Genomic DNA, 495,021 nt, shown 5'->3' on the forward strand with positions numbered 1-495,021 from the left:
AAAAACACACATTTTCGATCTTCGATATGACATCTTCGTAACGTGCGTATGTGTACGTACCGCGATATCATGTCGTTAATCGAAATCAGCATTGGTTGGGGCCTCTTTTATCTCCTCGTCATCTTGACTTCAAGTTATCAGTTCTCAATATGAGTCGAGTTTGTACGGGTTGTCCATAATCCGCGTTCGTATCGGCGATACCGGCTACGTGTAGTAATCGGTAGCGACGATCAATATTGGAATTTGTGTGACGTAAAAGGAGGGTGTATGATTGTCAATTAAAATGGGATGAAATATCAATGCAGGCTATCAGTATCGGTCTTAATTTGGTGTCAATTGTCAATATTATTCGTTATCAGTATCGGCATCGGTTATCGAGATCAGTATCGGTGTGCACGATGCCGGCTCGTGTGACTTGGATTGTATTTGAAATAACGCAGTTGCCGTCAGTTATTAATTTCAGGATTGTCGGTGAAAGCCTGATATCGTATCGCCATATTAGATGTATCGGCTGTCAGGATTGGTCGCTGCGGTGTTTTATCGCGTCGTGTAAACCTTTTTTCGGGATTATCAGGATATCCCCTTAACTTGGTATCGATTATCGTTGTCGATAGTTGTAATAGCTGCCGGGTTTTTTTTAGTTGACAAAGGTTATCGATTATCGTATTGTTATCGGCGATACGGCAAAACTAGGGACTTGGTAGCGATGCCTTCTTCCTCGTCGGCACATCCGTAATCGCGGACGTGGTATCGGTAGCATCGAGCCAGCGTTGTCAGTCGGGCGCGAGGTTCACGTGATGAGGCCCGGCGGGTTTTCCACGGCGTCCCGCCAGAACCAAACCCCCGCCGGACGGGTCCCCTCTTGGGGGGGGGGGGGGGGGGGGCGGTCTCCATTGTTCGCCGGCGAAATTCTCGCGTCGAGCCTTTTGTGCGCCGCTCACTTGTCATGATATCATGCGGAGGGGGGGGGGGGGGACTTTCCCTCAGTTTTTCCCAGAGAAGAAAAGATTTGCCCCCCCCCCCCTTTTGCTTCTTTTTTTTTTTTTTTTGTGCAACTTCTCCTTTTCGACTGGTCGCGTATGGATGACTCTCCCCTTTTTCCCCGTCAACGCGCTCATCGGCAAAACGATTTCTCTATTTTGGACATTTTAATCCGGCCCCGTTAATCTTTTCGAAAGGCCTCAAAAAAGCCTCGGCGGGGCTTTTACAATTACGCCCGCACCGTCGCGGCGTCATAAAACGCCTGCGGGAAAATTAATTTCTCTTTCGTCGTTCGTGAAGGTCAAGCGCGGGAGGCGACAGGAGACTCGTTGGTAGCTATCGTGTTTTCATTTTAAAAGCTTTTATTTGGGAAGACGTAGAAGAGCGCCCCTCGCTGGACAATACAAGTATTACGCATCCGAGCACATCCATTTATAAAAAAAAATAATAATATAATGATAAATTGAAGTTACATTTTTACAAAACTTGTTGGTAGCTAACGAGTTTTAATTTTAAAAGTTTTTATTTGGGAAGCTGTAGAAGAGCGCCCCTCGCTGGACCACACATGTATTACGCATCTGAGCACATCCATTTATAAAAAAAAAAAAGATAAATTAAAGTGACATTATTAGAAAAAGAACAGTGATGAAAATAGCACAAGCAAAATATTTCCTGTGTGTTTGTGTGTACAAAAAAAATTTCACAGCTTCTTTTAAAATTGAAAATAAAAAGTACGGTACAAATAACTTCTTTTTTGTTTTGAAAATGTAATAAAAATGTAGTTGAACTACAGTCTAAATATATAACAATGATTTGACTACAAATTAATAAATCTTCAGTTTAAAAAAAATCAAAATTATGTGGTCATGTTTTCAAATGAAATTTAGCTACAAACAAATAAAAACTGCAGATAACTTTTTTTTACTTTAAATAAAATGACAACAGTTTAAATTTCATAACTCCACAAAGTAAAGAGGAAGACCTAAAAAAAAAATGTAACTTTTTTTTAAGTAATCACATTTTACAATTAAAATAAAATACAAAATTAAATGAATGACTTTTTGGAGTGAAATAGAATACATGTACTGTATTTAAAAATTAAATAAATCAAAAAACTTTTAAAAAACACATTTATGAAATAATAAAATAAAATAGAAATAAAAAAATACAAAATCTAATTTAAAATGAGTCCAAGTTTAAAGTTGAAAGAAAATAAATACAATATTAATATTTTTAATTCAATTCACGTTCAGTTGAATTCAGCGAGAAGTAGAAAAAGAAAACACCCAAGTAATGCCCCCCCTCAAAAAAAAAAAATACTAATTATTCATCCATTTTGGTAAAATGCAAAAAAATGGTCACGGCAAATAAATCATTCCACTGCGTCATTTCTGTCTCGTTTCCGCGCACTGTACTATTTTCTCATCTTTTCCGTTATCATCATGACATACTGCAAATCAAGCAACACGCAGTTTTAGCATTTTTATGTTGGACGGCGACGGCGACGACGATCCAGCCTGGGAGTGTAGCCTCTGCTCGCCCTTTGTCATTTTTTACGAGCGGCCGCTCCACGACTGTAAAACTCGCTATCAGCTCTGAGGGGCCGAGGGTGGGGCTGTGGGGGGGGGTCTTACGGGGTGTTCTCCCCTTGGCCGGCGCTAAGCAGTAAATAAATATGAGGCTATTGTATTCTTCTTGCGGGCCCATGCCGAGCAAACGTCCCACATACAATGGGAGGCCGGACCCCCCCCCCCCCCCCCAGCTCCCGCGTCACTCCCGATCCGCCCCATCCCGCCGGCTCCTCGGCCGGCCTGGGAAAGTGAAGACGTCGCACGAAAAGAGGAAGCGATGAAACGACGATCGGACTTTTTTTTTTTTTTGGGCGCCGCTCCGCTCCGGTCCGGAGCGGCTCGTGTCGCCCCGCGACTCGCCCGACGGTCATCGTCTGGAAAAAGTAGACGGCTCGTATAATCGGGTTGCAGCGTCCGCAGGAAGTCCCCAGACCTGTTTTTCGGGTTTAGTCGAACCACGTTCCGCAAATAGCAGATTACACGTTAGCTAACGTTCAGAGAAAAGTCTGATAGCTTCATGCTAACAGCCAAAGCAAAACGTCATAGGCAGGCTAGCGAAACTAGCATTCATCTTACGATCGCTGTAACTCATTAAACTTAACTGCGAGCGAAACGTCCATCCATCCATTTTCTTTGCTGCTTATCCTCACAAGGGTTGCAGGGAGTGTTGGGTGCTATCCCAGCTGTCAACGGGCAGGAGGAGGGGCTCACCCTGAACTGGTCGCCAGCCGATCGCAGGGCACACGGAGACAAACAACCGCACTCGCTATCGCACCTAGGGGCAATTTAGAGCTGTTTTGGGGATGTGGGAGGAAAGGGCAGTGCTCACCCGGAGAAAACCCACGCAGGCTCGAGGAAAACATACAAACTCCACACAGGCGGGTCCGGGATCGAACCCCGGTCCTCAGAACTGTGAGGTCAACACTGACCCGCCGTTCCACCGCTCAATATTTTTCAATTATAATATTTTGTAGTCTCAGAATGTGCAGTAACGCCACACACGAGCATACATTCTTTATCCTCTGCGAAGAACGACTAACAACACCGCAGCTCACCGAGCAGCTGCGACCGTCTCAAATTTGCCGTTTTTCATCCGACCATTTTCAACTTTATGTTTTGCGAGGCGTTCGGGGTCCAGTTTAAGTGCGCGCAAAGGAGTGCTTCTTAAGATGTCAGATTAGGGGAGGACAAAAAAAAAACCCAACAACACGTTAAGCGAACATAACGTGCACACGAGTGCGCGGCGTGATTGGCAGCTTATTGTTGGCCGCGCGGGGGTGTTGAGGAAGGTCGGCCCGTAGCCTCGCTTCCCTGACTTTGCTCGCCTTTTAACTTCTTTTTTTTTTTTTTTTTTTTTTTTTTATGATTATTATTTGCGTAGTGTTTGGAAAAGGCCACATTCTGCTACTTGTGTTATTCTTCCTGTGCTACTCGCAGCTGGAAGGACAGGAAAAGAGATCTGGAAAAGTACTTGTGTGTGTGTCGTCGTCGGTGATTACAGGACAGCGGGCGGCGGCGGTGGCGGCTCGAGGCCCTGCGTTACATTCGCCTGCTCCCTTGGGGGGGGGGGGGGCAAAGCCATGCGGGGGCCCCTTCCTCACGTTTTCTTATGTCATGCGGGGGAATTGTGTCGGCGACATGCAACAACAACAAAAAAAAAAAAAAACGCAGGCGGAGGCCAAGGCTGACGCGGCCGAAACGTTGATTAATGACGCCGGGAAAAGCGACCCGGCGGACACCTCATTAGGGACAACATCTTGTAGGAACCAGAATGGGGGGGGGGGGGCTATAATGCAGTCATTAAATTATCTTTAGTTGCGGATCAGTTTTTAGGAAGCATTTTTCAGCACGCATACAATCTGCCAACTACTGAGGGACCCCCAACCCACCCCGGCAGCTCTGGGGGGGGGTCCCGCCCGGGGGTCCATGAGCAGAGGCGTTAAAACCGCCACGCTGGCAGGTGCTCGCTCAGGTATGACAGCACCAAACACAGTAGCGCTTGTATGGAAATCATGTCAAATGTGTTTTTTTTTTTTTTTTATTGGGGGGGGTGTCGAGGGGGTGGGGGTGTCTGTTCTGTTCCTTCCGCATTTCAAAGGCTCAGGTGGGCCGAGTTTTGTTTGTGCGTCGGTGGTCTCGTCTGCCGCCAGGACAACTTGTGCTCGCCTCTGGTCCAAGACAAACATGACATGTTTTGGGAGGGGGGGGGCAGTAGCCCACACACATACACGCACACTAAGGAACAAGGTGGGGGGGCGCATTTCCGCTCACATGACCTCGTGTCCCGCGACACGAACATGAACATGAAAATCCCGCATCTGCTTGACGGCATTTGACATGATTTCGAAATGTCGTGAAATTTTTGCACGCCGCCCTTGCTTTCCACGTGATATGAAATTTGAATTCATGCCGTTTATTTTCTCGGTTTCCAGGAGGCCCGTCTTTTTCCGACCCCCCGCAACCCCTCCCCACCCCCCTCGTCGAATCCCGTCCCGGCTTCCCGGACCGGGCCCGAGACGTCGGCGCCGGATGAAGAGCCGGGACGAGCGAGCATTATCTCCGGGCCGCAGGCCGCCGCGCCGGCCTCACCTCCGACCCGCCCGCAGGAAGCGACCCCCCGCGACCTTCGCGGCGAGCTAATTATGGCGGAGCTCAAGAATGTTCCGGGGGGGGGGGGGCTATTTTTAGCGCCGGCGTAAACCGGGTTCGGGTTGTCAATACGGTGACGTGCAGAGGTGGCACATTTTTTCGCCCGAGCCGGGGGGGAATGTTTTTGCGGGAATTACTCGCCCCCCCCCCCTCCCTCGGTGATGGAAAACGTTTTGTGAAGAAACATCGGAGGTGAGCGCAAAGCGGCAAATATCTGCTGACTTGAGCCTCCGGGCGGCGTGTTTATTGTGACTCGCTGATGTCATCCTCTTGTTTTTCCTCCAGGAAGTTCCTGCAAGGCGAAGCTTTAATTGTTGCCCCGAAACGCGGCGGCAAAAACAAGCCGCGGCGCAACTTTGGCCTTCGGGTTCAACTCCCAAATGTCTTCGAGCGCACATCGGGTGGGGCGCAATTTCTTTTATTTTGATGACGATTTGTGATGAAAAATTATATTTTTTCCTCGTTAATGCCAACTTTATTATTCTCAATGCTATGTTTCTTTTACATGATTGACTTTTTTAGCCATCCATCCATTTTCTTTGCCGCTTACCCTCACAAGGGTCACGGATGCGGCCGTCGACGGGCAGGCGGCGGGGTGTACGCCCTGAACCGGTCGCAGGGCACGTAGAGACAAAAACGGCCGCACTCACAATCACACCTTGGGGCAATTTAGTCGGAGAAAAGCACGGTGAGAACGGGGCTGGAATCGAACCCGGGTCCTCAGAGCTGCGAGGCCAATTTTACAATTGTATTCTCGTAACACTGTGACGATTTCCACGTTTCGCTTTGTTGTACATATTTTTTTGTTGTTGTTGTTTTCGTTGTGACTTTAACGTGACGTGAAGTTGCTCGTCCTACGATGGTCAATTTTAATTTTTTTTTCCCCAAATATGGTGAAGTGTCGCGACTTCAAATGATAACATTTGCATATTAACTGCGTGGGTTTTCTCCGGGTGGGCACTCCGCTTTCCTCCCACATCCCAAAAACACGCAACGTTAATTGGACACTCGAAATTGCCCGTAGGTGTGATTGTGATCGTGCGGCTTTTTTGTCTCCACGTGCCCTGCGATTGGCCGGCGACCAGTTCACGGTGTAACCCCGCCTCCTGCCCGTTGACAGCTGGGATAGGCTCTGGCGCTCCCCGCGACCCTCATGAGCATAAGCGGCAAAGAAAATGAATGGATGGATGTTCCAATTTTAGTCTCGTAACGCTGCGACTATTTCCCGCGTTTCATTTTGTTGTACATTTTTTTTTTTCCATTTTACGACTTTGACGTGACATTTTTGGAGTCAATGAAATTGCTCGTCATACGATCGTCACTTTTAATTTTTTTTCTAAATATGAACGAGGTATCACTACTTTTCGCACTTTAACTCTTGCACTTGAAATTATTAGTTGCCCCGCATTCAGTAATTTGATCCATGGTAGGTTTCGTACCTGCAACCTTTTGACCTTAATACCTGAATTTTGCACGTCGTTATCGTTTCTAATGCTAACATTTCTTTAGAATCTTTTCAATTTTTAATTTTTTTTTTTTGGGGGGGGACTCTCCAACTTTGTAGCATTTTTATCTCAAATACTTATTTATCAGTAAATCAAATATCAAATCATAATTTCCTTTTTTAAATGCTCATATTTGGCCTGACCTGATCAATCCCGATTTTATTTTGAATTCCATCTTGCTGTTCCAATGCATCCATTTTGTCATTTAAATGCCATTTTTGACACTGTTTTCATTTCAAATCCAAACATTTTGACTTTGAATGACACTTTTTATTTCCCCCCCCTTCCATATTTTTAGCTCTTTTGTGAAATCATATGAAACGGGAAGTTGTGAAGTTGATTTCCGCAGGCGCCCTCTGGTTTCCCCCTCAGCGTCGAGTTTAAACAAGTTGACAGTTGAATTAAATTTTATTTATTGTAATCACTTGCAAAAAAAAATAATAATAACAGACATATAAATAAATACACATCTTTTTTTATGTTTATGATTTTTCTTTTTTTGTTTTTTTTTGTTTTTTTTTTCAGGACAGCGAGCGTTGTTCTCTGCGGTAGCAGCCCGGATCCGCCGCCGCCTCGGCTCCGCGGGGTCCGGGCGGGCCCAGGTACTGTTCGAACTCGCTGCGGTCCAGATCGTACAGCGTGTCCAGCTGGACCCGCTCCAGGTAGAACTCCAGCGAGGGTCCCGGGAAGAACCTGGACTCGGCCCGCTCCGCGTAGCGCAGGTGAGGCTCGGTCGGGTCCGGAACCCAGAACGCGTCCGGCGCGGGGGTCTCCTGACAAAACGGGGTCGCCGGATAGTTGGCCGGGAAGCTGGTGTGGAATTGGTTCTGCTGGTTCTGGAGCAGGCAGGTCAGGTTGTAGGTCAGGTTGAAGCCGGCGGCGGCGGCGGCGGGGCAGGAGGGCGGCGGGGGGTCCGCCGCCGCGGCGGCCATCTTGGCGCTCTTCTTCAGCTGCTTCCTGCGGCGAGGGCGGTACTTGTAGTCGGGGTAGTCGATGGTGTGCTGAACCCGCAGGCGCTCGGCCTCCTGCATGTACGGACGCTTGTCGGCCAGAGACATAGATTTCCACGTTTTCCCTGAACGCAACACACGAGCAAGGCAGTCGGTCAGGATGTCACAAGCACCCCGAAAAAATGGAAAAATGACATTAAAAATAAAACTTTCCACTCCTGATGGAGCTGATGACGACAATGATCATATTTAAATGATCAAATTAAAAGACACAAATAATTGTAAAATTACTTTTACAGCTGCGTTTACTTCTAATAATGATTACCAAAAAAAATTCGACTGTTGCTATAACTGCTCATAAAATATTTCCAAGAATAATCATTTAAATGTACAAATTGTACATTTTAAAAAAAATGTGCAACTGCTAATAAGGAAAATACTACTAGTAGTAATAATAATACCCAAATAACAATACTAAAACTAGGCTCCAGCACTCCTGCGATCCTCATGAGGATAAGCGGCGAAGAAAATGGATGGGTGGATGGATAATACCAATACATTTATTTTACAATTCAACAGTAATAGTAATCAAATATAAGAGATACACAAGGTGGTTCAGAAAATGCATAGAAATAATTAATACTGGTCATCATTCCAATAATTCAATAACAATACATTTTTATAATATTAAAATGTTCCACTGTTATATGAAAAATAATTGAATAAAACGACTAGAGCTAGTCCAAATAAATGAACATATTCCTGTGATTATGAAACTATCATTTAAGACATGGAAATATGTCTAATTATTACAATAAAATGATTTTTAACACTAGAAATCGTTATAAAATAACAAAACCAACAATAACAAAAAAGTATACCAAGCACCACTAAAAATGTTTCTGAACATAATACTGGAATGATAATAAAATCCCCCCCAGCCCCCCCCCCCAAAAAAAAAAATCTTAATTTTGAAAATACTTCTGTGATGCTGCTACAAATAAATATGAATACTGTACATATATATATATAGATTTTATTTTTTTTTTTTCAATGTATGAACCGTCACCCTTGATCTGAATCAGCTTGTGGGGGGGGTGCCGTCAGCCCCCCCACTGCCGCACCGCGAACGCGCCTCTCACCGAGTATCTTGCTGAGGTCGGTGTTCTCCAGGTCCGGGTTGAGCAGGGCCAGGCGCCTCCGCTCCTCTTTGGTCCAGATGATGAAGGCGTTCAGCGGCCTCCGCACCCGCGGGCCCCCTCCGCACTTTACGCCCGCGGCCCCCCCGCTGTTGGAGTCCGGGCTGGAGGGGCCCGAGCACGGCGGATCCGCGGCGAAGTGGTGCATGTCGGGCCGGGGGTTGGGGGGGGGGGTCGCTGTCAGGGCACCCCCGAAGCGAGGGCACCGATTTATTCGGGGGCTCGGCCAATCAGCGCAGGGGACCGAGGGTGTCGATCCCAGGTACGGCCCTGATAAACCCCCCGCCCCCCCCCCCCCAACCACCACCACCACCACCCCCGCGGCTGCGGCACGAAACTCTCTCCAAATTCCAAACGCAACACGGGAGCGTCATTCAATTAGTTCATTTTATTAAGTGCACCATTACGACCGCTCGTTCACTTTTTTTTTTTTTTTTTTTTTTGGGGGGGGGAGATTAGTCATGACTTAATTATTATTTATTTAATTAATAGCATTAAATTCATTATTTTAAACTCCATTTTCTCGTTAACGTTAGCCCCCCCCCCCAAGTCGTTTTTTTTCTTTTCCTTTTTGTACGAACGTATTCCTCTTTTTTTTAATTCACATTTTCATTTATGGATTGAAAAGAAAAATCGTTTGAATACCCATTTAAATTTTTGAATATCATTTTAATCAATCGTTAAAATGTTTGGCCCCTTAATTTCGGCTCAATTTTTCACTGACTTTCTTCACGCGTTCAAAGGCCTAAAATAAAATTTCGCACATGCAACATTTGATTTGACACTTTTGACATTTTATTAAAAAATATTTCCCGCTTACTTGCCCACTCGTGTATTTTTTATATATATACTCTCACACGAATTCTAACTTCATTTTTCTTCTTTTTTTTTTATTAATCGAATTTTTCCCCCGCGCTGGAATCCAATCAATAGGTCCTGACAGTATTGATGGGTGCACATCAAAGATGGGGAGGGTGGGCTGGGGGGGGGGCTAGTTACTAATTACATTGTGGCTCTCAAGACGCGACCCCCCCCCCCACACACACACACTTATCAGCCATCGCGGTGCAGTGTTTCTCTATCAAAGTACATTTTGAGCCTGATCAAGGCACGTTTATTACGCATCGCAAATATTTGAGCTGATAGACGCGCACAAAGGAGACGCCACGATGAAGGGGGGGGGGGTCATCATCTCCGAGGGAGGGGGACAAGGGTGGGGTGGGGGGGCGAGGAACCACAAATTGGAAATAAAAGCCACGAAATCCAAAATAATGAGGCGGCAGTTTAAAAGCGTCTAGCGGGAAACAAATGCGAGACCGGCTTTCGAACAGGGTCCCCCCCCCCGCCCCCCCCCCAAAAAAAAATGACGAACCTCCGAAGTGTATTCAAGCAGCAGAATCGTCTCATCATAAAACGTGGATTGGATGAGTGGCTCATATTAATGAAGATGTCGCTGGACATGATCTGTTACGCAACATTGAAAAGGAGGCGACGACATTAAAGCTAAATAAATTTAATTGCTCAAATATTCATAATCGAAAGGATGCTTTTCATTCCCCCCCAAAAAAATATTTTTAATAAGTATGTCACTTTTTTTATTTGAGATTTCATTTTACAAAGTGAAAAATCTTATTTGACGCGTGTCTTGTCAAGGACGTGTGATTATTGTTATTTTTTCATTATTATATATTAAATTTTATTATTACTTATCTATTTGCATGCATAAAACGAATAAAACTGTTACAGGAATTGCATGAATATTTCCTATCGTGCAAGCATTTCTTTCCTCTCTATTTTTCTGTTTGGAAATATGTCTTACTTGAAATTAAATACATAAAAATACACGTTTATATTTAGCTAAATATTACTTTATTTTAATGACATATTCCCATCCAAGAAAAAAAACAACATCGAATTTCAAAAGCATTGATGATGACGTGCAGTCAGCATTAATTTAATTGGAAAAAAAATGGAAAACACTTTTTTTTTGGGGGGGGGGGTATGAACTTTCCAGACATCCAAATTAGAGGCCTTAAGCCATTAAATCTTCGCCTGATGATATCATAGCACTTGAATGGTGATTGCAGGGGGGGGGCACCTGCAGCCCCACCCTTCCTTTTTTTTTTTTTTTTAAACGAATCGGCGCCCATTCCACATGTGAACCCGCAATATGTTGCATAAAATATTGCACCTGCGTCTCTTTTTTTTTTTTTTTTTTTTGGTCCCGCAGACGAGTCGCGTTTTTTTTTTTTTTTTTTTTTTTGCATGGCAATGCGCGTGCGTGTGCTCGTGTTAATACACAACCCAAAAAGAAAGCTGCAAGTTGAAGTCCGCCAACGCAGCAGGAGATAAGAAAAGATAAAAAAAAAAAAAAAAAAAAAAAAAGTTTGGACTTTGCTAATAAATAGAAAAGCTTGATGTGCTCAAGACTCATCAAGAAAATCGGGCCAAAATGCACGCAAAGTGGCTGCGGAGCGGATGCGCGCGTGTGATTGGGTGGAGCGTTGAAGGTTGGTTCGGGGGGGGGGGGGGGCCGGGGGGGTGGTGCTTGTCACGTTCCGAATCCACGTCGGCGGTGTTGAACGCCACGCACGCTCCGATGAGCTGTGAACGACGCTGACTAACGCAACACACAACAACAAAAAAAAGATCGAATCAATTAGTTGCAAGCGGGCGCGGCGGGGGGGTGCACCCCCCCTCCCCCTCCCCCCCCCCAAAAAAAGAAAAAAAAGTTGGTTTCGGGCTCACGCGCGCCACTAACTCAAATTGGTTTGGATGCTTGTTATTGCTTCCGTGTTCAGCTTTCAAATATTGGTCGGAAAGGGGGCGGGGCCACCCGGACTGGTTCGGGTTGTGGAAGTCATCCGTTCTGACGTCACAACCAGTCGGTGGCCGCTGCTTAAGTGATTAGCATCCATTTTGTTTTTTGTTTTTTTGTCCAGTCTACATTGACCGGAAAGCCAGCTGGGAAACCAAAGCCAGTGTTAGAGGAATAATACAGGCCGACTAAGTTTTTTTTTTTTTAAAAAAGCTCTTTTGTCCAGTAATGTGTTTTATAATAATAATTTTAAAAAAGAAAATCAAAAAACTAGGATCAGGATTTCACTGGAAACCAAAGTCACCTCCGAAAAGAATAATACATGGCGACTGAGTTCTTTTAGAAACCAAGGCTGCGGCCCGGGGGAGTAATACATGCCGACTGGTGCTCCTATCACGATTGGCGTACATTTTTGTATGATTAATCGCTTATGAAAAGCCAGCCAATGATGTGCGGCAGAGGGCAAGAAACCAAAGCCATCGTGAGTGGAGTAGCGCATGCCGACTGACTTGTAGGAATTCTTGTTTAAACTAAACATTATTACTACTGAATAGACTATTATTTGTGCTATTATTCCTTCTTTTCATATGTAATATTTCCTTTTTGCAATAGTCATCCCACCCCGTCATCAAAGAGATTTCGTGAAAATAAAATAGGTCTTTACTGTAACCTGCCTGCTCACGCGCCTTGCGAATCCCCCGGGGGTTTCGACAAATGTTTACGTGCGTATTTGCGAAAGTGATCGCACCCCCCCCCATTGAATGGCCATTGTTGAATGTGCCCAAGACAATGTACTATTGTACTGCACGGGCCTCATATATAGGGGACGCTCCTGTACTCTTCTTCAGTCAGCGCGCAGGCAGGTACTGGGACAGGTCCGGACACAGCGCCGGGTCCTAGTCCGGGTCCAGATCGCCTGCTGCGTGGACTTGATTTCTTGATTTTTGTTTTTTTGTGGGGGGGGAGGACTCTTAACTCGACGCCACGTGGAATTTTTTACTCCAAACCTTTTGTGGATTATTTGGGGTGTTTGGACCCCCCCAACTCCATCCACCCATGAGGGACTCCCAGAGCCCCCCACCCCCCCTCCCGTCTGCCGTAACGAAGCACTGACTGTATTCCTAATTGGCGCCGTCGCTCCTCTAGCGCTTCTACCGGGTTCTGGATTGTATGGGCACAGCAGGTTGGAGATCCTCAGAAAGCTCAGACAGCATTCTATGCAGTGAACTATGACCCCCCCCCTCCCACCTCCAATTGGGGATCCTCACTCCCCCCCCCAATGTAAACAGCGCCCTGCCCAGCCTTACGTCAGGCCAGCTGAGAGGATTACAAGACCCCCCCCCCCACCTTAATGCGGCCTCATTAGGGCCCACACAATGATGGACTCTCCCCGGGGGCGTCGATAACAACGTGGACTCAGCCAGACTTCAAACACCAAAAGACACCCCCCCCCCAAAAAAAAATCCCCCCCCCCTCCCATCTTGGTGAATATCTGGATTAAGAATGGAACCAAACATGGGTGGTGGGGGAGAGCCCAATTCAGCGTATAAACCAGATTTGGGATTGAAATTAATACTTTGTCTGTGTAGGTGCAGTCATGCATGTTTTACCATTTAAGGACCCCCCCCCCCCCCCCATGTGGGTTTCCTCCGGGTCCTCCACTTTCCTCCCACATCCCAAAAACCATCGGACACTCTAAATTGCCCCGAGGTGGGGATTGTGACTGTTTTCTGTGCCCCACCTCGGCAAAGAAAATGCATGGATATTGTAAGCAAAAATAACCATTTTTGATTCATTTTCGTGGTTCCGTTTTCCCCCCTGCCCCCCGATTTTCCTTCCTGACTGACTCAGACATAATAATTCCCTCCATACATTGACATGTAATTGACTATCGCGGCGCTATTGTTTGCAAACGAACAATACCGATATCCCCCCCCCCCCCCGACCCCAAGCCCCTCTTATCTGTCCCAAGCGACGACGCGCTACCTCCCGTACGGCGCGAGCCGGACCCCGGCCAGACCGGCGGGGGCAGACGCCGAGCCGCGATTAAGGCCTCGTTTACGGGGGCCTCAAGTGGCCCTCTAGAAGCTGTGAGACAGCCCCGTGTCTGGGGGACCCCCCAAAACCAATCCCGATGCTGATGCTCACTCCCACGAGTGCAAGAAAATGGCCGTCGGCTGCTGTAATTAGATGAGCGTCAACGGGTTAGACACAGACATTCAATTAATGTCAAAGACTGTCGCCGTCTACGACGTCAAGTGCGTAAAAGGACGATCGTGAAAGTTAAATACAACTGAGTACTACTTAAAAAGTCAATTCCTTTCGGCTTGTCCCGTTCGGGGTCGCCACGGCGTGACATCTCAGATGAACGCTAATATTTGTCAGGCGCAGTGTATTTAAAATAATAATAATAATAATAATAATTGTGATACTTTCACTTACCACTAGAGGGACCCCACACGTTCCATTAATGTTCAGCTGTTCATGCAAAGGTCGCGTAGCAAAGGTCTGATTACATCGTTTATTATTTATTATTACGTTTATTATTTATTATTATATTATTACCAGCTGTTTAAAATGGATCAATAATGTAACTAGACAAGTACCGATACCGGGTATCAGTATCAGGATGATTCGGTATCAGGTACTCGTGAAGGTCGCCAATACCAGCCACCGATTCATAAGGCAAAAATAAAATATGACACCAAGTAAGTTCGCTTTGAAAATTAAATAAGTACCCATGAAGCTAGCATTGTTTTCGCTTATAATAATAATATAATTGTTTATTATAGGCATCCAGGGTGGCACGGTGGATCGCCTGGAAAGCGTTGGCCTCACAGTTCTGAGGACCCGGGTTCGATCCCGGCCCCGCCTGTGTGTGGAGTTTGCGTGTTCTCCCCCGTGCCTTGCGTGGGTTTTCTCCGGGTGGCCACTCGGGTTTCCTCCCACGTCCCAAAAACGTGCGACGTTCATTGGACGCTCTAAATTGCCCCGAGGTGTGATTATTCGCCTTGATGTGCCCTGCGATTGGCTGGCGACCGGTTCAGGGTGCTCGTTGACAGCTGGGATAGGCTCCAGCAATCCCCGCGACTCTTGGGAGGATAAGCGGCAAAGAAAATGGATGGATATAAACATCCAAACAGCGCATAAAAAATATATACCTATAGGCATATATTCTTTATCCTCAGAATTACTATTACTGCATGTGAGTAGATACAGAAATCTATGTATTATGCTTCCCCCTGGTGGCCAAGGTGCGTACACCAGAAGGAGGAGCCCCATTCCCATTGAATTAATCGTGATGCACAAAAAAAAAACAAATGTTTGCCTTAGATTTATGGTTATCACAATGTAATACTGCGGACTGCTATTTGTCCTATGAAAAATATATATATTTTACTTTAAAAAAAAAAAAAATGCAAGTGCGGTGTTATTTCAAACTGACAAAAACGTATAATTGTAAAAAAAAAAACAAAAAAAAATGACAAGATACGCTCCAAAGGGTGGCACTGGTAAAACCCAAACCGAAGTCCGACGGAACCATAAATAAAACAAATAAAGCGGAGTGCGACGCGTTTGCGGCGGCGCTCCTGAGAGTCGAACTCCAAAGGATCTGCTGCTTTGAAGATAAGCGAGGCCGTAAACAATGACTGCGCGTTTTCTTTCCTGCGCTCGTGATTTATTTTATGCCAGATTTTTTTTTTTTTTTTGCATTTCCCCCCTCGGGGCTGCGCGCGGCCACTCACGTTTAACCGCAAAACCCAATAATAATAATAATAAAAAACCCACCCGCCGAATAAATCAATAAAAAATTGAATCTGCGCTGTTAGAACTCCCTCCGAAAACCGGATCTGGTTCTGCGCTAATTCGGCGGGGGGGGGGGGGGGAATATGAACGCGCAAACATATGTTTCCTTTGATAAAAGGACCATCAAATGCGTCGCTTATTTATAGCCCGCCTGCCGTTTAGACTAAATAAACGCGAGGTCCGAGTCGCTCTCTGAACTTTTAAAGGCGCAAAAAAAAACAATAATAATAATAATTTCGAGCTGAAGGAAATGTAGAACTGTGTTTTTTTTTTTCCTTTTTTATGGTACATGTAATATAGATTAAAAATAGTAATATAACAAAATAAAAAAAGTATCCCCAATAGAAATAAAATATATAGTAGCAAATAAATACCTGTGCATGTAATACCTTTTTATGTGCGATTTTCCTTTATGGCCGACAGAGCGCACCGGGTTATTAGCCTCACCCGGTACATTTGTAAAGGAAATACCATTTGGTACATAAATACGGCGCAGCGGTGCAAAACCCGCAAGTGGCCACATTGAAATGCGAGATATTGACAAAGAAAAACGGTACACAGAGTTTAAATGGTAGCGCCACTGTGCTAACGCTAACGCTAGCGACAATCCCGGTGGCACTAATCTACTTCCATAATACTGGTTAAAAAAAAAAAAAGCACTGAGACGCAGCAATAACACGTTAGCGCGGCGCTTAACAGGGCCTTGACCGGTAAAAGTCACTTCCTCGGCACATATATTCCACCGGTCTCACGCTTACCTTTTCCGCTAGAGTGCCCCCTTGCGGCCGTTAGAAAAAAAAAATGCAGAAATTAGCCGCATACACGCAAGGTTGAAAGCATGCGAAAAGTCGCGTCGGCTTCTTCTTCTTCTTTTCCTTTCGGCTTGTCCCGTTAGGCGTCGCCACGGGGTGTCACATCCATCAACCTTTTCTTTGTTGATTATCATTTTATTTATGATTTCAGCTCATAGGGCGGAAATTACGGTACTATATAAAAAAATTTAAAATGTTCATTGAATTTTTAAAAGTCGACAGTGGCTCCGCTGGAAAGAGTCTCGGGTTCAAACCCGGACCCGACTGTGCGGAGGTTTGCGCGCCCTCCCCGTGAGGATAAGCGGCTGAGAAAATGAATGGACGATTTGAAATGCAAAAGCTAATTTTCTTGAACTAAAACAAGAAAACTTAAAAGTTTTTTTTTTTTTTAAACTCTGTAAACTGTTTAAAATCCAGATGTTGAAATTAGTTTCAGGGACGAACAAATGCCCGAGAAGCGAGTCATCGGAAAACACCCGATAACGCGAACGCGTGCGTCGAAGTGAGCGTCGCCGCGGTCGTAAGCATCCCGACGCGCTCGGATGTATGTTTGCTTCTGATTGTGTCGGGCAGAAGAAGAAGAAAGTCGAGCGCGGGGATGCAGGATGCAGCTGCCGTGACGTGACTAAATTTCAAAAGTTGCGAAGTCGCTCACACGGCGCGGGCATCTGTTTCCTGTTTTCATTCTTCGGACTTGTCTTGATTTCCCGCTCACCTGTTCCGCTCGGAACGTTTTGCCTTAAAAGGAGTTTCCAGACGTTTCATAATGGCCGCCGTAGTTTCAAACCTGCGGTTCGCCATCCGCGGGGTCAGAATCCCCGAGGATCCCTCTGCGTAATCCTGACACTGATTCAACACAAGTTCCGAGGAAAGAGGAGGGAGTGCGCACGCCGCCGGGTGAGTACCTTTGTTTTATTGGTGCACCAGTCCCCCTGATGCGGTTTTTAGACCGGAAACAGACTCCGGTGCAAAAAAAAAAAAAAAAAAACACACACGTGTCCACTAGGAGCTGTAGTACTTGAGTAGTTTCTCATCTGACGGTTTAAGGATCTTCTTTTCGGGCATGTTGACGATCCACCCCGGAGAGAGTCCGAAGAAGATCTGCCGGGTGCCCTTCCGGGCGGCCAGCATGGCGTACATTTGGTCTTTTGAAACGTCCGGCAGAGCGTAGCCGTACTTTTGCGCCAGGGCCAGGCGCGCCCGCTGCACGTCGTCGGGGTGCGCCAGGTAGCCGCGGTTTTCGGGGTCCACGTAGTACGGCAGCAGGTCCTCGCCGGGGAGCGCGCGCCTGGGGATGGGCCGGCCGCGCTGGAAGAACGGGACGGGTTGGATGAGGATGGTCAGGCTCATCGGGTCGTAGAAGGCGCTGGTCACCGCGCCGCCGTTCCTCTCCACGGCGGCGATGGCTTTCTCGGACGCGCGTTGGACTTCGATGTTGACTTTGGCTGAGAAGAGCTCGGCACCCTGGGGGGGAAAAAAAAAAAAAAAAAGTTTGACGGTGTGGCGACATCTGCTGGCAGACTCCAAACAACTGTATAAAACAAAAATGTTTCCAGATGTTAAATAAGTGTTCATTATTCATATTTTTTTAATTAAGATTTTCTTATTCAATGAAGGAAAAAAATTATAAAAAATCTAAACTTTTTTCCCATAAATCACAATGTTATGTAATTATTTTTTCTCTAAAAGCCTTCAAAACAACTTTGGCAATTACACCACGTTGGCTCTTCCTCTGCGCCGAGTTTCACGCGACGGGTCAGGTGTGGCGACATCTGCTGGCAGACTCCACCCTTGCACTAACAATCCCCTACGTCAAATGTTAATTATATATTTTTTTCCCCATAAGTTCATTCAATTTAAACAAAAAAAAATTACATCTGTTTTCCCATTAATCACAATGTTATGTAGTTAAACCAACTACCAAAAAAATTCAATAATTTTTTTAAGTGACAATTACAAATTCACAATTCAGATGTGGCGACATCTGCTGGCAGACTCTGTACTTGCACTAACAATGTCCAAAACAAAAATGTTTCCCTTCAGTAAAATAAGTGTTAATGTATATTTTTTTTATATTTAGATTTTATTCATTAGTTAATTCAATTCAATTTTTTTATTATTTTGAATAATAATTTAAAAAAATATATATATTTTTTTTTACAATTGCTAAACTGCTAGTGAAATTACAAAATGTTTCACCCAAATCCTCCAAAAATAAAATATTTTTTTGTGCAGTGGAATTACAAAATGTTTCCCTATAACCCCCCAAAAATGACTTTGGCAGCGATTTCGCCGCGTTGGTTCCGCGTCAAGGCGTTAAATCGACGCACCTCGTCCACCAGCTGCACGCCGTAGTCCCGTTTGAGCGGCTGCACGGTGACGCCGCGGCCGTTGACCAGCTGCGTCAGGTCGATGGGCCGCTCGGGGTCCACGCGGCCCAGGTCGATGAGGTACTGGAGGCGCCGCAGGGACAGCGGCTGGTACTGAGGACGCCGGCTGAAGGAGGAGCGCGTCGGTTAGACGGCGGAAAGCGGACGTGATGCCCGAAAGCCGGCGGATTTCCGCTGATCGTTGATACACAAAAACTAGTATCTGAGGGGCTTTGGCACTGGAACTAGGCACTGTTTGTTAATATTTAATTTGACTGTATTTCATATTACTAGTAGTTCGCAATGAAATGTCTTCTGAAATCAATGCCAGTTTCAATTATTTTATTGTTAAATTTCACTTTTAGGGGAGTGGGATGTCCAGTACCTGTGGCCTTCATTGTAGCCGTACTTGGGGATGGCCAGGTAGAAGGGCGTCTGTCCCCCTTCGAAGCCGAGGCGAGGCCGGGTGCCTCGCTGCCGCTCTCCTTTGTGTCCTCGGCCGCTGCGGTTGCCGCCGTGCTGGCCCCTGCCCCGGCGTCTTCCCTGACGGGAATGAAATGGAACACAAGACTCGTGGGACTGTTAGCATTAGCATCGCGAGCTTGACCCTGGTAGCCGAGTTAGCATTAACTTCCTAGCATTAGCATCACGATCATAACCCTGCTAGCCGAGTTAGCGTTAGTTTCCTAGCATTAGCGTCACGATCTCAACCCTGCTAGCCGAGTTAGCATTAGCTTTCTAGCATTAGCATCACGATCTCAACCCTGCTAGCCGAGTTAGCATTAGCATCACGATCTCAAGCCTGCTAGCCGAGTTAGCATTAGCTTCCACGCTAGTTAGCCGGCGTTTAAAGCTGCGTCAAAACGGAGGCTTACGTTCTTACTGGCTCCGGGCTCGGGGCGCAGGCTGCCCAGGGATATGCGCGGCAGGTTCCGCAAGGCTTCGAACGCCTTACCGCCGGTTTTGTAAGGGAAGGACATGATTGCGGCGGTCGACGGCTCGCTTCACATGTCCGACCAAATTCGGGAGCCAAGGGCACCCGGGTCACGTGATCAGTTTGTTGCCCTTCGAAGGAGACCAAAAAGAGGAGAGACTTCCGGAGCGATTCGACCTAAACAAAACCATAAAAATATACTTAAAAAAAATATGTATTGAAGTTTTTCTTTAGAGGTGGAATAGTATAAAATATGTTAAATTCTTAAAAGAAATCAAAAGCGTTACGTGCTCTGTTAACCAATCACAGGCCTTGATTTTGGTGTTTTTTTTTCGGCAAAACAAATCATAAAATATACTCATTCATTAAATTCAACTAAAAAAAAACATTTCTTGCATTGAAAAAACACGTCAAAGCTCTAGGAATGTATGTCATTACGTTGGATTCCTAAAAAAAAAAAACTGTTCTCAAATACGTTGCATCATCTCACTTTGCCTTGGCGTGCAACACGTTCAAAGTGAGTGGCGTTTCAGGCGACCAATCGGCGGCTTGGTTTTCTCGGTCATCCCTGAACGGGCGCCAATCATAAATCGGATAAGGCGGGACTTCCTGTGCCGCCTTCCCGGCTGCAGAGTGGTGTCAAACAAAACTTCCCCAAAGGCGACGACCCCCAATCCCTCCCCCCGTCCCACGCATAAACCTCAACTTCCATTCCGTTTTTTTCCCCTTTCGTCCTCCAAACACTTTTGGCATTCCCCCCCCCCTCCCCCTCGGTCGTCGCGACTCGTTCAGCTGTTGTTGTCGTTGCATGTGCGGTAATAACATGTCGGCGCCTCTACCTGCCATCGTGCCTGCTGCCCGCAAAGCCACCGCGGCGGTGAGTCGTCGTTAATCTCCGCTTTAAATATTGCGTTAAAATATGGATTAGCATGCAGTTAACCGATATTTTCAACCTTTTTTTTTTTTTTTTGCAGGTTATTTTTCTGCACGGCCTCGGTGACACAGGGTAGGTCACTTTATTTGACGTTTTATAATGTATGCACACTACATATTTATGTATTTGTTCTTCAAAGTAATGTGCAAAAAAATGTTTGTTCTTTTGATATATTTGATGTATTTGTTGGATGTGCAGTCTACAAGAAACAAGTACACCGTGTATTATATTTTAAATGTTGTTTTTGGTGTACATATTTTTAGGTAATATCTGAAAATGTGTACTATTAAATATTGCAACGTATTATTTATATCCATATATGCATCTTTAAAAAGTGTGGGCCACCGTAGTTTGTATTTTAAATTATATAAATAACTACTTTGTATGATATTTTGTACAACCGAAAAAGTGAGTGTAGTGAGTAATTATTTTGCTATATATTCCTGAATACTTACAAATGCATTTTTTTATTTACATTAGTATGGATATTTTTAATTATCCATATATATATTTTATGTGTTAAAGTGTGGCGTACAGTATTTTATATTTTAAATTGATTTTGTATATTTTATACAACTGAAAAAGTGAGTGATGCGTTTTACTCTATATTCCTGAATACTTTACAATTGCAGTTTTTATTTACATTAGTATGGATATGAATTTATTCTCTATTATATTTTTATTTAATTTTCCATATATACATTTATGTATTAAAAAATGCCGCCTACTGTATTTTATATTTTAAATAGACTTTGTAGGATATTTTATACAACTGAAAAAGTGAGTGTGGTGAGTAATGCATTTTACTATATATTGGAATGTATTCCCGATATATTTTTATTGAATTATCCATGTATATATTTATGTATTGAACAGTGTGTCGTACTGTATTTTATATTTTAATTTGACTTTGTATGATATTTTATACAACTGAAAAAGTGAGTCTAGTGAGTAATGCATTTTACTATATAAAGAAATGTATTCCCGATATTATATTTTTATTTAATTATCCATATATACATTTCTGTATTAAAAAATGCCGCCTACTGTATTTTATATTTTAAATAGACTTTGTAGGATATTTTATACAACTGAAAAAGTGAGTGTGGTGAGTAATGCATTTTACTATATATTGGAATGTATTCCCGATATATTTTTATTTAATTATCCATATATATTGATGTATTAACAAGTGTGGCGTACTGTATTTTATATTTTAATTTGACTTTATGATAATTTATACAACTAAAAAGATGAGTGTAGTGCAATATGTTCCTGAATACTTTACAATTGCATTTTTTTAAATTTACATAAGTATGTATATAAATTTATTCCCGATATTATATTTTTATTTAACTATCCATATATATATACTTATATATTGCATTTTTTCATGCATACATATAAAGTAGTATTATTGTAGTGTCGTGTATTTTTTATCTAAATATATATTTTTATTCATTACTATAAGATATTTTCAGGTATATACATGTTGTGTATTAATTTTATATACTATACAATACAGTAATATTTTTTTTCTTTTTTTTTTTGCTTTCATATAGCTCGAAAACCGATGTATTGCAATAATTTTCACCTCTATTTTCTTAATTGTATGTATGCTGTATCAGTGTGTTGTACATAAAGCGCACTGTATATTGTTATTATTGTGATACGGTTATGAATACATCACGACGGCTCGCCTTTCAACAGGCACGGCTGGGCAGAAGCGTTCGGCGGGATCCGGATACCTCACGTCAAGTACATTTGTCCACACGCGTACGTGCCCGTGCATAAATTTGCACATATCTCGATCTGTTTTCTATCATATTTAACGCATTATGAATTTTACAGCCCCGTCATGCCCGTCACCTTAAATATGCGACTGTCCATGCCTTCCTGGTAAGTGCGCCTGCACACGAATGCGTACACAAAAGGACACGTCGGCGTCTACGTTCCCCCCGCGTTTGGGTCCAGGTTCGACATTTACGGCTTGAGTCCGGAAGCGGAAGAAGACGAGGCGGGCATCAAGAGAGCGTCGGACGGCGGTGCGTGCGTGCGCATGTTACGGTTGTGTCGTACACGGCGAGTCACGGGACGTTTTGTTCGCTCCGCAGTGAAAGCCATGATAGAGCAGGAAGTGAAGAACGGAATTCCCTCGCATCGGATCATCCTGGGTGGATTCTCGCAGGTGAGTTTCGGCTTTCGCGCTCGCTGCATTTTCATCCGGGGGGGGTCGTCTGACGCGTCTGGCGCGATCTCCTTCCGGCAGGGCGGCGCTTTGTCGCTGTACACGGCGCTGACGTCCCAGCAGAGGCTGGCCGGGGTGGTCGCCCTCAGCTGTTGGCTCCCGCTGCGCGACGCCTTCCCTCAGGTACCGACTTTGCACAGGGAGTAAAAACGAGCATGTTTGTGGACCGTCATTTCCGGCCTGTAAGCCGCGACTTTTTTCCACACGTTTTCAACCCTGCGGCTTATGCGGTGATGGGGTTATTTTGTGCATTTTTAACGGCCCCAAGAAGCCACTCGAGCTGAAAAGGTCCTGGAATATATGCGCCGAGGAAGTGACTTTTACCGGTATGATTTGTTTTGTTTTTTTAACCGCACCTGTTAGCGCTGTGCTAGCATGTTGCTGCCCTGCTGTGTGTTAGAGATTTTTACCCGTATGTTTTTGTTTTTAAACCGGCCCTGTTAGCGCCGCGATTGCTTTGGGGCCATGCTAGTGTTAGCACCGCGCTAACATGTTGCTGCTGTGTTACTGCAGCGTGTCAGTGATTTTTACGGTATGTATTTATTTATTATATATTTTTTTTCCCGCCCTGTTAGCGCCACACTTGCGTTAGCATCGCCCTAGCGTGTTGCTGCTGTGTTAGTGCCGCGTCTCAGTGTTTTAGGTATGTTTTTGGTTTTTTTTTTCAACCGGCTCTGTTAGTGCTGTGCTGCCGTGTTGCTACTGTGTAGCTGCCGTGGCTGTTTTTAGTGAATTTTTTAACCGACCCGTTCGTCCTACCGTGTTGTTGCTATGTTAAGTTAAGCTAAGGTATTAAAACTTTGAAAACTCTTTCCGTGTACCGTCTTTCTTTGTAAATATCTCGTGTTTCAATGTGGGCACTTGCGCCTTATACACGGGTGCGGCTTATGTATGTACCAAATGGTATTTCCTTTACAAATGTACTGGGTGAGCCTTATAATCGGGTGCGCTCTGTAGGCCGGAAATTGCGGTAACTGTCTTTTGTTGACCTTGTTAGTTTAGCATCCTTTGGTCCCATGAAAGGGGTTTAAAAAAAAAATACAATGATTATTTTTATTAGTCAAAGATTGATTATTGCATGAGAATTTGGTCATTACCTAACTTCATATCATTTCTTGTATTGATAATATCCCTTTTTGCCACAGAAAAAGCATGTTCTGCCATTCCAGTGACGCTGCCTAACGCTGACGCATCTCTCGCAGGCGTCGGCGGGCGGCGCCAACAAGGACGTGCCCGTGCTGCAGTGCCACGGCGACGCCGACCCCCTGGTGCCCTTCTCCTTCGGGAGCCGCACGGCGGAAAAGCTGCGCGGCCTCCTGGACCCCGCCAACGTCACCTTCAAGGCTTACCCGGGCCTGCTGCACAGCGCCTGTCCGGAGGTCCGTGAGACCAGCCGTGCAACAAAAAGACGGGAGAAAAAAAAAAAAAAAAAACCATTCCGTGCCATTGACGGATTTAGACGTCAAATATCCATGTTAAAGAGGAAGCTGGCAGTGAATGAGTTTTAAATAGAACCATGAATATTCATATAACCGGTACCATTACCCCCCCCGAAAGAAAAGTATACTTTGGATACAATAACTAGCTACTTTTCCTGTCTGTGCAGGAGATGGTGGACATCAAGCGCTTCATTGAGAAGCAGCTGCCCGCCATCAGCGACGAATGAACCCCCCTCGCCTACTTTGACTCTGAGGACACTTGACGAAAACAAACACGCCTCCACCGCTGCAACCCCTCCCCCTTTTTTCTTTAAATATATATATTATTAACAGCTGCGCGGGCCCGCTGCACTTTACGCTCCTTCCGGGTGAAGCCCGTCCCGTCCCATCCCGTCACGGAGCGACGTTACGGTAGCGTGACGTTCTGTCGCTTGTGATGCTAAGAAGCCATTTCCTGTTCCGGAGTAACTAGGGCTGTACGTAAAATGCACAATAAATGATTATTACTTTTTTTCATAGTAATTCACATATTGCTAAAAATGACTTTGTAGCCAATTATCCATTTATTAGTGTAATTGCGCTTGTCTCGTGTCATTTCAAGAAGAAAAATTGTCTTATTTTGAACCCTCCTGTTATGTTGTAGGTCGAAATGACCCCATTTTCAGCGGAACAGCCGTTTTAAGTCTCGAACTATCGATTGTAATCATGAGTAAAGGCATTCATGAAATTGTTTATTGAGATTTTGTTCATTTCTGACACACACACACACCTTGGGTCAAATTGACCCATTGTACGGTTCAACACTTCACTAATTTTTAATGAAGAACAAGTCAATATTGAATAAATATTAAAAAAGAATTGATCGAAATGTGCTGAGTAACTTGAGTTAACTCTGAGTTCATCAAATTGTTTGTTGGTATTTTCTTTTATTGATTATAGTGTGCGTCTCGGACCGTTTTGGATAAATACCGCGGTCTAGATTGACCCAAGAACTGAAAGTGTGATTTCGATACCAAAAACCCAACTAGGGCTTCACGGTAGGCTTTAAAAATGTTTAAACATTTTCCCACATATTCCAAAAGCAATTTCTGATATTCATCGGTTTATATTGACTATAATTTTATGATTGTCTCGGATTGAAGTTATTTTTGTGACCACTGGGGGGGGTACAAGAATTTTATATATAACTATCTGGATTATGATTTCCAGGTGGGAAAGCTGGAGAAGAGCTGAAAAGCACCAAAGTCAAATGTGGCACCGGATCCGATCGAGTGGAAAATGTGGCCCGCGGAGAAGATCTTATCCCAAAGGCACTTTCCGTCTTCGAAATTGGCGTCCCGATGAAAAGTTCCTGTTTTTAAGGCCGACGAAAGAACCTCGAAACGCAAGCGGACGCGCCGACCCCTCGCCTGGGAACCGGGTAGAAAAGTGCCAACGTCAAGTGCGAGGGAGCGTAGAAAAATAGACATTTTGCGGGCTAACGGTGGACGCCAAGACGTGCAACCGGGACCCCCGTCTGCTCGGGACGCGTGCGGATTCTTAAGTGAAATAAGTGCGAGTCTTCTACGGCTTGGGAGGCGGGGGTGGCGGCGGCGGGGGGGCCGGCTCCTCCAGGCTCTTGAGCAGATCGGTGTAGGCGGCGGAGTTGATGTAGCGCGGGTACGAGTCTCTCTGCATCAGCGTGTAGATCTGCTGCTGGGCGTCGTCGAAGGTGTGCGAGGTGGGCTCCAGCATGTTGCGGTTGATCACGTCGCGGACGCGAGAATCCAGGCTGACCTGCGAGGAAAACGAAAACCCGAGGTCATCGTCGGGGATGTTCTCAAAGGTCTGGGACCTCATTTGTAGATTCAGTAGCCATAACATCGTAACGTGATGTCATCGTATCTAGTAGTCCGTAGTGTCACAGTCCGTATCATCACCAGTAACACCAGTAGCTTCAGTTTCCGCGGCGGTGGCTTTCTGTACGGAATAAAGCTGTAGTTCGTGGGGCCAAGGTCTGAAACGTCACACCCGACATTCCCACTGTTCCAACGGTCGTCATCTGTAGCGTTAGGGTCTGTAAGATCGCAGTCCGTAATGTCACAGTTCGTAGCGTTACGGTCTTTAGCAGTCGTCGTTGTCTGTAGTTTCAGCAACCAGGACGCCGTAGTCCGTAACACCGTAAAGTTATTTGTCTGTAATGTCATCGTCTGTAGCTACGGTCTCCGTAACTCTGTCGTCCGTACATTGAATTCTGAGACGTTGTATTCCGTGACATCACCATCATTCCCGTCTCGCCTGTTTCCGTCGCGATCACTGTCTGTTACGTGGTGGTCTGTAGCGCCGTTGGTCTGTAAAGTTTTCACAAGTAGTCTTTGCGGCGCGCAGGGTTTGTTTACCTCCTTCGGGGAAAGGATGGAGATGAAGTCCTCGTATATTTGCCGTACTTTCTCCTCCACCACCGTCTTGTTGGTCTCCTTCTTGAGCTCCTCGCAGGCCAGCCAGAACATCATGTTCTCCTCGCTGAACTCTGTGCGCAGGAACTGGCGAAAGCAGCCGCGCCCCGCCGCGCTCTTCATCACCTTCTCGAACGACGCGGTCCAGGAACGAGCGTCCTCCAGCGTGGGCTTGGGGCTTCCGGATGAGAAGGTTAGCCCGCTGGTGCGTTCCGCGTGGTTCCCAAGTGGGTTCTTCTTACCTTTCTTCGCCGTTACTGGCGCCGTCGGTCCTGCGGTCGCAAGTGGACCTCTGGATCGTCTCGTCCTCGCCTCTAACAGTTAAACTGCAAGAAGGTAAAGCCCCAAACTAGATTCAAGGGTGTAGAAACAATTGCGATGAGACCAGTAGCACAGGAAATATGCAGATTAAGCTTTGTTGTTGAGATTCTTTACTCATGAGATTCCGCCATTTACGAACTTCGGCGTGTTGAGCCGCGATTCCGAAGGGCCCCCCCTGGAGTCAGAAAGCACTTACGGCCGTCATCCACCCGGGACCAGTGTCTGACCAAGATGATTCCGATTTCAAAGCTTGGCGAGGTATTCATAGAAGGTAACAAGTCGCTCCTGTTCCAGTGGGAACGCTGCGCGAATAGCACGATGTTATTAAAGCGGAGGTAGCGCGCGACGGCGCGCCACGCAACTCTTAATTGGCCGAGGTAGCAGCCGTGCGGCGTCCCGCTCGGGGAATTGCTAACAATTAAGCTAGCACCTCGCGGGGCACCAAACTCTCGAGGGCGCAAAAGCGGGCTTCCAAAACACGTCCGAGCGAGTCGCGAACTAGCGCTCGCGTGCGTTCGTTTCTCCGAGGCTGTGCTAGCGTAAATTAGCCAGGGGGGAATAATAACACGCGTTTACGCGGCGTAATTCTCCTATTATGTCCGTAACAGTCTTCAAAGGGTGAGCGGCGGGGCGTGTTTTAACTGCGCGGCGACGTTTTATTTTATTTTTACCGTTTTATTACGGTAGACTGTTGTGGCGGACGGCTAGCGTGAAAATGAAAGTTAGCCAAATAATATGCCGTATTTTGTGCCCTTTTTTACACCCAAACGACCCAATTAAAATGTTTATTACCAGGAGCAGCTGCAGCAGCAGCACCAGCAGAAGCAGCAGGCGTTGCCGGGGGCGTTGCCGGAGCCGTCGCCCATCCCGTGGCGGGCGTGGAGGACGCTGGCGGCGGCTTCTTGGTGCACCTGCATCTGCTGCCTCTTGCGCATCTCCGGCCTCTCCGAGCCCGCGAACTGCCAGGGAGGGCAGGGGGGGGGGGGGGGCGTCCGTGCCAGATTAGCCACATCTGCACCCCCCCATCCTCCACCCCTCCCCACACACACTTTCTTTTTCTCTCTCTCTCTCTCTTTTCCTGAATGTGTGATGAGCAGCTTCCTCCTCCTCACTCAGCCTGGCGACAAGGCAGCATCCATCTGCCCCCCCCCCCCTCCCCCGCCCCTCATCAACATGCACTTTTCTCGGATGAAAGCGAGACGTTCGCGTTTAAAAAGCGGAAAAACGGACCCCCCCCCCCCCCCCACCGCCTTCTCGTCGCACGCCAACGCGAGTCAACCAGCTTCGGATGCTGCATCCGCACCATTGCACATTCAAATACACACAACCAAGCGCCCGATACACCCTAAAAAAAATGCAAACCCCCCCCCCCTATTGCACAAATGTATAAAATAGCAAATGCACCCCCCCCCCCACCAACTTGGTATGTACTCACTGTGTCACCATGAATGCCAGAATGCAGGTGCTGTTTTTGCAACGGGATGAGGAGGAGAGGGGGACGTTTGACGCATGCGCACACGGGAGAAAGGTGCTACTGTCTCTTTAAGACTCTATTAATCCTTCAATAGAATTCTGTTTAGTTGATAAATTACCGCGCTGATTTGCATACACCCTTTTATTCATGGTAAATTTACATTTAACGACGGGCTTTTGTTTTTTATTTTGTTTCAGCTTCAGTTGCCATCTGAGTGCAATACATCGGGAGTCCACCAGAGGGAAGTAGAGCTTCGCGCCCGAAACACGCTTTTTGGCGTCAGCTCCAGTCCACAGGTAGAATAAAGTGATTATTTGGAGCGCCTTAGCTTTGTTTTTACGTAGGGAATGTAAAAAAAAAAAATTTCAAGATAAACTGGCACTGCTCAATATCTGCAAAGTTTGTTACTGCTAGCTTGTTAGCTAGTCAAGCTAGCCGGTCTGTAATAGCTAATTATCAGTTAGGCTTCGTAGATTTTGGAACTCGTAGAGCGTCATTTACTATTTTTGTGCTGCGGTTTAATGTCGCGTTTTGGTGCAAAAGTAGTTGTTCGGCGCCAGCTCGTGGCCTCTTTTCCTGATCACTTGTGGGTTGATGCTACTCGCAGCAGTAGTAGTCGGTATTTTTATGGGTTTCAAAGCAAGGTGCATTTGTTTCCAAATAAATCCAACAAGCCAGCCGTTTGTTTTTATGGATATTTCGGGATCATATTTACGGATTTTATGTTATTATTTGCAGTTTTGTTTTTTTTTTTTTTTTTTCCCCACTCGCCCTCAGGACTTGATCCCCGAGCTAAATAACGACTGCCCGCGATAATAATTCTGTAATATTTGCTACCCCGGGGACACGCGCCATCAGTCCGACGGCAGATTTATTTTTCGAGGCGCACACGCCCTCTGGCTTTTACACCCCCCCCCCCCCCCCTCGAGATGAATAAAAAAATGACGAAAAACTGAAGCGAGTAAAGACCGCGGCTGCCGCCTTTATCACTTAGATTTTTCTTGCCGCTGGCGCGCGGCGGTTTGTAAGCTGCGACGACTTTTTAGCGCGTTGAAAATGAAAAAAAAATGTAAATAAGAAAAAGATGACGCCGCTGCCTCCGTTGCGTACGTAAAACATCGGGTCACGAGGTGGCGGCCTTCGGATCTTCCGGGTAAAACACGCCGCGCGTTGCGACAACCCCCGCCGGCGCCGCAACAGCGGAAGGCCCGTGGGGGGGGGGGGGCGCCGCCATCTTGAGCGTGGGCGAGGACGCGGCTTCGGCTCCGAGGCGCGATCGCACGCTCGCCCACGCGCAACGTGCGCCGGCGGATGAGGAGCCGCTCGAGAAAAATGTTGTCGCGTTTGCTGTCAAAAAAAAAAAACCCAACGACCCTTGACCTCGGCTTGAAGCCCCAATTTGAAACCTTTACAATTAGTTTGAAACCCTGACCAAGGCCCAAAACCCGAACCCTGGCGCTATGTGGGTTACGTTATTTCCCTTGGCGACCTCCATCTCGTCTGGAGATGATTCATAATTTCACCGGGATCCTTGCGGGGGGGGTCGGAGCTCTCCCTCGCGCACCAAAAATCGGCCCGTCGGGTCGGGCGCGAAAAGCCAGACGAACACTGCGGCTAATTAGAGATCTCGTTCGGGATAACGGCGAAGACGGGCGACCCGAGACGTGTTCCGAAATAATTGGAGGAGGAGAAGAAGAAGAAGAAGAAGAAGTGTGACATGGAGCTCATTACTGGAGACGAACGCCGAAGAACTTTGTCCAAACGAAAGTGCGGAGGGGAAAAACCCGAGCCCATCTCGCCCGCCGTCGCATTCAGGAGCGGTCCGACATCAGAGTTGTTGTGGGGGGGGGGGTGGACTCTTCCCAAATGGTCAGAAATGATTACAATTTCTAAAAATGTAGCGTGATGTTGTTGATTTACAGGACCCCGAAATGACCCCCCCCCAAAAAAAAAAAAAAAAAAAATCTGAGAAGCTGTATGAAAGATTTTAGCAATGTGATCTGACAATTTACTGAGTAGTTTGGTCCTTTTTTAGTTTTATTTCTTTCGTTAACGGAGCTCTTTTGTCATATTTTATCAGAATCGCGAGCACACATGACTTCTAGATATGATTATTATTTCCAAGTCCATTTCACACGGTGAATTAAAATCCCTTCGAGTGCTTACGAAGGAGATCGGTGTGTGTGTCCTGATGGGGTTTATGGCATAATCATAACCTGCAACACAAAAAAGATTCTCTTCTCGTTGAATTATTCACAAACGCGCGCCCGCGCAAAAAAAAAAAAGTACACGGAGGAAAAATGAGGGTCTCCAGCTTTTAATATTTTCTTGCTATCTGCGGTCGACTGGGCTTGTGGAAACACTTCAAATATGTCGTCCCCCCCACCCAAACCCAACCCCCCCCGAAAGGTTCCTAGTCATCCTTGGTCGTTATGATCTGCGCGTGTTTTGCAGCCGCATAATAATAAGTAAAATCTGCGCATGGATGTCAGGAGGGAGTAAAGGAGCATCCCTTGTGCATTGCTCTTTGAAGTAACAACAAAAGGAGACCCCCCCCACGCCCCCCTCCCTTGAAAAAAAAAAAAAACGACTTGTGCTTTCGAAGCTTTCATTGTTCTACGTCGGCCCGATTCATCTTTCAAGTGGAATTTAGCGCGGAGGTCCGGCAAAAATAGCCGGCGTCCTTTTTCCACGCAGAACCCAGCCGAGGCAGGATGCCGCTTTCGTACGGAACTCGGTAAAGGAGATCCGACGTGTTGCACGCGTCCGCCTTTCGCACGGGACCGACTGGAGCCGAGGCGTCGCTTTGCTTTCCTGCGCGGCGAGGCGGAGAAATAGCCGCGTTGGAGCCCAAACTGCTGAAGTGGCCGCGTTTATATTTCACGCAGAACACAGCTAAAGCGGGGTAAAACCGCAGTTATAGCCTCTTTTGCACAGAGATCCAGAAAAATAGACTTTGTCTTTCATACAGAAAATACATAAAAAAGAGATCCAGCAAAACTGCCCCAAAAGTCACATTTGCCTTTCACACAGAACCCAGTAAAGGTGAAATACTGCTATGTCCCCCCCCCACTCCATTTTCTCTCCTCCGAATCCCCGCCGCTGCCCGTCTTAAAGTGCCGCATCGGCACTTTAGCCCGCGCCGATTTCCCGCTCGGTCGTAAATTGTCAACGCCGGGACGGGCGAGCGTGTATGAACTTTAATTGCTTTTTTTTTTTTTTTTTTTTTCACGCAGATAATGTACTTAATTAAATAAATGTCTCCCGCTGATACTTTGCTTTTAAATTTGAAGAAAACCTCTATGTGCCCCCACCCCGCCCCACGTTAAGGACTTCCTCGCACCTTTCTCACGTGTTAGTTTCCTTGCAGCGGAAGGGCAACATCAGCTGGTGGCGCCGATGCGCCATTTTACCGGTTTAGCAACTGACGCCGCAGAAGAAGAAGAAGAAGAAGAAGGGAAGACAATACATTAGGTACGCTGTTCTGAGCAAATTCCTTGTGTTTCTGACCTACTAGCCAAGGAAAGACGATTCTGATCCGGAAATGTTATTTCCCGATGTGTAGCGTACCAAAACCCTAAAACCCAATCCTACCCTTAACACGGACCCTAACCCAGAACCCCAATTGTACCCTAACCCTATCCTGAAGACCAACTCTGAACCCAAAACTAATCCCCAGACTCGGTCCTGAACATTTCCGGTTTGGCGCCGAAATGAACAAGAGAAGGTTCCGGACGCGGCGTTCGATTCCCAGTCCCCGGCCTGTCGAGATCCCAAACCGCGTATTTGGAGCCAAATACTCTCTGGTTCTGGCAGTAAAATCACATCCTGCCCGCTTTGATTTCAAAGCCATCGCGGCGGCGGCGTCCACGGCCGAAACGATGAGAACCGTCCCGCCGTCTCAATATTTATGGACCTGACCGCCGCAGGTGGCGCGGCCCGGCTGGTATCCATGGCGACGGTCCGAGATCTGCGCGTAATCTGAATAATCCCCGACATTTGGATTGTTGATCTAATATGGTTTTAAGACCACCGCGGCGAGGTCCACATCAGTGTGACGTTTTGTTTTTGGCGTCTCCGGCGTTGTCTTTTTTTTCTGGCTCGCTTTCCCGCATACCGATTACGATGACATTTTTTTGTGTAGTTTGTGTCGCTCAGGGTGGTTCAACTCTGCAGGAGTTATAACCCGGGCGTACATCACGCAAACATTAAGGTTCCCTCGGAGAAAAATCCATTACGGCGCTCGTGGGGTGAAACGTCACCCCGGGCGACGGATGACTCGGCCCAGTCGGAACGCGCCGCAAATCGTCAGCCCCGACGTGGTTTTCATCTGCGTTCAATTTCTGCGACCTGACTTTTCAAACATTTGTCTCGTGTCTTAACCCCGCCGTTTCACACACACCCCCGGTGTAAAACCCTAACCCCAACTTGAACCCTATCGAGTATGAAGCCTCGCTCTCGGATTTAATGAACATCAAACTGAATCTGAATGGCGACGTTCACCCTCCTGATCCTTACCCCAACGTGACCCTCCTCCACCTTCAACCCTGATCCCGACCCAGATCCTACCCGAAACCCAAACCCCGATCAGATTTCACCAGACGGCGATATTTGTTCTTTTCCTCACTTTAGGAGGGACTTCCAGTTTTTGGTCACGTCACCATTTTCTTGACGGGTTCCGTTGATTATTTATTCGTCCGGACCTTCTTTTGGGACCGAGACCCCTTCGAACACGTTTGAAGGTCTCTGCGGACCGAGATCAGGACAAAGATCACCAGAACACAGCTGAACTTTATTTTCGAGTGAGAGCTCAAGTGGAGTCGTTCAGTTTTAGCCACGGGAATCGCAAGTCCTAAAAGAAGTGGCGAGGGTCAATTTATCCCCCTGCTCCTCCACCCTCAACCCTGATCCCGACCCAGATCCTACCTGAAACCCAAACCCCAATCAGATTCCACCAGTCAAACGTGCTACGCAACTCTTACTTGCCAGAGGTTCCTACAGCTCCTTCGGTTTTTCCGTCGGCCTCCATGACCGCTTTCTCTCTCGTCTTTTCGTCACTTTTACAGGGACGTCCAGTTTTTGCTCAAGTCACCGTTTTCTTGACGATGACTGTCTTTACTGGGTTCTGTTGATTATTTATTCGTTCAGACCTTCATTTGGGACCAAGGCCCCCTCGAACACCTTCCAAGGTCTCTGCGGACCGAGATCAGGAAAAAGATCACCAGAACACAGCTCAAGTGGAGTCGTTCAGTTTTAGCCACGGGAATCGCGAGTTCTAAAAGTGGCGAGGGTCACTTTATCCTCCACCCTCAACCCCGATCCCGACCCAGATCCTATCTGAAACCCGAACCCCAATCAGATTCCACCAGTCAAATGTGCTACGCAGCTTGTACTTGCCAGAAATTCCTGCAGGTCCTTCGAAGTTGCCGTCGGCCTCCATGACCGCTTTCCCTCTCGTCTTTTCGTCACTTTTGGAGGCACAAATCTTTACCGGGTTCCGTTGTTTTATTTGTTCCCTCGGAACTTCTTTTGGGACCGAGACCCCGTCGAACACGTTTGAAGGTCTCTGCGGACCGAGATCAGGGAAAAGATCACCAGAACACAGCCGAACTTTATTTTCGAGTGAGAGCTCAAGTGGAGTCGTTCAGTTTTAGCCACGGGAATCGCGAGTCCGAAAAGAAGTGGCGAAGGTGACTAAACCCCCACTCCCCCACCCCGCCGGTTCTGATAAATGCGCTCAAATGAAACTCGGAGAAAATATCAGCTATTGTTCTTTGGACAAATTGAGCAATTCAAAAATCCATTTTCCTGTTTTTTCCTTCACGGCAGACAAGACGGAGACATTAGAGTACATTAGCGCTCGTTTCCAATAGTTTTGCCTCCCGACAGCCTGCGGTGACGAGACGGGGTTGGGGTGGTGGCGGAGGGGGGAGCGGCGGCGGCCTTTCCACTTCTTCCGCGGCTTTCGGGCTTTTAACGGCCACGCCGACGCCGCTTTAATGGCCGCCTGCGAGGTGCGGAGCCGCGTCGCCGTTTGCCGCGTCCCCTGAGCCGGAAGCGACGCTAAATGGCGCTTCTTGGGGGCGAACTCGATCTGGAATGGAAGACATTAATAACAAAACGCACAAAAAGCTTTTTCGTAATGTGCTGAGTTCAACGCAAAAGCAGATATTTTTATTATCGCTCAATTGAGTTTTTTTTTTTACTCCGGCTTCCAGGTCCAAACTTATAAGCAATTAAAATGCTAATTTTGAAAATATATATACTAAGTCACCCTGCGATTGGCTGGCGAACAGTCCAGGGTGTGCCCCCCTCCCACTCCCCCCGCCCGGTGACAGCTGCGATAGGCTCCGGCACTCCCCGCGACCCTCGTGAGGATAAGCGGCTAAGAAAATGGATGGACGGATGATTCCCGATATTTTGAGCATACGGGTAGCAGCAAATTGGTGGTGCGTATTGTACATAGGTAGAAGGGTTTTCCTGATTTTTGGGGGGGTGTGCATTATACTTCAGGACGCATTATACTCGAGAAATTATGATATGTATATTCCACAACTTTAAGTCTTCCGAAATAGCGCTTCATCCTAACTGGGGATGCGACTAACGACGATTTTCGCCGATTAATCCGCCGTGCACGTTTCGATTCATCGACGAATCGGGATTTTTGCAAAATCAATTCCTTTGTTATAAAAAAAAAAAAAACAGAACATGATTTCGAATAGACTATGCGAAAATATAATCTATGTGACATGCCTGCGGCGAGTAATGACTAATTTTTGTGAAAAAAAAACAAAAGCGCGCTCATAGCGAAGTCTCTGGAGACCCCGCCGGTTCGCAGGCGTGCCTAATGATGTGACCAAGCGACGCGCGTCGCCGTCTGCCGCCGCCACGGCCGCGCGCCGGGTTGCTGCGTGCGCGCGCGAGCACGATTCCTCCCCTCCTGACTTCAAAGTTTGCTGCAAAGAGCAAGTCGACGCTCGTGCGGGGTTTTTTTGTTTTTGTTTTTAATTTAATTTTCTTTGCACCGCTTCAGGGAAAGTTGCCCTCCCCCCATCATCCCTAATATGGAAAGCGCCGGTCCGGCAGAGATGGCCGCCGGCAACGCTTCGTGGTGGAGGCGCAACGCGACCCTCGCCGACGGGGGGGAGGACGGCTGGGACCAGGAGGGCTTGTCGCCCGTCATCCCCGCCATCACCGCCGTCTACTCGCTCGTCTTCGTGGTGGGGCTGCTGGGGAACTGCCTGGTCATGTACGTCATCGTCAGGTGAGCCACGAGGAAATTCTACAATCAATCGGAACTCATATGTATATATTGGTTTAATTATATAGAATGTGATATTTTATATTTAAATATAATTATATTTATTAAAAAAAAAAAACATTGGAAGTAATAAATACATGCATTATATTTTTATGAACTGCCTTTGGGGGGACTGTAGTGTAAAAAAAATATGTGGATTTTTTTTTTTATTAAAACTACATTTATAGTGTTACCATTAATTTCCACGTGAGGTGTTTTATATACATATATATATATATATATAGAGAGAGAGAGAGAGAGGAGAGAGAGAGAGAGAGAGAGAGAAGAGAGAGAGAGAGAGAGAGAGAGAGCGAGAGAGAGAGAGAGAGAGAGAGAGAGAGAGACAGAGAGAGAATTTTTTTTTAAACACAAACATAACTATTTTATAATTTTGCTTGAGGGATTGTCAGTAAAATTCATTTTACATATGAGTGAAAACAAACATATATTTCATTACAATTGATTTTATTTTCAATGTGAGATCATTTCAATCAGCGGAGTACATTAAATTACATTTTTCTTTCTTTCTTTTCTTTTTTTGCCCAATCTGTTCAAGTCACTCGGACAGAGCGTCAAGCAGAACCGCGTACGAGCGGCGACCAAAGAACGTCCACGTCGTCGCTAATTCGGCATCCGACGGCTGGCGCGCCGCGATCGATTTCGCCGCCCATACGTGACGGGAGCCCGTTTTATGAATCCCACGAATATACCGCCACCCCCCCCCTCCCTCCCCCGGCGCCCTCCCCCCGCTAAACGCAATAACAAACCCCTCGATAAATCCCGACCTCCTCGCAGTCTGGTCAACATGATATTAATTATAGCTCCGGGGGTGGGGGGGCCACTTTGGCTCTTGATTTACGATACGCGGAGGTGGTGGTGGGGGGGGGGGGTCGAGGAGCAGGTAGCGAGCGGAATCAAATCCAAAGTGTTGCGTCGCCAAACTTTGAGGGGGAGACTTGGCCGTCTTCCAATCGATGCCTTTGTATTAAACATTGATTACCTGACGGTTCGGATTAGAAAAATGTAACGCACAGCCCCGATTGCGCCTGTGGGTGATTGCTGAGCGCGTCCACCGCCTAACGAGTCTTTTACTCGACCACATTCGACTGAAGCAATTACGTCGGACTATAGACAAGAACAACTGAATAGCCGTTAAACTGGATCGGGCTGAGTCTCCCGGCTGAAGTACACTAGACCAGTTAGCGAACTCGCGGAATCGCCGCTCGACTCGGATGACTGGGTCAAACTAGCCCACTCGGATCATTCGGTGGACTGACTCGAGTTTGCAGATCCACCGCAAAAACAAAAGATGCAATTGATCAAGTGAGCGGACTCGGTACTCACTTAGAGTACAGAATGATTTGGTTCACTGGCTCGCCGGAAATACCCGGGATTCAGATGATTTAGTTCACTTGCTGAAATGAAGAGTTCAGAAAACAGAGCCAATTCAGGCGAGTTGATCCACTGACTCGAGTTTGGGTCTCTGACTCAACTAAGCAGAATCACTTCAACACCGTGGACTCAGTAGAGTTGGGATTGGTGTGATTCGAGGTAGCAGGAACCTGGACGTTCTGGTTCTGGTGATTTGAGTCACCCCCCCTCCCCACCCCCTATCGGAAACTTTGTGAGCTCCCACTTTTTTTGGTCCACTAACTCAATTCAGCAGCTTCACCCACAAATTACGGCGACTCAAACGATTTGGTACACTGACTCACTTTCGCAGACTCACCAGAAACTTTGAACTCGGATGATTTTGTTTCAGTGACTTCAGTTAGTGGGGACTCGCATGAGTTGAAATCACTGACTTGGAAAAACCGCAGACTCAGATGATTTGGTAGACTTGACTTCACTCGCGTAAGTCCGACGACACTGAATCGAGTGACTCAAGTCGCTATCGTAAAAAGGCTCAAATCAAGCCGAACCCTTAAATAAGATAAAATTGGTATTAAAAAGGTACAGGTACTAATTGTATAAATCCAGAAAAGCGGTAAGACGGGACAAATGCGACCGGGTGAATAGTTTTATTGATGATTTAGCCGCTTTATTTGGTCGCGCTAATTAAGCGCGCGAAGGCCGGGGACAGGCGATCCATCGCGGATCAATAATTTAAATATAGCGGCCATACTATAAAAGCAAATGATATAGCTTGCCCTCAGGTAGTCGTGAAAAAGTTAAGGTAATTTGGAGGACTGTTTTGTTCTCGGCTTTTCGTACACGCCAAAGGCGAACCCCTCGCCGGCAAAATGAGGAAAAGTAATTACTTAGACCGATTACGCGTCCCTCAACTGATGAAGTGGAGAAACCGGCCTCAAAGGGCGTACGATGCATAACAATGAAGCGCCAGTCCGGACAAATCGCATTAAGCGAGCCGTTGTTTAATTGATGGCGCGGAACAGTCAGCCAGCCGGGAGGTCGTGCAGATCTTATCAGTTCTGTGGAACTCTCCGTGTCGTCACAGGTACACCAAGATGAAGACGGCCACCAATATTTACATTTTTAATCTGGCCCTGGGCGACGCGCTGGTCACCACCACCATGCCCTTCCAGAGCACCGACTACCTACTCAACACGTGGCCCTTCGGCCAGGTGGTCTGCAAGGTCTTCATCGCCATCGACTACTACAACATGTTCACCAGTATCTTCACGCTCACCATGATGAGCGTGGACCGCTACGTGGCCGTGTGCCACCCGGTCAAGGCGCTCGACTTCCGGACGCCCGTCAAGGCCAAGGCGATCAACGTGTGCATCTGGATCCTGTCTTCGGCTGCCGGCATTCCCGCTTTTGTCCTGGGCGGAACGCAGACAAACCTCGGTGAGCCGCAACGCAATTCAAAGTTTAAGCTAATGTTGCTGCAAAAGCACAAGTGGACGGCTGTTGGGTGGGATACTGGTAGATCCAGAATTGATTGATCCAGTTCCTCCCCCGGGATTGTCCTAGTTCAGTTGGATGCACGGCTAATTCTAGTCTATTTGTGGTCCCTTGCAGGCATCACTGAGTGCGCCTTACAGTTCCCTGAGCCATACGTATACTGGGACACCCTGATGAAGATGTGTGTGTTCGTGTTCGCCTTTGTGGTCCCGGTTCTGATCATCACTGTGTGCTACTCCCTGATGCTCCTCCGTCTCAAGAGCGTCCGGATGCTGTCTGGCTCGCGGGTGAAGGACAGAAACCTGCGCCGCATCACCCGACTGGTGCTGGTGGTGGTGGCTGTCTTCGTGGTGTGCTGGACCCCCATCCACATCTTCATCCTGGTCAAGGTGCTGACCAGCGTGCCCGAGACCACAGCCATCATGGCCGCATACTTCTTCTGTGTGGCTCTAGGCTACACTAACAGTAGCCTCAACCCCATCCTCTACGCCTTCCTGGACGAGAACTTCAAGCGCTGTTTCAAGGATTTCTGCGTTTCAGCTAGGCTGAGGCGGGAGAAAGGCAAGAGTAAGAAGGCCGCCCTGGAGGCCGTGCAAGAGGCTGCCATGCCGCTGCGAAACCCGGATGAAAACAGTAAGCCCACATGACTAGCGGTGGAACTGTCGTCAGTTTCTCACGGTGGAAAAGAAGACTCCCGAGACTTGGGCCTCACCCACGTCACTACCACAATGTAGACTGTGCTGGTGACCTGGAGTGAGAAGGCACTCGCATGATTTGGTTCACTGACTCGAGTTGGCGGACTCACCACCAAGACTCCGGACTCAGAGGATTCGATGCAGTGACTTAAATCCTCATCAGAGTTGCCGCATTAACTTGAGGCAGGGGACTAGATGATGGAACTCCTCGATGTTTCCGTTATTTCTGCTACCCCTGGTCAGTGAACCAAATCACCAGATTCACCAGAAAGACTGTGGACTTAGAAGATCTGGGGAAGTGATTTAGAAGATCTGGGGAAGTGATTTGAGTTAGCGGGGACTTGATTTGGGACTTAAGATTTGGCTCACTGATTGAAGCCAGGACACACACGTGAAAAGAAAAGATACTCAATGTTTTGGTGACTGACTTGAATTTGCAGAATCTCAAGAACCGCAAAGACTCTTGGCCACCTGCTCCCTCTCCATGGCTCTGGGCTACTGCACCTCAACCCTGTCCTTTACGCCTTCCTGAACGAGAATTTCAAGAACCGTTTCAAGGACTTCTTCCTCTTTTGCTAAGCTGATGCAAGAGAAAGCGCCCCGGGGCGGGAAGCTGGTACCGCAGGCCGTGACGCTGCAGAACTCAGATGAAAAGTGCAGACCCGGAACTGTCCTCCTTTTCTATGGTGGAAAAGAAGAATCCAGAAATTTTGGACCCCACTTACATCCAATATCAACCCTGTTCGGAGGCGATACCAACACTGAACAGTTTTCCTGGGTTCGGTCTTTTAATGACTGAAAGCTTTGGGCGATTCTATTCGTCGAGGGCTACAAGACTGAAATTGAAATTCCGCTGGGGTCCACACTCTTACCGTTCTTGTCATGTTATGCCTTTTATTCTGGAAAAGACGCCTCTACTCGTTCCAAAAATATCATATTTTTGCGCGGGGACCCCCAGTTTGAGAACGACTGGTTTACTGTACGTATTTTGACTCACGTGTGCCTTTAGCCTAACGGTTCCAGCCGTCAAACACAACGACGTAAAGAAGAGTTAGCGTGATTTGCGTGAAAACCAGAGAACTGTTGACATTTAAAAACAGGAGCGGGTTTCGGACTCTGACAGAGGTTTTATTGCGGATTGGAAAAATGAAGAACGGAGGTTGATGACTTCACTGCGAATAATCCTGTCACGTGTGCCGTGTGGCGGCGACGTTATAATCCCATTGAGATGCGCGGACATTACAAACCGTTCACATTTTGTACATAATCACTGTAACGCCACGGTATTTTGTTTAAATATACAGTACTGTACTCTGTCCTTGTAGCATGCCGACCGTAGTAGTACATTAGCGGGCCCGTATGCTCGGTAGACGGTGCTGTTTGAAAATGGTGTAGTGCAAAATAACGTTATTATATAAGCAAATGTCCCCGTTTTGCAGCTATTTTTACGCTTCCTGGTAACATAAATAACTTGAAAGCGATAAAACTCCAAGAAAGATTATTTGGGGATGCGGTCTTCTCTGTTATCTTCCCATCGTCGTTCTTGATTGCTCATCTGCGGCTTGGCTTTGTCCATAAACCACGTATTAAATACATTTTAAATAGGACGTGATTTGCCCACTAATCGAGTGTAAAATTAAACGACCAGGTCACCCTTTTGTCTTGTCTGTCCATTTTTTGGAAACTTTTGTGTCGACCAGTTCCAGGGATGAAAGAACCACTTGGACGTCGCTGAAACACAAAAGGTAAACAGTTTTAGCGCAGTTTAGCATTAGCAACATTAGCTTTATTAATGTTTTGTTGAATTTAGGGTCTGGCGGTATTTGCGTTTATCATTGCCACAGCTGTATATTAATTGACAAGTGTATTTTTGGGCACTCTTAATTGATTAGCGATATTTTCCTACCCCCCTCTCAAATGTCATTTTTTTTAACAAGTATCTCCTTCCCTTCCAATTACGTACTGGTATGGTCTGAGAGTAAGGCGGGAGCGCCCCCCTGAGGCAGAAAGCGTGTATTACAATTTTCTCTTTAGCGTGAAGCGACACCCAGAACTACCTTAGTTGGCTCAAACTTTTTAAAATCTATTTTACTACATTGTTGTTTCACTCTTCCTTTCTCTTTTCCATCATTTTCCCTTCTTTTCTTTCAAAATTTATTTTCAATTTTCCGTGGGGCGCGGTTTGGTGACACTGACAGGTGACGTCACTGCCAAGACACTTCCGGGTGTTTTCCAGCTGGCAGACAAGACGACGGCGAGAAAAAAACTTCAGCTCGGAGTTTAAGTTAATTTTTTATTGTTTTACAAAATGAATCGTATATTCGGCAAGGGGAAACCCAAGGCTCCGCCGCCGAACCTCTCGGACTGCATCAATACCGTAAGTATAACTTTTTTTTTTTCCTTCTCCCCATGTAAACAATGGAGGAGCTTTGTCAGGTTTTCGCACGGCTTCATTTTGTATTTGTCACTCCGATCATGTTGCGTCAACTTTGAATAAATGGCGTTGATGTCATGGGTTAAAATCGAGTATTTAAGATATGAATCAGAAAGACGCACAACTGAAACTGTTTTCAATGAGATTACAAGGCTTGGAACCGGTTCTTCTGGTTTGTAGGTTGGTGGACAGGAGCAAACTATTTTTTAGTAATTAGTCGTCAAAGTGAACGAAAACGTGATACAAAGTGATTAAAATGATCATGACCAGAAATAATGTCACAATATTGCTGCGTTAGTAATAGTTGTATTTGGGGGGGGGGGGGGAGAAAAAAATACTAAAAAAATTAATATCGCCAGCACCTGGCCCGGTGTATTTCTTCTTCTTTGGTTGTTCGCATCTTCTTCTTCGGTTAATAAGTATTGTCATCGTCATAAATGGTTAAAATGTTATTAAAACTATTTGGAATATAGGTTGAAAGGAAAGAACTGTATAGTTAGTGTTACTTTTTTTGGGGTGATTTTTTTTTTTTTTCTTAGGAAAATGTATCGCTATCTTCTATAGAAAGTCATGCTAGCTAAATGTTTAATTAGCCAATATGTTTCTCAACCTGCTGCGCATTTACATAACAGCTAATATATAATATTTGCTTGTTTAATTTCACACTGAATGGGTGGACACGCATTCCAGTGACTCAAATGCTTATTTTCCCGAATTTTGAAGTGGAAAATGTACATTATCTCGTTGAAAAGGTGGATTCCCGGGGCGAGTCCGTGGATAAGAAAATCGCCAAACTGGACGCCGAGTTGGTCAAGTACAAGGACCAGATGAAGAAGATGCGAGACGGACCGTCAAAGGTGCAACGACTCCTCCCGACATGTCCAATTTGGCGTCGCTCGCGCGCACGGTTACTGAACGTCTCCCTCTTCGCTCTCGCCTCTAGAACATGGTCAAACAGAAGGCCATGAGGATCCTCAAGCAGAAGAGAATGTAAGGAAGTAGGTTTTCGCTCGAATCCATTTCATAACTTTTATTCCGACTCCCGGCGTTACCGTCGCAGGTACGAGGGCCAGCGCGACAACCTCATGCAGCAGTCGTTCAACATGGAACAAGCCAACTACACCATCCAAACCCTGAAAGACACCAAAACCACAGTAAGACCAGACAATCGGTGCAGAAAACCATTCGCTTTCTACACATTTTTTTCCTAACCATTTTTACCGACAAAAATGAAAATACACTCATAAATAGCTTGAAATAAAGGAATAAGGCTGTTACGACAAAATATGAATAAAGTACAAGTAATGTCCGGCCGACATGCCGCGACTTTTTTTTCATACGCTTTCAACCCTGCGGTGATGCGGCTAATTCGTGCCTTTTTTTTTTTTTCCCTAACTGCCGCGTGGAGGCACTTGAGCGGAAAAGGTAAGAACGGTGGAATACATGTGCCGAGGAAGTGACTTTTACCACCTGTGTTAGCGTGGTTGCTGCTCTGTTACTGGGATATTTACCAGTAAGTTTTATTTTAACCAGCCCTGTTAGCGCTAGCTTTAGCGCGGGGCCAGCGTTAGCACTGGCGTTAGCGTTAAACTTTCTGTGTAGCGTCTTTCAATGTGGGCACTTGCGGCTTTTACACAGCTGCGGCGTATGTATGTACCAAATGGTATTTCCTTTACAAATGTACTCGGTGAGGCTTCTAACCGGGTATTACGTTACTTTGAATGCAATAATTTCCCTCTAGGTGGACGCCATGAAGGTCGGTCTGAAAGACATGAAGAAAGCCTACAAGCACGTCAAAATTGATCAAATCGAGGTACTTTTACACCCTGCCAGTCAATAATAATCAATAATAATAGTAAGAGGATTAACCGTTTTTACTTCGTCGATAAGAACATTCAAGACCAGCTGGAGGACATGATGGAGGACGCCAACGACATCCAGGAGGCGCTGGGCCGCAGCTACGGCACGCCAGAGATAGACGAAGATGACCTGGAAGCGGGTCAGTCGCAAAAAAATATATATATTTTATTATTAATGTTATCGGTATCACCGTAGTTCCTCATTTTTTTTCTGTCGTGCAATCGGTGAGAGGAAGTTTTAAAGCGTAATCTTTAAATATATTTTTGTCATTATATATTTTTCCAGATGGCATAAATGAAATTAAAAGTAATACCTATTTTTTTAACATTTCTATTCAACTAATAAAATGTTATTTTAGTTTTTTTAATATCTAGTATTTTCAAAAATATTTTTTGTAATTGAATTTTAAACTACTGCGACATTTAAAAAGTTGAACTAATCAGATGTCATTTGAATAAGCATTACATTTTTTTCCAAATTGTTTTTACAACACTGCATAAATTTGTAAATACAATAAATGATAAAAGTTTAATTGAAAAAATCACGAGATGAGCAGAGTAGCCATATAAAAGCTTATTAATTCGATGATAAAATGCACTTTATGTTTTTGTACTTAAAAATATTAGTAATCCCAAGTAAAAAAAAAAAAGTAAAAGCAAATAACACATTTTAATGTTGTATTTTTTTTAATTGCAATTAATAAGCCTTGCTGTATAATGTGTCAAGTTATTAATTTTGTGAAACGATTGCGTCTCCTCCGTCGCGGACGAACTTTGCGACGCGCGCGCCCGTTTGTGCCGCGGGCAGAACTGAGCGCCCTCGGGGACGAGTTCCTGATGGACGAGGACACGTCCTACTTGGACGAAGCCTCCTCGGCGCCGTCCATCCCCGAAGGCCTCCCGGGCTCCAGGTCCACAAGGGTAAGCCGCTTTTCCTCCCCCTTCAGTCCCGGCGTCTTTGCGAATGCAAATGACAAATATGTATTTTCTTGCATTCAAGGACGGCGTCTTGGTGGATGAGTTCGGACTCCCGCAGATTCCCGCCACATAAGTAGACGCTCGTCGTTTTGCATGTGTCGAACTTTCCTCTCGTCTCTTATTTATCCAACTGACACTCCACACTTTGCACTCAAATATGAAAAACTGCTTTGTGGTTCATTTTATATTAATCAAAAGTGGAACTCTTTCCTGTTCTTGCAGAACACAAATAAATATATTGTATTTTTCAAACAACCAAACGTGTAGTCGCTATTTGCATTTTGGTTGAATCTCTTTTATTTCCCCGTCCTTCGTTGTTACAATTCTTTCACCATATATGAAAAACAAATATTTGTCATCCCAATATTCCCCCCCCCCCCCCCCCCCCCCCCCTCTGTCACCAGCTGAGTCTGTAGCTGTGAGGGAAGATTTTCTGGTGCAGGTAATTCATGACGCTGGTCTTGCTGTGCAGTTTGTCAAATTCGTAGAAGGGGATCTGCAGCACGGGAGCGTATCATACGGAAAATACATAAATGAAGAACTAAAAAAGATTAAAAAGAAAAGAAAAAAGCGTACCTGAACAACTTCGTATCCCAGCAGCCTCAGGTGTCGCTGTTTGATGCTCTCGCCGCCCAGGAGTCGTCTGGTGTTGGCGGTGAACCTCTTTTGGCCGTCGATGCACAACGCTATCCTGTCGGCGCAAATCATTTTCATATTTGAAAATAAGGCAGCCCCCCTTCGAAAATGGGGTGCATTTATTTGAGGGAGGTGGGGGGGGCGCCGGTCGAAGTTACCTCTTGAAGACGTCATCGTGACTGGCAGGCAGCACGTAGCCTTCTTCGTCCAGCTTGATCTCCACGTCTACAAAATACGACGCGGCAGGTTCACAGTAATTCCCGGCCTACGGAGCGCTTATAACTAGGTGCGCTAACGCTAGCGCCGCATCACGGCGCTAACGCCAGCGCCGCATCACCGCAGGGTAGGCCGGAAATTATGGTAGCTTAATTTTTTTTAATAGACTATCTGCAAAAATTGCACCTTACCAAGCGTGTAGCAGTACGGCGTCAGGACTTTGGACGCGAAGTAAGAGCGCGCGCCGAGCAGGTCCACCAGGCCCGCCTTGACCGAGGTGTAGAGGTGTGGGTCCACCGGCGTCTCCAGCGAGCGTCCCGGCACCAGGAAGGACTTGACGCGGTACTTGGGGAGCAGCCGGGGCCCCTGAGGTGAGGGACAAAGGGAGGATTTCAACCGCGGCCGTACTAGTCCGGCCTAGACGGATTCGGAACCAGGCAAGATGGTGTTTATTAGTCTTTGTTACTTCTGGTTTCAATTTCCAAGGCAGTAAACCAGTTCTTGTGAAATTCCTATCTTAAGAGATAACGTAAACGGTACCGGTCTGTGCAGGCCTACCTCGTAGAAGGGACACTCCAACTTGACAGTCATGTACAGCTGTGTCAGCTGAGCCAGGACAAACCGGTCCATCCCGTTGCCGTCCTCTGAAACCCAACAAACGTCGTCATCGGACGTCGCAACGTCTTTATTTAGCGCACGCATTTCCGCGTACGTTGTGTACTTGATGAATTTACTCTACACATATTTAAACCGGATTAACTTTGTTTGTATGAGAGTGTGTTAGCATCATGCTAACACATAATGCAAACTGCCATAGACTGGCTCGGGAAGCTAGCATGGCTGTTGCGGTAATGATCAACCTTTGAACGGCTATATTGGAACATAAGTTCTGGCAATACATGCAAAGATAGTATTCGACAATACCCGCAGGTGTATATTCTTTATCCTCCGCAAAGAATCCCAAACAATGGACGCGGCAATCTTTTGGGAGTCACCATCAAATCTACACGACGTTTGTCCGTTTTATTAAACAACCCCCGGGTGGCTCAGTCATGATGCACAAAAGGTTTTAAGCTCTTATTTTTACTATATAATGCTTTCTTGATGTTTTTTTTTTCATGTCTGGCACCGATTAATGGCATTTGCATTCATTACAATAAGGAAAGACGATTTGATGGGTTTATGAGACGTGCATGGTAACGTAACACAACTGCGCTTCACAAACGTGTACTAGTTTCCCATAATTTTCCGCTTTAAAATGCCACGGAAACGTTTTGAAATTGTCGTCACCTTGCAGCTGCTGCAGGAAGAAGCTGCCGAACACCTTGGAGACGAAGTTGACGGGGAACCTCTCCACCAGGATGCACGAGTGCAGCAAACCCAGCAACGTGCGGGGCTGGAACTGCGAGAAGCGCGTACGCAGGACGGCCTCCACCTTCCGGAAGAGCTCGCCGGCGTTGGGCGGCAGGTAGCACAGCTTTCCAAACGGGGCGATCTGCCGCGCCACCTGCCCGGTGCTGTAGCCGTCGGCTCGGTACACGAAGCTCTCGGCGACGGCGTCCAACACGGGCGGCGACAGGATGTTCCTGCGGCCCAGGAACTGCGTGGCCTTGGTGAGCGTCTCGGCGTGGCACGTGAAGGCGGCGGGGGCCACGCGGCGCTCCACCGCCTCCACCAGGTAGCGGTCGCTGTGACCGAAGTGCATGAGGGCGGCGAGGACGGCGGCCAGCTGCTCGTCGGAGAAGCGGGGGACGTGACGCACGGCCCGTTTACAGAGCTGGATCACTAACGGCGTGGCCTGGGTTTGATTGAGGTTCACCAGGGCGCCCAGGACCCCGCTGACCGCCGCTTCGTCCATAGCCGGGGTCGCCGTCACGGCGTGCGCGTGCATGGCGTTCAGGAGGTCGCGGTACTTTCCGTCGTGAGCCACGCCGTCCCGCAGGAGCTGGTAAACTGCCACTAGTTCGTCCAAGCTCCACCGCGAGGGGCCCGGTTTCTGGATCTGCGCCATCACCTCCTCCAGCATCGCACCCCCGGGCCCCTCCACGGCCAGTGTGGCCCGGCCCAGCGTGCACAGCTGGCCCACGCTCAGATCGCCGCGGTCCAGACGCTCCTGGCCCTCGGAGATCAGACGCACCTGGCAAAGGTCAGGAGAACGTTTCCGTCAATTTCTTTGGAGAATTTTGGGAAATATTCCAAAACTTTCCACGGGAATTAACTGAGAACTGATTCCCATGGAAAGTTTTCAACTTCAAAAACTGTCACCATCAGGGTGCTCCAGGGGTCCAGGCAGAGGCGGGTGCAGGCCAGGAGCGCCGAGACCAGAGCGGAATCCGACAGGAGGCGCGAGTCCCGCTCCAGCTGCAGGCACAGCGCCCGGATGGCCCCGTCCTCGAGCACCGAGGGGTCGCGCAGGGAGGGGCTCTCCTCCTCCCGCTCCAGGTCGGCCACCCGGTGGAGGGCGGCCGCCGCCGCGCCGTCCGGCACCGCCTCCGCCGAACGCAGGAGCTTGAAAACCTTCACGGAAAGCGTCATTTCATTGAAATATGAATTTAATACCATCGCTTAGAACTCATTAGAATGACAAATTTAATGTTAATAATTATTCAATGTAATTTCATTTCAATGTGAAATGTATGTATTTTGAAGGAGGACTTAATTTTAATTACCTTGGCAGGAGACGAGCAGGAGCTCAAACGCCTAAGGAAGTCCTGCTCCTCTTCCTGGGCCGCGGGACCGCGCTGCAGGGTCAGACGGAACCGGGGGATTGAATCCCCGTGCGGCACCACGAAGGACGGCTCCCGGACGAGGGCGCTCAGGCTCCTGGAACCCCGGACCGGCCGGAGCCGGCGGCAGCCCCCGGTGAGGATGCAGCGCCCCGTGGAGGTCCACAGGCAGGCCGCGCACGCCGGCCGGGCCACCGAGAAGACGGTACCGGGGCGGATCGCCAGTGGGAGTCTCTGGACCAGCTTCAATGCCATGACTTCAGTCAGCAAAAAGGTAAAACACTTAAACATATTTGACATGTATTTGAACACACATAAAATATATGCAAAATAAGTTTAAAAGTTTATGAGCAACCTTGAAGCTAGCCATTAGCATGTTAGCTGCTACCTTCGTGGGGAGACGGGAAAAGAAGCACTCTCAATTATTTCATGAATGACTGATATTTAATCCCAACGTGGCTATGAAACAACAAATATTTGAAAATTGTCTGCAACGTACCTCAGCCCTCCAGTCACCGGGAAAAAAATGAGAACTACATAACGCCGGTCAACATTCGTCTCGTAACTTGGTTCCGTAACAGTGCGAGAGGGGCGTTCGAGGGATGCTCGGTTTTTAGAGGAAAGAGAATGTTTGGACAATTATTCACATTTTTGAAATATTTGAACTTTTTTTTTTTTTTTTAACATCAAACTAGTAGGCGCGCTAACTGTATTCAGAAAAAACGTGAATTATCTTATCAAACGCACAGGTCTTGTTTAGCACAGCAAAACAGCTGTTTTTTTTCCCTACGACACCTGAATGCACCAAGTTATATTTTAATGTTTCAACCCTAGAGGGCGACATTTGTCCTTGAAATGTACATACAGGGAGATTTTAATTTACAATAATCCTGACATATTTTGCAATGAAAGCAAAATTGTGGCGTCACGCTACCGTAGTTTTGTATCGTAAATCTAGGACCGACTTTTTTTTGGGGGGGGCATTGAAAGGACATAGTGGGAAATGTATTAGACCACCTTTCTTTTCTTGTTGAATTTAATGTTTTTCACCAATGATAATATATCAATAATATGCATGACAAAAATAAAGATGACTACATACTATTTGTCAGTTAGCATCAAGAAAACTGTGGAAAATTATCAGTTAATCGCATGTTAATGTCATCGTGGCGCAAAATTACATCAGATTTAAAATAAATAATTGTCCCCCCAAAAATGTAGTCATTATTAGCATCCATTTATTGCTCAGTAATTTTTTTCTCACAATATTTTTGTCTATCTATTGTCAATTGTGGTACGAGAGCAGCACCAACTACCATTGACAAATTCCTTTTCTATTTTTGCATACAAGTACAAAATTAGTGAAGACATAAAGCAAAGTCCTGTCCATGAGGTATTGTATAAATATGTATTTACTTACTGTCTAGTCCCCAATAAGCTTTTTTTTTTTTTTTTTTTTTACATCTTCCAAGGACTTGTGGAGACTTGATAAAAATGACGTGCCGCTTATACTTACTGAACCGCATCATTTATTGGAATTTGTCACACACGGGAAGGACATGGCACAAACAAAAAAAAAAAAAAATCCAACATGATAAAGGGCTTTATTCAAAAACTTTATATTATAAAATGCAAAGAAAAAATAAAGTCCACTTAAACGCGATCAATCACGCTACCCAACACGGCAGAAATTTATTGCTTCGGCGAGCTTTACAAAAAGGTTTCTCACGGTTGACATTGGCAGTAGAGCGGCCTTGGCTGACGGGTCGGGTTGAGCCCAAATGTGCTTTTTTTTTTTTTGCTTTCGTTTTAATCGTCCTTATCCTTGGCGCCGTGCTTCAGGATGCGCGTGAACTCCACGTAGTTGAAGTTGTTCTTCTTGTCGATGGGCGCCTCGCGGAAGAGCTCGTCCACTTCGTCTTCCGTGAAGCGGTCGCCCATCGTCGTGAGAAGCTCCCTCAGGTAATCTTCCGGGATGAAACCTGAAGGATCCCCACAATTATTTTTCGCCCCCCCCCCACAGATGCTTTTATCATTTTTATTTTTTAACCTGTGCCCTCTTCGTCGAAACAGGCGAAGGCATTCCTGATGACGTCCTCGGGGTCGGTGCCGTTGAGCTTCTCCCCGAACATGGTGAGGAACATGGTGAAGTTGATGGGCCCGGGAGCTTCGTTCATCATGGCCTCCAGGTAGTCGTCGTTGGGATTTTTACCTGCGAAGCGCGCGCACGCCAACGAACGTTTAAGACGTCGATTATGTATTTTGTCCGCCCTGCCCGTTCCCGACAGAGGCATTTCCTGGCTAATTATTTTTAACGATAACATTACGACATACGTGCACAGCGATGATAAAGATATTGCAGTCACCGTGATTTGACACGCGCGCAACGTCGAACTCGCAAAATCACGCCGATAAAATTTCTTACGAGTAGAAATACATAGATATTAAAAGAGTAGATGTACATAGATATTAAAAGACGTCGCTTTTTTTGTGAGTTCTTGACCAATGTTCCCTCTAAGCTGCGCAATTGTCGCACACGCAGCGCGCATGAAGCCCACTTCTACTTCCGAGTTGACCTGACACCACCCCCGCTCCGCTCTTAAAGGGGCACACTAATAATTACAAACAGAACACACACCCGCAACTTTATATGCGCGGGCATGACCGGTGGACCAACACCTATAATTTTAAAATCTGCGGGCATGACTGAGCTCACCTGTACATTTTTCAAATGTGAGTGACTTAAAAAAAAAAAAAAAAGTTTCTTTCGGCTTGTCCCGTTAGGGGTCGCCACAGCGTGACATCTCAGATGAATGCTCATAGTTGGTCGGGAACGTTTTTTTTTTTTGTTTTGTTTGTTTTTTTTTTATTTTTACGCTGGATGCCCTTCCTGACGCAACCCGTTCTTAGAGGCCCCAGTGAGATACCAAACCAATGCTCTGACCACTGAGCTATGGGGCCGGTCACTACGGGGAGTGACCGATATTGAAAATATTGGGACGAAAATGCAACAGGAAGGCCCAAAAAAAGAAACCTCCCTGAGTTCACGCGGCCGAGAAAGACGCCAGCGCTCACCCAGCGAGGCCAGCATGTCGTGGAGGTCCTCCTTGTCCACAAAGCCGTCGCGGTTCTGGTCGATCATGTTGAAGGCCTCCTTGAACTCCTGGATCTGCGACTGGTCGAACATGGCGAAGACATTGGAGGTGGCGCGCTGGGGGCGCTTCTTGGTGGTCTTGCCCTTTGCCCGTTTGCTCGACATCTTGACTCTTTCGATCCCTGCGCCGGGAAAAAAAAATTAAAATAAAAATTAAAAAAAAATTGATTTAAACTGTTCCCGACCGGCATTTCTGCACCGTCTTTGTTCCCCGGCCGGCGCATCCCGACGGTCGCTATAAATGGAAGTTTTCGCCGTCTTTCTAGATCACTGCCTCGCCGCGACACGCGCGCGGATGCCCTTATGAGGCCAGGTTGTCCAATGCGGACCTTACGCACGCCGAGGCGCTTGTGGAAAACTGGGGAAACGAGTGGAATGAGCCGCGACAGGCTCAGACATGACCGACCGTCATCGACTGGCTCGTCTTAGCGCACTCGTGCAAGTTCAAGTCATTCCTTTCAGGACAAATATTTATAGCCACGAGTTATTTAGGGTGTCAAACATCAAATTTTGTGTCCATAGATAAGATATTTTAATAGTTTTTGCAGTGATATATTCAGGATATTCACAGATAAGACCGGCACCCAAGTGGCAGATCTTTGACAGATGTGCCCCCCCCCCACCTTGCACAATTTAGTTTCAAATTACCTGTAAGAAAATAATTTCCATTACTTCTTTTAAGTTTATGGAAAATTACTGCTTTTCTTTTAAGATCATACCATGGAGCCATAGTAGCACCATGTTTAGGTTCCATAATCGCATTTTTTTTATACTGCTTTTTAAACCAATTTATAATGGCAAAACTCACAATTTAGGGGGACAAACATTGGTGACAAGAGGAGAAAATGAGACTTTGACAACAACTCAGCTCAGTTTAAACTTAATTACGTCAAACCAAATGTTACAGTAAAGTAGTCCGACATTTTGTGACAATTCTATTTACGAAAGTAGTAGTATCGGGTCAACTTCTGCTTTAGGCGTAAACAAAGACACACCTTCTTACTTCAGAAAAACATTTTTCTCCAATATTACGCACGAAAACGTAACAATTAACTCCAACTTCGTTTCACTTTGGAACTCCCAAATAAAACAAACGACGCAATTTTACAACCCCAAAGTGGAATGCGGGCAGGGCCCCGAATGGCACACCAACACCACACAACTCGAACTCGGTAGCTAACACACCAAAATCCATCTCCGTGGAACATATGGGCGTCCTAAAAATCAATACATGTCTAAATGTCGTATTTTTCGCTCATTATTTCAATTTGTCGACAAAAACGGATTGGCGACCGCCGCGAGGAGCGAACGACGGCTAGGCGGCTAACCGCCCCGAGTTCTTCTGCGTCGATCCCTCAAACAGAAGCATATTAACTTATACGAATGTAACAAATGGAAACGATAGTGAAAATATCTTTTAATTTTACGAATTAAATGTAGTCTTACCTGACGACAACAAGTGGTTCGGTATCACTTGAGATTGCTGGAGGAGTTCTTTTTACTCTCAACCACCGCCCTTCACTTCCTGACTTGTCATGTTGGCGTCTTGCACCCAGTCGGGAGGTACCAACTCAAATTAAACCTGGGGTGTGTTACGTGGCTTGGAAAACATTTATGCTTTTGATAAAATGAATACAACGCGGTTTTAGGTCAGATAAACACATTAAATACTTTTTATATTTCTAAAAACACGCCACATTGATACATTTATGCATGTTCCTGACCAAACATATTGATAGTTTGATTGCTAACTCCCCTATAAGAGAAATTGTAACGTTACCAATCTCCCTGCTACGTCAGTTGACGTTCGTGTGTATGTCCATATATGGAAAGAGGAGCTCGATCCACCATATTATGCAATGTCGGGCCATAAAAACAATAGATAAAGAATATCAAATCTCTGGGTCAAAACGTGTATTAAAAAAATACACCTACGTAACACAATTTTTAAATGTGATTTTCGTTGTTTTTTTTCCCCCCCGCTGCTATGTTTTGCTCTGCTTGTTGTTTTTGACCATATATGTTTCCCACGAGTAGTGGTAATAACGCAGGGAAAATGGTGATCGAAAAGTTAATAATAGATGGACAGACAACAGTTGTGGCACGGCAGTCATTGCTTTGCAGGGAGGAGGCTTACTAAGCCAGGAATTCAACATCAGGAACATGAGTCAAGAGGGGGGGAAGACGTCAGGAATTTTGGAAGCACGAACAGTGTTTACTCTTTATCAGTGGCCATTTTAAGTTTTGTTTAAAAAAAAAAAAACACTACACGAGGTTATTTTGCTACTGTTTTAAAAGTGTAGATAGTTTTCTTCATGTTGTTGTTGTTGTTGTTGTTGTTTTGGGTTGGAGGTGTGTGAGGGCGGGATGGTCACTTTGTCGACATCTAGCGGACGGAAATTAGAACTGCAACACGGGGCTGAAGAACGTTAGAATTTTTTTTTAGCATTCCGGGAGAAAATTAAAAGATTTCACTAAGTTACTACATCAAATCGGGGAGTATCCAATGGAATTATTCAATTCTAAACATAAAGTAAACTAGCTTGCGATGTATTACACATTTATGACCTCATTCGGCTTGCTGATCCGCTCAGTTAAAATTTTTCATGTCATTCAAATGTGAATTTTGTGTCATTTATGTTACATTACATGACTTATGTATGTCCTGCCCGCTTGGTGACGTTGGCTGGCACGAATGAGAGTGGAACCCGATGCTTTCATGGCCCGAGGAGACAATGCGGCGTAACAATAGCTACGCCGGCTAAAGTTAGACGCGGCACATCGCCACGCAGCTGAGATTTTGCGATAAGCTATAAGCTAAAGACAAAAATAAAATAAAAGCTCCCCGGGGGAGTTAAGGAAGAGGCACAGACATTGTGGTGTTTACAACAGCTGCACATAACCATAAGTAGCTAGCTAATAGCATTAGCCAACCATTAGCCAGCATTTTTTGCACTTTGGCCAACTCATTAGATTAAATAACGACATATGGTACTACGCATTACAATAAGTAGACACGAGTGATGGCGAAGAGGTAAAGTGTGATGATAAACATAAACCCCAGATGTAACTATATTTACTGTGACACGTGAAATTCAGTTACAATACATTGCAGTCATTACAATGCTAACGTTGTTAAAATGTAAATTTGATTAGTAGATTGAATGGTTCGATTTGGGTTTACAGGACTGGCGGGAAAAGCGTTCCTGTTCCCTTTTATCATCATCTGTCGAGATTAGCGCTTTTACTTTTTGTTTTATCGCGCAGCGCTGAACTTGTTTTTACACTTGAAAGTGGAGCTGAATCTACTTTGACTGATGTTGAGGTTCGAAACAAACGCTGTCGTTCACCTGCTTATCAGGCGCCGGTTGCTTATTGGACGGCGACCTGCGACCCCCGCGCAGTCCCCGCCTGGCTGGGCTATATTTATCCCCGCCGTGGCCTTAAAAGGTTGCGGCTTCCACACGGACATTCTGTCCAGGGGGGGCCTCAAATTATTTTGGTTGTGTGCACCGCGATCTTTTCCACCTACCTACAGTACCTACCTTCCGCGCTTCCCTACTTGACATATTGTGGAATTGTCCTGAGCAGGTGACTTGTAGCGGTGAGGGGGTAAGTGGCGACTGTCCCGTGGACGCAGAAAGGTGAGTTTCTCGTTCCGAGCGTGAAGCATGTGAGATGTCTGCCCGTATACGACTGGACTGCTAAATTAACAATACATGTTCGGCGTGGAGGAACATGTTCTGATAAAGCTCTCGAACGCTAACCCAGCAGGGGAAACAAATCGGCAGGCACCGCCAAGCATGTCCGGCTCGGTACCGTTCTACCGCAAGTACCGCCGCGGCTACGACCGGGGATACCGGTACCAGTCGGGCGGCAGGTACGCTGCGAGCGCCAGCGGCGGCAGCGGTGGCACCAGAACCAGGGGGTAAGATGGATGAGGTTCTCCGCCATGGTCCACCCCCTCTTAACGCCATTCCCTGATTGGAAGTCCATCCTCACTTGGGATCATCCCCGTTCCATTGCATCCTTCCCTCACCTGAACTTTTCTGCCTGTTGACGTCACGTAGGCGGAGCTCATTTGCCTTTGCTCATTCGCATGGAAACAAACTTCAAAAATCGACTAACCTTTCATAATTTTTGATTCTTTGTCCTTGATTTCTAGCAAAAACAATTCAGAAATAAATCTTACGGCTCATTTTTAGTTCCCAGTTTTGCCTCAGGAGTAGAACATAGTTGTCCTATTAGTGATGACTAAGACCAAACTGGTGCATGAACCTTAAGTTTGATTTCAAGGATTTTCGTGATGGCGCAATGCTTTTCGGCGTTGAACCTTCGGGTCCCGGCCCCTCGGAGGATGCTCCCGACAGCCTACACGGCAATCCAATCCGAAGGAGCGCATCGGATATCTTTAAATACATTTGCTCGGAGCGTGCGAACAGCTCAGGGGGGTTAAGGTTTTGTTAGCGCCACCCGATCCTCCCCACGGGCACCCCACCTGGACCCCAGGGTGAGGAAAGGGGAGCTTACGATGCAGCAACCAAATGCTACGTCGTCATTTGTAGCTGTGGACAGTGGCCAGAAACCCCACCGGAGACAAGTGACCGTCTCAGTTCCACTAACATACCGCATGACATAAAACCTGCACTGGATGGGGTCTGGGACTTTTTTGGTCATTTCAATTGTACAATAGCCTCAAAGTTATTGAACGTTTCCTGTATTTGGGGGCGGAAAATGTGCAACAAGTTATCACGGAGTGCATTGGTTACATTCGTGTGGAACAGGGATCTTCAATTCAAAACCAGAGGGGTCCGGATGCAAAGGTTTTCTCAGGGCGAAAGGTCCAAAGTGTTTCCATTCGCGCAGCCGACCTGTCAAACAAAATTGAAATTTCAAAGCCACAATTTTGCAACAGATGAGATAAAACAGTTTTGTGTTGATTTATGGAAGAATAAAAAAGTTATTGGTCCATCCATTATTTTTTTTAAAAACTCAGTTTTCCCAGTCTAATGCCGTAACGTTTGAACAAGTCATCAGTCCCACAAATCTTAAACAGAACTCCTCTTGGTCCCGATACAGACCAGAGTTCGACATTTGAAGAAACCCGTTGTAGAGTCTACACGAATGTAACTTCAGGAATGGACCAATCTCGTACCTAAAGTATATCCCTTATGCCTCAGGCTTGATTGGTCCTCACAATCTGGATTGGACCCGCTGACGAAGGGAACTAAGCCCTCCTACTTAGCTGTGGACCGTGAGAACCAAATCATCGGCTACGTGGTGCCCATCTTCAGGACCAGGTACCATCTTCTGTCTTCAGTCTTGAGGGGTTGTCATACGTGGTGCCCGCCGCTAAGTCGATTCTCTCCCATCAAGCCAAGAGTTTGCGGCGGGATATTCGGACAAGACAAAACTGCGGGACACTGCCGCCTATATGGAGAGCCGCGATGTGTTCACCAGCGGTCTGGAGATGGAACGGTCGGAGCAGATCTCCAGGAAGGAGGCCATGCGTGAAACGGCCCAGCGTATCTCGTTTAATAAAACGGTCAGTGGTGGCTTTGGGCGAGAACTGGGGTACACTCTAGACTGGTCACCAGCCAATCATAGGCAACACGCAAACCAACAATCAGTCACTCTCACATTCACACCACTGGACAATTAATCTAGTTTGAATGTGGCAGAAAGTCGGAGTATCTAGACAACGTTCAAAATTCACACAGGAAGGCTATATTTGAACCCTCAATCGAAGAACTTTGAGGCAGACGTGCATACCACTAGACTACCGGGGTCAGCGGCAGCTTGGCGAAGATCTCGCCCACACACAAGGGAGACATTAATATCTCTGCGTGATGCAGCCATTCATTAAGCTCGGAAACGTGACTCCGCTGTACTTGTTTGTCCCGGCCAGACGTGCTGGAGAGTGATAAATTCTTCAGGCATTCCAAAGAAGCGCCATGTTTACCCCCCCTGGGTCTTTTTGTGTCTCATTAGCCAAGGCTTGTCCAGGCTATTCATAGGTTGTTACGGGTCTACCAAATATCCCAGTTCAGTGTTGAATATTTTCTTTTTAGGAAAATGCAAGAAGTGGGAACTGCCTTGATTTTGATGCTACCGTCCTGCCAGAAGTATTTTGCTAAGCCATGATGTCCGTAAGCCAGAGGCTGAGCTGCACAGTGTTTGTCGCCGGAGCAGCTGTGGCTAGAGAGTGAAGCTAGCTAAATGGAACTACAGCAAATTATGCTGTAGACACTTCCTTACCCTTACTGAATATGGTCCTTGTTCTGGAAACAAAAATCCAAATACATGTGCTGTACACCCCTATGTTAACAACACCCGCCGGATCTACCAGAGCTACCTTTTCCCGTCGACTTCTTAATGAACGGAGTACAAAGAAGTGCTTCCCAGTGATTCAATTTTTGGAGTCAGTTCCTACCAACCTTTAGGTGGTCGGTGACCCACTGATTTGGATGGAACACCATTGATAAAAACATTTTCAGGATGTAGCATCAGGTCATGACAAGTCATTCTTTTGGGTGGGATTGGATGGGCCGTTCCCGCTTCTTTTTTGTTGCAGGTCCACGAACACGAGGAGCACTTCAAGCGCATGAACGAAGACAGCCTGATGCACGGCCCGGAGTTCATCATCAAGCCTCGCTCGCACACCGTGTGGGAGAAGCAGTGCGTGAGGCTCCACTGCACCATCAGCGGCTGGCCAGACCCCCGAGTCGTTTGGTAGGGAGCGCAAAAGCCTCTCAACATCCCGCCCAGTCATTTCAAATCCGAAATTTGAAAGTTCTATTCCTTCTTCCTCCGGAAAGGTACAAAAATAACGTGGCCATCGACCCCCTTGCCAATACCGGCAAGTACAAAATCGAAAGCAAATACAGCGTGCACTCACTGGAGATCAACAGGTAGGTGCTGACTGCAAATGAAGACTTTGTTCATGTAATAAACATAGACTCACAAACATAATCGGTTGCAGCTTTTGGGAACACCACAATACTAACGAGGTGTCATCTAGAGATCGGAAACCGAATTGTTTCAGATACTTGGAGCATAATGTCGCGGTCGGCACCCGGTGTCCGTGACATCACCAGCCGTGTCTCTTTATAGCAACGGTATTCCTGGCCGGGAGTCCGAGAGCCGCTTACAGTCGTGGGCTTACATACTTGGTATTATTTACACGGCGGTGGAGGGATACAGGAGGGGGGTTTAAGGGTACGACGGAATGAGCGTATTACCAGCGCCGTTTATCTGACGTTCTCTTCTTTCCAGGTGCGATTTTGAGGACACGGCCCAGTATCGCGTCTCGGCCATGAATGTCAAGGGGGAGGCGTCGGCCTTCGCCTCGGTCGTCGTAAAAAGTAAATCAGCCCAAAACATGCTCGTGCCGTATACCGACATCCCGGCCTCGGGATGCCGCTGTGATTAGGCGGCTTTTGTCCGACATGCGGCATTCGACATATGGCAAAACACCATCTCGCGTTTCGAACGCAAAATAAACATAGTCACCGCTGTCATCACACAGGGTTTAAAGGGGAAGTGGACGAGTTCCTGCCCGCACCGAGACGTACGTATAAACTCATTTGGTCTCTGTAAGATTTGATTTTACTGTACGATAATGTTTCACTGAAGCCACTGGTCAGCTACACCTGCACGAATCAGGTGCCAGACAAGAGCCGTAGCAAGTCCCTAAAACGTGGTATAAACTCCCAGGTGAATGCAATCATAACGCTGCCCTTAGATGGCAACAGTTCCTAGAATAACTGCCACCCTTTCATTTTTTTTTCTTTTTTTTTTGACGAAAATGATAATACAGTATCATTTTGTTATTCACTTGATTCCGTTGTTTCCCGGTTGCTGCTGCAGGGACCGTTGTGAAAGGTAACCGGGTCACGTGGTTCTGGTGTGGCTAACATCACGAAGCCACTACATATGTGCAGCATGGTTGCCATCGGTATTCTTTAACCCATCACTAGTCCCACTAGGCTGTAGATTTAATCAGGCTCCATTCGTCATTTAGCTGTACGATTATGAAATTAACCAATGTCATTCGTAGTTTAGATTATCATTATTATTATCATCCGTTTTCACCCTTGGTTTGTGGTGGCCCCGATAGTTTAATGCATGACAATACCTAGTTTGACCACCTAGTAGTTTTTTGCGTCACCGTTTAGCTAAAGATGGTTTTCTCTGGGGTTCTTTCTCCTAGTGGGACCCGTGTCCGAGTATGGCATCACCTTCCAGACCCACATGGTCGACAAGTTCGGCGTGTCCTTCGGCAGGGAGGGTGAGACGATGAGCTTGGGGTGCACGGTCATCATCCACCCGGCTCTGGACCGCTACCAACCTGAAGTGCAGTGGTACAGAGACGGTAGGTACGCCTTGGCTTGGATTTTTGGTTGACTTTAACGTGATTTTCGCAACTCCTCCTCAATTCAGGCGTTCTGCTGTCACCGTCCAAGTGGAACCACATGCACTGGAGCGGTGACCGGGCCACACTAACCCTCACACACCTCAACAAAGAAGACGAAGGGCTCTACACACTCCGCGTCTCCACCAAGTCTGGATCCAAAACCTACTCTGCCTACGTTTTTGTGAGAGGTGAGCCGGCGTGAAAAACTGAGGGGGAAAAAAAAAAAAAATCTTATAATTCTCGTGGGAAATACCGGTAGTTTTGCTTTTTTTGTGCGGTTAAGTGGTTTAAGAGACCCAACACAAGTTGTCCTTGCCAGTTTTTCCGTACTTATCGTGTGTGGTGTACTCTTGAGATCACATAACAGCACATTACAATGTCTGGTGCGGTACCAACACTGACCTCTGAGAGGAAACACGAGCAGAGCAAATCAAGGCTAATGGAAAACACAAAGAAGAAACCAAAGTCATAAATATTGAACAGGTTTATCATTTATGATTGTCAGTGATTGGCAGATCCATTTTCCAACCAGATCGGGGGCGGTAGATTGAATCTCAACACACCCCACACCGCAGCATAATCGCTCGGGGTAATCTTTCAACAACTTGTGCCACATTCAACGAACAAAACGTTTGAGCATGAGCTCGTGGTTTTAAAATATCTTCGCTCGAGACGGAATAGCGTGGAAAAAGAGCGAAGCTTATCATGGCGAGCCTCCCCCCTCCTTGGAGACCATCTGACCTTTTCCATCCTGTCCCAGGTAATCCACAGCGGGAACGCCGGAACACTCGTCAGTCTCTGTCGTGGTTTTCTCCAGTCACACTATTTTAAGTGGACTTGGTTGTGGAACGGCTCCAATGAGATAATCCAATAACTGGAATATCAGGCCCAAAGGGACCCAAAGGGGTGCTCAGTTTCTTGCTCATTAGTGCAGGATTAATTAAAACTTAATTAACCATTGGTTGACGATCCAAAGGCAGCAAGCGAGACGACTTATCTTTCTGCTCTACCTTAGATGCTGACGCCGAGGTGGAAGGAGCGCCAGGGGCCCCCCTGGATGTGTGCTGCCTTGATGCCAACAAGGACTACATCATAGTCTCCTGGAAGCAGCCGGCAGTCGACGGTGGCGACTCAATCCTGGGTTACTTTGTAGACAGGTTCGAACCTATATTTTCTGGAAAACCAAAACCTCTTCCCGACCCAGATCCTAAACCTAGCCCTCATCCATACTCTTATCCTGTGACAAAATTGAAGATATGTGCATTAAAAAATGCTAGTATGCATTTTCATGCAACACACGCAGGTGTGAGGTTGGGACAAGCCACTGGATCCAGTGCAACGACACCCCTGTCAAGTTTGCCCGATTCCCGGTCACCGGATTGGTCGAAGGCCGTTCCTATATTTTCCGTGTGCGCGCCGTCAACAAGAGTGGCATGAGCCGTCCTTCCCGGGTGTCCGAGCCCGTGGCCGCCATGGACCCGGCTGACCGCGCCCGCATGAGAGGTACCATGCTTTGGACGCTCTATTAGACCAACGACTGCACTGAGTCGCCATCTTCTCTTTGCCAGGTACCTCTGCTCCTTGGACTGGCCAGATCATCGTCACAGAGGAGGAACCTGCAGGTTTATAAGATCAGCAAAACCTTTGTCCAGGTTAGTTTGTCCAAATCTTGACTCATTCCTCATTAATCTTTGGCCAGAGGGTATTGTTCCTGGCAGACCTCGTGAACTGCAGGTGACAGAAGCAACCAAGAACTACTTGGTGCTCAGCTGGAAGCCCCCTGGCGAGAAAGGCCTGGAAGGTGTCATGTACTATGTGGAGAAGGTAACTGAACAAGTGAAGCGCTAATCAAAACAAAGTCACATGAACATCAAGCTGGTCAGTTCAGTTCTGCTTGCCTCAGTATGCTTTGGAACGGGAAATCCTGATGTGACTAGTCTGACAACCGAGGGGAGCCAGGATGAGATGGAGAGCTGTGTCAGTTACGTAAATGGCGTCAGATCTCATCTCAGCATTGCGAAAGTGTACCCTGCCAAAGAAGACAGGTGATGTGGTACAGTCAGTCGTATGTGCTGACACCATAGGAAATACCAATGACTTTAAATCCTCTCTGTTTGCCAGAGGTTGGAGTAATTCACATACGTATGTTCAAGTCATAAATTAACTTTCAAGTCTTGACCTTCAACTTTTAAACGAGTCCCAAGTTATAAAAAGTCAAGTCGAGTCTTGATGATAGGAAGCCTGAAAGTGACTGAGGACATGTTAGGTCAGGTGGAGTTGAGCCCAAAGCCCATTCCAGTACCCTTTGATCCCAAAGAAAACTGGCTGGTGGAGCTGAAAAGATCATTTCGGTGATTTCTTTCCTGTCCCTTAAGTGTGTCTCAGGCACAGACAGCTGGCAAAGGGTGAACACCGAGATTCCGGTCAAGTCGCCTCGTTTCGCACTGTTTGACCTGGCCGAGGGAAACTCCTACAGCTTCCGCGTCCGTTGCTGCAACGCCGCCGGGGTCGGCGAACCATCCGACCCCACTGAAGCCACCACGGTCGGCGACAAGCTCGGTCAGAGAAAGCCCCGGTTGCATGTACAGCCGAAGAGCTGCGCTCTTGAGTGTGACAATGGGAAAATGTTTGAATCCGCAGACACTCCATCTGCTCCGAGCAAAGTGGTCCCAACGAGGAACACGGACACGTCGGTGGTGGTTTCCTGGGAAGCGTCCCATGATGCCAAAGAGTTGGTGGGCTACTACATCGAGGCCAGCATCGTGGGCAGCAATGTCTGGGAGCCGTGCAACAACAAACCCGTCAACGTGACCAGGTCAACCTTGAATTGTGTAACTTTGTTCAATTTTCAACGATGGAAACACATATGGAACTTGCTTAGTACCTAGCTTACCTTCTCGGTAGAGGTTTAACTTATGTCCAAGCTGATCGAGATCTCCTAAATTTGATTCAAGTACTTTTAACTCTAACAGTGCAATTGTCTTTTTAGGTTTATCTGTCACGGTCTGATGACCGGAGAGAAGTATGTGTTCAGGGTGAGGGCCGTGAACCCCGCAGGACTCAGTCAGTTCTCTCCGGAATCAGAGCCTGTGGAGGTGAAGGCTGCGATCGGTGAGGAGAATGAGCACAAAGATATCTTTGAAGGGATCTTCGAAGCTATGTTTATCTACGTTTATAGCATATGTGATATCGAAGATGTGGCATCTGATCACCTGTGTTCTCTTGAGTCACATTGCACTCCCACACTGTTCCACTCCGCCGTGGTTGCACTCTGCCACTCTGTCACTTTTTATTGTCTGCTCTGCCCCACCAACATCCACCCAAACCAAACCAAGCACCAGCTCCCTGCACAGCCCGAAGCGGGTCAGGACTTGTAGACTTCCTCTAATTTGGGTCAGTGCGATCCAATTCAGCGGTGGTTACAAACCAGCCCGAGAATCACACAACCAGCATCCTTCCTTTCCCTTTCCCCCGTTTCCCTCGCTCGTCCCGGGCACGAGATGGTTCGGCAAAGCCACCCCTCGGTGTTCAAGGTACCAGCGCACAGAACCCCATCAGCACCAGGCAACTAACAACTTTCTCCGTTGAACCCTTTCGCATTTACCTGCATGTTTCAACCGTGCTAATCAGGGGTTTTCAGGGAGAGGTGCTGCAGCTTGAGAAAAACAGAAATACTTTTAAGCGTTCTTGTTCCTATGGTGGGACAGCGGATTTTATTTTGACGTCAGAATCTACTCTGATTCTCCGTTTCTGCTACCTTTTAAAAGATAACTTTTGCATTCTAGTTAAAGAAGTTCGTTTTAGTCTCTGAAAAAGGCAAATCGATTTAAAAACTTGAAGTCCTTTTGGTGTCAGAATCAAATATTTACAATTAACATTTCAATTTTTTTCAAATTAAAATGAGAATATTTGAGTTGGATTCTTTTAAAGTTAAATTTGAAACTGACTGTAAATAAGGTGACTGCACTTATTTTTTGTAAACGTATCGTGTATATTATATATATATATATATATATATATATATATATATATATATATATATTGATTACGTTGTCATCTACTCCCTGCAAGACCTCTTCTAAACCCCCTTCAGCTACAAACTTAACACATTTTGAGTCGTAACAAAAACCTGTCATATTTGTTTTCCCTTTCTGAAGCACTTTTGTTGTACTAATGCCGATGTAAGCCCTGCTAGCGACATGCTAATTGGTAAAATTCTGTCAAACGACTCAGAATTCTTCCAATGAAACCCGTGTCAATGGGAACCCCATCAGCATCGACGACGGTAATCCGCCTGCGAATACAAAGCAAGCCCTGGGGCAAATAGCGAAAACGCACCCCAGGGACGTTTATAATTAGCTACTAGACCACAAACCTTGATCCAAAACACTTCGTCATATCATTTCACACGCATTGTATTCTCAAAATACATACATGGCGTACAGATAATTTGATTGCCCGCAAAACTCTTGTGTAACTTCTTGACCGGACAACCTCGGCTAAACTTAGCGGCCCCTGCGAAGTACAAACCTTGACCGTCAATCAAGTTCCGTCACTTCACCAACTTCGTCGAAATCGATTCACTTTTCTTTTAGGCAGAGATTTGGCGTCACCTAGTGGAAGTGTAGGCGTTCCAGTAAAAGTACAGAAAAACGTTTTTTGGTGTGAATAGTTTGGGATAGGTTTCGCGGGGAAAAAAAATACCAAATTGGTGAATTTGGGACTAGTGAAATGCAAATATGGGGATTACTGTCTTGTGTTTGCACGTTTTCATCTTGTCCTCACATGGATGTCACTTGTTGGCCATCTTGTCTTCATTGTCCCTCCCAGTCAGATGAAGACATCTTTTAGGTTCTTATTTACTGTTTGTTTGTTTTTTTTAATCCTCTAAATTGTAACTGTATTTATGTGCTTGTATTTAAAAGTGCTTCTCTTGATTCTCTCTGCTAACTCCTTGTAGGGGGCGGCATCCCTCATGGTGTGTTGCCGGAGACGGGGCCGGGGGGTAACCAGGGTCAACTAACCGCGCACAGGCCACACTGGACGGGCGCGCATGACACTGTCCAGATCCTGGCTGACACAAAAAGCAAAGCTCAGGCCGACCCCGAGCTCCCCGTGAGGGGGCCCGGGGCGGCGGCGGCGGCGGTGGTGGCTAGCTCCGGCCCCTCGGACTGTAACAACAAAGGGTCAGAGAGGGGCTGCGCGAACCCGATTGCGGCGAACGAGCCGCCCTCAGAGCCTCCGCCAGGCTTACTTTGTGAAGCACTTACTGACATAGCAGCACACTTAGGCACGCCTTGCGCCGAGGGGCCAGCTGAAAAGACAGCCCGTAACCCCCCAGGGGTCAAGCAGGCATGCGAGTTGTCAGTAGATGCTTCTGCTAACCGGGAGCCGGCGGGGCCGGACGCACGGGCTGAAAATGAAGGTGAGCACCGCAGAAGGGTGGGAAGTGCAAAAACTCATCTCCCCAACAGCTCGCCAATCAAACAATTTTTTCTTTATCCACTTGCTCAGCGGTGGCAGACCTTGTATTTGAGTAGAAATCCAGATACTTGTGTAAAAAAAATAGATGTTAAAAGTATGTACACACTCTGTTTTTTCAAACCAAAGAGTTAGCTAGCGTTGACTTGACTGCTATGCTAACAAGACATCATATTTGTGTAGCTTTGATAATTCTCTCTTGACGTGTCTCTATACATCATGCCTACTTTGACAAAGTCCGAAGTAGAAAGTAGCCAGAGCTGCCTGTTTTCAGTTTTAGGGAGTAAACACCTACTCAGCTAAAGTACACATACCTGAAAGATGTACTCAAGTTGCTTCTATTTCGCACCACCGCAAATAAAGAGCAGGCGGTGAACTGTGTACTGTGACGTTCTCCGGGCAGGTAAGTCATCGTGAAACCCCAACTGATGGACTCTAACTCCCAAGCCGACACGCTTAGACCTTGTGCTGGCTTTCCACAACCTTCCCGCTCGGGGTGGTGTTTTGTTGCCCCAAAGTCTCTTAAGGCACCCCCCCACCACCACCACAACATCAATGTCAGATTATCCCACACTACTAGTAACCACCTGCAACCCATTTAGGTGAAATCTGACATCAACTAACTGCACCAAGCCCCCCAAGTACCGTTTACCTTTTCGCTGAGGGTCTGGCTGATTTGATTGCGCGTGTGTTACCTCAGCGTCGCCTGCGCCGCCATTCGGCATCAGCGTGCTGGAGTGCGTACGTGACTCCATGGTGCTGACGTGGAAGCAGCCCACCTTCATCGGAGGCGCCGATATCAGCGGGTACTTCGTGGACTACCGCGAGGTCGTCGATGGCGTGGCGGGAGAGTGGCACGAGGCCAATATCAGAGCGGTCAGCGAGCGCGCCTACAGGGTGAGTTCAAAAACAGGTTTGGTGGTGCTTCTGTTTTGGCAGAAAGGTTCCAAAGTCATGTCTGCCTCGCAGGTTTGAGGCTCTCAGCTCTTGGCTTCCTGTGTGGCGTTTGCATGTTGCTTTTGTGGGTTTTATCCGGGTACTCCGGCTTACTCCTACATTCCAAAAACTTCCATGTTCGGCTCAGTGAAGACAGAAATAGGTTCATTAAGACTAAAACTTGATCGGATTTGATTTTGTGCGGGCAGGTGACCGACCTGAAGGAGAACAAGAAGTACCAGTTCCAGGTTCGGGCGGCAAACATTGCGGGCGTCGGCATCCCGTCCCTTCCGAGTGAAACGTTCCTGTGCGAAGAGTGGACCATCGCGGTTCCAGGTGCGAGGATCCACGCCAAAACCGATAGGCCGCTGATGTCCGCACAACAAAAAAACATTTCTGTCTACGACCAGATCACTGAATGAATTGCAGGAGGAAATACTCTGTGACTCATTCGGGACATGTGTGCTCTTATTTTGATGGTTTTTTTTTTTTTGGGACACTAGGACCTCCTCACGATCTGCAGCTGCGAGAGGTCCGAGCCGACTCCATGGTGTTGCTTTGGAGACCTCCAGTGTACCAAGGGCGGAATCCCGTCAACGGCTTCTACGTAGATATGAAGGAGGCCGAAGGCCCAGAGGAAGCTTGGAGAGGACTCAACACCAAGGCCTCGCAGAACACCTTCTTCAAGGTCAACCTCAGAGCGCTGATAGCGACTAAAGTTCAAACACTTCTCGGCGCTCAGTGAACGCAGCAGAGACGATAGGAATTTTAAAGGATCTTCTTGGTTCTGCAGGTGAAGAACCTGAAGGAGGAAGGGACGTACGTATTCCGCGTGCGAGCTCAGAACCAAGCCGGCGTGGGGAAGACCTCGGACATCTCCGAGCCTGTCCAAGCCGTGACCAGGCCGGGTATGAAAACAACGCGACTATTAGTCGTGGCTCGATGCTTAGAATCATCGCTCATCCCATCGCAGGCACCAAGGAGATCGCGGTGGACGTGGACGATGACGGCATCATCTCTCTCAACTTCGAATGCGCCGACATGACCCCTGACTCCAAATTCGTGTGGTCCAAGAACTACGAGGACATGGACGACTCGCCGCGCCTGACCGTGGAAAGCAAAGGGAACAAGTGAGAATTTCACCAACGGACTCGCCAACGAATAGCCGCTCATTCTGGTGATAATTATCATTTTTCCGTCCAGATCCAAACTCACGTTCGAGTCCCCCGGAGAGGAAGACATCGGTATTTATTCATGCCTGGTCACCCACACCGATGGCGCTTCATCCAGCTACACCATCTCACCCGAAGGTGTGAAACTTGCCACGTATTGTTACATTGTGCTTTGTTTTTGACACTGAAACTTAGGGTAGCTAATAACATTTAGTACTCTTTTAAAAACCCCAAAAGTGAAACCCGCTCCAAGTACAACTGTGCTGCATTTTCGCACGAACTGAAATGAGTTTTTTTTTTTGAACGTGTTGCTTGTGACAGAGTTGAAGAGACTGCTGGAGATCAGCCGTGATCACAAGTTCCCCAGTGAGTTCCTCCACAGCACCGCTTGCAGGTAGACGTCGGTATAGTCGGTCCTCTTCCTCAGTCTCCCGCCTTTCTCCTCCGTCCTGGTTAGCTATCCCGCTCAAGTCCGATTTGGCCGTGGAGATGCTGGAGAAGGGCAGAGTTCGCTTCTGGCTGCAGGCCGAGCAGATTTCGGGGAACGCCAAAGTGGACTACGTGTTCAACGACAACGTGGTGACTCAAGGCGAGGTCGGTCCGCGATACTGGCGGCCAATCCCTCTTTTCGAATCCGTCTCTTGCGACGTCTCTGCTGTTTTTTCTGTTGTCAGAAATACAAGATGAGCTTTGACAAGAACACGGGCGTGGTCGAGATGATCATGGAGTCTCTGATGCCGGAGGATGAAGGCACCTTCACCTTCCAGATGCAGGACGGAAAAGCCACCAACCAGTCCAGTTTGGTACTCATAGGAGACGGTAGGGGATCCATTCACAAATCCAACACCTTGCCAGATCTCGTCAGAAACACATCTAGTGCTGTAACTATCCAATCGTCGCCCCATGTATGATGATTATGAGTATTTTTACTCTTATCTTATTACTAGCATTCATTTTATTCTCATTGATGAGGATGGACCTCAATGCTTGGACTGTGTCCGAACCCTGGTGTGCAGAACTTGACGGCTGAATGCTAACCGGTTAGCAACGGTATTAGCAATAGCGTGCTAACTGCCATTTTGCTTTTTCAGTGTTCAAGGATCTGCAGAAGGAATCGGAGTTCCAGAGGAAAGAATGGTTCCGAAAACAAGGTTTACTTTGCGTTCATATCCATAAATTTTCATTTTATGTTCCCAGTTTTTCATAACTCCATATTTTTATGTTCCAGGTCCTCACTTTATTGAGTATTTAGGCTATGAGGTCACTCCAGAATGTTGTGTGGTGCTGAAGTGTAAGGTAACGCTGAGCTTTTCTTTTTTTAAATGTTAAAATTGTATTTTTGCACAACTGTAAAAATATTGTACGATATTTCCCGCCGTATTCAAGGTGGGGAACATCAAGAAAGAGACGTCGGCGGTCTGGTACAAGGACGGGCGGGAGATCAAGGCGGACCAGAATCTGGCCTTCACCGAGGGCGTCCTCAAACTGGAAATTGCGCAGGTACGGAGAACACGACATCAATTTGAAATGATATCGATAAATATTATCGATCGTTTTGGGGATATTGGAATCCTGAAGACGTACGACTTCAACCTGAATAAAAACAAACGCTTGGTCCACACATTTTTTTTTTTAATTTAAAGGAGGTTTATTAAGAATGAAAAAAGTAAAACCCTTTTATTATGATAACATATTAATGTAATAAAAATTATCATAGCATATATTGATACTGTATATAATATACTTCATCAAAAAAAATGTGTGTAATTTATTTACTTTCTACTTATTATTAAGCTTTAGCTAATATTGAATCATATACACTGTGTATCTTTACACCAAATTTTAATGTATTTTTTTATTTAAATATAAGAATAATAATAACGTTATATGGTAATATAATCATCATTACGGGAAATAATTCACTTAAATATAAACAAACACGGGTTGAAATGTTGAATTTAGTGTATGTGAGTTATTGATAATTATCTATTCTCTTGTGATACTAATAATCATGTTACAACCATAATCATAATGGTCAGTTCCTGATATAAGTAGTCCATCATAATTTCATTATTATCTGTTCTCTCTCTCTTTCTCACTCTCTGCTTTCCACTTCTCGCTCGCCCCATTCCACGCCGCTAATGTTGCTAATGCTAACACAGCTGCTGTCACATTGTTTCTCCCCCAATGCAGCCCGACCCCCCCGCCGGCTCTGCGGACGACCACCCCGTGAGGACGCTTAAAGTTGGCATCACTTGCTATTTTATTTTATTTTATTTTATTTTATTTTTTGCTTGCTCGCTCACTTTACGTTTACATTTTTTTAAAAAAAAATATCAATTCTCAGATAATCCTCGTTTGCTTGCTCGTTCATTGCTGCTTTCCATGCAAAAACTCATCAGAGCGTTATCATTTTATTTTATTTTTTTCCTTTTTATGGCGTCGCGGACGTTCCCCCCTGCGTCATACCCACGATGCATTGCCCTCTTCCCCGACAGATTTCCAAGAAGGACGCCGGCGTGTACGAAACGGTCTTGAAGGACGACCGGGGAAAAGACGCGTCCAAGTTAAATCTGACGGACCAATGTAGGTTTTTTTTTTTGCGATCTTCCGAATAAATCAACCGTGAATTTGACATTAGATCCAGAATATTAAGCGAGATATATTTTATGTATATATATATATATATATATATATATATATTTTTTTTTTTTTTAAATAACAATTTTCCCAATAGCTCATTGCTAGTTTTTCTTCTGCATTGTTACCACACGGTCTGGTTAATGCTACACACAAGCTAGTAAGCTAATAGATGTTACCTGGTTGTAGCTAGCCAACAGCTAAAATGCTAACACAATGACAATCTCATATTTTAATAACATAATACTACCCCTGACGCTGTCGACTCAACGTGTTTTCATCCAGGTTTCAAGAACCTGATGAACGAAGTCTTCAACTACATCGGTGAGGTGAAACCCCGCGTCGGAGTCCAGTTCCGGTGACGTTCTCCCGCCCCCAAAGGAACCACTTCAATCGTGACGTCGCGTTTTACAGCTAACTCGTCCACGCCGCTGAAGATCACGAGCACGGACCAGGGAATTCGCCTCTACACCTTCGTCAGCTACTACAACGACCTGCTGCCCGTCACGTGGCATTACAAGTGCGTTGGCCTCGACTCGACCCCCCCTAAAAAAAACTAGTCTAAAACGGGATCCCCCAAACCCGACAGAGACTCGGCCGTCGCCTTCTCGGAGCGACTGAAGAGCGGCGTGGTGGGCGATCAGCTGTGGCTGCAGATCAGCGAGCCCACCGAGAAGGACATGGGCAAGTACGCCATCGAGTTCAACATCAACGAGGGCGGGGGCGGCCTGAGGAGGACCGTGGAGCTGTCGGGTCAAGGTTGCTCTCGCTTCCTGTTTTTATTTTCTATTTCTCTTCAACGCCTGAGTCGTCTCACCGGCGTCTGCTTCCTCTTTTGCAGCCTATGAGGACGCGTTGGCGGAATTCAGGAGACTCAAGTGAGTCCGGTAGTTTCGCTGGTGTCCGACTTCAACACCTGTGAAAGTATTTCTCAATCCGTGTCATGTGTTCCCTTCTTCAGAGCGGCCGCCATTGCAGAAAAATGTAAGCAGCTTTTCAGCGATTCCCCAAATCATTCATTCATTCATTCATTCGTCCCTTTAACATTCATCATTGTCCTTCTTCACTTGTTCATTCTTTCATTCATCCTCACATTCATCCACTCATTCACTTTTACATGTTCATCCGACAGTCGCTCATCAAGCGTCCATTCATTCAAAACTTTTAAATTCATTCATCCACTCATCCAACACATTTCCCCATTCATTCATTGTGTGTATTTGTCCACTGCTGCATAGTTCATTCATTCATCCATTCATTTATTCGTTCATTCATCGTCACGTACCCCTTCATTCGTCCCTTTAACATTCATCATTGTCCTTCTTCACTTGTTCATTCTTTCATTCATCCTCACATTCATCCACTCATTCACTTTTATGTGTTCCTCCGACAGTCACTCATCAAGCATCCATTCATTCAAAACTTTTAAATTCATTCATCCACTCATCCAACACATTTCCCCATTCATTCATTGTGTGTATTTGTCCACTGCTGCATAGTTCATTCATACATCCATTCATTTATTCGTTCATTCATCGTCACGTACCCCTTCATTTGTCCCTTTAACATTCATCAATGTCGTTCTTCACTTGTTCATTCTTTCATTCATCCTCACATTCATCCACTCATTCACTTTTATGTGTTCATCCGACAGTCACTCATCAAGCATCCATTCATTCCCCAAATTTAAATTCATTCATCCACTCATCGATCACATTTCCCCATTCATTCATTGTGTGTATTTGTCCACTGCTGCATAGTTCATTCATTCATTCATACGTCTGTCACTTACCCCTTCATTCGTCCCCTTAACATTCATCATCATTGTCCTTCACTTGTTCATTCTTTCATTCATCCACTCATTCACACTTACATGTTCATCCGACAGTCACTCAAGCATCCATTCATTACCAAATTTTAAATTCATTCACACACTCATCGATCACATCTCCCCACTTGTTCATTGCGTGTATCATTCGTCTGCTGTCGCATAGTTCATTCATTCATTCATTCATTCATCACAATTCCTCATCCATCTACCTATCCACTTACAGTAACTATTCATCCATCCATCCACTTAACCCATCCATAAAGTCATGCATTCATCCGCTTATCCACCATTCATCCGTCGCTTCCCACAGCGGAAATTTCCATTTGTCCTTGGACTTGAGTTCCCCCGTTACCGTTTTAGATCGCGCCCGAGTGGCAGGAGGCCTCCCCGACGTGGTCACTATCCAGGAGGGCAAGGTGAACATCAGTCCACCCGAAAAACCTCACTCCGGACCCTTGTGCAACTAGCGGGAATCTAACCCCGTCTCCGCCTCCCGCCAGGCGCTCAACCTCACCTGCAACATCTCGGGCGATCCGCTGCCCCAGGTGACGTGGCTGAAGAACGACCGGGAGCTGACGTCCGACGGGCACTGCGTCCTCCGCCTGGAGTCGGGCAAGTTCGCCAGCTTCACCATCACGGCGGTGAGCACGGCCGACACGGGCAAGTACAGCATCCTGGTGAAGAACAAGCACGGCACGGAGAGCGCGGAATTCACCGTAAGTGTCTTCATCCCCGAGGATGTGGCCGGCCGCAAAAAGTGAGCGCGCCCGCCGGCGACGAAGGGGTCGGTCGGGTTCGTGGTTTTTGTCTTGAAATCGGCGCCGCCGAATACCCTACCTCGTCGGGAACTTGTCGGATGTGTTAGCGACGCGTTTCAAATGTTTGGATCTAGGGGAGAATGTCTCACTATTTGTTTGTAATACCTATGTGGACTAATTGTTGTATTTTATTTATTTTTGTGTTAGCACACCGCAACACGTAGCACGATAGCGAGTGTTCATCCACGTTTTACCATTTTTCTCCAAAGTGGGTCAGAACTTCCGACGCTCAGAGCACCGCTAAATATGGCCCTACTTTCAAAATATTAAAAAAAATGCCACCGCGGCACGACGTCGGATTTTCACCGTCTCGCTCGCTATTTATGACTCGGGAAATTCATACGGGTCGAAGATTTGAGGTGGAACGTCGCAGCAAAAAAAAAAAACAACAACAATCTTTCTCACAATATTTATCTGATGGTCTCCAAACTTGCAGATCGCTATAACGTATAAAATAGGTTACGGACAAACCACATCGAGTCATATGTCATATGAAAGCCCATAACGAGGGCTTTGCATTTGCGTTATTATTTTATCAATGCGCGATTATGTATGGCCGCAATCACCACAAAACCTTCAATCGACACATAACCACTTGCGATTCACCGCAGGTCTGCGTCTGAGCAAAAGTCTGACGGCACTTGTGGTAAAATGGCATAAAACATGATCATGTTCACCAGATTATTTTGTGTGTGTCACTTTAAATGTTGTGATCGCCAACTTCCACTTTGTGCCCACCCAATATGAAGACCACCACGGCGACGGAAGCCCCCCTTCACCCTCAGTTTTTTGTGCACGTACCGTTTTGTTGTTTCACGATTGAACTAATGATGGTAATAAAACAAAGCATGGACCTCCCCCCCCCTACCCAAACTCATCTGCGAGTTGCTTCAGTTTTTCGTGAAACCCCCTCCCAGACACCTTTACACCACCCACACCCTCCACTCCGATTCTCATGGATTTGGACCACTTGGAGAACCCGACCCCCCACCCCCACCCAGCATGCCCACCACTGTTCTCCAACCCTAATCCAAATATTTGCTTATTTAGTCCCCCAATCCCCCCCAAAACATCTTGGAATATTAAATTGTTCCACAAGAGGTGCTAGTGAGTCGGAGAATGAACGGGAGCAGGACCCAATCTGAAGGTTTCCCGATTTTTTTTTGGGGGGGGGAGAGGTCCAGGAGACGTCTTTGTTCATCCAGTTATGAGGGGCGTGTCCATCAAATTTCGTGGCAATTAGTGAAACTGGTTTAGGGTTAGCGTCGGCCTCGTAGTTCTGAGGACCTATGCACCCCGCCTCCTGCCCGTCGACAGCTGGGGTGGGCTCCGGCACTCCTCCGCGACCCTCGTGAGGATAAGCGCCAAAGAAAATGGATGCACGGATGGAGTGAGTTTTTACCCACCTGGTTCTCGGCGCCGCAATAAAAAACTAAAAGCGGACTCGTAGACCACGTCCGCCGAAGTCCAGTCAGGGAATGACGTCGGATTAGTCTCCATCGACATCCAGCGAGCGGGAAAAACGGACGCAGCCGCTGCGACCGGTCGGATCGCGGCGAAGTGGGAACATCCAGCACGCAAACTTTGAAGACTTTTTTTTTTTTGAATTGATTTAATAAAAAAAAAAAAAACTCCTTTGGCTAATTCGGTGCGGGAGGGTAAGTAGAGGAACTCATTTTTTGTGTGTATTTGAGGTTTTTATGAACATGTCGGTTTCCATCATTTAGTTGGAAGTGATCGAGGGAACGCCCGACCTGGGCGTGACTTCGTACTGGACTGACGCCGAGGGTAATGTGGTTTTTGGTTCCAACACCCCGGAGGACAAGATGAAAACGGCCGTCACCGGGATGAGAAAAGGTGCCCCCCCCCAACCTCCACCGCTATCTTGACGCTAGCGTTGCGACAAAAATGTCTCCCTCCCGTCCCAGAATCCGTGGCGGCAGCGGACAAGATGGATGACCTGAAGGAGAATCCGCGAGAAAACAAACGAGTCACTGCTGAAAACGACGTTGGTGACCAAATAGATCGAACGGATTCAGCTGAAGTACAAAACAAAGCTTAAAAACTAAAAAGACGGTGGCGCTTTCGGATTCAAATGACCCAACTCGGGCGTCTTTTCAAAATAACGAGACGTCGTCGGTCTGATTTTTTTTCAAGTTATGGATGCTATGCTAGCATTTAAATCAAGTCCCAGCTAAAGCTAAATTTTGTATGGTTAGAAACCCAAACAACTTTGCCAAGGGATGCCCCCACTAGCTTAATGCTAACGTAAAATGGGGAAGAAAAAAAAAACGTAGACTAGCAAGTAAGGAATATTTGAACACAAGTGGTGCGTCAACATATATAGACAGACAATTTGACTAATCATAGGTATACCCTCCGAGAAGAAACGATAACTATTTCCGCATTTTATAGGCTAATTAAACTCTTCTTCGTTTATGTCTACTGGCTGTATTATAACGCCCGCTGGTGGCAAAGGGGGTTACGATGAATTTATCACAATGCCTGAATGATTTAGCTTGATTATGGTACTATTAGATCCTTGTATAAATTACAATATTACAGCGTGCCATATTGCTTATTTACTACTTTTTTTGGAGGGGGGGGTTGCTGGAACGAATTAATAGAATTTCCATTCATTTCAAAGGGAAAAGATGATTTAGAGTTACAAAGACTCACATATCAAGGCACTACTATATAATCTTTTATCAGGAGGTGCTGCATATTATATACGGTAGTCCAATATAAGAAAAATACATATTTCCACGCAGCTCGTTCACTTTTTACACTTTGTTTCTCCTGGTTTGCTTTGTTGTGCATCATGTTTCTCTTTTTCACCACACCAATAAATTGCATTCAACATGAAACGTTCGGGATCATTTGGCGCTTTCTTAAGCAAGCGTGTGGGGGGGGGGGGGGAATTAATATTGAAACAAGATGAAAATACATCCCACGTACCCGATTCTGGAACTGGATAACGCTAAATTCGTAAATTTTTGCTCGCGTGTGCCAGCATGTGTTTGTTTGAATAAATCTTTAATTACCAACGTATTGAATACTTAAAAAATACTAAGACCTCGATTTTGAACGAGAAAGTGACAATACAATTTTATTTCATTATTTTATTAATTTCTATTTTGTACAAATAGAATTACCATTAAAATAAAGACACAATAAGATAAAGGGTTAGAAAATACTGTCCTGTCATAAACAAATATTTTGAATACTATATTATTAATCACATGATATTAAATACTGTTAAAAACAAAAAATCTAAAAAATAAATTCGACCAACGGGTAAATGGAAAGTTTTAAGTCACTTAAATTTACGTATTAAAAAAAATTAAAAAAATACCGATTCTGATTACTCTCCTAGTAACGTATTTTAATTGGTTAATTAAGCGGTGGCTGTGGTGACGTCACTGTGCCCCTCACGTCACGTGGTGAGTTTGTCGTCGTTGTTGGAGACCAGAAAAGGACTCGAGGAGGAGGAGGAGGAGGAGGAGGAGGAAGAGGAGCCGGTTCAAGGGGGTCCTCGAACCAGGTAGGGAAGATTTATATGTCGCTTAAAGTCTCTTACGTGTTAATTTGTCGTCTGCGGGGTTGTTAAAACCACCCGAAATCACTTGGACGACATTTGTTGTTGTTGTTGTTGCTGGTTTTGTTTAGCGGAGTTCGCGTTCCTCTCACTTTTCTGTTCTAAAATGTTCCGACGGGCGACACTGGTGTTGTCATTGTGTCAATCTGAGCACTAATGACGTCTTTTTTTTTTCCTTTCTGAAAAATAAAAAACAAAATTCAGTTTAAAAAAAAAAAAAAAAAAAACACCCGCATCCAAACAATTGCTAAAAATCCGAGCGCCTCATTGTGTTCGTGAAATGCTCACTGAAGTTATCTATCTATCTATCTATCTATCTATCTATCTATCTATCTATCTATCTATCTATCTATCTATCTATATCTATCTATCTATCTATCTATCTATCTATCTATCTATCTATCTATCTGTCTTGTCTATTTTCTTTCTTTCTCTATCTATCTGTCTGTCTGTCTATTTTCTTTCTTCTCTCTCTATCTATCTAGCTATGAAAAGTTGCAAATTATCTATCTATCTATCTATCTATCTATCTATCTATCTATCTATCTATCTATCTATCTATCTATCTATCTATCTATATCTATCTATCTATCTATCTATCTATCTATCTATAATGCTTACACGATTAGCTCTCCTCAGTTCTTATTGTGTGTGTTTATTATATTGCATTATAGTCTAAAAACAACTTTTTTATTTTTTTTATTAATACGATGCACGCAAACTTGAGTATCACAGGCTCACGTGTTGTGGCGCTCGGACGCACGGAACACACGTGGACGAGGGAAAGCTAGATTTGCCCGGTAATCGGCTAAACGGGATTAAGACTTCTTAACGTCTTGCTCGCCCCGCCGGGTGTGATGGTCAGGTCTGCGTCGTCGAACCCGAACCGGGATCGCTGTTGTCCGTCTGGAGAGGTTTGCTCAAGTCTCACTGGATTCTGAAAAGTCTCACGAGATTCGCAACAAGTCGAAAGAAACGACCTGAGGTCTAAAAGTTTGTAACAAAAACCGTCGAGCCGAAGTTCCGCACTGACCCTCACCGGAAGGATTCCTGAGCAGAGATCATAAACCCGACATATTTTTGTGTGTATACACGGCAGGCGGTCATCAGCATGAACTACGTGGGCCAGCTCGCGGGCCAGGTCCTGGTGACGGTCAAGGAGCTGTACAAGGGCATCAACCAGGCCACGCTGTCGGGCTGCATCGACGTGGTGGTGGTCCGCCAGCCCGACGGGTCTTTCCGGTGCTCTCCCTTCCACGTGCGCTTCGGAAAACTGGGGGTGCTGCGCTCCAGGGAGAAAGTGGTGAGCGCCGCGAAGGGGGGCGACCAGTTGAGATCGAGAGACCAAGGCAGCTTGAAAGGGGATCCACCAATTGATGTGTGGCAACAAAACAGGTTCACAAGATCTGTGGCGGCGGGTTTGCTAAAGTCGGACAAGATTAGCAAGGGTCTCACAAGGTTTGCCAAACCCTTCGAAGAGTCCCCCGAAAATTTTACGGAGATTTGAGCACTTTTGTGACGTTTCACAGTTCCATTTTTGGAGCCGGTCTAGTGGAAAACACAAAAGAAGTGTGAGATGTTTTTATAATTGCACAGATCGACATAGAAATAAATGGAGAAGCAGTGGAGTTGCACATGAAGCTGGGGGACAACGGTGAGGCGTTTTTTGTCCAGGAAACAGAAGAATGTGATGTAAGTGGCATTTTTAAAGAGAATGGAACAAAAAAACATGACTTTTTATCCTAAATTTCTTTTGATGTCTGCAGGAGATGATACCGCCGCACCTGGCGACCTCGCCGATCCCCACAGACGACGCCCCCACCAAGGACCAAACGCTCAAAGGCAGGCAAAGTCGGCCCCCAGTCGGACCGGAAGACGGTCCGAACGCAGGGGGGAAGAAGAAGAAACGGCGACGGCGGAAGCACAAAGCCGAGCCCCGTAAGGAGGAACATAGCCAGCCAGTAGGGGGCGAGCTGGAACTGCCTGGGCTCAGCTCAGACGAGGAGATAAACTTGCATTGCACGTGGTCAGTCGCAAACTTTGGATGTCTTGAAACGTTTACCTCATGATCACATTTAACTCTTGACCAGAACTCAGCGTACGGACAACTCTAATGAAGGCAATCACGATAGAAAATAAATGTTCTGGTTTTAGGGTATCCTCGCCGACGGACGACAACGCGGATCACTCGCGACGTTCCCCAGTCGCCGGGCTCGAATGGGACAGCTACCCTTTCTCTGACGGCGACTGGTCCCCCTACACTGAGTGAGTCCACAATTCTGTCCGTGAACCCGACCCGAGAGTCACTCTGCGCTCTCCCGGCATCCAGCACGGTGATCTCCGATCTCGAGCGAGGGTCACCCAACAGCGACTCGGAGCTTTTGGTGAAGACAGCGGAGAGTATGCTCAGAGCCGATGCCCACATGCAGTGGAGCTGGGGCGAGTTCCCGGAATCTACCAGGGTAAGACGAATAAACATCTGTTGCTTAACTCAAAACAATGCCAAAGATTTCACAAAATGCCAAAGTCTCACAGGACCTTCCTTCAAGCAGGTGAGCAAAAAGGAGAGGTCTGGACTAAAAGAACTGACCATCACCCCATCAGAGACCACACATTTCCGGGTCATCTCCGGGCCAGAGGAGCGAGGAGAAGATCGTCTCTGTGGCGTTGTCAAACCCACACCTCGGAATGCCGAACCGGTAACGTCAGACCTCGGTGGGATAGCTACCCGCAAGACCAAGTGGACGTCTTCCCCGCCCAGCCGCGGGGAGTCTGATACCAAACCTGGAGAGATTGCCATGAAGAGACGAGGTAAGCCCAAATTGACCAAGTCTCACAAAATTGATCAGTTTCTCATTCGATTCGCTAGATCAGTTAGAGAGTCTGAGATTTGTAGAGAATTCTCATGAGATTTTCTAAAGTCTCGGGCGATTTTGCCAAAGTCTTACCATATTTGGTAGAGTGTGAGTAGATTTGTCAAGTCTGAAGAAATTTGCTTCTCTTAAGATTTTCAAAAAAATCTCATAACATGATTTGAAATGTCTCACGGGAGACGTTTCACCAGAATCCCAGAGAAGTCTTCTCCTGAGATTTGCGGGAGTCTTGACGAGGTTCGCGAGATCATTTGAAAAGTCTAACAAGAAGAAGTAGATCTTGATTGACCAGAATCTGAATCGCAACTACGTCAACCATTTTCGCTCCATTTTGCGTCTCTGCATAGAAACTGGTCTTAGCGAGAGAAGAAGAACACAGGAAGGATGTGGTGCGCACGCACACACCCGAGAAGGCGAACAGGAAGTGAAAGAAACTCATCCCTTTTTTCACGACACTACTGCTTCCCTTTACCGAGGTGTGAGGAAGCGAAGTCAACATCAGGGGCCCGAAGACATCTACCTGGATGACCTGCATGCGCTCGAGCCTGACGTTGTGGCGCTCTACTTCCCCAAGAGGTAACGGTGGTCAAGACATAAATGATAAATTTATGAATTGAAAAAAACTACACAAGAATACTTTTTAGTAGATGAAATAAATATATATATATATATAATTCCTCCTTTTGTAAATATGATGACGAACGACTTGGTTAGAGCGTCGGCCGCACAGTTTCTGAGGACTTGGGTTCAAATTCCGCCCCTGCCTGTGTGGGTTTTCTCCGGGCACTCCGGTTTCCTCCCACATCCCAAAAACATGCATTGATTGGAGACTCTAAATTGCCCCTAGGTGTGATTGTGAATGCGACTGTTGTCTGTCTCCACGTGCCCTGCGATTGGCTAGCAACCAGTTCATGGTGTACACCGCCTCCTGCCTGATGACACCTCGGATAGGCTCTCTCCAGTGACCCTCGTGAGGATAATCGCCTAAGAAAACGCATGGATGGATATAAGTATGATAACGTCTCTGCTGATTTAAAAAAATTGCCCACTTGTGTCTCCAGCGAATCAGGTCAGGTTACGAGGCCCTGGACGGAGTCAACGGCTGTTGGGGGTACGCACTCAGGTTCGCAGTCGCCCAATTCGGTGGGCAGCGGCGGCGGCGGCGGAAGTCTCGGAGACAGCGGGACCGAGTGCCTCTCTGACTCGGCCGCCGACTTGCCCGAGGTCACGCTGTCGCTCTGCGGTGGTGGCGGAGGCGACGACTCTGAGATCGACGGCGGTAATGAGCAAGACTAGCGCTGCCTCCACTTCGACAACAGAATACCCCAAATAGATTTTTTTATTCCTTGCAGAAAAATTCCTGGACTACATTATCAGCTATCATGAGTTTGCAGAAAACCCCGCAATTATCGATAATCCCAATTTGGTGGTTCGGATTGGACACAGGTGATCCATTTTATTTTGAAACAAATGTTTTCTTGATCTGATATTCTTTACCTGTCATACGTTACTGGACAGATATTACAACTGGACTCTGGCGGCACCGCTCATCCTCAGCATGCAGGTTTTCCAGAAGAACCTCCCAAAGGTGACTTGCTCTATGATCCAAAACTCTACACGATGTCGAACAGGATTGGAGAAAGACGTTTAATGAGATTTGCTAGTTGCACCAGATTTGCTAAGGTCTTAACGGGATTTGCCAGTTTTATGAGATTCTACGTTGTGATTTGTCAAGTTTTTTTTTTTTTTTTTTTGCAAGATTTGCTTGCGTCTCCAAAGATTAGATCGCATCTCACGAGATTTGCTGAAGGCTCACAAGGTTCCCTGGAGTCACGCGATTTGCCAAAATCTCACGCGATTTGCCAGGCTCTCGAGATCGGAGAAATCCTTTGAGATTTGTCAAAGTCTGATGAGATTTGCTGGTATCACACGATTTTGCTGAAGTCATGACAAGACTCACAATATTTCTGCAAAAGTTTCATCAGATTTAATTCTTACTAGATTTGACAGTCTAAGGAGAATTATTCGACTCTCACGGCATTTGGGAAACTGAGATTTGTCAGTCTTGCAAGATCTTTGGAAGTCTCACAAGGTTCCAGGTTCAGGACCTCCAAATACTTTCGCAATGATGTAAACTCGCACAGGCCACAGAAGAAGCCTGGGTGAAGGACAGGATGCCCAAGAAGTCTGGCCGGTGGTGGTTCTGGAGAAAGAGCAGCAGCGCCAAGCAGGTTTTGAGACATCTTCATGAATTTTCCTCCCTGTTTTTTTGCATTGTAAATATTGTAGGATAATATAATTTATGCAAATACACCTGACGTCACCTACCCTGCATGTTGGGTTCAGCTATCCACCGAGAGCAAACTGGAGCGACGGGAGAGTCTGACCAGTGAGAATCCAGCTCTCAACATAGACCCGAAAGCACAGTGAGTCCTAAACAAAATGTTCCACTCTACGTACTGAAATATTACAAGATATCATCATAAATAAGTCTTATGATGATGTTAGGAAAGGCACACTTCATAATATTCGAAGAAAAACGGGTGAGCGTTTTTTTTTTTTTTTTTTTTTTTTTTCCAGGCAGAAAACGTCCGAGTGGTCGAGTGACGACGAAACCAAAGAGCTCAACGCCGTGATTACCGGCCGGACGGCGCCCGAACGGGTGCAGACGGAAACTCCCGGCCCCGCCTACAGGAAGTCGCTGCGCCTGTCGTCGGAGCAGATTGTAAGACCCGATGATCGCGTCACGCTTGAAACGAAAAAAAAAAAAAAACGGCCACATTTGGTGGGTACGCGCAGGAGGGTCTGAAGCTGAGGGAGGGTCCCAACGACGTGACGTTCAGCATCACCACTCAGTACCAGGGAACGTGTCGCTGCCAGGGCACCATCTACCTGTGGGACTGGAACGACCAGGTCGTCATCTCGGACATCGACGGCACCATCACCAAGTACGGCGATCCCCCTGCTTTTCTTCTTCAGGACTTTGTAGCGCGGACTTTGTAAGCGGTTTTGTCAACACAGGTCGGACGTGTTTGGTCACATCCTGCCTCAGCTCGGCAAAGACTGGACGCACGAAGGAATCGCCAAGCTCTACCACTCGGTGCACCAGTAAGTCCCCTCGCTCATTTTGGTACCCTTCCCCTGCGCTTGTGGAGTGCCGAAAAAGCGGTGTGGTTAATTTATCTGGGTCACCTTTTTGCGTCAGGAACGGTTACAAGTTCCTGTACTGTTCGGCGCGGGCCATCGGCATGGCGGACATGACGCGGGGGTACCTCCAGAGGGTCAACGACGGGGGCACGCTTCTGCCCAGGGGACCGTTGATGCTAGCGCCAAGCAGCCTCTTCTCGGCCTTCCACAGGTACAGCTAGCACGAGCTAGCTCAATTTTGACACTTGTGGGGACCTGATGATGTCATCCGTCATGTCACTTGTCTTAGAGAGATGATTGAGAAGAAACCCGAGAAGTTCAAAGTGGAATGCCTGTCGGACATCAGGAAGCTCTTCTCTCCCGGCGTGCGTCCATTCTACGCCGCGTTTGGCAACCGAGAGAGCGTGAGTGCTTCCTGCGCATTTGATTTGTGAAACAACCCCCGGCGGGCTCTCCCAACCTCCCGTGACGTTCCAGGACGTGTTGGCTTACCGTCAGGCGGGCGTGTCGGCCTGCCGCATCTTCACGGTGAACCCAAAGGGCGAGCTGATTCTGGAGCAGGCCAAAGCCAACAAAACGTCGTGAGTTCCCCAGAAAAATGTCACATTTAAAGAGGAGTTGTCAAGGTTTGTAAAATCAGTACTTGTACCTAAAAAAATGAAAAAGTACTAAGTTGTACTTAAAATCGAACTGAACTGTACTGGTTTTACCTAAAGCTTTAGCCGCTGTATCATTTTGCAGAATGTGCAGATTTAATCTGAGAATCAGCACTTTTGTCTTTTATTTTGGCGGTCAGATACGCACGTCTGAGCGAGCTGGTGGAGCACGTGTTCCCGTTGCGCAGCCGGCAGCACGCCGCCGCCTTCTGCTGCCCGGACTTCGGCGCCTTTTCGTACTGGAGGCAGCCCGTCACGCACGCCTGCTTGGAGGACCTCCTTTGACCCGTTCCTCGTGTACGCCGATAATCATTCCACAGTTTGGGATGCGGGTGCTCCGTTTGAAGTATTTTGAAAGCGGTTGTTGTTGCGCTCCCTCGTACGCGAGAGCAATGTGAAGTTTCGAAATGTTTTTAATTATGAATTTTGTATGTGGTTTCTTTTGTCTTCAGTTTTTACGTGGGCGGATGGATGAATCGGTCCGGATCGATTCGGTGAATGCTGCTTTTGATGAAGCCACAAAACCGTGTTTACTCCAAGTCAACACAATTATTGCCATTTCAATATTGAGGAAAAATGATATTTATTTTCATGAATAGAAAGGTTGACAAACACAGGAACAAAGTAGATTGGCATGGATCACTTATCGGGGTTAAGTACCACTGCGGTTCGAGGTCACCCAAAACATTTTGTGCGTGACTCATTTTGGTAACTCCGCGTTATTATTGTGGCTGCCAAAAATGGTATGAATGTATGAAATGAATGGAAAAAGCGATATGTGTGACTCATTTGACTAGTACCCGTGAGAAGGTACAAAAATGAGCGGGTCACTTCTTTTGGTCCACGTTTCCAGAGTACAGAATGCCAAAAAGTAGGATGGCCGTCTCATTTTGGTTCCCTTCCACCAAAAAGTGGCCCACGTCACTCAACGCTAACTTGTTCCCATGATTGAGTGGCACGGGTCACCGATTTTGTTACCTTTCCGCGGTTCCCTTCGTAACAAATGTTGTTTTTATCACCTTTTAGTCTTCTTCAGCGCCTACGTGAGAGACGGGGCCGGCTACCGGCGAGACGGGTACAGCAGGACCCCGCTGAAGGATGACAGGGTGCTGGCGGAGGCGGAGGCGAGCTCCCCCGCCGTCAACGTCACCGCTGCCCGCTCCCCTCGCCTCATGGCCACCACCAGGGTGACCGAGGCCGGGGCGCAGAGGCCGGCGCACGGCTCGCCGGCCGCCTCCACTCTGGAGTCGAAACTGTGGACGACGCGCTGGTCCACCGACAGGACCGCCTCCATCTTGTTGCCGGGTTGGGCGGCGAGCACGGCGCTCAGCAGGTAGCGGCCGTCCACGGGGGCCGTGAAGAGGCCTGGTATCACACGGATCCTTATTAGTCCAGTCATGGAGGTTTTCCACTTAGCGCTAGCATTTGGTAAGCTTTTTACCAAAAATTGCCACATAATACACCTTTTTTGGTAAACTTTTGTCAGGGTCCAGAACATTTTGGCACCACGTTTTAGGGGTGGTAGAGGAGGCTGCCCTTGTATTTAGGCACCTAAAGCCAAGTCCTTAACTACTGCTGCCACTTTCCAGGTATGCACCAAATCCAGTACACAAGCACATCTGTGCTGTACCCACTTTTGGCGCCCTTCTATTATGGTGCTAAAAGCCAAGTCGTTAGCGACTGCACGTCTGTCCCCCAGAGTGTTCGTCAAGCAGCACCTTCAGGTCCAGTTTGGTTGGGTAAACCAGTTTCCAATGTACCACGAGAACAAATCCCTTCTGAACCATTTTTTTTTTTTTTTTTTGCTACCACCACTGTCCCTACGAACCATATTTTTGAAGTACATAGTGGGATTAGTATGCCGACAGACTCGCGCTAGCAACCCCTGGTTCCCCAAAGCGAGTTCTTAAAGACTGAACTACTGCGACCAGAACATTCAAGTGCAGTTCAGTTGGATTTCCATTGACGAATGTTGTGCAGTGGTAGGCTAACTAAATCCAAGTCCTTAACACCGGTTTGGTTCTTTGCTTTGCCTACCCGTGCTCGGGTCGTAGTGGCCCCCGTCGTTGACCAGCACCGTGTCGAAGCGGATGACCCCCGACTTGCTGCGAATCGGCGGTCCGTCGAGGCCGGCGGAGAAGGAGATCTTGTCCTGTTTGAGCTGCGCCGCTGCATCTGCTTCAGTCACAAGAAAATCCGGCAAAATTTGAGATCACCGGAATTGAACTCCCCCCCCCCCCCCCCATCCCCAATTGCCGTTCCTTACTCGACCTGGAACGGAAGGAAGTGTGTAGGGTAGCGCCTCAACAACTTTTACCGATGGAGCTTGTGATGGAACACAGATGAAAAACAATTAACAAAGACTTCTGATCAGTTTTTGCCGGTTCCGCTAAACTCACCCGGCGCGCCGGCAAAACCGAGCTCGTGCGCCGTGCTGCCGTGAGTCCCGTCGGGAAGCTTGGTCGACAGCGTCATCCTACCTGGGGGGCCCGCCTCGCCCGCCTCCGTGGCCGAAGGGGTCTGCGGGGACGCGTCCGCGGGGCTCGGATGGACCGACAGAGGCGGTCCCGCTTCCACCGTCACGCCTGATGAAGATGTAGAAAAAAAAAAAAATCATGGATTTACTGTACGTAAGTCTGCCTCTAACGATTATTTTTATACTCGATTAATTCAAATCAAATAAAAAAAAAAAAAATCTACATTATAAACAAAATGCGCATGTGAGGTGCAGGTATCATGTTGTCCACCGGGGGTCACCATCCTCACGTTCCTGCGACTTTGAGTGTGACTGGCTTTAAAAGGCGTTGACGTTTTTTTTTTTTCCCGGCCTTTTCGATGAATCGATTCATTCCTGGAGTCATCCACGTTTTTCCGATTCGTTTGTGTCATCTCATTTTTCATCCGGCTATTATTATTATTATTATTGTTTTAATTTTTTATGAGGGTTAGCGCCTCTAAGTATATGACGCGTGTTTAGAAAACGTTTGCGCAAATGACCCAACGTTGTCCACTAATTCTGCTTATTACAGGCCACAGCATATTAATAACATCCAATTTAAATAATTTTTAATTAATTTTAAATATATGTCAGTTTTTAACTCCTCTCAACTGGATTAGTTTTTGTGCAAAGTCCGACTAAACTCCCCCAGGAGGTGATGACTCACGACGATAAAAGTCTTTAAAAAAACAGCAGCACGCCCGGCGAGGCGTGACGCGGGTGCGAGTCCCCCCCCCCCCATAAAAAAAATGGCGTTGCTCAACAGCGGGCGCCATCACAAAGCCGAGCATGTGCGTTCAATCAGCGCCGCGACCGAGCGAACAATACGACCTTTGATTTGGGTAAAAAAAAAACAAAAACACAACACAAGCCCCTTTGGCCACATTTTGTTTGTTTGTTTTCTGTTCTTTTCTCACAGAAAATCTTGCCGTGTTGAACAAAATTAAAAAAAAAAAAATATTCATGGCTTTCATTTGGAAAGTTTGCCTTTCGTGGAGAACGGCCATTTTTTTCCTCTTTTGTTTGATGTTTTATTACCCGTGGCTTCATAAAAGCGAGGGCCCGAACATTAGCCACCGAAAAAAATCACTGAAATTTGTTTTAATATGGTTTGTTGCATTAAAAAAAAAAAAAAAAAAGTAGGGGATTGGATTGATTTTATGAAAAAAATAAATAAATAAATAAAATTCAGGTCACCTTGATGTCATTTTAAGTGAGCTAAACCTTGCAAATTTAGTCTGATTTTGTCCAAATTTATAAACTATTTTTTTGAATTATGTATTTATTATTTTTCAGGCAAACCCCCCCCCAAAAAAAAAAAAGAATTTCCTTTTTTTTTTTTTTTTTTACATGCATATATGTAAAGAGTTTGATCCCGCTCCGCCAAGATTTTTACTTCCAGACGAATTCGGGGGACATCGGGGTTATCTCAAGAGGTTGGAAAATGGCCGCTGCAAAGCTTATCTCAGCATTTTTTGCTCCCCCCCCCCCCCCGCCGCCGGACCCCCACTTCCCCTCGGCCCCCGTCACGCATTTGAGGCTCCCCCCCCCCCCCCGGTAATGAAATGAAAATGGAAAAAAAAAAAATGTAATTCACGCTAAGACGAACTTCCTGATTTACTTTTGAGTGCCTCGTATGAAAAGATCACAATAGCAAAATGCAATTTTTGTTGGAAATTGTACAAAAAGCCCCCTCAACATCTGCCCCCCCCCCAAAAAATACATTTTTCACCTTTACTTCCAAATGTTTATAAGTTCCATCACGTGTGGGAAAATGAATTCACCAAGAGTTGTCGAATTTTTGAACAAAAATTAGCGAGCCGAGCGCAATTTAGTCGGACTTTTAATGTCATTTGTATGTCGGATACATTAGAAATCGAACGCAAAACGTGATTATAAAATATCAATCAATCGTGTTGAGTGATTATTATTATTATTATTATTTTGTATCGGCTTCACGTTGCTAACATTGAAGCTTTCTGACAAAGGTTTTTCAGGCAACCCAAAACATGAGTAAGGTAGTAGTGAGTAATAGAGTCCCCCAAACCCAAACCCAAAGAAGATTTCATTTCTCTCTATTCATAAATTGTCCTCAGCTAATCAACACCATCAAAACAATTATGAATACATGAGGCCGCTACTAATTTCAATGACTTTTTTTGTCGGGCGGAACAGCTGGAAAGCGTTGGCCTCACAGTTCTTGGGACCCGGGTTCAATCCCGGACACTCCGGTTTCCTCCCACATCCCCAAAAACATGCAACATTAATTGGAAACTCTAAATTGCCCCTAGGTGTGATTGGGAGTGCGGTTGTTTGTCTCGATGTGCCCTGCGATTGGCTGGCGACCAGTTCAGGGTGTACCCCCCCCCCCGTTGACAGCTGGGATTGGCTCCAGCGCTCCCAAAATTTGTCCAAAATTCTTCTTAATTCTGGACGCGTTCCCGGAGTTCAGGGAAAGCGACCCGGCGCTTAGTTGTCGGGCCGCCCGATAAGGAGCGCGTCCGTTCGCCGGCGCCGTGGATAAAGCGGTCGGCGCGCCGGAGATAACGCGGTCAGGCGCGTTAACCCCCGTGAACCGCTGGCGTGACGGAACAAGAACTTGCTAGCCTGGGGGGCTTCTTTTGAAGGCACAAGCGCGTCGTACGTCACTGTCACATTTTCCTTCTTTCTGAGCAGCCAATCGCGCTCACTCCGCGGATTTCGACACATTTGAGCGAGAAAACATCAACAAACCCAAATGGAAAACCTCAAGACCGCATCACAACCACTACAATGAATGACAGTACCGCCCAAAAGTCCTTAAAACTCCTCCACAAACAAAACAGCGGAGCATATGGTGCCACTTTCCAGACCGAAGAAAGTACTTAGTACACTCTCCTCATAGTTGTCGTAACTTTCCTTTTGTCGTCGCATGATTAGTTTTGCACAGTTTTTCCGCCGGATGCCCTCCCTGATGGCGGCCCAGTAAACCAGCCGCACATGTTCCGCTGGCTTCTGTCGTAAATAACCCTTTGCAACCCTGCCCCCCACCCGGGGGGTGGCGGGGGGACAAGTTCCATGTGGGCTGGCCTCGGTATGCTGGTATGTCTTTAATGTGCTGCTGTTTCTTGTGAGTACGGAGTCCCGTTCTGAGACCAGCACCCCGCGGGCGCCCCGGGCGGGGGCCGATGTTTTTACTTGATGAGTTGATAAACTCCAGGGTGCATCTGGCCGCCACATGACGGGATCACGTGAGGGCCTTTTCAAGAGGCGTGACCGAGCTTAATTGCACAATTGTTCGGATTTAAGACATCGAGACGGGAAACGGTCTTCGGGTTACGTGGAGAAGCTTTTTGTCCTGATAACTGGTCCTAACCCCAAAGACGAAGACACACAACAAGGCGCTGGGGTTGAGAGAAAACTCAGTCGGAAAGTGACTTATCTTTTGGGTTACCTCAAAAACTCATTTATTATTTTTTGTCTTAAGAAACATTACGAACAGATTTGTACTATGGACCTAACCCTATCCACCAGGTCTACAACAGACCGTCCGATGGTCCGCTAACCCCAGCAATCGAGGCCGGAGGTGTTTGCAGCACAATTTAATCTGATTATGTGCAAAAAAAGAATATGGCGAGGACTGAAATATTCTTTGGGTTAGTTATGTGAAAAATAGATTTGGGCTTGATGTCACGGATGAACTGTGCACCAACCCTAACCTCCCTGGACCTTGCTCACAAATCAAAAAGTATCAGGATCGACTTAAGCTCTCTTGTTCTCATTTAAAGTTTACCTGTCTGGATCTGGAGATCCTTCGCCACTTCTGCGACATCCTTCAGGATCTTCCGGCACCTCTCGACCTCCTGCCGCTTCGCACCACCGACCGCTTGGGCTCCGGCGATCTCCTCGGGACAGCCCAGGTCCTTTAGCCTCCACGCCAGATATTCGACATCGCTCAGCCTGCCATGTAGCCTCTCCAGGGTTAGAAGTCGACCCTCAACACCTTGAAGCTTCTCTGAAGCCGTCTCTTGGCTCTTTTCCAAGACAGTCAAGTTTGCCGTGAAGAGTCCAAGGTCCAAGGTGTTTAGTCTGCTCTCCAATGTTTGCAGAGTGACCCTGAGAGTGTTTGGTTGGAGATCTTCAGGAGTTTGGCGGTTTACTCTGTCTTCCATTAAAATGAGCTTCTCCTTCAAGTCCTGAATGGCTTCTTCCTGATCTCTCTTCAGACTCTTCTCCACCACAGAAGAATTCACAAGTCCCTCGAGTGTGTACAGAAACGAGTCCGAAACCCGTCTGGTTTGCGACTCCTCCAGCTCGGTCTTCATCTCTTCCATTTGGCGGCGGAGGTCATTTTCTTTGGACTCCATGAGCTCGGTCAAGTTCTGGTAATGGTCCTCCTGCTCCTCCTGCTGCATGGACGTGATCTTGTAGTCGCACGAGTTCTTCAGGTCGGCCAGCTTGATTTCCATGCCCTCCATCAGCTCTTTTCTCAAAGCGCGGATGCTCTCGTCCACATACGCCCGCAGTTCACCGTCACAGGGGGGAGCAGGCGGGTCCTCCATTAGATGCCGAATTTGTCCCTCGTGCTGGTTGACCCGTTCCTCCAGATGGTTCCAGGTGTCACGGCTGCTCTCCAGGAGGCTGATCTTATTCATGAGCTCGTCCACGGAGAGCAATTCCACCGTCCTGGTCTCGGCACCTCTCGCGCTGGCAGGCTGGGAGGGTTGCCCCATCTGTTCCAGCAGCACGTGGAGGATCTTGCTCGCGTCCTCCTGCAAGTCCAGCCTCAGGTTGGAGGACAAGTCTGTTATCCTGGCCTGCATGTCCAGCACCATCTGGGTGAGCTCCTGCACCTCATCCTCCAGACGGAGCGCAGCGCCAGGATCTCGCCACGGATGGTTCCCACGAGGGTCCCTCTGGTGGTCCGTACGCTCGCCTTGAATTGGCGCAGGAGCGAACGGGTCCTGATTCGCTGGCCTTTGCTCGGGAAACTTGGTGCTGCTTTTCACCTCCATGCAGTCGTGGCCCTGGTAGCCTGGGCAGCACCTCCACTGCAGCTCCGTCACCGTCTTGTAGTCCAGCTTGTATGTGGGCCTGAAGTGCGTGCGATAGCTAGGGAACACGTCATCGGTTAAGTACTGTGCATTCATGTAGGGAGCGAATCTCAAGGACTCACACCAGGAATCAATCGAAGAGGAAGCTAACCATTTTGGGCTTGATGAAACTACGAGGGAATTCACGCGAATAAGCCCCCCCTCAAATGATCATTTGTAGGCGTCACCGTGAGAAATTGGCTGGGTGGAACCCAGTACACTAGATACAGGCGGGCAACGCTAAATTGCGAAGCTTTCTTGACGACCCTGTCTAATCTGGGCGGAGCATGGCGTCAAGACACAAAATTTGGTTTTTCATCACAGGGTGCCCGAGGATGTCTCAAGTAACCATGGACAGTTTTTATTTTGTTCCGAAGCTATTCTGGACGAATTCCAAGGTCTTGACGAACTCCTCGTAGGGATGAACCGTTTTACGGGGTAAAAACAGTCCCCCCGGCGCTCGCAGCGAGGGTGAGAAACCGGGTCACCCGTAGTTTTACGAGGTCCACGCGATTTCCGTAGCGGGACGGGCATTAAAATTCAAAATCGGAATCCTCGGGAAAGGCCGGCAAGCCCACAACAATGGTGTTATTGAATCTGTTTAAAAAAAAAAAAAAACATATTGCTCGTAAAGTTTTTAAAAAATGCAACTGCTGTAATAACTGTGAGGACAAAAATGTAATCCTAATCATCTGCGACTACTTTGTTACTTTATGAGGTACATCAACACTTTTGCCACATTTCACCGCTTTGCTTGAAAAATGATTACAGATTCTGTTCATACGTCATAATCATAGCTCACGCAGCGACGTTATGATCACATGGCGCAAATCTCCGGGAATGGTTTTGCGCTTACATGACCCGCTGCGCACAGTTGCTCTTCTCCGGTCCGCACCGCAGAAACTCCGGCTGCGCGAAGCTCTCCGAGCCCCCCACCACGGCGCAGCTGACGTTCTTGTGCACGACGTGCGCGCACCAGTTTCTGCAGCGGGAGACAAGGGATGCTCACCTTTTACGCATCATTTTTACCCCCCCCCCCCAAAAAAAAAATATATATATATTTCCATAAAACGGATTTACCTGTTTCTCTGGCGCATTTCGGCGCTGGAGTGGGCGCCCCCCTGCGGGAAGGGTGATCCCCTTGCGACTTGGGCGACGAGCAGAAGGAGGACGGGGGTGCAAAACCTCGTCATGTTGATGGCTTGGAGAAAGGGCGCGAATCTGTTCGGAAACAAGTGTCCGACGCTCCGGTGAGCCGTGAAGGCAACGGAGAGGGATTCGACCCGACTCCGCTCTCAAAAGTTCCTTCAATGTGGCGTTTTTGGGTCTACCCCGCCACCAGCAATGAATGACCCCCCCACCACCACCACTCCACGCCTTCGTGACGTCAGTCTCCATCACCGTGGAAAAAAAAAATATCGATTATAGATTATAGAAACTATCGATATGTGGATTATTCGTGAGTTTAAAGATCAAATACCCATATGGATAAATGTCAGTAAAAATTTAGCTGAAATATGATATGAAACACGTCCATTTATAGCCTCCCTATGAAATTTGGCTTTGGGTAACTTGAATCGGGGACGTGCAAAGTTTTTTTTAACTACAATGAAAAGTATTTGCAGTTTTTTTTTTTTAATTTGGAAAATGTGTGAAAAACATTCATCCCTTGTTTTTTTCCCCGTAGATTCATTTTTTTCCAAAAAAGAAATCACGTTCATATTTTGAAATTCCATCCAGTATATTAGCCGCTCATCCTCACAAGGCTCCCACGAATTTTGAAGTTAAAAGTGTGAAATATTGCTACATGTAACTTTTTTTTTAAGTAAAATTTTTGTTTAATTTAAAAAAATATATTTTTGGACACTCTTGCCTTCAATGGTCCAGATTTTCGTGCGTCTGTTGGCTAAAAAAATGTTTTGGGCGTGCACTTCCTGTTTCGCCAAACGAAAACAAATAATGAGCCAATGAACTCGCTCGATTCTATTGCTGCATTGCCCAAAAAAAAAATTGAAATTATAATTTACAGTGCGCGAATCGTTTGGATTCGGCGGAAAGGAAACAGAAAGAAAGACACAACCACGATACGTTGTTTTTTTTTTTTTTTAGGAATATGCGTAAATAAAAATAATAACGACAGGCTAAAAACTAATGAGTATTTGTAGGATTCTGATTTGGAGCATTTGATTTCCGAGTTGAACAGAACGCACCATCCGGATGTTGTGGACGGGGGTAATGGCGGCGCGCATCACGAAGCTAACCTCGTAAAAAGACAGCAAATATCACCCCGCGTTTGGTGTTTATGAAATTTTCATAGTTCGACCATGTCGGTGTTGGTGGAGGGCAGCCACGGGTGGCTTTTGGACGCGCGTTCGCTTATCGACAAGGGTTACGTGCGCTGTTTAAAACGGCAAGGCGAGCTGAAAGCAGAACTAATGGAGGCGCGCTTCAAAAGCACGTACTTCCAGATTTCAAAGAGGCACGGGATTCATAATAATCATGATAAATCACATTCAGATCACCAGGACCCCTCGCAAAAGCCAGAAAGACCACCAAAGGTAAGTAACAAACAAGTCTACTTCATGTTGACGTCCAGGGGGCAAACGTTTCACCACTTCATTAGCTAAAAATATAATAACTAGAGAATATTGTGGGTTTTTTTTTTTTTTTTTGTATTTACAAAGAGAGAAATTGATTGAGCCTTTGTGACTTTTAGAAGCGGAAGAGAAAGAAGCAGAGCGAATTCAACCAGGGCGAGATTGAGGCCATGGCCTTTCACCAGAAGGTAAATCAGGGGAAGGTTTTCACATCCAAATTATTTCACCTGGAAAGGTTATCAAGTATTTTAGGTTCATCTTCAACTTTGACCCCGTAGCCCACAAAAATATCCCTAACTTTTTGTGAATAGTTTCAAGTTCTCTTCTATCTTTTGCCAGCTTCCATCGCAGATAAGCTCAGATGTACGAACCGCTTGTGTGCGTGCAGGTCCGATGCCTCATTCTGGAGGGCACCGAGGCCCTGGTGGAGTCTGCCAAGATTCTGGGCTACCTTGAGGGCGGGACGGACGCGGTGAAGGACCCCCTCCCCTGCCGGGAGTGCAACTTGGCCAGCTTGTGCGACATGGCCAAGGAGCTCCCGTCGTTGGACGACGACGGCGAGGACGTGAGTTGCGTTCAGGTACTTGACGGCACGTCCCACCTGGACCTGTTCGCCCGCGTGACGGAGAACCCGGCAGAGCACGCGGCGGTGACGATGCTGATGGGGGAGGAGTACGTCATCCCTCCTCGCGCGGCGTTCCTGCTGTCTGATTTCTCCCGGATGCAGCCGCTCCTCCGATGTCGGTACAAAAAAAATATATAATTTCAGGCGCGCGAGAAGAAGAAGACGTTGTTGAAAGGTGTTTGTTTCACTCCGCAGACGGGCGCAAGTTTGACGTCATCGTCTTGGATCCGCCGTGGGAAAACAAGTCTGTGAAGAGGAGTCGCAGGTAACGTCGCTTGTGAACAGATCAGAGGCATTTTTAAAAACAAAGATAAAGAAATAAAGCGCATTTTTGCTTGAAAACATTTCTAAAAAAAATAAATGCAAGTGCAGTCACTTCCGTCATGCCCGCAGACATAAAGTTACGGGTGTGGTCCACCAGTCATCCCCGCAGATATAACGTTGCGGGCGTGTGTTGCGTTTGTAACTACGAGTGTACCCCTTTAAGAGCAGAGGGGGGCGGTGTCAGGTAAACTGGGAAGTAGAAGTCGGGCTGAGCGGCAGAGACCGTGTGCTTCCGTGTTAAAAAAAAGACGTCAGGATGTGGTTCACTGCGCTGGATCGGCGTGTGTGCGACAAGTGCGCAATTGCGCAGCTTCGAGTCGGCTCTTGACTGATATTTTCCATCCCGGGAAGATACACGTGCTTGCCATCGTCGCAGCTAAAGCGACTCCCCGTATCCGTCTTGGCATCCGCCGGCAGCCTGGTGGTCACCTGGGTGACCAACCGGCCCAGCCACTTGCGCTTCGTTCGCGACGAGCTGTACCCGCACTGGGGGGTGGAGGCCGTGGCCCAGTGGTTCTGGGTTAAGGTAGGGGCACTCCTTGCTCCATCAACCTTTGCAATCTTTTTTTTTTTTTTTAAAATGAGTTTTTCCTGTCGCAGGTTACCGCGGACGGTCAGTTTGTGTTTCCGCTGGATTCTCCGCACAAGAAGCCGTACGAGGTGCTGCTCCTGGGCCGCTACGCCGCCGACTCCCAGTCGAGGTGAGTCCCGTTTTCTCGCAGATGAATCAAAATCCCGACGTGAGCTCAGAACGTGACGATTTTTCAACCAGCCCCGCAGAGCGGCGCGGCGGCGCCCCCCCTGTGCCGGATCAGCGGCTGGTCGTCAGCGTGCCTTCGGCTCTCCACTCCCACAAACCCTCGCTAGCAGGTAAACTTGCCCTTTGGTCATTGTGGTGTAGCACAGTGAAATAGTTTTACTTTCTAGACGGATCCATTTCTAACCTGTCCTCGGCTATTTGCTGAAAAACACATCTGCTCCTTCCTGGGTTTTGTGCTTTTTTTTTCTGTACGCCCTAAAAATGCCACAAGGTGGTGCCAAAGTCCCGGGTAACGGCGAAGTTGAACAAAGAACCAAAAAGTTTTGCTTCCCCCTCTGTTGGGCACCGGGTGTCAAAGTCCAGGCCCGGGGGCCAAATCTGGCCCGCCACATTATTTTATGTGGCCCGCGGAGGCAATTTGAGTGTGTCAACTTCCATGAGTCTTGTGAAAATCTGCTACAAAATTTCAAATAGTCATATATCATAAACGATAACGTTGTGCTATTACAATCTTTTTTTTTTGTTTTTTTTGTTACCAAACATGAATGGTGTAAAAATGCAATACCGCCAATTTCTGAATCTTAACACTAGCTCATAAATTTTGTGTATAATATGATGTCATAATGGGCCCCGGAGGGAAACTATAAAATGAGTTTGACACCCCCGCCACAGGACAATACAAGGAGATGAAATACATATACATTGTTAAATCGGCGTGACAGAATTTCCATGTGTGACAAAATAATGTAACGAACCGGAAAGAGCATGGGGATTTTTATTTTTTTTTTTTTAATAAATTACATCTAAAACCAAACAAAAAGGATCAATACGGTTCAGTCGAATCCGTATGATTGGTTGTTGTTTTCCTCCACCACCGCCAGAGGGCACTCCAGCACCACAAAACCCTTTTTCGACTTGAACAACTTCAGCTTTTATGCTTGAGCGCTCCTCTAATACATTTTTTTTTTCAACATCAACATGTCATAAAAATACTTCGTGTCACACAGTTGTGCATTAAAATATGTACTTTTTTTTTTTTTTTTTTAATGTGACAATGTGTGAGTTGGGCTCACGAAAGCAGGATCTTTCCCTTCCCGTGTATTTCCGCCCCGCCCGCCTTTGTGCACCTTGTGACGCAAATGCGTGCATGTCGGAGACCTCACCGCCGACACTGAAAGGCAAGCGGCCTGACCTGACGTCATTTCCCCCCCCCCTCGGGGAAAGGCGATTTATAGTGCGTCGTGTGCAGCAAAAGAAAGAAGTAAAAAAAAAAAAAAAAAAGTCGCCGACTTCATCGAATTGTTCGGTTCTGCTGTGCTGCGAATATGAATCTGGAATGATATTTTTATTTTCATCAATTATTTATCTTGAGATATTTGTATTTCATACTTTTGTACATTGTCTTTCACGCACTACAATTTCATAAAATATTTTTGGTTCATTTTATTATTTTTAATTTGATTACTTTTTTATTTAATTTGAGAATCTATTAGACTTATTTTTTATAGTGTTAGTACGTCTGGTATGCATATTTTTTCGTTTTAATTTTTAATTTCACTTCAATTAGATTTTAATTTTATTTATTTGTATTTGATCTCTTGTATTTTAATGTCTATTAGATTTATTTTATTTTATAGTATTAGGTATATCTGGTATCCATCTATTTTTTTCATTTTAGTTTTATTTCACTTTAATTAGATTTTAATTTTGTTTCTTTGAACTTGAACTTTAGTATTTTAATGTCCATTACATTTATTTTATTTTATAGGATTAAGTATATCTGGTACGCATCAATTTTTTTTTCATTTAAATTTTATTTCACTTCAATTAGATTTTAATGTATTTATTAATATTTGATCTCTTGTATTTTAATGTCTATTAGATTTATTTTATAGTATTAAGTATATCTGGTATGCATCTATTTTTTCATTTTCATTTTATTTCACTTCAATTACATTTTAATTTGATTTCCTTTTATTTGATCATTTTATTTTAATGTCCATTAGATTTATTTTATAATATTAAGTATGTTTGGTATGCATCTTTTTTCATTTTATTTCACTTCAATTAGCTTTTAATTTGATTTCTTTGTATTTGATCTTTTGTATTTTAATGTATTTCCTTGTTGCTGGGAAACCCTTCACCAATAATTTAATTTTGATTATATATGTAATATTTATTTATTTATTATTATTACTTATTTATTTTGATTATTATTTCATTTATTACATTTTTATTATTATTTTTTTTTATTTGTTGAGTTCCAATTTGAATGAAATTCTGTAGTTCATTTTTAGTTGCATTGATCACATTTGACGTGATTGAACACTTTTCAATTCCGGGGTGACCCGATCGCCCGGCCTCCTCTTAATGGGACGGGGTGAGCTAACGCGCATCGATTTTTGTGAAGTCCTCGCAACGGGCAAAGATCAAAGGTCACCCAAACGCGCTGATGTCACGGCAGACGGAACGATCCAATCCGTTTCCCCTTGACGTCATCCCGCGCGCCGCTCGCGGCCGCTAGGGGGCGCGCTCGCACCTTTGGCATCGGTCCGCCCGTGAGGGAGTGCCGGGTTTTTTTTTTTTTTTAAAGGCGTGTGAGGCCACCAGCCCGGAGCAAAGCCCTGCTCCCCCTCTCGCATGGGGGTGGGGGGGGGGTTCCTGTCAGTGACGTCTTTGCTCGCCCACGAGGGGACGCGGAGGGGGAAATTCTCAGTTGCGGGCGTGACGCAGCCCGTCGCCGGATGGTAGAACTTCAGACCCACGCGAATATTATTCCCGGAGCCGTTCCAAAGCGTAAATGCCGACTAGAAGTTGCATTGCTCTGGCGTTTTTGCTTGCGCCGATTGGCTCGCCGCGTGTTGGCGGCAGAGGTGCGACCGGCAGGTGTTGAGGCTCAAGGTCAGCGTCAGGCGCTGTGTTGTGAAGGATATTCTGGAAGGGGGAGGGCAACCCGTACTGCGGCGCCGCTTCGTTTGTTTATTCACTGAAGCGGCTGACGCTACTCTTCCTCCACCGTAGTGGCGGAAAGTGGAACGAACCATTCCATTTGTGGCCTTTCCGTTTTTTTTACCCAGCTAGCTAATTTAGTCAGCGAACAGGCCCGGATCGCCCGCTGCGGTCGACAAAAGTTCATTCGCATGCTCTCGTTCTGCCCGGGGTAATAGTCAATGAAAAGCAAACGTCACCACCCAATTCCGCAATAACAGGCGAAGTTCTCGCGGTGTCTTTTGCTAATTAGCGCTAAAGTTGACCATTTTGTCACGTCCTTCGCTGCCACCCTCAGGACTGGGGTGGAACTGTATCAACCTCGCCACATCTTTGAATCACAGTAATCCCTCGCTACTTCGCAGATCACCTATCGCGGATTCAGTCCATGGTGGATTTCTGGACCCCCACCCCCCACAAAAAAAGCCGGATGGCTACGTGCTAACGACATGGACCAATTAAGCAACAAAAAAAAAACAACAAACAAACGTAAAAATATAAATGCTGTTGTTAGATGAAAACACACTTTTACAACACATTTGAAATGTATTTCAACAACGATAAAAATGATTCATGTTGAACAGAAAAATTGATGAAATAGCGTCAAACCGCAATGACTGTCCCGGGATTTTGGGAAGTATTTTCTAAATAAGGACTTAACGAGAAAGGAATTCAAGTTTTTCCGGTCTCTCGCGGCGATCCCCTAATGACGCGCGTTTCCTCCGCAGAGGTGCTGAAGCCGTACATCAAAGCGGACGCCGAGCGCCTGGAGATGTTCGCCCGGAGCCTCCAACCGGGCTGGACCAGCTGGGGCAACGAGGTGCTCCGATTCCAGCACGCCAGCTACTTCGCGCTGACTCCTCGCGGCCGCCGAGCGCCGCCGCCGCCTCCCTCCGGCCAGTAAGGATGAACGAGTGCCCGGGCGACTTCTTACTTTGTTTTTTTTTTTTTTATTAATAAACATTCCCAAATGATCTCTGCTCGTTTTCCTTTTGATGCGCGATTCCGTCGGGACCGCGTTGGATTTCGAAGGCGGCGATCCATTTGGAGCGTCGGCGGGTTTTGACGAGGGACTCGTTTCGCTCGCTTTCGCGCGGCAGGACGCGAGCGGGCGCTACGGTGGCCTTACAGGCTTAAAAAGGTCAAGTATGATTTTTATTTTGAAAAACAAGTACATAGGCAGGGAAGACTGTAACTTCCGCTAACCACCCAGGCTAAGTTTAGCTCTTCATTGGCATACACGGATGTTAAAGTGAGATTTGTCACTTGAACATGCTTCCTTGACACCAATTACTACTTTCCTATTCGTCAGGGCTTAGGCTTTATGTGGACCACTGTTGTGCCCAGTGTAACGTCCAAAAAAACCGCATGCTTGACTCACTTCTGACACTCATTGCACTCTTTTGTCCTAGCTAGCTGGAAAAAAGTGACGCAAGCGGTCGAAGCGAGACCAGAATCGGCGTTCGTGGATGGAACAGGCGGTGAGGAACGCTGCTTATCCCCAAATGAAGGAAGGAAAGCCATTTTTAAAAAAAGAATCCAAGGAACTCTCCTGTTTTTGAGGATTGTTCAGGCATGTGTCTCCTATCCACATCCGCTCAGAATCCATATTGCTATCAATTATAAGATATTTGATGCGTTCCAATTGCACTCAAATGATCACGCGAGATGATTCACTCAATTTGCTGAAATCCGACGCAGGAACACGAATGGCCGAGTCGAAATCCGCTTCGCTGCAATTGCGGCGACGCTCCTGGATTTGCTCAAATCGAGGAGCATCTCGATGAAATATGACGCAACTCCAATTCCGAAATGAATTATTCTTCACTCCGATGGCGTTGGGACGGAATACGGTGCGCTCCGAGCGACTCGGCAACGAGACGATTCACTTCAAATATAATGTGACCAATCGTTGATACGATTCACTCAAATGAAGCCGTACTGTTCACTCCCGATTATGATTCGATCAAAATTAATAAGATGCACCATTTTTCGGGTTACGTGGTTCCATTTCTAACCCCGATTTGCTCTGGTTACACTTTCTTTGGATTTGTTTTTTTTTTTTAAATACTTTTAAGCGCTCAATCGGATGTCATTTGATATTCTTCTCGCAGCCACTAGAGGGCACATCTGAACGCAGTACCGTATACCCGTCCATTCATTTCCTTTCGGTTGCGGTGACCTCATCTCGTGGCGTTCGCACGCCATTTCTGAGGGAACTGACATTTCTTTTCTTTTTTTTTCCCGTCTTTCTATTGCTCCTGCCTCCTTTTTTTTCCTTCGCTCCTTAAAAGCCTTTTTACATTTCAGGATGATGTCACCGTGGTCATCTTCACGGCGCCAGAGGAAGATGAAGCACCGCCGCCGCCGCCTCCCCTCGCCCTCCCCCGCCCACAAGCCACCACCCGCTTCCCTGCAGCTGGCCTTTTAGGTGATGTTTGATTTTCCTGCAGACTTTTCATGATGACACATCGCTGACACAAATGAGTGAGTCCGTTTAATGGCACCGGCACCGCGGTATGTGAATGGGAAGCGCTAAGAGCAACAGTTGAGCCCACATCCCGGGGCTGCTAATTGACCCAATGTTCAATCAACTGTCTCATTAAATATGTAATTGTCTGGAGGTGAAACACACGCGCCGACCGCAATTGGCAATTAGGAAAAGAGAGGAAGAATGCAACCAAGTTCTTGAAAGACTTTGGTCAGCTGTAAAAGTTGACTGTACGCTGATATGTCGCAGATTTTGAACCGTTTTTTTTTAGCATTACCATAATTTCCGCACCTGATTATAGGCCTCGCCCAGTACATTTTAAAAGGAAAAACCCTTTTGTACACACATAAGCCGCACATGTCTATAAGCCGCATGTGCCCACATTGAAACATGAGAAATTTACAAAGAAAGACGGTACACAGGAAGAGTTTTCAAAGTTTTGATAACATACCTTAGCTTTCCTTTCCTAACTGTGCCTGTGACGCGGCAGTAACACCGCAGCAACACGCTAGCACAGCGCTAACAGGGCCGATTTAAAAAAAAAAACATACCGGTAAAAGTCGCTGAGACGCGGCAGTAACACAGCAGCAACACGCTAGCACAGCACTAGCAGGGCGTGTTGAAAAAAACATACCGGTAAAAATCACTGAGATGCAGTAGTACCACAACACCAACACGCCAGCACAGCGCTAACAGGACCTGTGAAAAAAAAAAACATACTGGTAAAAATCAATTCCTTGGCAAGTATATTCCACTCTTACCTTTTCCGCTTAAGTGCTCCCTTGCGGCCGTTGGGAAAAATGCACAAATTAGCCGCATCCCCGCATATCTATGTCATCCAATAGTCGCCCGTTTCTTTACAGCGAGGGAGCGACAACGGGCCCTGAGGTGTATTTTGAAATGGACACAAGTGTAAGCGTGTAAATAATTTTCAAGCGGGTGGGAGGGGTAAAACTATCGAGAACAAGTTTTTATCCCCTCTTCTATAGCCAACACTTTCATTTATCTGGAATAAATGTGGGTTCATTTTGATTCCCTTTTTTCTGCCTCCTTCAGGGAGACCAAAGCGTTATGAAACGTTAAAACGGATCAGTTCTCGCCACCGTGACGTCACGGGAGCGTTCGACGCACTCTTTCCCGCGCGGGGCGGCGTTCGGGGCTTCAAAGGAGCCTACGCGCAAACACTCGTCCTCCGAGGATTCATTCAGCTCGCAATCAAAGCAAACAGTTTTTTTGAAATGTATTTTTTTTTTTTTTTTTTTTTTAAGCGAGCATCCTCATGTAATCTGATAACAACGCAGCGGCAAGCGCTTTGATGAAAGTTCCGGAAAAAGGGACGACACGAAGACGGAGTGACGAGGTTTCCTGTTAGCTCGCAACAATGAGAATCGTCGAAATGATGAATACATTACGTGGAAAGAATATGAAATTGCGCGACGGTACTTCACGTACCGGTACACTGCGCTTGTCCGCCCGCTACTTGCTAACGCCGTTTTCCGCCGGACGTCATCGGCACGCGTGGCCGCCCGAGCGCGACTTCGCGAGTCGGACAAACAGACGGACGGCCCCATCCGTATTCATCCCGCACCGGCCCGTCAGTCATCGGTCGGTTTGAGCATCCGGACCGGCGCCGTGAATCCCAAATCAGAGCCAAAACAAGGGAGTCTTGCGGACAGACTGACAGGTGGACGGCGGCGGGCAGGAAATAGAAATTTCTCGCCTTTATTCATCGTATTCACGACAAGGCCGTTGAATTTTCTGAATGGTCCATTTTCATCCGGTACAGTTCAGATGTGAAGCTGTCTTTTTGTGGCTTTCTCGACACGCGAGAGATCTCATTACTTATTTTATTACTTCTGGGGATTTCAATAGCATGAAATGAGCCCCCCCTGTGACCCGCCCCCCCCCCCACCCCCACATCCCGCTTCCCGGGGGTGGACACCCGGCTGTTTGACGTACGTGACACCGATGGCGGGGACGGCGCACCCCGCCGCTCTGATCCGGCGTCAACGCGGGAATGCCGTCGGGCCGCCGCCCTCCCGCCAACTCGCAAAGGTCAGCGCGGGTATGTTTACTCGGGATCGTTCGACAAACACGGCCGCGGGATGGATGCTCTGGATCGACGCCTCGTGATCGGTGTTTTCCAATATTTTGGTGGCTGGCGAATTGGCGGCTCACGTTGCAAAGTTTGGCCACACCACAGCCTTGGAAGTCCGGGGTTTGGGGTGTGGGTGGTGTAATAACTTCTTCCCTCTTTAGCAGGTAAAATGCATACTCTATAGGGTTTAAGTCCGTCCACTCGCCACCCCTGTTCGAACGCAGTGCGGTGACGTTGCGGTCCGTTGCAATGCGAGAACGAGATATTTACAAAGAAAGACGCTACACAGAAAGATTTTTCATAGTTTTAATACCTTAGCTTAGCATAACATAGCAACACCATGGTAGCACGAACGGAGCTGGTTAAAAAATAAAAAACAGACCTAAATCACTGAGATACGGCAGTAACACACCAGGAACACGCTAGCACGAACAAGGCACGAAAATAGCATACCGGTGAAAATCAGAGACACAGCGGTATCACAGCAGCAACACGCTAGCGTGGCGCTAACAGGGCCGGTTAAAATAAAAAACGGACCTAAATCACTTAGACACGGCAGTAACGCAGCAGCAACAAGCGAGCACGTCGCTAGTGCAGCGCTAACAGGGCCTGTTAAAAAAAAAACATACCAGTAAAATCACCAAGACACAGCAACATGCCATCACAGGGCTAACGCTAGCGCAGCCCCAACAGGGCCAGTTTAAAAAAAACATACCAGTAAAAGTCACTTCCTCGGCACATATATTCCGCCAGTCTCACTTTTACCATTAACAAAGCACAAATTAGCCGCGTCACCGCATAAACCGCGGGGTTGAAAGCGTGTGTAAAAAAGTCGCGGCTTTTAGGCCGAAAATTACGGTAATACATTTCTGAATAAAAACATTACAAGATTTTTATTTTATTTTTTTTTTGTTGGCGTTTTTGGGCGCGCTGGACCGGATTAATGTTGTTTTCCATTTATTTCGGCGGAGAACGACGATTTGAGCGATTCGCATCACGGAACAAATTAAACTTATAAGTCAAGACCTCGCTGCATGTGGAAAAAAAAAAAAAGAAATAAAAAAACATATTCATGAGCCCTTTGAGAAAAAAAGTTATATTCAACGAACGAAAAGTGTTTTCCCGCAGACGCGCGGATACAATTTCCTCCCATTGTCCCCTCAGACGTTTCGCGGCGTTCCCGACGTAATCAAAGTTAATAGCTGAAGTGTTGCACTCCGCCACAAAATGTTCTTTTCTCAAAAACCCTCGGACGGAAGGGGAAGGAGAACGCCGGGCGAGAGCGACGCGGGAAAAAAAAAAAAAAAAAAAATCCGATCGTAACAAGCCGCTTGATTAGCAAACAGGCGACTCCGGCGGAACTCGAGATATTCACGGCAACGCCTTCGCCGCGAAGTCATAAAAGCGTCGACGCGGCTTAATGAAAAAGTCGGTCGTAAACCAACGCGCGGGACGTTTCCAACAAACGCCGTCGAAACGCAAAACGTTTACGACGTCCGGCGTCGGGCCCAAACAGCGGGACAGCACGTGCAGGCCGCTTTTATGAGATGATCTTTTAGATTATAGTTTTTTTTTTTTTTTTTTGGTAATAAGGAAAATAAACATTTGTAAACATCCCCAGTTTCACATATTATAAACACCCTCACAGGAAATTACAACCAAAGACAACTCATTATGTTTAGTTTTCATTCATAGCGATATTTTCCCCTGCCAAATGGTTTATGAATTTAGCAGTTCAATACACGCTGTACATATTTTTAAAGTGTGCAAAGTGTCATTTACTTTGGCATTAATGAAGTACATTTTTCATGGGCAAAAGTTCGAGTCGAACGGAAACTTTTCGTCACGTTTGATAAATTTCATCATCGCTTCCGCGTCTTCGTCTACTTAACCGCCAAGTCCCAAATCCTCGCGATGACGTCACGGGAGGGGGGGGGGTGTTTATAAAGGGGATATTACACAGTTATTACTCAGTCGGCCTTCAAAGTGGACTCTCTCACTTCCTGTCAAGTTGAAAAGTGTACAATATGTAATTCTCCCCTTTGTTTACCCCCCCCTTCCTCCCTCCTCCCCCCAATCCCGCCGCTAAACATATATTACGTGACCTTTGACTCCAGGGGGCGCCGCGTGTGCCACTTTGACGGAAAAGCGACGTGTCATCTCGCCAGCGACGTCGGAATGTTCGTGTCCTTTTCCAGACCCCCGGTGACAAGTTCAAGTAAGCGAGCTCAAAATCCTCATTTTATTTTATTTTATTTTTTTTATTCCCGCGGGGCCCGGAGGGAACGTGACGAGAACCCTCGTCGGCAGAAAAAGGAGGAAATAAAACCCGGGCGGGTTTTATCGCCGGCGCGCCGTCAATTAAAGCCCGGGGCTTATCAAAGTCCTTCGACTTTATTAAAATGCGCCGCGCGCGACAGGCCAATAACCTCCGACAGATTAATTGAATCTTGACAGACGGCTCGAAGGCGGCCAAACAAACCTTGCTGGGGAACAAGCAATAAAATTCATAACGTAGCTGGCAGGTCTGCTTACAGGTTGTCTGTCATTCATCCGATAGCCGTCGTGGTGGTGGCGGTGGAGGAGTTCTACGCGGGGCGGGTTTAGCCGGGGGGTGTCAAACTCATTTTAGCCCGGGCGCCGCGTTCGCCCCAAGTTTTTTCAACTAATAAACTATAAATAATCACTCGACCGTGTTGTTTCCCTTCAGGTTATTACAAGTAAATGTGGATAATATTCACATTTGAACTACCGTAATTTCCGGCTTTCAACCCTGCGGTTTATATGCGGTGATGCGGCTAATTAGTGCAATTTTTTCTCACAGCCGTAAGGGGGCACTCGAGCGGGCAAGGTTAGAATGAGACCGGTGGAATATATGTGCCGAGGAAGTGACTTTTACCGACCCTGTTGGCGTTGCGCTAGCGTTAGCGCTGTGCTAGCATGTTGCTGCTGTGTTACTGGCGTGTCTCAGTGATATTTACCAGTAAGTTTTATTTTAAGCGGCCCTGTTAGCGCTGTGCTAGCGTGTTGGTGCTGTGTTACTGCCGCGTCACAGGCACAGTTAGGAAAGGAAAGCGAAGGTATATTCTCAAAACTTTGAAAACGCTTTCTGTGTACCGTCTTTCTTTGTAAATATTTCATGTTTCGATGTGGTGCAAATCTGGCGCAGCGCTCTTCTTCAACCCTAACCCACCAAGCATTTGGATTATGAATCAGCATGATAATTGATACATTTATTTATCATTTTTTCCCCACCAAAATTATATTCATTTTCTTCATTTTTCACATAGCGTAGAATTGATGAGTTGATTTTATTGGAAATAGCGTAATTTCCGGCCTGTAAGCCGCGACTTTTTCACACGTTTTCAACCTTGCGGCTTATATGCGGTGATGCGGCTCATTTGTGCATTTTTTCTAATGGCTGCAAGGGGGCAGTCTAGCGGAAAAGGGAAGAATGAGTCCGGTGGAATATATGTGCCGCGGAAGTGACTTTTACCGGCCCTGTTAGCAGCGTGCTAGCATTAGCGGTGTGCTAGCTTGTTGCTGCTGTGTTACCGGCATGTCTCAGTGATATTTACTATATTTATTTGCCGCTTATCCTCACAAGGGTCGCGGAGAGTGCTGGAGCCTATCCCAGCTGTCAACGGGCAGGAGACAGGGTACACCCTGAACCGGTCGCCAGCCAATCGCAGGGCACGTGGAGACAAACGACAACGTTCCACCGTGCCGCCCATTTTTCTCCGTGGCGTGTTTGCTCGTTGAATGCCGCAATTGGTGATTCATGCTAATCGTATTTGTTGTTAGATAATCATCGAATTACTTGAGGCGCACGACTTTTGTGTGGTTTCGACATCTGATGAATACAAGAAAATATTCAAGTATTCAAGGAGGTGAATTGTCATTCTCACACACATTTGCACATCATGTGGCAGGAAAAATGGATCATAATGCAGTTGTGAATGTGTGCAAAGGTGCAAATGTAGCGAAGATACAAACGCTGGAGGCTTCAATCGCACATAATATTCACACGTTATTTCCAAAATATGCCTCGCGTGCTTTTGTCAACGGCGTCACGAGGGCAGCGCCGCCGGTTCAGAGACTTTCCGTGACGTCGTCGACCGTACGGTGACCCGTGACCGGACGGAACAAGTCCGGGGAGCGGATTGTCCAGACAGGAAAAATGTCAACAAATGTGGCCGAAAAAGTGCGCTAGCCAAGCCGTTAGCGGGTCGCGAGGTTTAGCGTCAACCCGTCATCGGGAACGGCGATGGGGAAAAACAAAATCAATAATCCTATTTGAATAAAATCTGGACTTTTTTTCCCCCCAAATGAAAATTTTATTAAAAATAAATTTTATTTTTTTGAATGGTTGTGTTTTTTTTGTTTGTTTTAGAAATTTAACTCACAAGATAAAAATCACCTTTTTTTTTAAAAAAAAAAAAAAATGTAATTTTAAGAGGATAAAGTAATTTTTAGATTTAAAAAAATTTTTACTGTAATGATTTTTTTTGGAAGAAAATCCAATACATTAGAAAAATGAATCGCAAAATGAAAAATAAAGTGAGGATAAACAGAACAGATTAATGAATAAAATCACTTTTTTTTTTTACAGAAAACTTGTCATTAAGTCTATCAAAATTCCTAATCTGAAATAATCACATTTTTTAATGAAAACTAGGCGCCATTTTGCAAAAATGAACAAGACGTTATTTTACGAGAAAAGTCATAATTTCGGGTATTTTATTTTTTGTGAAAAATTGTAATCTAAAAAAACTACATCATGCTTCCCATATTTTGAGAAAAATTTCCCACATTACTATATCGAGTCAGATCTAACCCCGCCGCAAAAAAAATCAGTACTTTTGGAGATTCTAAACCTGGCTTGAAAGCCAACTTGAAAACTAGCTGTCATCGCCAACTAGTGGCCTGGCATGCACATTGCAACATTTTATTGGCAATATGGAGATGGTTTTTTTTTTTGCCATTTTTATGCAAAACAGGAAAGATTTTTCCCTCCATGTTTTCTGCATACATTAACACACGTCTTGTCCGATCAGTAAGTTATAACATAAGTCAACACACCCGCTGACTTAATGATGCTACTTTCGTGTTAGCATTCCACCCCCGAGCGCTCATTCCGGATTAGCGGAAGTGAGCAGGGCACGTCGGCGTAGTCCACGAAAGACCTTGTTGTGAAACCACAACGCACGCAACGCCGCGGGGTATTTTGCCGCCAGACTGCGTCGTCAAATATTTGAAATTGTAATGAATGCGGCGAACGAGCGAGCGGGCGGCGCTTGCGCTCATCCACGGCGACGGAACATGACGCGATATTACCACCCTCCGGGGTTCAAACGCGAGACCCCCACAAAGAAGGTCACATGAGAGGACTCCTACATGAAACAAATGATGTTGATTCACTTCCTAAACAATGCCGCAATCTATACTGGAAGACATTTTGTGTAACTGTGTACGCAGCGCCAGTGAGAACTAAAGGTCGCGGCGGCCACGCGGCGGAGGTGGAACATTAGGCAGGTGGCAGGAACACCGCCGGGAATGTGATGGATGGGGACACCTTTGAATGACTGCAATTTTCCGGGCAGCAGCCGCATCATCAACTCCGAAATCCACACGGAGCCGCTAATACGGCTGCACGTTTGTTGGGAATGTAGTTAAGTACGGAGCGCCAGATAAGACGCGAGAAAGTTTATAGATATGTGCATTTGATATTATCATCAACAGTTTTGGGTGAACACATAGAGCACACCTTCTCTAGGAACTGCAATATGCGAAAGCCTCAATATACCCTACCGTTTCCAGAGACCTTTTTGGACATGATTAGGTCTTTGTAGACCAAGAGAAAGCCTATGACAGAGTACCAAGACAGGAACTGTGGTACTGCATGCGCGAGTCCGGTCTGGCGGAGAAATATGTTAGAATAGTACAGGACATGGATGATGGCAGCAGAACGGCGGTGAGAAGTGCCGTAGGTGGAGGTGGGACTGCATCAGGGTTCCGCGCTGAGCCCCTTCCAGTTTGCGGTAGTGATGGATAGGCGGACAGACGAGGTTAGACTGGAATCCCCTTGGACTATGATGTTCGCGGATGATATTGTGATCTGCAGTGACAGCAGGGAGCAGGCGGAGGAACATTTAGAAAGATGGAGAAGGAGAGGAATGAAGATTAGCCGAAGAAAAACGGAATATATGTGCATGATTGTGAGGGGAGGAAGAGAGAAGCTCCAGGGAGAAGAGATAGCGAGGGTGGAGGACTTCAAATACTCGGGGTCAAGAATCCAGAGCGACGGAGAGTGTGGTAAGGAAGTGAGGAAACGGGCCCAAGCTGGGTGGAACAGTCGGCGGAAGGTGTCTGGTGTTCTATGTGACGGAAGAGTCTCCCCAAGGACGAAGGGCAAAGTCTGTAAAAGAGTGGCGAGGTCGGCCGTGATGCACGGATTAGAGACGGTGGCACAGGAGAGACAACAGGAAGTGGCAGAAATGAAGCTGTTGAGGTTCTCGCTTGGTTGGATAGGATTAGAAATGAGCTCATTAAAAGGGACAGCCAAAGTTGGGTGTTTTGGAGACAAGGTTGGAGAGAGCAGACTTGGATGGTTTGGACATGTCCAGAGGCGAGAGAGTCTGAGAATAGAGATGCCGGGCAAAAGAGCGAGAGGAAGACCAAAGAAAAGGTTGATGGATGTTGTGAGGGAGGACCTGAGGACAGGAGGTGTGCCCCAAGGCTCCCATTAGAATCCCCTACAGATTTCAATCACTTCGAAGTGGTATTTATGCTCCAAAACATCTAAACGACAGCAAGTTTTTCCAAAATGGCCTCCTCGCCTCGGCTTAAAATAGTATATTTGAGCCATAATGTATTTTTTTCAGAACCTTGTCCAAATGAGCCCCACAAATGTGTTCTGTTTCATCCCGTCAGTACTCGCTCGTCATTAAAGGGCACAGCCGAACAAACTTGCAATTACCTACAAATAACATCGCAAGTTTCTCTCCTCCGGCCACTGTGAAGTTCTAACTTGTGCGCAAATCCCGTCTAACGCTCGAATCTTCCTTTTCGCTCCCCCCACAAGTCGTTGCAACAACACGGGCAAGAAAGAGCGAGTCCGAAGTTCAGCGGCCAAACAAAGGCGGCGATTCAGTAAGGTCGCCATCGATCCCATTAACGATGCGTTTGCCGTCAAGCCGTCCACCTGTCGCCGACCCAGTGGCTGCTGGGTAATGTAGTCATCCGCTGGGGACGTCATTAGAGGAGCCCGCCACCTGTACTTCGTCTTCCCCTCGCCACTCGCAGCCCCGAGACATTCCTCATTAGCGCCGGCGCAGATTCTGGACTGGATTAATCCGCGGTGGAAATGTGACATTAATTAGCATTAGCCACACCGCGGTGTTCAGCTGGCGTGTTTTCTCTGCGCTCATTCAAAACACGTCAAAACACCGTTTTAATTAAACGCGCATCAGCGGGACAAAAGTGTCAAAACAGCAAAACCTCAAACGATTGCAAGCATTCGAGACAAGCAAAGCGCTTTCGGTGACTTCCCGGTTCATTTCTCAGCGAGCAATCCCGGCTGGGACGCGAACAGATGGTGCCGGCAGTGGACGCTGACATGTTTTTTTTTTCGTGTGGGAGAAAAAAAAAAAAAAGTGACGCGCTGGATGGGGACACAAAAGAGATCTGGGGTGGGGGGGGCAATTGTAAAGAAAACAAAGTCTGTGTGGCACGTGAAATGATTAATTTCCTTTCATAAACAACACACCTGGATTATGTGGATAACTGCAGGAAAAAAATCTCAAACAATGTGCAGACCTGAATGTATCCTCCAAATTCTACAGTGGTCGAAAAATCTGATTTGTAAAGTTTACCGCGATTGTATTCAAAAGGACTGCAAAGTTTGTCACTGTTTGATAATTGGACACCCAAATATTGTTTACTTCTGCTATTAGGCTGTTCAAAAAAAAAATCACATTTAGCCATCTAATTTGATTTTTTTTTTTGGTGGATTTCCTCTTTGTTCCTTTTATCTTGTCTCTGTTTGTGTGATTCCACAAACTGTCGTGGACTTGGATAGGAGCCCTGAGGCGCACCATTCCTCATGTTTTATTCCAGTGCAGCGTAAAAATGAAGTAGGACGAGCCATCACATATTTAAACTGGTATGTTACCCCGGGGGGGGGGGGGGGGCACAGTGGTCTTTCGGTTAGCGTAACAGCCAGTTCAGAAGGTTGGAGGTTTGAATCCGTAGGCCGGGGGATTTTGCATATTCTCCCCATGTTTGCGTGGGTCTCATTATCCCACTCCGGCTTCCTCCACCACGTTTTTAGGTTAATTCAAGACTAAATTGTGTGCCCTGCGATAGGTTTGGCAACCAGTTGAAACTGCCTCGGGCCCAAAGTCTACTGGCATAGAACCTTCGGCTCACCTGCAACCCGACAGCGCAGAAAATCAATGACCGGTCGGATGGAGCTTTTCCTGGTGAGCATATCCTCTGCGTTCATTTCAGTGTGCGTCATTTTACTTTGAAGATGCAAACGATTCAGTTCTTAACATGCATAATGTTAGGGGACTTAGATGCCCTGCGGCACACCATTCCCGAGTGTTAAATGTTTTCTTCTGTCTTACTTCTCCCAGCTCGATTGAACTCATTTCCCCCGGTTCATGTCGCCCCTTTTTTTGGGGTCATTTCATCTTCTTTTATGTCTTTAGCCTTCAGGCGTTGTTATTCCAGGTGATTATGTCCTCTGGCGCCCCCCAACGGGGTCGTTCCGGATGTGTGACCTTTAACTAATTGTTTTCACGGAGCAGCGTCTCGCAGCAGCTCCCTGCCGGGGGATGGTTCGCGCCGCCCCGGCCAAATAATCAAAGTATGGATTTTAATAAGACGGACCTTGGTTTCTCCCGCCGTTCCTCGAGTTGGACCACCTCCCGGTTTCGCCGTGTTCCACCTGAAATGTCGCCATTAAGGGCTCCTCTAGCCAGACTCTCGACTTCTCTCGAGACATTTTCGACAAGTTTGCATGACAAACACGGCGAGGAATGATAAAGCGGCGTTTTTGTATTTTTTTTTTACGAGAGAGTAAATAGCGCGGCACTCGCGTGTTCTACTTTGCTTCAGGAACTAAGTAGAAAAGCGTTATTATCGCTATTACGAGCGAGCCGGCGCGATTGGAAAAAGATTTCATTTCTCGGCGAGATAAGGAGCTTTTCTGAGAGGTGACGGTACACAGGGTGCTTTTGGGAAATAGTTCACTCCCCCCCCCCCCCCCGCCGGGAAAAAAAAAAAAAAAAAAAAGCTTTTCTCATATTTTTCTGAGAAAGGAACACTAATGGGCTCGAACACTCACTCGGGGGGGTCGTGTCACGCAAGCCGTCGGCCGGCTAGCAGACGCCAGAACCCGAGACGGCGAGTACGGGAGACTGATTAAAGCAACGTCGCCCTCACGCCGAGTTTCTCCGGCTAGTTAGGGCAGAGAAACTGGATTCTCTTTTGGATCTGGTACCGCCCCAACTCGGACCGAGAACGGTACCTCGACGCTCTTGGATGTGGGCAAGGACAGCCACCAAAACTCAAGACCCGGACGAGCTGATGTCACGTGGCCACGCCCCTCAAAGGCAAACATTCAACGGACGGGCGCTGCAGAACATACATGAATAACATTTGATAAAACCAATTCATTTCTTTCCTCTTTGATAATGTTTTCATACAATAATGAGTTATTTTAGTGTATTAAAAAAATTGGGGCGGCACTGTGGATCGGCTGGGGTGTCTCGATGTGGCCTGTGATTGGCTGGCGACCAGTTCAGGGTTTGCCCCGCGTCCAGCCCGTTGAAAGCTGGGATAGACTCCAGCATGCCCCCCGATCCTCGTGAGGATAAGCGGTGAAGAAAATGGGTGGATGGAGTTATTTTAGTATATTAAAAAAATTGGGGCGGCACGGTGGATCGGCTGCAGTTCTGAGATCCTGGGTTCCATCCGGGACCTGCCTGTGTGGAGTTTGCACGTTCTCCCCATGCCTACGTGGGTTTCCGCCGGGCGCTCCGGTTTCCTACCACATCCCAAAAACATGCAACACACTAAATTGCCCCTAGGTGTGATTGTGAGTGCGCGCGTTTGTCTCGATGTGCCCTGCGATCGGCCGGCGACCAGTTCAGGGTGTACCCCGCCTCTTGCCCGTTTGACAGCTGGGATAGGCTCCGGCACTCCCCGCCACCCTCGTGAGGATAACCGGCGAGGAAAATCGATCTAGATAAAAAATTGGAACCGATTAATGGCATTTCAATTCATGTCAATGGGGGGGATTGGATTTGATATGCGAATTAAACAGGTGAGTCAAGGTAATGCGTCATTAGCGTAACCCGTCAAAAGCGGATTTCTTAGCGTCCGGGTTTTTGGTCGACCGTTTAAAAAAAACCAAAAAAAAAAAAAGGAACCCAACAAGAACAAGAACAAGAAATGACTTTAATCTTGGAGAGACTCTCGACGTCGAACGAGACCAGCGGCCGCTCGAGTGGGGCGTGCGCGCACATGCGAGCGCTCGGATTATGCGATTGGACGCGCTCGGTCTCGTGGAGAGGTTCCATTTTGGTTATTTTGGCGGGGGGGGGGACATCGCAAGCTTGAATTAACATTCAGAAGAAATTGCGGCTGTTTGTGTTTTCATCCTGTTCAATATTTATTTCAAACAAAACAATGTGACGCTGATTTTTGATGGCATCCAGTAAATAAGTGGCACCATCAGCTGCGCTTATTAATTATTAAAAAGGCTAAAAACCTCACGAGATATAATATTAATAAAATTTGCAAAAGAAACAATTGAGGCTCAAATATCAAAGTGTACAACAAATGTTTAAAAATGTGCAATGTAAGGTAAAAATTGGTAACATTAATAATATATTATATATATAATATATATATGTAATATTTTTTACATTATTTTTAAATGACAACATAAGTAAAATTTTAAAACACAATTACCGCATTTTGTTTTAATTCAAACTAGCAAGAAAAACTGTTTTCAAACGTAAAGAATAATATTTCATGAACAAACATGCTGATGACATAAGACTAGATAAGAACAAAAAATGAAAACGGCACGGTGACAGCTGGGATAGGCTCCCTGCACTCCCTGCGACCCTCGTGAGGATAAGTGGTGAAGAAAATGGATGGATGATGTGGAAAAAAAAAAGTGGAGTGAACTTGAAAAAGTTGTTCAAAATTAATTAAAAAAATCATAAGCTATAATATAAATGACCTAAAAAAAAAAAAAACACTTGAGGCTCAAATATAAGTGTGTAATAACTTTAAAAAAATGTACAACGTAAGGCAAAAATTGATAACGTAATTTTTTTCAATTATTTTTAAATGACACGTAAATAAAATTTTAAAACACCGTGACAATTTTTTACAATTAAAACTAACAACAAAAACTGTAAAATGAAAGTAAACAACAGAAAAATAATATTTCATGAACAAACATGCTGATGACATAAGAGTAGATAAGAACAAAACTGAAATGGGGCAGCACGGTACGGTGACAGCTGGGGTAGGCTATTGGGACTCTCGTGAGGATAAGCGGGAAAGAAAATGGATGGATGATGTGGAAAAAAAAGTGGAGTGAACTTGGAAAAAGTTGTTCAAAATTAATAAAAAAAAAACCTCACAAGATATAACATAAATGAATAAATAAAAAAATATAAAATAAACCACTCGAGGCTCAAATATAAGTGTGTAATAACTTTAAAAAAATGTACAATGTAAGGTAAAAATATATATTTTTTTTCATTTATTTTTAAATGGCATGTAAATACATTTTTAAAACACCGTGACAAATGTTTTTTAAATTAAAACTAAAACTGTTTTCAACAGAAAATGAAAGTCAACGGCAGAAAAATAATATTTCATGAACAAACACATCGATGACGTAAGACTAAATAAACAAGAACAAAACTGAAATGTGACACAAATCAAATGTCAAAACATTCCATTTTCGAATGCAAACCACAAAATTAAAAAAAAAAAAAAATACATTTTACAATACAAAAACACAAACACAAAACTACGTAATAATCATAACAACGAAAAATGAAACGAACTCAAAGGTCCCGTTTTGAGTAAACACTGCGACCGCTGCACTCCGTGAATCTGCCCCACGGGAAGACAAAAATCATTTGCGCTCTGCGTACGAACGAGAGGTGACACTTACATAACTCTCTCGATATTATCGGGCGAGGGGGTTCCTTTGATATGGAAATCCGCTCGCTAATTTGCCGGCGCTGGTTTTTCCCCGGGAGAGTTAGCGTAGCGCTGCTCGCCGGTCAGAGAAGGAAGACGGAAGAAAGAAGTCGCCCGCCGCTGACATTTCTTTTCATCGCAGCCGAAATGCCAGCGGCGGGCGGCGGGCGACGGGCAAACATTTCATTAGCGAGTCGCCGCGGCGGGAGGTTTTTAGCTCCACGCGAGCCGCCTCGAAGTTAGCGTTCTTCGTAAATCGCGCCAAAAAATGATTTCTGCTCGATTTAAAACTGCTTCAGGAACAGTTTGGGATCAAACATTTTACTACCGACGTGAGGATTTCGGACCAAAATGATCTTTTGAATTATGATTCCCCCCCCCACCCCCCACCCCTCCATTATAAATATTTCAACTTCAATGCCACAATTTGTTCTGATCACTTTTCTCGTAATAATTTTCTCACATTTTGTCACCAAAATTCCTGCAGAGGCAAGAGAAATCTAGCTTAGGAGCCATTATAAATTATTTTCCCTTCCAATTATAATATAGAAAATTCTTAATACTTGATTATGACTCAAAACTTTTTTTTCTCATTTCCTCCGAGATGTATGATTTACTTTCTCCAACTATTACCACTTTATTTTTGTAATTTTAGTTGGCATTATTGCGAGAAAAGAGACGTAATGTTATGTGGCAAAAATATTGTCATCGTACTAAAGTACAAGTATATTCTTGTTACTTTACTGTTTGCAAAAATATGAAAAATATGGCAATGTACAGTATACCGTGCAGATTATATACCAGGTGCGTCAAATTCATTTTTGCCGCGGTTTCCCTTACAGTGCCGTTATGGCTGTGAAACCATAAAAATCCATAACCATCTCATGATATTTAAAAAAGAAATTTATGTATTAGTTTTGGGAACAGAAATCAAGGGTAATGGGGTTTTCCCCGACTATTGTTGTTTGGCAACACAAAAATGCTGGTAATATCTCAACGTTATCATTTATGATATGACAGTTTGAGATTTTGGTACAGATTTGAACACATGATTTGCCTCCGCGGGCCGGATCTGGCCCCCGGGCCTTGGGTTTCACACCTGTGCTATATATAGTCAAATTTTATAAAACACTGTGTTTTTTCATTACAAATGTATTGATTTCCTTGCAGTTTTACCCTCCCCCTTATAATATTTCATCTTTATTCCCATCTTTTTTCCCCCTCCCCTTTATTCTTACAACAGTGATTTTTGTTCCGATCATTTAAATATTCCTGTTGTTTACTTGTAGGCAATACGCAAGAGGATTCTAGCTTAGTACTATTCCAGGTTGTTCTTGCTGCTTCCTTCTTAAAAACTTAAAAAAAAAATAATAATAATAGGGGGTTGAAGTGTCTGCTAATGTGGCGCTAAATGCTAACTCTGACGGACTCGCCGGACGTCATCGCCCGCCGCCGGCGTACCGATCTTCAACCTTTCGAGCTTCATTAGGGTGGCACAAAAAAAAAAAAAAAAAAAAAATCATAATGTTTTTCCTACCCCCCTCCTCGTGTCTGCTATGAAATCCATCCGGAATATTCCTCGGCCAATTAGCGGAGGCGCGCGCGGCAGTCAAAAGAGTTTGCCTCCGGCGACGTTCCAAGAGTTGATCGCGTCAAAAGCCGCGTTGTGTTGTTCGCCTTCGCTCGCCGCCCAAACAAAAAGAACGCTTAGCGTCCGTTTGACGTACGTTCGCTACACGAGTCCGCGAAAGCGCTTATTGCATAACTGGCTTCGTTTAGCTATTAGCAAAGACTCAAAATGAACGCACGCTTCAATAATTGTCGTGTTAGCAATTTTTCAAGTCGTGAAAACGTCCGGGGTAGTTGAAAAAAATGAAAATGGATGACGTTAAAGCGACTAAAAGAATTATTATCAGACATTGTTATTAGGAGAAAAGTCAAATTTTACAAAAACATATATTGCATAACTAGCTTTGTTTATCCATTAGCAAAGACTCAAAATGATCGCACGCTTCAATAATTGTCGTGTTAGCAATTTTTCAAGTCGCGAAAACGTCCGGGATAGTTGAAAAAAAAATGAAAATGGATGACGTTAAAGCGACCCAAAGAATTTTTATCAGACATTGTTATTAGGAGGAAAGTCAAATTTACAGGAACAGTTTGGTCATTTCAAAAGGGAAAGTAGTAAAATTATTGTTATTATTTGTTAAATTATTATTATAATTCTAATTAAATTAAATTATGATAAATCCAATCTGTATTGTGTAAAATTACAATAAGTTAATAAACAAATAATGCGCTATGAATCATAAATATGAGAATAAATACAAACTATTATGAGAAGAGTTTTGTCATTTAAAGAGGGGAAAAAAAGCTGTGATATTGCAGAGCAAATTTCACCTTGTTATATAAATAAAGTTGCATTGTTGGGGGAGTTCAAATGATTAATAAAGCAGCAATATTTTGAAAAAATAATCCTAATTCTGAGAGGGGGAAAAATGTCATGTTTTTTTTGTTTTAAAGATAAGAAATGAGAAAAACAAATTGGAATAAAGTTGGAGACAAGCGCACGGATTGACCCTCGGCCGCTTTGCTTTGGGTTCTCGTTGCTTTTCGTGTCGCCGACAAAATAATCGCGCGTAACTCGGCCAGCGTGTACGCGTCCGCTTGCATTTTTGTGTGTGTTTTTGTTTTTCGATGCTCTCGTGCTTAGTTCATATTTTTGCACGCATAGCAATGCTTTCGCCTCAACGGCGGAGGGCGGTCGCCACGGGAACACGTCAATACCTCGCCGTTAACACCCAACAATGAATTCTTCTTCTCCCCCCCCCCCCCCACGTCCAGTTGGCGCGTGCCGCAAACGTCGGCGTACGTCTCAGCCCCGCCGCCGTCTCCATGGCGACGAGGAGGAGGACGACGCAACCGGGGCTCTTGACACGCGACGGGAGCGAGCAAGTAAGACGAGGGAGCGCCGCGTCGCTTCTCAACTTTTTCTTTCGCTTTTCAAGGACTTTTCTCTTTGCGTTTTGGACCCCCCCCCCCAAAAAAAAAACAAAAAAAAAGTTTATGACTTAAATCGTCAAACGATGAGTGAAATTTAAGAAAGCTCTTGAATGTAATGAATTTGTGAATAAGCAAGAATAAACCACCAATATTTGATAATTTTTCAGGGTTGAAGAAAAGCAAAAAGAAAAGTGGAATACTTTTTTTTTTTTAAAGGGAAAAAATGAGTTAAAAATAATCATCTTGTAACATAGAGGCCAAATTTTCCTCAGCAACTGTGATTTATTTACAATTTTTCTCCCAGTAATGTAACAAACGGTTCCGTTTGATATGGAAGTCACGTGACGTCGTGAGGTGAGGACGACCGTGTCGGGTCGGCGTTTGAAGCTGACGGGAGATTAAAGGCTGCCATTGTGGGGGGGGGGGGGGGGGGGGTGTCGGCGTGCCCTCGCAGCCCCCGTGGGGAAGGAAGCCGCCAGACGTCGCGTTCCCATCGACGGGTTCTCTCCCGCTGAATTTCCATGAAAGTGCGAAGGAGGAAAAGTAGAACAACAAAGCGCCGGGAATCCGTTCAACCTTTTTGTGGCCGATTCGTGCGCAAAACTGTTGCGAAAGAAAATATCGATTACCTTTTTTTTTTTTTTTTTTAGCTGAATTGAATAAAAAAAAAAAATACAATTTAGGTGTTAAGAATTAGGACATTTTAATATGAAATTACATTTTTTGACGACAATGTTATAACTTTTTAAGGATAAATGAATAATTCAATGTGTAATATTAAAATTGCATATTTTAAAACTGATATGGAAGTAATTTATCTTTTTTTTAAAAAAGATGAAATTAAATTTGGAAATGATATTCTAATACGATTTTAAAAGATTGCGTTGCATCAAAATCATTACATTTTAGTAAAACAATTTTAAAATATGAATAATTAAATTTTTTTCCCCTCAAACTGTTTGCTTCTAGGACTACTTGGACATGCAAATAATAAACAAATCATACATTGTGTGATTTCACACGGCGGATATGATAAAAATTTGAAAACCCCCCCCCCCCAATGATATCAAAGCGGGCACGTGCGAGCGACGCTGCGGCGAATGCCAACGCGCAATTAAGCCCCCGCGGGCAGGCGGGGGCCGCGCTTCTGGACCCGCTGAGTTTTCGTTCCAATCAAGCAGCGCCGCAAATGCTTCCACGCTGAGGAAACGTTGAAAATATGATTTTCTGTGGATTCACCCGCTGTCGGGGTCGTGACCGCGTCTCCCTATGTTTTTGTCCCTTTTAAAAAAAATGTTTTTTTAATTCACGTTAATGGACTTTGTAATTTAATTTAATAAACTAAATGATGAATTGATGGACATTTTTATATTTATTGAATGATTTTTTTTCATTATTTTGACATTTTTATTCATGTAATTGGCTATCGATATGAAATATTTTTCCAATTTATTTAATGACAGATGTCATTTCAAATGTAGTTTCATAATTTTGAAATGGGCGGCACGTCGGGCTCACAGTTCTGAGGACCCGGGGTTCGAATCCCGCTCCCGCCTGCGTGGACTTTACATGTTCTCCCCGTACATATTTATTTCGTACATCCCGTCAGCTTTTTGACTATTTTGTATCATTTTTATCCATTAAATAGTCTTTTTAATTATTTACCAGATTTGAATTACGAGTTCATTTCGTGACTATTTGTATGTATTAAGTTGATTTAATATTTAATTGATAACACTGGCTTGTATTTATTCATTGAATGACATCGATCGACATCCACAAAACGGAAGGCGTCCCGATACTTTTGTCTACGTGGCCCCGAGGGTTTCTGGGTAAATGCAACACACGGCGTGCGCTGGAGATGGTCACGATGGGATCGGCGGGGGCGGGGCCTAACTAAGCCAGCGTGACTGACAGAAGGAATCAGGCAGTGAGCATGTCGGCCACTCATATTTTAATAAAGCTAATAAATGAACACCATCTGATGAGGACGCCCAATCCCAACACCCCCCCCCCACCTTCCTCTTTGGTCTTGTCCATCTCTCGTAGTCCCCGTCCAGAATCGCAAACCAGCAGATTGCGATTGTGGCTTTGACGTTCAGTGGTTCCGATTTGATTCCTCAGGAATGTCGCGAGCCGGCCGCCGACGCGAAGGCCGCGCGCACAAACGACAAAGTCAATGAGATTTATGTGCGCGTTTTACATTTGTTATTCCGGGCCAGGTTTTTTTTTTTTTTTTTTTATCATCGAGGACCCGGGTTCAATCCCGGACCCGCCTGTGTGGAGTTTGCGTGTTCCCCCCCATGCCTACGTGGATTTTCTCCGGTTTCCTCCCACATCCCAAAAACACGCGACATTAATTATTATTAATGAACGCTCCAAATTGCCCCTGGGTGTGATTGTGAGCGCAGCCGTTTGTCTCTATGTGCCCTGCGATTGGCTGGCGACCGGTTCAGGGTGTGCCCCGCCTCCTGCCCGTTGACGGCCGGGATAGGCTCCGGCACTCCCCGGGCGCCTTGTGAGGATAAGCGGCGAAGAAAATGGATGGATGGATTTCTTATGCGTTTTCAAGTTTTGTCCACTGAGTAAAAAATCATGGCAAATATGCACGTATTATTTTTTTTTTAATCCTCAGACAACGTGATTTTTCATTATTTGACTGTTCAAAAAATGTTTTTTTTAGATTATGTAGCATATTTTAAAAATTAATTGGTTAATTAATTAATTAGATGTTCCATTTTATTATTTTACATATTACATTTGACATTTTTAACAAATATTTTTTTCATGTATTTTTTTGTATTCCTCTTGAGACAATGTGTACATTTACATGTATTTTTTTGTTGTTGTTATTGTGACATTTATAGCTATTTTGACGCCTGATATACTTCATATATCTTGCATTTTTGGGTAGGCTAAGGTTCAGCAAGCATTATTTTATTTTTTTTTATTCCATCCATCCATTTTCTTTGCTGCTTATCCTCACGCCGCGTGTGACACCTTCCACGTATTTACGGAAGTCACAGTTGGACGGTCACGCCGCCGGTGGTGACTTGAAGCCTCCGTGTTTGATGCTTGTTGCCGGGGGCTAACAAACGAGACTTTCCACGTACCCAAAATATTAAACCCCCAAAAAATTATTGAAGTACTGCTCTTCAGATTCATCAGCGGCGGCATCCGCCGGGACCAAAAAAAGGGAGACTTTATTTCGGGATCAGTCGGGGAAAGATGAAGTGCGAGCGGCTAAAGATAGTGCCGCTATTTTTGCGCGGCGATTAAAGATACATGACCGAATGTCCGGTCGGTGAACGATGACGCCATCGCTCATCAGGGCCGACGCTCCATTTCCTGCGCCGCGTTTGAACGTTGAGGGAGAACGAGGACCTCGCTTTGAAATTCATGGGTTTTTTTTTTGCCCGAAAGGAGATTCAGGATGGAGATTGTGGGCAAATTAACGGTAGAACCAGTTTTTATTTTTTTTTATTTTGGACATTTCTAGCCGGGTGTTATCGTGAAATTATTTCTTGGCCACAGTAACGAGACTACTTTTATCCGAGAGGAGACTGTGGGCATCTGCAGGAAAGTTGACAGTGTGGATAAAGAAATATTAGCTTCTTCATTTTTTTGTTCCTTCTAGTCTGGTCGCTTCTTATATTTGCTTCTTGACCACAGTAACAGGACTAGTTTTATCCGAGAGGAGACTGTGGGCATCTGCGGAAAGTTGACAGTGTGGATCAAATAATGTCAGCTTCTTCCTTTTTTTGTTCCTTCTAGTCTGGTTGCTTCTTGTATTTACTTCTTGGCCAGAGTAACAAGACTAGTTTTATCGAAGAGGAGACTGTGGGCATCTGCAGGAAAGTTGACAGTGTGGATCTAGTAATGTTAGCTTCTTAATCTTTGTTCCTTATAGTCTGGTCGCGTCTTGTATTTTCTTCTTGGCAACAGTAACGAGACTACTTTTATCCGAGAGGAGACTGTGGGCATCTGCAGGAAAGTTGACAGTGTGGATAAAGAAATATTAGCTTCTTCATTTTTTGTTCCCTCTAGTCTGGTCCCTTCTTGTATTTATTTCTTGACCACAGTAACGAGACTACTTTTATCCGAGAGGAGACTGTGGGCATCTGCGGAAAGTTGACAGTGTGGATGTAGTAATGTTAGCTTCTTCCTTTTTTTGTTCCTTCTAGTCTGGTTGCTTCTTGTATTTATTTCTTGACCACAGTAACGAGACTACTTTTATCCGAGAGGAGACTGTGGGCATCTGCGGAAAGTTGACAGTGTGGATGTAGTAATGTTAGCTTCTTCTTTTTTTGTTCCTTCTAGTCTGGTTGCTTCTTGTATTTATTTCTTGACCACAGTAACGAGACTACTTTTATCCGAGAGGAGACTGTGGGCATCTGCGGAAAGTTGACAGTGTGGATGTAGTAATGTTAGCTTCTTCCTTTTTTTGTTCCTTCTAGTCTGGTTGCTTCTTGTATTTATTTCTTGACCACAGTAACGAGACTACTTTTATCCGAGAGGAGACTGTGGGCATCTGCGGAAAGTTGACAGTGTGGATGTAGTAATGTTAGCTTCTTCCTTTTTTTGTTCCTTCTAGTCTGGTTGCTTCTTGTATTTATTTCTTGACCACAGTAACAAGACTAGTTTTATCCGAGAGGAGACTATGGGCATATGCAGGAAATTTGACAGTGTGGTTAAAGTAATATTAGCTTCTTCATTTTCTTGTTCCTTCTAGTCTATTTCTTGGCCACAGTAACAAGACGAGTTTTATCCAAGCGGAGACTATGGGCATGTGCAACAAAGTGGGGACTGCGGAGTATCATAAATGCTCACAAACAACAACAATGGAGGACAAGGAGAACCTCCTGTAATGGCTTACGTCCCCGCTGTCTCAATACTTTTGCTCATAGGGCCTCATCTTATTAAAGCCGACGCGTCTAATCACATGTGACAGGAAATTAATTTCTCCCGTCGCAAAGCGAACCGTCACGCTCGCGATATTTCATCTTCGATTAGCGCGCCCGTCCGCCGGCGACGCGAGCGAAGACGGAAGAGCGCCGCAAGCTAATTGTTTCCAAAACAAGGGAGGAGCAATCGATCGCAGAGCCATCGAGCGGGAAACAAAGAAGTTGATCATTTGATGAGATCATAAAGTAATTTGTGAAATTTAAAAAAACATCAAACAAGATAAGGAATTTCATATTTTGGCTCTAATGGTACTTTTTCAGAAAGTTCAAAATCTAATAAAGCAATCAAATGTGTTTATTGATTTATTACTTTTGCATTGTTTGGGACAGTGCAGTAGTTGTGTATAATGATTCTATCTGGATTTAAAAAAAAAAAAAATTATTACACGTGTCTTTACATGATTCGACGCACAGAAAAGTTATTAATAATTATATCTATCTGAAAAGACATACAAGTCTGGCGTTTTGCTTTAATGTGTACTTCTCCTGCTTTAAAAGTAATTTTTCCAGCACGGCGCTAATAAAAAGCTTATTATTCTAATATGTCATAAAAAAAAAAAAAAAAAGCTTGAATTTAATCTTAATGATTCATCCCTCAGCATCAGCTGCTACACTTTTGCTTTTATGAGCTTCTGGCGTGTTGCGAAAGGATTCCGTTCAGCTTTCGGGAATAAACGCTGACAGCGCACGGAATATTCCGTCTTACGATTCCGCAACCGTCCGAGCCGATCGCGTCCGCGTTCTACTGGGGACCGGTTGCTAAGCAACGCCGGGGGGGGGGGGGCGCGATTGGGTTATGAGGGTGGGAGGGGCTTCGGGTAAAGGGTCTGGCTGCCATTGATCAAGGCAGCCAATCGAAGGTTGTCCGTGAGGGGGTCATAATGTTTGGGGGGGGGGGGCATTTTTATCATTTATTTTGATTTTGTTTTGTTACCGTCATGAGCTTGAAGAGGTGCCACTCGCGGTCTGGCATTCGGTTCTATCAAGGTGAGGGAGGGACCCCGGGGTGACTCCACGGGCCGGCCAGTACCGCTCACACCGCCAGCGGCTCGATTTTGATCTCGTCGCTCGGACTTCCCGGAACAAGCCGCGGCGCGTAATCGGACATCTCGGCGGTTGTCCTTCGACGTGCGGTTTTGTTTTGTTTTTTTTTTTCACGTTAGGAATCGTGTTTTTGTTGATAGAACCGGGTCAGAATCAAAAGCCAGAAGTTACATTTTCGATGCCGTTTGTTCGTTCCTTAGTTGGGTTACGCAAAAAAACGGCGTCAAATATTTTGGGGCAACGTTATAGAGCGCTGGCGTGGGTGCAAAGACAAAATCGATTCAATTTTTGAATGGGATCTGGCAGGAGGTGCAGGATTTCCTTTTCGGATGAATCGTGAAAGTTTGCTACATTATATATATATTTTTTAATACATTAAAGCCTCTGTTTTCGAACGCAAATTTCAAGGTTTTTTTTGCTCCCGTTTTCTAACAAAAAAAAATTATACGGCAATGCGCTCCCAGCCTAGCACACTCTACGACTAAAGCATACATTTTAAGCAAAATAATAAATATATTTCTGAAATTATTTTATTATATTTAGTGTTTAAACTATACCTGTATTTCTATTATGAAGTTTATTATCAGGAAAAGCTCAAAACATGCTTTAAAAAGCCACGTTTTTCTATGCTCAGAACGCATTATTTCTTTTTCCATTCACTGTAATGGGAAACGTCGATTCGGTTTTCCAACAATTCCCTTTTCGAAGTGTTTTCTGCAACGGATTGCGGTGGAGAACCGCTGCCACCTGCGGGGCTGGAGTGCAAACAGCGGTTGCTGTTAAAAAACGAAATATTGAAGTTACATTTTCACTGACATTTGAATTGTTCATCATTTGGGTTATGAAAAAAAATGTGTGAAAGTTACTTGGTGGCTAAAGAACAATTTCTTAAATTTTTAATCAGCCATATTTTGAAGCTTTTCATTATGGGATGTTACGGTCCGCTTGCACTGGGGCCAATTGTGGTCACTCAATTTTCTAAGTGTAGCCATGGCAACCATTTTTTTTTTTCAAAAATGAAAAAGTTATCATTTTGCATTCAGACAACCTTTGTGACATCATCAACCTTCAACTGCAGCCTCGCCACCCTAACTCGCTCGTCTGTGTGACCATAATTTTTTTTTTTTTAACCACAAAATTACATCCAATATTTTTGTCGTGTCATACAAAGCTTTATTTATTATTATTATTTTTGAATTTGCTTTTGAGCGGCGCCGTCCTCAATGGCGACCAACTGGCTGTTGAAGTTCTGGGGAGGTGTAAAGCGCGGCGGTCCCACGAAGGGGGGGTGGGGGGTGGGGGTCATTCACAGCCACACTGGTGTCATCATCGCCATGGAAACCGGGGGCTTTTGGACTCGACGCCAAACATTGTTCCGTGATCGGAAATTTAAAAAAAAAAATAAAAATGAAGAAAGGGAAATCGCTTTTTTTTTGTTGTTGTTTACAAAAATTTATTCCAACAAATCTTGCAACACTTAACCGGATCCTCTAATAATGACGACGTTCGGCACAGTAAATATCACTTTTTTCGCATATCTTTCATTTTCGTAAGGCTTTCGGCTCTTATCACACACGTTTTCTTTCCTTCCACTTTACAACAAACCAAAAAAAAATAATAATCATTTTTAACAAATTAAAACAAGCAAAAAAAAAAAAAAAAAAAAGGTTGAAGAGGGGAGGATGGAGGGATGGAGGGATGGATGGACGGAGGGCGGGCTGGAAATGTGAGCCGACGATGTGCAGCATTGGAGGGCCACTTAAATAGCCATCTGTCATCCAGGGCCATTTTTTTTTTAATATCTTTTTTAATTTTTTTTAAATCTTTTTTTTAAAGAGGGATGGTTGGGGGAGTTGATGCGAGGTGCCGCGAAAACCGCTTCCTGCGTCACAAAGCCTGGAGGAGAGTGCACAGCGGTCAGCACACACACACACACAAAAAAAAAAAGCATCCGCCACACGGAACAGCGACGACGTCGTAAAAATTAAAATGAAATAAAAATGTCAAGCGGGACATTGAGAGCCTCTCGGTCGGCCATTTTGCCGCGGTCGGGAAATGGCAGGCGCGAGTGTGCTTGTGTGCGCGTTGTGGTGAGTCAGTGCATTTTTTTTTCCACCCCTCACTTTAATCATGCGATACAATTTCTTTTATTATTGTTATAATTATTTTTTTACACATTTTTTTTTGTTTTTTTTTTTCCTGACAGAAGAAGAGAAAGGGAAGCGCACAGAAGCCGGCCCAGAAGGTGCAAACGTCATGCGTCTCTCGCCAGGGACAACCATGTAACAAGTATCGTGTTTTGTTTTTTTTTTTCTTTCCAAGTCGGTTCCGTTTCGAAGGCCGTTTGCGAGTTCGTTAGCGGGTTTGAGCGGGAAACAACCCAAAATGATTTTGAGAAACTTTGGCAGGCGTCGAAACTGAGGCAAAGGAAGAATTTAGCGAATTTTCAAAGGGGATCCGGATTGAGGGGGGGGAGGTTTTAGGCCCCACCAGCAACATTACTGCCTCCTACAGGACTGGAGTGGAACTGCAAACGTACTTTTGTTCAAATTGGATTCAAGAAATCTCTTCATAAAATTAACGCCGGTTATTTCTTCATTTTTTTTGGGCTTGGTAGGGCAACATACAGACAGGAAAAAAAAATATTTTCGCCCGGATCCAGATGAGGGCGCAAAATCTCAGTTAGCTACTACGATCTGGTGAAGTATCACCAACGACGGGACGGGAGTGGACTTGCTTTCGGATAAATGTCGTTTCGGTGTATGTTACGCAAAACAACAACCAAAAATGATTTTGAGAAACTTTGGAGAGCGATGGCACTGAGGGCAAGAAAGAATTTAGCGAACTTTCAAAGGAGATCCGGAGTGAGGGGGCAGATTGTAGGCCCTAGCGAGCTTGGAGCAATGACATTACTGCCTCCCACAGGACCGGAGTGGAACTGCAAACGTACTTTTGTTCAAATCGGACTTGAAAAATCTCTTCAAGATATTAACGCCGGTTATGTAGTCATTTTTGGAGTCGGCAGGGCAACATACAGAAAAAAAATATTGAATATCGAAAAACTTTGCGACGCGCAACATCTCGGTTAGCTAGTACGACCTGGTGAACGGATAAATGTCGTTTCGGTCTATGTTAGCCGTGATTGGTGACATCATTTTGGCATACGGACGGACAACGTGCATGTTTTCACTTTTGAGCGCTACTATCTTTTCATAGTTTTTTTTAATATTGATACTTATTATATGGTCAGAGAGACGCACGCTTAAAAAAAAAAACCCACGAGAACAACGATTTTGTTACGTTTTGTTTCCACAGACGCCAACACAAGTTTGGCACTTGACAAGAGTGAAAAGTTTTAGTAGAAGTAAAAGACCCCAAAAGAAAATCCTCAGATTCGGGGGACAGATGAAGGAATTTTCAGGGGGGGGGATCAAGAACGGGGGAGACGGCGAGGCCGGCGAAAGAACCGAAAACCCCACCAAAAAAAAAACTCACCAGTACTTTTGTGGGGATCTTTTTGAGACAGTCCCCCGCAAAAGCCTCCGAGTCATCCCCGTCCAGGAGAGCCTCAAAGTCTACACCGGTCAAATCTAAGTCCTCAAGTCTGTTTTGGATAAACGACACGACTACAGCATCTTAACGTCACAGGCGGCACAGTGATTGTCTTTTAAAGCATTTTGCCCAAAAATCCTCCCCCAGGTCCTCCTAAATGTTTAAAAGACACACACACAAAACCCAAAACATCCCCATTGGAAGTACGCGACGTGTCCAAGTGCTTTTAAAGTAGAAAATAAAACAGTATTATTATCAAAATATTCATTTTTAATGGCTTCCTTCGTACATAAAAGCGCTTGACGTGTTTTCACAAGTAAGCCATCCGGCGTCCTTTGTTGTTCCTAACCCTCTGCCTGTACCTTTTCCCCAGCACGGCGGCCAAATACTTCTTGACCGCCATCTGCTTGCGGTAGCGGCTGTAGCTGTCCGTGAAGATGCCGTCCGAGTGGCGCTTGGACAGCGGGTCGCCGTTCTCGCCCGGCGCCTTGCCCAGGCTGCGAGGGGGGGCACACAGAACAAAACACCCCACGGAGTCACCACAACTGGCCGCTCACAAGGACGGGAAAAGTACGACTCGGCAGGTACGTGTACTGCGTTGGGGAAAACGTGTCAAAGTCGAGGGACGGGGGCCCCGATCTGGCCCCGCCGCACGATTTCGTGTGGCCCGCGGGAGGGAAATCTTTCTGTGATTTGGGTGAAAAATCTGTCATCGTCCAAGGCGCTCATCCCCGCGAGGGTCGCGGGAAAGCCGGAGCCCGTCCCGGCTAGCTACGGGCGGGAGGCGGACTGCGCGCTGAACCGGTCGCCAGTCAGTCGGAGGGCGGGAATCCACCCCACGGCGCCCGCGCCAACGGCAGGAAATGAAGGCATGTAAAAAAAAAAATATGTCAGTTGTGTTGGCGGCACGGCGGATCAGCTGGTAAAGCTTTGGCCTCGCAGTTCTGAGGTCGCGGGTTCAATCCTGGCCCCGCCCGCGTGGAGTTTGCATGCTCTCCCCGTGCCTGTCCCGTTTCCTCCCACATCCCCAAAAAACATGCAACACCCTCAATTGCCCCTAGGTGTGATTGCGAGCGCGGCTCGGCTGTTTGCCTCTTATGTGCCCCGCGATTGGCTGGCGACCGCCTCCTTGTAGATGGGCTCCGGCACTCCCCGCGCCCCTCGTGAGGATAAGCGGCAAAGGAAATGGATGGATGGATGTAAATAGTGGGTTTTTTTTTTTGTGTGGAAGGTACATAAAGGTGTAAAAGTAGCGGAGGTAAATTAAGGAAATCAATGTACATAGTTGCGACACAGACGCTATGCAGGTAATTATGCTAGGAGGTAGCAAAATTAAGGAAATTGAGATATGAAAGTATTTTCGCATGTCAGCAATTATGCTGAAATAAAAGATAAACGGCGGAAATCGTTTGCACGCAGTTATGATGAAGCAAAATAGTTGGTTAACAAAACGATGGCGAGCCGGACAGACGGCGTCGGCGGAGTATTCCGACGACGGGCCAGATCGCTCGGCGCAACGGCGCAAACGTGACACGCCGGCTTCTTACCCGACCCGCTTGGCCATGAGGGAGTGGAGGTACTTGCGGGCCGACAGCTGACCCAGCGCTTTCCGGTACGCTTTGTTGAACATGCCGTCGGCGTGCCGCTCCGTCCTGAGCGTGGCGCGTGCACAGAAAAGGCGGGAGGCGAGAATTACCACGGAGCTTGAATGCAACTTGTCTGCCGTCGAACGCACTCGGGAGGAATTCATTTGCTTTAAAAATGCCCGATTTGGATATTTGCCATTAAATCAATAAATACTATTAAAAAAATAAAAGAGGAAAATCCAATAATCAAAAAGAATACAGCTACAAATAAAATAAAATCCAAAATAATTAAATCAAGGTTGGGTTTTTTTTTTTTTTTTTACAATTTTGGTCAAACTGAAGGGATACAAACTAAAAAAAATAATGAAAATACATAAAAGAAAAAGAAACTGATCTGCTTAAAATTTAAGAAATTGCAAAACAATGACTCAAAGAAATTTTAAAAATTAGAATAATAACATGAAAATCAATACAACAAAATAAATTAAAGGAAAAAAATGAAATCATTAAATAAAGAGGAGCATCAATGTAGCAACGGATAAATACATTAAAATAAACAAAATAAAATACTAAAGATATAGAATGAAGTAGAGGTAAAAAAAAAAAAAAAAAAATCAAGATTCAAAAGAAATGTAATAAAATAAGGGCAATTCAAAGGGAGACAAGTATAATCCTAAGAAAATAACAAAAAGCCCCCCAAAAATGGAAAAAGGTTGAAATAGACTAGAATTCCCTTTTTTAAGACAAATCAAAGCAACACGGCCCCAAATTAAGATAAATAATAATACAAACACGAAAGAATTCTAAAAAAAAAAAAAAAAATCAAATCAAATCAAATGCAATATGTAAAGACGACAGAATATAAGTCCGGATTGCCTACCTTTTGTCCGGCGGCGGGTAATACAAAGAGTAGACGTCGTCCGCCCCCGCTGGGGGGCTTCTCACCTCCAGCTGCTGCCGGTCGTAATCCAGCGACGGCAGCGAGTTCCCGTCCACGTCGTACACTTCGCCATCAAGTCTGGTGGGGAAGGAGGAAAAAATTAAAAAAAAAAAAAAAAAAAAAAAGGATTGCTCACTTTATTAGGGACACCCACCTACCTGCGCAAAAATAAAAAAAAAATATTTATATCATTCTCTTTTTTTTTTTTTTTTTCGTGTTTTGAGCGGTTTTGCAAGCCATCCTGCGGTCTGGCATGTAAAATCTCGTTACTTGTCCCCGGTGGATGTTTCGCAGCCAATTAGTATGGATTTGCTGCCCGCTGAGATGATCCAAAGCTACTGATTCAAATAGAAGATTTAATAATCATAAAAAAAAAAAAAGTACAGGACTGAAAGGATCTAAACCAGAAAATGGAAAATTGGTTAAAACATTAAAAATAATGTTGATGAATGAGATGATTTTTTTACGGTATGTTTTAAGATTTTTAAAACTGTAAATGAGCGGTGAAAAAGAACAAAAAAAAAAAAAAATCAACAATTGAATTATTTTTTCAATTAAATTAAAAAATACATCCGGTAAAGATAGATGAGTTGTAATGAAAATTAAGAATGTAATTAATTAAAAAAAAAAAATTGAGTTGCAACGTTTTTGCTGTTTGATGAAAACTACAAAAAAATATGTCATTAGATTTGATAGATTTGAGAAGGCAAATAAGTGAGTAAAAAGCCTCCCAAAGTGTGTGATGCGCGAAGAAGGGGCGCACGTACGTAACGGCGGGGAAGCCCAGCGCCACGTGCGATCCGCTCCCGGCGGCCCGCTGCACCACCATGCCGTAGATGAGCAAGGCCAGCGCCGCTCTGCGGGACATTTTGCTGCCGAGGCAAAACGGTCAGACACGCGGCGACCACACTTTTGTTTTTTGCGGAGCTGTGCCCGAAAAAGAAAAAGCGCTTTACCGGCGGACGAGCCCCCCTGCGCCAGAGAGTGCCAGGCGAGCTCCTCTTCCTCTCCCCTCGTCGTCGTCTTGGGGGGGTCTCCTCTCCGTGGCTTCGCGGCGTCCCCCTCCAAACATTTGACAACTTTTTCCTGCCCGTGTGCGTGCGGTCCTCCCCGTTCTCCGGCTTCTCGCGGCTTTTTATGCCTCCTCGGTGGGAGGGGCCGGGAAAGGACGGAGGGAGGGGGCGGCGGGGCGGCGGGGGGGGGCACGTCATCAAGTCCCGCCGGAGTTCGTCCGCGGTGGGGGGGTGTCACGGGTGGCGTGAGGAGCTGTCCCGAGTTCTGAAAAAAAAAAAAAAAAAAAAAAAGCAAAAGTCCCACATGAGCATGTGCGTCATCAAGGTTGTTTCGTTGTTTTTAACTTGAAAAATATGAATCATATAGTTATTGTTTATGCTTGTGGCCTTGTCGGAGGGATACGTTCCTGTTTGAGGAGTGGATTTTTTTTTTTTATTTATAACACATTCTTAGTTTTTTTTTTTTTACTTTTTTATTATTATGAATGAATTTGGTGTGATATTCTCTTATTTATCTGAATGTATCTTTTATTCTACATATATATTTGATATCATTTATGAGTATGTTGTGCAGCACGGTGACACAGCTGTAACTCCCACATCCAAAAAACATGCAATATTAATTATTAACACTCTTAAATTGCCCGTAGATTGTGATTGCGAGTGCGGCTGTTTGTCTCGATGCGCCCTGCGATTGGCTGGCGACCAGTTCAGGGTGTGCCCCGCCTCCTGCCCGACGACAGCCGGGATAGGCTCCGGCACTCCCCGTGACCCTTGTGAGGATAAGCGGGTCAGAAAATGAATGCCCGGATGGATGGATGGATGGTGATTGCGATTGGGCAAAGTGATTCCGTAATGGGCCGTGGGTTCCCTCTAGTGGTACGCGAAGGAATCACCGAGTCGGTACATTTCAGTTGTATTTCACTTTTAAGTGCAACACATTTTTTTTTCTTTAATAACATTTCGTTTTGGTTTTTTTTTTAAACATTGTGCCCAAGGAAGACTTTATTAGTTTTTATGTGCAATTCATTTTTATCAAGACTCATTTTTGAGCCAATGTACTGCAGAAAAAAATGATTTTAAGAAAACATTTTGAATGAGCAGCGCCTCCAAGTGGCTTAAAGCGGCGAGTGCACAACATTGGACACAAACATTAGGTCGACTAGTTTCTAAAAGATAGTTCAAAGTGTGCGATGATAAACCAATTTTTATATTTGTACCTCTATGCTTCCCTCAATCATAATCCATAATTTTACACTGTTGTCTTTATGAATGAAGTTCCAGGAAGTGTAAAAGGACGACGAGTCACTCAGCGCGAATGGTGTCCATTAGCTAACAGTTCTTAAAATAAATATTCCATCCAATCATCTGGAAGTGACGATGACAAAACCCAAAAGTGTCTAATTTTAGCGGGGATGCTATTTATAGAAGCGGACGCCGCGCTTCAAACACTTTTATTGAAGACTCGCCAATCGGAATATTCAAGCCCCGGTTTATGAATTACGCGACTCACCCGCCTTGATATTGTAAATAAAAACTTTTGGGGGTTAAAAAAAAAAACATACAAACTCTGAAGGTGGTAGGGAAGGATGAGCAAAAACAAATACTAAATAAGATGAAAAAAAGATATAAAAACTACAAGAAATATAATTCTCGAAATTATCATACTATTTTGAAAAATACATTTTATTTGAATGAAAGTAAATGTTAAAAACTACATACAATAAATTAGTGGATAATAAAAGCAGAAATATATATATATTTGAGCTAAAAATGACATAATTAAACTCGGGGATTTAAAAGTCATAAGGGGAAAAATCGCCAATTATAATTAGAAATTATGAATATGGTGGAAACAGCTTCCTTTACTTAAAAAGTGTTGTGGTGCGTTTGGGCAACTGCACTGACTAAAAATGCCCACTTGGGGTCAGCAAAGCTTCATTTATGTCACTGAGCGCGTGTTATCCATTGACTCCTCCCTCCCTCCCTCCCTCCCTCCTTCACGCATACTTCTTTTTCTTTTTCTCTTCCCTTCTCCGCGCGTGTGTGCTCCTCCTCCTCCTCTCCTCCTCCTCCTCCTCCTCCTCCTCCTTTGTGCATGTCGCGTCCTCCACTCCGGCAGCGGACCCGGGCCTCGCTCGACCAAGTCGCGGCCGTCACGTCGGCGCCCGTGATCGGGCCGCAGCTCCAACTCAAGCTCGGGGCAATGCGTCGGACGCGCCGCGCACGGCTGTCAGCGCCCGAACCGGACTCGGGACTCGAGCGCCGGCTGACTTGAGCCGCTCTCTCGACCCGCCCCCTCGACCCCTCGCCCCCTTTATGCCATGCCGCTTCTCTCCGCGCCTCATCACCACATTGCATTTTACTTAACGGCAGTGGTGCACGGGCGGAGAATGAAGGCGGATCTCGACCACTTGGTCTAACTCTCCCTTTTTTTCTTCTTCTTCTTCATCTTTCTTTTTTTTTTATCCATTTGCGCGATTGACAGACATCAACAAAAGGCAGCGACAGGAAGGTAAGGACGAATGTAAAGTGGTCTTTGTCACGTGAGGGTGGGCTTGGCATCAACAAAGAAGTCATCAGTATGCAGCACGTGCGGCAAAATTATTGGGACACATACACACACACACACACGTCTTCAATAAATTATTCACCCGAATGCATTTTTTCGACAATTCTAAGATAGTTGACAAACTGTGGCTCAGGGCCCAAAAGTGGGCCGTGGATGCTTTTTTTGGGGTCATTTGTTCTAAATTGAGCGGCCTTTTTCCAAATATTTGTTGCTAACAGCCCCCCCACACACACACACACACACACACCACCACCAAAAAAATAGCATTTTAACTGACATTTCAATTTAACTGTAGGTGGCGCGTTGGCGCAGCTGGTAAACCGTTGGCCTCACACTTCTGAGGTCCCGGGTTCAATCCCTGACCCGCCTGTGTGGAGTTTGCATGTTCTCCCCGTGCCTGCGTGGGTTTCCTCCGGGTACTCCGGTTTCCTCCCACATTGGCAAAAACATGCAACACTAATTGGACACTCTAAATTGACCCGAGGTGTGATTGTGAGCGCGATTGGTTGTTTTTCTCTACGTGCCGTGCGACTGGGCGGCAACCACTTCAGGGTGTACCCCGCCTCCTGCCCGTTGACAGCTGGGATAGGCTCCGGCACTCGCAACGACCCTCGTGAGGATAAGCGGCAAAGAAAATGGATGGTTGAATATACATAAATTATCCAGCCATCTGTTTTCCGAGCCACTTATCCTCACATACGGTGCGAGTAAAAGCCAAAAGAGTGTTTTGCTATTTCCATATTGTTGATTTCAATTGCGGGTATGTTAATACGTGAGACTGAAACTGGATCCTGCGGCTGCATGTCGTCATCATCCGTCTCGGAACATTTTGGAGACGGCGAGATGGTCTTTGACACCCCTCCCCTGGGACTGAGTTCCGCCAAAGCCGACGCGGCATCCGTTCCGACTCTCGTAGCGTCCGCTGGCAAAGCCCCCCCCGAAAAAAAAAAAAAAAAAAACGCGCTGCAAACTTTTGGCTGTATGGCTCAGGAGCACCGAACCCAACGAACACCACCTCCAGCGTTAGCCGCCTAGACGGGTTGCCGTCGGTCGCTAACGTCGTTGAATCTCGCATGCTAGCAGAGACGCTGCGGTCTTGTTTTCATTTGCGTTCAGATGGTGTGTCTGGACAAATGCTATCGTCTAAGGTAGCCGGCTAAACGGGCCGCCGTAGCGATTGCGTCTCGATGAAAACCAACAAAGGAGTGAAGTTTTAGCTGTATTGCTCAGTTGCGCTAACTCCAAACAAATACCAAGCGTGAGGTCTGCTGCCTGAAGGGGATGCTAGAGCACCGTTACAGAGCGGTCGGATAACATAACATCAATATTTGCAGCGATCGGCGGAATGTTTTTGTCTGGCTTTTTTCAAACATCCTTGAGCGAGTCGGTTCGCTGATGGCTGCGGTCGAAACCTTCCGGACAGGCCGGCGTGACCTGCGCAAGGAACAAATAACGCCTTCGACTAGTCCAAACAGTTCAACAGGTGCTGTTTTTTTTGTGTGTGAAAGGAACGGAAAGGAAATGAAGTGAGGTTCTCCAGGACAGCAAAATTAGCGTTAGCCTTCAGCCGCTAGGCTACTTTTTCCGCTCGTTCCGGTTAGCTTTTGCAAATAAACGTACCGTAGCTCCGAGGTTCAGTCCCCAAGTCTATTCTTACCGCCTTCCCGCTCACGCAAAAGCCCAGACTACAAAAACGCGGCCGACGAATAGCAACATTCGCGCCGCTGATTGAGCGCGAGTCGAACGTGACCTCATTAGGAAGTGGCACGCGTCCACGTTAGCGCGAGCACAATTCAACGCCCAAATACAGGAAGGAGCCACGTGCGCCGCACAATTTCACGGGCGTTTGATTCCGCGCGGACTTCCTTTCCAGCCAACTCCTCGGCTATCGTGTCTTTCGTGTTTGCATGCGAAGCGGGATAGTAGGTCGCGTTCCCTCGAGCTAACGGGATGTTGTCGGTAATGAGAATGCGTTCCGATAATTAGAGCGAGGCGGGTTTTCCTGGCGGTCTCGCGGCGGCTGTCGTTCTTTGACCGGATCGACCGGATTTTCAAATTAAAGAGCCTCCCGCGGGTGGCGGCGGGGGGGTGGGGGTAGAAATATCGATGTTCTGATATCAACGCGCTAATTTTACCAGCCTGGGAAACCTCACTCCGGTCGCTCTCCAGCGGTGCGACTTTTCTGGGTAAAATTGATCAAAATATTGTTAGAAAACTGAGTGCCAGGGTGAAAACCGAACCTCAGAGCTAAAAACCGTCTCGGAACAAAAGGAACTCGGTTCCGCTAATTCTTGTACTTCAACGAAACGGTTTTGCTAATTTTGCTAAAGCGGGGAACCTCACTCCGCTCGCGTCACGCAACACCGCCTGCTTATGCCTACATGAAAATCATTAGGATTCAAGCAGAAAACAGAATGTTCTTTGGAACGCCGGACTCCCAGTTTTTGACTCGGTCTCCGGCCGGCTCTCCCAAAAATGGGACATTCGATTCAAACTCATTGTGTCATGATAAGTATGAGCTCAGCTTTTTATGATGATGATGATCCTCTTAAAGCAAATCCTCCATTCTGGTAATCTTCCTTCTAGTTCCATCTGGCGAAGTTGGCACGTTCCCCCCGCCCGCCCCCCTCGTCCGACCGTCCGCTATCACTGCTCCGATCTGCCGTTTTCCCCTGAAAACGTGTCGGAATTGACTGTGTTTGTTTGTTTGTTTGTTTTGTTTTTGGGTTCCCGATTCCGACGGTTCCCTCTGCAGTACAGCTGCGAGAACCTCATGAACTCTGCATCAGGCCCCTCCCCTAAATCACCACCAGGCAAATATCCGCCCCCGCGCGTCACATTGATCTGGGAATCAAACGCGAGCGCGCCGCGTGCCGATTAACCCTCGGCGGCCCGTCTCGGCTAATCAATCAGAGCTAACCCCCCCCCCCCCTCCCCCCTCCGGGCCTTCTTCCGAGCGCGTCAGAGAAAAAATGGTGCTAATGCCAGGAGGACTGAAACCACACGGTCGGTCGTAGCCGCGCTGATGTTTTCAATCTTGCGGTGCGGTCGGGCACGGGGCCCCCAGCGCGACCACAGCTACGTTTCGCATTAGCCCCGATGGCGTTCTCGCGCATTATTCCGATATTTAATACACACCCGCGCTTGAGTCGTGTCCATCTGAGTACTTGTAGCCCGGGCCTTGGTTGCTATATTGCGCGTTTCTCATTGGCTGATGTATTCTGCCTAGCAACTCGTGACTAGCTAGAGTAATCTCATCAGCGCTACGTTGCTACGTTGCTACGTTGGTACCTGGACCGAATTTGTCTTCAGTGCTGTTATGTGTTTGAAATTCTGTTTTGTAAACACTCAAGCAGGTACACAATTGTATCTATTTTGCAGTACTGTGGATTTTATTCAGTTTCAGTTTGGTATAAAAGTGCTACGTTGAGTTAGCATAATTTCATCATCATTGGAGATGATTTTTTTGGGGTTCACGATTAATTGCCGTTGTTTGTGCTTTTCGGCTTTACTAAGCAGTTTCCGCTGCCCCCCCAAAAGCAAGTTGTTCCCTGGATCTGCATCAAAATTCCGAAATTGCACCCCCTATCTAAGCAGTACCGCTGCTTGGTGACGGGACCTTACTACGCATATGTCCCAGTTCCCCGCGCAGCTTATCCTCTTAGCGATTCGGGATGATAACGTCAGGCCCCGATGTTTGATTTTTTTTAGGACGCGGCGTCGCAACGGCCCCCGGCCCGGCCCGGCCCGGCCCGGCACGTCACGAAAGCCGCGCTTTAAATCCTCCGCCGTCAACAATCTGTTGTGTCTGTCCCAGCGGGGCGCCGAGATGGGCTGCATCAAGAGCAAAGAGGACAAAAGCCCCGCCATCAAGTACGGCCCGGAGAACCCCTCGCCGTCCGACCCCAACTCCGCCGCCGCCCCGCCCCACGTGGGCCACTACGGGCCCGACCCCACCCAGCTCCAGCCAAGTCTAGCACCGTCCGCCTCCTGCTGCTCCGGTGGCGCTAACTTCAACTCTGCCTTCGCGCCCTTCGGGGGATCCTCGACCGCTATGACCCCTTTCGGGGGGGCGTCCTCCTTCACCGGTCCTGTGTCCACTTCCTTCTCTGGTTCTGTCCCGAGTAAGTCACAAGTATTTCAAGCAAGTGATGCGTTTTTACTGTAGCAACGATGCGTGCTCGCGATTTAAGGGGCCCCAAAATGTTCCGCAGCGACAGCAGCTGTTCGCGTACCGAGAAATGCCAAGTTAGCTTGATAGCTAAAACGTCCTTCTGTCATTTTAATAGATTAAAGTTATGCCAATTTTGTTAGCATTAAAACTTTCTTTCACAGTAAGGTTTTCTCTTGTGTAGGTAGCTGCTAATCATAATTTAGCTTAAGTTACAGTTTTTGCTGTTTTATGAGACTAAAATTTTATATTATTTGTATCGATTATTTTTATTACATTATAATTATATGTATGTATTATTATTTTTATATATTGAATATACATATTTTATCTGTACTTAGGCATGACAAGTGTATGTATTTTAAGTGAGCATGAAAGCTAACTTGAACTGTAAGCTTTTCCCTAAAGTTCAGTTGGTTAGCTTGTTAGCTAACTTGTGTTCGGACAAATAAAAACATCTAGAAATGTATTCTCCTCAATATATCGTCACTCCTCTGTTAGCATGAAAGCTAACTTATTTATTGATGCTTTGTGAGCTGCTACTGCTCGTCCATTAGCTAGCATATGCCGCTGTCATTTTTGGGACAAAATTGACCGCGTCATTCAGGCTGTTAGCGCTCAGTCTGTCACAGCACCGTCCTTGTTAGCGTCACAGCTAGCATGACTACAAGCATTTAATGCACCAGATAATTTTAGCTAACTGTCGTACGCTAAGCAAACTTATAAAATGATTGTTAGCATTCACGGCACTTCGAAATTAGCATTGCAAGCTAAGCCATTTTACCATATTTTTTTTTTTTTAAACAACCAATAATATAACCAAGACCGATCCCATTAGCGTCGTTTTCACGCCGTAATTAGTTTGTGAGAATTATCTGTGGTCGGATGTCACACCACGCAAGCCTCTTGTTTCGCCGGGATTTAGCCCGGTAATCCTATTTCGTGTCGGGCGATGACGTCCCGCGGGGGAAATATTTGCTTTGCTCCGAAAGATAACGGGATTACGGAAGAATGTCATCAGCAGGTGGATTTGAGGGCTCGCCTCGAGACTTTCCCAAACCGTTTGGGCTGCGTGACTCCGTCAGATGCGGCGCATGTTCACGTGTGTTTTTCAGGCGGCGTGACCTTCTTCGTGGCGCTGTACGACTACGAGGCCAGAACGTCGGACGACCTCTCGTTCAAGAAGGGCGACCGCTTCCAGATCATCAACAACACGTACGGTTCCCGTCCCCCGTTACGGCTACAAAAAGCGCCGCTGGGTTGACACGCGATTCCCTCAGCAGAGAAGGAGACTGGTGGGAAGCTCGCTCCATCACCAGTGGCAAGAAAGGCTACATCCCCAGTAACTATGTGGCGCCTGCGGACTCCATACAGGCTGAAGAGTAAGTGGGACTCCTTGGGACTGCGTGAACCACTACATTCAATTCATTGGGGTTGTGGATGAGCCGCAACCTGTCCTAGCTGACTACGGCTAAGAGAAGTTTGGCCCAATTGTCGAACCACTCCACAAGTTGATCTCAAACATCACTGACCAGTGTAGTAGTTCACGTAGCGGACGCCGAACTCTCGCTCACAAGTTGCTTCCTCTCGGTCTTCCAAGGTGGTACTTTGGGAAAATGGGCCGCAAGGACGCCGAGAGATTGCTGCTGAATCCGGGGAATCATCGCGGGACCTTCCTGGCGCGGGAAAGCGAAACCACGAAAGGTGACGACATCCCCGCTCCGCCCATCCCGCCGACGTTTTCACGTGAACGGCGCGCTGGCGGTCTCGGCGTCCAGGCGCTTTTTCTCTCTCCATCCGCGACTGGGACGAAGCCAGAGGCGACAACGTGAAGCACTACAAGATCCGCAAGTTGGACAGCGGCGGCTACTACATCACCACGCGAGCGCAGTTCGACACCTTGCAGAAACTCGTCAAACACTACACGGGTACGTACGTCTTTGTCCACAAATGTAGCGGGACACATAGCCCCTGCCGTTTTGCGTTCGCCGCAACGCGTCCGGGCGTACGGGTAAAGAATTCCGCGCCCTCTCGTACCGCAGAACATGCCGACGGGCTGTGCCACAAGCTCACCGCCGTTTGCCCCACCGTCAAACCTCAGACGCAGGGTCTCGCCAAGGACGCCTGGGAGATACCCCGAGAGTCCCTCAGGCTGGAGCTCAAGCTGGGCCAGGGCTGCTTCGGAGAGGTCTGGATGGGTAAGTCGGAACCTGGGCCTCCGGACGATCCGGGCGCCATTTTTACGCTGCGTGAAGCGCTGCGGCAGTTTTTCTCGCTCGGGAGACCGTCCGCCTTCAATAACGCGGAACGACGAGATGCGATGCGTGACGCCATTGTTCCGCCCAGGTACGTGGAACGGCACCACCAAAGTGGCCATCAAGACGCTGAAGCCGGGCACCATGTCGCCCGAGGCCTTCCTGCAGGAGGCTCAGATCATGAAGAAGCTGCGGCACGACAAACTGGTGCCGCTGTACGCCGTGGTCTCGGAGGAGCCCATCTACATCGTCACCGAGTACATGGCCAAAGGTACGACGTACGCAAACTTGCCCGTCTTGAGCGTCTTTGGGGCTTGGCGTCGTTCTGCGACAGACCCGCGACCCACGTTATGATATGCACATTTGGTATTTATAGTTTCCGGAATAAACCACACTGAACATTATGCCTCTGCCTGGGAGTCCTGCATTTGAGTCCGCCGCCTTACCGGAGGTTCGTGACATCCGTCCATCCATTTTCCTAGCCGCTTATCCTCACAAGGGTCGCGGGGGAGTGCTGGAGCCTATTTCTTTGTTTTCTTTTAATGAGAACACGTTGGGAAAATTCGTCAAAGGCCATCGCAGCGGCCGAAGTGGCAAATCCAATTCGGATTTCTCTCCTCGGTCTCGAGTCGGGAGTTCAACCGACCTCCCGCGAGAGAGAGCGCTATTTATAAACTCGTCAAGTCTGAGCCTGCCACGTTCGAGAAGTGAACCCACCCACTGCGCTTTTCTTTTACGTTTTTTTTTTTTTCAAGCAGCCGAGGTCAAGGAAATTAAAAATGTATTCATATGTATATCTATATTCATGGCCATTTGTATTCAGTTCAGCTGGGAAAAGCTGGTCATTGTGGTTTTGCTCAAGGTTGGGGGGCCTCCGGCGGTTTCCGACGCGCGATGCTACTGCAAGCGATATTCCGCACTGATTAATACTTTTCCTAATAGGCGCTGACAACGGAGGGAGCTTCGTTGACTGTTTATTACATGCTAATAACAAACCTCGCTACAGGTGGCGCATTTGCGTGCATCCCATGTGCATCTTCTCATTCCGTTTTATGACTTTTTTTTTTTTTTTTTTAAATTTACAGGCAGCTTGCTGGACTTCCTCAAAGAAGGTGACGGAAAGTTCCTGAAGCTTCCCCTGCTCGTGGACATGGCTGCACAGGTGAGCCAAAATATCATCATCATTATTGAACGTCCCCAAAGATTTTTTTTTTTTTGCTTTTCTTTTCAAAGAAAAATGAGTACTTGAACCCCCCGACAAAACCCGGAAATGCACTCCCAGCGTAGCCTACTCTACTACTAAAGCATACATTTAAAGCAAAAAATATATTTCTTCAATCATTTTATTATGTAAAGCATTCAAACTATACATGTATTCCTACTATGCAGTTCATTATCAGGAAAAGCTCAAAAAAATGCTTTAAAAAGTCACATTTTTTAGACTTGGAACGCATTATTTCTTTTTCCGTTAATTGTAATGGGAAATATCGATTTGGTTTTCGAACAAATCGCTTCTCGAACGGCCTTCCTTGTTATATAAAACATTCAAACTATACATGTATTCCTACTATGCAGTTTATTATCAGGAAAAGCTAAAAGAAATGCTTTAAAAAGCCAAATTTTTTTCCACTTGGAACGCATTATTTCTTTTTCCATTACTTGTAATGGGAAACATCGACTTGGTTTTCCAACAAATCGCTTCTCGAACCGCCTTCTGGAACGGATTGTGGTCGAGAACCGAGGTTGTACTGTATACCCAAATGAAAAGATTAATAGTTCTTAATTTCACACTCGACGGGTTGCAGCCATCCCATAATTTTCAGTTTTAAAGAGCAGTTGTGGATTTTTTTTTTTTTTTTTTTTTTAATTTTTCATTTTTTTTTTTAAAGATCGCAGACGGCATGGCGTTCATCGAGAGGATGAACTACATCCACCGGGACCTGCGCGCCGCCAACATCCTGGTCGGCGACAACCTGGTGTGCAAGATCGCCGACTTTGGCCTGGCCAGGTTGATCGAGGACAACGAGTACACGGCCAGGCAAGGTAGGGGAACTCCGGCCTCGGGCTTTGTGACCCCGAAAAAAAAAAAAAAAAATTCTCAATCAATAATAAACACATTTTGTGAAAGTCATATTTTGCTGGTATTCATGTGGATGGTGAATCTAGTACAGCCTTGAGAGGAAAGCGAAACAATTCTGGGAGGGGCTGAAATGGGACACTTTGGCGCCCTCTGGTGGAGCTCAATTCTGTTTCACGTCCCCGTTCAGGAGCCAAGTTCCCCATCAAGTGGACGGCGCCGGAGGCGGCGCTGTACGGACGCTTCACCATCAAGTCGGACGTGTGGTCCTTCGGCATCTTGATCACGGAGCTGGTCACCAAAGGCAGAGTGCCCTACCCGGGTGAGACCAGCCCCAAAAACACCCGACGGGAAATGACGATGTCGTCACTTTATGTTGGACACACAGATGTGGCCGCAGACATGCAAAAAAAAAAAAAAAATGGAGAGACGGGTAAACACAAACACACACCCGGACGCGTACACAGATGAGTCCATCTGCTGGAAAATTGAACACTGCCTATTTTTTATAACCATCTGCCACATTCATATTGCCCCAAGGGTGTGTGTGTGTGTGTGTCGTAGAGGGTGTTCCGTTTTGCGGGCGAGCGTCCAAAGCAGACGCACACACACACACACACTCCATAAATGAGCTCATTGGATAATTGCTGGAAATAATTAGACTAACCCTGATTAATCATCACCAAGGAAGCGCGGTGATTTTTCACATTTCAGATGCATAAATAATATTTGGAAATCCCCGAATGAGTTTGTCTGTAAGCCAAGAGTTTGATTTTTTTTTTTTTTAAATAACAATGACAATACTTATCACACATATAACCAGTATTATGTTTGGCAATTTTTGTGTATATTTTAGAAACAGGTATGATATTATTTACATTTTTTTGTAAATATATTGCATGGTACCTCTGTACTATTTTGAATTTTTAATCTTAATTTATATTCCTTTTATGAATGAGATATTTTTCCATGATACATTCGCATTTATTTATATATTTTTTAAAATATATTTACAGTCATTACTATAGATGGTATTAATTACTTTTATACAATAATTGTTTTTTTTTCCTTTGGCTTTCTGCAAAATTAATTATGGAACAACTGACATCCCCGTTGGTCTAAAAAAAAAAAAACAATGAGTCTTGTGACGAAAACAACAAAAACAAAGACATGAAAAGCATCTTTCTCCGAAAGTGCTTGGAAAACTGTTTTCCATTGATAATAATAATCATTAAAAAAAATTAAAATATATATGTATATATATATATATATATATATATATATATATATATATATAATATATATATATATGGTAAGTTTCTTTCAGCTTGTGTGTATATTATATATATATATGTGTGTAAATATATATATATATATATAATTATTATGATTATCAAGCAAAAATACTGTAGTTTTCCTCGCATTTTATCAGAAAGATGCGCTTCATGTCTTTGTTTTTGTTGTTTTGGTCACAAGGCTATATATATACAGTATACACACACACACAAGCCCAAAAAAACTTACTATATATATATATATTATATATATATATATATATATATTTATATCCTAATATTTGTATATATTATATGTATACACACACAAAAAGTGTGTAAGAACATGCTGAGGTTTTCCCCAATTTTTCTTTTTTTCTGAGAGAGAAAAGAGCCAAACGACGATGAACCGAGGGAGCGAGTCCGTTTTTTTCAAAATGGTTAAAAATCCTGATGATTGATGACAAATTATTATTTTTTCCTTCTGATATTTGTTGTCGTCGCACAGGCATGGTGAACCGCGAGGTTCTGGAGCAGGTGGAGCGCGGCTACCGGATGCCGTGCCCGCAGGGCTGCCCCGAGTCGCTGCACGAGATGACCAAGCTGTGCTGGAAGAAGGAGGCGGACGAGCGGCCCACCTTCGAGTACGTCCAGTCCTTCCTGGAGGACTACTTCACCGCCACCGAGCCCCAGTACCAGCCCGGGGAGAACCTATAGCTAGACCGTTGCGATTGGCGCCGACTTGCGTCGTAACGCCTGCGCAAATTCATAAGCGGACGAAAATCTGCCTTTTACAAAGGTGACGTCGGCGTCAAATATGGACCACGACAGCTGTACAGGCGCAGCCCGCTAAATTGGAACGTCAGAAAAATGCATTTAAGTTGTTCAGTTCGGGAAGTGAAACTCGTCCAATGTGTGAACTTCATTTCGATATGTCACGTTATTATTTAAATGTTATTCATTTACTGATTATTTCACAGAATTAAGTTGATGAGCAGGGGGAGAGATGTCAATGTGTATGTATTGTACAATCATACTTATTCTATCTTTCAAATATGTTAAATATTAGAATCAATCGACCTGTTTTGTATTTTAAAAATTCAAAAAAAAGTTACATTTTTGTTTTGTATTTATCGGTATTATTTAAAATAAACCAACTATTGAATGAGCTAAATGAATAAAAACATACATTTAAATTCATCAACTTGAAGTGAGGGAAATGTAACAATTAATAATTAATATTACAACCTAACTGATGATTTAAATGTTCGACGGCCCGGATTGGAGACCTGAGAGGCCCGTATGCAGCCCCCAGACCATACTTTGCCCACCGGTGTATTATAGACGATCAATTATTATTTAATGAGCTAAATGAATAAAAACCTACATTTGAATTCATCAACTTGAAGTGAGGGAAATGTAACAATTAATAATTAATCTTGCAACCTAATTGATGATTTAAATGTTCGACAGCCCGGATTGCAGAACTGAGAGGGCCGTATGTAGCCCCCAGACCATACATTGCCCACCCATATATTACAGATGATAAATTATTATTTTTTCTTTCTTACAAAATTGGTGACTACAGCAAAATCGACAACCTCGTCATCCCAAGGAGGTTTTTTTTTTTTTGCCAAATGAATCTGAACAACGTACGAGTTTCACTTTATGAACTGAATTTATTAGATATGATTTATATTAACATATCCAATTTATGCGGACGCACCCGTATTTAGCATCAACGGTTGCGGCATGAAATGTAGTGTCACCATAATGCCACGAAATGGATAAAAACCCACATAGTAAGGGAATCAAATTTCAAAACGACTCCATCGTACGTACACGAGTGTCCGATCGCGTTTGTTTACGTCGCACGCACGCGAGCCACGAGGGAACCGATCGCCGCAGATCCGAGACCTCGCCGGATTTGCCGAGGTGTTCTACAAGGTAGCGCGGTGAATTATGCATCAAAAGCATTAATTATGAATAAAGCTACAATGGAGAGTCCCGCCGGGGATCGGCGGCCTTCTGTCATAGCGCGTGATTCATATCGGGCGGTTTTAATACCAACTGTGCATTCCAAGGCCTTCAGTATCCATATATTTCTGTCATACATGCTTAAAATGGTGACTTTTACATTGATTTGTATATATTTTTTTTTTTTTTAATATGCTGTGTATTCTGACAGGAGCGTAGACTAAACCTCTTGGAAATGTGACTGAATCTTTATGTACATCAAGCAGCATAGCAATATACACAAACTTATGTATTGATTTCCCCCGTGGGAATGACGTTATTGAACTTTGTACATGATGGGAAACCTTTAAAAAAAAATATTAGGAACAAAAGTGCCGAATCGATTATTCATTTTACACGTTATCGATTTATAGTCCTTCGATGCACTTGGGTTGACACTAGCTCGGGAAGTTAGCTTTCCGGAAGGAAATTTATCGGTTTAAGTACTTTAAAAATGTATTTTATCGATACAAGGTAATGTATTAGATTAGGCACGACATATTTTATATTCATGCGCGTGTGGGTTTTTTTTTTGTTTTTTTTTTTTTTCACTTTAAAGGAGGAAATCATGGGAGTATCACACTGTAGTTTTTTTCGCGGTATTACTGACTGGGACCGTGGCAGTACTAAACTACATCTCCCATGATCCTCAGCGCAGTGCGGGTGCCGGAAAAGGAAAGTGAACGACCCGCGAAATTTAAAATCAGGACGTCGAATAAGTACGGAATATATAAATATTCGACGTCATTGCAGGACATATTTTGGTTTTGTTGTATGTTAAAATCCATAGAGGAGAAATGTTTGCTTATCCCGGTCGTCTAGAAGTCGGGGAATACAAGTGATATGAAAACTTAAAGCCACTAAGTTGATGTAGGAAGAAGCACGTGAGGAAAATATCAATTCTTGAGACATTACAAGCATTTTATTTTCGTCACGTGAGGTCAAAAGTTGGGGAATGCTTGAGCTAAGCTCACTGAGCTAAAAAAAAAAAGAAAGAAAAGGCTGGATAGCCCATCTGCCACCAAAACTGAAGTCACCGAAAGCAGATATCCGCCATCTTGATCCTCCCAAAACAACCATGTCGACCTTTTTCGTGGCTGAGAAAACCTTCCACAGGTAAGTTGGAAAGATTTACTTTGACACTATTAAAGTTTGTTTGTAAAGGTTTTTTTTTCTCATGAGCTTAATTCACTTGAACAAAGTTTTGTTTACGGTTGTTCTTATTCACTGTTCACTCTGTGCTTCACCTTTTATAGGCCGTGTCAATATTTTCCCAAACTTCATCAGTGGATAAGCAAGAAAACACGTTTATCTGTGAATTTTTTAAATGAATTTCATAATACAGAACTCTGCAAATTGAATTTGTTTTTTTAACAGCGAGGAAACAAGTTGACATTTTCTGTCTGAAAAAAGACGTCGCAGAGTTAACAAATGAACAATGTGTTTAGCATGTATTTTTCCCATTGCGAGTCCTTATTTCCAAAAATATATCCAACTCATTGACTTAAAATGTAATGTTTTTATGATGATTTTTTTTTTTTTTTTTGCTGTCACGATAGGCGTATTTTGGGAAAAGTTAGCATGTCACGGAAATCGGTCCCGAGGTAATATGCGAGGTTTCTTGCTCGTCACGGTGTTATGTTAGCATTTTTTTTTGCCTTATCAAGTTAAATTAAAAAACCTTCATGTTACCAGAACTGAAAAAATGTCAAACTCACACGACCAGTTTTAATTCTACATGCCAAACGTTGAGAACCCCCCCACCCCCGGCCATAATCCAATTTATAAACCATGTCATCCACAAGTTTTGGGAGTACCAAAATGGCGGCCAACTGGCATCAACTAATCGACATACGACTAAATATGTACACGCTATCCAGTCTTTATTTATATATAAGTGGTTGTGACACACAAGATGGAGGACAAGGGAATCCAGAGACTGTAGTGGCGTCATCGTGAACGTATACGTTCAACCTGGACTGTCCAACGTCATAAAGACACAAATCATAACACAACTGTACATGCTTTATTTGCATAAAATAACATTTTCAATCCTCAAGCAACTTTTGAGCACAAATACAGAAGAACGTGAGCTTATTTCTTTGCGAGTGTACATCTTTAAAGGGGACGCTTTGAGTGGAAACGGACCTTTTGATCACTTGTTTTCAAAAATTCGGCCGTTGCAAGTGCGCGCCAAAATGAATCGAGTCAATCTTTCGTCCCGCACGCGGGAAGTACAATTCCATTTTTAACCGATCATCACAGTAACGGAAAAGATAATCATGTGAGATCAAAATAAAACGGCGATGTAATTCTTTATTGGAAAAAGTTATCTCGGAGCTGCGATGAGAAGTAACTGTAAAAAGTTGGACCATTTGCATCTTATCCTTAGATTAGATCCTTTTTGACATTTTCCGACTTTAAAGACGGCGGCCGGTCTCACACGGCCATCTCCATCTTGATGGCCGGGTGCGGGTCGTAGCCGACGAGCGCGAAGTCCTCGGCGCGGAAATTGTCGATGCGCTCCACCTTCCGCAGGATCTCCATTTTGGGGAAGGGGCGGACCTCCCTCCGCAGCTGCCGAGCGAGCAAATCATCAAATCGATGGCGATCCGGGCACGGTCCGAACTCGGTTCCCCCGCCGGCCGGGAGCGTACCTGCGCTTTGAGCGGTTCCACGTGGTTGGCGTAGACGTGCGCGTCGCCCAGCGTGTGGACGAAGTCGCCGGGGCGGAGCCCCGCGACGTGCGCGATCATGCACGTGAGCAGCGCGTAGCTGGCGATGTTGAAGGGCACGCCCAGGCCCATGTCGGCCGAGCGCTGGTACAGCTGGCACGACAGCTCGCCCTCGCACACGTAGAACTGGCACAGGGCGTGGCAGGGCGGCAGCGCCATCAGCGGCAGATCTGGGGATTAAAAAAAAATAATACTCGGAATCATCGCGAGGAGCGGTTTCAATTTTGACCCTCAAGCCGGGCGTGGTCCAAAACGAAATTCAATATAGCTTGCATCGTTGTCTCGGGGATGAGAATGATTCATTTTGAAAATCTCATGAAATATAAAATAGAGCGATAAAATGCGCGATCGACAGGGCCAGTGCTACAGATCGGCCGAATCGTATTAACAGTTGTCAATTAAGCCACGCCCGTCATGTCGTTATTATAAACACCAAATTTAATGCGAACAGATAGCAATGCCGTTTTCTGCCGTCATTAATTTCACGCCGAGCGTTGCCGACAAATGCCGGCGGGCGGTCTTGATCACAGCCTCGCCCCGCGTCAAGTCGTAAAAATGTTCTCAACGCATTAACACGTTTCGCAAAAATGACATTTTCAGCTGGGAAAAAAACAAACAAACAAAACTCGGAATTCCCCAAACCCGCGTAAAATTCTCATCCCTGTCGTCCGCACCTTTCGGGTTCCACGCGCACATGATGATGCGCCTGTCGTCCGGGTTACTCTTAATGGTGTCGATGACTTTCTGCAGCTGGTCCACGCCTTGCCCTGTGTAATCTGACAAAAGCGAAATGTTGCTACACGCTTGCTAGTTTTTGTTTTTGCAAGGTCGTCGGCCTTTACCGGCGTGCATGTCTGTGTAGTCGGCGCCGAAGTGGCGCCACTGGAAGCCGTAGACGGGTCCCAGGTCGCCTTCCTCGCGCTCGCTAAAGCCGCACTTGTCCAGGAACCACCGTGAGCCGTTGGAGTCCCAAATCTTTACGCCTTTCTCCGACAGCTCCTTGGAATTCGTCGATCCCTGGCGGCATAAATCGCAAAAAAAAAAACAAAAAAAAAATAGCAGAAGAACCGCCAAGCGATTCCCTTTCCGCTCACCTTGATAAACCAAAGTAGCTCTTCGACGATTCCTTTCCAGAACACTTTTTTGGTGGTGAGCAAAGGAAACTGATCTACGAGGAAAAGCGAGCGAAACCGCGCAGGTTAGGAAAATGCATTTCACCTCTACAGTACAGGTGTCAAACTCAAGGCCCGGGGGCCAGATCTGGCCCGCCACATGATTTTTTTTTTTTTTTTTTTTGGTGGCCCGCGAAGCCAAATCTGGGTTCAATTTCCATGATTCTTGTAAAAATCTGCACCAATATTTCAAATCGTCATATATGATAAACGATAAATTTGCGATATTACAAGCATTTTTGTGTTACCAAACGTGAATAGTTGGGAAAAAAAAAAAAAAACACCTTACCCTTGATTTCGGGATTCCAAAACTACTTCATAAATTGATGATGTAAATATGATGAGACGATTCAATATTTTTGTCCCTCTGAGGGGAACCGGAACAACAATGTGGCCCGTGAGAAAAATGAGTTTGACACCCCTGCTCTCCTGTGTCTAACAGACACTTGTTGCATTCTACCAGGCGCTCCAGCAGAACCACTTTGAAAAATGGCCGCGGTACTATTTCCGTTGTCCAACTCTACGACATTGCTATGAAAATGACAAAAGGGGTATTCGTACTTATTCATCAATCTATGCCAGTTATGTATAGCGCTAAATGGCAGAAGGTACAAATACTGGTCCTGGATAACAACCACTTCCATTCATATAACAAAATTAGCTTTTTGCTCATATTTTGACAATCAGAAATGAGTTAAATGCAAGCTTAGGGTTCGAGCGAGGCTTACCGCGGAGGCTGTATCGGGCCTGCGCGCCGAACACCGAGAGGACGCCGGTCCCGGTCCGGTCTCCTTTCTTGGAGCCGTGCTCCAGAATGAACTTCACCAGGTTCAGATAGCCGCGCTCGTCGCAAAATGAACTCAGCGAGCTCACCTTCTCCTCTTTCGGCTTCTCGCCGCCGTTGTCCCCGGTAACTAGGATCCCCGTTGCGGGCATTTTATGCAGAAACATAAACAAAAAACAAAACAAAACAAAACAAAAAACGGTGCCGGTGTTATTGGCAATGTCGCTCAAAAAACGCCCACGTGATTTGCAAATCGCGAACAGCGACCAATAGCAGGGCCAGAATGACTTCCTCGTTGTCTGTAGTCTCGCGAGAATAAAAAATGGCGCCCGTTTTTAAAAAAACCTTGGTTAAGAAATGTAAAAATAAGTTGGAAATTCTAACTTTAATTGTGAAACCCAAGGCATGTATTGTTTTCGACCGGAAGGATCTAGTTAAATTCTTCCAAGATGACACACACGGTCCTCTAAAGCTGAGGAAAAAAAACCCTAATAAACACACGGTCATCTGGATGAGTGTGTCACCTAAAATAATCCCACCTCAAACATGGAGACGATATATAGTTCCGAGATCTATTACTGACACCATGTGGTCAGGCAATATTATTACAAACACTTTCCACCGCGGTTGTTCATTCCATAGCAGCAGTTTTGAATTTTTTTTTTACACCGCAAGTACCTCAAAAAAAAAAAAAAAAAAAATCTTTCCAATTTCCGCCATAATTGCCTGCATTAAAATGCATTCCGATTATAGACAGTAAAATAGCCGAGCTTTTAATTGTCAAAAGGCGCGTTGACACTGACACCTAAGTTCACCGCACTGTCTAAAAAAAAAATGCAATGTGCTTGAGAAGGAAAAATAAGAAAAATAAATGAAATAAATATTGTTGTGGAAGTTTAAAACATGCCTCATTTTACTAGTGTTTGTTTTCCAGTTGAATTGAATTCAACGATACTTTCGCACACCAGCAGAGGGAGAACGCGTACAAAAACATTTCGAGAATCGCCGACCTAAATTATTAGTGACTGGCATTTCGGTTTTAAAAGTAGGAGTAAGAAGCAGACGTGATACAAGATGTGGCTTTCCCCCGAGTTATCGCAATTCAAAGCCAATATGAAATGAAAGCCGCCTGTGAATCAAATTTGAATTTTTAGCGTCATGCGCTGTTGAATTTGACTCACGCCAAACAAAATAGTGTATAATGTAAGTGTATAATTCATGACCAACAAACACAAAACTAAGGCCTTTAATGTTTTTTTTTTTTTTAATATAGTGTCACAGTTTGTAATCCAGTTTTTCACTTCCTGCCTCAGATTTCTGTCATTTCTGTTGTAAGTATTTTTATATTTTTGCTCATAGACCTCCTTAGAAAATGAATCCAGCTGACTTTCAACTCGAGTCAACACAATTCCAAATTGATCTGTGTCGGGCTCGCGTGAGTTGTGTTTTTGCTCGTAGCGTCGACGTCGATCCGAGCTCACGATGTTTTCAATTCTGAGATCCAAACACGGCGAATGCGCTTAACGTGGAATTCCTCCAATCCTCTTCCTCGGCGAGGCCCCAGGAGATGGGGCTGCTTCTGATCAGCTCGCCAACACGCTGCTCCGATCGTAGCCAGGAAAGCGACGAGTCGTGTTGTCGGGACCTTCTCTGCTATACAGTGGACCCGAACAGAAAGTACCTGAGCTATAGTTACACCCTAAATTCTAGTATCCATCCATCCATTATCTAACATTTTTCTGGATCAGGTCGCGGGGAAAGTCGCTTCACCAAAGGATACCCAGACTTCTCTTTCCCCAGCCACTTCTTCCAGCTCTTCCGGAGGGATCCCGAGGCGTTCCTCATGCCAGTCGAGAAACGCAGTCTCTCCAGCGTGTCCTGGGTCGTACTCGGGGTCTCTTTCCGGTGGGACGTTCCCGGAACACCTCCCCATGGAGGCGTCTGGGAGGCATCCCGATCAGATGCCCCAGCCACCTCATCTGGCTCCTCTCAGCGGCCCGACACTGAGCCCCTCCCTGATGACCGAGCTTCTCACGATAACTCTAAGGGAGAGCCCGGACACCCTGCGGAGGAAACTCTTTTCGGCCGCTTGCATCCGGGATCTCGTTCTTTCGGTCATGACCCACAGCTCATGCCCATAGGGAAATATTGTAATGCAATTTGAAATTTTGGTACAGATTTTAACAAGAAACATGGAAGTCGACATCCATCATTTTCCTTTGCGGGCCGCATAAAATCATGCAGTGGGCCGGAGCTGGCTCCCAGGCCTTGAGTTTGACACCCGCGTTTTATAGCGACAGGCATGGACAAGTCTCATAATGCATGTCCCCCCCCCCCCCATCCTCCTTCATGGGATGGGGGGGTGTTGAAAGCACCCGCTGGGGGTCACCTCAGAGGTGGACAAAAAGTCGTGCTCCAAGCCCGCTTGTGAGTTTGCACACTAATGCGAGTCCAAAAAAAAAAAGTCAATATTTTTTCAAGCAATAATAATCTATAATAACATCCATAATCTAATAAAGTGAATTAATGTCGACACGTTGGGCATCTTCCAGTTGTATACATTGTGGCTAATTAGCCAAAAACGTGAACTATATTGGAGGTACATTTTTAGATTATTCTATTTTTTTCAATGAACCATTTCTATCTATTTATTGAGACAAATTCATTTTTAAAATACTATAATTTGTACATTTTCATTTAACCAACAGGGGGAAAAACGTAAAGCTAGCGATACCAAAGGGTGTTCACGACCGGATTTAGTGTGCCCTTCACAATAAGAGTTAGCTGACGAAGCTCAACTTCCTACCATGTATGTATGTGTATTTCTTTCGGCTTGTCCTATTTCATTCAATCAAAAGGAAGATTATCATGTGTTTGAATGACGGAAATAACAACAGCATGGTTATAAAATTCAATGAAACGATGAATATGCATAGAAGACGTTAAAGTTAAACTATGATACGTCAACCTAGATTCTTGAGTGCTAGAATATTAGTTGAATGATGAGTTACACTTCACAGACGCTGTAAATAATATGCAATTTGAATTTTTAACGTATCGAAAATGTGAAGAATGTTTTGCATCTTTAATCATAACTTCCGGTATAACTTTTGTTTTGTGATCACAACCGGAAGTCGTTACCTTCAGCCTGACTTGTTCTCGCAAAACAAGAGACGGCGCGCGGCCGAAACTTCACATCAGTGCCGCGCAAAGGAAGCGCAAACAACGATGGCATTTCAACCAGAGGCGTAATTTTAAAAAAAAAAAAAAAATTGTTTGTTTTTAGTTCGCTTCTTTTAATACATTTTTCGCATTTGTCATTTGCAAACTTGGGTAACTTTGATTATTTTCATTTTTTTTTTTTTTGGGGGGGGGGGTTACACTTTGTGGCGGATGCTGAGATGCGCACAAAGTGACAGACAGCGGCTCCTCGTGTCTTCTTCTGTCCTCTGCGAGCTATCAAAACGCAATGAAAGGTACACTACTGCTATTATTATTATTATCTTTATAATCATGGCAACGATTTGTGATGCATTTGCAGTTGAATTATGATGATAATCGCCTTTACACATTCTCCTTGTACTTGCATGCGTTGCTGAGATGTGCTCCACCTCACTCATAAGAAATGAGACTTAAAAAAAAAAAACATAATTAGCATCGCGAGCATCTTCCTGTATGAAAAAATAATAAGTACAAAAAATAATAAAATAAATAATTAGAATAATAAATAATAATAACAAATAATTAAATGAAATATTATTTTTTTTAAAAAAGGATCTTCCTGTAATAGCGGTTCACGGTTGACATCACCACTAGTTTACTAGTAAAGAAACTCCGCCTTCATTCTTCCCTCCTACGACCAAAACATTTCATCAGCCCCCCCCCCCCCCCACCACCACCACCACGATTCAGCGAGTTCCCCCCCACCCCCCCACCCCCATCTGGTTACCATTAAGCCCCGATGTTCTCTAGCGTAGCGTAGCGGGAATGTAATTCGGCTTACTGTCAACAACCCGCGGGGAAATCGGAGCCGGCGCGGTGGGCAAACTGCGGCACGTGGTGCCGTTCGCGGCGTTGCGGGACCTCAGAGGAGCCCGCAAATCTGTCGCGATGCATCGGAATGAACGTCGTAAGTCGGGGTTTTTTTTTTTAGGCTTGATGTGTGTTTGCACCCGCGCCAGCGCGAGACGTTTATGTCGTGTGTTTCTGATTATGTCACGCAGACGACTTTGCAGACGAGGAGGAAGTACAGTCTTTTGGATACAAGCGCTTTGGTGAGTGATAAATAGCAACTTTTATACTTTTTTTTTTTTTTTTTTGCGCTCCCACCTTAATTAGGAACAACCCCACCCCCTTAAAGTACCACTGTCATGAAATTCATGATTTTTAGTATGTTATTCATGAAAAAACTTCAGCCGGAATGAACCCAGCCGTTTTTTCAACACAAAACATGATTTTGACGTGTGTGGCTTTTTGCAACTCCCGGCATGAAAATCCTCTCGAGGGATTTGATTTTGAGAAGAAGCAGGAAGTGACGTAGGGGGCGGTCTTGTCTGTTTATGCTAGTTTTACCTGCTGGAAAGGTAGCTCGTTGTTCCTTCGCGTTAGCCAAAATGCCGGCTCGTTGTATTGTTGGATATTGCTCAAACACTCGGGAGGACGCATTCACTCTTCATGCTGTTTATACGGATGACACTTGAACTTTAATACCTCCCTACGCTAAGGTCAAGTCGCGTGTTGTAATCCTGGAAGGCAGGAAAATGTGGCAAACGCTCAATGTGCAAACACGAGCGGGACGAGAAGTTTTCTCGAACCTTTTTTTCTCGCTTTTATGCCAACAACCCGCCCACAAACACGGGCGAGACCTCAACTCTGCGACGTTGCGCAAGACGACATTGGCGAGGCGCCCGCTCGCTTGTTAAGCGCACCAACTGCCCGTGGGAAAAATGATTTCTGCTGGATTTGCGGCTCGTCGAGATAAAGAAATCGCGTTGGTCACTTTGAGCGGTTTTGACAATTGTTTTGGCTTTAGAATTATGTTCAAATTGATTATTTTTTTGGAAGCCTTTATTCGACTTTGCAACAAACAAACGATGAGCTTATAGCGTTTGCTATTTAAACCTTACAGTGGCAGCTTTACAGATGTCACAACTGCATTTTTTTTTGCGACACCAGCAGCGATTTATTACAGAAGGCCAATATTTGAGGAAATCTATGAATATGGCTAACTGACTAAGCAGGATTTTTCTTTGTTCTGTGGCGCAAATAGTGCATTTTTAATCTGCCGTAACATGCAGAATTCGGGTGAATGGAACTCCTCAGGGCCTCACACATTTCTGAAGTCCTGGGTTCAATCCCGGAACTTCCCGTGTGGAGTTTGCATGTTCCCCCCCCCCCCCCCCCCCCCCGTGCCTGCGTGGGGTTTTCTCCGGGTGGGCTCTCCACTTTCCTCCCACATCCCTAAAACATGCAATATTAATTATTAACACTCTAAATTGCCCTTAGGTGTGATTGTGAGTGTCTCTGTGTGCCCTGCGATTGGCTGGCAACCGGTTCAGGGTGTGCCCCGCCTCCTGCACGTTGACAGCTGGGATAGGCTCCAGGGCTTCCCACGACCCTCGTGAGGATAAGTGGCGAATAAAATGAATGGATGGATGGATGGAACTCCTCTGGCACACATTTTCTGGATTAACAAGTCTGCTCTACGTGTGGCGTGTTTTTTTTTTTTTTTTTTCTCTTTTTTATGATCCACAACCTCTCACTGGGATGCCTCATTACGATTTTTTGGTAACATCATAAAATATTACCACATTCACACATTTGGGTTCACGGTTCAGACGTCTCATTCGGGGCGGGGGAAGGTTTTTAACCCCGCGTCGGGGAGAGCGGAGCCCTCAAACTGTGTTCAAACGCATTCCCTGTCATCCGAGTCACCCGAGGAGGAGCATCCTGTTTGTTTTTGCCAGCCCGACTCCGAGCCGCGGCCGCGAGGAGCGCGGGGAAGTCCTTTATTCCGATGAACTCTTGACTCCGCGTGAGAAGGAGAAACCCAGGCTCGCTTTGCCGTTGTCCGGAGGCCTCCTCCCTCCACGCATTTTGGTGTCGGAGGTGCATGCCAGTCGGGATGGATCCCGTTCAAAGACGAACGCTGACTCTTAAAGCGTCTTTTAAAACCAAACCAAAACAAAAAAAAAGTCTGCTTTTCTGGACCGAAACGTCTATCAAACATCATCTAGAAGGTACACACACGTGACATATGAACGGCGAATGCACAAAAAAAGATTTGCATGAGTCATACGCCAGATAAAAGGCACATACTGTACACCCACTGAGTGAACTCATATGGCAAACCTGGACGGCTGCCACGCCACTCAAGGTTTTAAACATGTTTGTTCGTCTCTGTAGGGGGCAGTGACATAAAATGGCCGCCAGAGTTAAGCAACACAACGCACCTGATTGGTGCTTTAGAGCTGGTATGCTGGCAGTCGCTTTGAAACCACAAAACCTCGAAGCAGAGAAAGAAATGTTGGAAACAGACGTAGATCGGAGTTTTTGCTGTATCTACGCTGGGCCGACACCAAGAAAAGATCGGGACTCCGAGCCGGAGCCGGAGGCGATCTGCAATAGCGGAGGAGTTAAGCAGTTACTGAGGCTGCTAAGTCCCATTCCAGAGACAAGTTTCTGCAGTTCCATTTCCCAAACACGAGGGGAACGTTTTATTCTTGCTACACGGTACATCCAACTGCCCGTTTTGAGCCGACTAGAGTTTTCATCCAATCAGGTATTTTCAGCCGTGCGAACCTGAAAAATCTAAAAGGTTCCTGGCTACCGGAGTGTGCCTAAATTTAGGCGCTGGTTTTGGCAGACCAAGCAAAACTATGTTCTCCAAAAGTTCACATTTTTTACTTGGTGTAGTGAGAGCAGTTGGCTTCAGGGTTCTCAGCTTTGGGAGAGTCTTGCGGTGGGACAGGAGCAATTTAGGCTTGAGTTTTGTCATGGCAAAATCAGTCTAGTCTCGCTGCGTGTATGGCAGGAAAACCGGTTGTCCGTAGGCCTTAATCTCTGTTGAAAAGAAGAGAAGCATTTCCTCACAAGTGCGCACACGTCTAGAGGGCGGTTACTCGCCTTACTCCTCCCCTTCCGACACACGACAAGGCAAGTGGACGTCACTGACCCCGAAGGGTGCAAATCGTTTTGCTGCACTGGTTATGGTTTCACCGCCTCAGGCTCGAAATATTCCCGGAGCCACAATTGGGTGTCGGAGTATCTCAAGCGTCCAACCGCAGATGTCATCACGTCACGTATTGGTTCAGTCTTGCCACCGCCTAAGAACCAACACCTCATCCATCCTGGTTAACGTAGTGTCAAACATAATCTTCTTCCCATTACTCAACGGCATGATGAGTTTAACACATACTGTCGTGCACCGCTTTGCAGTGTGTTTGATGGCGTGCCAGGAATTTTGCATTCTCTTTGGTGTGGTTTCGTGGCTTCTCTTCTCCCGTACAGGGTTCTCTTGTGGTCTTCTTTCGTTCTGCCTTGAGCTTGTTTATACGTCTAAAGAGAACGCTTTTGAGACATTCAAAGCAGACTGCTGCCGAATTTGCTGTAAAACAAACAACAATGAGTGATTTACAAGAAACAAACCCTGTTCCATCCCAGTCTTGCCTCGTGTATGACATTCAGTATGATCGAAATGTAGAGCGGGTAAACAAAAACTGAGATGATGTACCGCCAGAGGGACGGGAGGCGAGATAGGGAGACGACGAGGGAATATTTCATCCCGGGGAGACGGGAAGGGAGTGAACGGGGAAGCGGGAGAAGGTGGAAGAAATGCAGCCGGTGTTCGAGGAAAGAACAGGAAGAGGACGGATGGGCTCCTGCGTGGTGAGAGAAGAGATTTGACATTAAAAGAGTCAGCTGGAGCGACCTGGGAGCATTTGTACATTAAAAAAAAAAAAAAAGAGACCCTTGAAGTGTGCGAGCAATTTGGAAGGGAAAATTCTCTAACAGGAAGAAATATTTGGCAGAACCATGACGCAATCCAGGTATTGGCATCCCCGCCATCAAATGTACCAAACCATGCTGTGGGCAAGTGAACTGGGGTGGCCAAAGTTTTGGCAAAGTGACATTTCTCTCGAAAAAACTGATGGGCGACAGGTTGTTATACCAAAGACATCTTCATCACCATATCTTTAATACCAGATACTTGGACTGTGTATTTTGTGGGAGTAAGAGTCCATTTCTGTTTGTCTCCCCACGGTGCAAGTTCTTGGCCTCCAAGGTAACTGCTTGTGTACCTTTCCCAGGCTCAAAAAGGTACAGGTATGCTCCTTTCAGGGTACCACCGAATTTGGGTTCAAGAGGTTTTAGGAATGGCTGAATGTAAAGTCCTGTCTGGCATCGCTCACTCATTAGTTGACATCAAAGAACCGTAAGTCCGCTCAGCCAGTTTAGATGCAAAGAGATATGCCGCGGAGAAAAGCACAAGAGCCGCTAGTTATTACTTTTATGATGGCTCTGTTGCAGACTTTTCTGATGCAGCACTCTAGCCGCACCCCCCGCCCCGCCATCCCCGCGACTCACGCTGTAATAACCCCGGTGTCCTTGATGTGACCCACACGCTGATGTCAGGGGAGCTTTTGCCGGAGTTCGCCGGGCCTTTTTGTTTTTTGAACGGCTTTCAATACGAGGGTCTGACTCATTGACTTGATAATTCAGCATACAGCAGGAAGCAATCCAAGACACCTGTGTCCTTTTAACGTCTCCTGCCAAAACCCGATAAAATTCTTCAGCGTTGGCGAGCTGCAACTCTTCTGTTCCGTGCTCTCCGCGCCGGAGCGCTTTCGAAAACACCGTCTCACCTGACGTAATGGATTCAGATCTGCAAATCTCCGGCGGCCGTCGAGCTCTTAAATCCCAAACAGTTCCCAGCAGCGGAACACACGGACGCACTTTCGCAAACGTATTTGGGGGATCCAGTTCCTCCCCCTTTTCTTTGTGTAAACTGTAAAAAGCCCTTCCAGGTCTCGGTCGTGAAAATCGGGATGCCAAAATCAACTCTCAGTTTCCTGCTTTGGAAGATGAAGATTTCTATCGGAAGGATAATTGCGTTTGAAAACATTTCACGTGGCGAGCACACAATCAGAAAGAGAAGGGATGCCACGACTTTTGGTATGAGCAGTTTTTAGTACAAAGCTGCACATATTAATTTGATTAACTTTGCTCCAGTCCACGGAGAAGCGAGAACTCAATTTAAATCCCGCCCTAATGGTTGTCGGGTATACGTAAATGAAAGTTGGGAGCTTGATGGACGTGAAATCAGAGCCCCAAGACTGCAGTTGTGGCACTTCTACACTTCTGTTAGATGGCGACGCCAATAAATGTCTTCAGGATGAGACATTCCTCACCCAAAAAGATGTATGGACCAGCTTTGATCTTGCAGGGCTGAGGTCTCAGAGCTTTGCAGTTTTTTGGGGTCAGTCATCCGATTTTGTTGCCATGCTGTATTTCTTACGATTTACCATCAATCAAACTTTTTGCGAGTCTCCTTCCTGATAGAAATGACTGCCAAATGTCAAAAATGTACACCCGATTGTACTGATTTACGGTCTGGGGTTTCCCCCGGGTAACCTCAAACAAACCGAGCGGTGGACGGGCGTCGATTAGTATTCATCACACCGTTGTCAGACACCTGGTCTTTGTGGAATGGGATCATCCCAGCCCGTCGTCTTCCGCTGCGTCCGAACACAATATGGCAGCGCTACACAGCTCCAGCTCGGTTCCCGTCGTCCCCCGTCCTCCCCCACCCTCCCCTGCCCGGACCACCCAGGAGGAGCTCGAGCGCCCACGATGCCGCTTAACTTTTCCATTGTTGCCCACCCCGGAGAGCCTGACCGTTCGTGGGTCTCTTGCTCGTCTTTGTGTTGCTTTTGGACGGTTCACCGTGTAATTGGATGTTCTGCGTGTGGTTTGCTGTCTGAGTTATTATTGTTGTGAGGCATCCACACCGGTGATCATCCCCGGTTTCCATTCAGACTTTTGACTGCAACCTCACTTCCTTCCTTTCCTACAAGGATGACAAAGTCCGGACACGCGTCTTGATGGATCAGTTCATTAATTATTGGTTCGTCTATTCTAGAGTTTTGCATAGTAATTCTTTTGGAGGTTTATGCTTTCATCGTGAAAACGGTTTGGTTTCTGCTCAAGCACAAATATTCCCCAATGAATAAAACAAGGTCCTGCCAAGGAATAATGTATTAATTAATATGTATGGAGTCATCTGTGAACCTCCAACAAGCGGTTATTACGTCTACGGTCTGTCGCATCCGATTCCATCTGACAGGACTCTGCGTGACTCTTTTATAGCCTCCGGGTTTTCGCAGCTGGACAGGAACCGTAGTTTGACATGTTTACATTTCTGAGGAAGAACTTGATGAACCAAGCAGAGACTAAGATGGTTTAACATAAGACCAATGTGTCAGAAATTGGGATAGAATCATCAGATATTGTTATTTGACTCCAAGGCAACTGGAGAGAGCATTGACCTTACAGTTCTGATGATCGGGGTTTGAATCCCAGTCCCGCCTGTGTGGAGTTTGCATGTTCTCCACGTGGCTGCGTGAGTTTTCTCCGCGCACTCCGGTTTCCTCCCGCATCCCAAAAAACATGCCCCAAGGTGTGATTGTGATCGTGAGTGCGGCTGTTTGCCCTGCGATTGGCTGGCAACCGGTTCAGGGTGTACCCCGCCTCCTGCCCGTTGACAGCTGGGATGGGCTCCAGCGCTCCCGCGACCCTCGTGAGGATAAGCAGCTAAGAAAATGGATAGATGGCTGGAGGCTGTTTGTGTTTGTCAGAACAGTCTTAGAAACAAGAAGCTGCTACGTTCTGAACACGATCAGAGAAGTATATGTTCTCCTTTACATATTTCCAACAGCTGAGCCGTTTTTGTGGGGGGGGGGGGGGTAAAGGCTTTATTATCTCAGCTGCTCATCAGCGGGACGATGTTATTTATTTGATTTCGGCATTACTCCGAGTAGTGACATGTAGCTGTTTATTTTGCTTTGAAGCACTTGCCTCGGCTTTGACCGCGTCGGGAGGTTTTTCGGCATTTGGATCGGGGAACGTTGCCTTTGACAAGGTTTAAAATTGCCTTTTGGAGCAAGGACGTTTTTTCCAGGTTCTTGCAGCAGAAAGTTAAACAGCCCCTTTATCAAAAACTGGAGGGCGGGCTGGCGGAGGAACGGCAGCTTTTGAATTGTGTTATTTTTACAGCATTAAATCTTTTTTTATTGTTTTTATGCTAGCCCCTTTTTCACCGGGATCTCATTTCATTCATCGCTATCGTTGCCTCGATGCTAATTAGGCGATCATTCGCCAGTCGGCCACACGCGCGCACGCGACGCTGCAATGTTTTGAGTGTTCCGACTCCCGTGTTTTGCTTTGTAACCGAAGCCCGAGTCGCTCGGCAGGCCCCCTAAATCCCCTCCGCTGAGTAAGTCCATTCCCTATCCCAACACCGCCGTTGATGTAGTTCTTTGGAAAGTCGACCTGTTTGTCTTTCTGAGTCCTTGCAGAGCCCGGCGAGGCCTCCCGGCTCGTGGGAGGCAGGGGTCCGGAGTTGCCGGGTGGGGGGGTTGACGGGGGACGGAGGCCTCCCGGGTCCACGGACGCTGGCGCTCCTCAAATCAACTTGTCATTTTATTGGCAGGAAGATATGGATTGAATAGTTATTACATTTTTTTATCTTTGGATTCCAGCTGATTTAGGAGAACATCCCGAGCTCAACTTTAGACAAGACAAAATTTGCTTGACTTTTCTGGGGGGGGGTTCTCAGTTTACTTGACTACCCTTAGTGACAGATGATGCATTCCATCCATCCATCATCTACCATTTTTCCAGATTGGGTCTTGAGGAAAGTAGCTTCAGCAGGCATACCCAGACTTCCCTTTCCCCAGCCACTTCTTCCAGTTCTTCCAGAAGGATTCCGAGGCGTTCCCAAGACAGAGAGACATAGTCCCTCCAGCGTGTCCTGGGTCGTCCTCGGGGTCTCTTTCCGGTGGAACGTGCCCGGAACAACTCACCAGTGAGGCGTCCGGGAGGCATCCGAAACAGATGCCCCAGCCACCTCATCTGGCTCCTCTCAATGCGGAGGAGCAGCGGCTCGACACTGAGTCCCTCCCGGATGACCGAGCTTCTCACCCTATCTCTAAGGGAGGGACCGGACACTCTGCTGAGGAAACTCATTTCGCCCGCTTGTATCCGGGATCTTGTTCTTTCGCTCATGCCCATAAGTGAGGGTAGAAACGTAGAAGGACTGGTAAATTGAGAGCTTTGCCTTTTGACTTAGCTCCAGATGACGGATTCTTTATTTAAAACCAATGGAATTGGAAACATTTTTGGAGCGTCCCTTTTTCTCTGTCCTTCCTCACAAATCAGTCTAATCGTCCTTCCCTCGTTCACATGAAGGTTCACTTTCAAGAAACCCGAAGCTTCCGAGGGAGATTTGCGCACATCGGCAGTCTAATTTTTGCGTCTTTGGCATTTGCCGTTCTGCTCCTCCCTCCATTGATTTCTCCGGCCTTTTGGCTGGGCACGTCCCGTCCAAAGGCCTTGTTCTCGTCTTCCTTGTTTTTCAACCGGATGATGTCACAATCCTGGAGAGACTCGTGCGGGCCTCAACAGCTCATCCATCACATCGCTGTCTTTCTCACCTTCCAGGGCTTGAAAAACAACCAAAAATCCTCTTTAAATCCTCGTTCTCCGGCTGTGTTTTAGTGACGCTCGCTTACAACCACAAGCCTGTGTGACGGAGGCGTTTGGTTTCCATCACGCTTAATAAAAAAGGCAAAACCACACATGAAGTCGTTTTTTTTTTTTTTTTTTAATTTTCCTCCCTGCCAGGGCCTCCAGAGCCATCTCATGAACTCCGAGGAATTTTGGCCCTATTTCCGCACTTCCTCTCGTTGCGTCATTGGCAGGTAGAATGAAATGTGTTAATTGCGCACGCCAACTCTGGGAGGAGAAGCTGAGAATCCCGGGAGAGACAAAATGGAAGTTTATTTGCAGTGTCATGATTTTGGGGGGGGGGAGCGTTGGTCGAGATTTGCTGCCCTGGAAAACATCATTCAACTCCAGGGTCTTTCTGCCGGACTGACATCAACATCTCGCTCTTTTGTCTGGCAGCTCCATCATCAGCAACCCTTCTACCAATATACTCGCTCTCTCGCCTCTGGACATGTCCAAACCATCGGAGTCTGCTCTCTCGAACCTTTTCTTCAAAACATCCAACTTTGGCTGTCCCACTAATGAGCTCATTTCGAATCCTATCCAACATGCTCGCTCCGAGCGAGAACCTCAACATCTTCATTTCTGCCACCGTCTCTAATCCGTACATGACGGCCGGCCTCAAGGCCTGTTTTATAGACTTTGGCCTTCGTCCTAGCGGAGACTCTTCTGTCACATAGAACACCAGACACCTTCCGCCAACTGTTCCACCCCGCTTGGACCTGTTTCTTCACTTCCTTACCCCACTCTCCGTTGCTCTGCATTGTTGACCCCAAGTATTTGAGTATTGGGTATTTGAGAGACGCTAACCGCTATCCCTACCAATTTGGGAGTCCTTGTTCTAGCCAGTTTCCACGTTGAAATCTGGAATCTGAGGCCATCGATGTCACATTATTTGAAACACACAAATGCTCTTAATTTTTTACTGGGGGTAGGAGGTGGTCGCACTCCAAGGTCACTGAAAGTCACCGATTGGTGTCCACGGGCACAGCCTCACCATGTGGGCAAGAAAAGCCAGGTGTAGGAGTCACGGAGGCCTCTGTCCCCCCCACTCCCCAACCGGCTCACAAACTTGGCAGCGGATTCAAGTCGATCAGAAATCTTGCGCAAAAGAGGTCTGATACTGGAGTGGACATTTGTGAGCTCATCCAATTCACTTTTCATTGCGATGCCAGCCTTAATTCACCCATTTGTCCTTTTGGGATCAATCTAGTTCATGGAAGTTTGTCGAGCGCGTTTAAGAGGGAGGCCAGGAGCGTGTGACCTCATCACTTTGCGTTCCTGTCCGTTACCACGGAAACCCTGACAGCTATTTACAGTAAATAAACGTCGCATTTTAATAAGCGAGCCCCCCACCCCAAGGGGTCGAAAGCAGAACTCGGTTTTTTGTGGATCTACGTGGCCAAGAAACACATTCTTGGTGTTTGGCATTTTTCTCAACATTTTGCTGAAAGAGAAAAGGTTGGGTCAGGGAAGGACTCAACATATTTTGGTGTGTGGATCCAAAAAGTTATTTGTTTTATCTGACATTATTTGTAGTTTATATTAATGAGAAAATGCCGTCATAGTCTGTCTAACCAGTTTGGTCCTGGTCCAAAAAAATAATCATTTGTGTTTCAAGGCTTTTTCGTCTCGGCAAGATGCGACGAATCCTGTTCATGTTTTTTTCGGCAGGCCTCAAAAAGTTTGCGAAACGCAAACCTCGGGATATTTTTTTGCGTCTCGTGTGGAATTTGACTTCTCCGCTTTCACCGTGACAAAGGTGGAAAAACATTTCATTGGTGTTGTCGCTTTGTGGCCACGCGGGAGTCCAGAGTCCTGGGAAACATGTTTATAGAGTCTGTAAATGACATTACCGGCCCTTTTTGTTATTTATTTGTTCATCTTTTTTTTTTTTTTTTTTGTAACTAGAGTGAGCGAATGTGCATCATCGGCATCGTTTCAGAAAGGAAAAACCCGATCGCGACCGAGGAGGTAGAGACTTTGGCAGTCCCGAGCGGCGCAGACGCAGCTGTGTTAACCGCCGCGTGTCGACGCTGCGCTGCACCACAAGTATAAAGATTTTTTCAAACAATTTGAAGAGGCCGAGGTGGGCTTTTGCACAACTACTTGGGTCTGAACCCCGGCCAACTGAGGTCACTGCGTGGTCAGTAAAACTCCACTGTAGTCATGCTACAGTTCATAGCGCTCCTAGTGCACTACCCCACTAGGTTCAAGAGTTTTAGTGTCCCTGCTCACTTCAGTACATCTTGCCAGTTTGGCTTTTCATGGGTGTTTGTTTCGGATGAAAACTACCATTTAATCAGAATTTGAAGCCTTGGAGTCATTCGGCGCGAGGGTACAAGAACTTGTGACAAATCATTTACTTGGCCAGAGTAGCGTCGGAGGTTATTTGAGTTGGGTACGAATCAAAACCATAAGAGTATTACATTTCACCCACCCCCATTTTCTCTCGCGCTCTCGTTTTTCTTTTCTGTATTCACGGTACGCGGGGAGGTGAACCAACATCTTTCTATTAACCCGAGAGTGAGACTGGGGTGACTAATCGAAGCGACGCTTTGATAGGAATTAAAGCGGATGAGCGTTGGAAGCTTTGGCACTCTTTAATCGTGTCCCGTTAACACCACTTGGGTAAAAGTGAGGAGGTGGGATTAGGGTAGGGTTAGGAGAGGGCGTTTAGGTCAGGGTTGGCGTGTGGAGTGAGGTTTCAGTTTAGGAGGAAGGATTAGGATTGGGTTAAGGAGCTGCACTTGGGGTTAAGGGGTAGAGGCGTGGAATACTTTTGGGATTAGAAGGAATTTGGAGCCAGCGCCAGGGAGAAGGCTCGGGGTTAGGCAGGCGGTGTTGGCGTCAGAGCACATCAAGCTGGGGGACATTCTGCCACTCAATGTTTGATACAAATACACTAATCGCTAATCATCTAATACATAAATGATAAAGTCTTCTTATTTTGCTTGTATACATTTTTATCTTTATCTCACAGTTAGTCCCTTAAATGGGGTGGACTTCCCTTGGGGGTGACACTCGGGGAAGGAGATAGGACTACGCTTGGATCTTGCGTTAGTATTCCAAAGTAGAGTGAAGATTTGGGGTGGCGATTAGGGTTAGGATTACGGGTTTAGAGTTGGGTTGCAGGGTTCAGGTTTAGAGGTGGCGTTAGGAGTCGAGGTCAGGCGGTAGAGGTCTTGGATTATGGTTATGATTAAAACCTAGGGATAACAGTTAGGTTTTCGAATGAGGTTCAGTAGCTAGGGTTAGGATTATAGTTCGCTTGGGTTAGGGCAGGGATTATATTGTTAGAAGGTTTATGAGGATGGCCATTGTTGGTTAAGTAGCAGGTGTATGAAAATTGAACCTCGTCTCACACACACACAGTCGCACTTCCTGGGTTGCAAATAAACCACAGCTGTGTCCCACAAATCCCGAACCTTTTGGTTGACTCTACTCCAAATTCTACAACCTAAGAAGAATGGTAAGGTTGAGCCACGAAGTTGTCTTCAATGTAACCATTACTTGTTTTTCCAAAAGTTTGCTCACAGGAGACTTCGCTTACGCCAGAAGGTTTGTTGAAATATTTTTGCGGGGTGCGCAGGGAAGAAAATAAGCACGAGTGTAAACAACCACACGGGGAAGAGATTTGTTTTGGTGTCCCTTGCCCCTTGACCACCCAGGGGCTTTAAGGGAACTGTTTCATGTAGACCCCAATCCCGTGTTTGTCCAGATGTGGGAGTCCCGGTCTTGGCAACAACAACAACAAAAAAAAAGCGTTACCCGTAATGTGGCTTTTTAGTTTTTTTTCCTGCTTTGTATACAAAAGAACAATATAAAGACTTTCAACCCCCCCCCCTCCCTCCCTCCCTCCACAGCCATCCAGGAGGGCGCCCAGTGCACCAAATGCAAGAAGGAATGGGCACTGAAGACCTCCATAGCCTTGCTCTACGTGCTGTGTACGCTCCTCACCATAGCCGTTGCCGTACTTGGATATAAAGGTAAGATGACGACCGTGTGGGTATTTTATAATTCTGTTCCGTATGAATATTCAACTCCACATATTGCTACTACTGTATTTCTCTTGTCCCGAAGACAACTTTCTTCAGATTGGGTAAAATTCCCTTCTAAATATCCCCGTATGTTTCAGCACTCTCCTCTGTTCTTTTTGGACCGTCCAAACGGCCCTCGGACTGTCCCAATTCTAAACGGTTTGCATGCAGGGTATTGAAAAGTCAAGGTCCTCATCCAGTTTCAGCTCATGCCACCGTGAAACCGGATCGCTGCTCTTGAAGACTCTTTGCGTTCTTTCACGGCAAAAGAATTCTTGTTCGTCCCTTGGCTGCGTTTCTTGAGCTTTACTGAAAGACAACGGTACGGGAGTGGGAAAAACACATCACTGTGCGGTTAAAAAGTCAAGCCGGAGTCAGCGGTCTTGGCCCCGTCCAGAGGGAACAAAAGCCAGCCTGTGTTTCCCCGCAAAAGCTTACCACTAAACACAATTCATTGGCGTAAGTACCAGGAAGCAAAGTTTAGGTCAGTCAAGCCCATCCGGGTCAGCTGACCCCTCCAAGTTGCAACTATCGAGATGTGGAGGCCATCGGGTCCATCTCAGAACCGAACCAGAAGTGAATTAAAAAAAACAGCAGTTGAGCTAAACTTTTTAGTTTCATGCTTTCCAGGTCAGGTTTAGTCTTTCAGGGAACTAGACTGTGAATGTGCTGAACATAATTGTCATAAACATTGCCATATGACCCCCCCCCCCCCCCCCCCCCCCCCACACCCTCACTCCTCCCATTTCTTTTTTTTTTTTTTTCCAAACAGTGAAGTTATGTTAATATGTTCGGGGGGTTATCTGTGCGTCTCCATGTCCCCCTCGTGCTCTCTCTTGCACGCTTTCATGCGGACCTAATCGATCCCAGATGCGCCGCAAGGGAACTCAGCGCGACTCTGGCCAAATTGGGTTTTTACTGGCACCGGTGCAAAAGCCCGTCTAGGGAACCTCGGATCGGTGTCCGGCGACACGTGTCCAGTGGTGGCCCAGTCAGAACCGCATTGATCGCTGAGACTTCCCGGGGACTCTGCTCGGTCCCTCAACTCAGCAGCTTCCTTTTCGATTGGTGACCTCTGTCCGACCGGATTGACACAACCAACGACGGAATGAGGTCTGCCCGTCCTAAGGCTCCATCGCTTTCCCTTAAAATCAGTCCGGAACGGAAATGAAAGTGGCAAACGGGGAATGCTTTCACCTGCTTTCAGCTTTGGTTTGGGTATTTGTTGTCTTTTGGGCAAAAGGATCAGAGGCCACCGTTAGCTGTATTTCTTTAAGTGACCATGTACTGACCACATTTAATGATTTACTGTGTAGTTTCTTCGAAAGTAACTTTTGGTGACCCCAGACGTAGGCCCACCTTCCAAAGCATGCAAGCAAATTGTGTCGCAATGGGCTCAAACTCTTTTCACGGTACCGTAATTGTACTAAAAACGGCTGCCAGTGTGGGGTTACATTGTGAAACACTTTATTTTAGCAGGGAATTTTGTTCCTTTTAAAAGTCATTTTACAAGGTGTCCCGCTAGGCTCGAAAGACCCACAGAGAACAATTCAGACTTGGGACAAAACACCACATTTCTACATCGCTAGAAATTTCTTAGCTGACTGCCAAGTTAATGTCTTCTGTCGTCGAGTCTTTAAATTGTCTGGTTTTTGGCAGATTTTGCCACGTGTTCATCCTAAGGAGGCCAGAAAACCAGACAGGAACGTGTGAAGGAAAATGTGCTGTTCGTAAAACACTTGTGCCGGGACTTCAAAGTGTTGCTTGTATTGTAGTCTGTAACGTTTCATCTCCAAATACTCCCGATGTGCTCGTGACAATCTAAGGTCACATTGATTAGTTCGCATGAAGCTAAGATAACTAGCCTTCGCTCGTCTGGCCCCGTCCACCGACTACTCCCCCCTCGCTGAAGTCGAGGTTGTCCCCACTTTTAAGGACGCGTCCCCCTGGTGAGGCTGGTGCTGGCGGTGGGCTGACTCCCTGAAATCCCAGACACATTCCAGAGGAAATGAACGCCGGTGTCGCCTGTGGGGGCGTGAAGACCCTCCCCTGCCACGGTGCCCTCCCCCCTCCTTCCCCCAGTTATCTCTGATTCCATCCTGTTGACTAAAGACCCCTCCTGCCAGGTCAGCTTCTATCCCTGGGGAAGGTCGTCCTTCCTGAATGTCTGTCACTGACGACCCCCGGGCCATATTTATGGGATCTGTGTGTCTCCTTCTCAAAGTAAACCTAATTAAAGCTGATGTTATTTACTTTGCTTGACCTAATCCAGAGAGTTAACACTAATCACTTCCACCGTTATTGCATGTCTACGAGACATGTCCCGAGATTTCTTCCCGACTTCCACGGTTTTCTTCTGATCCCTTTTCATAAATGTTGTCTGTGGTTGGAGGCCATTCTGGCTCCCGAGTGAAGTTCAACCGAGACCATGCTAACCTCCGTCTCGTGTTTCTGTGGCAGTGGTCAAAAGAGTCGACAGCGTGTCCGAAGGCGTCGCCAACTATGGGGGGAAGATCATCGCGGTGGAGACGGACTTGAAAAAGCTAGGTAAGCGGAGCAAGAGTTTCTCGACAAAAGATACGGCGTGATGCAAGAATTTTCCATATTCAGATGATCAAAGCGGGGAAAAATCTGAGAACGCCACCACAGCGATCCATGCCTTCAAAAGTAAGGTGTGGGCCCTGCAGAGGCAACTGTCCACCATGGAGGAGCACCTCCACGGCGATCAGGTCAAGCTGAGCCAGCTGCAAAACCTCGACTCGGAAATCCAGAGCGGTCAGGCCTCCATCCGAGATCTGTTGGACAGCAACACGGCCGCCTTGCGCTTCGTCAACGGCACCCTGCACACGTACGGCGGCGTCCTGGGGGGTCTGCGGGACGACACCAACCGACTGCAGAGAGAACTCCAGCAGCAAGTGAAACTCCAGAACCAGGTCTTGCTGAGCATCGGTGGTCTGAATCTCACGCAGGCGCAGCAGCGCGGCCTCATTGAGGCTCTGCACCGCTCGGTGGACGACACAAGTCAGAATATCCAGAAAGTCCGCAATGACTTCCAAATCCTTGAGCAGACCACCAGACAGACGCGCTCCGATACCGAGTGGCTTCGGAGTAAAGTGGACAACCTGCAGGTTCTGGCAACCAATGCCTCGACGCTTTCCAAAGCCAACAATGACAGCCTGGAGGAGGTCGGATCCCAGCTGGCCTTTGTGTCCAGCCAGTTGCAGAACACCAGCACCTTGGCCGAGGCCCACGACCAGTCCCTGAAGGACATCCTGGACCGGCAGAGGGACTTCACCAACATTACATCATCTAAACTTGAGCGTCTGGAGGTGCGGGTGGACGAGTCAGAGCAGAACCTGGACCGGGTGACTGGCAACGTCAGCTTCACCACGCAGCTCCTGGGCGCCATAAACCTCAACCTCATCGCCGTGCGCGGTTGCTCGGAAACTCTCAGCCACCACTCGGACTTTCTGCTGAGCCTCAACGGCAGCGTGGCCGACGTGAGGGTGGACGCCGCCGGACTGCGATCCCAGCAGGAGGAGCTGGCGGCGCGCTTGGATAAGGAGGTCACCAGCCTGTCCATTATCATGGAGGAGATGAAGCTTGTGGACACCAAGCACTCCCAGTTGATCACCAACTTCACAATCCTACAGGGTAAGATGTGATGAAACAGTTTGTTTGGAACACGCTCGCTTAATTAAGGACTTCAAATTGTTCATCAGTATGTGAGTGTGAGGGTAAATGCTTGTCTGCTGAAATCAGCTCACCTGGGGACCAAGTGAGAAGAAGCACTTTAAAAAAAAAAATGAATAAAGGATGGAAGGTTCCTTTGCTTACACTACTTTCGGTTGCAGGTCCTCCTGGTCCCAGAGGGCCTCGAGGGGACAAAGGACCTCCGGGACCGGCCGGTCAATCAGGTCAGAAAGGCGAGAAAGGGGACAAAGGTGCTTCAGGCATACGAGGGCCGAGAGGAGAGCAAGGGATTCCAGGGCCACCAGGTCTACCAGGCTTGAGGGGCCTTCCAGGTGTCCCGGGAAATCCGGGGTCCAAGGGCCCCAGGGGATCCGGGGGAAGGGCTGGACCTCCCGGTGGTAAGGGCGAGCCAGGAACCGCAGGTCTGCCCGGTAGAGACGGGCAGCCCGGTCCTCAGGGTGCGCAGGGTCCACCGGGCATCCGGGGTCCCATAGGGCCGGCCGGGGAGCAGGGTCCAAGGGGACTGCAAGGACCAGTGGGGCCTCCGGGGCCTGTGGGACCACCCGGACCACCTGGAATTCCCACACGGGGAGCTGTCAGCGCCATGGGCCCGGCATCACTTCAAGATGAGGGCGTCGCTCCGACACTGTGGGCCCCAGGTACGACCTCCCCAAAGACCACCAGCATCAATCGTACCAAAACCCTTTACGGGAGGAGGGGGGGGGGGGGGCGTTATATTCGACACGTCACCATTTTTGACTTCTGGCACGATCTGATTGCCTGTCACAGGTTGTCCGCCTGAGTGGCTTCACTACAGGGACAAGTGCTACTTGATCTCCAAGGACTCGCACAGCTTCGATGACGCTAAGACCGCTTGCGCGCTCAACTCGGCTTCCTTGTTGATCATCCGCGACATGGAGGAACAGGCAAGTCCCGCTCGGTCTCAAGGTTGAGATTCGCTTTTTGGTAGGAATCCTCCAATGATGCTTCTTTCCAACAACAGAAAATGATTTTTTTTTCCTCATATGATTTCAGAAATGGCTGCAGAAGCAGACGACGGGCAAGGGTTACTTCTGGATGGGTCTAACCGACCGGGAGGAGGAGAACGTCTGGCGCTGGCTGGACGGCAGCCGACCGGCTTTCACGTCAGTACTCTCTGGGAGTTCGTAATTACTCAAATGCAGATGGGGAAAGGCACGTCATGGGAACATTTTGTCGGCAAATAGCAGGGAATATTATTACTTGCGTGGAGTGGAATCGGAGTTTTAAAACACTTCCTGGTACATAAACACGCAACATTGTTGAGCTTAGCCATCAGTTTCGGTCACTGCTGCTGCTGTTTTGGTTAGCAACCACAGAGTTCCAGTGAGCATCTCTGGACATTTTTTTTGGTCACGTTACGAGCTAAATATCGGGGCGGCGTGGGCCGATGCAGGAAGTGGAAGCCCGGCCAGCCCGACAACTGGGGTCACGGCCACGACGGCGACGAGAACTGCGCGGGCCTCATCCACGACGGCCTGTGGAACGATTTCTCCTGCGACGACGTCATGAGCTACGTTTGCCACAAGCGACAGACGCAAACGCGTACGTGCACAACCTCCGCCCGAGCCGTGCGTACATTTTTAATATTTACTAATATCATTCACTGTGTCTGTTGTGCCTCAGCAGGGAGCTCGTAGCAGTCAAGGCGGGGGAGGGGTGGGGGCAGCTAGACCGGACTCCACACGGGATCTGGTCCACCACGAAGGGACGCGTTTGGGACTCGAGCGGCTTGAGTGCAATACAGCAGCGCAGCCAAAGGAAGGACATTCATTTTTTTATTAATTATATATATATATATATAGATAGATAGATAGATAGATATACATACTGTATATTTTTTACAAATTTACCAAGTGATTGAAATATATTTTAACGCGCAACTAAATATCTGAATGTATATTTCACGATGCGGTTTTGTAGGAGATGAGCGAGTCCTTAAATGCAAAAACAAAATTACTGTACATGCTTTTCACTCTTTCTTAAAAATGTTTTCTGATGAGATTAAAAGTTACCAAATGATATCGGACGTTTTCAATTGAAGTACCGTCCAAAGTAAGGTAGTACCGAATACTCCCGTTAGGGGGCAGCAAAGTACCACAGGTCATCCCGAGAGGAAATTTGCAAAAAGGAATCATGAAAGAAAATGACATCGTCTTGGGAAAAAAATATTTAAAAATTATTAAATGTTAAACTTCTAGTGGAAAAAAAAGTCTTGACTTTATTTTTTCAAGGTTACAACAATCGAAAAATATATATATCTTGAGAAAAAAGTAGTTATATACGGTGACTAGCCCGAGGCCAGCTATGAATACCCCCAAAATAAATAAATAAATAAATAAATACATTTTTTTTTTTTTTTTTTTACAATTGCTTGTGGATGCCACAAGATGGCGCCAAAGGACGAATCTGTTATTGGCCCATCTCACGCCAGCTCCTTGGCACCGACGCGCCACAAGATGGCGCCAAAGCACTACTTTTCTGAGGCATCTTGTGAACATGCGGGGAAGCGCTGCAACGTCAGAAGAGTGGAACTCATTCTTGAAGAAAGAAAAAACGGATTTGACGCAATCCTTACAAGCGTACAACTCGATTCTTCTGCTTAAAAAGAAATTCATATTATTCTCGTCATTTTTCTGACACGGCATTTGTCTTTGCGGCGCCGAAATCCGCCAGCCGGACCGCGGACCTTCCGGCTGACAGGCTGTCCGCGCAGGGCCGGCACGACGGGTGTTCCGGTTTCCGGAGGCACTGCAGGGTCATCAGGATCCTGCCGACGCAGTTTGCAAAATCACGAAAATGACGGGAAAAATGGCGACTCGCCTGAAACGCTCGCTTACTGGTCGTTGTCCGAGCACGTCCAGCGGAATCCTCGAGACTGCAGGATTCGGATCAAGTCCGCGACGGAACCCTCGCTGCAGGATTCTCTGTGGACCGAAAACCACAAGGAGAGTCTTTTAATCCGGGAACGTAAATCTTCCTTCCACATTTGCAGAATTAAGGGGATTAAATGTCAAGACTTTCAATTACATAAAAAACTAAGTTCAATATTATATATATATATATATATATATATATATATATATATATATATGTGTGTAGATATATATATGTGTGTGTGCGCGTATATATATGTGTATATATATATATGTGTGTGTGTGTGTCTGTGTGTGTGTGTGTGTGTATATATGTATATATATGTATATGTAATTATAATTATAGTATATATATATATATATATATATATATATATATATATAAAATATTGAACTTTATAACTTTTTTTATTTCTATATATGTATAAAATAGAAATAGGCTCCAGCACTCCCTGTGATCCTTGTGAGGATAAATATTATTATGGTAAATCATTTGAATTATAAAAACTTTAAAAATGCGCAATTTATTTTTGAGATATGTTTGGAAAAGGGTAAATAAAACACGGGAAACACTAAAAGTTAACAAAAACAAACAAAAATGTTAAAAAGTATTTTTAAAAAATTAATTTGAATTTTTGCTTTTTAAAAAGCATTTTTATCTATTTTTTAAAAAATGTTAATTTTTGGCAGGTGAAATTTCAAGATGACTCGAAATGCATTGTAAAAATGTAACACACACACTTCACATGAAAATAAAATGCTGGTAAAATTTTCAGAGCAAAAATACGCATTTACATAAGTGATTAAAAAACCCCCCAAAAATATTTGTAATCTGTCCTCATGAATCGGAATTCTGTCGGCAAATGTGAAATGTCGGGAACTGATCCCCTGCGATACGATTTCAAATTCCTCACACGAACGGGCCCTCCACGTTCGTCACCACTTTAATGTTGACGAAGTTCACCCGTCGCGGGTTCAGATTGTCCAGCTCCACGCTTCCGAACATGCTGCGGGGAACACAGAGAGAGAGAGAGAGAGAGAGAGAGAGAGAGAGAGAGAGAGAGGAAAAAAAAAAATGAAATTACATTTTCAAAAACAATCATAGTCAACGTTTGACGGGCCGGGGATTGAATGGAACGGACCTGTTCCTGTTGAAAGCCGACTCGATGGAGCCGTTGAGCAGCACGGTGATGTTGCCGCAGGCCAGCTCGGCGAACTGCTCGGGTTGGGGGTGGGGCACAAAAAAAAAAAAAAAAAAAAAAAGATATGATATTGATCAAGTAGAAGTCGTCGCATTTTCCCAAATCCGATTCTCAGCCCAATCTGGACTCCAAATATGTTTTCATTTCCGACAAAATAACCGACCAAGTTGCCGTGGTTTCTAGACTTTTGCAAAATGAGGACTTTTTTTTTTTTTGGGTGAAATTACAACGATTTCTCCAAAATTAAAATCTGCGGAAAAAAAAAAAAAAATTCCACTGGAAAATCAGATTTTATTGTCATCTGATGACTATGACGCTTAAAAAAAATGAATCAACAAGTTTCTTTTCTCAAGATTGCAGTTATTGGAAGAGATCAAAACGTCACGCTTGCAGAATCTCGATCTCTTCTTGAGAAAGTACAAAAAAAAAAATTGTTTCTGTATTACAAGAATTTGCTCAAATCAAAAATATAGTGCATCCCTTTATTCTCTTGCAATTCATTTCTTTCCTCTTGGAAAGAAATGGTCTCATGTTACAACTTCATTCTCGTCAGATTATGAAAACATTTTACAACAATTTATTCCTTTTTTCACAAAAAAAAAGAAAAATATAGAACTTTATTCTTGTGATTTTACATCTTTAAAAAAATGAAAAAACAAATCACCCCCTCCACAAAATATTTTTTTTAAATTTTAATTCTGATCACTTGTGCAAGACTTGGACTCTTTTCTTTGTTTCTTTTTTTTTTTTAAAAAACTATTTTTTTAAACAATATTATTACTATTTTCCTCAAAAGATACTTATATAAATTCTGAAGCCAGTTTCTTGGAAAAAAAATTGAAAATTATTTTGACTTTTTAATTTTTTTATTTCAAGAAACCTAACAACGGAAACTTCTTTTCAAAGGATAGGAATAAAAAAAGGGGGAAAAAATTAAATTTAAGATAGGGACAGAATATGTAGATATGAATATGAATATGTCCACTCACGTTTTTGGACGCTTGCCTCCACAAGGAGTGGACGGGATGATTCAAACACGCCGACCATTTGGGGCAGGAGCGGAAATCGAAATCTGAAAAAGCATCGCAGGTCAGCTCGCCTCGCCGCGCCGCGCCCCGCGATTGGTCGCCTTGCCGGCGCCAGACAGGAAGCGGCGCGTACCCGCGTCTTCCTGTCGGCCGCACCAGACCAGGTCGTTGAACATGAACCCCACCAGCGTGTCCTCCAGCGTCCGGAAGTGACGCGCCACGGCCGTGTAGTCCTGTATCAGCCTCTTGGTCTTGCTCCAAAACAGGAACTGATTCCGGAACAGGAGTCATATTTAATACTCAGAAGTTCTCAATTACATATTGTCAACCATTCCCGGCGGATGTGGACCGAGACCTGCCGCTTGTGGCAAAAATCTGCTTGGCGGAAAACCTCGAGAATCATCCAAAGACGCCACATGACGGCGGCAAAGCACTAATTTGGTTGCACTGAAACTCCTCAACTCACTTCAACATACAGCAGTTCCTTGAGACAAAGTTTTCACGAAATTCAAAACACTATTTTTTGGCAAAATCTACACTCCGCAACTCCAAATGAGTTCCTCGGAACTACCGTGCCGCATGATGGCAGCAAAGCGCTACTTTTATCCAAATGAAATGCCTCAACTCATTCTGACAAAGTAAGAGATCTGTTTTCAAAAGTGAAAAGACTTTAGAAAACGAAATACACAGGTTAAGTCCAGGGGGAAAAAAAGTATTTGCACTTAGCCAGTTCCTAGCAACCGTTAGCGGAGACGGTCGGCGACGGTTACCCGGTCGCAGGCCCACGTTTGCGGCATGGCTTGGAACATGCGGCGGTACTGCTCGGCGGCCACGTCGCACGAAGCCTGTCCCACCACCGCCTCCTCGAACGCTCGCCAGATCTCCTCGCAGTCGTACCTGCGGCACACAGCGCCGCCGTTAGCGCCTTAGCGCGCGGGCATCCGCAATATCGCGCACAGTACAACCTGCAATTCACGCAAATAAATTCCCCGACGTGTGTTTCAGCTAACCACAGTAACTGTATTCTGAAACCAGCCCGCGGCTAGTCTGGATGCTAATTTCGATCGCCAGCAGAGGGCGACATTGCCTAAAATGGCGGCGCCCTGAGTTTGCCACAGAATGATGACCAATACTGTTGAATTCTTTACTCCGAAGACCGCGTTCCCATTCACGGTACATCAGACCTACAACACGTCCCCCCACCCCCACCCCAACACCCCCTTCTGGGTTTCCATCCTTTTTAAATGCACGCATCCAACTCACAAATACTACACCGCGTGACGACAGAGTTGCGCTTACCACACGCTGGGGTTGACGAGCGTGATGTAATCGAAGCATCTGCCCATGGCGATGTGCTTGATGTTGGCGGTCGTGCCCAGCGCTCGCAGGGGGCCCCCGCACATGCTGACCACCAGGAAAACTGTTGGAACCCCCCCCACCCCACACACACACACCCACAAGTTGAGTCTTACAGGATTTTGTCTTTTTGCCAGTCCCGCCGCTTCTCCCATCTTTTCGGCAACTTGGGATTTATTTAACCGCCCTCGGGTGGCGTTATAACTTTGTCATTACACAGCGGTACCTTGAGGTAGAAATCATGCGGTGCGGCAACACATGTAGACAGACACTCACACCTGCCCTTTCCGTTCAGTTTAACGGCGAAATATGATTTCAATTACTCGCGTCTCGAGGCGCACGTGACCAAAGCACGTCTTTCGGTGATTTGGCGCTCGAATTCGACGGGCATCGGTCGCGTCCCCATTTTCGGTGAGTGGGGGGAAAAAAAATGGGAAAAATACTTGCACACGTTACGGAAAAGTGAGGTAACCCAATGAGCTAATCGGGGTATTGTGATGTTAGTGTAATAATAATAAAACTTACATGCTGTGACGCTTTTTATTCCCATGACGGTTCTGGTCTTGATCGCCACGGTAACCTTACGGTTTTTATGCTTTTAGATAGAAAGCCCGCGGAGCGACGTCAGCCTCCCCCGAGCCCGATCCTCACAATGCGCAATCCTCGAGCCGAACGCTAATTCAATGAGCGCGAAAAGCACATGACCCGCCGTGATTCCCCCCCCACTGCCGTCGCCGTGGCGATGCCCCAAAAGGTCACGCCCTCCTTTCGGATCATTGCAGAACGGGGGGAAAAAAACAAAAACAAAAACAAAAACAAAACCCAAATGTTTTTCCGCACTCCCAAATCGCGGCCCCTCGTGACGCCGATGAAAGCGGCGTGAAACATTTGCCGACACAACGGCCGGGCTGTGCGTTTGACAGGAAAAGATTTGGAGAAAGAAAATAATAATTCCTCTTATCGGACAAGTTGGGCCTTTTATATAAAAATAATAAATAACGTCACAGAAAGAGCCGGAAGCGTTCAGAAGAAAACAAAAACTACGTGTTAGTTTGTGGAAACCAAGTTGCTATTAAAAACCTCGGATCAATGGGTGTTTGTGTGTGGGGGTGATTTCCTGAAATACAGCGTTTCATTTTTTCTAACCACTGGACGGATGTACTGCACAAATACATTTTTTTTTTTTTTAAAAAAGCTGTACAAGGACACATCCACACAAACGGGTTTTGCTGCCACCTTGCGGACAGAAAAAGCATTACCTGCTCTCGTCCATCCATTTTCTTCATCGTGAATGCAAATGTAACGATATTTTCTTCAGTCTTTTATTAATTTATGCTTTTAATGATTTTGTAACTGTCATGACGTTTGATATTTGTGTTCAAATAAGACGTTTTTGCTTTCAGTGAAAATATGTAATCAAACTCATGTGACACGTACTGACCAATTTGAACGTTTGGCAGAAGTAGGTTTGAGAGTAAAAGGACTCCAAATAATATATTACATAGTCATTTATAAAATCGTAAGAATCAGATGATGACTTTTTAATAAATCTAATCTGACCTCAATGTGTTATACAAATAATCACGAGAGACCAACTCCAAGAAGTTGAACGCACTCTAAGCCAATGAACACGTAGAATTGAGATCAGGTGATACGTGATGACAAATCATAGCTTCGAATTGGCTCGCTAGCGACTGGAGTGAAACTCTTCATTTATTTCATATCTGTAACCATGCTGATGTTTAAAAAAACGTTTAAGTGTCTGCTTTATAACGACGATTAATAACGATTATTGAAAGCGTCAAAAAAGAAATGTTGTACTTCTAGCTAATTAAAAAAAAAAAAACAAATGGATGTGACATGATCCAATTTGACCAATTGGAGCACGCACAGGGAAAACTGCGGAAGTTGTAGCCAAATGACTTTTTTTGCGGCTAATCTGAGGTGAAGGGCTAACACTTTGATGTACCTTTAAAAAAAGAAGGGACAAATTATAGTTGAAGTAAAGAGGGGCCCATTAAACACGCCAATATTTATTGCGTTGACGTTCGGCGGTGCGGAAATTGTAACGTGACAGGTTTGTGTGCGCCTCTCGTTTTCCTCCCCCGCTCACTGCATTCATTTTATCGCAGCTGGTTTTTGTCTGCGTGTCATTCAGGAAAATTTTCGTGACCATTTACAGCGATGAGCGATCCGTGGCGTGAGTGTATGGAGCACTGCGTGGAGGTGGCCACGCAAGCCGGCAAGGTACGTCGAACAAATGCTTCCTTTTGGCCTGAAAGTGGACATTTATGTAGAGTATTACATCCAAGTGGGCCAAAAATATCTATGCTATAATATTATCTATGTTAATTTAAAAAAAAAAATGGCCCCTGCAATAATCTGTCGCACCAATCAACACGAAAAATTGTTCAGGCTCATTTTGTGTGGCCTTGTCTGACCCCCTCCCGCAGGTCATCCGCGAGGCCCTCAAGGGCGAAATCGCCGTCACGCACAAAAGCTCACAAGTGGACCTGGTGACCGAGACGGACCAGCGGGTGGAGCGGCAAATTATATCCGCCGTCAAGGCAAAGTTCCCCACGCACAGGTACGCTCCGCAACCCCCACATCAGGCGGAAGCCATTTTGCCCGCCAAAGTTGTGGATCCATTTTGTCGCCCCTCTCAAAGCTTCATCGGCGAGGAGTCGGCGGCGGCGGCGGCGGGGGCCCCGAGCGTCCTGACCGACGACCCCACTTGGATCATCGACCCCATCGACGGCACCACCAACTTCGTCCACGGGTACCCTTGGGCTTTGTTTTGTCTATTTTTTTTCGCTTTTTAATTGGGCGTCTAATTAGGCGACGACCTTTGAACAGAATCCTCGGCGGCTTGAAATGATTCATTTTTGTGTGTGTTTTTAGGTTCCCTTTTGTGTGCGTATCCATCGGCTTCACCGTGAAGAAACAGGTGCGGTACGGTTGCGAGTCAGATCGCTGACACTGCAATGCGCAGGTGTCAAACTTCAGGCCCGGGGCCCGAATCTGGCCCGCCGCATGATTTTATGTGGGAAATTATGAGAATCGACTTAAAATAAAATAAAATCTGTACTGGAGTTCACATCGTCATATCCTAAATGATTACAATGAGATATTGCAAGCAATATTCTGTGCCCAAGCAACAGGAATAGTTCAAAAACCCATTACCCTTGATTTGTTATTACAAAACTCGCTCATAAATTTCATTTGTGATTATGATGTGAAAGATTTTAAAGTTTCACATTCATAACGGCCCTCTGAGGGGAAACTGTAACTACAATGTGGCCCGCGACAAAAATGAGTTTGACGCCCCTGCTTTAATGTATTAATTCGCCGAAATATGCATCATAATTTCCCTCGGGAACGTTTTTCCCGTAGCTCAAGACGCACGTTGTCTTCCTCAGATAGAATTCGGCGTGGTGTACAGTTGCATCGAGGACAAAATGTACACGGCGCGCAGAGGCCGGGGCGCCTTCTGCAACGGGGTCCCCATCAAGGTCTCCGGGCGGGAAGGTGAAGGCCGGCGTGTCCGCTTCTGGCCAGCAGGGGGCGCCCTCACACCGGCAAGCTACCTCAGCGGCGTCTGTTTTGTTGCCCTGCGGCAGATCTCAGCCAGTGCCTGGTGCTGACCGAGGTGGGCTTCGAAAAGGAGCCGCGGCGGTTGGACGCCATGATGGCGGACCTCAGGAGGATCTTGACCATCCCCGTGCACGGGTAATTACCCCCCCCCCCCCCCCCCGCTTCCGGAGCGCCAAGCGCGCGAGTCGAAAGCACGACTGGTCCGCCCGCAGAATCCGCTCGCCGGGCAGCGCCGCCGTCAACATGTGCCTGGTGGCGAGCGGCGCGGCCGACGCGTACTACCACGCGGGCATCCACTGCTGGGACATGGCCGGCGGGGCGGCGGTGGTCACGGAGGCCGGCGGAGTCGTCGCTGACATAACAGGTGAGGGGAGGGGCCGTCAAATGTATCAGGCGAGATCCTGTCGCCGCGTGGTACCGAAACGTCCGCAAAGTACAATTTCCGAAACGGGAAGTTGCGAGGTGGTGAAATATTTCAGGCATCCGCTCCACGATGCTTGCTAACCTTCACTTCCTGCGTTGTTGCGCCACTCAAAACAACGTCCGAGATGTCGAAGGTGGGTGGGTGGGGGGGGGGCCTTCCTGACGGCGACGCTCGTTCGTGTCATTGCCGGCTCGTGACAATTCGGCGACTGCCACGTTGTCTGCAATTATCCATCCATCCATTTCCTTTGCCGCTTACCCTCACAAGGGTCGCGGGGAGTGCAGGAGCCTATCCCAGCTGTCAACAGGGAGGGAGGCGGGGTACGCTCTGAACTGGTCGCCAGCCTATCGCAGGGCACACCGAGACAAACAGTTGCACTCACAATCAGACCGAGGGACAATTTAGAGTGTCCGATTAATGTTGCACGTTTTTGGGATGTCGGGGGGAAAGCGAAGTGCCCGGAGAAAAGCCACGCAGGCACGGGGGAGGCCATGCGAGCTCCACATAGGCGGGGCCGGGAACAGACCCGGGTCCTCGTAACTGTGAGGCCAACGCTTTACCAGCTGACCCACCGTGCCACCATCTGCAATGATGTCATTGCAAATTGAAATTGGACGTTTCAACTGGAAAGAAAAAATGATATGACAAGAATGACATCATTACAGAATATTTCCTCTTTTGAGGGAATTTTTTTTTTTAAAGGAAAAATAGTTTTTATTAATTGAGGAAAAAACCTTGTAAAATATGTATTACATATTGAAAAATATGATTTTTTTTTTAAGTAAAGGAAAATGTTACCCTTTTTACAATACAGATTTATTTGAAAATATGACCTAAAGATTTTTTGAGCTAAAATATAAGATTCTCAATAGGTGTTTTCCCTTAAAAATGATTTTTTTTTCTGTAAATATTGCTATTTCTTTTAAAATATGAAAGGAAAAAATTTTCTTAAAAAATATGACTTAAAAATATTTGTTTTTCTAAAAAACAATAAAAATAACTCATAGTAATTAAAAAAAAGACCACATAAGCATTTTTTTTTGTACTACTGTATTGTCGCCCCCACCCCCCTTTCCATTGCAGTGATTCTAAATTTATTATCTGTAATTTTCCAGTGGGGGCTTTCCAAATTCTATTTTTTTTTTTTCTTCAATGAAATTATGCAACGTTTTATTTCTTACTGACCCGCATGACGGGAAAACTTAGCAGTGGCATTTCGACCTCGCAGGCTCGTTCGCTGTTAAGCTCTTTTACCTGTATAATAATCATAATAATGATTCGATAATATATTGATTTATTTTTACCTGGGTTATCTTATGGAACCACCCTGACTGTGTCCCTTCCATACTGGCTGCCAAAGACGCACTGACAACTACTGAACACCCCCCCCCCCACACACACACACACACACACAAATAGCTGACATGGCGCTTTCCAACCTCTCTCTCTCTCTCTCTCTCTCTCTCTCGTCCAGGTGGGCCATTCGATTTGATGTCCCGCCGTCTGATCGCGGCCAGCAGCAAAACGGTGGCCGAGCGCCTTCGCCGGGCACATCACGCACGTCCACGTTGGCAGGGACGACGCAGATGGCTCGTAAACAGGAAGAACACCAAAAAAAAAAAAAATAACGCTTTCCCGCGCCTAACGAGTCCAAAGTTTGGCGTCGGAGGCGAAACGCGGCGCGTACACCCCGAGGAGTTAGGTTAGTCCGCCAGTCGCTCTTTTTGAATTTGGCATGGTTTTTTTTTTTTTTAAAAATGTTCGTGTTTTATCGGCGGGGACGCTTGATATCATCGCTTGTGTGGAAATGTGGACAAAAGTATCGGGACACCCAGGGGAGGCTGCGAAAGTTTTAAGGCACCGTCCTAAAAAAAAAAAAAAAAGAAAGTTTGTCAATCGCAAAAATGAAGAATCGACAAAAGATGATTTTAAACGCCTCATGAAAAGCTTTCCAACATTCGCCGAGGACGACGAGTTGCAACACGCCGAATATCCCCGAGGTGGGAAATCACTCGGCTGGGTCGTCACCGTGACGACGACGATGCCAACTTTTGCGGCTTTGTCGCGCTATTGAGCAACTTTTTTTCTCCCTGTTTGGTGACAATTTTTCCAAAACTAAATCTAGCGGCGTTTTTTTTGGCGGGGCGGGGTCGGTTAAATATTTTCATGACGTCATCCGCGCCGCATTGCGGCTGAACCGCCTCCGCCCGTTTAGGACTCGATCGTATCTTCATTCCAAAGACTTACTCGGTTGTTTGATTCCCGAAAGTTGTCAGCTGGTCGGAATGCAGGGCGGCGTGTTATGTAATCGTTACATTGGAAGTTGGCGCCCGCGTCATCGTCTTGTACCTGCGGAGTTCATTCATTCATTCATTCAGGGGAAGTCTTGAATAGCTTTGATCAGGGGTGGGCAAATCTGGCCCACGGAGCATTTGCATGATGAGTCAGCATGATAATTGATGCATTTAGTCATCATTCCCCCCCCCCCCATCTAAATTATATTATATATCTTGATTTTTATTGTAAATACTGTAATTTCAGGCCTCTGACCCGCGACTTTTTTCACACGCTTTCAACCCCGCGGTTTAGGCGGTGATGCGGCTAATTTGTGCTTTTTTTTTTTTTTTCCCTAACGGTCGCAAATGGGCGCTCTAGCGGGGGAGAAAAAGGTAAGAGTGAGACCGGTGGAATATATGTGCCGAGGAAGTGACTTTTACCGGTCCGGCCCCGTTAACCCTGCGCTAGCGTGTTACTGCCGCGTCTCGGCGATTTTTACCAGTATGTTATGTACTGGGTGAGGCTTATAACCAGGTGCGGTCTGCAGGCCGCCAATTATGGTAATTAAAACCATTTTTAATTGTTCTGACATTTAAGAAAATGATCAATACTCTTGAAAATTCATTATTTGATTGAAATTTGCCATTTTACATGACTAGTATTAATACCCATCCATCCATCCATTCATTTTTCTTAGCCGCTTATCCTCACGAGGGGCGCAGGGAGTGCCATCTCAGCTGTCAACGGGCAGGAGGCGGGGTACACCCTGAACTGGTTGCAAGCCGATTGCAGGGCGTATTAATACCCGTCCATTTAAAAAAAAAAAAAAAAAAGTTTGCCCGACGCTATCCGAAATACATGACGAAATCCATTTTTGTTCTTGAATTGTTAAAATGAATTTTACAAGGGGTCCGACTGATCGATTGCCTTCATGTGAATATACAAAAAGTTAAAAAACTCACTTTTAAGGCTTAAATTATAAAAATGTTTGCTTTCATTCCATTATTACTCGTAAATGATTTCCTGTTCACATACGTTGACAGTGTTAAAAAAATGCGGTTTTTTTTTTGTTTTTTTTTTCTGTTTAAAGGCTGAAATGATCATTGTTAAGAGTGCTACACGGCGTTTTTATCTTGTATGTATCCCATCCTGCGATGAAGCGTTTTAATGACTTCCTCAGATTGTGGCCTCGCCCACGCTGCCAATTATTGGCGTTCCCTATTCTTGCGTGGCACTCCGGGTATTGGCACTTATCCCACGGCACGTTAAACACTCTTTTCAATGTGTACTGTGCGCCAGTTGTAAATAAAGGCCTCGCCGTTTATTCTTACCCGTCTCGTTTGCCAATCGAAAGACCGATGACCCGTTTGTAACTCGATGCGGCGGAGGAGAAAACAAAACATGGGGCACAAACCTAACCCTTAAAAAAAAAAAAAAAAGAAGAAGAAGAAGAAGCCTGAGGCTCTGCACTCTTTGACCTCGCCGCTTTATCATCAAGCGACGCCAAGCTAGCTGCTGGCTGCCAACGCGAGTATGTTGACAACTCACAGCTGATCAATTAGCAAAATGCCGTCCTTTTGCGGCCTCCAAGCCGCGACTTTTTTCACACGTTGTCAACCCCTGCGGTAATGCGGCTAATTTGTGCATTTTTTTTTTCTAACGGCCGCAAGGGGGGCGCATTAGCGGAAAAGGTAAGAGTGAGACCGGTGGAATACATGTGCCGAGGAAGTGACTTTTACCAGTCCGGCCCATTTAGCGCTGCGCTAGCATGTTACTGCCGTGTCTCAGTGATTTTTTACCAGTAGGTTGTATTTTTAACCGCCCTTGTTAGCACGGCCCTAGCATTTGCGCTAGCGTGGAGCTAGCGTTAGCATTACCATGTACATTTTTTTTTGTAAATATCTCGTTTCAATGTAGGCGCTTGCGGCTTTTACACAGCCGCGGCGTATGTATGTACCAAATGGTATAACCAGGTGCACGGTAATCAACTATTTTGATCATTGATTTCATCTTTTCTACTGTAGCCGCCTTGCTTAACTTCAAAATCTTCACAATTACATATTGTCAGGTTTTTTTTTTTGTTTTGTTTTTTTTTTTTTTAAAGTCATTTTTGCCGATTTTTACGACATGCAAACTGTCCACACCACAAAATGAGTCATCATCATCACTTTACATTGTGCACTCTTTGTTCCAAATCATGTTCCGGGCATGGAAATAAAGACATTAAGAAGCGGCGTCGTGACTGCGCCACATAGCTGTAATTTTAATGATCAAAACTAATACCCCCACCCCACCCCCAATTAGTCAATATTGAATATTTACTAGCCGCTTTAATAGGTCACCTTGTAAGATTCTAAAGCTCAAGTCGTCTGCCAAGGTGCAAGCGGTGTCATCGAATACCACATTGACGGCTGTTGTCAACGTTTTGTCGTAGCGTGGATGCACCAAACGCCTTGCATAACTGTGTGAACGCAAAACGTGCGTTTTGCAGCGATTAGCGGGGCGTGGCCCCTCATTCTCGAAGCCTCCTGGCAAGCGCCTGCGCCGAGCCTTCGTGTCGTTGCATGTTTTGCTTGGAAAGACTTGCCGCGAGGCGCTGGTACTTTTCCGCTCCTGGAAACCCTCCGCTATAGGCGCTTAGCTGCTTCGCTCAGCGGTCAAACAAAGAGAACGCCAGCGTCGGCGATTGCGGCGGCTGAACATCCTTTGCTAGGTTGAATATAGTTGAATAATCAATAGTAAACATTGCTAACGGCGAACTTAGTTTTTGTAGGTATCCCAACAAAAACTGTTAACCATGCTAGCTTAAAAGTTAATTTCGTTTGCCCGGTTATCCGGACAGAAATGCTCACTTAGTATTCCAAATTTGCCCAAGAGCTACAGTAGCTCAATATATCCAGTTCAGAAATGCTCACTAAACCTGCCAAACTAGCATAACAGTTAATTGGCTACTACAGCTGAATCAAAATGGTCACTAAGCTAGTTTCGCAGTTAGCGCAATTTCAGACTATCGTCACACATTTTGTCCAGTAAACGTGCTAAGATAACCTCACGGTTAATTCACACAGACAAATGTTCATTCAACTCACTGAACTAGCCTGAACGTTCACATAATTTACTAAAATCTGACAAAAAATGTTTTATCCATCCAAACAGTTACTGTAGTACAGTTACTCATTCAACATGTTAAACTCTTATAAAAGTTAAGTTTGCTAAGCTATCAGAGCATTAAAAAAATAATAATAATAAAGCTCAGCGAACAAGCTAAATTTAGTCTAATGGTAAATTTGATAAGCTACTGTGACACAAAATGTTCATTAAACATGCAAATTAATTTGCTGCGGCGTCGCAACAAAAAAATGTCGAGCACGCACAAACTAAACGCTAAACTAGCTTAGTCGTCAACCAAACTGGAGCGTCATCTTCAATTTTATTCCAGATGAACACGTGGGAGTTTGACATGAAAAGAAACATTTTATCGGGTGTTCCTGTGCGGCCTCGTCAGGAAGCGCGCGCCATTGTTACGCTTCCAGACGAAATGCCAGCCCGTTGAACGCCGTCGCGGATGCGCTTCAATCGCAGGAACTTTTCTTTAACTGCTTGCTCCCACGAGGCCGCTCGCCGTTCGCTTTCAAATGAAGGAGCTAAGCGACGCCGAATATGCTAATTCTCGGCATACTTGCCAAATTATTTTCAAAATGTGTTCATTTAATTCCTTTGCCTTCCGAACATTTGTTTGTAAACAGGGTCAGCCATGCTAACGTGTAATACAGCTTAAAGTTTACACTAAATATCTGTAACATGGTTCACAAAGTTATTGTAACAAAAATGATTTAACATCATCGAGCAAATCTTTGCCAAACTCCGTAACACTAAACAAAGTAAAATTCTTCACTTTGTGCATGTGAAATAATGCTAATATTTAGCCTAAATTAGCTATTGTCAGCTCCATTTTAACAAGCGTAATTATGACATAAAATGCACTTTATTAGCCCGTCACAAGAAAGTTGTTGAACATTTGAGGGGTGCGTCTGTTAGCGCAGCGGTTTGCACAAAGCTAAGCTATCCAATCATTAACCTTGTCAGCTCAACCTGGTATATGGTCAAACTCTTAAGTTTATCCTCATTTAGAAGCACCTGAAAGTACATTTTAAAAATGGCGCATGTTAGCTCAGCCCTGCGCCAACGCTAACACACCAGCTGCGCGTTAAATAATATATTTCGTTGTGCCTCAATCAACGCGGGGGGGGTACCAGGCCCGCTCATCTCTCAAGAGCCGACCTTGACCGACGTCTCGGCCTCAATTACAGCTGCGAATCCCGGGAGGCCGGCGTCCAAATCATCCATCATTGCCTATCAATTATTCATAGCGGGACAGCGGGACTGATGTATTTGTTTAGCCCGGCCTATTACCGCCGCAAAAACTTTCTAGAAATTCTTCCCGGTTGCTCATTCGAACAATCAGGAGAGTTCCGCTGGCGGAACAGGACAATCGTCGACAATTTGGCACTGACAACTGAGCGTTGCGCGCCTAGCAACCATCCCGAACTCGGCACAACAAACAAAAACGACACCTCGGAAGTCTTTCCGCCGAACGTTTGCCTGGTTCCTCTTTTGCTTTGTTTACGGAGAACACATACAAAAAAAAAAAAAAACAAAACAAAGAGGTGGGAAGAAAGGAGACTGTGCGCTCAAAGCCGCACACAAGTGACAAAGCGGAATTTTTATTTCAGCTCGTTTACTATCGCGTAACGAAACATGCTAACCCTGCCCAACAGTTAACATGCTAGCATGCAACAAAAACAACAACAAAAAAAAGTTCACCTGTTGTCTAGGCTAAGCTAACGTAACAACAATTGTACATGCTAAGCTAGCCTAAGCGTGAGATGCTAAAATACTACGTGAAATAAAAAAAAAACATACCGTGATTTCCGGCCTACGAGCCGCGAATTTTTTTCCACACGCTTTCAACCCCTGCGGTTTATGCGGTGATGCGGCTAATTTGTGGATTTTTGCTAACGGCCGCGAGGGCGCACTCGAGCGGAAAAGGTAAAAATGAGACCGGTGGAATATATGCGCCGAGGATGTGACTTTTACCGGCCCTGTTAGCGCTGCGCTGACGTTAGCGCTGTGCTAGCGTCTTGCTGGAAATGTCTCAGTGATATTTACCGGTAAGTTTTATCTTAATGTTAGCGTTAGCCCGGAATATTCTTTTATTCCGATCGTAAGCTGCAATCGCATCGAAAATGAAGCGTGTTCGGCTGCATTTTATTTGTTTTTAATTGACGTGCAATTTGCATCCCAAACATGCCAAAATGAGCTGAGTTAACCTGATGAGCCAGTGGAAAATTTTTCGCTGGTTTTTAGATGAGGCGAGTACTTTTCCAATTTTCCAATTTTGATTGACAGGCCCGCCGAGCAGCCTCTTATTAAGCATCGTGACGTCGCATTTGCATCGGGCGGCGCGCCACGACTCGGCGCCGGCCGTCTCCCGCACCTTCCGAAGGTAAGACGCCTCGTCGCGAGACGCCAGGCACGGACGGACGTCATCCCGTCTTTCGTTTGCTCGGAGTTTACCCCAGGCCGTTCGTTCAATCTTGCAGCCTTTTGGAACGCGTTCTTTAGCTCGACAAACGGACGGTGAAAATCTCACGGCTGGCGGCTGTTTGGTTGTTGTTGTTTGGCGTTTACACACCTGGCGACGGACGCAGGGTAAGGCGAGGCCCACGCGGCGAGTGACGAGCGACCCGCTTTGCCGTGGAATTGGCGAGGAGGTAGCCGGCGAAGTCGTTTTGGTTGTCACGCTGCGTGTGGGCGGGGCGAGGGGCGGGGTTTGAAACGGGGGCGGGACAGTCATGGGACATTTGTTTTTTTATTTCAATATTTATTACTATTAAGTTTGAAGTTATTTTATTTTGCATTTGTATTTACAAAAATGACTCATTTACATTTTTCACATTTAAAATTTAAATTTTTATTTTCATTCGGAATGTGCCTTTTTTTTCTCATCTTCTTTCAATTTTTTCTTTTTCAATCACTCTCTTCTGGTTCGTGATTGGTGAAGATGGAAAACAGACGGATGGGGCTCGCACTTAGCGACAATAGCACCACCTGTGGCGTTTTGTGTACCTTGTCGGGTTCTCGGTCCCTTTAGGGGTGATTTCCGAGGACGGCGTCGGCAAAAAATGAGGTTATCGGCGCTAAACGGATCATTAAGGAAATCAAAATACTCCCCCAGGGAGAAGGACGTGTGTACGCGCCTCTTGATTGGCAACTGGGAAAAGTTTTAGCCAGGTCCGCTTTTCAAATGAGGACCAGACATCACTGCTCCAACATCAGTTTTTCCGTTTATAGGTTTTAATTATTCAGTTTTGGTGCAAATACGGAAAATCTCGGATGACGGTGCGGTGCGGACTTGTTGCTGTGCTGTCAAAAAGTTATTAAATTAGCACAACATAGCAAGGAAGTTGTTTTGTTTGCTGGGTTTGTTTTTGCTTATTTTGAAGTTGGCTTTTTGAGCACCAGGGACAAGAACTCCTGCCATGTGTTTTGCAGTCCCGCCACATCTGTCGTTGACTCTCGCAAAGAGGAGGGGGCTCGAAGGCGATCCCTGACGCCCGGACTCGCACGACCTGTGGCGTTCCGACATTCTTGTGTATTGCGACAGCAAAAAGTGGCATCGTGTTCTCGCATGCCGTCCTGGAGGGCGTGTGTGGGTTTTGTTTTTTGTTTTTTTTTCGGGGTTTTGTTTGCCAGCGAGCGAGCGAGCAGGCGAGGCGGTGCTAGTACTTTTCCTACTTTTGACAGCACGACCCACCCTCCCGTTAGACGTTTCACCACCGCTTTTGCATAAAACGCCGCGCCGCCCGTCGCCGCGCGTCTCTTCTCGCCGCGCCGTCGCTTCTCCAGGTACGCCGTCGGATCGCGGATCGGTGCCGTCCGTGTCAAATTCTGATCGCGGATGTTCGCGCTCTGGCTTTGTTTTTTTTTTTTTTTTTTTTTGAAAGGAAGGGAATCCGCCCCAGGATGTTAGTTACATGAGTCACTCTTGTGTTCTCGGCTTGGCGGGCAGCTTTTGTACAAGTTTGCTGGGCCTTCCCAAATCCCCCCCCCCCTTTTTTTTCCCTCACCAGCGCGCGTAAACAAGGTCGCGTTGTTTGTGCGCAGGTCAAGAAAAACGCAGCAGGCGATGGGGGACCCCTGGCAGAGGGCGTACGACTTCGCCGTCAAAGTGGCGAGGAAAGCCGGCGAGGTAAGTCCGGGAGTCGGTCGGCTGCCCAAAAAAGGGTGTGGAAGGGGAAGCGGGGGGGGGGGGGGGGTGTGACTGTTAGCTGCAGTCGTGAAATAGTTGCTGTTATGACGTTGCCCAAGTCGGTGTTCTGTTTTTGTGTTGCGGGGGGGGGGGGGGGGGGCAGGAAATTAGGAAAGCCGGCGAGAGCGAAATCAGGGTGATGACCAAAAGCTCCACCGTGGACCTCGTCACCAAGACGGACGAGCGGGTGGAGAAGATCATCATCCACTCGCTCAAAGAGGAGTTTGGCGCCGACACTTACAGGTGACGACCACCGCCCGCCCCCGGTTCCGCTCCCGCGGCCTCGCCGGGTCTGACTCGCCCCTTTGCGCCGCAGCTTCATCGGCGAGGAGTCGGTGGCGAACGGCAAACCGTGCATCCTGACCGACAAACCCACGTGGATCATCGACCCGGTGGACGGGACCACCAACTTTGTCCACGGGTGAGACGGCGGCCAAACCGTATTGGGGGTCATATCGTATTATTAATGTGGCGTACCCCAAAAAAAGTCCCAACGCGTTCCTAAACTGTAGATGTGACGGAGCAAAACCTCCACTCGCAGGTTCCCGTTCGTGGCCGTGTCCATCGCTTTTGCGGTTAAAAAGGAGGTGAGTGCGCGGGTCCGACGCCGACTCTCCCCGCGGCCGGGGTGCGTTGTAAACATGCGAAGGGTGTCGGCAGCTGGAGTTCGGCGTGGTGTACAGCTGCTTGGAGGACAAGATGTACAAAGCCAGGAGAGGGAAAGGCGCTTTCTGCGACGACGAGCCCATCCAGGTGTCGGACGTGAAAGGTAACCCGCCCGCCGTTCTGCTCCGGTTTTTCGCCGGCTTCCCGCAAACGGTGACACCCCGACCGCCGCGCTTCCTCGGCAGACGTCCACAAGTCCCTCATCATCTCCGAGCACGGGACGGACAGGAACCCGGAGAAGGTCGCCAAGATCTTCTCCACCATGCAAAAGATCCTCCGCATCCCCGTGCACGGGTGAGTACGCGCTCGCCGCCGCCCTCGCGTGGCCAGGTGCAGGAACTACGCGCAGGACGCAGGAATTTTCTCGAAAGCGCGCACAAGAAAAGCGAGTCCGTGCAGTGGAAAATTACCGGCCGGCCGCTGTCGCTCATCTCCGACTGTTTGATGCCACTTTAGCTTAGGCAGTTATTATTATTTATTGTAATTTAATTTAAAAAAAAAAAAAACGAAATCCACTTTTCCTCAGTTCAGAATTGTTTAATATGCGTACCATCCTCGAACAGGATTGATTATCACTCGGGTTCTGGTTGGGCCAAAAATAGTTTTTGACACGGTGACTATTTTGGAGCCATTTCAAGTTGGTTTAAATCGCTTTATTTTTTATTAACAATTTTTAAAAACTATGTGCTATTGTGTGTCTATTTGTGCTATCTTCTTTTAATGATAATCAATTTCATTTTCTATTTGAGAATTCTCATTTTCATTTTGATTTATGCTTAATTTACAATTTATCTCCCCCCCACCCCCACTCAAAAAAAAATGACATGAATTTTCCATCTTTCATTTTGGACTTTTGGGGTACTTTGATGCGAGTTTGGGGTTTTTTAATTAAATTTGGAAACAAATTGCTGTTCTGCGGCGTTGGCCCCACAGTTCTGAGGTCCCGGGTTCAGTTTCCGGGCCCGCCTGTGTGGACTTTCCTCCCACATCCCCAAAAATATGCAACATTAATCGGACACACAATATTGTGATCGGAAGCGCGATTGGCTGTTTGCCTCTATGTGCCCTGCGATTGGCTGGCGACCAGTTCAGGGTGTACTCGGCCTCGTGCCTGTTGACAGCTGGAATAGGCTCCAACACTCCCCGCGACCTTCGTGAGGATAAGCGGCAAAGAAAAGGGGATGGGCTAGATGGATGGATTTTTTTTTTTTTTGTCCAGTTCTGGCAATTTTCCCCCCAACGCAGGCTGCGCGGCTCGGGCACCGCCGCCACCAACATGTGCCTGGTGGCGTGCGGGGCGGTGGAGGCCTTCTTCGAGATCGGGATCCACTGCTGGGACATCGCGGCGGGGGCGGTGATCGTGACAGAAGCCGGCGGGATTCTGCTGGACGTGGACGGTGCGTAGGCTTCCGAACGCCGGGGCGGTCTGGAAAAACGGGTCACGACGAAGCTCGGTTTTTGCGCAGGGGGGCCCTTCGACTTGATGTCCCGGAGAATGTTGTCGGCAAACAACGACGTCATCGCCACACGGATCATCAAGGAAATCGAATTATTCCCCGTGGAGAGAGACGACGTCGAGCTCAACGAGAAGTGAGAGGATCCTCGGGCGCCTTGCTTTTATTTTATTTTATTTTTTTTTTTTTTTACAAACAGACAAATACGCACGTATCATCTACATTTACTCACAATAAAGCAATTACGCTGCAAACCACCACCAGTGGCTTCTTCTTTTTCTTCCTCAAGTGGAGCGATCCCAAGGGCAAAACACAATTTTATTAATGGCGTCATTGCAAAATCCACTACTGGATTAAAAAAAACGGTGCTGAAAAAGTTAACTTTCGTCAGCCGAGTTCCTCAATTTCGATTTTAGCGTTTCAAGCAGGGATTTAAAAAAAAAAAAATCTTTTTTTTCCGTTTTTTTTAAATACATGGGCCAGATGACTAATAAATTTCCAGTATAAGGACCCCAAACTATGAATGGCATGAAAACAATAACAAAAAGACCAGAAATGAAACAACAGCAATTGTGCAAGGGTTAATTTAATGAATGGAAAACGAAAAAAATTGGGAGTATTTGGAGCAAAATATTGGACAACGAAAGGAAAGCAGACTTGCAAGAATGAAGGTTGTTCACATTTATATTAATTTAATAACTGTAGAGATTTATTTGACAGTCATCGCTACTTATTCGCGACAGGGGAAAAAAAGTGCTTTGAGGATTGTTTGAAATTTTAGTGATTATAAAAAGCTGTCAGCTCGCATGTGCTGTTTGCGATTGCCAAACATGGCCGCCAGAGGTCAGCAACGTACCAGAAATGAGGACTATGCGAGATCAAGTCTCCTGTTGACGGGCACTGTCGTCCTTTGTTACCTCGTGCAGGGAATTTTTTTTTTTTTTTTGGGTGGTTTGCTCAAATGGCATTTTCCCATTTTGTCCAGCTGCGCTCAGCTCGCTGAAAAGGAAACTCTGACAAATCCTGGGGGGAGATTTTGCATTTTATTGGGTTGAAAAGAAAGAAAGAAAAGTGGGGAAAAAAAGGCTTTTGAATTGACATATTTTTAACTTGTGCATCAGGCACTCGTGATTAAAACGTGAAATTAGCAACATTATTTGAATCTCTTTAAAGAAAGATCCCTGACTGCCTCACTCAATAGCGCCCCCTGGAAAGAAAAATAAAGTGTCATTTGCAAGCGGCTGCAGAATGAAAACAGCAAGTTAAATATTTCCACCTCAAGTCGCCGTTCTGGCCCAATGTCAATGCAACGTCAACAACGTTTGTTTGCTGCCTTGATCCTTCCCGTAAATTTGGCAAAATGACCCAAACATTCCTCTTTATTCAACGTACGACTTTCCATTTTCTTGTCGCTGTTGCGCCATTTGGCTTTTTCCTGGAAAAAAAACCCCAAAACCTTCCATCCGCCTTCTTCCCGGCACAAATTGCCTCCTCAGTTTTACGAGTACTGTAAAGCCTCGGTTTTCGAACGTCCCCGTTTTCAAACAAATCAGTTTTTGGATGAAAATTTCAAGATTTTTTTTTTTTTGCTTCTGTTTTCGAAGGAAAATCGGTACTCGGACGCCGCTGAAAAAAAAACGGAAATAATAATAATATTCGGATGCCCCCCCTGCAAAAAAAAAAAAAACAAACAACAGAAATGTCATAACGCGTGTGGTGCAATTAACGCACTTTTATTATTCTGTATAACGCAGCCTCTGTTAATAAAAAAAGTTGATAAGGCCGGGGGCCAAGTCGCTACAGATAGGGCAAAACACTCCCAGCCTCGCGTACTCTCCTCCTAAAGCATACATTTTAAGCAAAAAATAAATACATTTCTTAAATTATTTTATTATGTAAAGTATTTAAACTATACATGTATTTCTACGATACAATTTATTCTCGGGAAAAGCTTTTTTTTTAGGCTTGAACACATTATTTCATTTTCCATTCATTGTAATTGGAAACATCGATTCGGTTTTCGAACAATTCACTTTTCGGACCGTTTTGATCACTGTACTTGCACTCGATTCGCCGTCCGTATTTATGATTCCCGTTGCCGTGAACGAATCATTTCTGCTATTTTGTCTTTTCCAGAAAGCCGCTCTCTTTTTCCCGGCGTGTGATTGGCTAAAATTGCCGTGCGGTCCGGCGCCCTGCCGCCGCCCGAATCGGTGATGGACTTGCTACGTTCGACCTCTTGTCCTCGATTACCCTCGCCCTGATTGTCTTTTCCACGAGTGACTTTCTTCTGGCTTCCGATTGGCTGGAAATGATCTCGCCGGTCGTGGCGTCCGCCTTGGCACGCAATCTGCAACAATTGCGAATTTGCTTGACTTTGCCCGCAGGAGGAGAAAGGCGGTCGCGTGGCAAATGCCCCCCCCCCCCCCCCCCCCCCAAAAGGTCAGAGCGCCACGCACACATGCGCACACGCCAGGTCAGCGTTCAGCATGCGGACTGGAGCGTCATAATAATAAGCGTTTTGCAAGTGTTTTGGACTTGCCGTCTGTGCGGGGCCACCGGAGGAATTTTGAGAGGGCGACTTGGTCAGCGTCGCATACCAAACAGTGATGAGGAATTAATTGGAAGCCAAGGAGGGCAGCACATTGTCTTCTCCATTTTATTTTATTTTTTCTTCGGTCTCGCTTCCCGACTGCGCGGAACCTTCTTGTTGGTTTTCACTTTCCAGGCTTTTTTTTTTTTTTCTCAAAAGCCCAATTTGAAGTGCGTATTAATATGCATATCGTATCAGCGATGAGAACAATATTGAGGGAGCCCGTCAACGCCGCCCGAGTCCAATTACGGGGGGTGGGGGTGGGGGTCTTGTTATGAAGTATTTAACGCCTTTATGTGCTTTGGATGACTGAAGGCGAGGAAAGAGGAAAATATGCCGAGTTCGGCTGTCAAAATTTGGACTTTGCTCTGGTGATATTAAAAAAACATGACGTGAGCATATTTACGGCCCAATGGCAATGGTTCCCCCTTTCTCAAAAAAAAAAAAAAAAAAATATATATGGCACGATATTGTATGATGACGTCATCACCGGCGACCGAATTCCACACGATTGTTTCACTTTGCTACTTTTGGGGGACAACGGAACTGTGCCCACGATTAAATAAAAAGATGTTAGCCAAGTTCGTCATTTTACGAAGTTATGATACTAAATCATAATATTATAGAATAATAAAAGTTCTGTTCATTTAGCTTTGGCGTTGGGCGAATATGCAATCAAAAGGCTACGGTGGCTGTAAAGTGCAATCACAAAAATAGAAGCGATACAACTTAATCCCAGTCATGTTTCTTGGAGTAAAGATGAATAAACTTGTAAAAATAATAAAAAAAAAATACGAACAAAAACACAAAATGTGTTTACAGTTTTCCAATGTTGCCTCGGGTGATATTGGCATACATCAAGTGTCCGAGGGAACTTGAAAGCATCGTAGGTAAGGAGTGACGTCCGTTAGAGCCAATGGGATGCGAGGATAGTCCCACGGGTGATAGCGAATAGGAGAGCGACTTTATCCCGCCACTCAAACCAAGATGGAGGATGTTTCCGCTCGGTGGAATTTCGGCGGCTGCGAATCACACCCTACAAGTATGTTTTCCCCTTCGGAATCCTTAATTTTCCTTCATGACTAGAGAGAATATTTTTTATCCGTGTCGATATGTTTCATAACCTTATTTTTTCGTCACTCCAGACGTTCGTGTAGGCACTTTCGCCGTGGACAGGAAGTTACCCACCAACAGGCTAGCCAGGTGAGCTAACGGCCGACAAGTTGTTCTCTTTTTGGATTGATGGAAAATGTTAGCGTTCCAGTTCCGTCGTTATATCCCCATCCCCAAAACAGAAGGAAAAAAAAAAACACATTATGAAAACGTTACTCCTCTGTGGAGGTCTGGGATGAGCACATCTTTATATAAATTTTATTTATGTGTATATATATATATATATATATATATATATATATATGTGTGTATATGTATGTATTTTCCCAGGGTTCGCTTGTGTTACGTAAATGACCTGGAACGAGCTGGTCCTGGCTGACGGTCATATTGACCCGGTCCGGCCGTTCCCGCTCGCAGTTGTTCAGTCCGTCACACTGATGCACAAAGACGGCATCCATCCTCGACGTCCACGCTCTGTTTCGAACCAGATCGATGATCATCTTGTAAGTAGACGACGAACCAGCCGGGACTTAACGTCTGTTTTTTTTTTTTTTTTGGGTCTATCAAAATCTGCTCTGCGTGGAGAATCAATTGCGTTATTAACATGAAAGTCACACTCTGGCATAGGGAGCCAATCAATGACGATAATCCTAAGTAACAGCCCTCTGAGCTGTTCTTATATTTATGTTATCGGCTTTTCCCCTCGCTTCCTTTGACATATTAATTGCCTGCCTAAGTGCTCTCGTCCCCCCCCCCCCAAGAACTCTATTCACGGCCCTCCCGTCTGTCCGTCATTATTGATCCATTAAACACGCACGTTAGCGTTAATTACACCTGACCGCGTTGTACTTTGGTGACGCGACTGATGGGCCGCGGCGTCCTCGTCCGTCCGTGGTCGTTCAGATTCTTCGAGACGCGATCGACGTGGGCGCTAGCAGTTAGTGGTTAGCAGTTAGCGCTTTTAACCAGTGGCCGTGGATCAAAGTGGGTGTTAGAGGTAAATTTGACCCGACAACAAGCGCCTCTCACCTTAAACTAAACTTTCTTTTCCTTTTTAAACTTGTGTGCATTTGGTCATTCACAAAGTGGATGTTCTCGGCTTTCAAATATTTTTTTTTTTTGAGGAATCGCGAAAATCTTTTCTAAGGCAAAAGGTTAGGGTGGTGGGGCTGCTTTGCATTTTGGGATGAGAATAAAGAAAAAAAAAATCCGAGTTGAACTACTTACTGCAGTTTACTGAGTAGTGTTGACCGTCTTTTTGTGTATCTCTGTGACTGGCGGACTTGTTGTGGTGTACTTTTAAAGACCACGTCGTGACACAGGATTCGTCTCGGAGGTAACGGGACAAGCCGAAAGGAGAAGAAGCTGCTGCTGTGAACAAGACGAAACAAGCACTTTGTAGTTTCTGTAGCGTCAAGCTAGGATCTAGACAAGTCTAACAAATATATTATCCTCTATGCAAACTACAAAGCACAACTCCTCCTCATCCATGATGTAACTTACCAAAACATAGATTGTCGAAAAGAGGAGGAGTGAAGACGGTCGCGGTACTTATGAGGGGAGGGTGTGTCCCCCTTTAAATATACGTGGGGGTGCAAGGGCACTCAGGGTTAATATGTCGGGCAACAATTGACAAATTTTGTGTGATTATAAACAAACTAAACGTATATACTCTTAACTGTGCTACATCTATGTATGTAAACTGTATGTTTCCCTGTGCTCTCCTCATGGTCTATATCAATACGTTATTAGTGCTATTTTTCACGTCGTTAAACGGTTCTAATTTTATTATTGGTAAGAGTTAATGTCATTTGCATCGATTTTCACCAGGCCACATTCCGCGCCAACTCGTCAAGCCGACATCACAAGTCACCTGTTTCCAGGCTTGACAGTGCGCGAGGGCACGATTACGCACGCCGACTGACCGCGTCTCTGCGGTCTAGCTAGCGAGCTAGCGGCTGCGGCTAAACCCCGAAGGCGCCACGTCCGTCCATGCATTTGACTAATGCCGCGCACCACAACAAACATTAGCATACGCGGGTACTTCCGCGCCACTGGGGCGCCATGATTCACTCCGAAACCCCCCACCTTGCCGCCGCCTCCCCATGTTGCTGCTCGCATGACACAGGATGGATATTAAGCCGCTTTAAATTCCTCATGAATCTTTACGGCGGCTGTGCGCTTAGAAAATGAAGAGTACGCTGCGGAATTATGCTGCAGACATCAATATGGCCGCGTTGGGGGGGAATTCGGTCCGCCAGGAAACACCTGACAATGCTCTAAATCTTAAAGAGAGGAGCACGCATTGAACTAATGCCAGTTAGCCGCCGCGCTAAGGCGGCCAAGCGGTGCAAACGGGCCCCTCTCGCGGAGCCTGGAATGGATCCGGGCTCGTCTCGACGCGAACGCCGATACCTGGCTTGACTTTGACTTGAAGGATTATTAAAGCCCCCGCAGGGAGGAAAACAAATGCTATCTTTTATTAGGAGGATAAGGGGCGGGGGAAGCGAGGGGGAATCGCAAAAATTGTTCATGAGTGTGGTCAGAAGTTGGAATCTGCAAATAATGAACTCTTGTCAGTATTTCAAAGTTAGGTTTCAAAGAAGGGTTTACGGTTTCTAATTAGTGGTCCCAGCTAGGCATAAGGTTTTAAATAAGGGCTGAAAGTTGTTTTGAGGGTTTAAAGCAGTAATTTGAAGTAAGAGCCTCCAATTTGTGGGGACCATAAAAGTCCACGGAAACCACAAGCCCAACCAGACTCCACAAGCTTGCGAAGAAAATTGAGAGCGCGACGGCGAGTCTCCAAGGATGCTGCGCTCGCTAGCACACTCTGCCACCCTCTGCCACCCGCTGCCACGCGCTGCCAGTCTATCACACAATAGCACAATATGACAAACTGGCACAAGAATATCTTTCATTCAGCCAACTTCCTCTCGCACTGACTGCACGACTATACTAGAACATTTCCTTCTGATTGTGGCAACTGTAAAAATACAATGACGTTCATAGTTTGTGCGGGTCAAATCAGAGTCTTGGAACATGGAAGGGGAAAAAAAGTCATAATTTCACAGGAAAAAGCTGCAACGCAATGACTGTAAAGTCACAATTGCAAGAAAACATTTTTCAAAGTCCTATGAGGGTCAAAGGTTTCACTAAGTCTGAAAACATTTGGTGGGAATTGAAAAAAAAAAGTCATTGCTAGGAGAGAAACTAAAGTGAAGTGCTTATTACAACCATGTCTAAATATTCACGAGTAGAAAAACGGCGTTATAAGACAAAAGCAATAATTTCACAAGGATTTCCTGGTTATTTCCACAGGTCACATTCACGATTTCGGAATTCCCGCAGATGATGAGCCGGACAGTCGTTCAGTGTCTCTGCCGTCGTCTTCTCCAACAGCCACCAGCAGAGCCAGCAGTGCGTAAATTCATAGGTACGATTTATTAAAAAATATTTTTTGTCAGCCCAAAAAAAATGCTCCATGCTCATCTTTAGTTGCTTTGAGCCTCCTCCAAGGAAGTTTCTCATATTATTTTTTTTTTCTTTTTTAAATATGCAAAAAAAAATTTTGGTGGTTGCCAACTAACCAATTATTATTATCATTTGCATGTTTTTCCAGTAAATAATTCATGAATGGTGGAGACGTTAGAGTTTGGCCTCAAAATTGCTCAAACGAGTAAGTATTGCGTATTACATTTTTGATGGTGAAAATATTCCGGTATGGACTTGTTGCGTTAGGCCTCCCTCAAGGAAGTTTTGTTTTCTGTTGTTGGATATGGTAAATCTTAAATCTTTGGGATGCAGAGCCGGATTTGGCTCTCTTCCCTGAGTATTTTCAAAGGTGGTTCCCCAAACGAGGTTCCCTCGTCATCAGTCCAAACGCAGTTTTATTCCTCTTCCTGTTCTGCCGAAACAATTAATCGAATGTTGCCGCCCACGCAACACGGCGAGCTGGCCCGCAAAGCATCGTGGGTAGAGAGAGTGCGTCCGAGGCAAGGTCGTCGACCAGCGGGAACCCTCGTGATGCCCCCCCGACCCCCTTCTGACGAAAACGCCGTTGCTCGGATACAGTGTGCTTTTAATTAACGGCCGCCATGCCCGGCGTTAACCTTCATGTCGATTAAACCCGATGAGCCTTCTGCGACTATTGTGCGAATTTCAACAAACACGGAGAGCGTCGTCGACGGAAGCTCAGCCGGCGGTCGTATTGCGCGTGACGTCTTGGAGGGCGGCCGACTGAAGAGGGTCTGACACTCTCGCTTGTTATTTGAGCATCAGCGTGCCGCACGCTTCCGCCATCCTTTCCAAACAACGAGCCTCCTTTTATCCTCGCTGAAAGCCCGAATGGCGCCCGCGGGCTTTAAGCTCCTTTTGGTGATTACGGGGAGCTCAGCTCAGGGCTAATTGGCCTCGGGGCCCGAAGCGCCGTGTTTACCGGCGACCCGTTGGGATGTGGATGAACTGAGGGGGAAAGATCTGGCTTCCTGGGGTCCGCGAAGAAAGCGCAACAGAAGAAACACTCGCGTCTTTAAGGAATTATGTGGAGATGACGCGTCTTAGCAGAGGAGGCCGGGAGTTAGGCGCTTACGTGCCAGTCTTCTATTCGGATCACACAGTTGACACAAAATGGAGGAAGTGCGAAAAAGGCTCTTCTGCCACTTTGGGCTCGCTTCTCACTCCAGACCGACGACAAGGGACCTGCCTCCTCCCAAAATCACATTTGAGTCCAAACCATTTCGGATGAAGCCCAACAGACATTTTTGCTGTTTCGACACTGTGCACAAACCGGACGCTTCTGCGGTACAGCTTGCGAATTTCTTTCCGTCACACGATTCTTTTGACGACCGCCGCCAAGCGAGTTGAATTCTTTTGTTCGCACATTTGGTTTACCCAAAAATGACAACTTTGTTGCAGACAAGCTAACTAGCTAACTAACTGTCCACGAAAACTACCCCCCAAATAATAATAAAAATAATGAACGATAACCCAAGCCATCTGGTTTGTATTTTTTTCTGCCGCGCTTACTTTGTTTGCGTGACAAGCGAGTCCACTTTTTGGCCGCTAATACCCAATTAGGGAGATGATTATTGATCGCGGGTGACTCTAATCTCCCCCTTCGCAGGATGAAGCGATCGATAGGTGAGCGTAATGAGCAACCCGGCGGCTCGGCGCGAACGAGCCCAGTGAGATTTGGACTGGATACATATTTTAAAAGGCCGCGTTATCACGTTTGTGGCTTTCAAGTAAAGTCAGGGGAGGAGATGTTAGAAGAAGCTGATTGTGTTCTCGCAAAAAAAAAAAAATTGTAGTTTTTCCCTTTCTGCCTCAACGTTACATTTCCCGGCGCCAGCGTACGTGCACAGCTGTCTCGTGTCGCTAAATTAATGAACAAGCTCGAAACATTCCGTATGTGGAAGAAAATGTCATTTTTCAGATGCCAGCTTGTCTGCCTTGGCCTCGCTCGCTATTTTTCCCTGCAAAACTTCAGCAAACATGACTTATACACCCGACGCCACAAACGCGAGGTGCTCATAATGTGTTTTGGGGGGGTTGGTCCAAAATGAAAGAAGAGGATATGGATATATGATGGAAAACATACTGGAGCTGCCATGTTGCCCTTGTCTGCCATATTTATTTTTGATACAAACAGATTGGCCAGGGTATTTGTTGGTGTGGTTTTGGGGGGAAAAAAAAGGTTAAAATGCATGTGAAATATTTTGTTTAAAAAAAAAAAAAAAACAACAAATCAAACATTTAAAAAATTCTTTAACTATTTTTTATCATTTGCAATAATTTGTGATGTGTTTAATTACAACTTGATACACGTGTGTATCTTCGTAACTTTATCTACCTTGATTTAACCCTTAGATGCATAAGTGGGTCAAAAATGACCCGCGTGCATTTTCTAAAGGAATCCAATGGGAACCACTGATTCCAATCAATTTTGGCTGACAGCAATAAATTAACTGTGGACCAAGCAGATTATATCAGAAGTGTCACCTCAGGAATATTATTTTACACAGTAAGAGCTGATACGTGTAAGTATTATCTTCATATAATATTGTCTTTCATGACTATTATTTATCTACAAAATGGCCTGCTTTATAACTAGCTAACACTAGCTAGGTCACTAAGATAGCTAACATTGCTATATGCATTGTGTGTGCGCGCATGTCATTCACGATTGTTTTGTGAAAGACTATTTTAATATTTATCAACAAATTAGCCTACTTCACAACCAGTGTATATGTAAAATGTTCTTTCCATGCTGAGAAAGCAGGTGGTGCTTATGTATCATAACTAGCTAATATGAGTTAGCTAACATTACTATACGTAATGTGTGTGTTTGTGTGTGTATTTATTTGTATAGCTACATCTTGATCTATTGAAAACACTCTTGTCTTTCCTCATCCAAGGTGTCATGGCTGCTAGATACACAGCTGAAATGGTCCGACAGATGCCGAATGATGAAGAGGCAGTAACGGGGTTGGACTCCGAATCTGAAATTTCTGATGAGGACCCAGACTATTGTCCAGGTGACAGTAGCAGTCGTCCATCTGGAAATCCAACTGAACAGGATCAATCTGACTCAGAAGAGTCCTCTTATGTGTCCTCTGAAGAAGAAAGTGTCCAAATCTCGTCCAACAGAATGAGTCGGAAGGGCTCTTACTGGAACGGGTTTCCTCCCGCCCAGGGAAGAACACAGAGTCACAATATCCTCAGAAGACAGTCAGGGCCTGTACAAGGTCTTAGCACCACGGTCTCGCCCAAAGATGCATGGGAGCTCTTTTTCACTGATCTGATGAAACCAAGAGATGATGAAGTGCACGAACTTAGAAGGACGGAGGTTAGGAACAGCTAGAGGAAAAGAATGGAAAAATGTCACCAAAGAAGAATTCGTGGCTTTCATTGGATTGACCCTGCTTGCAGGGAGTGAGAAGAACTGGGATGTATCTACCCGTGAGTTGTTCGGAAGTCCTCTACATAATAACATGTACACGACCACTATGGCTGTTAAGATTTGAAGACATTCGCTGTACCTTGCGATTTGATGATGAGGACCAGAGCCTTCCGCCTGGAAACAGATCATATGGCAGCCTTCCGCTATGTATGGGACCTGTTCCTGGTCAACTGCATACAGCGATTCATCCCCAGTGATTGTGTCAACTTGTGCAAGTTTCTACAGTACACGCCAAGCAAGCCTGCCAAGTACGGCCTAAAGATCTTCTGGGTTTGTGATGCACGCATCCCCTATGCAAAAGATGGTATAGTTTACACGGGGAGAAAACCAGGGGAAGAAGTTCAGAACAATCTGGGAGAAAACATTGTCCAGCAGTTGTGTAGTAGATTTGGAAACACAGGTTGCAACATCACCATGGTTAACTTTTTCACCAGTGTGCCCACTCACGCAGCATCTCCTGGAGAAGAAGCTCACTATTGTGGGGACTCCACATCAGAACAAGCCAGACATCCCTCCTCTGATGAAGCCTTCCAAGTCCAGGGAGGTTTACAGCACAGAGTTTGGATTCATCGACAGCCTTACCATGGTCAGCTATGTCAGAAAGAAAGGAAAAGCTGTTGTGCTCCTGCGGACGATGCACCACGACAAAGCAGTGGATGAACATAGCACAAAAAAAAAAACAGAACTGATCACATTTTACTACGAGACAAAAGGAGGTGTAGACACCATTGACCAGATGGTTGGCAACTACACGTGCAAGCACCAAATACAGAGGTGGCCCATGGTGCTGTGGTACAACAACATTGACATCGACGCCCTGAATGCCTCCACCTTTTTCATGGCTCAGCACCCAGATTTCGAGAGCGGCGTCACCAATGCACGACGGCTGTTCCTCAAACAGCTGTCAAAGGAGCCTGTCACGCCACACACAAGAAGTCGACTGGGAAGGTGCCCCCAACTGCAAGACCCGATTTTATAGAAGCAATGGAAAGGTGCGGGGTGACAAAAGTCACAACCCGGACGCAGGAAATACACAGGACCAACCAAAGAGAAAAAGGTGTCAGATCTGCCCAAGTAACAAAGATCGCAAAGTCAACAATAAGTGTGGGAAATGCAATGTTACCTGTGTGCAATGATCACTGCCAGAAACAGGTCGTTTGTCTGAATTGCATACAGTGATGAGACAACAAGGTAAAACATGGAAAAGAGAGAGGGACTGTCAATCAATGACTGGACACTTCTACACATACATACATACACACACACACACACACACACACACACAATGGATGCTCATATTTTTCTATTGGTGTTCTGGGTAATTTTCTTTTTCAAAAATGTTAAGTGAAAAATAAAAGATATTTCAAACATGAAATCATTCTTGTATGGTCCTAAATATTATACAAGTGATTATTCTTAACCAAAATGCCCAAAAAAATCATAATGCATTGATTGTATTATAGGTCTTTTTTGACCCACTTATGGAAGAGTGTAGGGTCCAGTCACTCGTGCATCTAAGGGTTAAAGTAGTACTGTTACCATAGACTTGCAGTTGCATAAGCCGGTTCTGTTTTGTAGTACACACTTTGCACTTTATCTTCTTTTAGAATTGTGAAATGATCCCAAACTGATTTACCCAATAAACAGAGGGCTCCGATGTCAAAATTTGCGGTTTACTCTGGAGTACAACAATAATTAGCATCAGCTGGCTAGCTTAGAGAAGGAAGTCCGTCGTTCCTTTGGGTCGTGCGCATATAGTGTGACCAAGGCGATACTTGAACGAATGAATATGCAAGGGTTCAGTGTTCAAGTGCATTTCTGTTACCGCGAAGTCGACTCTCCCAACCGGGTTGGCTTCAAAGTTTGGCGTCTTTACAGGTTTGAAAAGTTGTCCTCGCTCATTTGCAAAGCTAGGTTAAGCTTATGTAAAAGAGATGCGTTTCAAGTACGTCGGAGGGCCCGGAAAACAAACATTTCCCCCCCGTCCTCCCTCCCTCGGCCCCCGCCGGTGCCCCTCCCCCTTGACAGGCGAGTGACAGCTATTTAAATGCAAAGTGTCATTAAGGCGCACAACCCTGCGCGACACCTGCTTTAATCACAGCAAACAAAGGCGCCGCCAGTGGCCGAGTCGGCGCTCTCGCTCTGTGATATTCAAATGACGGGGCGGCGCAACCTCCGCAACGACAACATCAAAGAATAGGCGGCGCGCCGCCAAGGGCCTCCCGCCGACGCCACTAATCACCATCAATTTCCGCCTGATTAAAGTGAGAACAAGAAGAAATTGCCAACTCTTACAATCGTATGGAGTTTAACTCAAGGCGTTGTGTGCTCTTTGTTCAACTTTCGGAAGCTTTTTGTACGCTGTCGTACAAGCAAGGCCGTAGTGGAATGCGGTTATTCGGCGGTAATGTTTATCATTGACCTTGCGCTTGCGGTTTGGATGCTTTGCACCAGTTTAGATTGAGATGTCCGACTTCTGTGCCATTGGACTTTCAGCTTCTCACAATGCAGTTTTCACGTGTCAACTTGTATGTAATGTTCCTGGTTCTGACCTTTGGTGTGACTTTAGAGGCCAAGTTTTCCTCAAAATGTTCTGATTTATTTCGTTTTTAAACTTCTGAACCATTCTACTTCCAGCGTGAGGCTTTTTAGAAAAGCTTTTGAAGAACACGTATCGTCTCATTCTGGTCAGTTTTGGCCTGTAATGTAATTTTTTTTTCTGAGTTCTGAGAATTTAAGGGACTAGAGGCAAACTTTTTCCCAGAATGTTGGTATAATTTGGAAGATGATGACTTCAATGGCAAGAAGGCTTTCACATGAAGAATCTAGTTCACAGGTGTCAAACTCAAGGCCCAGAGGCCAGATCCCGTCCAACACACAATTTTATGTGGTCTGCGAAGGCAAATCATCGGTGTCAAAATCTGTGATTCTTTTGAAAATATGTCCCAACATTTCAAATTGTCATATATCCTAAATGATAGTGTTCAGATATTTTTGTGACCAAACATGACAATGGTTGAAAAACCCATTACACTTGATTTCTGATTCCAAAAGTAGTTCATAAAGTTAAAGTGTAAATATGATGAGGCAATTCTGGATTTCTATGGTTTCACCATAACTGCCCTCTGAGGGAAACCGTAACTACAATGTGGCCCGTGACAAAAATGGATTTGACGCCCCTGATCTAGTTCATCAAATTGGGGTTGCTTAGCTTGTAGTACCATATTGTGCTTCCCGCGGCACGAGTGAGCACGCCAGAAGCTTTTTTTCCCCCCATCAAAGTCAATACCTTTTTCCTCATAGCTCCTGCTGCTGAATTTAGCGGCTGTTCATGAATCTGTAAGATGCTCTCCAAAGCGGGTTTGGAGGTGAAGTTGTTGCTCTGACATGTAACAATAACGTTTTTTGTGTGCGTGCAGAATTACGCAATCCACAGCAGTTATTTATTTTATTTTTTTTGTGAAGTTGAAAGCCAGTCTTTGTAAATTCTGCCTCGTCTTGGACTTTGGGCGGATGGCTCTCGCTGGTGGTTTCTGTCTCGGGTAGCTGAAAGCCGCTCCTCTTCCCGCGTCCGTCGTTTTCATTTTAACAAAGGGGGTAGGGGGTGGGGGTCACTGGGACGAAACGGCTGTCACGCCCGCCAATGCGTGGCCGGCCTGGGCACGTGTCAGCACTATAGCAATTGGGCATGTGTATTGATTACTTTTGTCTTTTACTTTTTGTTTTTTGGCTTGACGTGGCTTTTGTCAATACATACGTGTGGCTAAATTATGGTAAGCGTATGTAAGTGTATTCTATCATTTATAAATGTTTCATCAGCACCCGTCTCTGCCGCCCACACATTATCAAGGCAGCCCCGAACGACCATAAACTCAGCCGTTTGCTCTTCTTAAGATGCAAATAAGCTTTCTGGTTCACACGGAGTCGTGATTTTTGTGCTTCGGACGTACTGTACTCCTTCATGCAGGATTAAAACAACCCGTTTACGCGCCGCAGCATTAGCAGTGCTGGGGTTGCAGGTGTTGCTGGCACTTTGGACGCCGAATGTTATTATTAAACATCTGGTCGGCGACGCACTGGGGGAATAAATCAGCTTCCTCTTTTGACTAATCAAACGTAATCACACTGGCATTCTGCTGGAAGTAATTAACAGGCGCCACGTGCAACATATAGAGGATATCGACTTCAATCTGTTTGGGATCGCGAAGGACATCGTCACACGCCTCGCATATAGAAGTCCCTCGCCAACGAATCTGCAACGAGTTTGCACACGGTTAATTACAAGCGAGAAAATGTGTGTCACACGTGTAAGTGTTGCGCTTGATCATAAGTGGAGGAAAGATGAGGCCAAGCAGCGCCATCATTTAATCATTTCAGGGCCTCGGGCAAACACAATGGCACTACCCTCACTGTAGGCCCCCCCCCCCGATGATGTCGAACTCCACAGTGAGCTGTGGGTGTGTCGCACTGGTTTAGTGATAGCTACTTTGTCATCAGAGCAATTTCATACAATTAGACACAAAAGTGAGTACACTTGTCACATTTGTGTGAAAATTTCACAAAAGCCTTTCATGGGAAAACGCTGAAGAAATGACAATTTGCTACAATGCAACTTGTATAACGGTGCGTACTTGGTCTACCCTCACAATAGTGGCACACAGCCATTCAAGCCTAATATGCTGGCAACAAAAGTGAGTACACCCCTTCGTGAAACGCAATCTTTTATTTACCGCAACTCATACTTTATTTGTGCCATACTACACCATGTTAGGTGCGTTCTTTTTGGGCAGGAGGTGACTTTACTTGTCTGACTTTGTTGGCATTTCCCTCCCTCATTGTCAAGGTTGCGAGCAGAGAGTCACTACCTAATCTTTGTCTTGTACTCAAAAGCTGTTCTAGCATCGAACCCAATGGGATGCAGCCCCGCCATCTACAGGCATCTGTTTGTAACTTACAAGCTTTAATTTCACAAACAAGCTGGACGAGGCTCTTTTCCATGCCTATAAGTTGAAAAACCTACTTGATCTGTGTGCGCGTGTATATAGTCAGTAGCTGGAAACGGGTTGTATTCCAGTAGATGAAAATAAACCTATGCGCCGGTGAATGAGTACAGGCACCTGAAAATTTCATGTCACGTGAAGAAATGTACTTTTCAACCTCAGTGAGAAACTTTTAAAAGTGCGCGCAATGTCGGTCGACGGTACGGGTTCGGCCTTGCATTTTTAAACAGCTCTAATTTAAAACAGTTGCGCGCACACACACGAGGCCCGTAAAAAGATTAAAACCTTCACCGCGCACAAAATGCCCGAGCCGTGACAGTGAATGATGGCTTTATTTGATGTCATAATCATTTTAATAAATGAAGTACAGGCGGCCACGGCAAACTGCTGCAACATGATTAAATACTCCAGTCTTTTACTAATTAGGCTCCTTCAGGCTTTAACTGCAAAATGCCAAGCCTCCCCAAAAACTGGCCGGCGGGCCAAACGAGGCGAAGTCGGCGACGACCGCATGCACGCACGCATGCACGTACGCACATTTCCGCCGTATATTAAAGCTCGAGGAGCCTCTATCAGATAAGGATTTAAGGTGCTTAGTTTCCGGCTGACATTTAGAAAGGGGAGTCGGGAAGAAGCCGGCGAAGTCACCTTCATATGAAAGCCATCGATCGTTTCAGACAACAAATGAGATGTTTTCATTTGATTCGAGTCTATCACGCTGACATGAGGAATACACACTCCATAATGAGGCAGCAAAACCCCGCAGGGGATCTGGAAACCATACTTTGTCTCTTCTTCTTCGTTTTGTTTGCGTTCCGTCATTCGGGAAAGACACGGGCAGGCTGTCAAGGGCACGGCGAAGCAACAGGTGGTGCCACAACGCTCAGCTCGCTCGGAGGCCGCTCAACAATCTTTTTTTTTTTTTTCTACTCGTTGAATCTACTTTTTGTCCCAAATTTCAGCAAGTGCACAAACAAAAAGTTTTCTACTAATTACAGTTAATAATTAACTATTCCTAAATCATACTTGGAATCAGCAACTTGTACGTTTTCTTATTTCTTTTGTGCAAAATCCTCCAAAACAAGAACAAAGAAAACGTTTACATTTTCTACCGATTACAGCTACTTTGTCTAAACGCCTAGCGCACCACAGCAAACAAAATGTGTAAGTTTAAAAGTAGAAAAACCTTAATGAGTGAGAATCTGCAACATCTGTTCTGCTAATCAAAGCTACTTTTTGCACAACGTTCAACTATGGTACAAAAATCCTACCACTGTCTGTTTAGTCCAATTTAAGTACTTTTTACTTATGCATAATCCTGTTTAGTGAGAACAAACAACATTCATACACATTCTATGGAGCACAGCTACTTTTTCCACAAAATCCTACTCACTTTTTGTACAAATGTTTTTCTACTACTCACAGTTCCTTTTTTTTTTTTTTTCCACAAATCCTACAAAGTGAGAGCCCATTTTTACATTTTCTCCCCGTTGCAGTTACTTTTTAGTTGACTTTTTTTTTTTTTTTTTTTTTTTTAATTTGCCTCCAGTGCCAATATATTCTTTTTTTCTTTTCTCTTTTTTCCTCCGAGTCAAACCAAAGGAGAATCCATTCAATTCAGAGATGGAATAATTCATGTTTGTCATGTCTTTGTAACCTTGTTTTAATAGGACTTGTTATAGAGGGCACCCAAAACATTTTCTTTCAAGTTGGTAATATTTAATCTTTTGTATGCATAGGAGGAAAAACGGCGCAAATAAAGAGATTCTGTGAAACAATTTCGACATAACTGGGAGGTTACTGCAGTTCCACATCCGTCCCGCAGGTGTCGGTAGCTTGCTTTCAAACACTTGCTGACTGTCGAAACAAGTCAAGAAGAAGGCATTTCGGGGAATGGAAAGGTTTAGCAATTTTATTTATGTTGTGCCTGAAGCTATCTCAAGGCACATTACATCTGGAACACACTCATCACTTATTAAAAATAAGAGAAAAGAAAATTCGTTCCCCTCCACTATAGTAAACAATGAGAAAATGTCATAACTGTCCACGTCCGAAATAAGCGGAAACACGTTGTTAATGTCCATGGCAGAAATGGAAAATTGGGAAAATGTCATAGCTGTCCATCATCGCCGAAGTAAAACAAAATCACAAGACAATGTTGCGACTGTACGCCAATACAGAAGCAAAACTTTATAACGCTGCAGTGCTTTACCATCGCAGACGCAAAACTAAAACCTTAACATTGTGACTGTTCTGTTCGCTATCATCAGTAAAACAATTAAAAAAAACATTACATTATCTACCATCACTGGAAAAGCAAAATAAAAAATGACAAAATGCCATAACTCTTAACATCACAGAAGTAAAACAAAGCAATCGTTGAAATGTCCTAAGAATCCACCCCCCCCCTTGCAGGATAAACTAACAAGAAAATATTTTTTATCGCTACAGAACTAAAACTAAACAAGTGAGTAAAATGATGTAACTGTCCTAAGTCTGTAACAAAAACCAAAAAAAAAAAAAGCTTGCAACCTTTTATCATAACAAAAGTAAAAACAAAATAGCAAAGCAATCTAAAAAGTATAAAATGTGTCCATTATCACAGAATCCAATTCATCCCTGTGGAAATGAAATTCAAACAAAAAAACGGTTTGGAGAAAATCTAATGCCGTACGAAATTACTGTAGGGACCGACGTCCCATTTCTTTGCTCCTCTTTGAACCAGTCCCTGAGACTAACTTGTTAAATGAAGGTAAAACCTCACGTTGTTTCCCATGCCACGGTCATTAGTCAACGCCAGAAAGTGGACAGAGAGAATGACTGCAGGGCAAGTGGATGTCCCGCTGGGGGGGGAGACAGCTCCGAGTTACTCGTTCGTTAGCCCAATCAGAAATTCACTTTTTCTTTTGTAATCAAATTGAGGTACGGATCGTTTTTTTTACGGAACCGATTGCGCTGCTCGGGAAAAAAAAAAAATACACGTGTATATTTTGCTAATCTATTGTGATGCAGTCGCTGATTGCGGCGAGGGAGGTGTCGGAGCACCTCGGGGCTGAAGGGAAATAATTGATTTTTCCCTTCAAGGGTAGCAGACAAAAAAAAAAAAAAAAAGAGCGCTGCAGGGAAAGCCACACAGGGCCCAGCAGTGGGCCAATTAATGCTGTTGATTTGGAAGAAGTGGGAGGCATTTATTTATATTTTGGGGGGTTTAGCATTTCCCCGGCATTAGTGGGAATACTAAATAAAATATCCTGTAATCTTCCTTTACTCAAGCTGCCTTCCCCTGAAACGCACACACATAAACACATATCGTTGTCGGTGTGGAAAAAAGGTATTTTTAGTCTCCTACCTCGAACGCAAGTGTGACTTTTGCCGGTTGGCATCTCCTGCGACTTCTATTTTTACGTCTCAGCAACTTATATTATTAAGCATCAAAGCCTTTTTCGTCATTTTCATAATTCTGTTGTTTTTGGTGGCGGGGGAGAGGAACGTCTCCTGTCTCACACATGAAAGAAAATATTAATAACAGTCTCGCTATTGATCACTTAGCGTTGTGCCGAGTCCCTCGCCGCCGACGCGCAACAGAGTTTATGGCGTTATTAAGATTAAGAGGCGCATTAACGGTACGTTTTCTGCACTTTCACAAAAAGAAAAAACATGTTCGCGTCGATTATGTGGGGGGGAAAATGTGCTCTACATTCTGATACACGACATATCGAAGAAGGCCACCGGACTTATATTGGACATTAGCTTAGCCCAGGAGCTAATGTTTAAGTTGGCTAACATTTTTAGTTCTTCAGAGTAGAACACATTTGAATTGAAAAAATGAAAAGCTTTGTTGTTTTAGGATTAGAGTTTAGAGAAATGTTGATTGTAACTGAACCTGTTTGGATGAAGTAACTAGAGAACCGGACGATAGCGTTAGTCAGGTAGTTGCTAGCTGCCTAAACGGTAATCTCACAAAAGAATAATTGATGGGGCACACATTGACACAGTCACTCACTAAGAACTGAACCCCTGCTGCCTGCACCAAAGTCAGGAGAGTGTACCGTCGATGACCCGAGTTTAAATTATTGTTTATTGTAAATTTGCTCATTTGGATGATCTATTTAGTGAAACTGAAGGTAACTCGTATAGCTCACTAGTCTGCTCATCATGTGCATTAGCGACGTAAATGGCAGTAAAAAGTCTTTTGCGTGTAAAGCCGCCATTCAGATGTGAGCCGTGTCTCTCCATCTCGGTTCCAGCGTAATTATGCGAAGGAAATCATTTTTAAACGCGATTGTGCCGGGCGATAAAGCGGTAAGTAAACAAACGCGTTAAAAGGAGCTAATTAGCGATAAGGACTTTTTAACCCCTGCTGGAGGTGAAAGTACAAAGCCACATTTCATTTCACACTTTATTTACTCTCCTAATGAGATTATCTATTTGATGTATCCGTTTATAGCCTGGCCTGACATTTGCATTTAAGTATTTACAGTGGCGGGCTCACTAACGTCCACTCTTTGGAAAAACGTGAAGATTGAAGCCGGTATCGGGAGCGACGCCGTCATAATCGGCAGCCGAACCCCCACCACCTCGCTGGAAATTTATGCAGTCTGATTTATGGGCTAAAACCGGGGATGTGCTAGATTTCGCCTCGCGTACATATCCATTTATGTAATTAACAAGGAGTGCTACCAGTTGCGGCGGCGGTTAATAAGCTCCGGTGGTGAAACGCGGGCGAGCAGGTGAACCCGTGGCCCCGGAGATGTTAAACATGGATGAATAGATGCCAGAGTACACATGGCCCGCCACTAAATCACGCCAAATGACCAACGCAAATGGGCCCCGCCGCTAAAATCTCAATATTCCTTAAATGGACCAGGCCTCTCATAGATATTGAAAACGGGTAACCTTGACACCGACGTCCCACCTTTTGGACTCTCGTCGGTCCAAGACACGGATACCGAAGACGGCTAATCGTATCGCTTCCAGAGAAGAAGTACAATAAGGCAGCGTTTGCATTTTTTCTTGGTCGAAAATGTAGACGAAATTTGGAGAGGGTTGGATTTCATTGCGCAGGTACCATAGAGTATCGGTGTTTCCCGGCACTGCGTTGAAAAAGAAAACCCATAGCGAAGCGTGCTAGATGGGTTAAGTACTATGATGTATTCACAAGTTGGCAAACAGGCGCTAGGAACTCATGGTTGTTTTAATTTGAGTTGTTTGCATTTTTTTTTCTGTAAATTCAGCCAAAATTTAGCTGGTAGTTACCCATGGTGGATGAACGGAATAGTGGTCTTGACGGGCTTACTGTTCTAAATGAAAATGCATAAAATTTGAGCGTTGATGCCAGGTAAGGCAGTGTGGTAAACGGGTGTTGTTAATTTTTGCTATTTGCACTGCAAAGAAAAAAAAAAAAAAAAGGACCCCAAATCTGTTGACGGTGTCATTCTATATAGGTAGATAATTCTGCTTGAGGCGTGACCCATTTAAATCAAGCTTTCTATTTGCAGTCTATTCCTTTGCCACTCTTTTCCTGTTGCCTTTGAATAAATCTCACGTGGTTTCTCTTACACACATTCAACGAAACAACCCCCCCCATCCCCATTTTTTTAAGCACGACCTCCTTCTTCTCCTTTTCTCCAGTATCTTTTACACTTAAACTTCATGTATGACGCATTTGCAACACAAAGTTGGGCTTTGACAAATCAGAACTTCCACTCGACTTCTTTTACTAACTTTCCAAACAATGTCGGGCAATCACGGAGAATTTACAACGCCTGTCGCAGGGATCCACTTCTTAAACCTTGATCTTAACTAAAGCGGCTTTATAGGTAAACCGGGCCTGCGCGGTACCCTTGACAGATGACCGTAAACCATTTTTTTTTTTTTTTCGTTTTGTAACAGCCGCTATATAACGTTAACACCCAAAGCCTTGTGAAACCCGTCCGCGTCCTCTTCAATAACAAAACAAACACACAAAACGACGTTTGGCGGCGAGCCATGCGCAATCAAGTACGTATTTCCGTCGCGCCGTTATGTCTTCCATCTGCGCAGCTTTGCGTTTTCATGTTTTTTTTGTTTTGTTTTTTTCTGCTGAGCTAAATGGTTTAAATGATCGGGGGGCAGAGTGGTGTTAGCGGTAAAATAATAGGCGTATGTTCACAGAATGCAAAGATATTCATGTTTTTTTTTTTTCTTTACGCTGTACATATCGCAAATATTTTTCCAATGTGGCGCGTCTATCACAAATGTTAGATTTTTTTCACCCTGTGGGAGAAATTAGATGTTAATTAGAAATAGATGAAAAGATTAGATTCTTAAGCCTTGGTCAGGGTTTCAAGCAAAGATTTTGGGGTTCAGGTTCAGAGTTCAGTTTCAAAGTAGGAATTTCCAGACACGGTGACGATTTAAAATTTGTGTTCCAAATTGGGATTTCAAGTCTGGTTACGCCTGGGTTCCAGTTTCAATCAAATATTAAAGGTTTTAAGCCTGGTTTTGCATTTGAAATTAGGGTTTCAAGCTTATTAAAATTTGTACGACAAAGTTCATCCTGTCCGCGTACCGCAGTGCATTTGTACGCGAAATAAATACCCTACCGTACGCGTCGTGATGTTCTTTTGCGGGCGAAAGCGCCATCCGCCTGTACATCATCAGCGGCGGCAGTCCATTACTCGACTTCCCTCCGGCTCGCTTTTATGACCTTTTGCACAAAACGGACGAGGCTCAGCACCCTTATATTGTTCTAATAACGCCATAAAGTCCCTGTGATAACGTCCATAACAATGCACTCATCAGAAGGGCGCCGCTCGCCTAATTGTGCAGAGTTATGGTCTATTAGGTGTTGTCAGTAGTACGGCGCTGCACTTGCAGCTTTTATGGAGCTTCGGGAAGAAGGACGCAAATTTGTCGTCGTCTTCTTTATTTGAAGACGTCAACCCGGGGGCATGGCCTCTGGCTTCTGCCATTTCGTCACGCTGACATTATTGAATAATGAATAACTTCCCCTGTCGCTGTTTTGCAAAGACACTCAAGTCCTGTAGATGGCGCTAGTGTCTGTTTCTAACCGTTTGGTGAAGGGTTTTAAATTGAATTTAGAAATAAGGTTTTAAGCAAATGTTTTGTCTTAAAACTAAGGTTTCAAGACTTGGTTCTGGTTTCAAGAGAGGGTTAGAGTTTTGAACGAGGGATTAAGGTTTCAAAGGAGGATATTGAGACAATATTAGAGTTGCAGGTTCTGTATAAAAATGGTGGTTCAAGCTCAGGCTTGGATTTCAATCTTTTTTTGGCAGGGTTAAGGTTTCAAGTTAGGTTTTAAAACCTGGATTTTGGTTTCGAGCTCCTGCTACTGTTCGAAGTTAGGATATCAATAATTTCTTAGGGTTTCAAATTAGAATATGAAGCAGTGATTTAGTGTTTCAAGGCTTTTTTCAAAAAATTTTTGCCTCTTAGCGTCAGAGTGCCCACCACAGACGACAGGAAACAGGAAGTGCTTTCATTTCTTTTCTCACTGCCAAGTCACCTTGGCAGAGCCGCGGGATTCTTGGGGACTTTTTGATGCTCAAACTAAGACTGCTTAGATGTGAATGTATGCATATGTTCTCACCGCAGGAGTGGAGAACCACGCTGCAGGCGCTCCTGCCGCCTTAAAAAAGACGAAGGCGGTCCCCTGACACCCGCTAATCTTCAACATCCTCCAAAGAACCAGTGAGATCTAGATCGAGATCTCTCAAGCTCTCATACTTTTTGAGTCCAGGGAACCCTTACAAAGGTGGAATTTTAGAGTGCGTTAGTTTCAAATCAGGGTTTCAAGTTTTGGTTAGGGTTTGAAATTAGGGTTTCAGGCCTGCTTTAAGGTTTCAGTCAAGTTTTGATCACTTCAAATTAGTTTGGTCATCCGGGTGACCCATTTTTGAGGGTGTGGACGACAGCATGATGGGGGTGAAAATGGAGTTGCGCTGGAATCTTTCCAGGAGTCTAGAAAGACGTGGCAATCATTTATTGTAACATATTTTGTCGATGGCCAAGTTATGGCTCACAACAAGATTTAGGGTTTCAAGGTGTGGTTTCACATCATGGTTATAGTTTCCAACAAGGTGCGGGGTTTTAAAGGAGTGTTTGTATCAGAGTTTTGGAGTTGAATTTCAAGACAGTTAAGGATTCAGGCAATGTTTTAAAGTGTACAAGTAGGGTATCAATAAATGGTTAGTGTGTCAAATTACCCTTCTTTCCTGGGATGCATCCAACATGTCAGCGCAGCGTGAGGAAAAGCTCACAGCCGGGCGCATCCTGCGGGGTGACACGGTCTGGTGAGTACGCCGACATCCGGTCTGCCGAAGACGAGGAAACATAGCGGCGGCGGTGCCTTGACGAGGTACAAGCCAGCCACTCGTTGGGATTTGCAGAAGAATTTCTCAAGATGGTTGATACTGAAGGAGATTGCTTCTGTGGCGTCGTTAAGCGCCATTAAGACTAATGACACTGTAGTCTGCTACTAATCGTATCATAAATTGTAAATAGTTTGCTGGCAGATGGGAACATGATTGATGACAAGGAAGATCCTTGTTAGAAAAAAAACGAGATCATAATTCGCATTGATTTTTATTGTAATCTTCAGTTGCTGGTTTGAATTACTGTTTTAAGCCTTTTTAGGCTTTCAAACAAGGGTCAAGCAAGGTCAAAATTGGTACAAGCGTGGATTAGGGTTTCTTCTTCTTCTTCTTCTTTTCCTTTCGGCTTGTCCCGTTAGGGGTCGCCACAGCGTGTCATCTTTTGCCATCTTAGCCTATCTCCTGCATCTTCCTCTCTAACCCCAACTGCCCTCATGTCTTCCCTCACCACATCCATAAACCTTCTCTTTGGTCTTCCTCTCGCTCTTTTGCCTGGCAGCTCCATCCTCAGCAGCCATTCTACCAATATACTCACTCTCTCGCCTCTGAAAATGTCCAAACCATCGAAGTCTGCTCTCTCGAATCTTGTCTCCAAAACATCCAGCTTTGGCTGTCCCTCTAATGAGCTCATTTCTAATCCTATCCAACCTGGTCACTCCGAGCGAGAACCTCAACATCTTCATTTCTGCCACCTCCAGTTCAGTTTCCTGTTGTTTCTTCAGTGCCACCGTCTCTAATCCGTACATCATGGCCGGCCTCACCACTGTTTTGTAAACTTTGCCCTTCATCCTAGCAGAGACTCTTCTGTCACATAACACACCAGACACCTTTCGCCAGCTGTTCCAACCTGCTTGGACCCGTTTCTTCACTTCCTGACCACACTCTCCATTGCTCTGTATTGTTGACCCCAAGTATTTGAAGTCCTCCACCCTCGCTATCTCTTCTCCCTGTAGCCTCACTCTTCCCCCTCCACTTTTCTCATTCACGCACATATATTCTGTTTTACTTCGGCTAATCTTCATTCCTCTCCTTTCCAGTGCATGTCTCCATCTTTCCAATTGTTCCTCTGCATGCTCCCTGCTTTCACTGCATATCACAATATCATCTGCGAACATCATGGTTCAAGGGGATTCCAGTCTAACCTCATCTGTCAGCCTATCCATTACCACTGCAAACAGGAAGGGGCTCAGAGCTGATCCCTGATGCAGTCCCACCTCCACCTTAAATTCCTCTGTCTCACCTAAGGCACACCTCACCATTGTTCTGCTGCCATCATACATGTCCTGTACTATTTTAACATACTTCTCTGCCACACCAGACCTACGCATGCAGTACCACAGTTCCTCTCTTGGTACTCTGTCATAGGCTTTCTCTAGATCCACAAAGACACAACGTAGCTCCTTCTGACCTTCTCTGTACTTTTCCACGAGCATCCTCAAGGCAAATAATGCATCTGTGGTACTCTTTCTAGGCATGAAACCATACTGTTGCTCGCAGATACTTACTTCTGTCCTGAGTCTAGCCTCCACTACTCTTTCCCACAACTTCATTGTGTGGCTCATCAACTTTATTCCTCCATAGTTCCCACAGCTCTGAACATCCCCTTTGTTCTTAAAAATGGGAACTAGAACACTTTTCCTCCATTCTTCAGGCATCTTTTCGCCCGCTAGTATTCTGTTGAATAAGTTGGTCAAAAACTCCACAGCCATCTCTCCAAATTGCTTCCATACCTCTACCGGTATGTCATCAGGACCAACTGCCTTTCCATTTTTCATCCTTTGTAGTGCCTTTCTGACTTCCCCCTTGGTAATCTTTTCCACTTCCTGGTCCTTCACTCTTGCCTCTTCAACTCTTCCTTCTCTCTCATTTTCTTCATTCATCAACTTCTCAAAGTATTCTTTCCATCTATTTAGCACACTACCGGCACCAGTCAACACATTTCCATCTCTATCCTTTATCACCCTGACCTTCTGCACATCCTTCCCATCTCTATCCCTCTGTCTGGCCAACCTGTAGAGATCCTTTTCTCCTTCTTTCGTGTCCAACCTGGTGTACATGTCTTCATATGGCTCTTGTTTAGCCTTTGCCACCTCTACCTTTGCCCTACGTCGCATCTCGATGTACTCCTTTCGCCTCTCCTCAGTCCTCTCAGTATCCCACTTCTTCTTCGCTAATCTCTTTCCTTGTATGACTCCCTGTATTTTGGGGTTCCACCACCAAGTCTCCTTCTCCCCTTTCCTACCAGATGACACACCAAGTACTCTCCTGCCTGTCTCTCTGATCACCTTGGCTGTCGTCGTCCAGTCTTCCGGGAGCTTCGGTTGTCCATCGAGAGCCTGTCTCACCTCTTTCCGTAAGCGCCGCACAACATTCTTCCTTTCTCAGCTTCCACCACATGGTTCTCTGCTCTACCTTTGTCTTCTTAATCTTCCTACCCACCACCAGAATCATCCTACATACTACCATCCTATGCTGTCGAGCTACACTCTCCCCTACCACTACTTTACAGTCAGTAACCTCCTTCAGATTACATCGTCTGCACAAAATATAATCTACCTGCGTGGTTCTACCTCCGCTCTTGTAGGTCACTATATGTTCCTCCCTCTTTTGGAAATAAGTGTTCACTACAGCCATCTCCATCCTTTTTGCAAAGTCCACCACCATCTGCCCTTCAAAGTTCCTTTCCTGGATGCCGTACTTACCCATCACTTCTTCATCGCCCCTGTTTCCTTTACCAATATGTCCATTACAATCTGCACCAATCACAACTCTCTCGCTGTCTGGGATGCTCAGATCTACTTCATCTAGTTCCTTCCAGAATTTCTCTTTCAACTCTAGGTCACATCCTACCTGTGGTGCATAGCCGCTAACCACATTATACATAACACCCTCAATTTCAAATTTTAGTCTCATCACTCGATCTGATACTCCTTTCACCTCCAAGACGTTCTTAGCCAGTTTCAAACCAGGGTTAAGTTTTTAGGTAAGTGTTTGAAGCCTGGCGTACGGTTTGAAACTAGGGTGTCAAGCCTGCTTTATGGATTAGGTTTCAAACAAGGGTTGGACGAAATAAGAATTTCAAGTGTATTTTATGGTTTAGGCTTTACTTTCACATTTGGTATTGAAGCTGGGTTGAGTGTTTCTAATCAAGGTTATAGTTTTATATTAGGGGTTTAAAGTCTCAAGACGACGTAAGAGTATCAATTGAGGGTTTCAAGACAGCAGTAGACATGAAAAGTAGGATGTCAGGATTAGGGTTTCAAATTCGGGTTAAAATTAGCATTTGAAAAACAACAAAAACACCCAAATCCACCCAAACAGAAATGCTAAAATAACTTTATGTATAAAAATAATTGGCAATAATAAATTGAGAGCTTGGGAGGCTCAGCACCGCCACCATGTAACAAAACCCTCTCTCTCTTAATTTGAATGAACACTTCATAGCCGCCATTGTCTGAAAAAGCAACGCTCACGAGTGAGCAAACAATAATGAAGCATAATCATAATAATCAATGTTTGCATCTAGTTGTGTTGTTAGCGCTATATTATTGCATTGAGGAGTCTCATCGGCATACAATGCAGTTAGCTCAGGGCCATCTCATCATTATATATTTTTTTCCACCCCCCCAGTCACTGAAATAATGAATTTGTCTACTTTGTTGGAAATTGTTGGCATTAGGGAACCCACGCACTGACTCAGATAGTTTTCATATTTTATGACCTTTTTAGCAATAACATGCCAGACTCGAAAATCTGTAAAATGACTTGTTGTTGTTAGCAAACCACAAGTTGACCTATCCTAGGTACTGTGACCTGACTTCCGAGTTTTTTACGAGATGCGGATATAATTGGTAAATATTTTCCAAGCTGTTTATTGCCCCTTTCAGCTGAAGGTTACTTTCAAACGACCGCATAGCCTCTAGTACCTTGGTGCTGACATACAATGGGAAGCCCAATATGCACACAGGATGTTGTAACCCTTCAAGCAACAAATATCTGAACACAAATAGAAACACATAGACATAATATAAAAATATTCAGCAATTATTATTCATTCTTTGCAAAGAAAGACAAATATGATTGCTGTACTGAAAAGTCAAGGGAGGAGCTTAGTTCTTGTTTTTGACATACATGATGAGTCGTAGCCAGGATTTGGGTTTCAAACTATGGTTATGCTTTCAGACCAGACGTTCAACCTTGCTTTTTAAGACTTTTAACAAGGGTTATGATTTTGAAAATAGCCACCATAACGAACGCAAAATAGCAGAATATGAAGCGTTAGCGTCTTCTGGCAGCATTCCAGAAGTTTTGCGTCTGGCCTGCGTGCCGAAGATGATCGGCAAGTTGCCAATTCCTCACAAATGGCTCGGAATGTATATCAAAGCCCGTGAGAGCTTTACGCTGTTGTCGGGATGGATCATAGATATTTTAAATGTACCCTGGCACTAGTAATCGCTTTCCTTTGGTATCCCCCCCCGACCCTCTCGCTATTTTAAAACAAACAAATCAACTTCCTGGAATAGCACAAAATGAAGGGAAACACTTAATGAAGTAGTGCAGCTTCTTTGCAAAAGTGGGACAAGATAAACACTTGAATGCCTCCAGACTCGTTCCTGAGGAGATTTCCGACCTTCTTCTACCTCCAGACTCTGATCTTGTTTTGAGAGCTGTCTTGGAAAGTGTGAGGTCTCCACACGTACAAGCTGCCTTGCTGACACCTCTCACCAAGTCTTTTTTTTTTTTTTAAACATAGCGTCCAATGGGTAACATTTTTAACAATCCAAGTCACGGTCTGAAGTGTATTCTTCATGAATGCCAATGTTTCAGTGAAAAGTCTGAAATACAATTAGATTAAACACTTTTTCTTACTGAAAACATGAGATTTTGTTAAAGTGAGTGATAAAGCCTGGAACACGGCTGGCATCTTTTCTACATTTTTGGATTACCTGCATGTGATTAAAAGTTGTGGTAGTGTTCCTCGTCGTCACGAGGAAGAACCATCCAAATTTTGGTGTGGTTCCAGATACAAATATATTTTTATCCGGGGCGTGTGAGATTTTTAAAAGTTGGGATAATGAAGGTAAAAAAAATTCATCAAGGAACTTGTAGCAAAGTACGAAACTGACAGATTCTCATTCAGAAACAACCTGTCCTCTACCCTCTGTACTCCTCACCATCTTTCATATGCCAGCAAGAGTCTTCAAGAAAGGTAAAAGCAATGGCTAATTACTTATATTAACTTCATTTATCCATTTATAGTAATTCCATATTGTTTTTTGCACGTTAAACTGTAGTTATGTGTACAATGTGGTTTTTGTTCATCTTCTTGGGTTGGAACAGACCGAATAGATTAGCGTTATTTCCTGCATGTTTTTGTTTTGACATGATTTGATTTTATTTGGCCCCTTTGAATGGCTTGTTGAGAAAAGCAGAGGTTGCCGCTGCAGTTTGCGGCGTTAATGATCTTTTTGTGACACGAGTCCTACAACTTCTCTGACACACGTCGTACATCGTCCTCCGTGCATCTGAAGAACGAAAAACAGATGAACAAAAGCCCTTTTCCATGCTTTTGTTAAGTTTGTCCTCCGTGTTGGTGTTTGTTAGGCTGTTTTCCAGTCCTGTTTTTCTGTACTTTACATAGCCCGAATAGAGGAATGTGCCATTATTTGGGCTTGTTATTCGACTTTGGCCTTGGTCTGTGCCCCGGAGAGTATCCCATTTTCGGTTCTTGTATTGAAATCTTGGAGCCATACTCCTGATAATGTCTCGCTGTTATGTCGGTAAGCAGTTTGAATAGCTCTTGTGTTGCGTCGTGATTGCCACACGAAGGGCTTGACGAAACATCCATTAAAAAGTAGTCATAAAAAATAAAAAAAACAAAGCGCCATTAGCCATAACTCACGTCTGCTATCTGTCTGAGTAATGAAATTTCAAGGAAAGCCCTTGTGAGCATAAGGATCCCCTTTTCGGCAGCAGATGTTTGTGAAATGGAAGCGATAGGCAGGCAGTCAAAGTGTCCGCATTGTCTTTAAGCGCACAATAGAGCGTACATTGTTCATGTGTTAGCCGACTCGCCTTTATCTCGCCGCCGCACTCTCCGACGGACCTGCAGGAGCCCAGTGGGATATTCCCAAAAGTCCGGATCGCAAATAATGAGCAAAACACTTTTTGCACTCGGGGCTTAAAGCCATCTCTTTTCACATTTGTCTCCCGCGTTCCAAATGTTTCTAGCGTTGAGTTCGACCTTCAACTTTGGCAAGAGGCACCGAGGTGAAGCCAGAAATTGCCTGAAGACGCGCAGATGGAATCTCGCCCTCACCTCCTGTACAAACCCGATGACGAGAACTCTTGTTAAAGACCTCCACTTTATCGGACCCGAGCTGTCACATCTGATAACCGTCACGGCAACCGGGGGATTGCTGGGTGGCAAACTTGGACACTTTCACCATTTCGAGACGGGGAAAAGATTTAAGAGCCTCAAAGGCATCAGAAGTTGAAGATGTAATCTCCTCGACAACAACAGCAAAGGAACCCTCCTTGCAATATGGCAGCAACATTTGCCGAAAGACATTGGCTTTAATGACAGCGGCACAAATGAGCGCGGCGCAGAGGCTTCCTGCACAGAATGGCGAGAGAGCGCATTAGCGCGTTGCTGACAGACGAGTCTTAATTGTTTCCTCTGGCAAATAGAAGTTCACACGGGAGAACAAAAAGGCAGCGGCGCCTTTTGATGCAACGGTGACGATGACCTTGCTGCAGTGCGCCCTGCCGCAGGATCCTTAAGAGTTTATCTTGACACACTCCCGGAGAGTGACTCTCAGGTGTCGCGTTGATAGACCAATTCATTTAACTCCGTCACGATCCAGGGGCTCGGGAGGCCGGCGCCTGATGAATCCCGATTGTTCTTCTGCCTGTCTGGCTGTTTGCACTCCTTCGGGCGAGAGACGTCGCTCTGCCAATAGCCTGCAGACTGTTAAGGCACCAGAAGCACTTTGCTGTTTGCAACCGCCGCCGCCGTCCTGCCGTAACTGCCGCGCTTATTGCGTTTACATCCACGTCTGCGCGGACAACTAGGAGATCAAAAAGATAACCGGCCTTGCATGCGTAAAATCGAGGATTCACAGATGACGTGTCCGATATGACGCTCCGGTGTAGAAGGGAAGGAAATACTCAAGGGGAAAAAAAAAAAAAAAAAAACAACCTTCAAATATGTGACAAGGTGTACTAAAACCGCTCCAAGTGTTTCACCTTGTTTGCATCAGACCATGGCAACATAATATATTCCTTTGGATTGCAAAGGTTTTAGGTATTATTACCTGTTTGTTTCTGAAATGATATTCCCTTCAAAGTTGTGATACGGTTCGGCGTATCCTGGTGTTCTAAAGCTATGCAGCTTATCTGAGTGTGAAGATCAAAAGCAGTGATAAAACCATTCAAAACGTCAATTCAAGCACTTGAAATTGCCCTTACGTTTCTTTTGTTTTATGTCGTGCTTTCGTCTAAAACTGGTCAACTTGACATAAAGGCGGGGAACAAGCAACTGGTGAACTCCGGCCACGGGATCATCAAAATACTTGCGGTAAAGATGACAGGGACTTTATGTAGACTAGCTTGGTTTTGATAAACCTGTTCAGAACTTCGTGAGTTCCAAGCCTTCGTATCTTTTCATTGTGGTGCTTCAGCCAGAAACTGGTCAGCGTGACGAAAAGAGAGGGAACGAGCTGCAACTGCTCGCTTGCACACACTCACTTTAAAATTTCCTCCGTGTCTATCATCAAAGCTAGACTGCTGGGCCCGTCCGTCTTTCCCGTACAAATGGAGCTCTTTCTTGAACAGCAGCTTTCTACTCTCCCGTCATTACCTTTGAAACACGATTGTAGCCAATTATCTTCTATATGTGGACAAAAGACAAGTTCTCTGTTGTGTTCTATCACAGTCATTACACATAACTGGCCCGGGCTCCTTTGTGCTCCCGTCGTGAGATGATTGCGCCCTCATGCACGTCGAAGCCCGCGATCAATGCGATGTCCGAAATGTACATAAGCAGGTTTGCGGGCATTCCTCAGAGTGCAAGTGTTTCCATCTGGAAGCGGCTGGACAGCCTCATCGCCGTGAATTTGACAACGTCCGCGGCGGCTGTTAGACGAGTCATCGATCCCTCACTGAGGGAACCTTCCAGCAGGCGACTTGTCTTTCTGCCGGCGCCGCTGACTTTCCGCCAAGATGTTCCGCTGTCAGGGCGGGACCTGACATTTCATGATGGAGGAATATCACATTTATGGCTGGCTGACATCAAAAACAAAGTCAGGGGACAGAAGAAGGAATGAAGAACTAACAGTTGAAACTCAGGTTATATTGTGCATGATTGACTTTTGTACGGTTCCGATTCCACGTGTTTACAATTTTAGCTTCATTGCGATTGGGTGGGACAAGGACAGCCACACGTGGCCCACTTCATTCATCTGAGCGAGCGTTTATCTTACCAAGAGTCCTGAATTGCTGCCTGGCACATTTTTTTTTTTTCTTCCTCACATTAGTAAAGTATATTTATTCATTTTAATAATTCTATATATTTAACTTAATTACAAGAAAAATGATATTCATTTAATGAATAATTGGGTGACTCATTATAATTACATTTGTTCCACAAAATGAGTTCAAATATTAGGATGAATTCTTTTAAAATTCTCTATTCCAATATAAACAAATATAGTTAATAAATGCACATATTTATCATCAAACTTTTTTTTTTTTTTTTACAGATTATTATATCTTAGATTTTTGGTAGACTTCAGTTCGGGAAAAGTCGAAACAATCAAATATATTCAATAGATGGATAGATGGATGCTATATAAATGCTTTATTCATCCTGTGAGGGAAATTCGACGTAGCCACAAATAAATAGTCTGACACACTTGACTTTGTGACAGCTCGGGCCCGCCTCAGTACAGTACATTCTATCGTGGGTGTAAAAGATATTATCAACTACTTTTCGCACCAGGAGTCGTGTTATGACTTTTTGTACCTTAAACGGTTTCCCCCCAACAAAGATGTGCAATTTTCATCCCCGATCTTCTGCTCGGAGGTGGATTGCAAGCTATTTGGTGAATACAAAAATATGTGCCGGGAACAAGAGTGTTATTGCCCGGAGCAAACGTTCATCCGAAGCGATAAAATCTGCGCGCTGAGTTAAAATGCAGACTCTTAAGGTCCAATCATAATCGTGTGTGTGTGTGTGTGTGTGTGGCATACTGATGTGTCCCCCCCCTTTCCCAAAAAAAAAAAAAAAAAAAAAAAGATTCCCAATTTTGACCAGTGAATTAAAGCGAGGCGGGTGGGCGGCGGCGGCCTGGGGGAGGACAATGTGGGAGGACACGGAAAGAGATGTGTTCATTTACAAAAAGCTGCAGGAAGAGATAATTAAGCGAGCTGCCGCCACAGCGAGAAAGTGCTGAGTTCTGGAGACACAAAATATTTATTCATCAGCCTATTAATGTTTAATTCCCCCACACTTTATTTTTCTACCCTGTTTTTAAAAGGGTGGTGGAGCAAAGGAAAGCTTTGAACATTTGACCCTTTATGTAAAAAGTGTAGGGTGAGTCTGAGGCGCCTCAGGGATTGTCTTTAATCATTAAGGAGATGGGAGGGGAATAAAACGACCCTTAAAGTTCTACAAGCGAGGACAAAATGGTCACTGAAATAACTTAATAACTTTGTCCGCAAGTAATAAGAAATGCTGTATAACTTATTTTTGGTGATCCAACAGAAGTTACAGAGTCAAGACACCTTATGCCGGATGTAGCAAAGCGGCCCCGGAAGCAAAGAAAGCAATGTAAATAAGGCATCGTTTTGTAATTGCAGTCCAATGAGATAAAATAACCAAAAAAAACAAACAGATAATTATTTAAAAAAAAAAAAAAAAAACTTAGTGGGATGATGAAAGCATTGTCACTGCATTCTGCACAGCAAAAAAAAAAAAAAATAAAAAAACCCTAATAAAACTTGCTTGGACATTTTAACTTGATTCTCTTCTGCTGATGTTCAACAGAATGTAGTTGAGGGCTTGAAGAAAGCCACTTTAAAATAGCCCAGAGTTTTGTTCTTGGCCACTCTCTGACGTTTTTGGGGTTTTGTCATCCGTCTGACGACAGGCTACATACAAATCTGACTCCAGAATGTCTCGATTTCACTACCGATGACACCACTGCAAATCAAAATCAAGGCGTGTTTGTGTGGGCCCAACACATTTAGTCGTAAAATAATAAATAAATGACCCACTTTCCGAACACTAAGTGCAACAAAATGCCTCGTATTTTTCTTTCATTTCACAAGATCCACTCAGAAACTTTATGGCTTCTGGATTTTGCTAAATTCTAGTCATGGCCGATAGTTTCAGTGACCCTGAGTGAGTGGCGGCTCTTTTTGCTTTCACTGGTAACATTTCAGAGAAAAACAAGCAGGCGGCCTCGTTCTGGATGATCAGTAATTGCAAAAGACAAATACGCAACAGGACGTGTCGCGTCGGAAGCGGAGACGCCAGCGCGGCGGCAAAAAACACTTTGCAGGTGCTCCTTAAATCCTTTGTGACATCTCGGCTGAAGGAGCGAGGAGGAACAAGTCGGCGGCTTGATTTGTCTGCCGACTAATTATACGGCAACAAACGAGTTGCCCATCATGAGAATATATTGTCTGCTTTTATCTCAGGAACTCATCAAGCCGAGCCAATTAAAAGCTGCGACGGCAGAGACATTGGCGGCGAGCGGCGCTCTCATTCAGTTAATTCATGATTGGCAATTAAAATAGAATAGCGTGCAAAGTTGTAAAGCTGTCAGGAGGGCCGGGCTAAATTACCCTTTTCCACTTTGAATGATGGACGCGCTCATCGCTCTCCGTTATCTTATTTATTCTGCCGAGAGACCGAGAGGGTGGGCGAGGCGGGGGGTTTAAAGAGCGGGCTGGGGGGCTTCTTCTCCTCCTTTCAGAAAGGTCCGCAGATCTGCCGTTGTGACATTGTCGTTCTTTCCGACAAAGGACGCAATTAGAGTATTGTTGATAGAACGTACAAGTCGTCATGCGCGTTTTGTTCTGACCGCAAATCTCTCCAACACAATTAGCTAGCGTCTCTTGCCGCGACTCAAGAGTTTATTCCTCCCTCTTTCACGCCAGAATGAATTTTATCTTGTGATGGAATATGTGGCTCTTTTTTTCCGCATCCCGCCATGCTATTTTTTTCCGGATGCACTCGATTTCACAACTCAAAAAATCTGTTTGCGAAGTTCACCTTTTTAAAAAAATGCTACTTTTCGTGCCCGTGCGGTAAATCGAACGAGCCAGTTCAAATCTCGCGCAAAGAACCTGAGCCATAAACAGACAAGTTCTCAGACTTTCATTTTTTTGTAGTTAAAAAAAAAAATACATTTATACAAAATGCTAAACATATTTTTGAATGAAAAAGGAAAAGCTGAAGTTCATTTATTCCATAGTTTAAAAAAAGGTGTTACAGTTCAAAATTTCCAGCATTCATGTGTTCACCTTGCTTTTGAATTCAGAATTAGCATTAGTGTGACGTCAACAGCTACACAACATGCGCTGTTCCCTTTTCACAATTTCTTGCAGCCTGTTTAGTTAGGCAGCTGACGAACCCAAATTAACGGCAACCATCTAACCCAAAAAAAAAAAAGAATGCACTGGCAAATAATTTCTCATGTCCACCCTTATTGGAAACAGCACAAATTGTCGAGTACCTGCATGACAAAACCTTACAAAAATCACATCTGATCTCATCTTGAAGAAAAATGTCCAATTTAAGCGTAAGGAGGAAAGTAAATAACGACAGTCTGGACACAACACTTTAAAGGGCCATTTAAATGTCCGCCAAGGCACGTTAAAGCGACGGCAACTCGTCCCGCCCGCGTCTCTCGCGCCATTAGCCGCCGTCTCCGTGCTATTGATGGCCTAATTAAAATGTGTCAGCTTGAAATATGTCACTTTTTTGTGTTAAGGCAGAAATGGATGGCGCACATTAATTTTCCCTTTCTCAGAGAGACCTTTTTTAACGGCGGCCGGCAGACACCGGCTTGTGTGTATAGCGCTGCCCTCCCTCCCCCTCGTCGCCCTCCTCAAACAATACGTCAAGCGGCCTTGACGACGTCGGAGAATGGCGGCGACCGTTTTTGTCATCGTTCTTCGGTTCTGATACGTCCGGCAGACAATGCTCCACTCAGATGGTTTTCTAAACCTCTTGTGTAAATGATGTCGATGTTAGGGTTAGGGTCAGGGTCTTTAATTATTCCCCCCCAAAGACATGTTATCCAGTCTCATAGTTTCTCTAGACTTCATTGTTGGCTGTGGTTGAGTTGCTGAAATGGCAACATCCGAAGGTTGAAAGTTTTCACCAGTCTGTTGTTTAAGCGTTTCTTTCATCGGGATATGCTCGTGTTTGAGGTTGTGGTTTGGGTTAGGGCCTTCTTCCTTTTCTTAAAAACCGTTCGAGTTCTGATAAAACAGCTGAAATGTCCGCATCTCATCAAATCCCTGAAAGTCTGTTTACACGTAACAGTCATTGTCCATTCAAGATGAAACCGCTAATATGGCTACATCCACAAAGTTTTTGGGAGGTGTCTTTGGGGGTCCTGCTTTGGAGCTTTGCTGCTTCCATTATGCAAACCAAGGTGGGTCTACAAAGACATGACAAGTTATTTCTCATCTCCACTGCCTCCGAGTCAACCTTCCTTGCAGCCATTTGCTCACTTTTGACTCTTTTCCTGGGCTGCCTTTCTTTACCGGCCCCCGTGGGATCGTGTCTTTGTGAAGACAAAACAACCTCCGGCTCCAGAGGTGTCACCGTGCTTAAAGTTTCCTCCAGAAAGTGACGTGTTCCCCCTCAGTCCCCCTGCAGAGAGTTGCCTGTCGTCCTCAGGAGACGCGCCACCCGGGGTCAAGGCGCTTTACAACAGATTAAAAGAAAGTGTCACTAATGCCACCCAGCCGGGGAATCAATGGCCCGGCGCGGGAAATGAAAGCTGTGACGGACATGGACGACCACATCGGGTCCTGTCAGCGAGCTTCTATTCAGGGTATGCTCCTCATGCTTGGCAGCTGCCAGGACCATGAAGAGGGGTAGGCGGGCGGGGCGGCTGCACGCACACTCTTCAGCCAACGAACACCCGCGGGGGGGAGGGGGGGGGGTGGTCCTTTGAGAACGAGTCGACACTCTGGCCATCAGCTCCATCAAGTTGTGCCACTGCAGGCTGAGCTTCCAGCTCGTTCCGCCGCACTGGAGAAGAACTTTTTCTCATTTCGCACGATCAGTCGCAGTGGGCGGAGGGTGGTGTGGTGGTGGTGGGGGGGTGGGGTGGGGCAAAATGGGAAGAAATAAAAGCTAAAACTTTGATGTAAATTCAAAGACAAGCGAATGAACGGCAGTCACCGCTGATTAATGTTGATTTGCTATTGTAATTGTAGACTATGCAAGCAGACAATGTTTCTGATCAGTATTCACGGAGACGCTTTGACCTCAAAATTCCAACTATTTGTGGCATGCGCGTCACGCCAATCGTGTTTCTACATTTTATGGCCTCACAGCAGCACAAAAGGTATTTTCACTCGTCTTTTTTTTTTTTTCCACAGCACGGCGTTGAATTTGCATCAGGAAAACGCCACCTGTCCTTGTTCTCCTTTTGCCGTAACCTGCAAACGCCGTCGTTCACTTTTTATCTTAAAACCAACAGCTGACTTTATTTTCACTTTGTCTGCCGGGGGAAGCACTTGCGGCAGGGTGGGGGAAAAAAAACCCCAAAAGAAGTCGGTAGGATATTTTTCTTTTGTTTGCCTTCCAACTGACTGACTCAGTGGCCGTGTTTGGCTCAAGCGGACGGAATTAAACACAACAGGTTCTTCGACGTTAAAGAGAAACATTGAAATGGATCGGCGGCAGCCACCTTTCTGGTCCTTGAGCAAGGCATCGAAACCCTGACAGGTTTTTATATTTGCCAGATTAATCATCACCGATTAGGTTCGGAAAATATCAAGCCAGGATTTATCTGCTCGACATTGAGTATAAGTACTCTGGCAACTCAGTTTTCCATGCAGCCAATTTACTCGGCTTTGTGAAGACTACAATTTAGTCTTCAATTGAACGAATTTTGTTTTTGTAAAATTTAAATTCCTCAATGCTAAATTGACTGTTTTCGTAAGCACATTTCAGATAATTTTGAGGCTCAAATGCAGCTAGTATACAGTTTTCGGAAACATTGACAACAGTTTTGAGTCTGAAATTAAGATGTGTTTTTCGTACAATGTGCCAACCTAATGAGTGTTTTATTGGTGTGTGTAAATGTGGAAAAACACTGAGATATGTTTTTCTCAAGATTGAAAGAAAGTTGAAGAAACTTTAAAAGCATGTTTTTGTCAACAATGAAGACAATTTAGTCTTTAATACAGAAACGCATTTTGTGCCAAGGTGTGAACCCGACGGATGTTTCTTTGGAAACGTGGAAGGCGTTTTTGCGTCTCCAATGAAGCTAACTTACTTTACGTACGCTTGTAAAGATTTAATAGAATTTTGTCTCTTAAAGCATGTAATTTAGAGTTTTCGCAAGTACATGCATTTTTTTTTCGTAAGATTGAGTCATAAAAGCGTCTAATATGCAGTTTTCGTCAACCTCGAAAACAAAGTCTTACCGACGCAAATACTTTTCGGTAGTGTAGGAAGAAGCCGAAACCATTGTGGGTTAGCAGTGAGGACAAAAGCAAACTCTGCGGTAAAACTTGGTTCCTTTCACCTTTGCGAAAGTCGGGGGCTTCACCTGACGGATGCCGACGGCGTCCTCGCCAACCCCTCGACACGCTTTGCATTTGAATGCGAGAATCGGGAAGCCTGCAAACGACACCTGTGCCCGCCAGTCGCGCTGTTTCATGTTCACCTGCGTCTCGCCGCGGGAGCCGAAAGGGCAGCTGTTTGTTGTTTTGCTTGTTACGCCGAGAGCCGGGGAAACGCGGCCGGAAAGAATGCCGCCTCTTGTTGAGCGAGGAACGTGGCAAGCACACGAAGAGATGGCATGGACTGCGAGGGGGTGGGGTTTCGCGATAACAAGCTCTCCGCCGACCAGGCAACTGGAGCTAGAGCGAATGCAAACGGCGGAGGTTTTCAGCCTCTCTCCTGGAGCATGTGAGATCACATCTTCCCCACCAAGGAAGAGAAGACATGTCTTGACAAAGCCGATGCCTTTGCCTTTTTCTTGTTACTATGCCACCCCTTCCTGCTCTTGGTCCTGTCCTCATTTTGGGCTTGTTTGCCCTCTCTGTTTGCCTCCTTCCTTTCTCATTGTGTGCAACACAAGGTGACACTATTTTCCTGAAAGGGGAAAGACGAGCGACTGACTGGGTTATATATGCAGTCAAGGCTTGCTGTCCAAAGCCGGGGAACATTTGCCACCTTTTCAGGGGGAGGGGAAGCGTAATTGAAATGCGCAGCTCCACAGTTACAACAAATGGGGGAGGAAAAAAAAAACCACCGACACCTGAATGCCGACTGGAGAAGACAACGCAACCGTGAAAAGCCTTTTAAACTGATTGTGCCTCTAAATGTGAGGGCTTCTTTATGGGAATCTGCATCAAGCGCTCGCCCCCTGCGGACCGCAATGGCTGCGCCGCAAAGTTAGCTTCAGTCGCATCAGCCTTCAGCGAAGTTGACTAAAAGTAATTCTGGCTTGAGGGCTGGGGAATGAAATCTCCCAAACAATCAGAAAGTTTTCCAACTGTTTCCCCGCAGCAAAAGGCTTCACCTCACCGTGCTTGTGCGACCCCCCCCCCCCCCACCCCGTTCACCCTGAAACCGAATAGTTTTGCCTAAATACACTTGATACGTTCGGACAGCCTTCTCAAGCGCTTGTTAGCGTCTGCCTGCTGCGCTCAAAGGTCAGGACGCCGGCGTTCTCCCGCACGTACTCCATCATCGGGATCTCAATTGAGTCGTAGACAAGGTAGCAATAACCAGGAGGAAAAGTCGATTCAATGCTGTTGTTTGTTAATTGACGACGGCAGCTCCTGTAGCGTTTATGGTCTTGCCTGATCAAGGCTACATACTCTCGTACGTTTTTGTTAACCTCAAAGACAATTCCATCATCAGAAGAACTACTTTATCTTTCTAAGTAAGCATTCAATAATGTGGGTGACTTTGAGTTTTCAATATGACATGCACCTTTATGTTCTTTGTGTTTTGTTTTCGTAAATGTTAGTCTCGCCTCTGTCCAATGTCGACCGGAATCGTGATCTAATGCGGGCAAACTTGTCTCGGAAGTCGATTGATTGACGCAAATCTTTTAAAGTCGCCTTTTCAGACAGGAACTGTTTTGTAAATATTAAGGACCATTTAGAGCCTTTATGGAAACAAATTTTCTTTAACATCAATGACAATTTTGCTTCCGTAAACAATGATTGAATCCAATCTAGTGTTCAATTAACCAGATCTTGTTTTAGCACATGCGGTGAATAATTGCTTAGGTTTTGATTAAACCTAATGAAGATATTTTTTATAATCATTAAAAACAGTTTGTTGTCCTAAATGCATCCACTACACAGTTTTCCGAAACTCTAAATCTAATTTAGAGTTTGTAATTAGGCTAACATCTGTTTTGTAAACATTGAGGACTCTTCAACGCAAATAATGTGTAGTTGTGCTTCTTGTAAAAAAAAAAAAAAAAAAACTAGTGACAAACCTCTTTTGGGGACGAATTGAAAATGATTTCTTGTCTTCAGCAAATCTAATGTGTGTTTAAAAATGGTAAAAGTTAAAATAGGGAAGACACCCCCAAACCCGAAGCCAATTATCTCAAGCCGGGTCTCATCTTCCGTCGTTTGGTGAATGCCAAGTCCAACGACTTGTAGCCTGATCTCACATCACAGGCAAGCAGCACTTCTCTCAGCGTCTATAAATTAATTTCTCTTTAATCTGCACCAACCTGTGATGTGTAAATGTAAACGGGTCAGATGTGCGACTTCAGCAAATACACTTGGAGTTTTGGGAGATGTGAATGATTAGCGGATTTGCGCTAAAGCTCTGGGCTTCATGTTCCAACCACTATGGCTCTTGTAGGTTTCATATATTATTTAAGTTTTAATTAATTTCTGGAATCGAAAAAACCCAATCAAACATCCGTTCGGTCCAGTCATATAACCCTGCGAGGCGTTCTCACAAGAATTTCTCAGGGCATCGTACGCAACGTGACTAGCATGTTAGATTTTCCGGTGACGTTTAAAGTGTAAACTCAGCCCATCAATGGTTTATTTTGCCCTTTAAAAAGACAGTTAGCGGTGTTTTTGTTTGCTCTTAAAGGCTGAGATTTAAAGTTGAAGATTTGAACAGTGCTTCCATTTTGGAAAAGGTTATTTAAATGGATAATGAACGGCCACCTGACCAAATAGCTTGCTTACTGATTTGTAATGACTACGTACCATGTAATGCAGAATTCTAGCGAGAGTGTTGAGAAGAAGAAACTTCACCGCTTTTTTTTTTGGGGGGGGGGGGGGGGTGTTTTATTTTTTTTTACATTTGCACTTGTTGTGCAGATCCAACCCCGACTGAGCGGCTGTGCGACACACAGGCGGCTGAATGTAAGCCGGCCCGGCGCGTCATTAGGATTCGTATCAGGACGCTGCCTCAGTCGACAAAACTCGCAGATGAATGAACGCGTCTGTCTCCGCTTTCTCTTTTCGAAACGCGGCGTGACGCGTGCGGGGGGCGTCAACCGAGGATGACCTCGAAGCTTGTTTACTGTTTGATGGAGGGGAAAAAATGTAGCTTTACATGTAAATGTGACAGATGTTTCGCGTCTATGTAGATTTACCATCCACTCACTGACAAGTGTCGTCCTAACCAAAAATCTGATGCAGTATTCAGTCAAACCTGTGAAAGGCCACCGGGAGTCAAGACTGCCATTAAAAAAAAAAAAAAAAAAAAAAAAGTGGTGGGATAAAAATAAGATAGGCTGCCTATCTTTATCTACCCACAGACAAGAATTTCCTCAAACAATCCAAGACTGAATCTTACAACATAGAACCCAGAGTAATCTGTGAGAGGTCACAGTGGGTACAGAAATAGTAGACAAAACTAGGCTAGCTCTTAACGATCCAACCAGTGACGAGTCAAGTCTCCCCAAAGCACCCAAAATCATCTTAATAGATATTTGATTCTTTTCTTTTCTTTTTGTCCTACATATCATCCAGAGTTTTACTTCCTAATCTCCCAAGAATGTTTTTTAGGTTTGTCCGAGACGTCTGGTGACTCTGTGGCTCAGGAACATCCATATATGGATAGCGCCAATATGGGGAACTGGCCGGTCTTGTTGGTCTCGAAAGGCCCTCTCCTTTCCACCCCTCAGTGCGGGACAGTGCAGATGGAGTTGATAAAAACGTGTAAATCATCCAGTAGAAGAAGTGGAAGTGTAAAATGTAAGCCATAAGGATGGTAAACTTTGTTGGCCTCGAGGGGGGAAGAGCAGAGGTAGCAGCTCGATGAAAGCAAGCTGAATGTTGCGCTTGGAGCCCGCGAGGGACGAGCACCCCCCGCGGCTCCAGCTGCGACCGACGGCCAATAACGATAAGACAGCGGCGATCGATGCGGCCAATCCCCCGCGATTAGGTTGTCCATTAGTCCACTTCTTCCCCGTGACCCTCTTGGGGCTTCGTTCGAGGAAAATAAAATAGCTCGATACCTTCTGGATGACGATTCCTCAAAGGGTGTTTTGATGCAAACAAGACGTAGCTCGGTGGTTTGATGGTAGCGTAGGAGTCTGGCGGGGGCGGCGGGGGGCCTTGAACATCAAGGTCTCTCTCCGCCGAGGCGCCCTGCGACCGCACAGCAGCTCCAGATGATTAAAAGAAAACACAACCGATCGCAGAAGGAATTAAAATACAATTACATCTCGACTCCTCGGTGGGAAACGTCTTTGCGCAATTACCGAGAGGGAAGATGCATTTGATCCGCCGCTAAACGGAATCCGGTTTGATGATAAATCAGCCACCCGCCGTTGAGAGTCACGGGGCGATGAAAAGGTCACACGCTCTGAGTCATTGCGCCTCCACTGTTTGAGAAGCACAAGGACCGGCGGGGCAAATTCTATTTACATAAACTTGAAATGAAATGAAAAAGCCTGTCCTCCTTACTGCTTGCTGCTCCTGACCAAGACTCTAAAAAGATGTCATATGTTATGACAGCACCTTAAGTGTTTTCTTTAGAAAGTCCCACTGGGAGATCAATAATCCTTTGGATTCAGTCAGTGTGTTCGGAGCGGCGAGGTTGATGAGTGGCTGCTACTGGGACGATACTGTCACCTGTCCACTCGCTGATTATTGATCTGGCGGCACTCACTGATCAACTTGTGCACTTGCTGGTTTGTATCGCAAATGGAAACTGCAACAAAGACTCTGGTTTTGCTTTGTGCACGTTAAAAGGGGTTTGGAAGACTGGCAATTTTGTTGGGCCCTGTGGCGAATTCCACGTCGGAGGTTAATTTAGGGCTCCAGAGTCATGGAGGCAAACTCATGGGGTTCTTCGTGTACGGTGGTCCCAATATGTGAGGTTTTCAAGGCTTTACCAAAGAATAATAATTTCTTTGCCATAGAAACAGGACTCTGTGCCAAGCTACGTATACCGAACCGTGTTTTTTGGCATACCATTGCACCCCTCGAGCAATTACACGATTATGGTGTTGCACCACGACGCTGTAAATGGCCCCTTTTAGGCATCCATAACTGGTATCTGGCCCACCATGAAATCTGATCTAAAGTATTCAATGAACCTCTCAAGCATGTTTTGGGGATATGGAAGGAAGCCAGAGTGCAAGCACAGTGAGAACATGCAAATCCCACGCAGGAATCCAGGATCCAAGATTCGAACCCCGAACCTCTGCCGTTACATGGACAGATTTTATTTGCGGCGGTCCATCCGGGCAAAGGAGCTACCTTGCGCTATCACCTCCAACCTTTCTGTCCTCGGGGGGTATATTTTAATCACTGTACCCTTGTGCGCCAACCTTTCGCCATATTTCTCTTGTTAAGCCGAGAACAAAAAGCCCCATCAAGCGCCGTGTCACCGGGGAGCAGATAACCGTCGGCCAGGTGAGCGGAGGTCAGAGTCGCGATATGGAGGGCGCGGGGGCCGAGTTTAAGAGGAGAAGACGGCAGATAAATGCCCGGCTGGAGAGGGGGGGGGGCGTTGGACACGCAGGGGCGGCCGCCCGCATCACCTCTGGGCATCTGGTGATTGATGGGGAGGCGTTGATGAGCTCCCAATGTCACCGTCCAATTAAATACCCCCCCCCCATCCCACCTGACAGCATCCCTCTCATCTATCTGCATACAGCCTTTGACTTGCTGTTTGCGCTCTCTTCCCTCCCCCACCATTACCCGACTGGTGTCTCGGGCTACGCTAAGCGCTCTTCCCCCGCTGACAGACAGGGGCTGCTCTTTCTGTTAGTTTGGGTCAGCACTCGCCATTCTCCCAGCAGACAATGGACTGTGGCGGCAAAATGCAAAGCAGCCTGAAAGAGGAGAAGCAAGCGGCGGGTGACTAATACCTGCGAATGAGTCTTCGTGAAGTCAAATGGAAAAAGAGCAAGTCCATTGTTTTGGTTTTGAAATAGTGGAGGTGCCACGTTGACATTTTTGCATACTTTGCTGACAACTGAAAGTTTCCATCTGCATGCACTGAGTGCACTGGCATGGGGGAAGCGCGGCGGTTTGCGTATCCGGCTCACAGTGGAGATGTTCTGGGTTGGAATCTGTCCAAAACGGATGGCCGCACCTCGAGCAGAGAGCAGGAATTTCTCCAAATGTCCCTAAAATGAGCAGTGGGGTGGAGATTGTGGCGCACACGTCTGATTCACAGTCAGGAGATCCAGGTTTGAATCTCTGCGTGGAATTTACACGCTCTCCTTCCGCTCGTGTGCGTTTGTCCGGGTTAGCTGAAGACTTTATAAATGCCCGAAGGTGTGAATTTATTGGGCTTTCTTAAAACACATTTTGTGTCTCGATGTGCGGACTGACGTTCTGTCTGATATCTTAAGGATTTCCCAATCATTTATTGGAGCAATGCATCTCTCCCGCTAATCAGTTGCTGCCCGTGTGGTGATGCGCCGTGTTTTGTGGCGCACACCGCTAATTGGAAGAAATGCAAAACCGGGCAGTTTTGGGAGTGCAATTATGTGGTGACATTTGAAAATTCAATTAGTGAAGCGTGGGAGGCGGTAGAAAAAAAACAAACTGAAAATGGTGCATGCTATATTGGAGATGAGATGCTTAATTGAACATTTTCAGACAGAAAGTGTGAGTTTTGATTAGTGGTGATTTCGCAGTGAGGGGACCACAAATCCAGCAGAGGGCGCTGTGGTGGGGAAAAACACCAATAACAATAATGTATACACAGTGAATCCCTGCATATTTTTAGTTCACAATTTTTGAATCAATTTTTCCGAAAAAGAGGCTTCAAGCTGTTTAACTCCGCTCCCAATTGGAAGTTTAGTGTCAAAGTAAACATCCAACCAAGAAAATTGCACATTATTTCAAATTTGTAATAATAAAATGTGTTTAGCTTAATGCTAATGCCATAGATAAGCTTATGAATGGTGTGTGCAGTGTCTAACCCTTTAAACATATATTTGAAGTAATGGTCACCACATGTAGACAGAAAATATTATGATACTAAGAGGCACATATTCTTTATTCTTATAAAGGCAACTGTATAACTCTTCATGGTGTGTGTGACCACATCTGTAGTATACTACCCCCATGTGGTCAATGCAGGAACCCCAAGTTCTTTACATTATATTACAATTGTGATTGCTGTATGTTTTTAAAAAGAGCAAAAATTGTGTATTTTTTCTGAGGCTGGAACAAATGAATGCTATTTGCATTCATTTCATTGGAAATAGATTATTTGAGATTCAAGAGCGTTTTTTTTTTTTTTTTTTTATTCCTACGCACATTTTTGCTTTTCAGGGCAGATGTCGTTCTGCTTGTTGAGGCACTGAGGTCAGATTCTGTCTAGCAACAAGTGACAAGATCCGACAAAGAATACAAGCAATTGTACCTCGCTATTTGTGCGCCTGAAGAAGAATCTAAATGCAATAAGTATCTAATAAGTGTGGGAAGGAGAGTGGACGAAAGTGTCTGGAATGTTCTTCGATGTTTGAATGTTGCCTTCACAGGCCATCTGTTGATGACAACTTGGCAGCTTCCGGATTTCACTTCTGTCCTCAGACTGTCCTCCTCCTCCTCCATCTTCCTCACTTTTTCCTGTAATCATCTCTCATCTGCCCTTTCTTTCTCTCTCTCTCTCTCTCTCTCTCTCTCTCTCTCTCCTCTCTCTCTCTCTCTCTCCTTCCTCCTCCCTTCCTAGCGCCTCCAAAATTTGTCGGTCTTTCTCCCAAAGACTCCCAACAGAAACAACCGCGAAATTCTTCATCTAAAATGTACTAAACATGCTGAAACAAGTCCGTCAAGCAATAACACAAGTAGAAGTGGTACTTATAGTCATGGGTGTCACAAGCCCCCTCTTTTTTTGACACTGAAACTTTTTTTTTTTCTTTAAATGGTGTTTGCTGGTCTGTTAAAAATTGCCAGCTTTCCACAAATGCCCGCCTGGGCTGTTGTTTGGACACCCCTGGTTTTGCCCATGCAAGAAGAAGGAAAAAAAATGAAGACGAAAAAGGAAATGACAAAAAATATGGGGGGAAAAAACAAGCTGAAGAAGAAAAATAAAATGAAGAAGAGGAAGAAGAAGCATGCAGCTGGTCATCCGTGCACAGAGAAGGAGGAGGCAGCACTGCGCAGGAGAGAGAAAGAGAGGGAGGGAGGGAGGGAGGGAGGGAGGGGGGTCGGACGGATGGATGAAGGGAGGCTGAGACGAGTCACATCTCAGCGGAGGCGGAGTGCGCGCAGCAGCTCGGTGAGCACAAGCGACACAAAGCAAAGCCGATGGGGACCTCACGGGCCAGTCGGTCAACGGCGTGACGCACCTCCTTCTCCTCCTCCTTTTCTTCTCCCTCACACTCGTCTTTCTTTCTCCTTTTTCTTGGCATCTTCTTGTCCTGCTCGGTCAACTTTCGCCGTCCGCGCAGGCGGGAACTTCTCGTACCTTCTTTACGTGGTGAGTGATGCTCCTTCTTGTCTCGTCTTCTCATCTTCTCGCACACTTGCTTCTTTTTCTTCTTCTTCTGCTTCTTCTCCTCTCCTTGTGTGTCATTAGCATTCTGCGCTCATTTGGTCTTCCTCTGCAGTGTTTTTTTTTTTTCCTTTCTTAAATGTTGCTGTCAGTTACCAGGCTTCATTATCAGATAAGAACATGCGTGCAACTTCCTCCCCCCCCCAATGCCCATTTTTTTATTTTTTGTAAACCTGACACTTTGATGCTGCACAGTGATGGATGTGCAACACGCATCTCCCGGCAGCGGTCATCATCTCGCGTGCCGGGAGAGAGGATGTGGACGACCCCCCCCCCCCCAACACCTCCATATAACCCCCCCCCTCCACCACCACCACTCAATAGAAGAGATACTGCTCTAATATTTAAAGCTTTTAAAAAAGGTGTGAAATCTGCTTTTGGGGTACATCCATTTTGCAGCTAAAAATGATGCGGTGAATTTTATAAAAGGGCGACACCATGCAGGACACTTGAGTAGGTACACTTGAGACTATAGATTATTGATGAAGATGAAAGAATCGTGCCGTCGCTCTTTCGTTTGTAGCGTTGCTCATAATTTGACCCTCTCGTGTGAATTCTGACAAACAAAGAAAAGAAAAAAAAGTCAGTCATTACCTGTAAGCATTATTTTTGTCCATTTCGGTGTTGGATCTTGGTGACTTGCGCCAATTGAAACGTTCCTTGGTCCTTCAGAAATAAGTGCAGGATTCTGACAGTTTTCATAATCGTTGACTTCCTGTCTCCAAATCGGCGACCGCTTTCCGTTGTCCGCCAATCCAAATGAGGGCCAATCAAAGGCCGGCTTTGTGGCCCCCAAACCCTCGGGACCCGACAGCCTCGTGTCCTCGACCCGACCTCTCAAAAGCATCACCAAGAGTTTGCTTTTGCTGTCACGTCTGCTATCTATTACCTGAGCTACATCCCCAGTTTGAACCTCCAGGCCCCCTCGAGCAAGGCACCGAAGTTGGATCTCAACATGCGTTCGTGATAAGATTGTGGGGGTGTGTGGGAGTGTGTGTGATGGAGGCCGCAAAACTGCAGCCAGCGTGTGATTGGCCGGCCCGCCCCGCGGGGCTGGTAATCCTGTTGTGGGACCGCTAAATGGGATTAGAACAACTGCGCGGACGCCAAACGCGGACTCGCGGACGACCGCGGGGGGGTGGGGGCTGCACGTTGGCCGCTTTTATCTCGGGTTTCCTCTTCATTCGCGCTCATCACTTTGACTCCCAATCACCCCCCCCCCCACCCCACTGCCGCAGGAAGTCCGCACGAAGGTTGTAACGTCCCCAAAAACACAATTTGGAAATACATTTGAGAGAAAGAGAAGGCCAAATGCAGGCTGCCCATGCCCAATTTGTTCTTTCAGATTCAAGCTTGGTTATTTGCCAAACACTGCAACGAACGTGTAGGAAATAGTCAAAATGTCAAGTTCAAGTCACATTTGAACAAGTGTCAAGAGGACTCCATGAGTGTGTATAAAAGAACCCATTTCTGGGTCAATCTAATGTTTAAGTCACATTTTCAGTATGTAAGAAGGAGAAAAAAAGAAGACTGGTGAGGTGACCAAGGCGACAGATGAAAAGAGATTCACCTCACATGTCAATGAAATTGCTGTCGTCAAACAGGAAAGTACAGAGGTCGAAATATTTGGAATGGAGATGAAGATGAAGTTGTGAATCCGTTCCCGCCTTGCCTTCCCCCAAAAACACAGATACCGTTTTTCGTAACTTTTATTTTTAAACAAGAAAAATAGCACTGCATAATGTTTGTTTTATAAAATGTAGGGTCAAGAAAAGAAACTGGTTATTTTATTGTGACTCCTTTGTGTTGTCGACTTGGCCAATAGGGGGCGACATAATGCAGTCATAAAGACAAAACGAACACTTACGGCAGAAGTATGCGACTCGGTAAACTGCAGTAAAGGCTGAAGGGTAAATGCCTCATGTGTTTATTGTTATACTATTATATTGTGTTTCCAGATGTTATCCATTAGCCTGCCAATGGCATTTTGCACTGCTCGTTAGCGTGAAGCTAGTGAAAGGCAAAGTTGTTTACAAACCGTGTAATTCTTTGTTTGATGTTTAGACAGTAAACTTTATTCGAGAGTGGCGCTAAACAACTTCAAGTCTTGTGCAACGTGACTACGTGATTTAAGATGACGTCACGGTGTCTCAAATTTTTGCTCGCAAGTCAAAGCGGAAAATCGGTCAAATTCATATCTCGAAGGCGTCACTATCTCAAGGAGGCAGTGTCATCTGCTTTTGTCCCAATTTAACGGTCTTGAATTCTGTTTAAAGTAAACGGTAAATTAGTGACAACTTACAGGAAGTGTAACGTAATGGGAAATAGCCAGTAGGAAATATCTGAAACGTGTAAAAAGACGCAAACCGCTCCAAAACAACAAAGCAAAAAGTGCAGTTTTGATAACAAGCTTATGTTGTCGAACGTGTACGTTCTTCTATCTCCAAAAGTCCAAATCCTCTCTTGCTCACGGAAGCCCGGCGTGTCGTCCCGGATGGTGGCTCGCTCGCTCGCCGCTTTGAGTATTTACGGCGTCTTACACGCTGCTTAATGCCAATCACGAGACGCCGGCGAGCGGCGGCGATGGCGAGCTTGTCACATTAGTGCCTTTTTCCCCACACTTTTTTTTTTTTTTTTTTCTTTGACACTTTTTCCTCAGCCTGGATTTGATGTTTTCCTCGTGCCAGCGATGAGGCCGCCGCATATTTTACTTTTTTTATTTTTTTATTTTTTGGGTTCGTGTATGTTTGTTTGCTGACCCTGTGCGGTCCATCCTCCTCCCCCGTACTCTGCTGTACCTCAACCACTCCTGTTGCCCTGCAGTCAAATCTGCTCCACTTCCCACTTCTGCCATCAAAATGTCATGCAGCACAGCCGAGACTGTATACGGTACAGCCTGAGCATATGTTCAGCATATATTTTTGACTGAGGTGCCAGTCACTGACCAAGTTGACCAAGAGGATATTGTAATATATTATCAAGATAGTGATGATATCACAGGGGAATACAAATGATGCCGTGATAAAATACAGGATTGCTTGCTGTACAGTATTGTCACATTACTGATGACACCACGACATGATTATATCATAAAAAGCAAAACTGATTATGTCAGAATACGATTGTCATAAAACCAATCACATTGATATCATGTCACAATCATATTGTGATACAGAATGCTATATGTTACCAGTGATATTAGCTTGACTAGATGATATCGCAATATGATATTAAATACGCTCACCACTGATAAACCGACATCGCTTTATGATACCACTGATATCACACGATACCCAAGACCGGGTGATATGATTATGTCCAAAAATATTAGTATTCTGATATCACCAATACCAATGACTATCTGAAAGATATCGCAATAACATTTCATTATAATATGAAACGTATCAGGATGCGATACTATTATATTCTCGATTTTGTCACATTCCAATGTTTTTATGATACTGATTATGTCAATATACATGATCACGATGCCAAGGATATTGCAATACAATAATTGGACTGTTGATAACGTGGTACAGTACTGTCACTATACAGATAATCTTGCAATACTAGAATTTTACCCTCAGGATGATATCACCAAATCCCATTATTGCAATATCGATTACTATGATATCCAAAAATCAATACTTCAACAACAAATAAAAAGAGTGGTATGTGGAGCTCCTTCAAAGACAAAACATAGGACCTGTAGCCAAGTTTTACTTAGCAACATGCAATTTGGCTTGCCAATTATAACTTGTAGCCAGACTTGGTTAAGTCGTTTGGGCCATTTACAGGTGTCCTTCAGATTCTCACAAGGGAACAGGGTGACTTTGTATTTTGGTGTTATTTTTTTTATTTTTGCTGCAGTAAAAAATGTTTTGTTGCGCTAGTGTAGCGTTCCATGTAATCCCAAATCCAGGAAAGTGAGTTTTAAGGCCACGCGCCTTGCGTGCGTTGCAGCTCCCCTAACGTCTCCTCTCAGATGACCTCCCGCCGTCTACGTGGCATTTCTTGGCCGCGAGGACGCCGGAGAAAGTGCGTGTGTCGCCCTGGAAGTCTTGCGTGGACAACCGGCCGCGTTCCTAACAAGGCCGCTTGGGCCTGCTGGGATGTGTTCGTGTCAAGACGACCTCCGTCTCTTCCGCCTACTCCGTGTTGGAGGCATGCTGGGTAATGTGTCACGCGGTCGGCCAAGGCAGGAAGACAAAGGCCGGCGTGCCGCGACACGTCCGGGTAGAGGTCAGAGGGGCTGCTGATGCCTCCGATTTATTTTTAATCTGACCCGCAAGAGCTCGCCGCGTAAACCACGTGACTTGTTAGTGCAGCCACGCCGCAGTGACATGTGGCTCAGTGATGACCTTGCTGAGTTGCAGCCAGATAATTGGGAGTCAGATGACTGGCCTTTGTTGTTCCACACGTCGGACGCTCGTTAGCATGGGGGCCCCTGACGATCCTCGGTGACGGCAGGTCAAGGACGCCAGTCCTGTTAGGACTTGTTCTTCGCACTTCCAAGGCTGTAGCGGGTCATTTTTGAACATTCAGCCCCTAAAGTCACTTCCACTTGGCAACATGGACTTTGGAAGAGAGTTCTATCATGAGGAGAACCACGAAAAACGCTACAGAATCCAGACCGGAAAAGACAGAAGAATTCTGAAGTTGTAGGTTGAAATGATTTTTTTTTTTGGGGTATCATTTTCCAGCACTTGAAAATATTTTCATTTAGCAATGTGAAATGCGTCCCTGAGTCCAAGGCTGGAAAAGACACAGGAAGTCTGTCATTTTGGTTTGAACCGCCCATTGTGAGATCATTTGGGCTATTTCCAATTGTCCTTCTAAGACTGACTTGTCGTAGAGATTTTTGTGCAATTGCTACAGAATTTGATGCACGTCTTTAGGACCAATGGACGACACAAAATTAATTTGTAACAGTTTTGTTTGTGGGCAGAGCATGGTAGCAAAATTTGATGACCTCTTGTAAAACTGTAAACTTGCTAACAGTTCCAAAGAAAGGTCTCTCGTTTGTTCAGCAGTTGTTGTTCCTTTCCCCAGAACGAGCGAAAAATGAAACGTTATCGTGCCACCTCTTGCTTTGGCATGTGCTTGACAGCCCGCAAAAAGCATTTCCATGCGTACTCCAAACTTTCTTCACCCATTTTCTTGTTTACTTTAAAACTTTGCTTGGTGACCCAATTGACTGTCTTTTGAGTTTCTATATGATTAGTAAGAGCATGTCATTACTGGTGCACCAGTAATCACATTACAGGCGCACCAGTAATCACATTACTTGCCACGGTCACAGAGGCACTTTTGCTGACGTTGACGTTGTCTTCTTTTTTTTTTTCGTCTTCTCTGCGCTCCGATAGGTGCCAATTATCGGACCCTGCCGCGGAAAAGCTCCTCGGCCGCCGTTGACCCCGTTAGCCACTTTTAATGTCAACACCCCGTCGCCCGAGTGGAAGGAATTACCTCGCTTTTAGTCTCCAATCGGGGGAAAAAACGAGGAGGCGCACAGCAGAATGCCGAGCTTGACTGCACCGTGGTGAAACGAGCTCAGGACTGTGTGGATAAAAACCCTGAGGGGGTTTGACATTTTAGCTCTTTTTTTTTTTTTTTATTTTTAATATAAATATATAAAAAAAAAATTTTTTTTTTTTGCTCTTCTTCTGGGCTGAGTGCGTTTTGGAGCAGCGCGGGGAGGAAGGCGGCAGGGGTGGCGCAGATGATGGCGCGGTGCTGCTCAGCCGTGCGCAGAGCCCCGGCTCTCCTGGCGCTCATGGGCCTCCTGTTTCCCATCCGACACGGGGCTTGCTCGGAGCTAAACGGGGGCGGCGGCTCTGGGGACCAGGACGAGTCCCCGCGCTCAGGTGCAACCCCCGCGGGGGGCCTGCACAGGCAAAGGCGCAGCTGGGTATGGAACCAGTTCTTCGTGCTGGAGGAGTTCACGGGAAACGAGCCGCTTTACGTCGGAAAGGTAAGTGGACGGTTAGCCGCTTTGCCTTTGCTTTGGATTTTGATTAATTAATAAGCTCCTCAATATGTACGTTTTTAATCATTCATTTGAGGGACTTTTCAGTCAGAATTTGTCAAAGTCTCTCTTGACTGATTTTTTTTTTTTTTTTTTTTTTTTTAAATGTGAAAATCCTCTGAAGCAAGTTTCCCTTATCAGCATGAAGTTATGTATCTGCCACAAGTAGACTCGTGAAAAAAGTCTCAAGCTTGAAAACGTCATTTGGTTTTGCAGCAGCATTTTTTTTTTTAAACCACTTTCCGCTTTTAAAGACGGGTGAGAGGTTCGCGAATGATTTGAAAATTCAGTTTCTGTCATCAGTCCACCTGCAAAAGAGTCTCCAGAAGTAATGGCTGAACACACACACACACAGGTTGTCAGCCATTTTGTTTTGAAACCAATTTCCAGTGTTAGTTCAAAGATGAATGATGGCTCCTAATGTTTTGAAAATCCAGCCCCCCACCGCCAGTTTCATTTAGCAGCGTAGAATTTGGTTGGTGTTTCTACTCTGGGTTGCTCCCCAAATCTCAAAACCCCATCCAAGGCAAGTCTGCCGTTTTGGCCTGAAGGGTGTATTTTTTTTTTTGCCTTTTCCAGGTGTCCCGTGAGATATTGTCCGACATTTTAAGCTCGTATACTAGACGGACAGGTGACACAAAATTTTGAAACATTTGAGTTTTTCCTATTGCCGCTAGGTGGAACATGGTGGGGAAGTCATTGGGTGCAAGATGAACCATTTTCTTTCTTCTTTGTTTTGCCTCATATGCCAGAAAACTTTCCTTTCCTTCAGTGAAAATCAGTCTTCCCAGCCCTCCTACACACATTATGTATATGGCCACATAATAAATATCGTTGGCAAAATGTGTCCCCACTAGTATTGTTCTCCTGTGTGTTTAATAATACGTCACAATACTCGGAAATGTCATCCCTCCCCAAAGGCGCACATCGGCGTCCCGTTGACCTGCAACTATTCTGCCAAGGAACGTAATGCATCTTTTGGCAAGTAAATAAAGTATAAATCCATCAGAGGTGAAATCTGAATTGAAGATTAATGCGGGGGTGGGGGCTGTTGAGCGCTCGCACCCAATGTGATTCATATGTCGCATAAGCGACATGTTGAAGCTCTCGTGTTTCCACGGGTACTGTAGCTGACCCCGGTTGGGTCTGCACACGAGTAAAAGAAACAAAAGTCAAAGCAGCTGCAATTAATACTGCTGCGTGCCGCTCACACACAAGCAAACTTTCCTGACTTTCCGCAAGTCCTCCGGAAGGTCCTCGTGTTGCCATGGAAACAACCCTAACAACCGCACTGCCTCCCGGAATTAAAAAAAAAAAAAAAAAGCAATATGGGAAATTAATAAGTCTAATGTTACAGGGGCACGACTTCCGTGGCCAGTCGTACCGAAGCAGCGTTTGTGAATTCTGAAAATAAAGCAGCCGCCCTCAGAGAAAACATCGTTACTGGATATGTACAGATTATTATATATTTTATTGATGGTATCTGTTCAGTTTATAAGACCAAAACATAAATGACACAAACAAACGAATAATATAAGATAATTCTTGGGAGAGGCCGTGTCAAAAATCAAGTCAGAAGGTCGTAACGCAGATCTGCATGAAAACACTTGTGACAATTTTGCAGGATTTTGTGTAGTTGTACTTAAACAAACAGCAATAAAAAGAAAACGTCGTTAGGAGAGGTAGGAAGGAAAAAAGTGAGAACAGAGATGCAGGTCAAGGTCACCTTGGTCTGATGGCTACAGACTTAACAATACACCGGTACCAAGTTGTTGTTCCAAAATGAATATTTAAGTGCAATAACGTGTACAATATGTATCATCGTATGGGTAAGGAAATAAATGTGTGGTTCGACCCTTCACTCATTCAATGTGCTAAAGCGGCATGAGAACGAGTGGAAAGTAGAGTATGTAAAAAGTATTTTTGTAAAAGTGTGCAGTTTCAAGCTTCTTTAGGTGTGCGACTGACACATACGTCCATGCGTCGCTTGTATCAATGCCGCTATGTGGCGTTCCGAATGGGCCGTTGGAAGGCCCTCCAGTCCAGATGCCCCCCCCCTCCCCCCCCTCACACACACACACATCATCTCCCAGGATTTCCTAGTCTTATTACTAAATTACTTTTTGGTCTTTCTGCTCATCTGCTGGATCACCAGGCCCGTTCGGCGCGGCGTGGCGTGTTTGCCGGATCTGCTGTCCGGCAAACCCATTTCCTAGCCGGCTCTGAACTGGATTAGCGGCTCCATCTGGAATCGAGATAGGTTTGGCCAGCCTACTTTTTTCCGTGCGGCATTTTCCGTGTCGGACGGGCGCCGTGGGGACGCACCCACATCCCCAGAAAGGTTCATTTAGAGGTCGTTTCTTGTCCGGGGTCTATCTGGGAACACCTTAGAGGCGGAACTGTTGTCCCAATCCCCGTGTGGCATCTTTGTTGGAGTAAGCTAGGCCTTCGTGTATGTTTTCTTTGTTGTAATTCCGGAAATAATCCAGGGGAAAAAAAAAAAAAAATCGCCTCATCGGGGGAAAATGTTTTGATCATGTCGGTGATCACTTTCGTTTCTTGGAGTCTCGCATGCACGAGAACACATTTTGCTCGCTATGTTTATGATTTGTAATGTGTGAAAAGTGGCAGAGATTGCAGAAAAAATGTTGGCTCTTTTGACTCTATCTTGGTGAATGCTGACGTCTTTGTCATTTTTGTTTCCCTGGAGTATTGCATGTGTGAAAACTCATTTGAGTTGAGGCTGTTTATGATTGCAAAAAACCTCTCAAATCTTTCGGCTCATCTCGGGGAGTGTTGTCGTCGCAATCGTTTTCATTTCGTAAGGATTTAATTGCAGGTAAACCCATTTTAAATGTCGCTGTTTACCATTTCTAATGTGTGCCATCGTATTTCTGCGCTCTGTAGGAAGTAACGTTTGGTTCAAGATTTCTAATGTGCAAGACAGAAATGGGTGCAAAGAATGCGAGAGAAAAACATGTCAAATCCTTTGACTCAGTGTCATATTTGTAAATTTTGCCTTGGTCCCGCATCTGTAACAATTTAATTTGGGTTGTGTGGATGATTTCTAGTGTTCAAAAAGTGGCAAATATAAGCAAATGGCAAATATGTCAACAAGTCTTGAAAAATGTTGATGGTCAGGCATACATTTCTCATTTTCATCAAGTTCCAGACGTAAAACACAAGTAGCATATTTGTTGGTAGTGGCTGACTTTAATTGGAAAACTAGCCCGACTTTGTGTCCAAACTTCCCCGACCGTCTGGAAAAGCGATCCAGTCAAAGCGGGAAGGCTCGGCGTTGCCGCGGCCACGCAGCCTGCTGCTCGCTTTTAATGCGTTCTGTCACATTCCAAATTTCGCCACCAAATGTCTCATTATGCTTTGGCGCCGTGTCGCCGGCCAGCCGGCAGGCCGAGAGTGCTTGACCGGAATCGTTCCACGGCGGCGGTGACACGCAACTTTAACTTCTTGCTGGTAAACGTAACGTGATCAGCACTTTTTCTGGGAGGCATCCACTTGAAAATATACCAGCGTGAGAAGTGTTAATCTTGCCTTTAATTGCAGTCCCGGAAGGGTTCCATATAGCTGCAAGGTGTTACATTATATTGGGTTTGTTTTTTTTTTTTTTTTTTTTGTAATTTGTCCAAAGCTTCAGATGACAGTCTTTGAAGGAATCTTACCAACTTTGTAAAAGACTCCTCACCTTGTACCGGGGGTGGCTACTTGCAAGGGCATTGGCAAATGACTTTTCTTTTCATATGAATGATAATTAAAAAAAAAAAAAAGTGTGCTCAGTGAAAACCCGAGGAAATTAAAAGGCCGCTCTCTCTCGTCAATTCTTTGAATGTCAAGAGAAAATAATTGGAGCGCGCCGAACTGGAAAATTCCGGTGTGACGATACAGATTTGTAAAGAGCGGAGGCTAAGGACGGACGGAATTTATCAGTAATGTGGAATTTGATCGATCAACAAGGTTTAAAAAAAAAAACAAACAAACAATGAAGTGTAATAGAGTGCGCTCCATTCAGGCGGAAGGTTCTCATGAAGACATAGAAATTTGAAGAAGTTTGTACAAATCAATACAGGAAGCTGTCAGACAGAGAAACGCTTGGCGCATGCAAATTTCAATGTGTATTGCTTAATTACGTGGATGAAGTTAGCACGTTTGCTGCTGTTGAAATCACAACATGAAGGAATCGGTGGAAGGCCAGTTTTCTGTTTGTGCTTGAAATACTGTTTGACGCTCCAGGAGTGGTATAACATTGGTGGAGTGAAGTTTGCTTGGCTAGTGACGTTAACGTGTTTTGCTAAGCGGCTTGCTGCATAAACGGGCTGTGGTAGGAATGCGTACAACACGTAATCGGGAAGAAAGCAACGTTTTGCCATTTTTACATTTACCTCATTCCTGTATTGCAATATCGACATGCACAGTGAACGGTGTGAGGTTCCCCGCCCAAGTTAAAGCCAGCGGGTTTGCTGCCTATGGTTATGTTTTTTTTTTTTTTTTATGAAGTCATGACAGTTTGTATTTGTATGTTTGAAAGTGGAGCTCTGAGCCTCAGGCTGCGCTTCTTCATCTCCGCTCTCCGCCACCAAATTATATACTGTATTATGTTAATTTTCCCGACCATTGATCAAGGAAATATATTTGAGTGCCCAACCCTCGTGGGAGACTGCAAAACACTCAAATTGAAATTGAAATGCTGAACTCCCCTTAGTCGGAACACACTTCCCACGAGGCCTTGCGCCGGCCGCCGGGTCAAAGCCAAGCGGCGCGCATCTGCACGCTGCTCGGAGGCGTGAGCTCGCGCCTCTGCGAGTGCAAGGTGCACGCGGGTCGCGGGCCGAGCGCGCTTACCCGGCGGACATTCCCGACATGATCCCAACAGGGAAGCGCTCGCACGGCGCACGTGTTCCTCCAGCGGGGCTCCGCGGCCAAACGCTGGTCGACTGAGCCGCCCGCAGCGCACATGTGCTACCTGAAGTGTTTGCCAGAGTTAATTTGTGTTGCTGAAACTTGTTTGCTGCCTAAACGGGCTCCAAGCAGAATCAATAGAATCGAGTACATCAGGAAGAGGGGAAACTTTTGGTCTGCTTCCAATATGAAGGTTGTACTTTTTCCAATATATAGCGAGGAGAGTGGTGGAAAATGATCGGAGTGCGAGTAGTAATGGTTGACATGACCGATGATGACTCTTTGCCGCCTAAATGGGGGCCCCAAATCTAGTACAAAACATATTTAGGAAGAGCGCGATATTTGGTGTTAGGTCAATTTGAATTTCTGTTGTAAAGTGAATGGAGTGAGGTCCCCAACGCTATTGACGTTGGCCTGCTTGCCGCCTAATTGTGTTGAGGTACAAACGAGTACACAAAGCTATCACAAAAAAAATCGACGTTTGGTGTCTGGGCAATTTGAGGATTGGTGGAATTTTGTGTAAAGGAGCAGAACTGGTGTAATGTGAATAGAGTGAGGTTCCCCACTGCTAATTAGCACATTTGCCACCGAAACGGGCCGCTATGGAAATCAATACAGGAAGTGCTCGGAACGACAGCCACCTTTGGCTTCAGGCCAATTTAAAGATTGCACTTATTGCATTGTCGTGATTGTACTTATTGCATTATCATAGCGAGAGTAGTGGGGGTTAAAATGAGGTTCCCACGAGCATGTCTGCTGACTAAACGGGCTGGAAATGAACACACGGGCAATGTTTGGTCGCATTCCAATTTTAGCTTTCTAGTTACCGCAACATCCTAGCTGAGATTGTACTCAACACAATATTGTGTATTGTTGCAAGAGTTGTGTAACGTAAGTGGAGTGAGGTTCCAATGCTAGTTGCATAAATGGGCTGCTGCGGAAATCAGTACAGAAAGAAAGTAATCAGGAAGAGCGCGAAGTTTGGGGATGGAGTGAGGTTCGTCCATGCTACAATGTTAGCATATGTGCTACCTAAATGGCCTGCCACAGAATTCTGTCACGACTGTTTTTAATATTGCAGCTACGACGCTTTTATCTTGTTCTGCAAACAAACGAGTTTAAAGGAAATGGAGTGAGGTTCCCCAGCCCGATTTTATTTAGCACATCTGCATTTCCTCACTTTGAATGTCTTTTTCAGAACTTATTTCTGAATAACTCTTGAAAACTTTATCCAGTTATGACTGTCAGCGTTCGAATGTGACGAAGTCGAGCTCCGAGCCTCAGGCTCTTCTTCTTCGGCTGTGTTTACTCATGGTGTCCTTTTGAAAGTAACGTTCTTTCCTCTGTTATTTTTACATAAGGTGAGGGCGCTATTAAAACATTTTCCTTGGGAGCCACTTCATGAATCAGCTTTTTATGATTGGGCCTCCTGATGGATGATATTTACGGGAAAGGCCATAAATATGTTTACGATCCCGAGTCACGTGCACTTCGCCGCCCGGCAGCCAGACGCCGGTGACGCGTGTGGCGATAATTCTGCTTTATTCGGCGACAACGGCGGCGTTCGTTCCCGTCGGCGCGAATGGTGCGCTGTCAAAAGCGTTAGCGTCGTAGCGCTAGCGCGCAGTGCGGCGGCAAAGGTCAGCCTCGATAGCGCACGCTGCTGAGCGCTACACGGTGAAGAAGAACTGATGACGATAGGCGGTCGAGGTTCTAAACTTGCGGAGGCATATCCGGGGAAAGCCTCTCCTGCGGCGTTTATTTATTGCATGCGATATTTGACACTTTATTTGCCTATGCCTTCTATCTATTTACAATGTAGGTGTAGCACGGCGTCAAAGATGGAGGATTTTTTTTCATTTTTTAAAGCCACTTTTCGGATCTCATTTAGTATTTGGCATATACGTTGGAAATGGAACAGTCGCCCTTCAAAAGCAGCAGGAAGCCATATTTGGTCACGGAAGTACAGTAGGTGTTTAAATTGGATTCACAGTAGGAGGTGTACAAAGTTGAAATTTCAAAAAGTTAGTTTTTAAAAATATGTACTTAAGTTTAATCTTTCATTGAAAAGAAGGAAAATGGAAAAAAATGAAAGTCTTTGTGTCACTTGAAAGGGACTCAAGGAAGTTTTTATATATATTTTTTTGTTGTGTGATTGAATTGATCTGAAAACTAATAATGAGCACCGCTAATTTTCTCCTGTTATTTCTCTCAATTCTAGAGTCAAAATATTAGAAAGTTTTCAGCTCTCCAAGACCAATAAATGAACACATAAATGTGAACTAAATCTCTTTCAAACCGCGCCTATTAATCTGGCTCTCGTACTGGCTCTCGCCGATCATGTGATCAGATTATGTGATGGCTTGTTTCCCCCCCCCCGCCAGCATTTGTATGTACAAGGCTTATTAACGTGATGAAATATTAACGCTTTCTCAAGGCGGTTGGGTGGGGAAGGAGGATGTGCGTGGAATAGTTTTATTCAAACTTTTCTGCCTGCCTCCTTTTATGTGCTTTTTTTTTCCCCCCTTCATTTTTTTAGGGGAGGGGGGGGTCGAGGGTGTGGTGGGGGGCTGCTAGTGAACTGCTGATGTATCGGATTTTCGTCATCCCAACAGGTCTGACTCGTGAATAATTCAGCAGGGGCCTCGCTGCAGCAACCGAGTGCTGTGAATTCATATGCAAAAAAATTAAAAAAAAAAAAAAAAAGCTTTGTATTTGAAGGTATTTTGCCCATTTCCTTTTTGGGGTCATATGATTGAATGAGTATGTAAACCGCGGCTGGGGGCAGCGGCCGACGGGAGGGAGGGCGAGGCAAATTTACACCGCTCCACTTTTGGCAATCATCCATTTTACGACAGCGAGTATTAATGATTTATCTGCACTCCAGCGGCGGACGTTATGATATACGGCGGCTCTTTTATTAAGCCAATGAGGCTGATGGGCTGTTTTCAAAGTAATTTCACATCCTTTTGTCTTTACAAGCCCGAGTCATATTCCATTTCATTTCCACACAATCATCACCTCGTCAAGCTTTGTGCATAAAATGGGCAAAAAAAAAAAAAAAGGATTGTCCACGGGATTGTAATCAATGCAAATGAGGCAGGAAAGTCTCCATTTTACGGACAATGTTAGTTATTATTGGGGATATCCTCCTGGAAATTGAGCAGCGGCGCTTCGGAACCATATTTGGGAACGGAAGCGGCTGCTTAAACTGCCTCTGTGGTGGTAAAAGCACTTTATGAGTATAATTGAATAATCGTAACAATTGAAGAAAAAGGGAGGTAAAACAATTTGATGAAGAGCAATATTTTTAAAGAACATGAATATTTATATAGTACCATGGCATTATTAAAATACATTGAGTCATTTTAATATTTAAAATAAATTATTTACATTTTTAATTTTCTCCACTTGCCTTTTTTCAAGACTTTGACAGCATATTTTTATGTAACTGTTCCATTATTTAACAAAAAACTTTTAAAATAGGTACGAGAATTAAATGTAAAACTTTTAATGAATTCAGGATTTTTGTATGTATTTGGTATCTTTGAATTTATAAAATAAAAACTATGAATGTAAGATAATTATGCAATTGTATTGCAGGATTAAAATCTAATAATTGCTACATTTGTGTAATTATTACATTTATAAATAGTGTGTAAATATACTATTTTCTATTTTTTTTATTGTATTGCTAATAAAGCTGTGATTCTACTGAATAATTTTTTCCAATATACAGAAATTTGTTCACTTTGAAATATGAAAATATTTATAATAGGTAATTTTTTTTACTATTTTTACAAACATGTTTAAAGCTATTTAAAATGTATCTAATTTTGTTTTTAGTATATATTTAAATATTTTGATGGCATTTTCCATGAAAGGTTGACTGTCTGTGTGTTTTGTGTAAAAATAATTGATGCAGTTGTAGTCCATTTGTGTCCATTAAGGTGTAATTTACAGTGATGTACTCTTACAGGATAGTAATTTAGACTGAATAACTTGTATATTTGTGATTCCACTTTATTCAAATCCAGAAGGATTCAAATATGTCTCCCCCACCCCAAATTTCAAAACGTTCCCAAAAACCCCGCTATATGCTTGAAAATCCTGTCATGCAATGCGGGGGGCTAAAGCTTTTTATTTTTCTCTGGCTATAGTTTGTGGGAACGACGTAACCGAGTTGGTTGAATTTGTCATCCTAACCTGATTATCTCTCCTAATCTGCTTTTATTTGTGCTCCAGTGGATGTAAACAAGTCCAAATTGCAGCTGAGCTCAAATCACCTGGAGCCACACACACGTTCTTGTTATCCAGTGAAGGAGAGCCTAATATGCTAAAAGTGGGGTGGCGGAGGGTGTGCTGGGTGGGGGGTGGTGGTGGTGGGGGGGGGGACATTGGCCACCCCCCGCTGTAATTAAATGGAGTCATAATGAATCATGGCCTCTAATCCGAAAACGGGCTCCATTTCCACTGGGAGTCGGAATGACCTCCAGTACATGTGCTCCTAACGCTCTGCTAGCGTCTTGACGCTTCGATTTTCTTCCTCAGCTTGTGCGCTCGCAAAACATGACAAGTGCGCACACACGCACACAACGACTTTGAAAGTGAATGAGGGGCACGGAGAGCTCATTTCCATATCAGGTAGCGGCTTTTAAAAGATTCATGGAGTTGTGATGCGGTCAAGGCTTCCTCGCTGCGAAATGGGGACGCCGTGTGTTGCGCAGCCAATGGGCAGTCTTGTCGACTTAAATGTCTTTATCTCAAAATATATAAATATACGTTGTTAATTTATCTAAAGCGTGCCGTGCCGCTAGTTATGCCCGATCCCGAGCCTGGATTCAATGCAAGTGTAATGATCCGATGAGCAAGCCATTCATCACAGGCATGCTTGGTTGCTTCAGTGAAAGGGGGGGGGGGGAGATCACGTTTTATATTAATAATATTAATTTTAAAAGCCATGAGCGCTGATGAACTGGCCCTGGTCGCGGCTCTATCACGGCCAAAGCTTTCAAATTATCATAAAGCTTTGACACCAAGAAATGTGCAGGGGCAAAAAAAGCTTTGCAGGTTTGTTTTGTCCATTCGTCTTGTACACGGGTTTCCATTTTTTTTTCTTTGTAAGAACGAGCAGACCAAGTACTACTTTGAAAAATACTTGCTCTTCCAAATGCCAACTTAATGAGCAACAGTGTGGTGGGTTGCATTCTGTAAATGCTCAGTAATGTTAAAAAGTGGTCTGTACAGTTAATAACAATTTATAATGTGACATACCTGTTCCCATCCAGTATCTGAGCCTCTTGTCCTCACAAGGGTCGCAGAAGTGCTGAAGCCTATTCCAGCTATCTATGGGGACAACCAACTATTCCCACTCACAATCCCACGTAGGGGCAAGTTTAGCCTCCAATGAATGCATGTTTTTGGGATGTGGGAGGAAACCGGAGTGCCTAACCGGAGAAAAGCCACACAGGCACGGGGAGAACATGCAAACCCCACACAGGAGGGGGCCGGGATTTGAACCCCGGTCCTCAGAACTGTGAGGCAGACGCTGTAACCAGTCGTCACCGACATATTTCCATTTCCGTTATTTTCTATGAGGAAAACTACTTTTGAAATGCAAACAAAGCATTTTTGGATGTACTTTGATAAGCGCCGTTATCGGAGGGTCAACGGGATTATGAGTACATTTGATTGTCTTTCAGGATGCAGTGTTCAATGTCATGATTATTTTACAATTGGCTGGGTGAAATAACGTTTTATGGTCTCTGGCGAAGGTCCATTCCAGACAAGAAAATATGGTTGTGTGCTCAATAAAGCGCTTCACTGACAACTGGTGATTTTTAGACAAGTGATGTTCCCTCTATTCAGGCACCATCTCATTCCATTTGGGCTCTTTCTTTGCTCAAAATGACTTTGACACAGCCTGACTGCAGTTATAAATTAACATCTCTTGCTGGATGAAAGGGAGGGGGAAAAAGAAAATGAAGGGTTTCTGCGAAGATACCCCTCGTTTCTTGGAAGCGGGTCCGTTCGTGTTGTTCATGGTGCGACAGTGTTAAATTACGCCACGGGGCTAAGGCTATGCAAAGACTATGCGCGATGACTCAGAGCGCGATTGAGGCTAGGGAGGACGGCCACTTATTGAGTTTGGCTGCGACGACAGAACTACAGCCGGCAGAGCCAGCGAACGAGCTGCTCGTCTAAATATATTCACCCACTGGAAGGATTGTGTACACATCAAAAGTCTGCCCGTCCCACAGGCCCTGTCATGTTGCTGTTTAATAAGGCATTTCATTGTTTGAAGTAGTGGAGATGTTTGTAATCCCCTCGGATTGCACTTGCTGGTGTTTAAAAAAAAAAAAAAAAAAAAAAAAGACATCACATTGGTCTTTCTTTCCTTTTTGCTTTCACCAGGCTTCGGTGGTGGGTGGAAGTGTTTAAGTCAAGCCTGAGAAGTAAAGTGTAGCCTGAGTGGCAAGTCCAATAATTTAGGCCAGGAGGTAGAGGCGATAGATAGATACTGTAAATACAAACCCCCCGTTCTAAAGAGGTTGGACGTTGTGTGAAATGACCAAGTTTGCTTTTCCAGCACTTCATAAGTGTTTGGGAACTGAGGCTGAGGATTGTTGAAGCTTTACGAGTGCAGTCCTCTCCCATTCTTGCTTGATGTACAACTTGAGTTGCTCAACGGTCTGAGGTCTCTGTTGTCCTATTCTACACCTCAAAATGCGCCTGAACACTTTCTTCATGGCAGGGTAGTCTCGTACCAGCACTAATAAAGATTAACATGTTTCTCGATTTGTTTAATGAGTACAAAGTGGAAAGTGCGTCATGATTGACAGTGATCAACACTTCAAAAAAATTTTTCATCAAATTGTTTTTTGGCTTGTAAGCATCAGGGAATCGCATTTTGTTTTGTACCACCTTTTCTCAATAGCTTTTTTCTGTAAATTACCCGAAACCGGTTCCCTTATGCATACAACCCAAAGAACCCATTAGGGTAGCACGTCAAATCTTTATTTTTGTGAAGTGTAGTGACTTTCTGCAGTCATATTCTTGCCTCTTATAGTGATCGGTCCTGTTTTTGGAGGGGTGTTCTTAGTCATTCATTTGCCACTTTGGGGGATTCGTTCCACTCATAGGTCCTTCTTGAATTTTTTACAACAGTGGCCAGTTTGGGAGTCCAGGCGGTCTACAAAAAGGCTGTGCTTTGTGTAGCTCATAAAGATGATTTAGTACCAGTGTGGTCATGTTTCAGGTGATTTCTGCGAGATACTAAAAGAGGACAAGCTGCAGGCTGGACTGAAACAAAAGCAGTCACCGACCAATGAAAAACATGCGTCACAATTTTTTTTGGTTTATAGCTAAATTTGGCGAGCTCTTTCTGATTCATAACGAGTTTGAAAAAAGAAAGCGAATTCTCAAAGTTATGTCATATTTGACTTTGTTAAATGAGCCACTAAAGATGCAAACAGAGCAAATCGTCTTTAAAATGGAAATGAGCGGTTTCTTGGAGATCCACTCATTCAAAATGAATGGCTCTTTCCCCGCTGTCGACTGAGTTTTGAGGAATATGATTTGCGAGCATTTTCCGTCATCATGCAAAAATAACAAAAATCAAAGGGTGGAGGGAATGTAATCACGTACACCATCTTCAACAAAACTTCACGGCGAAGAATCAGAATCCTCTTTATTTGCCAAGTTTTGTCACAAACACAAGGAATTTGTCAACGGTACTTGAAGCCGCTCTAGAATGACAACAGAACATCAATTTGGATCGTAAATACAGAAATATGAAAACACACTATGGAGACTCATTTAGCCTCGTAATTTAATGGCAAGAGAGAAGAACTTGTTGGAATGCCTGCGAGTTTTTGTTTTAATCCTTTCACCTGGATGCTTTCTTCCCACTTCAGTCTTCCGCGCACACTTTTTCTTTGAAATTGAATAGTAATGTCTGCATAAACATGCTTCGTGAAGAAGCAAACTAAGCTCACCGCATCTCCAAATTCCAATACGCAACTCCCTCGCACGTTTGTCAACAGTCTATGAAATGTATTCAAAATCAATTTGTTCCGACAAATACGACTGGCAGTGGCATTACAAGAATCTTTCATAATGAAATCGTCGTCAAAAGAAAAAATACCAAGCCTGCGCCGCTTTGAAATCATAAAGAACTCATAAATATTGACGTATTTGTCCGTCGTATAAATAAAGCCGGAGGTTGTCGTGTTGGTCAGGTGCTCAGGTGCCGGCTACGCAATTCTTTGGTGCGCTGATGAAGTCGCCCAAGGGGAGGTAGAGTCTCAAGAATCTTCCCGTGAACGGTCGGCCAGCTGAGCCTCGCCGCGCCGCTTCAAGACGGAGGGAAAAAAGCTCTCGGTGATGAAGTGCCATTGTCGTCCATGCGGTCGCGCTGCCTATAGCCTAGCGTGGAGCGCTCTCCTGCGAGAGGCTTTCCTTATAATTAGCTGCGGACGTTAATGCAGCTGGGTAAATACTTTCAAGGGTCATTTGCGACAGTTTTATTTTCCGTGTCGGATCGGATCCACTTCACGTGGCAGTCAATCAATGAGAGCGCATCAAGTAAAACACCGCACTCCTTTGCCAGGAGCACGTACTACATGTGGTTGGGCCAAACGCAAAATATACACACCGGGAAAAAGATCCTTTCGTTTCCAAACAGTCTTCCTGTCACACGATGGCACATTGCAACCAAAGTCATTTTAATCGCAATGTTTCATTGGTTGGCAGGCAACAAATGTACAAGTGCAAGGCTTTTCTTGTTGTTAGCCAAATCAAGTGTAATTTGGCGATTAGCCATTTACATAACTAGGGACGGAAACAAAAAAAACAAACATTCCTCCACAGCGATGTAATAAAGGCACGTGTTTCACGATGAAACACATTTTTATAGCTACGTATCAGGCAACAGCGTGTTTTCCAGGTTGTGTTTTATGTATGCCGCACCACTTGTCTTGGCAGACTTCCTCGCACACAATTGTAACCCTCCCACGGCTGATTTAAAAAAAAAAAAAAAAAAAAAAATGCATGTAATTCCGTATAAGGGCAAAAAAGGCATGCAACAACCTTTTACATTGATTTTTTGGAATTGAAAGGCTGCTCTGTATTTATTATAAATGAACGCCCCCTGCCCTTCATACATTTGCTGAATGTGGCCAAGAATAAAGTTTATTTTTGTCATGTTACAAGATTTATAGGTTTAGGGTTAGCTAACCCCAAGACATTCTGATTTAAAAAAACAAAAAAACAAAAAAAAAACAACCTTTTCTTTTATGTAAAAACTAAATAACTACAGCAAGTACATATAATAATAATAATAATAATAATGTGTGAATACATTATTTTGTGGCCATCTGTATCAAGAAGCATCCACAGTGAGATAATAAATGAGCCGTTACTGTAAATGTTCTCCAACAGGAACAGTCTGCTTTAAAGGCGATGCTAACCGACCCTTCTACTCGCTGAGACCAGCCTGAGGCTTGAATATTACATGCTAATTTCTCTTGGAATATATTCATCATCTTCACCCCCCCCTAAAAAAAAAACATAATAGCTTCATTATCATAATTGTTTTCTTCCTTCTTAGCGCACAAATAACTGAGATGTCAGTTACATGTGATAAATGAAGATTCTTTCATTGGCCGTTGTAGTCAATTTGATTGACGATTGTTCGGACCTACGATTGGCCAGCGACCAATCCAGGGTGTACCAAGTTAGCTGGGATCGGGTAAAGCTCACCCGCCACCATAACGTCTACAAGTGATCAAGAAAATAGATGATGGGTGGATTGTTCAGACTTTTTTGTGCAGAATCCATTGTTGATCTTGCAGGAATTGAGGAAAAACATTGCACTGCTTGGCTGCGACCAGCAGAGGCGCTGCTGAGTCAGTCGTAACTACATTTATTCATTCATTCATCTTCTACCGCGTATCCGAGGCCGGATCGCGGAGGGAGTAACTTTCAGGGGCACCCAGACTTCCCTTTCCCTAACCACTTCATCCAGCTAAAAATTAAGCACTGTACTTCAGTTCTGTTTTCATCACGGTAACAAAAAACATTACCCGTGACAGAGCACGTTATTAAACACCTAGGAACGGTGTGAAAATGTGCAAAATGTTACACGCCTCCTCCAAAAACTTGTTCCACTGGATCCGATATCTTCCTCCACGGGGTAAACGTCCGTCTCAAATGCGCTGAAAAGTTGCAGTCACTGGTTGTCACTGGTGTCTATTAGCTAAAAAATGAGATGCAAACAATCTCCATCTTCCTCGCTTGTGCATGCACTCGGAATGGACCCGACCGTCTTAAATTCAAGCCCGAGCTCATTTCCGATGTGATTGGACGAGGAGCCGACGGGGCAGATATATTGCTCTATTAAACACCAGCGTCTGTCTTACTGGCCCAGAGGAGCGAGAAACATCACAGGCCTCATCAGGAAACCTCTCCACGCCTCGGCTATGACTTTTACCAAAGGCCACTTTCGATAAATGTCAGGCTCCAAACATTGGTAAACATTTTTTTCTTTTACTTACGATAGCGAGGCAGAGAGGGGCGGCCGCCCTCTTACTGTACATGGTCGCGTTTCTTCGCTCGTCTGCTGCGGCGTTCCACTTAGGGAGCCCGAGCAGTAAACACTTGGATGGTTTTCCCCTCGGTGATGACAATATTTACACGCGGCGCCATGGAGACCTGCCCTTTCCGTTTGAGTCTCACTCATCCAAACATTGGCTGCCAACCCCCCACCTCATCCCCAGCCCCCCAACCCCACCCGCTCCACCCAGCCCATCGTTGATCCGCCCTGGCAGAAGAACAAAAACTGCAGGGACCAGGAAGTGAAACCCAGCCTTTTGGAGAGTCTACGGCTCAACAACTTTTTCAATTTTAGTCTAATCTGCAGGGCTTTATGTGTAAACATTAATTGAACCTCAAATAAATGCAGTAGTGCCCTTCATCTGATTCTTGAACACCTACAGTTACAGAACTGCAGGAATGAGGAACTGGTATACTCGTGACTACTGACTGCTCTCTTACTAATTGAACTACCCTCGACTTGGAGGAAATCACATTTTGCTAAACCCGACGTTGTTTTTCTTATCCCTCAACTCAGCCACATTCAAACTGTCATGTTGACATACAGTATCGTAAAATATCTCCAAGATACAGAGGATTGGACGAAAACAACTTTGGGATTGGTTGTAAATTGGATTAATGCTAACAATGAATCTGCTGGTCTCCATCTGAAGCGTGCTAATGAGCTCACTGATGGAATGATAACCAAGCAGAACTGCTGAAACCGCCGTAACCCAGCAACCGTCCTCGTCCTCAAAAACCTCCGTCTGGAAACTGGTGATTTATGGCTAATCATGCGTGGCGATCACCCGCTGATCCGAATCGCCGTCTCTCGCCGGTTGTCCTTGTCGAACATCTTAATCTGCGGTTTTAGGCGCCCGGCGAGGAGATTATCGATGCCTCTCCCTTCAACCTGAGAGAGCCGCGAGCTACAAGTGCTCTTGGCCGAGTGTGTTTTTTAATCAAAATGTGTCGAACGCCGACCGGGAGAGAGCCTGAGAGTGCTTGCGGTAAACAAACATACGCAATTATGCCTCAGCACGCATTAAGGAAATATGAAAGACATGTTTGTCTCACAGGAGAAGTAGACGGGCGGCAAAAGTGGCCGTTCCACTTAAACACTTGAAACAGAGCATTGTTCTTGACATCATACTTGTGCACTAATGCAATACGCTGGTGTTTTTTGGACCACCGCTCAATGAAATCCATCTTGGACGTTGATTCTATTTTTGTGCGCATTTGAATTTAAGTTATACGATATGTAGCTAACTCATAAAAAGTCACTTTCTAGATCACTCGCGAACAAGCATACACACTTGAACGTGATTGTACCTTTAGGGCTAAGATGACTTGTGGCAGTGCCTTGAAATGTTCGAGGTTTGTACACCCTTGACACTTGACTTTTTATAGCTTGGGATCATACTTGTAGCTTTACAGTCCTAGAAAGGGTACAATAGTGTCCAGTAATTAGCCCTTTGGGCTACATCATAGTGCTGATTCTAGGTGTGCCAGTGCTTTAAGCTTATTCTTAAGCAGTGCAGATTCAGAAACTGTATGCTAATGTTGCCTGCCAGATGCTAAAGTTTGGAAATAAATTGTCCCCGACAGCAGTTCGCATACGCAGCAAGAAACTGGGTGGACGTGTCCGACCGTACCAGGACGTAGGAAAAATTTTCAAGAACCCGTTCCAAAATTTTATCTGTAATCTGCCATTTTGATTTTCAATGCAACCGTTTCAGGCGAACGCCAGGCCTTGTACTTTGACAAACTCTTACTTGAGAATTTGTCCAAATGAGCCCCGAATCTGAAGCAGGTGTACTGCTGAATTGCAGAGCTTTCCCATTGAACGTCGTCTTTTATGTTCTTCCCTCTTATTAAATCTTGTTCAGCAATTTTGGCAAGCAGGTGTATTCTCTTATAAACGGAAGTATTATTATTATTATTATTATTATGATGGCAAGATGCACACAAATTAGTCTTAAGGACTTGGGCCTGCCATTGAACTGAAAGTTGCTCATTTCTGGTTGGAGCAGAAAAATTCTAGGGCTCATAGTCGGAAGTTTTCCCAAATTCGCCCCAGTCAGAACCAAATATCCTCCACAGACGGGGGTACTACATTTTGAACTTCTTTTCAGTCTATTCTACCCCATTTGTGGGCAACATGTCGTCAAAGTTTGACTGTCATTTCAAGGTTTGTTGATGGGCGATCTTCCTGTGCGAGGGCCCACTCCCCGCTTTTTGCATCTTTAATTGAATTTGTTTTCTTTGTTCCTGACTACCTGCCCATCTTTGGACCTAATTTAGCTGTTGCCTGACTGCGTTTGAGAGCTTTTAAAAGCGTGGCTGTTTTGATTAGCGTTTGTCAGGAAAGCCCCCCTCTCGCCCCCTCCCCAAGACCACCAAGCTGGAAAGGCTCCCGAGTTTAATTATCACGACTCTAATTAGTGTTATGAGTGCAGCGCGACCCCCTGTGCGATCTCATTGACCCCGAACCGTCTGCACGAGTGTTGTCAAGCGGTGTGGGAGAACCTGCCCCCCACCCCCCTCAACAAAACCCCAAAGTAATACCAAAGGAAAAAAAAACAGCATCAACACTGGATGAATAGTACCTTCACACACAGGCAGTAAGGCCAATATAATTAGGTGGCGATATAAAAGGTATGATGGATGGTGCTACACGAAGGAGCGGGGAAGAGGAGCACTTTTAGGACATTTTATCTGGGCTTTTTTTTTTTTTAAAGACAATGCAGAGTGGCTGCAAGACGGATGGAGAGCAGCCTCTTTAAAAAGGCCACAAAGCAGAGCGCTATTGCCACTTTTTACTTTCCAGTAGGGGCCGTGCAAATTGGATGGCGTATTTTTTTTTATTTTTGGGAGGGGGGGGGGAGAAAAGCAAAGGGGCTTTGTCACATTACGCTCAAGATCAAGACGGGAAGGAAAAGACGGAGCGGTCCCTGAGAAACTCCCGTCGAAGCGGCAGCCTCCGCCGCCGTAATGGCTCCACCGCCACGACGCTCACTTTTTCATCATAGGGCCGGAAAATGGGATTTAGCAAACTGTTTTTCAGGAGCGGGAGAGTGAGACTAACCTTGATGGCTCACCTTCACAATTCAACAAAGTTCCCTTCCCCAGCCCCCTCCTCGCCCCGCACCCCGGCCGCCGCTCGTAAAATCAGCCACAAATCTCCGCCGGTGTCATTAAGCAAGGATTTTATTCCATTCATCACTCGGCGCATCCTCCTCGCGGCACGTCTGCCTTTTGACCAAGAAGTGGAACAGCCTTGTTCCTTCTTCCGAGACTTTTTTCTTTTTTTCCCCACAGTCAACTTTTGACTTTTGAACAAAGTGCCAAGAAGTCATTTTTAGCACACGTGGACAAAGTACTGAAAGGCATCCCACACCTTATTTTTTTTTTTAAATCCACATACAATGTTGGTTTTACGATTATTATTATCAGTAGTAGTAGTAGTAGATGTAGTACTACCCTAGTACAACTACTAACAAATGAAAATATTTGTCAACAAGTGTCAAGACTGCACGGCGTCCCGTTTGTCCTCGTGTCAACTTCAATGTTTGTGTTTTCTGGCACCGTTGCCAACGGCGCACCAGTGGCAGACGAAGAGCAGGTCAAATCGTTCCCTTGACCCGCCGTGAGCTCCTCCACCAAATCATATTATTTATCTGGCATGAGTGTGTGGGCTGCGTGCGTTTGTGTGTAAGTCCACAATGTTGTAACTCTTGTAAATATCTGGCCGGGCCTTCCCGGAGCGGATATTTATGGCTATTTTTCCTTGCTTGCCGAAAGAAAAAACAAAAAATTGATCTGTGCGTTTAGTTGCTTCCAATCAACACTCCACTTTTCGGGCGTTGTGGCCCATTTCTGAAGGCACACCATCACAAATCACCCCGTTAACACCCCATTTGCGCTTTTCAACATTTTGTGGGCTCTGACTCACGTTGAACTGACGCACGGCTGCGGAGGGGTGGCCGGGTGGTCCCGTCGTCTACGCGAGCAAGTCCAATTGGAACACTGTGGCCGGGCTGCCAAGGCTTCAGCGTTTTATCACCCGTGAAATCAATGACTAGCGGCTAGGATCTTAATAGCCAAAAGGAGCTCAAGTTTATGTCCTTCCGAGAGTAGTCAGAGCCCGTAGAGGCACAACAAATGGCAACCTGATGTGAGCCAATTGAGATGGAAACGTCCGCACTTGGATTTACAGCGCCGCCAAATGTGATACCTGAACCAGTTACGGGTTGAAATTGAGAAAGATACACGTCAATTTCTACCCAAATCCTGATCGAAAGTCGGTTTGACATGACAGCCTCTCACACTGCAAGTACATAAAACAAAATCCATTCAATTGGAAAAGACACTGTTCAAGATCTGAAAACGTTGCATGTTACATTGTCATCTGGAATAGATCAGATCCAGATTGAATCTAATTTTAACATGACACCATCTGATTCTCCTTATTCGCAAAGAATCATTCAGATTAGATCAGATTGGAAAGAGTTAAATGTACATCTCTTCCAAATTTGCTGGATCTGGATCAGATCATGATTGAAACTTGGTTTTGCCAACATTCCAATTTGCCTGATTTCTTGCGCAGCAAGCGACGAGCCCCATCTAATCTGTTGCTTCAAAACGTCGCAATTTCTTCATTCTGATTTTAGCTCCATCAAATTCCACTTGACCGACCAAATTGCAACGCTAATGAGTACAAGCGCTATCGAAAGCAGACGGATTGACTGAATGAGTTCCCGTGACCCCACGATTGAGATGCAACATACCCGGCATGGCCGAGGTGCCGCAGCGGCCACGCCTACGAGCTCAAACAAATCACAATGTTCGCATCGCGCTTCCGTGCGGCGCGGATATCATATAGTCGGCCCGCCGTTGTTCACTTTTATTTAGATGTGTCCATCAGACGGCTGGCAGCCTCCTGCTGCTTGTGCACAGGAGGGGAGAAGAAGAAGAAAAAAAGAAAACTAACAAAACAGCGGCTGTGGCGGCGGCGGCGGTTTGCATCCGTGTCGTCTTTTTTGTGACAAAGGAGCTTTGATTCCCTCCTCCATAATGATTTGAAAGGGATGCCTATTCCTGTCCTCCCATTCATGCGCTCATCCCTGTGATGAGGGCAGCGCACACACACGCACACAAAATAAAGAAATAAATACAATAGCTTTCCCTGATTGCCACTTTGATTAAGTCCATTGATGTGGCGCCGGGCGAATGGTGGCCAAGCTGAGGGGCCAGCATCTCGCTTCTCTCGGATCAGACGGCGGATGTCGGCAGTCCCGAATTTCCCCGGTGTGAATAATAAAGCATCTCTCGGCCATATGGTTATGATTTCCTCTACAGGTGCCACAATTCACAAGTTAGGCCGCAACTGACAACAATCAAATCAAATCAGTCAGAGCCTTTGTGTTTTGTTAGCGTCTTATCGGGACCGGATCTTGCGGATTTTGCAAGAATTGCAGTACCACAGGAAGTCATGGGGCAGTCTTGAGATTTGACGCAAATCATTTTGGTAGCGCCAGGCGTGTAAGGGTACAAATACATGGCATTGTTAGTTTACGACTAGCAGACGTCGTTGCTAGCGACATGCTTTTTTACAGAAACGACATTTCGTCTCAACTTGGGGATTTACCTCCATTGTTTGTTTCCTAAAAAGACAGCAAACGGTTGATGTTGAACTTTACTCAACCAAAAGATTTGAAGCCTAGCGTGTTTAAATCATAACAGTCCATTTTCCTGACGAACTGTGAGCCCGAACGACTTTTCCCAAAGTGCGTCACTCTTGGCAGTGATACAGGTGCTGAGTGTCGAACACGGGGAGACCATCAGTCTCTCGGGCTGGATATGAACTCCCATCACAAATGTCCGCCATTCATCATCGGGGCCTTCAGTCTGTAACTTTGGCCGGCGGTACTCCTCGCTCTCCCTCTGATGTCACGTCTCATTGTTTCCGACGCTTGGAGCGCCGCCACGGCCGTGTGTTTTGCCCCCCTCGTACGAACGCGTATCATATCAAGGCAGCGTTCGTGCACCGGCAGCCGCGGTCACGTGACGGAAAGCGCATTGTCCCTGCGTTTTCTCGTTAAGCCCCCAGAAGCGGCGGTCGGCGTTTGTCTTTGTCCGGCGCTGTCAAGATGTTGCGCATTGTTCGCTTGTGCAGATTAAACAACTGACATCCTATGTGGCGAGTTCTGAACGCGAGGCCAGAAAACGGAGTGGAGCGCTCGCCTCTTTTCTGTCGGGAGTCGGGTCACATCGCCCGTTTTCAACACGCAAATTATTATTCTGATTATTTTTTTTAACAGAATACATCTTGACGAGGTCCTGTTTTGGATACATCACATGAGATGCGGGCGTACCAAATGTTTTGGTCACTTAGTGGCAATGGTTCAGCGCCCTGTTGCACACTTCCAAATGAATTTCGGCAGGCTCGGCATGTGTTGCGCGTCTCCCATGGCGACAGGCGGACGCGCTGAAGAGATGGAAAGTGCCGATGTCTGTGACAGCTGTTCACAAGCCCTCTTTGCATTATATATCTTTTTTTTTTTTTCTGGAGCAGAGTGACACATCTTCCCCTCGTTTTGTTCTCCTCTTTTAATTATTTACCACTCGAGTCTTAATGAATTACGCCTGCCGGATTGAAACGTCTGCTCGGTTATTGATATTCAAACAAGGGAAAAAAAATGGATGAAATGACCAATAATTCAATTAAACGCAGACAGGGAATTTGATTTGGACGAAAATAGAAAGTGCAAAGAATTAAAAAAAAAAAAAAAAGGAAATGTCAAACGGGCAGTCAGGTGCCTTGTAGTCACCGTGTCTGCCTCACAGTTCTGAGTTTCTGGGTTTGAATCTCTGCCGCGGTTCTTCCTGCGTGGAATTTGCATTTCCTCCTCGTCCCGGGAAGCCAAACAACCAAACAATAACTCGCGCCTGTTGTACTGCGCCACAATGATGGTTTTATGCTGGAAATTATTGTCTGCATGTTTCATTTTCAGAGTTGTCGCTTTCCTTCTGTGTCACTGCCTCGCTGCGGGCGGCACTCAATTCAAAAAGTACTCTGCGGAACAACCCGAGGCCCGACTGTTGATTGAAGGCTCTCCAGCTCGTTTGTGATGTGCTGTTGCTCAAAGGTTGCCTGCAGGAATGGACCTCTTCGCAGCCTCGCCGCCGCTCTCTCGCGAACGGAACGGCACAAAAGTTTCAAACGTTACCCTTCTCGCGTTGCACAGCGGCAGGCCCCAACACGGAACTGTGTGTAATTTGCACAGAACACAAAAGGAAAAAGTGGTGCAACACTTCTCACGGGCGCGTATCAGCGGTTCTTTTTGTGCTGTTTAGCTGCACAACAAGATCAACACAAAGCTGCTGCAGCGGGGCCGCCGTTCCCGGGAGACCCGTTTGGCTCGCAAAGGGATGATCAGCGCTCATTTAACCAAGGTTCACATTCCGCGTCACGCCGTCTCCGTGATCCCCCTCCGACTACCTTTGAGCTTTACCTGCAGGGGATATAATTTTTTATTTATTTTTTTTAAATGCGTGTACTTTTGCAAGTCTCAAAAGTCTCTCAAGAGTTGAAACTTTTCAAGAGCAGCTGGAAAAAGAGCTAATGGCGCGGAGTGCAATCGGGCGCTGCCAAGACTTCCATATTTGTCACGGGTGAAATCAATAAAGAACAAATATGATATAGTGTCTTATTAGCTAAAAAGGAGTGTTGACAGCGATGGAGATGTACCCGATGTTAAAATGGGATGACGCTTTGTCACCTGTGAAATCAATATCCCATCTTGGACGTTATTAACGGCAAAGGTGCACACATTTTAATTCAAAGAAGATCCAGACAAAAAAAAGAAGCATGACCAAAGTACAAAGCAAAATAATCTTTATGCTCATGAAAATGTGGTTTTGCCTGTGTAATCTTTACGCGATCTACGATGTTACAAGCGGCTCCCCAAACACGTGACAAAGAACAAATCCCATTGGACGAGGAGTCGAGCGCCGTCTTTAAAAAGTGGATTTTCCGACTTGGTCAGCTGTGAAATCAGTTCCGCCGTTCACGGCTCGCCAACCTTTTGGAAACAGATGAAGGCAAACGCGCCAGCAATTTCGTTCCCACTTTCATTCCTTATGCGATTCTTCATAATGCAAGAGTCATCTTTTGACAATTATTTTAATTTCTCACAGTCAATTATTTAAGAAGGAAAGAAATGTACATTTCTACACGTAATACTTTCTATCCATTTTGGCAAGTGTTTGCATTTTTGAGTGATAACTTTTTCATTATTCCTCAGAAATCACAATGTCCCATCACTGGTGCTACTCGTCCATCCATCCATCCATCCATCCATTTTCTTTGCCGCTTATCCTCACGAGGGAGTGCTGGAGCCAATCTCAGCTGTCAACGGGCAGGAGGTGGGGTACACCCTAAACTGGTCGCCAGCCAATCGCAAGGCACATAGAGACAAACAGTCGCGCTCACAATCACACCAAGGAGCAATTTAGAGTGTCCAATTAATGTTGCATGTTTTTGGGACGTGGGAGGAAACCGGAGTGCCCGGAGAAAACCCACGCAGGCAGGGGGAGAACATGCAAACTCCACACATGCGGGTCCGGGATTGAACCTGGGACCTCAGAACTGTGAGGCCAACGCTTTATCAGCTGATCCTCCCTTTGTCTTGGGGCCAAAATATTATGAACTTAAAAATAAGTACACACTTTCATCTAAATTCAAGGGAAGAAAAATAATCATAAGATCCTAAATACAAGCCCAACATTGGTTTGCCACCTCTGAAATCTAAATATGACCAAAAATGTTCATAGCTGAAAAAGGAGTACAAGTTTCTTCTGGAGTCAAGAAGAATATTAGTACCAAGTGCCAAGGGTGTTGTTTGCCACAAAATAGTACAAGGAGTACAAAAATAATATAAGACAGCGCATCGTGATGAGAGTTGACGGCAAACGAAGTGTCTCGACATTTAAAATGGGATACGGTTAAATGGGATTTTGCCATTTCAATTGTGACCAATTGCGTCACCTTGGTCTGACATTCAAGCGTCTGCGGCTCCACACGCCACGAAATCGAAAAGGAGACAGAGAAATTCCAGGTTTAATACTGCAGAAAATCTACTTTTCTTGCGTCGGAGACTGCTAAGAAGTCAGAAATTGAAACATAAATAAATAAAACGACGACATCCGAAAGACTCTTCGATCGTTTTTGTGAGGAGTTAATTTAATTCAACAAGCTCATATTTTTACTTTCACTTTGTGTACTGCGACTGACGAAGAGATGCACTTTATCTACGAACCCATTTTCATGCAGGACGGTTGTGTATCAAATTCAAAATCAATAATAACCAATAACGGCAGACGGGGAGACTCGTAGTGCTGCGTTACAGACAACAATTCGAGATGGCCCGTCGTACGCTCCTCAGAATCGCCGCGCCGCTAAATCGATGCACCGGACTTTGTCGAAACGGCGTCGTCGTCGTCTGACGTTGCGCAACAATGGTGGCATCCACCGAGACGCGTTTAAAGACCGTAACGGACTTTTAAGCTCTTTTAGTGCAGTGCTTTCCAACCTTTATCGAGCCGACGTGGCAGAACCAGTGAACAAAAAAAAAAAAAAAAAAAAATACTGAACTAATGATGATCTCGTGTCGATGGGGAATGTCTATTTGTAGGATGACCGTACCCTCTCCCATCTTGTAGAAGAAAAATGAAATATTTTGCCTGTCAATATATATCACCGACATAGATAGATTGCCCAGTATTTATCGTTGTAGTGCATCCATCCCTAAGTGAGACCACTCACTCTTCCTTCACTAGAAAAATATTTACGAGTTCTCAGTTTTCTGGAATGCGGCAACGTCGTAAATCGGAACGAGCAACGAGAATTTGTTGACAGCGAGCGTGGGACGTAGCGCAAAGTTGAAAAAGAATACGGCCCTTCTTGTTTGAACTTGGGCACGGCACGGTTGCTGGGTTTCTGGCATCTGCCGGGAACAAACCTCCACAAAGGGTCCGCCCCCGAGATGAAATGTTGACTCTGTGCGACGAGTTAACGCTTTGAGTGTGGAGATACCGGATGACGCAAAACGCCGCCCCTTGCCGCTGATGAATTCCATTAATATAAACCTTTGGCATGGTACCGTCACCGTTGGGCGTGTTACTCTTTTATATGTAATATAATATTGACCGCAGCCTCTAAACCTGCAGCGGCGCTGCTTATTTAACGACGTGTTGACATTTCCTGATAGATTGAACGAGCGCTGTCGACAGTAATCCGGCGGTAATGCAAAGAAAATGTTGACAGTGGCCCGCTGTCACTGCGCTATATGACAAACACACACAAACTTAATTAGACGCCGCTGCACACAATAGAAGAAAAAGTCATTATAATGAAACCAATTGTAGTTTTTCCTCGCTGTGATTGAAAGGCATATCTATTAGGCAGATAAAATTACATAAATACGATTCTGTTTTTTGTCCCCGGCACAAAGCATATCAGCCGTGTTGTTTTGTTTCATGCGCAACCATTGCCTCACTTTGACGGCCCGCAGAGAGCGAGGAGCTTACGAAAGAAACAGCGTCCATGTGGCGGATGGCTTCATCCAGGGTTTAGCTTTGTCCCACCAGCGGAGGTTGCTGAAAACTTCGAGGCTTTGATTTGAGACCGAGAGGAAAAGAAAAAGGATCGCAGGATCGTTGTTCCGTTGGTAAAATGTGTGTTTGCTGTCGATCAGGTCTTTGCCGCTTTACGTCACATAATTGTGACGTACTTTTAAAAGCATTGGGAGAGATCGGCTTGTTTGCAATTTGTTGTTCGGCCGCATTCCGTCTCTTTAATAGCACGCTAGGCTAGTCAATTAGGTTTTGGCGTACGGTCTGAAGATGGCGCAATCGTGATTAAGCTACGAAGCTAAGCTAGTTGGGTTTCTGTTCAGGTATTCGTCATGAAGTCACGAAAACCCTTTAGTGTGTTAATGTTAAGGTATTGGATTCTGTTTGAATTCCATGTGCTGTGTCCAATGAAGTTGCTCTTTTTCTCGCTGTGGTAGGCCGTACTGTAGTTCCAGATCCCGTTGTTCCCGCCGTGTGCATGTTTTACAGCCATACCACCAGAAAATGGCTCAGTCTTGTTCAATCCCAGAAGCTCGACTGGCCCAGTCCCCATCGATGCGCCCTCGAGCAAGACTCTCAACCCACCGGTGTGTGAATGAGTATTTTACTTACAAACAAGTGAGCAAGTGAGCACATTTGATGGTGTTTTAAATCCAGACCTATGTGATTATACTCCAAACAAACAAAGACTGTCGACATGTTTTGCCGCCGTAGCAATTGAAGATTACGCAACCTCGGTTAATTTCAGGATCTTAATACACTGAAGTGCAGAGTTGCTTTGGAAACTTGGCTCCGACACAATATGTTTATTTTCAAAGTGTGTGATTCAGTGGGGAACTGAAAAGACAAAGCTGGAGAAATCGTACTATTTCATCCAAGGATGGAACCGGGTATTACCATGATATTGGCGAGGCAACGGGCTATATTTCTCGGCTTTAACAGTTTAACTAGATGTTTGGCCAATGTGTTATGTGGCTCGAGTACTCTGTGTCCCGTTGTACTGATTGATTGTGGTTTGTTTTACAATCAAAAGGCAGCTGATGTGTTTCCTTGCGCTTCTGTGAAGGCCACATTATTTTTAAGCGTTGAATTTGTGTTATTTCACGTTGCAATTTTGGAGCCGTTCCGTTTTTATGGACCGCAAATAAAAAGCCAGCTCCGGGGCCGGATGACCGTAGCTTTCTTCCAATTTTTACAGCGTGAATGAGGCACTCTGCGCACCTCGAAGCTAGGAAGGCGCAATATAAATGCAACCCATTTAGCGCGTACATTCATCCGGCCGACAAAGCTAAATCATCCTTCCCCGCTTACCCAGTCGCCGCCTCCTCCTCCTCCTCCGTCCCGGTGTGCTTCAAATGGAGGACGCTCACCTCCAGGGTGCTACAGCACACCGTCGGCGCACTCTTCATCTCCGAGCTCGGCTTTCGCGTCTGCAAAAACATTCCCGCTAAAAGCCCGAAACTCGCCACATCTGCTGCTTATTGAGGAATTCTGCGGTGGCTCATTAGGTAGAGAAATGTGGCAGGTTCCCCTTTGATGGACATCACTGGGGATTTTCAGGCAGTTCTTTGCTAGGGGACGTGCTCTTCGCACGTTCTGAAGTCATTAGGTTTGTCTTAGTGTCTGCAAAAGGATTTTCGGTAATAACGCGCCAATGATCCGTCTGATCTGTACGTGACCTTTTTTTCCTGCTATTAATACAGCCTGGTTTCCTTCCCCAAGATGAAAATGATTTTTTTTTTTTTTATTGAGGTTTTGATCATCATTTTGTCCTCACAGGTGTTTTATATGAAGCAATCAAAAAGGACTTATCCCACTCGGGAACATGACCCGGGCTTTCTCGCTGTTGATACATGCTAAGGCAGGAGCCCGTCAAACCCTTTTTTTTTTTTTTTTAAGCTCGACTCTGCACCCTCCGTGTTGGTGACCAGAGTAAATGAGGCAAAATATCTTTACGATCACGAATTCAGCTCACACAATGCTTTCAGCGTTTAGTCAAACGTTCTGGTTTTTTTTTTTGCTTCCAAAGTGCATAAAATGAATTGAAAGAGCCCCAAATGACTCCTCTCTGTGCTGCTGGCTCATATTTTACATCACATATGGACCATAAATATGTACGCACATGCCAAATATACACCGGGCTCCTAATAGCAAAGTCATTTGTGTATAATTTGTGTCCATTCTGCTCCTACAATGAAGTCTCATCTTTTGTTCCGTAAACTGCGATTAAATGTGCTGAACATTTTCTATTCCGTAGCTGGTTTTAAGAAATTCCCATTTCAGAAAAGAATTGATTCCAATGCTAACATGCTAGCATTTGGTATGCTAACCTCCCCTGAGCATCAAGGCTGAAGGTTTTACGTCTTGCCCAGTATTCAGTTGATACTGTAGTCCTAATAATTCCTAAAACAATAACATGCTGATAAAAGCTTTACATTATTCTGACTATTTCTAATTGATAAAATGCTAACACGTCAGTGGGTTTTTGGGTTTCAAACCTTTGCCAGTATTTACGAGATATTTCCTTGCTTCTGACAGCTCCACTCGGACGTGGACAAGGGCGACGGCAAGGTGAAGTACGTGCTGTCGGGCGAGGGCGCCACCTCCATCTTCACCATCGACGAGAACACGGGCGACATCCACGCCACCAAGCGGCTGGATCGGGAAGCGCAAGCTTACTACACGCTGCAGGCCCAAGCCGTGGACCGACTCACCAACCTGCCTGTCGAGCCCCGCTCCGAGTTTGTGGTCAAAGTCCAGGACATCAACGATAATGAGCCCAAGTTCCTGGATGGGCCCTACTTTGCCGGCGTGCCTGAGATGTCACCCCTCGGTGAGCTTGCATTGGTATTTAACATTGTCCGTGTTTGGAGGTTGTCGCCTGCTGGAATTCTGAGTGTTGCTACTATCCATGAATTAGAATAGTTGGAAATAATTCTGAACAGAACTTCATACATGTTCCATGTTTAGGGCCGAACTTTCAAAGAGTAACACTTTGGGCTCTTGTACAATGTTGGGGAGTATACAAAATGGGATTTGTGGTGCTTCCGGTCACTACAGATGCAACAGTTGTAAATAACCTTTGAACCAAACGTCATATAGGGATGAATTCAACTGCTACCCTCAGACCTTTTGAGGTTATTTTACTACAGTAGCACCCACATCTTCCTACACTCTGGTTCCCTGACTCCCTACCCCCCTCACCCAAACGCTAGCGCCTAACTCCCTAAACCACCTACTCTAACCCTCTGAAATGTATCTAGCAACTGTACAGTATCAGCTTTAATGGCTAAGTATATCACAACACTTTGTCTCTGGCAGCTGGTGCCGCCCCGATACAACATTTATGTTGAGTACTGAGAAGAACAACAAACAAACTAGAACAAAGAACAATCGACATTCAATAAATAGGCACTATTCCTTAATTATTTCTCTTACTAACCCTAACCCCAAGCTCTTAACCCTAAAACTTTATCCCCTGAAAAACACTTTCCCTAATCCCTACCCTCAAACCACTTCCAAACCATCTAAGCTCTAAAACCAACCCCCCTAAACCTAACCCTACCCTAACGCCAAAGTACTTCCCATAACAGCCCTTTTGCTTGTCCACTTCAAGATCTCCATGTGCTCACGCCGCAAATGTGAGTAAATCCAAGTAAAAACAACAGCATCCCCGAGGCCAGTGAACCTAGCAGTTGCGTGATAAAGACAGCGGGGGCAAGAGCGGCTATTCCGGCGTTAGTTTCTATCCCTCTGACTTGGTCAGCGGCCTGTGGTCTTTTTAATACCGGCCGGGCTCGTTATATTGTCAGCCCATGTAGCTTGATTTGCATACATCACCTAAAATGCCAACGTCGGCCTGCGGGTTGTTGATGAGTGACGCACGTTTGCGAAGCTACTCGGGCGACGCTAACATCTGAATCAGGCTGGCCGGATGGAATGCCGCAGGCGTGTTTCCTTTCCTAGTTCACGTTTACGGCTACCTGCGTGCCCCCCCCCCCCTCTGATTGAGACAAACATTCTGATTGGGGACAAACCCGTTTCTGCCCATCACGATGTTATCTGGCCTCGTCGTCATGGCAGGCGTCCTCGAGCTGCGTTTGCCAAATGCCGTCGGCGAGCCCGGGAGCGGAAATCTCATCACGGCGCAAGCTGGATGTCACAGCCACGCTGTCACTGCTGTACAGTACAGCAACATTCCAATTTCAACATGGAGACACTGACATGCTAACTAACTGCACTGGATAAGATAAGCTTGAAAAATCATGTAAAAGTAAGTAAGTTTCTTTCGGCGTCGCCACAGCATGTCATCTCAGATGAACGCACATATATGTTTGGCACAATTTTTTACACCGGATGCCCTTCCTGACACAACCCTTCTCAGGGAGTGGAGGCCCCCGTGGGATACGAACCCACGACCGCTGGTTTACCAAACCAGTGCTCTAACCACTGAGCTACGGGGCCTCTTATGTCCACTTATATAAGCTTTATAAATCATGTAACTTTGCTCAAATAAGACATCTAACTTGATTGATGTCCTACGCAGCTACAACTGATTAATAGATGGGTAACTAATCGTATATTGATGAAGTGTTAACCACCTTGAGTAAAATATGTAAAGCAGTTCAGTGAGGTGGAGAGAAAAACTGTCTTGTTAAGAAAGCAAACATGTTCACTTAATTGATACCTACAGATAGATAGATAGGCTAACCATCTTAAGTATGAATTTAGAAAAAAGCTAATTGTCTTCAAGTTAATTTCATATGTAGCAAACTTACGTGATCGATAAGATTCATAGCATGCCTCAGTAGATAGATGGTAAAGTCTGGCTTGTTATCTCGTTTGACTATCATCTAGATTCTAACCCCCTCTGTACTTTTTAGCAAAAGTGCTAAAGATGATCTCGATTCGTGAGTAACTACAGGAAATTAATTAATTGATACGATTAGTATCATAATTGCATTGACAGTAGAAAAGTATATAATTTATCTAACTGTTAAGTAGCATGAGGAATTACTGACTAATTTGGTAAGCTAAGAAAACAAATGTCCATTTAGTTTATCTAGTTAGATAAGCTAATTGGCTTTACAAAATAATCTAGCCTATGGGCCAGAAACAACTCATTAAGATCATCTTTAAGAAAATGCACACTGGAAAGCGAGCATTATCTTGAATGGGATTTCACTAACACACATTGCGGTCATGAAAACATTTTTCTTTTTTTTTTTGTAACGCTGCAACAATAAATTCTTCCTCTCCGCAAAATGTGAAAGCCACATGGTACTAGCATACAGATGGGATTTAGCGGAAAAGTAAAGATGCTACCTTTCAAGTCCAAATGGAAATGTCGGCATTGTGAGCGGCGCAGGCAGCGCTTCGCTTCCGACACCGATCGGGGAAGAATTACAACGGCGCCCGGCGCAGCGCTTGGGTTTAAGTAAGCACGAGATTGCAGTGTGGAGTCCAGATAAGGGAGCGACTGGCGGCCTGCATCTACCACCTCTGACACCCACACTTTATTTACTTCTCACCCATATTTGAGTGCTTATTAGTTTTAGTGTAGTTTTTCACCTGCCTGAAACCCCGGTTTGAAACCTCAACTTAAAACCGTAAGGCTTCCTTGAAAACCCGTCCAAACAAATATGACGAGGGACGGGCCGAGCCCTTCTCGTCCGCCGTAATTCTTCAACAGATGTCTTTAAATCGTTAGCGCAGGCGGCCCGACAAAGCTGATAAATGGCTTTCATTTCAAGCAAATCTTCAGATGAATTGATGAAAGTGTTGAGAGGCGTACAAGGGGGGACCTTTCGGCCGCTTCGATCTTACAAGGCTTTTGTCTTAATCACGGCTGTGATTTCAAAGAAAAGACGCACAGGATGCTGCCTGCTAACTTGTGCCAATTCATAAATAAGCCTTTTTAAATAGCATTTTTTTGCAACCATTAATAAACATCAAAATCCACTTTTTTCTACCATGTTGTGCATAATTAAAATCACAAGCTCGGGTTTCATTAAATATTTTCCAGTGACTCTTTTGCACCTATTGTTTTGCCGGTCAAAAAACTCCCAACATTCAGTAAATGTAGGCCTTAATACAAGATGACATCGCGGCGATGAAAACGGGCGAATTGTTGAAGAGGCTCGGATGATGCCAGACGAGAAAATATCATTTGGATACGAGCAGGTTTTCTTTTTCCATCCGCCTCACCCGCCTCGAAACCCTCATTTCAGACCTTATTTGAAGCCAGCAAAGTTCAAACAAGGTCGTCGCCCTCAACCACAAATCCCCGAGTCCGATCAGGATCTTGGCACGCCGCAGTTTTAACTGCGTCGCTGTGATGATTTACACCTGGCTCGACTTCTCGTCCTTTGACCTTGGCGCTTTCAACAGGCCGTAATATGAGATGTCATGACTAAGAGCTGATGATATAATCCAGGTGTCCTTCTCCGGCCGGCCGGCACGGCGATAACTTCCCGGTGTCGAACGTACGGCAGACAAAGCCTGTTAATTCCGCTTTACGAGGCGCACGGAGGACTCTAATCTTCAATTTCCATGATCACTTCATTCTGTAAAAGCCTGTAAAACGCGTCCGGCGTCGGAAAGGCACCTTTTTTTACGAGCGGCTTTGCTTCCCAAAAGGCGGCGCTTTTCTGTCATATGCTACGATATAAACGCGCGCTCGGCCCGCAGCGTCATTAAAGTGAAATATTCAGCTGCCGGCCTGCCTGCCAAAAAAAAAAAAAAAAAAAAATTTAATTATTTTTTTTTTGCAAGAGCGCAAGTCACAAACAAATCTGGCGCACAAAGAGAATGAAAGTAGCTGCAATTATTTCTTGAATTTATGCCCTTGAAGAGATCACCATTTTTTTCTTTGAATTAATTTGTTTTGTAAGGAGCATCATATTGTACTCCTCATATATATATATATATATATGTTTTTCTTTTTCAAATCGAAGCATTACCAACCTCTAAACCCTAATTTATGAGCCTAATCCAGATTTTAAAATTGAATCCAGGTTTAAAAACCTTTCTTTGAAAAGCCATTCCTGTCTTGAAATCGCAAATTGTAACCTTAACATTTGCATGAAACCTTAATCTTAAAAGACCACTTTGGAGCCAAAAACGGTTGTTTGAAGCTTTTACCAGTGCTTGAAACCCTAATTTGGAACCCTGCCCTCTTTTTGAAACTCTCTCCATGGTTTCAAACCTAGACTTGAAATCCTCATCCATGTTTGAAGTCCTGTCTTAAAACCTGAACTTGAAACGCTAACCATTGTTTACTAAAAGTACAACCAAAGCTTGAAACTGTGAAGGCCTCACCATTTCTTGAGTCCCATATTGGAAAAACAAACCCTAATTTGAACCCCATTCCTTTGAAAACCCTTAACCAGGCTTGAAATACGACTTTGAAACCTTATCTTTAAACCCTAATTATTGTTTAAAACAGCAACTCATGTAAAACCCAAACCCTGGCTCATAACCCTAGATGAAAATCTGCACCTTTGTTTGAAGCTCAAACAAAACAAAGTCTTGAAGCCCTAATTTGAAACTGTAACCCTTGATTGAAAACCCGACCCTGGCACGAAACCTTCATTTGATTAAAGAATATCGTGTAGTAAAGCGTCGAACTGGAGTTCCACATTCCAATCTGAATTTTGTACCGGCTGAGCTGCGACGTCTGAATGTGCCGGAACATCGTGGACAAACAAGGCTTAAGTCCTCGTTAGCATGGACAGATGGGTCACACTCTCCATCTGGCTTCTACATTTTGGCTTCAAAGCGCTCCCGCCATCGGGACAAGAAATGGAAACAAGGGGAATGTAAAGTTTAAAACCTAAAGGAGAAGCACTCCAGCTTGTAAACAAACGTGGCAGCCGTGGGTGTTTTTTTTGTTTTTGTTTTTGTTTTGTGCTATTTTAGCGCACGTCTCATCAGAAAAGCTTGTTCTTCATTACATATGAAAATCCAAAGTCACCGCAAAGATAAACAGCAGCACCAAGAAATAAAGACGGTATTATACCTTAATGACATTATTTACCTCCTCTCAAGTTTCTTTTCCGTCACCCCCTCCCAGTTTGGTCGCCGCCAACTTCCCCTCCTCGGTCCGCTTTCAAGTGCAATCGGTCACGCGCCCGCCGCCGCCGTTTCCACAATTAGTCGCGTTTGCGGCTGTTGCCACGGTAACTAATGACGGCCCGTCCGCCCCCGCAGGAACCATGGTGGTGCAAGTGGCGGCCACGGACGCCGACGACCCCACGTACGGGAACAGCGCCAGGGTGGTGTACAGCATCGTGCACGGGCAACCCTACTTCTCCGTGGAGCCCAAGACAGGTGGGTGTTTGCGACCACGGGCCCGGGTAGGAAGGATGGAAGGAAGGAAAGATAATTTGTGTGCCTGCCAGTGCCGGGATGCCGCTTTCAACTGATCATGTCATGGGCGATGGTTCATTCATTTAGCCTGAATCCCAGTCAAATGTTTGGATGTGGAACTGGACTCAGGAAAAAAAGGGTGAAATCCGTGCCAGTTCATCATCTTCGCCGTAAAAATTTGGGTTGGTAAGTCTTATCTTCAATAGATGCACCCCAAAAAAAGAAGCCATGCCTGAAAATACACAAAAAAAAACCCTGGCATTTTAGTATGAAGTAGCAATGTTAGCTTCATTTTCAAGGGATCCATCAGAGATGTATGATATTGCCACCGATGTTTTCAAAATGTCACTGCTGGAACCAGTTTTACACTGCCACATGGATTTTGTCAGTAGTTGGCCCAGAAAAAAAAGACTGCCACTATACTTTGGTGCGGACATTTCAGAATCATTTTCCAAGACCTTTTCAAAATCAGTTTGTCTTGGTCATGTGAATTTTAGGAGGCGTCTCTATCATAAGAAGACACACAAAAAAGTCTCTTGAAGTCATGTCGGAAAGTCTGCCATTTTGGTTTCAAGTGTCCTTTTCATCTTCATTTTCTGGGGGGGTTTCAAAGACGAATGAACGCACCCCAATTCAGCCCCCAAAGCCAGTTCATTTATTTTGCCTCTCATGACTTGACCAACAAAATAGTCCACAAGAAGCATTACACAAAAATACACAGGAAGTCTGCCATTTCGGTTGAATAATTTCGACCATGTTTCAAGCTTTTCTTACGGCGTTGAAGAGAGTCATATGTTCTCCTGCCCCTTATGCTCCTTCATACGTGTGGATATCGGTGGCCTCTTCATTGCATCTTTAATGATATTTAGATCCGTTTTGTCTGCAGTTTGCAAAACACAAACCGCTCTCCCTCTCTCTCTCTCTCTCCATTTAGCTTGAGTCAGGATCAAAGAAATAAGGACAAACCAATCCGTAGCCCTCGAGAGCTATAGAAAAATGACCACCAATCGCGGGGCTACGCTCGAAAATAAACAATTCCATTAAGTGTTACACTTTCCGCCAACACCAAGCCGCATTGAAGTCGTTACAGTCGTCTGCAACTAAATCTGCCAGGCGAGAACGGACTGAAATGTCCACTTTTCATTTTGCGACGGCGTAATGTTGGTCAATAAAGCAATAATCTGCTGCTTTTGCACGGCCCAACGTGCCGTTTTTATAAATGATACACAGCGGGAAGTTGTCGCGGAGCGTATTTAACTCCTTTATGTTATGAAAATAGAATCTGTGTACTGCGGAAACTCTCACTCCATCCATTTGTTGTGTGTGTGTGTGTGTGTTGCGGGTTCCACCTAGAATCTCGCCAGCCAATTAAGGAGCAGAACCGCTGCATGGCCGCCTGCCACCGCCGCACACACACACCTGTGAACCCTGTTTACAGAGTTGCGTCAGAAAGGCTCCATCAAGCCCTCAATGCAGCAAGACAGCCGTAATGCCTGGCTCAACAACTCAAACGAGCGCCAAACTTTTCCCGGGCGTCAACTCGACTCAAGGAGAAGGAGAAGTTAGAGCCGGATAATGGCTGGATTGTAATAACACCTGCGATGGATGAAGGGGCCAAAGCAACTAGGGCTTAGGGTGCAGCCTGCCGTGAGACAAATGAATGCCTCTCGCTGAAGCTGCCTCACACACACACACACATCATTTTGGTGGTGTAACGTGATGAAGTAGAAATACTTGGTTCATTCACCGAAATAGGTGAAACTGCTATCAATATATGTTCACCAAAATGCGTTCGGAGTCATAAACTCGTTCCCTACTCCCTAATCACTATGCAGGGATTTTTATGTCACAGATTATATAGTTCACTCATTCGTACTGTACACCATGGATCGCAAAAAGGGAAAGTTCAGCTGATTAACGTTCAATGGATAAAGTACAACGGAAAATCACTAAAGAGAAAAAAAATGCTACAATGAAGACGATCACTCTCAATGAGGAAAAACTGTTGTCGAAAACAACATAAAAAAGTATAAGAAAACACAAACTTTGATTAACGACGAGCACAAGTCTTAACAGAAAGTTTGTCTGAACTTGGAGCGCGGCATGGAAACAAGGGTTCGAACTCGGAATCACAGGACAAGAGAATCTAGCACGGGGCAAAAAGAAATAGATTGTACACCCCCCCCCCCCCCACACACACACACAAGAAAATGGGAAACAGGTTTGGGTGGGTTATGATGATGTTAGAGGGGTGGGGGGTTAGGCTTACAGGGTTAGCGGGTCGTAATCACACCACCGCACCGAAGTCAAATATTTTGCATCTTCAGGAACCAGTAGGGGATGTACTGTACAACCGGGACAGCAACGGATTCCTTAAAATCCCTCCTGGCTATATTCATATCTTGCTACGTTTTGAAAACTGCCATCTTTCTGATGAGGTTAAGGTGTTGACAATGTCTTTACTTCGACTGTAGTAAAGCTTTTGTTCGTAGTTCTGCCACCTCTGCATGTATTTAGCACCATCTTGGCTCGTTGGGAGATATTGGCCGGTTTTAACGATGCCATGAATCCTAAAAATAATAAAACGGCAACATATCATTTCCCCCTACCCGCACGGCCCGGAAGCTCACACCGTTGTCACCGCGAGCCGCGGCTAATCTACTCGGCGACGTTGGGGAGGTTGTTGTTTGTCTGCCGGGTGCCATCCAACTCCCCCGTCCTCCCTCCTCCTCCCTTCGCTCTCTATCTTTGTTACCCCGTGTGGCGCCGGTGTCATTCCCGGGGAGAGGAGATGATTAAAATCCCTACTGCGGCACACGGCCTCGCGCCGCGCTCTGACTCGCCGCCCCCGGTGCTAACCAGCCGCGTTGTTGCCGCGCATTTATCTGGCTGTCGCCGCGCCACTGGCGGCAGACAGGTGGCGAGCGACCCCCCCCCCCCCCACCTCCCCTTCCCTCCCTTGCTCGCTAAAGCCGGATACTTGACATTTGTCTCAGGAGGGGGAAATAAAAGTTGAGATTTCACAGGAGGTCTGGTGCACGGCGGGCAGCCTAGCGAGAGTCGCTGATGAAGGTGATGAGCTCTTAAACATGAAGAGGGCAGGAAGGGATTTGCGAGGCCCCTCGGGCCGGCCCTTTTTACACCAAATAGATCCCCGTAACACAAAAACAGGGCAGCGGCGTCTCCAGCCAGGTGACATTCAAGCTTGGCTGGAGCCATTCAGCAGCGTTAACGGGCCGCATGATGCCGGCGTACAAAGGGGCCGTGTGCCGAGAGATCATATTTTTTTGCCGTTAAGAGCGTGCTATCGCCCAAAGAAGGAACAAAAACATAAACTCCTGTCGCTCGGCCATGCGTGCTCAATGTTTTAACACTTTTTGGGGGCCACGGACAGGTTTCATGTCAACCAATATGAGGAATGACAAAGCAACAAAAAGTCATTATCGCAACGGATGCTGGATGTATTTTTTGTGATTAATAGTTTCTCTTCAATGAGCTGGTCCCGTCTTGGCGTAATAGAAGACAATGATGATTGCAGTTCTATGATGCACAGTGGGCTTGTTGCACGAGAGTTACCTGTCATATTTTAAGTAGGACTGCTGATACGGACTCTGAGCACAGTATGAGGACAGCTGACGCGTAATGAGTTGTTTGGGATCACTTTCAGGATTAGAAACCAAAGTGTGCTCCTAAAACGGGCAAGGAGGGCTAAGAACAAGTCATTTTTAGCGGCTTTTCTTTCTTTAACAGGAGGGTACCACCAAATTGCTCCTCGTCTGTACGCGGTGTCCACTGAACTCTCCATCAGCGGCCTCCTGACAGGATGTGTTAGTCACACTCGCAAATGTTTTGGTGTGTTGTTTGTCATCACAGGGAAAATAATTGCACCACAAGCCGCTATATTAGCCAACAGGGGGAGGCCGGGAGATTTACGAGACGCCTCGGGCCATAACGTCCTCGATTTGGGGCCGTCGCCACAGTGGGAGCCCCCTCGCTCACACACAAAAACGGCCCGCGCTAACATCTCAATCACAAGACGATCACTGCCGGCGCACGTCTCCTTTTTGACATTTTCACACAGGATATGAGAGGGCGGCCGGTCGGGATTGGACGTGGCCTTTTCTTTTGTTTGAGCGCCCGGCTTTTAATTAGATTCTCCGGCGAGAGCAGCCGAAGCCGTCTCGCCGGCCATCACCTGTCACGAGCACATGTAGGCTTTTTCTTGTGCGAGGCGAGTCGTGTCACTGCTTTAAATACCCTTCAGAATGTAATTAAGGCACGCGGTGTTACACGCTAACTCGATTGTGCTCTCGTTATTCCTGACTTTGCATACGTGCATCTCGAGCGGCTTTAATGTGCGCCGATAATTACGGGCTGAAGGACCCGCGTTGTCGTCGAGGCCGCACGCCGCTCGAACCCCCTTGAGGCGGTTAACAATTAGGAGCCCGGTCCTTAACACCTTTCCGCGGCTTCACCTTCAAACTGCAATCGATCTATATAAATTACAAAAGTTAACCACTGTAGGCGTGGCGACGTATGTATTTGGCTTGCATTATGCATTGCTGGGAAGCGGACGGAGCTATTCAGGATTAAGGAGCGCTTCCCAAGGGCACCTTGGAGATTCAATTTGGGATTAAAAAAAAAAAAAAAAGAGTTGTTGGAAGAAAGTGATCCAGGGATGCAACACAGCAAGCAGCCGCACGGCTTTCTTTAACACCCCCCACCACCACCACCAACACCATGAGCCCTCGTCCACCTCACTGCCAGAGCGCCATCACGGTTGGGAGCACTTTGTCAAAGTCACCCACCACCACGGACTCAGGCGTGTGCCGCAAATGGGACTAATTAGTAACTCGTGCTGATCCGGCAAACCGCATGGAGCCCCCCCTCGGTGTGCCAACACTTGGTATCGACAAGGTGTTTCAAAGTAGCCTCCAACACAACGGTTGCATCAAAAATGGACACTGATGTGCTGCAGCCCAAAAAAGCCAATTAATGACTGGCTGCTACATGACAGTCTTTACTATTACAATCAGAATCCCCTGAACCCATGCACATAAGCCCCCAGAGCGGGTCTATTTCTGAATGAGTAAAAAGGTATATTGGTAGGACACAATCTGGAAACCCTGCGGATGAAACTCAATTCGTCCGCTTGTATCCACGATCTTGCTCTATCAGACTCTGGCCTACAGTTTCACAAGCGAGGGTGGGAACCTGGCTCCCCACAGGTCATAGCGGGATGAAGTGGACCCGAGAATTTTTGGGCTACAGAACAGAACGGTGCGACAGCAGGGGTTCTGTGGATGTGATTAGGGAAGGCTGGGGTAAGGATGCCAAGATGAACTTCTTCTGCCGTATTTATTGAAAGATGCTTGCCGGGAATGAGAAAGTGAACCTGCAAATTTTTGGGCTTGTAAGGCGTACCTGAGTGAGGAGTTTACCATCCGAGACTTCCTGCTGTGCTGTGTTGGAATAAAAAAAAAAAAAAAAAAGTATTAGGAGCAAAAGTAGTTTGTCTTACTAAGTGGCTGAAAGAGGAGACGTAATCGACTTAGCGGTATCAAATCTAAAGTAATGTGTCTGATGTGGCAATTTTGCAGACACTGCGTGTGAAAGAAGTTTTTGTTTGGTCTGACAACAGAGATAAACTTTCCACAACTCGCATACCAACAGGCTAATTTGATGAACTGTTTATGCACCCATCCATCAACTTCATGTCGGGCTTGTCCTCATGAAGGTCACAAGTTTTACCGGAACCTCCCCTTGCGGACTTTTCCCGAGAGGTGGGGCGTACACTTTGGACTGGATTCCAACCAGTCACAGGGCGCATACAGAAAAACAAGTCAACTTCAGATTGATGCCGATGGACTATTTATCGTCGATGTTTTTGTTTGAGGGACCTTGTGTACTTGAAGAAAACTAACATCTTGAACATGTTGATTCAAGACCAGTTTCTCAGAACTGCAAAGTAGACGAGCTAAACACCAGATCCATGTGCTGCTGCGTTGGTTAGCATACATCGTTCAAACTGTTACACTTTTTCTGAGGACGATTGGAAAAGTACATCTTGAGCAATACTTGAAATAATATTGCTTTGCCCGCGATCTCTTTGTTGTCTGGCCTGTGGTTACCATGGTAACCCTTTTCTCACCACTCGTCTCTGGTAACATCTATATGTCACATTATCAGTGACATTCTGTGCTCACCGGCTGCCAGTTCGCCGGAGTCCCCGCCAACCCAAGCCCGCTTCCTGTGCAAGTACACGGTCTTAATGCAGAGATGTAGCTGGGTAAAAAACGGATCCGTTATCTTACCCGTTAAGAATATTACATCGCGGATTCGTTATAGAAAGCAATCACCAGACGGTAAATCTGCTGCTGGGATGAGTAAAGAATCTACTTAGCCGACCGAGGTTTGCGAGTTTACCAACGGGACCCGACGTAACACTGATGCAATATTAATTGGAACTGAAGGGGCGGACATGTTGCTCGGAAATCTCGTGCTAATTGCCACCATCAACTCATCAGTGAGGTCGAGTGTCCACGAGTGCTGTCTGGGATGAAGACTTTAGATAATGACAAACTAGTTTCTATGTCGAAACGTTTTAATCTAGTTCCTCTTTAATTAAGTCAACTGCATGTCTACACTTGAGTAAAAATTGTTCGTTAATTTAAAATAGCTTCCCGCCGCTAGAGTGAATTGTAAGCCCTCTGCATGTGGTTAGGATAGGGGGGAGGATACAGCCCCTGGTGCACTTTCAATCGCGTTATTACCAAGCAATGACGAAACACAAAAATACACGAGTACATTCTTGGACGACCTGCTGATGATCTCAACTGACACATCACACAATAATGCAGTGCGGCTAACGGATTAGCACGTTAGGAGCCGTTTGGGTCGGATTCCAGGTTAAGTAACAAAGAAAAAAAATGTAACGCTAATTGGGATTTGCTGCTGAGCACACGCAACTGTTGATGAATTAACACAAGCAATGATTCATCAGATATTTTCATGCTAAAATACGATTCTTGGGACATTAAATACATTTTTTAAATGTACTAATTTGAATGCTAAAAAGTATTTTTATCTTGTAGACTTGTGAGAGGCTTACATCAAATTGCCACTGCATAAAATCTGTTTTCTTTGGCAACAATTAACAGAAAAATAAAAGGTGGAAAAGTTGTACATAGTATTGTACAAACTGGTAAGAGCTTGTCAAATTTGGGTTGTGAATGAAGAAATTTGGATGTTAATTATGGAAAACAAGACATTATGACGGCGGAAAGAAAACGCTGAATAACCAAATCAATGCTGTCATGATCAAAAATGTGGATTTGCAATTAAATACACGCACAGCTAATTGAGATTTTCGGGAACGCACGTGCGACTTGGGCTGTGTGAACACGAGGGATAATTAGTCTGACATTTTCAATGCCAAATTAAGTTTTCTTACGAACTTCAAAGATTCATAAGCCCGTTTATTTCTCTGTTGCCTGGTAAAAAAAAAAAAAAAAAATCCACCAAGACCGGTAGTGCCAATTTAGAAGTTTTCGTTGTTGTTGTTTTTACAAAAGTAAATAGGTTAGGAGGCCAATTTTGACTCCGGAGGCTGGGAAGAGATTTCCGCAGGACCGGTCGTGCCAACTTTGTTGCAAGTTAACTCCATGAAGACAAGGTCAGCGCATCCCAATAGTCCCCCTCAGTAACTAAAACTCATAAAGAAACTTCTGGAAAGCCATAAAAGTCCTGGAACTACTCCGGGCAGGACACCCCCCCACACACCCTCCGTCTTGATAGACAACTTACAGTCCCATCCATCCATCCCCCCCCCCCCCCCCCGAAGCAGAGGAAGTCACGACATTAACGCTCGCTTAACGCCTCGCGTAGTCATGATATCCAATCACTTTCTTGCTGGGTGGAAAGCGAGCCGGGACGCTGGCCCCGGCCCAAAGGCGCTATCTGGGCCACATATTAAAGTGTGTGTGTGTGTTCGTGCAAGCTTGACAAGTTAATAAAGCAAGCGATTGTCCTCCAAAAAAAGAGAGCGTAGGAGTTGCACCGAACCGTCACACAATCACTGGCCACTTTATTAGGTACACCTCAGTTACATCATAACACCTGACATGAGACGTTTATTTCATTTAAAAAAAGTAGTCCTGTTTTTGATTGATGACACTGTCGCAGAAGTATTAATTTTATAAAATGTATATTATCGCAGAGGGCTGCGTCACACCGGGTTTCACTTAGGATATGTTTGCCAATATAGCAAAACAAAGGAAGAAATGTGAACGTACTTATCTTTGGAAAGATATATATGTTTTTAATGATAGTCAAAGATTGATTCAGCTTTATTTCAAACATGCTCAAAACCAGTAAAGAAGAAGTTGAAGTGAGACGCTGCCGCAAGCAGGCGGCCGCAGCACTCTTTTCGTGGCAAATCCTCAGAACGCTCGTAAAACTTTGACTCACACATTATATGGTGCAGTTAAAAAAAAAAAAAAAAAAAAAAGAAAGCAAGAAAGAAAGCAAGCTTTACAATTTAGCTTGGCCCATCTGCCTACGACACCTGTTTCCATTTGGGGCTCATTTGGGCAAATTCCCTGGTAGGAACTCCAATAAGTACGAGTCCGGGGATTTGCCGTAAAATGGCCACTTCAATCCAAAATGGAAAACATCCCGTTCGACGTTTTCTGGCTTCCTCCTCCACAAAATGTCATTATCCAAATATGAATTTTTCCCCAATTCTTCGCCTTTTTCATGGTGAATCCTCCACCACTGAAATGTTGTCATGCACACAAGTGTGTTTCAGTTGTTTTACAGTTCATCCTGAATTATCCCTCCGACAGCCCCTCATATAAAAATCTTTATAACAACAACAAAAAAAATGCAAATATGGACGAAATTCATCCGATGAAATAAAACCTTTGTAGAGCAAAACATTAAAATAAATAAATAAAATAAGAAGAAGATGTCAGCAAGTCTGGTGTAACGTCGGCGGTTTCGCTCGGCGCTGTCGTCTTTGTCGCGGCGGCCTCATTAGCTGCAGCTAAAAACATAACAAAATCAAAAATAATACGCTGGCCCCAATACTGGGCTTCCTCCTCTGCTGTGAGGATATCACACATACACGCGGTCACGCTGTTGATTCTTCGCATGAATGTAATTTTAATTCATGAAGTGGCGACATCCACCGCAATGCAGGGCTTTCGTTCCCCCAGCAAGGAAGATGCTTGACAACAAAAGGCATTCAATAGCACATTCGAGTCAAAGCGAAGGAACTTCATGACTAGAAAGGCCACTCGATGACTAGAAACTCCAACTCGCCGCCGTCATTGAAGCGGAACGCGCCGACGGTCGATGTCAAGATGGCGCCGGCGCGCAAGTTGCGTCGATTCCCGGAGAAACGAAAAGATCTCGCTGCTCTTTTTTTCACGTCAAATTTGGGGCTCGTGAAGCGTCTCTGCTTTCACGGACGTTCTCTCTTATGGATCGCAAAGGTTTATTCGTCCTCCGCTTAGAACGTTTTTTTTTTTTTTTTTTTTAATCGTAAGTGTACAATTGTGAAAAGACATCATGTTGTCCAATACGGCGACTCATCTTTGATCTCGTGCTTAAAAACAGAACTTGATTTGGATTGAGGCAGGTTAGGGAATCCACCCAAATACTCATCCTGCACTTTCTACTTTGGCCTCAGACCAGACCTATTTTACTCAAAAAAAAAAAGAGAAAATCTCGTCCAGTTTGACCAATTTTTCTTCCATTATTCACACAGCCCCACGTTTGTAATTATGATTGTACCCCTTTAAAATGGAGAGGGGCGCTGTCAGGTAAACAAGGAAGTAGAGCGTGTGGCCGAGCAGCAGCTCTTTGTGAGAGGCGGTGTTGGTGCCATGAGGTCTGGCTGTAGTTCACTGCGCTGGATTTGTTTTCCTTTGCGCCGTGTGTGCAATAAGTGCACAAATACGCAGTTGTGCACCTTAGAGGGAACGTTGCTTACAGCCACGCTACCCTGAGAACGCTAATCGGGTTTGGCCCTGGTTAGTACTCGGATTGGAGACCGCCTGGGAATAAGTTTCTCTCCCCGACTAAAATGCCAGAGAGGTTGCATCAGGAAGTGCATCCGGTGTAAAACTGTCCCAAACAAATATGAGATGACGTGACGTGGCGACCCCTAACGGGACAAGCCGAAAGGAAAAGAAGAAGCAAGTTTTTCGGCATATTGTCACCCCCAGAATGCAGATTCATGCGTCGAAAAAATTACAGGGATAAACGTCGTCCAACAAAACAGTGTTAAAACACCTCGTCAATGTACTTTGTTTTCCTCACATGCATTAAGACTTGTTTGTTGTGCCTTACTCGTGTATGTTTGCGATGGTTCCTTAATGCGTGATTGATTCTTCATTGCCAACAGCGTCGTAAAACAACACATAAAGGACGCGGCTAATTGCGTATTCGACACAACTATACGTTCAACGATCAGTGTTTCCGCCTTCCTTGGGCGCGTCGCGCCGCTTTGAAGATGACGAGAAATTTGCCTTTTGATCCGCTCCATCAAACCGCCGAACGTCTGCGAAATGACAAAGTAATCTTCCCCCAATCTGCGGGAATCTTTAATAAGTGTCGTTTAATGAACGAACGGGCAAGTCATTAACTTTGAAAGCGACAGTGATTGCTTTTGAAGGATTAGCGCACTTTCTCTGCATTTTAAAAACGCCCGCCGCTAATTTATCGGAAATTATTGTGGAGATAACGTTTAGATTGCAAAAAGCCAGACGTTAATCAAAATGATGCAGGAGGCTGTTTGGCAAGGCGGTCATCGCTTGTCGGCCTTCTCCTGGTACGAATGCAAAAGTCCCGCCCACTGACTGAATTTTTCGGAGAAGTTTTTAACGAGTACAGTGGCGCCTTGAAGGGGATGGGGGGGGGGTTCAACCAGTCCGTGTCAAACTAAACATAAAACAAAGAATTACACTTTGCGTATTTGGAACAACGTTGCCTTAAGAACGGCCCGCTAGCTTCCCGTCCATCCGTTTTCGACACGGCTTATCCTCTTAAGCGTTTCCAGTGTGTTGGAGCCTTTCCCAACTAACTTTTGGTACCCACAAAACTGGTTGCTAGTCAAGCGCCGGGGACGTATTCATATATTGGCATGCATTTCTAATACCTCTGCGGTGGCAGATTAATTTTGTCGTCGTCACGATTGCAATAAAGAACCTCGGCTGCCCCCTTCAGGTGTCATCCGGACGGCTTTGCCCAACATGGACCGCGAGACCAGAGACCAGTACGTGCTGGTCATCCAGGCCAAGGACATGGTGGGCCAGATGGGCGGGCTCTCCGGCACCACGTCCGTCACCGTCACGCTCACCGACGTCAACGACAACCCGCCGCGCTTTCTTCACAGTAAGTCACGGCTCCAAATCATCCTTGGCCGATTGATTTCAAAACATAAATTGAGTGGATAAGATCTTAGGTGTGCACATTTGAAATGACTTCAAAATGAGTTTTTTTTTTTCCATCCTCGGATCACGGGGAAACTATTTTGGCACATTTAGTGGCCGACAGCAGACAATTCCTTTTGTACGTTTCACCATCTATAGGAAACTTCCTTTTTTTTTTTCCCTATTGATTTTGTCCCCATTGAAATAATGTCATAAATAAAGTCATAAAGTGCACTTGAGATAGGTTGAGTGGCGTAACATTGTTAAAAGCTCTTTCTGACACTTTAAACGGCCACTTTGCATAATTGCTACTTTTGCTTCGGATACTTTTAAGTACATTTGGGTGGCCAAACGTACATTTAGCTTTAAAGAAAAAAGAATACCGTCTGATTTATTGATAGGCACTTTTTTTTTTTTTTTTCTCCTCATTGTTGTTGGCACCGATCCATTTTTTCCACTCAGCACCGCAATATATTCGCAGATATAAAAATACTTATTCTTTTGGGAGAAAGATTGCATAACAGGAGAAAATGGGCCTATTTAAAAAAAAAAAAAAAAAAAAAAGGGGCCGTAGTCATAGCAAAAATACACAATTAGCACAAAACTTGGTGGAAGTCTTGCATAATAAGCACCACGGAAGAACGTGACATTTTGATGATTCTTTTTTTCTCGAGTACTGAAAAATCGTTTTGTTAATGATCCGACTTTGGCGCAGGTGTCACTCTAGTTGTGGGCGGATGATTCGGAACTTCGATAACACCGATACTCTTGCTAGCAATGACAAATTTGGGGTTGTTTGGTTTGCAATTTGTGTACTTTAGCTGCACTTTTTTTTTTTTTTTTTTTTTTTTCCCCAAAACAAGGTCGGCGCTTCCTCCCTATAATTTCCTAGGTGTGGACACCAACTTTTTGCAGGACAGCGCTGCACTACTGTACTCTGCTAACTTTCTTACTTTGTTGCCGTCTTTACTAGCAGCAAATTAAAAACCATTTTTCCTGTAAGGTGTTCAATCCCCCTGCTTCATTCCTCCTCAGAAGCGTAAAAAGCTTTGGCTTGGGATACCTGGCATCCATCCGATGGCATTTTTTTTCTTCTTCTTTTTTCCTTATTTCCAAGCGTGCTAATGGCTTCCCGGCTCAGCTTTAAGATTCAAAGGCATCCGGGGCTTCTTGTGATGATCCAAAGATTCAGCAATCATATTTAGCTCCCACAGCTCCAACCGTCCCGTGGCTGGGATCTCTGGGACCGTCGCGTGCTAGCCCGGTCAATTTCCTGCCTCCCGTGGCGAAGAAGCGCACAGAGATGCTGAAGTTGGCACAACGACTTATCAATGGCGCTTAAACCCCCGGACTCTGCTCTCTCTCTGGGGGTGATGAACTCTCCAGGAATTACATTTCAGTTCTTTAGTGGGATTCGCTCCCCAAATTGCGACTTCCAACCAAAATGGCCGATATTTTCATTGGTCCATGGATAAGAATCTGTATCAGAAGACTTTTGATTTGCCGAGTACATCAGAAACACACAAGGAATATGTTTCCGGTGGTGGGAAATACAACGAAGAAATAAAAACACTCTAAAGTGACTCAATTAGCCTCGATGGAATGTTTGCTGGTCTTAGTTTGCGTTGATCGCTAGCAGAAGGTGCTGGAAGATGTGGAGGCTCCAAGAGGATTCTGAATGTTTTCCTCTTACGATTGGTGGTTCTGGTAGCACAATAATTTTTTTGTGGCAACACCAACCCAGAACACAAAACCGATTCTATGACCGTTTGGCCCAAGAATTACAGCTACAAACCAAAGTAGCTAACGTCCTGATTTCGGGCGTGAGTCCCTCAGACTGTCCATCCAATTTCATATTGATGAGTGAAAGTAGTTATCCTTTGGATCAGGGTTCACGGTCAGGCCTTACTGTCCAGGAGACGTCTCAGAGGATACCTGGCCCGACTGGTTGGTGGGGGTGAAGGTGCAAAAAAGGTGGAGGAGCTAATGGGAATTATTAATTTTTTTTTACCGCCCGGCTCGCCTTCTAAAGAGCGGCTATTCCACGGCAAATTAAAAAGCCATTATACAGATTACATGGCAGCAAACAATGTGGGACAGATTAGCATTTAGACGGCCGGCGGAGGGGGACACTGTCAGGAACACAGAAAGGTCTCGTAATGAGCTCTGTCACGCCGATTGGGGGGAGATTATGATTATGAATATGATTCCCTTCTTTATTCGTGCGAGACTACTTTAAATCCGGGCGGGTCAGACAAAAGCTTGGGGGGAACACGATGGAACGTCGCCGAGTAATAGAATCTTGCGAAGTGGACGCCGGGATGCGAGCCGACCAAAGAACACAATGGACTTGAACTTCCATTTCCGGAGCGATGATTTTGGGACGGCCGCGAGTTCCCCCCCATGCTGGTCAGTCTAGGAATCCTCAAATATGGAATATGAACACTTTTGCTACATTCCGGCTATTGACGTTAATGACACATTGCGACATACATTGTTGGGGGCTATTACAGCATTTTTGAAAGCCATACCTGGAATAATGTATAGGCACGAAAGAGCTTTCAAGCAGGGGGAAGCTCAGGGGGCTTTGATTTTGTTTTTTGGTTTTTTTTTTTTAAAACAAGCACAGGCTGATATTGCCAGTCACCGAGTGCTCAATCTTCTTCGCTGCTGATCATTGCTTTTGGTCCAAAACCGTGGCCTCACACAGAGTTAATTGTGCAAATAACGTCTCGTCATCATGGCAACCGAAATGCTTTTGATATTTACCGCCTACATACGGTCAATAAAGAAATAGCCTCTATTTCTCTCTTTGCGAGAGTCCAAAGCCTCTTCCATATACAGACGAATAAATTAAAACGCCGCTCAATGGCAGAAAAGTGGCCTTCCTCCACAGCGTCCCTGCTAGCCTACTGAACTCGCTTCCTGCCCTGGTGATTGTCCTTTTTCCCCCCAGAGGTCAACCAGTACACCGTCCCGGAGTCGCTTCCCCTGCGGTCGGTGGTGGCCCGGATCAAGGCGGCCGACGCCGACGTGGGCCCCAACGCCGAGATGGACTACAGGATCATGGACGGGGACGGGGCCGGCGTCTTCAACATCACCACGGACGAGACCACCCAGGAGGGCGTCCTGCTGCTTTTAAAGGTGAAGCCCGAACACCCTCCAAAGAACATTGCGACATTAAAAAAAAAAAACTGTCAATAGCTCATCTAAAGTCTGACTGTCCCAACTTGGAGACAACCTTCATTTCCAAGATCCAAAACTGTTCAGTTGTATACCTGCCCTACAGATGGAGAACTAAATACAAAATAAATTAGATAGGATGAACGCACTCAGCCTTGACGAGGAACATCCCGAAATGCTTTACAGCTATAATGAGAACGGCAACATTTTTTGAGCTCAGTTTCATTCTTAACAGGGGCCCAGATGAGTTAAAAAAATAAAAATAAAAAAACAACAACACGTGTGACTCGTGGGCCACTCTTTGCCCGTCTGCGGTTTACAGTTGGCATGCAAACGCCTCCTTTCAAAAAAAACAGTCAACTTGTTGTTTTGGTCCAGAAATGTTCCACAGTTCCACACGGACTTAATTGTCTTATTAACGCTGCGCTACCACAGCGACCAATACTTTTGCTATTTACTGCCAACTTGAAAAAACAAAATTCCTCAGTTTATGTTTGTCCTCGGCTAAATTGCGACGCGTCTCGAATTGGACGTCAGGGCGTCGTGTCAGGCGGTCCACTTTGATGTTTTTTGTTTGATTTGCTGTCGCGGCGGTCGATGAAAGTGTCGAATCAATGTTCTCCCGCACGTTATTAAACAGCGCAATGAGCGCTTCAATAAGGGGAAAGCGAAATGACAAAATGTTTTCAGCGGCCCTCATTTTGCAGCGATTGTTAGGCGCTCGATAATGGCGCCCTCGCTCGCTTGCATAATAATAATAATAATATATCCGTCAACAAACCCTTTGCGCTAACTTTCAAATAATGTCTGTTTAGTATAGGCGCTCTAATACAACATGTCCTGCCCCCCTCCCTCGCTTTGCTCATGCCAGCCTCTGGACTTCGAAACCAAGAGCAGCTTCTCGCTGCGGGTGGAGGCCACCAACAGGAACATCGACTCCAACTTCCTGAACCTGGGCCCGTTCAGCGACATCACGTCGCTCAAGGTGACCGTGGAGGACGTGGACGAGCCGCCCGTCTTCGCCGCGCCGTCCAGCGGGATGTCCGTCTCGGAGGACGCCCGCGTGGGGACGTCCATCGGAAGGGTGTCGGCCCACGACCCGGACACGTCCAACAACGGCATCAGGTAGTTTCGAAGTAACCTGAATTCATACTGTATCTTTTCCACGTTATGATTGTTCTTGATGATTATACTAATCCAAACGTTTTGAAATGAGTTTCCTAATTTAGAATTTTGGCAAAACAGCATTTGAAGTGTAGCATATCCATTTGCATACTTTGTTGTTTTGCTGTTGGGGGAAAATCCAGCTTTGAATTGTAGCCGCAAAAATGACTTGTTCAGCAAGGTAACACCTGAAACAAATACTTGAAGACAAAGTTACTGGCGCAGCTTCCGTGCTCCACGTTAACGGTTCAAACGAATAAACACAAGGCAGGAAGACACGATCACTCCTCAACTGGAAAACAGGATGATACCTTCATTCTCAAGTCTTGCAATATGCGATCGAAGATATTTAAAAAAGTAATAATTTTGATAAAGGTGAAACTTGTCATTTCACTTTTTGTGGGCACAGTTTCTTACTAAACTCTTGTTGTGATAAGTTCCACGTTGTCGTTGGGCGGGCTCAGTGCAATCACAACGGAAGGCTCAGCAGCATCCCTCCGCCGCTCTCAAGCAAACCGGCGACAGTCTTAATGCCCTCCAAAGCCGCCCGTGTGTGCGCTGCCAGATGGCAGCGCTTGCGTGGCCGGGGGGGGGTTTGAGGTGGGATGGGAGGGGCGGGGGATGCGGCATCTGCGCAAGCGAAATGCCAACGTGAAGCCGGAAAAAGGCCATTCCTTCAGTCAGGTCAAGGCTCAACACGGTGGCCTTTTCGCTTCCGAACGCGACCTCACGTCGCCCGTCTGTCGGCGTGCCGTGCCGTGAACCCCCCCCCCCCCCTCCACCCCTCCCTCATCCATGTTCCACCCTCGCTTTGCCCTAATTGAATGAATATCGCAGTTGCTCCGTCACGACTGTTACCAATCCTAATCACAAAATCAAATTACTGCACAGTTGTAGATGCGAAGTACTTCTTTTATTTGGGGGGGTTATTATTAGTGTCTGCGACATGCCCCGACCCCCCCCCCAACTCCGTCTCCCCCACATCAGTCGAAATGAAAATTATTGTGGAACTAATGGAGCCACCAGAGTCAAATTACTTTGCCATAATACCGTTTGAGTGTAGACTGTAATTTTCTTCCACCCCCCCCCTCCCCCCCCCAAAAAAAAAAAGGTGTACTCAAAGGGATGAATGAAGTTGATATCGTCACCGTTTGTTGTTATTTTTCATGCGGCCATTTATAAATGTGGCAGTTCCGCTTGATCAAAGTAAAGTTTTTCCCACCATTTTGAGTCCCCTCCGTTGTCCGAGCGCTCACCGCCGTTAAACTTTTATCCGAACCGGCTGTGCCGCTGCGGCTCAAATGGACCCATTTTCAAATTGAAACGTGAAGAATCAATATTTGAAATGCTTGATTAGATTTTATGTTTCCTCATCTGTTGTCATATAAGTTAAGGGAGCCTGACTTTTATGCTGCAGGTCCAATTGACTTGTTAATGAAATCTTTTTTTTTTTCCTGATCAAACTCTTGCTGGTCTCTGATTGTTTTTGAATTACTTTTTAAAAATACATTTATATATATATATATATATTTTTTTTTTTTTAATTGGCAAACACCTACCCGAAAAGAGGTATATTTAAATATGAAGCACCCATTTCAAAATTTAGACATGAGAAAAAATGTAAGTGTAAAAACGAAAAAAAAAAAGGATGAAACTTCTGATAGCTTTTAGATGTTTTGCTCTTTTCTGGTTTTTAATATCAATATTAATTTTAAAAATAATAACCAAATATGCCATATCAAAAATATTGACCACTACACAAGCTAAACATTTTATTTATTAATGTCAAATGTTGTTTTGCGTGTGCTTTCAGGTACTCCATCGACCGCAACACGGACATGGAGCGCTTCTTCAACGTGGACGCGCTGAGCGGCGTCATCAGCACGGCCAAACCTCTGGACCGCGAGGCCAACTCCGTGCACAACCTCACCATCCTGGCCATCGAGAGCCGTAAGTTGACGGAGCAGACGGAGCCAAACGCCTTTTGAGTGTTGATTCCACAACTCTCGTTTCCATCTTGAGGTCCGTGTACTAGTACCCACCTTGTCCACACTGAGCGTTTGTGTACATAATCTTGAAGTCGTGTAGCATCCAAGACAAAATCCTTGAACTTTTTGGCTCTGGGACCCCTGACAGATGGGCAGGTTTTTTTTTTTTTTTTTTTTTTTTTTTTTTTGGTTGTTTGTTTTCCCTCGAGAACGCCTACATCCTCCTAACATCGATTAAACCGAACTATCACGAGTGCCATGAGGATTTTAAAAAGCCGAGTTAAAAAAAAAAAATGTAGCATTCAGTTTGTCTTCGCTCTTTCTAAGGCAACTCGCAAACGTCGGCGTCCTCATTGAGCGCATCGGGGCATGGAAACGTGGCATCGGGATTTTGCGGTGATGTCAGTGAATCTGAATCCAAGCGTGAGGACGGTCACTCCGACCTCAGCCCGGGGTGACGCGCTGACTCAGGGCGCGCTCGCGTTCATGCTAATGTGACGTGGCGCGCCGCTGCATGCTTGTTTTTTTTTTTAATGATTTTAATCCATCCGTCTTGCACTGGCCCCAAGGACGCAGTCACATCACCTGTCAGCCATCTTGTTTCCTATCACGCTTTGTTTCGAAGGAGATGTATTTTACATATTATTCACTAAATCAGGTCCAATGTGTCTTATTAGCATGTCTCTGACATTATTTTGTCCAACCCTTACCCAGCACAACGAGGTAGTCGTTAGCATATCGAGCTTGTTGTTATCACGTCTCAAAGTTCTGAGCTCAAATCTTAGTCTGGCCTTACTGTTTAGCGTAAATAGTCAACTATTCGACTTCAAGTTTCCTTGACGTTTAACGCGTTGAGTCAGCTCATCAAGATTTTCGAGTGACCCATTGCCAGATTACAACGCTCCATGGGAAACCGAAAAGTCCCGCCAACAATACGACACAGTCTTCATTCGTCTGCGCAAGTCCGAGAGTACGAATACGTTGTGAAGGAACATCCTGGCTATTCCGATGACAAAGCCTTTCCAGCGGTCCCGCAAGTCCCAACCTTCCAAACCGTGAGACTGGCGGCAGGGAACGAGGGTGGCGACGTAACGTTAGTTTCATAAATGTTGTGTCAAATAATTAGCAAAGAGAGCATCTGTATTTGTTCCTAGAAGTTCTAGAACAGCACACACTAATATTTTTATACTTGTGTTGCTAAACGACGCTGAAAGTGACTGATTTGACCTAAAACCAAACGAATAGCAAGGCTAATGCAATAAAAGCACCAGTCAGAAACAGTCAAAAACAGAAATGCTTAATTTTTTTGGAGCCTGCAGTTAGAGCAGCAGAGTTTGTTGAATAGAAAGAAGCACAATCGCAGTTTCTTTTTGTTTCTGCGCTTCTCCATCGATTTTCCGACATACGCATCTTACAAAAGATTTGAGAAGGCATTTCAGAGTTTATTTGTATTCTAGAATAGCACTTTGCAGAATGTCTCTTTTAAAAAAAAAAAATAAATAAATAATAATAATTCCATGCCTCGTAGCGCTCCCAAAGTGTGACGTGGTGGCACACTGTGCCCCTCCAACACAGATTTCAGCCCAATACTTGGCATCTGTAAGCCGCTGTTCACCCTTCATACGAGCTCAGCGGCCGGCGCGGCGCTCGCTCGCGTTCCGTCCAAAACAAGTCTGCGGCCCCGGGGCGGCGGGCGTCCTTTTTCTGTCGCCGGCGCGTCGTCCTCGGCCATCTGAATGTCAGCGCATCATCTCGGGCCAGCTTTGCGGCTCCGCCAAGCTGAATTATCGTCTAGTCTGCCTGGCCAGAGACGTTTAGGCGTTGGCGCAGGAAGTCGCAAACAAGACCGGTGCCGTCAAACTCTGCAGCCTGTTGGCAGCGCGCTGCGTGTTTGTCGCCTCCTTTTAAACATGTCATCTTTTATTACACAATGACGTATTTCTAGCTTCCTGATTTTGAGTCATTCTGTATGTTTCTATCGTACAAGCGGGTGGTTATCATGAGTGAGTGCCGAGAAGAGGAGGTATCGCTATGACGACTGTCTTCGGAGATTATTTCAGATCATTTTGTTTTTTTCTATTTTGCAGGGCGGCGGTCGTCATATCTAATAAAGACACGTCGTGGTCTTTTTATACTCTTTCTATTGTATAAGGTGATGGTTATAACTGGCCTGAGGGAGAATCTATCGCATGCATTCCTTTATGTTCAGTGGACGAGGTGGCTGCAATCGCGACTAATTTTTGCTCGGATTTGACCGCCCTCTTTTCGTCCGTCTTTCAGAGGATCCGAACCAAATCGGCAAAGGCGTGGCCATCGTCACCGTGCTGGACGTCAACGACAACGCGCCCGTCTTCGCCATCGACTACGAGACCCTCCTGTGTGAAAACGCCACGCCGGGGACGGTAGGGACCCTCTTCAGTCGGCCTCTGAATATGGAGGCCGTCCGCCATCAGTACGGCTCGCGTCCTTGATGGTTCGGTTTCATGGCGGATGCTGCTCTCATTTGTTGCCTTGAGGCCAAATATTTTCTGGACATCTCACATTGTCTGTCTTTGGCAGATGATACAGAAGGATATATATGAATATATTACTAGATGGATGGATGAATGCATGCCATGCTCATGTTTGAATTATTTCTGGGCGGCTCTTTGGATGATTGACAGTTGGGTGGACCAACACATAAATATGGTCCCAATTTGTATCGATGGATGTGTGGATGAGGTGAACTTCGATCGTTAGTTGGAAGGATCTTTGGGGGGATTTTTCGATTGGTGAAGACTTGGGGGGAATGATTAAGTATTTGAGTCGATGGATGGAAAGCTTTACAGATGATGAAATGTTTGGATGGATAGGTAAAGATTTTATAGCTCCAGTGTCATATCTTCTTCCTGTAGGTGGAATGCGTTTGAATGTTTTTGGCCTCATTACGGTTTGACACGAAGACACGCTTCTGCGAGGGTGTCGGTATTTCTGCCACATTTTACATTTCGGGCCTCATTGTTGCTAAATGACTCGTGCGACCGTCCTGCTTGATTTATCCACCGGCAGCATTTGGAGAAGACAATCAGACGGCCGTTGACGGGGGCGTGCAATCGATCAGAGTGATGCGCCGCGCCCGAGACATCTATTAGGCCCTTTTTGAATATGTTATTTGGTGTACTTCTTTGTCTGATGCCGAGGGGTGGGCACCCCCCCCCCCCCCCAAAAAAAAAAAAAAAAAACTGCGAGTGATTTCATTTGCATGCAGAAGATAGTCTGTTCTGGATTGGAGATCTTTTCCAGCTGCCCTTCGAGTTGTTGTGTTTAATTCTTTCAATGTGAACAATCATTAAAAAAACAAAACTGATAAGTGCAGTTGAAGGTAAAATTAAAGAGTTGTTATCCACAAGTCACCCTCAGGATGAGGAGTATTTATTAGAGTAAAAATTGCATCTTTATTAGCCAGCGCCGTTATCGACTAACATCCCTCCGCCGCTGCCGGATGATTATCATCTTTTCCACTTGTCCGCCAATGATTATTGTTGAGCAACACCAGAAGCTTTTCATCAGCCATCAATCTCACGCCGACGCTCGGGTTCGATACGTCGTTTGTTTATTTCTCCCCCGCAAGCTCGCCATTGATTTACGCCTGGCGGGAGCGCGACTGCGTCGAAGTAAAGTCGTTCCCCGACAATCACAAGCGGGCCTCGGGCCGCGATGACGAGCCCGTGAGCCGAGACAACGTCGCCGGGCCATCTGTGATGATGCTGAATTATTGCTTACTTTACGGGAACCGCATCTGATTTGAGCTCTTAGATGTCCAAGTGACCATTGAAATCCTTGTTGGGCAATATACAGTGTAATCTCTGTATAAAAAACACACGTACATCACCCAAATCTTTGTTCAGTACCTAAAAGACCAATGAAAACACAACATTCCGTTTAGTATTGCCAGTGAGTGAACTTATTTCTGTGAACCCCGCAAACAAATTCACTCCAAGAGCCACTTGTTGCTACTTTGTACAGGCAACCTTGGACGCTGAATGTTTTCCGCGGAGATTTGTGAATTCGGCACCAAGAACTGCTTTCTGTGATCTTCAATTACCCTCTAATATCGCTGGCTTTTTATTTGTAAATGACCATGGAGCTAAATCCCCATTCTGTGAGCTGAAAACATCCATGTCCACTCATTAAGCGGCAGACTGCCTTTTTCTTCAGGGGCTGACATCGCTGCCGATCTAAACGACCAATGAAAATTGCCCATTGAACATGTTGGTTTTGTTGTAACGAGGTCAGAGAAGGTCCAACCGGTGATGGTCGAACGAAGTCTGAGGCCCAAAGCGCCGCAGGAGCGGCTTGCTACGGTCTTTCTGCGCACAACCTTGGACAACGAAAATCTTTTCCTTGGCAATGAGGCTCCAATAGTTCTCTAACAGATGCAGCGGGTCAAAAATAAGCTATTAACATTTGAATAAAACTGGTTACGATGTCGAATATCAATGTTTTCCTAGAGATAAGACAACATTATTTGTCTGGCTTTTTTAGAAATCCCCGTTCTGAGAATGGACCGCAGACAACCACAGACATTGAACGTAACATTGGCATTGGCAGTTAGCCGCCGCTAATATTTCTGAGCGTGCTCGCGGACGCAAAGTCGCTCGGACAAACTCGGCATTAGCCTTTGAATTATTCTGACGACGACGTCAAATATCGTCGTAGGCTGCAGCTTGTCAACCGAGACGTTTTCAGATCTAACAACGTCTTTCTATACGTGAAGAGTGGAATGATGCAAATGTGTGAAAATGGAGGACATTTTACCTTCTGTCATTGATGAAGATTGTTCTTGAGATTCAGAAACTTCGTGTCCTGAAGCTCCGTTTGGCAAATTCTGGGAGAGAACACGTTTCTCTCCAGGACCTCCAAGCCTAATTCTCTGTGGCATCGTCTTAAAAGAGGTTTGCTACTGAAACTTCATGACACGGAGACGACTACGAGCGCGCATACATGTCATTTACATACGGCGAGCGATCCTGTTTTACCTTCAAGCGGAGAGGATCATAAACAGAAGCCTCGTAGAAGGTTATTTGTCGCTGTGATTTGAATCGGACAGAGACGAGGTTTGTTCCCTGGTAGTAGTTGCACTCTGCTTTTCGGCAACGCGGCGCAGGGTATGCATGCAATAAAAGAGATTTCATGATGAAATGTTCGCGTGGAGACACATCCAGGGCGCCGGGGAAGTGGGAGTAGCTGACATTTAAATAGGAGAACAGCGTTTGAATTACAACTAGCTACCTGCTAGAGGACCAAACGCTGCCGCTGCTGCCGGTGGACTGGCACCGTGTCAGACTCCTGATTTCTAATTAATTGAACTGCTCCTTTTGTGTGCGCGGCGGTCCGGTAATGGCCGTGTCCCCTCGCTTTGGCCGCCCACTGGCTGTCACGCCCGCTGGGTTCTCCAAAGATGAAATCAGACCGCTTGCCAGACGGGAACGCGCGGCGAGCGCGCGGCTCGCGTTAGCGGCGGCGGCAGCGGAAGAACCTGCCATCGTTCAGGCCTAATTAAGGCCGCCTTGTGGCACCGCTTCCCCGCAGACCCGAGTTGCCACTTGTTTCGGATCGTCGCCGTCGTCTGTCGTCTGCCATCTTTCTTAATTGCTATTTTGACGGGGTGATGAGGGCAAGGCCCGGCGGCCGCCGCTTTGGCGTCGACATTACATCCATGAGCGCACTCGCAGTTGCTCTCTTGATCTGCCAACATCACTGACAAAGTACAAATATTTTCTCGCGGTGTCTAACCTTTCCTCGGGTATTCATTTGTTTGACTTTTTACTTTTACTCCATTTGAAAACAGGTAGCTGTGCTTTCCGCGCCTTACTTTGTCAAAATAGGGCTGTTACTTTTTACACTTTGTTTCATTTCAGTGCAAGCATGGAGCAAGTTAATCAGAGGCCGTGCAGACTAGTTTGTTTTTTAATTGTGCCAAGCGATCAAAACAGATTTTCTACATCATTTTAATCAACTCTAGCCTTTCTTCTAGTCTGTTTTACACATCTGTCTGTACTTCCACTTTTGCCGCGACTTGAGAACTTTGCACTTTTACGCCATCCAAAAAGCTTCACTTCCGCATCAAACCCGACCGATGACATCCTCGCGCATCCGTCCAAATTATCACTTTCACCCCCAAAGGTGAGAGGTGAAAACAAACACGTTGAGGCGCGTGGGACGTGGCAAACACCACGGCGCCAGCTATAAAAAGGCAAACATCGCGGGGGAACGGCGGCGGGGGCAAGGCGAAGCCGGCGCAATCCACATCAAACGGCGCCGACCGACCTGTCAGCGTGCGGCGTCACGGGTGTCACATCTGGGTGATGTTTAGGGCGTCGATGGCGCAGCGAGGGGCGCGAAAACCCGCGGCCCCGACACTTCCTCCATCAACGAGCCCCGATGACAGCTGTCATATCGCCACGGCGATAAGTGCCACCTATTTGATGCGACGCTTATTTATACTCTTTTCTCGAGTTTCATGCGCTGCCTTGATCTTCTCGCATGACTCGACTGCCAAGCGTGCCCGACTGAAGTTTGTGTTTGCTTCAAAGATGCTTGGCTGCGTCTGATAATACACATTAGAATATTATAACGAGACTCGAGGTGTTTCCTTTCTTTGCTAATGTCAAAGAAGCCACTCAGGCGTGTTAGCTGTCAGATTCGATGCTCGCGGTTCACTTCAAAATGCGTGTCAGCTCCCACGAAGAACGTTGTTGCTTTTTCGGAAACAATTTATTAAGCTTCATTAAAGTCGCCCAGCTGCAAGATAATTGGCTTTTGGGGGCCGAGGGTCGGCGTTTTCTCCGTTGGGCTTCTGTCTTATTAATCGCAAGTCAAGTCAAGTTTTATTGATACTGTGTCAATTCACAGCAGAAGTGATCTCAAGGGACTTGACACAATGTGCAGGTCAAGAACCAAACTCATCATAGAATATATGAGTGTGTATGTATATGTATATATATATATATATATATATATATATATATATGATACAACTTTAATTAATTCCCTGGCCTTGCTTGTCACATTGAAATGAATGCAAATATTACTCTGTTCTCACGCTTTCCAATAAAAAAGGCAAAGGTGTATTTTAATGAGAAACAAAAGCCTCTATTATATTTTAATTTATAAGCATGCAGTACGTCAATTACATAATTAAACAGAACTGTTTTGGACACATTTTGGGGGATGTCAAAAGTCTTCAGCAGAAGTATTAGTTGATCCTTGAAGAGGATAAAAAAAAAATGTATGCATGGGAGTATTGTGCCTATGTGCTGCTCCACCGTTGTCTTCAAATGCTCTAAAGGTCATCATGTTACTTTGATGCTATCTGTTAGCACTCTGTGTGTTTTCTCGAAATGTGCTAGCAGCCAGGGAAGGGACGGGGGAACAATGGGCACAACAACCGCTGTATGGACCACAACAATAGTCCAACATTGACACTAACAACGACAATCGCGGTCCGCTTCCACCACCGCCGTCCCCGGCCGAGAACAAGGTGAAAGAACGGGAAGGTCCAAACTGCCAGAAGCGGAGTACCTTAGACGCCGCGGTGAGAACGAAAGACAAAAGAAAGGCGGGTTAGAAACGTCCTGGAGAAGGATGGAGTATAAAAGAAGAAGGGAAAGCGTAATGCGTCCGGGGAGAAGTTGGAACGCAGCTTGAAATTTGTCAAGGCCCGCATTGGCCCAAAACACAACACGAGTGGTGGAAAAGCTTCGTTTCACTGTGGAGATCATTTGAAAGCAGTCCAGCTCGTAGATTTATTAATGTTACAGCATATTATTTGCATACTATTCATGAATTAAATAGGTCAGTTTTTTAACCCGTTCATGCATGAATGATGACAGCCTCCCTCTGGATTTGCCCCTCCAGGGTTTTCATTACTCTTTCGGAATGAAAAACCACTGCAAGTACTTTGTTGTTAATGTTGTTTTGCTAATTTCTTCACATATTTGAACACGCTTCCCGTCGAACGTGATGAATATCGCGCCGCTCAACGACGGAGCGCTTTCGAAAGCCTTTTCCGTCGACGCGGATGAGCCTTGTTAGTCTTGCTCATCAGCGTACAGTCTACTTTTTGGGGTGGGGGTGGGGGTGGGGGGGGTGTCGTCCACGCGTGTGTCCACCGCAGTGGACCGCGACTGATGCGCGGCAATTTTCAGTCCTCCCGTGCCGCCGGCGATCACAACACAACTCACACCTGCTCGGCATCAATTATCGTCCTCTCATATGAAGGCATCTCGATAATGAAGTGTGGCGGAAAAGTACAAGCGGCGTTTCTCCTAATTAGCCAGGAAGAGTTCACGGGGCGCTTTTGTTGTCCGTCGCGTATCAATTCGAAAATGTCGGCGGCGTTTAACTGCGTCGCCTCATTTACGCAAACTGCCACTTTTGTCTCTTGTACGGGGGGGTTGGCGACATGGAGGTGTGGCAATTAATTAACCAGAAACGTTAATGAATTGTGCTGACTTTGTTTGGCGCGTTGCTTTAAATGTCACGGATGTAAAGATCATCTTGACAAACGGGATGAAAGGTGAAATGTTCTCCGCAAACACAAACGATCCCATCGCGTCGACTCAACCTTTTGCGCATCACCGCGAAATCGACGCCGGCACACCTGGTACTTCATTTCCCACGATGCAAAGGAGCGATTTGTCTCGAAGTCACATGGTGTGTTCTTTACTCCGCCAGAACTCCTTTGTAGTCCTTAATGAAGAACCGCTTTTGGACCGAATGGAAAGGGAGGGAAAAAAACAAGCCGGCGAGCATTTGTCGAGCTTTTATCGCGCCGATAAGTCGCTCGCGGCCGTCGCTTTGCGTACGCCGGCCAATGTGGAGACGTTCTCTTGTAAACTGGCAGAAAACATTTAACTGTGTGACTCACGGGCCTCCTCAGTCACGCCGCTGACAACCCGCCGCCGCCACCGCTAATGTCTCCCGACAGGAATTTATGTCTACATCCCCGTGCCTCTCTCCTTTCCCCGCTCGGCCCATTAGAGGATTCCTCTGCAAAAAAGCTTCTCAGCCGAGCTCCTTGCATCAGAGGCGTGCTAATGAAAGGCATTATACATTACAAAGTGTTTGATTTAAGTCTTGATTTACAGTCTTTTTTTATTTTTTTTGTACCCGACCGCCCCGCCGCAGCTTTCCCGCAGATAAGCCGCCCGAGCCGTCCTCGGCACTCAAAGGACATCAAAAGGCTGAAATTGTGTTGGTGCTTCCTCCTCTCCGTCGTCGTCTCCCGCGCTATCAAAAGATAAAAAAAAAATTTCCCCGTAACGCATCCGGCGTGATCCGCCCGTTCAATGGTGGCTTTCGCCGAGCTGTCACAACATTAGGTACACCAGCGCCGCCTCGGCGGCGTCTAATCCCCGGAGGTGTATCAACGCAATCGCGGATAAATAAACTCAAGGCGCTGTCGTGATTGACACCGCGGCGCTGCTGAAAGATGGATTTAAAATTTATACAGCACGGCGCATTTCCGGGGACCCCAAGGTCGCAAATGGCGGTTCCGGCCAAAATTTTAGGGTACGCGATAAAGGTTAAAGGCAAAGTTATGTTTTTTATTTTTTTTTCATTTTTTTTTTTTAAATTGGGCTTTCCAGTCACTTTTAAATTTAAAAAACAAAAACAGATACGGCAGTGATTCCTAATGCCAATGGAAAATGTTAACCTTTCGGTCGACAAGCGACAAGACGAGCGCCCTAAAAATCATGAAAGGTACAATAAAGTGAAAATTCCCTTGCGATACAAGCTGGTGGGCTCTTGAGGGGCAACCCACCAGACGCTTTTTCTCACAGCAAAGCGAAGAATGCAAGTTCGGAGACAAAAGAAGAACCCCGTCTATTTTCTTATCTTCGCACTAAAGCAAAAAAAAAAAAAAAAAAAAAGTGAGGTTATAATTGGTTGTCCAAATATGCTGATTTATTAACTAGAAAGAATGTATCGTTGTCGATCTATCCATGGCGGCGACCGATAGTGGCAGGTGGAACAATGAAATATTTTTCCGCGAGATGGCAGAAGCGATAAAGAACCTGCGTGTTCACTTTTTGTGTCATTTTCAAACGTAAAATATGTGTCAAGAAACACGGTTTTGGATTAGGGACCCGAAGCCGGTGGTTAAGTTTTCAAATTGGGGTTTGCAAAGTGAAGTTTCCAGCCGAGTTCAGAACCAGGATTAAGGTTTAAGACAAAGTTAAGGTTTGGAATTAGGACTCCTAAACAGCTTCAGGGTTTCAACTTCATGTTGCAAAGCCAAGATTAAAGATTCAATCCAAGGTCGGACCAGGTTAGAAATTAGGGTTTTGGGTTTTGAAGTGATGACGGCGACGCTTCTGAGGGCGGCCGCGGCTGTCGTGAGCTGGTCCGGGTGTCCCTAATGGTGTGTCCGCAGCATCTTCCCGCGTGCCGTTGTTTTTTCTCTGCCGCTTTTGGGATCCGGCATTACGTCTCTGCCGCCACCTCCGCCCGCGTAGAGACGGCACGCCACCGGCGTCATCTCATCACGCCCGACGACGACCGATTCATTCGCCACGCCGCGTTGATGGGAAACTTGGATATTAAAAGTGTTCGGGCCTGGCTGGTCTGATAATTTATTGGCAATCGCTAGCGGGGATCCGGTTTGGCTACAAAGGATTCGTCGGATTTGATGGAAATGAGTCAGCGCCGCCCACTTTGACGGCCATTGTCAAGCCTGTCGTTTGTAGGCCGCCTGGACAGATTTTTTATTTTAAACATTTTCCATTCCTTTTTACGGTTAAAAATCAGGGTTTGAACCCAAAGGGTTTGAAATTTGGATTTCAAACACCGTTTAAGTTTTTAAGTGATGGTCTCGAGCCGGGAGTTTGGGTCACAATTGTTTTGCAATTAGGGTTTGAATCCAAAGTAGGCCTGGGGTAGGGCTTGAAAATTCTGGGGGTGCGCTTTCAGGCTTTCGGCCACGTAATGGGGTATTACTGTAAACAAGGGTTAGAGTTTGAAATTCTAAATAAAAACTCTTCCTAGCTTTTAGCCTCAGGAGTTGGATGAAAGTAATTTATTCCTGGGGTGGGGGGGGGCTAAATTGATTTCCACACAGCAAATATTTATGAATAAAAACATCATTACGGCGCATGCACATGCCAGCAGGCGCAAATAAATTGCTTTATTTGGAGCTTAAATTCCATGCATTATTGATGGCGCGGCGTACAAGCGCAGCCGCGCCGCCCAACGTGGACCCCGACAAACGGCGCCGACGCCTCGGGCCGCGAGCACTTCTTATCGTCACTTATTTTCACAAGCGCAATAATGAAGAGCAAATGTAGAGACGTGGAATTATTTGCTACAAGGTCCACGGCACGCTCGGCAGTCATTGCCGACGGTGTCTTTTTTTATTTACTATTTTGATTTTATTTTTTTTTTTTGGTATCTAATCAGAGGCGAGCACAGGCAGGTGTGGTCGAATGCCAACAGCGGAAGCGAGTCATTATTTAAAAAAAAATAACAATTGTGTCGTTTGCATTATGCTCACATTCTTATCTGCACTTTGCCAAGATGTGGATTTTTTTTCATTTTTTATTGTTTTTGCGCTGTTGTATTTGGTCCGTTTGTTTCCCAATTATGGCAGAAACGGGATGAAAGTCGCAAATAAGGAAAACGCAATCTGGGGAGTTTTTGTACGATCAAGCTGTTGACGTTCTAATCTCATATTTCTGTCTGGAAAAAAAATACTTTGAGGGCCGTTAAATTTTTGAGGCTCTTTTGTACTTTCAAAAAGTTTTTTCTTCTTACTTAAAAAGAAAAATTTTATTTGAGATTTTCTGCAGTTTTTGATTGAGTGGAGGTTACGTCCAGGTCTCGGACTAAGTTCAGGTTTTCCTTCAGGTCTACATCTAGTTCTTGGTCCAGCGCGAACTCTCGCACAAGTTTATGCCAAAGTAAAGTCCAAGTTTAGGTCTAGACTGAGGCAGAGATCGAAGTCCCTGTCCAGGACTAAGTCTAGGTTTTGGTGCACATCTAAATCCAAGTCCCTTTTTTTTTTTTTTTTTTTAAATCATGATATCCAGGTCCAGGGTTAGACTTTGATCCAAGTTAATTTCTCAGCGCTATAGCTGGGTCCAGGGTCAGGCCTAGACTCTGTGTAGGTCTTGGTCGAGGACTTGTCCAGGTCTACGTTTCATCTTTGCTCCAGGTTAACGTGTAAGCTCTAGAGCCAGGTCCAGGTTTAAGCCTAGAATATGTCCATGTCCTATTCTATGTCTCGGGCTTGGGCTAGATCCAGGTTTTGGTCTCTGTCCATGTCTAAATTTGAGTTTTGGTCCCGTTCCAAGTCTGTGTACTGTGTATTTTTCTCCTTGTTAAATGTGCTCCTTTTTTTTCCAGAATACATTTTTGTTTTTAAAGCCCCAGAATAAGCAAGGGTGAGAACTCCGGGGTGTCAGTTTTAGCTCCGGAATCTCGCGTCGTCCTGTCCCTAATGAAGTGTCCTTCCAGTGCTGCTATCCCAGCGCAACATTTCGCTCTTCTTTTCTATTTTTCGTTTATCTATATTTTTGCCTCTGATTTGGATTCAACAGCAGCTAACGACGCACTCGCGGTCAAAAAGGAAGCAAACAGGATCGGGGGAGGAAGACCACCCCCCCCCCTCCCCAACCCCTGCCGCGCTCCCTAATCAACGTCTGCGTTCTGAGCCAGCCAGAAGATTAATTTCATTAGTGCCAGAATGTTTTATTGTGGGGTTTTATTTTTTTTATTTTTTAACTGATAAATACATTTTATGCTTTGGCACACTAAAAAATTTTTATGGCTACTAGTCAGTGACGTTCAAAATTTGTAATTTTAAGTTTCTCATCATTCATTTCTGAATGAATTTGGATGATTTTCTTGCAATTAAAAATGTGTAATTTTTTTTCCTGGAACTAAAATTATGTATCCAATATATTTTTTAATTAAAAAAATTACAACTATTATTTTCATTAATTAAAAAAAAGGAAAATTGGAGAAAAAAATCTTATATTGCAAAAAGTCTTATAACACCAATTATCATAAAATTAGAACATTTGTTCTGGTAAAGAGAAAAAAAAACAGTTGCAAAAGATATTTTCCTAAATTTACCACAAAGATAATTGTAAAATGTGAGTAATTTAGTCAAAGTCCACCTGAAGTCTCCACATTGTTTGTTTTTGAAATGCGCCTGGCGACTGCTCGGGCTCGTCCTCATCCGCCTCCCTAATTGCGCATAATTAAGCGCCGCCGCCGACAATTTCTTGGTCTTGACTGAATGGACGTCGCCGTCGTTTTTGAGCAAAGATGAAAGAAATGATGAATCTTGCGTCCCCTCAGGTGATCCAAACGGTCAGCGCCGTGGACAAGGACGAGCCTCAGAGCGGTCACCGCTTCTACTTCACCTTGGACGCCGCCGTTGCCGGAAACCTCAACTTCACCCTGCGGGATAACAAAGGTGAGCACGACGTCGCCGCTCCCGTCCCCGTTTGGTCATCGCGGGGCGTCGAGTGTGCCGCTGCTGCAGGTTTTTGTTTCGTCCTCTTGGGTGGCATTGCGACGATGGGAGTGCATATGAAGTGGAGTGAATGAAGTGCTGCATCCGCGGGCGAAATTCAATTTGTGTTTTGACCGTCACGAGCAGGGCACGGTTAGCGGTGGCCCCCTCATCTCAGCGTGGCGCGCTACAATCATTTGATAGATGGCACGTGGGAAGTGTTTTAAAGTGTAAAATAAAACAAAAATAGCATAATGTCTCCCCTTTGAAGGCGAGCGCATTTTTAGATTTTCGTGTTCTATTTTCATCCCGTGTCATCAGCAACCCCGCATGTCTTTTTATCGATTTTGACGATATTTCAGGCCGTAAGACCGAAGCGCCTGGCGTGGGTTGCCACCAGCAAACAGTCGGTCAAGCAACAGGTGGCCACGGCGAGGCCGCCGAGGCGCTTAATGAATAGTGTTAATGACGCCATCTGTTGCTTTTAATGCCGTAAAGCTGCTTCAAATATTACACAGAACTCGGCTAAACTTCGTTTATGGCGCGCTTCGTCCATAAGACGCCACAAGATGGTGCCAGTCCTCATCGGATTCATCGTTGACAAACATTAACTTGACATTGTCCAGATCCTGCAAATTTCATCAGCAAATCATCTCTGATTGCTCGTCTTTGTTTGAGGTCGTTTTGGGATCATCTTTTGTGGTTGAGTTGTCATTAATTTAGGAACTTGCTAAAGTTCTTTTACGTCGACTTTTTCTTCATTTGCAGCAGGGTTCTGTCCCGAGCCTCAGCAAATTATTAAACATTATATTTACATATAGGCAGCACGGTGAGTTAGCTGGTAAAGCGTTGGCCTCGCAGTTCTGAGGACCCGGGTTGGATCCCGGCCCCGCCTGTGAGGAGTTTGCACGTTCTCACCGTGCCCGCGTGGAGTGCCCGGTTTCCTCCCACGTCCCAAAAATATGCAACATTAATTGTTAACACTGTAAATTGCCCCTCGGTGTGATTGTGCGTGCGGCCGTTTGTCTCTATGTGCCCTGCGATTGGCTGGCAACCAGTTGAGGGTGTGCCCCGCCTCCTGCCCGTTGACAGCTGGGATAGGCTCCAGTAACCCTCCCGTGACCCTCGTGAGGATAAGTGGCAAAGAAAATAGATGGATGGATGGAGTTTCTATGATTTCTCTCGTTGATTCCAGACAACACGGCGTCCGTCCTGACCAAACGCGGCGGCTTCCGGAGGCGAGAGCAGCCCGCGTACCGGCTGCCCGTGCTGATCGTGGACAGCGGCAGCCCGGCCCAGAGCAGCACCAACACGCTGTCGGTGCGCGTGTGCGAGTGCGACGCCGACGCCGTGCCGCTGTCGTGCGGCGCCGTGGCCTCCGCGGCCACCGGCCTGAGCACCGGCGCCCTCCTGGCTATTTTGGGCTGCATCCTCACGCTGCTCGGTAAGAATTGCGCGAGGTCACGCGAGCCGCCGAGCGCTGCTGATGTGTTTCCTCTGCGACGCGTTGGCCTTCCAGCTTCTTTCCACCCGCAGCTCGTTTGCTCACTGCCGCTTGAGACGAGTACGTACGCGATGTAGAATAACAGTAACCTTTTATATCGGCGTATTGCACGTGAGCCTTAAATCTCGTTTAAATTCATAAAATTGCCAACAAAAGTCCAAAAAGAAACCGCAAAGTGTGAAGCTTATGTTAGCCCTTGCGAAAACGGCATAGATTGAATTTTCCCTCGTCGAGGCAGCACTTCGTACAAGGCTCGTGCACCTACGTCATAAAATCACGTGACTTTTGTTTACGTCGCCATATTGCTGGTCTAACAGAGCATTGTTCTCAACGCTAGGTCGGTTGGAGACGTCTTATAGCACGACGTCCTGAGTTTTGTCCGATGCCGTCAGACATTTAGAAGGTGAAAATAAACGAAGGGACCTGGAAAAATTCGCTAAACTCAGCATAGAGGACCTGCCAAATAATGCCAAAGTCGATGTTTTTGCCGAAAAGAAAGTGGACTGTCAATTCACTTCTGCTTGTCTCAGAAAACTGGATCTACACGTGGATCTCGTGAGTAAGTCGTCGAGATTTACACGGAAAAGTTTGAAAGCGTACGAATACTTTGTTGCTGGGTCTGTTCTCAATCAGGAATAAATCCCACATAGTGACGGTTTTAACGGCTCGTGAACGCGGTGGCGTGTTCGGCGACATGTTAACCTTTGCCGGACACCATCGATCTCTTCAGCTAGTATTGAGTACAAATAGCAATATTTCAATAAATGAGCCCTGCTTGTACACAAACTCGCATTCATTAACTATGATTGGAAAATAAAAAAACAAAACAAAAAAGCGGACGGAGTCGTCTCCACGGAACGTAAACGAAAGTGATTGCGGCCGCACTTAACCCCTCTGCAAAGCTCTGCGACAGTTTTTAAATTTTTTAAACACACATTGTTCTCAGATGAGCCAACTTGGCATTCTAAATATATATAATATAATTCCTACCTGAAACGAAGAGATCGCTACACAGTCGTGTGTATATCTGGTCGGGCGCCATCCATCACGTTGAATTGGCGAAATCCATCGATCTCTTCTGGTCTTTTCAGCTGGAATTGCATAGAAAGAAATTCTTTGAACATCCGCCTCGTCTGTCGTGACAAGCGACAGCACAACAGGTCTCGGGGATTGTAAATATTCTCCTCCGGTTCAACGTGGAGCAGCTCGGTTTGACCGGCGATATGGCGCCGTCACGTGCTCTATCTATACTAAAAGTAAGTTTCTTTCGGCTTGTCCCGTCAGCGTAAACATCTCAAATGAACGCTCGTATTTGTTTGTCGCAGTTGTTACGGCAGGTGTCCTTCCTTAGGAGCGGACGCCCCCAGTGGGATCCGAACTCACGACCGCTGGCTTACCAAGCCAATGCTTTAACCACTGAGCGATGGCTTCACCGCATCAGGACATCATGTGCTGCTTACTAGCGACCGAGTACTAGTACTGCACGGTAGTTTATGGAAAATTAAGATCCTCACATTTCTGACTGAAAATTGAAGTAAAAAGTGATCCACGCTTCGCACCTTTGCCCAGATTTGACTTCGGTATTTCCGAGTTAGCAAATATCAACACAAAAAAAAAAAGATCCGCATAAACGTCGAGGAAGCGCAAATGTCACACTTTATTGTAGCTGCTGGAGGAGGTCAGCGTTGCAGCGCGAGGCTTTTATTTTTTTGGGAGCGTTCCGGAGAGGGTCGCGAGCGGGGCGCACCCACCCGAATCTCCACTCCGGTAAACACTCGCGGGCCGGGTCAGCGCGTTGTGAATTGCAAGCGCAACGGCGCTGGAACCCGACCAGCGGAATCAACTCATCTGCGCCGCTTCTGCTGGTTTTGGCTCGTCAAGTGTTTGCTGCTGGCTGAGGACGCAACAAAAATATAGTTTTTTTTTTTTTGGCGCCCGTTCACCTTGACTTCACATCCGCCGATCTGTTGAATTTGTCCATTGTTTTTATCCTTGCCTGTGAGGCTTCTGCGTCTGCCCCCCACCCCCGCCCTCGCGTTCCACCAGACGTAAATGAGAAACGTTTAACCCGCCAGACGTCACCTCGCCCGCGCCAGACAAAGGCGCAAAGAGTCGCCGTTTAACGCCGGCGAGGATCTAAAGCGGCTCACGCCGACGCCGAAATGAGCTCAGCCGCGGGGTCACCGCGACATCCGGAGCGGCGAGAGACCGAGTCCGACGCTCGTGCGCCTATCGCGTCGGTTCATCGTAGAAGCTGACAAAAGAGGCGAGGGAGGAGCGAAGGGCGGCTGCAAAGTGCTCGGGAAGCGACGCTCGGGGAATAAAAATCACATCCGCGTGGTGAACGGGACAAAGCGACAACCTCTCTGGCGAAGCAGCACGTGGTTTACTCGGGACTCGGGACTCCTTGGCGCAACCCGAGCATGCGCAATGTCCGGAACGGAGCCGTGAAGCCGAAGTTCCTTCCAACCGCCGCTCTGATTTCGACGAGATTTGCGACATTTTATTCATCGCTGCACTTCAAACCGATTCTTCCTTAGTGCGAATTTCCGTGAAGTCCATTTTTTCTTTTTTTTTTTCCATATCCATACGTCTTGGCTTTTAATGAAGCGACGTCTGACGTCTATTTGGTGAAAATCGAGCACCCGCATTTAGCCGAATCCCCTCGAGGGCCAATTAGGACGTGATGTCGCGCTTAAAAAAAAAAAATCTTCCCCCGAGAAGGCTTCACATCCTGTCGTTTTGAGAGCTGTCCGTCTTCCGCTTTTTCTTTTCGGCTCCGCGGCGCTCGCCCGACAGCGTAATTGTTTGAGAAGGGCAGAAGGAGGTTTTTTTTTTTTTTAAGGACGACTGCCGTGACAGTTTGGCGCAAGTTTACAAAAGAGCTTTGAGGTTATTTGAGGATACGGAAAGGAAATCATGAAACGGAAACGAGGCGGACGCAGGATGGACGCGCTCCTCCTGTTATTCGCAAAATGCATTTGAAGCGGCGACTAAAATTACCCAAAATGATTTGAACGCAGCGGGAGGAAGGACGCAATTAAAATAGACTCTTTAGGGTCGAATCGCGGCAACGGGATTTTTCTCCTTTGCCCAAAAGGTTCGGTTCAGATTCAGATGTTTTTCACTATTCTTTTTTACGGTGTTTGGACGACAGGTAAAATTGGTTCCATATTTACGTGCGCATTTGCAATCTTAAATCGACTCCTGAATCTCAGATTAGCGCGTCTTTTTTTTTTTTGTTTTAATTCTGGAGCCAAGTTGCTCAAAGCAAGTTTTTCTTGATATCGATATGTTATTAATATTGAAGAATTTGAAGACTTTAGGCCGCAACGGAGCAAAAATGATTCTTCCAACAGAACCACCCGAGACCCGTTTTGCTGCTTTTAGTCCCTCGGTTGCGTTCGTCATCCCCTCGCCGCAGTTGGTCTTAATTGCGTCCGTCAAATTGTACTTCGGCGTGGCAATGGCGCGTGCTGGGAAGTCGGCGTTTTGGCGATTGACGGATCACCGAAAAGTGTTTGTCAAAGGAAAGGAGGCCAAGCGGAGCCCTGACATTTTCTAAAGTTCCGCATCTCCGCCAGGTCTTTGATTGAACAAACGCTGGCAGGCACGAAAGCTTAAAGAAGTTCCCCGGAAAGCGCTGAGCGACTTCTATTCACTCAGCGCATCAATCAGAAATTGGGATGAGCTCCTAAAAAAAGACGCCGGGCACACGTTCATCCTCCCGATCCCTCTCTGGCTTTTCCTCCATTTGCGTTCCTGTTAGCGACTCCGGAGCGGGCCGGAATCTTGGCGCCCGCCCCCGACAAGAGCGGCCTGACGTTGACGGATCGTTAGACGTGCTGCCGGAGAAGCCAGGAAAAACCGAGTTGGTGCCGTCAACACGTAGACCGGTTTTGGTTCACCTGGACAACCAGACCTGGCACTTTTTTTCCGTCTGGTAAAAGAGTTTTTTGCACTTTGCCACAAGGGCGGTTGCTTCTCTTCCCAAGTGCTTTTGTTCTCATGCCATTTCCTTTCACGACCATCACTTTCGACCAATTAGTCGCACTTCCGCCGCGTCTCAAGTGTCCCCCCCCCGAGGTTTTTTTCCCCGACGGCGCCGTTTTTTTGATTGACTCCGCCGTCTGCCCGCTTCTCCCGCAGTGCTGGTCCTTCTGATCGTGACCACGCGTCGGCGGCGGAAGGTTCCGCTCATCCTGGAGGAGGAGCGGGACATCCGGGAGAACATCGTCCGCTACGACGACGAGGGCGGCGGCGAGGAGGACACGGAGGCCTTCGACATGGTCGCCCTGCGCAACCTCAACGTCATCCGAGATCCCGGCGCGCGGCGGGACGTCACGCCGGACACGCCGACCTTCTTCCAGTACTCGTCGACGACGGCTCGCCCGGCTTACAAGTCGCTCCCCGACAACGTGGTGTTCCGCGAGTTCATCTGGGAGCGGCTCAAGGACGCCGACGTGGACCCGTCCGCCCCGCCTTACGACTCGCTGCAGACGTACGCCTTCGAGGGCAGCGGGTCGGTGGCCGACTCGCTCAGCTCGCTGGAGTCGCTCAGCGCCGACTCGGACCAGAACTACGACTACCTCGGCAACTGGGGGCCGCGCTTCAAGAAGCTGGCCGACCTGTACGGCAACGCAGACGGCGCCGGAGCGGGCGGCGGCGGGGTCGTCTTCTCGTAGCCTTTGAACGTCGACGGATGAGAGATTTTGTCGGGAGACCATTTAGTCAAAGACAAGACGCGGTCGAGCGGAAGACTCTTCAAAAAGCTTTGGGTTTTGTTTACGTCGTGGGACGGATCGGACTTCAAATGTGGCGACTTGAAAAGATTTCTCTCTGGGGCTGCAGCGCGGTGCGGGACGAGCGTTTCCACGTGAAAGACGACCAAGTTCGTCTTCGGCAAAAGTCGAATCGAGTCAAGCGCGGTCCGCGCTTGCCTCAGTTCAACTCGCGCGGAGGGCCGCGATGTCCGTGTCCGAGAATCTCGACCCAGACAAAAAGTTGGGAAGGCGAAATTGACGGATGCGCGGTCACATTTCCAGGTGGAGCTAATTGGACTTTTTTCTCAAGTGTAGTGAGCAGCGTTGAGTTGGGTCCCCTTTGTGTGACTCCTCCAAGTCTCGCCGGACCTTTGTTACTCCCTGCTGATGAAGATTATTCAAGTGCATTTTAGGGGGACGTCCCGAAATTTTTGGGAACGCGCACCGAGCTAACGAAGGAAACCAAACGAGGAACGGTTTGATGTCTCACACCTTGCCATGTCGAAATGTCGCATTTGTGTGGAAGTCAAAGGGTGCCAGCAGGTTTTGAAGTTGGAATGCCAAGCGGTCACATTTTCAATCGTTGCCACGATTCAACCGTCTGCGCCACCAGGCGGGGTCGCGCTTTCTTAGGATGTGATGTCACGTGACTACGAAAGCCCAACTGCCATTCAAAACCTGCTGGCACTTATTTACTTCCACACATTTGTCTATTGTTTTTTTTTTTTTTTTTTGGGGGGTTATTCTGTTTAAATTCAACCTCCTGTCGGGGTCAAGTTGGGTTTTTTGTGGGGGGTGTGGGTGGGGGTGGGGTCCATTGTCATCGCGCTTGATTGTGCCAATGACGCCGCCGCTTAGATGCAAGACGGCCACTTGTACGCCGTTTGCAGTTTTTGCTTCTGTAGTCCCGCATTCGTTATTCACGGAACACACAAACGTGCGCTCGCACTGTATGATATTCTCGTCGTTTTTTTTTTCCCCCCACTTTGGCGTCCAACCGATGGGTGTTGCTATTTATTTTCAGCAGGCAGGATTGTGACTTTCTATTCTGTCTTTTTTTCATGAAATAAAATTGGCATTCAGCTCAGAACGAGTGGTTTTATTTTTTGTGCGCGTGTGTCAATAATTGGCCCGACGGCGAAATGGCGATTTGCAGACAAATGTGCGTGAATGAAATACACGGCGGACATAAAAAAGTACGCAACACGCATCAAATGTCAGCTTTTTGTGATAAAGAATAATTTGATAACTTTTTACGCGGTTAACGCGACCTGTAAAACTACGTTAAGGAATAATAAACGACATAGTTTGAGGTTGCACAAGTGTGCACACCTGCTTGCTGTGAAATAGTGTCAAATTTCAAACTATTTTTTCACACATCTTTTTGGTGTGAATTTCCAACATTTTTCTTGCAATAACACATTAAAATAAATAATTTTTTTTCCCCCCGAATAGTTTTTGTAGTATTTCAACTTTTTTCTTGTATAAAAATCCACCTTTTCTTCCCGTGTCTTGTAAAATGACCCCAAAAATTTTTTATGTAACATTCTGACTCCCCCCCCCCCCCACATTATACATAATTTTTCTCTCGATTTAACACAGACGCTACATTTGTATTGATCTTGATTTCATATTGCGAGCCATAAATTCAAACATTAAATGTTGGGAAAGTAGCTTTTTACATGCATTATTAAAAATACACACACAAATATATATATATATATATAAATATAAAATACTGAAATGACCCGAGTGGAGTCAACTTGACTATTTGTAAGTTCAGCCCGCAGCAAACAAAACTCCAAAGGTTTTTTTTTTCTTACTTTTTTGGCCACAGAGAAGCAGAAAAGGCATCACAGAAGTGTTGAGCGGGGGGGGGGGGGGGATTAGGGGGGGGGGGGCACTCCGGCAGACGGACGCTCGGCCGTCCTGAGCCTGCGAAATAGAAAAGGCGGCAGAGATGAAGATGAGTGCGAAGGAGCACGGCGGCGGCGGCAGGCTGCACTTTGACTTTTTTTTTTGTTTCTCGGCGTAGTTCACAGTCAAGCTGGCCGCCCGCAGCCATGTGAATATTTTTTGAGGCGTCTTCACTGTGTACATTCTGCAGAATCTAATATGGCGACGCCGGACACTTGATTCGGTACGGCTTGACGTACGTTTGGAGCGCGTCGGCACGTCACCGGATTCTTTTATCGCCGGAAAATGTTTTCAATAAAAAAACGCCGTCGTACACATGGTCGTTTTTTCGACAAAAAAACGCCGTCGTATACATGGTCGTTTTTTCGGGGGTGAGTATATTGGTAGAGGATGCTGAGGATGGAGCTGCCAGGCAAAAGAGAGCGAGAGGAAGCCAAAGAGAAGGTTTATGGATGTGGTGAGGGAAGACATGAGGGCAGTTGGGGTGAGAGAGGAAGATGCGGAGAGAGGCTAAGATGGCAAAAGATGACACGCTGTGGCGACCCCTAACGGGACAAGCCGAAAGGAAAAGAAGAAGAAGAAGTATACATGGTCGTTTTTTTCGCAAAAAAACGACCATGTATACATGGTAATTTTTTTCACAAAAAAACGCCTTAGTATACATGGTCGTTTTTTCGATAAAAAAACGGCGTAGTATACGTGGTCGTTTTTTCGATAAAAAAACGGCGTAGTATACGTGGTCGTTTTTTCGATAAAAAACGCCGTCGTATACATGGTCGTTTTTTCGATAAAAAACACCGTAGTATACGTGGTCGTTTTTTCGATAAAAAACGTCTTAGTATACGTGGTCGTTTTTTCGATAAAAAACGTCTTAGTATACATGGTCGTTTTTTCGATAAAAAAACGCCGTAGTATACGTGGTCGTTTTTTCGATAAAAAAACGCCGTAGTATACGTGGTCGTTTTTTCGATAAAAAACGTCTTAGTATACATGGTCGTTTTTTCGATAAAAAAACGCCGTAGTATACGTGGTCGTTTTTTCGATAAAAAAACGGCGTAGTATACGTGGTCGTTTTTTCGATAAAAAAACGGCGTAGTATACGTGGTCGTTTTTTCGATAAAAAACGTCTTAGTATACGTGGTCGTTTTTTCGATAAAAAAACGTCTTAGTATACATGGTCGTTTTTTCGATAAAAAACGCCGTAGTATACATGGTCGTTTTTTCGATAAAAAAACGCCTTTGTATACATGGTCGTTTTTTCGATAAAAAACGCCGTAGTATACATGGTCGTTTTTTCGATAAAAAAACGTCTTAGTATACATGGTCGTTTTTTCGATAAAAAACGCCGTAGTATACATGGTCGTTTTTTCGATAAAAAACGCCGTAGTATACATGGTCGTTTTTTCGATAAAAAACGCCGTAGTATACGTGGTCGTTTTTTCGATAAAAAACGCCGTAGTATACGTGGTCGTTTTTTCGATAAAAAACACCGTAGTATACGTGGTCGTTTTTTCGATAAAAAAACGGCGTAGTATACGTGGTCGTTTTTTCGATAAAAAACACCGTAGTATACGTGGTCGTTTTTTCGATAAAAAAACGTCTTAGTATACATGGTCGTTTTTTCGATAAAAAAACGGCGTAGTATACGTGGTCGTTTTTTCGATAAAAAACGTCTTAGTATACATGGTCGTTTTTTCGATAAAAAACGCCGTCGTATACATGGTCGTTTTTTCGATAAAAAACGCCGTCGTATACATGGTCGTTTTTTCGATAAAAAACGCCGTAGTATACGTGGTCGTTTTTTCGATAAAAAAACGGCGTAGTATACGTGGTCGTTTTTTCGATAAAAAACGCCGTCGTATACATGGTCGTTTTTTCGATAAAAAACACCGTAGTATACGTGGTCGTTTTTTCGATAAAAAAACGGCGTAGTATACGTGGTCGTTTTTTCGATAAAAAACGTCTTAGTATACATGGTCGTTTTTTCGATAAAAAAACGTCTTAGTATACATGGTCGTTTTTTCGATAAAAAAACGTCTTAGTATACATGGTCGTTTTTTCGATAAAAAACGCCGTCGTATACATGGTCGTTTTTTCGATAAAAAACGCCGTCGTATACATGGTCGTTTTTTCGATAAAAAACGCCGTAGTATACGTGGTCGTTTTTTCGATAAAAAAACGGCGTAGTATACGTGGTCGTTTTTTCGATAAAAAACGCCGTCGTATACATGGTCGTTTTTTCGATAAAAAACACCGTAGTATACGTGGTCGTTTTTTCGATAAAAAAACGGCGTAGTATACGTGGTCGTTTTTTCGATAAAAAACGTCTTAGTATACATGGTCGTTTTTTTCGAAAAAAACGTCTTAGTATACATGGTCGTTTTTTCGATAAAAAAACGTCTTAGTATACATGGTCGTTTTTTCGATAAAAAACGTCTTAGTATACATGGTCGTTTTTTCGATAAAAAAACGCCGTAGTATACGTGGTCGTTTTTTCGATAAAAAACGCCGTAGTATACATGGTCGTTTTTTCGATAAAAAACGCCGTAGTATACATGGTCGTTTTTTCGATAAAAAACGCCGTCGTATACATGGTCGTTTTTTCGATAAAAAACGCCGTAATATACGTGGTCGTTTTTTCGATAAAAAACGTCTTAGTATACATGGTCGTTTTTTCGATAAAAAACGCCGTAGTATACATGGTCGTTTTTTCGATAAAAAACGCCGTAGTATACGTGGTCGTTTTTTCGATAAAAAAACGCCTTTGTATACATGGTCGTTTTTTCGATAAAAAACGCCGTAGTATACATGGTCGTTTTTTCGATAAAAAACACCGTAGTATACGTGGTCGTTTTTTCGATAAAAAAACGGCGTAGTATACGTGGTCGTTTTTTCGATAAAAAACGTCTTAGTATACATGGTCGTTTTTTCGATAAAAAAACGCCGTAGTATACATGGTCGTTTTTTCGATAAAAAAACGTCTTAGTATACATGGTCGTTTTTTCGATAAAAAAACGTCTTAGTATACATGGTCGTTTTTTCGATAAAAAAACGCCGTAGTATACATGGTCGTTTTTTCGATAAAAAACGCCGTAGTATACATGGTCGTTTTTTCGATAAAAAACGCCGTAGTATACATGGTCGTTTTTTTGATAAAAAAACGTCTTAGTATACGTGGTCGTTTTTTCGATAAAAAAACGCCGTAGTATACGTGGTCGTTTTTTCGATAAAAAACGCCGTAGTATACATGGTCGTTTTTTCGATAAAAAACGCCGTAGTATACGTGGTCGTTTTTTCGATAAAAAACGCCGTAGTATACGTGGTCGTTTTTTCGATAAAAAACGCCGTAGTATACATGGTTGTTTTTTCGATAAAAAACGCCGTAGTATACATGGTCGTTTTTTTCGATAAAAAAAACGCTTTGTATACATGGTCGTTTTTTCGATAAAAAACGCCGTAGTATACATGGTTTGTTTTTTCGATAAAAACGCCGTAGTATACATGGTCGTTTTTTCGATAAAAACGCCGTAGTATACGTGGTCGTTTTTTTCGATAAAAAACGCCGTAGTATACGTGGTCGTTTTTTCGATAAAAAAACGCCGTCGTATACATGGTCGTTTTTTCGATAAAAAACGCCGTAGTATACGTGGTCGTTTTTTCGATAAAAAACGTCTTAGTATACATGGTCGTTTTTTCGATAAAAAACGCCGTATATACGTGGTCGTTTTTTCGATAAAAAAACGGCGTAGTATACCGTGGTCGTTTTTTTCGATAAAAAACGTCTTAGTATACATGGTCCGTTTTTTCGATAAAAAAACGCCGTAGTATACATGGTCGTTTTTTTCGATAAAAAACACGTAGTATACGTGGTCGTTTTTTCGATAAAAAAACGGCGTAGTAAATACGTGGTCGTTTTTTCGATAAAAAAACGCCTTAGTATACATGGTCGTTTTTTCGATAAAAAACGCCGTAGTATACGTGGTCGTTTTTTCGATAAAAAACGCCGTGGTATACATGGTCGTTTTTTCGATAAAAAACGCCTTTGTATACATGGTCGTTTTTTCGATAAAAAACGCCGTAGTATACATGGTTGTTTTTTCGATAAAAAACGCCGTAGTATACATGGTCGTTTTTTCGATAAAAAACGCCGTAGTATACGTGGTCGTTTTTTCGATAAAAAACGCCGTAGTATACATGGTCGTTTTTTTCGATAAAAAACGCCGTAGTATATACATGGTCGTTTTTTTCGATAAAAAACGCCGTAGTATACTGGTTGTTTTTTTCGATAAAAAACGCCGTAGTATACATGGTCGTTTTTTCGATAAAAAACGCCGTAGTATACGTGGTCGTTTTTTCGATAAAAAAACGCCTTAGTATACATGGTCGTTTTTTCGATAAAAAATGCCGTAGTTTCCGTGGTCGTTTTTTCGATAAAAAAACGTCTTAGTATACATGGTCGTTTTTTCGATAAAAAAACGCCGTAGTTTCCGTGGTCGTTTTTTCGATAAAAAACGCCGTAGTATACATGGTCGTTTTTTCGATAAAAAACGTCGTAGTTTCCGTGGTCGTTTTTTCGATAAAAAACGCCGTAGTATACATGGTCGTTTTTTCGATAAAAAACGTCTTAGTATACGTGGTCGTTTTTTCGATAAAAAAACGCCGTCGTATACGTGTTCGTTTTTTCGATAAAAAACGCCGTAGTTTCCGTGGTCGTTTTTTCGATAAAAAAACGCCGTCGTATACATGGTCGTTTTTTCGATAAAAAACGCCGTAGTATACGTGGTCGTTTTTTCGATAAAAAACGTCTTAGTATACATGGTCGTTTTTTCGATAAAAAAACGCCTTTGTATACATGGTCGTTTTTTCGATAAAAAACACCGTAGTATACGTGGTCGTTTTTTCGATAAAAAACGCCGTAGTATACATGGTCGTTTTTTCGATAAAAAACGCCGTAGTATACGTGGTCGTTTTTTCGATAAAAAAACGGCGTAGTATACGTGGTCGTTTTTTCGATAAAAAACGCCGTAGTATACATGGTCGTTTTTTCGATAAAAAACACCGTAGTATACGTGGTCGTTTTTTCGATAAAAAAACGCCTTAGTATACATGGTCGTTTTTTCGATAAAAAAACGTCTTAGTATACATGGTCGTTTTTTCGATAAAAAAACGCCGTCGTATACATGGTCGTTTTTTCGATAAAAAACGCCGTAGTATACGTGGTCGTTTTTTCGATAAAAAACGTCTTAGTATACATGGTCGTTTTTTCGATAAAAAACGCCGTAGTATACATGGTCGTTTTTTCGATAAAAAACGCCGTAGTATACGTGGTCGTTTTTTCGATAAAAAACGCCTTGTATACATGGTCGTTTTTTCGATAAAAAACGCCGTAGTATACATGGTCGTTTTTTCGATAAAAAACACCGTAGTATACGTGGTCGTTTTTTCGATAAAAAAACGGCGTAGTATACGTGGTCGTTTTTTCGATAAAAAACGTCTTAGTATACATGGTCGTTTTTTCGATAAAAAACGCCGTAGTATACATGGTCGTTTTTTCGATAAAAAACGTCGTAGTTTCCGTGGTCGTTTTTTCGATAAAAAACGCCGTAGTATACATGGTCGTTTTTTCGATAAAAAACGTCTTAGTATACGTGGTCGTTTTTTCGATAAAAAACGCCGTAGTTTCCGTGGTCGTTTTTTCGATAAAAAACGTCTTAGTATACATGGTCGTTTTTTCGATAAAAAACGCCGTAGTATACGTGGTCGTTTTTTCGATAAAAAACGCCTTAGTATACATGGTCGTTTTTTCGATAAAAAACGCCTTAGTATACATGGTCGTTTTTTCGATAAAAAACGTCTTAGTATACATGGTCGTTTTTTCGATAAAAAAACGCCTTAGTATACATGGTCGTTTTTTCGATAAAAAAACGCCGTAGTATACATGGTCGTTTTTTCGATAAAAAACGTCTTAGTATACATGGTCGTTTTTTCGATAAAAAACGCCTTAGTATACGTGGTCGTTTTTTCGATAAAAAACGCCGTAGTATACGTGGTCGTTTTTTCGATAAAAAACGCCGTAGTATACGTGGTTTTTTCGATAAAAAACGCCGTAGTATACATGGTCGTTTTTTCGATAAAAAACGCCGTAGTATACATGGTCGTTTTTTCGATAAAAAAACGCCGTAGTATACATGGTCGTTTTTTCGATAAAAAACGCCGTAGTATACGTGGTCGTTTTTTCGATAAAAAACGCCGTAGTATACGTGAGTTTTTTCGATAAAAAACGCCGTAGTATACGTGGTCGTTTTTTCGATAAAAAACGCCGTAGTATACGTGGTCGTTTTTTCGATAAAAAACGCCGTAGTATACGTGGTCGTTTTTTCGATAAAAAACGCCGTAGTATACGTGGTCGTTTTTTCGATAAAAAACGCCGTAGTATACATGGTCGTTTTTTCGATAAAAAACGCCGTAGTATACGTGGTCGTTTTTTCGATAAAAACGCCGTAGTATACGTGAGTTTTTTTTCGATAAAAAAACGCCGTAGTATACGTGGTCGTTTTTTCGATAAAAAACGCCGTAGTATACGTGGTCGTTTTTTCGATAAAAAAACGGCGTAGTATACATGGTCGTTTTTTCGATAAAAAACGCCGTAGTATACGTGGTCGTTTTTTCGATAAAAAACGCCGTAGTATACGTGAGTTTTTTCGATAAAAAACGCCGTAGTATACATGGTCGTTTTTTCGATAAAAAACGCCGTAGTATACATGGTCGTTTTTTCGATAAAAAAACGCCGTAGTATACATGGTCGTTTTTTCGATAAAAAACGCCGTAGTATACGTCGTCGTTTTTTCGATAAAAAACGCCGTAGTATACGTGGTCGTTTTTTCGATAAAAAACGCCGTAGTATACGTGAGTTTTTTCGATAAAAAACGCCGTAGTATACATGGTCGTTTTTTCGATAAAAAACGCCGTAGTATACGTGGTCGTTTTTTCGATAAAAAACGCCGTAGTATACGTGGTCGTTTTTTCGATAAAAAACGCCGTAGTATACGTGGTCGTTTTTTCGATAAAAAACGCCGTAGTATACGTGAGTTTTTTCGATAAAAAACGCCGTAGTATACATGGTCGTTTTTTCGATAAAAAACGCCGTAGTATACGTGGTCGTTTTTTCGATAAAAAACGCCGTAGTATACGTGAGTTTTTTCGATAAAAAACGCCGTAGTATACGTGGTCGTTTTTTCGATAAAAAACGCCGTAGTATACATGGTCGTTTTTTCGATAAAAAAACGTCTTAGTATACATGGTCGTTTTTTCGATAAAAAAACGTCTTAGTATACATGGTCGTTTTTGCATTGACATACATATTTACACTTATGCATATATATACAGTTTTTGCTCTCATCTGCACGGTTGCACTTTTCTCAAGCCGCCCCCAATCCGAAACAGTTTTTTTATCAATTTCCCCGCCACGATCTTCATCTTTTCGCTCCGAGACTTTCGCCATCCTGGCAAACGTGCGGACGGCTTGATACCATATGCGCATATATATATATATATATATATATATATATATATATATATATATATATATATATATATATATATATATATCGTAAGGACGACCGACGTCGGGCTAATTAGCAGCCACGCTAATTAGAGCAAACCGCCAAACTAAACCGCGTTTTTCTTTTCATCATTCGTCGCTTTTGGGATTGACGGCGCGACGCGTTCGTTTCGCACGACGACGCGGAAAACGCCGACTCTCGAAGGATCGGCTTGAAATGCGTCACGTGCGGCTCGCTTGTCTGGGAGATCGCCGGCGCTCGAGAAGCGACGATTAAAAACGGCGGCGGTCGTCTTTGCGACGCAAATCGCAATCAAAACGTCAGCTCCACTTTTTTTCCTTTCAAATTTGCTTACTTTACCAACTTTTTTTGTTGAAAATTAATTTCAATGCTTTTCAACAAAAAAAAGTTGGATTTTTTTTTTTCTACTTTTTTTGCTGTCAAATTTCAACATTTTATTCTGTAAAATTCCAAGACTAAGTGTTGTATCTGAGATTATTGTTTGTCCTTTCCTTTTTTGATTTTGGCAATTTTTGGGGTAAAATGCCAAGACTTTTTCCTGTAGGACATTTTTGTCTTTATAAGATTTATGAAATCCTAACATTAGCCCTTCTTAGGTTTTAATAGCACTGCAACACCATTTTTTTTTTGTCAAATAAAAACCTGATTAAAATAAATACACAAAAACTTTTCAGGGGATATTGCATGACTTTTTGGGAAAAAAACTAAAAAAAATGTCTTTTTTCTTATGATATACTAACGTGTATGTATTTACTTAACTATGAAAAAATGCCTCATCCAAGTTAAACACGAATGGTTGCGCGAAACTTTTGCGCCGCCGCTGCATCGTTTATTTGTTTGGGCTTATTAAGTACAAACGCGCGTGTCCTCATTCGCATATTTTTACATTCAGCGGCACGCACTCGTCAGCCGGCCGCTTAATAATTCCGCCTGGCTTTTTGTTTCTCCACAAAAAAAAAAAAGTACAACGACAAGAGCAAACGATCCCGCCGGCGTTTAATTGAGTTTGAACGGGTCTGGGCTCGGCGTGGGCCTAATCTCGCCTCGCCGCCCCGGCGAGACGAGAAACTTTGAAGCGGTCCGGCCGCTGCATTATTCATGGCGCCGGCGCCGCCGACGGCCCGTCGTTTCCTTTTTGCTTCCGTCGCCGCGGCGCGACGCTCGGGGTGAAGGCCGCCTAACAGCATCTGGATCCCGCCAAAACTAACGTCGCCATCGGGAATGACAACCAACCAATTTGATCCCATTTACATTTTTTTTTTTTTTTTTTTTTGTTTAAAAACATGCCAAAGTCCAAATTGGTAGATCTGGAATACTTCAAGTAAAACAAATTTGCCTACCCAAAAAATTTGTTGTACTTTCAAGACATTTTTCTGCCTTGAAACATACAAACGTATGGGAGGAGTTTAAAAAAAAAAAAAAGGTTAAGTTTTCTTGTATGGTTCTTTTAAAAATTATTATTATTACAAATATAGAGTACAAATCTTGTTTCTAGTGAAAATATTCTGGTAAAAATAAGTAAACCTAGGATTGATAAGAGGTCCTGTAAAATCGGCTCCAAAATTGTACCCAAAAAATTATTTTGAAAAAGTTTTTAAAAATGTGTAAAATAAAAAATTTTTCATTAAATACAAAATTTTAATCCAAAAATATTTTCTAAGATTACAACTGTTTTAACTGTATTGCTGGCAAAGATATTCCTGTAAAAGTATAAAAACACATTTTGATATATTTTCAAAAAAAGCAAATAATAGAATATTTGAAGGTTTTTCGTTCCATTGCATTCCATAAACGATGACTTGAATCTGATCATAATTCCGCTTTCTGATTTTTTGTGAATTTGACGACCCCCCCCCGAACAAACGAGCAAAATGTCCCGTGAAGCGTTTTTGCGCGTAACGTAATCGTCCTCAAAGGACGGCGACGCGTTGTTTGCGTTTCCGCTGCTCGTCGTCGCGAGGAGCGCCCCCTGGGGGGGCTCGTCGGGCGCGGCGCCCCCCGCCGCTCGGCATTAACATATCATCGGCTCGCCGGCTCGGAAAATTGGGGCTCCCCCGAGAACCTCGGCGGAGCAGCTCAGGTGCGGCGGCGGCGCTTTCGTGCTCTCCCGAGGACTGCAACGCAATTCGGGATTTTCTTTTTTCAATTTCTGGGACGAGTTACAAGACTGAAGGTCAGCAGACGCCCTGGACAATCGTCGATGTCACCCGTAAAATTTATCTCTATGGAAATTTGCCGGTGGAAACATTGTAGATTTTTTTTTGTTTTGTTCTCAAAACTATTAGCGAGGAGTTGCTTTTTTTTGGGGGGGAGGTAAAACGCCTTTGTGAAAACATTTTTATTTTATCACAGCAGAATTGTTCTTAAGTCTCAATCATTGTTTTTGCAGAGTACATATATTTTTTTCCCAATAAAATTTTCAAAGTATTGAATTTTTTTCCCCATGAGTTGTGCTTTTTTTCCTGCCAAAAAAAATTATGTTTTAGTTGCTATATCTCAGATATTTTTTTCTCCTGTATATTATAAATAAATAATAATAATAAAATAATAAATATCAATATTTTCTCAGAATCTCACAACTTCTTTTTCTTTTTTTTTTTCGCTATTACATCTTTATTGTAAAATCCTTTTTTTCTTGGATGACACCAGCTGACTTTTTCATTTGTTTGTTTATTTTGCATCACGCTTCCTTCCTCCTTTTTTTTTTTTTTTTTTTTAAATTTTCCTCAAAATCTTGGAGCTTTTGTCAGCCTCTGGAGCATGGCGCATTCAAATCAGCCCGCCTCGTAAATCATCCATCAATGGGACTATTAAATCCATCAGCGGGCTTTTCGACGGCGCTGCAAATCCATCGCGAGCCGACGGAAGCCCAAACAAGGAGGCGGCGGCGGCGGCGGCGGAGGCGTCGCGGGCTTATTAGCCACGATATGACGAAGGCGTCCCGACGCCTCGGAGGAAACGTGGCTTTTGTGCTTCCGCGGGAATTATTCCCATTTCGCCAGTTTGAAGGTCGAGCGGACGCCCTCGCGCAAAGGGCGGCGGAGCGGCCGAGCGGCGCCTAACGACCCGACATCTGGCAGATTGCGCCCACGCGCGGGCGGAACGACCGGCGCCGCCGCATTTATCCCGACTAAATGCCGCGCCGTGACACGTGCGGCGGCAGCAAATTTACCTTCGAGGGAAATTGCCGCTAAGGACCACACGCTAACGAGCGTCTTTGGAGGCGAGGAAATACTGGAGCTATTATTTTATTATTTATAAATTTCCCAATAAAATTGCTTTCACGGGACGGGTGGGGGCACATTTTTTTTTCTTTCGTTTTTAAATGTATTTTATTCATTTTTTTAAAAATTGATTTTTTTTTTTTTAATGAATTATCTTTGGTCTTGTAACAGTTATTATTTGTTTCCTACATTATTTTCATAAAATTGTGAGATTTTCATATAAAATGTTTCTTAAAAAAAAAAAAAAACTACTTGAAAACTGTGCTTTCCAAGTGATTTTAGCGACCGCCTCTTTTCCCAACCCGGGACGGCTCGCCGCACGCCTCCGACGCTATCGACGGATCGCATCCGGCAGAGTTCCGTCCGCCGGCTGTTTATCGTGTGACGACGACGACAGCGCTTTCATCGCCGTCGCCCGGCGCGGGGAAAGGAAATTGCATCAAGTGCGCAATCTTTCATAAAGAGCTGGCAATAACGCGGCGGATGCCGACAAGCGGGACATTTCCCGCCTTGTTGCCACGTTAATGACACCCGACGTCGACTCGCATCCGAATGTACAAATTTTTTTTTCTCCTTCATCTTTGTGAGGTTTTTAAAGATCGAAATGTGACCTTACGACGGCGCAAAAAAAAAAAAAAAAGGCGTCAACACAAATGTTGTGCGGCGTCAAGAGAATTTTGTGCCGACAAGAAAGGCTCGACGTCGCCGAAGCGAAATAAGCGCAGCGCGTCCCGAGCGACGCATTTATGATACGAGCAGCGCACGCTTGTCGGCAACATCAGAGGCGTCGTTAACGCGCGCGGACAGCTCGGCTGCTGCCGAGGAAACGCGCGACGCCGGCGGCCTTGCCGGCACCGGTACGGCCCGCCCGCGCCTTGAGATACGACTGCCACGACTTGGGATTCTTTTTGAGATACGAGCCGACGAGCGGCGCGTACAATTAGTGAGCAAATTAGGCAAAAGCGCCCAGTCGGAAGTTTACTGACAACTGAAGTCCAAAATAAAAGACAACACCTTGGGCATTTTGACGAAAGGCTGCTAGCTTAATGCTAACACACAATGCAAAACGCCATAGGCAGGCGAACAAAACTCGCATCAATGTAGCGTGTAATATTCCAGCCATTGATTCATTTTCTTTTGCCGCGTGGGCGTGACAGTATGGAAATGTCCATCCATCCATTTTTTTGTCGCCTATCCTCACGAGGGTCACGGGGAGCGCTGGAGCCTATCCCAGCTGTCAACGGGCAGGAGGGGGGGGGCACACCCTGAACTGGTCGCCAGGCAATCACGGGGCACATGGAGACAAACAGTCGCACTCACCTAGGGGCAATTTAGAGTGTCCGATGTATGTGCCCACCCGGAGAAAACCCACGCAGGCACGGGAAGAACATGCAAACTCCACACAGGGGGGTCCGAGATCGAACCCGAGACCTCAGAACTGTGAGGCCAACGCTTTACCAGCTGACATTTGAACACAAAACTTACGGCAAAGGAAGAACTGAACCTCCGGGCAAATAAAGTCATACAAAGAAGATTTAAGGAGAATTCATTTCTGGTAAGCCGCAATTTTAAATCAGTAAGAAGATGGGAAACTTTTCCAAGAACCACCTACAATCAAGTTTGATTTTATTCTGTTTTAATAAAGTTCTAATATGAGGGAAAAAAAATAGTATGATGTGATTTAATAATTGAATAATGTGTATTCCAAGAATAAACGACGTCAACGTAGCCGCCTCGCACTTCCTCACGAGGCGTCCGCCCAATATGAGCCGCATGCTGCTTCACCGCGCCCCCAGCTCACGACGTTATCGTCTCTTGGCGCGTGTGGCGCATTTCTCTGACCGCTCACGTTGCAATCCCCCCCCCCCAAAAAAAAAAAGTTAGTCACCTCGTGGGGACTAAATTGCCGATTTAGGGTGGGGGGGGGTTGGGGGCGGCAACGAAAAGCGCTCCACGTCGACCGACCGCTTTGCCGCGACGCTCCCGCGCACCCCCGGCGCCGCTTAGCATTCAGCCGCGGGCGTTTCCTAAAGGTTACCGAACCTAATTAGACATTTATGCGGGATCTTCAAAGGTCTCTTGGTTATTAATGATGCGCGACTTTGCGAGGACTGCATTGATGACTCCGACGCGCGACGTGCGCAATGCCAAACGCCGACACGCGTCTTTGTCCTGGACCATTTCTCCCAAAACCTCAAAACCCGATTTTGGCAAAGCCAGAACTCAGTATTTTCATGCGTCCAAAGAAATCCCGCGAAAAGCCACTCACTAGCGCCACCGAGGAAAGATTTGGGTGGATTTGTTTGGAACTCAAATTTGATTTGTGCTTTCGAGCAGTCGAGTATACCAGAAGCGAGGCCTTTCTTTTTTTCCAGAAAGTTCCGGGAAAGACCGACGCTTCCCGCCTTGCGAGTGCTCCTAATTTTTGTCACGTTCTAAAGTACTTAAGCGAGGTAAAAAAAAAAAAAAAAAACACACAATCTCTCGCTAAGGCACCCCCCCCCCCACACCCGCACCCCCCTTGATGAACTCGACTTGATTTAATGAAGTTATCTCGCATTTATGCCGCCGTGTTTACGGGCGGCCCGTCGTGCCGCGTAAACGTATTTGACGGGTTGCCCGAACCCGGCCCAAATAAAATTCAATTTCCATTTATTACTTCCATTCCGGCTCCAATCAATTATGAACGGCAGCTAATTAGCGCCGGCCGTCGCTCTCTGCGCTGTCAAAGTCGACTAAATCAAGCCGACGTCGCCCGGCGTGGACACGGAGTTCAGAAAAAATAAGAATAAAAAATTAAAAATCCCCCCCCCCCCCCCCCCGTGCTGCAGATTGAAGTTACACGACTTCACCAATCATCCGAGAGCGCGCCTGCGCTCGTAATCAGGAAAGAGAAAATGAAGGCGAGAAAAAGTGCGTGGAAGTCATTCGTCGTTTCACTCGCAGAAAGAAAGTTGACGTCTTTTCTTTATGAAAGATGACGCGCACGGCGGACGGACGGACGGAGATTTTCAATGACGTGATGTCACGCGCGGCGAGAGTAACGCGGTGACGCATTTGGCGCTGACGGCGTCCGCTCGGCGGGCAAAGGTGAAGACGTCGTCACGCCCGCAAGCCCAACCGCTTCTTCCCAAAACAACAAACTTGACCCCTTAATCGTAGTACTAAACCATAAACCACTAAACCCCAACTTTATCGCCGAGCGTTAGCCCAAACATCTTCAACTAACTAAACTAACCGTGAGCTAACTTTCACAAAAACCCTTCACCAGACCAAAGCAGTCCTTTTGACTAACCCGACACGTGAACCGCAGGCTCTCTTGCTTTGTCCCGACCCATCTAAAAGCCAAAAAGTCTTCCGACCTTACCCAAAACCAGCTCTAACCCTGTTCCTGATTTCACAACTACTTCAAGTCCGATGATACTCCACCTTTTAACCTTCCCCTTAATTCTAACCTTCAAACCTGACAACCATCCCCAACCTCTGCCTTGCCCGACCTTGAGCGAACTGCCCCAAAAACTGGCTCTGGCTTGAACCAAATCCATTTGTCCACTCGCTCTGACCCACCCCGGCCTCAACCTCAACCTCAACCTCAACCTTCACCTACACTGATGCGACCCCAGTTTCAAGCCGACGGCTCTGGCCGTTCTAAAAAGTTCTGCGTTTGGATGGGAATCTGATTTTTTTTGAACAATTTCTTGAGGAACGTGGGAGTGACCGGGCCAAAGATGAGGAGGGCATCCGATATGTTGTGCTGAGATGGGGCTGGGGCGGGGCGGCTCAGGCGCCGTCTCGACGCTCGCGACCCTGCAGCTAAACCCAAAGGCAGCCGTCCTCACCTGTCCTCGCATCTAATCGAACGAAACCTTTACCGGGAGATCTCGCGGGACATTTTTTGCTGCCGCTATCGTGAGCGATGCTCTCGTATTGATTCCCGCGACTGCGCGTCTTGCCTGCGGTCACGTGACCACGGCGTGGTCGGAGAACTTAAAGGATCGATGCGCGATTGAAGCTCGCCGTCCGCTCCCACTCAGGTCGACTTTGGCTCCAGTTCGCGTCGAGCTTTTCCCGTCAAGTCACAAAAAAAAAAACCAAAAACAAAACATCATCGTCTTCTGTAAACTTTATTAAGCGGGTTAAAATGCTGTCGGGCATCTTTGGAATTGTTTAATCCTGACGTAGCGTTTGTTTTTCCGTGCGCGTTTACAACGAGAGAATCCTCACAACAATTGTCTGTAGAAAACGACGACCCGCAGATCTTCCCAAAATGTATTCAATATCTGTCTGATGTTAATAAATAGAATTGGAATCAAAAGGGAAATTCATTTTGTTGGTTTGTTTTTAATATCAGCATCTGCTATCAACGTCTTATGTATGTGCATATACTATATGTATGATTGATCGCACTTTATCATTAATCTTTCACAGTTCTCCGGACTATTCGTCTTACTTTTTCAAGATCTTCTTTGATTCATCAAACACTGATGAGTCTAAAATCAGTTTACTCGATTATTATTAGTATTTTTTTTTTTCCCCCAAGAACTGCCTCAGTGCACACGAAATAAATAAAGCCATTTTTAAATATTTAATTTTTTTGGTTTTTGTAATCTAATTTCAGGTCGAACGGCGGGCGAAAAGGTAATTTGTCCGTCTTCAAACGAATCGCTCGGATCTTTGTGCCAAGGTGCAAGCTGCGGAATGGACATAATTACGCAAAGAAAAGGGGCCGGCGTGTTGGAGTCGGCCGCGGGCCCCCGGCTTTTAAACGACAAAAGGAGCCCGGCGACTTTTGAACGCCATTGAGAGAGAACTTCGAGGGGAGCGACACGGACGAAATCAATACCCTTTGTGCGGGTCGCCGGCGAGCCTCGAGAGGTCTCTCTTCAGTCTTCTGGGGGGGAGGGAGGGGGCTTTGAACAATCGTTGAGGGGAAAAGGCCAAGCGGCCTGGAAGAAAAAAAAGAAAAAGAGACCCCCGCAGATGCCGCGGCGTTGGCAGCGCGGACCAGGTGAATCGAGCACTTACGACCACAAAAGGCTCCGGCAAAGGGAACAAGATCGACGTCTTTCTTCGCATTTGCTACGTCGGGCAGAACATTCGGCCCAATTAGCCAGCGGGGGGGGACACGCAATCGCCCACGCTGCTCACGCTCATCGTTATGCACGTTTTTTTTTTTTTTTTTGCTTTGGTACATTTCAAATGAGGAACTTTTCCTCCCGTAAAACGCGTCCCGATTGGCTGACTCACCCGGCAGGCTTAATATAATGCCGCCTGACGCGTATTTATCACTGGCGCGTGCTTAAGCCATTCGCCGGATATATTTATTTTGGAAAAACACGCACTCGCTCCAACCTGAATCATGACGAGCGTTCGCACCTGCCGTATATAATATTCGATTGTAAATCGGATCATGTGATGAAAATTTACAGTAACAGTAACAATGTCCTTTACATGGGGAGAAAACAAGATAAATATGCAACTTATCAAAGCATAAAATAGCATATGAAAGAAATGTTCTTTGGGGTTACATTTTTACATCAATCATTTCAAATACTCGTTTTGGTAAAGCTTTGCAAGCTAGCTTAGCTCGAAGATGCTCGAGGTAGCAGCAGCGATGTTCGCTCGTCACACTTTGTCTCTCTCGAGTGTGACAGCAGGAAAAGGAAAAAGTCGCTTACAAAATTGTCCTAATAGATAAAAGCCTGAAAAAGACGCAGAGCGTAACAAATCTTGATGTGCAGCATGCAACAAAAATCTCACAACAAGAGCGTTCAAAAGTTTCACAGCGAGGTTTTGGGAGGAAAGCCTGAAAAAGAAGCACAGTGGAAAGTGGGGAGCAGCACCAAAGTCCGAAAGGGAAGCCCAGAAGTGAGACGGGTCGAACTATTTTAGAGCAAACTAGTGCTGAAATGTTGGCAGTCCCGGCCGCTTTTTCGTCACACCTGATATCTGGGCCGTCAGAAGACGGTGTCGTCGTCCCCGGCGCCGTGCCACGGCGCCAGCCTGGCCCACTGAGATCCGGGAACGCCGGCCGGCTTCTCGCGGTGGCACGACTCCAGCGAACTGAGCGACCCGGCCGAGGATCCCGAGCCCTCGTACGCGTACGTCGTCAGGCGGTCGAAGGGCGGCGCGTCGGGGTCCTCGTCCGCCTCCTCCAGCCGGTCCAGGATGAACTGCCTGAAGACGTCGTCCTCGGGCCCCTCTCGCAGGGACATGCGGATGCTGGCCCGCAGCTCCTCCCGCGCCAGCCTCCTCTCGAGTCTCCTGGGGTGCGGGCGCAGCAGGGCGGGCGCGGGCGGGTCTCGGGCCGGGCCCGCCTCGGTGTAGTACGGCACTTTCTGCGGCGCGGTGTCGGGCAGCTCCGGCTCGCTCGCCTCCTTTTGCTGGTGCTTGCGTCGCCACAGCAGCAGCGCGAGCGCCGACGAGGCTGCAGACATGGCAGGGCACCAGGTTGGTAGGAAGTATTTAGGATTTAGCTCTTTCCAGTAAGAATTGAGCTTTTTTTTTTTTTTTTTTTTTTTATATTTTTCCACAATACGGATCAACATTTAAGCATTTAGTTGATATCCTTGACTTCAGTTTTCCTCATTAAGAAAACAATTTGGGTGTACTCGCGCCCCGATCAAGGATATTGAAAAAATCCCTAAAGAGATTTTTTTTTTTCCAGCTTTTGGGAGAATCAATGACGTTGTTCTTCCGGCTCATCTTCTTGGACCGATCTGTATTATTCTATATTTTGTATATTTTAGTGTAGCCGAATCCCTGATTGGTTAATACATTGATTAAGAAGCATGTCTCAATACTTGTGTACAACATAAAATAAAATCATCACACCTCAGAGGTAGATAAGCCGTTGTACCCAAAGTGTGTTACAGCAGCATTTGTTTTTCTTTTCTCTCTCTCTCTTTTTTTTTTTTTCCTTCTCATCTGTCAGGGGTGTTAGCATAGCGGGCATCGCCATTAATCTTTCATAGCGTGGGTGAGGGGACCACACCAAGCAGCAGAGGTCATAAGGAAGCTCTTTCACTATGCCGGTGACGTCAGCTTCACCGGGACCACGGCGCTCGGCCTCAATGCGGCGGCGGCGGCGGCTCGTCAGACGCGGGAGGCTGTTTTGAAGTTGGGGTTTGCGACGGGGGGGGGGGGGGGGGGGGGTCTGTTAATGGAACATTCCCACACTTCGGATTGGTATTTGCGTACTTGCCATGGCGACGGCAGGCGGGGACGCTCTAACTCAGCGGATCTGCTGGGGGAGAATGAACAGATCAAGTATCAAACCGCGAACGCCCGGCGGTCAATGGGTTAAGGGGCGCGGCCGAGTTTGTGACATCACGGGGCGGGTGGCAGGTTAGTCCATGTGTCAGCATCTGGCTTATGGCTGACAACTAGCGTCTCTCCTTAAGTTAGACCCTAACACGTCCTTTTAATGCACCTTTTTTCCTCCTCCCAGAGATAAAATTAGTCATCAGACACTGCGGTCCCCTTTGTTGCCGCAACCCAATAGCTCACATCTCATTAGCACCAACACCTCTTCCGCCCCCCGAGAAAGCAATCAATTCGCAGAGTTCACCTCGGAACAAAAACACGGGCGGCGATGTCGATGCAGTTGCGACCACACGTGCGGGACGCCACTGTGGTCGCGCAACGTTGCCCAGGGAGCATCTTTGGCGAATAGGCCTCGCGTCATTTTTGGTTTTGACTGCGAGCTTCCTTTTCCGACCGCGGCTTTGCGCTTTTATTTTGGGGCTTTTGCGCACCACATCGACGTCGCGTTTCTTTCCCGAGCTTTGCGCGATATCGCCGGGCTGTCTCACCCGCGGCCGAGACCAGGCACACCAGAAGCGCGACGAAGGTCTGAAGGCTGACCCCCATGGACAGGGCCAGGGCCTCCGCCCCCCCGGAGGGGCAGCGTCCGGCGGGCCGGCAGGCGCACACGCTGATGGTCAGCGTGGCCGTGCTGGACAACGCGGGCGAGCCGCTGTCCGTCACCACCACGGGCAGGAGGTAGCGGCTCCGGTCCTTGCGGGTGAAAGTGCTCCTGCGTGCCACGACGCCCGCCGTGTTGTCTGCGGGCGATGGGGAGAAGGAGGACTTCTCAGTCAAGGCGCTTTCAAAAAAAAAAAACAAACATGTGAGTGATGATATTTTTAGAGGGGGGCGGGGAATAAGCCGCGCGGGTGAATATGGAACACATTTCAAAGCTGAGAGAGAAAATGAAATATTCAGCATGTGTAAAAGCACATTTGGAATATCAGTTTCAATACTTAAGAATGGAACACGGCCCCGAATGGACGGGGGATTGAGCAGGAACGGACGGGGGGGGGGGGTTCACTTCATGCACGGCTCAAGCCCCCCCCCCCCCCCTTTTACCCAAACAACAAAATTCACTTTTTGCGCATCTTTTTTCTTTTCGTCTGTCGACATTCAGCAGATCAACGCTCGAGTTTCCCGTGTGAGATCAGAGAATGCGGCGTTTGCTTGACGCTTTCAAAGTGCGACGTGTAACATACCTGACGCGAACTGCGCGAGAAAAATCCTGCGGTTTAAAAGTGAGGGTGCATCACCACATCCAACAAAAAAAAACAACGAATGACCACGTTTGAACATTTTGTTCAGTTTCCTTCCAAGAAAACTAAGACAAACTATCACAGCGTGCTGTCCTCAACCTTGTTGAGATCCAGCGTTCTTTTCAACTCTTTTGTCACTGGTGAGTCGTACACAAAAAGAAAAAAGAAAGAAAAAGTCCTACAAATACAACGTGTAAGCAGTTTAGGCAAAGGGACCTTGGTTATCCCGAACGGTGAAGTTGGGATTGATGTGCTCGTCGGGGACCATGGAGAAATAGAAGTGGTGACCCTCCGAAGGCTCGTCCGGATCGGTGGCGCTGAGCAGCTGAATGAGCTGAGAGGCGGGGAGAAAGTGAAAGACGGGGAAAAAAAAAGAAAAAAAAAAAGAAAAAGAAAGATGCCAGGGGTGAGCGGAGGGTGGCTCGGGAAATCGGCCAGGGTCACGGTTCACAGCAACGGCAACGCGCTTCTGCGCAGCAACGCCGGGCTCGCTGCCAGTTCCCAGGACGAGTCCACACAATACGGGACACGATGTTTGTTGCCAATATCGAACGCGACCGACTAAGCCAACGTGACAAAAATGAATGTAACGGGCACAGGAAACATGACTAACTTTATCGACCAGGTCACAACAAATAACAAAACAAGCACATTTATTATCATTACAACGCCAAAACACTTCTTGGACTATTTTAAAGTTCAAATAAATCATGCAATTACGATGGCCTTCAAGTGTCCACACGGATTTTATTCCCAATCTGAGCGCACCCCGGGCTCCATAACTCCGATCCGATACTGACATGATAAACAGAAGTATATACAGCGGGGCGTAAATCGCCAGCGTATCGGATCCCCGCGGCGTCCGTACCTCTCCCGCCCGCGCCCCCTCGCAGATATACGGCTGGTAACGGCCAGCCAGCTGCGGCGCGTTGTCGTTTATGTCCAGCACCTTGATGGACGCCACCGCCGAGGAGGATAAACGCTGCTGCGCTGAGAGAGGAAGGGCGGGGGGGGGGGGGGGGTTGTTATCTTAAGCTTCGACAATTCCGCCTGACGCCCGGCGCCGTGCCCGGAAGACTTACAGGTTTCTCTGGCGATGACGGTCACGTTGTGCCAGGCGGACGTCTCCCGGTCCAGGGCCTTGGCGGTGGTAATGGTTCCGTTAAGCGGGTCGATCCTGAAAGCCTTCGCGGCGTCGCTTTGTTTGTCAAAAGAATATCTGGTGGAGGGAACACGGGCGGGTTTTGACTTTCCAGCCGTCCGAGGGGATGCGCAGGATTCAAAGCGTGACAAAGTGAATTGCCGTCATGGCAAATTGGCTTCATTTTGGCTTCATTTTAGGCAGGTGAGGGTGTGATGACAAAAAAAAAAAAAAAAAAAGTTCTAGAAACTGGTTTGACGTTTTCTCTGATGGCATTAAGTTACAATTAAACAGTTTTTTCCAAGTGTAATAGTGAATCAAATTCAAAATTGCGCTTTTGTTTTCCTTTTTTTAGAGGGTATGGATGGGGCGGTGTCATCGCGCTTAGGATTGCCTTTGTCTATATTGCAAATACAGGGTGAGGAAAAAAAAAATACTGTACAATGGAGAATTCTTTCCTTCTATTTCTTTGAAAGTGTCATTCGGACAGAAGTGAGGCCATCAGCATTTGTCAGCTTAAGCTTTGCAGTTTTTGTAAGCGTATTCGCGTCCCCGATTGACATGCGGGCAGCGTGGCAAAAACTGCTGGCTGGCAAGACGTATTTCTGTCCCCGGCTGCATTTCAGCGCCAGTTTGAGAAGCTTTAAAGTGTCACTCTGCTCCAACACTTTGTGAAATTTATGCTAGCCGTGGCAAGTTCCGCTAACTAACGCCACTGCCGGAAATACAGAACTCCTAAAGCGGGCGTCGGCGCAAAAACCAGGGCTGCAGTGGAACTCAACATCAATGAAAGATCAACTCAGCGCTTGCTTCAAAAAATGATGAGGCAGAAGTTGATATGAGAAACGGATCCTGTTTAGAGAAACTCGCAAATGGAATTCTACGTTGGAGCAGCGGACAGTATCAGGAATGGAATTAACCACGCGACTGGTCATGAATCACGCCGCGCTCGCCAATTCTGCCCCGAACGACCCGGAAAACAAGAGCAAACTTCATCATTTTTAGTGGAACTTTGCAAAGCCCTAAAATGTCAGCGCCGACGTATTCATCAAGGCGACGGCGTCACCAAAGGGACACTAATCGACGGCGGGCGCCGGATGATGTGCGGCGCCTGCCACTGGCGAGCTCGCCTCCGACGGACTCCAGGCGCAAAAACGTGCCCCACTTGCAAATGACATCGGATCACAATTCCGTACGCCGCCGCGCGGGACGCTTTATTACATTCCCGCGTCGTGGCCGACGTCGCTTTGTGATAATGCCGCTATAGATAGGAAAAGCCTGTGAGCTAGAAAGAAAAAAAAGAACGAAAAAAATCGGGATGATTTATTCAGCGGGGCTCATTTCCGAGTAAACTAATATGAGATAAATATGACCGTGTATGGGTGGGGGTGCGGAGATCAAGGGTAAAAATGGATGCGCCCGGGAAGTAACATCGTTTGAAATTGAATCATTTTTCACCGCGTGGAGGAAAATCCGTGTATCATTTGTTCTTTGCGTTCGGTTTATAAACAACAAACATTGACACCCCCCCCCCAAATAAATAAATAAATAAACAAATTACAAGGTTTTTGTCATTTATATTTTCACTTAGATGAAAAATATGAAAAATTGGTCACGGGACTGCACTTGATTTTAATGCTGAATTTGAACGTGACCTGCCCAATTAAATAATCAAATCAAACCGAGTATTGTGGCCCATTTTTCAATTTTCATATTTTTGATTGGGACCGAATACGGAACGATCAATCAAATTAATGTCGTGCCATTTTGGATGGCCAGTAAAAATGAAAAGGCGGAGCGATTCCACGGATTTGCCAGCGGCGCGCCGCCGTTGCCGGAGAGTTACCTGACGCCGTCGGCGGCGGCGTCGGTGTCCCGGGCGCTGACCGCACCGACCGCAATCCCCGCCGCCGCGTTCTCCGCCACCTTCCACTCGTAGGCCGGCGAGAGGAAGACGGGCGGCTCGTCCACGTCGCCCACCATGATCTTCACAGTGGTCCGGTCCGAGAACTCCTCCCGGGGCAGGAAGCGAGGGTCCACTTCCTCGTTGACGGCCTCCGCCACAACCACGTAGCGTCGCTTGCTCTCGTAGTCCAACGGCTGCAAATGAACGCATTTTATAGAAATGAATCGAATAAAATAAGTCGCGCTCCGTCACCTTGGCCAGCAGAATGACTCCCTCCTGGGTCAGCGGGTCGGTCCGGACGGTGAACGTGGCGTCCTCTTCCGGGTCGACCCGCAGGCTGTAGTTCATCCTGGCGTTGACGCCCGTGTCGGCGTCCTCCGCCTTGACCCGGCCCACGGTGGTGCCCGGCGCCGCGTCTTCGGGAACGGCGAAGGTGTATAAATCTGAAACGGAGATGATGGATACGTCCTCCGTACGCACCGTTTCAAATTCACCCGTGGATTTTATTATTGATTACTTTCGTGTTGTCACTGCTGGTTCTAATTTGCAACGATGTGACAAAACAGAGGGCACAGTTCAGACACTAGTGCGGCCATACATCATTGATAAGCGGCGGCGGCGGCGACGTCTGCGGCGAACGCGGACGTGACGGCGGGCCGCCCTCGTCTCACTCCCGCAGAATTGATTTCTTTCCCGGAGCGTCCGTTGCGCGAGCTTTATCACCAGGAACGTTTGTTTCCAAAGGTCACGATACGACGCGTGAAGGATTGGAGCCGTCCGCGGGGCGACATGCAGATGAGCCAGACGAGGCCGCCCACTTTTTGCCACCGTCTTATTGCTTTTCATTCCAAAGTCGGAAGTCGACAGATGACTGCTTGATAGATGGAGCCCACCTCCGACGACAACGTGGCGAGGAACGGGCGAAGAGCTCGAAAAATAGCAAGCGAGCGAGCCGGATGGATGGATGGATGGATGGAGGGATGGATGATAGAGAGAGGGAGATAGATAGGTAGAGAGAGGTAGAGAGAGATAGAGAGAGAGAGACAGAGACAGACAGACAGAGACAGACATAGATAGATAGATAGATAGATAGATAGATAGATAGATAGATAGATAGATAGATAGATAGATAGATAGATAGATAGATAGAGATAGATAGATAGATAGATAGATAGATAGTAGATAGATAGATAGATAGATAGTAGATAGATAGATATAGATAGATAGATAGATAGATAGATAGATAGATAGATAGATAGATAGATAGATAGATAGATAGATAGATAGATAGATAGATAGATAGATAGATAGATAGATAGATAGATAGATAGATAGATAGATAGATATAGATAGATAGATAGATAGATTACATAGAGATAGATGGATAGATAGCTAGATAGAAAGAGATCGAGATAGATGGAGCGATAGATACACAGATGGAGAGATGGATTAGATAGAGAAAGAGAGAAATAGATAGAGAGAGAGAGAGAGATAGATAGATGGATAGATAGCTAGATAGAAAGAGATCGAGATAGATGGAGCGATAGATACACAGATGGAGAGATGGATTAGATAGAGAAAGAGAGAAATAGATAGAGAGAGAGAGAGCGAGAGAGAGAGAGAGAGATAGATAGATAGAGAAATCGAGAGATAGATTACATAGAGATAGATGGATAGATAGCTAGATAGAAAGAGATAGATAGATGGAGAGATAGATACACAGATGGAGAGATGGATTAGAGAAAGAGAGAAATAGATTACATGGATTACATAGATAGATAGATAGATATATTACATAGAGATAGATGGATATATAGCTAGATAGAAAGAGATAGATGGAGAGATGGATTAGATAGATAGATAGATAGATAAGACAGACAGACGGACGGATAGATAGATAGATTTGATTAGATGCATTCAATTTATACTGACGATGCTGGAAGATGGGCCCGTTGTCGTTGATGTCATCCAGACTGACGGTGACGGTGGCGGAGGCCGAGTGGCCGCCGCTCAGGCCCAGCATGTCCTTCACCTGCACCACGACCAGGTACTGCTCTTTGGCCTCGCGGTCCAGGTCGGGCCAGGAGGTCACGACGATCCCTGCGGGGCGAGATGTCGCGAGACCGCCAGTGACCTTCCAAAGGCCGACAGTTAACAACAGGAACGGGCGAACGCTTTGTTAGGACCGTCGATCACTTGTTGGGAAATGTAGAATATGCAGAATAAAAATGATGTATTCATTTTTTTTTTTTTTTTTTTGGTGTAGGTTAAACGACGCTGTGGGCAAATCGACCACTTGGAGACGTTTGGGTTGAGGCGCTGCCGGGTCTTCCCTTCAGTCACATCCGCGCACGGCTTTGCATTTAAACACTTCGCCGCTCATTAAAGGTCAACGGCATGTGTGGGAAGCGCTGCGAGGCATAATAATAATAATCTGTCAACGGATGGCCGAGCTAACCATTTGGGGACAAGTAGCATGATCGCGTCGATAAATAGGAGCTAAGTTTAGAAAGTGCTTTGAAAAACAACATCGCCGTCCGTCGATTTCTTCGATCCCTGAAACCGGGATTAAAAGTCTGTGCTGTTACCTGTCTTTGGCTCCACAGAGAAGTAGGGCTCCCCCTGCAGGATGGAGTAGAGGAGCTTGGCGTTGTTGCCAAACGTGGGGTCGTCGGCGTCCGTGGCCGTCACCTGGGCCACGGTGGTGCCTGTCAGGTTGGGTTCACCGTTAGTTAGCTGGGACCGCCACTTCCTCTTAACACGGTTTTTTTTCCTTCATCTAAACCTCGGAAGCAGCAAAACCCGCAAAATTTTGGGCCACTTTTGGCTCGATCAGAAAGAGAAGCCCATCCTAAAAACGGCAATTGTCGATGTGTTGGAGAATTTTTGGGATATTCACACAGGTAATAATTGTTTTTTTTTTTGGGAGAGCAAACGACCGCAGTATCTTTGGCTTTTCAGGGATGTCTCATCAAATTAGGGTTTTTTTTTTTGTTTGTTTTTTGTTTTTTTTTCAAGGCCAGGTGGTGTTAATTGTTTTGAGAAAAACATAACACTTTTAATTTGAGCCAGAAAAAAAAAAACCCCTGGCATTATGTCACGCACCCCACAGAGGCTTTCTGGGAGAAGAAATAAAGTTTGGGGGCTCGCGTCGTTAGCCTCGTCGTTTTCGGAATCACCTCTGCACGTCTCTTTCGTCGGCGTTTTCCGTATCCGAAAGTCGTCTGCGCTCAACCCTCACCCGTCCCCGCTCTCTCATTCCGAGCCAAATACGTTATGATTTATTAGGAGGGAGATATTATACCGCAACAGGCAGATTACACATAAATTGAAATGCTAATGTTTGCGCTGTGAAAGGGCAGCGGCTGTAATAACATTACTTAAGAAGAAAAAAGCATCTGGGCTGCGATACAGAAAGCAATACTTTTAACTTCCTGCATGCGGACAGATGACAGACATTCATATAACCTTCTGCGCTTTTAATATGCAGCCAGGATATAAGTTAGCTTTAAAAAGTGCATCTGCGTAAATCAAAGTAAAAAAAAAAAATACGTATTTATGACGGTGGTGCGGCTGGGATTTCGGAGGTTGGGTTGCTAATGTTAACTCGCTGACACGCTTGGAATGACACAAAATTCATGACATGATGGTAAATTCCTTATCGCTGTGTATAGCCGACGCTGCTATGCTATCATAAACATATTTATGCAGAAACAAAGCTAACTTTGGTGTGCTAACATACTTATGTTGGAGGAATATTATGTCTTGGTAACTTAGAGATGTGTAAAGCTAATTTTGCCAAGCTAAGGTATTTTGGTCATTGCTAAGCTAGTGTTGTGATGCTAATTGTTGCTATGCTAGCGTCCCAGTCAGTGAGCGCGTCAGCCGTACCAGTCGGGCACATCTCGGGGACGCTGGCCACGTACGGCTCGTCGGGGAACTGCGGCGCGTTGTCGTTGATGTCCTGCACCTTGATGATGAACTCCGACTGGGGCTCCTCCGGCTCCCGCGAGCGCCGGTTGATGGCCTGCGCTTGGAGCACGTAGAAGGCCTTCTCCTCGCGGTCCAGCTTCTTCAGCGTCCGGATTTCGCCGGAGTACTCGTCGATCTCGAACGCGTCGCCGGCGCCTTCCCCCGACAGGATGTACTGGATGCCCAACTCCCCGCGATCAGAGTCGGATTTGAGCTGCGTGACGGGAGGCTCGTTGAGTTTGCCGCGTGAAGGACGCGGTCGGAGTTTCCGTACCTGGCCGATCACGCGAAGAATCGGGTCTTCCTCCGGGACAAACAGCTGCTTCCAGATCCAGCCCCTCTTCAGGCGCCGGTGCTGCCCGGCGGCCCTCGGGTCCGGGGCCAGGCGGGCGGTTTCCTGACCCTCGGCGATGCCATCGCTGTGGCTCAGCAGGGCCAACAGCGTCAGCGCTGCCAACAAACTCCTCGCTTTGGCGTACTCTGCGGCTGCCATGCTTGCTTCAAACTCTCCTGTCAAGTTACAGGTCAAATTGACGGATTGAAAGTGTTGGCCTCATTTTAGTTTTTATTACAGCTAGTAGCTTGATGAATAGGCAAACTTTAGCGCAGATTTTTTTTTTAAAATGAACAGATGGGGCCAGGACGACAAAAAATCTGGACAGCAATTCAAATTTCCTGAGCTTACCGGAGAAACCAACAACGAGAGGTTGCAAACGACCAAGTTTTCACGCCGGCGGTCCAATCTGTCGCCATCCCGGCGGCAACCTGCCCCCGTCGTTTTCACGTCCCTGCAAACGACATTTAGCGCCGGCGTTAGTCAGAGAAAACGCTCCGTGCAGTTCACAGAGATTGCAGAATGAGCATATTAAAGATGCAAAGCCAAAACATTAATTACGCCAACTACATTTGCGAGCTCCCCTGCATTTTGTCGCGCAAACGCTTGGTAAAGAGGTTGAGGGGAATAAAAAAAAAAAAAAAGTTTGTTGTGGAGAAATCGTCTGTTTCATTAAACGCCGCCTGGCAATTAAGCGCACATGATGAATGGTTAGCAAATGGGCATGGCGTGAAAAGATATGAATACATAAAGTTGATTAAACTGTGATGGATGACTGTAGTTGGAAAAAAAAACCAGATGTACGCTTTATAAGAATTAAAATGAATAGAATGACTTCTTTGAGGAAGGTGTCACAGGATTCGCTTAATTTGCTCATTCAGCCACGAACGCTAACACGCATAACAAACAGGAAGTCGCTAACCGAGGAGATGAGTCCGATTACGGCGTACGTGACAAGTTAGCTTTGCAATACTTGGGCAAAAGCAAATCCTGCTAAATAGGAAACAACAGCAGAGGACATCTTTGTCCCGCAGTTTTATCCCGGTGGGTGCAAAAGCCGCGTGACTTTGGCTCCCCTCGCACTCTTGACCTCGTCGCAATCACGGCATCGGAGCACGTCTAGCCGGGGCGGCATTGATCTCATTACAAGTCTTCATTAGTCAGCTGCGGGGTCCCCACGCGGCGTCGCACCGGACCCGAGAAAACCAAGCACAATACCGGGCCTTGTCTGCGCTCCGAAGAGAACAAAAAGCCCTGTTTTCTGCTAACCCCCTTCGAAAAAGAGCAAACGAGCCGGACAAGAAGGCTTTTTTTCCCCCCCCCTCGCTGCGTGTCGCAGTTTCCATTGTGCAACATCTTCAGCTAGCTTCACGTGTTCACAGAAATGTGGTTTGACATGTTTTGAGATGAGAAATCTGTGAATCGTGCTTCAGTTTGTACCCAAGCTCACATCCCCCCCCCAAAAAACAACAAAAATTGTGCTTTGGGACTGTGCTGATTGCTATCGTGCAAGGCGGCTGTTAGCGTGAATATCGAGCAAGGGGAGGGATTGCTTGGAATGCAATAATATTCCTGAATGTTGATTCCAGTTTATTACTATTGTGCGAGGTGGCATTTATCATGAACACTGACAGCATTTTTGAGTACAGTTTACTTTGGTTGACGGGCAGTTCACAGCCCGTCAACTCTACGCTCTCATTCGCTGACGCCCACGTCACTCACCGGACCAGGGCCCGCCTTTTAAAGCTATACACAGACACACTCAAGGGTTCACAGATACTACAGTAGAATGTGGAAAAAGACGAATACCTGCACCTCACGCACGTGCTCTGTTTAATAATACTTCTGAAAATAATAATACGATACAATAGATTTACAAACAATTGCTGCAGCCATAATTATAAGGCACGCATGCAAAGATGACCTTGGACTACTATATTTGTATTAATTTTATTTAAGAATTTATTTTTTAGTGTTTATTGTTGATTGTGCAAGGTGGCTTTTTTCACACGTTACGGAGTTTCCATACGAAGCTTAACAGGTTTCCAAACTTTTCCCAGCTAACCCACGCATGTTGAACCCAGCCGTGACATCTCCCGTCACGATAATAACGGGCGCCATCCCTGTGATTGATTTACTACAGCAACCTTTTCTTTTACATGCATCAATTACAGATGGGCAAAGACGCGCCCGTGCGCCCTACGGTCAATTTTCTCCTGTCAGAGGAGACGTCGACGCGGCATCCGCCGCGCGAGGAGCCTGCCCCGCGCTTGGCAGCCATTCATTACGGCTAATGGGCCTCCCCCGACCCTGCGCCCAGCCTCACTCGTCGCTATTTGCAGCGTCGCACGTGCGTGCGCGGCGGCGGGCTGCCGCGTGACAGCGTGGCAACGAGCGGCGGTCGCACAACGTTGAGCACGGCACGCACCGAGACCGTCACATCACGTTCCCGCCCGGCTGCGTGCTCGGGAAACGCGGTTCCGTCACCTGAGTCGGGACATTACAACTCTTGGGTACAAGCGGCCCTGACATCGGAAGTAGGGGGCTGAGCCGGCCGGAGGGGGGTTGTCGCCGCTCTGCGCGGCGTCAAAGTAATCTGATATGCGCACAAACTGCACAAAGGAAATGATCGCATTAACCTTGCTGCAACCTGCCCGTGAAACAGGAAAAGCCCTTTTTAAAAGGAGACAAATTATGTCGTGAAGGACGTTTACGTCTACTTGCTGTGTTTATTTTTACGGCGCAAGGCAGCAGTTATCACTGGGATGGAAAAAAAGAAGGGAAAAAAAAAAAAAAAAAAAAAAAAGCAAAACACCTCAAACTAGCCCTGGAAGCAGGAAAAGCTTTTTAGCTGGGACAAAGTGCGAAAAACCTTTTTTTAGCTGTTTTTTTGGTTGTTTTTTTTTGCACGTTATATTAAGGATAAGAAAGAGCTCACCAGAACACAACGCCAACACCAAAATGTAACCCTGGAAGCCGGAAAAAAAAACTCCTTGTTATCAGGGAAATGTGAAGAAAAAGTGACTTTTTAATCTCCCCTTCCCTTTTCACTAATCAGTTTTTGTTTATTTCTCTTCGCTTGGTTGTGTTTGTGTCAACTGTTCAAGGTGGCGCTGTCATGAAGGATAAGAGAGGTCATTACGACAAAACACCAAAGTCCTGGAAAAAAAAAGACAAGCCTTCTGATTGAAGGCCACATGCTGTGAGAAAGTGACTTTTAAACTCCTGATCCCAGCTTTTCTGTTCATTTTTATTATGCAATGTGACCGTTAACATTTGTTGTTCTTTTTTAAAACACAAAAACTTTCTTCTTTCACATTTGCGGACGGGTGCTTTGAATTGCCCGATGTTTGTTGACTAATAAAACGCGCACAAAAATTCATCTGCTCAGCCTGACGTCTTTTGGATCAACCTTCCAAGACAAAATATCCTAATTGGTCATATGGGACGTGTTGTTTTGAGTTCAGCCTTGTAAAAAAAACAATCAGCGCTGCCACGCCGCTTGTTTTCTTACAAGCGGGACCCAAATGAGCACGAAACAAGAGGGAAATGTCAAAGCATCATGTACTTGTTAGTAAGCAATTTGCCGCTATTTATTTACACGCACACGGAGCGGAAACGGTCGGAGGCGAGAATTCCCACTGACGTTAATCAGCCGCCGTGAAACCACGTCAACAATTTTTATTTTTTTTTTTTTTGCTTTAGATGAGGAAAAAAATAATAATTAATGCCAAGACGCAACTAAAGTTTACTTTCCAGAAATGAACGTGGTGAAAACCTAATCACGCAAGTACAAATTTCCAAAAAGAATATTTTAGATTTTTGTCTGAAACATCACATCGATGGGCTGTCATCTTAAAAAAATGAAAAAAAAAAAAAACCTACACCAAGTTGGATGTGTTCTAAACTAAATTATATTAATTAAATTACATCTAAACTCGTGCACTAAACTTTTAACAAGTTTGCAAATTAGTTTCGAATGTTTATCTGAAAACACACAATTTTTAGTTTTTTTTTTTATCATCGCTTTCCGTTATCATTTTGTCTGAATCGTGAAATTATTTTGGCTACTTTGCATCAAAGACAATTGCGACTGTAGCTTAGCGCGTGCTAAACACAAAACAAAGAAGGTACGTCCTTAAAAATGCGTATGAACACAGATGCAGTCGTTCAAAGCTTCTCCTGATTGCAAGTTCAAGTGATTTGGAGTTGAAATGACGCCCCATTGTCAGGAACGACAAAAAAGAAGCACTTATCCAAGCTATAGAAAACAACATTGTTGACGCTAAAGAAGCAGGAAACGCTGCAAACAAAAGAGCCGCCTGACTGCTTCCAAATTGTGCTGGGCTATTATGACTTTTCCCCGTCTTTGTGTCGAGGCCTCTATTGCAACCCCGTGTCGCGTTTCTCCGCACGCCATTACCGCTCGCTGCGCGTTTGGCAATCGTATCTAATTATCTCCCGACAAAAGATCGGCGAGCTCCCCGCGCGCCACACCCACCTGTTTGTTTGTTTGGTTTTCTGTGCGTTTGTGCCGCTCCGGAGACCAGCGGGCGTGGGGGGGGGGGGGGTACGGGGACGTCGGGCGACGCAATCTGTCTCGAGTGATTGAGTCGCCACAATGGCCGCGACGGCGAATGGTCATCAAGACAGAAAAGAAGCGACCAACCTCTCCTCGCCCTCTTACCCCCCCCCCCCCCCCCATGACTTCTTCTCGCCCAGCTTTTGTGTCAAAGAACAAACACTGGAGCTTTTGTGCCGGACACTCGCGGCCTTCATGCAAATAGTCGGCCCTCGAAGACGCCCCCCCGCCCCCGCCCAACTCGAGCCGGACGTACCAGTGGATTTCTATTTCTCTCGCTGTCATTTTGCGGAACAATTGAGCGCTTTATTGGAACGGGGACGGATGATTATTCCCCCACTGTCAGGCAAACGCTTGTGCAAGTGATCGGATGGGAGGGGGGTGGGGGGTGGGCGGGGGGGGTTGCGTTTTGGAACGCATTCCTCCAGATGAGAAAAACCACAAAAGAAATCGATTTGAACCGTTTAGCTGTATCTGTCGCTCTCCTGCAGCCAGCGACAGCGCTAACATTAGCTTCGAGTACAAGCGAGTCTTAGTTTCTTCTGCGGCGCAAGCTCATTAAAATAATTTTCACAATCATGGGCCCTTGAATGGCCGTCACGCTCAAGAAAATCTCACGTTGGCCCCTGCGATTAGAGTCGCTGCGCCGGAGGTAAAAGTCGAGTGCATTCATTTCAACGCGGCTAATTATCGGCTACACGTAATGGATGCCATCATTATACGTGGGGGGGGGGGGGGGGCGGCGTAAATGTCGCCCGAGTACCGGCGAGCCTCCGGTGTTTGTCGTTGGCTTTCTCCGATCCTGACGGTGAATCAAAAGAAGAAATGTCAGGACCCGCGAGGTGACATTTAAACCCTGGGCCCGTGCGTGGACCTTGTCTAATTGAGACTCTCCCTCATTAGAATGATGGCGGATAAAAGATTCAAGTTTGGAATTTATTTACCTTCTGCGAACGCGGTGACATTTGAGGACGGCACACGTAACGGGGCAGCCAGTCGACGCTCAGCATATTCGCGCCATCCAAAAAGGTGAGGCGGTCAAATTGCCGTGATTGTGCCGTATAACGCAGGTAAAAGCCTCACATTACGATGTGTCGGGCCGGATGGTGGACCGGTCGGTGGTTTGAACATCGCAGAACAATCCCTCCAAAATCTAAAAAAAAAAAAAAAAAAAAAAGAACAACAAAGCAAAAAAAGAAAAAAATTTCTAAAATTTGTATAAATGTTCTTGCAATATTAGACATCTTTAAATGTGAAATAAGAACAATCCTTTTTCTTGAAAAATGTTTTGATAAATTAAATAAAAGTTTAAAAAAAATCAAACATGAACTTAAACCGTAGCAGAAAGCTACTATTCCATGCTAACATATCTTTGCTATCCATGGCTAGTATCTGTTTTCTCACTATAAAAACAAAAGATTTCAAACCTTTTTTTTTTTTGTTTTTCTTGTAAATATGTTTTAGGTTTCACTGGAAAGCAACAATGTGTTCGTAGTGACGATGACAAAGCTGTACTTGCAAACTGTATTTTGGCCAATAGGAAGAAGGTGGCATTAGCATGCTTGCTATCTCCATTTTGTAATATTTTAGGAAATTTTAAACTGAAATGTGAAAATCAATTTCTTCTTTCTATACCAAAATGGAGTAAAACTCAAAAATTGGAGACACGCACTTTTCATTTGACAGGGAATTCATAAATTTAGACTGAATTTCATACAACTAAGATAAAGCTAGCATAGCGTAGCTAGGAAAAGCACACGCTAAACAACATTTATTTTCCAACATTGTTTGAGCTTTAAAGAGTGAGCATGTTTTTATAAATACTGTGAGTGCTGGCATGCTAAAAATAATGTTCTGCTATTCATAATAAGCCATTTTTGAACTAAAAAAAAAACAGGCGTCTTCACAGGTGGTGTCACAGATGGTCTCCATATTGAGGTCTCCGACACGTTTTACGAAGGTGATTATTGCCCAGCTTTTTCCCTGTCCGAACCTTCCCGACTTATTTCCTCATTAAGCGCCGAGACAAAGTTCGCCGCAAGATGCGCGGCGTTCATCGCGGCGGTCGGCCGTGCCCTCTGACGCTTGCCCGGCACGTGCGCGGCGCCGTCCTAGTTGTCGCAACCGCGTTGGTATTCCGCTCCGCCGCCCGCGACGGATCTGATGAGGGTGTGCCATTAAAAATGCATGCGGCTCATATGTTCTCTGGCCTTTTGCGTCTCCAGCCGTGGGAAACGAACGGACGCCGGTGACAAATAAGGACGCCGCCGCCCTCGTTTGTCAAGCGACCCCCCCCCCCCCCTCCCGTCACTGATGGAGTGGGGCAGATATTCCTCCGCAATCCAAGAAAATCGAGATGTTATGCTCACTGTCCCGTTTATTTCTACTGCGTGAGGTCGATGTGATCGTGTAAAAGTGGCGAGAGCAGCGATTACATATTTATGCAGTACATACTGTGCATTGTAACCTATGTTTTTTTTCCCCCTTTTGACTGTGCACTCCTTCTAGTCTCTGTTTTATTTGTGTTGTGCATGCCGGAGGGGATCGTTAATAACGGGCCAAGGGACGATGCTATTACTGTATTCAAATGAAGTCTTGCGAGTCCGCACTCAGAACACGAGCAAAGTTTCAAGTTTCGAGAGTGGGAAGCCGCGGCGTGTTTCCGAAGGAAACGGCGGAAGCCGCACGCCCCTCCCGTGGCGTCTCGGGGGAAATATAGTTCCGAGTTTGATCGCGTGGTATCCATCAACGCCGATGATGAATGCATAATTAATTCCCAGCGTTCCTGTAATACAACCTCCGCGCCCGACCCCGAGAAAATTACACGGCGGGTCAAGTGCGGCGTCCCCCAGCGCGCCCGCCGCATCCTCCCGGTGCACTTTTCTCACTCGCCGACGATAAACGGGCAAGGTTACAAAGTATTTACACAAATAAGCCGAGCGTTATCGATCGGCCGCGCCGCCGTCCCCTCCGGCACGAGGCCTCCCCGGAAGACTGCGCAATCCCGCCGGCCCGCCCTCATCGCGGACGCAGATTGTGTCGGCCTGATCAATGAGAAGCGCCGGCTAGCCATCAATCTCGGCCAATAGGAAGAAGGCGGCATTAGCATGTATTAGCCGCCGTGTCCTGACGACGTCCTCTGAGCCACCCGCGGGACGCCGACGCACGAGCGCAAACCGGTGTCAGGACGAGAGAGAGGCGCCATTTAAAGATAACAGCGATGTGCCGGCGTCGCTGTCACCGTATGAAGCCGCGTTGACAAAAATATTCCTACACAGGTTACAGGAAGAACGTCACGCGGGATTCATACCGGTCCAGAGGACGCACGGATGCCGACGGAGGCCCAGATTCGGCCCGCCGCGTCGCTTTTGCTGCCGTTCACATCTGCTTCTGTAGTATTTAAATATTAATGTTCAGTTTGCATTCGGCGCTACGTATCATGACTGATGTACAGTTGCCACCTGACAAGTACGCGGTATTTCATTATGATTTATTCAAGCTGGGTTTTTTTTCCCCCCGGTACACCAAAACACGTCTCAAATTGGTCCGCCGTGTTGACGGCTTTAATGCCAAGTTGGGATTTCAAAGCAGAAAACACCGACTCATTTTGGACTTTTGGGTGTTTTCACGCCCTAAACGTCGACAACAACTTTTAGCAATTATCAGGCAGAAGTAATCAATTCCCATCAAGGGCGCTCCTGCTGGCATTTACGTTTGGCGGCGGCGAGGATTTGATGGAATGGGAATCGATGGGAGGCCTTTGGGAGTTTTGACGATTTGAAAGAAGAAGAAAAAAAAAAAAAAAAAAAAAAACGGGACTTCAAAGAGCAGCTTATTGGACCAATGGAGCCGGTTTATTTTCGAGTCATCGTCTTTCTCGGCGTTCGTTTCACATCCGTCGAGCCAATCGCCTCCTCGTCTGCTCTCGTACTCCCCCCCCCCCGTCGGATCATTTGTTGTATTTATTCCATCTGGATTGTATTCTGTCTCCCGTGGCTCATTTGTTGTTGTGTTTTCTTCTTCTTTTTTTTTTTTTTTTTGCCAGGCTACAAGTTGTTCCACGAGCTTTTTTAATAAAAGCTCGCTTTCCTCGTGTATCGTAAAGGTGAAAATGCGCTCTAGTAAGTCACCCTTTACGTCGACATCTTATTCCTTTAGGTGGCAATTACGCCGGCTTTCTGTGAAATGCGTCTTTAAATCCTTGAGACGAAATCCCCGCTGCTCCTGCGTGGAGGAGAGAACGAGCCGGCAAAAAAAAAAAAAAAAAAAAAAAAATCCACGAGGAGGCCGGGCGGAATTTGAATGGCATTATTATTTCGGCACGTGGTGTTTTGTTTTTTTTTTTTTTCCTTGGAGGTCAGACGCGCACCCTCGTAATCATTGTCCGGCTCGCAACTTTCCTATTAGGAGCGCGCGGCGCCCCCTTCGTGTTGGTTTCTAACCTCGCGAGGCGACGTGAACGGGAAGCGCGCGAAAAGCCATTACAAGCTCGCGGGACGGAGCCGAGGCTTCACGGGGACACCTTGACATTCGCCCGGCAATTAGAAGGCGACACAAAAATGTGCGCGCGGCAGTCGGGGAACATTTACGCCGAGGTCGGCTTTTAATTCAATTTGCATGGTGGGAACCGGTCCGAGCTGGATGCTGTTAAGCGCCATTAAGTCACACAGTTGTAGGCATTTACATTTCTGTTCACCTTACAAGCAAGACTGCAGTTATTTGATGTTTAAAGCAGCTCTTATCGGCTATTCACGCATCCATCCGTTTTCGATAGCGGCGATCCTCGAAGGTCGCGGGGGTCCACAAGCCCAAGGGTGGACGACGCTTGGGAAAAATCATGCCGTGTTTTCTATTGTTACTGAATTCATTGAAGGCATTTTCGAGGAACGTCATTCATTTCATTAAGATGATTAAATTGTATTCAAAAATAAGATCATAATACAAAATTGGAAGGTGCGTAGCTTGAAAAATGTTTCTTCAACAGTTTATTAAATAATTCAAAATTAAAAAAAAAAAATACATCAAAAAGCACTATTAACTACTACTATTAATTTTAACAATACAATCTTTTTGAAATGATTATTTAAGTAGCTGATCTTTCTTCTAGTATATTAAGTATCTTTTAGATTACATTTGACAATTCCTTTAAATTCACAAAATAATTGCAATTATTAATGATAGTTTTTTAAATATAAATATAAAATTATAAAACTTGGATTAAATCAACATAAATGCAAATACATACTAATGAAAATAAAAGCATAAATAAAAAATGAAAATTCAAAAAAACAAGTATGTAAAATTAATGCAAATGAGTTTTTATTCATGTTTTTGTGTTTACCTACATTCTAACTGATTGAATTGTACTTTTAATTATTTGCTTTTTTTTTTTTTTTTTTTTTATTCAATAGAAAATGCCCACTCCAGCATCCATTTATTCATTAAATGCTGTGAAATGAACTCGTATTTTGTTGAATCAAATGAAATGTGATTTGTTGAGCAGGGTTTTTACAAAGGACGCCCTTCCCGATGCAACCTCCCCGTTGTGGTCCGCGCAAGGAGGGGAAAAAGAAACGCTTACGTGAAATGGTTTTCCATCGGCCTCGTGACGTACAGGAAATCAATGGTGTTTGGGTGTGGGATTTAATGAGTAGTCCTCAAAGATTTCGCCGATAAAAGTTTAAGTGAGAGGTTATCGATGTCAAACCTGTGCCCGGATTCTTTTTTTTTTTGTATTTGTATAGAACATAATTAAAAAACAATGTCAGGTCGCAATTGGCCTCGTCTCTTTTTAATGCGGATTTCATACACGCATCGGCATAACAACAGGCGACAAAGTCTTCATTGACACTAACGTCACGGCGTGCGACCTCAGTCGTCGGAAGCTCCGCCATCCGAGCTGGCCGCCCGCCCGACATGTACTCAGCCTCTTGCCCAGTTGCATGCTGGGATGCGTTCCAAGACCGCCCGTCCCCCACCACCCCCCCACGCCCACCCTCACCCCCGCGAACGCGAGTCCGACGCGGCATGCGAGGTCGCGGGCATCCGCAATGTCTTCAGTGCGCGAGGGGCGTTAACGACATGAAATAACGAGGTCGGGGTTCACGCGGACCGCGGCGCGTTGCGGTCTCTCGTCGCGTCCGTATCGTCATGACGGCAACCGTCATGCTGGGCCTGATGCTGCGGGAATGTCCGGATTGTTTGATTTCTTTTGGTCACTGATATTTTTGTTGTTTTGTTTTTGAAATTGTATTTTTGTAAGACTGCACTCAAGCTAATCCCAATCACCGGGTTGAAATGACACTTTTGTCATCGTGCGTTTTGGTTCTCTTTTGATGAATGCTACTAGCGCGTAACCTTGACAACCGAGTCCTAACGTTACACCTACAGTAAGCGGTAAGGGTCACAGGTGTCGCGTCCCAGATAATTGGCCATCTTGTCGCCATGTCAACAAGCCACGAGGACTCGCCGGAGTCAACGCGCCGACACGGCGGCCCAACGCAGCGTGAGCCGCATCATTATTTCGCCTTCCGGCCGACTCCGGCGACGCGCAATTCACCTGAAGTGTTCGCTGGGGTCAACGGCGCGACGGCGACGACAAAACAACTTGTGAGAAAAACAATTTTTCCCTACTTCTGTCCGCACGAAAACGCATTTGCAAGTTGTCAGAGCAACAAGTGACCTTATAGCGCCGGCCTTTGATACCATTTTAGGCAACTGGAAGAAAGACATGTCATGAAAAAGGGTATAACGGCGGTCAACTGATGAGAGCATCTCCCTCACAGTTCTGAGGACTGGGGTTTGAATCCCGGCCCCGCCTGCGTGGACTTAATAAATCATACAAATAGTAACCCACCACTTATCCTGGTTGGACTCTACAAATAGTACAGTAATTGTCACACGAAATGAAAAATAGTTGGATGAATCTTTTGAGCAGGTGCTAAAAAGTGTTAGAAAGTCTCCGTTTCCAATTTAACATTCAACAGTGCCAGTTGTTACCATTAAACTTGAGCGTGTTCGAGACTCAAATGAAGTTACGTCTCACAGATGGCGGAGTTTAGCACGCACGCGGCTGGCATTTGGAGGCCGGCGCAAACGGCGATTGTGTCCTTCCGATGCGGAAGCGTTTTTCATGTTTTCCTTGCGGTGGCGGCGGAGAATTCATTTCACGAGCCAAGCGCGAGGCCGTAAATAACCCGACGTGCGTAAATCGCCACCCCCGGCCGGGCCGCCAGTTCGCCGAGCGGAGTCAAGGTCGCCGAGCCGACGACGCTCTTCCTTCCTCGCCGCGCATCCCGTTAGCGTTGGGTGGCAAACTCGCGCGCCACTCGCGAGAGCCGAGGAGAAAAAAAATCTTTACATTTTGTCGTTGTGCGTCGTTGATTTTAAGAGAGCAGGCGACTCTGGTTCATGGGGTGGAAAAGTCTTTTCTCAAACGGTTCACTTCAGGGACCATCAAGTGCTTTTTTTAATTCTCTCGCCTAAGATTAAAAAACATAACTACAGTACGTTGTGTGCTCTGCGTAATGAGGATCAGCTGAATAACTAACTAACCAATCAACCAACCTACTAACTAACTAGTGGGAGACCAACAAACTAAATAACCAAAACCGTAATTTACTTACTTACTTATTAAACAAGCTAATCAACCAACAGCCACAACCCAACTACCATAATTCCCGGCGCAGCCGGTTATGCAAGTGCCCACATTGAAACACGAGATATTTACAAAAAAGACTAACAGGGCCGGTTTAAAAAAAAAAAAAAAAAAAAAAAACATACCGGTAAAAATCACTGAGACACGGCAGTAACACACTAGGGCAAGCGTTAACAGGGCTGGACTGGTAAAAGTCACTTCCTCGGCACATATATTCCACCGGTCTCACGCTTACCTTTTCCGCTCGAGTGCCCCCTTGCGGCTGTCAGAAAAAAAAATGCACAAATTCGCCGCATAAACTGCGAAGTTGAAAGCGTGTGAAAAAAGTCACGGCTTAAAGGCCCGGAAATTACGGTAAATTAAAATCTTAGCCCGCTAACTTACTCATTAACAATTCAAGCAACTAAATGACCAACTGTTAAACTAACAAACCAGGCAACCAACTAACTAAACCAAACCAAACCATCAACTAAACGACTGATCAACCACCCAAATAGCCTATGAACTAATTAACTGACAGTCCAACCAACCAACAGGCACAATAACTGAGCAACCAACCACCAAAATAAACAGCCCACTACCTAAAAAAAGGGATCAACCAATAAAACCAACAAAATGAGTAAATGACCAACCAACCAGCTAACAAACTGACATCCTAACCAAGCAACTAACCGGCGCGACGCCGGCGAACATCCGTATCCAAACGACTGCCGGCTTCCCGATTTCCCCTCACGCCATTCACGGGGAGGGGCGGGGCAAAAAGATCTTTGGCGGACATTCCCGCAGGAGCGGCCGGCGCCTCAGGTGGACGAGCTCACTGTGGCGTCGGCGCGGTTGATCGATGGCGGCGATGCTTATCAGTCACACTGCGCGACGCGCACCTAATTGCAATTGATCCCGCCTCGCCGTACCATTAATCCTTTCGCCGGCCGCCGACTCGCACGTGGAGCACTTGAAGAAGTTCATACATCAGCGACGATGTCGTCACGTCCACGGATAGCTGAATGTATCCAACTTCTATCGCTTCCGCCAACAGCGGATTCCTTTAGCTAGATGCTAATGTTGGCATGTAGAGTTAGCCAACCGGCCTCCTTGTTTGGGGTCGTTATCCACAAGCGTCGCCATTCCACCCGCCTGTTTGTGACAATAAATAGCGGAAGTAGGTGATGAATGCCCCCTCCACCGTGTGATAAATAGCATTACGCATAAGGCCCGTGCCGCATTTCAAACAGCATCCCCACGATTAAAAAAAAAAAAAAAAAAAAAAACGCCCTCGGCCGTAATGACGCCGGCTCGCCGGCCGGCTGGCGCGCGCGCGCGGCGGCGGCGGCGACAAACGGCGGCAACACTTGGCCGCGGGGGACGAGCTCCGTGGGAGACCGCTTGTTAAATCAAGGAGAGCCCAGATAAAGATGTCAGCCGTAATGACTGTTCTATTTTGGTTCTCACGCTGTTTGTTTGCCAAGAAGCCCTCAAAGCGCCACGCGAACGTGCAGAGGGACACAAAAGCAGTCGGGACGCTTGACAAGTGACGACGTTACGCGCTTAATTCTTGGAATTCCAGAGAAATGTGGTGAGGGAGGGGGGCTGAAAATTTGCAAAAAGGAATTTCTTCATCAAATATTCTTACGGTATTATTATATAATGTATCTTCATGGTTTTTGTTTATTTATTTATTTGTGTATTCTGCTAGAATTATTATAATTATATTTATATTATAATATTATTATGTATATTATATATACTATATTAAATAACCTATAATTACTGATTACTTTCTATAATCTTGTTTTACGCACACTAAGAGTGACATGAAATATTCTAGAAAAAAAACTATTTTTTTAAATAGGAAAAAAAACGTGACAATCTAAAACGTAAACAAAGAGTAGTGAAAGTGTACAAGAGTAAACAAAAAAATATATATACATAATTGATTTCATGTAAAAAGAAAAAAAAATGTAAAAAAGGCAAAATGTACTTAAGAGAGCCAAGAAAACTTTTACTACATTAAAAGAAAATCAATATAAAATGTGTTAACATTTTTTTAAATAAATGTGAATCAAAATCTCAAAATGAATTTCATGAAGTAAAAAAAAAAAAAAAGACTAAAAAGATGAAAAAAATCTACAAAACCAAGAAAAAATTTTAAATTCAAAATATAACTATAAAATGAAATAAAATACTTTTGCAAAAAATATTACGTGTTAAATGTGTCTTACCTGGTTGGAAACCAGCGAACATTTACCATCACTGATGCGAATTTCATTGCAAGTATGTTTTAGGGGTCGTGTTCCGTCGACTCCTCTTTTTGACACCTCAAAAACAGCAGAAGCGGCTGCATCACGTCACACAGGGAGAGCTCCTTGTTGTGTATTTGGTTTCAATTCTATGCAAGAGTTGGAGTGGAAAAAAAAAAAAAAGACATTTTACATTCCGTATTTGTTATCAGACTGTGCAAGGGTACCTAATGTTGCGACCAATACATTTACTCAAGGGCGAAACTTGGGTCATTTATCTGCGCCTGCTTTCACGCCGCTAACAAGATTACTCGTGTTCAGCTTTGTGCCTCAGAGAAATGTTCAGTGTGGCTGCAAAAAAAACAAAACAACAATTAAGCTAAATGCAAATAAAGTACAAGTCATTGCCTTCCATCGGTCTTTTGTCTCTGCTCGCCGCCAAACTCGGTCTCGCTTCCCCCGCTACGCTTAAATAAAGCTTAAAGAGTAGCAAAAACAAAGAGGGTTCAAAGAGGAGACGTTCTTACAGAGGGAAGTGTTAAATATAATGAGCGCTGAGCTTAAAACTTGTTGATGGTAGTAGTTTGTGTTTGCTGCTGCGCTTAATGAGCAAATAAACCGCGACAGTCAGTGGGTGAATCCATTTTGTGCAATTACAGTGAAGCACTCATAACCTAGTTACTAAAAACAACAACAAAAAAAGACCTCGGGGACGTTAATTAGGCATAAGGACACGGATAAAAGAAAGAATTCTTCAAATTATCATCAAACGTTGACGGCGACATTAGACGGGGAGCTACCGACTCGAAATTTGCCGAAATGACGGACGACTTTTTAAATTTGGGAGAACGGGAAAAAAACGACAAAAGCAATGCGCCCACTTAAGCAAAGTGACTAATATTGATCTTTTTATGATAGGAAATACATTCTGAAATGAGCTCATAACTCCTTCTACATTCTGTTGCGCCGCCAAGTGGTGAAGTTGTGAATTGGAATTTTGGCATTTCTGACCAAATAGGCAAAAACTGGTGACAAAACCGTGATGTGTGTTCCGAGCACAAACAGCGTCGGAAAAATGACTACTTATCCAAAATATAACGGAAATTAACAACATCTTAGATTGTGTGCGCATGTGTTATGAAATAACAACTTGGGACCTTGAGGGCCACCGTAGAAGCCATTTTTCTTCAGCTCGGCCGGACTTGTCAGTAAAATAAACGCCGACGGCCGTGACGACGTCTCGTCAGTCTGCTGTCGCGTTATCTGCGCTGCATTTATTATTGATTAAAGGGTGTTTTCGGGCTCACTTGATTCTAATTTCTTCCCCGGCGATTTCATCCCTGTTCTCACCTCGCAGGGACGCCGAGGTGACACCAGGTCCGGTCGATTGCCCCCGAAAAACACACTTGATGATCGACGTTCGCTCGGCCGGAGCTGTCACGAGGTTTTCGGGAACCGAGCGAGGATTCAAACCAAAACCCCCTCCTCGCCTCTGCCTTTTAATTACATCCGCTAATAATAATCCATATCCCCAAAAGTCTTGGGGCTTTGTTCTCAGACCGGCTATCATTTCGGTGTGAGCTTGAATGCTCGCAATTATACACGTAATGTTCCTTTGAAGGGGCCCGGCGGCGCCGTCCGCTTGCTCAAACGTGCCTCGTCAAATTTTTGTGTTTTTTTTTCTTCTTTTATCCGAAATATGCTTCAGCGAGACGGACGGGAAACGTGGCGCTACATCACCCGACGGGGGAGGGTTGATTTATGCCGCGCTACCGTCGGGGCCTAATGGTAATATAGTGCAGGTAATTGAAAAGAAAATTGAATTAGGTCAACGCGAGCGGCGACGGTCTTCGGGTGTCACGCCGAGTCCTTCACGAGCGCATCGCGCGGCCCGACGCGGGCGCACATTAAGCCGTCCCCGCCGCCGTGCTAATTGTCGCCATTTTTCATTTGGGCACAAAGTTGTACGTGGCGCTAACGCGACACTCGCGGCCTCGCGCTGATGAGCTCATCCTGACTCCCGCTGCTGCAGGACTCATCGGCGCCGAAGGATTATTGCCGTCAATTCCAGAAAGCGGTGTGGACACTCGTGGTGCAATCAGAATTGGCTACATTAACACAACAAAAATGTGCTTCTCTTTTGAGCAAACCGGAGCACATATTATAACAAATATAGAAATATTTCCCTTCAAGAGAGGAGAGATGAATGACGTAGACAGGCATAAGAAACTCTTAAAGCGTACTACAAGACTTTAGAAGAAATATGGCTATTCGGATCCAATTTTGACACATATACCGTGTACTACTTTACTATTCCAGCTTTAAATGCCTTCTTTTAATGAGGGCACGGTTAGCTTTACGCTAGCTGTGATCTGAGCTCGCCAGAGGCCGAGCCCCACTGTGGTAGTTTTTGTAGGAATGTGTCGTTTTGGGCAAAAAACTAATGAAAGGAATCCATGGCGAAAGAGAGGTGAACGTGTATTTGCTTTACCGAGAAGTGATTTCAAGATTCATCGATCATTGACAAAAAGGAAGACAGAAACGGCATTTTCGGGCCACGAGTACTCTTATACACACACACGCTAAGTTTAAACACGCTGCGTAGAAAACCTGAAGACATGGCGAGGATCAACAATTGTAGATCCAATGTCGCAGAAATGTTTGCCATTAAGCCACTTATTACAGCGATAATGTCTGCTATAAAAAGGCAAAATGTGCCAAGGTTCTCAAAAGTGAACTTTTAAGACATTTTGAACAAAATGCCGCTAAATCCTCATGAGGACACGCTCATTGGCAGCCACTACAGTACCAACAAAATAAACACTTTAGACAGCCTGTACCGAGGTCTGATTAGATATATGGAATAAATAAGCACACGTAAGCGTGTAACACGCCGGCGGGAACGAGCAATTACTCACTCGAGGTCTTGCTAATGACATGCAATGCAATTAACAGATAGCAAAATTCATTAACTGGGATTTCACCGCGACACCCCGGCAGTCCCGCGACTTTAACGCCGACTTTTGCAACAAGTCCGGAGTGGATTCCACTTTGTTTTGACATTCAATTAGGCTCTCGTCACTATTCATTCATTTTGATGAGCAAAACTGTGCATGTGTCGTGCCCCAGATGTGTTCTACTTGGTACATCACACGCTAAAACGGAAAAAAAAAAAAAAAAAAAAAAAACTGAACAGCATTCCTAAGTTTACAGAAGGTCAAAGTACAGCGAAAGGTTCAGAGTGCATCTTAGGTTCAACCTGCGATTCCAGACCAAAGCAGAATCAAGCTGCCTGCATTTGGTTACCCGACATGCTTCCCTGGTCCGATAAAAGCACGACAATTGTGTCCAGTTACTCAACGTTGGAAGGTTTCTGCATTAAAAAGCACTTTGTGCCGCTTGACGTCCAAGTAAAACGCACGTTTATTGCCACGGATTGCACACCTGCTACTCGCGCTGCTAACAATTGAGAGGGAATATTGACAGAACGGGAAAGCCAGGTGAGCACGAGAAAGTTGACGCGGCGGCGGCGGAATATTAGAGTACAAAATGAAGGCAAATGAAAGTCTAAACGACACGCCTGGCATGCTAAATATGAGATGTTCGCACAGCGGCCGGGTGGCGGCCGTCGTCGGCGCTCAAACCGACGCCTGCATGCTAACCGCTAAAGCTAATTTTCTTACAATACGGGATTGAATAAGATTAAGATCGACTACAGGGATCCCCCGAAATATTCATGAAGATTAAGTCATCTCTAAACTGCTTATTTTTAGGATTAAACATTGTAAGATGACTGCAATTAGACTTAATGTTTTGGGGCTAAGATTTGTGGTGTAATTACATTATAAACTATTAATACAGATAATCCTCGATGAATTCAAATGCAACACATACTTAATGACGAGGTCGCTTTGCTGTGACGCAGCCGTTTTGGGCGAACTCCTGAGAAGTGACTTTGACGAGTTCTGGGGAATTCACCCAAAGTATGCTCGATAGATGGATGGCGCTTTAATGCGTAGGATTTCAGCTAATGTCATCTAATGCGGCGGGAGCATAGCGTTTTTATTATTTGCGTGGCCATACGCCCGAAAAACCTGGCGAGAGTGTGTGGGCAACTACCCGAGCATGAAATTGAACAGGAAGTCGCCCAATTTGCTTTGAAGTAGCCACTTTGGGCAAAAATGCAGGGCTTGGAATTTGACAAACTACCACTGGTGGAGTCCAATTAGCCTCGATCAAAAAATGTAAAATATTAATTATTAAAAAAAAAAAACGCTGAAAAAAAATGTGTCACAGATTTATCTTATTTGTTTGTGCAAAACGGAGGCCCAGATGGGTGAAAATATCAATATCCCAGTATCAATATTTTACTTGTCTTGGTATTTCCAGGACTTTGCAAAGAGATTTATTGGCCTGGAAGCTTTAAGCCTTGAGGGGAAATAAGATAAGAAAAAGGGAGGGGGGGCCGGGGGGCCGGGGGGGGGGGGAAGTTGCAGATAAATAAATCTGCATTAGCTACCTGAGCGGCAAATATATTCCGAAGCCTCGTCGGCGCTTCCCGGGCTCCGTCACGCTAACACGTTTGGGCGGGAAAGTTCCTCCCGAGGAAGTTCAAACCGCAGCGCTGTCGAACACGTCGCCTCGCCGGGGATGCAAACGAGGCCGGCCGCGGCGTTACGCGTGGAAATGGAAAGAGACGTTGCCTCGGCGCGCCAGAAAGCAAAAAGCTAGCGATCGATTGAACGCCGCCCGTCTTCCCAGACGCGACAAACGGATCCGTGTGATCGCGGCCGCCTCGGCCTGGGCGGCGGGCCAGTCGTGGGGTGAACGTGGAGAACATTTCAGAACTTTTTCCCCCATCAAAAAGACACCTGTGAAGAAGAAAAAGCCAGCGGGGGATTCTTCCGCTTGAGGTGGATGCTAATCAGGCGCAGCATGCCGAGTGTGAGCGTGCCCGGTCAGAAAGTCCGAAAACTGAAAGAATAATTGACAAAGCCACCATGAAGGTGTTTTTTTTTTTTTTCTCCCACTGACATGGCAAATGAACAGATGCAAAATTAGGGTCAAAACAAACGAGGATGCGCATGGAAATCTTTGAAATTAATCTTCTTCCTAAAATACAGCACACTTATGTGCAGGAACGTTACTGACTAAGCTCCCCGAGCCTGCTTTCCAGACATGACTAATGGATCTAATGGATCACGTACCCATCACTACTTCAATGGGCAGCAGGCCAGAGGGTGCAAAGATCTTTTTTTTTTTTTTACTTAAGAGGAACTCCACTCTCACAGCCCATTTTGCAGACATGATTAATGGATCGCTGATCATATTGGCCGAGCTCGTGTGACGATCATTCGTTTACCGGTGGAATTTCAGCCATTGGATGAACGGGACAAACGCATAAATACAACGTGAGGACGCTTAAAAGAAGCTGCTGCGGGCCACAACTCACACCCAGGGACTCACACGCAGGCGAATGGGCCAACCAGGCTCTGGCTACTTACATCTCTCATGAGGCCACACCCCTTAGATGCACAGAATATTAAAGTATGTAAAGTACACCACACTACACGGTTCATTTCTTAACGCAGCGCACGTAGAAAGCAGCGCGTTTGTGGATGTGGATTAGCGCCATCTTGCCCGTGTCGCCATTTATCACAGATGACAGCCGCACATGTCGGATCAAGCGACGCATCGGCGTGATGTATCTGCGTTGCATCATTTATGGCGGCCGGCCGGCGTGCCAGGGGTGGGGGCGGCGGCCCTGAGGTAATACGTCTCCCGATACATCATAAAGCACCTCGGCGCGGGGGCCCCGACATCAACTTCATGGCACCGCCATTAGCTTTTATGTCACATTTATGTTTTTCCACATTCTGGAATATTTTGTTTGGGCCTTTTGTGACAGACGCAACAATAACTACTTTTGAAAAAAAATAATAATAATAATAAATTACAGTGGTACTCCGACTCACTGACTGAAACTATTCCTACTTTACTCCAGATGCCACAAGATGACTGCAAAAAAATAATTTTGCTGTTGCTTGGACAAAAATGGCAAAGAGATTTTTCAATGAATTACAAAAGATTAGTTTCAAAAGAAAAGAGGCTCTGCAAATTTGCAAAAGCTCGCGTATGCGAGTGTGCGCTATTTGTTGTCAACCAAAGAATTACAATATCAAATAACATTGTGGAAGTTGTTAATATCACACGAGCGCGACGATCACCAAAAAAGGCTTCGCAGCTTTGTGTTGGTCCTTAAAAATCAAAGCACTTTCACTCGATTGTATTTATAATTATGAGAAAATTACAATTTTGGATGTTATGCTGTAAAACGTCAACCAATCACCCGCAATTGTACTTTGTGTAACACGACGTCATCATCATTTAATGTTGTAAAAAAAAAAAAAAAAAAACAATTGTGTGGACATACAAAATTTCAATGAAAAAAAGTGAAATATTTGCCAGTATTTGTCTTTTGACATCATCAACACACCATTGGGGCAAGTAGAACTCAACGGAAAAAACGTTTACATCACAGTAACTCGTAAGTTTGACTTCGGGGGGTAAAATTCACCCTCGCATGCACGTTTTCCACCATCAAATCCTGCACTAAGCCGAGCGACCGATTTTTTTTTTTCCGTGAGGCTGAGTCATGTCCGGTTGGATCATAACAATAATAATAATAATAATCCAGATGTATTTTTCCTCTTTGCGACAATGCTAATTAAAGCGCGGCACGCCGTTGAAGACAAAGGCGCTTTTGAAAACAACTCTTGGGCTGTTTGTTGATTGATCCCCTTTGCGACAGGTGATTGGGGAAGGCGTAAACAACGCGCGTTTTGTGTTCTTTTGTTTTTTTTCTCCCAAGATACAAACAACTGGCGGCGGCACGCGGCGGACTCCCTGTTGCGTCCTTGTTGCGAGCCTCGCTTCGGGTCTGACCGAACAATAAAAAGCCGTCCGGAATCACACTGATTTGCGTGCGCCGTCGTCCGCTTGCGTCGCGTAATCAGCCGCATTGTTCCTTTAATCGGAACCTGCGAACGCACGTACGAGAATTGGGTTGAGATTGCGCCGAGTTGAGAGGAAATATTGGAAAATTCATATGAAAACTTTTTCAATGATTTCTTATCGACGCCTCAACCGTAATCACATCATCATTCCATATTAAATTTATATGTTTTCAGTCAGGTTTGTGGATTGCAGTGCAGAAGGACTAAATCTATTGATTTGTTGAATTTTTTATTTCCGAAAGGGTTTATTGTGTGACTGTTTTATCACGGCCTGTCCAATTGTGTCCTTGTTGCTTTTCTGTGCGTCCTTGTGATTTGAGTATAAATGCGCTCGTGGCTGCAAAACACAGAAACCGGAGCACTCGTCGCAATATATAGTTCAAATTCACATTTAGTCTTTTTTCTTTGTTAACCAGATTTTGCCTTTAGATTGAACCACAAGAGCAGACAATTGAAATGACACTGGAATATTTTCAATTAACAATACATCAAGTGCTTTTCTTTTCAAAATGAGCACTTTTCCGAGTTTCTTGCTAACTAAGTATACGGAAATGTGTTTCGTGGAAAACGGAAAATGTTATTAGATATGTGTTATAAATAAAGAATTCAACTTCCAGGACCTCGTATTTAATGCTGGAAAAACTATCCATGGCTCAAAGGGGCTGCTTCTTCCATGGTAACAATTTTAAATAACATTTAATGATTTTAGACCACTTTCAAAAAAATATGTGATGTCATTATTTTGTACTTTTATTATTTTTATTGCATTTATTTTTTTTTTTTTTTCTATTTATCGGCATAAGATTCTATTCATTATATCGTATTTATTTGGATTACATGCCATGTAATTTTATTGGGAAGGTTACATTATACACTATACAGCAGTGGTGGGTAACCCAAAGCCTGCGGGCTGCGTACGGCCCCGCAACGGCAGTACATCTGGCCGCCGAGCAATTCCAACTAATAAATCTCACCTCAGGAGCCTAAAAAGAAATCATTGCGAACTACGTCAACAAGTGTCATTCTTGAATACTTGGCTTTTTTTTTCCCCTCCCTTTCACCTCGACAAACAATCCCAATTTTAAAACGCTTTGGAGGGAACAAGTGGCACGTCTCACGGAGTGAGGTGGTTTTGTTCCAATCGCGCTCGAAGACGCGCTGATTGCGAACAAACCACTCGGTTCAATCACTCAGTCACGTCTTCCATCATTTACCCATCACGCCGCCGATCCGCCATTAGCGCCCAGGACACCTTGTTCTCCCCGGTTTGACGAGACCGTCTTGATAGGAGACCGGACTTTCCGCCTGCGGCGAATCTAATACGCTATCAGAGGCTCATTTTACTTTATTAAATCCCTCCTTGCGATCCCCCGCGGAAGCCGCGTTCCTGTTTAGCCAACAGCTGCCGCCTTATTGTCCCGACATTTCCGGGGGAATTGCTTATTATTCCGACATGTTGATTTAGACTTATTGTCTGAGCCCGGCGTTATTAAAAATCCGTCCGAGCGGGGACGTCAAAGTCGGCGAGGTGGCGTGACCATATGTGCAAGTTGCGCGGAAACGGTGACAATCCGCTGGCGTCGATGAGAAACTTCCAGGATGCCTTTTCGTCGTCTCCTTTGATTTATGCAGAAAAACGGGAAGGGGGCAAATTGCGCAAGTAAGGGAAAGGTCAGGGGCAATATCTGACTAATGTTTCCGAGGGAATCTTTCTGTCTTCTTGATAAATTGTGCCCAACACAAGCACACAAACAAACAAGACGCCGACTTGCTCACGTTCTGTGGTGTCCGACAGGGGGCGCTCCAAAACAGCCAACTCAGTATGGACGAAAAGCCCAATCGATCGGTCAGGGGTCTCCCTCCGTCTTGATACTTTGAGCCATTCAGTGAAAGGATTTCGTAGAGCCGTGCACAAACTAAAAAAAATAAATAGAAGAACAAGAAAAATTGTAATGTCAGAACAGTTGGGGGAATCTAACAATAATGGAAAAAAAGATATTTTTCCTGTAAATATTAGTGTTAGTCTTGTGAAACAAGGTTTGTTCGTATCGTACAATGAAATATTTAGGATTTAACTATGATTCAAAGCCAAGAAAATTGAATTTGCTCTCAATGTTAAGACTTGAAAGATTACGGATGTTGCCCAGAAGGTATCGGAAAATATGAGGGCACCCAAAAAATGAAAAAAGAAGAAAAAAAAAGTGATTAAATTCAGATTTGGATTAAATCAAAAAAAAAAAAAGAAAAAAAAAATAACCAATAGATAATCAACAGTAAAAGACGAGAAAATCATGACAAATTGTCATAACACTGCATAATATTCAGTTGAGAAAAATAGCCCTGCAAATGATAGCGCCCCTTGAGTTCTGCCTGGCAACAAGTGAGTCTTAATGAATCTTTTTTTTTATGTGGTGGCAGCAAAAAATAAAAAGCCCCCCCCCCCAAAAAAAAAGACAAGCAAGTCATTCCTATTGAGTAGTGTTGCATATAAAAGTTAAATAATAATTGCAACTACATATTTATTCGTGAAAATATATTCTACTTAAAAGCAAAAAAAAAAAAAAACATTTGACCTGCACTTAAATACGCTTTAATGGATTTCATTAAAATAAAAAAAAAATAAAAAAAAGTTTTAACCACTGTTGCAATGTTCAAACGTTGAATTCAGAGATTCTCTCTCATAACACTAGCGGGAGCGGGTGTATCATACTTTGAGAATTATTTCTGCATAGATGCCGGAAGGCTTCCAAAACCTTCGGAACTGTACGACTTTCGAGGTTCTAGAGACGACGAGGCCGAAGAGATCCGCGTCTGGTTCCTCGGAATTGCTTCATTCCGTGCGTGCAGTGGAAAAGGGCACGCCGGCGGGGACGTACATCGCATCACCATAACCGGATAATGACTCCAGTATCGGGGGGCCGAACCGGATCGTGTGGGGGGGGTGGGGGGTCCCTGGAGGCCGCGGCCCCGCTGATTGAAAAGCAAGCCGGGGCCAGACATTCCGAGATAAGGAACTCACTGGAAAAACACGAGTAAGCGAGTGCAAAGTTTGGCCTTTAACAAGTCGAACGGGCGCTGCGTAATGATGGCGAGGCCGCAGCGCCGTGTCGTTATAATGAACTTCCTGCCGCGGACTCGGGCGGGCGGACGCCATCTTGACCGCTGCTCTCGCTCTCCAGCCGGTGTCTCCCCCCCCCCTTCAGGCCGAGTATAATTAGTTTGAGTTCAACGGCATTCTTCTTTATTTTATTTCTGTGGCGCCGAGTCGTAATTGCTATCTCAGGGCACTTCTCGCCACCGTGCTGCAAAGTGCACGAGGAAACGCTGGGTGGCATATTAAACAGAAGCTCCAGAACTAACTACAGGGAAGTCCCACGGCACACTACATTTATGGACAGTGAGACAAACCTCTTCTGGAATAAATTCATCAGTAAAAGGTTGAAACGAGGCTACTTGGAATCTTAATTGTTTCTTTGAGCACACGCGTTTGGAGCCATGTAGGAGGGTAATTGCAATAAGCGCGCAAAAGGTATTGCAACGATATAAAGTTATACAGTTTGTACCGTTTCAGGTTTCCTGATATTTGGGACGCAGGTAGAAAAGGTTCTAGTGATGCACTTGGCCATGAGCATGAGTGGGCCCCGTCCTCACTTGAACAGAACTTGAGCGACGACATTGACCTCAGTGGCCGTCGGCTAGCTACTTCCAGTGTGGCTCCAGCTCGCTTAAGAGTGCCCCGTTGTTGAGAAATACAAAAGCTCTCATGTGCACTTCCTGTTGCTGGGTTGTTGATGTACCGTATGTCTTCTAGCCTGACGCGCAGAGTTTTGTCCGATACCGTTAACGTTTAGAAGCTGATAATCAACGAAGGTACGTGGAAAAACGAGATACACTTGGCGTAGAGGACCCACATTTAACGCCGAAGTCGATAAGTAATTGGACTATTTCCCCGGCCACTGGATCTACACATCTGGTGAGTAAGTCGTCGAGATTTACACGGAAGAGTTGGAAAGCGTAGAAAAGTCTGGACGCATACAAATACTTCGTTGCTGGATCTGTTCTCAACGGGGACACGGCTCGTGAACGCGGAAGGGTGTTCGGCTACACGTGAACCTTTGCCATCAATCTTTTCAGCTAGTATTCTATACAAATACCAATATTTAAATAAATGAGCCCCGCTTTTACACAAACTCGCATTCATTTACTATGATGAAAAAAAAAAAAAGACGACAGGCGAGTCGGCTCCTCCGTAGCGTTTCCCAAGAAGTACTTACAATGCCAAGTTGGCTCATTTGAGAACAATGCGCTGAAAAAAAAATACAGGGAAGCGTGTTGCGGCCACACGTTAACCTACGAAAACCTCTGTGTGACCGACGGTTTATTTTCTTTTTTTAACTACGCATTGGACTCATTCGAGAACAATGCATATTCAATGTCGGGGAGAGGTTTCCCAAAGTTTGTGTGGCCGCGACGCACTTCCGTGTACGTTGGCGACGACTCCCTGTTATTATTATTATTTTTTTTTTTTTGTAAAGCATTGTTCTCAAATGAGCCAACTTGGCATCGTAAGTACTTCGTGGTAATTAGAGATTGAGAAGAATAATTCCTACCTGAAATGAAGCGATCTCTACACAGTCGTGTGCATCTGGTTGGACACCGTCCATAAATCCATCGATCTTTTCTGGTCTTTTCAGCCGGAATTCCATAGAAGGATCTCTTTGAATATCTGTCTCGTCTGTTGTGACCGCCGACAGCACAACAGGTCTCGGGGATTGTAAATATTCTCCTCCGGTTCAATGCCGAGCAGCTCGGTTTGACCGGCGATATGGCGTCGTGAAAATGGTGACGTCACCTGCACGAGCTCTACGGATCGGTCGATTGTATTATCTTGGTGTCATGTGACCTCGCCGATGTTAAATGGTGACTTTTCTCTCATTCTTCCCCACGGGATGGTCTGGCGCTGGGGTCGGGAGGGTTCTGATCAAGCCCTCTTTTGTTCAACTCCTCTGAGGTCTGCTCTCTTCACTTTTCCACCCTGACACAAGATCCAATCCGTCCCTTCAATGAATCTCAAATCACAGACTGTGCCAACTATGCACGTCACGACTGTTTGCCAACCTTGTTTTTTGGGGGGGGGTTTTTTTTTTTTTTTGCATTCTTTTACTTTCCGGGGACAACACACTGTAGCCCTCGCAGCTACACGGGCGCAGATAACACACGAGCCCTGTCACGCCGGCCCGTGCCGAGGCCCCAGCAGGGGAGTCCTAATGACGGCAATAAAAAACAAATGCAAATGATCACCATGGGGTTGCCTCTCGCGCCGGATCTGTCGCTCAGCCGCCGGCTCGTCGCGATGGATCGCCGCCATCATCTCGCCGACACGTGTTGGGAAAATAAACAGCGAGCGGCAGCATGCTGATATTATTATCTGTGTGCTGTGGCCAGCTCGGCGCATTTGGGATGGGGAGTAATGGATCACAGCTCAGCGGAAACTGAACAGATGCGGGACCCAAAAAAAAAAAAAAAAAAATTGTTATTGTTTCAACTTACGGTATTTCATTCGGGCCAAAGCCGTGTCTAATAGAAAAGTCGTAGATTGGCGCAACCTTGTGTCATCGGGGGGCATTCGAAGGCTTCTCAGGGAAGAGTCAATTACTGTTTTTCTCCTTCCCTTTTATGGTAATTTATGAGCGTTTTGTTAATATTGGTGCTTTCCAAGTGATTAAAAAAAATGCAATGCCAAATTTGGGGTTGGATGTCCCAATATTTTTCTCCACTTAGCATGCATTCCAATAGTTTTGTCCTTTTAGTGGTCAGCGCGTCATATTAGTTATTAAAAACAAACAATGTGTAAGCTAGGCAAGCGAGACATCGTTTTCGCTGTCACTTGTTGCTAGGCAGGGTTCATGGGACCGATCCAAAAACAATGATGTTCACGCCGCTGTTTGCACAAAAGAAAATTTGGAACCTTGACTTAAACAAAATAAATTAAAAACAGGCATGCTAGCTAAAATCAAAACTGTCACTTGTTGCTAGGCAGACTTCCGAGAGTGCAATCATAAATGTCCCATCATAGAAATAATGGGGAAGGGGGAAAATACAAGTCGGCCATGTTAATGGCAACACTGTCAGGATAATGTTCGGACTACTGTTCTTTCTGTATTGAATACAAAACCCATGGTAAATGCATGTGGAAGTCTTCATTTGGCTTGAAAAAAATGAATTCATTTAAAAATACGGATTTATATTCGTGGCTAGCTGAACGCGACATCACTTCACCCGCGTTGAGCCTCGTCAACTTGCTACAACTTCGAGGGACGACAAGAGCTTTGCGCCCCCGTTTAAAAAACACTTTGTCAATGTTCTCGTGGAAAAAAAAAAAAGCAGGTATTGGTGTGAGTCATGAATTATTTCGATAAATGTGTCAGCTGTGGATTTAGTGGACAGGAGAGGTCAAAATAAACAAGAACACTGATGCACACGATAGCGCCGCATGTACTGTATATATGTAATAAAAGAAAAAGACGGAAGGCGACGGGCTGCTGAAATTGGACCTCAGGCCACGTGATATCGCTTCGCGTGCCCCTCGCTCCGCGGGAATTAGATTTTTTTTTTTTTTTTTTTAAATGAAAACTATCGGCAGACGCATGTCAACAGGTGAATTGAGCGCTTAGAGCCACGTTAGATAAGTCCAGAAAAGGTCAGGGATGACTTTTCTCACATTGTCTCTGGCGTAAGCTGGACTTAATCCTCCGGGCGGCGTTTGTCTCCGAATCCAAGATGTTTTCGTGGAGCGGTTGCCGGCCGAGAGCCGCCTGGAAGTGGAGATAACTTGCGCGAGGAATTGATTCAAGGTCAACGTGCGTGCCCGCACCTCATGTTTGTACAAACCTACAAAACAGAAAATGACAAGATGGTTATTCCACAGGCAGAAAACACATCGAGGCTTCATAATGTAAATATTTTCAATTTTTCGCCGTCACTTGTTGCTCGGCAGAGTGCATCGGGCCGCGTGTGCCCCACGTGTGAGGATTATGAACTTGCTAGCTAGGGTGGGAATGCTCAAGGTGGCACACACGCCAAAACTATTTTAGGATTGATTTTTCATGCACTTATAAAGACAAGATGATATCAGGTTTAAGCAGGAAGAAATATGGCATTAAGGATTATGAGCTATTTATTAGGAAAGGCAGAAACAAGATGACAGTACTTCAATTTCAGTCTTAACACACATATATATATATATACACACACACATACATTATATAATACATGATATATTGTCCATTTGTTTTGCAATTTAAAACGGTTCCCATGGTGTTTATGTACATTTGTTTTTTATTTGACATAGTGCCGTGTAGGCTAACACTCTTAGTGTGTTAGCATTGAGCTATTCTCTTTGAAAATATTACCCAATTAAATAATTTCATTTTTCATCATCCTTGGTGCTTCCTTTACTAAAACTGCGACCTTGGTACATGTTAGCATGTGAGCGCTAGCGCCTGACCACTTTATAATTTGCTATCTTGCTATATGTTAGCTTACGTACAGTTAGCATGTTAGCATCTTAGAAACGGTACCATTGTTAAGACATCCCAGTTGGTTGTGGCCAAAGTTTTTAGGCCTACAAGTTGAGGCCAGCGTGCAATAAATCTTTCACCCGTGCGGATAGCCGCTTTTTTGTATATGCCGCACGGAATTTGCTGTGTAGTTTTGCTCACAGGAAAACGCTCACTTTCTTCCGGGACCTTCGAGGAGCCACAGGAAGGAGTTAGCGATAAAAGTCACGCTCCGAGTTTTTACGCGGACTTCGCCGACTTTCCCGATGAAGCTAATTTGAATAATGTGTCTGCGAACACATTTGGAAGCGCGATGATGAGGATGTACGAGCAGATGCGGCCGACCACCTCCGCGCGCACGGTGATTGATGGCCACTCGGCGACGCCGACGTTTGGCGTCCGAGTCGGAGATAAAGCGACGGCTCACGAGTCTGTCAAGATGAGGATCTTCATCTGGATCGGACACTTTTCCTCGCTACCGGGCAGGGCAGGCTGGCGTAGATGGATATACGCCGCACGTCGCCGACGTGCGTGGTTAACTCTTTGGAAGAAAAAAATAAGAATCCTCGACATGTTGTGTTGACGTTTTCACACGTAACATCAACAAAGATGGAAATATTCAATTCATGGGGGAAAAAAAAAAACAAGCTCATGGTACAAAGCAGGTTGCAAAATACTGTACGGGCAAAAATTGTGAATATGATTATTCAATGAAAATATTCTGTCTCTAATCACAACCAACACATACCCAAGGACATTTTTATTCAGTTTAAGCGCGCTTATGATTGAAAACTTTGTTTATATTAACATTGTACATTCCAATAAAAGTACAAATATGTTCAATAACAACACAAATATTTAGTTTAGTAGATAAGATTTTTTAATAAATATTTGGGTAATGATATGAGGCAACTATTGTTGAATTGTTGCATAAGGCCTCCAAATTTTATGTACTTTTATTCATGCCTCCAATATCTTCATTAATAGTAACAAGATTTCATTAAAAATAACACCATATTTTGGTGGGGATTAGAGACAGCTGCTCATTATTATGATTCTTATTATAGTAACTTACGATTGTTGTCGTTCATGTTAATACTAATAATCATGAAGAAAAAAAAAGAAGACAGTAAAAGTAATTCATATTTTTTGATGGGCGGCACGGTGAAGCAACTGGTTGGAGTCTTTGCCTCACAGTTCTGAGAACTTCGGTTCAAATCCCTGCCGGGCCTTTGAGGAGTTTGTATATCCTCCCCCGCCCATGCGGGTGGGCACTCCGGTTTCATCCCGCATCCCAAAAACACGCAACATCAATTGGACGCTCTAAATTGCCCGTAGGTGCGATTGTGAGTGCGACTGCTGCCTGCCTGTCTCCTTGTGCCCTGCGATTGGCTGCCAACCGGTTCAGGGTGTGCCCCGCCTCCTGCCTGACGACCGCGGAGATTGGCTACTGCACTCCGGCGACCCTTGTGAGGATAAGCGGCTAAGACAAAACATTGTTGGACTTCAAACTGGCATATTCCTTCCCTCTTTTCCACGTAGACAATAATAGAGCGGATACGCAACATGAGTTAGAGTAACAGAGACACCTACTGGACGTGCATCCGATTTGCCATTTGGATCACTTTCAGGGTTTTTTTTTTTTTGCTGTTGTTGTTGTTGTCGTCGTCGTTGTGTGTCCCCCCCCCCCCCCACTCTCCATTTTGCAAACAAAAGGTAGACATGCGCCCGTGTCGACGGGGACTTAAGATTGTGATTTAATTAGCTGTGACTCCAGGGGCAGCCTGAGAGCGAGTGGCTCTCACAGGCTGCAAAACTCATTATGGATGAATTAATGAAGTGGGACGTGCACTTGGCATAACGCATGCCACATGCACTGATGCATTATGTATTATTTTTATGTTTTAGTTTTTTTTTTTTCTCCCCCTTTCAAGGGGACAACTAAGGAGCCATTATGAATTGAGAAGTTACAAAAAAAAGAAAGAAAAAAAAAATCACAATTAGCGTTCATCCTGTCACATTTCACCCTCGTTTTGGCATTCATTTGCATACTTACAGCGTCTCTAATCAGTATTCATAATTCCAATTATGGATGTGGATATGAAAGGAGTTAGCGGGAGAAATGATGAAGGACCGCGTGCTTGCCCCTCAGCCCCCCCCCCCCATTTTTTTCCTTCAATCGTCAAAACAAAACGACGAGGTAATGAATTAATCGCGGCGACTTCCACGCCACGTAAAAATGCTAAAGAGGTTAGCTACCGGCCGTCGGAGCAATGAAAACAATCAAATGAAATGTAATCCGTCTATTAATGAACAACAAAAACAAAAGAAATGTATTTGTCCACAAAGAATCTTCATTTTAGGGATGCACATTAAGGGGGTAAAAAAAAAAAAAAAAAGTACTTCTGGCTTCAGATTGGCAAAAACCAATGTTGCTTTAGCGCCACCTGTTGCTCTGGCATGAAAATGACAACAAATGTATTATTCGGGAGTAACGGCACTTTATCGAAACGAGACACGTATTCCCTCACGTTCCACTCGCGACTTTTTTTTCCCCATTTGTTGCTAGCGCGACTTAAACCGGATTCGGGTTATAGCGCGCAGCCGTGGTATTGCTCGAGACAGCTGAACCGTTTCACCCTTGTGAGGATAAGCGGCTTGGAAAAGGAACAAATGAATGCTCCTTGCTATCAGTCCGAGGGATTCACCTTTTTCCTTTACGGATTGGACCTTTTCCAAAATGGACTTGACTTGTGATTGTCCGAAAACAACATGGCCATTAGGAAGTGCATTATTCCGGAATAACTTCACTCTGCTCTCAGTCGAATCGATTCACCTGATTTTCCCTCAAAGCGCCACTGCTGATATGGTGCCTTTTCCAGAAATGACTTTCTTTTTACAGTCACTACCTTCTTTTTTTCTTCTCCTCCCTCCTCCAGAGCTTTTGTTGATACTGAGCCTTTTTCCGGAAATGACTTTGTTGCGGTTTATTGTTAGCGGGCCACGGCGGCCTAAAAATACTTTTTTTTTTTTTTTTTTTTTTTATGTGGACAGGTTTACAGAAAAAGTGTTCTTTGGGAGATGACTTGTCTATTCAACCCCCGCAGACGTGAGACAAAAACAAAGCGGCGAGTTAGCAGGTAGCGTATGTAGCATAATACCCCCCGACTCCAAGTGCTCTATTATAATCCGGCCTCGTAAATATCCCCCCCCCCCGCTTGTTTATTGCGCGCGAGGTCGCGCCGTTAACTCGGCAACCTTTCTCCTGACGACGGCGAAATGAGCGTCTTCGGCGAGTCGTTTCTTTTTCCTGCCGAAAAGTCGCGAGCCGGCTCATCTTTCACCCTCGACACAAATCACCCACCATTCGAGGGGGCCTCGGGGGGGGGGGGTGACGGACAGCCAAGTCCGCCCCCCTCCTCCGCGAAAGGCGTTAATAATAAACACTGTTTTATATATGGCAGCTCTTTGCGGGGGCTTTGACCTTGCCCCGCCCCGAGCGCGCGTATACCTCGGACGACTTAATTCCGCCCACCTGTTTAAAGGCGAGGGAGGGAAAAAAAAAAAAAAGCGTACATGCGGCGAACGCGGCAAGTTCACGTCCTTGAAAGGGAAATAAAAAAGATGCTTCATTGTCACGCCTGACCTTCAGCACAAACGTTGAATAAAGAGCCTTTGGGGAGTTTGCAAAGATTGAGCCAGCGCGAGCAGTTTTAGTCCATTTGTTTCGCTATTTAAGAATTCAGATAATCTGTCCCCAGCTATTTGGTAATATCCATCCATCCGTTTTCTTAGCCGCTTATCCTCACAAGGGTCACGGGAGCGCCAGAGCCTAGGAGGGGGGGGGGGACACATAGAGACAAACAGCCGCACTCACAATCACACCTAGGGGCAATTTAGAGTGTCCAATTAATGTTGACTTTTTTGGGGGGGGATGTGGGAGGAAACTGGAGTGCCCACCCCACCCGGAGAAAACCCACACAGGAACGGGGAGATTGAACCCGGGACCTCAGAACTGCGAGGCCAACGCTTTCCAGCTGACCAACCGTGCCGCCTATTTGCTAATAAATTCAAATTAATAAATGCGTATTTTCAGAGCTTGTAAAATGCGGTCAAAGCTAAGTTTAATCTGGGTTGTTCGTGGAAGATGTTATGAGAGAGTGTTCGCCGTGTGAACTTTTTTCGGGAGACATTTCTGACATCATAGCCCTGTTTATTTTTTTTTGTATCAATCACACACACACACACAGGAGTACAGCAGCACTAAAAAAAAAAAACAAGGTCGCCATCATGTTCTAACGTAATGAGTTTCACGTTATAATGTTGATCTTTCATGTTATAACACTATATTTGACGTTATGTGGTCAATTACATTATAATGTGAATTATTTCATGTTATAACGTGAAAGGTTCCACATTATAACGCAATACAGTTCATGTTATCGTGTCAAACTTTCATGTGATAACATGATGAGCTCTACGTTATAGCCTGCTTCCGTTCATGTTATAACGTAGATTTGTTTCACGTGGAAAATAATACATAAATACATTTCACGCCTCTTCACCCTGCCCCCCAAAAGGCAATTACTTGTGGTTCTACAACATTGCTACATGTTATGTTCTCGCTCCATGCGTAAGAGGCAATCATTGGGTACACCACGACTAAAAAAAAAAAAAAAAACTCAGCAAATCCATGTTTTGTGCAACACTCAATGGAAGTCGACTCCGAGCTGTGTCTTCCTGTATGCCACCTTGGAAGGACGTGAGTGACCACAGGGTCGCAACAAGTTGACGCCAACTTTTCGGGTTATGACGAAAAACGTATTAGGTTTTACCGTGATATGTCTCGTGTTATAATGTGATGAATTACATGTTACAACGTGGTTCATTTCACGTTATAAGATGAAATGACTCACATTATAACATGTAAGTAACTACATTATAACGTGAAACATCCACATTCTAACATTATAACACGGAACATATCACATTATAACGTGATGGCGACTTTTTTTTTTTTTTGGTGTGGCAGGAATACGCTTCCGTACACAAGTACTTATACAAGATGCTAATACTTCTTCCAGAAGTCGCACGATAGCAACCGAATCTCGGGCGGAGTCCGGTTGGGATCCGTGAGAGATGCTGAACGACCCACCTGATGACAAAATTGCACGCCATATTTCTTAGGGAGCTTTTTATAGCCGAGACTGAGGCTCTCTACTGCGGCTATGATACGCCATGTCGTCTTTTTTTTTTTTTTATAAATAGCACATAGATGCATCTTGTTGTGATCATGTTATTATATACTCTCGCTGACCAAATCATCAGGTACAGCTGCGCATCTAATGCGATGACGTGTTCATGTCTGGTTGTGGTTATTTTTATGATCACGCTGACAGATGTTTCTAAGAGACAGCGATAATATGTAAGTACCATGTACTGTCAAAATTATTTATTGAGAATGTCAGTTAAAAAAAGAGCGGGGGCGGGCGTTGTCCCCAAGAGGAACATCTTAAAAAAAAAAATGAATTAATTTTCATTTTGATTATTTTTTTCATTTAGCATCTACTATACTTTTTATTTCTTATTGACAGTGTCAAGCAAAACATAAAATATATGATAAACATCTCAAAATGTATAAGCATTATTATTTACTTATACTGTATATTCTACTTAATATAGAATATTATAAAACTGTTATTTTTATGTGTGCGTATTTTATTGACAGTGTAGCGGGCTATTCCTCTATAGATTAACTTCTTTTGCATGTATTGCGATAAAAAATGCATATCATTTTCACTATTTACTGTTCCCTGAAAACTAGGGATTAAGGAGAATAATTTATGGATGAAATAGCTGCTCCATGCATTCATTCAATTTTTATAATATTTATTAGATTACGATTTTATTGTTGTTATCACTAAAAAAAGGGTTATTTTAGATTATTGACATTCCAAGACATTTTCATGCATGACAATTAAAATGTGCGCCCCAGATGTGGCTGGATGAAATTATTATTTCAGAATCTGAGTGAGCAGCTCCATCTACGGGTACGTACGTGCCAGTGCAGATACGTCATACCATTCAAGTGAAAAAAAAAAACAAAAACAAATTAACATTTAAAAAAATAAAAAGCGACACCTGCTGCATTTCAAAGTTGCTTTTTTTTTAGAAATTAATCCCATGGTATAAAAAGATGCTTATTAATAAACCCAAACTGTCAAAATCCATGGAAAATGCGTTTTATGGGATTTATGGCCACAAGGTGGTGCTAAATGTTTTTAAAAGTGCAAAGCAAATTTGCTGACTTGAAAATATGAACCTGCATCATTTACACACCCTGCACGTGCACACCCGTTGCGGATCCAGTTTGCCACTGCTGTTTGCTTTGAAATCATTTCTAAATAATGCAAAGGTAACTATTATTCATAATATTTTTACATATTGAGTATGTGATGATGCATTTTATCCTCCAATATAATGATGTCCTCGTAACCATTTAAAATGGATGACGACGGTCTCAGGGCCAGATGAATCATATGCGAACTTTGCAGGATAATCAAACTCCGTGCGTGGAGCTAATTATGTGTGACATTTAAACGTAAAAAAAAAAAAAAAAAGAGAGAAATAAATCTGAAAATAGCTTCATTAAGTACCTCCGGTGCTTCAAGGCCACATTACCAATCAGCGCTGATGCTAACGAGAAGCCTATAGGGGGAAAAAAAAAAAAAAATCACACAAAAAAAAGTCAAGGCTTAACAGGTGTGTTTTAATATTCAATAACATTTTTCGCTTTGCTTGAAATCATTACAAATTATTTTGTAATCAAATAATGGATTTGTGTTGCTCATGGTAGCCTCGCAAGACTCAAACTAAAGCTGCTGGCGAGATTAGCAATTCAAAAGAAAAAAAAAAACAAACGTGAAAAGAAAGCTTCTTGTAGCATTTTTTATTGCCGTCTAAGTGAAAAAGCCCAGACAATGAACTTCAATAATTCATTTTCACCCTAATAAAACATCTTGGCTTTTAAAGACTAATTTTGTCATCATCATCATTTTGTCTTACTACGTGAATCGGTTTATACATTTCAAATATATTGAATTGCTATCAAAGGACCTGAAACAACTAGCTGCTAATTTGCTCGCAGCGCTGAGGGTCGCGACTTGAAGATTTGCCTTTTATTAGCTATGACAAATGTCTTAAATAAATAAAGGTGAATAAATGACAATGCATACATAAAATACATGGAACTGGAATGAAATGACAAAAAAAACTTAGCCAAGCTTACTTAGCTGAGCACAGACGAGTTCTTTTTACAAGAAAAATGTTAGCGCTAAGATGAGCGACACACAACATAGATTTCAAAAGTTAAATAGAATCAACGGACGAAATCCGGCTACCTGCGAGCTAGCTTGTTATCCTCAATTTGTACATATTTGAGTCCGTTCTTTTTACTTCAAAAAATGTTAAAGGCGAAAGATGAAAACATGTGATGCTATGTTCAGTAATAATAGTAGATGTTCTTGGCAATGTTAGCGAGTGTATGGTGTACATTTATTTGAAGAATGATTCCATATTTGACATCTTTTGCATCTTTCCGAAAAGAGAAAGCAACACAAATGAAAACTGGCAATATTTTATACGAGAAGCTTTTTGGCCGCTGGCTTCAATTACTTGTCCGCAGGGAGCGCGCGTATCCAACTTTATATTCAAAAAGGAAAACTTTACACGGAGCGCGTTGCGGATCAACCGGGACCCCGAAGGCCAAACGCGTAAAGTGCACGTTACGGGCCGCTCTGACGTGATGAATATTCATAGTTTGCCTTTTGATGGAGACGTCACGTTGATTAAGTTTCGCCTCACGGGCTGCATCATTGCACGCCGAAATTAAATTAGATTGACGCCGGCGCGTCGGAAATGAACACACACGGCGGTTTTAACGGGGTGATCGATGCAAACGTTGCGCATTTCCTGAACAAGCGGCCGAGCACAACATTTTAAATACATTTGGATGAAAATACGTAAATCAAAGACGCAGCCAGTCGCCGAAGATATATATGAAATAAAATATGCAAAATAATCTAGAGTCCTTTCAAATGTCTTTGAAATAATTCAGTTTTTGCCAAAGTTTACAAGCAGCGCACCCACTTTCAACACCCGGATAGAAATGGCCCCCCCCCCCACCGGGCCAACACCCAGAAACACCCATCATAACCGTCACTGCTTTTTTTTTTTTTTTTTGGTGGTTTTATTTTTATTTGCATGCAGATGAAGACAGATGGAAACACGGTTCCGCAATCATGCACTAATTAATGAGATGATTGAAGTTCTCCTGAGCTTGGCGAGTCACACGAATGACCCCCCCCCCCCCCACCCCCAACTCAATGCAGCCCTCCTTACCTTTGTGGGTACATTTTAATTGAAAATAACGCAGCAGTGGCTTCCAGATGGAAGGCTGCGATTGGCGCGGACGCCCAGCGTACATCAACCGGCGCTCCTGAACGCAGCACGCGACGGGCCGCGGGCTCAAATGCCAGCGAATGTTGCCGTGTTGACAGAAGCGCCTTGAAAAAAAACATTAACAACCTCTCGCAATCATACTTTTGGAGGCAGGCGCTAACGTGCCAAAATTCGGAAAATGAGTACACGGTGGGGCAGCGGGTAAAAGCATTGGCCTCACAGTTCTGAGGTCCCGGGTTCAATCCCGGTCCCGCCTTTGTGGAGTTTGCATGTTCTCCCCCGTCCGTGCCTGTGCGGCTTTCCTCCCGGCACTCCGGTTTCCCACCACATCCCAAAAAATATGCAATATTAATTGGCCTCTCTAAATTGCCCCAAGGCGTGATTACGAGTGCAGATGGTCGTTTGTCTCTATTGGCTGGCGACCAGTTCAGGACGTACCCCGCAGGCTGGGATAGGCTCCAGCACTCCCCGCGACCCTTGTGAGGTTAAGCGGCTAAGAAGATGGATGGATGGACTACATCCAAAATTTTATGTACATGTGATGTCTTAGTGTTGTAATTTTTCAATACATTTCCACAAAAATCAAAATCAATATTTTCTAATTTTCTAAATCTACACACAATACCCCATAGTGAAAAAATGCAAAAGTCTTTCTAAGAAATCACATGTACAAGCTGTAAATATTAAATATATTCAATTTTGTGGGGGGGAGGGAAGACAAATTTTGAAAAATGCCTAAATTGAAATAATGTGGGTGTCAGGATAATAGATGACCCCAAAAACATAAATACTTAAGTTTTTTTGACTGAAAAAGGAAAACATTTTGCAAAATTGTTGCTGGCACGTCAACCATGTTTTGGAGCTAGAGAAATGTAAATATTTGAGTTAACAATAGCCAATATTGTGCCATCATATTTGATATTGCCAATGCAGTAAAGAAGGACTTTTATACGTGGGCTAAACATGGAGCAATGTGACATTGCGACAGCCAAATGCTGCTTCACCAAAGACAACAGACGGATATGTGACATCGCCCTCTAGCGTCCTGGCATAGAAATTACATCATCACCTGTTTCCATACTTTTTCCGTGGCAAGCGCCACACAATTATCAAATTGTCAAAAACCGCCGGCGGTGGGGTGATTTTACGAGGCGGCGCACGTCTCATCTTCTCGTCTCCTATTAAAGTGCTAACACTTGTCAAATTTGTGCAACACTAAAGCAAGCTTCTCCAAACAGACGTGCGTAATTTAAAAAGCGAAAGCTTTCCGAGGCGACGCCTTGAGACGCGGCGTGATGGATTTTGGCACCAGCTGAGATAGAATATTGAATAATATCCGAGGCCCGCGCAAACAGACTAATTCAAACGCGGGACCTGTCAAAGCTGGCGGAGAGAGAGAGCGTCATTCTGTTTAATTGGGACAACCAGAGGCGGACATGTTTGCAGAGCGATGCCGACAGACGATCGGCTGCCATCTGGCCTACGTTAATAACTCCATTCCTCGTGTGACGCGCTCAAATTAGCATCCAGAAAACAAAACCAGGATAATTGAGCCTCTCTTTTGATGCGACTCGATGTCGACGGGCTGGACTTCAGAGCGGCGGGATATGTAACCGCGTCCGTCGCGGGGCGCCGCTTGTGACGCCGACGTGGAAGTCGACGCGGGGAGCCACCAAATGCGCTTTTGTGTTCGGGCGAGCGTCGCGAGCAAAGCCGCCCGCCTCTCGATTAGAGGCCGGGCGCCGAAAGATTTGGGTTTTTTTTTTTTTTTTTTTTTTGGCACATCCACAGAAATGCTCCGAAATTAAGATGAATAGTTTCCTCCTTGTGAAAACATGCCAACTAAACGCTAGCAAATCTTTTTTTGTTTGTTTTTGCAAATATCTGACATATAAAATGAGGTCCCATTTGGGATGTTGCCATATTTCGACGTGTGATTGGAGTGTCTATAGCAGGAGTGTCAAACTCAATTTTGTCGCGGGCCACATTGTAGTTATGACTGTGAAATCGTAAAAAAATTCTGACCGCCTAATCATATTTCCATCCATCCATTTTCTTAGCCGCTTATCCTCACGAGCGTCGCGGGGAGTGCCGGAGCCTATCCCAGCTGTCGACGGGCAGGAGGCGGGTTACACCCTGAACTGGTCGCCAGCCAATCGTACTCACAATCACACTGAGGGGCAATTTAGAGTGTTAACAATTAATGTTGCGTGTTTTTGGGATGTGGGAGGAAACCGGAGTGCCCACCCGGAGGAAACCCACGCAAGCACGGGGAGAACATGCAAACTCCACACAGGCGGGCCCGGGATTGAACCCAGGACCTCAGAACTGTGAGACCAACGCTTTCCATCTTAGTCACCGTTCCGCCGCCTAATCATATTTACATGTGGAATTTATGAAGTAGTTTTAGAATCATAAATCAAGGGAATGGGTTTTTTCAACTATTGTTGATGTTTGGGCAACACAAAAACGGTTGCAAGATCTCAATATTATCATTTAGGATATGACAATGGGAAATTTTGGTGCAGATTTGAACAAAAATCATGGAATTTGTTACACATGATTTGCCTCCGCGGGCCACGGATCTGGCCCCCGGGCATTGACTTTGACACCTGTGGTCGCTACGGACCGATATCGGCCATCTTTCTGGGCCACATACCAGCCGACGAGCAGCAATAGCTAGTAGTCCGGGACCCTACGCGGTGGATTCCCAGCAGGTTTTCGTTGCCCTATTAAAGCAGTGCCTTGTCATCATTGGTACAAACCAACGTCAGCCGGCCGGAATTCAGCTACATTTACAGGGCACGGTTCAAATCAAACAATTGCGATTGGCTCTCGAGTGGCGGGACCGACCGCGGTATGTCTGGCAGCGGGAATAGAAAAAAATAATCAGTTCGAAACGGGGATAAAAACCAGATGGGTGTCGGACGCCTGCCAACCAGAATGCAGCCTCGAAGCACAGACGGGGACGCACAACGGCAGCTCGAAGTCCACTGATTGGTGACATAGATACTTCACCTACTTCTTTTGAGCAAATCAACGATGCGGACCGGTGCCAGAAGTCGTACTTCCCCGTCCCCAAATCTTCAGACATGTACGGCCAAAGCAGCAGTTACTCAAAATATCCAGCAGATGTCAGCTTTTTAAGGCATTTTGAAGGTTTTCACATATTCATTGTTTACCTACTGCAGGCTTAGGGGCTTTGATCTAAAGTCCTCTTTTGCTCCTGTTAAGTGGATAATCGATACCGCCATTAAGTAGCAAGATGCACCGGTCCGCTGCGACTTGTTTGCCGAGGAGAATCCAATCGAGCGTTATAGAGTGGCCACAATGATCGTCCGCCATGTGGAAAAGGTTACCAAGGTGTCCCGACGTCGTTGCTCATTCATCAAAAGCTGCAGCGGACCGTATAGAACCGGGACGTGACAAAAGGATCCTCCGCCGCATCCGTTTGGGGGAAAGCGAGGCTCATAAGCGTGGAGGGCAGGCGGTGGCGTCGGTCATGAGTCACCGTGCGGTCGGTGAGCCGCTTCCTGTTGAGCAGGCACCACAAGCCGGGTGATTCACACGCGCTCCTGAACACAACGGTTTGCGAAATCCGAGCAGAAGCTCCCGAAAGTTTCCACGGATCAAGTCCGCACGTGTCGGAGCAACCCGTGTGCCTCAGACATCCGTTTGGGCTTTTTTTTCCAGAGGATGAATTTGGGAAAGTTGTCTTCTTTAGCATTTGAGCCAAATGAGTTTTGAAGGACATGGAAATTAGAGGACTTTTCCGAGAACCAGATGTGGGCGTCCGCACGCTGTGAATCCAATCTGCGGAGGTGGTTCGGCACCTAGGGTCAACACCTCCCAAGGTGTCGGGGATGGGGGTGGGGGTGTGGGTGTTCTTTCTCTCAGAAGGTTACTCCAATTTAGGCAAATTCCAGATGCCAAAAGTTACTCCTACACCCACACTCAAACATTCAATTGGTTGGACTTATTTCTCACTCTTTTTGAAGATTTTCTTGAAAAGATACAGGTTTCAGTCATGATTGCCTAAACTGATGGACTAGCGACTGTGTCTAGTCCCCTGCCCAAATGTTTTACCCACTTGGGTCAACCAATTATCAACAGTCCAGTCCAGGTGTCCTTCCCACGAGCTGTCAGATAATCATCTTTTGTCCTGTCCGAGTGTCTGACCTACTGATGTTGGCCAAACAGCTCTGGTGTCCTCCCACATGAGTCCAACTGACCGTCTCTTAGCCAGCCCTAGTGCTCTACTCACCAGAGTCTAACCAAATGTCTCCATTTCTGCCCTGGTGTCTTATCCATCTGTGTCGTACCAATGATTTACCAACCTTGTCCGGAATCCTACACAGATCCTCGCCGAGCCTCCCCGGCTGGTGTCAACCAGTCGTCTCCTAGCCTGTCCTGGTGCCCTACCCACGGGGATCCGACCGATTGCTTCTTTGCCTGCCCTGGTGCCCTACCGATCTAAATAATTGCCTGTTAGCCTTTTCTCCAGTCCTGCCCACCAATGTCAAGCAATCACGTCTTAGCCTACTCAGGTCTCCTACACACTTGTGTCAACCGATTGTCTTCCAGCCCACCCTGGTTCCAGACCCAACGGAGTCGAACCAATTTGCTTCGTCCACCCTGGTGTTAAAATTTCATCCCTGCCCTGGTGGACAACTGATTAGTCTAACCAATTGGGCCCTTCTCCGCACTGGTGTTCATTTTCAACTTTCCAGTGGTGCTGTATTTGTACACTTTAGTCTTTAGAGGGGAAAATCACAAGAAAACGAAAGCCTCCTGTTCACACAATCTGTTTAATGCGATTGTATCCAAACAGCGCAGCGGACGCTCTCCGGTTGTACCAGCGGCGCTTTTAAATATTTAATCGCGCCTGTCACTGGAGCTCGCTTTTGACATTGAAGCCAATCTCTCAGCAAATCGCATCTTTCTCCGCCACCCACGGCTGACAGGAGCCACGGGGGAGGGTCACGAAGTCGGACTAAAGAGATTGCTGGAGAGGCTCATTCTGAGGATTCTGGCGACAGACTTGACGCCAAGCGCGGATGTTTTGCCAGCGCAAAGGAAAATAACGTGAATGAGTCCCTCGGGTTGGAGCCTGTCACAGCTCGGTTTTGAAAATCGCCAAAACCATTTGAGAAAAAACAGTGACTATAAAAACAAAATCAAGTTCTGAGCTCAAGGAAATGATGAATATGAATTCCTTATTGTCTGATCTTATCATATTTTATTCATTGGGTCAGATTTTCATTTCAGTAATCCCAGTGTTTTGCTGTGCGGGTGAACGCCATTTACATTTTAAATGAGGAACGTGCCAATCCGGGCATGCGTGCGCCTGGCGCTTAATTCCCGCTCCAATTTTAATTACAACTCAAGCAGTTCAATATCACAGCCTGATTAAAATCTTCAGGGGAGCCGCCTCGGTCGGCCGCCCGACTCGCAGGGCAAATTATTTCATTTGTAGAGACTACATCTGCAAAGTACGTCACAATGGACGATTTAAGGTTTGGGTCTCGGGCGGGGCTGAGCGAGTCCTCCTGGACATTTTATTGACTTGGAGCGAGCGCGTGCCGAATGCCGCCTGCGTCGGCTGAATAAGCGATGGAGCCGACGTCGAAGAAAGCGGCGCTACGCTGACAACTTAGCCTATGGCCTTTCGCTTCAATCTATACTTTGAAAGGCCACGTGCACGCTTTAACATGGAAAATTCATTGACTTCAAGGGGAAGCAACCGTGCGTCTGACAGAATTTGGAAAGGAAAAACTCCGACAAACAAAAACAAAAGGCCGTTCACGCTGGGCTGAGAACATTTGTCAAAAAGACAACAATTTGACGGAATAATAAAGTAGCTACGGTTGCATCCAACGGCAGGGTGAGTATCGCCCTCCCATTCAAATTTGGAAAATGATTCCAGATTTTCCCATCATTTTCAAAACAGATCATCAAAGAAGAAGAAGAAGAATTTTTTTTAATACATGTACATTTTTCCCCCCAACGAACCTGCCCTGGTACCATCTCCACCTGTGTCGTGTCTTCCCCTCCAAATCGTCCTACCGACTGGTGTCTTGTAACCAGCCCTTGCCTTCTTCGCCTGATTTTTACCCACACGTATCCACAAATCATCTCCTAACCTGGCCCGATGCTCGAACCACCTCTTTCAAACAATTCTATTCCAAGAGTCCAACCAACCAGTTCCTTGTCTGCCCTAACCTCTGTTCATAGTCTTCTAACCTGGCTCGGTGACTTTCCCCACATTGGAAGCAAATTATTTTCTTGCCCTGGCATGTTTTACCCACTAAACTCCGAACATACAACCTCCTCGCCTAACCTGGCTCCTTGCTTGTCCCCACTAGAGTCCAACCAATTGACCCCTCCGTGGATATTCCGCAATCCGGGTCACTGACCAATCAGAGGCCAGAGATCTGCATAGACCAAAGCCCGTTTTTGCTCCCGCCATTTTCTCAGACGACATTGCATGGTCCAGTATAGGGTTAGTGAGCGTCTTATCGCGTATTTGGGTTATTTAACAAAAAACACGGTTAAGAGGTGTAGTCACGGACTTTGTAATAGTGACGACAGGTATCCTGAAAGGCTAGTTGGTGGAGTTCCATTCGTAGCCTTTCCAAAACCGAAGACCCAGTACGAAAAATGCCTTCGATGGATCAAACTTTGTGGCCGACCGCATCATCAACTAAATCCATCTAATATCAACCGGAACACATATGTTTGCACGGAGGTATGCCCGATATTTGATTTTCAATACATGTCTCGTACAAATGAATTCGAAGTTCTTCGCTAGCATAACACTGCTGCGTGTGATCGATTGACACACTTATTCTTTGTTGAGCGATATTTCGCGATGATCGGACTGCACAAACGTGTCGCTTTCTTGCTGCCTCGCGGCCAGAAGCTTAACCAGACGGTGTTTGCACGAAGATACGGCCTAAATTTGATTTTTAATACACGCCTCGTATAAATGAATGAGACGTTCTCCGCTGGCATAACACCGCTACGTGTGATCGATTGACACACTTGTTCTTTGCTGAGCGATATTTAGCGATGATCGGACTGCACAAACGTGTCGCTTTCTTGCTGCCTCGCGGCCAGAAGCTTAACCAGACGGTGTTTGCACGAAGATATGCCCTAAATTTGATTTTAAATACACGTCTCGTATAAATGAATGAGACGTTCTTCGCTAGCACAACATTGCTGCGTGTGAATGATTGAATGAAATCAGAAGCATGGAGTCTGTCTCAGTTCAGAATGTATTGTATTGTATTGTATTTGCCATTTTTACTGTTTGTCTTCCGTCAGCGCACGTGGCGTGACGTCACTTCAGGAGGCGTGGTTAAGTGCCCTGTACGGAAGGGGTCAATTGAATCCTTACCTCTCCTGGTATTCGACCCACCAGTCTCTCCCAATCATTTCCCAACCTGCTTCAGGGTCCTTGCCACCAGAGTCTAACCTGTAATCCTACCCACCTGTGTCACCCAATCATCTGGTCCTGCCTGGATGTCCGTCCTACCTACCTGGATCTAACACCCTGCCCTAATGTCCTACGGACCAGTGCCCACCAATCAACTCCTAACCTCCCCCAAAATCCTTCCACCAGAGACTAACCAATCAGCTCCTTGGCCTGCGCTGGTTTTCTAGACACCTGTTTCATCTCTAAACCTGCCCTGGTGTCCATCCAAACCCGAGTATGACTACTATCGCCTACTATCGCCGCTGATGTCCTCCCCCACCCTTTCACCGGTGATCCCCTGCCTTTTGTGTCTTCTTTACATTTGACCCAGCCGTGTCTAACATCGGTTCTGAGCCTGCTCCAGTGTCACACTTGAGTCCTCGCCTGCTCTCGGCTGATGTGCCGCATTAAGAATGCACTTCATCCACTGAATAGAATTCAGCCCCCCCCCCCCCCACTTAATAACGAGCTGTATAAACGATGTTAGCCACATTTTGTTATCTTTGGAGTGAGCCTGCCATTTCTCTGAGTGCTCAGAGCTGCGAGAATTATAAGCCCGGCTCCCCCCCCCAGCATGTCCGTCACCTCTAAAAGTGTGTATTCATTATGTGAGAAATTGGGGGAAGTGAGTCACAAAAAAATAGGACGACAAACTAAAGATTTTTGTCCATGAAAGAAAAACTTAGCAGCCCGGTGCGTCATCCAACCCGCTGGCAACCTCGCCGACAAGCTCACTGGGAAAAGGTTTTGTGCCAGCGGTCGCTCGTCACAATGGCGACGGCGCAAGCTAAGTTTCCCAAAATAGCTCCTATTGATTGCTCGTCAGCCACTGGGGAGGCAATTTGAGAGAAAGATGACAAAATCATTTTGGAGGACGTTAGCGCCGACCGGCGCTCATTTGCGCTCCGAGCTGAGCGGCTCACGTTTAGAGGCCACAATGGAGCGCGCTACGCAACCCAAACAAAACATCAGATTTCATTCAAATCAACTGAAAAAAAAAAACACGACACATGACTGATATACATACATACAGTACGATATGATTAATTATACCATAAGTGATGACCGTAATTCCCGGCCTACAGAGCGCACCTGGTGACAATCCTCACCTAGTACATCTGTAAAGGAAATACCATTTGGTACATACATACGCCGCAGTTGTGTAAAAGCCGCAAGTGCCCACATTGAAACACGAGATATTTACAGAGAAAGACGGTACACGGAAAGAGTTTAGCGCTAATGGTAGCACTAACGCTAGCTAGCACCACATTAAAGCAAGCGCTAACGCTAGCAGTACGCTAACAGGGCCGGTTAAAATAAAACTGACCGGTCAATATCACTGAGACGCGCCAGTAACACAGCAGCAACATGCTAGCACAACGCTAACGCTAGCGCTAACTGGGCCGGTAAAAGTCACTTCCTCTGCACATATATTCCACCAGTCTTATTCTTACCTTTTCCGCTCGAGGGCCCTCCTTGCGGCCGTTTGAAAAAATGCCCAGATTAACCGCATCATCGCGTAAACCGTGTGAAAAACGTTGCGGCTTTAGGCCGGAAATTACGGTAATACATTTGATGGAGAAATGAAGTGAATCATTTATTTTATTTGCTCAATATTTACATGTAATTATGATTCATTGCACTGTAGGCTCGCTCAAGTGAGTTCGCACATGTAGCTGAAAATTCCCTTTAGGGCACCGGTGTCAAACTCAAGGCCCGGGGGGCCAGATCCGGCCTGCCACATGATTTTATGTGGCCCACAAAGGCAATTCATGTGTCAACTTCCATGATTTTTGTTGAAATTTGTATCAAAATCTCAAATTGTCACATCATAAATGATGACCTTGAGACATTTTTGTGTTACTCATCATCAACAATAGTTGAAAAACCCATTACCCTTGATTTCTGATTCCAAAACTCGTTGATATATTGATTGTGTATATATGATGGGTCAATGAAAGATTTTTATGGTTTCACAGTCATAATGGCCCTCAGACCATTAAACCATTACGACAATGTGGCCCGCGATAAAAAAATGAATCTGACACCCCATGCTTAAGGGTATCGTGAAGTACGCAACCGTATTGCCTTCTGCACAGCATAAGTGATTGATTGTCAATCCCTTGAAAAAAAATATTGGCTGCTGCTAAACGAGAACGTTTTTGTATTGGCTTCCTATCCTCCTTCCCTCGCTGAAAATTTGCGTGGCGCCGCTGCCAATTAAGTCCGACGAGCGTCCACGGCCAGCGGAGAAAACGCTCCTGACTGGGTTGATATTGACGGCGCATCTGCCAGGCGCTGGTGCCGCCGTCAGAATGCAAAAAAAAAAAAAAAAAAAAAGATGACATCAAATTAAGAAATTTAATCATCAAAGCTTGGAACAAATTACCACAAGACGAGCGAGGAGAGAAGAGGGGGAAAAAATAAACTGGCTAGAATAAAGCATTATTGCTTTAAATTATTCTAATTCATCAGAGTATTTTATTTATTTCCAGAGACTTGGACAGTGATTTGAAGCGTTTTTCATCAGCCGAGCTGAGAATTTCGATTTTTTTTTTTTTTTTTTATGTATTTTTCTTCCCTCCACGCGAGCTCGTCCTTGAGAAGAAAACACACAAAATGTCAAGAAAAGACGATATGCGCGGGGCCTTTATCGAGCTAGCGGACGGCTCAAAGGCTCGGTAAATTAAATTGTTCAAAGTTTCCAGTTGAAGGGCAAACGGCGGCGCGGCGAGCAAACAATCTCCAAAAGCGGTCGGCCGTGGCGGCCTAGTAAAAAAAAAAAAAAAAACGCAATTGATGAGCGAAGGCAAAAAAGACTTGCTCTTTGTTCAAGATACATAAAACCCGACGTCGTTAATTCAGGGCATTTAGGAAAATGGTAATTGCTTGTCTCTGGGGCTCTACGCAAAGCACCTAAGTTGTACATTTATTTATACACAGACAACCTTGGAATAACTGCAATGTCCCCTTGACACAGAACTAAAGCAAAAATCGCTAGCAATCTGCTATAACATGCATGCCGAGCCAGTAGGGGGCAATGTCTCTTTGTGAAGGAATCAACAGCGTGGTAGCTGGCATAAATAGCGCGAATAGTTTTCAAATTTGATATGTATAATAAACTGAGTTCAATGAACATTTCGTGTCATTTTCTGTCGTATGGGATCCTGGCACCAGCTACTGTACTTTCTAGCCTACAAGGCTGTTAGCGCTGTGCTAGCGTGTTGCTGGTGTGTTACTGCCGCGTCTCTGTGATTTCTACCGGTATGTTTTTTTTTTTTAACCGGCCCTGTTAGCGCTGTGCTAGCGTGTTGCTGCTGTGTTACTGCCGCTTTCACTTTCTGTGTACCATCTTTCTTTGTAAATATCTCACGCTTCAATGTGGGCACATGCGAATTTTAATCAGGTGCGGCTTGTGTATGTACAAATTACTTTTTTCTTTAAAAATATAGCAAGTGAGGCTTATAATCAGGTGCGCTTTATAGTCCGGAAATTACGGTAGTTCATGGCAAATGCTCAAAATCATCTACTTAAATGCCAAACTCGATCTATCTAGCGATAGAAAGCCAGAGCAATGTTTTCACTTTATGGCAGGGACACAAAAAAAAGGTCCCTTTAATGTTTTCTTTTTTTCCTTCCAACATAAAACACCTCATCATACTGAAACGTAACACCGAGTTTAATGATTGCGTGTATTTTACTTTGCTCGCCGCACGCTGTTTTGAAAGTCGTCGACGTGAAAGCGCGGCAGCAGAACAGAAAGCAAGGAAGAAAAGGCCACACGCGGATTTGTGAACTGCAATATGAAGTTCCCCGAAGGGAACATCTCAAACGAGTGGGCGTCTCCACGCCAACTCATCCAACAGGTGGACAGCGCTATTCATCTTTAAAAGGAAGCCGTGCACGGATAACGGCAATCATTTTCGTAGGTTTTAGCCCGGTAAGCGAAAGGTGCTCGGTAGCTTTTGTACCCAGTCGTGGCATGTTTATGTCCCCCGGAGAGGGCGCTAACGAGAGTGCAAATAGAGGCGCCGAACTCTGGGGACTCATTACGCCGTGAATCCCGAGCGTTGTGACTCTTTGTACTTTGTACGTTTATCGTCGTTCCGTTCGCAGGGAGCCGCGCTCCATCAAAAGTTTGATTTTTTTGTTTAGCAAAATAACGCAGTAGCGCTAATACACATTGGGAACGTCTATTAGTCATTTCTGTCCATGCATCCATCACCTATTTACAAGACATTAAATGTAAGCATTTCATGATCGTCTGATCATCTATCCAAACCACCCGTCCATTTAAAAAGAATGAGAATCTTGGCTTAGCTTTGTCTAAAAGGGAGGGCAGGTACTTTTCGCAAGACTTGTGCCTTTGTCTTTTTGCTATAAAAAGCGTTTCTGCCTCGGTGAAAAGGAGAATTTACAAACTTTACTGACTACTACTAACAAAATTTACAAAACCTTCGACAAGGAAAACCGCCGTTTTTTTTTTTTTTTCCGTCTTATTTTCATTGAAATCCGGGACGTTAAATTGAAAATCCTTTCGCAAGGTTAGCGTCTTTGTAAACTGTGGCCGACATTCATCTCTCCGCCTGCATCCTCCTTTCCATTCCTCCCTCTGTTTGCTGCTTGCACAGAAAACATTTTCTTTCCCCCTTCACTATTACGGTGACTGTTATTTTCATGTTTGTCCACCCATGTAGTCATTAACTAAAGTAAAAAAGCCAAATTTACAGAGCGAAGCCGAACGCGTAGCGTGGTCATTGTTTAATAACTGCGGCCGTTGTCACGAGTGCCTTGAGTCGGTCCCAGCGGAGCTGGCCTTATAAGAATAATATTCACAAAGGGATCGCACATTTCGTCAATCAGGCAGCTGGCCCGTGCGCCGAATAACAATGAAGGAAAACGATTAAGTCGTTCCCCGCAAAACCCGAGCTACTCAAACGGCGCGTGCACACACACACACACACACACACACACCTGCCGCTTCTGCAGATGAGGATATTTTCAATTAATCAAGCCGTCTCATCAATAATGCATCACGACTGCAGCCCAGTTAACGAGGGAGCCCGACCGGGGGGGAAGGGGGGGGGGGGACCACCCCCATTTGTCAGCGCCCAACCCCATCGTGAAGCTAACGCCGTCGACTTGCGACTCAAAGACCCGTCGAAGACGACACGAGTCTGAACTTCAGACAAGAAGTCAAAGTTTCTCCGAGGGGCAACTTTTTCGGGGTCGCTTGTTGCCAGGCGGAATTCACTCGTAAATGTTCCTAAAGTCAAAAAACGAGCCCGACAAGCCAACCAGGAACAGGAAGTCTGAGAAAGTTTAGGTAAAAAAGAGGTGCTGCTCTGTATTACATACAAAACACCCTTTTAGGACAGCTAAAAATATATGCTGTATTTAAATAAATCACATATTAAAGCAATTCGGATACCAATTAATACAAAAATGAAATTAAATGAATATTGAAAATGTTATCAATTAAAATATTAAATAAAATGCATTCAAATAAAATGTTCAACATTTTACATACAATAATGAACTGATAAAAACTCTCATTCCAATCCCCCAAATATCAGTCATGTGGCAATACGTGGCACACATTTTTTCTTTCTTAACTGCAGTTCAAGTTATGTTTGGCTAAATGTAGGCAAATTCAAATGTGGCCGTTATATTTTGCCACACGTCAACATCAAAACACTCATAACCTTAAAATTTGTAATTTTTTTTTAAAACGACACCAAATGTTTTCCGGCCATCCCAGCGCATGAGTGCATTTTTTTCGTTTTTTTAGCTAATCCCGCTAAATCCCGGTGAAAACAGGCTGTGCCTTTTACACCTGTCGCAGTCAACCGGCAGTAATCCCATCTGAAATCTGCCCTCCGTGGCGACGTGCTTTTTTTTTTTTATTTTTTTTTTTTTTATCCCCCTCCCTCCCTTATCATCTCGGTAGCGAGTTATTTCTATTTTTTTTTTTTTTTTTTTCGCCAAGCGGGCCGCGAGCGGTGATCCATAAGCAGAAGAAGCATATGAGCCGAGAGCCTCGCCATCCGGCTGCACGCACGCACAAAAACAGAAACATCTCTCGTTATTGTCGAGATGTCTCCTTTCAAAAGTTACCCGGGGAGAGCCGAGGTCATTTTGATACGGATGTGACGAAAAAAGTCACCACTAGGGGGGGATTAACATCTCTTTTCTGTGGACCGACGGTGCATTCGAGACGCCTGGGAAATCCGACCTTTCCCGCTTGGAATTTACGTGTTTGTTTTTCAACCTCTTTTTTTTCTACACTGCGAGAAATGATCCCACTTCACATAATTGCGGTCACGTTTAATTTATTTACTTGAAATCGTTTCAACTTGTTGCTCTATCTTTGCCAGCAACGTATCGCGACAAACAAAACTGGCAGCAGGTCCAATAAATGACCAGAATCGTTTCATTTTCAACTAAACAAGCCCAGAGTTCACACCGAGTCACTAAATTCATCTTTATATTTTTTTTTTTGCGTGGTATTTTTCTATTGAGAAAATCAACACAAGCCAATTAATTGTGAAAGGATTCATTATTTATATTGTCCGGTTCTCTTCAACCTCTCCGCATGAAATATCCCAAAATTGTCAAATGTATCATACAAACGGGACAAAGTGTCTGCGATTGGCCAGGCTGAGCTGTCGAGGGCGTGGCTTCGCCAAAGGTAACCGGAGGTCGACGGAGCCACGCAGTCGAGCATTAAGAGAGTCACGTTTTCATTTCAGGTGAAAGATTTGTTTTGAAACGCGGCGCAGCAAGGCCACAGCCGGGCGGGCTTCATTAGGCGCCCCCCTGCCTGCGTTTTTTTTTTTTTTATTATTATTATTATTGGCACGTAAATGAACTAGCCGGCGGCTGCAAATTGACAAAGCGTCATATCTGCCGGCGGCTGATCTCTTATTAACGACGACGGCGGCCGCGCTGCCGGGCGACAAAGCGGGAGGGCTTGCGTCACATCTGCGCATGCAATTTTTATTCTTTATTTCAAAATCTGGTGGCTGAAGTCAACCAATGAGCTGACGGAACACTGACGTTTACTCCGCGACGTGCAGAGCATGAAAAGCCGCCCGTCTTTTATAAAGAACCTTCAGTAAAAATATTGGGAGCAAGTTCGACCGGTGCTACAAGGGCTCCCTCTAGTGGTACGTGAAAGAATGACCGAATTAAAAGTTCCGACTGTGCATGACGTTAGAATGGCGTGACTGAAACATGGTCAACCGCAAAATGAATCACGTCAATCACAAGCCAGTAAAAAAAAAAGTCAAACAGCAGCGGAATGTTCATCCAGAAATATGCACAATGTTTGGTACTAAATGATTTCCTTATGTCGAGTAACTTAATACTTGCACCGCATGACATATGCAAATGAGGTGATTTTACCAGCGCACTTGCTTATTGATGAAATCCCTCAAAGATCATCCGAGAGTTAATCAAATCTGCGACTCCGCTTCCGGTGACTCATGAATGTATTCATCGTCACGGCCTGCAGCTTTTTTTTTTTTTGCTGAGCGCGGCGTTGCAACTTTATTTCTAAAAGCGTCGACTTCCAAGTCGGCGTATAAAAACGAACCTGCGCGCCACCCCCGAGGAAAACCGGGAAAACGTTTTTGTTTGTTTTGTGTGCTTTGTTGTTTTTGTTGCGTTTCGTTTTGTCTTAGTTGCTGCTGTGAAGTTTCCTGGTTTCTCGAAAAGAGCCTCGGTTCTCAAACGTCCCCGTTTTCCAACGAAAATTTCGAGATTTTTTTTTTTGTTTCCGTTTTCGAACGAAAATCGATACTCGAGCACCCCTGACAAAACCCGGAAATAACATATTACGCGCGTGTCCCGACCAGCTGACCCACCCGAGACGCGTTTTGTTATTGTCAATTTGAACGTCCCCCGAAAAAAAAAAAAACGGAAATGAAATTTGCTTGTTTAAAGTTATTCTGCACTTTTGTTAATAAAAAAAAAAAGTTTATAAGGCCGAGTCGCTACAGATACGGTAATGTGCTCCCAGCCTAGCTACTAACGCATACAATTTAAGCAAAAAATAAATACATTTCTTGAAATATTTTATTATATTAAGTATTTAAACTATACATGTATTTCTACTATGCAGTTTATTATCAGGTAAAGCGAAAAAAAAATGCTTTAAAGAGCCTAATTATTTAGGCTTGGAACGCATTATTTCTTTTTCCATTCATTGTTATGGGAAACATCGATTTGGTTTTTGAACAAATCACTTCTCGAACCGTTTTCTGGAACGGATTGTGGTCGAGAACCGAGGCATCACTGTACAGTTGAATACTACAAACGTCCAATTAACCGCTCAAAACTGAGCATTGTCGTCTTTGTAAAGGCAGAATTGGGGGCACGGGTGTACCTAATGCTGCGAATCACTATTAATAAACACTTCAGGAGGAGGTGGAGGTACATAAGAGTATTTAGAGCGACTCGGGGGATCTATTTGAAGGCGCTCACGCGAAAAGAGCTTCGCAAAGGAAAGAAAGAAGAAGGAAAAAAAAAAAAGCTTTTACAACTTGTGAGGACAAGTTAAGCTTAGTCAGGTGAAACATTTGCCCGAGGTGCTTTCACGCAACAGCAGCAGCAGCAGCAGCAGCAGCAGCAGCAGCAGCAGCAGCAGCGTCACGGATGGACTTTCCCGAAACGTTACCCGAGCAACTTTTGTCTGCCACATCTGCTCGAGTCGCTTTCACTTTCAACTACGACGGCACGAGTCCGTTCCCATTTCCGTTCTCGGGCTTTTTCCACCTTTGTGTGAATTCTCGTGTTTTCATAATGACATTATTACGCCATTAGGAAGGATTTTTCTTTGGATTATCATGATTTATTTCTGAATAATTTGCTTTTTGCTTACCTTCTGGGGTCAAACCCGATTGTACGCACGACGGATACTGAAAGTCAATTAAAAACTACCAGACACTCGCTGGACACTTCATTAGGTACACCCGCACAATCGACGAGCGGCGTTTGTAAATTTTTGGGAAGAATTTTACAGCGCACCGCCAAACAAAAATGTGCTTCGTGTGAAAACTGGGCCTGTTCAGGTTATTCTGCATTATGAACGATCAATGAAGTCAAATTGGGTCATTTGGGAATAACGCGCCCAAAATATCCTCGCTTTTGAAAGCTACTACTTTGATGCAACCTAAAATATTACAAGCGCCGTCTGACTTATTATAAGGTGTGCCTAATGACGTGTCCACAGGCTATTTTGTGCTTTCAAGAAAAATTAAAATGAAAAAAAAAATATGAAGGGTGATGCTCAAACAAACCAAGCAGACTTTGTATTCATTCTTCCTTTATTTTCCTCTACATCACCTTTGAAAAGACGAGCGTCGGGATCGAGGGGCCGCGCACCGAACACTCGCGAGGAGGACGCCGACGCGCCATGTGGACGGTCGCGGTGTAAGAGCCCCCCCCCCCCCCAACCTTCACCACATCATTAGACGTCTGATTGACCGAGGCAGAAAAATGGAAACTGACATTTTTCAGATTAATACAAAGTGTGTCTTGGGGGGATCTCTGGAAAAATTGCTTTGACTGGAAATGTGTCACGCTAACGGTGACTTTTTTTTTTTTTTTATATCAACATTAAACACTTTCCCTTGATCTAATTCAATAAATAGCGGAGGGAGTGTGAATATGAATGATATCCACACACCCCCACCCTTGGGTGACAGACGTCTTTGAAAGCCACAAACACTTGAAACAATCTTAAGCCACGACAGGAGTATGTACATTAATCCCCCCCCCCCCCCCCCAACCCCCGACTAGAGTCAAAAGTGCGCAAACAGTCACGACATCTTCAAATGAACGTCACAAACAAAATCCAAATCGGAAATGCAATCCGTGGAGCGATGACGGCACTTTTTAAAGGGAAGCGGCACTCGCTCAGCCGGCCAAAATGAGGCCTTTGGCATTTTCCGATCTCGTGAAAAAGCGACCGGTCCCGGGAACTGGCAAGGCATACAAAACAACAGTTGGAACGCAAAGGAACGACTCTATGTGGATGGAAGCCCACCCGACTACGTTCCAAAGGGGGTCCTCGGTTGACGATGGGGCCCCGACCGAGGACGTTCCGCCCCCGCCGGTGAACTATTTTGCAAGCCTTCCGCGGTGTCATGGAAGGTAAGAATTTGTAATTTACTCATAATTAACTTGTGACTTGTAATATTCATGGCCAGACAAAGTGGTTTTCATACAAATATTTACAATACTGCGTGAGCATAGGTTAGGGGTACAGACTGCATGACAAAATCAGGTTCGGCAAAGTCATCGGAACAGAACTCCACCATAAACGGGACCCCTTGCATAAATTGTTTAAAGCTGCCTTGTGACTGTATTATTTTTTTTTTATTATTATTATTATTATCATTTGATGGCTGATATTGGAAATGCAATTTCTTTTATGTCCGATCATACAATTTCAAAATTGTGACTTTTTCGCGACTCTCCAAGTCCAGAAACTTGGCGGACGTGCTCCCAAGACCTGTTGCTTTTTCTTCACTGACACTTGAGGAGATCCTGCAACGCGCATCAAAACCACCAAAAAAAAAAAAAACAAACAAAAAAAGGAATCAATAAATAGCGTCGTCATATGCGTCCCAAAACAGTACATCTCTTCAGCAGCGTAAAATCAGACGCTGACATCGCAGATGGAGGACTCCGAGCTGGTCCTTTCTTACTAAGAATCACGGAAACAGTTCTGCCCGACTAAATTTAAAGACCCGCACACACACACACACACACACACATCACTCGGTAAGTGCGAATGATACGTTCTAGCGCATCCATTTAAAAATAGAAAATGCCCCCCACCTCCTACAAGAACCACCAGTTGCCCGCTCACCGTCTAACATGTCAAGTTTCAAAATCAGTGCAAACAACAACAGCAGCAGCGGGAGTCAGCCGGGCAAGCGGTCGTAGCCCACCCTCTTCATCACGGCCCCGCAGACCTCCTCCACCAGCCTCACGTCCCGCCGCGGCATTTTGGCCCGCCACGCGGCGATGTTGGCCGGCGAGATGTCCCCCTCGTACTGCAGGCTGTACAAATTGGTGGAGGTGGTGAACGCCAGCTGGTTGAGGGCCGCGGGCGACAGCGGCACCCCCAGGTAGGCGTGGAGGCCCTCCGCCGTCTCCTGGGGCGAGTTGACCACGTCCTCGAAGCGCACTCGGAGGTAGGAGTCCGCGGGGAGGCTCCCGCTGACCCGCAGCGTAGCGGCAGTGTGGGCGAGCCACAGATGGGCCAGTATCAGCACCGGGTCGCTCTCCTCGAGGGCCAGAAGCCCTCGAAGGGTGTCAAACTCCGGCGCTATCCTCGGGCAGCCATCCCTGATGTTGTCCTCCTTGAATATCAAGGAAAGGTGCTGAGGGATGTTTTTCAGGGAGTACAGACTGGGTTCACTGTTGTACAACATGAGATAAATCCACGCTCGAGGGTCCCTCACCACGTAGAGGGTCTTCAGGGAAGGCCCCACAACCTCGCTGATAAAAGGCAGCTTCAACGTCCAACTCCCGCTTCGCATGTTCATAACAACGCGACTGTTTGGGTACTCAGCCATGTGGCGCCTCAGCACTCTGATGTACTCCACGTCTCTGTCCACGTTGGCTCGTAGCCCAACCGGCTCTCTCCGCCTGGATCGCTTCTTCGCATCGGAGTCGGAGGTGTCAAGCTGGTCCGGCCAGGTTTGCTCCCCCTCTTCGAGCTGTATGTTCTGCAGGTGGAGCTTGGTGTTGCGGACCAGAGAGTGGAGCCAGCCCTGAATGATCTTGTAGCGCCCCTGCTTGGCATCTGACTGGGACCACTCGCAAGCATCGACCAGGGAGTCGAACTCAAATTCTGTCTCTGGGATGTCCAAGTGCTCAGTGGGCAGCCTGACGTAAACGAAGTCCGAGCTGTTGTAGAAGAGGTGCTTCAGGATCTCCGCCCCCGAGCCGGGCAGAGTCGCGATGAGGACGGTGGGCAGGGGGAACAGCTGCTGCTCCTGCACCCGAACTTGCAAGTCGGCCTCACTTTTCCACTTCACCCCACAGAGCAGACGATTGCAGCTGTTGGACACAAAGAGCAAGCCGGCGATCCACAGCAAGAGGACGGCGAGCAGGGCGTAGCGCATCAGCCGCCGCAGCCGGAAGCACACCTCGTAAAACCTCCTCTGCATGGCGAGGAAGGCGGCGGCGGCGCAGAGAATCAAACCCACCATCACGTTGAGCGTGAAGGCAAAGTCAAAGAGCTGATGATTGTCGCCGCTCATCTGTTTGGGGATCGCCTGCGTCCCGAGGCCGAATCGGGTGATTCGCTGTCGATCTTCCACCTTGCAGTGGCCGCCGTACCCTAAATATGCCGACCTCGCCCCAATGTCTTTGTAATTGGTCACAATGGAAACGATCGTCTCCGTGTTATTAATGGTCAGCATGAGTCTCACGCCATGATTGCTGCTATCTAAAAACTTACAGCTGCCCACTTTGACATACGGGCCGTGGAACACGTAAGCTGCCCTGCTAACCGAGTCTGTCATCGGGAAAGTGACGTTGACATACTGGGTCCACCTTTTTTTAAACTCAGCCGCCTGTTCTGCTTCCTGGATGCGAGTTCCTGGACTGTGGCCCTGGCTGTCGAACCAAAACATTTTATAGTGTGCATCCCACACGTCCATCATGGCACCGTTGTACCGGTCCATGAACTTGAGCGGGACATATTTAAAGTCGATGTCTAGGTTGTGGAAGAAGGCACTGAACGACCTCACAGGCGAGTCAGCCGCTTTCTCCACGTGATCGAGCACTAGAAGTGTTTGGGAATTGAGCAAGACCAGAGCTCTGTACACACTCCTCAGCCCCATGGCGGGCGAATATGCCGACGCCGCTTCCCCGCTGGTGAACATGGTGTCACCGTGTGCTAACGCCACGATCACCTCGCCGCTGGTGTCGCCCACCCCCTCATCGTTCCAACGCAGCCACTTGGCACATTCACCCAGCTGACCCTCCCAAGGAGCGTTACAGTGACTCGTAGGTGATGGACCGAAGACAAGAACGTTGTTAAGGAAGCTCAACTTTGGTCCGTAAAGGGCTTCTGACACAAATACCTGCCCGTTGGGGGCAAAGGTGAAAGAATTCTGGTCCGGCTGCTCGTGACCCGGGTTAAAACTGTTCCAACCCTGCACCCACGTGTAGGGTTTCTCGTGCACTATGTCGTAGACTGCACGGCCCCCCAGCTTGCCAGACTTGAAAGAAACAAACGTGTTACCCTGGCCGCTGGGCAGCCCGGCACCGTACGTTACGACGCCCCAGTTTGAGAAAATGTGCATGGTGGCTTTTCCAAAATCACGGGGAGGCCGCGGGGCCAGACGCGCATCGTACCAGATGTACTCCGTGTGTAGCGTGGCCCAGCGCTGCGCCGACGACGGTCCCATGGGGCCGTCCTTGGGCCGGTGCTTGCGAATCTGCTGAGCCAGCCAGTTCCCCGTGCCGTTCTTCAGGACAAAGGCGTCGAGGAACACCAGCTGGCTCTCTGGGCCGTAGAACCAGTTGTAGTTGGAGTCAGCGATGCCCACTGACCTCTGGAAGCCAGGCAGGAGGGTGGCGTAGTAGAACCAGAAGTGCGCCCCCAGCCAGTTGTTCTGCGTGTTGTCGATGGTGAAGTGCCGCTGTGCCAAGAAGACGTACTGCGTGATGGACTTGGCCGTGTAGCTCCCGTACGCGACCCCCTCGTCCAGCGTGCCGTCCACCACGTGGTTGAGCAGGAACATGGTTTTCTCCATGAAGTTCACCGCCACTTGTTTCCAAAGCATAGACTCCGGGTCGTCATTGGACCCTACCACGATCGCCCCGGTCAGGAGGGCCAGTACGTTGGTGGTCTGGTGATTGTGGAGGTACTGCCGGCCCCAGCCCCTGTACTTGGAGAACTCGTATAGCGCCGCCGTCTGCGAGCGGATCTTCTTGAGGTAAACGTCTCGCCGCTGTCCATCCAGGTAGGTGTAAATGAAGTCGTACGCCGTGGCGAACCCGGTGAGGGAGTGTGCGATGGGGACCTCGTCGTGGGGCGCGCTGCTCACTTTCCAGTCGATGTACTCCGCCATCCTGTCCATGAACTTGATGAGGAACTGCAGGGCGGCCGAGTCCTCGGGGCACAACAGACAATACAGCGCCAGGGGAGGCAAGTTGTTCCCGTAAATCTCGTTCCACTTGCTTGTAAATTCCTCATGCTTGGCGGGTGGGAGGTAAGCGGGTCCATTGGAAAGCATGGTGAGCACGGCCGCCCGGATGACTTTAAATATGTGGCTGTGGCTCCCGGTGGACCTCTGCTTCATCTGCTGTACGTCCCCCGGGCCAAAATACAGACCCGGGTGGGAAAACGCCGTCTGCTGCTCAGCCGCTCGGTCCCCGGCCAGCTGGACCTGCAGTAAGTCGTCCATAAAAATGTCTCTGTCGGTGGCGTTGAGGACCCCTGAGAAGGCTGCCTCAACTGCCCAGAGTGGGAGTAGAAAGAAGAGCCAGTCGTACGCCATGCTGGGCTTCGACGCTTAAAAAAAACTGCGTTCAATAAAAATCATGTAACATTCCACAGCCAAGTCCAGGAAATGAGAAAAAGAAAGTCCTCATGGAGGGAAAAACTTCAGTGCACTTTGCAGGATGTTGACACATGGATGGTGAAGAAACATGTCCTTAAACGCAACTAGAAAAAACAAAAACCTGTCTTGCTAGTTTCCATCGGTCCTCCTCACACAGAGGAAAAAAAAAAAAAAAAAAAAAAAAGCCTCCAGTGGTTGCACAAACATCCGTCAGCCCCAGTCGGTGTCCGGTCCACAAAGGCACCGCGAGGATCCCGACTGAGCCGCGGCATCCGTGGAGCCGCACGGCGGCGGCGAGCGGCGCTCCTCCGCGGGCGACATCGCTCGCGTTCTGCCCGGGCTGCGCACCTCCAGGTTCTGTGGGGGCTGCACGGATCACAGAAGCGCCAGAAGCCCCCGTTTTCTATCTCACTCTCACACACACTCGGCGCTCCGACTCCTCCTCCCCGGTTCCGAAAAGGGAGGAAAGTTGTCGTCACTCCTCAACTATTCACATTTTTTTTCCACATCGTGCGCAGGAAATCAGCGTCCCCAGATGAGGAGGAGGAGGAGGAGGCAGCCGATGATGACTATTGCAGAAGATCCAGACGAACAGCGGAGGTGTTGTGTCGACGTGTGCTGGCGTGCACTGAAACGCGGACGCTGTGTGCGTCGTCGTCCTCCTCTCGCTCTCCGACACTGGGATTGTTTTCCGTTTGCGAGTGGAGCCGCTGGAAAATGTTGCGCCGGGTGGGCGCTGGAGGGCGCTGTGGCTCAAAAACCGCCTCCCACCCCCCCACCTATCGCTCTCTTTTGTCCCACGCGCGTGCGTGTGAGCATTAAGTGCCGGGGAATCAAACAAGTGGTGGTGCGTTCGCCAATTGGAACACGCCGTGATGGATGGATGGATGGATTTTGGCAAAAAAAAAAAAAAAGATGATCAGATAACCGCCTATATGAATTATGGAGCATTAGTTATCATTGTAACTGCACAAGCATCTCTCAAGCTCGTGAAGGATTGTTTTAAAAACGAAAAAAAACTGCTCGCTTCGAGGTGTTTATTCTAACTTGCGTCAGGTCACTGTCAAACCGAACATAAAACAAAGAATTTCACATTTTCTAGTGACAAAACCATTTTACTTTTCTTAAGTGAAGTCCAGTAACTAAATGCTCGCACATAATGGAAAGCGTTAGCGTTAGATGGGCTAACTAAGCTAGCATCCATCGCACAGGGCAAACGTAAACAATGATCTCTTTCTTCTACTTCATCCACATGTAGTATGTCGGTAGTCTATGTTCTATACTGCCCCGTGGTGGCCAAAGTGTGCAGACGAGAAGAGCGCCGCAATGTCCATTGAAATACTATAACGCTCTGTTTATTTTACATATTTAACTATGCTCTGAATGTATTTGTATAAAGTACTGTGGAGTGATTTTTCTCCTATTTAGAGTGACAGCTAAAAAATTTACAGCAACAGGAAAACGTTCCTAAAATTATCGCAAAAAGGTTCCACTGTGGCCAAAACGTGACACGAAATATATGTAAATATCAGCAGTGTTTGACCTATTGTTGAACGTACGTCAAAAGAAATAGCGGACCTTATTGTTGAGGTTGTTCCCCGTTCGGGTCTCCCGTTGTGATCGGGGGCTGGGTTGGTGTTTGGTGTCGGGGGCATTGTGACATTTGTTTTTCCTTGACACGCAACTCCACAGACCCATCGATCAGTTCCCCGCCGCCTTTATCGGGCTCGTGCGCAGCGCCGTCCTTTAACGACGGATGGCACACTCGCTACGCGCGTTTCCGCGCCACCCCCACTCTGGAGCCCACCGGGACCCACTTCGAGCCTCCCACCTCCACGACGCCTTTAACGCCGCAGTACAGAATTGCTCTCTGGCCTCCAAAAAAAAAAAAAACATGCTAAAATTAGCCAGGGGAGATTGCATAAGCGGACGCAGGCAAATGCGGTTTTGCGCGGAAACAGTCGTCATACTCCCGCTCACCACAAGGAGGTGCATGGTGATGACAAACATCCAATCGTTAACTTGCAACACAATGTTTACGCTAATCCTGAGCCATATGCTGCTTCACCGAGACAAAAAACCAATAACTGTCTGTAAAGTTGCATTCCATCCTGTCCTGTGAGGAGTTTTGGACTGGTCTCTCACAGCATGTCAAATCCAACCGGTCGTCACGGCTCACCAAAGTTGAGCCACGGTCCGACCGGCCCGTCCCAATTAGCCGCGGCTTTCGGACGGACGTCGGCGAGTCCGCCGCGGCCGCTGGGCGAGCGTACCTTCCGGCGCTTGATGGTTGCCTGGCGACCCAGCGAGAGAAGAAAGGCTGGCGGACCGGGGGGATATGATTGACGGGGGCTGTTTGAACCCCCCGCTCCCCAGAAAACCTCCCTGAAGCGTGCACGGACAGCAGCTGGTCTTATTAAAAATGTGACACGCTGGGTGCAAAGGGACTACAAACCAGGTTCTTGAAAGACCCACGCCATCCCCTCACCTACTCGCTCGCATTTCAATCCCCCCCTCCCCAACCCCCAACCCCTCGGAGAGTCTCTAGTATGGCCCTGCGGCCGACGTGCCGGTAAACGACTGGAAAGGCTTCGAGGCTCAGCGGTGCGGCCCGTCAATCGTGACCATCGAGTGACTTAACGCTTAACGATCAAACGCGACTTCAGTACAGGAGATCCTTCATTAAACACAATCCGGAATGTTCATTTGGGAATTGACATTAACATCCTTGTTAAAAACAATGAGAGGAAAAAATGGTGGTGGGTGAGGGGAGGGGAGGAAGAGATGAATGGAATTTCAATTTGTTTCAATTCTGAAAATTGATTTGATATCCAAATATCAGGTCATTAGAAGTATACAGCTCTGATAAATTTCCATGACATACTTTGTGAGCCACCAACAAGTCAAAGCAGGTAAGTCGAGGTGCTTCCTTCCCACCCGTCAATCCGTCAATCCGTCAATTTCAGGTTCGGCGACACTCGGGCACGGCCGGGCCCGCAATTAGCGTCTGGAATGAAGTTGATTTGCATTGCTTTGGCTCCGTGGGAATATTCACTGACTTCAGTTCTTGCACATGAAAAATTAAACAGCGCGGGGTCTACTGGAAACAGTACCTGTAAACGCCCCACCACCACCACCACCACCTTCAACCACTTCTCTGAGGTAAACCCGACTAGCTGGGAACCACAGCATGAATATTTCAAGCAGCTAAATTTGGCATCCCAGAGGGTCATTTGATTTATGAAAAAAAAAAAAAGATGCGCCTTTGCTAGAAAACTTCGATAATCGCACCACATTGAACACGAACGCATCAGTCGGGGGGGGGGGGACAACAATGGAGGAGAAAGAGTGAATTTACTTATTCCAGAGGAGACTGAGGGCAGATGCAGCTATGTGGACACTGTGGGACCGCTGTGGAGTAAAATGGCCAAAAGTAAGCTAAGGTTAGCCTGGGGGATTTTCATTTTGGTCTCTTCAAGTCGCGTATTCAAAGACAAAAACTGAGGCTTATTTTTGTCACTTTTAGACCTGCATCTACCGGAGTTTTCTTTGTCGGGCTCTGCAGGAAACCAGCATAGACACCAATATGACCAAGACAAGAGTGAAACGCGAAGATAATGTTAGCACGTGGGTTCACTTTGGCTATTTCTAAAGGCGCATCCATGGGGGTCTCCTCCATTTGTTTTTCCAGGTGGCTTTGGAGTTTGCAATATAATTTACATTACTGCCACCTAAATGACATGAGTGGAACCTTTTCAACCTCAATCCTTCAAATCAATTTACCGTAATTCCCAGCCTACAGAGCACACCTGGTTATAAGCCCCGGTACACAAAGACGCTAGCGCCGCATCACCGCATAAACCGCAGGGTTGAAAGCGTGTGAAAAAGGTCGCGGCTTGTATACCGGAAATTACAATATGACTTCTTGTTATCGCTAGCCGTTTCTAGCCGTGTCAAATCTGCTGGACCAACGAACGTAGCGGATTCAGGAAATGTTCTCTGATTGGCTATTGTAGAAACGTCGGTTCCGCGGCGCTCTTCGCTTCAACCGGACCGACAGTCGCGATTAAAAACGCGCAGTCAACTGGCAGCAACTCAAGGCAGCGTCCCCGGAAAAAAAAAAAATAAATAAATAAATAAAAATATGAGGAAGCCATCAGTGCAGACGCTTGTCCGTTTGTTTTACTCCTTCAGCGCCACGTTACATAAATTCATGAGATTATTTGGGATTCTTTCAAAAGCCACAGAACAAGCACAAGTTCATCCGCAGTTCACGGCAAAACAAACGGATTTCGATTACGCCTGTCGAGACAACAAGGGAAGAGTTTTGCTCTTATCACCATCGTTTGTGAGTTAAGAAAATTTGATAACTTTTGGCATCTTGGTTAGATACTTAATATAATCCATCCTATTTGCCACAAAAACTAAGGAAGCATATTAAAAATACATTTGAAATAGTTCCACTCCAGTCGCCCATATTTGGAAAACATGACCACATTTTTTTCATTTATCTCAAAAAATTGCTACTTTTTACACTGAAGATTTAAAAAATATATTTTTTGAACAAAAATATTTTTTTTTCCCAACAGATTAGTTCAATATTTTACGGTGTTCTTTTCTGTTTTATGCTGTGCCAATGCAGCAAATTATTCGCATTAACTTTGACCATTTTAACTCACTGTTACCAAATCAATAAAAATAATAATCTATTGCTAAAAATTTTTTTTAAATAAAATCTCGTTTTTCAAAATGACTTAGCCAACGGGACGATTAGCCTAATAACACGATTTCCGCTACCCAAAAGTCTGAATTATTCCCAAACTCTCCAACGTGCCGAGTTCGGTGAAATTGGTTTAACATGCGCATAATTAGATTAGGAATATTAGGAAATAATTATGCAGAGTAAGCGCCCTTCTATTCTCGGGAAGCAGTCAGTGTTCAAATTTTCAACTTGCTCAGGCGAGAGCGGCGGGGAATCAAATAAACGATAAGGACGACTGAGTGGATTCCCGGGCAAGATGAGAGCACGGCGCGCAGATTAAAACACACTTTGATGAAAAATGGAATTATGTCCCCGACACAAAGTGGAAGCTCCTTCCTGAGCCTTCAAGTGAATCCCCCCGATGTCACCCCGTCCTGTTATTTTTAATTAATTCCGAAGTTTCTCGCAGAAAGGCGCAAACTTCGGCCGAGAGGGAAAAGTCTTGGCTGTGTGGCAGTGGAAATCGTCATTAAGTATCAAGTATTTTGGAAAAAGAAAAGAAAAAAAATGACTCTCGTTTGGCCTCATTTCCGTACTGCAATGATTGGCTGACGGAACTGCGCTGGACCGAAAAGAAATAGGAACACGAAAAAAAGTAGACATCAAGAATACAGATATTCCTTCTACAACAGCAACAGCATTTCTTTAGAAATGTTTTGAGCTCTTTCCAAAAAGAAAAAAAAAAATTACATTCATGCAAGATTAAAAATGTCCTCTTCCCGGAAAAATAGACATACCCTTAGGGATTAGAACATTTTCGCCAAAAATAAACAAATATATTCATTCATTAATGAACACATTTACTTGGAGAAAAAAGTGTTTTGTTTTTTTTTTAAAACATTGTAGCTTTTCTTCAAATCAAAAATGTTTGGGAAATGTTTTTATTTCTTGAAAAAAAGAACCACTTTTCTTCTAAAAAAAAAAAAAAAACATTATTCCTTTAGGATGTTTTTTTCTTTTACCCCCAAAAAGTAATTAATTAATTTACTTTAATTCTGCAAGTAAATATATAACTAAAATTTGAAAACAACTTAGGTTAGTGCAATAGTTTAAAGGGGGAAAAAAAAACTTTTTGAGAAAGAAAATAGTTTTTTACCATGTGAAAATAAATCTGGAAAAAAAACCTCTTCCTTTTGTTTTTATTTTGAGGATATTTGTTTCATCGATTCAGGATGAATCATATTCTTGCCATGACAAAGTTGCGCCTTGATTTAAAAAAAAAAAAAAAAAAAAGCAATTTTAGTATTCCAAGCTTTCTTTCTTTATTTTTCAGCCGGCCTCGGAGACGAAAACTTGACTTTGGGATGTGCTCGCGTGGGACAAATCTACGCTGGATGCATTTGTGACGTTTCCCTTTTGCTCCTGTGAGTTATTGTTCTTCCGCACCGACGAGCGCCCGGGCAAAGCCTGCTCGACAAGCTTATCTTTCTGCGTGCCGGGTTAATGGCGAGCGACGGTACCGGCGACGCAGCCTTTCAACAGCCATTAAATATTCCCGAGGAGACAACCGTGCTCGTCTAATTGGGATGACGACGACGACGACGGCGCCTTCGCCGGGCACGAGACGACGTTAGGTCGAGCTTGCGCTGACCTTCTGGGACGCGGCTCGTCGACTTTTGTGTTGGGAAAAAGTCCAAAACAAGCCAAAAGTGGCCGCTTCGAACCAAAATGGCAGAAAAATCCAAATGTCCCGTTGCAAAGTGAAAATATGTTTAAAGGCTTGAAAGGGCCATTTGTAAAAGTCCCCAAAAGGCTTGCTTCGACTGATAAGCTTCAGCCCACAGGCAGCCTTTTGATTGGCAGCCTCAACCGTCCCAGAGTCCCGCAGGGCGCAGTCACGGCCGTACAACGCTGCGTCCGCTACGGCGCCGAGCGATGGACAGAAAAGATACGCGGCGGCAAGCCGGGAGACGCTCGCAGCGCTTCCATATCGCACCGACTGCAGCTAATGTGCGGGTCAGAGCGGTCGTGGCGTCTGGATCTCGATGGCCGGCACGTTTAGAAAAAAAATTCTTAGCTTAGCATGTTAGCCCCTTTGGCTTAAAACAAGCCTAACAGTGCCTTCCGAAGCTAATTTGACAGCCTAACAGTGTTTGGACACAATAATTTCCGGTACGCTAAACCTTGTTTGTGTGTCTTCAAACTCTCATTTGAAATCCTCACCCAGAAATTCAGACAATTGAGAGCATCTGCGGCGTAATTATCACCGTCCAAAAAAGTGGGCGTCATTAGCGCGCCGTTCTCTCTTATTGATGCCGTTTAGCATCCATTAGGCGCCTTTGTTGTGTTTTTAGCACTCGGGGCTCAATTAGCATATCTAGCGTGCTTAGCCACCACGTTGCTGCTCTTTCCTTATTAATCAGGCGTGTTTGCGCCCCCCGCCCGACTGATAAGCTCGTCCTTCGCCGCCGATTTGATTAACGGGTATCAATTATGGGCGGCCTAATTAAAGGGGCCCGCGGGGAGAGAGGCCGGAACGCCCTTTTGCGCGCTTTCAACGTCTACAGTTGCGCATCGACAAATCGGAGGCCGGCCCGTTACGGCAAGAGCCGAATTCACGTTCGGAAAGAAAGGAGGGAGGGGCTCTACTAGCTTTTCAGAGGAAAGCGCGTCCGTCTTCATCGGCACTAGTATTACCTCGAAGGTGGTCCAATCGGACGTCTGCGACCCTACCTCCCTCCTTCGCGTTCGTCGCCATCGTCGGTCCACTCATCGGTGCCAGGCGGGCTGTGGCTGAAATCGACCGCTCTCCGTTCTGGAAAAAAAATCATTTCTACTGCATAAAACAAAAGTCAAATGAATAATAATAAAAACACTCAAATTTAATTCTCCCTCTTTACCGATACATTAAAAATACATTCATAGTACGATTAATACTTTAAAGGGAATTCATTAAAGTAAATATTTTTTTAAAAGCACATTACAAAAATAATTCAAAATACCAAAAAAATCTAATCTTAAAAATGTATTAAAAATATAAATTGAATAAACTACAAAATGTAATAACCTACATTTAAAATCAAAATACACATAAAATAACTAATATTAAAAATAAAAATAAAAAAGAAAAATACTACCCTAAAAGGAAATACAATACAGTTTCCACAAGGCATCCACATAGAAAATTAAACATTACTGCAAAATACACTCAAATGTGTGGCGTGCTATTGAGGAAAGCAAAATCTTCTGTTATGTTGTGTTTTTGCCACTTTGTCAACTAGCGGACTGGATGGGATGGATCGGATAGTTTGGCCTTGGGGGAGGTCACTGGTCACGTGCAACACATGTTGACAAAATACCTTTCGTGTTTTGTTTTGTTTTGTTTTCTCGGAAAGAAGCTGCCGAGTGCAAAATACCCACGAACTCAGCCATCAAGGGCGGCAAGTGCTTTTGAACTGGTTTCTGTAATTAAAACCGCGCGGGAGGAGGGGGGAGGGGAGGGGGGGTTGCGGCGACCCTCTCGTCCCTCGTCACGCTGCAGCCACCGCAGGAATATAAATAATGGAATCGCCGGCGGGCCCAGACGACGGGCGGCGACGGCGGTAATTGCCGCGTTTAAAGGCTCAGGGATCGGACGGGGCTCCGTGGGAGGTTGGCTCGGCTCCACCTCCACCTCCACCTCTTGCGTGTGTTTTGTCACTTTTCCGCACGCTTATCGGCGCCATCGGGAATCCCCGGTGAGCGCGACAAGCCTCCTAGAGCGAGCGGGCCTTTGGGCGACACCTAAATAGATTGTTGTGCTCCTGTGCCATGTCTGATGTGTAATAACAACTATGACGTTTTCTCAAGCAGATTGCGAAGGACTCTCTCCTATATTTACCCGACATTCTAATATTCTTGAGATGCATTCATTCCATGTACGATGTGCCAACATCAAGGTTCCCAATTTACATTGAATATTGTGTTCTGTAACAATATAAGCAACGAACATACTTTTTCCTTGACAAAAAAAAAAAAGAAATAAAGCTAGACAAATTTAGCCAGTCCAAAGGAGGCTCTAGATTAAGAATCCAGCAAAAATTTAAAAAAAAAGGTACAACTTTGTATTTGGCGTGAAATAACTCTATAAGGTAAGCTTAGGCGACTAATGCAACGCCTATGTTAGCGAGCTAAGCTAATGATGCTAGTTCCTCTGGGTGAATGGGGAAATTTCCGCCCGGATTAACTCTCAAATCTTGTCCAAAATCTTTGCAACTTTTGATTTTGATCCAAATATTAGATCTGAGTCTTGTCCAGAAATAATAGAGTGGTTCTTTGTGTCTTCAGGATTTAAAATAAAAAAAAAAAAGTGTGGATGTTCTTGAACAAGTTGAGATCAGAGGCCAGCGTTGTCGCAAATGTTTGATTCATCGCCCCCTTTTTACCTCTCTCTCGGTTTTCCGTCATCATCCATCATTCATCCCTATTACCTGGGTTGCCCCCCCCTCGGGTGCTCACCAGTGCCCCGACCACCGCTACCCTCACGGCAAAAATGTTGAATTTTACAGAGAAAAATTGAGCAGGCGAGAACTTAATATAACCTGGTGGCCTTGCTTGTTGGACCGCTGCTTCTTTCCTGTCCTTTTTGTGCCGTTAGCAAGTCTTACAAAACAGAAGTGAAATATTTTGGTTCGAAGAAGCGATTTCAGGGGAACTCAAGGTCTTGGATCAGGAAACCCCCCCCCCCAGTACGAGATTGCGGTGGACGTGTCTGTCATAACACGAGCACGAGAATGTCACAAGAACCCATGAGCAAAACTGAATTAAAAGTCAGCCTTATTTTAGGGTGAATCCCACTGCTACGACAAAAAAGGTTGAGCTGCTAGTTTCACAGCAAAAAAAAAAAAAAAACCTGTCAGGGACTTCTCACCAAAATTGAACAGGAAGTTGTCAATTTTAGATCAAAGCTGCCATTTTGTGCAGATTCCAGGGCTTTGGTCAAAAAACCTTCTGGAGGTCAAAGTACAGAAATGACCATCCGTGTTGTTGTTTGTTTGCCTTGAAGCTCATTTGATGGCAATGCACACAAGGCAAATAGACGGCTACGACAAAAAAAAAAAAAAAAAAAAAAAAAAATCCCTCTCGGTCGCTCTGTTGCCGGCCCGGATGCTTATCGGCGAGCGCACGCTCGCAGTTGGCTCCGCGCGCCGCCAGTTGTTGAGTCTTGTGTCCCGGCCAAGCTGCGCATGACTGAAGCAACCGCACACACGTTTCCATCCAAGCCAGAACGCCGCGGTGAGGCCTCGAATGCTCGGCTCGAGTCGACGTGCGTCTGTGCTGAGGCTGGGATTTTGCTGCTTGGCCGCCGTCCTCCGCTACCGTCCAACGCGGTCTCGGCGGAGCCTCGAAATATTGCTCCTGGTAACATTTACCCTCAAATATACTCGACATAGTAAGCCATTGCTTCCAACCCAAATTCTGAAAAATGTGTCTTTAAAGCGTCTTGCAACACCTCATCTTGAAGCGAAAAACTTGAACTTCCCGACCCCTGTCTGGGATCCAGCAAAGCAAGCCCAGGACGTACACGAGCCTCCTCCGTGTTTTGACAGTACAGTATTCCCTTCAGGCGCACTGGAATTCTTGCCAGTGTTGATGTTCTGGGACTGCTTTTCTACACCTGGAACGGAGTGTGTCTTGAATGTATCAAGGGCCCAACAAAATCTCAACACTGTCGAGCTGATCGGCAGTCCGACGCGCCAGCCAGAAAACTCAGTCCCGCTCGCAGGTCATCGAATCAAAATACCCAAAAGCAATGGCTTAGAAAACCTGCGAGTACCTAAGAACAAAACATTCGACTATTCCTTTAGCCACGATATGAAATCCTATCCGTGGAAGGATGACATTTCTAAACTATATCAAAGGAACAGTTCCAACCTCAGATGAGGAGTGGGCCAAAACCTGTTGACGGATGCAAAAGTCGTGATGTATAAAAAAAAACTGAACCTGTCATTAGTTACAGTACGTCTTGGGGTTGCTTTCCTACATCTAGCATTGGATCTCTACAATCATTTATTTATTATTATGACTAACTTATGTTTTGAGGCTTATTTGGTACGTCCGGCATAGGTGTCTTCAAAATAGCTGTTATTTGTGTTGCACCACCAAGGCTAATTTTAACCACATTTTGTCTCGAAATATATTATCCAATTATTTCAGTGAGCGTTGTGGATTTTCGCCCAACAACCTGGCCCGTTAAATGTCATCAGATCGGGCTGTAATGGATTGCCTTTTGCTGGTATCTCCTTTTAGGGATTAAGATGGTGGAGCGGAGCCGTTCCCGCATTGATTCCGCAGGTTTGTTGTCATTGAGACTTTTGAGATCAATGCCGTTCGGAGCTCGGCGCCGCTTCAGGGGCGCGTTGTTGCTTTTGTTGCCGCCGCCGCTTGCTGCCAATCACGCGCGTCACTTGCGCAATGAACGCTGTGTGCTTGCCGCGCGCCGGCTGATGAATGGCACACAGAAAACAGAGCGAGAGAACAAAAGAATCTGAGCATTCGACGGGGTCGTTGCATTTATGCCTCGTTTGCCACAATTTAATTTTAGGCTCAGAAGAGAAAGACAACATGAAAAATAAGTAAGTAAGTAAAATAAGATAAGATAAGCAAACGCAATCATGTTGTGCATTTGCTACTTCAGTGAGGACTTGACATCATACCATATCATCTGGAGCTGTTCAGAATCAATATCGATCTAATAATATGAATAATAATATGAATAAAATCATACTGAATATGGCAGACAAAGAAAAAGATGATTTTTTTGTTTTGGGTGGGGAGAATTTTTTGAGAAAGAATAATAAATATTCATTGGGAGGCAGCTTGGCGTAAAGAGGCTACGTTGCGCATTACGTGCGCCCTGCAGGGCTCCTTGATACTCGCAATCCTTTAATCACGTGCCAACGCCAACATTCGCTGCTCGTTAGCGTAGGAACTGGTCGTTCTTGGCAATGGGGGCAACGGCGAGGGACACTTAGTGACAAAGCTAATAGTAATAAGGACACAGAGGGGATGATAAATGATGAATGAACGTATATACCAGCAGGGAGGGAGGTAATGGGGGAGAGGAGCACTTAGCCTCGTTAATGCACCGTCACCCCCCCCCCCCAAAAAAAAAAAAGTGTAACGACCCAGTCGGCTTGGCAGCCCAAAATAATTTTGAACAAAAATCCAGAAGCAAAGCAAAAGTGGAAAGGATTTATCTGTTGGCCTTAAAAAAAAAAAAGGCTGGCAGCTAGCATGAAAAAATCATGAGATAAACAAAACTAACAGCCTCAAACTTGAGTCCAGTCACGCCAGCCAGCCTCCCCCCCCCACCCCCAACCACATGAAAAACTTCACAAATTTATAATTGTGTTCACAACGTGCACGATCAAAAATTGTAAAGGTCGCGTTGGAAATTGTTGGCCAGTCTTGAGATTTCAGCTCCATTGCCAGGGGTTGTGGGTTCGTATCCCACTGGGGCCTCCACTCCCTGAGAAGGGTTGCGTCAGTCAGGAAGGGCATCCGGCGTAAAAATTGTGCCAAACAAATATGTGCGTTCATCTGAGATGACACGCTGTGGCGACCCCGAAAGGGACAAGCTGAAAGAAGCTTTTGACATGAGTACTGCAACTTTTCTCTTAAAATCACTTCTTTAGAATGCACATCATCTTTTTGATGTATTTTTGTATTCTTTTATCTCATAATTGGCTATTTGATGTATTGGAAACAATGAAAACAGTAAGATAGTTTTGACATGTGCATACAAACACAAAATATGATGAAATGATTGCTTCATGAATTACAATTAAAACTTGGTATTTTCGGTTTGATTCCTGAGCGCAGCGCTCTAAAATGAATCCCGCATTGTCTCTTATGTAAGCGACAAGAATGTAGATCCGTCACATTCGCGGGTCAGCGCACCAGTCCGAACGACGCATCCGTTAGCTCGTGGGGGGGGCCTCCGTTCTTGTCCTCGTGACCTTCAAAGCGTATGGATTTTTCCCGCTGAGTGAACAGTGCACGCTCTGAGAAGACGCGGTGATCCGCTCAGGCCCGATGAGTCGATGCGGGGGGGCAAGAGAACCGGAAAGCGACAGCCGTGAGTAGACGGAGAGAAAAAAAAAAACAACAACAACAACTCAGGTGTCAGCGGTTTCAACGCCCCAGGAAGCCCGATAGACTCTCCGCCGGACGATGTAAGGTGACACGATGTGGACGGCTTTAACGGCTGTTTTTATTGCTTTCCACGGAAACGCCGTTAGACAAGAGGAACACAATCACTAAAGACAAACTAGGACAGATTTTGTTACCAGCCTAGTCAGAGTTTCTGCTGACAGAGACCTCGGAACAAGTGTGCTGTTAGACTAATCTCATATTTAAAGTGAAAATTCATCAAATCAAGTCATCAATCAAATCCACGGACTGATTGTTGTTGTCCTTTACGTATTTCGATTCAGACACATTGCTGAAGTGTTTTACCACAATTGCTAATTCCCAACCAAACGATGAGGATTTTCTTCAATTTTTTTTTTTTTTTTTTTTTTTTTTACATTGGGGGTAAAATTTGATTTAGAGTGGCGGCCTTTCATGGCGCGATTGCTAAACCGAAGAGAATGGACGGATGGAAGTATGAGAGCCGTGACATTTACGGTCATTAAAGACGCACTCTTCTATTTTGGCGAGTCCTCGGATCGTAAACGAGCTTTAATGCGCTAGCAAAGGAGAGCAGAAGCGCGCGCAAAGTGCTTTTTATCTAAAGCCGAGGATGAGAGTGCAGGCTAGTAAGCTTTCATTGAGGTGCGATTCACTTTATCAGGTTACAGTTGCTCACTTTCAAGGCGGCGAGCTGGAAGCGGAGGTGTAAAACTATACACCCGGAACGCCAGAGATTGAGTTCTAGCGCCACGCGCCCGTGTCGGACTATTCATTCGGACAACACGGCGAGGATAGCAACGCCGCGGCATCGATCCAGGTCTACCGCTCTAATTCCATCCCCGTCTCGAATATCTCTCGGATCGGTGGCCGGCCAGCCGAGGAGATCAGTCACGCGCGGGGCTGCGACATATCGCTGCGCATCAAACAATTGTTTTTCGGCTTAACTCGCTTCCTGATGAAGTTCATTGATCCGCCGGGACGCCGCGCTTGCCTGCAACCCTCCCCCCAAAGGCAGGAATGATTGGCTCGATCCGAGCGGCGGCGTCGGCGCCGATCATCATGATGGAATTTTAGATGTCAAAGTGGGTTTAAAAAAAAAAGGTCTTTTGACTTGGCTTTCAACTCGAGCTGCTATGGGCTGGAGATGCTAGCAGCTATCAAGCCAGCACCAGAGCAACGAAATGGATATTTGCAGGGCTTTGCTGACCTCGAAAACTCTCCAAATCTTACAGGCATTTTGAAAAAAAAAAAATTTGCAAGGTAGCCATGCAAAAATAGTTTTGTTGAGGAGCATGAAATTTGGTTGCATGTCGATTAAGAGAAGACGAACATTGACGCGCCAAATTTGGGGAAGATTCAGGCCCCGAAACCAGTTTCACATTTTGCACGATGGAATTCGGTAGTTGATTCTACCGTGGCGACTCCTTAACTAGACAAGCCGAAAGGAAAAGAAGAAGATTCGATCGTGAGTAGACCAACCATAAACTCCAAATCAATGGAGAAAAAAAACAGGAAGTCTTCCATTTTAGCTTGAAGCACCCATTTTGGCTATTTCCACAGTTCCTTCAAAGAAGAATGAGGTCTTGAAGCCAGTTTGACTTAACAAGTGTCAATTTGAAGGCATCGGGCATTGAAACTTTGCTGTGCTTTCTGTCTACCGACTACCGTGTTGATGCGCGAGACCGCCTTCGGGGGCTCATTTTTCTCAAACTTTTTGGCCCGACTGAGCGGTTGCTCCATTGGTGCTGATGAGCCAAAGGACAAATGTTTGGGCTTTGGTGGAAATCTGCCCTCTATTGAGTGTCGTACTACAACACACACACAGACTTTCTGCATCATCAGGTTTCACGGTAAAAGCCTTACTGACGTCCTCGTTAGGCTGCAAATCGCTAAGCCTTTGCAGGACTTAGTGGGAGACGCTTTCTTTGAATTCTCACCAGTCCTCTGCTAAAGAATCAATTATTACACCCAAGTGCCAACACGAGCCCCAATATAGCCGTGTATTGTCATGTTATACTGCATCAGCGTATTCATGCGCACAAAAATAAACAGTTAAATATAGAACGAGTCCCCCTGACAAGCGGGTTCCCGCAGCTCGGACATATCTTTTCACAGGTATATTGTTGTTGTGCCGTTTATTCAGCAAACAATGATGACTCTGTTTCCTCCCCGGTCGGGTCTTTGGAGGAGCGTTGTTGCTTTTGTGCGTGGCAGCGCTCCTTCCAAATCAATTATTCCCACTCAAATAAGTCGAGTCGGCCATGAAATATTCAAGTGGCAGGCAAAGCAAGAGGTTGAAAGCCTTCCCCTACGCGGGGGTGTTGTATCTCTTTTATTTTTCATGACCGTAGAGGGACGCATTGGGACACTTCTTTTCTCTTTTTTTTTTTTTTTTTATTTTGCGGCTAATTTAGTTGGAAGCTCTTGAACGTGCCGTGAAGAAACAACAACCTCACCGTGAGCTGACCAGAGGTCAAAGATGCAAAGGCAGCGTCAACAAAAAAATCGTCTTTTTTAAATTCTGCTGGCATATTTGGCCTTTCTTCCGCCCCGCTCCCACGCACTCTAAAGACATTTAAACATGTTCAAGCACACTTTTTAAAAGTACTTACAGTGCCTGTTTTACACTTCTGTTCGAAAAGTTCTCCAAATAAGAGGCAAAGTGTGCTTGCTTCAAACTGGTAATCTGAGACGTCCAGTGGAAGTTACGCATAAAACTGAATAAAGGGGGGCTAAACATTGTCTATTTAGAGACCAAACTGTTCACCTAAACATATTTTGTCTTAATGATAACACAGAATGCAAACCGCCATTGACGGGCGAACAGACATTTGCATACTACAGACGTTACGATAATTACAAACTTTCTAACAACTGCAGTAGGTCGGCGCACACACAGACGAAGAAAAAACAAACGGCGTTCCTGACTTATTCAATTACTTTGACTCCGTTGTTGCGTTAGCATGGCTGTAACATGGCAGTGAGGTGTCAAACATGCTCACCAACATACACGTATCAAACATTTAGCGCCTCCCGTCATCAGATATTAGCATTTATTACTCGGGGAGTGGCGGCAATGCGGCGAAAGCGACCCTGCCGTGGCCTTGTTATAGGATGTCGCATTAAAATCGGATGAGCGTCTCTGAGGAGTTTTTCCTCGCTCAGCTTGAATGTCGGCGTGATGGAAATGCGCTGTTAGCGCCGCGGCTAACACCTGCCGTACCGGTTCGCGAGCTAGAAGTACTGTACACACATTGTTCTTGTTTCAAGACGGGCTTTTCCGATGCAATTAGCACGTGAGGAGAGCCACAGAGGACACTCCTTGGGTTGTTGGTTTTTTTAAACTCAATAGAGAACCTTGAAGCGTGGTACAAGACAAAAGTTGACCGGTAGAGGTGTGAGAACAGCGACTGTTTTTAGCGTCTTGTCATTTTGGCTATGATATAATTCAAACTCCATCTCGTTCTTGCTCCGGAGTGGGAAAATAACCACGTAGCTTTGGGTCAGATATCACTCAAAATCATGCGAGTTCTTCCTCGCCTGAAATCGATGAGCGCCATGGACAGTACCTCGTCAATTAGCTTGTCACATTTCACCTCGAGTGACTTTCCCCCGCACTTTTTGTCTCGCTTAATGACTCGCCCAGTGACGAATTATGGCTGTAAATGCAACGCCAGCGTTACGTGTTGTGATTTATGGCCGAGCTTTATAATTATAAAATCGGCGCGCACACACCCCAAGGGGATTTGAGGTCAGCCGTCGTGGAAATACTCTCACCGCGTTATACGAAAAGAAAATAACATGAAGGCGACTCCAGGACGTTTATCCTCTGCAAAGAACATCTATCCTAACATTTTCTTAAAGAGGAGCTGAGGCTGGCTCCATGTTCAGTACTGCCCCCGGTGGGCAAGATACGTACACCAGGAGGAGCAGTGCATTATCCACTGAATTAAAGGTATTTCACTCAATCTAATCATTTCAGTTTGTCACCATTTTTGTTTTCCTGATTATTTGGGGGAGGGGTCATGTTTTTGAGAGGAAAACAATTGTCTTTTTTTGTGCTTAAGAGTATCAAACCTCATTTTAAACAAATTTGGCAGGGCTGTTCACAACACTCCTCTGTGGTGCGCCAAATTTAGAAGATCTTTGTCTTCACTTCATAACGACTTCAACCTACAAATAAGACGACGAATCGCTTCCACAAAGGCTCCTCCAGAGGAGGCGTTGAGGAGGAGACCGACTCACCGTCGAGTGGGCGCCCCCGCTAATTGTCCTCACGCTCGCCTCTGGAGGGCCACTCAGCGAGCTCATTAGCGCCCGCTTCACGAGTGTTGACTTTGAGCCTCCCACTCCAAACAGGGTCATTCGAGCATCTGCCGCCGCCGCTTTCATCGTCGAGAATCGACTCGGCAGAGGCGCCGCTTGCGTCATCTCCGACTGTCAGAAGAAAGCGGATCCGAGCCGAGGCGACGCTCGCGACGCTAGTGCCGTTCGCGGCAGGAAAAACACGACTAACAGGACACGCCGCTTGACTTTGTCACTGATTGGTGTGCACTTAAATAAAAAATGTTGCTTCTTTTCGAAGGAAAACGCTACATGCGCTACGCTTTGCATGACTGCCTTTTCTTGACAGTCTTGCTGTTGATTTATATCTTCCGATATTAGACTAATTGTTCCCCCCATCCAAAAAAAAAAAAAAAAAAGCTAATGGGAAAGAATGCACCTCACCGCAATGCTACATAAGTTTTAAAGTTTCTGCAGCAATTAGCAATTCTGATGACTTTTCGAGGATAGAACCATGTCTAAAATTTTAGGGATTGGTGTTAAGACACACAAAGGAGTTATAGCGCCATCTATGGGTGCAGAGGCAGATTACTGCGACTGTATCTTGCGACAACGTTCACTGGTTAGCTTGTCTCGAGCATATCATTACCTCTGCCAAGGACAGCAGTTCTCATGAAACTTGGCACGTTCCCAACTTCACGTCACGTTTGAGATTGTTTGCCACCGTAACAGCGTGAGAATAAAAGCAGTTTTTCCCTCATCAAGGCACCTCCTCCTGGGTTTATCCCTCACCGGAGGGCCTGTAAACGTCATTCCCCCTCCTCTGAAGACTACCTTTGATTTGGCTCCGTTCGCCGCATCCTGTCGACGCCATCTGGCAGGAGACGCGAGCTCGCGGAAACGGTCGGCAGCGCTCTCGCTGTCTGATTAATCACACGCTATTCGCAGAGGGGTGACGAGTCCATTAACCCGTTTCCCTCAAACGCTGCAGATCGTTGCGCTATGCTGAGCAGGGCCCAACCGGCAGAATGCCAACCACCCACAGAGACCAGGAACAGGAAAGATGCACCTGTGCAAAGGGACTGCGGCACGTCGACGGTGGGAAAGAAATATGGCCGTGAAGGGTTGACTGTGTGTACAAAAAATGGATAAATAAAAATAGCCTCAGTGTTTATTGTTTTTTTTTTTTTAAGCGTAACGAACTGTGAGATTAGCGGCCTAGCTCACTTCCTGTTTCCAGTTAGATTGTTGTAGCTGCAGGTGTGGAGCAAACATCTCCAAGACGCGTGCATCATAACAACTTCCACTATGAAAGTATTGATTTTTGTTTATCCCCACTCTGATTTTTATTCATATCAAGTAGATTGCAGTTGTACTGAAGGGCAAGGCAGAAGACGTTGCCCGCCTAAAGAAGTGAAAGACTGGCGCTCTTGTTTAAATGGGCTTCTTTTCAACAAATTGAGTGTTCGGGGAATTTTACCTTCAGAATGCTGGCGTGTTTTTGTGGAAAAGATTAAAAGAAAATCCTTGGAAATTCACAGAAGAAAAAAAAAAACTTCGCCAAAGCATCTCCGAATCGCAAACTCCTCAAAGTCGCTCAATCTCGATTAAAATGCACAAAAATCCACATTTGTACATCCCTTGTTCTTGGAACGCACTCAGTATTTGCTTACGAAAAAGGAATATCACAGATTAGTGACAATCCCGTTGTCCACAAGGTCACACAAGGAGTTTGCGATTGTTCTCCCACTGGTGGATTTGCGAATTGTTTCGACTTCACAAAACTGTCCCTGTGATAATTAGGGCAAATACTTTCATCATGACTAACGCAAACTTAATACGCATCGAGAATCACAAGGCCAAAAACAAAAGCGTGCAGTTACACCACAGTTACGTTGTTGTTTTGACACCGCGAGCATGTGATTGTTGTTCTGGCACAAACAGTTTTTTAACATGCCTCGTCACGTAACCAACGAAAGACAAACTCAAGTCCACTATACTCAATTTGCTGCTCCACCGTCTCCAACGTTCCGCAAGTTTGTGTTCCAAAATCCAATATAAAGGGCAAGGTTGCATACAGTGGATTCCTTAATAGTAATAATGCAAATAATCCCCTGGAAGGCGCGTTTTGACAACAACACACGTGACTTGATTGTGATTAATGAGGCTGGCGGCACTGCTTTTACTCATCTTGTCAAGATAGCGCTTCCCCGCTTGACTCCCGGCGGTCCAGTCGTTTATAATCATTTTATTGCGTTTACTACTGACGGTACAGCTAGTCGGCAATTTGCAAAGATGTTCTGCTCGGACCGGTAAAAGGAAGGACTGTTTGGATGCTCGCGGCATCTTGCGGACTCGCGCCTGATAAACGAAGTGCTTGCATAAAGCGTGATTGCGTTCATCTTGATGGGTTTTTGCCAGTCTTGAACAAAAAGTGAAAAAGAAATATTACGATGAGAAAATTTTGAACATTGAGATTACACGCTCCGATAGCTTGTATTTTAAATGTCATGACTGCGGGAGCCAAATCACCAACAAAACAATAATAATAATTTTCTTACAGATTTGTTGTTAGTTTTGCGTTAGTCTGCTTCAACGTCTACGTCTGATGTCCGGTAACGCCGTTTGTGAACGACACAGACCACAAATATTGTTCGTGAAAAGACAGTAAATGACATCTTTGGAGAATACCGGCCTTACTCACACTTTTGTATGCTTAACGAAAGACAACTTCAAGAGTTCAGCAGTTTTTACATTTTGTCCAGTTACTATTCCCAATGTGCGCTGAACTATGACCTCAAGAGGTTTTTGGCATACGATTTGCCTTCGAGCGTCTCGACTGATCATTAAATCGTCCATTGATCTTGTGATGTCAACCAACTTACATCACATTTCTTTTTTTTTTTTTTTTTGAATAATAATCGTGACAGGCTGGAGGCTTCTAGTGAGGTACATGGCCACACTTCTAAGAAATCGGTCGGAACAACGTTTCTTTTTGAATTCCACAGCGGCGTCAGAGGGACTTTCTTTAGAGGAGTATTTCTTAGTCCAACTGCAAGCTGTGTTCTATTTTCAACTTCAGGAGGACTCTTTGATTTGCGGCTCTTTCAAAACTTGGTTTTCAACATGAAGTTCACCGCGCTGCAGATAAATCTAATTGAGTCTCCCGGATTTATTGTTTTGGTTTTTTTCTTTTCTTCCCCTTTGGTAAATTCAGTTTTCCCCCCGCACTGTGTTGGAGCGAGATGATATCGCTGCAAACTTTCCCCTCCCGCTCCCTCTCTCTGTTCTTTTTTGATAAGAAACAAAACGCTTTCCCGGCCTCAAAAAGAGCCGATGGTGGCGCAGGTGAAGCCGACGGGTCGTCTGTACACAGCAGCGGTAGCCTATGAATAGAATGAATAGAGGAGCCCGACTGTGAACCTGCGAGACGTAATTGGTACTACGTCTTGGTCAACGCTATCGTGTGTACTCTTCATCACCGAGGCTATGCCCCCAACCCCACCCCACCCCCCTCCCCCACGCCCCCCACTTCTGAGGGGTGACCTCCTTCAAGGCTGTGAAGGAGGTCCTTGATTTAAGCAGCCTTACGTGAGATGAAGAGCCTCGCCGTTATTATCCTCACAACAAATAAGATAAGCTTCAAGAAACTCGGAGGCATGATGTAGATTATTAGTAAAAACAATGGTGCATATTTTTAGCTCACGAGCTGACTAATGTGAGGACAAAAATTTTATTCACTGCCAGGCCTCCCAGTCAACATGAATATTTGACTTCTAAATCCAATTGTCTGTGTTACCTGTGACTCTCTGAGGCACAAGATATGAAGTTAGCCTCATTAGCTTAGTTTTCTGCCTTCGATAGTAAAAACGCCTAACTAGCGTAACTTCAGCTTTTTGGTTAGTTGGGATTCTGTGATGCTCGAAAACCTAATGAGGGTGGAGACATAATAAATAGGTCAACATTAGCAATTTTGCTATTGGCTATTCCATCAAGCTAACTAAGATGAAGAGGATAGCAATGTTGACGAGGCTCGCTACATGCCCTAGCCGTGTTATCTTAGTTCTACCCACAGATTGTAACTCATTCTCAAGTATCAGAATCAAGAATCAGCATTTTATCCATAATAAGAGCTCACCAGTAAATTTTTAAACACTAGCCTTGTTAGCCTAGCTCAGCTCAACCCACAAGTAATTGGTAGGTCTTACATTCGCTGCATTACATTAGCATTATACCCACTAGCTATTCTGTGGTGCCAGATAAGTTAAAGAGGCTGGCTACATGCAGTAGCCTTATTAGCTTAGCGAGAGTAATAAGTGCAAGGATGAGTATTTAAAGAAGTCGCGCGACCTACGTACATAATGCTATCTACTCTCGTCTTGATAGATTAGCTCGCACTATGGCTAGGAACTCGACCTCACGTTAATAGTATGATGTACCTGTAGGCATTTTGGCTACTAGCAATACATAAGATAACAAGACAAGTAAGTAGCTCACCTCGTCATCTCCAGTCATGTCACACAAAGTTACAATGTTACCATCTTGGTGAACGGCTATTCTGTGGCATGAGCTAAGCAAACATTTTTCGTCTGTCATCAATAATGCTGGGCTTTTTTTAAAAATGTATTTAAATACATTTAACTGCTTAGCATATGTCGACCTACGTTAAATTGGATTGGTTTTAGACTTATTAGTCGGTATCTCCGCGGGGGTGATTGATGGGGACGAGGAATGAGTCCGGTCACGGTGCAATTACGGCACGCTGACAGGATGTGTTTGAAGGACGGAGGTGTGGTAGAGGAGGATAAAGCGATTTTGAAAAAAAAAAAAAAAATAAGTGGGTGTCACGGTCGTGACTTTGTCACCAGCCGGGAGTTATCTTCGGCGGCAAATATCCCGTCAGACTGGCTTTGTGTGCTTTCTTCATTACAAGGCAGCAGACAGCTCACAGACGATACCACCGCTGTGTGTTACATATTAATAAGGACGCCCACAACGCGCAAAATTACATTCTCGGGCTACACATGGGCAGGACGTCTTTGAGACTGGCAACTGACTCTTTGAGCCGCTGTTGTTTTCAAACTTTTGATTGACTGCGACGCAACTTCGGCAAAACAACAACAACAAAAATGAAAAGAAATGAAATCCATTTTGGAAAAAACAATTCGGCAAAATGAATGCAATATTACAGAACTCTAGGTTAAAAAAAAAAAATAGAGGATAGAGCCTAAGGCACGAGGCGAATTCCGAACATCCATGAGTGATTTACGTTCCCCTAAACATGTGCATAACTGCGTATATGTGAAGTTTAAACTGTAAATATAACTGTAACATATAATCCAAAAATGATCCACATAAATCATTTCAAACTCATCTTAAACATTAATAACGTAGCGAGGATTTGGGGTGGGGTGAAGATTTCCATAACAACATACAAAAATGTGAGCTGCCAAATCGAGCTTGTCCGCACTTCCTTGACACCAATTCCCACTTTTCCATTAGCCTACTCCTCATGGCACCTTAGAGACTTATAGGAAGTTCTGGAAAAATGAGAAAAGGTGAGGTTAGGTTCCATGGGAGTTGAAAAAAAAAAAAAAACGCCGTACGTGAAGCACGCGTAGGCAGGACCAATTTTATAAAAGAGTCGAGCATCATAACGTTTTCTATTTTCCCCTCGCTGCTCAACTTCATGTCCCGACAGCTCTTGCTATTATTATTCACCGTCTTCTTATTATTAGCCTGTCGGGCTCAGCTTGTGAATGACGCCAAGGCCATCGGTCCCATTGAGCACCAGTAAGAAAAATCATCTTGGAAATTGAAATGAGGACGTTTGGATAAGCGAAATATCTCTGACTTTTTCTTTTTGTGTGTGCGCTCCTTCTCATTGTCCACCTCCTGTATGAAAGGCCACAAGTGTCTGTCACGAGCCTTCCTTTTCTTCATCAAGTGGCCTAATCCCGTGCCGCCTCCCATTGTGCCGCTCGACTATCTGATTATCGACGGCGTTACAAGCGGCCGGAGTGCTATCGCCGCATTGTCGCGAGTACAATGCGCGGGGACAGCGGATCTGACTCATTCGCCAGCATGACAGTCCGAACTTCTTTGCGGGTCCGCCGAGGACCGTAATGATATTCATAACCTTCCCCGTGTCCTGTGACAGCACATTTCCCTTTGGGTTTGCGGTATTGTGGGCTGAAGATAAGGCCAAAACGTCGCTCACTCTGAATGCTGACGACTTAGTGAACCCATTTTCCTCCAAAATGTTATGGGATCATTAACTGGATTATAGAAATTTAATTGAAAGTAGTACTCAGATAAAGGCTGCAACCCAACCAGGAGCGTTCAAGTAATTTCCAAACTGTGGACCACTGCTCGTTAAAAGAGGTTTAAAAACTGCAAATTCACTGGTTATTTCTTTATTTTATCAGTGATTAATCTTTACCACCATTATCACAGAACGAATGAGTTCAAGGCAACAGTCCATTTCCAATTTCAACTCATTCTATTTTTCCACAAATCTATTTTCAAGTCCGTACCTGACATCAGTATGTTTCCGTTCAGTAAACGTGCCGCGTCTCCGTTACGTTTACATTTAACCCTGGTGTGTGCTTGCCAATCCTGCGGCTGCTATTAAAAGCTTTTGGCCCAAGGCGAATACAAAGCTTCTAAATAATTGTCACTACGCAAGCAGGAGCAGCTAACAAACAAAGCTACGCCAATTAGCTCGATAACAACGTTGGGGGAGGCGCCGGTCGTGCTGAGATCAGACGCCGTCACAGCCTATGGAGCGCAATAAAAATTTTAAAAAATAAATAAGATGATTTGAATTATTTCTGTGTACTATAGTGCAATTCGTTTTCTGGAAATTTACATTTCTTCGATGCTATTGTGGTTAGCCTAAAAAAACAACGCCACCATTTCCAGGACTTTTGCAAAAAAAAAGAAAAAACGAAATTTAAACAATAAATTCAGCCCTTGAAGCCATTTTCCTTTAGCGAGGTATTATTTGGCAGGCATGTTGAACATGAATACACCTACAAAAAAAAGTCGCAAAAAATCATGCCTGCGAAGATACAGGATGTCTCCTATTTTAGGCATTTTGCCATTTTAGGGGCAATTTGCAATCATTTCCAGGAGTTGTTCAAAGACGAACAGTAGCGGTTCCGGAGCCGGTTTCACTGAGCAACATTAACGTTAGGTGATGAGACTATAACGAGGAAAATGCAAAGAGCGTGTGCCTGAAAAATAGAGTCTGCCATTCGTTCAGTGGCCAACGAGAATATTTCCAGATGCTCTGGAAAGAAAATTCGGCTCCCTAAGCCAGTTTCCCTTGGAAACATCAAATGTGTATCAAAGGTTGCCCATAAATAAAAAGTCTCAAGACGCCGTGCCTACAAAGATAAAGCAAGCCGAAACTTTTTGTCTGAAAAGGCCATTTCCGGTTGTTCAATTGCCTCAGACGTACCGCCGTCCATCAGACAACTGTTGTTCAGCTCGGCTCCCTTCCTGATGAACATCATCGATCCTCTGGGATGCTGCGCCGCCCAGGAATGATTTGTATGATCCAAGCAGCAGCAGCAGCGGCGGCGAACCCTAACCCAACCCTGATCGTAAAGATGAGATTTGAAATGTCACAGTGAAAAAGATTTCGGCCGTTCGATTTTATCGCTCTCGACCTGGTACTGGCTGGAGGCGCTACGTGCTTATCGAGCCCACACAAGACCAAGTAAATGGACGAGTTTTTGGGGCTTTCCCATGATCAAACGCTCACCAGGTTTTGCAGGTGTGTTCAAAAGAGCGGCTGTGCAGCAAGCCTCAAGATATTTTTTCCTTGACGTGTTTTCGGTTGACAACATGAAAACAAAAGGGCAGCATCCTTCATCACTGCTGCCGCTCGCCGCAACAATGACGGTTATTCATGCTGACCCCGTAGCGAGCACACCGTGAGCTCCGCATCGATGCAATCACAGCAATGGGCTCACGAGTCTCTTATCGGGGAGGGGGGATTCCCGCGGCGCAATCAGATCGGTGCTGGCGAAAGAGTGACGCCAGATGCCGACCGCCTGCCACTTGGAATCTGATTGGCCCGACGGTGGAACGGAGCGAGCGCGCGAGGAGTCGGACTGATTTGCAAAGAGGACCGTGTATAATGAATGACGCTTTTGCTCCTTAAAGGCAGTCATTAGAGGACTTAATCATAAAATATTGCTCCTTGGATGCGAGTGGCGCAGCCCTTCATAATAAAACGAGCATGCATTTTTCACAGCGTCAGACCTACTGAGTGGAGAGCGAGCGCTCCCCGTATTTTTTTTTTTTTTCAGTCGCCGAGGGAATTTGTCATTCTTCAGACGGCTCTATCACATCTCCTGTGTTCCTCAAGCATTTTGAATTATTAAAAGTATTTACTTTGCGTCGGTCGCACGCTGGAGAAGCATCAAAGGCTCATCAGTAGGAGACAAATCAAATTAGGGTTTGAAGATCGCTGGCATTATATCAAGACAGTAACAATAACGATTTGAGAAAAGTTTCCCCGTAAGCAAAGAACGAAGTTTTTGATGTTAAAACCAATTCATAAGATGACTAAAACCAAATAAAAAACATTACGGCTACAGTATGTGATGCGCTGTCATCTGTGTGCCTAAAATTGCTGCATTTTAGCCTACAAGAACTCAGATTGGAACTTGAGCAAAACCTACAAGAGTCTCTCCCAGTCCACGCAAAACGTAATCCTCGGTGAAATGAAGCCAGCAGGTCAAGCGCAGCACGTGAATGCGACTCGGCGACTTCAGAAGGTGCAATTAGCATTATGTGAAAATCAATTAGCAACGAATACGGAAGGTAAAAGATGGAAGTTGACAGGAATCGTGTTGGGTCTTGAGTGTGGAAACGGATGCCAGGTATTGGGTGAGGAATGTGGGCAAGTCCACCTGTTGGAAGTCCAATTTCATCAAATTATATAATTAGTAGGATATAATTAGTAGCATTGTTCACAAATCGGGAGCGACTAATTGGTGTTTGAGTCCGCTATAAAAAAAAAACACAGAGTCAGAATTTTCAGATTCAAAATGCAGCAAATCAAAGAATGTCCTATTTCTCACTTTATTCTAACAAGAGTTGGAACTGCTTTTATGCCGCATTTTCTTGGGAAAAAAAAATTTCAAGATTTTTGTCCCCTCTTTATGGCTGATGCCATTTGCCATCCCCCAGGTGGACAACGACCGCTGCGACATTTTGACGGAGGAGGTAGCGGCGGACAAAACCTGCCAGCCGCACTCTTATTTCCATTTCAACACGGTGCTTAAAAAAAAAAAAAAAAATCCAATTGGACTTTTCACTTGTTGGACAATGACATTTATTTTGATTTTCAATATTTGATTCTGCAGTCGTTCTTTTCCGTCCACAGATAGCAAATCAGAATTTAAAGAGCAAATTTCCATATTCCTACTTTTTATTTTTGTCTGTTCATTCATGTGCTATTTACAAAAGAAAGAAATGAGTCGTTTTTTTTTTTTTTTTACTGAATACTTCAGTAAATATTCTCAGGTCTCATTTTTACCGATATTCCTCTAAAGTGACAGTACTCTTATTTTGACCATTTGACCCACCTGTGTTGTGGCGTCTATTCAAGGTTTCAAATATAATACAGCGGTCGGAAATAATTTTAAAAAATAAGGTAAAAAAAAAAAAAAAATGGGGAGAATGTCAAGGATTCGTGAATTTTTGCTATCCTGCGAATGGTCAAGGTTCGCTCTAAATGGCTTTTCTTTCCTCCGCAAAATAATCGGAAATGCATTTACAGCATTTTGAAAAGGCCTCTTTCAAATGTCTTCATGCATAAGCGCAAATTGACCCGTGTTGCACATCACCTGCATATTGACGCCGGCCGGTCGCGCTCCATCTACACAACGGAAGCTTGCAGCTTCCTGTTGCTACTCCCGCTGAGCCTCTCTGCATTTCAACGGCGTACCGCCTCGTGCTCGTCGTGCCGGCGTATTCATCACGCGCCGATTATATCAAAGCCACTTTGCTTCCCGTGCGCTCCCCCTGTCGTCTGAACTTCCTGATTGGGTCATGCAAATGTGATCTCCTTTGTTGGGCCGCAGCTGCTGCGTTATCGCCCGCTGAATATTCACGTACGAGGAAATGAAACCGACGGGCGATGAAGTGAAGATCATAAATGAGGCTTCAAATAAAACCGCTGCCTTGAAATTCAAATTTCCAAGTCCTGATTTGAAACTCTTTAACTCTTGCTTGCGACCCTAAATTCAAACCCCAACCCTGGCTGGAAACCCTCATTTCAAAGCCTGGCCCTTGCTTGAAACCCAACTTTGGAACGCTGAACATGTTTCAACAACCAAATTTGAAAGCCTAAACATGGCTTTAACGCAACTTTAAAACCCCAATGTTTTTTGAAGTCAAAACCCCATTTTGAAACAAGCATACCTTAAAATCCGACTTTGGAACCCTGACCACAGCTTAGAACCAAAAGTTAAGACCCTAACACTTGTTTAAAACCCCAACTTCAAATGCCATCCCTGGATCAAAGCCATCATTTCAAACCCCAATCCTTGTCCTGAAATCCTAATTTGAAACCCAACATTGAACCCAAACCCTGGCTGGAAACCTTAACTTCAAAGTCTAACCTCAGCGCTAACCCTGTCTTGAAACCCTGCTTTGATTTCCTAAACCCAGTTAAAAACCCTAACTTGAAATCCTAACCGAGGATCGAAGGCCTAATTTGAAAGCATAACTTCAACTGTAACCTTTGTTTTAAACTATTACCCTGACTCGAAGCCCTAACATCAATTTAATAGCTCCCGTGATTGTTTAACGAGTTGCTAATTGCCTTCCCTGCAAGACTGAACTTCCCGTTTGATGCCAAACCTTCCGTTGGAAATCGAAACGCAGCACGGAGGCTAATATTAATGAGCCGCGACTATTTCGGAGGCCGAGCGGATTCGAAGTGAGTAAGCAAGGCCCGCGCCTGAATTAGTTGCGCTAGCTAGCGTGGGCGTTAGGGCACCCACGGGTTACGTGCAAGTGCGGTTTTCCGAGCGCACCTGCGAGTGTGTTATGCCCGAGAGGGCCTGAAATAATCTCATGTTAACCCACTTTAAATGTGTGACGCATTCAACACAAGTTCCTTTACACCGAGATCCTGCTTTACAGGGATTCAAGATAACTAAAACACAGTAGAAAGTGTTGACAGGAGAATAGCTAAAAATAAATGAACGCAAAGTTTCGGTAAAAAGACAGCTAGCTCCAAAATTCGGGTTGTAAATCTCCTCTTTTCTCACTCCTCTTTTAGGATAATATCTCCAATCCCGACACGTGTCCTTGGTTGTCAGTCCATTTGTTATTTCGGCCCCTCCGCGCATTGCATCACAAAATAGTTTTGTGTGTCCCTTCCCTTCTCATTCCGCACTCGCTTTGTCGGTACTTTTTCATCCGCCGTAATCCCGCCACCGGCTTCCTCCCGCCGCGCACGGGCCACTCGATCACACCGCCGCTCGCCTTCCATTGGCCGTGACAAAGTCGTGTTCCTGCCAAGCTTACAAAATGAACGCGAGACCACACGCGTTTATGCTAAAATGAGAAAACACAATGTCTACGTCGCGTTGTCAGCTCGGTGACAAAAGGTGCTCGTCACAGGTCGCCGCTCACTGATTGTACCTTGACACAAGCGTGTTGTGTTCTTCTCTCTGGAGATAACCCTCCCCTTGATACCTCAGAATTTGTCATCTGTCTATTTCGGACAAAAGATTTTGGAAAAAAATCAAATCACTGGCAGAAAAATAAACACACCTGTGACAGGAGGTGATGCGGAAAATGAATCAGCTCCAAGGAAATTAATGACGTCCCAACGTCATTGCACTCTTGGAATAAAGGCTCGTGTTATGCGAATGTGCTTTAAACAAAAGTGAAATGTTTACACGAAACGGCGAGCTGCCTTGAGTTTGTGCAAGGTTACTAGGAACAAGGTGTGAAAAATAACCTGGGTTGGGGCGAGCCACGTGCTGCTTCTCAAAAACATTAAGTATTCCATAATTCTGACCTCGGTACTTTAAGCAACTAGTATTTCACTTGTCCGGCTGATGTTTCATTATCAATTTCCTGTTATGTGCTTACCACAATTCACAAGAAGAAGCAATATTTACATGATGACTCTGACTTGATTATGTGTCGCATTTAAACTGAAGTTCATTCAGAAGAGGTTGCTAGCAAGCCACAGCTAACCGTCGCAACAAAATGGCCGTAGACCATTCGAAATGAGCTCTTCGCAACTACTGTACTTATTCGTAGATAATAAAATCTTCGCTCCGTGCACCTGAATCATCAGCCCATTGTCTTCCAAAAGCTATGAAAAACACAGCAAAGTGTGTCATCTGTTCCATGACAACGCACTATTGCTTAGCTATGCAACAAACAGACCTTGAAATTGTATTTTCGCAAAGGGAGACCATACCGATATAGAGATTGTGATTGTGTTTACGTGGCCAAGGAGGGCGTCGCCGTTAATGTCGTGAAAACAACTGTGGCTAAATAAGGCAGTTGTGTGATTTAAGTGTGGGTAACGTCAAGGTACGTAAGGTAAGTTTTCCGCATTTAACAACTGGTTAATTCAAATGAATTCTAAAATACAAAATGAGAGTTACTTTATGAGCAAATGGTTTTTTGACATATTCATAAACAATTTGGCACCTCTGTCCATTTAAAAACCAAACGCGCCCTTTGAAAGCAAATGTTTGCCCCCGTAGTCTACGCACATACAAAAATTGTGTGGATTTTTTTTTTCCCCCCCACAGGTACACAAGTGACACAACACTCATTTGGCATTGAAACTTCAAACCTGTGCTATTTACAAAGCACAAAGCTAACAAAAGGCTCATTTTATTGATGTCAAGTGGATATTTTTCAAGCCATCAGCTTGCATTAAACCCACTCAAAAGACAAACGACGGTTCGTTTTTCGTGGGCTTTTTAGTTAAAAACCTGCCGTCTGCTCCTAATGAGAAGCTCGTTTATGTGTCAAGTGTTTTGTTGACGTGCGGCGGCCTGAAAAAGAGCCGCCGTCGTCGTAGTAATAAATAAATGACTGGCTCTCTTCAATTACAGCCCAAAATGTTCCGGCTTCTTGGCGCGGCTCCCTCCATCAAATAATGAGGAAGCTGTTTGTCGGCGCTGTCGTCCTTGCTGCCAAATTAAGACTTTCAAGGGCATCTTTTGGTGTCGATAAACAAAATGCAATGGAGGTGGCGGCACAACATTTAAAGCTCTTAGAGCAACATGCATTCATAATTCTTACGATATACCAGAATGCAGATTAGTGGCATCACAGATAGATAGATAGAGAGATAGATAGATAGAGAGATAGAGAGATAGAGAGATAGAGAGATAGAGAGATAGAGAGATAGAGAGATAGAGAGATAGAGAGATAGAGAGATAGAGAGATAGAGAGATAGATAGATAGATAGATAGATAGATAGATAGATAGATAGATAGATAGATAGATAGATAGATAGATAGATAGATAGATAGATAGATGGCATATTGATGAGCTGAATCATTAAAGGCGTGGACAGTCGTAGGAAAGGAAGACAAGGTAAGGATGGAGAGGAAGGATGTAACTGAATGGATGGGTATGGAAGGAACCCAGGTTGGTAAGTTGGTCAGTCCGTCAAAAGGAGTGCAAGTAAGATTAGGAAAGGGCGGGTAGGAAAGGTAAAGGTATATCGGGTAAAGCTAAACCAAGTTAGGAAAGGCTGGGTGGGTAAGGTACAACCAGGTTACTTGATGGATGGGTTAGGAAGGTAGGCAAGGTAAGGTAGTCAGATAAATGCACGGGTGGGTCGTTTAGAAGGTAAGTAGGGTAAACATTCACTTCAAGAGCCCTTTAAAGCCACTGAGAAACGAGAGAATGGGGTCCTTTAAATAGAATTGTTTCCTGATGCCCGAATGGACCTTCAAACAAGCGTAAAGTTTGCAGCCCGAACTTCTGAATTAACGTCCCTTCCTGAATGTGTAGCCGCACAAACAGCATTTCTCTTATCGCACTCAGTATGCACAAGTGTGAGAGCCAAACAGGAATGCTTCCATTCCTCCATTTCCTTGCCGGTGTCAGCGGGGCAGAAGCCGCAGAGGCCGCCGAGGTGGACGCTTTATCTCGCCGCTCAGCCGGTCGGCCGGTCGGCCGGGGTGACGGGCTGTGTCCGTTGACAAATGCTTCCGTTGCTTGCAGATAAGCGGAATCAGCTCAACAGGAAATAACCAGGGGGGCCGCTCGCTTCATGATTTGATGCGGTCTGATCACAGTATCGCAGTCAATTGGAGAAAACGAAAACTAGACCACCACATGAGACTAGAAAAGCAGAATTACTTCTGTGAATTAGGAAGGTGGTCTAAAGCAAACAATCCTTCTTTTTGAGGTCCGATTTCTAGTTTCCACCGAATGCTACTAAATAATCACCTGAAAAAAATAATTTGCATCTAGAAGATAGATCTATACAGTAGATAAAGAAATTAAGTGACCACCTAAGATCGATGAAGACAGAGACAAAAACTACAACTTCTTCTCTCATCCAATCACAAGTTAAACATAAGCTTGTACACTTCTTTGTAGAGAAGATTGGTCAGGTAGGGAGGTAAAGGGAGATAAGGTAAGCAGAGGTAGGTCAATGGGTAAGGGAAGGAAGGAAGGAAGGTAAGTAGGTGGGGTTGGCAAGGAGAAGTCATGGAAAAGTGGTGCAGGTAAATGGATGGGTAGAGTAGGTAAGTAGCGGAAGAGTAGGAAAAGGTAGAGTGGGTAAAGGTGGGTAGATAAGGTTAGTCGTAAATAGCTCGTGAATAGGGAGGCCGGCAGGTAGACTGCTTTTCAGACAGATAAAAAAAGAAAGACAGATAACAGATAGACAACTTTATTGAGAAACGTCTATAATATAAATGATACACCGCTTGGACTGCAAAGCCATTTGAGTTAGTGTCCCATTCTGACACACAAACAGATCACTTGTGATTGTCTTTTTTCCCCCTTGTGATGCAATAGCCATGAAACACGGGCAGTAGCGCCGGGCGGCTGACACTTAACGTCCGCCTTTGACGTATTGCGCCATTAACGACAAAAGCTTCACGCCGCTCGAGGAGGCAGGGCAGCGATTCGGACCCGCGCGTCCCTCAGCTGTAGACAGATGCCTTTCTCGGCCGTCTCCAGACGCTAATAGTCAATTGATTCATTTGCAATATGGCCCACAGTCAGCCAGCGAGGGAGCCAGGCAGCCTGAGCTCTGATTATTTGTCTGGCCCTCAAATCGCACCCCCGCACATCTCTTTCGATCTCATCCGTCTTATTAAAACGTGACGGGAAAGAAGCCCTCCGCCCTGTCTTCTCTATCTCTCTCTGATGGTGCAGAGAAAAACAATTTAAAGGGATTCAGGCCGCTTTATAAGCCGTGACTCCACCAGGAGAAAACACTCAAAGGTCTGCGGTGTGATGGAACTTTCGATCAATCACCACCGCTGCACCGTTCTTTTACCGCGCTGACTGACAAAGACAAGCCGCGGTGGTCGCCTCGGACGTTGTGATTGCGGTTCACGCTGCAGTTTGAATATTTCAAACTACGTCCTTCTGAATATCGACACTCGAGATGTTTTTCTCCCTGGTGTGTGCAGATGTCTAAAAAAACTAGAGAGGGCAAAAGTAGCTCACCGAGACATCTTTTCGGCCTAAAATGATTCAATTTCACAAAAATAGAAGATACAATTCCAGTTACTGGATTCTGAACAAAGCCACAGTCAAATGCTGCTTCACCAAGACAATCATTCACATGTAGCAGCCAACTCTGGTCAATTTCCATTAAGCTAACTTGCCACTTTTAGCATTTAACAAGCTGTAACGAACATTGGAGAATCATCAAACAGTTGCCGTTCTAGTTTAATTTCTCAAAGTAACCTTGGATGACGAGTCCCATGCTGCTTCACCAGCTCTAAACACCAACACGGGTATTTTTAGTTTCAGGGAAAGAATTTTGAATGCCTCCAGGAAAAAAAATAAAAACGAGATTTTTCTTTGTTGTCTTGCCTCATTTCAAACCAAGCCAGAGTGTTTTCCCTTGCTAGACACAAAAAGAAAATACTACAAAACAAAACCGTATATTAAGAAACACTTTTCCATAACCGATGTGCACATTCTTTATTGCAGGTGTAATCAAAAACTACAGTTTCATGGCTGAATGGCGTCACTCCGGCTTCAAACAACCGCTCGGGAATCATTTTCACTGCGCTCTACATGCTTAAGTGACTCGGAGGCTGACCGGCCCAGAAACCCAAAAGCGATAATTAGCGCCGTGGAAAGCCACCTCGGAATTCTCTATGAAAGAATATGCTTGGTTATTTTAACGGCAAGTAGAGGATTTGTTTTTCCCACAACCGTGGAAACCCGGGGATAAAATCCGCTTGTGATAAAAACCAATCACGCCGCGGCTAAATAACAAGCGCAGGAAGCCAGCGGCATCTCTGCCGTGTTTTGACGAGCGGACCGTTGCCCGTGGCAACGCGGGAGTTGAACAGCGCGCAATATGCTCCACGAGACGAGTTTTGCTGTGGGGGGGAAACCAGGATTCAACAGTCACGAATAATTCAGAGTTATTTGTTTTTTTACATTGAGAATCCTAATAGTATATTACTTAAATCATAATTTAATACTGCACTCCCTTGGTTGTTTATTTGTATTCATTTTTTAAACAATCTGCTGTTTGCTGCTCTAAACTTTAATTTAGGCCCCGTACACGACTATCTCATCTTTGCTACATTATAAGAATGATAATTGTGTTGCAAATTGACAATGAATCAAACCTGCGGTCGTTGCTAACCAAATGCCTGCCCACAATCGGAGAGGTGATGAGAATTCGCGTCAGGCCTCGCGTACGTTGCCTCGATCTATTTGGGCGATAACGACGAGCGAATTACAGTCAGGCAAAAGGATCGGGCCATTTAGAGCGCGTCTCGCCCACGCCCGCCGGCGTTTGCCGGGCCTCGATTTTGACAGCGAAGGTTAATTTCTGGTCGAGAGCAAGTCAAAAACATGTCCGCTTGCAGCTTCATTAAGAAAGAGCAAAAACAAACAACAACAAAGCGGTCAGTGGAACAGGAAAAGGCAATTAGTGAAGGCTATTAGCGGTGGAGCAAAATTCTGTTGTGGTAGCCAACTGAGTTTGGGTTCCGGGAGGAAGTCATTCAAACTTTGGGGACGATCGCGTTAAATTCCACAAAGAACTTTCCTTTTCGCATTTCATACAAAATGATAACAAAACGTCTGCCAGTCATTTGCAATAAGTGAAAGATTCCCAAACATGAGTATAAAGCGCAAGATCAGTAATTTGCCTTCTTTTTAGGAAACAAACATTACGGCAATAAAAAAAAAAACTGGAAAACTGCTCAATTCTAAAAAGGATGAATTGTGAAAAATTCTCAAATGATTAAAATGTTATACAGTTAAAATATTCTCTTATTTATAGAAAACAAACAATATTGGCATTTCTCATTTATTTATTAGTGCTGTAATGATACCATTTTAGATGAGCTTTAAGTGACTCACTGGCCAGCAGAGAAGACATTTAGCCTCCTGAAATTTTTTCATAAATATGCCAGACTTGTCGCTCATGTTTGATGCGCTCGTAGAGAAGCACATGGAGCACGTTCACTCCTCTAATGGAAGCTTCACCTGGAGCATTGTGGGAAATTCCATTTGCGAGACCCAACAGCTGCTGGCAATTTTTTGGCCCAGATCGATTCCCTCGTAATTTCTCCGGTGGGCAACAAAACCTTCCCGGGGGCTGATCTGGGGAATGTTTTAGCCGTTTTAGAAAGCAGAGGAAAAATTGCGGTTCTCAAAGCCTGGGGGAGTCTTTATTGTGTACAGTGTAAAAAAAAAAAAAAAAAAAAAAAAGTGGTAAAATGTTAGAGGACCATATATGCAACCATTTGTCAAAAGGCCAATTTACTGCTCTGCCAAACATCCTAATAAGTGTTAGCCTGCAGCTTCTGAGGTGGCAAGGATAGCACGACTACTGCTACGAATACTGCGGCATGTTCAGCCATGACACGCTTTCTCTTTTGGGAATCTCGCTGTGGCTTCTAATTACTAAAAGTATCATCTCCACGTGGGCCTCGTGGGAAGTGGACCAAGGTTAAAGGCATTGCACTCATATGCATGGCCCGCCCTGCACTGATTAATTCCCCAATTTTGTACATTTTCTGCTAATTTCCCCATTCTGGAGTAAAACCAAAAAAATCATTTACGACCCATAAAAAAAAAAAAAAAAAAAAAAGAGACATTTTACAAAATACAAAACACTTTGTGTGGTTGTGTATCACGTACTTTCCCTACACATAATTGTCGTCATTGCTGCCATTTTGCACGGAACTACTTGAAGTATTCTGGTCTACTTTTCTTGATTTCCTGTTTCCATTTTCCTTGCATCTTCCCAACTGTTCTGTGTGTCTTTCCATTTGACTGACAAGAAGTCATAAAGACGAGCACAACGGTGAGGACAGAAATGTTAAGAGAATTGCATTTATAAGAAGATTAAGGCGCGACTACAGAGCAAACTCACCAAACGCAGTACTCGCTCTGTGCTGGCGGTGAACTCAAAGCACTTCACAACAAACAGCAGCTTGACGGGTTGCAAAATTTTCTTCAAAAAGCGTCTGCAACACGGTTATTGCCGCTCACTGTTGAAGTTCGCTGTCAAAATAAACATGGAAGAGAATTATGCATGGATTTAAAACGACCGCATAGCATTGCTTTAGACAAGCCCATTTAGCTTCCTGCTAACACATAACGGTAAATGCCATAGACGGGTTACGAATAGCAACAAACGGTGCAGCAACACATGTAGACAACATAATGGTTAGATTTTCTTTTGACCGTCTCCTTTGGGTACCCAAGGTGGGCATGGGACAAACACCAGAATTGAAGGTAAAAAAAAAAAAAAAAAAAAAAAAAAAGTGTCATAAGCTGTTTAAATCTTGACATTCTATTAATCCTATCAAAAAAAAAAATGTAATAGGGGGAGGCTGTAAGAGCAATTAAATGGCTTTTTCTTCGGGCAAGATGATTTCGGTTAAGAGTTAAACTTTTTTTTTTTTTCCCCCTGCTAGAACGGACGCTGTCGTTGCGGTTTTAGTAAACACGGAGGCCCCAAGTTTACGCAAACGTACAATTGTTGACTTGAACCGGTGAGTTCAACCTCGGTTAGTGAGCCACATGCTGCTCAACTTGCGTTAAATTTCAATACAAGCAATTTACATGCACATTTCCAAGCATTTATCACCGCCTCCTTAAGGACGTCTTTCGGGGATTACTTGCGGCGCTAACGCTGTCCGCCCGCTAAGTCGGAAGTTCACAAGCAAAAGCGTGTGGGCAAACACCAAATTGCGACGTGTCTGCGGAACGCAAGCCCACTGTGGATTCAACAGAGCAGCGTTAATTGCTATCATCTGCTGCAAAACATTTGAGAGGACGGTAATTAAAGTGCTCCGTTTCACGGAACTCACTGTTCCTGATACCCGACGCATCTCCTGGGAAGGGGAGGGGGGACAAAAAAAATCAAGGTAGCAGACGAGTGGACCAAATGCTGAAGAGATTGTTGATGTTCTGTCAGCCCGCAGCAGCTGTCACTAAAGCCGCACTTCACACCCACGCGACGCGCCGGCAGAAGTAACATTTAGGGAAAAACTACTGCGGCGGAGTAAAGTCAACTGGAAAAGCTCGCCTGGAATAATCTAGGAACTGAGAAACAAAAGCCAAGCGGCCTTAAAGTTAACCATAAAAGCTTCCTTGAGACTTTTTCATGACCGGGACCCCTACAATACGTACATTTCCGCCCGCCCCAAATGTGAGGAGTTTTGGGGCATGCCCAGTCCCCCTGAAGGCAATTGATTCATGGAAGTGCAGCGATTTATGCATCCTGTAACAATACAAATTAAATGTGCTCAAAATCAAACATGACATTATACAGAATTGTTATTTCATGCAAACGCTGTTAGATAGAAACGTATGTGTGGTATGAATAGATAAAGGCCGCACGACAAGAGGACTTGAGGCCAGGAAACAAGAAGACCTCATGAATATTGATGCCCGTGTAGGCTGCAGCGGTGGGAAGCTTCACAATGGCATCATTCAAGCAAATATACATACGCATTATGCGGAAAGCTCATTACCCTTCAGTAATTGGACTTTTTGCAAAATATCACCGGCAAAAAAAAACATCTGCTTCACGGCGTGAAAAGTTTCCTTTGAGATGTTTGATACTTTTTTTCCACAGGGTTGAGGAAAATGGCACTCGAGCGCCGCGACCCGCCGTTAAACGGACGCCGGCCGTCGCGCTCTGACGGCGACGTGCATCGCTTTTGTCCACGTACGTCTCATTTCACTTCACTTTTACAGCTGAGACACAAACGCGTTCTTCAGTTCACATTAAGTTCGTCTGAGGTTATTTTGCGCCACGTCGACTCCAAAATAAATGCGCCCGCCACATCCATTAATCACAATTACAAAAAAAAAAAAAAAAAAAAAATGAATCAACAAACTGGGGAAAACAACAGACTGCATCTAGCAACGTCATAATGACGTCCGTGGAAATATTGGAGAACAAGGACAAAAAAAAAAAAAAACAAAGAGACATAAAACATTTGCAGGCTACGGTGGAGTCCGTTTGTAATCATTTCTATTCAATACGTCAGCAGCTGACGTCTCGCAATAACCAAACGATCCTCGGTGAGTCCAAAGTTTCCCGAAAGGATACGATTGAAAAAAAAAAAACTGTACAACAGATTTTTGCGGGGGTACAATACACGGAAATTTCCCCACACGCAACAAAATTGCATTTGGTGTTTTGTTTTTTTTTAATAGCATAACAACGCAGACTGTTAAAATGGTTGGATGGTTCTTTCCTAACAAGAAGACAAAGTATAGTTATCAAATATTTTTTAGTGATCCACTTGTCGCCATAGTTTGTTTCCCATTGAAGCTGCCCTTTGCATAAGGCTTTAGCCGCTTTGTGTCATATTTGTTACCGCCGGGCTTTCCTGCGTCCCCCGAAACCGAAAAGATCGCAGTTATTAAAAAAAAAAAAAAACGGATAGTCGTTCTTGGGAAAGTAAAGCAAAATCACACGTGTCCTCCGCCGAATTCATCTTTAATGGCGATTCTATTTGTCGCGCTGGATGGTTTCGGCATTCTCGGCGGCGACAGATGAGCGCCGGCGGTGGGCGTCGTTCATCACCCCGAGTTGTATAACGGTGGCTTGCAAATTTCATGTTAATGTGCTGTTGGGCGCCGGCGTAATTGGATTTTAATTTACGACGCGAGGGAGTCGGGGCGGGGGGGGCTGACGCATCAATCTCGACGTTCTCCCTGGGGGTGAAAGGTGGCTCTGATTTACTCAACTTTTATGCGCGACACATTTGAATAGAATCACCGTTTGTCATTTTTTTTTTTTTAATATTCAAACTTCATGCTACTGTGGCGTAAACCTTTTCCTCTTTTCCCAGTTTTTAAGCACAGTTCAGCTGTGCTTATTGTAATTTTTTGTTTTAATACATTTATTTTTCAACATTTATGTGCAAATCCTTTCAGTGCAATTATTTCAGCCCCCTCCCCTATTTTTACATGATTTATTTTGATGTCAGACTTGATTTTTCCACATTTTTTTTTTTTTTTAAAGGTGGTGACGTCCCTAACGCGATCGCCCGTTTAAACAGCCGTTCGGGGTCGACTCCAATCAATCGAGTCACGTAGCTTCCGGCGTCATCTGTGCGAGCGAGCCGACTCTCCCGCGGTGCGGATCGATCGCGCCCACGTCGCTTCTCGCGTCGACTCGCCGAGCGTTCTCCCGGTCGCCGCGGGGGGACTTCCCGAGCCGAGACGTCAATGGACCGGAAAAGGCCCGCTATTGTGCAATTTAAATTGAATCATTGTCTAGCAGCACGGCCACTCACAAAAGAGATTTGTGGAGGCCGGCCGGGAGATTCGAGAAAAAGATAGCCGGGGATTGGTAAAACGCTCCCAAAAATCTCATTTACGACGTCATCGCTACTTTTGTGAGCTTTTTGTTTGGTGGCGCGCTACGAGATTTAGGCTTTTTAGCTCAAGCCAAAATTTGAACGCATCAGCTTTACGTACTACACTGTTGTTGTTGAAGTTGGGGGGGGGGGGGGGTTTTAAAAAAAAAAGTAGACAAGGAGAGCCGTGGTTATTTTTTGGGACAGGACAAGCACCAAACGCACAAATATAAAAGGGGAAAACCACACTGGCACATTTCTCACATTGGCAAGGTAGAATTTTGATGCAATGGTATTTTTTAACTAAAGTGCTCTCATTTTAGAAAAATCAAGCTAAGCGTTCCTCTTTACTTGTATGTGTTCCATTCAATAACATTATGAGTTATGTATATATTAGCTACTCGTTGTGCCAAGATGGGATCTGTGAACTTGTTTCATTAAAAATTAAAATCTGCCTGTGGCTTGTGTTCCAAAGAGCGACTTTCTGGCCACGTTCTTTGTATCCTGAAACAGTTTATACGACTTGAGTTTACACTCTGTAAAGGTTCTTCGAAGCAGAGAATCGATGACCGAAAAGAAGAAAAATAAGGACAAGTTTGGTCACAAAAGTTCAACCTTGATGGTCAAGAGAGATAGAGGAATATGCTGCACGCCAATTCCCCATCATCTTTATTAGAATTATACTATACTTGTTTTGTAGTTCTTGGGAAAATGGAGCTAAATTTAGGGCTCTCCGATCCTTGAATCTCGATGTTCCGGAACGGGATGAGCCTCCGCTCTTCCAGCAACACTCGCCAAATCTTGCGAAATCCAGCTTCCTCTCCACCTGACAGCCGCGCCAGCGAGGACCTGCCCGATGGCCTCTCTCTGCGGGTACTTCAAAAACAAACCTTCTCCAGGTGAATCTCCTCAAAGCTGCGATATCACGTCGGGACTACAATTGGCCCACTTAACACCCCCCACCCCCCGCTTTGAAAACAGCCCAAAGCTGTTGTTTCAGTGCTGGATTGAGTTTATTTGGCGAGCCTTGCCGCATCTCTTCTTCTGCTCTCTCTCCCGCGGGCTCTCGCGCTCTTTGTACCCACCTTTTTTCTCAGTTTTCCAGGCAACACAATGGGTCTGAGCCCCTGTCCTCCTAACGAGAGCAGCACCCCGAGCGCAATAATAAAACAGCTTACGTTGCCATGGCAATAATGGTAGAAACGGTTGCCTCGTTATTACCGCCACCCTCTCCCGTTCACCGTGTCGATAATGCAGTTATTTCAGCGTAGAAGAGAGATTGTCAGTGAAAGAGTCACGCCGCAACGGACACAATGAACTCGGAGCGCCATTCATATTAAAAATGCTCAACGACGTAGACGTGACTGATGTAATAATATGTACGGGAGGGCTTCGGAAGAGATTTGGTGCACGCGTAATTGTTGAACTACCATCCAATTTATAAGTAAGGAAAAAAAAAAAACGTACAATGAACCCCAATTTATTGTCAGGGATACATTACAGACCTGCCTGCAGTAGTTGAAAATCCACAACATTGAGGTCATTTGTAAAACATTTCTTTCCAGCTAGTTTAATTATTCAAACACAACAGTGAAAGTGTTCTTTCGCAACTGTTCTCACAGGTAAGAGTGAGCAATAAGAGGCTAAGGATGTCTGCTTCGAGCAGTTTGTCACTCCCACTTGAAGTTTACTAGCAAAGTTTTTTTTTAAAAAAGACAGATTTAAAGACAATGTTCAGCCCAAAAGCTTCATTTCATCGGTTTGAAAGTCCGCTAGCTTAACGCCAATAAAATGCCTTTGACGGGCTAATGTAAATTGGTGTAATGTTAAAGTAATTATAACCCTTAAAAAAATGCCACTTGAAAACAAACACAACGGCGGTGCATATACTGTAAACCGTACAACAATACTCGAGCTTATATTCTCTCCGCTCTGTGGGAACGACGACATTTCCTGCAATTTAGTGCCTTGTCTCCTTGCTACTATTTATGCTCTATTTAAATCAGCGTTGCTCTAAATTCTGACTAGCCCGTGTACTGTAAAATGTAAAGCCCATAAGAAAACCATGACTTAAAAATACCACATCCAGCCTGGGTGTGAATGATGAATCACGACATCGCGAGGATTAACTCTACTAGATAAACTGTTTAGCTCAGCCTCTGGATGGTGGACAACACTGCTAGCAACATATTCCTAGCAGGACGTCAAGCTCATTTGAAACGGCATTATGCCTTGACGGCTAAAAAAGTAAGCATGGTACAAACGCTAACACGTTGATGGACGCTAACAACCCGGATTATTCCGGGCACTGAGAGGCACGGCAGCTTGACAGCGTGATGTGCAATCACCCGGACGAGTTAAACTGCAGCGGGGCGCACCTTGACACAAGGCTTCCCAACTCGCACTCCTGGAAACAAGAAATGCTCATGAAAACTGAATGAGCCACAGAAATAGAAATGTGCAGGTAAAGGTGCGCTCCTGATGACCAGCACCGGACACCAAATACAAAATCATGTTTGTTGGAGTACATCACTGACCTGTGAGAGGGCAGTATGGCAAAACAGGACAATCTGAGTGACGGAAAATACAAAGAAGAAGAACACAGTAGGAAGCAGCAGAAGAGGAAATCGAAGAAGTTTGGCTAGCAAGTTGTCTGGTAACCACGTTGCGATTGCAAACTCTTCAGGTCCCTGATTGGCTATCGTTCATATCATGTCACAGTTACAGAGTCTGTGGCTCAAGCTGACTTAGCGGTGACCAAACACATAAGGATTTGCCAATGTAAATACCGAACACAGCTCATATTCACGATTGTCGGCCCCGACTGTTTTGCCAGCAGACCGGAGAGGTTGAAAACAAACAAAACTCTCTCAAAACACCACATGTTAATAGCTCGGATCATCTTTTCGTGCCCTCCGACAGCGACTTTGATCGCAAGGGATGGAAAATGCTAATTATCACCGAGATCGTACGCACCGCCTGTTGCTTGTCCCAAATGCAAACCAAACAGTCGTTAAACCCGGAATAAGTACCGAAATGGGATTCTGGCTTTATCCCCCGGGAAATAAAAATACCCGAATCTACATAACATTTCATTTTATACAACCTTTGGATGGCGAATAGCACCAAATGGGAGTTCCTAACCACAGATAACCCACTTTTTCCGTTCGCTTCATATTTCATAACTTGTTCCTAATAAAAAAAAAAAAAAAACATGATTTGGATTTGGATGGATTTCAATGTCCCGTACAGTGGACGTTGTTGTACGTCTGTCACCTTCGATTCTTTTGGGTATCTAAAACGACAAACAAGGATACATTTTTGACGAGTCATGATTTGTTTATTTCATAGATCAATGCTACATTTGTAATTACAGAGGAAAGAACATAAATACAAAAGAAAAATAAGCCTGCTGAAAAGTGGTATGCAAATTTTTCTTTGCATTCAAAAAGAAATGGTTTTTTTTTTTCCTTGGATCAATTTAACCGGCAATATAGCGGGAGGATTTCAAGGCCCCGATGAGTAAACGTGAGGGCAAACGGCCTCAGCACCAGATTAAAAACACCCGCATACGCAACACACTTTTGAACACAACCCGAGGGTGTGTTGGTGTAGAGCGCGTTACATTCTGACAAAGTTTGACACCCACCCGTGATGAACGCGTGCGCCTAATGAGCAAAAATGGCTCTTTCCAAAGCCAACAAGCGTTTCTGGCCAACGACGAGCTCCATTAATCACCCTTCGCCGCTCCAAATTGCCTCGATAACTTTAATAGAGAGCGACTGCCAATATTACAGTCAGATATTCGGGCTGCAGTTTCTTGTTGGGTGGCATTTTCGAAGCCCTGACACCGGATAAAAAGTCGAAAATGTCCTGACCTTGGACATTTTAGAGAGGCATTCCATTAATGGGGAAAGGAAGCCTGTCATAAAAATAAAGAAATGATGGATCAAATGCTGAGTAAGAGAGCGGACATTGTCATTAGTGCTCTCTCGCAGTATAGCTACTATGTAAAAGGAAGTATCCTGCTCCTGGAATGCACTAAAACCCTCCGCCCAGATGAAGACGGACCTACGCCAAGCCTCCTTTACAATTTCATAACAATGCCCACACTGCAATTCCTCTTAAGATTGTAGTGCATCCATTTTCTTAGCCGCTTGTCCTCACGAGGGTTGCGGAGAGTGCCGGAGCCAATCCCAGCTGTCAACGGGCAGGAGGCGGCATACACCCCGAACTGGTCGCCAGCCAATCGCAGGGCACATAGAGACAAACAGCCGCGCTGACAATCACACCTAGGGGCAATTTAACGTGACCAATTAATGGTGCATGTTTTTGGGATGTGTCAAGGAAATTGGAGTGCCCGGAGAAAAGCCCCGGAGGCACGGGGAGAACATGCAAACTCTACACACACGGGTCTGGGATTGAACCCGGGTCCTCAGAACTGTGAGGCCAACGCTTTCCAGCTGAGCGACCGTGCCGCCAGATTGTAGTGTGATCCAAAATTAATTTGTGATAATGCCAATTATCTTTGCCTGAAGCTTGTTATCTAACACGCTGCTAGTTATTGTTATTACGATAAGCTGTGCAATGATTGTCGCATTTAAGAAAATCGATCAATCTTTACTCCACCTGCAATTATACAAAAAGAATCATTTTGCCGCTGCATTTAGTTTTCTTATTTAAAATGTTTTCTTTTTGCAGGTTGTTTGTTTTATTCTTCCGAAACTCAGTCCAACATACGTTAAGACTCGCTAAGAAAAAATATATATAAATTTTAACAAATCCCAGTTGCCATGTGTCACAGTCAACTTTGACATGCAGTTTTTGGGGGAAAAAAATCCAAGTGTCTATTTTGTGGGTAGTCTCAGACCAAAGGACGTTGTCAAGTGCGATAAGGCCTTTCATTTTCCAGCTCCAAAATGTCTGGCATGCAGACACGCGAGTTCTTAATGACGCCAGACACCAATCAGGCGGATGACTTGCTACCTGGCGGCGTCCCGCACAATGCGACGGAGGGAAATGATTGTCGCTGGGGATGAAAGCGCAGAGGGAGTTGGGGGGGGGATTTGGCGCCTGACATCAGCTATCCAGGAAATTGCTACTGTCGCCGCGACACCCGGACAAAGGAAGGCCAGACGCGAAGAGAGGGTAGCTGTCACGCGTTGTGCCGGGAGAAACTCGCCCCTCTTTATGCGAGAGATTATGTGAGCTTCGCATTTACAGCCGAGCTTTGCGTGCTTTCAATGTGAAAGCAGGCAGCCGGTACGGCTTTGAATATACAGTGGACCCCTTTTTACATTTCAGAACCACCCACGATAGGTAAAATCTGAAAGACCAGATTAAAAAAAAATAAAAAAAAAGTTAGTTCATATACAGTAACCCCTTCCCACATACTTTAAAAACATTTAATCTTATTAAAAGTTTGGCTTGTGTGGACACTGTACCACCCATAAAAAAAAAGAGGGCTTGAAAATCAGCAATTCAGTGGGGGTGCCAACCCGAAACCGCAATATCGCGGTTGTTCACGGAGGATTTGACCAGCGCGTAGGAGAGCTGGGAAAACACTTAAAATGGACCAAAACTCCAACCCGAGAAGCTGGATGCTTTCATCAAATCCATTTTGTTGGGAATGAAGTTTATCCTGCTCCCTTCCCGTGTCGTCACCACAGCTCCGGTCTAAATCCGTCCGACTGAACCTTTGACGTTGGAAGCTATTTACAGTGCGAGTATGAGGACGCGGGAAGTCGTTTTAGTTCCACCGACCAATTTGAAGCCTTCAAATTTCTCTCAACGCATCTTCCTTATTCAAAAACCACAGGGATTATTTCAGCCCCAATCCCACAAAACGTTGCGCTTGGGCGAGAGGTCAAGTCGAGAAACCGTGTGACCCTTGAACCACTGGAATGAAAACGCATTCGGATCAGGCAAAGATTCAATCATATAAAAGCACATCTGAGGTTTTCTGAAAAAAATAAGGAGATAAAGTTCTGGAACACAACCCGCATTGAAGTTGAAGATGTCCTCTGGGGTGCGTCGTGATCAAGAAGAAATCGGATAATACCCGGTGGGAAGGAGGTACGGTTATAAACAAACGACTGTACTTTGTCTTGGGAAAATCTGCTTCTAATTCCCCAGAGCGGCTCTTATTTTTTTTTTTTTTTTTTGGAACCCACACTGGTGAGCCACCTTTAGCCTTAACAACGTGCTTATTACTGCAATCATGGCTCGGGCCAACAAACTTAAAGATGTCCACCCACACACGCTTAGTGTGAACTACTTCAATATGTGTCTTACATGGAAAAGAAAAATTAGCTATGACCCTGGAATCCCGAAAACACCACCTACTCAGCGTTCTCCCCGCATTAAAAATCTCAGCGTAAAAGTATACATTTCATAAGTTGAATGACTTGGCGCTATTCTTAGTCTCGGCGCCCTGCGGCAGAATCTCATTCTCGACGACGAGATGCATTGCGGATGCCTCGGATTGGCTTGCGTTAACAGGCCCGCCTCCTTATAATCAGCATTTCAGTGTGCGGGGGGGGGAGTTCACTCGTGAAAAGGTCAACCAGGTTCGACAAGAAAAAAATAAAATAAAATAAATGTCTCACGGCTGAAAAGGCCCTTGAGGAGGCAAGAAACAGTCACATTTCTTCAAACTTAAGCACGATTAAAAACTAAACTTTACCTGACCTTAAAGTTCTTACTTCGCCACAGACAGAACCGTGAGAAGCAAAGAATTGTGTAGCTGCGAAACAGAATTGGTTAAAAGTTACAACCATTACTTGGGAGCTTTGCGTAGTGGCGGGGAAAGGAGGAGATCCTGGACTCAAATGACCGTCAGGTAACCTGTTCTCAAACTGGGGTCCGTGAGCCACAGCTATATAGTTAGCAAAAAGTGCATACAGAGGGATGTGCCAAATCAAAAAAGAACACAAAAAACTGAGATCTGACTAAACCAGTTACTTCTTCTTTGCTTAGCTTTTGGACTTGAAAAAAAAAATTGTTTACTATGCAATTTACTCGTTAGAGGAGGTCCTTAGATCCTACTTTAAGAGAGCTGTTCTTTGACAATGTTTACAAGTGACAATAAAGGATCTTTACTGGTTGGGATTCTAGGAAACTGCAACCAATATCCTTCTTGGAGAGGTGAGACATGGGTCAAGGAAGAGCTCATGAAACTTTGCTAAAGTGCTGTAAAGCGAAACGGTCCCAAAGTGGATTCAGAGCTACCGCTTGGCGTTTGACTGTCGAATTTGCACCTCAAAAAGGAAGGGAAGCTGTTTTAACAGGAAGCTGACGCCACAGCGCCGACCGCTACATTCATCCTTCAAAACAAGACGTTGCAACATTTGTCAGATTGACATTCAGATACGTTTGCTCTCAGAGACGAGGCCGAGGCGCGTTTCATGCTAACCGTGGAGGGAAACATGAAGGAGACCCGGATCACAAGCTCTGAACGCCGGGTACCAAAATAAGTAGGCTATTTTTGGAGGTCGCCTTCTTCCGCATGTCAATCCTTTCAGGTGCCCTCAGACAAAAGTTTTTGTGAAAGTCAAAAGGTACTTCTTTGACAAAAGTACAAAGTGCAACGTTGAGTGTGGAAATGTCAGACGTTTGTTGAGGGAAAAACCCAGCAGGATCAAGTGGCGCTGCAAAATTACCCGTAGCGCTTCTGAGGACGCGCCGGCACATCTCTGGGGATGAGATGGATGGAGCTACTTTTTTAGCACTGATCGCGACGTTACTGACAGATTGTAATCACATGCGCCAACACCTGAGACGCAAACGACACGAGGGCTCCGCAGTCGTCCTGAAGAATTTTTCCCTCAAGTACGCCGTCTACGAGCGGGACGTCGCTGCAACGTTTTCTCCGACTTGACGTGATTCGGGATGCGGTTGCCATTTGCGTGCTCAGAATAAAAGCGTGACACCAAAGCACGGGGAAAATGAAAAACGTTAAGTAAATATATAACTAACAAAATATTAAACAGTAATAAATTGGCCTTCAAACTACTCTGCTAGAGCACATTTTATGATCGACATACCTCAACAGTAGCATGTTTAGATCATATTTAATCATCTATTAAATTGTTAGAATGTGTTGTTTGGCAGACAGGACTGCGTGTACATCACCTAATTTCAATAAAGTCGACCGCGCTCCTGTTGTGATCAAACAACAATCATTACACTACTTGAAAGCAAAGTGCATGAAGAACCTCTTTAATTTCCTACTCAACGGAATCGCTGTACTTTTAGCGTCTTTTAATTAGCTTGTACCGTGGCTTCTCATCTGTGCGCAAGGTCTTTCACCGACACAAGCGAACATAGTTCTAATATTGTCTGGTTTAACTGAAGATGTGGCTTTGCCTCTAACGCACCCGTGAGGAGCTCAGGACTGACTCCGGACGGTCAGTAGCTTAGTCCCTAGAGCACCCAAGAAAAATCCCGTCAATATACAGCAACATTTGTTGTGCGCAGTTTACTTATCCCTGAAGACCAGTGGGAGCACCAACCCTTCAACCTCCGGCTGGGGACCAACTCCGCACCCTCGGTATCTTGGTCAAGCCATCTGACGAGAACCTGTTTTCCTGTTGCGAGGAAACCTGAAGAATACTTCGAAAACCCCCGCAGGTCAATTGAACCCAACTGTGAAGCTGCAGTGCTCACCAATCTGGCAGGTCTCAGGAATCAACATATGAAAATTAAACACTTGGGAGAGGAAGAGGATTTATAAGATCGACCTTGCAGTCTTCAAAAGTAGAACTAGAGAGGAGTTTAGTATAACGGAATAAATTTGAGGAGGTGAATTCTCTAATTCTATCAGAGAAAACAACCGCACTTTGGTTATTCGTATTTCTGCGACAGACCATCTCATTTCCACCGCACGTAACCAGACGGCCACAAGACTGTTAAACAGACTTCTCAGGCCGCGCATCCCACTAATCCGCCGGGGGTTGCTCCTTGGCCTCGGGGAAAGGAAAAAAAAAAAAAAAAAAAAAAAAAACATACCGCGGACACACTCCACTAGTGTGGCAAGTAATGCGGCTAATGAGTGTGGGGAGGCCTGGTCCTGGCGATCAATCCAAGCGAGCGGCGCCGGGGTTCCTGAGTGGCGTCCCGGGCGGCAGCAGGTTGTCGATGTGGCCGTAATCATTCATTATTGCTCGCGCAACAACACCTGAGCCACAGAGAAGGCGCCCAGAGTCTACACTGCACCGAACATCACTGGACACTTTTTAGGTACACTTGTACAGCTGCGTCACAGATGACAGAGATTATCCGTAATAATAAAGTGATAAATCTGTATTAGTATGAATACAAATCACATATTCAGGAAACGTAGTGAGTCAAGATCTTTAACGATTCTTATCCATGTCTCCAGCTATCTATTTATGCAAAGTAGTTACGTTTTGAAATTAGGAGAGGCTAACTAGTTCTCTAGCTAGTATTTTGCTATGTATATGCTTTGTGCCAATTCAAAGTAGGTAGCTCATCAAGTAAATTAATCTACCAATTTAACTCCAAAGTTCTTCAGTTTTAAGACGCTAACTAGTTAGTGTCTTGAACTATTTTATTACCAGTCAGCCTATTAGCCGACTTACCTAGCCTATTTGGCTGGTAAGGCTCTAGCCATCTGTCTATCCATCTATCTGAGAGGTAATTCGTTTGTTTGGCCATTTTTACTAGTACTCAGTTTTGCCTGTAGTTACTAACTTTAGTAGTGACCTTGGTTATCCATCTACCTTTATATCTATGTGACCCATTTCTGTTTAGACAGGATAACTGGTCGTTTCATCTATAATTTTCCTTGTAGTTACTAGATGTAATACTACTTATCAGGGTAGCTTTAGAGCTATGCTATTGAACAACCTTCTTGCGCTTGTTACCCTTACTGTATGTGTCGAGCTACATAGCTACCAAAATGACAATACTGTATTAGACTAAATTCATGATGTTTAAACTGCAATAAAGAGCAAAGACTGGTTTAATATTAAAGCTCATCTACCGGGATTATTCCCCTCACACTTTTCATTTTAAAAGGATTATTATGAGGCCGTTTGGTAATTAATCACCTCATTGACTTGCCAAGTACCCCCACCCCCAACCCCAAGCAAATAAAGATTAACAATACCAGAATGTTGTGGAATTATTCAGATGATGGGTTAACAGAACGAAACACGTGATTTCAAAAAAATACTCAACGACAGCGGTACTTTGAAATAAGACCTTCGTGTTGGGGTGTGTGCCTTATAAGAATAGAAAGCCTTTGATTGTCACTTTACTGGTACACGTACAAAAAGATTGAAAAGAGGTGTGGGCTCGGCAGGGCACCGCTGCGTTTGTAGCCTCGCAGGTGTCTGCTGGCGGCCATGTTACTTGACATTTCCCGTGCTATTGATTCCTATCATTGCTTTGACCTTTCGGCGGGGGGCTTTGGTGTGACCTACGCAGCCTCCACGGGGGAGGCCCACCAAGACTCGCACAAAGCAGGCTTCCCATTGATCGGTCAGCACCCGGGGAAGGGGGAACAATTAAAAAAAAAAAAAAAAACATCAAAAACACGAGTCAAAGCCTAGCAATGGCACAGAGGCGAGAGAAAAACCTGCGCACGATTTTTTTTTTTCCGTCACGCATTGACGTGTTGAGGAGACAATCTTTAGGTCGATATTTACACAGTAGAGTATGATATTAACCCAATAGTTAAACAGCGATAAGCAAAAACATACATATCGAAAGAATATCTTCTATATCTGATGGATCCATGTTTCTAGCAGGTCGTATACCGTAATTCTCGGCCTACAGAGCGCACCTAGCCGGTTACAAGCCTTTGTAAAGGAAATACCATTTGGTACATGCGCCGCAGCTGTGTAAAAGCCGCAAGTGCCCACATGGAAAGGCGAGATATTTACAAAGAAAGACGGTCCACAGAATGAGTTTAACGCTAGTGCTAATACCAGCGCCACACTAAAGGTAGCGCTAAGGCTAGCACCGCGCTAGCGCTAACAGGGGCAGGTAAAATAAAACTTACCGGTAAATATCACTGAGACACGCCAGACAGTGCTAACAGGGCCGGTAAAAGTCACTCCCTCGGCACATATATTCCACCGGTCTCACTCTTACCTTTTTCGCTCGAGTGCCCCCTTGCGGCCGTTACTCACACACACACAAAGATTAAAAAAAGAAAACAGGCAACGACATCAGGTACAACATTTGTTTTATTTACGGTTGTTCTTTGTTCCGCTTCTTCATCAAACTGTCGATTGAATTGGCGTTTCTCGTTCTTGGTCAAGAAGCGTCAAATTCGGAGACAAAAACAGCCAAATTGTCTTGTGTACATCGTCTTTGCAGTGCCATGTCACATATCTGAAAGACTGGAATTGGTTTACTTGAACCACAAATTTTAAAGTGAGCATTTTTGGGGGGGCTGGCTTGCTTTTCTTTGCTATTTAATCCAAATTTCACGCTGCAGTCTTGATACAAATCAGCCTTTTACTCACTTTTGGGTTCAGCTGGATTCTGATAATACACTGCTCCCCATTTACACTTCCATGTCGCATATCCGAATATCAGTAATGGTGTCAGTTGAATTGCGCCTTGGAGGATATGCAAAAAGCCAGCTTTGCATTTGGGCTAGCCAAGCAAATTCTCATGTCAAATGTTTAAGACGTGAGGCATTCTTTTTTAACTTTAACATCTGGTCGTGTGCAAATCCCGATTTCCATCTCTCCCGCCCGCCTCTCGCGGCAGGGGCTCAGCTAGCTGGAGGCTACGCGCCCTCCCCCGCGGGTTGTCTCTGGTGAATCGCTTCACATCTCCCCTTTCAAGTGTCTTCCCCCATCAGGGGGAAAACTGACACCGCGCGGAAACGTCTCAAATGAGGTGACAATCTGTTTGCACATTACTGCATTACTCTACCCTCCCCCCCACAACTTATTTTTACAGCAGCTGGGAGTCACGAGGGAGGTAGCGGTGGTCAGTGGGTTCATGAAAAAATCATGGCGCCCAACTGTGGTCATGTGGCACAAAGCCACCGGTGTTCCTGCGCCCACGTAAACGGGGCGGAAAAAGCTCACAAGCGCTTCTCTTCTTGGATGATCGAAGCTGTCAAGAGCATTTGGAGCGCTCAAAATTCCAAACTTGAGGGTCAGCGGCTTCCTCCTGGTTCGCGTCAGAGCAATTTGTCTATCCTTGCGCTACCTCTAAGGAATAGATGCTGTCAAATTCAGCCCAGATGGTTATAAGGCGATAACAGCCAGTGATTACGGAGGGTAAAAGGGGGGGAGAATCTCAAGAACCATTTGAGGCATATTCATTGAAAAGATATTTAAATCCATATATATGCTTATTGAAAAATGTTTTATTCATTGCTTGTATTCTCTGCAGCGGGAGCAGAAAATAGGCAATGAAAACTCACATTTGGGAGGCGGCGGCCGGCGCGTTCATTCCGTTTGACATCGGCCGAGTGACGCGTGTCAGCACGTCGCCGGCGAAAACGCCGCACGGGTCGCGGAAATAAAACCGGTCGAGGGATGAGGTTAGCAATCGGGCTTGTGCAGATGCATTCCTGGAATGAACGAGACGCCAAGAAGAATGCAGGAAAGGGTTCCAAGGGGGGAGAGGAAAACTGCCGCCAGTAATCATAAAGCAATTTATTACAAGGGATGATTTATTGTGAAGGTGAACTGGTTCCGTCTGGATAATGTCACAGTTCCATTGGTAAGTATCACAAAGCAAAAAAAAAAACAATTGACCCTGTTGAATTGCTTCCATTTAGCGCTTTCATTCAGTTCAATTAGTTTCAGCCACGTTGTTTGGAAGGATTCTAAATTATGCAGCCAGAAGGATCCTTCATCCAATATTTTTGACCCAAACTGTCCCAACGTTGTCCGTAATTTGGCTCCGTTTCCAGTTATAGAATCCCGCGAGTTGTTATCTTTTAGCCGTGTCCCCCTGCTGCTATGACTCAGTTCGGTACAGTACACACCTGGTCAAGTTTTCCAACTGGTTAAGTGTCCTAAAATATCTGAATTGAAAATTCCTACTTTTCATAAATCACTTGGGGCTGATTCTCCTTTAGCGCTTCGATTCAGTTAGGTTAGCTGTGGTACTCGCCGTCTTGTTTTTACATCGCAAAAGTGTCCCAAGCGGAACTGTCTCACTTTCTGTCACCCTTGAGTCCAATTTCCGCCTAACGCTTCGATTCAGTTTTAGTGCAGTACACGCTTGGTTGTATTTCCATCGGTAAGTGCACCTAAAAGAAAAGGACGAGGGAGTTCAGTGCGCCCTGGCCTTGCTTTTACAACTTGGCAATTCTCACCACGCGAGCAAAACGCCGGGGCGAGACGTGCGAGAGCTCATTATTACGCATCGCGAGCGATTTCACAGCTCATAGATTAATTTTGGTCTGGCGAGTGATGAGGCCGCGCTAAATAGCGTTCCTGTAGAGGTGACACAACGCAACGCTGACACACAAACTAGTCCCTCATGTTAATGCAGCATTTGTGCTTGTGACGGGTTTGGTGCCGGCGACTCAGTAGCTATACCGCGGCGACAATCCCGTGAAAGGATTTTGGGATCTGGACGCAGCGTGGCGTACGGGGGCGATCGGACGGCCTGTACGCCAAGACAACAAATGGCGCTCGGCTACGGCGGCGCAGGCACTGGAGAAGCTGTCGCGTTTATCTCTCGGAGCAACGCTGACGTCTGAATCTTGGAATTCGAAGGAGCGCAACATATTGGGAGGGAAGAGCGCTTGACATTTGTCAGGGAGGGGGGAAAAAAAAAATGTTTAGGAGAGCTATCACAGGGACGCTGTCTATTTGATTGCGTTTCCGTTGTAAAGAGTACCAAAGAATCTTTCCACTTACTGCTTCGATTCAGTATGCATGCATTTTATCGCATTGCGATTCTAGTGCCTCAAAAATAACTGACCCTGAACGTCACTCCTTTTCTAACCCTATAGGCCTGTTTCTACTTAGCGCTTGGGTTGGATATTCTTTTTATTTTTCCTGTTTACACCGTCTCAAAATAGACTTTTTGTCACTCCATAAGCCCTTTTTTGATTGAATGTGGTTCAATTGAAAAGTGTTCCCCAGTATCCAAATGATCCCATTTTTTGGCATCCTTTAGAGCCGTTTCTAGTCACTCTTCTAGTTCCCATTAATTTCCGTGCATTTCCATTGAGAAGAGCCCCGGAATATCCAAAATGTCCATTTTTTTTTTTTGTTCCCCTTTAGCCCTGTTTCCATTTGCCGTTTTGGTACAGTGCTGTTTGGTTCCATTAAAAAGTGTAAATAATATCCCACATCTGTCACCCCTGACTCTCGCTTCTCTGTAGAATCAATCAATCTCTCTCAGTTTGTTTAAATTATGAAGTGTTCAATAATATCCAAACCATTATACTTGTCAACTTTTGCCCCCCCGTGACCACTTACCTCTTTGGACCTGAACCGTCACGTTTATTGTTACGAGCAGTTTAGTTCACTTAGGTACACGTTTCGTGGTATTCCTATTAAAGTGTGAATGCGAAAATGCTTAACCCTAAAACACGATTCATTACTGCAAACCATTTTTCACCAAAACAAAAAAAATTCAGTCCATTTTTTTTCTCTACTCATCGCAAATAAGGGATTATTGTTCCCTCAATTCAAGGCAACGTGGCTTCGCTAGAATAACAAGCAGTCGTCAGAGCCGCCAGTCTTGTCTATTGGGAACACGAAGACAAACAAAGAGCTTTTTGCTTGGTGACAAGCGATAAGGTTCATGTTATCACAAAGCCCAGAAGGGATCGTTACCGTGGCTCCCTACAAACAACAGGCCCGCAAAGCCTCGTTATTGCTGATTTTAAATGCACCCATTAGCAACAAGCGTGTATCTTGAGAGATTAATTCATTTTTTTTTAGTATACATAAAGCAGATAATTAGCCTCGGCTAATTGCAAAGATTTTATCATTACAGATGGGCTACTGAGGTGACAGCATCCGGGAAAGACAATTATAAAGCTTTCGGCGAGAACGCTTCACAGTTAGCTTGTAAACTTTTTTTAATCGTACAATAAATACCATATAGTAAGTCACGGGGAACAGCACTAGCTCTCGAGCGACAGCAGCTAAACCCAAAACTCAGCCATAAAATTTGACACACAGCAAAGATTCTATCTTAAGAGCAAAAGCTTCCATCTCCCGAAAACCTGCTATCAAGATAAAAATACTGATGTACAGCGATTAATAGTAAAAATGATGAATGACAGCATGTTTTCCTAGCTCGTATGCTACCGTCAGTTGGTGTGAGCTACTGGCTAGTGGCTGCCAACAGCTTTAGTTGTTAAAATCTCGTGCCTGGCTTTTGTTGGTAGTCGTTAGCGATAAACATTGCTACCAACTGACAGCTCCTTACGCAGCCACGATACGCTGATACCAGCATGAGTTTGTCCAGGCTGTTGGCCAGCAGCGAGAATTGAACACGTGCTGCTTCTTGTTGGCTAACCGCACTTGTTAGCTACCAAAGCCGTTTTGAAAAATAAATAAAGTAATAAAATGCGGTCATATAGTCTGCTAACTAGCGCTGCTTGGCGTGAACTACTGTCTAGGAATTAAAATTCTTCGAGCAGCTGCGGGTGCTTCGTGCACTATCCAAATAGTGGCTGCTCGATACAGCTGATAAATGCATAATTCTTTTCATACCGCTACTGAAGAAAACAACCATAAGTTAGCGCGAGGCACTGGCGAGCAAAAACCGTTCAAGACTTCTTTTGGCTACAATGGATGACGGCTAATTTCTTGCTTTGGTTTATCGATTGTTAAAAGATGTATTCTTTCTGTGGCTGATGTAAGCGAGATAGCTACAATCAGTTCGCACGAGCCAGCTACAGCTAGTGATGGTAATTAATACTTGCAATCAGCTACAGTAAAGACTGACTCGCTCTGACTAGAAAAGGCTGGTGAAGCTACTCGCTAACATTCCCGTTTTGGGGCTGATCCACGCTGCGAAGAAAGTAAAGCCGACCAGGAGCCATATTTGCTAAAGGGCAATGCGACGGCTCATAGCTTATTTATACTTGAGGAAGTGGCCGGCAATCTGTGTGATATAAGCAAATGGTGTCAGGGCCACAACCCTGGAAAAAAAAAAAAAAAAAAAACTAGCAAGCGTAAAAGCTTTTAACTTGAATAAATCCCGCTTACTTCTTTAAGTGTAGCACTCAACTGCTCACGGTGATTTAGCCTTTTTTCCATCCATATCCCCTTTTGGGGGGTTAAAAGCGGTCAGACTCTTGACGTGGTTTCTCGGGGAGCGTTAGCTCGTACAAAAATATGGCACATCGTAATTCCCGGCTGGCTGACTGCCGGCATTTCCGTGACCTGCAACAGATGATTTTTATGCCATCATCATGGATTACCGCTCGACCCATCTGCCTCACAGTTCTGAGGACTCGGGTTCAAAAGCACCTTCACCTTAAAAACTACGAGCTACCACTTGCTAAAAAAAAAAAAAAAAAACTGTAACAAGGCACCAGCACTAGACTGCACAAATTATGATGGAGTTTTCATCAAATGACTATTTTTAACTAACATCAACATCATACAGCGACGCAAATACCTTTGACTGCATTTACTGGCTGGAAAAGTGTTCTTTGAAGAGTCTACTGTTGAACTTTGTGTTGGTTTTTCTTAACTTTTAACTTTAAGGTTCATCTATTAATAGGCCAATTGGCTGGCTATATGGTTCTGACCTGAAGTAACCCTGCCTGGTGGCACAGGTTCTGTATTTCAGACAGCAAATTGTACCCGGTTGAAAATTAACATTGAAAAGTTACACTGAAATAGAACTATTAAAAAAATTTGATCACGTTACATTTCAAATTCAAATCCTGTTTTCTGTGGCATTTCAAATTCAAATGCTGGTGGCACATATTTTCTTCTATAAAAGTTGCGCAAAGACAAGGAAACAAGCAAGAAATCAAAAATATGGCTTCACTACCACCGAATACAACATTTGAATATTAACAACATGACAAAGACATCAAGATAAAGTGAGAAAAGAATAAAGGTTACCCGCTGAGTCGCATCAGTGGAAAACAAACCCCCCGCTGCTACTCCAACATCAAACTGAAACTTAACTTTTTGCAAAAGAACGTCAAAATTATTGCAATTAATTTTGCAACAAATTGTTTATTGCAATGACAACAAAATCTGTCTTTTTTTTGTCTTCATGTTTAGCTCCCAACAATAATTTCGGGTATGTATTATTCAGACTTTAAGAATAGATACAATACAAAAGGCCACGGCTGATCTCAGGAGATTTGGAACCAGTTGGAGCACAAATACCCAAAGTCCGCAAATTTGATCAGACAGGGACATTAATTTATTCACTTTCAGTTTTATTTAGCGTTCATCTAAGTTAAAAGTATGAAATGAATATAGTGAGGTTGATAATTGAGCTGTACTTATTACAAGTATATACAAGTCCTCAAGGGGAATTCAGTGGACGACGAAGAAATACTAGACTTTCACATTCATGTGAAGTAATCACCACTTTCATCTGCATAAAAATATAGAATTGGGATAGCTGGACGTATCCGTGGTGGGGAATAAAAGACGTTGTCAGTCCACAAGAAAAAGAGGAATTCTTTATTTCAGTCCAATATGAAGTTAACTACAAAAAACAGAAGGCAAAGCAAGGGCACAGATTTATCCCCCCCCAAACCACCCCATCTCACCTTTACGCCGCAAAAACATTCAAAATGAACTTTGATAAGGTCACAGTAGGGGAAAGACCTTTTTCCAACTGATCGTTGTGCTCATCTTACACGAAGAGGAAGTTTTTAAAAACGTAAACTCTGAATGCCGAGAGTATTTTTTCAGTAAGTATTAAAGAATCACGGGACACCGAAGAAAAAAAACAGCTAGTCTCTTCAAAAGGCTTCAAAATGTTTAATAAAAAGCACGTATCTCTTAATCTTGCGCATGTTTTTTGTATTTATAGTTTGAAAAAACAAAAAAAATTGACGGGCCATGCTTTTCGCTAACACACTCGCTGGACAAAAGTCTTTGGGACACATGACGTGCGTACAAGTGCACGGACATAAAAATGTCACTTTTTGTCCCTTTCGCACATCCCTTTGATTTGAGCTGTGATACATTTTGTGACAGCCTTCCACGGCAGTCGATTGAAGGTCATCCGAATACTTTTGTCCTGAGTAATTTCGTCGTGCACACCGCATGCGGATGCGGACAAGTCTGGGGGGAAAAGTGTTTCCGTAGACATTTGCCCAGCGTGTGTTGATTTGAGTCACTTTCTGATTGGACGAGCCAAAGTTCGCAACAACGACATCTACATGGGATGCACGTCTATATCTGCCAACTGGCGCTTGTCCCAATGTTTTTGTTCATGGTGCGAGTACGCATTATACACATGTCGCGCTCCGTAACTAAAAACTCTCTGAGCAAGAATGACAAAACAAAACTGAAATCTGTAAATTTAGCAACTCATGGCAGCGTTTCCGTCTTGGGCACTTCTGTTCAAGGATTCGGATGGGCGGTGAACATTTTTTCCATGAAGGCAAAGTTCACCCTGGCTTGTGTTCTACTGGAAGCTAAGCGGGAGTAGGGTGGGGGGGGGGGGGGGTCGGATTGTTCGAGCATTGAATAAAAACTAGTTAACGGGGGTCGCACGTCACGCCTACGTCTGGGGTCCCGTTTTCACGCTCCGGCGGTGGGGGGGGACATCTTAAATAAAGACACCGAAATGTGGTCGGAGAGTCTGTGGTAAGACGGGCTTCCAAGTGGACGAGTGAGATGGAAAAGCAAAGATCAGCAAAACCAGGTGCGTCATTGATGCGTCTGAGTTCCATGTCACATCCATCCATCCACCCAACCCATCATACAGCCCTGCGTTAATCCATTTTCTTCCCTTCCGGATCCTTCTCTTCCCCTAAATCGTCCTCAGGGCCCTCCAACCGTCGATCCTCCTCCTCCTCTCTCTCTTCTTCCTCTTCTTCATCCTCTTCATCATCATCCTCCTCCTCGTCGTCAGCCAGGCCGTCCCGCTTGACCGGGTCGAAGTCGTCCGAGCCGTCATCCGCCTCGGCCGTGCAGATGCCGTAACACATGAGGCTGATTACGCCCAGCGGCAGGCCGAACAGGAAGCAGCCCAAGACGGGCGAGCTGCGGAACACCGACTGGGCGGGTGGGAAAGGAAAAGGACGGACGGGCAGGGTCGGTTGGGTGGGGAGGCGGGGTAACAGAGGACAGAGTTACATTCATCGTGCCAGTGTTCTCGTTAAGAAAGAGATGATGCGGCGTCTCGAGAACGTGAAAGCTTAATAAAGGCTTTCAGTGCGGAGGACACAATTGAGGCTGCTGCCTAAACGGGTTGCGGAAGAAGAATCACAGCGTTTATGCAACGAGTCTTTGATTAAAGGCTCTGTGGCAAATCAGCGAGTGGGCCTTATTATGGCCAGATGGGCAAAATGAGTCTCACATCAGCTGGTCGGCTACCGAAACTGGCTGCAGATATGTTGAGTAAAAAACGGGGAATGCATACTGGAGGAAAGTCGAGTGGATAGAGACGAGTATCCCCAGCTGGCAAATTTAACATACGAAAAACGAGTTTGCTGCTGCATTGGAAGACGTAAACCATAAAAAAAAAGGAACGACGTGTTCTGTAGTATTGAAAATGTTCAAGTAATAACTGCACTGCAATTAAAGTGATTAAAGCCACATTACAAACTCGTGGAAATTGATGGGGAATGATGCGTCGATAACCACATCCTTGCACGGCTGGTGCCTTGAGAGAATTCATTTTCTCTGGCTATTACAGTTTCTGTGGGGAAAAAAAAAAAGACCTAAGCCCATCAAGGAGAACCAAGTCTGCAGCCCTTTGGCGGGAGACCGCATCCTCAGCAAACTCCCAAGGAGCAGCACTAGTAAGCGTGAGAGCGTTTATCCAATTCTTCTTTAAGAGCACCCCGCGGCTAATAAGTTAGCGGGCCCTAATGTGGAACATGCGAGAAGGGAAGGAAAGAAATCTGAAATCCCGGCCCGGCTGACAAGAGCGACATATGCTCGCTCCCTCCACCGAGCAGAGCAACAGACCCCGACTGCCAGATGTGACGGCGAAGGCGACGCTACGCTCGCGCTGCGATTGCCGAGCTGTGTGTTGCGGCGCATTGGACCGCCGTGAGAGATCAACAGGTGCGACGTTCCGCTTTTCTCTGTCAGGCGTGCTGTGGGAAATTATCCCATTACATTTAAGTGCTTCGGAAAAAAAAAAAAAAAAAAAAGAACATTTCAAGTGAAGCCTTTTTTACTGTGACGGGCATGTTCCAGACCCACCCACAATGGGTGAAAATCCGCAATCCGCAAGAGAGAAACCGTATTTAATAGTTTTCCCACTTTTCCCCTCCCAAATGGTTGAAATGCATTTAAACTTAAAACTCAAACGTTTTTAAAAATATTGTAAAAATATATAACATGCACACACTTATGTAAAATACTGCACGTGTCCGTGTTCAAGCATGTGACGTTAAGAGGCGGGCGTGATGGCGGCAAGTATGCGCGTGAGCGTCGGGACGTGTGTTTTACTGTTCTTTCTGCATTCAATAAACATAAATCATCGGCAAGTTGCTTATCTGCAGCAGTGAAGGAGAGATTCATTAAAATCCTCCCAAAATGTCTCAGTGCTTTCCAGCGTTTTGGGTGACATCACAATTTCGGTCGTTGTATCGCCTTTTTTTTTTTTTTTTTTTTCCTCCTCTCGCCCGGAGCAGCTCTTATGAGCTCGGAAGTGCGGCTGCGCCAGATGTTCTCGCAGTCCGCTCACGGCCGTGGCAGAATAAACACTATTAGTCCCGAAAGAAGCACAGACCCCGAGGAAAAAGCCCCCACCGTCTCCTCCATCATCTCCGTGTCCTCCTTCTCCCCTACCTCAGCCTGTTTACTGCTTGCCTTGCATATTCCCGCCCTGCAAACGTCATTTGTTTCCCGGAGGGAAAGTGCACACACCGGGGCGCATTTGTTCTACTTGTGTCACCGCTCGCCCTCGCGCCTGCTTTGTATTGAGATGCGCGGCGAGGACGACGCGGTCGATGCGGCATTCCGGAGACTCTTTGCTCCAATGCCACGCGAGAAAGTAACAATACCAGCAACCTTTACAAATACGTGACGCGTCATTAGGTGTTTAATGGGGATAGTGCTGGTGCTGGCATTTACCGAGGTACTTAAAGACCATTAAAAAAAGTACAGATAATCAAGGCTTAATGCTAACACGCCATTTGATTTACATTTTTTACGTATTGTTACGGCTGCAGGCTGATGCTCTCTGCAGAAGTTGGCAATTGGCTACGCTGAACGCATCAGCACATTTGTGCCAGTTACGAGGAAAACAAAAGGCCGCAGTGCATTCAAAGAGCTTTTAAACACGTGAAATAATAAGGGTAAAACGGGGTTTATTAAAAACAGACGTGGAAGTGATACTTGAGGCTAAAAAGAAGTGGGGAGCAGAAATATAGGCTTTGATTGTTAAACTGCAGTGATGCATATTGAAATGTAAACACTGTCTACTAAAAAAATACAAGGCTTAAATCAGCTATTTTAATGCCTAAAGGTCTCCAGAAGAAACATGACATTGTTTAATACTTCACTGTGACTAATAACTGAGTGTACCTCGGCGAGAGAACGGGGGAAAAAAAAACATTTACAGAGGACTGCAGCTGAAACAAAATGTTGTACATAACAAGGGCGTCCGAAATCAGCTTGTCCGCTGCCAAAACGGGTCGCACAAGAAGGGTCAGAGCAAGTTTTCAATAAGTCTTTGAACATTCCCTGTGGCTTAATAAGTGAAAAAGCTTTATAATTTTTATATTATTATTATTAATAGCTGTGACAAGTAGAAATTAGGAGAGTCTTGAATCATGTTATTTTGCTGCCTAAACAGGATGCAGTGGAAAGACGCGAGCATTGAGCTAACATTTCTTTAAAGGCTCCCTGTGGCTAATAAATGAGCGGGACTTAATCTTTGACGAGACAAGATAGAAAAGAATGACGGCAGTCATAAATCAGACAGTTTGCAAACCTCAGAGCATTAATCTAATATTTCTTTCAAGGTTCCGTGGGGCTAATAAGCGAGTCGGCCTTATTCTGTTGTAATAAGCAAGTGCTAACTTTTCAACCATGGCCGTGTAATACTTGTTTGGGTGAGTCGTCAACTAGCTAAGCAGCTAAACTTTTGCGCCGGTGTGCACAGAAAATGACTCCGCGCTCCTTAATCTACTTTCATTTGACGAGAATGTCTAATAGGAGCTTACCATAACGGTGGATCTAGCGTCAAACACCACCCGCTTGATCCTCTGGATGAAGCCGTCACCTCCGTGTGCCTGCGGGGAAGCGAAGACGCGACACTTGAACGTTGTGGCGGAGGAAATTGTTTATATGCTAATTTCACACTCGCGCTGTTTGACGTCGGCCATTTGTCGCAATTACTCAAGGAGAACGCTGGCAATCGGCAATTATCGCCGTGTTTGGAAAGGGCACCTCGCGGAACACAATTAACGTTAAAGCACGCGACAAAAGCCTTTAAAAGGTGCGCTTGGACTCAATCATCGAGTACGCATCCCAGTGGCCGGCGTGAGCGGATGGATGGGCAGCGCGGTCCGACAACTTTGGTGATCTGGGAAGTCAAGATTTGATCTCCAAATTGCTGTTCACGTTGGCGCATCAAATCCTACCTAGCAAGCAAGACACCGGCAGTTATTTATTTTTAATTCATAACTGTCACGAAGAAAAAAAAAAAACGCAAATGAGGCGGCGCCGCCTGTCAGCTGCGTCCTCTGGTGCTTCAGACGCAGCTAACTGCGCCGTCGGCCCGCCCGCACACTGACGCCTTTCATCTTTTTTACGGATGACTGAGCGGGGTGGGGGGATTTATTTCAGGTCCTGCACGACGGCCACAACATTAGATAAAGGAAATTCTACCTTTACAAAAGAAACAATTGTGCTCAAAAGCCAAATTTGATTCTTAAAATTTGGGCAAGGTCATTTCTACATTTGTGGATTGTGGGCGGTGGTCTATAAAATGTGCACATAAATAAATGTCTCGCTCATTTTAAAATATTTATAATGGATTTATAATTAACAAAACAATCATTTCATAAAAATTTCCTTGACCGCAAACCACTATCACAATAATAAACATCTGAAATAACAGTAGACGATCAGGTGTACCTTATAAAGTGTCCAATGATTGGACATTTTACCATATTCTACTGTTTAAGAGCCAGGATGTCATTTTCTATTTTATTTATTTATATTTTTTAATATGCAAGTCAAAACATAGCAAGAAGCTTTCCAGGAGTTTTTTTATTTTTATTTTTTAAAAAAAGGATCGGGCCTTTGTGCTTGTTTAGCTTCTATGGTTTGGCGCACGGTTGAGGGACGCGCAGCATCTCCTGAGCGCTGCGCGGATTACAATTCAGATTCCTGTACTAATCTCACTGTTTGACTTGGACCAAAAGAATTATTTGGAGATAATCTGTTCAGGAGGGATGGCGACATGGAATCTAAACACGCAAAATGAGATTGCGACAAAACACCTCATTGGGTGAACGTTATTAGAATTGCGAGGCAACACGTTTGACTACTGGTGCAATTACAAAGGAAATTCACGTTTGGGTTTTGTTTTTTTTTTTTTTTTTTCGATGGCAAATCCTTAAAAGGATCAGACTTTGACACCATTCTCTAGTGTCAGTTTGGTGTAGGCAAAAAAATATATATATTTTTGCATCGATCATCTGCCTCGGATACCTGCTTCCAATTGGGGCTCATTTAGGCAAATTCTATTGAATTAATAAAAAAAAAAAAAAAACTCCACAAGTACTGACTAAATGTAATGTAAATGTAATGTAAAAAAAATCAAAACAAGCTAAGGAATTCACCTGAAATGGCTCTCTCATGATTACATGGCTGATAGACACGATCAATCGCCATTTTCTTGGCAATCGGTGAAATTTGCATTGGTTTATTTTCAATTTTTTTTATAACTTTCCAGGTGCTTGGTGGGCCCCTAATTACCGTAATTCCCGGCCTACAGAGCGCACCTGTTTATAAGCCTCAACCCCTTACATTTTTAAAGGAAATACCATTTGATACATACATACGCCAGAGCTGTGTAAAAGCCGCAAATGCCCACATTGAAAGATGAGATATTTACAAACATAGACGGTACACAGAAAGAGTTTAACGATAGCGCGGTGCTAGCACGGCGCTAGCGCTAGCATCCCACTAACGCTAACACTAGCATGGCGCTAGCGGTATCGCTAATGTGGCGCTGACAGGGCCAGTTAAAAAAAAACCTAAACAAAACAAAACTTACCGGTAAAAATTATTGAGACACAGCAGCAGCAGCAGCACGCAGTCTCTTACAAGCTGCTGCTCGGAAACTCCATGCCACTCTACTTCCTTGTTCATCTGACTCCGCCCACCTCCCCGCTCTTAAAGGGGTACACTCATAATTGCAATTGTGCTTTACTTCAGTGATTCCCAAACTATGCCATGAGACGTTATCAAACTTTATGTAATTGCTAAAAAAATAAAATAAAAAAAGCATCTATTCCAATAAATAATGTATCTTTATTCATCTATTTATGCCAGTGAGGCACGATGACAGACAGAACAAAAAAAATAATCTATTTGATGGCAGGAAATCCATACAGTAATTATTCGATCCATTTTTGGTGACATTTACTTTTGTTTGTGTATCGTGGGATTTTTCAATTGTAAAATATGTGCCTTGGCTCTATAAAGGTTGGAAAATCACTGCTTTTGTTAGACGTAGAGTAAAGCCAAAGACGAGTGAGACATGCTGCTTATGTTTACTCTAGATAATAATGGCAAAAGTAAAAAAAATAAAATAAAATAATGCTGTTCCTTTAAATTTGAATATCAGAGTATGTGAATAATAAGAATGAAGAAAAAGTGGTGAAACTGGAAATTAGTGGGAACGTTGCGCAGCACTAACATGGCCGATAAAAGTTACTTCCTCGGCACTTATATTCCGGTCTCACTCTTACCTATTCCGCTCGAGCGCCCCCTTGCGGCAGTTGGAAAAAAATGCACAAATTAACCGCATAAAGCGCAGGGTTGAAAACGTGTAGAAAAAGTCGCGGCTTGTAGGCCGGAAATTACGGTATTTCGCGGCAGGTGAACTGAATGCACGCAGCGGTCAAGTGTGAGGACGGTAATTTCGTACCGGCACAGAACCGTTCAGAACGCCGCTGATGAACTGGACCAGCTGCTCCACGGACTCGGTCGGCTGGCTCGGCAGGAAGTATTGCTCATTGGCCGTGTTGAGGATGATAATGGAGGGCACCGTCACCTCGCTGAAAACAAAACAGGAAACATAGCCACATTGCTTTTTATTTTTCAACTCAATCCTCTCAGCACCGCGAACCGACGGCATCAAAGCGGGAACAAATTGTGGCTTCTGTGGTAACAAATTGCACGCGTGGAAGAGGACAAGGGCGTGATTGACAAAGCCTTTGTACTTTTCCCGTGGGAATGCGTTCAAAATGAGGAATTCTTGTGTGCGAGGAAGAAGAAAGTTAAAAAGCAGATGGGACCCAGGCTTGGAATTTCATCAATGTTTTCTGCAAACAGTTTATATGCAAAAAAAAGGTGGAGGGTTTATATCAGCACAAAAAGCCTTTTCAATTACAGCAGGCAGGCAAGGGGAAGACACGTGCGTCTACGAAAACAACAGATCCACCAAATGACAACAGATCTCGCAATTGGGCTGATACCGACCTTGTTTCAAGGTAAAGAAGGCTGCCGATACCGGCCATCAGCACTAAAGGTAAAACAAATCTGACATGAAGTCCTCTTTGCTAGCTGTCGGCCTACACTACATCGACAAGTTGTGTTATAAATTGGGGTGTTTTTACCCACCCCAACTAAGTAGTGCAGTAGTCTATGGCGCAAAAAAAGGCCAGACTTTTTTACCCCAAGATCTACTTTTCAAGCAGCCAGCCTCTCGTGGGGATGATGAAGAGGCTCCCGAACCGTTTTAAGGTTAATGTTATGTTGCCTCCTATATTTAAATTAGAGAATTAGCTTTTTGTCTGCGCTTTCATCCTGGATCAGGCTGTGCCAAGGTGCAATTTTAAAATGACACACCACCTCATCCACTTCAACCACTTTTTCTTTGATTATTCACATACTCCGACAGTCACTGCATCTTAAAACAGCAGCATTTCTTTTTTTAACTTTCCCCATTAATATCGAAAGTAAACATGAGCAGCATGTCTAGCTCGTCTTTGCTCTTCGTCGCCCAGACTGTGTTGCTAACTAAGGCAGCGGTGGTGGACTGTCATTATAAAACACATTGATGGGCTGCGTAAGTATGAGTAATTGTACGTCTTTAAGAACGGGGGGCGTATACGGTAAACTAGGAAAAAGAGAGTATGGCGGGGCAGCGGTCGTTGTTAGAGAAAGTTCCGTGTGCTGCCTAAAAGAAACCAGTGGCTTCTTCTTTTCATGTTTTACAGTACGAATGTGAATTGTGCCATTGGCTGTAACAGCCAGTCATCCCTCACCCATTGAATCACTTTGCAAAATGCCACAACGCGTGGAGTTTAGAGGGAACATTGAGCGAGACTGCCTTGCGATCGACGCATTGAGCACCCCTGACATAGACACTGGATTGATGGATGGATGGCTACATCCATACATACATAAAAAGTGAACGTTCATATGATTCTCTTTTTTTTCTCCAGCTCCTTTCCTGCTGCAGATAATGATGATGACGACGGTGACTGTGCGGACGCGACGAAATTGGCTTCATTCCATGCCACCTTCCTATTGGTCGGCTCTCCGTCGGAGACTTTATCGAGAGGCAGGCGCACTTGTGAGATAATTTCTCCACGTTTCTGACACTGCTTGCCGTCTGCGGTGCGACGCTTCCATTTGTCATCTTTGCTCCTCTCGCATGACAAGCACGGCGTCAAAGAAGCCCTACGATGCGACGCAGCTATCGCCACAAGAGACATCAGGATTTGCTCTTCCGACGGAGGTGACCTGGAATGACCTGTGCTGCCGAGTGGAAATAGAGGCTTAAGATGCAGACAGTGCACATAGCGTACGGACACCCGTTGCGCCCGGAAACCGCCGCCTGTTTCCAACGAATCAGCAGAGGAATTACACGGATCAGTCAGATAACAAGGTCATGCAAACAAGCCGTCCCTCTTCCGCCGCCTCCGCTTGGATTGCGCGCCCTAGCTAACCGAGCCGCGCTGGCACTCCGTCATCCCGACGCCATCTCGCGTCCTCCCGTTGTAACTCTAACTGGTCCGACTAAAGTGCACGGGCGTCCGCGTGCATCCGTCACCGCCCGCGACCCGCTGAAGTCACCGAGGCCCTCCGCCGCGCCGACCAGCTGAGCTTCGCGGTCACGCGCTCGCGCACGGACCAAATGCGGATCCCCACCTGATGCGCTGCCCGTTCCAGATGGCGGACATTTAAAATAAATATGGATTAGCCTCGCCACCTCACCCGCAGGGGTGACCAATGGACAGTCTTACGGCCTAAACTGCTGGAATGAAAAAGGAAATTTTATGGGGATAAGACCCAACATCAGCCTGTGTCCAACTTTCAGGTGACATTTCTAAGATCAATGTTTTCTAATCATTTTCATAATTTTATTGTGCACCAGAAAAAAAAAAATGACACAAAATATAGAAACTCAAATTATGTTGATCATGTCTTGAATTGCATAAACTTTCATATGCTGCATTAAAATAAAAAATGTAGGTAATCAATGAGAAATTTGTGCTTGTTCACTTGAACGCAAAGACAATTCTGGAGTATGAATGAAAACAGGTAAATTGTACCTTCTGCCATCTTATGGATGAGCTTTTAATTAAATAGATGAGCAAAATACATTATTTTAGTGAATAAATCATTTTGGGTTTAATTTTCTTTTGTATAGATAATCTCTCGCTTGTTGGAAAGCACAGATTTAGCCAAACTTGCGGGTTACCAATTTACAAGGAAATTAGCATTTTCATAAAAGCAAAAAAAAAAAAAAAATGTAATATGGCCTTCTATTACTTCTCATTACTGTGCAGGGGCACCTAATGTTGCGTTCGTGTATATTAAGATCAATTCCAATCTCATATAAATGCTAATTATGGCACTGGCGCCAGGAGACGGTCAGCTTAATGACTTGAAAAGCAACTTAATAATTCAAAAACACAGCCGATGCTCATTTTGTCCGCACAGCGGTCGCGCTTTCAGCGGAGATGTTTTGGGGGGGGCTGTGTCAGTCGGTAGTGCATTGTGGGTAAGAGGCTGCCCCACGCGCATGACGTGGACTTCCGAGGTTTTGAGGGATAAGAAGCAAGAGGTCAGGGTGAGGGGGGGGGGGGGGTTAAGCAAGGAGTGGTTTACGTTCGGGTTAGCGCAGGAAATGAATGTAAGCCCAAGCAACGTCCTCGATGCCGCGTGCGCTTGCGTGTGCGCCGCAGGGCGAAGGCAGCGGCAAGCCCGATGCCAGACAGGCTGCTGCCAGGACTCAGTAATCGCCGTGATGACAGAAAGCGGGATAAAAAGCCATCAGATTTATTTCGACGGGTCTCCTGAGGGACGGGATTAGTGGACATCGACAGGGCCCGGATTTCATCCCTCAAAGGAGGGCAATTATTCCTGTGCTGCCGCAATCCAAACACCCGGAAAACCCTGGAAAACCCAACGCGGGGAGGCTAAACGCTGGCCGATATCCAGCGCGACTCTTCATTAAACTGCGTCAGATGTTTTCCAGGAAGCGTAAAACAGATGCCCTGCTCGTATACTAGCGATTATATTAAGATGTGTTATTTGATCGGGCGCTCTGGCGTACGCCCACGCCAGCCGTTTAATTAAAAGTGGGTCTTTTTTGTGCGCATGACAAGGCAACCGGCACGCGCACGATGCTATACGCGTCACTATATACGCCGCTAATCCTCACACGTAACACCCGTCGTACGTTTTCCTGTCAGCGTTGCACGCAGCATGATTCGCCGCACGTAAGCTAGTAGCGCAGGAGGTGAGGGAGTGAGGAGGATGGGGGGGGGGGGCAGGAGCGGAGAAGAAGGGAGACTTTGGCCGCTCACCCCATGATGAGGCTGTTGATGTAGTCGTTCCCGTCCATGTGGCCAAACTGGAAGTCTCTGTGGACACAGAGGCCACATTAATTAAGTGCGGCTTATGCTTATGTACACAAAACACAAGACACACACACACACACACACAAAAGTAAACTTCCTGTCCGGGCGGAATGCAAACAAAGTTCTCCTCCAGTCGCAAGATCCGGCTGGGAAAAAGCCACAGCCTGTTTACGGGAATAAAGCGTCACGACGACGGCGGCGTGAGGAATTCAATTTGGATCTCATTGTGCCAGCGCAGTGCATTGTGGGTAAGTCCAGGTAAGGCGGCGGCAGCAGGAGTCTGGGGGAATGACTGATTAGATGTGCTCTTCCTATTCATTTTACCCTCCAGCCATCACACAATGGTGGCGGAGCGCATGTCAATCGGGAGATTATGAGGAGACGCGAGCGTGTCATCAATCCGGCGAACACAATAGAAAACATCACTCTGGCTTATTGATAATTTCGCTGACAAGTGGGGGGCGGCATGGGAACAAAGCTAATAAAAAGTCTCAATCCGAATGTCTTAAGAGGCCCAGGGATGTATGCAGATACAAGATGTAATTACTTTTTTTTTTTTTTTTTTTTTTAAGGTCCAGGTTTAGCAAACGGAGCCCAACATTTCCTGGATCTCTGCTGGAGGACGAGGATTTCTGGCCGCTTGCTTCAACTTTTCCTCCCCGGAGGAAATGAATCCATAAACTTGGGTACCCGCTGAAGGCGTGTTTATTATCGGATGGGCTTCGTGCTTCTCGAGGTGAAAGCTTTTAAAATTGAATCTCACGCCCCTTTAAGGGGGAGGACGTATATGCAATCGGGAGCAGCAATATTTAATGTAAGAGCCCAGAAGCAATAACTCAGAAAGGGCTGAGGTTTTGCTACGTCTTCATCCCAAAACATACACGACGACTGGCAGCCTAGCGTCATCACTTTGACCTGCTAACGTGTTTGCTTCAAAAGGTTGCATTAAGGAGAAAAAAAAAAAATGCATGTATCCAAAGAGTCGGATTTCTGGAGTGCCCCAAGTGTGAAATTAACCAGCCAAGTCCCCGTGAGCGAGCACCGCTGTGATGTAACAGTGGAGGCAAACCGCCGTTGTTTCTCTGGTTATAACTTGGTGGGACAGCGACTACCAGAGTACACGGAAATACTACATTAATTGCAATTTGCGGCCTTGGACACCGAGTGCCACCTCCTCAAGTGATAATACAGTCGACACCATGATTCTGTACATCTTTAAGACTCAACCAGCAGCTCCCCCGGCCCCCCGTCTTATCGTGGTCTGAACGCTCCCGGTGCAGAAAAGTCTCCTTGTGATTAATGCGCATGCACGTATATTTTGTAAAATTCCAGCCAGTCTGAAACATCCCCACCCGTGCTTCAACGTGTCCCATTCGACAACCTGTCGCCGAGTGTTCATGTTCGCTATGGACGTCTACATATATGTGTATATCATTTTTTTTTTTTTTTAAATCAACTTTTGTTTTAGGTTTAGGTTATAACATATGTTAGCTCCCTCTATGTAGAAGAAGGGGAACTAGGAGACCGGGGGATTTCCTCGTCAGCGTCTGCTACGTACCCAGAGTTCCCCTGTTAGTAACGCATTCATCACAAGGAGACTTTTCAGCACGGGGGAGCGCTCAGACCGTCACACCGGAAGGGGGGCTTGAGGGGGTGGCTCATTTGTCTGAGAAAGGACCGCCCCCTCAAAACAGGCTTACTTGAGCCAGGAAAGTCTAAAGTGCCTCAAAGCGTTGGGGGAGATGAATGTCACAGACATGTTATTAAACTGCAAGGGGGGAAATTTATAATACGTCTCCTCGGAAAAGCTTTGGAGTGACGGCAAAAAGAGCAGCAATATTTGGGAGCTGCCACGCTGCATCATTACCTCGTTGAACGAAGCACAATGAAAAATGGCCACGCCGTCCTTTGACTCAAGCAACAAATTGGATGTCATACCTGTTAAAGTGCTCTCTGTAATCCTTGGCAACCGTCTGAATCAAGGCTTTTAATCTGGATGAACACAAACCAAAGAGTGAGCAAAGCCGCCCCCGAAATTGGCGGCAAACAAAGCGCGGCCGGCGGTCTTATCTTGATTGGACAGCCGTGCACTTCAAAGCGCTTGGGGTACCTGCCGCTCTCCTCTGTAGGGTCCTTCTCGTCGATGACTGCAATCGCCACCAGTTTGCCTAAAGGGGACAGACAAGGGCGGGGGGTGGGCTGCTAGATTACGGACGGCAATCACAGGGAGCAGGTGAGAGGGAAACGGCGAGGGAGATAAGATGCTCGAGTGAGCCTCATTCTTATTTGCAAACATTTAGCTGGATTTGGGCAAAGGTGCATAGATTGATTACAATATCTCTGCAAAACCTCGACGCAGCCAGGATAAATCTTGAGAAAACAGGTTGTTTGCGGGCTGCGCCCCCCCCCCCCCCTCCATCTGCCTCTTGTGACGGGAGTGCCCCCTGATGGTGACGTTTAGCGCTGCCAAGTTTGCTTGATTGGTAAATGAGGCCTTTCAGCGGCGGAGCAAAACGGGCTGTTTTCGCAAAGGCTTTTTACCCAAACACGTCGCATAAATTGTGCGGTAGTTGGGGAAAAAAAAATAAAAAATCCAAGTGTGACAACAGCTGTTTGCTCTGCAAATCCTGATGAAAATACACAGCCGTATTTGTCCGTAAGTGCTGCGTGTTTGTTCTACTCGAATGCAATTGGAAAAAAAATACAAACAAAACAATGTAAAGAAAGCAATAGTTTAGTATAAACCGCATTTTACCAAAGCCATTTAGCAGCGTCCTTATGTACGTTATGATCGAATTTTAGCAAGTCGGGTTGTGACATTACTGTCGGTCAACAGCAGAGGGGGCTACTGCACAAAAAGGCGGCCCCCTGAGATCGATAAAAAATGATGAATGTGTTTAATTCTTATTCCACAAAACACAATATTAATCAGAATATAGTGTGGGGACGAATGGAGGCGCATACAATGCAATATTGCTAATAGATGATTTTTGGCTTTTGTTCCCGTCTAAAGAAGAAGAAGAAGAAGAAGATGAACCTGGTGTTCTTTCAATCCTGATGCTAAAGTTACACAGAATATGAGACGCAACTATTTTTTCAAATAATTATTCCCAAGAGGTTGGCAGCGGGCAAACAAATCCCAGCCTGTGTCACAGTCCTCGCCTCGAACGAATTCAAAAGGCCACGGACTGATTGCCTGCCAGGCGGCGAGTCCGCGGCCACTTCAACGTGAACGGCGCCGCGCTTGGTGTCAGCGCGAGTTCCGTCGCATGTCTGACGAGGGGCACGCCTGGCGGAAAATGTTATTCCGTGGGCGACACGCTTGCACTCCCGACACTTTCAACGCAACACCAGGCACACTTTCGAGGGGAGTGTCACACTCCTCCGACGTCTGACAGACAATTTCAAAGCCTCCGTCTTTAATCGGCAACGGTCTAATTAAAAAGCATTTCGGCGTGGCGGGAGAGCTTGTTAGGTGGAGGGGAAAGAGACAAGCGGCTAAATCAAAAGGCCCGTCACAGGAAGGTGCACATTAAGGGCTGAAATGCTGCGGGATCTAATATTAGACGGCGCGCAGCCTCGCTTTAAACCGCTGCTTGCACTAAGCTGGAGACTTCCTGTGGGAGGGAACGTCTGCAAAGTAGAGCAACATGCTACAGATTGGGAAGAGCGAATGTCCTTAAACGACCCAACTGCTAGATACCGCCGAGGCTGTGATGATTGGAAATAATTTCAAGTTAGAGAGGGGAGAAAAAAAAAAGGGTTCAAGTAGAGTACCTGTTTCTCCGAGCTCGTACAGCGTGAAGCCATCGATCTGCAGGTACCCTTGAAAACGCTCCCTGTTCACCCAAGTGGTCAGGCTGCCGTCCACGTACTCTGCAACACGGAGGCACAAACACAACCTTGTCGAGTCACGCGATGCTGGGTCAGCTCAATTCTGATGTAAGTGGCTTTTAGGCCAGAATGGTGATGGAGTTTACGCCAGGGTATGGGTACACGCTGCGAAGGGATCTGCAGGTTCAAGCGAGACACATCTAAAGACGAACCCTTTTGTCAAGGTCTGGCTTATGTTACAATGACAACTAGCGGCAAAGCTATTTGTTAAAAAAAAAAAAAAAGTCCAAACTGGAAACCATACGCAAGTACACATAAAATGACAATAAAAGCTTAGATTGTACTTTCACAGAGAGAGAAGTCTGCAAGTCGGTGGATAAACCATATTCAGCAAAGTTGGGCACCGCAATTCTGCAAAATTCACAACAGCTCACTCAGACATTTGCAGAACTCAGTAGACGAAAAGGTTTACTTGGTTGGTTTTTTTTCCCCCCCTGCCCAGACTTGCTGGGTGGCCAGACACGCCAAAGACCCAACTATTTGTATGCGAGCCGCAAAAATCGCTTACATAAGATGTTGTTCCTTTGCAGAATGTTTTCGCTTATTGTTTGAGGCAATATTGAAATATTTGGTGTCCTTACGGAGGACAAAAGGATTTCAAATTTGGGGGAAAAACGAGAAGTTCGCTTTGTCAGGTTTCACACTGACAAAACCCAAACTACAGAGACACGCCTCTGCTAGAACCAAGTGACCCCAAGGACCACAAAAGCGACCAGCGAGTCTTTTCTAAGAAGATCGCCACTGTTGGCACGTGATTTCCACCGATGTTGTGTAAACATCCATCCATTTTCTTTGCCGCTTATCCTCACGAGGGTCGCGGGGGAGTGCTAGAGCCTATCCCGGCTGTCAACGGCCAGGAGGCGGGGTACACCCTGAACTGGTTGCCAGCCAATCGCAGGGCACATAGAGACAAACAACCGCAATTTAGTGTCCAATTCATGTTTGCACGTGGGCACGGGGAGAAGGTGCAAACTCCACATAGGCGGGGCCGGGATCGAACCCGGGTCCTCAGAACTGTGAGGCCAATGCTTTACCAGCAGCTGCCTTTTGTATAAACAGATTTACATAATTCAAAATTGCTGTTTCCAACAACAAGGACCGTTGGGAACCAATGACATGCTGAAATCTTGTCGAAAGTCTTCCCAGGATAGAGGAAGCTGCAACGGCGACAAAAGTGGGGGTGGCGACAGGGAACAACTCCACATTGTCTTCACTTCCTGTCGGTGTCCAATTACTCGTGTCCGTGCGGTGAATGTGATTTATATTCTCGCAAATCAACGTGGCGTGACACTTCTGCTGTTTTCTTTTTTTTTTTTTTTTTTTCCGAGCCCGTCGCTCGTGTTTCCGCTTGAAACGCATTTCGAGGGGAGGCGCACGTGCGCGTTGCAACACAACGAACGCGGACTGAAATCAAGGGTTGCGTGCGTCCGCACCGCATGTTGCCGCTCGGGCATCTGGCGGCCACGTGTGGCGCCGACCGCTCTCCCGCGGATAAAAATAGCATAAGAGCGTCTAAAAAGCGCTCGCGGGACGCTCATTATCCACGTCGAGAGGCGACGGGGACCTCATTAGGACACGATAACAGGTTATCACGACCTTACGGCCGCCGTGAGAGTAATTACAACCTCGGCAATGACTCGGACACGCTTTTTAAGCGAGGGGGAGGGAGACCCACCCTGAAGGGCCGAACGGTGCGCACGATGCTTGAAAACCTTCCGTTTTGACAGCGCGAGGACATCATTGGTGTGGATATTAAACGGCGAGTTCATGTGAGAAAGCTGCTGAGTCAACTCCGCCGCATTCTTTCCACAGATGTTCTGCTTTTATGGGCAGAAGCTCTTCCTTCCCCCCAGAGGCGAGGGCGAGCAGGAGGCCGCCGCTAAACCGCGCTCCGCCCAATCCACCCCTCCCTTCCCACAGACACTGCATCTGCTTCACCTTGAAACCACTTTCATCCGGGGCCACGGAGTTCTCAAACCGCTCCATGTGACCCCGGCGTAGTTGACTCGCGAGGGATATGGAATTAAAAAAGGAGAAATACCCGCACGATGATCCGGTGCCAAGAGCAGACGGAGCTGGACCGGGGGAACCTTGACATATTCAAAGGGGGGGGGGGGGTTAATGGGACACAAGACCCCCGGAGACCGACTGCCACAGAGCCGAACTCGGCAGAGGCTACACCGAGTCAAACTGTCAAGTTACCCTTGATAAATATTCAAAGCTCTGATCCGACTGCTAAGCTGTTTATTGAGAACGGATATTTATTGACTGCAGTACGAATACGAAGCCTAATTTTACTACTCGAAGAAAATTCCACAGTAAAACGCAGATTCAAAATATATTTCAATTTAGATTTCATAATAGATCAAAATTTTGTGCCATATTTAAACAATTTATTCTATCTAATGTATGTCACTAGTCACTTTGAAAAAAACTAATGCACATAAAATTTAAAATTAAAGAAAAAGAAAAATTGTGCGGAAAAAAAAAAAGATCAATCCATAAAAAAAAGTGTTTAATGACATCAAAAATAACTTAAAAATAAAGTTAAAAAAATAGATTAATTTTCTCAAAAATTTGGGGATGGTTGCATTTCATTGGACGTCAGATCGACTGTTTGGTTTCTGCAAATGAAAACATTTCCAACTCTGGACTAAACTTTAGTGTGTGGCACAAAATCCTCTTAGCGGCGGGTGTATTTTCTACAACAGATGGTGAAAGGTTCTTTTTTTAGTATTTTGCATTATAGCTGGACGACAAAACAAGAACGCTTTTATACGTTATAAATACTTTTGACCAATCGCAACGCTTTCAACGCCGATCTCCGTCGTCTGTGCCGACCGGATCCGCCGTCTTATCATCTTCAGAGGCGCCGCGGCTTGTCGTCGCTGTCACGGCGCGTTAGGCGGCCCGTCCGTCGCTTAAGTGCCCGCCGTAAATGTATGCAAAATAATTCCGCCTCACAGCTGGCTGCGTTTTGTACGCTCCCATAGGAGGAGCGCCGCAGTCAAACGGGAGAGAGATTAGCGGAGAGACTTTAAGCCGCGCGTTAAGTAGGACGGCCCGACGCCGAAGCGGCTTCCTCCCGGTCGCGCCGAGGCCGACCTCTTCGCTCGTTACGCCCTTCGGATGATTCGTTGTCCGGCAGCTGATCAAAACCTCTCGAGCAATCGCTTCTGCGCAGCGTGAAGGATTGCGGGAAATCAAATATGCACAAGCCTCGGAACGTTGTACTCTTATTTGAACAGCGGCCTTCAAGGGGGGGAGGGAGGAAAAAAAAAAAAAAAAAAAAAAAATGATGCCGCTTGTGATGTGCGCCAAAGCCGTGAAAGCTAAACAACGCGGCGCCGATGAATTATTTGCGTGAAAACGAGAGGCTGGATTTAAACGTCGTGGCTCGTCTCTTCGCCGTCAAAAAGCGACCGCAGTGCCTTGGATCCGAGCGGGGGGAAGAGGAGGAGATAGAGGTTGCGTTTTCTAGGAATTGTCAGCCTCGGCGCGGCAACGACGCAGCCCGTGAAAGGGAAGAAAGAGAGTTGTTGGTAGCTGAGGAATTTGTTCAACTTAACCTTTGGCTCAACAATGATGTGAAAAATTATAGTCGGTATGTAGAAGAGTGCAGCGTGACGGCTTTCCAACGAGTATCTGCTGCCTAAACAGGCTGCGGTACAAATCTAAAACCGAGTCCATTACACAGAAAAGGCGTATGTGGCGACACAAACTGGAGAGGAAAAAAAAATCTCTAGTATAAATCATATCTCCACTAGATTTCTTGGGACAACTGTAGGCCTCAAACTTTTTGGAAATGACTTTTTGCTCAAAGCACGGATTACTTTTTCAGCCCCCCACCCCCTAGCTTAACAATTCCCCCCGCTTACAATTTTCAGCACCAATCACCCAATATTCAGCGCGAACCGCTGGATTAATAGTTAAAAGTTGCCCAATTCATTTGTGAACATTTACAGAATACAAACGAATTCGGCGAGCAAGATGCCTCGATTCAGCCTTTGCGATTCATCAAGACCTGGATGAGTGAGGGAAAAACATTTTTAACAAGCACATGACTATTCATCTAAAAAAAAAAAAAAAAAAAAGTTCACATCCAGAGAGGAGGACCTCCCGGAGCTTAGACACAAAAAAAAAAAAAAAAAAAAAACCACACACACACACACACACACACACACACAATCGCAGTGCAACTGGCCTCAATTCCAGATCATAACTGGACCAAAGCCAAAAACAGTATTATTAGCAGGCTGAGTCGTGTTGTTGTAACAAGACTCGGTCGGCTGTTGTTGTGAGCCTGATCGTGGAGCAAAAAAAAAAAAAACAAAAAAATCCAACATACAGAGGCAGAGATGGACATTGGCACTGACACTGTACAATCGCGCCTGGCAGCGTACAAGTGACCGTTAAAAGGAATGTGGTGGAGTGACACTGTTGCGGTGGTGGCGCTTCAAAAACTGGCCACCGGAACCTTGAAATCTTACTTCCCGTCCTCTCCCGCGTCACATGTAATTTACGACTCGGCGGCGCGTACGCTACAAGCTCCGCGGTCGCCCGCGCCCACGCCGGCTTGCTACGCGGGTACGCCCGGGGAGAAGAGCGCTGTGACATGGCTCGGGGCTTGCCGCGCGGTGGCAGAAAGATCAAAGAGGAGCGTGGTTCGCGTGAGAGGCGGGGGGTGGGGGGGGACAGAACAGCCCGCGACGACGTCGCTCGGGGAGCAGCACTCACCGTCGTAGGTGAAATAGGCGCCATCCTTGAACACGATCACCGCAGGCAGCTCCGGCAAGGTTACAGACTGAAAAAACACAAATATGGCCGCTTTTAAAAAGGGACTTTACGCGGGGAGAATGTTAAACAGGATCGCAAACCTGAAGTATTCATTTAGGCAGCGGGGGTGACAAACAACCATGCTGAGCACATTTAACAGATTTTAAGCTTCACTGGGCGGGATGATGTATTTTTCCACAGCGCACGGCTGATGAAATGTCACTTAAAAGCCATGTTTTCGAGCGTCTACGTGCCGACCATCAAAACAAATCTAAAATTATTGATCGCAACTTGAGTGAAGGACACGAAAAGCACCAGTTAAAACCATCTTTTGCTCATTTGCTACCTCTGGCAGGACGTCCTCCGAGGCCGAGAAGAAATACGTGAAGACGATGAGCTCCGTGGCGACGTCGTTGTATTTCTCCTGCCGAGACAACGCAAAAAAAATAAAATAAAATTAAGCATTTTCAGGATTTTCGCATCCAAAAGAGACATTCAGGTGACGCGCGGTTACCTTCAGGGGCGACTCGCCGCCGACATACACAAACAGGACGTCGTGTCGCTTCATCATGTGCTCAAACATTTGTTTGCTGGGGAGGGCTCGAACCGCCGGCCTGAAGAGAGCGGATCAAGGTATAGGTCATTTAAAAACATGGGGGTCAGGTGCCCACAACATTAGGTACGCCCGCACAAGCTAAAGAGATCCGAGGATCAAAAATATTGCATCATAATCAGTGCCTCTTTTTTATTGCGGAACATATTTGTAATTTGAGGGCACGAAGTGTACCTAATGTTGTGGCCGGTGGGTGAATTGGCATTGTGAGGTTGTGGCGCCACCCAGCGGTGAATTGGCAAACAGTTAAACCCAAGTCAAATTGCAGCTGAGTTTAAAAAAAAAAAAAAAAAAACGAATCAGTGGAAAACATTGCAAAGTGTTGCAAATATGACTGACGCAGACTATCAAAGCGTTCCCATGGAGATGCGGCATTGCGTAACGGCGTCACCAGCGGGACTCACCCCGACACCCTGTTGGCAAATTCCACGATGTCGTCTTTTGTCCTTGGACCCTTGTAATTATACGCCAGGTCACCCTTCAACCTGTGAAGATACAATTCCAAAATTTGCTCAGGAAAACATGACATATTGTGGTGAAATATGCATTTGTTTCATTTTTTTTTTAACCTAACCTGAACCTGATTGGAGCCAAAAACTCTTTGATGTTGATCAAGTTTTTCCACTTTGGAATTCACTTGCACTGCCTCCAAAATGTATTGCAAATGAGAACTATTTTGATCCTTAAATCATAATTTTTATTTCAGCAAAAACATGCCACTTTTTTTTTTAATCCCTTATACCGCTGTAAAATGAGTGAGTGAACATATTTTATCTAAAATACTGAAACATATTTAGAAGAAATACTGGAGAAAGCTTCAAACAACAATTCTGGAATTTTTTTTTTTTTTTTAAATGCATCTTTTACAAAATTTTCTCTCCAAAAGAAAAACTCAGTTTAATGTGTTTTCTTTCATTTTTAATTGATTCTTTGCAAATATTTCTATTTCAACTCATTGCGTTTTTATTCACATTTTATTTTTAGGTTTTTTTCCCTATTGTTGTGTATTTTGAACTTTTTCAAATCTTGTATTATTATTATTCTGCGTGGGTTTTTTCCGGGTACTTCGGTTTCCTCCTGCATCCTATAATCATGCAACATTAATTGGACACTCCAAGGTGTGATTGTGAGTCCGACTATGTGCCCTGCGATCGGCTGGCGACCAGTTCAGGGTGTAACCCGCCTCCTGCCCGTTGACAGCTGGGAATAGGCTCCAGCACTCCTCCGCGACCCTCGTGAGGATAAGCGGCAAAGAAAATGGATGGATGGATATTATTCAGGCTTTTCTAACATGCACCAACTGGAGCGCTGGCACCTGGTCCATCAAGAGCGCACTGGCGTGGAATGTGGCAGGGGTTGCATCAGCCCACGAGGCTTAACGCTCTGGGGGGGGGGGGGGGGTTAAAACAGGTGGTCAGCTGAAGGGGGCGGGGGGGGGGGGGGCCTCCTCTGATGAAAGTTTCATCAATCGCCTTCGCTGCAAAGCTTTATAGATTCCAAAATGAGCTCGATGAAACGTCTACCGTGGTGACTTTAAATCAGAAAAATGCATTTTACGCATGAAATTTCTCATTACCGCATCGAGGCCGGGAAGCTAATTTCTTGTGAAAATTGCCGCGTACGATTAAAAGCAACTGGAGGTGTCGCGGAAATAGAATTTCGGTAACGCGCTGTGAGCTAGATTTGTCTTGATTACCCCTCAGGGAAGCAACAGCGACAACGGCGTCGCCCCGGCGTGTGTTCCATCCGAGAGGCGACGTCTCCGCGGACCAAAACCTCCGGAGGAAACCGCGAGAGAGCACAAACTCGATGGAAAAACACCCCACAGGTGCGGCCAAATTTCATGCAAATCAAAAAGGCTCGGGGATGATTTTAATTTAACGCGTACCATGTCAGCACATTTTAGAAATATATTTTCTCATTCGCTGCCTTGGACGGTAAAGTTCATGAAGTGGATTCCAACCGTTCGCCGCCATTGACGTATATAACCGTCAAGTATGTTTCGAAGCCACAGGTGTCAAACTCAAGGCCCGGAGGGCCAGATCTGGCCCACCACATGATTTTACGTGGCCCGTAAAGCCAAACCGAGTGTGTCAATTCCGATGATTCTTGTACAAATCTGTACCAAAATTTCAAATTGTCATATATCATAAATGATACAAGTTCCGATATTACTAGTATTTTTGTGCTATCGAACGTGAACAGTTACGCTTGATTTCTGATTCCAAAACTAGTTTAAAAATTGATGATGCAAATATGATGAGATGATTAAATATTTTTGTTCCACAGTCATATCGGCCCTCTGAGGGAAACCGGAACAACAATGTGCCCCGCGATAAAAATGAGTTTGACACCCCAGTTCTAAACGCTTAGGTGTGAAAGTGGGTTGACCTCGAGCTTGTCTGTGAAATTCAGGTTTGTAAAGCACTGCAATGACTAAAAGATCCCTGTAGATGGCGACGTTGCATCAATTTTGATTGAAGATTAAAACAGCTTTTGAGTAGAATATAAAAATTAGGGGGTGACTCTAAACAGCAAATAAATATGAATCGAATTTTTGCTTTGACAGTTTAGTTGAAAAGGGTCTTTTTTTTTTATTTACACTTTGATCACATCTAAACTTGTATATTTATGACAAAATATTGTTTTTGCTTTAACCTTGTTAATATAACCCTTAAAATGTTTAAATCAGTAGAAGAGTGAATATACAAAAAGGGGAAAATGTATAGATTTGATCATTCTTGACATACTTACAGTTTTATCGTGGGGTAACCGCGCACCCCGAACTCTGACGCCATTCCTACCGAAAAGGGGGACCAAAACGTTGTCCGATCAGAAGCCGGGAACATTTACTCGATAAAATAAACAATTTTTAAAAAATGACAGCGACTCACCCGAGTATGCGGTGGCGTCCATCTTGCCGACGCGGACCGGCGACCCGGAGAGCTTCAGCTCGGCGCCCACGTCGTGCCACACGGGCTCCAGTTTCTTACAGTAGCCGCACCACGGCGCATAGAACTGAATGTGGGGTATTGACACAGGTTAGACCACGTTCTTGGATCATTGAGGTTTGATTTTCCAGACCTGGAAACTGTGCAGCCATTTTAAGTAAAAGATGAAGTGACTGGCTAGCACGTCTGCCTCACAGTTCCAAGGACGGCGGTTCAAATCCCGGCTCGCCTGGGTGGAGTTGGAACGTTCCCCAAGGGCTTGTGTGGGTTTTCTTCCACATCCCAAAATCGTACATTAATTAAAAACTATAAATTACCCGTGGATGTGGGTGTGAATGTTTTTTTTTTTTTTTTTTATTGCACCGCGATTAGCCTGAAGACGGCCGGGTCGGGCTGCGGCACGCCCAACCCAAAACTCTACAGGCCTCATCGGGTTGGGTTCGTTTCCCCCAACCTCTACAGGGCCAAAAGAGACTCCGACTGTAATATTAAGCACCCCCCCCCCCCACGCACCCCCGGCTTTCCCCTCCACGCATGGCTGGTCATCGACGCGATCTCGAAACACAATGCAAGCCTCCATTCAGCACCGCCGCACGCCGGTCCTTCCGTGAGGGATGAGCCCGGCGGGATCCGGTCTAGCATGCGGTTGGTTAAGCGAGTGTGAATGTGTGTGTGATTTTCGGGGGGGGGGGGGGTTAACTTACGTCAACCAGCCAGATGTCATTCACTCTAGTCTCTTTAAATCTACAAAAAAAAAAAAAGGCACCTTATAATAGATGCTGAAAACAACACTTAGTTAGTACTTTGTACTTTGTCAAGTAGTCAGTAAGACCATTTGAATTGAAAATGTACTATCTGAAAAGCCAAAAAAAAGAGTCTATTAATGAAATAACCTTTTATATTAAACAGCATACCAAAAAAAAAAGGTTCACGTGTAGCACTTACGTGTCGTCGAGATCCTCCACAAAAGCGAGTACCGCCGAACTCAAAAGGGCAACAATAACTGCAATGAAGAATAAGACAGATAGATGAAATAATGTCACGGTTTTTTGTGTGCGTGTTGGTCACAATATTAACCGACAGCTTCAACATCCTCCTGGCGGCAAAGCTCCTGACTGAAAAGGAAGCATCACCACCGGCTAAAGAAGCTAGCATGTCCGCTGGTAGCACTTCCAACGAGAGGTTCTTTCCCAGCCGGGGACGGAAAGAGGAACACAAGGAGGCTTGAAAAGGGAGATAAGAAGTTAAAAAGGCCAAACGTACCTCCGTATAACGGAGAGGTTTTCACTCCTGCCATGGCTTCGGCTGGGCACAGCAAGCCGGAAATACAACGGCGAAATGGAACCGTTGTGAGCATGCGCGTGATGACGTCGCCATCTTTTTTTTTTTTTAAACCAGCGACCCATTCTGCGCATGCGCGTCCACGGCAAGCACTAAATCTTTATTATTATTATTATTATATCAGTATATTTTGTACATAGACGTGATTTAGAACCTATTAAATGATATCCGATATTTATGCTGTTTTTAATTAATTTTTAATCATTTTTTTAAATGCAATTGTATTTACTTTATTGTATTAAATTAACGTCTTAATGCGGTGCCTTGCAGAGCGTAGCCTTTAAATCTTCAACTTAAATTGATTTTAAAAAATCGTAATTAAATTTATGCGATCATAGTAATGAAATTAATGAAACGATAGTCATTATATGTTACTTTATTTTATAAAGAGTGGTGGTGCTTTATATTAATGCTTGAATTGGGTACGATAATATTAATAATAATACTTTACCAATAAATCAATACACTGTATTATTATAAAATGTATCATTTGAAATTAACTTAACTTAATTGAAAAAAATACATGACTAGTATTGGCCACAAGATGGCGCCAGAAGACCATAACAAAAAAGAGCCTGTCGCTTGCTCGCCAGTCATCGTTTTATTAATAATATTTGTTGGTTTTAAGACGTTTGAGAAAGATGATTGAAATATATATTTTAATACTGTCAGAATAGTTAACATAGCATTCACAAGATAAACATTCCTGCCACTATAGTCCTCATTAGACTCATTCTGGTTATTCACATTGAGAAAACAAAATGCAATAATTAAAGCTTTCGTGTTATTTCACTATAATCAGTCATGGTTTTCGTGCTTGAATATGATTGGTGTACCAGCATTTCATAAAATATACAGCAGAATAGTTGCAATGAAGTTGCATATTAAGGGTAACCTTTTTTGGAGAGTAAAAACTCCTCAGAGAAAATGAGCAGAACTTTCTGGTTCTCACTGGCCGAACGGCGGTCATGACTGTGTTACTAAACAGATCCTTTGCTGAAAAGCTTTGTGAAGCTTGAATGGCTCGGTATTTGCAGGAGGGGGGCAAAATACCGGACGTGAGGCCACGTGGCGTCTTCTCCCTTCAGGATTTGTGTGACAAAAACCGGACTCCTTTGCGCACACGCGCACAAAAAACAACAAGAAGTTTACAAATTTCCATTTTGTATGTCGTCTACGGCTGAGTGAAGGCACGAAGGGAGGCAGAAGTGGGGGGGGGGGCATACAACACAAAAGAAATGAATTCTAATCAGATGTTTGCCTTCAAGTTTAAAGAGAGGCCATTTTGAGTAAGCTGAACCCGCCCACCTCACGACCTCAGAGCATCGCTTGAGCCCGGCACTTCCCGCAAGGTTAATTAAGTTGCTCATAGGTGATGATTTATAGGTATGAAGGTGAGCGTGAGCACGTTTGCTTGCCAGGGTGTACCCCGTCTCTCGCTCAAAGTCACCCGGGACTAGCTCCAGCTCACTTGTTACCCTAAAGAACAAACACTTTAGAAAATAGCTACATGTAGGAGTAAAAAATAACTCTAGCAAGATGTGCAAATTCAGCTGCATAACATGAAAAATTAAAGGACCCACGAAGGGTTCCAGGCGGTACACCAGGACGGCTATTTGGTTTTGCCACTTCCATGAGAAATAATCCATCGCTTAAGCAGTCAAAGCTGCAAAATCCGCCGGACAAATCCTCCCGCGGGCTTCATTAGGCGCTCCAAAATAGCGCGGTAAACAAAGATGGCAGAAAGAGATTCCGACACGAACTCCGTAATCTGTGTTAAAACTGCTGATTTAGAATTCAAGGTGGCCGGAGAGCACGTGTCGTTTTCCCCCGAGGTCCTCCGGGAAGGATCACCAGAAAAGTCAATCAGGTGCCATCTTGCCGGGGGTTTTCCCGATCCTGCATTGGCTCCACAGTTCATAGGGAGAGCATCGCATGTCCGCCAAAGACGCGTTCGTCTCATTCCAGGATGTCAGTTTCAAACGGGACCAGGTGATAGTAGGACAAGTTGGTGACGTACGCTTCCGCTTCCCCGTCGCACGCTGGCCCCTCCACGGGCAGGAACTCGAGTCCGTCCTCGTACCTGGTGGAAGAACCCCCAAAAAATGCATCAGTGTGGAGCGAGGAATGCGCGACTCTCTTTGCTTCCCATGCACACCCAGGGAAGGAAGAGGTGCACAGGGAAACTTCCTGCGACATGAAGGGGTGGAAACGGGGGGGGGGGGGGGGGGGTCTTCACAGCAGCCCCACACTCCTACTTCACCAGGCGAAGAAAAATAACACTTTCCGTTTAGAAATATTCAACTTGGCATAGCAAATCTACGGGCGCGTTCAGATAGCTAGCTAGCTAGCTAGCGAGACAGCTAGCTAACTAGATATTTGTCTGGATTTCGACAAATGACAGTGTTCCCGTTTCACTTTGACCTTCAAACCGAGCTACACTGTGAATTTATGCCGTATCGTTCCGCCCCTGAACGCTAATTTGGGGCTCCTGTTCAAATAATTCAGTTCCACGAACTTTTCGTCTACGTGTCAAGACTCACGTATGCTCCACAGAGTCGGTGGAGGAGGGTCTCTCCTTCTCGTCCGGCGGCTTGTGATCAAACACGATGGTTTCCGTGTTGGCCAGACAGAAGCCGTTGGAGCGCATGATCTCTGAAGAGTAGAACAAAAAAAAAAAAAAAAAATCCCGAAATTCAACGAATACCTAACCAGATACAAACAACGCAACGTAAGAGAGTTCATTACCCGAGATTTTGATGGGGTTTTGGAAACAGGGCTGGATTCTGTGCACTTTATCGTTCCCGAGCACCTGGTCTAGCGGCGAGCGCTCGAAGAACGTCAGCATTACCTCGGATCTGGAATACTGCGGATGCGGCGCGGAATGAGCGTAAAATTGCCGCAACGCTGCCATTTCTCTGCGCGGACGTATCGTCGGCCCACCTTGCACGGCATGTTGATGGCATTTTTCAGCAGCCTTTCCACCTCGTTGAGCTTCTCCTCAATGTCGTTCGCTTGTTTGATTTTCACCAGGCCTGAAAGGATGACGTTAAAAAAATGTAAATGGACAGAAGAACGGCCCCTTTCAAACACCTCCGCGCTGTATTCGACTTCAGGCGGACAAGAGGATTTTCTAGGCCTGGATTCGAACACCTCCCTCATGTTGAAGGTGTCCGAATACTCGAGGCCACATTGTGGACACGTTAGTACACTGTACTAGCGTCGCATAGTCCGCCCTGACATTTTCTAACATCGTCGAGGAAGTGATTTGGCGTCGCGCACACGGGCGCCTCCCATCAGCGGTCGGCAAAGCGTCACTTAAGGATGATGTAAACAGTCCTGCTCGCGTGGAAGGAGTGAGTAAGACTGTGGGCCTGCAGAGCGAGACTCTGCTCATCGGTCTTGGTGTGCCGACTCCACCCATGCAGGGAAAAGAGCTTCCCTAGGACTTGGTTGCATGTTATTTATTTTTGCTAAAAGATCTTTAAAGACCTTCTGGTTTCCTGCACTGACTTCCGGGCCACCGCGGCCTAAAAAGAGAGATTAAGTTTGGCTAATTACCCAGGAAGTGGTTTTGTATTTAGTTCCGTAAGCGTTATCTCGCGTGAACAGCGCTTGCCTTCCTCTGAAAAAGAGCGCAGAATCTGCGCGTGTCGAAGTTGCTCGGTGGTCCGACAGCGATCAGACGTGCTACGCGGCAGCTGAAATCTGCGTGGACCTGCTAAGCAGTTGTAAACATCTTGACACTTTGTCATGTCACCGCAAACGCGTTTCCCCCTCCAACAAGCACTTTCTCGTCCCCCCCTTTACAGAACGACCTTCCGACTAATCCCCGAGCGAACACGCTCGGTTGATATCGATCTGCGCCGGGGGGCCGGGACGTGACCGCTCTCCAAATGTTCCAACTCTCCCGTGAGCAACGGCTTCCTGTCCTGAAGCTAAGCGGCCGTCAGAGGCCGGAACGGGGGCTAAATATAGGAGGTGCCGTCCTCTCGCTCTGTCTCATCATGACATCAGTTCGCCTTCCTTGTTGCCTGGACGCGAAACAGACACAGGAAAACAGAGGAGAGGCGGAATCGCTCGCAGAACCCGCCGGAACCAGGAAAGACGGCCAAAGACGTGACGCCGCGCTCTTCCCAGTCCCGTCAACAGCCGTGTCCGCTATTCGCGCGCCGCGGCAGGAAGTCGAAACATTCCCGGCGCAGCTGCGGGGATGTTTTTACAAATATTTGTCTGTCCGCACCGCAGACAAGTTGACGCTGACGCACTGAAAAGCCCGTTGAAAGCAGCGGTGGGACGTATCCGAGTTCCGGCGCTTGAAAATTTGCACGTGGGGGAATAGAAAACCCACCATTAACTGCTATCAAGCTAGAAATGTATAATTGCCATTTTACGCCACAAGCTGGTAGCAAAGCACAAGATAAATCTCCTCAACTCACATCAACACAGTTCCTTGGCACCCGGATGCAGCAAAACGGCGCCGTAGCAAAATCGATGAATTTGCCAATCGCGTATCCGTGCCACGTAGTCTACTCGAGTTTGTACTCGATTACATTCCACTCTATACTTTTTTTTACCTTTACTCAAGTAAAGGAGTTGATTGTACTCGCCTTTCTTGACGCAAATATTTGTACTTTTACTTGCATACAGTGCGAGTACTTTTCCCACGCCGCCTCTGATTCTTGTTAGCGTAACACACTCTTCTAGCGCATTAATAGACACTGACCTTTGACCTACCCGTGCAAACCCAAGATAATGTTACCCCTGAGTCTTCAAAGGGACTTAAATAGCAGCAGCAGCAGCTTTTGCGTGCGTTCAAAACCCGCATCACACGTTGGTCCACTGATTTAAATCAAAATGCACCAAAAGTCAACTTGTAGGCCTTTCCCAATGGGAAATGAAAATACATTTTTTTTTTTTTTGTTCCTAAAAGAGACTCTGCTCTCCCGCAGGGCTTCCGGCACCTTCTGTGACATCCGAAAGTGGACTTTGTTCATTATTGACCCATCCGAACGTGTCAAAGCGAGCACATTTCAGAAGTTGTGACTCACCAAAGTGGTTGTTTGTTCCCTTTTATGGACGCGCACCATTAAACGGCAAATTGGCGACTATGACACCAGTTACCGTGGCGATGGAAAATGCGAATGAAGCACTTGGAAAAAGTTGTGTTTTTTGTCACTTACAATTTAAAAAATGAAGAAAAAAAAAAACCCATATGCGACTGTTGAATTCATTGCTGGGCGAAATGCTTTGTAATGTTTAAAGAGGAAATACAGTAAAATGATTAATCATAGAGAAGTCACTGTACCACATATGAACATCTTTCCTGCTAAAGATAGATGGTGGTAAAGTTTTTTTTTAATATTGAGACAAAAAGAGAAACAGAAGGGGGGTGATTTTTTTTAAAAGTGAACAAATTTTATTGAATTTAATAAATATTTTAAAATTAAATAAACCTGAAAATTTGAAAAGAATCTAAGGGATGTTTTGTTTCTTTTTTTTACCTAAAAAAAGATTGGAAAAAACATGTTGTTTATTTTATTTACACATTAAATACTCTGGAATATAATTTGACAATTGTGGTTTTGTTCAACAAAAATACTCAAGGAAAAAAAGTAACAAAATATTTGATTTAAAAAATTGGAAAAAAATATTCATGATGAATAACGTTTTCTGTAGTAATTAAAAAAAAACTGATTTTCATTGACATATTCAAATTATATTTTTATATTTAAGAAAATGTATAGATTCATGTCCAATCAAAGTTGTTGTTCTTTTCCAAATTGTGTTGCTGGATCACCCAAAAATAGCAGGGATTTTTTTTTTAAAGTTGAGGCGCACTATTTTTTATTATTATTATTATTATTATTTTCACAGGGTTAACTTTGGTAATTGGGCGCAAAATTGGAAATGATGAAAACAAAATGAAGTGCAGAAAAGCCGGGGGGGGGGGCAAACTTTTCGACCGACCTTCGTTGAGGGGGGAGGCCGACAAGTCTCCGGTGTCCTCGGGGAACGAGTCGTTGAGGCGGCGCAGCAGTCGGCCCAGGTCCGAGTAGCTGCGGTGCAAGTAGAGCACGTTCCTGTCCGACCACTCGGTGCGAATCTCGAAGAAGTCCTCCTCGTCCCCCCGCGGGCTGACGAGCAGCCTCCGGACGCCGTTCACCCAGCAGTCCCGCACGAACATGTTGACCAGCGACGTGCCCTCGAACACGGCCGAAGCCATGCCGCTCAGTCCGGCATGCCGAGCCGCTGCGGGCGGGCGGTCGGGCGGTCGGGCGGTCGGGCTGATGGCTCCCAAGATGCGAGATGGACAACTTTGCTTTTTCTTTTCTTTCTTTCTTCCTTCCTTCCTTCCTTTTCTCTCTCTCTCTCTCTCTCTCTCGAGGCTCAGCCCAGCAGATGAAGTCAAACGTGGCGTGATTGAGGCGGGAGGGAAACTTGGAAGAAGTCATTTGCAAGTCATAGATGACGCCCACTGTATGGGAGGAAGGAAAAAAAAAATGAAAAATGAAAAGACTCCCAGTTGTTGCTTCTTCTTGCCGATGTTAAGTTGTAATAAAATACTTATAAATGACACGGGGGGGGGGGGGGAATCACGTTTTCATATACAAAGCAAAAAAAGGTTTTCTGCAACAATCGAGATGATCAAATCAGATAATGAATTTATGATTAAAAATGCATTTTGGTTTAAAAAAAAAAAACATCCCAAAACAAAAAGGGAATTGAGCTTTTTCTCAAATTGTGAGATTTAAAAAAAAATCAAAACAAAAGAAAAAGTTTTTCTCAATCAATGAAAATATTCAATAATATCACATAAAAATTGAGTTAGTCATCAAAACAGAAATGGAAATAATCAAAAGGAGGGCGGCACGGTGGTACAGCGATAAAGTGTTGGCCTCACACTCCTGAGGTCCCGGGTTCAATCCCGGCCCCGCCGATGTGGCGTTTGCATGTTCTCCCCGTCCCTGCGTGGCTTTCCT

General features: G+C 45.4%; 23 protein-coding genes and 1 long non-coding RNA gene across 85 annotated transcripts; 11 read left to right on the top strand and 13 right to left on the bottom strand.

Moving 5' to 3' along the window:
* Positions 1 to 7,227: 7,227 nt before the first annotated feature.
* On the bottom strand, positions 7,228 to 10,170 carry sox32 (SRY-box transcription factor 32). The gene is made up of 2 exons (XM_061805990.1): positions 8,799 to 10,170; positions 7,228 to 7,781 (listed from the first exon to the last, which is right to left on the bottom strand). The coding sequence occupies exons 1-2, from the start codon at positions 9,001 to 9,003 to the stop codon at positions 7,228 to 7,230; spliced, it is 759 nt and encodes a 252-aa protein (XP_061661974.1). The 5' UTR covers positions 9,004 to 10,170.
* Positions 10,171 to 15,378: 5,208 nt separating this feature from the next.
* On the bottom strand, positions 15,379 to 19,792 carry mrpl15 (mitochondrial ribosomal protein L15). Its single transcript, XM_061806012.1, has 4 exons — positions 19,537 to 19,792; positions 19,047 to 19,204; positions 18,623 to 18,788; positions 15,379 to 17,756 (listed from the first exon to the last, which is right to left on the bottom strand). Exons 1-4 carry the CDS (start codon positions 19,639 to 19,641, stop codon positions 17,295 to 17,297), a joined length of 891 nt encoding a protein of 296 aa, XP_061661996.1. The 5' UTR covers positions 19,642 to 19,792; the 3' UTR covers positions 15,379 to 17,294.
* Positions 19,793 to 20,278: 486 nt separating this feature from the next.
* Positions 20,279 to 24,948, top strand: lypla1 (lysophospholipase 1). 4 transcript variants are annotated; one of them, XM_061806016.1, is made up of 10 exons: positions 20,364 to 20,472; positions 20,570 to 20,601; positions 21,279 to 21,318; positions 22,240 to 22,305; positions 22,381 to 22,428; positions 22,504 to 22,574; positions 22,644 to 22,717; positions 22,799 to 22,900; positions 23,980 to 24,156; positions 24,384 to 24,948. In XM_061806016.1, exons 5-10 carry the CDS (start codon positions 22,388 to 22,390, stop codon positions 24,441 to 24,443), a joined length of 525 nt encoding a protein of 174 aa, XP_061662000.1. In that variant the 5' UTR covers positions 20,364 to 20,472; positions 20,570 to 20,601; positions 21,279 to 21,318; positions 22,240 to 22,305; positions 22,381 to 22,387; the 3' UTR covers positions 24,444 to 24,948. The 4 variants fall into 4 exon arrangements, with proteins under 4 accessions (XP_061661997.1, XP_061662000.1, XP_061661998.1 ...); XM_061806013.1 differs by lacking the exon at positions 21,279 to 21,318 and having other exon boundaries at positions 20,279 to 20,472; XM_061806014.1 differs by having other exon boundaries at positions 21,279 to 22,305.
* Positions 24,935 to 29,898, bottom strand: LOC133493068 (regulator of G-protein signaling 20). Of its 2 annotated transcripts, XM_061806017.1 has the most exons (5): positions 28,408 to 29,894; positions 27,765 to 27,931; positions 26,894 to 26,977; positions 26,595 to 26,829; positions 24,935 to 25,992 (listed from the first exon to the last, which is right to left on the bottom strand). In XM_061806017.1, the coding sequence occupies exons 2-5, from the start codon at positions 27,905 to 27,907 to the stop codon at positions 25,780 to 25,782; spliced, it is 675 nt and encodes a 224-aa protein (XP_061662001.1). In that variant the 5' UTR covers positions 27,908 to 27,931; positions 28,408 to 29,894; the 3' UTR covers positions 24,935 to 25,779. The 2 variants fall into 2 exon arrangements, with proteins under 2 accessions (XP_061662001.1, XP_061662002.1); XM_061806018.1 differs by lacking the exon at positions 27,765 to 27,931 and having other exon boundaries at positions 28,408 to 29,898.
* Positions 28,642 to 41,041, top strand: LOC133493065 (delta-type opioid receptor-like). The gene is made up of 4 exons (XM_061806011.1): positions 28,642 to 28,742; positions 35,480 to 35,710; positions 38,205 to 38,557; positions 38,732 to 41,041. The coding sequence occupies exons 2-4, from the start codon at positions 35,511 to 35,513 to the stop codon at positions 39,259 to 39,261; spliced, it is 1,083 nt and encodes a 360-aa protein (XP_061661995.1). The 5' UTR covers positions 28,642 to 28,742; positions 35,480 to 35,510; the 3' UTR covers positions 39,262 to 41,041.
* A 473-nt stretch (positions 41,042 to 41,514) lies between these two features.
* Positions 41,515 to 44,840, top strand: LOC133493070 (charged multivesicular body protein 5-like). Its single transcript, XM_061806019.1, has 8 exons — positions 41,515 to 41,686; positions 42,496 to 42,600; positions 42,687 to 42,733; positions 42,804 to 42,897; positions 43,485 to 43,556; positions 43,634 to 43,742; positions 44,411 to 44,523; positions 44,603 to 44,840. The coding sequence occupies exons 1-8, from the start codon at positions 41,618 to 41,620 to the stop codon at positions 44,651 to 44,653; spliced, it is 660 nt and encodes a 219-aa protein (XP_061662003.1). The 5' UTR covers positions 41,515 to 41,617; the 3' UTR covers positions 44,654 to 44,840.
* A 126-nt stretch (positions 44,841 to 44,966) lies between these two features.
* fastkd3 (FAST kinase domains 3) lies at positions 44,967 to 48,786 on the bottom strand. Of its 2 annotated transcripts, XM_061806010.1 has the most exons (10): positions 48,658 to 48,753; positions 48,514 to 48,546; positions 48,102 to 48,415; positions 47,698 to 47,949; positions 46,723 to 47,569; positions 45,991 to 46,076; positions 45,624 to 45,798; positions 45,375 to 45,441; positions 45,157 to 45,271; positions 44,967 to 45,076 (listed from the first exon to the last, which is right to left on the bottom strand). In XM_061806010.1, exons 3-10 carry the CDS (start codon positions 48,411 to 48,413, stop codon positions 44,978 to 44,980), a joined length of 1,953 nt encoding a protein of 650 aa, XP_061661994.1. In that variant the 5' UTR covers positions 48,414 to 48,415; positions 48,514 to 48,546; positions 48,658 to 48,753; the 3' UTR covers positions 44,967 to 44,977. The 2 variants fall into 2 exon arrangements, with proteins under 2 accessions (XP_061661994.1, XP_061661993.1); XM_061806009.1 differs by lacking the exon at positions 48,514 to 48,546 and having other exon boundaries at positions 48,658 to 48,786.
* Positions 48,787 to 49,945: 1,159 nt separating this feature from the next.
* On the bottom strand, positions 49,946 to 52,911 carry myl12.1 (myosin, light chain 12, genome duplicate 1). The gene is made up of 4 exons (XM_061806020.1): positions 52,759 to 52,911; positions 51,234 to 51,434; positions 50,209 to 50,370; positions 49,946 to 50,140 (listed from the first exon to the last, which is right to left on the bottom strand). The coding sequence occupies exons 2-4, from the start codon at positions 51,415 to 51,417 to the stop codon at positions 49,968 to 49,970; spliced, it is 519 nt and encodes a 172-aa protein (XP_061662004.1). The 5' UTR covers positions 51,418 to 51,434; positions 52,759 to 52,911; the 3' UTR covers positions 49,946 to 49,967.
* A 152-nt stretch (positions 52,912 to 53,063) lies between these two features.
* On the top strand, positions 53,064 to 75,452 carry myom1b (myomesin 1b). Of its 8 annotated transcripts, none has more exons than XM_061805998.1 (40): positions 53,064 to 55,240; positions 56,493 to 56,612; positions 56,689 to 56,857; positions 57,887 to 58,044; positions 58,131 to 58,223; positions 58,588 to 58,676; positions 58,841 to 58,882; positions 59,525 to 59,686; positions 59,755 to 59,916; positions 60,744 to 60,885; positions 61,032 to 61,231; positions 61,297 to 61,350; positions 61,428 to 61,552; positions 62,104 to 62,287; positions 62,369 to 62,543; positions 62,718 to 62,839; positions 64,689 to 65,153; positions 65,910 to 66,106; positions 66,355 to 66,481; positions 66,649 to 66,833; positions 66,939 to 67,053; positions 67,119 to 67,275; positions 67,349 to 67,455; positions 67,639 to 67,683; positions 67,775 to 67,911; positions 67,992 to 68,136; positions 68,409 to 68,468; positions 68,546 to 68,613; positions 68,704 to 68,817; positions 69,511 to 69,561; positions 69,816 to 69,903; positions 70,243 to 70,281; positions 70,372 to 70,477; positions 70,547 to 70,716; positions 70,799 to 70,835; positions 70,919 to 70,941; positions 72,149 to 72,204; positions 72,289 to 72,504; positions 74,334 to 74,463; positions 74,535 to 75,452. In XM_061805998.1, exons 1-40 carry the CDS (start codon positions 55,032 to 55,034, stop codon positions 74,666 to 74,668), a joined length of 5,178 nt encoding a protein of 1,725 aa, XP_061661982.1. In that variant the 5' UTR covers positions 53,064 to 55,031; the 3' UTR covers positions 74,669 to 75,452. The 8 variants fall into 8 exon arrangements, with proteins under 8 accessions (XP_061661982.1, XP_061661983.1, XP_061661984.1 ...); XM_061805999.1 differs by having other exon boundaries at positions 69,511 to 69,546; XM_061806000.1 differs by lacking the exon at positions 69,511 to 69,561.
* Positions 75,453 to 76,055: 603 nt separating this feature from the next.
* Positions 76,056 to 84,047, top strand: LOC133492826 (phosphatidate phosphatase LPIN2-like). 9 transcript variants are annotated; one of them, XM_061805569.1, is made up of 23 exons: positions 76,092 to 76,150; positions 77,070 to 77,197; positions 77,304 to 77,507; positions 77,801 to 77,896; positions 77,971 to 78,230; positions 78,359 to 78,469; positions 78,534 to 78,666; positions 78,754 to 79,015; positions 79,425 to 79,466; positions 79,554 to 79,653; positions 80,139 to 80,356; positions 80,430 to 80,523; positions 80,596 to 80,665; positions 81,222 to 81,308; positions 81,424 to 81,503; positions 81,658 to 81,802; positions 81,877 to 82,025; positions 82,099 to 82,185; positions 82,283 to 82,435; positions 82,514 to 82,628; positions 82,702 to 82,805; positions 83,021 to 83,177; positions 83,907 to 84,047. In XM_061805569.1, exons 3-22 carry the CDS (start codon positions 77,316 to 77,318, stop codon positions 83,163 to 83,165), a joined length of 2,643 nt encoding a protein of 880 aa, XP_061661553.1. In that variant the 5' UTR covers positions 76,092 to 76,150; positions 77,070 to 77,197; positions 77,304 to 77,315; the 3' UTR covers positions 83,166 to 83,177; positions 83,907 to 84,047. The 9 variants fall into 9 exon arrangements, with proteins under 9 accessions (XP_061661550.1, XP_061661553.1, XP_061661548.1 ...); XM_061805564.1 differs by having other exon boundaries at positions 79,425 to 79,653; XM_061805570.1 differs by lacking the exon at positions 79,425 to 79,466.
* Positions 83,941 to 91,766, bottom strand: emilin2b (elastin microfibril interfacer 2b). Of its 4 annotated transcripts, none has more exons than XM_061805575.1 (7): positions 91,530 to 91,766; positions 91,306 to 91,431; positions 89,150 to 90,468; positions 85,280 to 85,465; positions 85,152 to 85,205; positions 84,918 to 85,055; positions 83,941 to 84,245 (listed from the first exon to the last, which is right to left on the bottom strand). In XM_061805575.1, the coding sequence occupies exons 1-7, from the start codon at positions 91,640 to 91,642 to the stop codon at positions 83,941 to 83,943; spliced, it is 2,241 nt and encodes a 746-aa protein (XP_061661559.1). In that variant the 5' UTR covers positions 91,643 to 91,766. The 4 variants fall into 4 exon arrangements, with proteins under 4 accessions (XP_061661559.1, XP_061661558.1, XP_061661561.1 ...); XM_061805574.1 differs by having other exon boundaries at positions 84,918 to 85,058; XM_061805577.1 differs by lacking the exon at positions 85,152 to 85,205.
* An 852-nt stretch (positions 91,767 to 92,618) lies between these two features.
* On the top strand, positions 92,619 to 100,129 carry mettl4 (methyltransferase 4, N6-adenosine). Of its 6 annotated transcripts, none has more exons than XM_061804766.1 (10): positions 92,619 to 93,007; positions 93,166 to 93,234; positions 93,435 to 93,786; positions 93,867 to 93,936; positions 94,347 to 94,521; positions 94,596 to 94,696; positions 94,768 to 94,865; positions 98,472 to 98,643; positions 99,160 to 99,224; positions 100,054 to 100,114. In XM_061804766.1, exons 1-10 carry the CDS (start codon positions 92,774 to 92,776, stop codon positions 100,056 to 100,058), a joined length of 1,341 nt encoding a protein of 446 aa, XP_061660750.1. In that variant the 5' UTR covers positions 92,619 to 92,773; the 3' UTR covers positions 100,059 to 100,114. The 6 variants fall into 6 exon arrangements, 3 of the variants coding, with proteins under 3 accessions (XP_061660750.1, XP_061660751.1, XP_061660752.1); XR_009792648.1 differs by having other exon boundaries at positions 92,620 to 93,007; positions 98,776 to 99,224; positions 100,054 to 100,129; XR_009792649.1 differs by lacking the exon at positions 100,054 to 100,114 and adding an exon at positions 98,776 to 98,884 and having other exon boundaries at positions 92,620 to 93,007; positions 99,156 to 99,306.
* Positions 100,130 to 104,449: 4,320 nt separating this feature from the next.
* Positions 104,450 to 145,350, top strand: LOC133492495 (tyrosine-protein kinase Yes-like). 16 transcript variants are annotated; one of them, XM_061804756.1, is made up of 16 exons: positions 104,450 to 104,550; positions 110,700 to 110,815; positions 117,417 to 117,527; positions 125,790 to 125,828; positions 127,509 to 127,719; positions 137,064 to 137,370; positions 138,533 to 138,632; positions 138,698 to 138,799; positions 139,018 to 139,121; positions 139,196 to 139,345; positions 139,460 to 139,615; positions 139,764 to 139,943; positions 140,758 to 140,834; positions 141,562 to 141,715; positions 141,940 to 142,071; positions 143,532 to 145,350. In XM_061804756.1, the coding sequence occupies exons 5-16, from the start codon at positions 127,573 to 127,575 to the stop codon at positions 143,738 to 143,740; spliced, it is 1,818 nt and encodes a 605-aa protein (XP_061660740.1). In that variant the 5' UTR covers positions 104,450 to 104,550; positions 110,700 to 110,815; positions 117,417 to 117,527; positions 125,790 to 125,828; positions 127,509 to 127,572; the 3' UTR covers positions 143,741 to 145,350. The 16 variants fall into 16 exon arrangements, with proteins under 16 accessions (XP_061660740.1, XP_061660741.1, XP_061660733.1 ...); XM_061804757.1 differs by having other exon boundaries at positions 138,701 to 138,799; XM_061804749.1 differs by having other exon boundaries at positions 125,790 to 125,872; positions 138,701 to 138,799; positions 139,196 to 139,615.
* Positions 129,087 to 130,830, bottom strand: LOC133492497 (glucagon family neuropeptides-like). Its single transcript, XM_061804769.1, has 3 exons — positions 130,618 to 130,830; positions 130,429 to 130,533; positions 129,087 to 129,739 (listed from the first exon to the last, which is right to left on the bottom strand). The coding sequence occupies exons 1-3, from the start codon at positions 130,731 to 130,733 to the stop codon at positions 129,598 to 129,600; spliced, it is 363 nt and encodes a 120-aa protein (XP_061660753.1). The 5' UTR covers positions 130,734 to 130,830; the 3' UTR covers positions 129,087 to 129,597.
* A 1,695-nt stretch (positions 145,351 to 147,045) lies between the features above and the next one.
* Positions 147,046 to 150,258, bottom strand: tyms (thymidylate synthetase). Its single transcript, XM_061805154.1, has 6 exons — positions 149,675 to 150,258; positions 148,869 to 148,942; positions 148,617 to 148,791; positions 148,449 to 148,550; positions 147,697 to 147,944; positions 147,046 to 147,616 (listed from the first exon to the last, which is right to left on the bottom strand). Exons 1-6 carry the CDS (start codon positions 149,895 to 149,897, stop codon positions 147,479 to 147,481), a joined length of 960 nt encoding a protein of 319 aa, XP_061661138.1. The 5' UTR covers positions 149,898 to 150,258; the 3' UTR covers positions 147,046 to 147,478.
* A 2,182-nt stretch (positions 150,259 to 152,440) lies between these two features.
* On the top strand, positions 152,441 to 172,163 carry LOC133492934 (collectin-12-like). Of its 4 annotated transcripts, XM_061805793.1 has the most exons (11): positions 152,441 to 152,539; positions 152,865 to 153,206; positions 153,954 to 154,004; positions 166,383 to 166,505; positions 169,017 to 169,103; positions 169,167 to 170,210; positions 170,411 to 170,908; positions 171,039 to 171,175; positions 171,285 to 171,394; positions 171,685 to 171,833; positions 171,915 to 172,163. In XM_061805793.1, exons 2-11 carry the CDS (start codon positions 153,200 to 153,202, stop codon positions 171,926 to 171,928), a joined length of 2,220 nt encoding a protein of 739 aa, XP_061661777.1. In that variant the 5' UTR covers positions 152,441 to 152,539; positions 152,865 to 153,199; the 3' UTR covers positions 171,929 to 172,163. The 4 variants fall into 4 exon arrangements, with proteins under 4 accessions (XP_061661777.1, XP_061661776.1, XP_061661774.1 ...); XM_061805792.1 differs by lacking the exon at positions 152,441 to 152,539 and having other exon boundaries at positions 152,599 to 153,206; XM_061805790.1 differs by lacking the exons at positions 152,441 to 152,539; positions 152,865 to 153,206 and adding an exon at positions 153,700 to 153,859.
* A 469-nt stretch (positions 172,164 to 172,632) lies between these two features.
* Positions 172,633 to 177,960, bottom strand: LOC133492935 (ADP-ribosyl cyclase/cyclic ADP-ribose hydrolase 1). Of its 2 annotated transcripts, XM_061805795.1 has the most exons (9): positions 177,276 to 177,960; positions 176,694 to 176,814; positions 176,165 to 176,291; positions 175,528 to 175,663; positions 175,356 to 175,438; positions 174,307 to 174,380; positions 174,079 to 174,171; positions 173,129 to 173,215; positions 172,633 to 173,058 (listed from the first exon to the last, which is right to left on the bottom strand). In XM_061805795.1, the coding sequence occupies exons 1-9, from the start codon at positions 177,298 to 177,300 to the stop codon at positions 172,917 to 172,919; spliced, it is 888 nt and encodes a 295-aa protein (XP_061661779.1). In that variant the 5' UTR covers positions 177,301 to 177,960; the 3' UTR covers positions 172,633 to 172,916. The 2 variants fall into 2 exon arrangements, with proteins under 2 accessions (XP_061661779.1, XP_061661778.1); XM_061805794.1 differs by lacking the exon at positions 177,276 to 177,960 and having other exon boundaries at positions 176,694 to 177,230.
* A 574-nt stretch (positions 177,961 to 178,534) lies between these two features.
* On the top strand, positions 178,535 to 192,737 carry LOC133492819 (inositol monophosphatase 1-like). Of its 6 annotated transcripts, none has more exons than XM_061805547.1 (18): positions 178,641 to 178,827; positions 178,909 to 178,997; positions 179,204 to 179,337; positions 179,419 to 179,529; positions 179,652 to 179,697; positions 180,170 to 180,278; positions 180,371 to 180,479; positions 180,557 to 180,708; positions 182,243 to 182,470; positions 188,455 to 188,551; positions 190,213 to 190,297; positions 190,461 to 190,600; positions 190,674 to 190,778; positions 190,899 to 190,944; positions 191,018 to 191,126; positions 191,209 to 191,317; positions 192,269 to 192,420; positions 192,490 to 192,737. In XM_061805547.1, exons 2-18 carry the CDS (start codon positions 178,935 to 178,937, stop codon positions 192,615 to 192,617), a joined length of 1,923 nt encoding a protein of 640 aa, XP_061661531.1. In that variant the 5' UTR covers positions 178,641 to 178,827; positions 178,909 to 178,934; the 3' UTR covers positions 192,618 to 192,737. The 6 variants fall into 6 exon arrangements, 5 of the variants coding, with proteins under 5 accessions (XP_061661531.1, XP_061661532.1, XP_061661533.1 ...); XM_061805548.1 differs by having other exon boundaries at positions 178,933 to 178,997; XM_061805549.1 differs by lacking the exon at positions 182,243 to 182,470 and having other exon boundaries at positions 178,645 to 178,827.
* A 2,854-nt stretch (positions 192,738 to 195,591) lies between these two features.
* Positions 195,592 to 318,610, top strand: cdh7a (cadherin 7a). Of its 5 annotated transcripts, XM_061804861.1 has the most exons (15): positions 195,592 to 196,112; positions 196,216 to 196,273; positions 199,502 to 199,616; positions 199,803 to 199,859; positions 245,107 to 245,714; positions 274,452 to 274,746; positions 280,125 to 280,244; positions 291,516 to 291,683; positions 294,678 to 294,865; positions 295,776 to 296,029; positions 297,882 to 298,018; positions 300,337 to 300,458; positions 311,404 to 311,521; positions 312,756 to 313,004; positions 317,214 to 318,608. In XM_061804861.1, exons 5-15 carry the CDS (start codon positions 245,463 to 245,465, stop codon positions 317,747 to 317,749), a joined length of 2,439 nt encoding a protein of 812 aa, XP_061660845.1. In that variant the 5' UTR covers positions 195,592 to 196,112; positions 196,216 to 196,273; positions 199,502 to 199,616; positions 199,803 to 199,859; positions 245,107 to 245,462; the 3' UTR covers positions 317,750 to 318,608. The 5 variants fall into 5 exon arrangements, with proteins under 5 accessions (XP_061660845.1, XP_061660843.1, XP_061660844.1 ...); XM_061804859.1 differs by lacking the exons at positions 195,592 to 196,112; positions 196,216 to 196,273 and adding an exon at positions 196,549 to 196,686; XM_061804860.1 differs by lacking the exons at positions 195,592 to 196,112; positions 196,216 to 196,273; positions 199,803 to 199,859 and adding an exon at positions 196,549 to 196,686.
* Positions 318,611 to 333,381: 14,771 nt separating this feature from the next.
* On the bottom strand, positions 333,382 to 352,029 carry cdh19 (cadherin 19, type 2). Of its 2 annotated transcripts, XM_061804717.1 has the most exons (13): positions 351,998 to 352,029; positions 346,823 to 346,925; positions 346,412 to 346,647; positions 346,057 to 346,351; positions 344,754 to 344,873; positions 344,098 to 344,265; positions 342,418 to 342,608; positions 342,106 to 342,359; positions 340,201 to 340,337; positions 339,987 to 340,108; positions 339,335 to 339,452; positions 338,366 to 338,617; positions 333,382 to 336,978 (listed from the first exon to the last, which is right to left on the bottom strand). In XM_061804717.1, exons 3-13 carry the CDS (start codon positions 346,628 to 346,630, stop codon positions 336,509 to 336,511), a joined length of 2,346 nt encoding a protein of 781 aa, XP_061660701.1. In that variant the 5' UTR covers positions 346,631 to 346,647; positions 346,823 to 346,925; positions 351,998 to 352,029; the 3' UTR covers positions 333,382 to 336,508. The 2 variants fall into 2 exon arrangements, with proteins under 2 accessions (XP_061660701.1, XP_061660703.1); XM_061804719.1 differs by lacking the exons at positions 339,335 to 339,452; positions 339,987 to 340,108; positions 340,201 to 340,337.
* Positions 352,030 to 400,816: 48,787 nt separating this feature from the next.
* Positions 400,817 to 406,179, bottom strand: LOC133492987 (dermatan-sulfate epimerase-like protein). Its single transcript, XM_061805886.1, has one exon. It carries the CDS (start codon positions 405,988 to 405,990, stop codon positions 402,394 to 402,396), a length of 3,597 nt encoding a protein of 1,198 aa, XP_061661870.1. The 5' UTR covers positions 405,991 to 406,179; the 3' UTR covers positions 400,817 to 402,393.
* Positions 406,180 to 441,821: 35,642 nt separating this feature from the next.
* Positions 441,822 to 488,065, bottom strand: LOC133492482 (protein disulfide-isomerase TMX3-like). 4 transcript variants are annotated; one of them, XM_061804721.1, is made up of 16 exons: positions 487,961 to 488,065; positions 487,643 to 487,700; positions 487,402 to 487,441; positions 486,641 to 486,764; positions 486,501 to 486,546; positions 484,151 to 484,231; positions 483,648 to 483,747; positions 483,480 to 483,557; positions 483,095 to 483,161; positions 478,241 to 478,339; positions 476,574 to 476,631; positions 476,402 to 476,455; positions 474,410 to 474,466; positions 470,515 to 470,644; positions 467,576 to 467,644; positions 441,822 to 441,952 (listed from the first exon to the last, which is right to left on the bottom strand). In XM_061804721.1, the coding sequence occupies exons 1-16, from the start codon at positions 488,052 to 488,054 to the stop codon at positions 441,905 to 441,907; spliced, it is 1,203 nt and encodes a 400-aa protein (XP_061660705.1). In that variant the 5' UTR covers positions 488,055 to 488,065; the 3' UTR covers positions 441,822 to 441,904. The 4 variants fall into 4 exon arrangements, with proteins under 4 accessions (XP_061660705.1, XP_061660704.1, XP_061660707.1 ...); XM_061804720.1 differs by lacking the exon at positions 441,822 to 441,952 and adding an exon at positions 462,883 to 464,449; XM_061804723.1 differs by lacking the exons at positions 441,822 to 441,952; positions 487,961 to 488,065 and adding exons at positions 462,883 to 464,449; positions 487,779 to 487,932.
* LOC133492483 (uncharacterized) lies at positions 470,651 to 472,938 on the top strand. 2 transcript variants are annotated; one of them, XR_009792641.1, is made up of 3 exons: positions 470,651 to 471,117; positions 472,037 to 472,167; positions 472,257 to 472,938. It is a non-coding gene; the product is annotated as an uncharacterized LOC133492483 (long non-coding RNA). The 2 variants fall into 2 exon arrangements; XR_009792640.1 differs by having other exon boundaries at positions 472,037 to 472,938.
* Positions 488,066 to 489,444: 1,379 nt separating the features above from the next.
* On the bottom strand, positions 489,445 to 494,447 carry pxdc1b (PX domain containing 1b). Its single transcript, XM_061805875.1, has 5 exons — positions 494,009 to 494,447; positions 490,982 to 491,073; positions 490,787 to 490,904; positions 490,582 to 490,693; positions 489,445 to 490,121 (listed from the first exon to the last, which is right to left on the bottom strand). The coding sequence occupies exons 1-5, from the start codon at positions 494,262 to 494,264 to the stop codon at positions 489,998 to 490,000; spliced, it is 702 nt and encodes a 233-aa protein (XP_061661859.1). The 5' UTR covers positions 494,265 to 494,447; the 3' UTR covers positions 489,445 to 489,997.
* Between the last annotated feature and the right edge of the window lie 574 nt (positions 494,448 to 495,021).

Source organism: Syngnathoides biaculeatus, chromosome 19 (assembly GCF_019802595.1).
Source record: "Syngnathoides biaculeatus isolate LvHL_M chromosome 19, ASM1980259v1, whole genome shotgun sequence".
NCBI lineage: Eukaryota > Metazoa > Chordata > Actinopteri > Syngnathiformes > Syngnathidae > Syngnathoides > Syngnathoides biaculeatus.

What these genes read in the sequence shown, in the direction of transcription:
- LOC133492819 (XM_061805547.1), top strand. Translation starts at nt 178,935, where the DNA reads ATGAGCGATCCGTGGCGTGAGTGTATGGAGCACTGCGTGGAGGTGGCC. An exon ending in CGTACACCCCGAGGAGTTAG is followed by an intron (nt 182,471 to 188,454) that starts GTTAGTCCGCCA and finishes TTTGATTGACAG; the next exon opens with GCCCGCCGAGCAGCCTCTTA. An exon ending in TGGCGAGGAAAGCCGGCGAG is followed by an intron (nt 190,298 to 190,460) that starts GTAAGTCCGGGA and finishes GGGGGGGGGCAG; the next exon opens with GAAATTAGGAAAGCCGGCGA.
- LOC133492482 (XM_061804720.1), bottom strand. Translation starts at nt 488,054, where the DNA reads ATGCTCACAACGGTTCCATTTCGCCGTTGTATTTCCGGCTTGCTGTGC. An exon ending in CCTACAGAGGAGAGCGGCAG is followed by an intron (nt 476,456 to 476,573) that starts GTACCCCAAGCG and finishes GTGTTCATCCAG; the next exon opens with ATTAAAAGCCTTGATTCAGA. An exon ending in TACAGAGAGCACTTTAACAG is followed by an intron (nt 474,467 to 476,401) that starts GTATGACATCCA and finishes CTGTGTCCACAG; the next exon opens with AGACTTCCAGTTTGGCCACA.
- mettl4 (XM_061804766.1), top strand. Translation starts at nt 92,774, where the DNA reads ATGTCGGTGTTGGTGGAGGGCAGCCACGGGTGGCTTTTGGACGCGCGT. An exon ending in CCATGGCCTTTCACCAGAAG is followed by an intron (nt 93,235 to 93,434) that starts GTAAATCAGGGG and finishes GTGTGCGTGCAG; the next exon opens with GTCCGATGCCTCATTCTGGA. An exon ending in GATGCAGCCGCTCCTCCGAT is followed by an intron (nt 93,787 to 93,866) that starts GTCGGTACAAAA and finishes TTCACTCCGCAG; the next exon opens with ACGGGCGCAAGTTTGACGTC.
- LOC133492497 (XM_061804769.1), bottom strand. Translation starts at nt 130,733, where the DNA reads ATGTTTGGAGGGGGACGCCGCGAAGCCACGGAGAGGAGACCCCCCCAA. An exon ending in GCAGGGGGGCTCGTCCGCCG is followed by an intron (nt 130,534 to 130,617) that starts GTAAAGCGCTTT and finishes TTGCCTCGGCAG; the next exon opens with CAAAATGTCCCGCAGAGCGG. An exon ending in CTGGGCTTCCCCGCCGTTAC is followed by an intron (nt 129,740 to 130,428) that starts GTACGTGCGCCC and finishes CTTCCCCACCAG; the next exon opens with ACTTGATGGCGAAGTGTACG.
- tyms (XM_061805154.1), bottom strand. Translation starts at nt 149,897, where the DNA reads ATGTTTCTGCATAAAATGCCCGCAACGGGGATCCTAGTTACCGGGGAC. An exon ending in CTACACAGACATGCACGCCG is followed by an intron (nt 148,551 to 148,616) that starts GTAAAGGCCGAC and finishes CGCTTTTGTCAG; the next exon opens with ATTACACAGGGCAAGGCGTG. An exon ending in GTGCGCGTGGAACCCGAAAG is followed by an intron (nt 147,945 to 148,448) that starts GTGCGGACGACA and finishes TTTAATCCCCAG; the next exon opens with ATCTGCCGCTGATGGCGCTG.
- LOC133492934 (XM_061805790.1), top strand. An exon ending in TTTTGGATACAAGCGCTTTG is followed by an intron (nt 154,005 to 166,382) that starts GTGAGTGATAAA and finishes CTCCCTCCACAG; the next exon opens with CCATCCAGGAGGGCGCCCAG. An exon ending in TCCGCGACATGGAGGAACAG is followed by an intron (nt 171,176 to 171,284) that starts GCAAGTCCCGCT and finishes ATATGATTTCAG; the next exon opens with AAATGGCTGCAGAAGCAGAC.
- sox32 (XM_061805990.1), bottom strand. Translation starts at nt 9,003, where the DNA reads ATGCACCACTTCGCCGCGGATCCGCCGTGCTCGGGCCCCTCCAGCCCG. An exon ending in CGACCTCAGCAAGATACTCG is followed by an intron (nt 7,782 to 8,798) that starts GTGAGAGGCGCG and finishes TGTTGCGTTCAG; the next exon opens with GGAAAACGTGGAAATCTATG.
- LOC133492495 (XM_061804749.1), top strand. Translation starts at nt 127,573, where the DNA reads ATGCCGTCCGAGTGGCGCTTGGACAGCGGGTCGCCGTTCTCGCCCGGC. An exon ending in GACTCCATACAGGCTGAAGA is followed by an intron (nt 138,800 to 139,017) that starts GTAAGTGGGACT and finishes CGGTCTTCCAAG; the next exon opens with GTGGTACTTTGGGAAAATGG. An exon ending in CGAGTACACGGCCAGGCAAG is followed by an intron (nt 141,716 to 141,939) that starts GTAGGGGAACTC and finishes GTCCCCGTTCAG; the next exon opens with GAGCCAAGTTCCCCATCAAG.
- cdh7a (XM_061804861.1), top strand. Translation starts at nt 245,463, where the DNA reads ATGATGGCGCGGTGCTGCTCAGCCGTGCGCAGAGCCCCGGCTCTCCTG. An exon ending in AGCCGCTTTACGTCGGAAAG is followed by an intron (nt 245,715 to 274,451) that starts GTAAGTGGACGG and finishes TGCTTCTGACAG; the next exon opens with CTCCACTCGGACGTGGACAA. An exon ending in AAAACGCCACGCCGGGGACG is followed by an intron (nt 300,459 to 311,403) that starts GTAGGGACCCTC and finishes GCGTCCCCTCAG; the next exon opens with GTGATCCAAACGGTCAGCGC.
- myl12.1 (XM_061806020.1), bottom strand. Translation starts at nt 51,417, where the DNA reads ATGTCGAGCAAACGGGCAAAGGGCAAGACCACCAAGAAGCGCCCCCAG. An exon ending in CGACATGCTGGCCTCGCTGG is followed by an intron (nt 50,371 to 51,233) that starts GTGAGCGCTGGC and finishes CGCGCTTCGCAG; the next exon opens with GTAAAAATCCCAACGACGAC. An exon ending in TTTCGACGAAGAGGGCACAG is followed by an intron (nt 50,141 to 50,208) that starts GTTAAAAAATAA and finishes GGGATCCTTCAG; the next exon opens with GTTTCATCCCGGAAGATTAC.
- pxdc1b (XM_061805875.1), bottom strand. Translation starts at nt 494,264, where the DNA reads ATGGCTTCGGCCGTGTTCGAGGGCACGTCGCTGGTCAACATGTTCGTG. An exon ending in AAACCCCATCAAAATCTCGG is followed by an intron (nt 490,694 to 490,786) that starts GTAATGAACTCT and finishes TCTACTCTTCAG; the next exon opens with AGATCATGCGCTCCAACGGC. An exon ending in ACCGACTCTGTGGAGCATAC is followed by an intron (nt 490,122 to 490,581) that starts GTGAGTCTTGAC and finishes TTCTTCCACCAG; the next exon opens with GTACGAGGACGGACTCGAGT.
- lypla1 (XM_061806013.1), top strand. Translation starts at nt 20,404, where the DNA reads ATGTGCGGTAATAACATGTCGGCGCCTCTACCTGCCATCGTGCCTGCT. An exon ending in CCCGCAAAGCCACCGCGGCG is followed by an intron (nt 20,473 to 20,569) that starts GTGAGTCGTCGT and finishes TTTTTTTTGCAG; the next exon opens with GTTATTTTTCTGCACGGCCT. An exon ending in TCCTGGGTGGATTCTCGCAG is followed by an intron (nt 22,718 to 22,798) that starts GTGAGTTTCGGC and finishes TCCTTCCGGCAG; the next exon opens with GGCGGCGCTTTGTCGCTGTA.
- fastkd3 (XM_061806009.1), bottom strand. Translation starts at nt 48,413, where the DNA reads ATGGCATTGAAGCTGGTCCAGAGACTCCCACTGGCGATCCGCCCCGGT. An exon ending in CCTGCTCGTCTCCTGCCAAG is followed by an intron (nt 47,950 to 48,101) that starts GTAATTAAAATT and finishes CTTTCCGTGAAG; the next exon opens with GTTTTCAAGCTCCTGCGTTC. An exon ending in CTTCCTGCAGCAGCTGCAAG is followed by an intron (nt 46,077 to 46,722) that starts GTGACGACAATT and finishes GTTGGGTTTCAG; the next exon opens with AGGACGGCAACGGGATGGAC.
- emilin2b (XM_061805574.1), bottom strand. Translation starts at nt 91,642, where the DNA reads ATGACGAGGTTTTGCACCCCCGTCCTCCTTCTGCTCGTCGCCCAAGTC. An exon ending in GGATCTCCAGATCCAGACAG is followed by an intron (nt 85,466 to 89,149) that starts GTAAACTTTAAA and finishes CATCTTCATCAG; the next exon opens with GCGTGACGGTGGAAGCGGGA. An exon ending in CGGTTTTGCCGGCGCGCCGG is followed by an intron (nt 85,206 to 85,279) that starts GTGAGTTTAGCG and finishes TTCCATCACAAG; the next exon opens with CTCCATCGGTAAAAGTTGTT.
- LOC133493068 (XM_061806017.1), bottom strand. Translation starts at nt 27,907, where the DNA reads ATGCGCAAGAGGCAGCAGATGCAGGTGCACCAAGAAGCCGCCGCCAGC. An exon ending in TGCTGCTGCAGCTGCTCCTG is followed by an intron (nt 26,978 to 27,764) that starts GTAATAAACATT and finishes ACCTTCTTGCAG; the next exon opens with TTTAACTGTTAGAGGCGAGG. An exon ending in CCATCCTTTCCCCGAAGGAG is followed by an intron (nt 25,993 to 26,594) that starts GTAAACAAACCC and finishes TTTTCCTCGCAG; the next exon opens with GTCAGCCTGGATTCTCGCGT.
- LOC133493070 (XM_061806019.1), top strand. Translation starts at nt 41,618, where the DNA reads ATGAATCGTATATTCGGCAAGGGGAAACCCAAGGCTCCGCCGCCGAAC. An exon ending in TCTCGGACTGCATCAATACC is followed by an intron (nt 41,687 to 42,495) that starts GTAAGTATAACT and finishes CTCGTTGAAAAG; the next exon opens with GTGGATTCCCGGGGCGAGTC. An exon ending in CGGGCTCCAGGTCCACAAGG is followed by an intron (nt 44,524 to 44,602) that starts GTAAGCCGCTTT and finishes CTTGCATTCAAG; the next exon opens with GACGGCGTCTTGGTGGATGA.
- LOC133492826 (XM_061805566.1), top strand. Translation starts at nt 77,316, where the DNA reads ATGAACTACGTGGGCCAGCTCGCGGGCCAGGTCCTGGTGACGGTCAAG. An exon ending in GACTGGTCCCCCTACACTGA is followed by an intron (nt 78,470 to 78,533) that starts GTGAGTCCACAA and finishes CCCGGCATCCAG; the next exon opens with CACGGTGATCTCCGATCTCG. An exon ending in ATCGACGGCACCATCACCAA is followed by an intron (nt 82,026 to 82,098) that starts GTACGGCGATCC and finishes TTGTCAACACAG; the next exon opens with GTCGGACGTGTTTGGTCACA.
- LOC133492987 (XM_061805886.1), bottom strand. Translation starts at nt 405,990, where the DNA reads ATGGCGTACGACTGGCTCTTCTTTCTACTCCCACTCTGGGCAGTTGAG.
- cdh19 (XM_061804717.1), bottom strand. Translation starts at nt 346,630, where the DNA reads ATGGCAGCCGCAGAGTACGCCAAAGCGAGGAGTTTGTTGGCAGCGCTG. An exon ending in CCCCGAGATGTGCCCGACTG is followed by an intron (nt 344,874 to 346,056) that starts GTACGGCTGACG and finishes CCAACCTGACAG; the next exon opens with GCACCACCGTGGCCCAGGTG. An exon ending in GCCGCCGCCGACGGCGTCAG is followed by an intron (nt 340,338 to 342,105) that starts GTAACTCTCCGG and finishes TCCCTCCACCAG; the next exon opens with ATATTCTTTTGACAAACAAA.
- myom1b (XM_061805998.1), top strand. Translation starts at nt 55,032, where the DNA reads ATGTTCGGCGTGGAGGAACATGTTCTGATAAAGCTCTCGAACGCTAAC. An exon ending in CGCCTCGGTCGTCGTAAAAA is followed by an intron (nt 58,677 to 58,840) that starts GTAAATCAGCCC and finishes GTCATCACACAG; the next exon opens with GGTTTAAAGGGGAAGTGGAC. An exon ending in CCGTGATCACAAGTTCCCCA is followed by an intron (nt 67,684 to 67,774) that starts GTGAGTTCCTCC and finishes CGTCCTGGTTAG; the next exon opens with CTATCCCGCTCAAGTCCGAT.
- mrpl15 (XM_061806012.1), bottom strand. Translation starts at nt 19,641, where the DNA reads ATGTCCTTCCCTTACAAAACCGGCGGTAAGGCGTTCGAAGCCTTGCGG. An exon ending in AGCCCGGAGCCAGTAAGAAC is followed by an intron (nt 19,205 to 19,536) that starts GTAAGCCTCCGT and finishes CATTCCCGTCAG; the next exon opens with GGAAGACGCCGGGGCAGGGG. An exon ending in GCGTGCAGCTGGTGGACGAG is followed by an intron (nt 17,757 to 18,622) that starts GTGCGTCGATTT and finishes TTTCCCCCCCAG; the next exon opens with GGTGCCGAGCTCTTCTCAGC.
- LOC133492935 (XM_061805794.1), bottom strand. Translation starts at nt 176,905, where the DNA reads ATGGGAGAAGCGGCGGGACTGGCAAAAAGACAAAATCCTGTAAGACTC. An exon ending in AAACGTGGGCCTGCGACCGG is followed by an intron (nt 175,664 to 176,164) that starts GTAACCGTCGCC and finishes TTCCGGAATCAG; the next exon opens with TTCCTGTTTTGGAGCAAGAC. An exon ending in TCGGCTTTCAACAGGAACAG is followed by an intron (nt 174,172 to 174,306) that starts GTCCGTTCCATT and finishes TGTTCCCCGCAG; the next exon opens with CATGTTCGGAAGCGTGGAGC.
- LOC133493065 (XM_061806011.1), top strand. Translation starts at nt 35,511, where the DNA reads ATGGAAAGCGCCGGTCCGGCAGAGATGGCCGCCGGCAACGCTTCGTGG. An exon ending in GTCATGTACGTCATCGTCAG is followed by an intron (nt 35,711 to 38,204) that starts GTGAGCCACGAG and finishes GTGTCGTCACAG; the next exon opens with GTACACCAAGATGAAGACGG. An exon ending in CGGAACGCAGACAAACCTCG is followed by an intron (nt 38,558 to 38,731) that starts GTGAGCCGCAAC and finishes GGTCCCTTGCAG; the next exon opens with GCATCACTGAGTGCGCCTTA.